A 576,716-nucleotide genomic window follows, 5' to 3' on the forward strand; every position below is an offset into this window, starting at 1 on the left:
AGGGTATATGCCCAGTAGTGGGACTGCTGGGTCATATGGTAGTTCTATTTTAAGTTTTTTAAGCAACCTCCATACTGTTCTCCATAGTGGCTGTATCAATTTACATTCCCACCAACAGTGCAAGAGGGTTCCCTTTTCTCCACACCATCTCCAGCATTTAATGTTTGTAGATTTTTTGATGATGGCCATTTTGACCTGTGTGAGGTGATACCTCACTGTAGTTTTGATTTGCATTTCTCTAATGATAAGTGATATTGAGCAGTTTTTCATGTGTTTGTTGGCAATCTGTATATCTTCTTTGAAGAAATGTCTATTTAGGTCTTCTGCCCATTTTTGGATTGGGTTGTTTGTTTTTTTGATATTGAGCTGCATGAGCTGCTTGTAAATTTTGGAGATTAATCCGTTGTCAGTTGCTTCATTTGCAAATATTTTCTCCCATTCTGAGGGTTGTCTTTTCATCTTGTTTATGGTTTCCTTTGCTGTGCAAAAGCTTCTAAGTTTCATTAGGTCCCATTTGTTTATTTTTGTTTTTATTTCCATTTCTCTAAGAGGTGGGTCAAAACGGATTTTGCTGTGATTTATGTCATAGAGTGTTCTGCCTATGTTTTCCTCTAAGAGTTTTATAGTGTCTGACCTTACATTTAGGTCTTTAATCCATTTTGAGTTTATTTTTGTGTATGGTGTTAGGGAGTGTTCTAATTTCATTCTTTTACATGTAGCTGTCCAGTTTTCCCAGCACCACTTATTGCAGGGGCTGTCTTTTCTCCACTGTATATTCTTGCCTCCTTTATCAAAGATAAGGGGACCATATGTGCATGGGTTTATCTCTGGGCTTTCTATCCTGTTCCATTGATCTATATTTCTGTTTTTGTGCCAGTACCATACTGTCTTGATTACCGTAGCTTTATAGTATAGTCTGAAGTCTGGGAGCCTGATTCCTCCAGCTCTGTTTTTCCTTCTCAACATTGCTTTGGCTATTCGGGGTCTTTTGTGTTGCCATACAAATTGTGAAATTTTTTGTTCTAGTTCTGTGAAAAATGCCATTGGTAGTTTGATAGGGATTGCACTGAATCTGTAGATTGCTTTGGGTAGTATAGTCATTTTCACAATGTTGATTCTTCCAATCCAAGAACATGGTATATCTCTCCATCTGTTGGTATCATCTTTAATTTCTTTCATCAGTGTCTTATAGTTTTCTGCATACAGGTCTTTTGTCTCCTTAGGTAGGTTTATTCCTAGGTATTTTATTCTTTTTGTTGCAGTGGTAAATGGGAGTGTTTCCTTAATTTCTCTTTCAGATTTTTCATCATTAGTGTATAGGAATGCAAGAGATTTCTGTGCATTAATTTTGTATCCTGCTACTTTACCAAATTCAGTGATTAGCTCTAGTAGTCTTCTGGTAACATCTTTAGGATTTTCTATGTATAGTATCATGTCATCTGCAAACACTGATAGCTTTACTTCTTCTTTTCTGATTTGGATTTCTTTTTCTTCTCTGATTGCTGTGGCTAAAACTTCCAAAACTATGTTGAATAATAGTGGTGAGAGTAGACAACCTTGTCTTGTTCCTGATCTTAGAGGAAATGGTTTCAGTTTTTCACCATTGAGAAAGATGTTGGCTGTGGGTTTGTCATATATGGCCTTTATTATATTGAGGTAAGTTCCCTCTATGCCTACTTTCTGGAGGGTTTTTATTATAAATGGGTGTTGAATTTTGTCGAAAGTTTTTCTGCATCTATTGAGATGATCATATGTGTTTTCTCCTGCAATTTGTTAATATGGTATATCACATGGATTGATTTGCATATATTGAAGAATTCTTGCATTCCTGGGTTAAACCCCAGTTGATCATGGTGTATGATCCTTTTAATATGCTGTTGGATTCTGTTTGCTAGTATTTTGTTGAGGATTTTTGCATCTCTATTCATCAGTGATATTGGCCTGTAGTTTTCTTTCTTTGTGACATCTTTGTCTGGTTTTGGTATCAGGGTGATGGTGGCCTCATAGAATGAGTTTGGAAGTGTTCCTCTCTCCACTATATTTTGGAAGAGTTTGAGAAGGATAGATGTTCACTCTTCTCTAAATGTTTGATAGAATTCGCCTGTGAAGCTATCTGGTCCTGGGCTTTTGTTTGTTGGAAGATTTTTAATCACAGTCTCAATTTCAGTGTTTGTGATTGGCCTGTTTATACCTTCTATTTCTTCCTGGTTCAGTCTTGGAATGTTGTGCTTTTCTAAGAATTTTTTCCATTTCTTCCAGGTTGTCCATTTTATTGGCATATAGTGGCTTGTTGTAATCTCCCGTGATCCTTTGTATTTCTGCAGTGTCAGTTGTTACTTCTCATTTTTCATTTCTAATTCTATTGATTTGAGTCTTCTCCCTTTTTTTCTTGATGAGTCTGGCTAATGGTTTATCAGTTTTGTTTATCTTCTCAAAGAACCAGCTTTTAGTTTTACTGATCTTTGCTGCTGTTTCCTTCATTTCTTTCTGATCTGATCTTTATGATTTCTTTCCTTCTGCTAACTTGGGGTTTTTTTGTTCTTCTTTCTCTAATTGCTTTAGGTGTAAGGTTAGGTTGTTTATTTGAGATGTTTCTTGTTTCTTGAGGTAGGACTGTATTGCTATAAACTTCCCTCTTAGAACTGCTTTTGCTGCATCCCATAGGTTTGGGTCGTCGTGTTTTCATTGTCATTTGTTTCAAGGTAGTTTTTGACTTCCTCTTTGATTTCTTCAGTGATCTCTTGGTTATTAAGTAGTGCACTGTTAAGCCTCCATGTGTTTGTATTTTTTACAGATTTTTTCCTGTAATTGATATCTAGTCTCATAGCGTAGTCTCATAGTCTCATAGAAAAGATACCTTATACGATTTCAATTTTCTTAAATTTACCAAGGCTTGATTTGTGACCAAGATGTGATCTATCCTGGAGAATGTTCCATGAGCACATCAGAAGAAAGTGTATGCTGTTGTTTTTGGATGGAATGTCCTATAAATATTAATTAAGTCCATCTTGTTTAATGTATCATTTAAAGCTTGTGTTTCCTTATTTATTTTCATTTTGGGTGATCTGTCCATTGGTGAAAGTGGGGCGTTAAAGTCCACTACTATGATTGTGTTTCTGTCGATTTCCCCTTTTATGGCTGTTAGCATTTGCCTTATGTATTGAGGTGCTCCTATGTTGGGTGCATAAATATTTACAATTGCTATATCTTCTTCTTGGATTGATCCCTTGATCATTATGTAGTGTCCTTCTTTGTCTCTTGTAATAGTCTTTGTTTTAAAGTCTATTTTATCTGATATGAGAATTGCTACTCCAACTTTCTTTTGATTTCCATTTGCATGGAATATCTTTTTCCATCCCCTCACTTTCAGTCTGTATGTGTCCCTAGGTCTGAAGTGGATCTCTTGTAGACTGCATATATACAGGTCTTGTTTTTGTATCCATTCAGCCAGTCTATGTCTTTTTGTTGGAGCACGTAATCCATTTACATTTAAGGTAGTTATCGATATGTATGTTCCTATTACCATTTTCTTAATTGTTTTGGGTTTGTTATTGTAGGTCTTTTCCTTCTCTTGCGTTTCCTGCCTAGAGAAGTTCCCTTAGCATTTGCTGTAAAGCTGGTTTGGTGGTGCTGAATTATCTTAGCTTTTGCTTGTCTGTAAAGGTTTTAATTTCTCTGTCGAATCTGAATGAGATCCTTGCTGGGTAGAGTAACCTTGGTTGTAGGTTTTTCTCCTTCATCACTTTAAATATGTCCTGCCACTCCCTTCTGGCTTGCAGAGTTTCTGCTGAAAGATCAGTTGTTAACATTATGGGGATTCCCTTGTATGTTATTTGTTGTTTTTCCCCTTGCTGCTTTTAATTTTTTTTTTTTTTTGTATTTAATTTTTGATTGCTTGATTAGTATGTGTCTTGACGTGTTTCTCCTTGATTTATCCTGTATGGGACTCTCCGTGCTTCCTGGACTTGATTGACTACTTCCTTACCCATATTAGGGAAGTTTTCAACTATAATCTCTTCAAATATTTTCTCAGTCCCTTTCTTTTTCTCTTCCTCTTCTGGGACCCCTATAATTCGAATATTGGTGCGTTTAATGTTGTCCCAGAGGTCTCTGAGACTGTCCTCAATTCTTTTCATTCTTTTTTCTTTATTTTGCTCTGCAGTTGTCATTTCCACTATTTTATCTTCCAGGTCACTTATCTGTTCTTCTGCCTCAGTTATTCTGCTATTGATTCCTTCTAGAGAATTTTTAATTTCATCTATTGTGTTGTTCATCATTGTTTGTTTGCTCTTTAGTTCTTCTAGGTCCTTGTTAAATGTTTCTTGTATTTTCTCCATTCTATTTCCAAGATTTTGGATCATCTTTACTATCATTATTCTGAATTCTTTTTCAGGTAGACTGTCTATTTCCTTTTCAGTTGTTTGGTCTGGTGGGTTTTTACCTTGCTCCTTCATCTGCTGTGTGTTTCTCTGTCTTCTCATTTTGCTTAACTTACTGTGTTTGGGGTCTCTGTTTCGCAGACTGCATGTTCGTAGTTCCCGTTGTTTGGGTATCTGCCCCCCGTGGCTAAGGTTGATTCAGTGGGTTGTGTAGGCTTCCTGGTGAGGGGCCGAGTGCCTGTCTTCCGGTGGATGAGGCTGGATCTTGTCTTTCTGGTGGGCAGGACCGTGTCTGGTGGTGTGTTTTGGGGTGTCTGTGACCTTATTATGATTTTAGGCAGCCTCTCTGCTAATGGGTGGGGTTGTGTTCCTGTCTTGCTAGTTGTTTGGCATAGGGTGTCTAGCACTGTAGCTTGCTGGTCATTGAGTGGAGCTGTGTCTTAGCATTGAGATGGAGATCTCTGGGAGAGCTTTCGCCGTTAGGTATTATGTGGAGCCGGGAGGTCTCTGGTGGACCAATGTCCTGAACTTGGCCCTCCCACCTCAGAGGCACAGGCCTGACAAGCAGCTAGAGCACCAAGACCCTGTCAGTCACACAGCTTCAGTGTCTTTCTCATTCCCCTTCCTTTCTTGGTCACTTTTTGAAGCTGTACAGCTAGACTTACACATGGTTGTAATGCCAACGTGATCTGCAAAACAATATCTGATGCAAAACAGGCTCTTTTTTTTTTTAATTTTTTTTTAATTTTTTATTTTTTTAATGCTATTCTTGTCTGCTTACATTCTTTTTATTTGTGTATGTATGTATGTATGTATGGCTGTGTTGGGTCTTCGTTTCTGTGCAAGGGCCTTCTCTAGTTGTGGCAAGCGGGGGCCACTCTTCATCACGGTGCGCGGGCCTCTCACTATCGCGGCCTCTCTTGTTGCGGAGCACAGGCTCCAGACGCGCAGGCTCAGTAATTGTGGCTCACGGGCCGAGTTGCTCCGTGGCATGTGGGATCTTCCCAGACCAGGGCTCGAACCCACGTCCCCTGCATTGGCAGGCAGATTCTCAACCACTGTGCCACCAGGGAAGCCCCAGGCTCTTTTTAAGGAATATAGTCTCTATCTACTTCTCGATTTATACCAAATGCCTGTGTCAAGCTATAACATCATAATGCACACTGGGTTTTTTTCCAAAATTTTGTTTTGAAAAATTTCAAACATACAACAGAATTGAAAGAATTTTACAGTTAACACCCATACACTCTCTACCTAAATGCTACATTAACATTTTACTATTCTTGCTTTGTTCTGTAATTAGGCATCCACCTGTCCTATCTATCCATGAATCCATCTTATGTTTTCTCCCCAATACTTCAACATGCACATCATTGAACCAGACCAGAACATAGGCTGTTCAATGGCAGGCAGATCCCTAAAGAGAAGAAAGAGGGAAGAGGTTAGCTAACCATACCCAGTTTCTTCCTTCACACTACCAATTAAACCAGGCACCCCTCTTGCCATGGGGTAAGAAGTGGCAAGAGAGGCCAAGAGTGTGACAGTAGGGATCTCTCTCCACAAGGTAACAGGAGGAGTGGGAAATATATTCCCTTACAAAGAGTACACTGAGTGATTTAGTGGATGAGCATCTTCAGTAGCATCCAAATAGTAAACATAACAGTTTCCTGGCATTCCTAACACTCCTACCTAGCAGCAATTTGGACTTCAGTAACTCTAGTGTCTTCCATTTTTCACAATTCTCCTATAACTATATCCATCTCTGTTTCTCTTCGCTTTTATTTGCCTGTCGCTCTCATTCTCTCACACTCCAAAAGCTCATTCTCCATGCAAAGAGGAATATGGTGGCCCATGGTGATGGACTTACATCCCAAAAGTTCCCTGCTCTGAGAGGAAAAAGAATTATTTATTTCCAACTCCAATTTCAAGGAAGGACTAAAATTGGTCCAGATTGGATCACATGTCTATTTTGGACAAAGCACTGGGGCCAAGAGGTCATGTGTCAACTCCTGTGTTCAAAGGGATAAAGTCTACTATAGAAAGAAGTTAGGGATGCTGGGCCTCACTAGAAACACAAAGGAATTCCAACGTTCTAACTCATTTATTTAACCCTTTTACCTCAATGCCCACTCTACCCATAAACTTTATTAAAAGTTGAAACTCCTGTTGATGTTATAGTGAGAAAATCTCTTTAGCAAACATTTTTTATATTGTAACACTGGGGGGGAGCAGTGATTTTTTTTTTTTTAAGGATCTGTTTCAACTGAGTGATTAGTGAAAGATTAACATGCTTTCATATCAAAGAATACTAATAGTTTTTACTTAGACTGATCTTGAAATTTTTTGTTCTTGAAATTGTTGAGTCAAATAGAAGCTTTAAGGATGAATTCAAACGTCTAAGGAACTTGGTATGAAGGGGAGAATAAACTGTTTAACCTCTGTTTAACCTTCTCTAGAATGTTTATTTAAACGTTCTGCCAATGTTGATATGATTCACCCAGGAATGTAACCCAGGTTATGTACAGTTAGATATAATTTATTTACAAATCTGCAGAACTTTGGTTATGTCTATAACAAACTTTAAGAAAATAAACTGAATGTGCAACTGCTTTAATCAAACAGCATCCACGTATATAAAAGTAAGGACAAAATTGAGAAAATTCCAACCCTTAGCAACAACTTTGTTTTTCCAGCTCAAAGATTTGACCAGTAGCCAAATAAAGGGATATTAGAACAAATAAAACAAGTCCAGTGTCTCATATCAAAATCTCGCCCTTCTCCAACTTTAATATCAATAATCAATCCATTCTATCAAAATCAAACCAACCAAAAACCCATTTTCTTTTGCAAAAGCTACAATCTTCTCTTATGACAGTGTTAGCAGAACTAAAATTCTGGGACTCCTTATCTTTCCCAGCACATGGGTTTTAAAATCTCAGATACCCTCATTTTTTCAAAGTACAAGGGCTCAATCCTACAAGGAATTGGAACGTGGGTTAAAATGTACTTTAAAATGCAATCAAAGAAAGAAATGAACTATCAAATGACTCCCCTGTAAGACAGCTTCAGATATTCAGTTTAGAGTTATTTCAGTGATGCTGAGTAAATTCTGACTTGATTCTAAACCAAATGCCCTTGGGAGTCCCCAGCTGAATGCCAGAGTCTTCCGTAGTGTTGTGATTAGACCCTCTCTTGGACCCTCCTCATGCATGCTCTGTTCCTGCTTTGCAGACAGCCTATCTGCCAGGGGAAATTCCGCCTATCAGTCCAAAAGGCCTGGGTGGGGTTTCACCACAACTGAGCTAGCCTGCTTCTCTGGATCCTTTGGAAGAGAAGACAGATGAATTGGACAGTTGAAACATAACAGGAAAGTGGTTCCTCCAGTTTCCTGCACCAGGAAATAGCTCCTAGTGCCAAGACTCTAACTCCAATGCCAAGACCACAATCATATGGAGGTTGACATTCTGTGTTCAGTTCCATTGCTACTAAAGGAATAATGCTCTGCAAAAAGCCATGATGTCTACAGTGTATCCTGTTCAGCACAGGGCCTTGAGCAAACACAGAAACATTTGTCCCTGCTTCTATCGTATGGTGGACAAAGACTACCAGTCATAATTCTCTTCCCCTTCTCATCTTCTCAATCAATCCTTTTTTTAAAAAATGGAAAATTAAAAGTAAGACATTAGAACATTGGAATGACTGAGCCAGACCAGAGGGCAATCCCATTCAGCCCAATATTTTGTTTTTAAGAGTGGAGACTCATGACTGTTTCAAAGAATACTGTTGTTGCCCTTCATGATCTAAGCCCAAAAGGTATTGCTAGGTCCCAAATACCTCTAATTGCCCTTAATTATAGCCTACAAGTCCTCATAAACCTAACTCAGTCATATAACACTTCCACCTTTGACCCAGCCAAATTACCTTGGGGCACACACAGAGTCATCACTCAGCATTCAAGGAGTTAACTCCTGAAGTTCCTGCTTCTCTTACTTCCTCCTCTTCAATTCTCCTTGAACATCCTTCAACACATTTTTTTTTTTTTTGGCTTAGCCTTTCCAGTTTAATGGACTGATGATTGCCTCTTATGGATTCTAACCTAAGGTTCTAGTTCTTGCTTTGTAAACGCCTACGTCCTTCTGACTGTTGTTTGTCACAAACGTGCTATTGGGAGCCACGTTACCTATTTACATCACCATTTCACCCAGGCAAGTCACACTGAGTATGGCCTAACCTTCCAGACATACTCTTCTATGGGTAATGCAGTCCCCAAGTTAATTGCCCCTCCCCTTTAAATGGTAACACTTTTCCTTATTCACAACAAACCACTTGGTTCAAGCATCTAAGCCCATAGTTTCCAAAATGCATATTAGAATCCAGTGGGACGTTTTAAAAACCTACCTACGCCTGTATCTCACCCCCAGAGTCTGACTTAATGAATATAGGTTGCAACAGGGATTCTTCAAAGGCTGCAACGTTGAGAACTCTTAGACTTGGAGCATACATTTCAGTTCAAGGCAACTTAGCCCTCTCCACATCTGTCTTTACTGACTGAAAAGTTTAAATCTTTTTAGTATGACTTCTTACAGAATTCTTCTAACCTCTTGATTATTTTAACTGCTGCTCTCAACTCAGTAAAGTTTGTAATGTTAATTTGGACAGGTGAAAAGAATAATTGATACCACCTGCAGACCACAGCAGCTAGAAGTCAAGCGGATGGAAACAATCATATTGTAAGCTTCTCAAAGGAAGGGACATGCCTTCCCCTTCTTTGTATTTCCACAGCATCCACCATGGTACTTGGATCGAAGTAGGTGCCTAATACATATTTAGGAGGGAAAGTAGGATAACCTGTATATAGTATCTGCTTCCAATTTTTTAGATATCTGTAATATATATGATGTTCATGTAGTTGGAAAATACATCATTTGGTGGGGAGCAACCAGTATGTTTTCAATTGGCTCACTTTTTTTTAAGCAGCTTTATTGGCATATAAATCACATACCAGACAATCCACACTTTTAAAGTGTACAATTCCACGACTTTTAGTATATTCAGAGGGTTGTGTAACCAACACCATAATCAATTCTAGAACATTCATCACCTTGAAAGGGAACCCCAGACCCATTAGCAGCCACTCCCCATTCCTCCCCAATCCCTTTCCCCTCAGACCTAAGCAACCACTAATATACTTTATGTCTCTATAGATTTGCCTATTCTGGACATTCATGGAAATGGAATCATACAATACCTGGTCTTATGTGTCAAGCGTTTTTCACTTTGTATGTTTCCAAGATTCATTCATGTTGTAGCAGGTACCAGCACACCATTCATCTTTTTTTTTTTTTTTTTAATACTTAGAAATACTTCTTTTTTTTATAATTCTTTATTTTATTTATTTATTTTTGGCTGTGTTGGGTCTTCGTCTCTGTGCGAGGGCTTTCTCCAGTTGCGGCAAGCGGGGGCCACTCTTCATCGCGGTGCACGGGCCTCTCACTATCGCGGCCTCTCTTGTTGCAGAGCACAGGCTCCAGACACGCAGGCTCAGTAGTTGTGGCTCACGGGCCTAGTTGCTCTGCGGCATGTGGGATCGTCCCAGACCAGGGCTCGAATCCGTGTCCCCTGCATTGGCAGGCGGATTCTTAACCACTGCGCCACCAGGGAAGCCCACCATTCATTTTTATTGCCAAATAATATTCCACTGTATGGATATAAAGTATTTTATTTATCCATTCATCAGCTGATGGCATTTGGGTTATTTTCACTGTTGGCTTTTATGACTAATGTTGCTATGAACATTTGTTTTTATATGGACCTATATTTTTATTCCTCTTGGGTGTACATACAGGAGGAGAATTGTTGAGTCACCTGGTAACACTATGTTTGACCTTTTGAGGAACTGCCAAATGGTTTTCTAAATTGGCTGCACCATTTCACATGGCCACAATCTCCCCTTCCCTCCTCCTTCCCTCCATTCAAGCAGTTAGGCCTTTCTTTTCCCATTGCTTCAGCGGAAGGATGTGACTGACTGAAAGAAAAACCAAAGCAGTGTTCCTGACTTTCATTTCCAAAAGTATACACCTTTAGGGGACCAGTAAAGACTGGCAGGACAGACAAAAAAAGACAGTTCCTGGGAGTTAATGGGTCCCAGAAGGGGGTTGTTGGATGGGCAGTGTGATATCCTTAGTAAGAAGACCCCTTAAGAGCTCAGGGAGGAAACTGCTGCCTGAGAAATCTAGGCCCCTGGGTCTTTAGAGAGCCTTGCAGATGTTTCCTCACCCAGTATGGCAAGAAAAGCAGATAGTTTAGCTGCACTCAAAGTTGACACAGTAGAGCCAGGTTGCAGCAATAAAGAACAACTCACTGTCAACATAGAGATGAGGGGCCCGGAGCCTGCTCCCAACCCCCTGGAACTACATACACCTCCTGGAATTTAGGTTTAAACTCAGGGGGAAGAAGTGATGAGAGAACCCCAAACTGAGCAAGATTCATTTTCTACCAGCGTAGCAAAATACAAGTTCAAAATTAAAATTCAATTGTGTTTGGGTAAAGTGAAAAAATTGTATTTCTGAGTTATGCACTGAGAGGAGTACCCACCACATAAGATTGAAAGAAAAACTAAAGAAGTCAATGTCCAATAAATATATGAAAAAACAACTCACCGCTGACAGTACCATGTGCAGCAAGGATGTGGAACAAAAGGAATTCTTCTGAACTGCTGGTAGTGATCAACTGGAACTACAACTTTGGAGAGCAACTCAGCAGGACTTAAATTGAACAGCTGCAGGCTCTGTAACCCAGCAACTGCTTTCCTCCATCTGTAAGGGAGAGATCTCTTGCACAGGTGTGCCAAGAGAGACGCAAAAAAAAAAAAAAAAAAAGCTCACCGTAACATTGTTTGTAATGGCAAAAGAAAAATTTACAGACGAGCTAAAAGTCCATCAGCAGGGGACTAGATGAATAAATTGTGCCATGTGCATTCAAAGGAATACTCTACAGCCTTTTTCCCCAAAATGTGATTCCTCACCAGCCTCATTCACTCCACCTGAGAACTCCAGACCTACCCAAACAGAATCTGTATTTTAACAAGATCCCCTGGTGATTCTTGTGCCTATAAAAGTTTGAGGGCTTCCCTGGTGGCACAGTGGTTAAGAATCTGCCTGCCAATGCAAGGGACACAGGTTCGAGCCCTGGCCTGGGAAGATCCCACATGCCGCAGAGCAACTAAGCTTGTGCTCCACAACTACTGAGCCTGAGCGCTAGAGCCCGCGAGCCACAACTCCTGAGCCCACGTGCCACAGCTACTGAAGCCCGCATGCCTAGAGCCTGTGCTCCGCAACAAGAGAAGCCATGGCAATGAGAAACCCGCACACTGCAACGAAGAGTAGAGCCTGCTCACTGCAACTAGAGAAAGCCCACGCACAGCAACAAGGACCCAATACAGCCAAAAATAATTAAATACATTTATTTATTTTTTAAAAAAAGTTTGAGAAGTGTGGTTCTAGGCAGTTAAATGAACGAACTAAGGCTGCTTGTGTCAACCTGGATAACTCTTAAATACATAATATTCAGAGAAAAAAATATACAAGTTGCCAAAAGTTAGTATAGTATGATGCCATTTAAATAAAATTTGAAAACATGAGCAAATTTTTATGAGTATATTCAAATGTAGTTGACATTAGGACATGCAGAAAAGTTTATAAACACCACATCCTGGATACTGGTTACCTCTGGAGGGAAAGGGAGAGGATCAGAAAGCTACAGAGGAGGAGGCTTCAACTGCAATTACAATGATGACTTGTTCTAAAGCTGCATGGTGAGTACACTTGGGTTTCTTTCATATGTTTTTACAGGCCCAAAATTTTCATTTGAACAAGGAGCTTTTCAAAAACTGTATTTAAATCTGGGTGGATAGTTTTAATTTTTTTCTGAATATGTTTAATATTTTCCAAATATTTACAATGACCATATATTGCTTATATAGTCTAAAAGTCTATATTAAGAGTAATATTGAATTCTTTGTTTTTGATGAACTAGGCATCTTTTTACTTAAAACACCAAACTAATTACCAATCTTATTGCTTTCTAGCCACTCACTCTAATCTCCCACATCACGCCTTACTTTAGCACACAGATTGGGGCTCAGGAGTCGCTGGTGCCCAAAGATGTACCCAGGGTGATGGCTGGCACAGAGGGATGGGAGATGATTCTGAATTGGAGCTCTGGTGGTTGTTCTGCCTTTGTCACCTGAAACAGTGTGGAATCTGGAAGAACACGTCATTTCTCGGAGCCTCTCTTTTCTTTAAAATGGGGATAATAACTCATGCCTGGTTTATCTCACAAAAGAGAGAAGGAACATGAAAATAGCTTTGAACTTTACAATGCTTTGGGAAAGTCAAGTTCTTCCTCAGCTGCTCAGCTGCATGTATTAGTTACCAATCCTGGGCTGCCTAGAGATTACTGTAGCAATTCCATCCAAGAGCGTTTCTAACCTTCATTCCATGTCTGGTTGGTGGGGTAGTCTATGGGGTTGCTCCCCAACTTTTCCTGGTTTCTCCCTTTTCTGGGCACATGGTAGGATTGCACTATCCCATCTTGTTGAAATCAGATATGGCCATGTGAGTTGGTGTCTCCAGTGAATTTTGAGCATTAAGTGATGTGTGTCCCTTCCAAGAAGAAACTTGAAGAGTGGTTTGGGGGGTCACCACCTCACTTTGCAACTGCAGGGTGATGTGGAAACACACGTGGTGATGCAGCCTCAGAACTCCTGTGTCTCTGAGTGACTGAGGTAAGCAGATATATACATACCTACAGTGGAGAGTAGCATGGATGAAAAATAAACTTGTTACAGTTAGGACGTGAGATTTGGAGACTATTTATAACCACAGCAAAACTAAGTCTAGCCTGATAAATGCAGCTGGCTAAAATTAGTGTAGTATGTGTATTAAAGAAAAGGATGGGTGACAACAACACGTCTTCATCAGAAATAAAAGTAACAGGGGTATAACAGGATGTGGATTCATGATTCCCCTTCAGTTACTCCCTCCATGACTCAGCAGAGACTTATACTTTCTCATTTAAGACCAAAAGGACAGCAATTTCCAGGCTCTTTTTGACCCTTGCAAAGAAGTACTCCCATCTCTTTCAGAGAGGGTTTTACACCCAATAATAAATGGCCAAGTCAAGGATTGGCATGATAGCTATTAAAGCTGTTTGCCAAATATTTCTTGTTTTCCTCCTTTCCAGGAATATGTTAAGATTGTACCACCTATTCCTCTTGGGATTGGGTGGGGTCATGTAATTAATTTGGGGCAATGAGTTATAACCAATTAATTGCCAGTGCAAAACCCTCCAGTTTTTCCCTCTGGTCTGATGACCCACAGTGTTAGAGATGATGGCTGCTCCATCAGCAGGAGAGCAGGAGTTCCTAGATATGACGAGCCAATCCCTCCTGCCCAATCCAAAATGGACATGTAATCTTTTTTTTTTTTTTTTTAATTTATTTTTGGCTGCATTGGGTCTTCATTGTTGTGCACAGGCTTTCTCTTGTTGCAGAGCACAGGCTCTAGGTGCATGGGCTTCAGTAGCTGTGGCTCGTGGGCTCTAGAGCACAGGCTCAGTAGTTGTGGCACATGGGCTTAGTTGCTCCGCGGCACGTGGGATCTTCCCAGACCAGGGCTCGAACCCGTGTTCCCTGCATTAGCAGGCGGATTCTCAACCACTGCGCCACCAGGGAAGTCCCGGACATGTAATCTTACATGAAAAATTGTTTTAAGCCATTGAGATTGTGGCTTGTTTGTTACAGCAGCATAACCTAGCTTTTCCTGACTGATATAGAGAGAAATCCTGAAATAAAGTTACTGCTTCCTTTGAAATGATCACAACCATTGCAAGCCTCAAGTGAAGTTATGCATTCCTCTCCATAATCTGGCTAACTGAGCAAAAACAAAATAAAATAGAAACAAAGCAAAAAGAACACTGAGTCCTCAGAGGCTTTATTAATGGAGCCACAGTCCTCTGGAGAGGCACTTACATGTTCCTCCAGTAAGCATTAAGTCTGGTTCTCAGGTACCATCTCATCTGTGGCTTGATCACAGGGGCATCTCTGAAGGTGGGAACACAGAGCTCAAGAAAGGATGTTGTTTTTCCTCCTGCTTCCAGTTCCAAGGTTGAGTTCCCAGAGGTGAGTTAACAAGTGAATTTTTCTTATTCTTTATTATTATTGAGATATAATTGACATATAACATATTAGTTCCAGGTGTACAACCTAATGATTTGATATACGTATATATTGTGAAATGGTCACCACAAGTTCACTTAATATCTGTCACCACACTTAGTTACGATTTTGTGTGTATGATGAGAATTTTTAAGACTTTCTCTCTTAGTGACTTGTAAATATGCAGTGCAGTATTTTTAACTATACTCACCATGCTGTACATTACATCCCCATGACTTATTTATTTCATAACTAGCAGTTTGTACCTTTTGACCACCTTCACCCATTTTGCCCACACCTCTACCCCTGACTCTGGCGACCACCAATCTGCTCTCTATAAGCTGGGTTTTTTGTTTTTGTTTTGTTTTGTTTCTTTAGATTCCACATATAAGTGAGACCATACAGTATTCGTCTTTGTCTATCTGACTATTTAACTTAGCATAATGGCCTCAAGGTCCATCCATGTTGGAATTCCCTTTTTATGGCTGAGTAATATTCCACTGTATAGATGTACCACATCTTCTTTATCCATTCATCTGTTGATGGAAATTTAGATTGTGTTCATGTCTTGGCTATTGTAAATAATCCTTCAGTGAATATGGGGGTGCATATATCTTTTCGAGTTAGTTACTGTTTTTGCTTTCTTCAGGTAAATACCTAGAAGTGGAATTTTTGGATCATACAGTAGTTCTATTTTTAATTTTTTGAGGAACCTCCATACTGCTTTCCATGGTGACTACACCAATTTACATTCCCACCAACAGTGCACAGGGTTCCCTTTTTTCCACATCCTTGTCAACAAGTGAATATTCAAGGTCTGTTAGTGTTCATGAGCTTTTCTAATCGTTTTCACAGTATTTACCACTTACCACTTATTCCATACATGTGTGTTTTCTTTTAAATGTGTTTGTTCTTCTGAGAAATAAAAAGAAAAAAGCTGCCTTATGCAGTCAGGTGATCTCTAGCTGGTGATCAAATGTTATAACTTTGACCTTGGAATCCCCACAGAGCTTTTTTTCAGTTGCCTTGTGCAAAGTACTTTATTTCAAGTGCTTGGAAGAATACCTGAAAAATTACTCATCAACTGAGGTTCTCATCTCCATATGAAGCATTTTTACCTCAGCCTTTATTTGGTTTTGTTTCTGAGACAACATCTCTGAAACTCTCGATTCATTGCCAAGCACACTTAAACTTTACTTATTCAATGGACCAATCCCTGAATTTTTAGAAACATTTATTTATATGTGTTTTCATCTGATTAAGGAGAAGTTCAGAAGGTAAAGAATGTAATCACCAAAGAATATCCATCTATAGCAGGAGAAATGTTCTGTAGTGATGTTCAGATGTTGACACAAGTGGTGGAGGAAATTGTTTACAGATTCTTTGAAACTTAATTGAATAGCTGCTTTGACAGAAAAGAGAGGCACCTTCAGATGAGGCTGTTATGGGCATACTCAGTTGTTAGAAGAGGAAGCTAGGCTACTGTAAACTAATTGAAATCTGGGATGCAAGTAGATTCACGGTTCTTTCTTCTGCCTTCCCTCCTTCCTTCAGCAGGGTTACTCCACTCAACCTCCTGGTCTCCAGCTAAATATTGCTCCCTCAGCAAACCATCCCTGACACTCTAATAGGTCGGGCCCTTCATACACTCTCTTATAGAACTCCATATATTTCCATCCTAGCTTCACGATGATCACTAAATAAGCATTTCTATAATTGTTTGTTGTCCCCTCCAATAAATCATAGGCTCTGAGACAGCAGTGGGCACATTTGTACTGTTTGCCACTATTCCAGTACCAACTTACCAATACAACAAATATTTATCAAGTGTCTTTTATGTGCCAGGCCACTGTACTAGTTCCTTGGGATGCTTGGTGCACAAAACAAAGTTTCCTGACCTGATGAAACTTACATGCAAGAGCAAGAATTCAAACAATAAATGATCAACATAAAGTACATGGTATGTTAAAAGATGAAAAGCGCCATCGAAAAAGGAAAAGGTAGAGCAAGGTCAAGAAGGGAAGCTGCTTGCAGTGTTAAATAAAGTGGTCAGCTTAAGCATCACTGAGAAGGTGGGATTTGAGCAAGACTTGGAGAAGGGAAGGAAATTAGCCAAGCAGATACCTGGTTAATAGTGTTCTCAGCCCAGGATCAGGTAAAGTACATTCTTTAAGGCGGGGGGGGGGGGGGGGGGGGGTGCCTGGTTTGTTCTACTAACAGCAACGGGGCCAGTGTGGCTGGAATGGAGAAACCAAGAGAGCAGAAGGGAAGGTCAGAGATGCTCAGTAAATGTTTGTCAAGGGAATGAATGAAAAAACAAACACTTGTGTTTAAAATGTGCTTTGCAGGATTTTCACATGCTTTGTGTATTTTCCCATAGGTGAGAAAAGTCTCTAGATTCATCCAGTCCACAAACTGTAATCTCATGTATGTTAAGTGGCAACTGTAGAAGGCATTGTGTCCTTCTACTGCCAAAGAGGAAACATCTGGCTGTGTCAAGGGACGGCCATGCATTCAACCCTGAATCTCTGGGCCCTCCTGGACTGGATTCACACAGCAGAGTCTGAAGCTGAGGAGGATAAAGTTGATTCTGTGGCTCCACTCAGAAGCCCGTGGTGCTGGCAGTCCACTCCACCTTCAAGGCTGACGTGATGGGAACCAAAGCGAGACCACAAAGCGTTCAAAGAGGCCAAGAAGCATTATCTCACTCAGTACATTGAGCAGATGGAGGTAGAAAGGAAAATGGGCTCTTTGTGAACAAATGGCTTCCCCTCCCTGACACTCACTCTCTGGAAAGGTTCTGAAATCCCATACATTAATGGTATATGTCAGTGGTTTCCAAGCGCCGCTGTGGGATTCGTTGTGAGATGCTTGGCTAACTCAGAATCTCCTAAGAAGTTTTCTCAAAATATGGATCCTGGGAGCCTACCTTTGGAAGATCTGAATCAGTGGGTCTAGGTGGGCTCAGGAATTCGTACTTTTAACCACTTCCCAAGGGATTATCATGAGCAGCCAAGACTGAGAAACACTGTTGTAATGTTCTGATCATGCACCTGCATTTGGCCAGAAAGCAACATCTCTTGCTAATGGTGTCAGTTTCTCATGGTGGAATCTCAGCCATTGGTGATCAAAAGAAGTTATGTTGAGGTAATAGGGACGAGGAGGCCTGCTGGAATGTCTGTAATCACAGGCCTGAAAGGCCATCTTCACAGTGCAAATGTCCCATGGGACAGCAATGGGAGAATTTGTCCCCCTTCCCAGGTTTCTCTGAGCCTCTACCAGCAAGTTCTTCCAATGAGGTCACCAGTTTGAAAGCAGCTGGAGAATTTTGTGCATATTGAAGAAATTGTAACAGGAGAAATAGGAAGTTTGGGAATCTTAGAATTTCTACAAATGATCTAGTAAGAGGTGGTGAGGAAGATGGGCAAGGGTGCCAGTCCCCAAGGTGGCCCCCCAAGGATCCCTACCTCCTGGCAGTCATGCCCTTGGGTAGTCTCCTTTCACCGTGCTAGGGTTGATCTATGTAGCCAACAGCATACAGCAGCAGTGATGGTATGTCACTTCTACAATGAGGTTATAAAAAAAAACAACACTGTGGCTTTCATCTTGGACTCTCTTTCTCCCTCACCTCTCTCACTCTGGAGGAAGCTAGCTGCCATGATGTTAGGACACTCAGGCAACCTATGGAAAGGGCCACATTATGAGGAACTGAGAACCCAACCAACAGCTGACAAGGAACTGGGCTCTGCCAACGAGGTGAATGAGGGGAGAAGTGGATCCCCCAGGCCCAGTCAAGCTTTCAGATGACTAAAGCCTCAGCCAACAGTTTGAGTGCAACCTCATGAGAGACTCTGAGCCAGAACTACCCCGCTAATCCACTCCCAGACTCTTGACCCTCAGAAACCATGTGAGAGAATGTTTGTTGTTTTAAGCTGCTAAGTTTTGGAATAATTGTTATATAGCAGTACATAATACAATAGTGAGTTCAACAGTTCACCAGAAAATTATTCATGTAATCCCAACTTAGACTTTTCTTTCCAGTTAAGTCATATAGCATTTCAATAAACTTTTATTGAAGTATAACATATATGTTAAAATGTATACAAATCCTGGGGCTTCCCTGGTGGCACAGTGGTTAAGAATCCGCCTGCCAATGCAGGAGACACGGGTTCGATCCCTGGTCTGGGAGGATCCCACATGCCGCGGAGCAACTAAACCCGTGTGCCACAACTACTGAAGCCCGTGCGTCTGGAGCCCGTGCTCCGCAACAAGAGAAGCCACCATAATGAGAAGCCCGCGCACTGCAACAAAGAGTAGCCCCCGCTCACCACAACTAGAGAAAGCCCGTGTGCAGCAATGAAGACCCAACGCAGCCAAAAATAAAAATAAAAAAAATTTTTTTAAAGTATACAAATCCTAAAAGAATACATCCCTTTATACAGCACTCATATCAGAAAATAAAATATTACCAAGATCCCAGAAGCCTCTTCACACCCCCTTCCAGTTACATAGCCACCTTAAAGGTAACCAGCATGGCACACAGAACACTTTTGCCTGCTTTTCAGCTTTAAAAATTAATTCATACAATATATACATTTTTTTGGTCTGTCTTCTTGAGCTCATTATGTTAGTGATATTCATCCATGTTACTTTGTGTTTTGAAAGTATCTGTTGAATTATATTGATTTGTAAGAGTTTGTTATATATTCTGGATACCAATCCTTTGTCAGTTATATATGTGCTGAACTGGGCGATCGGGATTGACATGTATACACTGATGTGTATAAAATTGATGCCTAATAAGAACCTGCAGTATAAAAAAACAAACAAACAAAACAACTAATACTAAACTTTCATTGGGTTATTTGTATGGAAATATGTTAATATAAATATTTCTGACATTACATGAAATTTCTAAAAATCTTATATGTTCTGGTATAATGTTATAAGTCATAATCCTAGTTATTACTTTAAAATGTATATCTCAGAAATAACTAATTTTCTTGTCAACTGCATTATTATGAACTTTCATCAAATCTTTAACTGTGGTCATTTTTAAGTCTTTTGTCATTTACAGACAGTTCTGGATGTACTCTGATGCTTTTGCAAATATGTTCCTATAAAAGGGTTTCATCTTCAAGAAATTCATGGAAAAGACTCTGACAAGTACAGGTTTCTGGTAACTGACTGTACTGCTGAACTGAATGAATAAGCATTTTCAGAACTCTAATGAAAAACTGATGAACTCATAAAAGTACTAACAAAAGATCAAGATAAAAAAAAAATTAATTACATGGGACTGAGTGAACTGATGAGGATGAGTATAATTTTTGTGACTTTCTGTCCGAATTAAAAAAAAAAAAATCCCACAAGGACTCAGAGGCAAAGAATATACAAATCAATTTTCACTGCAAAGTAAAGGAGCTGTTACAGTGGAGGATTACTGGACTGAATGTCAATATTATGACATAGTATGAGTGTGTTTCATGTTTGGTAATTGCAATCATTGTTGCTTTTGTTGTGGTCATCCATGTACAATGCTTGGTGTCAGTCTATATATCTCTTGTAAAAATAAAAAAAAATAAAAAAATAAAAAACAAGATGTCTTCTCTCATGTTATGGTTTTTTTATTCTCTTAATGGGATCTTCTAATGAAAGAAGTTCTTATTTACGTAATCCAATTTATCACATAATTTGTGGTTTGTGCTTTTTGTGCCTTGTTTGAGAAATACTTGCCTACACCAAGGTCATGAAAATATTTTCTTTGTTTTCTCTTAGAAGCTTTATTTTGTTTTCCTACAATTCATATAGCATTGATTGTTGCATATCATGTAGGATAGAGATCATAATTCATTTTCTTCTCTGTGGATATCTAATTTGATTCAGCACAATTTACTGAAGACCATTATTTTCCTTGTACTTTATTGTCCCTTTGGCATAAATCTAGTGACTTTATATGGTCTGTTTCTGAACTGTCTATTCTGTTCCAGTCTCTGTCTACCCTTGTATCATCACTGTCTTAGTTATGGTAAGTCTTGATATCTAGTATGTTCTCCTTCAAGATTGCCTTGGCTATCTTGGTCTTTTGCACTTCCATATAAATTAGAATCATCAATTTCCCATACATAAAATCTGCAGTGATTTGGGGGGATTACATCAAATCTATAGATCATTTTGGGGAAAATTGGTGTTTTTAAAATTTGAAGTCCATTGATTCATGAATATGGTATATTTCTCCATTTATTTCAGCCTCACTTATTTTATTTCAGTAATATTATATAGTTTCCAGTGTACAGTATCTAGCATTATTTTGTGTTTTTTTTACTTTTTATTTTGAAATAGTTTTAGACTTATGAAAGAGTCACAGAGATAGTACAGAGCTCCCACATACCCATCACTCAGCTTTGCCTAATGTTAACATCACAGTACATTGATCAAAACTAAGAAAATTAACATTGGTAAATATTATTAACTTAAACTGCAGACTTTATTCAGGTTCCCACCAATTATCCCACTGTCCTTTCTCTATTCCAGGATCCACTGCAGGTTAGCACATAGCATTTAGGTGGCCAGCGTGTTTAGAGAGCGGATTCCTGTCTGTGGTCAGCATCTGCTTATCTCCCTTCATTCCCAGGCACTCCCATCACCACTGGAGCTTCTGCTCTTCTTCTGCAGGGCTTCCCCACATCCCATCTAGCAGAAGGATGGTGAGCCAGATAAAAGTTATAGCTGATGATACTCCACAGTAGTGGAAAAGTTTCTGCACAGAACACTTCTTTTCCAGAAAACTGCATACCTCACTCTGTCGCTCCATTTGGGTCTCTGTTCAAATGTCCTTCCTCAAAGATGTCTTCCTTGAACATACCATCTAAAATAGCACTCTATCACTCTCTAACACCCTTACCCTGCTTCATTTTTAATCCATAGGACTTATTACTACCTGACATGACATACAATTGTTGGCATGTTATTGTCTGTCCTCCTCACTGAGATGTAAGCTCTCTGAGGACTAGGAAAGTTTTCTCTCTTGTTCTCTTTTGTATTCTCAGCATTTGAAACTATTTTTGGCACCTGGTAGGCCCTCATTAATTTTTTCTTAAGTTACTGAATGAATGAATGTGCAGCTTTATTCCCACGGAGAACTTTCAAAGAGGTTTCAGGGTTGGGGAAAGTGTGTGCAAAAGTACCTGTTGTAGAAAGCCTTGTATTCTCCTGGAAGGGAATAGAAAGAACAAAGTATATGGAGTCAGAACTCACTTTGAATCCTCTCACTTACCAGCTTTTAGCTATTTTTTCTGGACAAGGTACTCTGAACTCAAATATTCTCATCTGTAAGATGGATCCAGGAATACCTACCCTGCAAGGTTGCTGTAAGAATTGAAGGCATTAATATATGTGAATTGATGGTCACTTGTGCAAGCATTCATAAATTACTGGTGAAACAGTCTGTGTGCATGGCTGCACCGTGGTAAGGTTTGGGGCGCACTTTGAGGTTAAATATCTGAAACGAGGCCAGAGACATGAAAACTGGGGTCTCATATTTGCAAAGGGCTTTGTTTGCATGAATGTCTCAAATCTTAGCTCCATCACTTGATTAGAGATTAAAAAGAAATGAGGGGAAAAATTATCCAAAGACTCAACAGAAACAAGGGAGCAAGTAGAACAGCAGCATTGAAGTGCTTGAGAATTGAGTGGCCACGTGACAAGCTGGATGCTGGACCAGCCGTCTCAGGGTGATTCTGTGGCAAGATCAGGATAAGAATCCATGTGTTTTCCTCACCTACCAGCCATTCTTCCTTCATTTCAGCCAACACTGTCTGCTCTTTATTTATAGTCTAGTTAAGAAGCTGCAGCCCTGCTTAAATGTCCATATAAACTCCTCATATCCACAGCACATGTTTGACAAACAGAAAGTAGATGTCTGAGTATAATAAACCAAGTAGTTCATTAAGAAAAAAAATCCCATGTGTTTTAGTTGGAGCTTAAGTCTCTTCTGGTCGAAAATGGCAGGACTGAACTCAAACCAGCTGTAAAAAAAAAAAAAAAATTAGTGGTTCATGTAGCTGTAGAGTCCAGGCGCGGCTAGGAGCTCATGTGATTCAATCAGGACCAGTTTGTCTATTTCTTAGCTCTGCTTCCTCTGTGTTGACTCCCTTCGGCTTTGAGTCTCCCCTCACCAACAAACAATGGCTGCCAGTAGATCCTGGAGTTACATACTTCCTGATTCACAACCACAGGAAAAAAGCAGGGAGTTCCTTCTCTGAGAACTCAAGGAAAAGCCATGAATCGAGTCTAATTGTCTCTGATTGGCCTGACTTGAGCTCTTTATCTGTGAGCCAGTCATTGACTCCAGGTTCTGCCTAGTTCATATCTAGGCTACATGCTCTCCTCTGAATCAGAAATGCAACCCCACCTGAAGACCAGGGAATAAGGAGGGGGGCGGTCCCTGGGGGAGGAATCAGGCTATTTGCCAGAGGGTGGATGGATGCTGAAGGACAAAAATAACAGATGTCTACTGGGCCATGTCTTCAAACTCATAGTCTGCATTCTTTGTCCACGGAACAACCATTACTTTATAAGACTGAGGTCATTTTTTTTAGGTTAAGCCTCACTTGTTGGCTTTACTTCTGTAAAGGCCATATCTTTTGCAGATCTATTCAGGCTCACAGAAAGAATCATTTAAGCATTCTTAAATAAATCTGTCCAGCTATGCCAAAAAAAAAAAAAATCTGTAACTAAGAAGAAGGGAAACTAATTTATATGGGAGAAGACAGAAAGTAGAGAGAGAAGCATAAACTGAAAATAGACAGAGAAAATGCCATAACTAAGAAAACATAGAGGAGCAAAGCCCATCAGAAATTCCAGTGTCTATTTGAATATTTCCTCCTTGCTTCTTACGTTGGGTTTCCTAAAAGCAGATGCAGGGAATGCTCTCAGGAGAAGGGGAGCGAGGGAAGTAGCATAGGGCAGGGGGGCAGCTAAGCAAAGATGCCATCTCACTTGAGACGAGCTTGGGTCTGATCCCACAGGAAAGCTCTGGTACACAAACTGTACCATTGTAACACCCAGAGGCAAGGGGTGGCCTTCTGCACCTTGTGCCATTCAATCGTGGGGTGGAGTAGAAGACAGCTCCTGTTCAGCCAGGAGCAACTTTCCAGAGAAAGAGCCAGCTGTGAGTTGCTATCAGCCAACACAGCAGCTAGGGGATGGGAGATTAGCAGATGAATAGGATGGGGGAGGGAGTACCAACAGCAACCCCTACACCTGTGACCTGTTTTTCACTACACTTTGCCTATAACTCTCATCTGAGCTGTAACACAACGTCCCACGGTATGACTAATTCTTATGTTTTCTAAATATCTGCTCCTCTCCACTCACACAACTGCTAACTTAGTTCAGCCCCTCACTGTCTATTCCCTATTCTCTAAAGATAACCTAGTTGTGTGACCCCCAATAAACCATGCTTCCCTGTAGTCACATCTTTGTGCTGTCTCCTCCCACATGGCTTTGACCAGTCAACTGCAGTAGAAATGACATTGTGTAACCTCTGAGGTAGGCTTTGAGAAGACTTGAAGTTTCAGCTTTTGCCTTCTTGGAATGCTCTCACCACTATGTACGAAAAAATGGCCTAGCTGCTAAATGATGACCAAGCTCTCAGGATGAGAGAGAAAGGCCTTGAGACCATGCGGATAAAGAGGCCTGTCCAGCCCTCTGCTGACCTATCAGCTAATGCTGTCATGTGAGTGAGCCCAGGTGAGACTAGAAGAGCCACCCAACTGACTCACAGGATTATGAGAAATAGATCATCATTGTTCTAATTCACTAAGTTTGGGGTCATTTGTTATAGTGATAATTAAAACGCTTCTTGCTTTTATCCCCTCAAATCCTTTCTCCACACTGCTTCCCAGTTCTTTCCAAGCCTGTATCTGAACGTATCTCTTCCCTGCTTAAGAAAACGCTGATGAACCTCTCTTTGCAGAATCAGATCTCAGCTCCTTATCCTGGCAGGTGGCATATGCCACAACTTAGCCCTCACTTACTGTTCCATCCTAGTCTTCAATCATGAAACCTGCGCTCTAGGCACCATGAGCTTCTCCCCTTACTCTGGTCCCTCCATGTTGTCACATGCCATCCCTGTCCAACCCCCCTCACCCCCCAACCCGGTTCCAAGGATAAATTCTCCTTCCAGCCCTCCTCAGCTCCTTCAGATGGACTCCACCACTCTTGTCTCTTTGAACCTTCTTACCTTCACTACAGTTCTTATCACATTTGACTTGTGCCCATCTCCTCCTACTGACAAACTCCTTCATTGCAGGGGCCATGCTGTATTCATTTGTGAACCCCCAGAACCTAGTTCAATGCCTGCCATGTAGTTCAGCCATCAGTGGCGACTGACTGTGAAGTATTGCTGACTATGTGCTTCTTGCGAGAAGGTGTTACCGAAACACGTTCGTTTTGCCCGCTGCCCAACAAGCCAAAACGCTGAGAAGAGGGGTTTGCAGCAAAGAGCGGGTTTGGTTACAAGGCAGCCAAGCGAGAAGCAGGAAGAACAAATCTCAGATCTGCCTCCCTGACGGCAAGGGGCTTGGGATATTTACGACACAAAGAATAAAGAAACAGGGTGGTCTGAGGTGTGGGGAGCGTGGGGAAAGGTGATTGGAAGAAAGTGTAGTAAATAGTCTTTCTGCTCAGGTGTAACTAAGCTACAAGCTGCTGCCCATGAAAAAATGGAGGCACTTAGCAAGACCTGAGGGTGGAGTTTCCAGCCCTCTGACACCAAAATGTCTCTGAGCAGACACTCACACATGCCTAGTTGGAGGGCCAGTGGTCCTACCCAGTCTTAACCAGGTCAGCTTGAACTAGACACAGCTGACTCCAAGTCCCGGGAAAACAACTTGGGCAAACTTATTGTTTAGTCTACATGCTGCTTGGGGGACATGCAAGTCTTTTATAGCAACAATTAAAATGACCCTGCTTAGTGAAGGTAGGTGAAATGGATTTGACTAATGATTACTCATGGTTTCACAGGCACCAAATCTCATTCATCTCATGGTGCTTGATTCAGAACCGAGAACATGATAGGTATTCACGGAGGATTTGATTGAATTGAGCGATGGGAAATAGAAAAGTTAAGAAGCAAGAAAGCAAAAGGAAGGCTTCCCTGGTGGCGCAGTGGTTGAGAATCTGCCTGCCAATGCAGGGGACATGGGTTCGAGCCCTGGTCTGGGAAGATCCCACATGCCGCAGAGCAACTAGGCCCGTGAGCCACAACTACTGAGCCTGCGCGTCTGGAGCCTGTGCTCTGAAACAAGAGAGGCCGCGATAGTGATAGGCCTGCGCATCGCGATGAAGAGTGGCCCCCGCTCGCTGCAACTAGAGAAGGCCCTCGCACAGAAACAAAGACCCAGCACAGCCAAAAATAGATAAATAAATAAATAAATAAATTTATTAAAAAAAAGAAAGCAAAAGGATAGAAAACAACAAATTAGAAGGCAAGGAGGAGACAGAGTCTTAAGAAAGACAAAGTCAAGTAGAAGCTCTCAGGAAGGAAGAATCCTTACATTCTCTAAACACTGATTTTAGTTGGTTCTCAAATTATCCCTCTATTTCTTTTTTCTTTCTTCAACATCTTTATTGGAGTATGATTGCTTTACAATGGTGTGTTAGCTTCTGCTGTATAACAAAGTGAATCAGCTACACGTATACATATATCCCCATATCTCCTCCCTCTTGCATCTGCCTCCCACCCTCCCTATCCCACCCCTCTAGGTGGTCACAAAGCACTGAGCTGATCTCCCTGTGCTATGCCGCTGCTTCCAACTAGCTATCTATTTTACATTTGGTATTGTATATATGTCCATGCCACTCTCTCACTTCGTCCCAGCTTACCCTTCCCCTTCCCTGTGTTCTCAGGTCCACTCTACACGTCTGCATCTTTATTCCTGTCCTGCCCCTAAGTTCTTCAGAACCTTTTTTTTTTTAGATTCCATATATATGTGTTAGAATACGATATTTGTTTTTCTCTTTCTGACTTACTTCACTCTGTATGACAGACTCTAGGTCCATCCACCTCACTACAAATAACTCAATTTCATTTCTTTTTATGGCTGAGTAATATCCATTGTATATATGTGCCACATCTTCTTTATCCATTCATCTGTCGATGGACACTTAGGTTGCTTCCACGTCCTGGCTATTGTAAACAGAGCTGCAATGAACATTGTGGTACATGACTCTTTTTGAATTATGGTTTTCCCAGGGAAAAAGAAAAAACTAAAAATAGAACTATCCCTCTATTTCTTTTTGAACCAAGTGGTAAGTTTGAATAGAGGATGAAGAGCCCTGCGATGGGGTTTGAGGGCCGATATCACTGACTTTTCTCAGACACCTCCCCTCAGAGGCTCTGGCACAGACCCTGCTCATAGACTGGGTTTTAGTGAGGTGGTGTCAAGATGGAGTCCAGGACGGCAGGAACAACCATTCACACTTATTTCCATATGTTGTCTGATCTGCCATGATAAACTGGAGCCACTTCAGACAGGCCTAGAGCACACACCTTCCTTTCTTGCTGGCCCTGGGGCAAGGAGAAGAGAGATTTTCCCAGGGTTTCTACACTTGGCTTTATTGTTCAGAGAGCTCAGAGTGATTTCCATTTTCAATCATTTAAATCAGGGGTGAGGCACGGGTTTGCATTAACTATAGTTTAGGAGAGTCACAAATTGTGCCATTAGTGAGAAGGAAGACTGGACACTCAGGTATATATAAACAAATCCCTGGACCAGTTGTTCTCAAACGTTAGCTACATCAGAATCATCGGGAGGGCTTGTTAAGACAGACTGCTGGGCTTACCTTCAGAGTCTGATCATTTGCCTTTCTAACAAGTTCCCAGGTAATGCTGAGTCTGCCAGCTCAAAGACCACACTTTGAGCATTACTTCCCTAGACCATGAACTTCTTGTACAGAAGGAACTGGCCTTTTATCTCTGTATGTGCAATGCCTAGCACATAGGAGGTGTTCGTGTATGCTTTTTTAATTTGAATTACATGAAAGATAATTACAATTGTTAGAAAAGTTATTCAAAAAGTCATTCTAGGACTTCCCTGGTGGCGCAGTGGTTAAGAATCCGCCTGCCAATGCAGGGGACACGGGTTCAAGCCCTGGTCCGGGAGAATCCCACATGTCGCGGAGCAGCTAGGCCCGTGAGCCACAACTACTGAGCCTGTGCTCTACAGCCCGCGAGCCACAACTGCTGAGCCCACATGCCACAACTACTGAAGCCTGCGCACCTAGAGCCTGTGCTCCGCAACAAGAGAAGCCACCGTAATGAGAAGCCCGCGCACCGCAACGAAGAGTAGCCCCTGCTTGCCGCAACTAGAGAAAGCCCACGCGGAGCAACGAAGACCCAACACAGCCAAAGATAAATAAATTTTAAAAAAAAGAATGAAGGCTTAAACACATATAAGTGTATTTACAAATACTTAAAAAAAAAAAAAGAAGTCATTCTAGGGACTTCCCTGATGGTCCAGTGGTTAAGACTCCGAGCTCCCAATGCAGGGGGCCCGGGTTCGACCCCTGGTCAGGGAATGAGATCCCTCATGCCGCAACTAAAAGAGCCCGCATGCTGCAATGAAGATCCCGCGTGCCGCAACTAAGACCTGGCTCAGCCAAATAAATATTGTTTTAAAAGCCATTCTATCATGTGTCTGTAATGCCATCTTTTTGTATCTCTTGGCTTAAGGAAAAAACACATCTTCATAGAGCTTAGTTCTCCCCTTTTATCTCCACCAGCAATTTCTACTGAAGAGATCAACTCAGATAACACTGTTTCCAGCAGTCAAATAGAGTCTAGAGATACACATCATTCAAGTAAGTGCCGGAAAAAGAACTTTGCCTGGTGGTGACCATAAACTGTTCTTGATGTTGTATTGGGTTGGCCAAAAATTTCATTTTTTTTTCTTCTGTAAGATGGCTCCAGTAGCGCTTAGTTGTATTTAACGTCATTCAAAACAATTTTCTGAGATTGTCTTGTGTCAGCTGTCATATCAGCGTGCATTTTTAAAAAAAAATATCAAAATTGGTGAATTTTTGTGTAGCCATTTTAATATTGAAGATGGAAGAAAAAAAGCAACATTTTTGGCATATTATGCTTTATTATTTCAAGAAAGGTAAAAACGCAACTGAAACGCAAAAAAAGACTTGTGCAATGTATGGAGAAGGCGCTGTGACTGAGTGAACGTGTCAAAAGTGGTTTGTAAAGTTCCGTGCTGGAGATTTCTCACTGGACAATGCCCCACAGTGGGGTAGACCAGTTGAAGTTGATAGCGATAAAATCAAGCCGTTAATTGAGAACAATCAACGTTATACCACGAGGGAGATAGCCGACATACTCAAAATATCCAAATCAAGCACTGAAAATCATTTGCACCAGCTTGGTTATGTTCATCACTTTGGTGTTTGGGTTCCACATAGGTTAAGTGAAAAAAACCTTCTTGACCATATTTCCACAGGCAATTCTCTACTTAAATGTAATGAAAACGTTCCATTTTTAAAACAAATTGTGACGGGCAATGAAAAGTGTATACTATAAATAATGTGGAATGGATGAGATGGTGGGGCAAGTGAAATGAACCACCGCCAACCACACCAAAGGCCTGTCTTCATCCAAAGGAGGCGATGTTGTGTATATGGTGGGATTGCAAGGGAGTCGTCTATCATGAGCTCCTTCTGGAAAACCAAATGATTCATTCCAACAAGTACTGCTCCCAATTAGACCAACTTGAAAGCAGCACTAGACGAAAAGCATCCGGAATTAGTCAACAGAAAATGCATAATCTTCCGTCAGGATAACGCAAGACTGCATGTTTCTTTGATGACCAGGCAAAAACTGTTACAGCTTGGCTGGGAGGTTCTGATTCATCTGCCGTATTCACTAGATATTGCACCTTTGGATTTCCATTTATTTCGGTCTTTACAAAATTCTCTTAAGGGAAAAAAATTCAATTCCCTGGAAGACTGCAAAGGCACCTGGAACAGTTCTTTGCTCAAAAAGATAAAAACTTTGGGGAAGATGGAATTATGAAGCTGCCTGAAAAAATGGCAGAAGGTAGTGGAAGAAAACAGTGAATGCATGGTTCAACAAAGTTCTTGGTGAAAATGAAAAATGTGTCTTTCATTTTTACTTTAAAAACCGAAGGAAACTTTTGGTCAACCCAATATTTACTTGGTTTCAAGTGATAGAAACACGTCTCTAAGCAAAAGAGAGAGAAAGCAGAACTTATTGCTTTGCAGAACTCAAGAAGAGTTAGAACAACCAAACCCAGCAGGGATGCGGCTGAGCCCAGGACTAGAACCAGGGTCCTAAAATCAGCCGGTGCTCCTTCCTCTCTTGGTCACTCTTCTTAGTCTCTCTATTTTGGCTCTGTTGGCTATCACTGTAGACTGGCTTTCTCCATATTACAATAAATTCAAGGAAGAGACCCAGCACAGCTTAGATTAGGGGGTGGGGTCACAGAAGAAAATGCATCTCCCACAGTGGCCATGTGGGTGAGGAAGGGCACAGGTCTCACAGGCGTAGATATTAGAGATGTCAGTCACTGATGCTTTTGGACAATGAAAACCTATATAAGAGTTGATAAGTCTTTTCGTAAACATTCTTCTAAATCTTCAGTACCAACCAGATGTAATAACAGTCAGACACAAATACCATCAGATCACTAGAGAGCAGCTGAAGCCTGCAACCAAGAGGGAAGATCAGCCTGGAATTGAGATGTACTTGAGAAATATTCGAAACTATCAATGGGGTATTACATCTTGGTGCTTCTTTAAATCTTACCCTCAAATGAGAGGGTTATGAAATGTAAGGTAGAAGTTCTCTAATATATACCAGACCCTACTCACTAGCAAATCATGTTTTAAAGGATATCAGCATGGCTTTCCTAGATCTTTGCAAGAGAAGATTTTTCTCTTTCATCTCCACATGGACCCAAAAACAGGACAAAATATTTCCTCTGCCTTTGGCTAACCCAAACCTGAATTTTTCATATTGAAAAATCCTAGCATGTGAGGAGATTCCCAAATAAAATCGCAGTCAATATGATCCATTGTCCTTTAGACATACATGAAAATCAGCCCGTTCTTTCTACTCTGTTAGTTCTAAATGTTTTACATTTTAAGTACTATAATGTCAGTTTTAGTTTAGATGAAGGCCCAGGAACAGAGAAAAAAATTAAACTGTAGCAAACACTATGATGCTGTTATTATAAAAACTCATAAAACACAAGTTCAAGCTTACTTTGAAAATGAGCGGTTTTTTTTTTTTTTCGAAAACGCTGACTCAAGTTCTATGTTGGGAGGATGCAGCAACACAATGCTTTGTCTCTGCCAAAATAGGTCACCAGTGCTGATTCCAGTGGACACTAACATTTCAGCCGGTGATTGCTGTGTGGTTTTCCTTTGTATGTGGCAATCATTCAGGCGAAAACTTCTGAGGTTTCCTACTGTGTTTTTAGGCTGAAATTTAATGTTTACTTTTCTATATGCTCCACCTTCATGCTCTATTATTGTTGAAGGTAGAAATCCCGCAGGTAGATGAGTTTAGAACGTGTTGCTCTGACGAGAAAGCAAACTATGAATAAATAAAGTTTGACAAATGAAAAATGTGGGGGGAAAATTGACAATCAAAATAAAGTACATTATGAAAGCATGAATATTTTCTTCAAATCGCACAATGGAGAGTGGAACAAAAAAATAAAAGCTTAATTAAGCCATCTGAAGCAGATCTTAATACCTAACAACAGAAGTAGAAGTAGAAAGTGTTTATTTGGCGACAGCGAGGCCACTGGAACGTAATTTGCAGGGTGCAGATACACACACATCAAAGTGCTTGGGTTATTATCTGTGCAACCGTTTATAGTTCTCTTATAAATTTAGACTTACCATCAATTTGTTATTTCCAAAGAGACAGAGTCTATCCCGATCATTAATTTTATCAACAATTACAACTCTCCATTCTGTGCCAAACCCTTGAGGTAATTGCTGGAGATATAACAATAAATAAAGCTCCTGTCTCCAGAAGTTCGCCATCCAGCCAGGAGACATACATGTAAATAAGTAATTTGAAGGAAGATTACTAATCCTTACAATATAATTGTCTCCTTATAGTTAAGCACATTCAATAAGCACTGAACTGTTGAACCCTATCTGACCATGGCCGCCAAGATTCTAGGGACCAGAACAGGAAAAGCTAGATAAGCAGCACTGTTATGGGTTACTGCTTTGGCTGGAATTCTGTCTGTCTGGATCTGGAATGCATTTGATCTGAGGACCATTCAAGGCGTTATGGGACAACAGGCCGTGCCTGTGTCTATTTTCCCCTACACTTTCAACATAAGAAAAGAGTATTTGGGGAATTCCCTGGCCGTCCAGTGGTTAGGTGCTTTCACTGCCATGGCCTGGGTTCAATCCCTTGTCGGGGAACTAAGATCCTGCAAGACAGAGAGAATAAGCTCATATGACTGTGGAAGACTATTTAAAACTCCTAACTTGAACAGGCAGAGTAATAGAGGACTGCCTTGTATAGATACAAAGATTACAAAAATAAATGAATTTTGATTCACTCTAATTTACTATCAGACTCTTGCATTATTCCTGTCAGTCCCAGGTAGAACTATATCCTGGTCAGAATCAACTGTTGAGCTTCCTGGCTGGGAGGAAGGTAGAAGATACCTAACTTCCTAATTAGGGTGGGACCAGGCCGTAGGATGGACACAGCCCACCAGAACCGTCCCCCAAGACTGAGCCTTGGTCACTCTGCCAACTATGCCCTTTGGAGATGTCCAAGCTCACCAGGGAACTCTACTTCCCACCACATGACACCAAGTTGTCACTGGGGATCCCATTTCTTTAGTTTGGATACATCTTAATCCCTCTCTTCCTTCCTCTGTGACTGTTTCTTAGCCCTTTGAGCAGGCAGGTCCAGACCCCTTACCTTTTCAATTTTCAGCTTCTAGATATGGTGCCAGGTATAACTGTACATGCCTGATGAGTCAATATGTAACCATGAAACATGAGGGCAATTCGTTTTCCAAAAGAATAGATACTATATCTAATAAGGGATTAATATCCAAAATATTCAAGGAAATCATACAACTCAATAGCAATAAAACAACCCAATTTAAAAATGGTCAGGGACTTCCCTGGTGGCACAGTGGCTGGGAGTCCACCTGCCAATGCAGGGGACACGGGTTCGAGCCCTGGTCCGGGAGGATCCCTCATGTCGCAGAGCAACTAGGCCTGCAAGCCACAACTGCTGAGCCCACATGCCACAACTACTGAAGCCCGCGCACTTAGAGCCTGTGCTCTGCAACAAGAGAAGCCACCGCAACAAGAAGCCAGTGCACCACAACGAAGAGTAGCCCCAGCTCGCCGTAACTAGAGAACGCCCGTATGCAGCAGTGAAGACCCAAGGCAGTCAAAAGAAAAAAATAAATTAAAAAAAATAAAAATATTAAAAATAAAAATGGTCAAAGAACATTTTTCCAAAGACAACACACAAATAGCTAACAGGTAGATGAAAAGATGCTCAACATCACTAATCATCAGGGAAATGCAAATCAAAACCACAATGAGATATCACCTCACACCTGTTAGGATGTTATTATCAAAAAGATAAGAGATAACAAATGCTGGAGTAGATGTGGAGAGAAACACTTGTGCACTGATTGTGGGAATGTAAACTGGTGCAGCCACTATGGAAAACAGTATAGAGGTTCCTCAAGAACAGAATTACCATATGATCCAGCAATCTCACTCCAGGATATATCTCCAAAGGAAATGAAATAATTATCTCAAAGAGTTATCTGTACTCCCATGTTCATAGCAGGATTATTCACAATAGCCAAGGTATGGAAACAAGTGTCCATTGACAGAAGAATCGATAAAGAAGATGTGGTATATATAAATAAACAATAGAATATACAGTTGTAAGTATACAATAAGGCTTTTTTCAGCCTTAAAAAAGAAGGAAATCCTCTCATTTGTGATAACATGGCTAAAGCTGGACGACATTATGCCACGTGAAGTAAGCCAGACAAAGATAAATACTGCATGATATCACTTACATGAGGGGAAAAAAAGTCGAACTTATACAAACAGAGAGTAGAAAAGTGGTTGTCAGGGGCTCTGAGGTGGGGAAAATAGGGGAAGATTGGTAAAAAGGGTACAAGTTTTTTGTTATAAGATAAACAAGGTCTGAGGATCTAATGTATAAGATAGGAACTATATTTGATAACACTCTATGCATAACTGAAATTTGCTAAGAGAGTAAAACTTAAGTGTTCTCTCCAAAAAAAAAAATAAGTAAATACGTGAGGTAATGGACATATTAATTCACTCGAGGGGAGGGGTCCTTTCACAATGTATACACATACCAAATCACCACACTGTACACTCTGAATATCTTATAATTTTGTCAATTATACCTCAGTAAGACTAGGAGAAGGGAGAAAATAGGGAAGTAGAAAGACAAAAAATGGCTACAATAATAATTCACCCTAGTTATTCCTCAAATTCAGAGGTGGTACCTTAAAAAACAAAAAGCTGTAGATGTTTCGACATTGCCCCAGAATCAGCATCTCTAGGAGAAGAGAATTTGACACTTTTTCAAGCCCTCAGAAGTTTTTGTGGAAGAGCCAACCAATATCAAGGACTGAACTAAATGGTGCTTCTTAAATTTGCCTGGTCCAAAGAATCAGCTGGGTAGCTTGTTAAACCTTCTGAGTCCCATCTTTCTTCTGGAGACCCTTATTTTTTTTTTTTTTTTTTAATTTTTATTTATTTATTTTTGGCTGTGTTGGGTCTTCGTTTCTGTGCGAGGGCTTCCTCTAGTTGCGGCGAGCGGGGGCCACTCTTCATCGTGGTGCGCGGGCCTCTCACTGTCGCGGCCTCTCTTGTTGTGGAGCACAGGCTCCAGACGCGCAGGCTCAGTAGTTGTGGCTCACGGGCCTAGTTGCTCCGCGGCATGCGGGATCCTCCCAGACCAGGGCTCGAACCCATGTCCCCTGTATTGGCAGGCAGATTCCCAACCACTGCGCCACCAGGGAAGCCCATGGAGACCCTTATTTAATAGGTCTGCGGTGGTGGCCCCAGAATCTGAAAGCTTAAGAGAGCCCCCAAGTGTTTTTTAGATTGAGCAAGTTTGGGAAGCACTAAACTAGGCTGGATTTCCCAAACTTCTCTTGTGATAAGAAGCACCTGGGGCTAGAGCAGGAAAGAAAATTTCTTTGCCCCCAACCAGACCAACAGAATCAAAATTTCTGGCTCAGAGGTCTGGCAGCCTATTTATTTAATAAAGATCTCCACTTGATTCTTATTATCTGAGAAACGGTAATACAGGCTCATTGAGTCCCAGGTTTGGCTTGTCATTAATATTACCCGGGAACTCTGTGCGTGTATATGTGTGTGTGTGTGTGTGTGTCTGTCTGTCTGTCTGCACACGTCCAGAGATGAGCACGTGCATGAGTGCACATGTATGTACTAAAATACACAAACATGAAATTTACACATGTGTCACATTCGTGACATTTAATACATTCACAATGTTGTGCAATCATCACTACTATCTAGCTCCAGAACATTTTCATCACTCATCTAGGGATTTTTAAAACATCCAGATGCCTAGGCTGTACCCAAATCAAATAAATGAGAATCCCAAGGGTGGGACCCAGGCATCAGTACTCTTTAAAGCATTGCAGCTGATTACAATGTGCAGTCAAGTTTGGAACCACTCAGGATTCCTATGCTCTGAAAGCATTTGTTAATTTGTCCCACCAGGTCTCTCATCCTGGTCCTCTGCATTCCAAGTACATCCTTACTTTGCTTTATTCATTCTCTTTTTTATTAATTTGATTAATTTGATTCTCATACCCCATCAAGACCCTTACATTCTTATGTCCTTCTCAGAAATGGTGACAAAATTTCCTAAGGCTTTCGTATCCCTCCTGGGGGCCTAGTCATGGGCCTGATCCCAAAGGTTCACGTTCAGTTGAATGAGTTTATTTAGAGTAACCTTACAAGGATATTTTTAGGAAGCAATTGTTTAACTAATTTGGTAAACATAGATGGAGCACCAATTATGTGCCAGGCATTATGCTAGCCCAGGCCCTACTCGCATGATGGGAATCGAGGGAAAAAGCAGATATAGGACAAGATGGCCTATACTGTGACATTCCATCAGAGCAAGATGAAAACGGGAATACATAAAGAGAGGTATCTAAACCAGGATCCAAAGACTTTTTCTGTAAAGAGCCAGGAATAGGTTTCTTTGCCTTTTGGAGCCATATACAACTGTCACACCTAACTAATTCTGCAATTGCCATTTTGTACAAGAGCAGCCATAGAAAATAATACATCTATGACTGGGCATGGCAGTGCTACAAATCAAGTGGTGGGCTTGATTTGATCTGAGGGCTGACATTCTCCATCTCCTGATCTAATACACACTGGAAAGGGAAGAGGGTGTTTCAGAAACATGGAACTATTAAAAAATAAACTGAGACGTTAAAATTTTTAATTATTTATTTGAGCAAAAATCTATTTGAATGGGTCAGCATCAAACCCGAAGTGGTTAGGAGTGCTCCACTCACAGGAGTTAGGGGCCAGACTTTTACAGAGAAGATGCAGAAGAGAAGCAAGGAAATAATTTGATTGCTATTGCTCAAGCAGTTGCCTTATTTAAGGGAAAGCCTAACTGGCTGTTTGTGATTGTCCTTAGATGTTGATTGAGGCTTTTACAGACATAGGCTTTGGTTTGCTTTTGTCGTCTGCTAAGGCATTAGAACACTTAGTCTAATGACCTCCTTCTTTAATTAACTTAAAAATACCAGGACACCACAGTGCGTTAAGTGGAGTTCCCTGTGCTCTACAGTATGTTCCCATCAGTTGTCTATTTTATACATAGTATCAATAATGTATATGTGTCAATCCCAATCTCCCAATTCCTCCCACCCCACCCCTTTCCCCCTTGGTATCCATACATTTGTTCTCTACCTCTGTGTCTCTGTTTCTGCAAGGGAGGGAATATATGTATATGTATGGCTGATTCATTTTGTTGTGCAGTAGAAGCTAACACAACATTGTAAAGCAACTATCCTCTGACAAAATTTTTTTTTTTAATTTAACAATATTGGAAGAAGAGTTGAAGCACTATTTGAAGCTTACTAGCAAAGATGGGGGGAGAAAGATTCCAGGCAGAGAGAAAATGTACTGCCAAATTTTCAGTTCAGTGTAGCTAACCCTGGGAAGTGGGGAGGGCTGGGACTGGAGAAGGCAGGGGCCAGATTATTAGGGCTATGTGTAGATTGTATGTGGAAGCAATAAACAGGGTTTTAAACATTTGCGAACGGTCACCCTGACCAGGGAATGAGGATGGTTTAGGTGGGTCAAGGTAAGGCAAGCCTATTAGTTAAAAGGTTGCTGTGTTGTTGGGAAAATTGGATGTCTGCACACAAAAGAATAACGTTGGACCCTGACCTAAAACCATATATAAAAATTAAGCCAAAGTCGATCAAAAACCTAAAAGTAAGAGGTAAAGCTATATAACTCTTAAGAGAAAACAGGAAAAGCTTCATGGCATTGGATTTGGCGATGATTCCTCGTATGTGACACTAAAAGCACAGACAACAATAGATAATTGGGTGACATCAAAATTTTTAAATTCTGGGACTTCCCTGGTGGTCCAGTGGTTGGGACCCCACGCTTCCACTGCAGGGGGCACGGGTTCGATCCCCGGTCGGGGAACTAAGATTCTGTATGCTGCATGGCGCAGCCAGAAAAAATTTTTTTATTCTATATGTAAAGGACACAATCAACAGAGTAAAAAGGCAACCTACACAAGCCTCAAGGAGATTTCAACTGGGGAAAATAGGTAACTTCCAAGATAAAAGCAGAGAGTGAGAGTGGTACGGGAGAAATGAAAGAGGACGATGTGGTGATGATGGCGATACAGGTTGTCAAGGTGATAATTGAGTTGTGTCTTAAATGATGAGATAGAGTCTGTTTTTCAAAGATATGGAGGAAGAGTATATCAGATGGAAGCAATGTCACGCACAAAGAAGCCAAGGCAGGGATGATCTCAGTTGGTTTTAGGAACAGGAAGAACAAAAACAAAAAAGAAGGCGAATGGGGCTGCAATCTTTTGGACTTGCTATGTTTGAAGATTTTGATTAGCCATCTCTATTAGAATTCGTTCTCAGAATATGTCAGGGAGGCAGTTGGAGACACTGTATTAAAAAATGCATCATGGGAGCAGAGGGATTCATAGGTGGAGCACAGAGAATTTTTAGGGCAGAGAAACTACTCTGTATGATACTATAATGGTAGATACATGTCATTGTGTTTGTCCAAATTCATAGAATGTACAACACTGAGTGAACTCTAATGTAAACTGTGGATTTTAGGTGATTAAGATGTGTCAGTGTAGGACCCTCAGCTGTAACAAACGCACCACTCTGGTGGGGGACGTTGATGACAGGGAAGGCTGTGCATGGGGTGGGGGGCAGGAGAGATGTGGGCATCTCCGTATTTCCTCTCAGTTTTGCTGTGAACCTAAAACTGCTCTAAAATACAGTCTTTTTAAAAGCAGATTGGGGGAAAAAAAAAAAAAACCTGTAGGTAAAAAGGGATTTAAGAGACAGAATTTTTTTAAGACAAAATTATAGCATCTAGGGACGCACACTTCAGTGACAACAAGCAAGAAAGTGATTATCTTTACAGTCAGGATAATGGTTCCTTTGTTGGGGGCAGCAGGGGGTTGCGACTGAGACGGGGCACACAGAGGACTCCTGGGTGGCTGGCAAAGTTCTACTTCTTCACCTGGGTGGTGATTCCAAGTGTGCTTGCCTTATAGTAATTCATCAGTAATCACCCAAGGAGTGATTGGGTAAGCCCCTATCTTTAGGGGCTTAGGACGATTGGGACAATAAAAGATCCTGTTTTATGACAGAGAGCTGAAAGCTGTGCAGGCAAGATGTGGGTACCACTTGGCATTGCATTTAACAGAAAATCAAAGACTCTGATACTTGGTATCCAAAATATCTATTTCAAGGCAAACAAGAAGACTAAAAAATATGGTCTGGTCAAGAGAGAAAAAGCAATCCCAGGTTCAGCAGCTAGACAGCTGGCCTTAGGAAGAAGCATGTAAGATGTTCACATGTAAGATGTTCTAAGGACGCCTGAACTGCCTGCCCAGCCCTGATGCCTGGAGAGTTATGGAACTTGATCACAGACCATCTCACGAGCAGGTAACAATAAGGGAAGGACCACAGAAAGGGAAGTGAAAGCCATCCAAATACTTGCTACATTTCAATTTTACCTTGAACCAGTGCTGAGTAAATAACATGTTAGAAGGGCAGATTTGCTGTGGGAAATAAAAGATTAGGAAACCACTCATTATTTTAAAATTTTTGTCATCAAGTTGGACAATTATTTTATAGGTCTTTCTGTGTTATATACTATAATTTGAAAGGTTTAAACAATAAAATATATTCATTCTAATTTTTTCAGTGCATTAAAAGCATCTCTCCTTTAATCCTCATGACAGCCCTCCTAGGTAGGTATTTTCCTGTTTAGATAATGATCCTGAGACATTAAGCTGCTTGACCACAGAAATGTATATACTTAGTGACAGAACCAAGATTCAAGTCCAAGTCTTCTGAATCTGAAATTCTTACTGACTTACATTGCCTCTCAAGATTCACAAGAGTAACAGAGAACATTTTAAAAGGAGGTCTTGAAGTGTGCTCCTTGAGAACCCCCAGGGACCATGAGTGGATTCTACTTTAGGGATTCTCATGCCTGAGGAGACCACTGCCACATATGGCAGCTCGGCCAATATCTGGTGATAAGACACTGACCTGTCCCTTCCACTCCCCTCCTTCTCTGCAGACATTTCACAAGGCAGTGGTTCCTGGATGGACACCGTCAGACCAGCACCAGACTTCTCAAAGTCCTTCAATGAAGAGTCAGGTAGACGAACATCTGAATACCGGTAAAGTATGACAGGAAACACGTGGGAATTCTAACTTGGTCTTTTCCTCTACTGCCTCTTCCCCAGGAGAGGGTCTCCCAGGAATACCTTCTCCTTTCCCAAACCTGCTTTACACTCTCTGAGCCCCATATCAAATTCCTCAGCCCAGTGGCCCCAGTCAGAAAACTTGGTCCCTCCCCTCAGGGAAAGGAGTTTCAGGTCCTTGGTCTCTCTCTGCATTTTGCAAACATGAGCAATGGTTTGGATTCAACCAGATGTTCATTCAGGCTCTCCTCTGCTCAGTCAGTGAATACATCTATTGAGTACCTACTGTAGATTCAAGGCTGAGGATGCTGAGGGTCTTATTCTGTGTCAGCACTGGGCTGAGATTAGGGCTTGGGGCGGGGGGATGAGGGTGGGAGCTCCCAGTGCCATGAACAAGGGCAGCTGTAAGTACTGTATTCAGTCTTCCCACCAGAGAGAGTTATAGATGATCCCTCCCAGGCACCTAAGGGGACTAAGCACCCCTCACCATGACACGGTCAGCATGCTAACCATGCCTCGTGCAGAGGCAAGGATGATTCTCCTATTAACATGGCTTTGGCCTTTCCACCCCTTTTAAAAGAAATTTGTTTTTAAGTCTTGAATGTCTGTCTACTGAGCTCCAGACATAATCCTTGGTGTTGGGAATACAGTATAAATATAGGACACTACTCCCTGCTCTTTCACAGGGAGTTTAGCAAACAGAAGGCAAAAACTGTTGGCTTTGCCCTTTTGGAGCAACATAGACTCTGCTGTTATTGTATGAAGGAGATTTACCTCTTTCCTGCCCTGCCGAGCCTGGCTTGCATTAGTGGAGAAACCACCCAGCTGTAAACGCTCACAGTAAAGGGCAATGGCGCCAGCGCCCATTAAATGAATTTGATTCCAAGTCGCCCCTGATGGAAAAGGGGAGGGGGCTGCCACCTCTGTGAGGATCACAGAGGTTACATGGAAAACCATTTGGGCTGCTTAAAACTCTGCTTAAACTCCTCTCTGCACAGAGACAGAAGCCAAAGTCCTGAGCACAGGCTCCCAAACCCTCGTATTCCCACTGCCGTCCCACTCCCCTCACCCAGCCCTCAACTGTCAGCAGTTTCTGAATCAGAAAAGCACGCCTTCTCTCTCCCCTGTGCCTGGGACTTCACTCTGCCTGGCCCACAACACACTTTGCCCACTGACCAGGTTTTCCTGACATTCTCCTTCTCCTCAAGGCTTACCTCATGCCCCAGCCGCCTGTGACGCTCCGCTGCCCCCTTAGCTGCCCACCGCCACGGAGTCAGAGACGTCACTCTCCCCTCGCAAAGCGCCCAGTCCGTGCCAGAGACCTGTGAGCAGCTGGGTCACGTCATCACCGTGCTCCTACTTGCCTCTCTTTCCCTCCCTCTGTCTCTGTCTCTGTCTGTGTCTCTCTCTGTCTCTGTCTCTCTCTGTCTCTCTCTGTCTCTCTCTGTCTCTCTCTCTGTCTCTCTCTGTCTCCATCTCTCTCTGTCTCTCTGTCTCTCTCTGTCTCTGTCTGTCTCTGTCTCTGTCTCTCTCTGTCTCTGTCTCTGTCTCTCTCAGGGACTGTGTGCTGCTATTTCTGTGCCTCCAGAACCAGCGCTATGTCCATGCATGATTTTACTGGAGATAAGAAAATCAGAACCGGGAAGTGGGCTTCCTATCACAATCGCAACTACACTACCACTCCTATCTTTTGGGGTGTGTATATTGAGGTGTGTTGGTGTTTTGTAAAAAGGGCAAGGAAAAGAGGCAGATTTGAGAGGGAACGTGGGCAAGGACAGTACTGTAAACTCTCCATTCTCCTGTCATTCAAACCTGGACAAGTATTCACTTTGTACCTCTATTCTGTTTCTCTCTCATTTCCCTATAGTCCATTTTCCACCCAGCAGCCAGGGGGATTGTTTTAAAACAAAAATCATATCATGTCACCCCTTTGCTTAAAATCCTGGAATGGCTTCCCATCAATCGTCTCACACAGAATAAAGCCAAAGTCCTTACAGCAGCCCGCGAGGTCTCCTATGACCTGCCCCCGCTCGTGACCTCTCTGCTCTCAGCGCTTACTTCTCCCGCCTTTCATTCACTCCTACCCCACTGGCCTCTCAGCACCAGCTCTTCCCTCTGTGGGGAATCCTCTTCCCCAGATGCATCAGTTTTGCTCAGAGTCATTTCCTCAATGAGATTGACCTTGACTGCCTCATTCAACACATTCAAGATTGACCTTGACGTTTCCATTCAACCACTTGCCTCTCCCCCACCTCCTTACCTTGCTCTGCTGTTTTATTTTTTCTTTTTTCCATAGCTTTCATCACCTTCTATCATACCAGATACTTTACTTATATGTTTATTGTTTACCCAGAGATTTTTGTCTATTTTGTGGTTATATAGATGTCTTTCCCCTACTTTCCCCTAGTCAGTTATATTGCTTCCTTTTTCACTACTATAATACTGTTAAGAACAACATCTTACTACATAAATCTTCACATAGACCTTTGATTATTTCTAAGAATTCGAGTCACTTGATCAGATGTTACATACTTATAAGACTTTTGATACCCATTACAAAGTTGATTTCCTATCATACTTTTTGAGTAGTATGTACTTGTTGAGAAGGAATGTTACCCTGTGTTGGGGACAGTCTATAAACTTAATTATGTGCCCCAGCAATTCCACTCTAGGAGTCTACCCACAAGAAATGAAAACACATCCACACAAACACATGTATATGACGGTTCAGAGCAGCGTTGTTCGTCATAGCCCCAAACTGGAAATGACACAGATGTCTATCAGCTGATGAATGGATTAAAAAGATGAGGTATTTTCATACCATGGAATACTACTCAGCAATAAAAAGGGCAGAACAATTGGTACATGCTACAATATGAATGAACTTGTGCTAAGTGAAAGATGGAAACAACTACATTTGTATGCTTCTATTTATATGAAATGTCCAGAAAAAGCACATTGGTAGAGACAAAAAGTAGATCAGTCATTACCTGGGGCTGGGGTAGGAGCAGGGATTAACTGTAAACAGAAACAAGAAACTTTTGGGGATGATGGAAATGTTCTAAAACTGGATTTGTGGGGATGATTTTACAACTCTATTTACTAAAATAATAGAATACTTACAATGGGTGGATTTTATGGTATGTAAAACTACACCTTAATAAAGTCATTAAGGGAATTGGGAATAAATGTAATTAGAGGGAAAGATTAGGAAGAAACTTCATATACAATGCATGCTGTGATTTTAAAAGTTTGAGGAATAAAAAGTATAGCATAAGGCAGAAAGAAAGGAAGGGGGGCAGGGAGGAAAGAAAGAGAAGGAGAGAAAGAAAGAAAGAAGGAAGGAAAAAGGAGAGAGAAATGTCACATATGTATTTGAGGGCCCCTTTTGTGATGGCTCAAGACTATCAGAAGAGACCCCCACGGAAAATCCATGAAGTGAGTCGACTTGGCACAAATAATAATGAACTTATGGCCTCTATACTGTCAGCACGTGTCTTTAAAGAAGGGACATGGGCCCATAGCATCCCACAGAAGCAAATAAAGGCACGGAGGTAAAAAAAAGAAAACAAAACTAGTCCTGGTCTCTGAGCCAACTGTTATTCTTCATTTATTTCAAAGAAGATTTTATGGGTCTTAAATGTTTAAATAATCATTATTATAAAGCTCTCAAATGTAGCATCCATGTTTTCAAAAGGAATAAAAAAGGGAGCCTTCCAGAGGGATGTGGCTCTGTTGGTGGCCTTTCCGAGCAGTACTGGGGTGGGGAGGGGACTACAGGAGGAGCTATAGAAAAAGTAGTCCCAGAGAGAGGCAGGCAGCAGCTCATACCTGAAGGCCTGGAATTCTTCGCTACACGCAAAATATGACTTTTCAGTACCATGCCTTTTTTTTTTTTTTTTTTTTTTTGGCCACGAGGCACGGCTTGCAGAATTTCAGTTCCCTGACCAGGGACTGAACCCGGGCCACGGCAGTGAAAGTACCAAATTCTAACCAGTAGACCACCAGGGAACTCCCAAGTACCATGCATCTTAAGGCTATTCTTTTTTTAATTATATTCCTACAGTTTGGATTTATGTGACCTTCTGTAGCAATGAGTCAAATGTGCAGGCCAGATTTCAGTAAGCGATTAAGGTTACGCATCACCTTACCTGTTTACGCGTCACCAAACTGGTGCCTGCTGACGACAAGCACCGGCAGAGCTGGGAGGGTGCTCGTGAGGCAGACTCGGGCCGCGGGCTGGACCAGGGCGCCGAGTGGCCTGACACACCCCAGCGGGAGACGCAGAATAGAAGGGAGGGCTGTCGTCTCCCGGAATGTCAGCAGATTCTTCACACCCTCGTGCTCCGAGACGTGGGGAGGGCAAAGGGACTGAGAAGAACCAATGTGACTTGTTCCCGGGGCAGCCACGGGGGTCAGTGGTGGAGCCCACGAAGGTGTGGTTTAGAGAGGACGGTCAGGGCAGTCCAGTGACTCTCGAACATGTTGCATCGGCTTATTATGTCTGAGTTTCCTTTGGCTCCATAACAAATTACCACAAACTTAGAGGCTTGAATCAATACCCGTTTCTTAGCACACGGTTCTGTAGGCCAGAAGTCCAGCTTGACCTGGCTGGGTTGTCTTACAAGGCTGAAATTAAGGTGTCGGCTGTGTTTCTTTCTGGAGGCTCTGGGGAAGAATCTGCTTCCGCTGTTGGCCAGATTCAGTTCCTTCAGGCTCTAGAACTTAGACCATCATTTCCCTGCTGTCAGCCGGGGGCCACTCTTACCTCCTAGAGGCTGCCCACATTCCTTTGCCAAGAAAAGCCTAGTCCTTTCTGAGGACAGGCCAACTGAGGATAATCTATCTTAATGCCAATTTATTGGGGACCTTAATCACACCTGCAAACTCCCTTTAGTGTTTGATTGAGTGCCCGGGAGAAGGTGTTTACACACCAGGACCTGGGAGGCTTGGGGGCCACTCTGGAATTCTACCTGCGACAAGTTACTTAGGAAAGCTTCTCCAGGGCAGCTCAGTGATCCTCAAGGCGGGTGGTACCAAGCCCTAATGGATGTTTTGGAAATTCATGGGCAAATATTTCGTTGTGGTAACGGAGATATGTTCCACCGACATTTCGTATTCGGGGCCAGGTCGTAAGAAGACAGCCTCACACAGTGAGGAATTGTGCTGTATGTTACACAGTTTTCAAAGGTCCCTCGAGGCATTCGTGTCGATGAAAAATCTGTGTATAATTGTCTGAAACTCTGTTTTGTTTGCATGCTGTTTGCACTGAAGTTTCCATAAATACAATAGTGGATAAGTCAGGGGAAGAATGTAATTACTTTGTTTGGGACTTTACCAAGATTTTCATCATTTGGGGAAAATTGCATGACCAATAACAAGGCTGCTCGTGGAATCTGAACTGTCAACGCACCACCCCCTGCTCCATCTGCAGCTCTCCCTGTCTTCGTGATTCTAAGTACAAGCCTCACCTCAGTTCATGTCTTCTCGTGTGACGATACCTGAGCACTTACCCATTGAAACATATTTTCTTTAAATTGATTTCTTAAGATTATGTGTGTAGGTAGGTTATATTAGCTATGAACTCTTTCAGGATTGTAAAGGGGGCATTTCAACATAGTGCTTATAATAAGGGGCCATGGATCTGAAGAGCTGAGGGCCAAAGGTCTACTGCATGCACCTCCTGAAGCTGGGATTGGCCAAGAGCGAGAATGGTGCAGCTTGTGGTATATAAACTCGTGGAGATGAGGCACTTCAATAAGCTTTGAGTCAATTTAATTATTTTATTTAAAAAAGAGGAAACTGAGGCCAGAAAAGGGAATTGGTTAATGTCACCCAACTACTTATATGTTAATCCTGGACCAGACCCAGTTTTCTTAATGGTAAAGGTCAAATCCATCCATATGAAATTACTTGAAAGGGAATTCCCTGGTGGTCCAGTGGTTAGGACTCGGCGCTTTTACTGTGGTGACCCAGGTTCAATCCCTGGTTGGGGAACTAAGATGCCACAAGCGGCCTGATGCAGTCTAAAAATAAAAAGGAAGAAACTACTTGAAAATAAAGTTAACATCGTGTAACTGAAGTGTTGAGAAAAATATTATCCTAAAGATCTGTTATAACAATTTAATATTATACAATTAAGTCCACTCTTTTCTAATGTTAAGATGTTGAAAGCCAGATTCTACTAACATAGAGTTGATTATAGAATTGATTATATCAAATCAATTGTATTTGGGATAATAGCTAACTCAACATCAGCAGAGGAAGCATTTATTTAATGAACTTGTGATTTGAAATTATTCCTGCTTATTCCTATTTATTTTTCTGATAAAATAAATAGAACCTGGGCAAAATTTTGAATAGCCCAACAAGCAATTCACAAGGCTGATTTTAGCCAATCTACACTAGGACTGGTTAGTCCAGTCAAAAACAGTGGGCCAAAATGAAGGCCCAAACACTATCATACTTCTCCATCTTGCCCAGAAGGGCCAGTCACCAAAAGCTACTGGTTTTTCCTTCACGGCTCAACTTTGTTCAAATCTACTTAGCTTTGAACTTGTCATAAGTTTTCCTTTGCTGCCACCTACTTGATATAGTGAGTATAGTTAAATAAAGCTTTTGTCTTCCTATGTATTGTATTTTAATGTGAAATAGGGAATTCAGGTATTGGCCACTCAATTTGGACTCAAACGTCCAAACACTGGATATTTAAAGTTGTTTCCTCCAATGACTAGAGCAACTTTAATGTCAAGCAAAGCAAATAAACCTATGAATCTCCATTTTCAAAGCCCCTCTTCTGTCCTTATAAAGTTATACTTTAAAGTTCAATCATATGATTCCCTTCTTAAAAATCAGTGGCCTACAAGAGGGTAAATACACTTGTATTACTCATGTCTTGATGTCAAACAGAATGTACCCCACTCACTGCAAAGAATGAGGCACTGACGGACTGGGAGCCATGAATTAGGATAATAACTTTTAGGAAAAGTTGCTTTGGAAATGGGCCCTTATCCCAGGAAATGGGGGACACTTGGTAGCTTGGAATTTCAGTTGGATAAAAAAGAGAGATGGATGCAAAGAAGATAGGTGGTGATGAAAATTAAAACCATAGCACTTGCTATATTCTAGCACACCCCAAAGCACTTCACAAGGATTCTCATGTGCTTTCACAACAACTCTATGAGGCAGATACTGAACCACTTTACAGATGAGGAAATCGGGGCTTAGGAGGGGTTAAGTTGGTCAAGGCACCCATCTGGTAAGGGGCAGAGATGATGGCACAACCCTCAGGTCTCAACCACAAGCTGTGCTGCCTGGAGTGGCCCCAGGAGACCACAAACAGTGGAATTGTCAAGAGCCAGAGCCAAAGCAGCACCTTGGATCAACGTAACTGGTTTTAGTTCAATAAATCACAGCCAAGAGGAGCTAGGGAGACAGGACAACTACATATCATGTGGTATCCTAGATGGGATTCCAGAACAGAAAAAGGACATTAGGTGAAAACTAAAGAAATAAAGTCTGGACTTAATAACGTATCATTGCTAGTTCATTCATTGTGACAAATGTACTACTATACTAAGGTAAGATTAAAAAAATAAAAAGCCTGTTTTTTAGAGAATGATTAACACTGTGGAAAGCATCTGATTCCTAAGAGTGAAGAGATGCATTACTATAAAATTTGATTTTGAATCAGGTTAAGGATATTAACATGACCAGGGAAAGGAAACCGTCAAGTGACTTAAATTGTCCAAATCCAGATATCTTGTACTAGGAGGGAACATTATCCATACTATTTCATCTGCTGAGACTTCTCTACTTCTCTTTCTCTTTTGTTCATAAATATTCACACACACACACACACACACACACACACACTCAACTCCTATAACACTTTATGTTACATTAATAAAAATGCTCAAGGCATGGTCACGATGTGCTGAGCTCTACGTGCCTTATCTTAGGTCCATCCTCCTAACCCTGGGAGAGGTCCTGTAATTTCCATTCTACAGGATTATACCAGACAACCCAACCACACAGGCAATCCACAGCGCCCCACTCCTCGCTGCTACACCAAGCCAGGTCAAGAATGAAAAGGATGAACAACTTAACACTATAATACAGATGAATTAATAAGATCACATCATTCAAGGGACACAGAAAGTAACTCCCAAATGTCAAGTCATTACTGAACATGTCAGGATGTGCAGGAAACTGAACAGGTTCCAAGTAAGTTGGGGTTTAGGAGAACATAAAGATAATCATTTAAAGTTCTAAAGTAGCCTTGTAATGAAGCCCATAGAAGACAGAAGACTAAGTTGCACGGACTTCAGTTATAAACTGAAGAAACTTGGGAGGTAGGCTAAACTAACCAGCAGCAGCTCAGACAGAATTCATTCATTACAGTCCTAGAGAAAAACTTAAGCTTTTTTTATTATAAAAGTAATATAGCAATTTTAGAAAGCTTGGAAAATGAGGATATAAAGTTAAAATCACTCATAATCTCAATATCCAGAGGCAGGAGCAGACCCATGTTTTTTAAGGATTTGTAAATTTCACAAGGACACAAAAGCCAGGATGCTGGAAGGAGCCATTAAAGTGTGAGGCCCTAAAGCTTAAACTTCATTCACCGTAAGGTAGGTCCACATCTGCCCAGCAATGATCATTAACATCGTGGGCTCCTAGAGCCAGTCTACTTGGGTTTGAATGTCAGCAACATCCCTCACTAGCTGAGTAAGATTGGGCAAGTTGCTTAAGCTTCGCTGTGACTAAGTTTAACTTAGAATATAGTAAACATCTAGCTATTATGGTCCTGTCTTTTCTAAACACATATGCATACACATTTTACAAAACTATCTCACTAGTTTCATGCATAAACATTTTTTCATGATCATGGGTCCTTAAGACAGACCATATTATACTGAATAGATGTGTAACCTAAATATTCCTCAATTGGACATTCTGGGTATTAGTTAAAAAGGGGGGATACCTAGCATCAGGTGGCTTTATCTATTGAAAGCACAACAAGTCACCTTCATTACATTCTCTAACACCATATACCAAAATAAACTCAAAATGGATTAAAAACCTCAATGCAGGACTGGATACTATAAAACTCCTGGAGGAAAACATAGGCATAACACTCTTCGACATAAATCGCAGCACATTTTTTTATCCATCTCCTAAAGCAAAGGAAATAAAAGCAAAAATAAACAAATGGAACCTAATTAAACTTAAAAGCTTTAGCACAGCAAAGAAAACCATCCACAAAACAAAAAGACAACCTACTGAATGGGAGAAAATATTTGCAAACGATATGACCAATAAGGGATTACTATCCAACATATATAAACAGCTCATATAACTTGACATCGAAAAACAAAAAACCCGATTAAGAAGCAGGCAGAAGAAATGAATAGACATTTTTCCAAAGAGGAAATGCAGATGGCCAACAGGCACATGAAATGATGCTCAACATCGCTAATCATCAGGGAAATGCAAATCAAAACCACAATGAGATATCACCTCACACCTGTCAAAATGGCTATCATCAAAAAGAACACAAATAACAAATGTTGGCAAGGATGTGGAGAAAAGGGAACCTTCGTACACCGCTGGTGGGAACGTAAATTGGTGTAGCCACTATGGAAAACAATATGGAGGTTTCTCAAAAAACTAAAATTAGAACTACCATATGACCCAACAATTCCACTCCTGGGTATATATACGGGAAAAAAAAAAACAACACTAATTCAAAAAGATATATGCACCCCAATGTTCATAGCAGCATTATTTACAACTGCCTGAGTATGGAAGCAACCTAGGTGTCCAGCAGATGAATGGATAAAGAAGATGTGGTATATATATATATTTATACAATGGAATATCACTCAGCCATTAAAAAAATGAAATTCTGCCATTTGCAACAACATGGATGAACCTAGAGTGTATTATGCTGAGTGAAATAAGTCAGACAGAGAAAGACAAATACTGTATGATATCACTTATATGCAGAATCTAAAAAAGTACAACAAACTAGTGACTATAACAAAAAAGCAGCAGACTCACAGATATAGAGAACAAACTAGTGGTTACCACTGGGGAGAGGGAAGCGGGGGACAATATAGGCGTAGGGGCTTAAGTGGTACAAACTATTAGGTATAAAATAAGCTACAAGGCTATGTTGTAGGGCCTTCCCTGGTGGCACAGTGGTTAAGAATCCCCCTGCCAATGCAGGGGACACGGGTTCAAGCCCTGGTGCGGGAAGATCCCACATGCCGTGGAGCAACTAAGCCCATGCACCACAACTACCGAGCCTGTGCTCTAGAGCCTGCGAGCCACAACTACTGAGCCCACGTGCCACAACTACTGAAGCCCACGCACCTAGAGCCCATGCTCTGTAACAAGAGAAGCCACTGCAGTGAGAAGCCCACGCACTGCAACGAAGAGTAGCCTCCACTCGCCACAACTAGAGAAAGCCCACACACAGCAACAAAGACCCAACACAGCCAAAAATAAATAAATAAAGGATATGTTGTACAACAAGGGGAATGTAGGCAATATTTTATAATAACTATAAATGGAATATAACCTTTAAAAATTATGAATCACTATATTGTACACCTGTACTTACATAATATTGTACAGCAAACTATACTTCAATTAAAAAAACCAAAATTACTTTCATTGCTAAAGATTAGTAACATCCTAAAGAATAAGCCAACTGGACATGATCTTTGATAAATCCAAGATGTCAATTAATAGGGTTTATTGGAGAAACAAGAACCTCTTGAGTTGCACAACTCCAGGGGGTATTGCCCTGACATAGAATACAAAGTTGATGTTACCCCATGCGGTTACACATGGCTGAGGTCTCAGGGAGAGCAGTAGGGAAGATGCTGGTACTAGAGGGAAACTTCTAGAAGCCAGGCCCTTCCCAGACATCTTCACCCTGTGTTGTCCATTTTAACGTGAAACAATGAAGACGTGGGAGAGGGTAATTTCTTTGCCCAAAGTTACCAAGAGGCAGAGTGGAGGTCAAAGACATTTGATAAGCCCTGAAGTCTATTATATTGACTCCCAACCGAGGGACAGCTACCTGTAGGTGGTCAGTCCATGGCAGGTAGAATTTGGGCATGTAAACTAACCTGTTTCCTCAGTAAAACTGACATTTCTCTGCACCTCCAGGGTTGCAATCACCCACATACAACAGCCATTACATGACCCTCCATGGTGTGACATGCTAAGGTGTGTTAGTTTGTGAGCATTTTAATAATGCTTCTCATGCATAAAGTCTTACAGCTACATTTAGTGGTATAATTGTACTCTTGAGACCAAAAGCAGTATTTTCACCAGCTCTTATTAGCAGGAAGGAGGCTTGTTCTGTTTCTTTTCGCCTAAGTCAATCTCCAAGGTGATTACATGAAAGCCACACACCAAATTAGAACTGAAAATGCATCCCTCTGGCTTCAACTCCAAGCAATTAGAATCACCTGAGTCACCATGTATTTAGTTTTCTACATTAGAAGGAATAGTAGTGATCACTTTCCCCCTAGGAACCAAAATATCCTTCACTTAGAAGTTGGAATCAGAAGTATTATCACCATAGAATAATCAGAGTTGAAAACTTTAAGGCAGCTGAAACCCAAGCTTCCTGGGCTCCTGACAACAGACAGGATAAAGCTCTTCTGTGAGGATCACACTAAGTGCAGGAGGTCTGGGGGTTTCTTCCCCCCAGTGCTTAATCCCTGTAACTAGAGAGTAACTGTTATAGTCAAGCATCAATTGTTGAGAACAAATGTCATTTAACATTTAATGCAAGCCTATAGGTTACATACTAGTGTATCCTAATCTATGAAACAGTTAAGGTTTAACAAATGGCAAAGACATTGATTTTTTTTTTTTGAGGTTGATCAGAAACTTTTATTTGGTCCTTATCATTTATTAAGCAACCTACAAAATCATTTTCTATATCTCTACCGCAAGCAGCAGCAGCTGCATCCAGGCCAGAAATGGAAGACACAAGTAGTGGAAGACCTTACAGAGAAAAGTTAACAGGTGAGATCTCTGCTTATCCAGGCTTAGGTGAAGGTAGAACAGGAAAAGTGTGTAAGTTCAGTATTCCAAAGACTCTTTTTCAAAGCTGAGGCCTGCAGAGGGCCTAGCTGAAGGAGGCAGGTACAGGCTCACAAAACTGCCCAGCTCAGCAATCAATCCAAAGTACCTTCCAGAAAAGCAAATAGAAGCTGTGGATACAGCTTCTATTGCATTATCCAAATCTCTCTGAAGGGTTTTCCACTTCCCTTGTTGAGCACAACAGTAGGCATCTTTTGCTATGGTTTCCACAAACAGTTCCACGGCTCGTGCCAGAATGAAGCTGGCTTCCTGTCCCGCGAGCGTCACGCCGGGGTCCGCCTTCACTCGCACCAGAGGCAGCCTCATCGGGGCTTGGGGCTGTGGAGCTGCTGCAACCCCACCGGTGCCCTCCTCCTCCCGGGAAGCCCCGTTTCCAGCCACCATCCGGGCCCCCACTGACATTGATTTTTAAAAAACTGATTTCTGTAAACTATCGCTAAGAAAAAAAAAAAAAAAAGCAAAACCCACATTGATTGGGGTATGTCAAAGGGACACAGGAGCCAACTGAAATAGCTCTCAATGGCCAAAGCTAGAACAATTTGAACAAAATGTAGTACTGGATTATAACCCAGAGTATAAAATAGCCATGAGTTCATACTGATATAAATGAATAAATAGGGAATAAGAGACAAATCTCTCTTGCAGATTTCCAAATAATTTATATAGATACTCCACCTTCAAGAAGGTAGAGCTTAATTCAACCCCCTACTCCTATAGGGTCAGCTGTGCATAGACTTCTTTCCAGTATATAATAGAGGGGTGTAGGGTGGGGAAAGTAGCTTTACTCGGAGAAACCTGACAAATGCCATCCAGCCAGGTGATCAAGGTTGACATTAACCGTAAGGAATGTTGACGCTATGTACCCTGATATGACTTGATGAGACCAGCACTTTACCTGTGGTCCTCCTCCCCCAAAACTCGTAACACTCGTCTAATTATGAGAAAACATTAGGCAAATCCCAAGAGAGGGGCATCCTACAAAATACTTGGCTCAGTACTCCTTGAAACTGTCAAAATCATCAAAAGAAAAGCCTGGGGCTTCTCTGGTGGCGCAGTGGTTGAGAATCTGCCTGCCAGTGCAGGGGACACGGGTTCGAGCCCTGGTCTGGGAAGATCCCACATGCCGCGGAGCAACTAGGCCCGTGAGCCACAACTACTGAGCCTGCGCATCTGGAGCCCGTGTTCCACAACAAGAAAGGCCGTAACAGTGAGAGGCCCACACACCACAATGAAGAGTGGCCCCCGCTTGCCACAACTAGAGAAAGCCCTCACATAGAAACGAAGACCCAACACAGCCAAAAAAAAAAAGTAAATAAATAAAAGTCAGGAGCTCTAAAAAAAAAAAAAAAGCCTGAGAAACTGTCACAGCCAGGAAGAGCCTAGAGAGTATTCTGGATGGGATCCTGCAAAAGAAAAAAGACATTAGGTAATAACCAAGGTAATCTGAATAAGGTATGGACTTTAGTCAATAGAATTGTCAATAATGGTTCATCAACTGTTACAAATGTATCATACTAATGTAAGATGTAATGGGGAAAACGAATGAAAGGTATATGGGAACTCTAATATCTTCTCAATTTTTCTGTAAATCTAAAATCATTCTTATAGCATAAGGAATATGGTCACTAATACTGCGATAACTTTGTAAGGGCACAGATGGTTACTAGCCTTATCGTGGTGATCATTTCATGATGTACTTAAATGTCGAATCACTATGTTGTACATCTGAAACTAATATAATATTTATTATCAACTATATTTCAATAAAAATTGTTCCAAAAAATAAAGTATTTAATTTTTTTTTAAGTCTACAGGTACACACAGTAACATAAATGTATAGAAAAAAGTGTAGAAACACACTAAACCGATACTATTTTTATGGTAATTTTCTTACCTGTACTGTATAAGTTCTTATATGGAAGATATATATGTAAGCACTATGATAATTTGGGATACATTGGGGGGAAGGAAAAATGAAAACCAGTTTAGGCTCATCTCTTATCAGCAGAAAAATTTTATTCCTTTTAAGGACAAACCACATCCAAGGCCTTAGCTTACAGACACAAACCAAAGTAGCCATTAAAGCATTAGATATTGAGGTATAAGACATACAATGAGGGGAACGCTTTGCCATCAGAGGGTGACACCAAACTTGCTCGATGGAGCTCTGCTAGTGCGTGGGTGAAGTTACGGGTAAGTGCGCATCTGCGGAACCGAAGGAGAACAGCTGTGCTCTACAAGTACTGAAGCACTTAGACCATATACGTAGGGATATACTTTCACGACGAAGGGAAGGAGGGAGAAAGCGAAGTGCCCCCGCCACGAGGCATTAGGCTGCCTTGCAGAGGGCCACGGCGGAGAAGCGGACCTCCCCTTGCTCACGCTCGGTGAATTCTCTGCAGACCTTGGCGGCGTCCTGAGAAGGAGGAATGTCACGAATTAAGGTGGAAACAGCACCAGCTCAAAATGAAAGCTTCAAGGGGAAAGTATTAGTAAGGTCTATTAATGCCCAAAGTTCACCCTGACCAACTTTAAACCTCCCAATAAACTTGAAAACCAGGGCTTAAGGCAAGAGGAAAAAAAAATCAGGTGATGGGCAAGACAAGGACCCACATCACAAATCCAGCTCCAGCAGCTTTGATTCCTTTTTTCTTTCTACCAAACGTTCTGTGCTTCTGCCACCTTGTGCCCGGTTTTGACAAGAAAACTATACTCTTGGTGCTATTCCCCTCAAATCCAAAGATAGAAAATTGATTTCTCTTCCATAAGGAAAAAGTTCTAACTCAGAAATTCCCGGAGTAAAGACAGACTTACTTCAAGTAAACATTTTACAAAACAGGCTTAAAGTTTAAATACCTGGTATTCCAAGTATAGATAAGTGATGGATTCCTACATATTTAGGGGATGACATGTGTTACTAATTCTAACACCTAGATTACAAAGATTGGGAAGAGAAAACTGACCCCAATGTTACTTGAGAAATTCTGGGGTTTAAATGCCTTGGGATCAGAATATCAATCACTGTTCAATTTGTTAAAAGTCCAGTGGAAAGAAAGCCCCACCAACAATGTTAAACACGAGACCTTCAAGAGGACAGTGGATGTGCTATGACAGAGAACAGTCATGGAACATCAGCTCCCAAGGCCTAAAAATCACCAACCTGATAACGAGTTCTGGCCCTGAAAAAGCATCAACCCCACCCCGGTTTTGTTTCTGCTTTGGAACCACTTAGAAAAACTGAAGAGGATCTAGAGTAACGTCTACATTTTATTCTATCAGAATTTTTAATATATTGATATCCCAGACCTGCCTTCCCCAAAGCCACTTTCCTTTAGGACCCATGCTGCTGATTAATGTGCCTGTAAAGACAACAGCCATCTCCTACACAGACGATAAGCAGTGACCTAATTCACTCAAGTTTAGGATACTTGGGTGAAGTTTATGGATTTTCTCACCAATTTAACAAGTTAATTCGGGGTATAGTTTAGACAACCTAAAACATCTCTAACCATATAGAACCAGCCTTACTTAGGATAAGAATTTCCACTAATTAAGATGCTATTTTCTAGTCAATTAATTTAAAATGAGATTCTGGGTTTTTTTTTAAACAAAAAAAGTTTTACCTTCCCCGCACCTCATAAATTCTACTCACGTAACAGTTTTATGTATCCTATGCAGAACACATTTTATGGTACAGGCATACCTCATTTTATTGCACTTCACTTTATTGTGCTTTGCAGATACTGCATTTTTTTTTTTTTTTTGGCAAATTGAAGGTTTGTGGCAATCCTGCATGGAGCAAGTCTATCAGCATCACCTTTCCAGCAGCATTGGCTCACTTCATGTCTCTGTGTCACGTTTTGGTAATTCTCATAATATTCCAAACTTTTCATTATTATTATATTTGTTATGGTGATCTGTGATCGGTGATCTCTGATGTTACTACTGCAAAAAGACTGACTCACCAAACAGATGATGGTTAGCATTGTTTTAACAATATTTCAAATTAAGATATGTACATTGGTTTTTTACACATAATGCTATTATTGCACACTTAACAGACTACAGTATAGTGTAAACATAACTTTTATATGCAGTAGGAAGCAAAAAAACTCAAAACTTCTCTTTATTGTGATATTTGCTTTACTGCAGTGGTCTGGAACTGAACTCACAATGTGAGGTGTGCCTGTATTAGGATAGTGTTAGATAGGAGTTGGTATGTACCTAGGAAGCTTTACTAGATGGACCAGAATCTTTCCTCCAAATAGGTCATAACCAGAAATTCTGCACCTGTTCTTATTCTCTCCCATAAGTGAATCCTGACTCTCATGCAAATCCCCATTCTGTTTCTCTAGGTCTAGTTCTCATTCCATATCACTATGCTCATTTACCCCTGGTATATCTGAGAATTAGCTCTGACTGATCTCAGGTGTATATGACAGCAGGCTAGAGAAAGTGACTGTCCCTCCTAGGACTGCATAATTTGGTCCACTAGTACCTTGAGGTCATCAGGTCTATGATGTTCCAAAGACAGGTCTACTATAAAGGTAGTATTGTACAGTGGCTAAGAGCACAGACTCCAGAGACAGACTGTCTAGATTTGAACCATGATTCTGTAGTTTGCCACTGACCTTGGGCATCACTTACCTCTGCACCTCCGTTTCCTCATCTGTAAAATGTGAGTAATACTAACTACCTCAGAGCATCATAAAAGAGGTAACTAACTTAGAACAGCATCTAGCATGCAGTCAGCAAACTGCAGCCTGTGGGCCAAATCCAGCCTGCTGCCTGTTTTTGTTAATAAAGTTTTAGTGAAACACAGCCATACGCATTCATTTAGACACTGCCTGTGCAGCTGCTTTGGAGCTGTCACAGCAGAAATGAATACCTGCAACAGAGCCCATATGCTACACAAAGCCTAAAATATTTCCTGGCTCTTCACAGAAAAAGTTTGCCAACCCCCGGTCTACACACAAGAAGCATGCAAAAAAGTTTAGCTGTTATTAAGACAAATGAAGTAATTATACCTTAACATCATTTTTAATTTTATCACAATTAAGCCATTTTCCTTTCTAACAGCAAATTGACTAAACTCTAGAGATTCATTTTTAGAGGGAAGAGGACTAGTCGACCAACTCGTGTTCAGAATTAAGAGATTTCTGCCGTCACTTTTACCAGGACGGTTACACAGTGACCCTGGATCTTAAAGTTCTGGTCAGGCATGTTTTGAATTTGCTTCCTTTGACCTGTTAACAGTGGACCGACTGTGTGGGAAGAAAACAATCACAGAGGTAACTGCCTAACCAGAATCCATAGTATGCTACCTACAAGACTGACCCAAATCCAGCAGTCAGAGAGGGATTAGGAAAGGCTTGGGTTGCTGTTCCATGAGTCTGAGTCATTGGCTATGATGTAATCTGACAAGAGGACAAGAGTCACCTTAATCCCACAAGGAAATAAACAATGGCTTTCAGGCTAAATCTAACTGTGGGCTAAAGACAGCATGCGATACAGATTAGGCAGGGCTGCTCTAAAGGATCCTGTTTAAAACTATTTGCTATAAAATAAAGCGGACAGAATTACTGAGATGATCTTTAAGCCCTAAAGACTGCTCTTATCCCAGATGATTGATGCTGCCTGTACCGAAAAAGGTTTGCACTTTAGAATAAACAAACTGGCTAAAGAAATATGAGCCCTAGTGGAAATGGATTCCAAAGACTACCTGCAGCAGTGAGTCCTCTGAACTGGTGCCATGGTTCACCGGAAAAGGCATCCGTCCATCTGTAACGAAAAAGCCAGGCATGTCAATTTTCTCTGCACGTTTTCTGTCTACTGTGCTTGTCCAGCTTAAAGGCAAGTTTTAGATTCTTCCAAATACCACTGCCACTCCCACAAAGGTTAGGCTGGTTGTGAAGCAATAGGCTGGAAATGACGTTCAAGTGTTCCTAGATATCCATCCCAGGCAATTCTAATCTAAAGCACCAAGACCACAAGACCACACAAGGCCAAACTAGCTACCCTACTACGAGGGCTTGTGCCCATCTCTTGGGAAGGACCACAAAGCAAAAGTCAGAAGCAGTCTGTGAGGTACAGGGAAGGTGGAGGGAAGAAAAAGGATCCTTGAGATTTCATTTGCCCCCCAAGGACTGCTGATCAGCCCCAAGTTTTCTTTGCCCTTGCTTGCCATAGGCAGTATCTTGGCTTGAGATGACACAGCTGCAAGTCTTTCTCCAATAATACAAAGGAAATGACTCTTCTTAATACAGAGGTGGACATGCCTGAATTCTTTTTACACAAACCAGGTTGTGTTTAGGCATTTACCTCCTTCCAAAAGTATTCCTTGCCTGGAAAGGATGGCGGTGGAGACCTTATACTGGTGATACTATAGTGGAAGGTGGAAAGAGAAAATCTGAACGTGTATACTTTGCACTGGCTGATCAGTTCTCTTTCCTGGTTTGTGACTAAAGCCATTCATCCCGCAGGCCAGGTTCCTGAGGGAGGTGCTCTGGGTATGATAAAGGGTTAAGTGGCCCCATGAGAATACCTCGGTGTTCTGGCTTCATAAACGGATATACTAAGCGCCACCATAAAGTCACACACCGGTACTGTAAGAGGAATTATGTCTGAGAGAATGCATGCATCTATATTAGATTCCAAAACTGGAGTGAAACGTACCAAGTTCATAGAGGTGGCCATCCACGTTGTTAAACAGAATAAAATGAAAGTTCACTTTGTCATCTACCTGCAGAGAGTCAAGATATTTTTTCGAAAATGAGTATTTTTTATTGTATTATAAACTGCATTTAAAAATAAAGCTGAAAGAAAAAAAATTAAGATATAAATGACATAACATGGTGTAAGTTTAGGGTATACAACCTGTTGATTTGATACACATATTTTGCAATATGATTATTTTATAAGCAGAACTTAATTTGTTAAAAATAAATTCTCTAAGTAGAATATGCTTGAACCAACCTGCCTACATATTATTTTAAATGATTATAGCTAATATTTATTTCTTATATACTAGGTACTATTCTAAGACCATTAAAGTAGATATACTGTAACTCTCAGAACTCTTAAGACTTGCTTTTTACTGAGGAGGAAATTAAGGCTTAGGGAGGATAAGTACTTCACCAAAGGTCAAGACTAGAATGTGACAGAGTCAACTGCAGTTATACAGACACTATCACTGACTTAAATCTAATCAACAGTTGACTTGAAGGCTGTGTTCAGATTAATGGTACATTCAAGTCATCTAGAAACTTTTAGTCCTTGTTGGTCCAGCTTGCTCTCCAATAGACTGTGAGAAGAATATGTGAAATGTTCAGTTATTAAGAGGGGTGCTACTCACTCTATTAGACCCATTTGGATCTATATAAAACACTACCAGTCTGAATTTACTCAAGATTGTGTCAACTGCCAATTAGATATTTTGAAGAGCCATTTTTATGAACAGGTCTGGTCAAGGCATTATTCTGGTAGAATTTTCTGGCATTCATCAGCCTTGGGTGGAAACATGTGCTGTGTTCCAGTAAGAGGTTCTTGCACATATTTCTGGGGAAACATGGGTGACACCGGGACAGCCTGGCTCTAACTTGTATTTACCCGACATTGGCCTTCCTGTGCCACGGCATCATGGGCTGCCTGGATGGCCTGCAGAAAACAGAGAAGAGTTAGCACAAAAACCTCCAGAGTTATTGAAAATCGATGCTCTAGAAGTTCTCTTCCTACCTCATTCTTTTCAAAGCATTTTGCTCTGTCTTCAGGGGACAACTTCTCTGTTTCAGAAAGAAACTGTTTCAGAACTGACCCATCCTCTTTCAAAAAAAAAAGAAAGAAAAAAAAGCATATGTTAGTGCCAGTATAATGCAAATGGTTGCACATTTATTGCTGACTTAAGCCACTGCATAGTCTGTCACGTTTGGCAACCTGACTTTTTACCATGGTCTCTGAAGATGTGGATGAGCGGTGCCTCTTCCCCAGCCTCTTTTTCCAACCACTCCCCTCTCACTGCACTCAAGCCAGAGAACTCTCAGTTCCTCCAGCATGCCAAGCTCTTCCTCACACCCTCCCTGTCCCCCGACCCCTCCACCTTCCCCCTCACTTCTCAAATCTCTTACCAACCTCTGTTACAGCACTGATCCACTTGTAACATGTATTTGTGAGACTTTCAGTGCCATAAAGGCAGGAACTGTCTTGTCTATTGCTCTCATCTACAGCACTTAGCAATGCACAATTAATGTTTATTGCATACATGATGTAACAATAACATTCTAATCTATCAACATCAACAGTTCTCAAACCAAGACTTTTATTTCAGGGTAGAAAATGCAGTCTTAGTAATATGGTTATCCAGAGAGACGTCAACCTACAGATCTTAAATAGAAATACAAAGACCCTAACAGTCTGGCCTAGAGACAGCTAACTAGCTGATGGTTGGCATAAGCATTTTGTCATTGCTCAGTGTGGATGAGTCTAGGACTCAAGAGCAACTTGCATTTCAAAAGACCTCAATTTGAACTTTCAGCTCTAAACTTAAATTTGTTAAATGGGGAGGGACCATTTAAAATTTGGAAGTTATAGGAATCCTCTCAACTTTATGAGGAGGGCTGTGACTCAGATTAAGCCGATGGCACCGTCATGACCATGTTTATGGAAGAGTTACAGTATCTGTGACCTCAGGAACACAGTATTCTAAAAGAAGTGATACTTACTGCAGAAGAAATAAAAAGGATCAAACTACAACTTTTTAATGACTCACTCAAGTCAATATTTGAAAAAGCAACTTCTAGAAGATCTGGACCTTTGTGGCCAGACAAGCCTTTTTTTTTTTTTTTTAAATTTCAGAAGTATACCAGGAGTAGAATCTTGGCCACAATTCCCTTGTTTAAATTAAAAAAAAAAAAAAAAAGTATTTGACCTGCTACAAGCAACAGCATGGACTGTTAGTTGAACTTACTCAATTCTCAGCCATCCCCATCCATTGTCTAAATCAGGAGTTGGCAGACTACTGCCACCTAATAAAGTTTTATTGGAACACAGCCACATCCACTGCTCTACATCTTGTCTATGGCTGCTCTTTCACTACAAGGGCAGAGATTATATGGCCCTCAAAGCCTAAAAGATTTACTCTCTGGCCTTTTAAGAAAGTTTGCTGACCCTTGGCCAAAATCATACACAATGCCGTGTATTTTAACATATTTCAATGCTGTTACTTGCGCTTCTGACAACTTAAGGGCTGAGACTCATCTCTTCTCTATCCTCCGTGGCATCCACTGGAGGCGAGCTAAAATTCCTGACCCAGCTTTGTTCACAGATGGATCTCTCAAGGTGCCAGCCTGCGGCTATGCTTCCCTGCAGGACCTCGTGCTGTGTCCTGCTGCTTTAGGCTGTTTTGGTTCTCCTATTGCTTATGAGACACAGCACCATTAAAGAAAGGTCCTAAAGGTTGGCATTTTATGCCTTAACAGCATCTCTAATTCTTTAGAATTGTCAAGACTAGCAGGAGGATCTGCACATGAAGAGCCCAGGCAGAGAGGCAAGTACAAAACTGCACTGTCACCCGCCCCGCCTCTCCAGGCGGAGGAAACCACACCATGCTTCTTGGATGCACTTCCCTGCCTTAAAAGGGAGGAACAATGAGAATTCATCCACTGATTCTACCTGCATAAGTAGGTTTTCAAAAAAATTTAAGGCAATGGCTTTGCCAAACAGAGGTTTGGGGGTGTTGGAAGGAAGCATTACAGTTAATTAAAGGTCAACCAGAGGATGACTGGCCTCAAAATCCACTCACCGAACTCCAGTTTGTCCTGATTATTGGCCACTGCATGAATGAGTCCGATGGTTCCACAGGAGTTGCCAATGGTCTGCTTCATGAAGTACACCTTAGGACTTACTTCTTGTCCCTTCAGCTCTTCAATCTGTTTTTTCCTGAAGTTCTCATGCTGTGAGTGCAAAAAAATATTTTTACATCTCAAAATGAAAATGCAAAGAACAGACGGCAGCATAGTGAGTTCTAGCACCTAAATGGAAACAGAAGTGGGATATGTGACCAGGAGCCTTGGTTCTAGGTGCTGGCTGGCGCCCAGAGAATGGCCCGTCTGCCACCCACGCCAGCCCGTGGGGTTCTGAGAGGTTCTGACACTCCACCCTGATGCTGCAGTGCAGTAGCGGCCTTGGATATTGCCCAAGCCTTTGTCTAGACACCACTGCAACCTTTCACCTTGAAACGGATGGCATGCTGAGGTCAGAAAAACCGACGAGTTCGTTATTTTCTTCCTTTAACACTAACGACTTTCACACAGGCATTCCAATCAAGCGCTGGTCAGTTGAATGCCCAAGAACACCAGCTAGTTTATACCTCACTATTCTTTGAAGTTCTACTTCTATTCTGCCCAAATACATGTCTCTTCAAAAACAAAACAAGACAAAACTTAACTAAAGAAAGGAGCAATTTAAAGAAATTAACTATTCCCTCATCCTTTTTTAGGAAGGAAAGACAACTGGTCTGGGGTGCTGGGTTGTGATTTCACAAAACTTTCTCACCCTACAAGAGGAAGATGTAACTCTTGTTTGTCCTTGACAACTATACAATTTGAGGAGACTGGTTTCCTCAAAGCATTATCTCTTTGTACAGTAATATAGTGGGCTTGTCTGGCCCTTTCACTAACAAGTTCTAAAGACCTTAAAGGTATGACTGCTCAGTTAAAAGCAGGGTGCTGATGCTACAGAAACATTAATTTCTTACTACTGGTATAAACCGTACGGAACCCGAGAAGTACATATATTTCTAATTATAGCAGCCTTGCATTACTGTACACGGAATTGAAGTAAGCCTTGTCTGTGGTACCATCAGAGGAATAAGCTCTCTTGTCCCACAAGATCAACTTGAACTCCAACCAGTAGGAAGTTCTAGCATCATGTATCTACCTACTGGATCCTTGAATTGAGCTACTCATTGACTGTTAAGGATTTTCACTTTTCTAAAAAGGTTTAATTTTTTTGTAATGGGATAGCATCGTCCTTTAGGGTTGTTTGAGCTCTTGCATGCAGACATTTCTGTAAATATTTCATGATCCCTTAAAATGTGTTAAAAGTAGTTCAGGGCTTCCCTGGTGGCGCAGTGGTTGCGAGTCTGCCTGCCAATGCAGGGGACACGGGTTCGAGCCCTGGTCTGGGAAGATCCCACATGCCGCGGAGCAGCTGGGCCCGTGAGTCACAACTACTGAGCCTGCGCGTCTGGAGCCTATGCTCCGCAACAAGAGAGGCCACGATAGTGAGAGGCCCGCGCACCGCGATGAAGAGTGGCCCCCGCTTGCCGCAACTAGAGAAAGCCCTAGCACAGAAACGAAGACCCAACATAGCAATCAATCAATAAATAAATCTTTAAAAAAAAAAAAAAAAAGTAGTTCATTTAGGATTTCATAATATTCTCAGACAAAATTAGATGCTTTCTAAATTAACATTAGCTTGTTTGGAAGTCAACCTATAAACCTCGACTTTTCTTTGAATTTGCTTCAGTATTTAGCCCAATAGGTGTTTTGTGTCACATAACAGGCATTCAGTAAATCTAACAGACAGAACTGGAGCGAAAAGACAAAGTATCGAGCTCTTTCAAACATAAAATGTTCTATCCAGAATGTTCTACTAACCAAGATCTGCTTGATCCAGCAAAATGAGAGCAATGGGCTTTTGCAAGACAAACACGCTGCACCACTGCCTCCCAGAGGCCTTGCCTTTGAGTGCTGCTGCTCAAAAACCTCCGAGTCATCATGGTTCCTCTAATGAGAAACCTCTGGGAGAGGCTCAAATGAGAGAGAGAAGATTGCATTTGATTTGATCAATGGGGAAGCTAATTTGACTTGCAATTATTTGGGAACTCCATTTTCACCTAAGTAAAGGCTTTGGCAATAACAAACGTGTCAGTGGGATTATCCTAACAGCTTTAATAAGTGTTTTTAACCCACAATACTTAGCCCATTTACTAGGAGGAACGCCTGGAACTTCCCATAGGGCTTAGTTTATGCTGAGGATGCTTCTAGAACACCGGGCATTAGGATAGTGCTTCAGTTCAGCTTACTCTGTTTGGAACGATGCCGTATATGCTAATGCCCCAAGTTTCACTAAAGCAAAATTCAACCACTCCTCAATCAGGGGTCGAGGGGCAGCAATAGGAGATAGACGAAACCATGCTAATTAGTGGGATTCCATACATCCAAGACAACAATTACCCCAGCAACCTTTTTATATCTATGTACCTCAAAGACTGAGCATCATACACTTGCACACTTGCAGGCGGAAGACCATCTAAAGGGAAATGAAAAAGCATTTCCAAGACTGGTCTAATGCCCACCTATTCACTTAACTACAAGGGCAGAGAGGAAAGAGGTTGAGAGGTAGAAGGAGGTTCTCACACAGGAACCACACACAAATGATTAAGCTTTAGAAAAACACACTGGAGAAACTAAAAACCAAGTATGTACGTTGTAGGGAGTGGAGGGTTGGGAAGAAACCCCTGAATCCACTGAAGACCCAGGCAGCAGAGGTGGAAAATTAAAGAACCTATTGTTTTCTTGTGGTTTAGGCAAGCCCATCCCCCTCCATTTTACAGCAAGGTGGGAGTGTGAGAACCAAACAATAAAACAACACGTCACAGCCGTTAAAGGAGAACAACCAGCCAGCCATTCCTTGGCTCAAACTGCCAAAAAGCCTAGGCTCAAACTGCACTCATGAGTAGCGTGAACTGTCTTCCTGGATAATTGGGATGATGGAACTGAGATACTGCTTCTCCTCCAAATTCAAGGCAATACTGGATGGATGAACGACCAGGCAATAAACTCTGTTACAACAGAAGCCCAGTGAGTAGGCACCATCAAAGTGCGAGCTCCTCCCTCCATCCGCCACAAGGAAGGGGCAGTGTGCCAGCTCTGGGCGCCCAGGCCAGGATGGGAGGAGAGCCTGCACCGCCCTCAACGCCTCACTCCGGTCTGGCGGCAGCGCGCACAGCGCAGCGCCTGCGCACCCCGGGCCCCACGCCCTACCTGGGCCGTGAGAGGAAAGAGCAGCAGCAGCGCGCAGGCAGGCGCCGGCACCGAGCCCAGAGACTCCTCTTCCAGTCCCAGCACGTCCTCGAAGCGCCACTGGCCGGCGACCCCCAGCCGGGCCAGCACCTGCGGGGAAGAAACAGGGCGGCCAGGCAAGTGGCGGGCACCTACCGCGAGGCGGGGGAGGCGGGGCGGGCTCTGCGTCCTCGCGCCTCTCCCCGGGCCTGGGAGGAGCCCGGCCCCGCCCCGCCCCCCACCCGAGCCGAGTGCAATGACACAGCACAAAGCGCGGCCCACACGTGGCTCCCGCGACGCCCGGGGCTAGCATCTGGGCGCAGCCTCCTCCATCCCACCTCTGACCGGTTTCGCAGTCACCGCCGCACCCGAGGCAGGGGCAGAGTGTGGGCACCCCGGCTGCGCCCCAGCCCCGCCGCCTCTGGAGCGCGCAGGGCGCCGCTCGGTCCCTGCGAAACAGCCGGAGCCGGGGGGCGCCTCCGCCTCGGTGCTCCCGGGGGAGGGGGACAGAGGAAGCCCGAGACGTCACTCACTTTGTTCAGCATCTGGAAGGCAAATGCAAAGATAAAAGCAGTCATTGATACCGCTACCTGGTGAGGGCTGACCCTCGGCCCTGCGCTCCCCGAGTAACAGTGCACCCGATGCTCACCTCCGGGTTAATCTCCATCGGCTTGAGCTGCATCTTCGCGAACAACGGCAGGAAGCACAGCCCAGAGAAGAGGAAAAACGGAGAGCGGAGCCGCCCAGGCTGCAGCTATAAAGCACCGGCCTGACGCACTATGGGTGCTTGCGCAGGGGGAGCAGAGGCAAAACCAAGCGAGGAGAAACGGTCAGTCGCAGCCAAATGGGCACGAACCCCCCCCTTGCGCAGTGCGGAGTGGTACGGCCAAGCCCCCAAACCTTGCAGTCTCACTTGCTGGTGAGATAATCTGGTGGTTGTGGAGATGGGTTTTGTTGGTGGGTGTGCCTTGAGCGTGTGGAGCAGTCCTTTTGATGGAATCTGATATTTTGCGAAGTTTCTGGAAACCCACACTTTCGACCATCCCAGTTACCTGAAAGCTTAGAGTCTCTGAAGCACTGAGAAAAAGCCCAAATTCAACAGGTATATATTTAATATGAATATAAATCTAGCAGCAGTTTGCATTTGATCTTAGATAATTCATCCTCCATGTTAAAGCAAACCAGCACCGAGGTTCGTTTTTAATTGACCGCCTAGAATAAAACATAGTCTGTAATATAGCACATATTGCATTAGTGAGGCTGATGTAATGTGACTCCCAGGGAAGAATTGGTTGGTCTTGGGGAAGCGGTAGAGACCTGGGGGATGTGGCTGTAATACGACACACAGAGAAGGCAGGCTGTCGGAGACTTTAGGAAACATATCCAGGGAAAAAGACAGGTATAATTTCAAGATGAGAGGCTGTAAAAGGAAACGCATTTTTTTCAAGGAATGGGAGGCTTTGAAAAATAAAACGTTAAGTTCACAATAGAACACTCCCAGTGAAGAAAAAAGGTAAGGGCAACTTAAAAAACCGCTGTTCTCTAATGATCTCAGGTGGGGTTTGGGTTTTTTTCTACCAGCATATTCAAAAGATGGAGACAAATAGCATATGCCTAAAAATGAATAAAAAGTGGAACAAAATCTATAAGAATAGTGCAGGAAAACAAAACCTCAGAATGAAGTGGGGCTTGCTGAATCCTAAGAAAAGAAGAAGGTTGGGTATTTTTTCACTTATGCTCAGAACAAGATAATGATGATGGTGAAAGAATAGACCTACTGCTTAGGGGATCCAAGGTTAAAAGATGACAGAGAGAAGGGAAGGGATCTGCTGTTTTTGAGTTATTACCTCTACAGTGGATCAGATTTTTTGCATGTCATCTCACAACCCTTAGAGAAGCCAATGAAGAAACTCTTCGTAGTGCAGTTTTACAGCTCAGAATCCGTGGCTTAGAGAGGTTAATTTGCTTTAAGATCACAACTGAAAAGTAAAACTGAGAAGTAAACCCTGGTAAATTGGGCTCAAGGAGCCCATTCTCTATCCAAAGTCCCACTACATTCCACTTCTATTTTCTTCCCATTGTTACCACCAGAAAAATGACCTTCACACGGAACATGAGAGAGGAAAAGACATTAGTAAGAAGAACTTAATGGATGAATTTGGTGGTATGTAAATTATGCCTCACTAAAGTTGTTTCTTTAAAAATAGAAGACTTGGGTTTCCCTGGTGGCGCAATGGTTGAGAATCTGCCTGCCAATGCAGGGGACACGGGTTCGAGCCCTGGTCTGGGAAGATCCACATGCCGCGGAGCAACTAGGCCCGTGAGCCACAGTTACTGAGCCTGCGTGTCTGGAGCCTGTGCTCCGCAACAAGAGAGGCTGCGATAGTGAGAGGCCCGCGCACTGCATTGAAGAGTGGCCCCCACTTGCCGCAACTAGAGAAAGCCCTTGCACAGAAACGAAGACCCAACACAGCCAAAAAATAAATTAATTAAAAAAAAAATCCAAAGCATCTCTCTCTGAAAAAAAAAAAAAAATAGAAGACTTGAAAGTCTTGACAAGTGAGTAGTAGTACAAGAATACCTGGCTATGTTGAATGAGTTCCTGCCTTTAAGACTGAGACAAATTACGTCCTAATTTACTTCATTTTTTCAACAAGTACCGATTAAGCACATACTGTGTAATGGGGATACAAAGGTGAACAAAGTAACTTCTGTCATCGAGCTCTTATCAGTAATAAGAGTGGTGTGAGAGGGAGTAGAGTTTGGGAACACTTAGCGTAGGGAATCGGGAGGGCTTCCCGAAGGAAGTGACATTTAATATAAGGCCTGATGGACCTGTAGAAGTTAGCAGTTTACAGTTATTGCCAAAATAAATAGTAAAAGAAATAATGATAACTAACATAACATTGTAAATCAACTACACTTCAATAAAATTTTTAAAAAAGAAGTAATGAGGGACTTCCCTGGTGGTACAGTGGTTAGGAATCCACCTGCCAATGTAGGGGACACGGGTTCCAGCCCTGGTCTGGGAAGATCCCACATGCCGCGGAGCAACTAAGCCCGTGCACCACAACTACTGCGCCTACACTCTAGAGCCCGTGAGACACAACTACTGAGCCCACATGCCACAACTACTGAAGCCGGCATGCCTAGAGCCCATGCTCTGCAATAAGAGAAGCCACCACAATGAGAAGCCTGCACACCGCAATGAAGAGTAGCCCCCGCTTGCTGCAACTAGAGAAAGCCCGCGCGCAGCCACAAAGACCCAACGTGGCCAAAGATTAATTAATTAATTAATTAATTAATAAAAAAAGAAGTAATGATAACACTTTCAGAAATCTTCGTTAAAGGTAGTCACTCATTCACTCAACTAATATATATATATTGAGGGCCTACTATGTGCCAGGAAGCATCAGAGCAATGAATAAAACAGCTCCCTGCTTACAAGAAGATGCCAGAGACTAGACATGAACAAACTGTATCCTGATCTTTTTTTAAAAAAAGAGGGGAGAGCCAGGGGAGAATGTATCTCTGAATACATTAGTACAATATCTACTGAAACTGTAGACCAGGAGATTTGATATCAGTCATTAGCCAAATTCTAGGACTCGTAAGTAGTGAATTCTTTGAAAAAATAGAATGCTTGCATTTTGAAGAAGTTATGTCTGCCAACCCTTATCTCCTTTTCTTTTGGGCTTACTAGCTAGATGGACTGATAGAACACTTCTCATTGTATTCTTTCTTCATGCTGCCTGGGTTGACATCAATTGATATTAAAGTTGAGGTGGTTTTATAGCTTATTGAAGTTACTCTACCTTTAAAAAAGAGGTGCTGCTGAATGAAGTAATCTCAACCTGTAGCCACCCGACAATGGTTCTAATCCTGTCTTGTGCAATTTTATTGGAGCAGAGAGAGAGAGGGAGAGAGCACATGCAAGCGAGAATAAGCAAACTAAATGGCAGAATCATGAGATTCAGAAAAATGAGTTAAAAATAAAGTGATGAAATTTAAGAGATTTTGGTGATGGTTGTACACCCCTATGAATACACCAAAAAACTTTAAATGGGTGAATGTTATCTTAGCAAAGGTGTTAAAAATTCAGTAGGGATATGTATGAAGCTCTGCATCAATTATCATAGTACAGTTGGTCTTTATAGTCACTTTTTTCTTGATTCTGTTGTTGTAAAAGTATGTAATAATGTGGAAAATATCAAGTGAAAAACAAGTCCACAACATTTTGTTTATAAACATTAAAAATGAATACACAAAGATCAGAAGGAAAACCATTTTTTAAAAAATCAAATACGCAGGGTAAATATGGAGTAGACCTGTTAGAGGTGGAAAAACAAAATCAATGAGTGGATAAGTTGTCCTTCATAAATAAAGATGCCATTTCTGATTCACCAGGAATAGGATTTTTATCATAAGTGGTTTTTTTTTTTGGCAATAAGATTTGGGATTGACCCTTTAAAAACCAACCTTTTTTTGATTCTGATAATTAATAAGACAGATATATTCAAACGTCCTTGGTAGAACAGTCCTACAGTATATGGGAGTCAATCCTGAAGGCTCAGCCCACAAAGTTTGTTCTCCAGCACTCCCAGTTGTTTTGTAAGCACCTAATTCCCTGTATTAAATTCCATTCTACTTAAAATGCCTAGAGTAGTTTTGGACTCCTGCATTGCTATACTATAGGCATACCAGTAGAAGTACATGAGATGATTTTAGGTGAATCACAAACATGTAATAGTTATTTGTTTTAATGCACATCATAAAAGCTGTGTGTTCTTGTACATGTGTATAATTAGAACAAGTTTGTGATTTCACAGCTGTTAAATCTCTGGGCAAGTCTAACATATACTAAGCAAATAGTATTATTGGTCTATAAGGATATTGCAAAAAATATAGGAGTCGTTCATAAATCTCGAAGATAGGAAAACTCTAATGACAGACTGTTACTAGTTGAAGAGGTAGAGTATACAGTGTCTTTGTGAAGACAGGCGACTCAAGCGCTGAAGCAGTGCTCCCCAAATATTTTGAGAAGTGGGTATTTCTGCCTGAAATCAGAAGTTACCCAAGAAGGGAGATGAGGAAGGGAAGAGCACTAGCCTTTTTTGTTATACAAAGGACATTGTATTTGTCATCCCCATTGAATCCTCAGACCAATCCTCTGATATTCATATTTCTGCCTTGATTTTGCAGGTAAGTAAACTGAGGCCTCAGAGAGACTGTTTAAATTGCTAAAGTCACACAGCTACTAAGTGTCTGAGTCTGGGTTTCAACCCAAGTTTATTTGATTCAAAAACTTGTGCATGTTCAACTGTGCTGCCTACTTCCATCTAAGGGCCAGCCTTACAGCCTTAGTCATAATAAGTCATAATAAGTATGAAGATCAACCGCTGAGAAAAAAGGAACTCAAATGACTTCCCCAGTGTCCAGGGCCAGAGCAGGTCACCCAACTCTGATAAGTGTGGCTCACTTTGAGGTCTGAGAGTCTAGTTTGAATTTATAATTAGCACATAAATTATTGACAGAGTACTTCCTCAACATTTTTAAAACTTACTTGGCAATTCCTCTGTCAATAATGTTTCCCCAGAAGCAAGGTTCTGACATCCAGATATTTTAAAGTTAAAAATAACACAATAAAAGATCACATATAATGCAAAGAAATTACCGCACTTAGTTCCCATGGTAAAGTCAATTTTCGTCCTGTTTCCTAAGAGCAGTTCATTAACTGGGTATCCACAAATATGTCGGAAGGAAGAAAGATAAATGTGAGGGAGGAGAGTGCGTGTCCTCATTGAATTATACCTTACTTCGTATAGTCATGTATTTATTCAACACATATTTTTGAGCACCTACTATGTGTCAGACACTATACTATGCTTACCTGGGTTGGGGGTGAGATTAGCAGATGACAGCTATAAGGCACAGACCATGTTTCCTGGGCTTTTAAATGTCGTCAATTTTAAAATAAATGATCAATTTAAGAGCTTCTTTTGTGGGGGGGAAGGGGGCAGATCCAGTGCATCAAATGTATTTATCAGGTGTAAGGCATCTCTCTTTTCAGAAATGTTTAAACGTGAAAAACAGGTGCATCTTAGACACAAGGAAACACTGGTTCTGTTTTTATCAAGCTTTTCACAGTCAACTCGTGTTCAGGACAGCTAGCAGCATGCACTGTCCACAGTGAAAAATAAATGCCTTATGTTGCTAAGGTATAGAGAAAGGGCTTGAGGACATAGGAGAAATATGACACAGCTGGCAACTGGTAGCAGATAATGAGAGGTGTTCTCAGGACAAGTGAAATAGAGATCCTGCCCTACTGTCCCTCAGTTACTATTTCTTGTGGAGCTGTGAAATTGGAAATCAGAGGGCTTTGGTGGACCCAGATCAGCCATCCAAAATGTGAACACAGGCAGTTTAATTAACTTCTTTACATCCCAGTTTCCTCAACAGTAAAATGAGTGTTACAGGAACACTACAATTTCTCCCAATTCTAGCATCCCAAGGACCTTGAGCAGCAGAAAATAAAAGATATATAGACCAAATCATATAAAAATTTGGGTTAAGTCTACTTTCATCTGTAATTCCTTAATTTTAGCCATTAGCCCTGTTTGATGGGACTAGGATATAATAAACAAGATTTATCAGTTAAAATTGGTTTCTGAAGTGTGCTTCAGAGCTGTTTGTTAGATATATCCTTTTACCAGGAGATTAGTATATGAGGAATATGATAAGCAGAAAAAATTTAAATCTGTAAATATACCAGGAAATGTCTTCTTGAGAATACTGCTGAGTTCTAAGACCTAACCAAGCATTTTTTCAGAATCCTTTGAGTAAATAGATCAATTTATAGATGTCTAGTGTCTTGGTCTTACCTGGACATTTAGCTTCAGTGGCCTAAGAACATGAAGCAATTAAAAAAAAAACTCAACCCATACATAAATTCACTACCCTAAGAAATTTACCTTTTCATTTCTCCACATATTCCTTCTAGTACTTGGCCATCTGTATAGCAAACCCTGTTGCTATTGACATTTATTATCCTCTTCCTTCTAACTTGGCTGCCCACTGTTCCAGTCCCAACTCCATACTGCTTTCTTAGACCCCAGCTCAAGTCTATTTTCTTTTGGGGGATCGTTGAGGGCGAGGAGGAGGAAGGGAGGTTGTCACTGGAGAACTCCTCTGCTCCTTGTGAGACAGACAGTATTTCAAATAGTGTGTCCTATGCACTGTATTAGTAGACCTTCTGTGGAAGAGCCCCTTAGAGCGCTGGGTCAGCCATAATGCCAGAAGCAGATACACTGTTTTTTTCTTTTTTCTTTTATATTGGAGTATAGTTGATATACAACGTTGTGTTAGTTTCCGGTATACAGCAAAGTGATTCAGTTATACATACACATATATCTATTCTTTTTCAGATTCTTTTCCCACTTAGGTTATTACAGAATATTGAGTAGAGTTCCCTGTGCTATAGAGTAGGTCCTTGTTGATTATCTATTTTATATATAGTAGTGTGTATATGTTAATACCAAACTCCAGATTTATACCTCCTCCAACATTTCCCCTTTGGTAACCATAAGTTTGTTTTCTAAGTCTGTGAGTCTGTTTTTGTTTTGTAAATTAGTTCATTTGTATCATTTTTTTAGACTCCACATATAAATGGTATCATATGATATTTGTCTTTCTCTATCTGACTTAATTCACTTAGTATGATAATCTCTAGGTCCATCCATGTTGCTGCAAATGGCATTATTTCATTCTTTTTATGGCTGAGTAATATTCCATTGTATATATATACCACATCTTCTTTATCCATTCATCTGTCAATGGACATTTAGGTTGCTTCCATGTCTTGGCTATTGTAAATAGTGCTGCTATGAACGTTGGGGTGTATGTATCTTTCCAAAGTATGGTTTTGTCCAGATATATGCCCAGGAGTGGGATTGCTAGATCATGTGGTAGCTCTATTTATAGGGTTTTTTAAAATATTCTATTTATTTATTTATTTGGCTGTGTTGGGTCTTAGTTGCTGCATGTGGGATCTTTCATTGCAGCACGCAGGCTCTTCCTTGCAGCATGCAGGCTCTTCCTTGCAGCATGCAGGCTTCTCTAGTTGCGGCGCGTGGGCTCTCCAGTTGCGGCACACAGGCTCCAGAGCACATGGGCTCAGTAGCTGTAGTGCACGGGCTCTCTAGTTGCAGCACGCAGGCTTAGCTGCCCCACCGCATGTGGGATCTTAGTTCCCCGACTAGGGATCGAACCCATGTCCCCTGCATTGGAAGGCAGATTCTTAACCACTGGACCACCAGGGAAGTCCCCAAGCTCTATTTATAGTTTTTTAAGGAACCTCCATACTGTTCTCCATAGTGGCTGCACCAATTTACATTCCCACCAGCAATGTAGGAGGGTTCCCTTTTTTCTACACCCTCTCCAGCATTTATTGTTTGTAGACTTTTTGATGATGGCTATTCTGACTGGTGTGAGGTGATACCTCATTGTAGCTTTGATTTGCATTTCTCTAATAATTAGTAATATTGAGCATCTTTTCATGTGCTTTTTGGCCATCTGTATGTCTTTTTTGGAGAAATGTCTATTTAGATCTTCTGCCCATTTTTTGATTGCGTTGTTTGTTTTCTGATATTGAGCTACATGAGCTGTTTGTATATTTTGGAGATTAATCCCTTGTCGGTCAGATCATTAGCAAATATTTTCTCCCATTCTATGGGTTGTCTTTTCGTTTTGTGGATGGTTTCCTTTGCTGTGCAAAACCTTTTAAGTTTAATTAGGTCCCATTTGTTTGTTTTTGTTTTTATTTTCATTACTCTAGGAGGTGGATCCAAAAAGATAATTGCTGCGATTTATGTCAAAAAGTGTTCTACCCGTATTTTCCTCTAAGAGTTTTATAGTATCTGGTCTTACATTTAGGTCTTCAATCCATTTTGAGTTCATACCCTGTTTGTTTCTTTTTATCAGCTACCAAACTTTCACCAGCAGCCCACTACTCCTTAAAAACTGCCCTTGTGAAAACTGACCAGAACGGAGCCTTATGCCTATCTCAGAAAGAGGACCTCAATCATTTAAGCAGAGTGGGAAGTACATTGTATCTCAGAAAGGACAAATTAAAGAAACACAGTGTATCCCTAAAAGGAAAAATAAAAAGAAATCCATGCTTAGATATAAGTAGTGAAACTGCAGAACACCAAGAACAAAGAAAGATTTTAGAATCAGCCACAAAGAAAACATAAATGAAAATGACATCAGTCTCCTCAATAGCAACCAAGGAAGCCAGGAGACAATGGAATAATACCTCCAATGTGTTGAGAGAAAATAAATGTCATCCTTGAATTTCGTATTCAGCAAAACTATCTTTCAAAAACAAAGGTGAAAAAAATTTACATATAAACATAAGCTGAGTTTACTACTTAGAGAGTTGTACAAAAGTAACTTCTAAAAGATGTAATTAAAGAAGAAAAAATGATCCAGTCGATGGTCTGAGAAAAGGGATTAAAATAATATTCAGTGGAAGCATATATGTAAATCCAAATAAATAGAATAGTGCTAAAATATAATTTTGCATAATAATATATATGATGTGAGGAAGTGCAAGGAGAGTGAATGTATTCACAGGTTCTTTATTGTTCTGGCAGAGGTTAAGAAATTATTTAACTTTAGGCTTTGTTAAGTTGTCTCAAGGGCAATTGATAAAGAAAAGAAAAAAACATATGAATCCAAACAATTAGAGCTAAATAGGAGAAGGGAAGAAACACAATCAAACCCCCCCCCCCAAAGGCAAGATAAGAGGAAAAAAAGCATAGAAAATCCAGGACAAATAGGAATAATAAGGTAAGAGAGAGAAAAGTAGAAAAAAGTCCAAATATAAAAATCATATTAAATGTAAACGGACTAAACTTACATTTTATCAAATTAGATTCGTTAAATCTAGATACGTGCTATTTTTAAGAGACATGCCTAAGGCATAAGGATATGGCAAGATCAAAAGTAAAAGGAAGGGGAAAAGTTTTCCGGCAAAATTATTAACCAAGGAAACCTAGTGTAACTATATTAATATCCGCATAGTGGATTGTTAAGCAAAAGCATTATTAAAGATAAGGGTATCATTATGATTATTTAATTCATCAGGAAGATACAACAATTCTAAAGTTGCATGCTCCTAATAAAGTAGCCTCAAATGTGTAAAACAAAATTTGATAGGACTGCAGGGGAGAATGGATAAATCCACCATTACCATGTACCCACCTTTCTTAATTATTTATAAGTCAAACTGACAATATAGTGAGGAGTATGGTACCTGGTTAAAACCTATGTGTGGTTTTTTTCAGGCCTGATCACAGGCAGTTACAAAGGCTTTACCTGGCAGGCCTCTTGGGGAAGAGGCCTACATTAGATTTGGGGTACAGCCAATGCATTGCAGCCTCTGAGAGGACTTGCACGCAAGGACTCAGACCCCTCTGGCCAATCATGCTCTTTGGCATACTTGCATTCCTACTCCCAGAACCTTTATTTCTAAGCTTCTTTCTAAGCCTTGGGCAGATCTCTTCTTCAGGTGCCTGGGTTGAGGCCTCCTTATGGGGAGCAGAGGGGAACCGTCGAAGGCACCTTTGCCCAGGCTTACTCAGTACTTTTCCACGCCTCATCCTTCCCCCCTGCCCTCAGCCCTGACCCCAGGGGCCATAAAACTATTGGTGTCTTTTGTTCTGGGTCTCCCTCAACAGTGAGATGATCCCCACATCTGCACTGATCCAGCTGGCCTGGACCAGTGTGTACTTCCCTGGGGGAAAGCGGAACAGAAGGAGTCTGCACTTTCTGCAGTTTAGCTACTTGCTTGTTCCAAAGCGGTAAGTGGTTAAGCCCTTTCATTTTTGGCTTGTTTTCATCAGCTACTCTGACACCTGGCAGCTCACTCCTCTCTCTCTCTCTCTCTCTCTCTCTCTCTCTGTCTCCCCCAGCTCAGCTGGCTGAGCTTCTGACATATAGAAGATTAAAAAACAAAACTGAATACCACAATAAAACAGTCTTAATCTAATGGTCGTATATAGAACTCTGTACCCAACAATTTTAAAATGTGCATTCTTCTCAAGCATTCATGGAGCATTTATAAATATTGATTAAGTGCCTAGTCATGAAGCATGACTCAACACATCTTATAGAATCAGTATTATGCAGATGACATTTTCTAATTGCAATGCAGTTAATTCAAATACCAATAATAAAATGACAAGTGAGACTTTTAAAATTAACTTTGGAAATTAAATGCATGCTCTTTAGTAAATCATGGGTCAAAGCCATAATTGAAATTTGAAAATATTTAGAACTAAGCAATAATAAAAGTTTAAATATCAAAACATATGAGATGCAATGAAAGTAATATTTGAGGGAAATTCGTCACATTAAATGCTTCTTTTAGAAAAGAAGAAATGTGGAAAATTAGTGAGCTAAGCATCTAACCTAAAAGGTTAGCAAAAGAATAACAAAATAACCTCAAGGCAAGTAGAAGAAAGTAGATAATAAGGAGCAGAAATAGATGATGTAGTAAAATAACAGTAGAGATGACCAACAAACAAAAGTTAAAAAAATAAAATAAAATAGACAATCATCTGGCAGGATTTATGGGGAGGGTCAAAGAGATAATGCACAAATAGATAATATTAAGGATGTAAAATGAGAATCACATATGCATTATAAATTTAAAAGACAGTAAGATTATAATACTGTGAACAATTTTATGCCAATGAATTTCAAAACTTAGAGAAAATTTTCAAATACCTAGGAAAAAAATAGAAAGCCTGCATTGTGAAACCAAATAAAGCAGTAATTTTAAACCTTTCCATGAAGAAATATCCAGACTTAAATTCTTTTTTGGTGAGTCTTACCAAATATTCAAGGAACAGATCGTAAACATTCTTACATAAACTACTCCTGAGAAGATAAAACAGGGAATGCTAACTGAGACATCAGGGAAAATGACAGTGCAAGAATCTCTAACAATTCACCCCTTTATAAAAGCAATGCTCCATATCCTACCAACACTTATTTTCCTTTTGATTGTAGCCATCCTTACGGATGTGAGGTGGTATCTCCTTGTCATTTTGATGTGTCTTTCCCTGAGAGCTACTAATGTTGAGCATCTTTTCATGTGCTTACTGGCCATTATCTTCCTTGGAGAAATTTCTATTTACGATAACCTTTTGAATCTATTCCAATAGTAGTTTGGCTCACAGCACTCCACCAAAATTGCTATATCAACAGCCACTCTTACTTAAATGACCAGCAGCATTCTCTCATATAAACATTGTGGAGCCACCTCTTCTGGGATTTCCACTCTCCCGACACTCCTTTTCTGTCACCTTTGCTGATTCCTCTTCAGCTCCACGATTGCTGACACTAGATGGCCCCCATGACTGAGCGGTTGAACCTCTTCTGTTTATTTATACTCATGCCCTTGAAGAACTCATCCAGCTCATGGTTTTAAATCCCATCTTCATATTGGAGACTCCCCAATTTTTATCTCCAGCCAGACCTCCTCTCTAATCTCAAGTCCAACTGCCTACTCCACATCTCCATGTTGATGTTTGATACCTAACTTGTCCAAAACTAAATTCCTCATCCTCCCTTCCTAATCTGCCCTTTTCATACTCTTCCTCATCTCAAAAACTGTCCACTTCACTGAACTTCTAATTGCTCAGGCCAGAAACCTCAGCATCATCCCTGAGTCCTCTTTCTCTCATGCCCCAAATTCAATCTGTCAGCAAATCCTGGCAGCTCTATCTTTAAAATATATCCAGAATTCTTACCACTGAAAAAATTACAAGGTAGCCATTATAAACCACATGCAAGACATTTTACTTAAAAACGTGGAGTAGAAAGTGGCATGCAAGTCCTATGTGCAATGTGATTCCAACAGTGAAAATATGCTTCTAATGAAGATTTGAAAGAAAGCGTCACAAATAATGTCCTTAAAAAGCCACAGAGATATTTTCATATTGTCATATTTTTCTTTGAAAATATTTATCAAGCTATAAAACTTCTGGGAAGATTTCAGTGTTTGTAGTACTGATGGATGTTTATGGAGCACAGTACCATTTTAAATAGCCCTTTGACATCAGTGGGGAAAGGAACCCATATTTCTGGAGACTTTTACTTGTACCGCATGCTGTGCTAATTGTTTCGCACATACGATCTCATTTAATTCTCTCACCCTTTTAAAAAAACAGCTTTATTGAGGCATAATTGACAAACAGTAAATGTTTACAACGTTTAATGTATATTTTGATGTTTTGGCATACGTATACACCCATGAAACAATCACCAAATCAAGATCAGGGGCAGATCCACCACCTGAGAGGTCTCTTTGTTCCCCACCCCTCCCTGCTTCCCAGCTCCCCAAGCAACCATTGATCTACTCTCTGTCACTGCAGATCGGTTGGCATTTTCCACAGCTTTATATAAATAGAATCATACATTATGTCCTTTTTTTTTTTTTTTGGTCAGGCTACTTCTGAATGATCTTTTTATGTCTTATTCACATCTTATAGCTGAAGAAATCAACTCATAGAAGTTATATAACTTTCCTAAAATCATACCGTGATAAGAGATGAACCTGGAATTCCACTCCATGTCTGCTTGTCACCTCTACATGTTAAAAGTGAAGCTCCAAATGGTTAAAGGAATTGCCAAAAGTTATAATACCAGTGACTGGCCAAAGTACGACAGAAACCCACTGTGCCACATGCCTCTTGGTTATTTATGTGGCTGTTGGAAAGAGCATTAGGACTCCTTCTAGATTTCACTAAGACCACATTTTTCAGAAGCCCAGCCATTAACCTGACCTTGATGATGGCCTTGGACAGAAGATCCAATGCGGTGTGCTTGGCAAAAGCTTCCTTCAACACAGTGTCTTTCAGTTTGTCAGAACAAAGAAATCTATTTCTCTAGAAACTGCCTTTGATTTCCCTTGAATTGCTGTCCTCTTCAGAAGATACCTGAACTGAGAGTAAAGGGAACCGCTTGTAGTTTGGGTCCCTCCCCCTCCATCCCTCCCCTCCCTCCCTTCTCTGCTCCTTACTCCTCCCTCCCTCTCCTCCTTCCTTTCCTTTTTTTTCCCCTCCATTTCTATTCTTCATAGTATTCATTTGCAGTGAATCTTCATCATTACTTTCGTTACCACTGCTTTATACTCTAGGTGGCCTAGACTGCCAGAGTAATGCATGGGATTGGAGCCAAAATGCTTGGTTTGTGATTCTCTAAAACTACCACATTGTTACAGCCTCATTTCCAATTAATATATTTATATTTATTATTATTTACATATATTTATTAGGCTTATATGATGTCTTTGTATCTACAAGATCACATAAGTTTTAGTATCTGCGAAGTTTAATTAGTGGGTTAGGAGTTGTTTACATATCAAAAAACAAGCTTAAAAAGATGGAAAACAGTTTATATAATAAGCAGTAAGATGATACCCTGAAAAAGGTATTAAAATTATTGAATGCTTATCAGAAAGGCCTTCATAGTGTTTCTTTTAAATTTTTTTTTAAAAATTAATTAATTTATTTATTTATTTTTGGCTGTGTTGGGTCTTCGTTTCTGTGCGAGGGCTTTCTCTAGTTGCGGCGAGCGGGGGCCACTCTTCATCGCGGTGCGCAGGCCTCTCACTATCGCGGCCTCTCTTGTTGCGGAGCACAGGCTCCAGGCGCGCAGGCTCAGTAGTTGTGGCTCATGGGCCCAGTTGCTCCGCGGCATGTGGGATCTTCCCAGACCAGGGCTCGAACCCGTGTCCCCTGTATTGGCAGGCAGATTCTCAACCACTGCGCCACCAGGGAAGCCCCTCTTTTAAATTTTTTATTGAAGTATAATTGATTTACAATATTGTGTCAGTTTCAGGTGTAGAGCACAGCAATTCAGTTATATGTGTATGTATATATATATTTTTCAGATTCTTTTCCCTTATAGTTATTACATAATATTGGGTATAGTTCCCTGTGCTGTACAGTAGGTCCTTGCTGGTTATCTGTTTTATACATAGTAGTGTGTATATGTTAATCCCAGCCTCCTAGTTTATCCCTCCCCCTACCCCCTTTCCCCTTTGGTAACCATAAGTTTGTTTTCTGTGTCTGTGAGTATCTTTCTGTTTTGGAAATAAGTTCATTTGTGTCTTTTTTTTTCTTTTAGATTCTACATATAAGCAATGTCATATGATATTTGTCTTTCTCTCTCTGACTTCACTTAGCATGATAATTTCTAGGTTAATCCATGTTGCTGCAAATGGCATTATTTCATTCTTTTTTATGGCTGAGTATATTCCATTGTGTGTGTGTGTGTGTGTGTATGTACACACACACATCATTTTTTTGGCCATGAGGGCATGTGGGGTCTTAGCGTGGCACGTGGGATCTTGGTTCCCCGACCATGGGTCGAACCGTGCCCTCTGTGTTGGAAGCTCGGCGTCTTAACCACTGGACTGCCAGGGAAGTCCCTACCACATCGTCTTTATACATTCATCTGTCGATGGACATTTAGGTTGCTTCCATGTCTTGGCTATTGTAAATAGTGCTGCAGTGAATATGGGGGTGCATGTATCTTTTCGAATTACGGTTTTCTCTGGATGTTTACCCAGGAGTGGGATTGCAGGATCGTATAGTAGCTCTATTTTTAGTTCTTTAAGGAACCTCCCTACTGTTCTGCATAGTGGCTACACCAATTTACATTCCCACCAACAGTGTAGGAGGGTTCCCTTTCCTCTACACCCTCTCCAGCATTTATTGTTGTAGACTTTTTGATGATGGCCATTCTGACTGGTGTGAGGTGATACCTGGTTGTAGTTTTGATTTGCATTTCTCTAATAATTGGTGCTGTTGAGCATCCTTTCATGTGCCTTTTGGCCATCTGTACTTCACAGTGTTTTAAATCATCTGTTTAAAATTGACATTAAGGACTTCCCCGGTGGTGTAGTGGATAAAAATCTGCCTGCCAATGCAGGGGACACGGGTTCGATCCCTGGTCCAGGAAGATCCCACATGCCGCAGAGCAACTAAGCCTGTGTGCCACAACTACTGAGCCTGCGCTCTAGAGCCCGTGAGCCACAACTACTGAGCCCGCGTGCCACAACTAATGAAGCCCGTGCGCCTAGAGCCCGTGCTCCACAACAAGAGAAGCCACCGCAATGAGAAACCCGCGCACCGCAACGAAGAGTAGCCCCGCTCACCACAACTAGAGAAAAGCCCATGAGCAGCAATGAAGACCCAATGCAGCCAAAAATAAATTAAATTAAATTAAATTAAAATTGATTTTAATTGTGTGTAACTATTGTACTCTGTGCATGTAAACTTAAATGTTAGAAACCATATGTTTTGACAAAATTTCTGAAGCTCTTGTCTAACTTACCTATGAAAAATAATGTTCTATATCCACCAGGGCAAAGTTTTTAAGGAGATACAACAAACTGTGACAGCAGCTCCCATATCACAAATGCAAGCTAGAATAGTCTGGGGAAATATATCAATATGAATGTTAATTGATACATGAGACTGACTTATAAAACTGCAAGCCGGAAAGGGATAGAAATCATCTTTAGAGTCTGGCTATATATGCCTCATATTCCTGGATTTATGCCCAGCAACTCAGCAGAGTAGGAAGAAAGTACTAAAGCATTTTTAAAATGATGATATTGATGAGTGAGGGATAAGTCAACCTCCATCCTTTCTCATGAAAAATTCGAGGTTATAGGTTTGAGGTTGTATTTATGAGACCCTGAAACAGCATTTAAATCTTTTTTTTTACAGGCAGATGAACAATATACATTGAACCTGGCAAATTTTTAATAAAGAAATAAAATGTTACCTTTACAAAGAGATTCTTTATGACTTATAGACTTGTAAAGCCTGCTTGTTTTTATCTCTAATATTTTCATACTTATCTGTTATTTGTTTTCATGTAGCATACCAGGCCTAGGAGGTTATATCCAGGGCAAAATTTATGTAGGTGATAAGAGAGAACTAAATACGGCATGGTAAAAGAAAGAAGTCAAAGTTTTTAATTTAAAATATCCAGCTGAAAAATATGAAATCAAGGGAACAAAAGTATCAAATGAACATTAGGGTAAAAGGTGGGAAATGAAATGTTCTAATTCAGGCAGGATTTCAGCTCTTTTTGACTTCAGTGACATTTAATTCTGGAGATAGCAAGTTCCTGGGTCTCTCTATTTTTATATGTCCCATATTCTCTGAGCACAAAGAGTAGAGAAGACACAGAATGTGGAGGTAGATGTGGATACCCACATATTTTACAGTTCCCTTGGTGGTTATTTCACCTGCCTGAACTTCACTTTTCCCACATGTTAAGATGAGGCCTCTCACAGTACACACCTCCCAGAGTGTTGCTGGGATTAAGTGAGTTCATGCATGTAAAGTGCTTAGCAAATAAGCCCTCAAATATGCCAGACATTACAAAGGGAAAGTATAGAAACACATTATAAATTGGTCTGGTGGAACTCCAGTTTCTTTCCTTTTCTTACCTTGGTCCGAGGGTTGAAGGCTGTTTCCTTCTCTTGTTCAAAGCAACCATCACCAGCTCTGCTCATCAAACTCTCTGACGCACATCAAACTTTCCCACCTCGGCACCTCTTACAGAGAAGGAACTTGAACTCTGGGGACCCTCAGTTGCCTGCCTCAGGAGAGACATGCCTTTTGAGATCGTGTATTTCATCTAAAATTTTTGCCCATCTTGTACCCTACTTCGTAATACATGTGCATAATGTAACATATTTACTGCAAATTTTCGGACACATTTGTCACTCCAGGAGGATGTGGGTTTATCCTATGATTTCCAATAACTCCTAGAATGTGGTTCCATGTTCCCAGAGTATAAAAACCCAGAGACCGACTCCCAGCCCTCAGGATCCATTTAGTTAGGAAGAACTAATGAAGGCAGATCCTTTGTCCAAAGCAGGAATTTGGCTGCTCTGAGGACCTGAGCAAGCATGGTTTCACGTTTCCTGTTGCTGCCTCTCTCAGGGGCATTTTGCAGGGGGAGGCGGATGTCTTAGGTTGGGTTCTAAACAAGCAGAGCCAGAAGAGGAATTCAGTGCACCATGATTTGTTGATGGAAAAGCATTTCTCCGGGAAAAGCCTTTAAAGGAGGGAAGGAAGCAAAATAAAGGGAAAGAGCCAGGCAGGGATGTGGTCTCAGGTAAAGTCTGACTTGGCCTGATCCACAAGGGAAAGCTGCGGAGCATGAACCACCCTGCAGAATTGTTCTTCCTCTGGGACAAGGCAGCAGCCTTTGTGCCTCTCAGTTGTTGGCTGTGCTGTCTTGCTGGGCTGTGTGAATGCTCCATCACGCCAGCAACTTCCAGCTTGTATGGTTGGGGACACAATCAGTGGGTCCTTCAGTCTTGACCTCACTCCCACATTTCCTTTGCTATAAAGTGGGTCTCCTGGCCTGCTGTGTTCCCATGCCAGGAGGAATCAAACAATCTATAAGTCCTCAGGTAGTGGTGTTGGATGAAGCCTTGCTGGCAGGAAAGGCAAAGCCATACCAATAGTACATGCCTGTTTCTATGAAGATGAACTGCTGGCACTCTCACGATGGAAGGAGTTCAGTGTAGTCAACATGCTGCCACCACATGACTGGTTGGTCTCCTTGGGGAATGGCACCATGACAAGGGCTCACCAAAGCATTCAGTGTGCCAGTACCTCGTGGTCATCTGGCTTTATCAACATAATATTGTCACTGTAGTGGGTCAGCATGATGTCCTCTGGGATGTCCAGAAAGTCTAGACCTCTTCACACTGTGTTATGATGGAAGATGAGAAAAGAAGCATAGCCCTGGGGCTAAACCATAAGTGTATATTGTTGCCAATTCTATGTGAATGCAAACTGTTTCTGCCCTTCTTTTTGGTTTGGAATAGAAAAATACACATTTGTCAAATCACTGACTGCACACCATGTAACTGAGGCCATAATTTGTTCTAGCAGAGATACCACATCTGACAGGCAGCTACGGTAAAGCTACTACTTGTGGTCTACAATCATCTTCCAGGATCCATTTGGTTTTTGCAGGGGGTGGACCACTGAATTGGAGATATTATGGGGGACCACCACTTCTGCATTCTTTGGATCCTGAAGGGTGGTGCTAATCTCCAACATCACCCACTCCCAGACTATGATATTGTTTTTGATTTACTATTTTAGCCAAGGAATTATGGTTTCAGAGCTCTTAGCCCACAGGCCAAGGACCCAATGAGGGGATTGCATCAGCAGCCAGTTATGTAAATTCCTATTTTACATTTGAGAATCAGAGAAATGATCACTGGGTGAGTTTGCAAACCTAGTGAACCCACTGTAAGCCAGGCCTTGGTCAGATCTCCTTTTATTACTCTAACAGGGGCTGTGATAAGGTAGCAATTCAATTCAGAGCCTGTGTCCAATAGTCCTTGAAATGTCTGGGTATTACCTTCTCCCCAGTGTACATTTATGTAAGTAAATATCCATGGGTCCCTTTTAAGAGGGACCCAGGTTATCATTACCATGCATACTCACCATGGTGCTGCAGGATTCTTATTCCTGACTCAGTCAGTGAGTCTAGGTCTGAAAACAATCTGATCCTGAAACCAGGCAAGGACTTGTAACTTCTTATTGGGGTACCCTCTCTTAGGCTTGTGGTCTCCTATACTTGATTTCTTCTACTAAAAAGTGCTACTTCCCTGCTTGCCCAGAGGTCTGATCCATGTGAAATCATATTCATACTCCCACTGCAGATTGGTAGAATCCAAACTTCCTTCACTTTCTGCACCTCCCCCACCAAACCCTAAGTTCCAGGAACACTGAACTTTTACCATTGTCAAAATAGGCAATGCTCTTGCAGGTTTCCAGATACCAATTATACTCTCAATATTGGTTGTATCCTCCTAGTAAATTTCTACTCTTCCTTCAAGACAAAGACAAAATGTCTCTTCTGTGAAGCCCGTCCCTCATTCCCTTCCACTGTGCTCCTATAACCCTCTTTTATTCCTTGATTGTACATTTATCACACTGTATGAGAATTATCTGCTTACATGTGAGGGCTTGATGGCAGAGTCTGCCTTACTTCTCTTCCTATTGTAACTGAGCAGGACCCTATAGGGGCTTCCTGGGACAGACCTCTACCCCATATCCTCTGCTTTAGCTCCTTTCTGAAGTACCTAGATAATAATATCTAATGCATATTTCCTGAGTTTTTCAGATGCTAAAACCACCACCAAATGGAAGAAATTAACTGCTTGATGATCTTGAGCTCCTAGCCCCCAGACCTTCTGGCACCTAAGGATTGATCACCATCAACCAATCAGAGAATTGTGCAGGAGGTGATCACCTACCCTGGGATGCCCCTCCCTCACCTTGCCTTTAAAAATGCTTTGCTTTAACTCTTCAGGGTGTCAGGGGTTTTTGAACACCCGTTCTCCTTTCTCGGCCCTGCAATAATCCTTTCTCTGCTCCAAACTCCATTTCAGTTTGTTTGGCCTCGCTGTGTGTGGGACACACAAACTTGCTTTTGGTAACACTACCCCCTCATCTTGGCATGCTTCAGCACATGAGTTGGAGCTCAATAAATGTGTGCTGAATTAATTAAGCTTCCTTCCTAGCCAACTGTCTTCAAAGTGGCTGTGATTAGTACAGGGCAGTGTGAGTGGTCTTAATTAGCCCTATTTTGCAAAATTCATATGCTCAATTTTCTTCTTCTCATGTGTTAATTTTATAATTGCACTTATTACATGTTTTATAGACGATACCTGGGAATGAGAGCCCCATCATCTCTATTCCCACAAAGATTTCAAAATAAAATTTTACCTGATATTTAAACAAGAAAAAATCCACACATAATGGATATAATCCATCTTATGTTAGAAGAAGGCCAGATATTGTCTGTAAATGTGTGAATGAGGAATAGGTTTGCCCAGAACTTCAGTTTAGGTGGTCAGCAGGTCAAATGAAGGAGGGAGGATTGGAATTTGATTATGATTAATATGTTCCTAGTATTCTAATAAAATCAGTCTGAGAAAGCATGGCCTAGCATAAACCAGGAAGCCCCAAAAGCCAGAAGGTGGCAGAATCCCTCCCAGCCCTGCCCATGCCTACAGCCTGACCCCTGAATTGGAGTCCTCCAGTGCCCGTGGCAGGGGTCCCCCTGCTGCCATCTGATACAAGCAGAGGCTGTCGGAACCTCAGTTCATTAAGTTCTCACATAACACCACTCTCATCCCTTCTTCTGATTCCACCAGACATAGCAAATGACCTTCTGGTTGTATATAATTTAGTTTCTATCACATTGTACTGGGCGTGATAGTTGCAGTTCTTACTATAAATTAAGTAATCTGCCAGTGTGGTGAATATGAAGTATTAACTATAAAGTATTCTGACCAAACTAAGTCTCTGTGACTAAAAGCTGAAACTCTGATCCAGGTTTGGCAGCCAGCCTGCCTCTACCCCGGGGAACGTTACCTTCTCTCAAACCACTACATATATGATGGTTTCCTAAGCATTTGTATCTTCTTCTACGTGGGGTCCCTTAGGACTCATATATTTCCTTATTGTATTACTTTCTTTTTGAGTATACATCTTGTCTCTTCCTTTAGATCAGTGTTCTTCAAGTATTTTTGGCTAGCATGGACTACATTTATACACATTTATTACATGTATAAACAAGTACCCCCCTCATACATTTTTAAATTGACATCTAAAAATTTTTTTTCTCAAGTTTAAAGCAATGCAAAGAACATAATTTCTGGTGCATTAGATATATTTGTAAAGTATTATTCTTTTAAATGTATTCAAAAGAATTAAATATCACAGCAATCTGATACTCACTATCATGTATTTTTAATATACTTTAAGCCAGCTGTTCATTAATAGTTGGAAATCTTATATTGTCCCTTTTTGCTCTTTATTTCATATTTCCATTCCATTTCTCCCAGAAAATTTTATCCTAATGTAATGTATTTTTGTCCCTAACAGTATTTCATTTATCATTCTAGCATAATTCTCTGCAATACAGAAATTAAATTTTATTTTTATTTCCTGTGACCTAAGTCTATAAATATTTTAAAGTATCTCCTAGTTTGAGTTACTATTACTACCAGCAGATTATTAATTAAAGTACCATACATATGTTACAAATTGAATGAATAATTATTAAACATAAAAAGTAAAAATGTTTTTGGAAGTGCATCTCAGATGAATAAGGCTGCATTTAAAAAAATTAATTTATGTATTTTGGATGAATAAAGGTACTACTATTGCTAGAAGGTTTAATAGTAATGATAGTAAAACTTTTTCCTCTACTATTGAGACAGGGCTTGACATCAATTCCATTCCTGTTTTTCGGTGTTACAGATATAGCTTGGAGAAACCTTGTTCACATGAAAAGACTAGATGGGAATGGAAGGAATTTCGTTGTACCAATGCCACTACAATTTTTGCACTTCATCTAAGTTATATGCCAAAATCATATAAAAATTATGTTCAGTCATCTATTAGCTGATGATTCATTCCTTCAATTTTAACTGCAAAGAATCAGAATCACAGGACTTGTACACCAACACAGCTTTTATAGTCTTTAACGACCTCAGCACTGCTGGCAGCATGTTGAACTGTACCTTTGCTTAGTTTTACACCTGAGGAAATACACCAGAGTTAGAATCAGGTTGGGACAGAGACGTGCCTTTCTTTTGTAAAGAAGATGAAGAGTGACCGTGAAAGGGAAGATGGGAAGGAGGACCAGCCTGACATAGATACCTTCCCAGGCTGACTTTTGGAAAGATCTTTCTCTCATTGAAGCGGTTGTGAGGATTGGGGAATAGAAGCTACTGTGCTCATCACAGAGTTTTTTAGCTACTTTATGTACAGACCCTGGTTAAAAGAACTTACCCACTTTAATTTTTTTTCTTTTTTTTACCTTTTGGGTTAATCTCTCCTAATTTCTATCTGTGTTTTCTCCAGTCTAGAGAATTGGACATATCTGTGGATAATTAAAACCAGCTAGGGAGACATTTAGTAGCTTGAGGGTATAAAGGCTGTTTCTACATGTTTAACAAATGTAATTATCTGACATTACTTTTAGAGGACATTCAATTGGTTCATGTAGTGGACATGTGTTGTTTTTGCCTACTTAGCACTCATTCCCCTTTTATTAACAACACATCCTTTTTAGGGGGAGGGGAAAGACACCCTCACTAGTTCCCAGCCATTTGCTTTGGTGGGGCTGGACTCCCTCACTCCCTGACGTTTCTGGCTTCAAGATGGGCAGGAGCCTTAAGCCAGGCTCTCAATTCCAGGACTTTGGCCAGAGCTGGTGGGATTACTGGCCAGGAGAGTGCAGTGTGGAGCAGCTGGACACCATAATGGGGAGAGGCCCTACCAGAGGGTGATTCAGCCCAGACAGAAGCAGGGAGGCAGGAATGGAGCTGGAGAAAGACCCAGTTCTGATGATATCCTCGGAATCCACTGGTCCCAGTCATCACCAGCCTACACCCAAACTCTCTAGTTATATGTGCCAATGCATTCTCTCTTTTGCCCTAGTCTGCTCTGGCCCTATAATTCAAAGTACCTTGACTAATGTGGTGGTGGTCCTCTTCAATAAAAGTCTTTCTACTCTGCAACACCAATGAAAAAGTGGGAATTATTTTGTAAATATAGATTATTGTATGAGGTATATATCTACACTCTTGAATACAGTGAAAAAGTATTATTTCTTTATTTTCAGTGTACTTACGTAAAATTTTTTTTTAAATTGTGGTACAATACGCATAACATGAAATTTTTCTTCTTAACCGTTTTTAAGTGTATAGTTCAGTGGCATTAAGTACGTTCACACTGTTGTGCACCCATCACCACTGTCCATCTCTAGAACTCTTTTCATCTTGCAAAAATGAAACTCTGAAAATATAACTCCTTATTTCCCCCTCCCCTAAACCCCTGGCAGCAGCTTTAATTATATAGTACACATAGAAGACTGTGTGAGGCTAATACCTGAGGGAAATTGTACTCTAAAATGTGAGACATTTATTGTGCCTCTCTTGTTACTGCAAATGACATTTGGGTATCCATTTATCAGATTTGCTGTTCGTTCTACATATTGTTGCAAAATCAATACTGAAATAAAATGGAGGTAAAATAACTCTGAACCTAGGGTGGTTTTTTTTTTTTAGTGTGTATCATCAATGTGTCACCTCAGAAAAAGACGGTAATATTTTGCAAGAACGTTTTAGACTTCGTCTTTGATAACTTTGACAGTCTCTAAAGTTTAGAGATATTAGTTTATGTTAATAAAAATTTTTCTGTATGCTGTTTATCTATTTTGAAAGGTCTTTATTTGGAGTGGATGGGTGTATTGGTTTCTTAGGGCTGCCGTAATGAAATACCACAAACTGGATGGCTCAAAACAACAAAAGTGTATTCCTTCACAGTTCTGGAGGGTAGATGTCAGCAGGGCTGGTTCGTTCTGAGGGCTCTGAGGGGGAATCTGTTCTACACTTCTCTCCTGGTGCTCCTGGCTTGATGCCATCTCTCCAATCTCCGTCAGGTTTAGTTGTTTTCTATTTTGTTGTTGTTGATGTTTTCAGGCCACCTTGTTTTACTAGGGTTATAAATTAGTACAAAAATGGATACTTTCAAAAAAAAAAAATGGATACTTTCAGGTAACCAACTGTGTCATCCCAGGATTACATTACAACATGGATATAGAGTTGACAGGTCTTACCCAACTTTGACATTCTTGTACCCTGGGGGTGAGTGGGTGTTTAACAAAGTTTGTCTTTTTTTATTGAAATATAGTTGATTTACAGTGTAGTATTAGTTTCAGGTATATAGCAAAGTGATTCAGATATATCTATATATAGATATATCTATATCTATATATCTATCTATATATCTGTCTATATACCTATATCTATATCTATATATTCTCTTTTAGATTCTTTTCCATTACAGGTTATTACAAGATATTGAGTATAGTTCCCTGTGCTATATTGTTGTTTTTTAAATGATGAAAACAGGAGCCAGTGTGTTTGTTTTCTGATGACTATAATCCAACAGGAACTTCACCACTCTAACATATATAATGTTTAGTGTTGGCTTTCTTTACTGTAAGCTCTGCTGACTTTTGATGGTTTATGTTGCAGGACAAATGACCCAGTGCAGAAGAGCCTTAAAAGCTAAGGAGCTCTCTCCTTCAGGACCGAGGATGGCTTCAGTTCCAGGGATGCTACAGGCCAGTTTATAAGCAACTAAATACTAGCTGTAGGTACTTTTGGTACCTTATACACTAGTAATAGAGTTCAACAAAATGTTTTCTGCACTAAAGTTTCGTAGATACTACAATTCTTAAAAAGGTTTTGAAACAGTGCATAATCATGCCAGAGTAGATGGGTTATCCTGGGGTAACCAACAACCCCTCAAATCCCAGTGGCTTAAAACAGCAGTGGTTTACTACCTGCTCACACTACATGCCCAAAGAAGGTCAGAGGGAGGCTCTGCTCACTATAGTCCCTCAAGGATCCGGGCTGAAGGAGGTATCACCTGGACATGAGCAAAAGGCATATTAGTTCTTAAAGTTTCCACTTGGCACTGACACACATCATTTCCACTCATGTTTCACTGGACAAAGCAAGGCATACGGCGATACTTGATTTAAAAGGAGGGTGGGAAATGTAGTTGCACCATATTCCCAGGAGGAGGACAACTGGAATATTTGTGGACAGGCCCAATGTCTACCACACCCTGAGTGGCAGATGGGTGTCTAAACGCAAAGCAATTCTGGTTATTGGAACCATTCCAACTTAGTAGCATAGAAAAGGGACCCCAATGTCAGTTGGTCAGACTTTGGAGATGGGTGGCAAGTTCTCAAATGTCTTTCCTCTGCTTCATTATATTCTTGCCAGGTTATCTACTATCTGATACTCTATGTTCACTTTTCCTGTAAGAACTATATGGTGATTTGACGGCACTCTAAAATTTCTTCTATTTCAATATTCTTTTACAATAACTTCTGAACAATTACAGTTGCTAATGAGTTCTCTAATCTAGATTCTACCTTCACTTTTGATCTCTTTCCACCCACATCTGGGATTTTTTTTTTTTTTTGACTTTTTAAAAAAAATTTATTTATTTTATTTATTTTTGGCTGTGTTGGGTCTTCGTTTCTGTGCGAGGGCTTTCTCTAGTTGTGGCAAGTGGGGGCCACTCTTCATCGCGGTGCACGGGCCTCTCACTATCGCGGCCTCTCTTGTTGTGCAGCACAGGCTCCAGAAGCGCAGGCTCAGTAGTTGTGGCTCACGGGCCTAGTTGCTCCGCGGCATGTGGGATCTTCCCAGACCAGGGCTCGAACCTGTGTCCCCTGCATTAGCAGGCAGACTCTCAACCACTGCGCCACCAGGGAAGCCCCACATCTGGGACTTTTTATTTATTTTTTTTAAGTAACCTCTGGCCAGAGAATTGCATAGAACTCAGTTCTGCCACTCATTTGTGTACATTTAGGTAAATTACTTAACCTACATCTCCAAGGCTCAACTGCCTTACCTATGAAGTCAAATAATAATTGTTCTTACCTCCTAGGGTATTTTGAGTGTTAAATGAGGTGATATTTGTAAATACTACCTAATATGGATATTAGCTAAATCTGACAAAATGCTTATTAGATGCCCGCACCTTAGTGGCCCACTTAATTTTCATAACAACTTTATGAGGTAAATATTATTATTACCCTCATTTTACAGATGAGGAAATTGAGGCACAGAGAGTTAAATAACTTGCCCAGAGACACATAACCAGTAAGTGGTGGATCAGAAAGGCAACACCAGACAGTCTGTGCCAAAGAGCATCGTCTTAACCTCTGTGTTCAGTGGAGTGGGACATAGTAAATGCTCATTTTTATTTTATGAATATTATTATTATCATTTGTCTAAAATGAAGCCCTATAGTTTTCTCATGGAAAAAAGTTAAAACCTCTTCTTTCTTGAAAAATATGATATTTGATAAAAATGCATGAATTCTTCTTTTTTTTTTTTTTAATAAATTTATTTATTTATTTATTTTTGGCTGTGTTGGGTCTTCGTTGCTGCAAGCGCTCTTCCTCCAGTTGCGGCGAGCGGGGGCCACTCCTCCCTGCGGTGCGCAGGCTTCTCACTGCGGTGGCCTCTCCTGTTGCGGAGCACGGGCTCCAGGCGCGCAGGCTTCAGTAGTTGTGGCTCGCGGGCGCCAGAGCGCAGGCTCAGCAGTCGTGGCCCACGGGCCCAGTTGCTCCGCGGCACGTGGGATCCCCCCGGACCAGGGCTCGAACCCGTGTCCCCCGCACCGGCAGGCAAACTCCCAAGCACTGCGCCGCCAGGGAAGCCCATGAATTCTTCTAATATTATTTAATGAAAAATAAACCCTAAGAGACACAGTGGCATCTGTCTTGGTCTCTCCTGGTCTGTCTTGGCCTCTCTCTCTCTCTCCCTCCCCCCTTTCTCTTGGATCACTTGCTCTAGGGGAATCGAGTGGCCATGTCCCATGTCATGAAGATACTCAGGCTGCTCACATGAGGAGGAACTGAAGTCTCTGGCCAACATCCAGGTAGACACTGAGGACTGCCAAAAATCACGTGAGCAAGTGTGGAAGCAGATTTTCCCCAGTCCAGCTTTCAGATGACTGCAGTCCCAGCTAACAGCTTGACTGCGATCTCATGAGAGAATCCAGCTAAGATGCACCCAGATGCTTTCCCCACAGAAATGGTGAGACAAGAAATGTTTGTGATTTTCAGCTGCAAGGGGTAATTTGTTACACAGCAATTCATAACTAAAACAGATATTGGTACCTGGAAATGGGGTGTTGCTATAATAAAAACTTAAAATGTGGGAGTGGCTTTTTAAAGAAATTGTTTTAAGTCCTTTACTTTTCTATATAAATTTCATATTTGCTTGTTAATTTCTTGTTCTTTTTTAAAAAATTTATTTAGGCTGATCTGGGTCTTAGTTGCGGTATGCGGGATCTTTAGTTGCGGCATGCAAACTCTTAGTTGCGGCATGCATGCGGGATCTAGTTCCCCGACCAGGGATCAATCCCGGGCCCCCTGCATGGAAGTGCAAAGTCTTACCCACTAGACCACTAGGGAAGTCCCTTGTCAATTTCTTTATATAAGTATGCTTGGATTTTGGCTGGGATTGCATTGAATCTATAGAACAACATAGGGACCATTGCCACCTTACCAAATTGATTCCTCCAATCCACAAATATGGCATATCTCTTCATTTAATTATAAGGTTTTCTTTAACTTTTCTTTGCAGTATTTTGTAGTTTTAGGCATATAGCTTTTACACATCTCTCATCATTTTTATTCCTGATTTTTTATGCTATTATAAATGTTTTTAAAACTTTCGATCATCACCGGTAAGTAGAAACACAAGTTTTTTGATGCTACCATAATTCTTTAAAAATTTCAGTTGTTCATTGCTTGTAAATAGAAATTCAGTTTTCGTGTGTGTGAGCATTGGCCTTGTATCCTGTGACTCTTTTACATTTCCTTTTTGGTTCTAGTAGCTTCATTATAGATTCAGTTGGATTAGCTATATAAATCATCATGTCATTTGCAAATAAAGACAGTTTTACTTCTTTCTAATCTGAATTCCTTTAATATGTTTAACACATACAAACACACACACAGGTACAACAACATGTGTATGTGCAGCTGGATGCAATTTGCTAAAATTTTGTTAAGAGATTTTATACCTACATTCTCTGCAGTTCTCTTTTCTTGTCTGTGTTTATCTGGTTTGGTATCAGAATGATTCTGGCTTCATAAAATGTGTTAGGAAGTTTTTCCTCCTTTTCTATTTTATGAAAAAGTTTATTTAGAAGTTTTACTATTTCTTCTTTAAAAGTTTCATAAAATTCACCAGTGGCTTGAAGTTTTCAATTTCTTTAATGTATATAGGGCTTTTCAAGTTTTCTTTTTCTTCTTGGGTCAGTTTTGGCAATTTTTGTCTTTTAAGGAACTTGTCCATTTCACTCAGGACATCAAATTTATTAGCATAAAGTTGTTAATATTCTTTTATTAACTTGATATTGGTAATTTATAAATTTTATTTTTCTTTAATCAGTCTAACTAGAGGCTTACCAATGTTATTGATTTATTTCAAGGAACCAGCATTTATTTTCATTGATATTTTCTACTATTTTTTCAATTTCTATTTTATTAATACTGTTATTTCCTATCTCCTAGTTACCTTGGGCTTAATTTGTTGTTTTTTGTTGTTGTCATTTGTTTTGTTTTGTTTTAGCATGAAAGCTTAGATTATTGGTTTGAGTATTTTCCTTTTAAAAAAAGTATTTAATGCTATAAATATTCCTCTAAAGACTTAGCTGCATCCCACAAATTTTGATATTTTGTATTTGCATTCAAACTATTTTCTAATTTTTCCTGTTGTTTCTCCTTTGACTAATGGATTACTTAGGAGTGCATTGTTTAATTTTCAAATATTTGGGGATTTCCCAGATAGTCTATTAGCGATTTCTAGTTTAATTCTGTTATGATCAGAGAAAAAGCTTAGGATGATTTCAGTTTTTCATGTGTACTTGAAACCTTTGTGTATCTTGCTGTTGTTAGCCAGATTATTCTATAAATTTCAATTAAGCCAAGTTGGTGGCTAGAGTATTCAAATCTTTTTTTAAATAGAAGTATAGTCTATTTACAATGTTGTGTTAATTTCCAGATCTTTTATATCCTTTCTGATTTTTTGTCTACTTGTTTTACTCACTACTGAGAGAGGAGTGTTGAAGACTCCGTGTATAATTGTATATTTGTCTCTTTCTCTTTTCACTTCTATCAGTTTTTGCTTTGTGTATTTTTGGCCTTGGATTTTTAGGTGCATACACATCAAGATTGTTGTGTTACTGACAAATCAATCCATATCTCATTTTATAATGTCTGTCTTTAACCCTGGTAATTTTTCTTGTTCTGAAGTTACTTTATTTTATATAAATGTAACTATTCCTGCTTCTTCTGATGTCATAGACTGAATTGTGCCCCTACTCCCCAAATTTATATATTGAAGCACTAACCCCCAAGTACCTCAAAATGTGACTATATTTTGGAGATAGGGTCTTTAAAGAGGTAATTAAAGTTAAATAGAGTCATATGGTTGGGCTCCAATCTAACATGACTGGTGTTCTTATAAGAAGAGGAAGAGACACTAAGCCGATACTTGCACAGAGGAAAGGTCATGTGAGGACAAAAGAGAGAAGGAAGCGATCTGTAAGCCAAGGAGAGAGGCCTCAGGAGAAACCAACCCTGCTGGCACCTTGATCTTGAACTTCCAGTCTCCAGAACTGTGAGGAAAATAAATTTCTGATGTTTAAGCCACCCAGTCTGTGGTATTTTGTTATGGCAGCTTTAGAAAAATAATAACATTTGATTAGTGTTTTCATCATATATTTTCCCCAATATTTTAATTTACCTATATAATTATATTTAAATTGGCTTTCTTGTAGATAGCATATAATTGGGTCATCTATTTCTATAGCCAATTTGAGAATCATCGTCTTTTAATTAGAGTGTTTAGATCACTTACATTTAATATAATTATTAATATGGCTAGACAGGTCCACAATTTTATTATTATTTTTGCTTGTTTCCTATGTTTTGTTCTTCCCTTCTTCCTTTCCTATATTCTTTTGGATTATTTAAATACTTTCAGTATTCTCTCTTACTTTATGTATTGTATTTTTAGCTATGTCTCTTTTTCTTTTAGTGGTTACTCTAGGGACTATTAAATGTAAGCAGTGTAAAACACTGGTTAAAAGAAAGAAATCTGTTTATTTTTTCTTTGTGACTTCCCTTGCAAATCTTAGGAGATTAATATAAATGAGGCACTGTCATCTTAAACCTCATTGGAATTGAGGTTAATAATCCTAACCACACTGGATTTATATAAACACAAGTCACTTTGACAAAGGCAATGTGCTTGACTGATTTTCTGCATCTCACTGACTTTTTTCAAGATCAAATCCAGGAAAAATAAAGTGAGAACAATAGACTTCCGTGCAGGAGTTTTGTCTCAGCCAAAGTAGCATCAGATTTAAGACAATATAAAAAGTCAAGTCATCTTACTAATATCATTCTCAAACTTGAAAAATTGCATGAGTTTTCCTGGGCTTAGAGTTTAGTAGATGTAGAGACTGTTTGTTAAAATAAGGAAGCTTAAATAAATGGAAAAATGTTATACATTTATGTATGAGATTATTCAACAGAGCAAAAATGTCAGTTCTCCTCAGATTAATCTATATGAAATATAATACTAACCAAAATTCTAAACATATTTCATCAAAATGATATATTTACTATAAATTTTATAAGGAAGATATATTGTGAATGATGGGTTATGGCAGATTTGATAAAGCAGAAGAAAGAAGAGAGGCTTACCCTAGCAGATATCAAGATATATAACAAAGGTACATTTCTAATTTAGTTCTTTTCTTACAATAAATAACATGTACATGATGATATTGTCTCCATCTCCTCAAAACTATTATATGACTCAATAATACAAAATTTGGGGACTTCCCTGGTGGCACAGTGGTTGAGAATCCGCCTGCCAATGCAGGGGGCACGGGTTCAAGCCCTGTTCCAGGAAGATCCCAAATGCCATGGAGCAACTAAGCCCGTGCACCACAACTACTGAGCCTGCACTATAGAGCCCGCGAGCCACAACTACTGAGCCCATGCACCACAACTACTGAAGCCCGCGCACCTAGAGCCCGTGCTCTGCAACAAGAGAAGCCACCACAATGAGATGCCCGCACACAGCAACGAAGAGTAGCCCCCGCTCGCCACAACTAGAGAAAGCCCGCATGCAGCAATGAAGACCCAATGCAGCCAAAAATAAATAAATAATAATACAAAATTTGATGTAATTTCAATGAAACTAAATGTTTTTCTCTCAGTGATAACCTTCTAGACAGGATATGAAGCTAGAACAAAAAAGTAAAAAATGGTAGAATATCTGCCTGCTCCACCTTTCCAGTTTTTGGACTCTATCCTATTCCTCCACTTCTTGGGAACTTTTTTTGTTGTTGTTGAACTATAGTTGATTTACAATGTTTCAGGTGTACAGCACAGTATATAGTAGTGTGTATCTGTTAACCCCAAATTTCTAATCTATCCCTCCCCCACATCTTGGGCATTTTATTTCAAGATTATTGCTAGTGCGCAGTGGAAGAAAATATATTGTATTTTATCATGTTTACTAATGTTGTGACTGATTTTTTTTCCCTTTTTAATTGAAGTATAGCTGACATACAATATTTTGTTAGTTTCAGGTGTCTGTAACTTTGATTTTTAACTTCTATAATCTAAAGAACAATTATTACTTGCAAAGTCATTGTCTTGAAAACTATTTTCACGAGAAATCATAACTCATTTCATTAAAATAAAGACAGAAAATTCATCCTCAAAGAAAACTCATTTGTCGTCTAAGAACAGCATTTCAGAGATTCAAAGAAATTAGAGGTGGAAAAATCAATTAGAGCTAATCTACCAGCTTGTCAGAAAGGATTGCTTTCTACAAAATATATTCTAATTCTTTGTCCAGGTTAATTTTTAAATGTCTCAAGGGATGGAGCACTTGTTATATCCCTCTGAAGTCTTTCCTTTTATATAATTGACCTTCCCAAGAATCTTGTTTTTTTCTAATATCTAACCTCCATGTTAGTTATTAATTCTGTGCTATTGCTTTTAATTATACTTCTTTTTCCTGTAGTAATTCCTCTTCTCCCAAATTCTGTTTTTATACTCTCAGATATTTGTAAGAAGCTAGGCTTCATTTAAATTAATTACATATGTTTACTTATAATAAAAAATCTTTTACATCAAAGAGATCATTAGGTCTTTTTCTCCATTTTCCCTTTTTGTCCTGTCTGTCTCTCTCTGACACTCTCCCCTCCTCGCTCCTTCCCTCCTTCCCTCCCTCCCTCCTTTCCTTCCTTTCTTCCTTCACTTACATTCTTTTTGTAGACAAGGCAATGGGGTGCTTAAAAGTGGAAGGTACTGGCAGGAACAAGTAGAGAAAGGAGAAGACAAATTTTTTGCTTGATCCAGAAGACTATCAATTCCTTTGCAAAGTAGCAATATAGTTCTTGTCTATCTCTGTTATGACTGAAGCATTTTTCTCTTGTTAATGATTTCTGGTTCTTTTATAACCTCTTTTGTCTTTCAACTTTATTTCAGATTTCCCCCTTTCTATTTAATTATGTTTATATAAATTTAAAATTCAGTATTTTTCCAGATTGGATGGTATTATTTGTTTTACCCTTTGAACATGAAGGTGATGGGTTTCCTCCATTTACAAGATTTAAATTCTTGCCCTTATCTGTGCAGGTGATTAATAGTGAGATATCAGTACATTGGTACTCTGGACTAAAATTTCTACTGTCTGAAGATAAGCAAAACAAGGATTTTAGAAGGGGTGAGAGAATATCATATGGCCAGTGACGGAGATTGCCCTGAGCATAAGAACATAAATTCTTTGTAGCCAGGGTCAGTTCAATAAATGCCACAGTCTGCAGTAACAACTCTTGGTAACCTGGGGGAAAGGCAGACACAAAGAATGTGATGAATTTTATTGTGTGCTCGTGTGCTAACAAATTGAGTTTCTATCAATTCCTGTATAAAGTCCATGCATTATCATTGTTCAAGAACCATGGAATAAGTGTTTATAAAATTTACTAAATATATTTTTAATAGTGAAAATTTACAGAGAAATTTAATTAGCTTTCTCCTCTTACCAGGAAGCTGTCAGGGCTTTAAAACAAAACTTGTGGTGGAATTCCCTAGAAAAAGGACCATATACTACCTTTCACAGAGTCATAACATCTCATTAGGTAAGAGCCTAAGCTCTGGGACAAGACCGCCTTGCTCAAATTCTGCCTCTGTCTTTTAATAGCTGTGTGACCTTGGAAAAGTAACTTAACACCTCCGTGCCTGTTTCCCCTTATAAAATGGTGATACAGCCTGAGGAAGAATTGAGTTATAAATTGAGAATAAACAGAGTTAAAATTGTAAAGTGCTTAGTACAGTACCTTAATCAAAGCTAATTTTCATTTTCTCTTTTCTTCATTCATTGAACAGATATTTATCAAGTGTCTTCTGTGTGATAAGGCCAGAAATAGGAGTTCACAGTATAGCAACAAAGAATCATACAACATCTAACTGTATGCAGGGGGTGCTACAAAAACAGATGTCAGGCTCTGGAATCAAGAAATGAGCAACTAACTGTTACTGAACCGAACTTGGGTCCACTCACCCACTGCACAGCAAAGCCAACTTACTGACACCCAGTTGTGTTAAAGGAAAGTACACCATTTATTTGTAGGGTGCCCAGCAAGAAGTGTGAGTGGCTCATGCTCAAAGGCCCCGAAATCCCCAGTGGCTTTCAGTGAGGGGTTCTTAAAGGCAAGAACTGGGGTGAGGGCTGCAGGGTGTGTGAGTTTTTTTCTATCTGGTTGGTGAAATAACAGGGTGAAGTTTCAGGAATCTTAATCATCAACCTTCTGGGTTCCAACCAGTCTGGGGTCTACATGCTTATAGTCACCAGTCTCCACCTGGGTGGGTTGGGGGCGGGGGCCTTAGTTCCTGTAGAACAACGTAAAGAGTGTCAGAGTGTTATGTATATCCCTTAAGGAGGAAGTAGGACTCTGTTTTCTTGCTGAATTATTGTCATTATATTTCTTGTTTAACTACTTTTACTTTGTTTCTGCACTCTCTCAATTCTCTAATTAGTAACTGCTTATGCCTATTCTTTGGAACTCAGGGAAGGCCTAGGAGACTAAAGCTTTTTTCTATAAACAAGAAACAGGTGACTAAGAGGGGCTTTTGTACCTGGGAGGGCCCTGCAGTGTCCTGCTTAGTTTCATAACATGTGTAGTACATTCAAGGAGGAATCTTGGTCTTTAAAGAAGAAGTATGATTTTGAAAAGTGCACAAGGTGAATGGATAAAGCACGGAGTCTAAAGTAAATAGCATAAGCAAAGGCACAAAAGCATGGAAGTACATGATGTTTGCCAGTGAGTGATCAAGCATGGGTAACACATCAGGGGGTGGGAGAGTTGGGGTGGGGATAAGGCCCTCTTTCCATTTTTGGTGAATCCCCTATTGTATGAATTTGGGTTGTGGGAGGTCCTACCTCCCAATAGGGAATCTGAAGGGAGGCAAACGTTCCCTCTCTCTGCCTTCTGGCTGCTGAGGCATGGGCGTGTGACCTTAGATATTTCCACCTGTGAACTTGAATAGGGAGACTGTGATGCCACAGTGGCATGGTGGTGTAGCTAGGATTTAAACCTGGGTAGCCAGAACACAGCGTCTGTCACGGATGAGCTGGTCATCACTTTTTCGTAGGAGAGTTGACTAAGATTTTGTACTAGAGATAATAAGAAAGAATAAGTAGGATTTTGCCAGGTACAGAATACATAAAAGGGTCAGTTCAGCTTGAGAAGGGTGTGTGCAAGGGCAGAGACAAGAAAGGCCATTACCTATTCCAGGAATGCCTCATGGAGCATTGGTTGTCAGTGCAGGGGGTGTACTGGGGGCGTGGAGGTGGGGAACGGGTGGCCGAAAGGGAAGTTGGTAATAGAGGAGTCCAAATATAGGTTGGAAATGGAATGGGGGCGGGACGGTCATGTGAGTCCTTAGGTTTAGTAGTTTTTATCCTTAAGCAACTGGAAGTCATCAGTAGTCTTAAGGAAAGGGAGTGACATCATCAGCGTCGTTTTTTAGAAGGATCACTCTGGCAGCAGCACAGAGGAAGTGCTTGGACTGGGAGTGATGAGTGTCCTAAGGTCAGTCAGCAGGATACTGAAACAGTGCATGAAAAGCCAATGAGGACAGTGGGAGTGGGACAGAGAAGAAGGCCCAGATTTGAGAAACATCCCTGAGGCAGCAGCAACAGGGCTTGGTGACTAATTTGATGCGGGTGGTTAAGGAGGAAAGAAGAATTGAAGATGACTGAGATTTCTAGTTTGGAAACCTGAGTAATTGGTGATATCATTAACTGAAATAGGAATGGAAGGAAGGAAATCTCTGTGAGGCCTACCAGAAGATTTATATGTGTTATTTCATTTAACCCTAAACAAACCGATGATGAAAAGATTAAGATGCCCATTTTGTAGATAAGAAAATCAAGGTTCAATGAGGTTGAGTAACTTGCCAGGATCACACAGATGATAAATAAAAGAGCTGGAATGTGAAATAAAGTTTTACTCCAAAGCCGGTATCTTTCCATGATGGTATTCTACACTCTGACAACAATTTTAGTTTGGAAAAATAGGACTAAAGCTCAGAGGAAAGCTAGATAGAGCTAAAAACATGGTTCCTTTCAGAGGAGTAAATGATTAAGAATGAGGAGAGATTAAAGTCTTACACTATTGGGATAAAGGACTAGAGCAGCACTGTCCAATAAAATTTTCTGCAGTGATGGAAGTATTTTATACTTGCGCTGTCCAATATTGTAGCCATTAGCCCACACGACTATTGAACACTTGAAATGGGGCTAATATGACTGAGGAACTGAAATTTTAATTCTAATTATAATGAATATAAGTTAAAAAACCATATGTGGCTAGTGACTATCACATTGGACCGTTTAGAACTAGAGAAACCAGCCAGACATGGAGACAGTCCATCAGAGGAGAGGCCTTGTTGGTAACCCCAAAAATCACTAGGTATCTGATCATCCGCCTTATATCTGTGGGTAAGATTGGTCCTAAGTTTTGGGGACTGTAAATCATTAATTAGGAAGGGGTTCTTTCCTACTGCAGACAACAAATTAATTTTACCAAGTCTTATTTTTGGAAGGAGAGTAAGTACAATACTCCACTCCTTTCTTTTCTTTTCCCTTCCCTTCCCCTTCCTTTCCTTCTTAGTGCCGCACCGTGCAGCTTGTGGGATCTAAGTTCCCCAACCAGGGATTGAACCCACACCCTTGGCAGTTAAAGCGCGGAGTCCTAACCACTGGACTGCCAGGGAATTCCCCCCACTACCTTTCTTATATGAGACAAAAATCACAGTCATTTTCTCAGTATTTGCATTTTTCTGTACAGAGTGTTACTTAAGAGCTCAAGCTCCAGGCAAACACCTGGGTTCAAATCCAAGTTCTGCCACTGAACCGGTTTGTTGTGCCTTGAGTTAAATTACTTCACATTCTCAAACTTCACTTTTACTACCTGTAACATAGGGATAACAATAGTACCTAACTCACAGAGTAATTGTGAAGATTAAGTTAAATAACCTACGTAAAACGCTTAGCCAGTATCTGGTACTGGCTTAGCACCCACTAAAGGCTGGCTATTCTGTAAATAGTACCTTATTGTGATGTTTGCACTTTGCACCTCTGTGTTTTGACATTTACTTGACTCTGTTTTTGCATAAGTGAAGGTATTCTCCCAGATCTCTAAATGTCAGAACATTCCAAAAAAGAAATACACATTCATCAAGATAAAAAGGTGGGTAGGGTTCTGAAAATTCTTGTTTGCAGTTATTTTTGTATTTCACTTTGATTTCTGTTTTGATAAAGTACTTTAAATCGGTACAGTGGAAAATCTTAACCTTGATATTTTGTTGTGATCATTAAAATTCCCTTAGTTTAACCTCAGTTCATACACCACATGATCATGCAAAAATACTAGAAGCTCTAAATGTTGACTCAAAAGATTTCTTGATGTCTGGAAGTTCTGAAGAATGTCGTACCGCTGTAATTAAGATATTTAATGCCTAGTCTCTGATTATCTTAGAAGCAGTTGTATAGGTTGTATAGTGGTTGGATAAATCAAGTACTCTTTAAAGACTAATGACTTAAGAAGTAGGAACAAGTAATAGGATCTCTTTTGTTGCCATCGATTTTGTACTTCGTAACCTTTGGACTGAAAGCCTTGTGATGTAGTCTTGCACTTTGTATAGTGTTTATGCAAATAACAAATGTATCTTTTCATTAGATTGGGATGTCAAGAAATCTGTGTTCAAGTGCCACTTCTGCTGAGTTGTCTGTTAAGGAAAAGCCATTCACCTCTTTGGGCCACAGGTCCTCTGCAGCATCTAAGAGTTGATCCAGACTTGATTCTAGAATGATCTCCTAAGTATCCTTCCAACTAAAATCCCTTGAATCTGCCTTTTCTTTCCCCCTTTGGTCTCAAAGGACGTACACAGGTAATTTTTACTTCCATGCTTTTATAAACATGCTCTTGGAATATTTCATTTCCTTGGAAAACAATTCATGGGTGAGTCGGCATGACGGGAAAAAAAAAAAACACGATATCAAAATTGCATGAGGTGGTGAAACGAAAAATGATTTTCTTTGTAAACCGAAATGATGAGGTACAGAGAAACCAATGACTTATTTGTAAAATGCGTGGTGGGAGGCTCTAGGCAGCACAGCTAACGTGCTGTTACTTATGTAGCAGCGCGGGGGGAGGGGGAGGGGGCCCAGGAGTCCTCTCCATACTGCCTGAAAACGGCTACGACGGTAAACGTTCCTTTCCGTGAGGGAGAAAGAAAATGTGTGTCGGGAGGCGGAAGAAGGAAGCAAGCAAGCAAGGAAGGTTAAAAGCTCCCCCCAACCCCATCCTCTCTGGAAATAATACATCATTAAGGGAATTTCCTCCTGCAGCCACGGAACGTCCGTTTCCACGTCACTATTAGGGGCAGACAGGGATTTTGCTTTTTCTGGCGGTGACTTCCAAACTCGTCCTGCGGGTCCCCTGGGGGTCGCCGAACGTCGCCCTCCGCCCGGGGCGAAGTCGAGCGGCGAGGAGGCTCGTTAGGCAGGCGGGTGGCGCAGCGGCCGGGAGAGGGCGCAGGAGCGTTTCCTGCGTGAGCGCGGCCGCCGGGCCCGTTTCCGGAAGGCTGATTGCATCAGGTGTGGAGCTCGGCGCCTCCTCTGCCCAACCTGGCGGCCACTGCGCCTGCGCGCGTCGCCCCGCCCCGCCCCGCCCCGCCGCCGAGGACTCCACTGCGGGTTTTCCTCCCGGTCCCGAGGAGATCAAGCCTGGAGGGGCGGGCGTCGTTTACCGCCCCGGACCCCCGAGAGTGGGGATGGCGGGGCCGGACTTCTGGGGAGCTGTGGAGTCCGAGGGAATAGAGTACCTGCGGAAAGAGGAGCTGCCTGGAAGGCTGGTGGCGGGTCCCGTCTCTGCTGCTGACGGGAGGGCTGGTCTTGGGCTAATTTCCTCGCCTCTCTAGGCCTGAAGGACATAGGCTAGAACTAAAAGGCGTTACAGTTAAGAGTCTGCATTTTCCCAAAGTAGGTTAAACTGCGGCCCCCAACTATCCGTGGTGCACGAACTCCATAGGCGGATCTTGGGGTGCAGAGACTCAGCCCCAAGGATGGGCACTTTCATTGATTTATAGGGATTTCTCAGTGGCAATATTGTTTTTGCGTTGCGGAAGAAGTGACGTGATTGTTGGCCTCCAGATTGGTCTGAGGGAAATTGTTCGTGGCAGAGGTTTGGGGGTGCAAATGCCAGAAACCCCTCTTCCACAAGGCAGCTTTCCCCTACCACTCATTCCTTCCAACCCCACTCGAGTGTGCGTCAGGGTTCCATTATACACCTATACACACCTAGTAGATTTCCCTCCTAACACTCTTCATGTTTGAAATGACATTTTTGAGTGATTATTTAATGGATTTCTGACCACCTCGCTGGATTAAGCTCTATGAAAGCAGGGGTCTCGGCTTTTTTTTATTCACTGCTATCCGCAGGCTAACCATAAGATCTTGTGCGTCCTCAATAAATTCATGATGTCGAAGGAAAAACGTCATGCCGGCCCTAACTGCATCGAGTCCTCTCATGAAGAATAAGGACCGGTGGGGTGTGAGTTTGCTGTTTGAGGAAGGAGTGCATTCTGGAGGTTTGGCAAGAGGATGAGTGAGGAGGAGCCATAAATTTGTAGTTACTATTAAATTACTTTTAGCACAATCCTGAAGGAGATAGTAGGTAAGGCTGTGTGTAGAGCAGTGGTTCTCCAAGTGTGGTCCTCAGACCAGCAGCACCAGCATCACCCGGAAAGTTGTTAGATGTGCAGATGCTTGGGCCGCATCACAGACCTACCCATTCAGAGACTCTGTCTAGCAATCTGTTTCCAAAAACCCTCCAGGCGATTCTGACGCAGGCTCAACTTTGACCACCGCATCGGTGAAGAGCAACCCCAATGATGCTTTGGGGACGTTATTCACAGTGTCTGGGGCAGAGCACTGATTACTACCTTTTGAGTGTCCATTCTTATCAGGACCTTGCTTGTCTGTTTAAATTTGTTAAAATTTAGTTAATATTCCTAGAGGTGAAAAGGAAATTATGTTTCCCCCCTCCTGCAGGTGTGTTTCTTCCTTGAGGCGATCTTGCTGTGATTTTCACATCAAGAAATGGTGTGTGTGTGTGTGTGTGTGTGTGTGTGTGTGTGTGTGTCATATGCCTGGGGTTCTAGATAAGGAGACAAAAGGAAGGAGAAGATCTCGCCTACAAGTTGCAGCTGGATGGGCGTGGGCAGCTCTCATCTGAGGACATTTTCCTGTTATAAGGGAATGCAGACATGTGGGAGAAAAGACTAGCCAGGGATAAGGTTACCTTTTGGTGCAGACAGACGCCGAGCCTCATGGAGGGGTTATCATACCGGGATGCATCGCTTTGGGTCTCGACACTCTGGCCCGCATTGCCTCCCTGCTATCTTCTCAGATGATAAGGGGAGCGCGAGTTCGAGAGGCCCCAAAGCCTCTGCCTGCAGGGGTCGCTCTAGGAGCGCGGCCCGCCCCCTCCTTCCAGGCCCCCGCCCCCGGCCCCGCCTTTCTCGGGATCCGCCCCCGCCCGGTCGGGCCCCTCCAGCCTCTCCGCGCAGCCGCCGCCAAAGCCCGGAGAAGTGGAATCTCGCCGGCGCCGCTCTCTGCGCGGGACTCATGGAACGGAACTGGGCATGCTCAGTGGCCAAAGCCAGTCCTGGTCTCAAGTAGGAAGCTCGTGCGCTGTACCCGCAGCTGATTCTGGCGCTCCCGGCAGGGCGAGACTGGAGCAGAGCTGCCGGGCGCCGGAGCCGAGGCGAGCGCCGCGCGCACCGCCGGTGAGCCTCGCTTTCTTCCTTGCTTTTGCTCTCGACCCCGGGGGCGGCCCGGGAGTACTGGTGAGAGACCTGGGCAGCGGCAGCAGCTTGCGGCGAGTGGCTGCGCGTAGCCGGGGCGGCTGCTCCTCTCCTCCCGGCCCCGAGGGCTACGCGGCCACTGCCGCTCGCCCAGCCGCAGCCACAGCTGCAGCAGCTGCCACCGCATCTGCAGCGGGCGTCTGCTGCGGAGTCCCGTGCGCCCTGCGCCCGCGCCGCAGGGCTGGGTGGCACGGCGCCCGCGGGCTCACTCCTTGACTCCATCCCTCTGGCTTCTCGGCGCCCTCTTTCCATCGGCAGCCGGGGCTTTGCAGGGCCTGGGGCGGGGGAGACAGGGTTGGAGGGGGTGCGCCAGGCGGGGGCTGCGGAGGGGAAAAGTGAGGGTGGGCGCCGGCGGGGAAGAGCGCACACCCCCTTGCCCTGGCACCGGCCTCCTCTGTGTGCGGCTGGGCTCTCCCCGTGCGGCAGCGCGCTCCTGCCGGGGAGTTGAAGACCGAGCTGGCTTATAGGGGATTCAAAGGGGGAAAAGTTCATTTCCCCCTCGGAGGCAGGGAGCGTTTTAACTAGAAAATGGCTGTGCGAAGGGGACCGAATCAGGGAAGCTGGTCCTGAAATCCCCTCTGCTGCCCGCCGGGCGGAATGGAGGGTTGAACGCTAGAAATGACATTTGTGCGATGAAAAAGATTGCTGGACGGAGGGAGGGGTGCGGAGTCCCATAGAAACAATGAAAGGTGGTCTTGATGTCGGCGGAGAGGTCTAGAACTGAGGGGTCAGGGGCCAAGGGCCGAAGGACCGTGGGACCTGGATTTAAAAAATCATACATTAAAGAAACCAGATTTAGAGTTGTGGCCGTTTTGTAGTCAAGTTCAGCGCTGTTTAGAGCCATGACTGTCCCAGACGGTTTTGGATGGATGGAGTGGTTGGGGAGGACCAACACTGAGAGGAGAATAAGGTCAGTGTCGGAAGCTCAGACAAGATTGGGCGCAGGTTTTTTAGAAGTCCCTCAGTCACTGGCTTTACATTGCGCCTGATGACTTAGGTAAAATACCTAAAGGATTATCATAAAATGTTGCCAGCAGTGGTGTTTGAATTCCAAGAAATGAAGAAACTTTGTGAGGTTGGCATTGGTTTGTCATTTGTTTTAATATTTCACTGATTTAAAAAGCAAGCAGTGGCATCCTGATCCGTTATTCTGGATTTGGTTCTCTTAAGTCTTTGGTTTATTTTTCTTGTCATGGATTTATACTTCAAATCTTGTCCTTAAATGGCCATGATAATTAAGAATATCTGAATTCGGGTAGATGGCCTTTCAGGAAGGGGGATTTCTTTATGAAGCCGCTTTGTTGTGTTTTCAGTTTGTAACTTGAAAGCAGTTACTTGTTCAACAGTTGTTTATCGTAACTTGCACAGTCCTAGAAATGGAACTGTTTTGAAAGGATGACATTTGTCAGGAGAATGAGGAACGTCCACGCTGGGGGAAATGCTGAGAGAACACAGGTGGCAGTAGAGTACAATGGTCCGGTAGTCAGAACACCTGGGGAAAACAGATGCAAGGTTTCTATAGCTGTCCTTTGGTCATCGGCTTACTATATAACCTCGAAAAATCACTCAGGGTCTTCCTAGGCTGGGCTTGGTCTAGATATTTGCTCAGGGCCTTTGAGAAAGAACTCTAAAGTTGAGATCCTTTTCTAGGGAAGGTGTTTACTTTTTTCATTCTGTCTTCAAAAGGATACTTTTAACTAAGTAATTCATCTGCAGGGAGCCAGCATGGTCCCCTTTTCTGAAACTTTTATAAAGTGGTAGTGGAAAAACTCAAGCTAAAGTGTGAAAGACTGGCTTTTTACAGTTAACTGGAGTAATAAGAATACTGACTACAGAATCATTTAGGAAAAGTCTACTAAATAGTGCAAGAATCCACGTGTATAAAGATAAAATATTTTAGAACTTAACTCTTTTTATGTCATGTTTCAACTTTTTGATGACCTTTTTTTTTTCTGCCACCAGAGAAACAACAACAAACATCAGATTCTTTCTTTTTTTTTCCTCTCTTTTCTGTTACAGCAGGAATTAATACTGAAAGGCTTGCCATTGTACTAGAACAGTGTTATGTTAATTACCCTCATTTCAGGATATCTAAATTTGTCTTTTGAGAGAAATGGAATGTTGTCTCTCTATACCTTCTTCAGTTATGCTTTTAAAATATTCAGTACCCTGATGATATAACCCCTTAAATTTTCCAGGGGCACAGGATAGACTTTTAGTAAAGTATTGTAAGAAGATATTACTACTTATGTGGGTGATGCTTATTTTCCTATCCCAAGTTAAGGAAAATAGCATTTGTTCATTATTTACTATGTGTCAAGTCTGATATTGAGCTTCGTACATATCTTACGTGTCAGCATCTTTGACATAAATGTCAGCTTCCCAAGAAAGTCCCTCTGAGGATGTGGACAGTCCTTTGCTTGTACAGCAATAGAACTTCAAAGGTTTATTTTATATGAGACTATCTTCAACTGTTTTCATTATTATTCAATAAGCATTCTCTTGTAAAACATATTTGTTATTTAGAATTAGACTTGATTGGAACAGCATGTCTTCAAAATGATTTGAATGTTTTTAAGAAGCCTCCATCCAGGTTTAAAAACTGTTTTATGTTCATTTATTTTCAACAATGTTGTACTACCAACAAATAAATGTAAGGAAGATAAGCCCAGATTACCCATTTTAATTTTATTTGTTATTAGTGCATATTCTGCATGTTGATATGTGTTGATGGCGCTTCTTTCAGTTGAAATGGTTAGTTTGTCAAAGGCAGAGTGACGGATTCTCCATAATAAAGGGTCTGGTGGGATTTGACGAAAAGACCAGCAACCAGGGACTCCCAAGACTTGCCTTCTGGGCCAGGGTCATCCACTACTTAAATTTACTGTGTGACCTTGGGAAAGTCAGTTCACTTCTTTGGATCTCAGTTTTCCCATCTGTAAAATGAGAGTGTAACAGTAGAAAGCACCCTCTGGGTGTCTGTTGAGCCTTCATGTCCCAGCCCAGGGGCCTGTGATGCATCCATTTGGAAAGGGGGACTATAGATAAAACCTTAGATGAAGCCGATTTTGTTTCGCTAAGTCTGGCCTGTCCTGCTTTGTGGAATGCCCTTCCTTTTTTTGGCCAATTCCTACATCCGTTCTGGTTTTTATTTGTCAAAGGATGGTTGTCATAACATTAACTCTTTGCAGCGCTGCCAGGTTTAGGTAGGAGATAAGGTAATGATTAGATTTGGGTAGAGCACCATAGATATTTGAAACTGTTATATAACATCTTCTGAGGAGACACTCTGCTCTTGGGCATGCAGGTAATCCAAGGAATAAGTCTCCTCTGGGGCTGTAGAGGAGGCTGCCCTGTACCTTGGTTGCCGGGGCCCACCCATGTGAAATTTGGACAAACTTTTCCCATGTCCCTGTCCTGTCAATTCAGCTGTTGATCAGAATTGCAGCCCTTGGTCTCTGGAATAAAATTATCATTATCAGTTCATGTTAGCACCATCGCTGTCTTGAGCAGGTGCTGTATTGGTCTGCTGCCGTAGTAGCAGGAGTGATGGCTGTCGGAATGCAGCTAGGTGAACTTTTCTTTTGGCAAGCTATGATGATGGGGCAGAGAGCAAAGGAAACCTGGTGTTTGTAGTGTACTTTGCTTTTAAGATGGTCACAAAACTCAGCCTCATTAACGTTCAAGTGAGGCAGGTGAAGAGAAGCCAGAGTTGTCAGCGTTTAAATAAGTGATAATAAATAGACAGTAAGTCTAGAGCTTCTGGTCATAACTAGGCTCCAGTGTTGCTGAGCCCGTGGTAGGAGCGGGGCAGTAACTGCGAACACCAGGTGAGAGCTGGAAGAGAGGAGGGACATGGAGGCTAGAAAGTCAAGTCATCGCAACTCGGCAAGAAGTAAGAAGCCTTGATCGGTTTAAAGGTATCAGAGGCCATTGGGTGTAGAGTTACAGGAGACATTCCCTCTGTACATAACCGTATTTCCATAATATTTGAATCCTACCTAGTCTTCCAAGCATTGAACAAATGCTGGGGCAGGCATTACTTTAACAAGCAGGAAAAAAGCCACAATGTATCATTTATTGGTGTATAAAATGTGCAGATTCGTATGGACAGCTATGGAAAGAGAACATGGGAAAAATGAACGGTATGGGATTATGGATTAAGGTTTTTCTTTATTGTTTGTGAATGATTTGGTCATTGTAAATAAAGCGAACCATTCTATCCTTTGCCTCTTGTGAAAATCTTGCAAAATTTTGTCTGCTAGGCGATAACAGGTTTTTGCAGTGTAACTCTCCTGGAAAGTATGCTTCAGGAATGCTTGGAGTAGGAGGCAGAATGGTTTGTTTTGATTTTTACCTTACAAGTTGACTAAAACGAATGCACTTTTGGAACTGAGCTAGGAGAAGTGTGTGCTTTGGAGGACAAGGTTGGGGAGAACTTGCAGAGCTCCAGAGAGTGAAGGGAAACGCTGTTGTTGAAGAAGGAAGACTTGGCATTACCGGTGGTATGGAATGCAGCGTTTCCCAAATCGCTGCCCTATGAATCAGAGCTTAGTTTCTACACAATATAAAAGTAACTGAGTGTCTACTATGTGCACGTCACAGTGCTAGGGCTGTTGTCTGTTGGTGAGGTTTCCACTCTCCTTATCCAAGTGATGATGATGACGGTGTAGTGAATATTTCATAATGTGTTCAAATTAGATGTGTCCTTTTCTCTGAGATTATATCATTTGGATATGGGGGTAAGATTTCTTTTACAAATTGATGGGAATATTTTTATTTGGCAGCTTAATGGTCCATGAAATTGATAAGTCTGGGAATCTGGGCCTGAGATGTAGGGAGCTCTGCCCTCAGGATCAAGTTGAATAGTGGAGGCCAGGCCAAACTGGAGCTTCTGGGTGGGCTGATGGCGCCTCCAGGCCTTCCAGGAATGTGGAGTCACTGGTACGGACCCAAGGTCCTAGGAGCTGAGAAGAAGCTAATTTTGAAAGTGCTCTGGGAACCAGCGAGTATTTTTGAATTATAGCCCAAGAATGACAAGGAAAACGCCAAGATGAAAGACAAGGTTCTGAGAGAGCAGGAAGGACAAGGGACTGAAATGTGAATTTTAGCAGGCTGGGCTACAAAATGACAGATCTTGGTTTTTGTTTCTTTGCATGCAGGCCTCTTTTTGCCCAAACAGCATGCTTTAGCAATTCAGGATTGGTGATTCTAGGAAATGCTGATGGAGTTACAGCCATAGAACCGGGAGTTGTGTTATAGCCGGCTTGGTTTGGATCTCTGCAGTGCCATGCCCTCCAGGGTGAGCCTTGATAAGTCACTAGAGGAAGTTTAAGAATAATTTGCTCATGGAATTGGTATTATTCACCTTTAGTTTGAGTTGCTGTTAGTGGGTGGGAGGAGAGGAAAAAAAAAAAAAACCCAAATTATTTTTGAGTTTTAAATAGTAGCTTAAGAAAATAGGTAATGTATTTTCAGATAATACTTTAAAAATCTGTGCTTAGTAATATCTGGATCTCACTGGTCGTAATAATAATATATTATTAATAGTGGATCTCTTTGTGCAAAGAGCTTTACAGCTGTTACCCTATTTAATTCTTACAAAATACTGTAGTGCTTTTCCTATTTTAGAGATAAGGAAACTGAGGTCCTTTTCACTAAAGGCTGCACAGTGAACAGTGATGCTTGCCTTGGAACTGTAATCAACACAGAGGAGTCTATGGGTTGCTGAGGAACTGACAAGGTGAAGAAATAACATTTATTAATTAAGGGCCACCTCTGCCTGGTGCTATACAGGAAACATTTCACTTTGTCTTTTGGGGTACCCTCTTTTTTTCCCCCTTTTTATAGGTGAGGAAACTCTGGTTCAGAAACATTAAAGGACTCACCCAGTCCCTAAACAGAGCCTGTATTGTTATTTCTACCACAACATGAAACTTTCCTAGATTCAACCTTTGGGAGAAGGTGAAAATTTCTCTTTTTGTCCATTTTCAAAATCCCGTTAACCTAAATCTGCATGCTTAGTGGTGGAGCTGTTGCCTCCAGATTATGGCCCCCACGTGCATTTCTTTCGTCTGAACACAAATTGAATAGTTGGAAAATCCAAATATAATTTCTAAATATGTCTGAAACTAAGGGTTGCTGTGGTGAATCTCTCTGGGCAGATTCCAGTCTAGGATATTTCTATTGTAAATGAAATACACCAGAATCTGATTAGTTGTCACATGCCAATCATTAGGCAGTGTTGGGGTGACAGAGGCCTTTGATGACTTCAGAAAGTTGACGTGAGGATTTCAGGGCCTCTTCAGCAGCCCTGAGGCTCACTTGAGACTTCTGGCTGCTAGAGAGAGGATGGTGGGTACCCCTTTCCGGGAGCATCAAGCTCCTGCTTGATGGCTTTGTTCTTACCTTCTGATCTTCATTTGGTTTCCCAAGTAGACCTTTGTCCTGGGCAGTAGAGTCAGCCGGCAGACCTGCCACATTGAGTGTCTTGATTTGCTGGGCAGTACTCTGTATCAGTGGAAGTTATGAATAAATAGAATTTCCTTACGAGTTAGGTTTCTTGAGTTGATTCATTCTTGAGTGAACAAATACAACTGAATTTTTGGGTAGAACTGAGGCATGGTCTGGACTCACAGTGATCTCAGAGGGGTGTAGATACTTCGGGAAACACTGATTCAACCTTGCATTCTGAGCAGAGCCTCTTATCCTCCCCGATAACCAAGCTTTATTTTTTTATACCTTTTCCAGATCACTAGTGCAGACAGACATGCATTCATTTGGGTACACTCAGAATCTTCGGCTTCGTTTGTCCATGCCTTTGTTCAGCAAATGTTTATTGAACACATACTTGGTGCCAGGTACAGTGGGAAGTTCAGGAAGACAGAAAGGAATGTACCAGAGTGTCAATATAAGGTGCTTCAGTAGAGGCATGTGTGTGAGGCTCTGAGGGAGGGGAGAGTAGGGAGGCCTTACAGGCCTTATAGGAGCCGTGGCAAAGGACTATGGCAGAACCCGCTACAGAAAACCCTTCAGCTGTCTCCTTTTCCATTTTTCTTTGGCTTAGTGGAAGTGTTGTAGCCTGCTTCTTCTATCCAACACCTAGGGTTTGCCACTGCTTCTATAAAGGACCTAGAGATTTGGCCTTTCAAATCTCTGTAGCTGTGGTTCTCAGGGGGGGCAGTTTTGCTCTCCGGGGAACATTTGGCAGTACTCCCTGGAAACATTTTTGATTGTCATGATTGTGGAAGAAGTACTGCTGGCATCAAGTGGGTGGAGGCCCAGGATGGTGCTAAATATCTTGCAGTGTGTGCACAGGACAGCCCTATGGGGAGGCAGTTGGAATTTGGTGGTTACCAGCCAGACTTTTAGGATTCCAGTACTGCTCTGCAATTTCATAGCCATGTGATGTCGGACACCACAGTTACACTTGGACAACAGAATTACACAGTGCCTCAGTTTCCTCATAATGTGGTAGTTACGAGGATTTCGTGAGGTAAGGTATGATAAGGGCTTACGACAGTACTTGGGGGAGTTCCCTGGTGGTCTAGTGGTTAGGATTTCGGTGCTTTCACTGCTGTGGCCCGGATTCAATCCCTGGTCGGGGTAAGCCGTGCGCCGTGGCCAAAAAAAACAACAAAAAAACCCAAAACAAACAAACAAAAAAACAATACTTGGCATAAAGTAAGACCTTAACAGCTATTATTATATTTAGTTTTAAGCAAAAACTTTAACTTTGTCTCTGAAGAGCTTGAGTTTGGAGAATCCAGGACAGCTGAGCTTATGGCACCGCCTCTCAGTATGCTTTGGGGTAAGAATTGACCATTGTTTTTGTTTCTCTGGTTCCTTTTTGTCCATGGGTTTTATTTTCCACTGTTACCACCTCTTGATTCTAGGACTTTCCTTTGCCTTTCATCCATTTTTTTTCCCCAGGGACCCAAATTTATGCCTTTAATGAACCTTCCCCCTAGAGGGCTGAGAAATATATTTATGATGTTCCTTAGCTCTGTCTATTTTGGGAATGGTGAGAAAACGGGAAGCAGGTCAAGGGAGATGTTGCATTACTTCCTGATTGTCAGAGCTCCCTTCTTTATAAAATTCCATGCAGGATTGAGAGGCAGGTGGTACCGCCTGCTTAGTAACTCTTCCCTCTACACCCACCAGCTCCACCCCCAAGTTAGGTGCCTGCTATTTCCAAAATACCCTGTAATTGGGTCACAGCATTATCTGCCTGCTGGAAATCATTTCTAAAAATCAAAGTAAAGACTCAGTCTGTCTCAGAGGGATTTGAAATGTCTCTGTCCTCTACCTCTGGGCTTTGCAGAGTTGTTCTGAAAACAAAAGAAAGCAGGCTTATTATCTCGATTAGGTGGCAGTCTCTCTGTGGCCTAGAGCTGTTGTCATATTTTCACTTGCAAATGAGCTCAAACCATGGTCCTTTCTGGCTTTCAGCAGGAAGGTGAGCTTGTGGACTCCACACAACAGATCAAATTTACTGTTGAATTTTTATAACGTGATTGACTCGTAAAGGTTTTCATTCAGTGTTTTGAATGGTCTCAACCGACTAGAGAAAAATTAAATTCAGTTGATATAGGTTTCTGATTTCCTTCCCCATGACACTGCCCTCTCTCCCCTGAATGACAGCAGTGGCCTCTCAGTGGCCTCTCGGCTTGTCCAGCTCCATTCGACCAGTTTGGCTTTCCAAGAGCTGGGCGCGGTTCCAAACGATGCACATAGAAACTGACCGGGATGGCCACTGCCTCTGAGAGCTAAAGAACTAGCTACGGTAAAATGCGATGTGTGCTTCCCAGATCAGCGTCTGCTCTGCATGGGTGTGGGGTGTGTGTCAGGCAAGCTTCCCAGGAGAAGGGATGCTCCACCTATCCCACCGCACACCTGGCCCCTCTGTCTCTGCAGCTGCGTCAGGCGCCCCTGACTCCCAGCTCCGAAGTGTGCCTCCACTTCCTTCCCACCGCTACTGCCTCTCACCTAGGAGGCTGCATGCAGCTCCTTCTCCAGGGCCTCTCCTTGTTCGCAACACGGTCTCCGAGGTCATCTCTTGAAATCTGCAGGCCTGGGCACGCCCACCCCACCCGCAGGGGCTCCTCGCTGCCCTCAGGAGGAAGCCCAGCTCCTTGGCACCGCACCTGACCCCCTCGTGGCCTGCTTGCTCTGCATCTCGTGCTCTGAGGTCAGGCCTCACCGTTATTTACAACGTGACAGTTTTCTCTGGCCTTTTATCCTATTCCCATCGCCTGCAACCATCCCTACCGCCTGTGGGCTCTTTACCTGCTTGACTTTCTCGTTCCTCCTTTCAGGAAGTAGCTTAATCATCACCCACCTCAGTGTACGGCAGGATGACCTGAGGGCTTGTTAAAACACACACCGTGGCTCCACCCCAGGGCTTCTGATCCCATAGGCCTGTGGTGTTTGTAGGCTGATGAAAGCTTGCACTTTAATGATTTCCCAGGAGATGCTGACTGTGCTTGTCTGGGGACTGCACTTGGAACGTGGTCACCTAGGACAGGGTGACTGGTTCTTCTCGCTCCCATGGTGAGCTCCTCACACCCACTTACATCCCACCTTTGTTAGCACACAGAATTGTAACCATTTACTTCCCTGGCTCCTTTTCTAGTCTGTAAACCCTTGAGGGAAAGCACTGTGGCTTCTTCATCTTTGTGTTCCCAGTGTTTTGGAAGTCCTGGGTGCTTGATTAACATGTGTCAAAGAATGAGTATGTGAATGAACAAGAATGTTATCGTTGGAGGCTTTGATAAATATGCCCCAGGACATTTTCAGCAGCTAGTTTTCCTGAGAGTTTATCCCCAGATATGATGGTATAGGCTTATAGTATGATGTTAATGGGGTCGGTATGAGTGAACATAAGAGCCGATTAACTTTGTGGTTTTTGTGTCCAGATTCTAGAGAAGTCTAAGGGAGGGGCTACCTTTAAACCTATTATTGTTTCTGGAATGAATCAAAAGTACATTTCTTATACGTTTTCTTATAGTGGCTCAGGATGAAAATATGTGTTCACAGGAAATGCAGATGTCATTTAATTATTAGCCACAGAATAAGCATGGCCCCTTTATTTGAAATAATAAATCATATTGAACTGAAATTAAGTATAACCAGATGTTTAATCATTTCTCCAAGCCAGAAGGAGGGATAGCCAGAATGCATTTCCTTATTCATTCTGCAAATGTTTATTAAGCACTTACTATGTGCCAGTGGGCTCGAGGGGCATGGCAATGATTAAAACACTCTCTGCTGTCTCTGTGGGAGGGTCTATGAAGAAATAGAGACAGGTGATGTGATGCAAAGTGCCTAGTGGACTCCTTTAGATCAAGCGGTCCTAGTACGTGACTATTAAGCTGTGTCACTAGTGGCAGTAAGTGATGGCCATGTCAGGATCATGGAGAGGAGCAATTTTAGGCCAGGAGAACGGTACAGAGGGCCTCACTTTAAAACATCTCTTGGTGGCAGGGAGGATAAATTAGGAGTTTTGGATTAACAGATACACACTACTATATATAAAACAGATAAACAACAGGAACCTACTGTATAGCAGAGGGAACTATATTCAGTATCTTGTAATAACCTATAATGGAGAAGAATCTGCAAAAGAATATATATATATATATATATACACACACACACACACACACACACACACACACATATATAACTGAATCACTTTGCTGTATACCTGAAACTAGCACAGCATTGTGAATCAACTATACTTTAATAAAAAAAAAGATACTCAAGGAATACGCACCCCCCTCCCCCCCCACAAACAAAAAAAGCCCCTTAAGGAGCCCTAATGATCCTATAGTCCTGAAAACTGGATTGATATCACATTATTATTGTGCCTGGTCATCTGTCATCCAGGCTTCAGCTCTAGGCTTGCTTCCAGGGCCTCTAAAGCAGTGTTTCTCAAAGTGATTGGAGACCTGAGTGATTGGAAATATATTGTGAATAAAGGTTTCTGCCATTAAGTTCAGAAAATTGTATATACCTACTCTCCATCAGCATATTTAAGAAGTCCTGCTGAAAAGAAGTTTGTTAACTTCCTTTAACCCAGCATTTGCCTGTGGGTGCATCTTGCACAGTCTCTTCTGAACTGGTGTTTCTTGGCGCACACCTGGGACAGCCAGCTCTAAAAGTTCTGCTTTGCATGCCCCTGAAAGAACGTTTCACCTGAGGCAGACTTCTCTGCTCCCTCTTCTGTTCACCCTTCAGTGTTTTCTCATCATTGCAGAGGACTGCAGGATCATCAGTGGGGACAGGATTTCTTTTATTGGTTTTCCTCATGCCTGATAAGTTGATCAGTCCCACTGGCTTGGGTCCAAAGATAAATGGCATTTCAAGCCTGAGAGATCTGGCTGGCTAATGGAGAGTGGTTTTTTTGACTTGAATTGTTCAAATTATGACTTCATTCCATCTTCTTTCGGGTATCTAGACATTGTCTTGGAGGCCAGCTGACTCTAAGTGGAAGGAGGGAGAGAGGAGTGACCAGCTGGAGTTGCTAAGGCTGAGCATTAGGTATGAGAAAAATAAACTTGGGGCCAGACTTGGTTAAGCCTGTCCTGGGTTTTTGCTGACATTTTGGAGTCTTGAACCCAACTTAAAAAATATTGGCTTTTAGATTTTTTTTTCTGTTGAGGTGTGTTTAGTTTTGGTCCTACCTGAGGTCAGAGCTGATGGACTAGGTCTGTCTTTGTGAAGAGTTTTATTCTCTGATCATCTTTATGGTTGTAGTTTGGCACAGAGGCCAGGAAGCGGACTAGGTCGGGCGAGCTCACTGAAAATTTTCATTTGAGGGAGAGCCCTGGATGAGTCTTTTTGAAAGAATATTTGTATACATAGAATAATCCAGAGTAAAAGAGCATTGGTTCAGTTGCCAGGGATGGGAGGAGGCCCCCTATCCTGTCCTGCTGATTTTTTATGCTTGGGGCAACTCCCAGAAAGATGCAGTAGGACTTAACTGAGAAGAGGGTTAAAAGAAGCTGCAGATATTGATGGAATAGCCCCCAAAACCCTCCACCCAGGGAAGGAGCCAGTGTGGAGCACTAGGAGAATTAGGGCTGGGGGTCCGTGGGGGTTCCTTCTAGTTCTGGGAATTTAGACTTTGAATTTGCAATGGTTGGTGCTTTTGGGTCCCCCTTGTCAGGGTACTCTTTTCTTGGCATTGATGCTTTCCCTAAATGGGACAGTACATTTAGTGTGAACAGTAGATTTGTATGCATACCATTACTGTGGTCAGTATCTCCATGTCTTCAACCATCTATTATCCCAAATTTCAGGGGAAAAAACCCCCGTGTTTGAATTAATCGTATTGCAATGATTTGAGCAGAAAATGTATGAGCAGTGGCGCAACAGAAGTAACACTCACCACCCTTATTCATGAGACTTAGCAATTGGGTCAGTGTCGTTTTCTAAAAATGTCTTTTTTTCCAGGACTTGAGGTTATTTGTACTAACATAGAGGAAGTCTTGCATTCCATCTACTTAACGTATAATGGTCTCCCGATCAAAGCCATCTCCTGCTGACTTGAGTTTTATTTTAGCTTAAATCATTTTCCTTTACTGGTACCAGATCGTGCTGTTATGTGTATATCTTACAAGCTGCAAGTAGAAATAAAAAGCAAAAATAAGATGTGGCATTGTATTGAATTTTGTCTTTTCCCCCCTTTTGTTCTGAGAACATGTGGCTTACAAGAAAAACCAATAAAGACAGACGACTGGGGAGAGTGTTGATTTGTGGCATTATTATCTTTATTTCTTGTAAAGAAAACAGGATTTTCATTAGATGCTATTGTGCTGTTTTCCATTGAGAGAGATAATAGTGGGATGGATGGCCCCATTCAGAGTCTATATACATTTTTGCTTAACATTTAAATGATTTTTGTATGAACACTTGTAAAGGTGTTTCTTTCTTTCTGCAGCACCAACTATTAAACAGTGTGGTGCTATCTTGCCCAAAACAATTTCCTTGCATAGGAGAGCTCGGTGGATACACGTTTTTATGAAATCACATTTGCTTTTCCTTAGTGTTGACCTTGAAAGCTAACTTTTGAAATGCTTGCAGATATATCTTTTTGATAGATGGGTAAGTCAAAGAAGGAGGATACCCAATGTGATGTGATTTTTTTTTTTTAACATCTTTATTGGGGTATAATTGCTTTACAATGGTGTGTTAGTTTCTGCTGTATAACAAAGTGAATCAGCTATACATATAACATATATCCCCATATCTCCTCCCTCTTGCGTCTCCCTCCCACCCTCCCTATCCCACCCCTCTAGGTGGTCACAAAGCACCGAGCTGATCTCCCTGTGCTATGTGGCTGCTTCCCACTAGCTATCTGTTTTACATGTGGTAGTGTATATATGTCAGTGCTACTCTCTCACTTCGTCCCAGCTTACCCTTCCCCCTCCCCGTGTCCTCAGGTCCATTCTCTACATCTGCATGTGATGTGATTTTAAACATTTTGTTTGCATAAAGCAAAAGTTCGTGGGAGAATGAGTAGAAACAAGTAGAGATTTCACGGTGATGTTGGGGATGACTGCTGGCTTTCCCTCTCTTCTTCCCCAGCCACCCTTAGTGTTTCTATATCCTTTTAGCAATGAGTAAAAGGGAAAAACATAATTCTCATGTATTCATTCTTAATTCATCTAAAGGATGTGCATTTCAGGGGTGTTTCTTCAAGGAGACTAACGGGGAACAAAAGAGAACTGGCATCACGCTTAGTGAAATAAGCCAGTCACGAAAGGACAAATATTGTATGAATGTCCTTATATGTGGTGCCTGGAGAAGTCAGATTTATAGAGACAAAGTGCAAGGTGGTCGCCAGGGCCTGGAAGGAAGAGGTTATAATGGGGAGTTATTGTTGAGTGGGTTCCGAGTATCAGGTGGGGAAGATGAAAAAGTTCTGGAGATGGATGGTGGTGATGGTTGTACAACACTGTGAATGTACTTAATTCCACAGAACTGTACACCTAAAAATGGCTAAAATGATGAATTTGGTTATGTACACTTTACCACAATTAAAAAAAAAAGTTTAACCACCCCCCCCCCCCAAAAAAAAAGAGAGAGAACTGGTCCTGTGTCCTCACCAGCACAGGTACCGTGACCCAAGGACTTCTGACTTATTGTCAATGTGGAACCTGAAGGAGGAGTTAATTTGCACTGGACTGAAGCTTCTGGGGCCTGTTCTGATGTCTGTGCAATCTTCCCCCCGGGGCTGAGGCTCTGAGATTGTGAGGGTTCCCAGGACCCCAGGAGCTGGGGAGGGTACAGGTGCCACTCACCTGAACCTGGTCCTCAACTCCTGTGTTTTCAAAAGCTTTCTTTAGTGTAGGACTAACACTGATCCAGACAAGTTTGAAATCGTGAATTGGGTATGCTCTATGTGGGTCATGTTTTTGGCCATGTGTATTACTGACTTCTACTTTGAAGATGAAGTGACTTGGTAAAAATTAATCTTCATTGGGATGTCCTCAAAAACTGTGACACCTTTCCCATCTTTTCTGTTGAGTGTGCCCTCATAGCCAAGTGACCAGCTGGCCTCACCCTTCTTTTGCCTTGTCCATTTGTGGTTCTAAAGAGAGCATGGACTTCAGATCTAGACAGAGTCGAGTTTCAGTTTGGGCCCTGCCTTGGGGTAGGTGGGTATAGGTGGGTGCCCTGCCTGAGCCCCAGTTTCTCTCTATAAAATATCTAGAATGATACCTACCTGGGTGGGAGGGTTTACTGTGATAATGTGAAAATGTGTGCTATAAAGTGATCAAGATATTTACTGCCTTGATTTCCTGTTGTTGAAGTCATTGGTAGGTGGACCAGGCATTTTAGATTAACTCCACATTGGTTACTGTGCTATGGAAGATGGTCCTTGAACAAAAACTTACATATGTTTAGTATTAAAATATTTAAACAGATAATTCCTCTAAAGAAGGCTGATGGGGAGATATTTGTAATTGGTAGTAGGTTTTTAATGCTTCATATTCAACTACATAGTCTTGGTGTTGACTGTTACCTCCTGCCTCCCCTTTAAGTATCTTCAGAGAATGTGGATGACAGTTCCTCAGTGTCTTTGATGCCTCATATTATAGTTTAATAGGTTTGGAAGACCTACGGGTTGGGATTTGATCCTGGATCGGTCTCTATCAGCAGAAGTTACCTATTTTTTCTCACCTGAAGAGGATCCTGTAGATAAGGGTTAATGTTTATTGGGCACCTCCTGTGAGACAGCAGCCACTGTGATGCACGTGTTAACGTGGAGATCATTTGGCCCCATGCGCCTGTGAAGTAGCTGCTGTAGTTATCTGCAGATACAGGTGGGGAAGCTGAGGCTCACCCAGTTTGTCCCAGGGCACACAGCTAGAGCAGGTGATAGGATTGGGCTGAGCGTAGATTATGAGGACAGAACTCGGCATGGGGAAGGCACTCGGTAAATGTGAATGCAGGTGCTTGAGTACACACACATACCCTTTTTAAATTGATATTTCCCTGAGATGCAAGAGCTACTAGATTGCAAAATCAGGAAATATCCTGGGAAAGTAGAGAGAGTCTAAGGACCAACCAGCATGAGAAAGCTCGTGTCAGAAACACAAGCTGTGTTTGGTTGTAATTGTGGCTGCTTTGCATTTCTTTCTAATTGCTGTTTTAAACAAAAAAAATGTCTATACTCTCTGTAGGGTAATATATACTTTCAAAGGATTGTAACTGGGGTTGTGATGTTTTTCTTGAGGAAAAAAATCAGTTATTTCTTTAATCATTGAGCATTCTGTCCTGAGAATGCGCTCAGTATAATTAGAGAGGATAAGCTCCGGCCGCCAGGGGTGAGCAACTGGTGGTCTCGAAATGTTCTGTAAATATATTAGTCTGAAAATTGCATTTTAATGCAGTGTACTAGCAAAATTGAATTTTACTTACTAATTTATTCCATGTTAATAGTGGCCTTTTTCTACAGGAAGCCTGTTACTTTATTAAAAAAAATATATAGGTCATTTGTTTCTTCCAAAATAATTGAACGATCCTTTGGAGTAACCTATTTGTACTTCCACTTCTATTTGAGTCAGGATAGTGATGGAATACAAGAAAGCAGATAGGTCAAGAATTTGATTTTAGGAAATATCATTTTCCCTATGATGTTTGCTTTGACTAGCTTTGGTGTACTGTGCATCCTGATTTAAATGCTATATTTTGATATTTAAAATGAGTTAAGGCAACTTTGTGGTCCTTTTTGCCATCTAGGTGATGCTAGTATAATAAAATGTATTCATTGAATTAGTTATCAATAATGTCATCTAAGAAAACCATCTCAAAGAATAATTCCTGTGTAGTGAGTTGGTTAACAATTATTTATGCCAGAGAATTTCCCCAAGTCTGTTTTTTAAAAAAAAAAAAAAAAAAAATTATTTATTTATTTGGCTGTGCTGGGTCTTAGTTGCGGCTCACGGGATCTTTAGTTGCGGCATGCAGGATCTTTAATTGTGGCATGCGGGCTCTTTTAGTTGTGGCATGTGAGCTCTTAGTTGCGGCATGTAGGATCTAGTTTCCTGACCAGGGATCAAACCTGGGCCCCCTGCATTGGGAGCATGGAGTCTTAACCGCTGCACCACCAAGGAAGTCCCTAAAGGGCCAGATTCTGAATTAGCCTGTTTCGGAAATTTCTGGTTGTTTCCTTAGCATACAGAGAAAATCAGGCTTCCAGTGTGTGGTAAAGGTATTTCACATGATTAACAGATAAAGAAAGCACAGTTGATGTAGGGTGAATGTGCAAGTTTGACATTAGACTCTGGAAGTATAGGGAAGCTATCAATGGGAGAAATTTGAAACACACCTGTTTACTTGCATAGTTGTGTACTTCATTTACATGTTTCCTTGAGGGCTAATTTTTGTTAATAAAAATTTGAAGGCCGCATGTAATCTTTTACTGTTAGCTGTAGGCCCCAAAGAATCAAAAGAGATGGATACTTCTCTTAAGAGTTTTAAAAGAAAATATCAAATGATTATAGGTCACTATTATAGAATATTGTTTGATGATTGTTCATTGGTCAAAATTCAAAAGTATTGCCTTGATGGAAGAAATGGAGAGAGAAATTAAGAGAGTGGGAAGGTAAGCAGATCATAAGTATTTTACTTTGAATTTTTTTGGTATATTAACTGGCTTCCATTCTAGGGAAATACTTGCTTTTTTATGATAAAAAAGTTTCTAATTTACTTAAAATATGTTTACATTTCGATTGTGTTCTGTTTACCTTGTATGTAAAGAAACGCTTGAATCTCAAACATTTAACCCTTGAATCTCAAACATTTAACCCTTGAATCTCAAACATTTAACCACTCCCCTCTGTATTCAAAAGAGTGATTTGAGAACTAACAAATTTTGCACCAATCAAGAGAATTAACTGGCTAGAAAAACGGAGTCATTTCCCTGCATCTCTGGAGTCAGTTCTGTTTAAGGTATTTGTTACCTTTAGAACTGTGTCTCTCCCCTTGTGTACCTCCCCCCACCCCTGCCCCCCAAATACCTTGAAGTCTTAACCTCTGGTACTTGTGAATGTGACCTTATTTACAAAATGGTCTTTGAAGATGCCAAGTTAAGATGAGGTGAAACTGGAGTAGGGTGGACCCTTAATCCATTGTAACTGGTGTCCTTATCAGAAGCGAAACTTGGACATAGACTGGGAGAATGCTATGTGAAGACAGAGATACACAGACACAGAAGAAAGATGACTGTGTGACGACAAAGGCAGAAATTAGAGTTAAACTGGGGCTACCAGAAGCTGGAAGAGGCTAGGAAGGATCCTCTTCTAGATGCTTTGGAGGGCGCGTGGTCCTGCCAACACCTTGGTGTCAGAATTCAAGCCTCTAGAACTCTAAGAGAATACATTTCTGTTGGTTAAGCCACACAGTTTGTGTTTGTTCCAGCAGGCCCAGGAAACGACAAGACTTTAGAGTCAGACTGCTTGAGTTTGAATCCTGGCTTCACATTCTAATGTTGTGATCTTGAACCTCAAGTTATAAGGCAAGTTATTGAAACTCGTGGTGCCTCAGTTTCCTCATCTGTGAAGTGGACTAAAAAGAATACCTTCCTCATATAGTCACTTTGAAGATAAAGTAATCTATGTTTAATACCTTGGCCAGTGCCTGGTGCTATTACATGTGAAAAATTCAGTCATTTAAAAACTATATAGAAATGATTTTTGATCCTTCAACAAATATCTGTTGAGCTTCTTTTTTAATGACAAGCCTCATGCTAGACAGTGAGTGTTCATGGTGAACCCTATAGATCCTTTAGAAAGAAGATTCCATGTGGCATCTTTATGGGCAAGAACTGGGTTTGACCTTTCCTTGGACCTTGGGAAGTCCAGTACAGGACCTATGAACTGTGCAGTCAGTGAGCGTGGAGCCAAACTGCCTGGGGTCAAATTCTGGTTCTTGCTAGCTTTGACCTTGGGCAATAACAGAATCCTTAACGTTCTCTACCTCCACATCTGCAAAATGGTGACAATAATTGTACTTTTGTCCATAGGGTTATGGTAAGGATTAAGTGAGTTAAAATACATGAAGTGCCTAGAATAGTAAGCACTTAATAAATGTTGTTATATTATTAAATAAACCCAGAAAGGTTTCAAACTTGTAAATTAATTCATTTTTTTAATATTTATTAAGTGTGGAGAAATCAGATGTGAATCAGATACAGCTCCTTTTCACATAGAATGAATAGTTAAGTCAGGGAAGATTAATTCACTTACATTTTGATAAAATAGTATATGAACAAAGAAAATGGTGGTAGAAAGTAGGAAGAGCATGATTAATTCTCAGGGTTTCAGAGTATCAGGGAAGGTTTCCCACATACGGGTTTTGGAGGTTGAATAGGAGTTTTCTAGGCAGCAAAGGAAAGAAAGAACATTAGGGGAAATGGGAGTAGTATATCCAAAGGCATGGAGTATTACCACCATGGCATGCACAGGAGATACACCCAGTGGTTACTCATAGTGGTACAAGAGTATAGGTCCTAGAGCCAGGATTCAAATTCTGCCACTTACTGCTGTGTCTCCTTAAGCTAATTTCTTGACCTCTCTGTGCCTCTGTATTTTCATCTTTTTATTTATTTATTTATGGCTGTGTTGGGTCTTTGTTTCTGTGCGAGGGCTTTCTCTAGTTGCGGCAAGTGGGGGCCACTCTTCATCGTGGTGCGCGGGCCTCTCACTATCATGGCCTCTCTTGTTGCGGAGCACAGACTCCAGACGCGCAGGCTCAGCAGTTGTGGCTCACGGGCCTAGTTGCTCCGCGGCATGTGGGATCTTCCCAGACCAGGGCTCGAACCCGTGTCCCCTGTATTGGCAGGCAGATTCTCAACCACTGCGCCACCAGGGAAGCGCCTGTATTTTCATCTTTTAAATAGGGATAACGGACTTTGGGAGGATTAAATGGGCATATTAATTTGAAGTCCTTAGATCAGTGCTTGCCCAAAATAAGTGTTTTAAAAAACGTATTGGCTCTAATTAATGTTATTACTCTTCAATTTGCTAAAAGAAGACAAGGGCTAAGAGGGTTCTCTTAAGATTCTTAATCGAGTTCAGCGATTCCTGTGGGCTTGGATAAATGCTGCACCCTTGGGTCCGTATACTCTCTTGAAACAGCTTTCACCATTTGAACATTTGGGTTAGGAGGTGAAAAAAATACATTGTTTAAGTAGAGGAAAAAGTGATTAAAGTAGGCCAGACATTGGCACAAAGCTTTGTGCAGATTGCTGATTAGGCAAAATAAAAAAAATAAACCAGCATATTGAGCCAACATGGTTTTGTTTTTAGATCTGGTGAACCACCTGTATCTTTAAGCGATCAATTTAAAGATGGTTTGGTTTATTGTTAATTGTCTCCAAATTACCCGGTGACATCAGTCTATGTTCTAAACCAGGGTAAGTTTAGAAAAACCATCACTGGAACGCAGCCCATTGGTGGTGCTGCTAAGTTGGCAGGTGTTCAGAGGTGAAAGGAGGCGTGTGGCCTCGGGATTTCTTTGGCTACACTTCTCAGAGCTGTGATGGCAAATGCATGAATGATTTCAGCTGTGGTCCAATCTACTTTTATTTTTAGTTTTTAAAGGGGGGTGTCATTTCCAGTTGTGGTTTTCTTTGATCATGAGAGTCAAATGTACTCATTATGACAAGACTTAGGCAGAAAGAAAATAAAAAGTAAACCATCACCAGAAATGTCAACATTTGGAGATAATAATTGTTAACACTTGGGGTAGAGCCTGCTAAGCCTCTTCCCACTTGCAAACAAATTAGGCCTTTCTCGACTGCAGGGGCAGTAAGGCCAGCATTGGACATAGGGCAGGCTGGTGAGTGAGATTTTTGGGGAGATGTTTAATTAGAAAATTCAGGACAGAAACAACATAATGATGATCATGGAATTGTTTTACACTAAACTTGTTAAAAATGTTGGTGAAATAAGTGGCTGAAAAAAGGTTCTGTTTACTCACTAAGCATATTTTTTTTTATAAGTTTATTTATTTAGTTTTATTTATTTTTGGCTGCATTGGGTCTTCGTTGCTGCACGTGGGCTTTTCTCTAGTTGTGGCGAGTGGGGGCTACTCTTCGTTGCGGTGCGCGGGCTTCTCATTGCTGTGGCTTCTCTTGTTGCAGAGCATGGGCTCTAGGTGCATGGGCTTCAGTAGTTGTGGCGCACAGGCTTAGTTGCTCCACGGCATGTGGGATCTTCCCGGACCAGGGCTCGAACCCGTGTCTCCTGCATCGGCAGGCAGATTCTTAACCACTGCGCCACCAGAGAAGCCCATCATTAAGCGTATTTATTGAGTGCCAGTGAGATACTAATGAACACAGCACAGCAGATAAAAATCTGAGCCTTTGTGGAAGTTGCATCCATTGTCAGGATTATAGACAGTAACTAAATCAAATAAATAATCGATATCATAAGGAGGAAGTACTGTGGAGAAAAATGAACCAGACCCGAGGGGTGGGGCGGTAAGGGGAAGGTGAGAAGGAGGGGATGTGATTTTACTTTATTTTATTTTTTAAATTGAAGTAGAGTTGATTTACAATGCTGTGCCAATCTCTGCTGTACAGCAAAGTGACTCAGTTATACACATATATGTATATATATACACACCTTCTGTTTTTTATATTCTGTGTGATTTTAAATGGGGGGCAGTCAGGGAAGGCTTTACAGAGAAGGTGTTTGAATCAACACTTGAAAGAGGTGAGGGAGGGTGGCCTGAGCTGTGCATACTTGGGGAAGGAGTGTTCCAGGCAGTGGTGTTCGAGGAGCGGGAGGGTATCAGCGTGGCTGCAATGAGGGGAGAAGGAGTGGATGGGATCAGAGAGATGAAAAGTTGGGGTGAAGGTGCTGAAACATCCCTCTAGGGCTGGTTGGGCCATTGGAACAGCCTTGACTTTAATGCCAATTAAGATGTGAAGCCATTGGAGGGTTCCCAGCTAGGGGTAACTGTCTGACTTACATTTCACAAGGGTCATCCGGTGGCTGTATGAGAATAGATTTTAGGAGTGCTGGGTGGACTCAGGGAAATCAGTCCAAAGATGGTTGTGGTAATCTGGTTTGAGAGACGATGGAGAGTTGGACAAGGCCAGTAGCAGTGGAAGTGACTGGATTCTTAGTATATTTTCTAATTGGAGCCAGTAGAATTTATTGATGGGTTGAATGTGGGGTGTGAGAGAAAGGGAGGAGTCAAGGATGATTCCAAGGATTTTAGTCTGAGCAGCTGGAAGTATGAGGCTGCTCTGAACTGAGATGGAGAAGACTATGATTCCGTGGAGTAGGCTTTGGTGAGGGAGTGCCATGGTCTGAATGTGTCCCCCCACCAAATTCCTATGTTAGAAACCTTACCCACTAATGTGATGATACTAGGAGGTGTGGCCTTTAGATAAGGTCATGAGGGTGTACCCCTCATGAATGGGATTAGTGCCTTTATAAGAGTTATGAGAGAGCTTGCTAACCCTCTCTGCTCTCCGCCACGTGAAGATATGAGAAATTGGCAGTCTGTATCCTTCCTGGAAGAGGGTTCTCATTAGACACCGGATCTGCTGGTGCCTTGATCTTGGACATCTAGCCTCCAGAACTGTGAGAAATAAATTTCTGTTGTTTTTAAGCCATCACTCTATGGTATTTTGTTATAGCAGCCTGAATGGATAAAGACAGGGTGGATCAGGAGTTCAGCTTTGAATATGGCAACTTGAGGTGTTTAATAGACGTTGATTGGAGATACGGACCCAGCAGTTGGATCTAGGAGTCTGGAGCTTAGGGGAGAGGTCTGAGCTGGAGTTACAGGTTTGGGAGTATAAAGATCATCCAGGGAGGGAGTGAAGTTGGAGAAGACTTGCACTGACAAGTTAGGGTTGGGGAGATGAGAGGAAGCAGAAGCAAAGGAGACTGAGAAGGACTGGGCATTGATGGAGGAGTGTGATGTCTTAGAAGCCAAGTGAAGATGTATTTCAAGGGAGAGGTGTGATCAGCTGGGTCTAATCTAAAAATAAATCACATCTCTGTGTAAAACTGTAGTAATTATTGAAAACTTATGTTTGTTCTTCAGGTTTTATCTTATTTACTTCTCAAGATATACAGAATGAAGTATAAATGCCCCATTCTTTCTTCCTGCTCCCTGTAGGTAGCATTGTTAATAGTTAATAGTCTGGGTAACCTTCCAGATGTGTGTATTTATATATCATATTGATATGTGTGTATCTATATCTATTTGTAAACTTTTGTCTTAACAAGATATTTCAAATATACAAATATCCCAATAAGTAAAGACTAATGTATTAGATCCTGATGTGACCATATTAAAGAAATGTGGCCACTCTTCTGGACGACTTAAAATTTATCTTTACTTCCTTATTATTAGAGTTCATACGCATACGTCCACCTTCTTGCTTGTGTGCACACATGTGTGTGTTCTCTCTCTCTCTCTCCCCCGCCCTCCTCAGGCTCTTCCAACCTGCCCAAGGCTGTGCTATATTTTTCAGACAGCTGCAGTAACAGCAGAAACGGTGGTCCTGTTCCCAGCTGGGTCTTGGGAGAGCTGCAGAATTAATGATGCAGAAAACAGCAGCCTCCACAAGAACGCGTGAAGCTTGCTGATGAAAGTAGCCTTTGGGAGTCCCAGGTTTCCATTTGGAGAGCTCAGGAATGCCAGTGGGAGGACCATCGTCTAGGAGAAAGTCTGAGGCTTTGGTGTTCTTCAGTCTTTACCTCAAATCCTAGCTCTGGCACGTAACTGTGATGATGGACCAGTCGCATCCCAGTTTTCTTCATCTACGGACTGGAGAGATCAATTCCCACCTTAAAAGGTTATGAGGTTTGTAGGTGATAATGTGTGTAAGTAAAGTGCCTAAGAGAGGGCCTATCACATAGTAGGTTCCAATTACATTCATTCTTTCCCCCAGGTCTTTCTCGTCTTTTTCTTGTTTTACTGTTAAGGTAATCAGTGGATGAAAAAGGTTTGCAGGTATATTATTTAAGTAAATATATTCTGGTTATCTAGAAAGGAATATTGAGATTAAGGAATTTTAGTACATGAAGTAGTTGAACTGAGACTAGAATTCTACCAGTTTTTTGTTTTTGTTTTTTAAATCCAATTTCTTAGCCAGTAAGCTTTTATTTATTTATTTTTGGCTGTGTCGGGTCTTCGTTGCTGCGCGCGGGCTTTCTCTAGTTGTGGCGAGCGGAGGCTACTATTCCTTGCGGTGCGCGGGCTTCTCATCGCGGTGGCTTCTCTTGTTGCGGAGCACAGGCTCTAGGCGTGCAGGCTTCAGTAGTTGTGGCATGTGGGCTCAGTATTTGTGGCTCATAAGCTCTAGAGCGCAGGCTCAGTAGTTGTGGTGCATGGGCTTAGTTGCTCTGTGACATGTGGGATCTTCCTGGAGCAGGGCTCAAACCCGTGTCCCCTGCATTGGCAGGCGGATTCTTAACCACTGCGCCACCAGGGAAGTCCCTAGCCCTGAAGTTTTAAAAGAATTTTACTGAAGGTGTGTTGAATTGTTCAAAATCCAGTACACATTTATTGCACTGTGCTAGGGCAGTGTACAAGGTGCTTAGGGGACAAAAGTGAGTGCGCCAACCCCAGCCTGTCTCCCTGGGGCTCACAGATAAACAGTGTTAGCATATGGAGACCTGTTCCTTTAACACAGAAGAGGGATCAGTAAATTACATCTGGGGGGTTTTAGAGAAAGTAGGAGAGAGGAGATGACATACTATGTCAGGGCCACAGTTCTACACCTGAAGAATCTGGAGCCAGATTCTTCACGTCCAGAGCATTTAGGTAATGACTTCCTCGGGCAAGCTCAATGTTACGTTCATTACATACACATGTTCATAAATGTGCATTTACTTGTACTGAGGACTTCGGTCTGTTAAGATGCTTTTGTCGCTTGATTTTTGAAGTGGGCCTGTTTTGTTATCAGGTAGCTGTGGTGAGTGAGTTGTTTCGAGGAGGGGATTTGTTATCACTGTAAAGCTGCAGGGCTAGGAGAATTTAATTTACTCGTGAAATTTAAAAATTAAGGTATAGCTTCTACATAGGGAGGTACACAAATCTTAGGTGTACAGCTGGATGAGTTTTCCCATATGTATGCACCTGTGTAGCCATTAGCCAGATTATGATAGAGAACATTTCCATCCTTCCTGCAGCTTTCCTCTTGTCCCCGTCCATAGGGTATCCCTCCTGTTACCCCTCTGTCACTGTAGCTGAGTTTTCCCTGTTTTGGACTTCACATATTTGGAGTCATACAGTATGTGCTCTTTCATGTTGGTGCTGTAATGCTCAACCTCCCATGTTGTTGTGAGTTGCAGTAGTTCCTTCTTTTCCACTCTGTGTAGTCTTCCATTGTGTGAATGTACTTCCACTTATTCACATTACTGTCGACAGACAGTTGGTTTCCCGATTTTTGGCTATTGAGAATAATGGTGCTATGAATATTCTTGTATATTGCCTTTTGGTGGACACGTACCATGCATTTCTTCTAGGTGTATTCTTAAGCATGGGATTGCTGGTTGTCCAGCCTTAATGGAGTCAAAGTGGTTGTTCAGGTTTACATCCCTGCCAGCTATGTGTGATGCCACCACCTTTTAACCCTTTTAGGACTTGCTGTGTTCCCCACCATCGTTAACAGCACTGCCGTCCCCACAGGCACCAAAGCTGGAAATCTTCCTGCCTGTTTAAGATGCTTTTCTTTTGCCTTGTCCAGGTAGGTCATCAACAGGAATGACCAGTCTTCTGAAATGTCCCAGGAATCTGTTTTCTCTTTTCAGCCCCCAAATGTCTTCCAAATGGAGTGGAGAGCTGAACTTCAGCAGTGATAATAATGAGGGTCTCATTAGGATTCATTTTTGCATGGTTCGATTGTTGGCATAGCGGTAAGGGATGGCACATTGTATTTTGGAACTTCCTGGATTCTCCTTAATGGCAAACAGGTAGCAGAGAACTGAAGCTTGTGGTTGCAAAGTGAGCATGCACAGGCACCCTGCAAAGTTAGCTGCATACCAGACAAATGAATAATAACTTGCTAATTATTATCCTGCCTTGGAGAAGGTCTGGTAGAGTTACAGCTTCAGGCACTGAGTAAGACCTAGCTTTTTAAGCTGGCAAAACATTGATTACTATTTTTAGTTCAATTTCTACCCTTAAAAAAAAGGTAGCCTACTCCTTGCTACCCCTGGATGGTTTTATGTATTTTAATTAATGTTATCTTATTGCCTTTGTGCTCCGAGGCTGCTTTAGTGAAAGATGTAATTTCAGAAGGCTGATGAAATTAGATGGGTCTCACTGGGAAGACTCTGTTATTCATATTTATGGTTATAAAATATTTCAGGTACGTCTATGTATGACATTCCTAGGCTATAGGCACACAGTGTTCTGAATCCATTTGTCTTAGAGTAGTTCAGACCAGTGGAACAGTAGTAGCTGTAGTTTAGGGGTTGTTGGTTTTGGTGTTAAACATGTCTTTACATTTTTCCCTTAGAATCTCATCATGCATTGATATGTAAAGAAGTGAAAGTAATTCTATAAACCAAGCACACACAACCCTCCCAGCTTTATTACTTTATAGTCAGACCTCACATATTCTTGACTGAATTGGCATGAGATATGGAACCAGGTAGAAATCAGCTTTATTTGGGTCTGAATGAGTAGCCAACTGTGGAGCATGGAAAATATATTTTAAATCATTTGCCAGAGCTGAATGCAGTTAGTCTTGCAATAAAGTGAAAGGCAATTCTCTGAGAAAGAAAAAATAATGTCTTGAGTGAGGCTTGAAATAAGACGCAGTCAATAAAGAGAAAGGCTATAATAAGCTATTTATTGTGATCAAATGCTGAGCAGGGTTTCTCATTAGTGGGAATTAAGAATTAACATATAAGGTGTTACAAAGCTATTGAACAGTGATTATACAGTATCTTTCCTACCTTAAAGGTTAGGGTCCTGAAAACCCTCTTGATGGTACAACTTGAAGTTGCAAAATTTAAAATCCTAGGAGGAAGGGAAGAGTCAGGAGTAGCAAGATAATAAGCGAATCTCAGGAGCTTTGTACACAGCTTTTTTCGAAGTGTCTCTGAAATCAAATAGCCATGTGTACTTTAGAAACCTCATGCCTAGTTTCATTGTGATAGCGTGTATTCCTTTTGCTTTGTGACTATATTAAGAGGCTTTTGTATTATCCAGGGGCTAGTCTCCTATCCAAACAGTCAATGCCTTCCCTCCCCACCCCGCCCCTTTCCTTCCTTCCAATATTCCCATTTAGTCATTTCCTGTTTTGTACCAGGTAGTATTTTAGGCTTTGGGACGCATTGAACCAAAGTCCCTTCCCTCAATAAGATTACGTTCAGGTTGTGGAAGGTAGACAAGTGTCTCAGGGTTGGGTTTTCCTGAAGCAGACGCTGAGATGGAGTTTGGGGAACAAGATGTTTATTTGGGATCAACACGGTGAACAGAAGGGGGTGGAAGCAGCATTGGGCCGAGGAAGAAGTTGAACTGTGGTGCAGATTTGACATGACAGAGCCCCCAGCAGCCTGTGGAGACCTCTGGAGTGAGGTGGATTCCCTGACAGAGGTTCCGGCACTGAGCGATGACCTCACTCCTTTCAGGTGTGTTACCAGGTGCGGCTGCCCCAGGAGGGGTGTGGCCTCCGGCAGGAAGCTCTCTGCCCTAAGGCTGACCAGCTGACCCCGAGGAGCTGGGACCTGGAGCCCATCTACCTGCAGCTGCTCTGCGGGTCTTAGCAGTGGATCTTCCAGTCTATTACAGTAAGTGTTTAAAGTATCTGGAGGTGACAGCACAGTGATGGAGAAAGATAAAGCTTGGGAGGGGAGTGGAGAGTGTTGGAGGGAGAAGGCCTTATGGAGGTATTTAAACAGAGATCTAAAGGAACTGAGGGCGCTGGGGCAGAGCAGGCCGGGCTATGGGAAGAGCCAGAGCAAGGGCCCTGAGGAGGAGTTTGTCTGGCCTGTTGGGGGAACGTCAAGGGGCCCAGTGTGTGAGTCGGGGTACAGTCATGTGGGGCCTTTGGGCCGTGGCACGGAGTTCACCTTTTATTCTGTGTGAGGTGGTGTATTAATTTGCTAGGGCTGCTGTAATAGAGTACTACAGACTGCGGGGCAAAACAACAGAAATGTATTGTTTCACAGTTCTGGATGTTCTAAGTCCACGGTCAAGGTATTGTAGGGTTGGTTCCTTCTGATAGCTGTGAGAGAGACTCTGTTCCATCTCTCTCTCCTAGCTTTTGATCATTTGCTGACAGTAGTTGGTGTTCATCGGCTTGCAGGTCTCGGCCTTCATCTTCACATGGTGTTCTCCCTATGTGTGTGTCTTTTTGTCCAAATTTCCCCTTCTTATGAGGACACCAGTCATATTGGACTAGGGCCCACCCTAAGGACCTCGACTGATTAATCTGTGATGACCCTCTTTCCAAATAAGGTCACATTCCGAGGTATCGGGGGTTAAGACTTCAACATATGAATTTGTGGGGGAAACACTTCAACCCACAGCAGGTAGGAAGCCATTAGAGGGTTTTGAACAGGTTAATAATACAGTAATCGGATTTATGTTTCACAGAGGATCACTCTGCTTTGCGGAGATTAGAATGAAGGGAGGAAGCAGAGGCATTGCTATAACTGAGGCAGGAGATGATGTTCGCTGTGCCAGGTGCTAGAGGTGGTAGTGAGTGACCAGGTTCTAGATATAAGGTAGAGTTTTTATCCCGTTAGATTAGATTAGATGTGGAGAGAAGAGGGGAGAGAAAGAGAGGAAACAAATGCAGAGGCAAGGATGGCTCCTGAACAACTGGAAGAATGGAGTTGCCATGTCCTGAGATGGGCAAGGTTTTGGGAGGAGCCAGTTAGGTGGTAATAGTAGGAATTTGATTTAGGACTTAAGTTTGTGATGCCTGTTAGACACTCATGTAGAGAAGCTGAGCAGGCAACTGGATACATGAGAGATTCTGGAATCCAGAGTTCAAAGATGAGAAGGGACCAGCAAAGAAGACCCTAGAAAGAGGAGTCAGTGAGGTAGAAAGTGAACCCAAAGAAAGAGCGGGGGCAGGGTTTCAGAAGGCATGTAATGAATATGTTTCAAGACAGAGTCATCATCCAGTAGAATAAGGATTCAGATTGACCACTGGCTTCGGCAACATGGAGGCCATTGGTGACTTGGACAAGAGCAGTTTTGATAGAACGACAGGGATGAAAACCTGATTGGGGTGAACTCAGTGGGAAGAGAGAAAGTAGAGGCTGTAAATATAGGCAGCTCTTAATTTTACGACTAGCTTGCTGAGGCTGGGGGCCCACGTTCACCCCAGAGGTACAGAGTAACCAGGATGCTAGAAAGGGGAAAACCTTTGGGAAACCTTTATGTAACTGTCTTAGAATGGAGGTCAGGTACTTCTTAGGCTCCCTCCCCTTTTCTTTTACAGGGTTATTTAACCTTAACTCTGCTCGGTAATAACAACTTCATGCCAAAGTATGTTACGTTAGCCCCTCTCAGACAAGTTTTAGCTCCTTTCCTCCTAACAGGATAATACAGTAATACTGAGTTCTTGAGGGGTGAGTAAGGCAGTGTTAGGGTTATATAGGATTAGTCATGAATTTATAAGGGAAGAAAAATTTGACCTGAAAGGAAATTTATCTGGGATTCACTTGCTTGAATAAGGAAAATGAAGAAATTGTACATAATTAGCCCTCAGGATAATTTACATCCAAAAACAATTTTAGTAGCGTCTCAATTTCATCCTTCGCATATCTTAAAATCAAGAATTATGAGTAAGGTGTAATTGACAGACTTGAATATCATCTCCTCTCATCTTCCCAGTCTACCAAGGTAAGGAAGCAGAAGACCCCAAAGGGCAACTGCAGTAGTTAAACAGAAGGGCCTTGGGTTGTATCCGCACCTCCTCAGTGACTCAGTGAAGCCATTAGGAAAAGCTCTGTGCACCTGCTGGGAACTGAATGTAGGTGAAGGTGTGAACTTAAACTTTCAGGGAGACCTGTACAATTTCAGAATCAAAGGAGATATTAAATGCTTTGTTTCTACAAGGCCATATTAGGTCTGAATCTTTTAAACATAAATGATAGAATTAAATTTGATCATTAATGTTCTCCCTTCTTTGAAGGGCACACCTATTCTATTAACTCACAGGATTCGCAAATGTGATTATTTTGTGAGATGAAAGGGATTTTTTTCTTTCAGGGGTTTATTCCCTTCTACTGGGTTCACAGAAGAAAATAAAAGGTGGTGGGGGGGAGTGGAATTAAACTGCACAACGAGAAGAGCTTTAGATTTAATAAAAGGGAAGCTTTTCCTAATGAGGCTCCTTGAGGCTGGTCGTGGCTTCTCTGTGGGATGTATAAATCACTGCCTCGTAGATGGTCAAGGTGTGGAAAGGCAGAGCAATCGGGAGACTTAAATGGGGGTGGGGAGGCCCCTCGGTCCATTGGAAGATATAAGAAAACACCTGGGCAAGTTTCACTCTACTTTTAAAGACCCTCATGCAAGCAAACCAGCACAACCCCACCATTCTGCAGGTTTACTTAGGCTTGTTCAAGACCCGTGGGACCACGGTGTTTGAAAGCAGTTGTGTCCGTGTAGGAGATCGTGAGGTAGAGACAGACATACAGCTTTATACGGATTCACAGACCCAAGCCTTTGCCCTCGAGACAAACGATTTCTCAGGTTTTTGTCCACTCCTTTTGTTATTGTGTTCTTGCAACTTTCCTTTTTGTCTTATCTGAGATTGGCCTCTTAAATTCAGCAATGAAATTTAGGTGGGAAAGAAAGAGGAGGATTGAAATTAGTTGGGTAGTGTTTCTATTAAATCCTGTAATGAGTTAACATTATGGAATACTGTTTTGTCTTCTTTCCCCCCGAGGCTGTAAAATATTGTCATTTCCAAGATAAAGGAAGATTCCTAGGCTGCTGTCTTCCTTTCTTCTGAATTCATATATAATCTCGCATTATTAACCCTTTGCGGCTCTTTTTTATGCCAGTGTATGTGTTATGGGAAATTTTAAATAAAGCCAGCTCTGTTAAATAGTCATAGAATTGATTTTCACTTGTTTAAATAAAGTCTTTGGTAATTTATCTTCAGGGAGTGTTAATACGGCAGTAATTCTGCATTACATTTCTTGCACCAACATTTAATTGATACTATATTTCACGAGGATTATTGCAGGTTTATTGCTGTAGTATTTAGAGTTGTGGTTGTGTGCTAGTAATTCAGAGGAATCGGATTCCTGAATCTGTTGTTTCCATTTTAATTGTGTGTGCTTTTGAGCTGACAAGTTTGAGAAGGGCCGATAACTGTTTAAAAGACCTGATGTACAAAAACCATTTTGGTGGAGTAGACCTGGAGATACTTTGCTTGTGGCTGTCGTTGTGTGAGTCTTTTTTTTTTTTTTTAATGATGGTACGTAAATTTAATCTGTATTCCTTTTTAAAATGATATGAAAATTGATAAAATCTATATTATTTTGGTGGATATTGGTGGCTGCTTTACTTCTTAATTAAGGTACCTGGGATATCTCAGACTGTGTGAATGGCAGCAATTGTACTGCTTTTTAAAGCAGACTGATTTACATTGTTATTCTCTTTTAGAAACTGCAGTAGTTTTTCAAACCACTAGGACACCAGTATTCTAACTGTGCAGTTCTCATTGGAACCTCACACAGTAGGACAGTTAGTAGGTGCTCACTATTATATTGAAAGAACAAATAAATGTCTGTACAATGAAAGACATTTTGTTGAGTAAATACAGATGTCCATGCACTGGAAATGGCACATATATGACACAGTAGTGGGCCCTGAAGGAAGGAGGAAGGTTTGCCCATCAATCACAGTCCTTAATAAATACTGCTTTAATGATTGAAAAGCAGGAAAAGAGGTCGGAGGCAGTTCTAGGTGAGTAGAAGGAAAGAGTAAAAACCACAGAGGCTGGAAAGTGCGAGGCCAGGCCGAGGCCTTAGTATGTTTTATTGGATTTAACTTGGGCAGAAGAATATTCTGGAAGGAACTCCAGACTAGGCGTTGGCACTTTGGTTCTTTGCCACTGAATGTGACCTTGGGTGGCTCTGAATTTTGGGCCTCTGCCTTCCCTAAAGGCTTACTGTGAGGCTCAGATGAGAAAATTTATATGAGTGTTTTACAAGCCATGAAGGGTCATACCTATGAGGTGTTGCTGTGAGCCTTGATGGATGCTGAGGGTCATTCATTCATCCATCAAATACTTACCGCCACCTGCAGCAGGCCATGCCTTATGATAGACAGTGGTGGGTAAAATGCAAGCCTTACGTCCTGGGTTTTCATTCTAGTGGTGAGAAAGGTATTAACCAAACAGTCACTCAAGTATGTAATTACAAACTGTGGTAAATACTGTGAAGTACAGTGTGCTAGTGGCTCATTTAGTCTGGTTCTGGGGTCTGAGGGTTACCCTGTACTGTGTGGAGTCGTTAAGGTTCTTGCAGGGAGTGACTTAAACCCAGCATTGCTTTAGGAAGTTTCCTCTGATGGATAGGATGGATTGACGAAGGGTTGGAGCCTGGGAAAACACTTCAATGAAGCTACTCTTATAGATATCATACATCTGTCATAGGACATATATATGTCATATTTTGGAATTATTTTAAATGTTTTAAATGTTTAATGTTGATATTTTCATGTGCAGTTTTCTAGGGTCTTGATGTTGTTTGGTTTTCATTTGGTATATTAGTGAACATCTATGTTTAGTTAAACATGAAGTTACCATGAAATATTAGTGAACACATATAGGTTCTTGTGTGTGCCAGAGACACTGTGCTTAGTGCCTTATATATATTGACTCCTATTAACTCTCAACAGCCACATGAGGTGCTGAGACCATGTTATCCTCATTTTGCAGATGAGGAAACTGAACCTTGCTCGAGGATATACAGCTGGTGAGTGGGACTTGGACCCAGGCCATCTAGTTCTGATTATACATTCTTAATTACTTCGTTATCACCTTTTCACTTAAAAAGAAAGAATTAATTTAACGTTCTGTAAGAGAAGGTAAAGATGCCAGTAAAGCAATCTTTACATAAACACTGTGAATCCCTTGTCTCAATATATTTCCTTTGTGTTTTTTAAAAATAATTTTTTGCTAATCACAAAATAAGGAAGAAAACCTATTTTAATGCAAAAAAATTTTTTAAAGTTATATTGTGGTTTTCTCATTTTGCCAGGAGGAATTATAAAACTTTGGTAGTCCTTGACATTGCTTTGTAGGCTGCATGTCTCCCCATTTTTTCCTTTTGTTTCATAACCAGAATAACTATCAGCCAAGTGGGTGAGTGTCCAGATCTGTCACTGTAGTAGATTTTATGTTTGCTTCTTGCCTTACATTGCCCATAAGAGCTTCAGTCCATTTCAGTTGTATGTTTAGTTCCAGGGCAGTAGAATCTTAGAGTGGGTAGCACCTGTGGTGTGTGTACATCAGCTGACTCCCAGAGATCACAGATGGGGACCCGAGAATTAAAGCAAACAGGGTCATGGTGCTAATTATCGGTAGAGCCACAGTTGGAGGGCAGGACCCGGGACATCGGCCCAGTGTCCCTCCACAGCATGGTTTAGGCTTTGCGTGTGGAGGGTAGCGGCATACGCCACCCCAAAATACGACTGTAGGAGTTTAGGACGTGCCACCTCCGAATATGCCACTTTGATGTATTGATTATTCTGAACTGTAGGCACTTGAAAAAAACAATAAAGGCAAGGGAGAGGCTTTGACCCAACTCCCCTTATCTGCCTGAAAACAGATCCTCCAAAAGGAACTTAGTTGTCGTAGATCCTCACTCCAGGAGCTTCCTCAACCAGAGAGGACTGACTCTTATCGCGGGAGAGGAGCCTAGGTGTCGACACCACCCCCAGACAGACTTTGTCACAAACCATCATACGTCCCGCCTGATCTTCTAAGGGCCCATTCATCTTTCCAGAAAATCATTTACTTTCCGCTAAGAGGCCAGCTTCCCCCTCCCCTTTCCCTATTATGATGGTGTTTAAGTCTGAATTCTAAGGCACCTCCTTGAGTTATTCATTTTCCTCTGGGTATCTTCCATGTATACAAAGTATACATGTTAATAAGTTTCTGTTTGTTTTTCTCTTGTTAATCTGTCTTTTATTACAAGGGTTTCAGCTAAGAACTCAGAAGCATGGAGGGAAAATTATCTTTCCTCCCCTACAGGGTTCTATGGCCCCCCCTTTTTTTTTTTGCATATTGTTTCCGTTCTATTTCATTTGCGTAGTATAATTGACAGTGAAATTTTGTATTAATTCAGCCAAGTCCCAGTGCTTTGAAGTGGGGGTAGGACTATTAGTTCAAAATGAGTTTTTGTTCAAATTGTTTCAATTTGAGTATTAATACAATCTTAAAATTTTTTCCCTATAATTTTAGTTTTTTCAACCCAATAATGCTAAATGAGACTTACCATGTTAATTTTCCTCATCACACTATTGTACTTTTCATTTGTTTAGCTTATTTTTCCTAACGCTAAATTAAAACTTTAATCCTGTGGGCCAATGTGGATAAGCTGTAAAAAAGTCTGAGTTCAGAATTAAACTAAACCTATGGCTTTGGCTTAGTTTGGTTTATGGTTCAAAACAGCTTTCTATATTGATAGTAAGAGAAAATGTTTTGCAGTATCTCATAAAGGACTTTTTATATATTACTTTTTGATTCTGTGCTTGTTTCTTGACCTTTGAAAGAAAGTCCCCTGAGGGCTCTGCTTTTATTTGGTTAATGCTGTTAACTGCTAAAAAGCATATTCTCTGTAGGAATTGGGTGTGGGTATAATGTTACTAAAAAGAGACATAGCCTGTGCAATTTCACAAATTGTTTCATTTTCTTTATGTGGTTAGAACCTCTTTTTGGGGTCCTTATACTTTTTGTGATTGGTGTATCTTTCTGTACATTGTATTTTGTCCCCGTTTTATCATCTACCAGTTATGTCTCAGTGATAGAGCCAGGAGGCCAGAATCTCTTGAATATTCTGTGCAGAATTTTATGTTTACAGGATAAGCTCTCTTATCTGGGATTATCATGACCAGCAGCTGCTCAGTTGAAGTGGAGAAGTGTAAAAAAAAAAATGCTACATTTATATCTTAAGCATTTTATTTTAAATTCAAACATATAAATGTACATCTGTTTGCTAATTTCTGAGGTAGGACCTGGTAAGTGGTTTCCATGTTGTTTTTTGCACATAAACCATAACCTGTGACATCTGGTCCACCTGGTTTTCGGTTTGGCTTGCTTTAAAGTGTTATAGGAACTTCAGGATACTTGTGCAGTATGAATGTAGAATCCTTCCAGATTTTTCTGATTTGCCTCCCCATCCTTTGCCACTTCTTCATGCCTAATATAACAGCAGTTATTTTAGTTACTCTTTTATTGTGTTATTCCACAGTATTCAGATGTTCAACTTCGTTTTCATAGAAACATTTTTTCTGAACTCATATTTTGTGTATTTATATACAATTATGTGTTTGGGTACAAATAAATTAAATTATAAGAACAACTGGCATAAATAGAAGTAAACACAGCTGACCCTAGAGGAGGATACACCTTTGCTGGTTGGGAGCACGTCACTGCTTCTTAAGCTATATATGGTGAAGGTCTAGTCTTTTTATTTTCAAGCTGTCATGGACCTATACTTTTATTAACAAAAAAGGAAAGAAATAAAAAAGACATGGTATGCAAGCCTTAATTCTTTTTAACATTTTAGAAACAACATAAATAAAATTACATCTCAGTAAGTACAAACACAACAAATATTGTGGGAAAAAATTACAAAATCTGTGCATGTTCTTCAGAAGCATGCGTGTAGGCAGTTCACGTAAAGAATCACTGTTACTCTAGTTAATTTGTTAATCCAGTTATAACTAAACAAAATTTGTGAGTAAAATGGTGATGCTCTACATTAAATACTCTATGTATACTTTTAACAAACTCTGTGTATATCAGTGTTTAAGATTTTTAGTGTCAGAAATGAACTTCTTGCTTGTTTATCTACTCTAGGCTGGGTTAGTGATAGCTTATCTTGGGGTTAATGAATAATGTATATCTAAACTGGTTGTGGGTTTGTTTTAATAACACTCATGGTAGAGGAACTGGCCTTGTAGAGGGATGTCGATGAAGATGAAAAAAGGCAAAGCAGTTTCAGCAAGCTCAAGATCTTCATTTTTCACTTTTCTTCAAAATGAAGCAAGCGATGCTCTAGCGTCGAAATTCACCTTCAGTTCTTCCTCCGTAGCCAGTTCCAACTTGTCCTTTAAACTTATGGTCAGATTTAAATGATCTTGTGATGAAAAAAAGGATGTGGATTTTTAATACATTTATATTAAAATGTATTAACAAAGTAACCTTAAACCATCCCTCGTGGTCACACGGTTCTACAGCACTTGACTAGTAGGCAGCTCGTGCCTCATGCAGCTCACCTCACAAGGTCAACACCGCCAGAACTGGTCACTGAGATGAGTTCACTATTCATGCACTTGGATGTGGTAACTGTGTGTAATGACTACCCACGTTTGTAAATGCTCACTCTCCATTTCCTGGGCAGCTGGTAACAAATAGTTTGCAGACTGGCATCCATCTCTGGACCACACCTTGAGAAGCCCTGGGCTCAGGTAGCACCTCTTACTAGCTGTGAGCCGCTGGTGTGCTGAAACATCAGTTGTTACGCTCTACAGAGGCAGTGGGATGTGCTGATTAATCAGGCAAGTAGGTTAAAGGGGAGAGCAGTTAAGAGAGCTGCTTTTGTATAAACACCCCTGCCCCCTCACCAAGGTTCTTAGCTTTCATGAGAGTCACAGTATCAGATGTGTGTGTGTGCATATTTGTATGTATCATGTGTCTGTTTATCCAGTGACTGTGAGGATAGGGATCATGCCGTCATCTGAAGGAGTTCACGACATGCCTCCCAAAATGTGCCGCTTTGGTATATTGATTGTTTTAAACTAAAGGCTCTTGAAAAACAGCAAATGCAGTGAGAGACTTTCTCTGAACTCCCCTTATCTACCTAAAGACAGACCCTCCAAAAGGAACTCAGTTGTCACAAATCCTCTCCCCAGGAGTTTCATCAACCCGGGAAGATTACCTCTTCACATACACCACACCCAGACAGACTTTATAACGAACTGTCATGTCTCCCATCTATTCTTCTAAGGGCCCATTCATCTTACCTAAAAGTCATTTACTCTCCCCTGAGAGGCCAACAAACATCCCTCCCTTTCTTTCCCGTATTACGATGGTATATAAACTCTCAAATCGCACTGCTTTTTTTTTGGGTAGTCACTTTATTTTTCCTGTGATGTCCCCATGTGTGTACTATTAAAAATGAATAAATTTGTAGACCTTTTCTCCTGTTAATCTGCCTGTTCTCAGTTTATTTTGAAGATCTGGCTATCGAACCTAGGAGGGTAGAAGGAAAGTCTCCCCCACCCCCTCATCTTTGTCCATCTTTGAAGTACCCACTGGGCTTTGCATGCAGCTGCTAGATATGGCTGCATATTTTATATATATATATATATATATCTGTAAGTTCAGTGGAGACATTTTCTAGAGCCAAGTTCTTTAAAGTGTAGTTTTCTTCTAAGGAAACAGCACAGTTGAATTCTCATTTCTCCTCTGGTTTCCTTTGCCTGAGTATATTGCCAGGGCCCAGGAGAATTTAGCTGCTGTTACAGTGAAACATATCTTGAAAAAATGATCAGTTTGGGTGTTTCAATGCCCCACTTTTATCTTTTCACTAACTTAACAATTGTGAATGATTTTAAATCCTCCTATGAACAAGGACTGCTCAGGATAGCTGTGATTTATCCTACTTTCATGAGTTCATAGTTGAGGTAGAAGCAAGTTTTTCAAGCAAATGAAATTTTGGCCATAGTTAAAACTCATTTTCATGAAAGTTATTAGTGGAGTCTCTGTTGTTTGAAAAAGGAGCAAATGCCCTTGTTGTAATAACCAGGTGTTTGAAAGAGAAGGCAACCAATAAAGGCTACAGAGGGAAGTGAAAATGTACTGATGATGAGTATAGATTTATCTCAGAGTAAAAAAAGTGTAGTGTGTTAATTTTAGAAGCATTTTCTTTCTTGATGTTTACCTTGCAGTTTGAAGTTTCTCAATATCCTAAAAATGAGCTGACTTGACAGTCAAAAGTGTCATTGAAAAAATGACAACTTGGCATCTTTTGCTAGGCTTTTTTCTCCTCCATCAGGTGAAAGAAAAAGCAGTTGTAGATTTCAAGCATATTTAGAGCAAAGGCATTGTGACGTAATTCTTTTTTTTTATAAATTTATTTATTTACTTATTTTTGGCTGTTCTGGGTCTTTGTTGCTGCGCGCGGGCTTTCTCTAGTTGTGGCAAGCAGGGGCTACTCTTCGTTGCGGTGCGCGAGCTTCTCATTGCGGTGGCCTCTCTTGTTGCGGAGCACAGGCTCTAGGCTCGTGGGCTTCAGTAGTTGCAGCACGCGGGCTCAGTAGTTGTGGCTCGTGGGCTCTAGAACACAGGCTCAGTAGTTGTGGCATGCGGGCTTAGTTGCTCCGTGGCATGTGGGATCTTCCTGGACCAGGGCTCGAACTCATGGCCCCTGCATTGGCAGGTGGATTCTTAACCACTGCACCACCAGGGAAGTCCCAGTAATTCTAATAGCTATCACATAATGAGTGCTTACCGTATCCATATGCTTGACATACTATGCTTCATTTAAACCCTGAAAGAAGCCGAGGACTTGGGCAGGATCATCCACCCCTGTGTCTGAAGTGCAAAATACTGTGCTAGACATTGGGATGTGGTGGTTTGCAAACCAGACTTAGTCCCTGCCCTCTGGTTGCTCCTAATCTAAACAGGAGACCAAGAGCCTTTATGTAATTAGAAGTGGTGGTAGGTTCTATGAAGAGAAATCATAGGGTGCTATGAGAACACCACCAAACAGAGGGCGCTCATTAGTTCTCAAGGTTGGTCAGTGAAAGCTTTGCTGATTAAGTGATATTTACGCTGAAACCTGAATGATATTGATGAGTGGAAGTTAGCTAGGCTAAAGTGTGTGTGTGTGTGTGTGTGTGTGTATGTATGTCGGGGTAGAGGGGTGGGAAGACATTCTAGACAAAGAGCACAGTTTGCACTGAGTCTTTGGAGTGAAGATCAAGGCTGACTCAGGGACTGGAGAGTGCAAGGGGGAGGGACCCTGATGAAGTGTGGGGTAGCGGGCAGGGCCCAGGACACCAGGCTACCACCCGGATTTTGGTTTCTATTTTAAATGCAACGGGAAAACTATCTAAGAGTTTTAGGTTGGGGAAAGACATGGATAGGATTACCTTTTATAAGGATTGTTCTAGGCCACTGTGGACATAGGTCCTAGGGGAGCCATATAAAAAGGTTATTCAGTTGAAACCAACAGGCTGCTAAACCTTTGCTGAGTTTTGTATGAGCTTGGCTCTTGGCCCTTGGCTGTTTTGTCCTCCATAATCCTTTATTCAGCGAGATTCAAAGCTGGCTGCTGACATCTCCTGCTTTACAAGATGACTGTACCTTGAGTACATTCTTTTTGTTGGGAGCTGCCTGTTAATCTTTGGAAGAAAGTGTGGGCAGTAACAATCTTTGGGTGTTACAGGCTTGCAGAATGGTTGTTGGGCAGGGCCCATGGCAAGTAGGTCTTTATCACCATAGTTTGGGGTCTGGCTGTCAGCTTTAATAACCTGGAGAATCAGTTCTTTCCTCAGCACACCTGTAAGGTGATTGGACTCTGGAGATTGGGCTTTTGTTAACTCAAATCGTAAGAGATTCATGTAAACTAAAATATCAGATGGTTAATGTTAAAGACTAGAGCCAGAAAGGGGTCTGGACATGAGTTCTGGAGGGAAACCTACCCGGGAAGCCAAATGAGAGTGACGTCACGCATTGGTTAGATCTCGATAAGGGCCATCTCTGCAGAGGAGACGAGACCCCTTAGTCAACTGGACATTCATAGACATTGTACAGGTTTTTGCTGCTTTTGGTTTCTTTTTCGTTGGTTCATACACTTCCTTACCTATTTAAAATTTTTTAGTGTTTTAAACTTTTTATTCTGAAATAATTTTAAGCTTTCCAAAAAATAGCAAAAAGTACAAAGAATTCCTTTACGTTCTTCATTTAGATTTTCTAAATGTAAGGGTCTTACATAATCACCGTACAGTGATCAAAAATCAGGGACTAAACATTGATTTAATATTATTATCCAGGGACCTTATTCAAATTTTGCCAGTTAATGTCCCATTAATGTTCTTTTTGGTCTAGGATCCAATCCAGGATTACATGTTACATTCAGTTGTCATAGTGCCTTAGTCCTCTTAATATGGAGCAATGCCTCACCTTTCTTTGTCTTTCATAACCTTGACACTCTGGAGAGTAGTGGCCAGTTATTTTGTAGCATGCCCCTCATTTTGGGTTTGTTGGCTGTTCCTTCATGACTGAATGAAGGGTATGCATTTTTGTTAAGAATGTTATGGAAGTGATCTTGTGTGCTTCTCAGGGCCTCATATCATTCCTCGGTTTTTAACTATAAAGTAATTTATTTGTTCTTCCTTCCAAACGGATATGATAGTATTAAGTAGGCTCAAGCTTCTCAAACTTCAGATAACGTGGACCTCTGAGACTATGTCTGGGGGCACACATTGCAGCCTGAGAAGCACTAATAAGAGTTAAATGCTGCTGTCATTTTGAGCGATCTTGGTACCAGCATGCTTATAAATGCAGTTGTAGGAATTGAGATTACTCGACTGTAAGAAGGTTGGTATGTGAATGGCCTGAAGAAGGATGCTTATATTATTATGTATTAATTTTTAAAAACATCAAAAAAAAAAAAAAAAAAACACAAATAGAAAGTTTCTAGATCTCAGACTCCTGGGGAAAATGTCCCTGGACCCTCCATTGAGGGAAGCTTTGGAGGAGGCTATGACTCCTTGCTGACTGCCTCATTTACCAGATCTTGTTAAGGGTTTTAGGAGTTCCCTGGGCTTGAACTGATTATTCAGGGTGGGTACCTCCCCCCCTCCCCCCATAACCTACTCACCTCACCTATTATACATGGGCTTCTGACTTAGAGTAACCTCATTCTGTTTTAGGGCTGTTTTAGATTCATAAACGAAATAAAACTAGTCAACATTTTTCTTAACAAAGTTCATTCTTTCCTAATTCCTTCCATTTCTAGTTTTATCTTTAAAACCTACAGTAATATTTTGTTTTCCTTTTTTTTCTCTGTTCATTTTTGGCTTTTCACCCTGGTAAAATACTATTAAAATAAATCAGCTAAATTTTAGCATAAATGTAGTGAAAGCCAGCAGTTGAAATGATTGCAGCTTGAAAAATGTTAGATGGAGGCACTTTAGAAGAAAGATTTCACTGTATCACAGGCTGCTGCTTTGAAATAACTCATGTTTCTTTCCCACCTCTAAACTGTCATTTTTCCAATTCTCCTTTTTTGGAAGCTTCAGTATTCAAAGGTTTGACAACGATTTAGGAAAATGAAATCACTCCTCACTGTGTGTGACATTTGCTTGAAGATAATTCATTTGGCTCAAAACTGACAGTTGCTGAAATGAGTGAAACAATGAAATGTTTGCATGGGTTCATTGTTTGAAGGAAGGAAATCCATCAAGGTGGCCATTTAATTGCAGGGCTCTGAAAGCCTTTATCTGAATATATATCTTTGCTTGGATATTTTCTTCTTCAGTTTCATGAAGAGTTTTATGTAATGATTGGAATTCTTGGTACCTTTGCCTGTGCTGTAGCCTACCTCCATCTTTGTCCATTCTTCCACCTTACTTTGGGTTGGTAATCAGTTTCCAGTATCAGGTAGAATAGATTCTATTGTAAATGGCAGAAAATTCAACTCAAATAGGCTTAAGCAGTAAAGAGTATCTGTTGGCTCAGTGAACTAAAAAGTAGAGATGACATACCAGGTTTAGGTATGGTTTGAACAAGGCTGTGGTTTCATTGCTCAGCTCTTTAGGCCAGTGCTTCTCAAGCTATCTGAGGAAAGGAATTTTTTAAGAAAAAATTCTAAACCAGTGCAGATCAGTACTTTTATAAAATACAGTACAAACACAAGTGAATTACTAGAAAAATGAAATTTAAAAAGACAAATATATCCCATATTTTTAAAGTTAAATTCAACAGATGTAAAACTTTTCTGCCAAGTTGCTGTAAATGTTTCTAAACATGCTTATTTCTGTCCTGACCTTGTAATAGACTGTTACAGGCTATTGAGAAGCCCTGCTTTGGGACTGGTGTTTCCTGCCAGCTTTTTCATTGTGTTTTTTTCAGGGTGGTAAAATGGCTGCTAGTAGCTTCCAGAATGATGTGTATCCTTGTTCACATCTAGGGAAAGAGTTTTCCCAACTATTGTTCAAAAGTGTTGAGGTTCATACTGATAAGATCAATTCAGAGCCCTTCCCTGTGGTCAGGGGAATGCCATTGGCTCCTTGTTCCTGTTATTTGTCCATTCTTGAACCACTGACTGTTAGAAGGAAGATAGGAACGTAGGGATGGGGGTGGGCAGTCTCCCTTAAACCATATGTTTGCCATTCAATGCTGGGGAGGCACCTGCAAGACTGACTACTATTTGGTATTAATAAAAACACCAATAGCCACCATTTGTATTTATGTACAGCATATGGTGTAACAAAAAGTTAATATTTCGTCTTTGTCCCAGGTTGCTGGCATAGAGCTCCTAGAACCGTTGGAATCCCTGAGTGATCAGAATGTCTTTTGTATACTAATGAGATGACTTCTGGCTAAGGGATGGAAGGACACTGCTAGGTAGCTTCAGGATGAGGGCTGGGCACCAGAAGCACCAAGCCATGATTAGATGGTTGAGCTTCAGCCCCTCCCTGAACTCGGGGGTTGGGGGAGAAGAGAGGGACTAGAGATTAAGTTCAGTCACCAAGTGGCAATGATTTAATCAGTCATGTTTAGGCAATGAAACCTACATAAAACCCCCAAACGACTGGGTTGGTGAACACATTGTGGTGCCGGGAGGGTGGTGCACCCAGAGAGGGCATGGAAACTGTGTACCCCCTCCCCTCAGACCTTGCCCTGTGCGGCTCTTCCATTTGGCTGTTCCTGAGTTGTGTCCTATGTGATAAACCACTAAATGCAAGTAAAGTGTTCTCCTGAGTTCTGTGATCTGTTCTCGTGAACCTGAGGGGGTAGGTGTTGTGGGCTAAGTCAGATAGAAATACAGGCGACCTGGGAACTGGGTGTTCGTCACTGGCATCTGAAATGAGGACAGTCTTGTACGAGTGAGCCCTTAAACTTGTGGGTCTGATGCTCCTTCTGGGTAGTTGGTGTCGAAATTGAATTGTAGGACGCCCAGTTGGCATTGGAGGATCAGAGAATCAGAGATAGTTCTTCAGCATTCCCAAGAGACAGGTGCTAATGTGACCCTAGCATACAGTGAGAAAGTAGGCAAGCGATTTACCCAGTGCTACACAGCTAAAACCCGCACACCTGAGGTTCTTTGGATTCCAAATCTCAAACTGTCTTCCTTTATGTGCATGTGTTGCAGACATCTCAAATGGTCAATTAAAATACAAAATACTTGATTTTTTTGTGAGGGAAGTATTCAAGATTTAATGGTTTAGGGAAGTGGTTTATTACCCTGATGGTGAAACTTTCTGAAAATGGGGCTGAAGGGAAAATATACCCACTTAAAATCCTTTGTAAAATAAAACTTAAAAAGAAAAATGAAAATCCAGAATTATGCCCAGAAGGTGGAAATTATGTTAAACTTGATATATACTTAAACACCTGGATTTAATATAGTCCTCTAAAAAATAGGTATGCTTTAAGGGATCATTTAGGAATATTCCTAAGTGAAAGGAATCAACCTCTAAGTTATAACTTTCTGTTGGTTCTAAAAATATTTGGAGTTTACTCTTTGTGCTTACATTAAAGCTAGTGTGATACAGGATTTGAAATTCAGGGGATAAAATAGCTATTTTAGTTATTTAAAAGTTACCATGAGAAGTGATATTATTATTTCACTTTTTCAGGCAGTCTGTATAAAAAATAAGTTTTTTTGGTTTGCTTTTTAAAAGGGATTTATCATCACAGAAAGTATCTTTTAAGCACTTAATTGTGTTTGTGCTGTCTGGTACTAGAAGAATTTATTGTGTTCACATCTAGGGAAAGAGTTTTCCCAACTAGAAAACTAGATAAAGGGAAATTAGGTGTCTTGAGATCATCTCTAAATCAAAGGAGCCTTCTCTTGTGCCCTGTGTCAGTGTCTTAGAAATTTGTAGCCCTAAACTACTGATTATAATTTGTGTGTACATTCAAAATCAGTTGAGAATTCAGAGATTGAGGTTGTGATTTAAACTCTTGCTTACATTTTATTCCTAGATAAAATAAATATAGAGCCCATTAGGATTTATCTTTACAGTTCATTTTCTTCCTTCTATGATCCCTGTCTTTGAAACATTAGAGAATGTTCATATTCATGTGAGTTTTAATTCGAAGCTATGAAAGTGTGTTACTTGAAGTATTATGGAAATAATAATTTTTTTTCCTTAAGAAAATTGTTTGTTTTCTCAAATCAGCTTTTCATCTTCTACTTTTCCTGCCTTCTGGTCCCACGTGTTCAGTTGACAAATCATGTCACTTCCTTTTCTTTTTGGTCATTCCCAGTGGCCCAGTTCAGAGCCCTGTTAACTGGATTATTGGAACCCAAACTGGATGCCTGGCCTCTAATACATTTTCAGTGCTGCTGCTAACTCTCTCTAATACAGAGCTAGTGCTGCTCCCCTCACCAAACATGCTCGATGATTCTCAAATCCCCAGCAGATATTCAGGAGCTTTCCTTACCAAACTCTCTTCCCATAAAATCTTTTATCCACCAGCGCTGCTGTCAGTTTAAAACATGCCAGAAACATTCCCACCTTACTAACATTGCCCAGGTTATCCTCTATGTCATACTGTCCTTTGCTCCAAATGGGCCCAAACCATCTTGTTTCAAAGTCTAGCTTAGGTCCCACCACGTCCTTGAAGTTCTTCTAGAGCCTTCTCAGATAGTTCTCATCTGTCCCCTTTGAATTAACATTATGGCCTTTATCACCCTCATTAGATTGTGTCTTCTCAGAGATAATATCTTGTCTTATTCACCTTGGTATTCCATCAGCCTTGCCGTGTTGGCACTCAGTAGATAGGTGTTGAACTGAATCAACAATTAAATGGAATTTACTCTTTTAAAACAGAGAGGAGAAGGGAAGAAGGGAGGGAGAGAGTGAAAATATGAAAATGAATATGAATGCCTGTGGGTGAGCCCAGGCATACTTCCTTTGTGTAAGGTACAATGCAGAGCACTGAGAGAGATAAAAAGAAAGCTCAGCAAAATCCAGACTCTGGGAAACGCTACAGGACAGTTGACCTGGTTTCCTCAATGCAGCGCTATTTACAATAGCCAGGACATGGAAACAACCTAAATGTCCAATGATAGATGAATGGATAAAGAAGATGTGGTACATATATACAATGGACTGTTACTCAGCCATAAAAAGGAACAAAATTGTGTCATTTGCAGAGATGTGGATGGACCTAGAGTTTGTCATACAGAGTGAAGTAAGTCAGAAAGAGAAAAACAAATATCGTATATTAACACATATATGTGGAATCTAGAAAAATGGTACAGAAGAACCTATTTGTAGGGCAGGAATAGAGACGGAGACGTAGAGAATGAACATGTGGACACAGGGGGAAGGGGAGGGTGGGACAAACTGGGAGATTAGGTTTGACATAAATACACTACCATGTGTAAAATAGATAGCTAGTGGGAACCTGCTGTATAGCACAGGGAGATCAGCTCAGTGCTCTGTGACAACCTAGATGGGTGGGATGGGAGCGGGGGAGGGAGGTCCAAGAGGCAGGGGATATAGGTATACATATAGCTGATTCACTTCGTTGTACAGCAGAGACTAACACAACATTGTAAAGCGGTTTTACTCCAATTAAAAAAAAAATAGAGAGAGACAGAGATGAATAGGGGACCTAGAGGTTAAAAGAGACTTACGAAATATATCAACCAGTTGCAATGTATACACTGTTTGCATTCTGATTCAAACAAACTGTAAAAAACATAAGACAATTGGGGAAATTTGAGCGCTGATCAGATAACTGGTGTTAAGAAATTATGATTAATTTTCATAGGCATGATAACGTTAGTGTGTTTATGCTTTAGAGTATCCTTATACGTAAGAGATACACACTGAAATACTTGTGGATGAAAGGACGTGGTGCCTGGGATTTATTTACCTTCAGACAAGCTGGAGTTGGTGGGAGTGGTGGAGGGGTAGGGAATTTGTGGTTTTGGAGAGCAGACTAGATTGGGTGTGAGTTGATAATTGTTGAAGCTGGATCATGGGTGTATGGGGATTCATTCATTCTTTATACTTTTTTGTGTGTTTGAAAGTTTCCATAATAAAAGGTATGAGATAAAATAAGGGATAAGACATGAATCTTGTTTTTAAAGAATTGAAAGGACATGAAATTGGCATTTGGGAGGCTCAGGTTCCAGCCCTCGCTCGCTCTCCAAGTACCTGTGTGACTTGGAGTCACCCATTCAACACTTCTGGGCGTCACAGACTCTCCTGAGTAAATGAGCTCACTGGGTGGTCCTCATTGCCACCGGTCGATTGGAATGCTGCTCTTCTGAGGGAGACTTTGGGCCTGCACTCCAGGAGAAAGAGTCTGGATTCAAGGAGCCCTGTCTGTGAAGGGCATGATTTTATTCAAGCTGTGTATTTGCCAGATCCTACTTCCAAACTCGTTGCCTCCTCTTCCCCAGGGAAACTGGCAGCATTCTGTAATACACGTTGTCAGTCAGTTGATAGAATTTCAGGCAAAGAGCAAAGCAGCGTCCTGTCGTGAGCTGGGAAGTCTTATCCACAGAGTTGATGCTGCGTGTGTAGTGATTAAGAAGAGCTCAGGCTCGGGAGGCCAGGTTCCAGTCCCCGCTTAACCACAGGCTGTGTCCCCCGGACAGGTGACTTAACCTACCTTCCTTAGAGGGTTGTTGTGAGGATTAAATAAGCCAGTACATGCCGAGTGCTTTGAACGGTGCCTGGCACATAATAATGGCTCAGTAAATGGCAGATATTCTCATTGGCTCCAGTAGTGCTGCTTGTATTTTGGATTTCTAATTCTTATAGGCTTGTTGAGGCTTAAGTACATTTATTATCCTCAGTTGCTTCCTTCTCTCCTTCTCTCTCTCGGGGTTAGAAGCACATTGGAGAGCTCACCATAGTCTATGGGACATGAGAGCGAGAACAGGGTAACCTGGGAAGGGAGCTAGTGACCGGAATTGCCTCTTAGACGTTATCCTGTCTGCGCTGCCTGTCACTTGGCTGTTGATGGGCTGAGTTGCTGAAGGATTTGGCTGAGAGGGCATAGTTAGTGGAGCCACCTCTGGAATCCGGTCCCCTGGCTGCTGGTGATTTCTGTGGCTGTGTTCAGCTTCCTGAAGTCTCGTTTGGCATCCTCACTGATGACTAGGGTGCAGTCTTTCTGATCTATCTAGTATTTAAAAAAAATCATCCCCTGTGTTGAGAAGGAAAGTCTGGAATACCCTAGCATTTGTAGGGCAGGGAGATGGGAGGAAGCGTGGTGTTCTTGGGCACTCTGACTAATTGCTTAAGCAGCAGGGATTCTGTTCACTTCCTTTCTAAGGCCTGGTGATCTCAGACCCTTGTCCTCCCCATCCAGGCCGGCAGCACCTGGGAGGCCCCGCCCGTTCCTTACAGCCCACTTGCTCCAGGCCCTGGATCAGTGCCTCACAGTTGTCTGAATTACCTCTCCATCCTTGTTTTCATCCTTTATGTTTCCCAATAAATAGCATTGTTTCTCCGGCACCCACAAAGTAGCATCCTGTGATTTTTTTTTTTTTTTTGCCCTTAAGCCTATTGCTTTCCTCCTTAATGTTATTTCTTCATTGCCTTCATTTTCTTTGGATGCGTCTATTTATTTTCTGTTCATTAAGCTGAAAATAGGTTTATAAGCTTCTCTTATTTATTCCAGGGATGAGATTCCAGTTTATAGATTATCCACATCCCTTTGCTTTTTCTGCAGCTTTGAGGCACTTTACAGCTCATGGAAATTTCCTAATAACAAGGAAAGTAATATCTCTATAAGATTTGACAGATTACATAAAGATTTCATAGAGAAAATAACATACTAGACTTAAGAGTTGAGAAGGCTAATAAAAAGAAATGAAATTGAGTTATTTGTAGCTAGGTGGATGGACCTAGAGTCTGTCATACAGAGTGAAGTAAGTCAGAAAGAGAAAAACAAATACCGTATGCTAACACATATGTATGGAATCTAAAAAAAAAAAAATGGTTCTGAAGAACCTAGGGGTAGGACAGGAATAAAGACGCAGACATAGAGAGTGGACTTGAGGACATGGGGAGGGGGAAGGGTAAGCTGGGACGAAGTGAGAGAGTGGCATGGACATATATACACTACCAAATGTAAAACAGATAGCTAGTGGGAAGCAGCCGCATAGCACAGGGAGATCAGCTCGGTGATTTGTGACCACCTAGAGGGGTGGGATAAGGAGGGTGAGAGGGAGACGCAAGAGGGAGGAGATATGGGGACGTATGTATATGGATAGCTGATTTACTTTGTTAGAAAGCAGAAACTAACACACCATTGTAAAGCAATTATACTCCAATAAAGATGTTAAAGAAAAAAAAAAAAGAGTTGATGCCGAAGCACACGCGCCTAGAGCCCGTGCTCAGCAACGAGAGAAGCCACCGCGATGAGAAGCACAGGCACCACGATGCCCCCGCTCGCCACAAGTAGAGAAAGCCCACGCGCAGCAGCGAAGACCCAACCAGCCAAAAATAAATAAATAAATTTATTAAAAAAAAAAAAAAAGAGTTGAGAAGGCTAGATTTTAACCTGGTTTGAATTTCCGTTCACAAACTGTGGGTCTTTGGACAAGTTATTTTTACCTTTTCCTGCCTCAGTTTTCTCATCTGAAAAATGGAAATCTCTAGGGGTTGTCGGGAGATGATGTGTTCTTGGTACTGATTAAATTTAATAAACATTAGCTAATACTACTGTGGATATTGTGATCTTATTGAGCTTCACAGTATAGTGTTTTGTTTTGTTTTTTTGAGGTAGATCAGGTCATCATCTCCATTTTTATCTATTTCTGTTAATTCATCTATTCCTTTCCTTTTGCCTAGGAAAAAGAGAGAGAGAGAAGGAGGGGAGAGATTGAAGGCTAATAAATTCTGTTTATAGCTGTAGCATCAAGGCTTGGTGAGTTTGAGATTTGCCCTAAAATCCTCTCCTGGAGGAGGAGGCGAGGGGTGAGTGGAGGACTCCTTTCTGTATCTTTATGCTCCAGCTTATTCTTGGTTCAGCACCACCTGAGAGGACCTGGGCGTGGGGTGGGGTGTGTGTCTGGAGCTTCTCCTTCAGTCCACTTTCATTGTCCTTGATTTAGAGCCACGTCCAGGGCTCCTGAGTGCAGGTGATAGGCCAGGAGGCAGTGTGGTGCAGTGGGCAGATATGCCCACTCTACTATAGAACCTTCTCGGCTCTGCTGCTGAACCTCTCTGCTCTTTGGTTTCCTCCTTTGTACAGGAGCTGTGCCATGGGATGATCTTGAGGAGCGGGACATAGGTATAAAGGGCATGACACACTTACCCAATGTTGGCTCCTTTTCGGGTTTAAAATATGTTTCTGAGTCGTGCAATGGAGGGCTCCTGCTAAAGGGATTTCGGGCCGCAGCACACAGGTTGCAGAGGCATTTGGTGGACCGTGGTAGCCTCGAAACACCCCACCCTGCCAAGAAAGGCTGGTCTGGTAGAGTTGGGACTTGCTTTCAGCCAGTGTCTGACCTTCGGGTGGGCATGAGAGTGACATTGCTTTGTCAAAATACACCTTCTGGGCTCTAAACCTGACCTACTGCCCAGACATGTACCTTTTGGAAAAGGTTCCTAGGTGCTCCTGATGCCGGCCTGGCTTAGAGCCACTGCTTTAGACAAATCAGAGTGACTGTTAATCCATTCGGTTCTCACACCAGCCCTACGAGTTCCGTGCTGTCATTATGCCCCTTCTGCATGACACGTCCGAGGTCACACAGCCAGGATGGGGTGGAGCCAGGTTTTGAGCCCCAGCTACCTGGCCTTGGAGTCCGTGCCCTTGTCCCTCGTGTTGTCCCCCTCTCTTAATCAGAGATAGAATTGCCTTGGAAATGGGCTTTGGAGAGTGTAGCTGTTACTTAAGGGCTGGGGGAAATTTGGTAAGAACCAGCAGCTTCTTTTTTTACTGACCCTGCGTTATTTCTTGGCGTATCCTGGCCTGGTTCAGATTTCAAGAAGATTCATACGTTGGAGCAGTTGTGTGTCCTGGCGGGTGGGGATGAAGGCAGTAGAGCAAATTGACAGGCCCGCCTTGCATGTTTACTCCTTCCGCTCTCCCACTTATTGTTCAGTAGGGGTTAACTTGCTCCAGGGGTGAGAACTTGGGGGTCATTTCTTTGGCTTTTTTCACTATAGCCAAAATGCTGGACTGAGTGCCCTTCGATGGTGGCTGGTCCTTTGAGACAGCCTGAGGAGAGTGGCTTTCATTTCGTCTGTACTCGGAAGAGAGCGGAGCACAGTTCCCGAAGGCCTGCCGGCTCATGGCTTTAACAAGCCTGGCGTTAGATGGTCTTGGAGGACAGCTTTCACGCGGGAGCCGTTGCAGCCTGGGACAGAGTGTTTGATAGTCTGGGGCATACGTGCTTTAGACCGACCTGTCCAAGAAAGTTGTGGAGCCCTCAGACAAATGCAGCAGGTGTGAAAGAACGATAAAAACAGCCACTTGCTGTGTGCCGGCCACAGTGCTAAGGTCCTTTAGGACACTAGCCCTCATCCTCATGCCATCTGGAAGGTAGATGTTATGGCCCCCTTTTTATAGAGGAGGAAATGGACTCAGCAAGTTAAATGGTGAGCCAGTCTCAAGGTCACACAGGTAATAAGTGATGCAATCAGGATTTGAACCCATTTCTCTCAAGACTCCAAAGCCTGTGAACTTTCCTAACACTTTCCTAAAACTGTGCACTCAGCTTCACAGCAGACATTAATTTGCAGATAAAAGTTTTCTCTTCTCTCTTCCTAATAATAACATCAGGATTTACTTTTGGATAAAGCGAATAAAATAAACACTGCTAAATGTTATCCTGAAATGAAAAAAGGAAAAAGGAATGAATGAGTGAATGAATGAATGAATGGATGGACGAATGAAGCTGGATTGGTGATGGATTTAGAGAGCACAGGGAGATTCAGTGTCCTCAGGAGCTCTGGTAATTTCCTTCAGAACAATGTCTTTTGGGGATTTCTATCCCTTTTTTGTTAAAATGATACAGGATCTGGACCATGAAGGAGCAGTTTGTATTTTTAGCTACATTTAATTCCTGACTTCTTTACTCTTGAATTTTCCCCCTCAATTAACTGTATTCCTATTCCTCCCCTTTTCTTTTCTCCCGCTTGTCCTTTCTAGTAGGTTTTGCTTGCCAGTATTACTTGGTTTCAGGTGGATAAAGTATGTAATTTTAATAGTTGAGATTTCTTTGAAAAAGCCTGAGAAGAATTAATAAAGCCATATCTATCAGTGTATGAGCTATGAAAATATAGGATGAGCTTTCCAACAAATGTTATTATAATAATAATACTTACGGTTCCATTTCCACATCAGCCATTACAGATGCCCTGAGGAAACAAACATGGGGAAAATTAGATGTGATCATATTAATTATGATTTCACTTCTGTGGTTAAATAGATTTCCAGCTAGAGCTGGAGTTGCTTCTTAATTAAACAAATATTTCTTGAGGGCCTGAAATCTGCCGCACCGTGTACTAGTTTGTGATTTCACCTGTAAAAAAAACAGCACCATTTATGCTTTGAGTTGGTTTTTTAAATTCTTAGCAGCCGCTCTCAACATAATTTATTAGGCCAGAGTTTAGGAATGCTGTTCCATGAAAGCCCCTTTCCCACATGCTTGAAGGGTAATACGAATTACGAATTGCAAATACGAATCCTGGACTTAGGGTTTAGAATTTAGAAACTTTCATTAGATTTTTATTGAAACATGAGCTGTTTCATACACTGTGGATATCCTTAAATTATTATTAGCAAAATATCAAGTTACTTGACTTTAAAAGAAAATTTAATGATGACCAGAGGCATCAATTTGAAGTCCTAGTTCAAACTACTTATGATTTAAAATGAATCAGGTGACTTGCAGACTTGGATTGGGTGGCGAGACTGGGTAGAGCCGGGTTCTGGTCTCTGCCCATCAGCTGTGTGACCCTGGGTAAGCCTTTCAACATTCTGGGCTCTGGTGTGCTCCTCTGTTGAGTAAGGGATTGGATGGATATGCTGTGACATTCCTGCTGGTTCCTACTGGGTCAGACTCTGTGGGAAGAGAAATACAAGATGTTGACACATGGGCCAGTGTGTTGGAGAGAGAGTTTTTTTCTTGCTAGGGGGACTTTTTTTTTTTAATTATTATTTTTTTTAAAAATATAAATTTATTTATTTATTGCTGCGCTGGGTCCTCGTTGCTGTGCGTGGGCTTTCTCTAGTTGCAGCAAGCGGGGGCTACTGCTTCGTTGCGGTGTGTGGGCTTCTCATAGCGATGGCTTCTCTTGTTGTGGAGCACGGGCTCTAGGCACGCGGCCTTCAGTAGTTGTGGCACATGGGCTCTAGAGTGCAGGCTCAGTAGTTGTGGCTCACGGGCTTAGTTGCTCCGCGGGATGTGGGATCTTCCCGGACCAGGGCTCGAGCCCTTGTCCCCTGCACTGGCAGGTGGATTCTTAACCACTGCGCCACCAGGGAAACCCCGTAGGGGGACTTTTAAAATGAACTATCTAGAGGGGGTTGAAGGAACTACAGTCCATCAATCCATAAAGAATAAGAATACAGAAGTTAAAAAGAAATGATTGGGAGTTTCTTGTACTCATTCTGAACAACAATGCTGTACTCACCCCAATTCCCCGGTTATTGAAACCCAACCAGGAAAGGGACGTCCTTAAGGCAAGGACTAGCCTTTGTTTGACACATTGCATGTGCTCTACTGTTGCTAGGTAGGTTTGTGCCATTTTATACATTCTAGTAGGAATGGGTGATGGTTGGAGCTGGGCTGAGCAGTGCGTCTACATATTAGAAGCATATTTCTTATCTATTAGAAACTGCCACTGTTGGAGGAAAGAAACAAAGTGTGCTGCCTTAAAAGATTCATCAGTATTGAGCTGATTCAAACAGTTGGAGACTTGGGGGAGAAATTGGAGCTTAGTAAATGATTTCTTGCTGGTGCTGTTGTATTCCATTTCTCTCTGTTCATTTATGGAGAGAATGATGAATGTATCAAAGGGGTGGCGAAGTATATAAAGACCAGTGTTCCTTAAATCTTAGTAATTTATGGACCTCTTTATTTAAAGGAAAAATTTCTCACAAATTCCCAGTGCTAACATAAATATTTTTATTATGAAGTAGCTTAAATATGCCTGAACATAAAACTAGGTATAAACTCCTTATGCTTCCAGCTCTTATATAACTATAAAACAATGACAAATTTATAGCGTAAATTCAAGCAAAACCAATAACATTCAAATTAACATCAATTTATCACGACAGATAATCTTTTGGACTAAAATTAAACCTCTCCTTGGAAATGTGATCATGGTTCTGACAGCCAAAGCCCCAGTTCATTTCTCCTTCTATTTCCCTGTATTCAAACCTTCCTTCCTATAAAGCACCTTCATTTGGCCAGAATATATGATTTTGGTTTTAATTCAGCTTCATTTATTTTTCTTCCTTGTCCTTGATGATTAAATTTCTACTACTAGGTGCCATGACGATTAGAAACATAAAAGCAAACCCACTTTTGATCAAGCCAGAAGTTGGGACTTGGTGCCTCGTTGCATTGGGGTGGGTAGTGGAGGAAAGAGTAGGGTCATTGATACTTGCTTTACTGGGTTTCAGATTTGGGTGAGAGTGAATGGTGTCATTCAGCAAAATGTGGAAACAAAGGAGAAAAAGTAGGTTTTGAGAGAAGATGATTAGTTGGAGACGCAGGTTTCTAGCTGTGTGGTGGACTGGATACTCAAACACACTTCCTCACTAAAGCATTGTAATCTGGATAAAACATTTTTTAATGCACTTTTGGGATCACAGGAACTAAGACATCTCCAAAGTGTCAACCATGAATTAGTAAGGTAAAACCCAAGCTGGGAGCTTTCTGTGTAAACAAACACAGAAGACGGGTTGCCTTCACCAGTGTGGTTGGAGACTAAGCCTTGGGTGAGTGGCAATGTTAGAAGAGCCTGCATTCCATTAGGACCTGTAAAAGAAGCTAAAGTAGCCCAGATAGTGCCCATGGGCTTTTGGTAGAAGCTAATGCAAATCCTTTCTGGAGGAAGGCATGCCTACTTTAGACCTTAGGATTCTCCTAAGATCAACCAAATAAGAGTTCAGGATCAAAGATTTCCAACCCTACTGGAAAACGAGCCACCAGGAGTGAGGGTCATCAGAAACAAACAAAGAACAATAGGCTTAACCCTGAGGACTTCAGATATTAAAATTATCTGATACAGAATATAAAACAACCATTTTGAAATGCTTTAAGAAATAAAATATATAATCACAAATAAGTGCGGAGAGCATGAGATAAAAATTGACCAGGCTTGGGGAAGGGCAGTGGGGGAAGGATAAATTGGGAGTATGGGATGCACATTACCATTTATAAAATGGATAAACAACAAGGATTTACTGTATAGCACAGGGAAATATATTCAGTGTCTCGTAGTAAACAATAATGGAAAAGAAGTGAAAAAAAAGAATATATATATATATATATATATATATGTATAACTGAATCACTTTGCTGTATACCTGAAACTAACACAACATTGTAAATCAACTATACTTCAGTCAAAAAAAAAAAAAAAATGGGGACTTCCCTGGTGGTCCAGTGGCTAAGACTCCACATTCCCAATGCAGGGAGCCTGGGTTCCATCCCTGGTCAGGGAACTAGATCCCACATGCCGTAACTAAAGATCCCGCATGCTGCAGTGAAGATCCTGTGTGCCGCAACTAAGACCCAGTGCAGCCAAATAAATAAATAAATATTTTTAAAAAAATGACCAGGTATATTATTCAGCCATAAAAAAGAAGGAAATTCTGCCATTTGTGACAACATGGATGGACCTTGAAGGCATTGTGCTAAGTGAAGTAAGTCAAAGACAAACACTGTATGATCTCACTGATATGTGGAATCTAAAAAAAACCCCAGACTCATAGAAACAGAACAGATTAATTGTTGCCGGAGGTGGGGGATGGAGGAAATGGATGAAGGTAGTCAAGATACAAACTTCCAGTTACAAGAAAAGTAAGTTCTGGGTAGATAATGTACAGCATGGTGACTATAATTAATAAAACTGTATTGTATATTTGAAAGTTGCTAAGAGAGTAAATAGTCAAAGTTCTCATCGTAAGGAAAGAACTGTAACTATGTGAGGTAATTGATGTTAAACTTATTGTGGTAATCATTTTGCAATATATACATAGATCAAATTATGTTGTACACTTTAATACAATGTTGTATGTCAGTTATATCTCAATAAAGGGGGTGTGTGTACAAGGGCAACATAAATCTAGGTGTTTTGTTGTTATTGGAAAAAAATCAACCAGGCAGATTTGGGGAAAAAAAGCAAGAACAAAACCTAAGGGAAAAAATTACAACTGTTGACATAAAAACTCAATAAATTAGATTAGGAAGAGCTAAAGAAGCAATTCATGAACTAGAAGAAAAGATTTGAAGAAAATAACCAGAATGTAACATAGAAATAAAAAGAAAAACATGAAGGTGTATTTGAAGACTATAAAGCCTATGATGAAATCTGTTCAGAGTCCCAAAAAGATGATAGAGAAGATAGAGGGAAGTAATATTTGAGAATCTAGTGTACAAATAATTTCCAGAGAGAATTCATAAAGAACATAAATGACCGGTGTTCCTTAAATCTGAGTAATTTATGGACAAGATAAGGGCAGAAGCACAGCATATACCAATAGGATAAACAAACAGAAATCCACACCTAGACATAGGAAACCTTAAGTTCACCAAAATAAGAAAGATGATTTTAAGAATACCCAGAAAAGAAAGATAGATTGTTAATCAAGGGAATAATAGACTGACAGCTGACTTCTCAGCAATAATGGAAGCTGGAAAAATATTTTCAAAATGCTGAAAGAACATACTATTGGTTGTATATCAGCAAAACTGTCATTCAAGAAAAAGGCAAAATATGCTTTCCAAAAAAATTAAACCTTACCACAGCCGACCTGTACTAAGAAACTTCTTAAAGGATGTGCTTCATGAAGAAGAAAGTGATTCCAGAAGGAAAGTCTGAAATGCAAAAAGGAATGATAAAGAAATCGGTAAACTTGTAGATAAATCTCATTAAAATTAAATTTAGGTCCTCAGTCATATTAGCCAAATTTCAAGGCACATGTGGATAGTGACTACTACATTGAACAACACAAATATGGCACATTTCCATCATCGAAGAAAGTGCTGTTGGACAGCTCTGTTGTGGAATCATGTAAGGGAAATACACTAAGATAATATCTGCAGTTCATTGATTTCAGTTGCCACTGTTCATAAGAGCCACCATTATACTATGTGTATAAGATTTTAAGAAAAACATTGGCAAAAATTTTTAAGATGCCGTTTTTGTAAGGCACATCTCCATATTACCTGTGTGAAAATGGAACAAATGTGCCTCTTAGAATGGATGCAATATGGAGTTAGAGCATGAATGAACCGGGAGTTGAGATCCAAGTAGGTTGGACATAGAATAGTCAAGAGAGAGAAAGCATGGTGTGTACTTGGCATAGAGCGGGTCTCAATAAATGTTTGATGAATGAATGGGTGATGTATCGGATGGGCGTCTTCAGACTATCCTGGTAGCTGGACTTGGCATCCTGGTCGAAGTCACCCAGAAAGTTTGTATGAAGTGTGAGGAGAGTCAGGATGAAGCCTTGGTGAACACCATTGATATTCTAGTGGTCATATAGAAAGGAGCCTAAGAAGGAGCCCGAGAAAGAACTTTCAGAGAGGTGGGGAAGAACCAGAGAGAACTCAGGCCACCTGAGAACAAAGGGTGAGGAGGTGAGATGCTGCAAGGACTCTGTTAAGATAAGGCATATGTGTTCCTGAATAAGCATCAGCCTGCCCTATGTGATAGGAGAAGCACTGAGAATCACAAAGGCATCAGTGATTATTTCCGCCAGAGCATCTGAGGAGGCTTCATGAAGGAGGTGATATTTGGGCTGGGCCTCAAAGGACGAGTAATTGGCACATCAGAGTAATAGGGTGGGACAGTCTAGGCAGGTGGAGTAACACAACAGCGTGAAATTGTGAGAAGGTGTGAAGCCCTTGGCAGTAACTCCTCATGAGGCCGACTTCACCGTGTCCAGCTTTTTTCTAGGTAAAGGGCTAATGTTGGTGAAGGAGCATGCGTTCCCTAAGATCAGAAGCATACTTCTACTCATCTTAAGTTGGAATGGAAGGCAGTTAAAATAACTGCATACCTGACCAGACACCTCCCTAATGCTCCGAGTAGACCACACTTTATATATGATTTCTCCAACATTATCTCAGGTTATACAGTTTATTACTGAATTTTGGGATTTAAGTTCTGTATGAATGCCTATGGTATATTATTAGGATGATTAATCATATGCCATCCGTAGACTAGAGAGTGGGAAACAGATTTAGCTTGCTAAAGTTCACCAGATCAGAGTGCTAAGAAAATATGCGGCAGATAAGACTTGGGCAAAAATCCCAGATTCTTGATTTAAAAGCTGTGTAACATCAGTCAAGTTATTTGACCGCTTCATGCTTCAAGTTTCCCCATTTAAAAATAGACATAATAATAGTTCCTACTTCGGGATGGATGTGAAGATTAATAGAAAGCACTTAGCAAAAGAGTTATTCATTATTATAATAAAAAAATTCCAGTACTTTTTTCCATAAGGAAATACACTGTATCAGTGGTTCCCAGCTGTGGGAATGATGTGCATCAGCGTCATTTGGGGCCAGTTAGAAAAATAAAGATTCGTGAACACTACCTCAGACCTAGTACATCAGAGCACCTGGGCTTTGGACTTTGTATTTTTTGATAGGAACTCCAGGTTTAGGAACCCTTGCTCTTGGGCTGAGTAGCATTTTGGTCATTTTTTTTTACCTGCATATTTACTTTCTTCTTTGCTCTACAGTATTTTGAACATTGGCTCTTGGTATTTGTTGAGTATGTGATCTTTCAGGTTTTTAATCCAGGAGATCGTTGTGTGACTCTTCACTCCGGTACCTTCCTTTCTCTTTCTCCTCCTTTCCTCATCTACCTCCCCATCATCCCATATTGAATTTTTAGACAGTTGGGTTGACTTATCTCCTGGACGGCCTAATTCTCAGCACCTCCCCCCCCAATCTCTTTTAAATAGATTTTTTAAAGAAACTTTGTAAAGGCAGACATTTGGCATGTTAAAATTGAACTTCGGGTTACACTAAAATTAATAATTCAACTTTTTTTATCCTTTGAAAAAAATGACTACAGGAAATGCTTCTAAAATAACTTATATTCCCCCCGTTAAAACTGAGGTTGTGTTTGGATGGATTCCAGCATTTGTTCTTTTTCCTTGGGAGGGGGGTAAGATGTGGGAGTGTTCTCCATGCCAAAATACACAAATTTAATCCCTCAGACCTAAGAGTGCCTTTCATATGACGGCAGTTATTTGGTATATTGTAAAATGTAGCCTGGGAGATTTAAGAAATAAAATATTTACTGTATTTAGATCAATTAGAATATTCCTTTTAACTTTTGTGTGTGGATATTTTGGTGAAAAAAAAATCATTGTACTGCAGCAGAAGTAGCCTTGCTAGTTAACTCTGTTTAGTTCATGTATTTTGCATTTCATTTGGATGAGGAAATGTCGGCTTCATTAGGGCAGAAATTTTTTTCAATGCTAAACCCCCAGCGCCTAGAATAGTGCTTGGCACATAGTGAGTGTTTAATAAAACTGTACGAAGTGAATGAGGTAATAATTAACCAACCCAAACTAAAAACCACATCTACCACTTCTCACTGAGAAATTTCCTCAAGGGCTTGTGAAGGTAACAATACCTGAAATTTGTCTGGTATTCGGATTAGAGGCTGCCTGCATGTTCCCGTGGCCCCCTGTGCCTCTCACAAATCACACTGAGTCCCTTCACTTAGGTCCTTGCAGGAAGGGACTGGGTCTCTTGTTCATGGTTTTATCCACAGTGCTGTATCTGGCAGGTTTGTAGTTTCCTAAGTAAATATTTGTTGAATGAGTACATAAAGCTTAAAAATATTCTGTAATGCCTTTATATTTGGTTTCATTGGTTGGCAATCCCATGAAGCTGGCTGTTTTACAAATGATGGAACTAAGGTTAAAGAGTGTAAATTAGTTATTCCAGAAAGCCTTGGGTCATAAGTAGCAGAGCTGGGACCACAACCTCTATGTCTGCTGATTTCTTTGTCCCTTGTTCTTTCCGGAACAGCCTTTAGAACATTAGAAAGCATAAATTCCCTCCCCACCTCCCCCAACTGTTGAAACCCCCTTTACTTAAGAGCATGACATGGGACATTACTGGTGAAACCTTTTCCAAATTGTCATAATGTCTCCACAGACTTTGTTGGGTGGCAGTTTTGCTTACTTATAATAGATTCTTTTCAGTTTCTGCTGATGGGTAATTTAAAACAAACCCAGCCCTCTCCCAAACATTTTAAGATGTGAAATTATCAGTACTTTCAATCTAAGATTTTAAAATCAAATTTCCAGTGCCATGAGAGGAATGGTCTCTGACATAGTCTTGCCTGATCATTTTGAGAGAGAAATTTCAGAAGTATTGAATTGGCTTGGCTGATATTTCTGGAATCAGGCTCAAGAAGGAGAAACTTTCCCTTTGATGTTAAAATAGGAAAAAAAAAATGCTGGCCATCCATTTAAGATTCTCGGATGGTGGCAGTGTCTTGGGGTACGTTTTGCCAAAGGCATTCACTGAAGCTAAGGAACCAAACAACACACAGCCAAGGTTCCAAGTAAGAAAGGATTTCAAAATCAGTGCATCCGATCTAATTCTAATTTGTTTAGTCTCTATTGAGAAAGATAATTTGGTGACTTCAGCAAGATTATGGCCAAATTGATTGGCAGGTCAGAGTTTATTCTACCAGACTGCTAAATTTAAACTTACTGTCATTACCTTACAAATGACTTCTAAGAGTTCCTTGAACAATACTTACCACCAAGCTTTGATTTCATTGTGAAATAGCAACAAGAATCTGATTCCTTTTGCCATCTGTGGACCTTAACCTTTAGCATCCGATCTGAGGCACAGAAAAGAATGAATAAACTGTCGATATTATTGTCTTTCCTTCAGGATCCAGCCGTGGAAATAGATGGTGGGGACTTCAGGAGCAGTTTGGGGCGGAAAAAATTCGTGTTTTCTTTTTCGAGGGTGCCTGACTCCTGAGATGAGGCGGGAGGGAGCCATTGTATTGGTCCCGGCACTCACAAAGGGAGCTCACATCATCCCTGGATGTGGCTTTTTTATTAGTGGCTTCACAGTTCCTGCCTTTGTGGCCCTGCTGCACAGTAGGCAAGGGGTGACGGAGGGAACTCAGTGAAGGCTTTTCGGGGAGTGTTTCTGAGTCTGTCACTGCCATCTGTCCTCTTGCCTCCCTTGCTCGTCAGGCTGTTCACATGTTGTGGGACTCGTAGGTTTCTGACTGATGTGACATGGGCGCTGTAGGTAAACGCTGAGAAAGAAGTGGAGGTGAGCAGTGTTCCTGTACATCACTTAGAGGAAGAGAGAAAAGTCCTGCTCATCCCCAAGCTTGTAGCAGGCGTAAGATAAGAAGCATTAGGATTATTTTATTTTAGTTTTTAGTGACTCTCTTCTTTTCTTTTCCTTTCTTTCCTTTTTTCTTTTCTTTTTCCTCCCTCCCTCCCTCCCTTTCTTTTTTTTTTAAACAATGTTTTATTGAAGTATAACTGACCTATAAAACTGTTAGTTCCAGGTACACAACATAGTGATTCACTGTTTCTGTACTTGACAAAATGATCCCCACTCTGTTTCTTAATTTTTGAAATCAGTAATCTCTCTCCCCTAAAACTTGAGTTGTTCTGGAAGGAAGAGGCTCAGACTTGATGCCTGATCATTTAGTAGATGATTTACTTCCAACACTGGGGCGAGCATGCATCCCTCCTCTCTCTTACAGGTGGCTCACAGGTGCCAGTGTCGTTTTCTCTTGTTGAAAACCTCTTGTCCTGCTTTGAGCAGTGGGACTGTGCTGTCATCATCAGGGCAAGTACTAGGACCAAAAAGCTTTCAGCATGACAGGCGGTTTCTGTTCAAGACACCTGCTGCCCAAGCACACTGCAACCATTGTTTCTCTGACGGAACGGGTTCTGGGCAGAGCCTCGTCTATTTCAGGCAGCCTTTGAGTCTCTGGTTTTTTTCCTGCATGCATTTCATTTTTGATGGAATAAATTTCTCTCTCGTTCTACTGGTTTTGCTGATGTGAATTTAACATGTGCTGGTGGTTCATACGAACTTGTATTTCGAGGAGTGCACGCTGAGATGTTGTAGTGGCGGAAAGAGCACTTGGTCCCAGTGGAACCAGGCGATCTGGGCTCTCATCCCTGCCCCACCAGCTGTGTGGCCTTGGGAGAGACATTTGACCTCCCTGGGTGACAGTGTCCTCATTTGTAAACTGAGGAGGTTGGCTTCTTAGAATGATGGACTGCCAAGTACCGTAGTGTTAAGATTCTACCATTGTGTTTTGTGTTTTCTGAGATGCTAGGAGTATCAGAGATGGAGTGTGGCAGTGTTCACTAAGGGTTCTGCCCCTGTGAAATCATAAGTAACGCCAGGAGGCACTCTTTTTAATTAAGTGACAATTGTATGGCATGTAGTGATAGAGAAGTTTGGATGCATTAGTTAAGGGAGAGGAATAACTCTGGTCTTCTTGTTTCTTTGTGACAAGTTTGCAAAATAACAAGATTTCTCGTTTCTGGAAAAGTAGTCGTTCAGCCCTGGGAGTGTTATTGGACACTCGGGTTTTGAACTTCTAAATGAAGAATTACAGAGTTCAGATAAATGAAGACTTTTAAATTTTAGCTCTTATTGTTCAGAAAAGAGGAAACCCACATATCAGGCTAATATAGTGTATCGATATACCATTTCTGATTTGCATTCCCATACTGTTTAATAAGAAAAACCTTATTTAAAAATATTCTAATTCTACAAACAATATGTTTTAATTGTAGAAAACTTGGAAAATACTGAGATGTAAGCACAAATATTTCTAATTCCATGACCCAGAAATAGCTATTATTGTTCATAATTTGGAGTCTTTAGATTGTATACACTCAGTCTGTAGAACAAAACTGGGATTATACCACAGGTACATAACTTGATATCTTGCTTTTTTCCTGCCGTGTTCCTTTCAAAATGATTTTTGTGACAGAGGTTCAAATGAAGGTGGAGATTAATGTAATATTATGCTTGCCACACTTGTGACGGGGTCTGCTTTGACTTACAGAAATAGAATTGTGGACCTAGTATCTGAAAATAACGTATGTCTCATTCCCTCTTGAACAGGCTTTCAATACTTGGCATATATTGATGTTGTCATAACTATTGCTATAATTAACAAAGACTTCTTAAGCTATTCTTAATTGTTCACTAATTGCTTTTATAGGATTCCCTCATTTGAGTTTTCTGTTTCTAAATTGCTAGCTGCGATATCAGTGGGCCTAAGTTATTTTAACAGTTTTTCTGAATGCCTTGATTCTTCAAGCTGAAGCCTAGTAGCTAGTGTGGGCCAGGCCACAGGTTTGGCATGAAGTAGGATAGTTAAATGATTCCTTTTGCCTGAATATATTATACATTTGATAATATTTATGATTCACTTGAATATTGGTTTTCATATATCATTTTCCTCTATTAGGAAATGAAAGATGATTAGTTTCCCCTTTGGATTATTTAGCCTATAAAATTTTCTGTTACACCATTCACTTTGCCTTGAAAATACATTCTAAATCCTGAACCACGTTGGAATTTTTTATGACCTTTCCCTTATGTGTCTTTTGGTAGTGCCCTTTGAAGTCCTGAAATGTTTTTGTATTTGATTGAGATTAAATCTGGGTTTCATTTTACTTTTTAAAACATATTGAGCAAGTTAATTTTCTGTTCGGGTTCCTAAGGGGAATGATTCCAGCCCTCTGTGTCCCAAGAATCCAGACTGAGCCTTGCCAGAACATTCCTGTGGTTTTCCACAGGGCAGATGCATGTGTTCGTGAAATTTTAGTTGTAGCTCGTGTTTTCTGTGGTTAATTAAAACATCTGGCTTTTAAATTTTCCGCAAACAGAGCATAAGTGTTTGGCCAGACCTTTTCAGTAATGATTAAATACTTCAGTCCTCCCCTCGGAATAGCCCGAACTTGTCTTTAGGACACCTTATAAACTGTCGTCTCTGTTCATTAATGATTTTAAACGTTTGGAAGATGCTGGGGATTATCCTGCCAAACATACACTCCTGAGAGAGAGTTTGTGACTGTGAATCCCTCTAACGGCTTCCGGCCTTCGCCCCTCCAGGTCGGAGCTGCCGTGGGGTGAGCAGCTGCTCTCCGTAGCCAGGCATGCTGTGGTCGGCTCTGCCCAGCCGTGGAACAGAAACATTTGCTGGATGGAAAATCCATAAAAGAAAGCTCCTGTGAAAGCCTGAGACAGACGATAACTTAAGCAAAATCAGGTTGGTATAAGATAAGAGAGGCTGGGTAAAATGGACTGGGTCAGATGGGGAAGGTGATTTTGTTCATTCCATGGAGTGTTTCTGAGACAGTCCCAAATAATCATTCCCAGTTATTTGAGAGATTCCTAGCATTGTACAGATGGCAGGTCTAGCCTGACAGACTTCTGTGTACAGTGTATTGTGGTCTTCCTTTCTTTCTCTTCCTTGTTCCTCTCCTCTGTCCCATCCTCTCTCTTAGAAAAGAGAGGAGGATCTTAAGCTTAAGCAAACGTGTAAGAAGCCACAAGCAGAGGTCACCCATAATCACTCCATGATCTGGGCTTTATTTTGGAGAGCAAGCCATGTCCTCGAGAAAGCCTGGACTCGTACTTTCAGAGACTTGCCCTCATTTGTGTTTCCACACTAAGAAGGGTAGGTTGTGAAGACTTGCCAGATCTTTGAGGGGGAGGGGTTCTTCTGTGTGTGCTCCTTCGGTTTGCGTGGCAAGTTTTTACTTACTTTTATCTCCCCCCAAACAAAAGCTAGCAACACATTCATTTTCAGCAGTGTGTGCACTTGGCATTAAGATACATAGGATGGAGGAGAAGAAATGTCCTGAAAATAATTGGAATGTGACTAAATGCCACATAGCCTCACTGTGGACCAGGAGAAGGAAACTGTGTAAACAACCTCACATGTGGCAGTAAGGTGGGAAAGAATTCATTCTGAGAAAGAATATCATACAGGGACAGGCACTGCAAACACTTTCTGTTGAATATTCGGTGGTTAACTCAGCATTACACGTAATAAGCAGTGGATAAATACTCAGCAAAAGGGAGGGAGTCGGCGGTCCTGAGAGCCTGTGAAGTAGTGAACGTCTCTTGGCTTTGCCCACCCAGCATCCCTTTCCTCCCCCTTTCAATAAATCACCCAGATTTCCCCTGGGCTGTCAGTCACCCTTGCTTTGTTCTCAGCCCATGTAGTTAGAGGAGGTGACTCCACTGCCTCTTTCATGGGCATGTGACATCAGCTTGGCTAGTCAGGGTCACAGGGGTCCGTTATGGAGGTTTGGAGTTATGAAACTGTTGCAAAGAGGTTTTTCCTTTCTGTGGGTTTGTTAAGCCAGAGCTGCTAGTGACCCTCTTTTCTACCGCGTAGGGAGAACCTTTCTGAGAATGAAGTCAACACAGAGGAAATCAGAGCAGGGAGATGGAGGAAAAGGAATGGGGATGAGGGGGACACATGCACATATACACCCACCCTACACCCACAACTTACGGCCGTGGATTCAGCAGCCCCTAAAGCCAGCAACTCTAGTTTCACTCTCCAGGCAGGTTAGCTAGTTAGTTTGAATTAGGTGTCCATCGCTTACATCTAAAAACATCCTTCCGGGTGGGAGGTCTTAGCATGATATGACTGTGGCATAGTCCCCGTCCTCACGGGCTTCGCAGTGATAAGCCAGATCAGTATTAGGTTAGCTGACCCACAGTGTGAAAAATGTATCACTAGAGGTAAGAACTAAGTTCTGTGGGAGTGGAAGAGATGGGGAATTATGAATTCTGCTGGCTTGGGGAGAGACCAGCACAGAGAGCTGTTATTTAACAAAGGAGAAACAGGAACATTTTTAGAACTGTATGTAATTCAATTACTTGCTTTTTGAGTCTGAAAGAAAGGGAGGCTTTCCAGAGCGTATAGTTAATTGCAGATAAGGAAGATAATTTCAGAGCTTCGCCAGCAGTAGTCTTGGTATTTACTGTACACACGATTGTGTCGGGAGCAGCCAAATGAGAGGTTATCAGAAAGTTGCCCAGAGTTTATTTGAACACCACAGGGGAGCAGCTGCTCTTCTCACCAAAACGTCAGTTGGCTTTCTGGTGTCAGCAGAATTCCGGGTGCGTCATGAACTTTGTTTCTTCTTCTCCGTGTTAGGCTTTATGATTATTATTTTATTTTTTATGATTGACCTTGTTTGACTTTTAAACAATTAATAGTCTTTATTTTGGGGAAGCAGTTTTAGGTTACAGAAAAATTGAGCAGAAAGTAGAGTTTCCATACCCATAGCCCTGAGTTTTCTCATTATATTATTAACGTCTTGCATTAGTGTGATGTATTTGTTAGTTGATTAGCCAATATTGATTTATTATTATTAACTAAAGTCCGTAGTCTACATTAGAGTTCACTGTTTGTGTTGTACACTGTGGGCTTTGACAACCTGCCTTTTGAACCAGCCTTTCGATAGGGATCGTGTTGAATCTCCAGATCAATTTGAGAAATATTGCTGTCTTACCAATGTTAAGAATTTTGATCCGTGAACATGGGATGTGTTTCCATTGACTTAGGTCTTTTTAAATTTCTTTCAACGTGTTTTCGTTTGTTTTTTAAACATCTTTATTGGAGTATAATTGCTTTACAATGGTGTGTTAGTTTCTGCTTTATAACAAAGTGAATCAGCTATACATATACATATATCCCCATATCTCCTCCGTCTTGCGTCTCCTGTCTCCCTCCCACCCTCCCTATCCCACCCCTCTAGGTGGTCACAAAGCACCGAGCCGATCTCTCTGTGCTATGCGGCTGCTTCCCACTAGCTACCTATTTTACGTTTGGTAGTGTATATATGTCCATGCTACTCTCTCACTTTGTCCCAGTTCTCAGGGAACACAGCTTACACTTCCTTGTTAAATTTATTACAATGTATTTTTTTTTTCTTTTTGATGCCTGTATAAATGGAATCATTTTTAAAATTTCACTTTCAGAGTGTATATACATTGTTAGTGTATAGAAATACAGTTGTTTTCTGTATATTACTCTTGTTTTCTTCTACCTTGTTGAACTTGTTTATCAGTACTAGTAGTTTGTTAATTGTGTATATGACTTCTTTAGGATTGTCTATATACCAGATTATGCCATCTGTGAATAGAGATAGTTTTATTTCTTGTCCAATATGGATGTTAGTATCATTTTACAGTGATTTGAAAACTTTACCGTGACATGAGAACTACAAAGTAACATGTTATGGAGATTCTAATGAAATCATCCTATTCTGTAGCTTTATGAAAAGGACAAAGGATGGTATTTATGAAATTTATCCCCTCGTAATTGAGCTAGTAACTCAGTCAGTGAGCTTCTTAGCCATTCCTGTATCTTCTTTGGGGAAATATCTGTTTGAATCCTTTGCATATTTTTATATTGGGTTATTTGTCTATAAGTCCCTTTTTGGATTTATGATTTGCACATATTTTCTCCAGTCTCTGGCTTGTCTTTTTGCTCTCTTAATGGTATCTTTTGAAGCTCAAACATTTAAAATTGTGATGAAGTTCAATTTATCATTTTTTTCTTCCAAAGCTTATGATTTTGATGTTTCTAAATACTCTTTGCCTAACCAAAAGTTGCTAAGATTTTCTCATATGTTTCTTTCAAAACTTTTGTTGTTTTAGCCCTTACATTTAGGTCTATGATCCATTTTGAGTTAAGTTTTGTGTATGGTGTAAGGTTCAGGTATATGTTCAATTTCTTTTTTCTCTTCTCCTCTTCTCTTCTCTTTTCTCTTCTCTTCTTTCTCTCTCTCTCTTTTTTCCATATGGATATCCAGTTGTTCCAGCACCATTTGCTGAAAAGATTATCCTTTACCTATTGATTTATTTCAGCACCTTTGTAGAAATTTATTTATTTTAAAAAATTAATTAATTAATTTAATTTGTGTTTGGCTACGCACTGGCTTTCTCTAGTTGCGGTGAGTGGGGTCTACTCTTCATGGTGATGCGCGGGCTTCTGATTGCGGTGGCTTCTCTTGTTGCAGAGCGCGGGCTCTAGGTGCGCGGGCTTCAGTAGTTGTGGCACGTGGGCTCAGCAGTTGTGGCTCGCGGGCTCTATAGCACAGGTTCAGTAGCTGTGGCACATGGACTTAGTTGCTCTGCGGCATGTGGGATCTTCCCAGACCAGGCCTCGAACCTGTGTTCCCTGCATTGGCAGGCAGATTCTTAACCACTGCACCACCAGGGAAGTCCCTGTAGAAGTTTAATTGACCATAAATGTAAGAGGTTTTCTTTTTTTTTTTTTTGGACTCTCTTCCTTATGCCAGTACCACACTTCACTTAAGTTTTTGCAATACAATTTTTCTATGAAAAAGGTTTGTTCAAGAAATGGACCTAAGCTGCAGTATAGCTCCCTTTTTTTAAAAAAGAAACCATTGTATCTTTGCTACTTTTCATCTCAGTTCCTGTTTGAGTCACTCTGTTAAAAGTATTAGTCTCTGGTTATTTCTCTTTGGGATAACAGTGGAAATCTGAAGTCGTAGGAGAGAATGCAAATCAGTCTAGATGCATTTTCTAGATTATTTTATTTCCAAAAAATACTTTGTTTTTCATAAAAGTGGTAAGCATTTTTATGCCCATTATCCATTTGTATAAAACAGACTAAATTAAATTTTGTCATTACCTCTGTCTTAATCATTACCAATAATTACTGGCTGAAAGATTTATACATTTGGTATATTATTTCAAGCATATCAAGTATTTTCATTAATGGTTATATGAATTGGGTCTTTTATACAGAAAAAGGTAAATTTCACAAAACAATTATTTTACCAGATGGAAACTCTATGAATTGAAATGTCTTGGGTTTTGGGATTATAGTATGGTTTTATGTTTTCTGAAAATTGAACATTTTTTGTAATATAATTAAAATGCTAGCTACATTTTTATATCTAACTGTGCTATTTTTGCCTTTGTGTTGGTATGGTTCTCAATAGACTGCTGTGGAGACATTAAAATAATTATATTAGAAACACGAAGACTGCAAATTTATTTCTCTTTAGTTATAACTGTAAAAATTGTGAACGCATTAGAGGTTAAAAAGGAAAAAAAGTCAGTGCTTTATTGTGATGTTTGGATTCCAGTTGGCCTTTTTTTTGTTTTCTAGTAAAGTTACAATTTTGTTTGGGGAATGACTTTTATTTTTAATGTGAAAAAAATATAAATTTAGTCTTGGTGAAATTCAGAGACATTTCTCTTCTCTGGCATATAGCTAAAAGCTGACTTCTGCTATTGGACTTTAATCAGATATTAAAATCACATGATTAGATTTAGAACATGTTTTCTGCCGTTGCATTAGTGGGTCAAGACATGCCTGCCTGTTCCCGGAGGGTTCAGTTCTCCAGGATGGCTTATCTGCTTCCTGCTCTTTCTTGTAATCTTCTCATTTCCACCTGGGTAGAGCTGACGTGTTTCGTTACCTGGCCCCTTTGCTTTCCTTGCAGTCCTCTGGCTGATAATGTCACTTCATAAAAATGCACCCATGGGCAACATGGAATTACTCTTTTTATTTTCATTTAAAAGAAAAAACAGTAGGTAAGCTTTCATTTATTTCTCTAGGACGTGGGTATCATGAATTTTTTAACCCAGTCACTCCTTTCTGTCCTTTCTTTCTCTTTGGTGCCCTTTTAAAAATCTTTGTGACCTATTTGCAGAATGATGAATGACCTTATGAGGAGTGTAGTATAATGTTCTAGGAGGATACGGTCCTATTGGTCTCGTTTTTCTTAGGGAGCTGAAACATACTAGGGCTGGGTGAGGGTAACTTCTTAACTGCCCTTTATTCTGAATAGAGCCTTGTGTTGACTGAAGTTAGGGGTTCGGAATGACTGAGCCGTTGCAATTTGAGTTGTGGTACAATTACATTTTGTGAAGGCTCCTGCCTATTTATAATCATTTGGTTGCAGAATCAGATCAACTTGGTCATATTCGGTGAGCCTGATGCAAGAACAAAGAGCGTGTCTGGAACTTGCTTTCGTTAGGAGAAACCACATTCTTGTGTAAACCTCTAATAAGGATGTTGATGATAAATATATGTACTGTATTAATAGAATTTGGAATATTACATCTTTTGACTTTTTGCTTGTCTTTATATTTTTTATGTTAAATAAACTGTGAGGTATTAAATTTCCTTTAAAAGTCTTCAAAGGTACCATAATCCAGTGACATGTAGTCAGTTTATTTTAGTGTAATTACTGATATAAGCACAAGCAGTAGTTTCTCAGTCCCATAGTGACCTGTAATGAATAAAACATTTAATTTGATTAGACTGTCCGAATAAGACCTATACTATTCATGACACGATAACTGTTCAGAACTTCTGAAGTTTACAAATTGATTACTGTCTGCTCAGATAAGAATTGATCTTCATTTATAAACAAAAATAAGTCTATTGGATGTTTTTACATAGACAGTATCCAAGCCAGTCATTTATTTAGAAAATGAATATCAACATCAGTCTAGCTTACATTAGGAAGTTGCTCTGTGCAATTTGCTAGTGTGCCCTTTTTTTTTTTTTTTCCACACACACACACTGTATTTTATTTTTACAAGAGATAAATAGACTGACACCAAGCATTGTACATGGATGACCACAACAAAAGCAACAATGATTGCAATTACCAAACATGAAACACACTCATACTATGTCATAATATTGACATTTAGTCCAGTAATCCTCCACTGTAACAGCTCCTTTACTTTGCAGTGAAAATTGATTTGTATATTCTTTGCCTCTGAGACCTTGTGGGATTTTTTTTTTTTTTAATTCAGACAGAAAGTCACAAAAATTATAATCATCCTCATCAGTTCACTCAGTCCCATGTAATTAATTTTTTTTTTTCATCTTGATCTTTTTTTTAGCACTTTCATGAGTTCATCAGTTTTTCATTAGAGTTCTGAAAATGCTTATTCATTCAGTTCAGCAGTACAGTCAGTTACCAGAAACCTGTACTTGTCAGAGTCTTTTCCATGAATTTCTTGAAGATGAAACCCTTTTATAGGAACATATTTGCAAAAGCATCAGAGTACACCCAGAACTGTCTGTAAATGACAAAAGACTTAAAAATGACCACAGTTAAAGATTTGATGAAAGTTCATAATAATGCAGTTGACAAGAAAATTAGTTATTTCTGAGATATACATTTTTAAAGTAATAACTAGGATTATTACTTATAACATTATACCAGAACATATAAGATTTTTAGAAATTTCATGTAATGTCTGAAACATTTATATTAACATATTTCCATACATATTTCCATACAAATACAAATATAAGATTTTTAGAAATTTCATGTAATGTCTGAAACATTTATATTAACATATTTCCATACAAATAACCCAATGAAAGTTTAGTATTAGTTGTTTTGTTTGTTTGTTTTTTTATACTGCAGGTTCTTATTAGGCATCAATTTTATACACATCAGTGTATACATGTCAATCCCAATCGCCCAATTCAGCACACCACCATCCCCACCCCACCGCAGTTTTCCCCCCTTGGTGTCCATATGTCCATTCTCTACATCTGTGTCTCAACTTCTGCCCTGCAAACCAGCTCATCTGTACCATTTTTCTAGGTTCCACATACATGCGTTAATATATGATATTTGTTTTTCTCTTTCTGACTTACTTCACTCTGTATGACAGTCTCTAGATCCATCCACTTCTCAACAAATGACTCAATTTCGTTCCTTTTTATGGCTGAGTAATATTCCATTGTATATATGTACCACATCTTCTTTATCCATTCGTCTGTTGATGGGCATTTAGGTTGCTTCCATGACCTGGCTATTGTAAATAGTGCTGCAATGAACATTCGGGTGCATGTGTCTTTTTGAATTACGGTTTTCTCTGGGTATATGCCCAGTAGTGGGATTGCTGGGTCATATGGTAATTCTATTTTTAGTTTTTTAAGGAACCTCCATATTGTTCTCCATAGTGGCTGTATCAATTTACATTCCCACCAACAGTGCAAGAGGGTTCCCTTTTCTCCACACCCTCTCCAGCATTTGTTGTTTGTAGATTTTCTGATGATGCCCATTCTAACAGGAGTGAGGTGATACCTCATTGTAGTTTTGATTTGCATTTCTCTAATAATTAGTGATGTTGAGCATCTTTTCATGTGCTTCGTGGCCGTCTGTATGTCTTCTTTGGAGAAATGTCTATTTAGGTCTTCTGCCCATTTTTGGATTGGGGTGTTTGTTTCTTTAATATTGAGCTGAATGAGCTGTTTATATATTTTGGAGATTAATCCTTTGTCCGTTGATTCGTTTGCAAATATTTTCTCCCATTCTGAGGGTTGTCTTTTCGTCTTGTTTATGGTTTCCTTTGCTGTGCAAAAGCTTTGAAGTGTGCCCTTTTTAAGAATGAAAAAATTTTAGTTTTTCCTGCATTCTTCATGCTGCTGAGGCCCTTTGAAGACAGAATTTAGAATCTTAGTAACTCCTCCGTGCTTGGTTTCATAGGGGTGGTTTTCTTGACGACTTTAGGTTGTAAATAGTTTGTGAGTGCTGTGGCTCCTTTCTGGTGTCTGGTTAAAGCTTGACAGTGGCCGTGCCTGGGAAAGTAGGAGGGTAATTTAGTGGCTTTACCAAAGACTTATCTCAGAAATAAAAAGTCTGGAGTTCCAACCAAGACTTTAGGTCCTCGATGATTCTAAAATTGGATTAAAAATAACCACTGACCTTGAGGAGGCATTCATTTATGAGTGTTAAGAGATGCTGAATTAATTTTACTTGGTTCAGTGCAGTTCAGTTAAATTCCAAATGAACTTGTTAACGGTATTAACAAAGTCTACTTTGGTAGTTGCTGGAGGGAACAGAATGAAGTATCCTGGGGGAGAGATAGCCAGAATACAAGCCCTTCTGGGAGAGGTAACATTCTATTGAGCTTGTCCAGTGTGCTAAGGACTTAACACTTTCTCGGCTTCTGCTGGGTTGGGACAGGGGTGGGGAGAATCCTCACAACAATCCTATGAGAGAGACAGTATTACCTGTTTTGTGGATAAAGAAGCTCCGGAGCTGAGATATCAAATGGTTTTATCCAAGTTTCACATCTACTGATTTAAATTTGAATCTAAACTTTTTTTCCCTCAAACCTCATGATATACCTGTGTAAATAAAAGCACAGTCTCTCAAGTGGTCGGCCTGTAGAAAACTCTGTGTGTATCTCTTTATATATCTTTCATCATTATTATAACTAATGAGATAATAAAGGCCCAAAGTACTGTATGAATAGGATACTTCAGAATTTCCAAGTAGAGAGAGGTTAATATGGATGTAGATTAATCTGGAGAAGTGGCATTTTGTTATTTTTGATAAATAAACAAGAGGTAGGAGGTTGTAAGTGGATGGGGGTTTTCAAGGCTTTTTACCTGAGGAAAATACCTAATCAGACCCTCAGAGGCAGAAATAAAAATGCATGGCATGTTTGGGAGTCTGTCCACGATTTTACGGCCAAGGTATGTGGCCCAGCCAGGCACTCTGTCAACTTGCTGTGAGTTACCTGGAGGTATCTGGTTACTGAGGGAATCAGACCCTCCCAAGCAGCTACTTAGAGAAGGAAGGAAGAACGTCAGCCTTGGACTTCCCTGACTGTCCCCCAGCCTGATTCTGTACTTGTTGTTTGGGGGGCTTTGAGCTTCTTTGCACTGCCTGCCTTGGGGGCCCCCATGGTATTTGACAGTGGGGAGGGACCAAGGTGTTCAACTCTATGACGGTTTCAGTGTTTTCCCCTGGTAGTATTCGTAGTTGAGCACTGCTGTGCCGTAAATGAATGTGTCCCCTCCTCAAATTCACATGGTGAAATCCTAACCCCCCAAAGATGATGGTATGAGGAGGTGGTGACTTTGGGAGGTGCTTAAGTCATGACGGTGGAGCCCTCGTGAATGGGATTACTGCCTTATAAAAGAGGCTCCAGAGAGATCCTAGCTCCTTCTGCCATGTGAGGAAACAGCGAGAACGCCAGCTATGAATCAGGAAAAGGGCCCTCACCAGAAGGTGACTGTGCTAGCACCACGATCTTGGATGGCCAGCCTCTAGAACTGTGAGAAATAAATTTCTGTTGTTTATAAGCCACTCGGTCTCTGGTATTTTGTCATAGCATCCCGAATGGACTAGGATAAATACCTCGCAGATGATAATCTCCCCTTTCCCCCACCCTGTTCCTGCAGTTTTGTCTTAGACAAAGAATATAGAAAGAGTGAAAGGTCAGCTACGCAGAACCCTCTATGAAGCTGTGATTGCCAGCCTCCAGCTTTGATATGTCTTGCTTCTGGTTTGGTTCATAGAGTCTTTGTTGTCTAGAAGAGCTTGACTTGGTCTGTGATGGGTTGGTTGTCTGGCAGTTTTGTGATGCATTTTGAGACAAAGCAGGTCTGTTTTGATACTTATATTACATGCAGAAAAGGGACTGCTGTTTGAGATTGAATTATAAAGTAGATGCCACTGGAGAGCAATTTCTCAATGTAGTTTAAAATTTAAAATCACCAGCAATTTCATAAATAGGTTCACTTACAACTATGCCAAGATATTTATACAAGGTATATTATATTACAGCATATTTGTAAAGAATGAAAGCTCTATATGTGTGCTGATTTGGAATTACATTATTTTTATATATACATACACATATACAACTTATATATATGTATGTATGTGCATGTGTCTGTATAAAATGAAAAAATGTTTTGCAGAATCATGTGACTACCATTCCCTTTTGTATAAATGTTTTAGAGAAGATATTGTATATATGCTGGTACATACCTTTTTTCCCCCTAGGGAGATATTACACTGAAAACCTTTTTCTTTTCCATATTGTTTGAGTTTTCTAGCCATGTTCATTTATTCATTTTCTTTCCTTTTAAACAGGAATCAAGAGCTAGCTGGGCAGTGTATGATCATGACCATAACCATTCGTTGTTTTTTTTTTAAAATAAATTTATTTATTTATTTATTTATTTATTTATGGCTGTGTTGGGTCTTTGTTGCTGCGCTTGGGCTTTCTCTAGTTGCGGTGAGCGGGGGCTACTCTTCGTTGCGGTACGTGGTCTTCTCATTGTGGTGGCTTCTCTTGTTGCGGAGCACGGGCTCTAGGCACGTGGGCTTCAGTAGTTGTGGCACGTGGGCTCAGTAGTTGTGGCTCGCAGGCTCTAGAGCGCAGGCTCAGTAGTTGTGGCGCACGGGCTTAGTTGCCCCGTGGCATGTGGGATATTCCTGGACTAGGGATCGAACCCGTGTCCCCTGCATTGGAAGGTGGATTCTTATCCACTGCACCACCAGGGAAGTCCCATTCATTGTGTTTTAATGCAGTTTATAAAACCTTACTAAATGTTTGTAAAAACACTGTAAATTTTTTTCTAATGTTCATTTGTCAGTCTTTCTTGCCTCTTTGCATGCAGAGGAAGAAGGTAATTTTTATGGGAAGAGTCGTAAAGTATGCGCTAAAGCCAGCGAACGTTCCCTTGAAAGCTTATTAGTTAAAACACTGAGTTGAGAAAGAGAAAGGAGAAAGACAGATATTTACCAAATGTGATTTGAAGGACAAAGAATCCCTTCGTGCTGAAGTATGTCTGAAAGTGTACCCTTATGCTCAGTTTCTTTGCTTTAAATATGAGCTTTGGACTGAATTGTATTTGCTTTTCGGACCACAAGGCTGGAGGTGGCAGTGGAAGTCTCCATAATCTGATTGCTCATCAGGAAAGCTGTTTGCTGAGAAAGGCCTGCCTGTTTGGAGTAGAAGTTATGACTGAGACACAGATAAAGTCAGGGTGCCTTTTAAATATCTTCTGAGTTCTGTGTCCAGATTTCGCTTTTCTCTTAATTAAAACCCCAGGCATGAGTCATAGGTCAAAGGAGATGATTCCCCTAAACTCTTCCAGTAACAGTAACTGCTTAACTCTTCCACTCTTGGTAGGCTTCTCTGGGAACCATTGTATCTGTTTCTTTATGGTGTGATTTAGCTTCTTTGGTCTTAGTTTGGATGCTGAAATTTAAATCATAGGAAGAAGACAATTTTTCTTTAGAATGTAGGCAGTTGTCTGGAGAATAAACCCATTGTAACATCCCTTATGTATACATAGTTTGGTCTCTAATCCGTGAGGTTTTGTTTTTAAATCAACAAGGCCATGGAATTTTTCTAGTTTCAAAAGAATTTTAGTGACTTTTTTCCCCTAAAATGGTTTGATAAATAGCTCATCAGTAACATTTGTTTTTGCTTTATCTTCCTTTCTTTCTGTATAGCTTCTGTACTGATATCTGACCCTCTTATACTTAGTCATGGCAAGAATTATACGCCCCATGTTTCAAGGTGTTTGAACCATAGTGTAGGAATTGTAATCTATTAGGAAGGTTAATACAAAATACATATATGTGTGTATATTTGTGTATGTATGTAATTATTTATGTTTATAATATAGAAATGTCTGAAACAAGTCTGTCACAGTATATCATGAGTGAGAAAAACTGATATTACCTTCAATAAATACTCAGTTCCCGAAAGAACTTGATAATTAAAAAATTCAAGGTAACCAGTGTCTAGTATGGGGATCACAAATTCACATGCCTACCAGGACCTGACAGAAAAGTAAACAAGTGACCTGGGGCATAGAGGGGGGAAAAAGGGCACAATTAGGGACTTCCCTGGTGGTCCAGTGGTTAAGACTCCATGCTTCCATTGCAGGGGGCACAGGTTCAATCCCTGGTTAGGGAACTAAGATCCTGTATGCCACGCGGTGCGGCCGAAAAGGAAAAAAAGGTGGGGGGGGGGCACAATGACCACTCAGCTGTTCTGGAGTGAGGGCCAGTGTTGCCTGATCTTCTAGTATTTCAAGAGAAGACATAAATTTGGATTTTTATGTGACTGCTCCCAGTCTTCAAGAGCTGACAGTACATTTAAAATAATTCAGGGCTTCCCTGGTGGCCCAGTGGTTAAGAATCCGTCTGCCAACGCAGGGGACACGGGTTCCAGCCCTGGTCCGGGAAGATCCCACATGCCGCAGAGCAGCTAAGCCCGTGCGCCACAAATACTGAGCCTGCGCTCTAGAGCCCGCGAGCCACAACTACTGAGCCCGTGTGCCACAACTACTGAAGCCCGTGCGCCTAGAGCCCATGCTCTGCAACAAGAGAAGCCACCACATTGAGAAGCCCACGTACCGCAACGAACAGTAGCCCCCGCTCGCCGCAACTAGAGAAAGCCCGTGCACAGCAACGAAGACCCAACACAGCCATAAATAAATAAATAAAAATAAAATAATTCAAACATTGTACTCTTGGATTTTTCCCTATGATGTTCTTTGTCAGCAAGTGTTATGATTGCTGCCCATAGAGTAGGTGGAATGGGACCTGAAAAATGTACGGGATGGCTCTTGCTTTCTAGGGGCACACAGTCTAGATGGGCCAGTGTGATGTGGGATGTTTAGTATGGGCAGTAAAGGCCACAGGAACCCTGAGGAGGTAGAAACAGGCATGAGCCAGACCATCCTGGGAAGATGTCCTAGAGGAGGTGGAACCTTAAAGGTGAACTTTAAAGGGCAGCAAGGGCCTTAAGATCCAGGGCACTGGAGAGGAGCAGGGAGGGTGATGGAGAGCAGAGGTGGGGTGATGGGAAGGTGTTTGAGGTGTTGGGACAGGGCTGGGCGCGTGAGGAGAGGGTGGAGGGCTTCGGAGCAGGTCTGTGCCCCAAAGGGAGCTCCACTGTGAGCCCGTGATGCTGTGACGGGGGGCAGCATTCCAAGCACCAGTCCCGCTGCGGCTTGTGGGATGAAGAGAGGGGAGAATTGTAGATGGGAAGGAAAATCCTAGACTTTCACAGCCATCTAGGAATAAGGAGCAGGGTCTTGGCTGGGACTTCGTTATTATCAGTGAAAAGGAAGAAATGTAGACATGTTTCCAAGGTCCAGTCCATCAGAAAACTTTATTGACTCGGCCTTCAGAACATACCCATGTTGCCACCTTGACCCAAGCCACCATTCTGTCTTGCCTGAGTTATTCCAAGGACCTGCTAGCTGCTTTCCTTGATTCTGTCCTTGTCTCTCTTTAGTCTGTTGTCAGTAGAGTGATCCTGTTCAAACTCGTCACTCTATGACACCCCCCTGCTCAGAACTTGAAATGACTTCTCTGTCTTCATGGTAGAAGATGAAGTCCTTCCAGTTACCTGACAGGCACCATACTAAGCCCCCTCCTTTCCTCTCTGACCTCATTGCCTCCTATTCTCCCCCTGGCTAAGTCCACTCCAGCCACACTGGCCTTTGAACACACTGGGCACATTTCTGCCTCAGGGCCTTTACGTTTGCTATTTCTTCTTCCTGTATCCTCTTCCCCAGATATCCACCTGGTGAACTTCCTCTCTTATTTACATCTTTGCTCAGTTGTTACCTTCCCAGTGAAACCTACCTACCTAACCTGATGGTATTGAAAATTGCGAACCTTCCTGCCCCTTTCCCCAAATCCCAAATCCCTCTTCTTCTTTATTTTGTTTCCTATAGAACTTATCCCTTTATAACACATTGCATACTTATGTTTTAAGTTATTGTCTTTCTACCCTCACTCTAAAATAAATTTGTACAATAGGAATTTGTGTAAATAGAAGTTCTAAAAGGCAGGGGTTTGGGGGGGTTTGTGTTCACTGGTATATCCCCATCATCTAGCATAGTACCTGGTGGCGAGTGGGTGCTTGATAAATACTTGTTGCATGAATGAATAAGTGGCTTTCAAGAGGCACGTAATATCTACTGCATGTCTGTCACTGAGAATTAAAAAAAAAAAGATATAAGCCCTGCCCTCAGAGCGCATGGTCTCGTGGGGAGGTGGCCAGGAATACAGAGTATATTGACTTAATATAGTGCGTCCAGAGTTCTATGCAAACACAAGTAATGGTGCAGATACAAAGGTGAGTAGATCACTGTTTCTGCTTTATAGGTTTCATCTTCTAGAGAGGATGTGTAAGTTGAGACGAAAAATGACCAGGATTGTGGCGATGGGAGTGGAGAGGTTGGAAGAGACTGGGGAGGGACCCCAGTGGTGGGATTAACGGGATGTGGTGAATGACAAGGAGTACAGGGCTGATGGGCTGACGGCTGGGGCTTGTAGGTGGTAATGTTATCTGTATTAGGAAAGGCAGGTGGAGGAGGCAGGGTGGGAAACAGCCACTAGAGACCCAGGAGGGATGTGGTAGAGAATGAAAAATATAACATAGCTCCTAAGTTTTGTCTTTGGGAAATTAGGAGGCTGGAAATACCCATGCCCCAGTCAGGGAATTTGGGAAGGTAAATGAGTTTGTAGGACAGTAGGGGAAATGATGTGTGTATCTTACCAGACTATCAGTTCCACGAGGGCAGGGATTTTGTCTGTTTAGTGATGTATCTCTAGCACCTAGAATGCTGCCTGCCACATAGTACAATCTCAGTAAATGTTTATTGAATTGTTGAATAACATAGTCGAATTTGGAGGACGTAAATGGTTATAAGGTCATAAATTGTTAAGGCTTCAATTGAGATTAAACACATTTAAATGATACTGGTTTTGGTATTTCTTTTAAAAAGAGCTTTGGTAATCATTTAGATGTAGGGCTTTAAAACGTTACATTTCGCTGATGATATTCCTGGTCACACACCTGGTTTGAATAGAAGTCTTGATTTCAGTGTGGGTGTGTGTGTTTTATGGAAGTATAGTTGTTTTACAGTATTACATTAGTTTCAGGTGTACAACACTCAGTGTTATTTTTTTTTAAAATTAATTTATTTATTTTATTATTTATTTTTGGCTGTGTTGGGTTTTCGTTTCTGTGCGAGGGCTTTCTCTAGTTGCGGCAAGCGGAGGCCACTCTTCATCGCGGTGCGCAGGCCTCTTACTGTCGCGGCCTCTCTTGTTGCGGAGCACAGGCTCCAGGTGCGCAGGCTCAGTAGTTGTGGCTCACGGGCCCAGTTGCTCCGCGGCATGTGGGATCTTCCCAGACCAGGGCTCGAACCCGTGTCCCCTGCATTGGCAGGCAGATTCTCAACCACTGCGCCACCAGGGAAGCCCCCTCAGTGTTATTTTTGAAACCCATTTCGGTATCAGGAGCGGGCAGTACAGATTAACACAGCAGTACGTAATCCTGCATGCAAAGATGTGAGTGTCTGCATGAAAAGGTACACACGAAATAAGTGAGAATGTGTTTTTTTACACTTGCCTTCCATGATGATGAATGTCAACTGAATGTCCTGATTTTTTCCTTGTGTTGGATCTTTGTTGCAGTGCAAATTGCTAATAAAAAAATGTGGCCTGGCAGCAGCTGGTGCTTGGGGTGTGCGCCCACCCCCAAAGACTTTTCTTTATGATTGGATTTGGTATGTAACAAAGTATTTTATAAAGGCAGTGAAAATTATATGTTGGTTTTTTTTGTTGTTATCAAAATGAGATTAGGGTCGGGACATTGTTGAATGTAATATCCTTTCATTATAAAAGAAAGGTAGTTAATGTTCAAAATAGTGAGAATTGGGTTATCAGCTTATTGCATAGCCTTTGGCACTGGTAGGGCTAAACAGAAGCAGAGTGTTGCCATGGCAGTGGTTCCAGCAGGGCAAAGGGCTGAATTATGTCCCCTCAAGATTCCTATGTTGAAGTCCCGACCCTCAGTACTTTGGAATGTGACTGTATATTTGGAGATAGGGTCTTTAAAGAGGTGATTAAATTAGAATGAGGTCATGGAGGTGGGCTTTAAACCATTATGACTGGTGTGCTTATAAGACAAAGAAATTTGGACACAGACACGTATAGTGGGAAGACCACGCCAGGACATCTACCAGCAGAGGAGAGAGGCCTCAGAACAAAACAGCTTTGCCAGCGCCTTGATGCTGACACCTTCATCCTGGACTTAGAGACCTCTGTTGTGTAAGCCATACAGTCTGTGGTAGTTTGTTAGGGCAGTCCTAGCACACTAATACAAGCCGAAGCCAGAGTTGTTCAGGGAAACTTCCTCCTTGTGACTTTCTCCATCACCTGGTTTCAGCATCACCGTCCCCCCGGGTGTCTGGAAGAGGGGGTGCCCTGGGTATTCCCCAAAAGAATGTGTCGATCTGAATGCTCACGGGATTACCCGGCAACTATGGTAGCGATTCTTTGGTATATTCATTCACTTCTGATCATTTTTGTTTGAAGCTGCCTGCCTTGTCAGCATTTCCATTTCCCTCAGAAACTCAATTAAGAGTGTGAGATGAAGCAGAGGTGCTTATCTTACAGCTTTCCATGACTTGATGTCTCAACTTTCATTGATGTGTGTAGTCCGAGCTCTGCAGAACGGAGGAGATGCCTGCGGAGACAGGGCGGCTTTGTGGACGGCTGTCTTTGCTGGGAATTGGGCCATGTGTGTGAGACACCAGGGTTTCAAGCCAAGTCTGCTTTCTCAGGAGACCATCTCTGGCATCTTGAAATTTAAGTGAAGCTTAATTTAATCCCTGGTTTTCACAGTAAATCTGTGTTACTTACAGTAGGAGTTGGAAAACCATTGACTTCCTTTAGCCTGTTTATTTGAATTTGATTTACTGGGAAAATCAAGCAACAGAGCACCAGAGGTGTTTCAAAAAACTTTAAAAATTTTCACTCCACATTCCAATAGATCTACTTTCACAGTGGGTTGGGCAAGTAGAGTCTATAATTAATTAGGTTAAAATAAATTTTGGTTTTGTTCCATGTCTCCTATGCTTAGAGAACATGAGGGGTGAGAACTTTCCTCTTGAATTCTTTCTTGATTGGGTTTCTGGGACACTCACCATCAGGATATTGAGAGCATCTGAAGGCCTATAGTGAAGTGTTCCCATTCTCTACTGTGTGTCCAGTGTCAAATAGACATGTTTGATGTTTTTTTGGGTTTTTTTGGCTGCGCCTTGCGGCATGTGGGATCTTAGTTCCCTGACCAGGGATCGAACCCGTGCCCCCTGCACTGGAAGCATGAAGTCTTAACTACTGGACTACCAGGGAAGTCCAAGTTTGATGTTAATACACCTGTTTTGGTTGACTTTTCTGAGTGATATCATGAAGAGTGCTTCTTCAAAGTCCTTATTTTCATATATTGCTATTATGTAAGAAAGATGAGCTATCATTATAATTGAGAGCAATTTAAACTCTTCTGCTTTAAGTTATGAAATAACTTGTTTTGGCTGTGCCATCTCCCAGCCTGGCCTTTTCAGCAAATTTTTGTTGCTCATGGGGACAGATGACCCTGAGTGCTAGCAGCACCTGCAATCAGAATAGTTCTCATTCCAGGGCCCACACAACAGGGTGTGTTTGAAAGTACTTGGAAGCAAAGTATAAGCAACACACTGTACACTTCACCATAAAACACTGTACTGGAATCTGCCTTGCCTCAAACTTGGGAAGCGACTCTCCCCTCTATCCTAAGATTTTGTTGCAGTTCCCCTCTCTATAAAGGAAGAAAGAGTAAATGGAAATTTCTTCACTAGGATGGAAAATGAAAATACTTAGATGAGGAAAAAGGTGATAACAGAGCTTGTGTTTGAAGATGACCAAAATCTGGGTGGAAAGACGGTCCTGGAAGAGTGAATTAGTAATGTTTATTCACCTAAATAAATTGTTTATCCAGCTTATTATTCTTTAACAAAAGCAATTATTCCATGCTTAATTAATTGTAGACTATGTATCCAACAGATTGTATGGACCAGAATGTATTTCATCTATAGGAAAAGAAAAAAAAAAAAAACACGCTTAGACAGGATTTAAATCAGGGGTCAGAGACTTACAGCTAAGAGGCCAGATCTGGCCTACGGCCTGTTTTTATATGGCTCACGAGCCTAGAATGGTTTTCACGTTTTTAAATGACTGAAAGAAATTAAAAGAAGGATAATATTTTGTGACACGTGAAAGTTATACATATTTCAGTGTTCATCAGTAAAGTTATATTGGAATACAGCTGTGCTTATTCACTGATGTATTGTGTCTGACTGTTATCATGCAGCAGCAGAATTCAGTAGTTGTGACTGAGGTTCTGTGGCCTGCAAAGTGTAAGTTAGGTACTCTCTGGCACTTTACAGAAAATCTTTGCCACTCTGGTTTGAATAATTGTTTAAATTTGTTCATTTTTTAAAATTATTATTATTTACTGTGTACTCTGCTGGTTTTGATGTGCAGTGTGGAAAATCCTCATGTAGGATGGCAGGTTATTCCATAAACTCCTCTTTTAGTTTACAGAATCCCTTCTATAGCATCTCTAAAGATGGCTACTGAATATCTTCTTGGTCACTGGAAATTTAGCTGCAGTCATTAGGAAAGCAGACCAGCAGTCCTTTTTATTTTTCCCTAACCAAATCATTTATTCGACAAAGATTTAGTGAGTGCTGACTGTACACCACCCACTGTTCTGGGCAGTGGGGATGAGTGATGATCCTAACAGACAAGGTCCCTGCTCTCTGGGACCATGCGTTCTCCTGGGAGGAGATGGGCCATAGACAAATAAATATATATAATGTATTGGGGTAATAAGCACAATGAAGAAAAATCAAGGGGAGAGAGAGAGCTAGAGCAAGAGAGGGCTGCTTAAGAGGTGGTGATGGGCAAAGGCCTCCTAGAGTAGTTGCAGTTGAGCAGGACTCAGTGATATGGAGACCCAGGAGGTGGCATTCTAGGTGCAGGAAACTGCAAGAGCGAAGGCCCTCAGGTGGGAGTGAACTTGGCATGTTTGAGAAACAGCAAAGGTGCCCTTGAGGCTAGGGCAGAGGGAACAAAGGGAAGAGTATTGCGGAGTAAAGCCGAAAAATATGGGGGTGGAGTGAGGGACAGGTTGCGAAGGGTACTGCAGGGCAGAATAAGGACCTAAAATATTCATTTTTCAGAGATGCCAGGGTTTTGAGCACAGCTGACTTGATCTGACTTACATTTTAAAAAGGATCACTTAAACAAGTGGGACTACATCAAACTGAAAAGCTTCTGCACAGCAAAGGAAACCATCAACAAAATGAAAAGGCAACCTACTCAATGGGAGAAAATATTCACAAATCATATATTGGATAAGGGGTTAATATCCAAAATACGTATAAAGAACTCATACAGTTCTACAGCAAGAAAACCAAATAATCCAACTGAAACATGAGCAGAGAAACTGAATAGACATTTTTCCAAAGAAGACATACAAATGGCCAACAGATACTGAAAAGGTTCTCCCCATCACTAATCATCAGGGGAATGCAAATCAAAATCACAATGAGATAATCACCTCACATCTGTAAGAATGGCTTTTATCAAAAAGACAAGCACAACAAGTGTTAGTGAGGATGTGGAGAAAAGGAAACCCTTGTGCATTGTTGGTGGGAATGTAAAGTGGTGCAGCCACTGTGGAAAACAGTATGGGGGTTCTTCAAAAAATTGAAAATAGAACTGCCATATGATCCAGCAATCCCACTTCTAGGTAAAAATCCCAAGGAGATGGAAACAGGATCTTGAAGAGATATTTACATTCCCATGTTCATTGCAGTATTATTCACAGTAGCCAAGCTATGGAAGCAACCTAAATGTCTGTCAACCGATGAATGGATAAAGAAGATGAGAAGCTGTTATATATATACATGTATACATACACGCAATGGAATATTATTCCACCTTGAGAAAGAAGGAAATCCTGCTATTTGTGACAACATGGATGGACCTTGAGGGCATTATGCTAAGTAAAATAAGTCAGGCAAAGAAAGACAAATACTCTATGGTATCACATAAGTGTGGAATCAAAAAGAAAGCATTGGACTCATAGAAACAGTAGAAGAGAGGAGAGGCTTGTAAAAGGGTATAAACTTTCAGCTATAAGGTGAATAAGGTCTAAGGATTTAATGTAAAGCATGATGACTAGAGTTGATAACACTATATTGTGTAATTGTAAGAGAATGGAACTTAAATGTTCTCACCAAAAAAAAAAAAAAAAAGATAAATACGTGAGGTGATGGATGTGTTAATTAGCTAGGTGAGAGGAAACCTTTCACAATGTCTATGTGTATCATATCACCACAATGTATACTTTAGATATCTTACCATTTAGTATGTCAATTATACCTCAATAAGGCTGAAAAAAAAATCATTTAAGCTATAAGTATATTTCCTCTGCTGTGTATTTTATTGCAGATGATGGCATTTTGTGGATTAAACAACAACGACAAAAAAGCAAAAACCATGTCAGTACACTAGTCAAAACAGTTAGCTTTTTTTTTTAACATCTTTATTAGAGTATAATTGCTTTACAATGGTGTGTCAGTTTCTGCTTTATAACAAAGTGAAAAACAGCTAGCTTTAAAAGGTGCCGAAGGGAAATTCCCTGGCGGTCCAGTGGTTAGGACTCCGTGCATCCACTGCAGGGGTCATGGGTTCAATCCCTGGTTGGGGAACTAAGATCCCACATGCCGTGTGGCACAGCCAAATAAATAAATGAATGAATGAATGAATGAATGAATGTCCTGAAATATTGTCGAGTGACTTTTCTTTGACATAATTGATGTAAGGCTGCCATAAAGGTGGGATCAAAACAGTAGTAATTAGGGCAGTATCTTGTTAGGTGAGTATTCAAAGGTTTTAGGTATATGATCAGCCCAGGTCTCATCAGGAAACAGGTGGCACATTCATACTGAGAACTTGGACAGGGTGTAGGGGAACTACCTGAGATCTGCATCGCCCTGGGGCTTGTGGCAGCCAAGCTCCTCCCACTTGGGGGCCTGAGGGGTGAGGGGGGAGACAGAGAGCTGTGTGTAGTGGGCCACTGGACAGGACTTGTGACCTGAGAGCCTGCAGGGAGGGAGCTGTTTTCCTCCTTCCTTGTGCTCTCCTGTGGTTGTCCTCATGTGGAACCTCCGCATTGGTCAAACCCAACCAGGAGCCAGAGGGTAAGGGAGCATGTTTTTTGTTTGTTTGTTTTTATTTTTATGGAAGTATAGTTGATTTACAATATTGTGTTAGTTTCAGGTATACAGCAGAGGGATTCAGATAGATATATATATATTTTTTCAGATTATTTTCCATTATAGGTTATTACAAGATATTGAATATTGTTCCCTGTGTTATACAGAAAATCCTTGTTGCTTATCTATCTCATATATAGTTGTATGTGTCTGCTAATCCCATACTCCTCATTCCCCATCCCACCCCACTCCTGCCCGTGTTCCCCTTTGGTAACCATAAGTTTCTTTTCTATGTCTGTGAGTCTGTATTATTTTATTTTTCTCTGTCTGATTACTTCACTTAGTATGACACCCTCTAGGTCCATCCATGGTGCATGTATCTTTTCAAATTAGATTTTTCATCTTTTCCGGAAATATGCCCAGGAGTGGGATTGCTGAATCATACGGTAACTCTTTTGAGTTTTTTAAGGAACCTCCATACTGTTTTCCATAGTGGTTGCACCAATTTACATTCCCACCAACAGTGCAAGAGGGTTCCCTTTTCTCCACACCCTTTCCAGCATTTATTGTTTGTAGACTTTTTGATGATGGCTACTCTGACCAGTGTGAGGTGATACCTCATTGTAGTTTGGATTTTCATTTCTGTAATAATTAGAGATGTTGAGCATCTTTTCATGTGCCTGTTAGCCATCTGTCTGTCTTTTTTGGAGAAATGTCTAGTTAGGTCTTCTGCTCATTTTTTGATTGGGTTGTGTGTTTTTTTTTTTTTTTTGATATTGAATTTTATGAGCTGTTTGAATATTTTGGAAATTAACCCCTTGTTGGTTGGATCATTTGCACATATTGTCTCCCATTCTGTCGGTTGTGTTTTTGTTTTGTTGATGGTTTCCTTTGCTGTGCAAAAGTTTCTGTGTTTGATTAGGTCCCATTTATTTATTTTTGCTTTTATTTCTTTTGCCTTGGGAGACTCACCTAAGAAAATATTGCTGCGATTTATGTCTGAGAATGTTTTGCCTATGTTCCCTTCTAGGAGTTTTGTGGTGTCATGTCTTATATTTAGTTCCTTAAACCATTTTGAGTTTATTTTTGTATATGGTGTGAAGGAGTGTTCTATTTTCATTGATTTACTTGAGGCTGTCCAGATTTCCCAATATTACTTGCTGAAGACACTGTCTTTCCTCCATTGTATATTCTGGCTTCCTTTGTCGAAGATTAACTGACTGTAAGTTTATGGGTTTATTTCTGGGCTCTCTATTCTGTTTCATTGATCTATATGTCTGTTTTTGTGCCAGTACCATGCTGTTTTGATTACTGTAGCTTTGTAGTATTGTCTGAAGTCTGGGAAGTTATTCCTCCAGCTTTGTTCTTTTTCCTCAGGATTGCTTTGAGGGAGTGTGTTGTCAAGTGGGTCAGCTTCCTGGAGCAAAGAACAGAGAGGAAAAGTGGAGGGACGAGTGGAATCTTAGATCTTAGGCGACACCTATGACGCTTTTTAGGAGTTCCAACACTCTGTTGCTTGCCCTCCCCCACCCTAACCCCACCCATAGATACACCACAGCTGAGTGTGCGCGTGCGTGCGCACACACACACACACACACACGCACACACACCCTCCGTAAGTTCCCTCTGGTGTCCTGTGATCACTTTCCTCATGAGTGCAGGGGAGCAGTCTTATAATATATGCCATTGGACACACAAGGAACGGTTTGGAGAGCCCCACAATCCCATCTTTCATTCCTGAAAAATTCAAAGCACATGTGTGTTATTGATGGTAGAATAGAGCATTTTATTATTTTTTTTAAAAAGTCTCTTGTAGTTGGATACAGAAGGAAAAATACAGTGAGACAGAATTTAATATCTTGGTGAACTATATTCAGTTTTGGTTATTATTCTGGTTAAAAACAAAGCAAGCATTGATTTTTAGCCTCTTTGATCCAAATGGTTTTAGTTTTCTACTGTTGGGCATGTTAAAACTTTGAAGACACAGAAGTACGATTCAGTAAACTGCTTCTTTCAGCAACTTCTGTGATGTCCTGGGGCACTGGAAGCCTTTGGTTTCCTTTCAAGGCAGGAGCAGTTAACTCTGAACCAGTCACTCTCTGTGCGAAGTCAGGACCTTTATATTTGGTACCAGAGGGCAGAGAAGAATTTTTTTTAATGATTTGATATTTTAAAAATATTTGACTTTTCATTTGACTTAAAGAATCCAAGGTTGTAATAACAGAACGGTCAACTTGGCCATTAGAAAGAGGTCTATAGATAGAGGAATATGCACAAGCTGATTTTAGGCGTTATTCTGTAGAGGGTGGTCCCTGTAGGACGAACTCAAACTGTATCGCTGGTAAAACTCATTTGCCTCTGCCGTTTTTCTGGAATCTGGATGAAAACCAAGATCTGTGGCACATTCCCTAATGTTCTTGGCCCCTGAGTTGGAAGCCTCACTGAGGACTCATGGGGAAAACAAAACTCTCTCTTTTCTATTTATGGTTATCAGCCATGTTGTAAAACTTAAATATAATTTGTTTTGCTTTAAGGTCAATGAAAAAAAGTCGTCTTGAACTTCCCATAAGTTGTCAAGCACCAGAACAGGGTATGTTTTTGTTTCATGGCTTTTGCCCGTGGGTAAGCTTTGCAGCTCAGGATCGTTCATGCGGTTGTGGACCATTGGGCTTGGGGAGCACCCACTGTGTGAGGCCGTGTGTTGACCTGCGGCGGCTGAAGCATGAGTGAAGCGGGGCCCTAGTCCTGAGTTAGTTTACATGATTCTTCTCAGGAGATTGGATGCATGAGCGGATACATGGCCTGTAGAGAAAGAGCACCTCCAGGGATGAGGCGAGTACTGTGGACAGTTTCTGGGAGAGGGCCTGGCTTTCTGACTGGAGAGAGCAAAAGCACTGTTGGCTTTGAGCCAGGACTTGGAGGATCCCCGGCGGAACAAAGTCACGCAGTGGTGTATTTGAGTGAGTTCTGACTTCAATTGTAAGCCTCAGTTTTCCTCATCTATAAAATGGTGATGATATCTTTACCACCCATATCCCAGTACTTTTATGAGACTAACTTCCAAAATGCACCACAACCAGTGAAATACTCTCAATGCTGTTACTTATTACTATGGTTACTGTTGTCAAATGGCGTCTGTTAAATAGTTACATAGCTGTGAGGAGCTGTAGTTTTCCAGGAGTTAGATCTAAAAAAAGAGTTACTGTTATTCATGGTGGTTTATTAGGCTAGCTCCACGTAGGAAGGTTTTTATATGTGGAAATGTAGCTGATCTCACAAATGTGGTGGAGAGAGCCATTTGCTAAAGTGGAGAGGAATCCCTGAACAGTATCTGAAAGGCTGAGTTCCCTTTTTTTAGGGAAGAATCAGGCATAGGATGGTTCAGTATATTAATGTGTAGGTACCTAAAGTTCTGGATTTGAGATGGCTATGGAGTGTGGGACTTGAAACTCTGTGATTCTTTAAGGAAAAAAACAAAAACAAAAAAATCAAAACCAAAAAATAACCAATGCTTAAAAAAGAAATTGAACTTCCTAGAGTCTTTCTGAGACTTAACTTAAGAACTTGAGTTGATTTAGGGAAGTAGGAGATGTGGTAAATTCCTTCCTGGGTATGTTCATTAAAACATCGTGAATTAAGCTGGAGAAACTGGAGCCTGAAGCATGTTAGTGTTGTATGAGGGGAAGGACATACATGTATGAGATTAGGTTTAAAAAACACGTGCCACACATTCAGCTGGAGATCCTCATTTGAATTCATTCCCCAAATAGGCCCTAGTCAGACGTTTCATTGTCGCCCCTTTTGCTAGAATGACTGAACCACTCTACTTTAGGATTGATTTTATAGGGAGTTTATGAGCCAATCAAGAAAACTGACCTCATTGTCACATTCTTTTTTCCTTTTTTAAAATAGACTTTATTTTTTTTGAACCGTTTTAGATTTACAGGAAGATTGAGAAGATAGTACAGAGTTCTCATTAACCCTCTCACCCTGTTTGCCCTATTATTGACATCTTACATTCATATGGTACATTTGTTACAATTAATGTACCAGTACATACATTTTTATTAAGTAAAGTCCATAGTTTGTTCAAATTTCCTTAGTTTTTGCCTAGGTCAAAAACGGTCCTTTTCACTCATATCTTTACCCCATCACATAGGGCAGTGGTTTCCTGATAATAGTGGCTTTTCAACAACTATTGGTTGAGTGAATAAAGAAAGAAGATGCAATACCTGCCCTTAAATTGTTACAGTGTAGTAGGAAAGGATCAGGCTGCCATGCAAATGACATACACACTAGTGCTTAAGAGTTTAGAAGCAGATGGGCTATATTTGAATGAAGCCTGGCACTGCCACTTACTGACCCTGTAACTGGGTAGGTCACCCAGCCTCTCAAAGCCTGTTTCCTCACCTGTGAAAAGAGGTAATGACAGCTCCTACCTCAGTGGGGTAGGAAAGAAATGAGTGCAATAAAGAATGCATGTGACAGCATGTGAACAGGGCCTCACACGTGGGAAGCTCTCAGTAAATGTCAGCTTCAGTGTTTACCTTGCAGGGTAGAATGTGATAGGTGTGCTGAGAGGTACAAGGTGTAATGGGGAGTCTGAAAAGGGGAGATGCATAAAGTGGGGTGGAGGTTAGGAAAGTTTTCCGAGAGGAGGTAGCCTTTGAGATTGACCTGAAAGAATAAATCAGCTTTCACCAGAGGCCCAGTGACTGGAGGGAGAAAAATGCCAGGTTGAGACAATATAACACACAGAGTTACAGAGGTGGAAGGCGTGAGAGAATGTGTTCTGGAGGAAAGAAAATAATCTACTATAGATGGACTGTGGTCTAATATGGCAAGAGAATAGGACAAGGGAGATAAAACTATGGGGTCATAAATGTTTTTTATATAAATTTAAACTTTTCATTCTAAAATTTTTCAAATATAGAAGAAAGTAGAAGGAATATACTACAATGAAAACCCATAGAACCCCTATCTGATTTCAGTAACTATTAGCATTTTTCTTGTTTACTTCATCTGTGTAAATTTACATATATTATTTTTTGCTGAGCCATTTCAAAATAAATTTTAGATATCATGGCATTTTACCCCTCAATACTTTAACATTCATCTCCAAGAAATAAAGAAGCTGCCTTATGTAAATGCAGTACTATTATGATGGCCAACAAAATTAATTGTAGTCCTCAAATATCACTTATTATCAGTCCATAGTCAAATTTCCCAAAGACTTAGTCCCCTAAGTCTTTAGCATTGAAAAAAAAGTTAAACCAGAATCCAAGCTAAAGACCGTGTACTGCATTCTATTTGATTGTCGTGCCTCTTACGTCTCCTCAAATCTAAAATTCCTACTAAGATATTAAGACTCTGAGGCTTTGGAGCACCAAGAAGATTATGGTGCTTTCCCCTCCCCCACCCCATCTACCATCCATATAATTCAAAATAAAAACAATATTGAATTTCAATAAAAGAAATGTAAGCAAGTCCAAGTAGATTCAGATTTTTTCTCCCATCAAGATACTGACTTTGATGCTATCGAAATCTCAAGTGATCGCATTTTTTTTTTAATTAATTTAATTTATTTATTTATTTATTTTTGGCTGTGTTGGGTCTTCATCTCTGTGCGAGGGCTTTCTCTAGTTGCGGCAAGCGGGGGGCCGCTCTTCATCGCGGTGCGCGGGCCTCTCTCTATCGCGGCCTCTTCTTGTTGCGGAGCACAGGCTCCAGACGCGCAGGCTCAGTAATTGTGGCTCACGGGCCTAGTCACTCCGCAGCACGTGGGATCCTCCCAGACCAGGGCTCGAACCCGCATCCCCTGCACTGGCAGGCAGACCCTCAACCACTGCGCCACCAGGGAAGCCCAAGTGATCGCATTTTTAAATACCTCAGCATATGCTTATTTGCCTTGAATGGTCCAGCTCTAGACTCACGGAACTCAGTAGAGATAAAGTGACTCACTGTTTTCAGTTGAGCTGAATGTCTAGCGTGTCTAAACTTCACAGATAGGAAACCACATCCTTAATAGACACACAGAAGTGATTTTTAGTCCCATTGTATATATATAAGCCTTCCAGACACTAAGTTCCAATCCTTTCAGGTAATTTCACAGTGACTTTCACAATATTTCTTTAAGGCAAAAAGTCACTTAGGCCTGTGGGTTGGAAAACAGAGGATGCAGAACCTTGTTGGTCCTACTTTAACCAGGAATACTCTGGTTACAAAGTGCCTCCTTTGTTTTTGGCCCTTCCTGAGTCACAGGTACCTATGGCCGGGCAAGAGTCCGGAATAGCTGCGGGTATGGGAGTGGGCATGAGATGCCCACCTGCCTGGGCTGCAACTTCTGCAACTCATAGGATAAACCTGGCATCCTTAGGAACAACACGAAAGAGAAGGAGGTATTTGGGGAGTGCTTTCCTGCAAACGCACACCCTCTAATTGCCTTTTCCTAATGATCTTTCCTTGTTATGTTTGGAAGGGGGGCTCCTCTAAGGACCATTTCTTTGCACCTCGCTTGCAGGTGCACGGTGAGTGCTGCTTTAATTTATTGCACTTTGCCTTGTCGGGGAACCCAGCCCACCCCACCTCTGCTGGGAGAAACGCATTTCCACCGCCTTTTCAACTTCATGAGGTTCTGTTGACCCACTTGGAAGAGGTTCATTGTAGCACCTGCTTGTTCTTTCTTCTGTCCTTAATTTGGTTTGCCTTTTATTGTCTTCCAACTGAATGGATTCTTTCTCTTTCTTTTAAGGGAAAGGAACCTGAGAAAAGCAATGCTTGTGGTGGTGACTGCTTGCTAAGGGTAATTACTGTTTTATGTTAATCTACATGTTAAAATGAGCAGACAGGGAATTGCTAAATTCACCATCCTGTTATTTCCCAAGTCTGGTCCTGTTAAGTATATTTGTTGCTTAAATAAAGATGTAGCCATGCAAAGTCGAAATGTCCAAATGTACAGTTTTTTATGCATGTGTATATATAGCATTTAAACTTTTTATTTCCATCAGCAAGAGTCATTATAGAATACTTGGAAATTATAGGAAAGCAGAAAGAAGAAACCCAGAGATAACTAGCATTAACACTCTGAATGTATGTCTGGTCATTTAGTTGACATGTTATTTCTCTTTAAATGGGCACAGTTTCACTATTACAGTCTAGGACTTCTTGCTCCTGGGAAGTGTGGTCCATAGATCAGCAGCATCAACGTCTCTTGGGAGCTTGTTAGAAATGCAGAATCTTGGTTAGCCTCTTGTTTGCATTCCCCCATGCCCCAGAAAAAGAAATGCAGAATCTTGGGCTCTATCACAGACATACTGAATCGTAATTTGTATTGAATGATAACTACATATCCATTAAAATTTGGAAGCACTTCTCCAGAACACAGTATACCCAGGACAGCAGGTGAAGTGGGTAGGACCCAAAGGCCAAGACTGTTTTTCTCCATTTTCCCTGTGTCACTCTTTCCTAAAATAATTTCCTCAGTATGTGATAAAGATAAAAATGAGGTCAATTTTTTAGCAAGACATAGTAGCCTTGATAAGGGACCCAGCTGTCTCATGCATAAACATGTCATTCAGCAAACATACATTAGGTGCCTGCTGTGTTCCAGGGCACACATGCGGCAGTTACGAAGCCTGCCATTAAGGCTTGCATGTACTGCAGTAGAAACATATAGAGGGCAAGGGGAGGGGGTGGGTGGTTGTACAGGGATTGGTCTTGGAAGTCAGAAAGAAAAATGGTTTCTGGGCTGAGTCTTGAAATATAATTCAGTGAACATGAGTTATGAGTATTGCTAGGCTCTGGAGAGAGCACAAAGCTGGATAAAATGGATCCCTTCCTTCAAGGAGTCTGTGCTTGATTTAAGGACAGGGGACAGTGTTTAAAATGATAAATAAAATCTGAAGCACCTTGGTGTTAGGGTAGAACCAGAAGATCAGGGTCTGAATATCAACTTTACAATTCTGTGACCTCGGACAAGTTATTTCACCTGAGTATCCATTTCTTCTGTAGATAGAAGCAAAATAACGTTAAACTACTTCACAGAATTTGAGTGATTTTTTTTTTTTTTTGGCTGTGTTGGGTCTTCGTTGCTGCGCGCGGGCTTTCTCTAGTTGCGGCGAGTGGGGGGGCTACTCTTCATTGTGGTGCGTGGACTTCTCATTGTGGTGGCTTCTCGTTGCAGAGCACGGGCTCTAGGCGCGCGGGCTTTAGTAGTTGTGACACGCGGGCTCAGTAGTTGTGGCTCGCAGGCTCTAGAGCACAGGCTCAGTAGTTGTGGCGCACGGGCTTAGTTGCTCCGCGGCATGTGGGATCTTCCCAGACCAGGGCTCTAACCCGTGTCCCCTGCATCGGCAGGCAGATTCTTAACCACTGCGCCTCCAGGGAAGTCCCTCAGTGATTTTTAAATGAGGTAACATAGTAAAGTTCTTGCCTACGGTGAGTACAGAATCAGTACCGTGTGGCAAAGATATTTAAAAAGTGTCAAGTGAGTGCCATAGATAGAAGTATTGAGGAGAAACAGAGAAAAGAGAGGCTGTTTCTACCTGGACTGTGAGAGACCTTGTGGCCAATATGGGCCTGAGGATGTGAACGAGGAAGAGAGGGCCAGTGGGAACCAAAGTGAAAGATGAAGCTGCACTTTTGAGAGTGGATAGACTGAGGAGAGAGGTAATAGAAACAAGGGGTCAAGTTTGGTGGAGGAGAATTCTGTTTGCAACACATTCAGTTTGAGGCAGCTGCTGAAAGCTGGGCTTCTGGGATGCAAGTTTGCCCACATGGAACGTTCGTTATTCAGACACGTGCCTCTCTGTTCTAGGCTTGGCCAGGGCTGGGCATGAAATGAAGTGCTCAGCTTCACTGGTCCTGGTGTTTGGTCAGAATACCTCTTGCAGAGGGACTCTTTCTTGCTCACTGGAAAGGTCCACATCTATCCAGGGTTTCTCACCAGGATGGAAAACAATGCACAATTTTTTTAAACCTTGAGACTTACCTCTTCTTCCAAAGAAGAGGTATGGAAGAGAACTGGAATTATCTGTGCCTAATTTTTATCCATTGTTGTCCTCTTCCTTGGGTTTCTTTTTCTCTGTAAATCTTCTTCCTCCCAACTAATGACCATTAATTGCTACAGAAGAAAAATGAATTGGAAAAAGTGTTTTGAAAAATGGACTAAATGCTGTAACGCCAGTGGTCTCTGTTTCTATTTGTGTTGGTTTCAACCATAAGCTCCTTTATGATCTCTCTTCATATGGAATAGACACAGCCTACAAGTAACCGTAGTTACTGGCTTTTAGAGGTTACAACCAGCCTGCCATATAAAATGCAAACATTTTGCCAAATTTGTTTTATCTCTGTCTCTCTCTGTTGCTGTCTCTCTGTCTCTGTATACACACACTTGAAAACATTTTTGCTGAACCGGTTGAGTTAGTTATAGAGGTCATGACCCTTTACCCAAAATATTAATACTTTAACATGTATCTCCCAAACACAAGAATATTCTCCCACATAGCCCATAATACCGATTCAAATTTCACCAGTTATTACAGTAATGTCTTTTATAACCCCTCTCCTCATCCAAGATTCATCAACAGTCATTCACTGCATTTTGTTTCTTTTCCTTTAATCCAGAACAGTCACCCTGTTTTTGTTTATTTTTGTCATTCATGGCACTGATATCTTGGAGAATGCCAAGATAATTGTCTTGTAGAAAGTACCACAAGTACTGGATTTGTTTGATTGTTACTTTATGATGAGATACAGATTAAGCCTTTTGACAAACATACTACATAGTCCCTGTGGAGACATGTGATGTTCGGTTATCCTATAATTGATTGTGCCAGCCATCACTTGGGTAAGGTGGTCTGCCAGAGCTCTCCATTATAAGGATACCTTTTCCCCTCGGTAAGTGATAAGTAATCTGTGGGGTGATATTCTGAGACTGTGTGAGTATCCTGTTCCATAGCAACCCTTTCCCTAATGGTTTTAGCGTCCATTAACGACCCTTGACTGAATCAATCATTGCCTTGGTGGCTGCAAAGTGGGATTTTCTATTTCTGCTATTCCTTTGGTGTTTATTAGCTGGCTTTCTTTGTAAAGAAGAGCTTTCCACTATCCCCCTTTCCATGAATATCTGTGGATTGATGGTTCCTTTTTTAAAAATTGAGTGTGTTATAATTTATCCGTATCATTCTTTTTGTTGTTCAGATTGTACCACATTTGGCCAGTGGGAGCCCCTTCAAGGCAGCTCCTGTGTCCTTCTGTCATGTCTGCATTAATATTTGAGCACTTCTTGCTTCCTGGCATAGTAAGGTGTTCTAGGCTTATATTGTACTTTCCTTATCCCCAGGCCTGGACCCAACTATTTCTCCAGTGAGCTATGGTGCTTAGAAAAACAAGATCTGGGTACTCAAACTTTTCTTTAAAAATGCATATAATCCAGAGAAAGTTAAAATTCCTTAATCATTTGTTGAAGCTCCCCCATTCCCCAGCTTCTGCTAAAATATTGCCATGGAGTCATTGGAAGTTTAGAAGTTGGAAGGAAAGGACCAATGAGAGTAGGAGGCTGTCGAGAGAGAAGGTCATTGGGCTTTGGACCAGAGGTGGTGCAGTGATGCAAAAAGGGGAGTGAGATAGTGCCAAGACCAATTTAGATTATGTTGGAATTCTGCCCACGGAGTGACTAGAGAGCCTGAGAAAATAATTTCTGCTTATTTTCCAGGTAGACTCTGAAAATTGGTTGCCCTTCTTTATATCCAGTAATGCTAAGAGAGTGTATTCCCCTGAGCTATACATATGCTAATTCTTAGAGCAATTTAAGAAATACAGTTTCCATACTGAGAGTTCCTAAGTGTTCTGTATTTTCAGAGTCACTGTGAGGTGTGTATAGGTGGATGTATATTTCTGCATGTCTTCTTTTAAAAATTAAAATTCATAGTTTTTATTTTGAACCCTCCTAATTGAAAATAGTATCTGAATTTATTTGCTGATTATAATATTTGGTTGCAAATTATTAAAGGTGCATATGTGCAGCATTTTAGGCAGCAACTTGTGAGACACAGAAGCCAAGAATTTCAGTTATTTTCCAAAGTAATCAACATACATTTGATAAAATGATAGTCTCTGATCTTGAACTTGAACTGACTGATTTTTCTAGAACTCAGTATCACCTCTGTGATCTCTTTTTGTATATGATAGCGTAATTAAAATATTCATTTGCCTTTTCTATTCTATGAAACAAAACAGAACAAAACATGAAATCAGTAGCTTTGTTTCCATTTGATAGGGAAGTTATGAAAATGCTTAAAAATACAAAAGTAAATTTGAAACAGAAGGGTTTTTTGTTTGTTTTCCATTGAAGTCAGCATTTTTGGAAGTAAAAAACAAAACAAAACAGAGACTAGTACATCTATACTTTGTACAGCAGGAATATGGTTATTATTCAGATGTATACACTGCATGTTACAGATGCTTTATAATTTTATAAAACAAAACCACACACACACGTGCACACACACGCGCACACACACACACACACACACACACACAATCACTGATTTTTAATCCTCAGTGCATTCTTGAGAATGGAGAGTGGTACTAAAGCAATTGCTCTACACCAAATAGTTACTGGGTATTTGATGTGAGTAAGGCTACACTGAAGATGGAAAGGGGCACATCCTTTAAATGTGCTGCTGGCCAGTATAGGCAAGTAAACTCAGGTTGTATGGTGGCCAAATTGTTCCACATTGGCCCTTGACTTCAGAGTATTGTAGTTTCACCATTTAGTTCTTACACAGTTTCAGTGCATGGAATTAAACTAAGCAGACTGATGACTAAGGAGTCACCATTTTTGGCAAATGGATTATTTTCAAAGTCCAGTTTTATGTTTATTGGGAAAATTTTAATACAACTGAGTTCTTTTGGAGGTCGTAAAGATCAATATCTCTTTCTTACTTTCCATCGAAAACTCCCCAAGTGAGGCACTCATCCCCACAACTGAATCCATTGCTTCTTGTATTTCTTTAATCTTGATCTTGTTTGAAAGGAGCTTTATCCAGAGCACAATTTCTTCATTCATAACTAAATTTCTTTCAGACATTAAGACAGCTAATATGCAATTATATAATTAAAAGTCTTCTTTCATCTGGATTTTACTAAATCCATAACTGTTTTAGCCAGTAAAAGCAAATTATATTTTGGCCTCTAAAACGGATTTATATACTTTGAACATCTCTGTTGGGACTGTATTTGCCCTTGAATTATGAGATAGAAAATACTTTCTGTGACTGGATCTGTTAATACCTGTGGAGGAAGCATCTGGTACCCTTGTTCTTGGGCTGGTGTTCATTCTACTGGCTGGAGTCACATTCAGAATTAAAGTGGGGATAAAAAGAGGTTTTTTCCCCACCAAATGCCTTAGTCCTATTTTTATATAGCGTATGGTTATTTCTAACTGTAAAAGTAGATGTGATTATTGTGGAAAATTTGGGAACCACAGGAAAATGCAAAGAAAATAAAAATTATTCTATTCTTATTCTGTTATCTCTAATTAGTAACTATACAAATGTTGACTTTTTTTCATTCTAGTCTTTTTTTCTAGGTATAGATACTTTTAAACAAAATTGAGATGATGTGGAACATATCTTATAGTCTGCATTCCCAATGAACACTGCTTAAAAACATTTTCTCATTTTATTAAATATCTTACAGATTTTAAAAAACTTTATCCGTTGCTGAATATTTATATTTTAAAATTGCTTAAAATTGTTATTACTTTAATGGAAAACTTCTTTGTACATATCTTTATGTATATCTTGGACTTTTTTTTACGGATAACTTTAATCTTTTAAAAGTTTATTGGTTTCAAGGAATGACAAATAATTCAGTTTCTCCTCTCTAGCAACTCTGGCTAAGTCCTCTTGTCTGCAAGAATCGTATCTTTATAACACCATCATGTTGGTCTGTCCGGAATGATGCAGTAACGCTTCATTTATCTAACAACACCATTAGGGAACTTCTCATAAATAAATTTTTCATGTAACTGAAACACCCTTAAAAGTGTCCATACTAGGTTATTGTAAACCTAGTATGTGAGTGTGATTCTTTCTAAAATTAAATTACATATGTTGCTATCCTCTTTAACATAATGAACATATTTGAAAATCATAATTTAACCCCTCTGGTCTAAATCACAAGCGTCCTGGGACTTTCTTTGGTGGTCCAGTGGTTAAGACTCAGCGCTTTCACTGCATGGGGCCGGGTTCGATCCCTGGTCGGGGAACTAAGATCCCATGAGCCATGTGGTGTGGCCAAAAAAACCCAAAAAAACAAAACAAAACACACAACACACAAGCATCCTTGTAAACACTAGTTACTAAACAGTCAGGTCTGCTAAAATGCAATATATGTGTTTCTAAAAACCACCATGCTATGCAGAATCATGCAGTAAACCCCCCAATGCTTAAGGGAAAAGTAGGATCAGGGACATAACACTCAAAAACCTTTATCAGTGGGGCAGCCCAGCACTGGAGCCTACCTGGGCTCTTTGGTGGGGCTGATGGTGGACTCTGGGAGGGCTCACGCCAAGGAGTACTTCCCAGAACTTCTGCTGCCAGTGTCCTTGTCCCCACAGTGAGACACAGCCACTGCCTGCCTCTGCAGGAGACCCTCCAACACTAGCAGGTTACCTGCACCACTCATAGAGCCATTTGTGAGGAAAGCCTGTCACATGGCCCTGCCGACCTGGCCACAGCTGACTGAATCACAGGGGACACGGGTTTGAGCCCTGGTCCGGGAAGATCCCACATGCCGCAGAACAACTAAGCCCATGCGCCACAACTACTGAGCCTGTACTCTAGAGCCCTTCGGCCACAACTGCTGAGCCTGCATGCCACAGTTACTGAAGCCCGTGCACCTAGAGCCCGTGCTCCGCAACAGGAGAAGCCACCGCAGTGAGAAGCCCGCGCACCGCAACAAAGAGTAGCCCCCGCTCGCTGCAACTCTAGAGAAAGCCCGCGCACAGCAACAGAGACCCAATGCAGCCAAAATAAACAAATAAATAAATTTATTTTTTAAAAAAAGTCAACAGGCTTCTCTCTTCTCATTCCCACCTGCAAAAGTGAAGTGTGCTTCAATGGATACATCTGAAGGGCATTTACAAGTTGTTAATGAATTTCTTTAAGTTGTTATTGTTCACTTCTATTTACAACCGCTTTTGTGTTTGTGAGATGAGCTCATCTTTGGAAGGTGAGGCAGGCAAGTGTGATTTCGGAAGACCTTCCCTCCCAAGTCACAGTATAATTAGAAGTCCACATCCTCCCTAAGTTGCTTTTTATGACTCCCTGAGAAGGACATTTTTATCGTGAAGGTTGCCAAGAAGCCTTGCTGATTCCGGCTCTAGTAACTTTAATAAGATGACAGATCAAAACACCATCTAGGTTTAGCAAGTCTTGTTAGTATTGTTCTGAAAGAAAAGTAGCTAGTATAGCTCATCATTTAGATATTCCAGTGCAATCTGTATTTTAATTATGCAGAGACTCTGGATAGCAATGGGGTGTTTTGATTTTTAATTTCTAATCTGACTTTGAATGTTAACTTTTTGTCTGTACACAATTTCTAGATATATTCGGGCTGCCTGACCTCATTGAGTGATTGCTATTAATTAACAAGACTTGGTGGGAAAAGGGAAATTGCCTTCTGAGCTTTGTACCAAAGACCTGGGAAAAGTAAGTAATTTTCTAACTTGCTTTTTAAAAATTTTGTTATATTTCTCTCAGAAAGTTAACAGTTTGTCTGTGGCTTTTCTACTTCCTTTCTTTCCTGGCTTGTAAGTTTTATTTGCTCTTACAGACTTGAAACATGGAAAGGGACTCAGGAGACCTTTAAAAAAAAAAAAAAAAAAAAAAAACCTTTCAAGAGATTAGGATGAATTTTTGCAATGTGCCATTTCTTTGGGATTTCATAAACTGAGTCCTCAAGGTTGTGATAAAACCTTTTATCAGGTGTTCAGGAGATGAATTAAACTCTAAAGGTAAGACAGTGTAATATGGTGTGACAGAAAAGTGAGTCTAGTTTTCTGAGCTTCAGGAGTTTTAGACTTTTAGATAAGCTCTTTGGTTCTGAATTTTTTAGAATAAGAATGTAATCCATTTGGTTCTTTTCTTGTCTGGAAAGGAAAATAAAATATGGAATCACTTGTTCAGTAAGTCCCTCATGTAGCTTGGTCTTAGACGAATTGATGCGTCTATCAGTTTTATTGTTTTATAACTTTTTCGAGAAACTCCAAGATAGTTTAATTGAGAAACCTGTGTGAATGGCTTGACTATCTCGTAGAAAAAATTGTTTGGCGCCATAAAGTTCAGTTTATTTCCCTGATCTTTTTGAAGAGAAAGGTAAAATGGGCCCTAAAAATAATACAGTCTACTTTTTTGTAGATACTACTTGGAAATGTGAGTGGCCCCTAAGAATGTAAGCGAAGCTACACATGTACACACACACACGCACTGACGCACGCGCGCTCACACACACCTCCTTTCTGGTGTATTCCAGAAGCAATATCATTGACAGTAGGAACTGTTTGCTCATTAAATCACTAGATAGTTTTCTAAACTTTGTATACTTTGTGTATTACAGCTCCTCTACATTTCTGACAATACAAATGAGATAGTTGAAACATTCCTAAAACAAAACAAGACAGAAAAGAACTATACTCTAGAAGTTCCATAGAAGCGTTAAACAGTAAGATCAGATTTTATTGTTATATTGTTTGTAGTGTAAGTTTATTTATAACTGAGTTGTGTGTTATTTGGAAATAATTTTAATAAGGTAAGGGTCTTTAATTATGAAGCTGTTTTGAAGTTAAATAAGATGTACTGAAAAAATATTATATACACACACCACGAAAACAGTTTCTGAGAGCCATCAAGTCTATGCTAAAATATAAATCCAATGAAAGCAAAGACTTCGAAAATTTTCTCCAAAAACATTTTTTTTTTGTTACAGTGAAATATTTGCAGTAGTGAGATTAAAATGGAATTTAAAAAAATGATAGCAATATATTCAGTTGCAGTTTTTAGCCTTGTATTCACATATTAACCTTAAAATAAAGGATATTTATTCCATCCTGGAAGGATATTTGAAAGAGGATTATGTTGGAAGTCACCAATCTGTCCACAGAAGTGGAACGAAAAGAGCAAAAGATTAATTCTCTGGCCTTTAGGATCTCAATATTTGCAGTGGTGTTTAGATTGGAAATACAACTTAGCCCCAGAAAGTGAGCTACTTAAACTGCCTTTCAAATAATTTAGCATTTCTTTAAAATTTAATATAGCCCCTGGTGAAATATTTTCCTTCCATTACACCGAAATATTCCCTTTGTGATATTGCTGTAAAAGTCACTTTTCCATTTTGTAGAAGCAAGGCATGAGTAGGACTTTTGATCACCACAGTAAGCTAAAGACAGTCCCTGTGTTACCAAAGGGACTATGGCAGAAGGATCTCTGCTTACTGAAACTGATGTCATAGGTGAAAATTTACATGCACAGAAGGATGTTCACAGTTGACTTTTAAGTTAAAAAGAAGGTGGTTATAATGCATAAGTATGCTCTGTATATATCTAGTCCTGAAGAACTAGTTATATGGAAGTAAACATTAAGGGAGAGGGCAGGGTTGGGGGAGATGGAGAGAAGTCCCTTCTGAAATTTACAAAAGTCACAGGTGAATGTTTCTGACAGTACTTTGAAAACTGTAAGGGGTACTTAAATGAATTGGTGCCTTATTTTGGGGGAGGTTAGTGCAATTTTAGGGAAAATTCAAAACCCTAAACAACCACCACACTTCCTTTTAACTCCCATTTGTCCTCTACTTTTATTTTTCTTTTAATCACAAGTATGTTTTCAAAGACTTACTTGTTTCAAGTATTTTATTTAATTATTTGAAACAAGTTTCTGGAAGCTTGAGTCTATAATATTGACAAAATGTAGATGCACTTTTGAAAAATTAGCCATGGATTATTTTTTTTTTTTTAATCAGTCATCAATTTTATACACATCAGTGTAAACATGTCAATCCCATCGCCCAATTCAGCACACCACCATCCCCACCCCACCGTGGTTCTCCCCCCTAACCATGGATTATTTTAAAAGAAGTAGAAAATAGCTTCTATTTTATTATCCTGTTTAATACATATATTTATTTATTTATTTATTTATTTATTTATTAAAATTTATTTATTTATTTATGGCTGTGTTGGGTCTTCGTTTCTGTGCTAGGGCTTTCTCTAGTTGCGGCAAGCGGGGGCCACTCTTCATCGCGGTGCGCGGGCCTCTCACTATCGCGGCCTCTCTTGTTGCGGAGCACAGGCTCCAGACGCGCAGGCCCAGTAGTTGTGGCTCACGGGCCCAGTTGCTCCGCGGCATGTGGGATCTTCCCAGACCAGGGCTCGAACCCGTGTCCCCTGCGTTAGCAGGCAGATTCTCAACCACTGTGCCATCAGGGAAGCCCCTATATATTTATTTTTATGTTAATACTACCAGAGTAGTATATGCTACAAATTATTTGGTATCCTTTCTTTTCCACTTAATAAATAATGAATTCCCATGCTAATAAATATTTGCCTACAATATCATTTTTAGTGAAAGAGAAACAGTTGAATCTTAGCTTTTTGTTTAATTTGAGGTGATCCTGGCTTTCAGTTAGAAGGGAGTATAAATATGTGAAATATATGGTGTGGGTTTTTCATCTGTGAACAGAGAATAGACTAGGATTCGCCTTCTACAATCTCTACTGTGTTTACTGTAACCAGACATGTTCTGAACAGGAGGCTTGTGGGACTAAATATGTGTTCAAAATGGTAAATGTCACTGTTTGATGGGTACTGTGTATAAAGCTTGTGTCTTCTTTGGTCCCTTTGTTATATTACAAGAGTGCAGGTGACATCTTCCTCCCACTTAGCTGTCTTCATCAATATTTCTGTGCCTAAGGAAGGATTCTACCTATGTATTTCTCCCTCCCAAGAAGCTCTTCATATCTCAGATGAGGTGATGGGTACAGAAGGAACATTTCATAGACTTTGGAATATAATTTATTGGAGCAAATTGAAATCCAGATTAATTGGAGATGCAAAACGTATTATAGACCTTTGCATGCCTTCTCAATTTTAGGTTCATTTATTAAGCCGACATTTTTTGCACAACTACCATGTGCCAGGCACTGTGTTAGGAGCTCATTAGTCAAAGATGAATGAGATATGCTCTTGCTTTCAGGGAACTTAATTTGAGTTTCAAATTCAGATTGAAATAACATATATTCAGTGTGTACTATGTGACAAGCAGTGGGCTGGATATTCTCAAATGAGGCGTTGGACCACTAACATTCAGTAATGATATTCATTGACCCATCCCTTCCAGAATAAATCATGAATAGAATTTTCTAATCCTTAAGGTTTTTTTCCATTATATTTTCCTGAACTTTTGGTACCTGCTACTACTTGTTAAGTTAAATTAGCAAATAGAAAAAAAAAAGTTAATGAATAACAAGCATTTAATCAATAAACTTAGAACAATGATTTAAAAAACGTGTGTATGTATTTATGCACACATATGTGTGCACACACACACACACATAATATTTGGGAAGTGGTATGTATATAATGTAGTTGTAATTTCTCCTAGTAGATTAATTCTTGGTTCATGTGGTACAGTTAAATATACCAAGATTTCTGATATTTTGTCTTTAGACTGGCTCCGCTGTCTGAACAAGTGTGGAAGTCATAGTAGTGAGTCACTAGATTGTCACAGTAATTCTTAGGGTAGGGATTATTGAAACTTGGGGGAAAGTAACTCGCCAGCATTCACACAGCTAGAAAAGGTTTGAGTTAGGATTCTAACTCTGATCCATCTAACTTTAAAGCCCATGAGGTATCCATCTGACTCTGGTGAGCTTGTAGGGAAGATGGATTCACAAATGCTGTGGGCCTGCTGAGGAAGGGGCGGTCATTTCCCGAGGAATCAGGAGTCTCTATGGCATTGGGCACATTCCCCATTTTCTCAAAGTCCATCTCTTCATCTTTAAAGAAGAGTTGGTAGTAGGATCTAGCAGGGCATTGGACCAGAGCAATTAAGGAGCATTGGTAAGAGAAGTAGCTAAGCATGTGAGATGGAGAAATAATAGGTCTGGGACTGGAAGCCACTGCTAGCAATTAACCCTGGGAGTGTGCTGGGAACTGTATTAAGAGTTTTATATATTTTATCTTATTTAATCCTATATATCCGTTCTGAGAGGTAGGTGTTATTGCCCCATTATAAAGGTTTTGAAACTGAGGCTCAGTGGGGTTAAATAACTTGTCTCATGTCACATAGCTAGGGAGTGGAGTGGTCAAGACTTGAACTCAGGTCTGTATGACGCTCATGTTTATGGCTCTTAACCACTGTGCTGTGATCAGAAGTGATCCTTTCTGTGTGTCAAACTCCCTTAATATCCTACTTCAGTCTCTCATAGTATATTCTGATTTTATCTTTTATTGTTTTTAACTTGAATTGGGTTATAGTTATTTACATAATGTTTAATAGACTAAGGTCTTGAGGCCTGGGATCCAGTCTCATTCACTTTTTTTTTGTCTTTCATGACTCTTTGCTCAATAAAATTTGCATTGATAAGATGAATAATCTCTAAGATATTTTGTCCCTTGAAATTCAGTGTTTTAAAATTATATATATAAAGCTTCTGTTGAAGTTATATCAAGTGTTACTTAAAAGGGGGTAATTGGATTTTAGTTTGATATTTTATTTATTTATCTATTTAATTGTTTGACATCTAGATTGATCTCTAAAGTTTCAGGAAATTCCTAATTGCCATTTTATCTTGTGACTTGCTGTCCAAAACTGAAGCTGAGACGACAATGCACTTCTTGTAAGCCCTTTTGGAGGCTGTAAAGCTGTGCTTGCTGCTTCATTGCTATGGCAGGTATAAAACTGTCTTAAATGATATTTTTGAGTTCATAAAAAATACTACACCATCATCCATGCAGGTAAGGACCTCAGTTTGTAAAAATATGTGGAGCCCTTGTGTTGATGGTCACTCCTGTTGGTCCTGGCTGGTTTCAGATTTAGACAACAAACAGAAGTACTTTTCTGGTTCAGGGCATATTATGGGAGACCGTTGGGGTCAGGCTGCCTAGGTTTGCACCCTAGTTTCTTGGTTTATAAACTCTGTGACTCATGACAAGAAAGCATCTGTAAAATGAAGATGGATAAGAAAACAGGTTGTTATAATAGGTTCGTGTACTTGGTTCACTGGGAATTTAGGGAAAAAATATCCGTATTCAGATGGGAGCCACTTTTGCTCAGATACTCTTTAAAGGAGGCCAAAACTGTGAGCTCGCAGGACAGAATTTGACGGTTCAGTATTAGAGCCCGTGTTTATCCCTAACCCTTTGCTGTTTTTAAACCAGAGTTCACATTCTCTTGTAACTACTGCATTTATTTTCCTGTACTCTAAGGAGGTAGTTAGGCTTTGCTTCATGTTCTGTATGCTGGAGGACAGTAGGAAATGACGTCTTTTAAGAAAATAGAAAATGTTACTCAAGATCAACATTGCCTCCGGGCTTTGAAAAACTCTGGGGTTTCCTTCATCTTCCAAGAGAGCTGCGAGGAAGGAAAGCAAACCCTGGGGAAGTTTCATAGCTTGTCTCTGCCGCTGTTACTGGAAAAGGGGAAAGTAAGGGCTCGTAAATAGCTGTCATGGCCGCAGTTGATGGCAGCTTCAGGTGTGCTAGAAATAAAGCACAGGGAGCTGCTTCTTCCCACGGCTGCTGCTCGGCCTGACAGCAGGAGAATGGGTCTCAGAACGTGCCTCTACAGTGAAAACAAAGTGTCCCGTCCATCACAGGCATGCATTTCATAAATTTCAAGTCGCACAAAGATTCATGATGTTATTCCCTTTTGAGGTTTAATATCTTAGATTGCTAACAAGTTGGGTAAAAATACCCTTCAGCCTCAGTCTTATTCTTGTAGTTTTTGATTGCTTAGTTTTGCACTTTGAAGGAAGGGCAGACTTGGCCTGTACCTTCTTGATGGTGAAAAGCAGGAGCTATCAATAAATGCTGAATTTAAAAACCATTTCCAGGGTTACCTCCCGCCACTACGTGACCCTTGCAAAAAAGCTTTAGTCTGCTGTAAACTGGTAATCCCTTAATACACGGATACCCTGGTGGGGAAAATAAAATCGGATTGTATACCTTTCCCCTTTTACTTGTGGACTAATTGTTGTTCTCCTGCATTTAAAAGCAGATGTTAAACTCTCCCTTTGATGTTCCACAGCAGACAGACTTCAGTTGTGTGTTACCGCTTCTGATGCATATCTGTTGTTAAATGAAGATCAGCTTTGGCAAATTACAGTTTGTTGGTTACATTTTGACCTGGAGCCACAGAACAGAATGGCAATTTATTCTTTCATCTGACACACATTTAGAGGGTTCCTGCCTGGCCCTTTACATAATTTGTTTTCAAATCTCACAAATACCACAAAAACCTAGCAAACTTGATAGTGCTATCTCTATTTTATAGATAAGAAAAATAAGGCATAGAGAATGATTAGAAAACTTGCTCAGGGTTACATTGCTATTAAGTGGCTGGGATTTGATCTGGGGTTTTTGGCTGACTCCAAAGCTGTTACTGTGGTGGGGAGGGGCAGAGGGAGTGAGGAGACTGCCTTTTGAGAGGAGTTGATCAATGGAGCAAAGATCTTGAGGAGTTGACATAAAAAAAAAAAGTCATTAACCATGAGCCCGTCATTCATTCATTTATTCAACAGATATTTATTGAGTGTCTATTTTGTGCTAGACACTCTGCTAGGTGCTGGAAATTCAGTGGTGGGCAAGACATAATCCTTCACCAGCTTCAAGGAGGAAAAAGGTATGCAAGAAAGAGTGTTCCCCTCCAAAAGCTGCGGTGTCTTGGTTGGGAGAGCAGAAGAGCTTTTATAAAGTTTTTTTAAGATGTGGAAATTTTGACGCCTTAACGAAAGTTGTTTAGTTTATTCTTCTTTTATATCAATGTATATACTGTACTAAATTATCTACAAATAAATAGAGAGGTGGCTTCACTAGGAAACTTGGCAACTGTACTCCTTGGTTGGGCTGCTCAGGACATGCAGAAATGGAGGCTGGAGTGACATGGTATTGAGTTTGTTTGTTTTTTTTTTAAATTAATTCACTTGGTTGCGCTGGGACTTAGTTGCGGCTCACGGGCTCCTTAGTTGCAGCTCGCTGGCTCCTTAGGTTGTGGCATGCGAACTCTTAGTTGCGGCAGGCACGTGGGATCTAGTCCCCTGACCAGACATTGAACACGGGCCCCCCGCATTGAGGGCGTGGAGTCTTAACCACTGCACCACCAGGGAAGTCCCCTGTATTGAGTTTTAAACAGAGTGTGGCAAACAAAAATTTGAACAATGAGCTGGCAAGGACTGAATCTAATTCAGTTTTGGGATCCCCATTTTATGTAGGAGGACTTAGCACAGTGCCTGGTATGTAGCAAGTTCCTAGTAATTCTGGTTTATTGGTTCATAAAATAAGGAAGAGAAGGGAAAGGAAGCTTGTGGGTTGTGGGGTGTGGGTGGGAGATAAGGTAATATCGAGGAGGAGTGTGAGGGTAGCCGTAAAATAAACCGATAAATAAATAAGGAGAGCACATGACCCACGACAGACTTGATTCCTACGTACAAACCCTTTTAATATCCAAGGCGGGGAGGAGGTGTGTTTATGTAATCTGGAAATGCCATTGCGTTTGGGTGCCTGAGAGAGCATGCAGCTTTCTCTTGACCTTCTGATTGGACTCTTCTGACTTTCTGTTCACACATGAACTCACTCTGCCCCCTTTCCCACCGTGAACTTTATTTCACTTTTTTGAGACTTTCGGCTTTTAAGCGTGGGGTTTGGTTCTTTAATAAGTAGGGTAGCAATATGTGTCAGTTTGCTGGGACAGTCCTGACTGTGCCTGTTGCCTGTTGTTATTTTTGATAATGCCCCCTTTCAGAACCAAGTGTTCTGGTTTGGATGATAAATTAAATGGCCACCCTACTAATAAGGGAATTTGGTGACATTCTGTATCATTAAAAAAATAATCTTTACAGCATTCAGACTACTTTGATGAATTATCTTAATGTGGATGTAGTACCTGTAAAATTTTGAAGCAGACTAGTGTCTGATCTCATATAGTAAGTAGGAAGAAGAGAAAACGAGCGGTACCTGAAAAGATTCAGATGTAGAGAGATATAAGCCAGTTTCAACAAGAACTTTAATTACAACTAATGATTGGCATAGCCTATGAGAAAGGACATTTAAAGACTGTCCTGATGATGGGCAGTGTTGAGGGAATCCTAGCATCTTTTGAGATAATCTTGTCTTGATCGCTAGTTTTTATTTAGAGTTTCAGTGTTTCCACAGCAGTGGCAATTTAATTCAGATGTACTTTCATTTGTTCACTAAGTAGAAAGTAGAAGAAATAATTTCTTAGAACAGAGGCTTTGTCAGAGGTTTAGATAAATGACCGGAGGGGAAGTTGTTGAATTCAAGTTTTTTCCTTAAATCTGTTAAATTGTGTCTTTTGTAATAATAATAATAATATTTTAATAGTAATAATATTTTAATCAAATGAGACATTAACATAGGGACTCAGTGCACATTAATAGAATATATGCTGGGCCTTTTCTCTTAATAAATAGTGTTAAATTGGTTTTATAGTTCACATGCATGGATTTGAAGACATGAACTAGTATTTTGTCATACAGATATATGTAAAAGCTTTGTAGGTATTCAGGTAATGCTTGACAATAATTGCAGCATGAGAGTTGGGTAGGATTAGAATCATGCTTATTAGACCAGTCTTTTCCATATTAATATTGATATTTTATGAGATAATGATGCATTTATCTTCACGTCCCATAGTTTCTTGTTCCCTGCAATGTTATCTTTCATAGGAGGGTAGATTTCCAGAGTAGGGGGACTGTTTCTATACAGTCCTAAAATTCTGTTTGTTTTGGAATAAAATTCTGGCTCTGCCGCAGGCTATCTGTGGGTGAGTTCTTTCTCTGAGCCTCGGTTTTCTAGCCTATAAAGTGGGAATAATGGTATCTATTGCTTAGGGTTTATTAATAGAGTGTTTATTCATTCCTGCATCTGTGATGAGCACTAACAAAAAGGTTAATGTTCTCCAAGGCTTAGGAATCAATAGCAGAAACTGAGATGGAGAGACATGTATTATTGTTGGAAGGATGAGACTGAAAATAGTTGGCAACCAGATTCTGGCCAATCAGAATGGATGCTGACTATAAACATTGGACAGTCATCATAGTGCTCACCTGTTAATATCATCCTGTGTTATCGGTATCAAGAAATCTGTTTAACCTGTGATGATTTGCAAGATACCCATTGTGTCTCCTAGTTATAAGTTAATGCTTCCTCTTCTGAGGTGATCGGGAAGGGACACCATCTTCATATGATGAGGTGAACCTAGCTCTCATGCCTGGATTCCTGTCCCAAGGTTCCCCTTTTCTTTGGGGACCTTGCTAATCATTGCTGCCAGCACTGTGGTAGCTCTGCTATCCCACTCTGCTTTCCTATTTCCCACTCCATCCCTAGCTTGGAAACATGTCCATAACTCCCTATAGTAGATAAAAGTTGAGTTTATGACCTTTAACAAAACCCTGAGAGTCCCGTAAAATTGCTACTAGATACGGCATACTGAGACCCATCCTCACTGGGTCCTTACAAGGCTAACTCTCTGGCCTAGGCCACCAGCCCCCTCCCCCAGAAGTGACTGTCAGCATATTTAGTTGTAGAGGCCAGGCATGAAATAGATTAAGGCCCTGGAAGAGGGAAGATTTCTGCCAGGTCTTTCCTTCCTAGTTTTCATTTCTTATCTCAGGCTCTGCCTCTTCCCAGAGTAATTGACATTGGGAAGTCCACCTCTCACAGGGCAGATCCTAACCGCTTACCCCAGGGATGGGACGACAATAGCCACAGGTATCAACAAATGCAGAATCAGTGCAAAGGCTTCCATATAATCCTAGAAGGTTCCTTTCCTAAGGCAGGGGTGAGTTGGTTTAATCATATTGGGCATATACTGATGTGGTCAAGAATCTTTAAGAAATTGTTTTGTGATCACCTCACACCTGTTAGAATGGCTGTCATCAAAATTACAAGAGATAAAAAGTGTTGGTGAGGATGTGGAGAAAAGGAGCTCTTACGCACTGTTGGTGGGAATGTAAAATCGTGCAGCCACTATGGAAAACAGTATGGGGGTTCTTCAAAAAATTAAAAGTTAAAAAATAGAACTACCATAAGATCCAGCAATTCCACTTGTGGGTATATGTCTGAAGGAAATGAAATCACTATCTAGAAGAGATATACTTGTTCCCCCATGTTCACTGCAGCATTGTTTACAATAGCCAAGGCATGCACGTATCCATCACCAGCTGAATGGATAAAGAAACTGTGGCATATATATCCAGTGGACTATTACGCAGACATCAAAAAGAAGAAAATCCTGCCATTTGCAACAACATGGATGGACCTTGGAGGCATTATGTTAAGTGAAATAAGTCACACAGAGAAAGACAAATACTGTATGATCTCACCTATATGTACAATCTAAAAAAATCCTGAATTTATAGAAACAGAGAACAAATTGGTGGTCGTCTGAGGTGAGGGGTTTGTGGGTGGGAGAGGTAGTCAAAAGGAACAAACTTCCAGTTATAAGATAAATAAGTCATGGGGATGTAATGTTCAGCATGGTGACTGTAGTTAACAATACTGTACTGTATATTTGAAAGTTGCTAAGAGAGTAGATCCTAAAAGTTCTCATCACAAGAGAAAAAAATTTTTAACTATACATGGTGATGAATGTTAACTAACTTATTGTGGTGATCATTTAGTAATATATACATATGTCAAGTCATTATATTGTACACCTTAAACTAATACAATGTTATATGTCAATTATAGCTCAATAAAACTGGAAAGAAAAAGAAATCATTTTGTGGGGAGACTTTTCCTGCCAACAGACTAAGGTGGTACTCCCAACCTTAAGCTCAGGAGTTTTATTAGGGAAGACGGAGGAACACTGGGAACCTAGGTTCTAGTCCTGGTTTTGCTAACTGCTAGTTGTGTGACCTTGAGTTACATAGGTACCCCTTCCTGGGGTCCTCATTTTCTTATCCATAAAATGATTTTCACATGTAGTATGATTTTAAAGGTCTTTGTCCATCAGAAATTCTATGCATCTATAATAACTCCTAAAAATGCACAGTACAATTTTTGAACAAATTGAACCTCTCTGTATCTGATGATGGTGATTACCTTCCTCGACACTGCCCTGGTTTGTGACTGCAGCTGTTTTGTGGAGACCCAGGTATCTGTTGCTGGAAAAGGCCTTTCCACCCATTATCTGATATTATACTATTCTGTCAGTATGCTTTTCAAGTGCAATGGCAGACAGGCTTACCAAGTCTCCCCTGTGATTGTCTCGTGCAAAAAGTTGTGAATTTGGTCCATTGTCAGCCTGAATGTTAGTGATGATGCCACCCTATTTTAAATGTTGAATCCTCTGTATGTCTGAACGGTAGCTTCCAATTCGCAATGTTCAATATATTAGTTTATAGGTTGATTAATTATTATTAATGTCTGTTGGTAACTTGGAGCAATTCACCCTTAAGATTTATTGAAAGAGAGAATATGTGCGGACTTCACAATTGCAGAAATGTCTTTGGGGTTTTGATAAGGATTCCATTGAATATGTGTATCACTTTGGGTAGTATTGACATCCTAACAATATTAAGTCTTCCAGTCTATGAATGCGGGATATCTTTCCATTTATTTGACTTTTCTTGAATTTCTTTCAGCCACATTTTGCAGTTTTCAGTGTATAAGCCTTTTGCCTCCTTGGTTAAGCTTATTCCTAAGTGTTTTATTCTTTTTTGATTCTATTATAAATAGAATTGTCTTTAGTTATCATTTTGGATTGTTCATGGTTAATGTATGGAAATGCAACTGATTTTTGTGTGTTAATTTTATATCCTATAACTTTGCTGAATTTGTTTATTAGTTCTACCATTTTTTTTTCTTTTTTCTGGAATCTTTAGTGTTTTCTACATCTGTGATGGGTTTTCATGTCATCCGTGAACAGAAATAATTTTACTTCTTCCTTTCCAATTTGGATGCTTTTTATTTCTTTTTCTTACCTAATTGCTCTGGGTAGGACTTCCAGTACTATATTGAACAGAAGTGGCAAGAGTGAGCATTCTTGCCTAGCTCTTGATCTTAATGGAAAAGCTTTCAGCCTTTTCCATTATTGAGTATATTGTTAGCTGTGGGTTTTTCATATAAGGCCTTTATTTTGTTGAAGTAGTTTCCTTCTATTCCTAATTTGTTGAGTGGTTTTTATCATGAAAGAGTATTGAATTTTTCAGGTTTATTTTCTGCATCAATTGAGATGATCAGGTGATATTTTTTTCCTTCATTCTTTTAATGTGGTGTATCACATTGGTTGATTTTCATATGTTGAACCATCTTTGCATTCCAGCTATAAATGCCACTTTTAATATGCCGTTGCATTCTGTTTGCTAGTATTTTGCTGAGGATTTTTCCATCAGTATTCAGAAGGGATAATGGTCTGTAGGGGTTTGTTTGTTTTATGTAGAAAACTGTCGTTGGTATTAGTGTAATGCTAGCTTCATAGAATGAGTTTGGAAGTGTTTCCCCCTCTTTAATTTTTTTAGGAGGACTTGAGAAGGATTCTTCTTCTTTAAATGTTTGATAGAATTTACTGGTAAAGCCATCTGGTCCTAGGCTTTTCTTTCTGAGATTACTGATCAATTTTGTTATTAGTTATAGGTCTGATTTTCTTTCTTCATAATTCCATCTTGGTAGGTGTTTTTAGAAATGTACCCATTTCATCGAGGATGTCAAATTTGTTACCATACAGTTGTTCATAGTACTCTTTTATAATCCTTTTTATATCTTTACAATTGGTAGTAATGTTCTCTTTTTTATCTCTGATGTTAGTTATTTGAGTCTTCTTTCCTTTTTTTTAGTCTAATTAAAGGTTTGTCAATTTTGTTGGACTTTTTAAAGAACCAAACTCTTGGCTTTGTTGATTTTTCTCAGAGGTTGGCTTTTATGACTTTTATTCATTCTCATATAAGTAAGCAAACTGATGTTTGTATTAGTTTAGTATTAGACTTCTGTATTTTGTTTTTGTTATTTGGCTATGAGTAAGACCCCTTTGCCTTACATATGTAGATGTATGAAGCGTTTAAATAATCAGTGCTTTTAAAATAATGCACTTGACATTTTTTTCTTCTTGGGTGATATTTTTGTCTCACTGCTTATTGTAGTTTGTTCTTACAGTTGGTTACATTGTTGTGGTTACTCTCTCAGGGATAGTTAAGGTGGTGTTCCATGATTTGGTTTCCAACTGGAAAGTTCCTTACATTTTCTTCATGTTAAACTGCTAAAAGTTCAGGTGAGATTAATTAATTTCCATTATTATTTTAAGTAAAAAGCCAATTATTTATAGAAAAGCGTGAACTTAGGGAGGAAAGCTTAGAGGACTAGGTAGAAAATTACAAATTTTAATTCTATTTTTGTGAACCATGATGCTTCATTCACTGATGTGGGCTTGCTGCCTCTTCCCATCTTACTCCTCCATGCAAAAATTTTGAGGTTACCAAAATTCAGTCAGTGGCCCTCTCTGTGATTATAAACCAACAGGAAGCTTCAGCATTACTTTCAAGGGAATGCCACTCAAAGCAATTCATTTCATAGCCCCCACCCTACCCCGAGCTTAAAAATCTTGTCTAGGCCTGTTGGCTTACCTTAATTACTTCTTCTTCTTTTTTTTTTTTTTTTAATTAATTAATTATTTATTTTTGGCTGCATTGGGTCTTTGTTGCTGCACGCGGGCTTCCTCTAGTTACAGCGAGCTGGGGCTACTCTTCGTTGCGGTGCGCAGGCTTCTCGTTGTGGTGGCTCCTCTTGTTGCGGAGCACAGGCTCTAGGTGTGCGGGCTTCAGTAGTTGTGGCACGCGGGCTTCAGTAATTGTGGCTTGCAGGCTCTAGAGCGCAGGCTCAGTAGTTATGGCGCACGGGCCTAGTTGCTCCGCGGCATGTGGGATCTTCCCAGACCAGGGCTTGAACCTGTGTCGCCTGCATTGGCAGGTGGATTCCCAACCACTGTGGCACCAGGGAAGCCCTTAATTACTTCTTGGTAGTCCATTTGTTCAATCCATTTGGACCAGATATATTTGATCTCAGGGGTATGATGAAGACTTGACTTCTGTTGTGTGATGTCCTTGTTTCTTTCATTATCCCAATCTTTATATAGACTTATTTGTGAGTCAAATAATTTATTTTGATAAGAGATTTCTATCACTTTCCCCATAGATTTGTTAGTTTCTTGTTATCTAGAAATCACTTTTATTTCACCAATAAAATAGTTTCTTGTACAGTTGCTTTATTCTGTTTATTCTTTTTTCTGTCTCACTGATTCTGAGACATACATCTTTCACACTTTAACATTCTTGAAATTTGATGTATCTTGCAATTGCTGACATCTTATAACTATTCTTGGCAGCGCTTTTGTTTTTATTCTTAGCACATAAAATAGTGGTGTAGCTTCCAATAGCACTTAGATTTGATGAAATAAGTTACTATTAATAATCACTGTAACAATTATTGTTAGACACGTAATGTTAAAATGCTACTTCTACAAGAATCTGTAATGGCAATATAACAGTTTTACAATAGGAGCTATAAATGACGATATAAATATCAAGTATTACAAAAAGTTTAGAGTGGAAATATCACCTATAAGCTCCAAATCTATTTACTTAAACAAGTATTTTTGTGTGTATTTCATTCCAGTCTTTTTTTACATACGTATATATTTTTATTTGGTTGTGGTTGTAGTATACATCTTACTTTGACCCCTTATTTTTTATTATTGTTACATCTTAATTTCTTCTGTTGCAGGCCTTCGTGTTTGTCATTTTTAATGGTTCCATAATCTATCCAGTGTTTGACCATTAATAAAACAACACATTGCCCAGTTGTTGAAAATTCAGAATATTGCCATTTTTCCTATGATGAATAATGCTTCAGTGAACACCTCTTTTGCGTATTTTTTGATTCTTGATTTTGACCATTTTCTTAGTGAAATATAACTTTGTAGAAGCCTCCTGAACTTTGTTTTATTGTCAAGAATCAACCTTTGTATTCAGATAAATCACCAAATAAATAGCTACTATTTTAGTGCCGTTCATTCATTCATCATCAATATACTGGATTATTCTGTGTTCAGTAGTGCCAAGAGCTAAGTATTAAAAGTTCAATAGGGCACACATCTGACCTGTAATATCTCATAGTCCAGTGGGAGACTCAGACTGGTCAAAAATAAATACAGCAATATGAGTGATGTTGGAAAGATATGGTAAAGTTTCTTAGTTGCATGAAATTGACTTTGACAGTATTGTTGATTGGTATCCTTTATGATATAAGAGGTGTGGACGTATTCATGTCACATAAAATCTTTTAAGTGTGTGTAATAGGCTTAATAATATGACAGAAATTGGTCTCATTTGACCTATCCAACCTCTTGTCCTTCACATTTAAATCTTTCTGGGGGGCTTGTGATCCAGAGTTCATCAGTGTTCCACGTGTCATGTTTCTGCAATATGCTAAGTTCTCTGTTGGCAGTAGGTGTGTCACATGCCGCATTACTGTTCCACACCTACTACAAACTGCTGTGCTTGTAGTAAATATTGAAGGATTGGTGTTCATTTGACTTGCTTTCAGTTACTACTTTTTCAAGTGAGTGATAATATTTCACCATTTTATAGTTTCCTTAGAACTTCACTGACCGTCAGTTTACATTGTGTGATATTGGTGAAACCAATGCCATTTTAGTTACATCTTGTCATTTGTTTAAAAAATCTAGATTAAGAAGGTGTTTGAGGGCTTCCCTCGTGGCGCACTGGTTGAGAGTCTGCCTGCCAACGCAGGGGACACGGGTTCGAGCCCTGGTCTGGGAAGGTCCCACATGCCGCGGAGCGACTAGGCCCGTGAGCCACAACTACTGAGCCTGCGCGTCTGGAGCCTGTGCTCCGCAACAAGAGAGGCTGCGATAGTGACAGGCCTGCGCACCGCGATGAAGAGTGGTCCCCGCTTGCCGCAACTAGAGAACGCCCTCGCACAGAAACGAAGACCCAACACAGCCATAAATAAATAAATTAAAAAAAAAAAAAAAACCAATTATCTCAAAAAAAAAAAAAAAAGAAGGTGTTTGAGAGATTATATACTCATATAGAGATTCTTATAGTAAAAGTTTAAAAAAAATCTGCTACTTATGATGGTTGGAAGCAGGACCTATGCAGAATGAAACAAAACCCCTCAGTGTGAATTTCTGAATGATCTCTTAAGCCATTGGAGAGGGCGGAAAAACAAAGAAATATTTCTATATATCTAAATATTAATTCAGGCTTTGGATACAGTGAGTCTGTTTTGGAAATAGCTGTTAGGGTTTCACCATTTTGAAATTCAGTAACTAGCTGTGAATTTGCCTCCTTTATACTTGTGTATCAGAAACTGAGCCTTATTTTAAAATTTCTCACAAAAATAGTCTTGGAAAAAGCTTTTGAGACTGATTTCTTGGGATCCCCCCACCTTTTCATTTCTGAAACCTAAGTAGCAAAATCAAAACCTGTGCTTTGTTCTGTACAGAGCTAAAATCAAACCTGTGCTTTGTTCTGTACAGAGCTGTGGTGATTCGATTGCATATTCACTCTGACACACACGCATGTTGCTGTGTGGAATCACTGCCCATTGTAATCTCCAAATGAAACAGGGAGCTGGGGGCGGGGTGGTGATCTGGGATTAACTGAGATGAATTTATCTCAGCTTTTCAAAACACTGTGTGAGCACAATATAATTCACCTGGACAACTGTGGAATAAAACTCTTATTTTAGTGGCCATTAGATATTTCATGGGAACTGACGGCACAGGAGAAGAATGTATGGTAAAGATGCTTTGGCAGTTGATAGAATTTGAAGTAGCATTTACATCACCAGCTGAAATACAATTAATTTTTTTTCCAAGGTGATTTATAGCCTGACTTCTGTGACTGAGGGATGGATCTCTTGGCAAGTCTTTATGAAATAACACCACAGGAGGGGAAATTATGTGTGTACATCAGGCTTTGCATTTACTTTGTTAGCCTTCTTTACAGAGTGCGTATAATCTTGTTCAGTATGACTAACAAAAACTGTAGCTGTACTTTGTCATGAAAGACTTCCTCAGTTTCCAGAAACAATGGGCACCACAGAGAGAGGCTTTCTTTCTTTCCATCCACATTTCTATTAATGTCCTGATTGCACTTTACTCTTTTATGAAACCTTTTTGGTCACATCAACAGTTTGCTCTAATCTATCTATCTTAACTTCTAGCTTCGTCTGCAAAATTTGTGTGGTTAGCCCAACGCACATGCAGATAAATTGCCTAGGGTTCAGCTTTCTCAGTCTTGGAACTAAATATGCTGCAGTAGGCTGAGCTGATGGATGTAGCTTTTCAGCAATATTGATGTTTCTACAGCTGAGTGTAAATCTTTGGATGCCTTGGTTTGCATTTTCATATTCATGTGCAGTTCTTGACCACTGGTTTTCAAATAGCTTCAGCTCTCAGAAAGCTCTGTGTTAAGTAGAAAGACAAAGAAAATTGTTCTTCCTCACCCACTGCTCTTCTGCCCACTCACAACAGTAGGAATCGTGAGCACAAGTCTTTTGCCAAATGTGAGTAGTGACAACTCCCAATTCACAAACTGATTACTACATTCTCATGGCTTGTTGTAAAGTCAGTTAGTGGTTTTGAACTTGGAATGTGTTTTCTAATGGGAGAAAAGAATTCAAAGAATAGATAAGCCCACTAAAACTTTTAACCCATAACATTCCAGCAGTATAGTTTTATTTGTACTTTAAAACCTAACCTTCCCCCATGTTTCCCTATGGAAAAATGTCCTTGATTCTGCTTTGGTATCATAAGGAACATAAACGTTTCATTCTTTTTTTTTTTTTTTTTTAATTTATTTATTTATTATTTATGGGTGTGTTGGGTCTTCGTTTCTGTGCGAGGGCTTTCTCCAGTTGCGGAAAGTGGGGGCCACTCTTCATCGCGGTGTGCGTGCCTCTCATTATCGCGGCCTCTCTTGTTGCGGAGCACAGGCTCCAGACGCGCAGGCTCAGTAATTGTGGCTCACGGGCCCAGCTGCTCCGAGGCATATGGGATCTTCCCGGACCGGGGCTCGAACCCGTGTCCCCTGCATTGGCAGGCAGACTCTCAACCACTGCGCCACCAGGGAAGCCCAAACGTTTCATTCTTAACTTCAGGAGATGGCCACCTATCTCCACCTGTGTATCCTGGGGCAATGTATCAGGCAGGGTGCTGAGACAGAAGCAATGGAGACTGGCTGAATGCTTTACGCAGAGAAGTCATTTATGGAGAAGATGCTGTTGGGTAGTTTCTAGAACTGCTAAAAGTTAGGGAAAGGTCAGGAGCAATTAGGGACCACACAGCCAGATTCATAGCCAAGGTCATGTGCTATGATTAGTTCTATGCAGGGTGGACCCTGTCACTGAACACAGGATCATGCTGGTTCACACTGACCACACCATTGGGACCAGACACTTGCTACCAACTCTGTCACCTCAGCCTTTGCTGCCTCTGGGCACTAGATGTTGTTGCCATTTCCCTCACCCATGATAAGTTCCTCCTGCCCCTGTCTCCAGCTTTAGATGCAGGTCGGGCCAAGACTAGGTCCCATGCCTTAGCTGCAAGGGAGTCTGGCAAGGTGAGTGTCCAGCCATTTTTGTCTCTATGTTGAAAGGTGTGTCTCTCATCAATACTCATATGATGAGAAATTTCCCAAATATAGGAAGGGGGTTCAGATGCTGAATAGTCTCCATCCTTCTTCCCTCTATAAGGACAAATCTTCACTATAAGAAACCACAGTCTGGGCTCTGGTAGATGGGGAGTGGCCAACATGTTTATCTATTTGAAGCTGTAGTTGACCACTCTGTGATAACAGAGATGGCAGATTCCCTCTTGTGCATTGGTATCCAGGGACCCTTTCATCACGTGTTAACTAAGGCTAGAGGTGTCACTTGACAATTTAGGTATAATTGACCTCTCACGGTGTGCTCCTTACTACTTTAAGATAAAATGCATTAAATGGAATTTTAACAATTCAGTTAACTAGGAGGAGCAGATTAAGATTTCTCTGTTTTTTAAAAAAATTTATAGTATAAAATGAAACTTCACATTATCAGTTTGTCTTAGATGATTTATAGATGGTTTATATATTTCATTCATAAATTTCTACCCTCTTAAGCTTACAAGTAGCTGCCTGCTTATTTGCATCGTCATTTCCCATTTCTCAGAGGCAACTACTTTCAATTCAGTTAACTCTTCTTCTGATATTTACTTCCATGTAGCTAATTATCTTTATAATGATGTTTCCTGAAATTTTTTTTTCTTTTTTAGACATTAAACATTGAATTTCTATTAAGGAATATAAGGGGTTAGCTCTCTTTTATAGTCCCTCCCTTAAATACCTGCCTCTCACTCTCTGAGACAGTTATATCTCGATTTATTTTCACCATAAATATTTTTCACAGCTGAGTTATGCAGTGTACTGTGATTTTATTTTCTTTCTTGTTCAGCATATTAATAAAATCTTTTTTTTTTTTTTTTTTTGGCTTCCTATTCTCTTTATGTGCTACTTATTCATCCCCAAATTCTCAAATAAGGTCAAACACAATGGCTTGGCTCTCAGTTCTTTTGTGTGTGTCTGTGGTGTGTGTGACGTTTTTCCGGAAGCCTTCTGCTTGCCTGCTCCCTTCTGGACTGTTTGCTCTTGAGGCCTTATGCACAGCTGTTGACCTGGAATTTTCTTTTACTACCATGTTAGGAGTTCTTGATTGACCTGTTTACTGAATAGCATCTCTCCTGGTTTCCTCTTTCTTTTGGGGGAGGCACACTGCCCAGTTGCTTCTTGAGAAAGAAGAATGTGTATGATGTAATTTTTTGGAGATCTGGCATGTGTGCACATATCACTTAGTCTCTCCTCACATATGATTGATACAGAATTTAAAGTTGGAAATTATTTTCCCTGAGAGTTTTGGAGTCCTTGCTTCATTTTCTTCCGCTTCCAATTTTGCTATTGTTGGATGCTTTTCTGATTCTGGTTACTTTATATTTGACATTTTTTGGGAGGGGTGTAGCGGGGGAGCTTTTAGAGTCTTTTATTTTTAATCCCCTAATGTTCTGAGGTTTCAGCATAATGTGCCTTGGTGTGTAACTTTTTCCATCCATTGTGATGATTTTTGCGGCAGGTGGTGGAGGATAATTTTCTTCCCACTGTTTTCTGTATTCTCTTTTCTGAAACTCTTATTTGTCAGATGCTGGAACTTTTGTATTTTTCCTCCAACTTACTTATTGTTAAAAAAAAAAAAAGTCCCTGATCTCTATCCTTCTATTTTTTTGTTCTACTCTTGGGGAACATTTAAATCTCTATTATCTTCTAACCCTTCTATGGATTTTTTTTTTAAAATAAATTTATTCATTTATTTTATTATTTATTTTTGGCTGCATTGGGTCTTTGTTGCTGTGCGCGGCTTTCTCTAGTTGCGGTGAGCGGGGGGCTACACTTCATTGCAGTGCGCGGGCTTCTCATTGGATGGCTTCTCTGATTGCGGAGCTCGGGCTCTAGGCGCGCGGGCTTCAGTAGTTGTGGCGTGCAGGCATCAGTAGTTGTGGCTCGCGGGCTCTAGAGCGCAGGCTCAGTAGTTGTGGCGCACGGGCTTAGTTGCTCCGTGGCATGTGGGATCTTCCCGGACCAGGGCTCGAACCTGTGTCCCCTGCATCAGCAGGTGGATTCTTAACCACTGCGCCACCAGGGAAGCCCCCTTCTATGGATTTTTAATTTCTGTGATCATAATATTAATTTCTAGTAGCTCTTGTTCTCATAATATTTCTGTTTTATAGCATCCTATTCTTGTTTTGCTTTATGGATGCAAGTATCTTTTTAATAATGTGTATGAAGTTTTTTCCCCGCTCCCAGCATTGACTCTCTTTTCTCCTAAAGTTCCTGTCTGTCACGTTAGGCTCTTCATCACATGTCTGGTGATCATTTGCTGTCCATTTTTATTTATGTGGAGGCTCTTTGTGCATAAACCAGTTCAGGGCTCTCTCATGTCACCTGGTGACCTTACTTGCCATAGGATGATTTTCTGTTTTCAGGAGCCCCCTTTCTCCCTAGTTTTGGCAACTGTAGATCTCTTTTCTTGGGCTGGTTAGAAACCCAGCCAGGGAGGGGCTGTGGGTCTCTCCACTCAGTGTACACTCTGACTCAGTCCTCTGCTTCAGGATGGTACCTCCACCCAGTCACTCTTCCTAGTGTCCCTGAGTCCAGACCTTCTCAGGCGGAAGGAGGGAGTTGACAAGCTTCATGGCTAAGGAAAGATCTGGAGGTTTACTCCTTAAAATGTCTTGCGAGCAGTTCTCCGGTTTTCAATGCCATCTCTGCACTGCCTTCTCCATTCGTCCCCCACTTTAGATGTAACTGGACTTTGTACTTTCTGAAGCGTCTGTGCCCCATATTGTCTGGCTTCTTCCTGTCAGTTCTGCTAGTAGGCATTTCAGTTTTGTCTGTCCCTGCTTTGAAAACTCACTCGTCATTTGCCCATCTGCTTTCCATTTTCCAAAAATTTTTTCCATTATTTTTCTCTTTTTCCATTCTCTTTCTTCTTGTGAGTTTATCTCTTCCTCTTATTTGGTGTCATTTAGTGGAGGGGATGCAGTTAAGCACATGATTGTAATCCACCCCTTGATCCTGAAAATCCTGAATCGTGAACTTTTGAGATTTGGTCTTTCCATTTGGATACATGGTTGTCTGGTCCATTAAAGAAGAGTTAATTTGGTTACTCTAGGATGGATTCCATTTACTATACTTTTCAGTTTCATTCAGAGATTGTTACTCTCACTGTCAAAATTGAACTAGGTGTCATCCTTTCTTGATTTGAGTACATAATAGGGAAAAGGGTCAGTTATTTCTTAGGTATAAATTCCAAGTCTGACCTCAAGCCCAGTCACAAGAATAACACACACGGGCTTCCCTGGTGGCGCAGTGGTTGAGAATCTGCCTGCCAATGCAGGGGACACGGGTTCGAGCCCTGGTCTGGGAAGATCCCACATGCCGCGGAGCAGCAAGGCCCGTGAGCCACAACTACTGAGCCTGCGCATCTGGAGCCTGTGCTCCGCAACTAGAGAGGCCGCGATAGTGAGAGGCCCGTGCACCGTGATGAAGAGTGGCCCCTGCTCGCCGCAACTGGAGAAAGCCCTCGCACAGAAACGAAGACCCAACACAGCCAAAAATAAATAAAATAAAATAAATTAAAAAAAAAAAAAAAAAAGAATAACACAATTTACAACACTTCAAAGAAATGACTTCCGTCCCTTCAGGTTTTCCACGACCATAATCCCAGTTGGGTCAGTCTTTCTTAGATTCCCTACTAGTTTGACTTGAGTTGTGTCCAAGCTGGAAAAACATTCTTTTCTAAGTACCATTTTATGTGGTGGTCCCAGGTGTATTCTGTAGGATACTGAGTTTCCATGAAGCATCTCTATAGATTCTATAGAAGAGTGTCAGACCATGATATCTTTCTCCATTCCTAGGATAAAATCTCAGAATATCTCTTGTAAAATGCAGAAGATTTCATAATGTGCCAAAGGCTTACATTATTGAACATGTAAACACCACAGCAGAATCAGGACCAAATATGACCTCTCTTTCAACTTTTTCCTTAAATTTTATTAGTTCTCCAATTTTAACATTAACAACTGATTTTTTAAATAATTAATTTATTAAGGTATGTCAAGAATTACTGTAAAATTACTATGGGCCTTATTAAACCATTGTAAAGCAAAGGGAAAGCCAATTCAAACTTTAAAGCTTTTTGTGTCCTGTAGGGTTTGAATGAATATAGGGGAATCTGATCTGATTCCCACCCTAGAGCTTACAGAATCCTTTTTTTTTTTTTTTTTTAATTATTTATTTATTTATGGCTGTGTTGGGTCTTCATTTCTGTGCGAGGGCTTTCTCCAGTTGCGGCAAGCGGGGACCACTCTTCATCACGGTGCGCGGGCCTGTCACTATCGCAGCCTCTCTTGTTGCGGAGCACAGGCTCCAGACGCGCAGGCTCAGTAGTTGTGGCTCACGGGCCTTGCTGCTCCGCGGCATGTGGGATCTTCCCAGACCAGGGCTCGAACCCGTGTCCCCTGCATTAGCAGGCAGTCTCCCAACCACTGCGCCACCAGGGAAGCCCTGGAATCCTTTTTTTTTTTAAAAAAAAATAATGTTTACCTTCATATAGTAGAATTAATATTTTCCTGTTTCAGACACCTCATGTTCCTTGTTGGTCAAGGTTGAGAGTATGTAGAGCTTCTGAGAGGAAACATTTCTATTTGAAGGTCCCTGTTTTCATCATGATAGGTGAAGGGTGCCAGGCATCTGTTCTGTGCTATAGCTTACTAGAAGTGTCGCTGCCTCTGAGCAAGAAGCAGGAAGTACTTCTGTCCTTAAAACCAGAAATAGATGCTCTTTCTCATGATCATAACTCAAAAGATCATCTTTTTTTAATGAGATGGGCTCATCCCTTGTGGTTTTCACAGATTTAATGATCAGATTATTTAATGCAGAGCTTGGAGAAAAATAGGTCTGGTGAGATAGATAATGGAGATTTTCCTGGAAGCCAAAACAACATCAACTTTGTGCTATTTCTTTTTCTCTTTGTAAATCTTTTTACCTCTTCTTTCTCTTTTATTTTTCATTTACTATTTTTGATGATTCTTAAAGAGATTTTCCTGTCTTATTTTAACATGGTGGTACATTTACATAATTTTCACTGTATTTTAACTTCAAAAGATCATCACCAGGGGAGAAAAAAATAATCTGCAAGAAGAATTGGATGTGTCAGGATTTAGGTATACTGTATATAGTCTAACTTGCTTTAGACAACTCTGCCAAGTATTGTGTAATGTGTTGGCAGTCGGAAGGAGAAAAATTGCTTCTTCGCTGATTTTAGGAAGTCCTATTTGTGTTTTGGAAAGTGGAACAAGGTAAAAATAAAGGGAAGAAAGTAAAAGTAATTTAAGAGAAATAAGGTATTGTATATGAAAGTGTCTTGTAAACTGCTAAATAACATAAAGCTGGTAGTTACTATTATTGCAAGGGCATAACTTACAGTGAGAAAGCAAGGATTCAATAAAGAAAAATGGGAAAAAGGGAAAAGAAATCATTTGAATAAGAAAAGGTTGAGGAAGAAACAAAGTGGGAATATCATAATGGGGGGAAGTTTTACATTCTAGTTTTTTTACCTGAAAATGCAGTAATACTTGTACTTCCTATTTAAACAGTTAAGTTGGAAACATTTTATTTATTAACCAAAAGGAAAGCTGTCGAAAATAATTTGGGAAGAGGATCTTATCATATGAGGTGGTGAGAGCTGGATAGGAACCACTAGGCAGATGACTCTCTCGGCTCTAAATAAAGATCTGTGTGTCATAGGGGGTTATGTGGTGTGTTTCCACTTAATTAAGGTCTAATTTACATTTGTTGGTATCGTCTGAGCCTTTCATTTGTTCTTCATACCTTTGCAAGGTAGGTATCATTAACCCATTTTACAGATGGGAGTAGAAGGCTAATTGACTTGTCCACAGCCACTTACTTATCCAGTGACAAAGCCCTCCCTTCTCCAGCTTTTGAGTTTATTCCCACATTTCCCCAGGTACTTCACATCAGAGCAATTGGTTCGGTTGTGTTCCTGGATATTCAACTTACTGGGTTTCTCTAAAAGAAGTCCTTGAAATATAACCGCAGTCACTTACAAATAACACCCCAGGGCATGTTTTAGGTTTGGCTGTGTCTGTACTAAATGACTTCGTGCGAGTCCTACTTAAGGAATATTATTTGAATTCTATAAGAACCAAGGAATAAACAAAAAAGACGTCTCAACTGCCCCAGTATGGGTTCAGAGTCTGTGTACTGTGTCCTTCAGAACTTATCTGGAACTTGGTATTTTAAGTTTTAATTCTGTTATGCTTTTTAGTTTTATTTGGTTTCCAAAATCATAGCTGACTTGAAGAAGGGAAAGGTTGATACTCTAAAAGCAATGAGACTCAACTCTTGACAGCAAGGGAGAGGAGATGACCAAACTATGAAAGGTAGGCAAAAATATCTCCCAAAATGTAGCAGTCAGCAACCTTTGATTAGAGGAACAGACATCCCTCTGTGCCTGGAAAGGTTGTCTTGCCACTGGCCACTCTAGGCAAGGTCAGTCCGGTTACCAGCAGCACACACATAAAGCCAGTCCTATGCCCTGTCCCTCTATCCCATCCATTCATCTTCCACTCACATCCTGACTCCACTTGGCTCTAGACCTGGATCTGTGACTTAGATTTCACCTTTGGCTCTCCTTTTCCTTGGTGTTTGAATTTCATCAGCCTCTTCCCTTTGATTCTCAGAGTGTCCTGTTGCTTTGGTGGGAACTCCCCATCTAGCTCTCATCATGGTGGTAGAAACTCAACATCTGCCTAGTATCCACTGGGCCAGCTTCTTTTCCTCAGAGATAGTGTTCTCATGTTCTAACAGAACATGATAATTGATAGTCATATTGATGATCCTGTGTCACCAAAGCCTAATCACATTCTGGATCCTCTGAGAAGGCATTACCTTTTAGGAAAAAAAAAATAATCCAGTATGGTTGAAATTAAACCCATTTTATTACTTAGATGGGTCATCCTTCAGCCATTATGAAACTATTCATCATCCTCAATGCCTTACTCCTTGAGGTTTCTAAAAAGCAGAAATTATACAGTACTGTAAGTGCAGAGTGATACAGAGACTTATGATTTGATGAGTTACAGAATATGTTATGTAGACCATAATCAACTTTTTTAGTAGCTTGAACCAGCTTTCATATCAAAAAAGATGTTACATTAAACAAAGCCCTTTAAAAAATATTTCGCTTACAAATTTGTCTTTTAGGTTAATAGCAAATACTTAAGTAGAGTTGTTATGTTATAAAACAGAAAAGGAGATAGTAGAACAAGTGATTGTTGACATGAAATGTTTATTTCGGAGAGAATTCTTGGCATTTTTGCCCCATATCAGCATAATAAGTATTTGGAGGAGAGGAGGGAAGCATTGATGTATTTGTTGAGGATTAATGTCCCTGTAGAGCATTTGTGTTAGTGAATATATTATGGATAATACCATAAATACAGTAATTAAAAAGTTGCACACTAAACACTTTGTGCACTGGCATAAATATTCCTTTCCTCCCCTTGGTGGCTTGCATTCAAGTGAATGGTGTATTGTTCATCTTGGTCTCCTAGATTCTTAATCAAGAATAGGAAAAAGGATGGCAGTCTCAAAGATCTGTTTCCTTCTCCATATATTGCTGTTCAGATGGGCAGAAACAGATTGGATGTTTCAGGACCGAGTTATTTTTTAACAGTTCAGAAAAATGTCACATAGTACATACTAAAAAACAAAACAACAACCCCACTATTCCTCACTTTTGGGAACTTTATCCTTAAAGTTGTTTCCAGACAATACCACAGTGCGCTTCTTGTCATGGGTAAAACGTGTTCAGTGTGATCAGTGATGCCTTAGAGCTTATGCGTCATAAAAGAAATGAGACGATGCATAATATAAATATATGTTAGGATCAGCATTTTTAAGGAAGCGAGACTTGATTATCTCATTAGGATCTGTTGCCCAGTGGGTTGAAGCTGAGCGGGTTGCTGTGTGAACGCGCGGCTGGGAGGAGAGGCATCCTGCTGTTAAAGTAATAATGGGTCTGTCCTTCACACCGAAGGATAACAAAGAAGGCAGATAGATGTAAAGTGGGCAATTTCTATTTCTTTGTATGCTCAAAATGTTCGCACCTACTTATTTTCCCACTTAAGAGGCATCCTGTTTTTCATAATTTCGTGATTTCTGATTTCTCTTAACACACAATATTTATTTATGAGTTCATAGAGACGTTCTTCTGTGAAGAGGAAAGTAAATGCAGTTGAATGCGATTTGCGGCTTGGCTCTGAGTCAGTTAGGGTGGGAAGGGAAGGAATAGAAAGACTAATTCTGTTCTCACCATTTAATTGGCCTCCTTACCTCCTCGTTGTGAGGACTCTTCGCTTGTGTATTGGTTTATCGATTGATTCCATATTTATGGACTGCTTGCTCTATCTCCTGTGCCCCAGGGATACAAAGATGAATGGCCCAGTCAGCAGTCATCTGATGGCTCTGGAAGCATCTCGATCCTGACTGACTTCAAGGATGATAATGATGTGTTTATCTAGAATTCTAAAATTCTGTCATCTTCCAAAGATGGCCTGGAGACGTGTTCATGTGACCAGAATAGACAAACAACCCTGGAGCAGCCTCAAGAGTTTGTGAGATCACAAAGGCTGCCTAGAGAACGGAAAATCTGCTTCTCAAGGTGTTTTCCGTTGCATTAGATTTTCTAATGAGCCTTGCTACTTTGGGCATCGTTGGAGTGCTTTCCAAGAGCTAAGTCACTCCACCCACTTCCGGATTCACCAAAACCTGAGGCGAAAGAGTGGGCAGGAGATGGCGCATGATGACTGCGCCGCTGTCTTAAGGGACGTTTCGCTAGGAAATCGCGGGCAGGTGCCGCTGCCAGCTCCACTCTCCTCTTCCTTTTGCCTTCTCTTTAAGATGTCTGACTCTTCGTTCTCATTAGGTTAGTCGTGCTAGAAAGAATCTTTGAATTGAAGCATCTTAAGAGGCCTTGTACGATAGTGGGTAGTGGTTTCATTTAATGAAACTATGTGTAAACCTTTGGAAAGGTTGGCACCGGGGACCAAAGATCATTTTAAGAAGAGTGTTCTTCTGAATCTTTTGCTTGTATGCTACTTTTTCGGTACTACTAATAAGTTCTACTGTGGGTGTGCCTATCTCGCAAATGCCCCTTCCCACTTTGATATGTACTGGCGTATATGTTTATTTACCTTAAAACAGGGTCACACTACTTATAACAGGGTAGCATGCCAGAAACCAAGATTTTCAAGATCTGTGTCGTCAAACCATTTGTGTGTCAACTTATTCCTAGCAAAGAACCATGGCAGCCATTTATCTACAATACTGATGTCACTTAGTCTATTGCCTCTAATATCCTAGTGCTGTTACCTACAAACTTACTATAACCAGATTTGTTTTCACTCCTCTAAGTCTAATATACTTCTAATAGAAGAGGGTTGTGAATTCCCCCTTCCTCTTCAAGTTCAGGCCCTTCGTTTGTACTCCTGACCCTTTTCCCCTACCTCCTTTGGGATTTTATTCCATCCTTACCTCCTCCCTCTTGAACTCTCAACCTTTCTGTCTCTACTGCTGTCAATAGGGACTTCCATTAATTAGCACCAGTGCCTTTCAACAACTGTTCGTTCTCCTTTCTCTTCTTTCACTTGCTCTGTTATCGCTGCCTCTACCACTTCAGTGAAACCACCTTCAGTCAAGGTGGCCAGTGGCTGCTTAAGTGTCAAAGCCAAAGCTGTAGTTTTCATTTCTTATCTTTATTCATCTCATTGTATTCCATGGTACCTCTCTGCCTTTCTTCCTTGGTCCTTTTCAGAAAGATCTTTTTCCTCTGCCAGTTCTGTCATTGTCTCTACGGTTCTGCTTTTGGCACTAATCCTCCAGTCTTCTCCCTCTACCCATGTTCCTTCAGTGATGTCACCCACTAATCTAATTTCTGCGACTTTCTGTGTAGTGACCACTTCTGTGCCTTTACGTTTTGCTCAGGTTTCTTCCCCAAGCCTCACTCTCAAGAATATCTGGGTGTCCTCACTCGAATCTTCTACATCTCAATTTCTAGGGCACCAAACTAAACCCGTTGTCCTCCTTATTAAACGTGTTAATTCACTAGTATTCTCTACCTCATTTGTCACTGCCGTCCACCCACATGTAGTCAGGTATCATGTTGTTCTGCTTTTAGTGTCTGGATGTTTCTCAAGTACTAATTCTTCTCTCCTTTTCCCTTCCTCACCTACCTCCACTGCCCTAATCTTCACCCTTCCTCTCCAACCTAACTGGTCTCCCTGCCGCTACTCTGCCCTCTTTGAATCCACCCAGAGAGAGAGTAATGCATCTGAAACCCAGATCTGATCCATCAGTGGCCGTCTGCAACTAGTTTAAAGTTCCCGAATATGTGTACAAGGTTACAGTCGGGCTCCAGCTTCTTTCCTGGCCTCACTCTACAGAGTCCAGCAACACTGAATACACCAGGCAGTTTCCTTACTCCTGCCTTTTCCGCTGTCCTAGTCCCCGCTTGGCTAAGTCCTGCCCAGCCTGAGGACGTGCCAGGCACCCCTGGTACTTGGAAGCCTTCCCCGACTTCTCCATTTCTGGGCTGCTTGCCGTGAATCTGTCATTGTGCTCATCCCACTGCCCTTTGGGGTCAGCTGTGTGTGTTTCTTGGTCCCACTAGACTTTGCTTTCCTTAAAGACAGAGACAGTGCCTTATTCTTCTTTGTAGCGCCCGTGTCTAGCACGGTGCTTCACATATAGGAGACGTTCAACGTATGTTTTTTAAGTGAAGACTTGATAGGGACAATAAATCAATTTGATGTCTACAAAAAAGGGCAAAAGTAATCTATGCGTAGTAGTACCTTTAGGAGGGGGCACGAAGGGGGTTTCTGGGGTACTGATAATGTTCTGGGTTTTGATCTGGTGTGTTCAGTATAGGAAGGTTCACTGAGCTGTCTGTGTGTGCTATGTGTCCTTTTCTATATTTATGTTCCACTTCAATGAAAAGTTAAAAGAAAAATTAATTTGATGTCTTTGCTACCCAATGTAGAAAATTTAGTTTTTCCTTTCAAGCTTTTAGAGTCCTTTTTTTTTTAACAGAATATCAGTTTAGATGTCACAACAAAGAACCAGGCTAGTGCTATTCCTTGACGTTAAGGAAGAGTGAGATGAAAAAGCGTCAGCGTGGGTGGGGTTGTCTGGTCCTCTGAAGAGGGCCAGTGACGGTCCAGTGGTTAAGACTCTGCGCTTCTAATGCAGGGAGTGCAGTTTGATCCCTGGTCAGGGAACTAAGATCCCACATGCCACGTGGCGTGGCCAAATAAATAAGTAAATAAATAAAGAGAGCCAGTGAGGGCCAGCCCTGATGGATAGACTTGCAGCGACGTGCGCTTCTGTCACACTTAGTATAGGGGCCACATGCTAATAATCATCAACGTGCTCTGGGCCTGCCAGCAGTGACAGGGAGACTTCATCTCGGATGTGACTATGAATAATTCATAAACCTGGTTATCTGGAAATTTGTGGTCATCATTAGCATTTGAATGAAACTATGCAATCATTATCCTAAATCTGTTTTTTTATTTCTACTTTCTTTTTGTCTCCCCCTCCCCGTACCACAGCTTAAACATCTCAGTCTTTCCTGAGTACTTGGAAACTGCCGGGGCCCCTGATGATGTGCTGACTGGTCGCTATGGGCAGACGGTCCCCAGAGGCTCACTGTTATCCAGGCAGCTCATGTATGTATGGAATTTGTCTCTCTTTTTTATTTTTTTTTTCCTTTAATTTTCAGCGTAGAATATTGCAGGCTACTGAACTGGTGAAGGTTTATAAGATATACATGACAGTGTTTAGAAATGCAGGAGAATGGATCCGCTCTAGGGTAAGTTTTTAATATTGAATGATGAGAAATGTTACCTAAATTAGGATTTTTATAATTCAGGGGCCCTCTTATAAGACAGACCAGAAGTGTATATCAGCAATCTCCCTTTTCTGTTTCAGCGCATGCACTCACATACAGGTTTTTTTGTTTGTTTGTTTAAGTTTTCCTTTTTCATCACAATATATAACATTTGAAACAATAGCAATGCCATAAATTAGGAACATTTCCCAGTGATTTAAAAAATTCTTTTGAAATAAAAAAATTCACGGACCCAGAGGAGGTCCTCAGGGTATGTCATTGTTGAATACATGTTGGCGAGAGAGTCCCCGACTCTAATTTCTTAACATTCTCCATAGGAGGAAACTGTTGATTCCCTCAGTGATGACTTTCTATGTCTCACAACAGTTAAGTTTTCCCAATAGTAGTCTTTTGGGAGTGGCTACAAATGCAGCCTTAGTCCTATTTGGCTCTACCCTGATAACTTAGGAGAAAAATGATTATTGCCCATTTAATGATCTCTCTTATTTCTATAAAGCATAGTTTGTCTCAAACTTATTTTTTGCTCCCTTTAGTCTTTCAGCTTTGGGCCAGCTGTTTAGGTATTTACCTGTTTTTGTTGCTGCCCTTTGGACCTCTGGAATTTTGAATTCAAATCAGGGGTGTGTTTGGGGTAATTCCTCAGAGTGCCTTTGCTCCCTTATCCTTTCTGTAGTTAATGGTTATTCACAGTTACCGTTAAGCCCCATTTCCTTGTACATTTCTTTTTCTTTTTTCTTCGTAGAAAAGTTAGAACCACCCTCAGACCCTCCCGCAGACAACTGCTTCTAAAATAAGCCAGATCGGTAGAAGCAGCAGCGGAAGGGAGCGCTGACAGCAGACTGGGGGCTCAGACCAACCACCAGCGTTAGAGCCGGCTGGGATGGGAGCAGTGGCTTTTACTGATAGACTTTCGTATCCTCCAAGGGCATCACTGTATTACTCTAAAGTCAGCCATTTTTATAGTGAACATTATCAGAAAAAGTTTACCCTTGTCATACTGTAAGACAGAGATTGGCAAAGGGTGGCCCATGGGCCAGATCTAGCCCATGCCTGTTTTTGTAGGGCCTAACAATGGTTTTCATGTTTTTGAATGGTTACCTACATAATCTGTTTTGCCTCTTGGCCCTCAGAGCCTAAAATATCTACAGCCTGATCTGTTAAGAAAAAATTTGCCTGTCTCTGCTGTAGAAAAAGTTGGAAGGTATGTACTACGATTCAATCACATGAAATTGTTAATATTCGACTGTTTTTGACCTACAAAAATGCTGATTGCTTATGGTTCAATCTAATATATTTTGAGGAAATTCTTCCTTTAAAATGCTTAAGATTTTAAAGTTTGGTTTCTTGGAGTAGAAGAAGTACATTTCCTTGGAAAATTCACAAGTGTGGTCCTGTTCGTTTTTCACCACCATCATCTCTCTCCTCTCCAGAGCTTTCTAAAGGGCTGTCAAGTAGTTGAGAGGAAGCACTTCTTTTTCACTTGGCTTAATTCTTACTAATACTCTCTAGGAGAAAACTGTCCTCTTCTCTCACCCTTCCTGGGTGCTAGGAATGAGCTAGTCACCCCCAGAATAGAGGTGGCTGCTATGAATATGCCGAGGACTCTGCTGGACACGTCACCTGGGCCTTTTTCTGGCGGGAAGGAGGGTGCGTGTCTGCCTTGTCCCGGGGGCATGCATGATGGTCCCTTGGCCTGCAGCGTGTCTGCGTGATGCCTTCCTTGAAACATCCTTCCCTGGACCTAGAACGTGGTTCCCACCCTTCTGTGCTTTCCATCTCTCTTTCCAGTGTTACTGACCCCCTAGTCCAAAGCATTAAAACCATCATTTATTTTATGCGGTTTGTCTTCCATTCTTTCCCCCTCCCCTTTGTACTTCCCCTTTCCTCATTGTTAAGTAAGATTTGCTTGTTGAAATCTCCAGCTGACATTCTTTAGTGGCTACTCTTGGTGGTAGGAAACGTTCACCTCAGCTGCTCTGTCTCCTATCACCTAAGGCAAGAAATCTAAGATGACTTGGGGCCTCCGGGCCAGGCCTAGGTCTGATCAGGAACTTTAGACATGAATAGTTCCCTGGAGATGGGAAACTATTTCAGGGGAAAGACATTCTCTGGAGTTTATAATTTTGTCATTAAGTGTGGTCACAACCCTGCGTCAAGGGTTGGAAGTACATACTGCTCTGAATTGTTTCCGAGGCTTGCATGGCAAATGGGAGTTCTGGATTTTCTTTTTCTGTGCTTTGGGACCACTGTTCTGCCTTTCAAGGCTTTTTTCAGGACAGGATGCTGTTCTTTGGTGGAATGTGGAGTGGCATCCATTGAGCACCAAAGTAAGAAGTCAGTAGCTAGAGCTGACCTTTCCCCACTTTTCATATAGATATTTGTGCTTGTGTTAAGACTAGAGTTAAATTATCCTGGAAATTACTAGTCAGATTGCATCCTTATTTATTTTTGTTTGCATCTTGTAGTTTCCTTGCGTGACTGCAGTCTCCGCTCTAACCCTGACCATCAGGGTCTGGACCGTTGCAATAGTCTCCCGACCTCTGGCCGGAAGTCTCTCTCCCTGCAAATTTGACTCCTGCATAGTGGCCACATTAATCTCACAGAAGCACAGCTCTGATCACATCACTTCCCTGTGCTCAGCGCATCCCCGCTAGTCCAGAAGGTCACCCTGACACTGGAGTCCTCCACGTTTTCTTTCACTGCTCCTTATAACACCCATGATTACTGGTTGGTTACTGATGTGATTGTCGTTGGTGGTATTCTCTTACTTCTCAGTAGGTGTCCTGTGTTGGCCCAAGTGGGCTGCTTCTGCCGAGACACACCCTTTGCCTTTGGGTCACTCATTGTTCGTGCTGTGCCCTCTCTGGAATGAGGATCGCTCTGTGGAGAACCTGCTAAAACCCCATTCTGACTTTCGGGTGCAGCAGAGCTGCCCTCTCTCCCAGGAAGCTTCCCTCGTTTCCCAGCAGGAGGCACGCGTTCCTGTAGCTCTCACATCTCCCTTGTGAAGCTTGTGTCCCAGATTACTCATTCTATCTTGGCGTGTGTGTATACTTCGTCAGACCTTTGAAACTAAACTCTGTTTCATCTCCCTCCTCTCCTCTCTCTGTGTGTGGGGACAGTGCCCCATCAGTGGTAGAAGCTCAAATATTTGTGGAATCACTTTGGGCTTAGGGGTGAGACTGGGTAATAACTGTCCTCAGGAAGCCCCTATAAAGCATTTTCCAGAGAACTTGGTGGAACCTGTGCAGACCAAGGCCAAGGCCAAGGCCAAGAGGGTGTAATTAAGGCCTCCAGGGCTGTCCGTGTGCTGGGCCCTGTGCTGCTTGCCCGCCCCTGGCTCTCCTGCCTTTCCTTCCCTCCCACTCACAGGGTGGGCATTTCCTCCCTTTCTTAAGAAGTTGCCGTTTAAAAAGTTTAAACAGTAACAGGCAAATATGATTATTTCTTTTGGCCTTCCCTCCTTGACTTCCCCTGTTCTCAGTGATGAAAGACATTGGTTTTGTTTGTAGTCCTACTCCATGCCGCTCACTGTGTACTGAATTTACTAGAAATTCTCCACTTCAAATGGGATATACTTTGAAAGGTTCATCATATCATCCCCATTTCACAGATGAGAATACTGAGGCTTGAAACAGCAAAGTAACTTGTCACAGCGGAGTTGCAGTTTGAGCCTAGGTTTATCTGCCTTCTGTCTGTGTTCTTTCCTCCCACCAGGCTTTCTAGTGACCTGGTCATCGCTTGGGTGATCACTTATTTAGATGTTGTCCACTCTCCTGTTTTCCACACCATGGCTTTTAGTAACATGGTCTTAGAGGCCTAAAAGATTCTGCATCAAACGATGCTGACATCTGTCTCATACCTCCTCTTTCATCCATTATTTGAACCCACTAATTACAGGTAATGTGAAGGCCCTAGGAGAGCACTTAATATAGAAAGAGTAATAATAATACAGAAATAGTAACAATGCTTTAAAAATCATGCAAGTAATATATGTTTAATATAGAAATTTTTTAATTTTAATTTTTATTTTATATTGAAGGATAGTTGATCTACAGTGTTGTGTTAGATTCAGGTGTACAGCAAAGTGAATCAGTTATACATATACATATATCCATTCTTTTTCAGAATCTTTTCCGTAAGAGTTCCCTGTGCTATATAGTAGGTCCTTGTTGATTATCTATTTTATATATAGTAGCGTGTATATGCTAATCCCAAACTCCTAATTTATCCCACCCCTCCACTTTTCTCTTTTGGTAACCATAAGTTTGTTTTCTAGGTCTGAGTCTGTTTCTGTTTTGTAAATAAGTTCATTTGTCCCATTTTTTTTAGATTCCGCATATAAGTGATATATGATATTTGTCTTTCTTTGTCTGACTTACTTCACTTAGTGTGATAATCTCTAGGTCCATCCATGTTGCTGCAAATGGCATTTCATTCTTTTTTATGGCTGAGTAGTATTCCATTGTATATATGTACCACATCTTCTTTATCCATTCCTCTGTAGATGGACATTTAGGTTGCTTCCATGTCTTGGCTATTGTAAACAGTGCTGCAGTGAACATTGGGATGCATGAATCTTTCAGAATTATGATTTTTTCTGGGTCTGTGCCCAGGAGTGGGATTGCTGGATCATACGGTAACTCTATTTGTAGTTTTTTAAGGAACCTCTATACTGTTCTCCTTAATGGCTGTGCTGATTTACATTCCCACCAACAGGGTAAGAGGGTTCCCTTTTCTCCATACCCTCTCCAGCATTTATTGTTTGCAGACTTTTTGATGATGGCCATTCTGACTGGTGTGAGGTTTTTTTAAATAAATTTATTTATTTACTTATGGCTGTGTTGGGTCTTTGTTGCTGCGTATGGGCTTTCTCTAGTTGCGGCAAGTGGGCTTCTTGTTGTGGTGGCTTCTCTTGTTACGGAGCACAGGCTCTAGGAACTTGGGCTTCAGTAGTTGTGGCACGCGGGCTCAGTAGTTGTGGCTCACGGGCTCTAGAGCACAGGCTCAGTAGTTGTGGTGCACGGGCTTAGTTGGTCGGCGGCATGTGGGATCTTCCTGGACCAGGGCTCGAACCCGTGTCCCCTGCATTGACAGGCGGATTCTTAACCACTGCGCCACCAGGGAAGTCCCTCATTGTAGTTTTGATTTGCATTTCTCTAATTCTTAGCGATGTTGAGCATTGGAAAATTTTAAAAATGACGAAAGGAGAAAATAAGTTCTCACAACCCTATATACCAAGAGATAACTGTGTTAAACATTTTGTTGAACGCTTTCCTGTACTTCCAGTATTCTCTCTTAATATATTTATTCTGTTTATTTATAGAAATAGGATAATGTCAGACATTGTGTTTACTCAACAAAGTGTCGTAAATACCTTTCTAGACCAGTAGCAACTCAGAAGTAGCTGTAGCCTGTAGTGGACTTACGTACGTGATGTCCCAGAGGAAGGCAGTAAAAGCAGGTGAGTGCAGGGAGCCTGATTCCCCTCCACAGGAGGAGGGACTTTTATCGTGGTTAAAAAGATGTTGGCCAGGACCCACTGAATTGATTTTCTCCGTCCATTAACACATCTCAACTCTCAGTTTGAAAAGCACTGCCCTAGAGATTACAGAGTACTGGAGGGCAAGCTTGGGCAGACTTGGAGTTTTCAGGGGGTTGAAATTACAATGCATGGATGTATCATAATTAACAGTCACCCATTGTTGAACATTTAAGTTATTTCCAGTCTGTTGCTGTCCTTCTAGATTACTCATAAGTCTTTTTTTTTTTTGTGCTTAAGAAATGTTTAGAAGTGAAATTGCTAAGTTGAAGGGTTGCTTGCACATTTTAAAGACATTGCTACACACATCCAAACTGCTCTCTAGAGAAGTTTTATTTACTTTCATCATTCTTGTGTGAAGACTGCCCATTTCTTCCTACTCTGGAAACAGAGAGAGAGAGAGAAAAAAAACCACTTTTCTATATGATAGGTGAAATATGCTACCTTCATTGTTGTAGTTTGCATTTCCTTTTTATTAATATTGAGGCTTAGATTTAAAATTTTTAGATTCAGTTTAAAGTTTAAGTTTAAATAACTTAAAAAAAAGTTTATCTGTTCAGTAGCCCCAAATCAGCTACTTTAAATATGTGTGATGCAAATGTAAAAAAAGTCAATTTGACTTGTGTTGGTAATATGGCTTGTCTTCATTACACGTAGTTTGTATTGGTTATAAGCTGAAAGTCTGATTCTTTAAAGAGATAAGGTTGCTAGCTTTTTCATATGATAATAGTTTGGGGACTTAATTAAAATATGAAACCAAGCCCTCAGACTTAGAACTCTGGACTTAAAAGTGGACAACCTGGGCTCCCCTGGTGGCGCAGTGGTTGAGAATCTGCCTGCTAATGCAGGGCACGCGGGTTCGAGCCCTGGTCTGGGAAGATCCCACATGCTGCAGAGCAACTAGGCCCGTGAGCCACAACTACTGAGCCTGAGCGTCTGGAGCCTGTGCTCCGCAACAAGAGAGGCCGCGATAGTGAGAGAGGCCCACGCACCGCGATGAAGAGTGTCCCCCGCTTGCTGCAACTAGAGGAAGCCCTCGCACAGAAACGAAGACCCAACAAGCCAAAAATAAATAAATAAAAATTAATTTATTTAAAAAAAAAAAAAAAAAAGTGGACAACCTGTGAGAGAGTCCTCGGACTGGGAGATGGGAGGCCTGGGTTCTAGCCCTGGCCCTGCCGTTCCCGGGCTGAGGGCATAGAAGAGTCATTAGAACCAACTGGATCTCACTTCTGACATCTGTAAATTGAGGAGTTGGACTGGATGATGTTTAGGTAACCTCTAGTTCAAAAATTCTATAGTATATTTGCTTTCCAGAGAAAGAACTGCAACTGAACCTTGGCTCTAGAGAGAACCAAGCCAAAGGCAGAGCAATTATATTCAAGACATAGAACACAAAACATTAATGGATAGTGAAGTAGTGTTTGACCTTGGATTTTAACTGCTTAAAATACCTGCAAACAGGCCAAGACAAAGAGCATTGAAATGAGAGGTCAGAGCCCAGTAAATAAAGGTAATCCACTTTACTACACAACTGCAGTGACAAAAACACAAGTGCTTTTACATGATAGTGTTTAGATAGCTCGACAGTTTAGACAGGTGTGTTAGCAGCTGTTTCCTGGTGTCATTGTATAAATTCTTCTGATAGGAAAAGTCCTGAGAACCATTATGAATGTCATTAAGTACAGGACCTGACATATAGTAAATGCTCAATACATACATATATTTTATATATAATGAATGAACAAAGGGGATTCCTTGCACATTACAAGTTTTTCCAAATCCTACTTTCTAACACACATGGTTCTACTGCTTTAGTTGTGTTCAGGGTAGCCTCTTTCTGAACATGACAACCCGTTTTGTTTGCACCCACCTGACTTCATCAACCCTCTCATCCAAATCTCCTTAGTGTTCTCCTCTGCAAACTGGGAGGCAGTTCTCACGTCAAACTGGGAAGTAATTCTAATGCTCTTGTATGTTTTGGTGTCAGTTTCCTTTGTTTCTCTCAAGGCGGAATTATTCCTCTTCTACTTACCTTTTGTATTGGTTTTCTGTTGCTGCTGTCATAAATTACTGCAAACTTGGTGACTTAACACAAAATTTACTCTCTTAACTATTTTGGAAGCCAGATGTCTGCAAGGAGTCTTACTGGGCTATCAAGTTGGCAGGGCTGATTCCTCTTAAAAGCTCTAGGGGAGAATCTGCATTCCTGACTTTTTCAGCTTTTAGTGACTGCCTGTATTCCTTGGTTTGTGGCCCCTTTCTCCGTCTTCAAGGTGAATCACTCTCATCTCTGCTCACATTACCCTCTCCTCTTCTGCAGTCAAATCTCTCTCTGCTTCCTCTTACAAAGACAAATTGTGATTACATTTAGGGTCCACCCAGAACATCAGCATCTCTCCCCATCTCAAGACTTTAACCTAATCATAGTTGCTGTTTTAGTGCCCATATAAGTTTCTAGGGATTAGGATGGAGATATCTTTTGAGGGGAGGGGATGGCATTATTCAGCCTACCTTTTTTCTTTTTCCACCCTGAACTTTTTCCTTTTCTACTTACTGCCAACTATTTGCTGTTATAGGAACGTACACACACACACCCACACACACACACACACACACACACCTATTGCATTTACCTAGAGAAATATTAGTTTCCTCCCCAAACAAACAAACAAACATTCATTCCATGTCTGAATTGCTGTGCCAGGTACTCTAACCAAAAAGGGTAAGATTGCTCCTTACCTGACAGGACTAGGAGGCAAGGTATAGTACAGAGGAGAATATAAAGAAGCCCCAAATTTAAGATACTGTTTTGTTGGCAAATCTCCAACCCCTATTAAAACAAACCCTCCTTATTAGCTGAGCCATCTTCCAATTCATGAATTCCCTGTTTGGCTGTTTCTTGTCTATTCCTGAACTTGTGCATTGAGGGTTTTTGCATCCACCCCCCCACCCCCCCCCCCCCGCCCCAAAATGAGATATAATTAACATACTATAAATTCACCCCTTTAAAGTGTAAAATCCAGTTGCATTTAGTATATTCATAAAGTTGTACAACCATCACCACTATCTAATTAAAGCACAAAAGTTTTATACTTTGATGAAGTCCAATTTATCTGATTTTTTTTTTTTTTTTTTGGTCACTTGTACTATTGATGTCATATCTAAGAAACCATTGCCTAATCCAAGGTGTTGAAGATTTACTCCCTTTTTTTTCTAATAATTTTATAGTTTTAGGGCTTACCTTTAGGTGTTTGATTCATTTGAGTTAATATTTGTATATGGGCCAACTTCCTTCTCTTGCATGTTCATATCCAGTTGTACCGGCACTGTTTGTTGAAAGACTATTCTTTCCCTTTTTAGGATAAGCTTTTTATATTCTACAGAGAAACCAGATGGGTTTTGATAGGGATTGTGTTTAATCTTTAGATTGTGTTGAGAAGTAGTGCCATGTTAATAATTTAATTCTTCCAAATCTTTGTCCATGGATAGCTTTCCATTTATTTAAGTCCTTTAATTTCTTTTAATAATGTTTTATAGTTTTCAGTGTACAAGTCTTGCACTTCTTTGTTAAATTTATTCCTATTTTATTCTTTTTGATGCTATTATAAATGGACTTTTTTATAAATTTCATTTTCGGATTGTTGCTAGTGCATGGAAGTAGAATTGATTTGTGTGTATGTGTATCTCTCTTTCTGTAGATCAGTTGATCTATCTGTAGAGAAAGAGAGGGAGAGATCTTGTTTTTTTTAATTTTCCCTTCCTTCACTTTTGGAGTTTCTAGCAGATTTTTTCAGTTTCACCTGCTATCCTTCCATATTATCCCATTTTTACTTTTTTCAATTGTTTAAATAAGTCTCTTTCACACTGTTCTACTATTTTTAGCTCTTGGGGCACAGATTTTTTCCATTTGCATTGGCTGTTTCTTAGAGTGGGTTTTTTTTCTTGTTTGGTCTTAAACTGTGACAGTGATCGCCTCTTCCGTGAGGGTTAACATGGGAGTTTCATGGGACTGGGACTGTGGGAACCCAGAGGAGTTTTCTTATTTGTCTCAGTCAGTGCCCGTGGGTATCATTGCTTCTGGACCATTTTTTGTATTATCTTCTTGGCTTGGGGCCCTGCTACTACATGGAGATTATGTACGTGGATACCATACCTCCATGTGGGAACAGTCTTGGAATGTTGATTTCATATTGGTGAGGTTTTGAAAAGTTCACTTTTATTTATTTATTTTTACCCCATCCCCAAATAAAAGCTTCCTTGCAAAGCTTAGGGAGTGGGGGGCATGAATGTTTTCTACTGAGGGGCAACCCTGTATGACTGCCCCGTTAAGCTAATAGCTCAGCTCTAGCCAGCCAATTTCATGGGCCCTATTGTCTGTATGCCCCTTTCCTTCCTATAGATCATCAGAGTCTTAGGCCCTAGACATTAAGGCTATATCATGTTCTAATAGCCTTTACGTCTTCAAAGCTTCAACTTTCTCCACTGACTCTGAGTTCCATCTTCAGTTCTGACCCAGGGATTTATTTTTCATGATTTTGACTTTTTTTCTTTGTATTTAAAAAGTCGTTAGTTCTATCTTACTCAGTTTTTCCATGTATTTGAAACAGGCAGTCATTCTTTGTCATCTTTGCTCACCATATTGATTAGAAACTTTATCACTGCAGTCTGATTAAAGGATCTGTAAGACTTTTGAATCACCAGATTGCAATCCCTGATTTCCTCAGAACTTTAAGCATAAATAAGTGGTAAGTAAATATTAATTCAGTGGATGGGTGTTCTGCAGGTCCTTTTGCTGAGTTGCCTTGTACCTGAGTAACCACAGTTGTGTCGTGTAGTGAAGTGCAGTCTCATCAGTAGCCACCTCATTCCTTGTGGAGTACCACTTTCTGTGCACGTCTCAGAACCAGTAGGTTAGATTCTAGGTTTTAACATGGCATGTGAACCCAAGCTGTGAAAATGGTTACCTGAGGGCTGTCTACTGGCAGTATTTTTAGGTATTTACAAATATGGAGCTTATTTCATGTCTTAGTAAATAAGGTTCTATCTTGATATTAAGAGAAATAAAGAAAGTTTACTTCTATATATTTATCTTTCTCTGGAGACAGAAATCAACGTTCAATCGTCCAAATTAAAATCTCTTTTTTGTAAATTTTTGCTTTTTTTTAAAAAACACTTTCTCTATTATCTGCTTCTTCTGAGCTAGAGATTGGAAATCTTGTTCTGTTGTGATAAAAAAAATGTCTCCTCTTCACAAGGATGCTCTGGACCTAGTGCTTTCCCCTGTAGGAACAGAAAGAGAGAACAGAACTAAGAAACCCTATGTCAGGTCTTTAGCAGTAGGAATCAACATCCTGGAAGGAAACCTGCCTGTGTTGGGACTCTGGAAAACATGGCAAAATAGTCCTTGGAGAGAGCTAAGTGTGCCTCCCTTTTATCTTTCTAAAGACTAGCTTTCTTGCTTCAAGAGAACCTGTTAGTCGAGTGTGGTGAGTACCTGCAGACTGCATGCCCAGCACTTCTGGGATAACTGTAGGGGGTTCTGAGCAGCCTTTTTCCCCACACTCCATGTGAAGAGGATTGGGATGTTGGGGATGGATTAGCCTTCTGGATACGCAGACAGGCTTTGACTCAGAGAGGTGAGAAGGATGTATTGTCCTCAGGGAGGTGGCCACAGCACTTCCTGCTAATGGAGTAACTGGGAGAAAATGCCCCAGCCAGACTGTGGGAGCTTAAGACCCATCTTCTGGGAGCAGAAGATGGGAAAGGAAAGAAGAGAAATATGGGACAACTTTATGGGACAATTTTGAAACCAAAGCAAATAGAATTATTTTTCCAGGTTTCCTGGACACTTGCTCATTTATGCAAACTTGAAATTGTTCTTGGGGGAAGTGAACTTGGATGACCTGAATGAAGGCCACAAAAACCATTACAAAATGAAACCTATAGAATTCTGAAAGGAATGATTTGGTATATTGCAGAGGCACAAGATAGGTCAGTTTGTTTTTAGCATCTGTACCTTCTAGACCTTCCTTTTATGAGTGTGTGTGTGTGTATGTGTATTTATGTCTATGTGTGTATGTATGGATGGATGCATAGATAGATAGGTAGGTAGGTAGATAGTATAGAAATAGAGGGCTTCCCTGGTGGCACAGTGGTTGAGAATCTGCCTGCCAGTGCAGGGGACACGGGTTCGAGCCCTGGACCGGGAAGATCCCATGTGCCGCAGAGCAACTGGGCCCGTGAGCCACAATTACTGAGCCTGCGTGTCTGGAGCCTGTGCTCCGCAACAAGAGAGGCCGCGATAGTGAGAGGCCCGCGCACCGCGATGAAGAGTGGCCCCCACTCGCCGCAACTCGAGAAAGCCCTCGCACAGAAACGAAGACCCAACACAGCCATAAATAAATAAATAAATAAATAAATAAAATTAAAAAAAAAAAAAAGAAATAGAAAATAGCAAGCATGTACTACTGAATATTCTGTTGAGAATGTTTTATTAAAGCTACATCTAGACGTTTTAGTCATTCTTCATCTTTTAGTTTTATGGAAAATACTTAAATCCATGGGATTACACTTGATTTCTCCTTTGAATTCTTTCTTGGGAGTGTCCAGTTATGGGAAAAGTTGATCCCCATCTCCTAGGGTACAAGAACATTCCTCAAAGAGCTTAAGTTACATACTGCTTATTTGGAACTCGATACCAATAAATCCACCATGACTTGGCTAAATCACGCATACCTGCTACCGTCTTATCCTTGTGACTGGGGCTTGGTTAGGGGTAAGGAGGATTTCCTGAACGTCAGGAGATAGAAGCTTTTTGTTTTTGAAACCACTGTTCCTCACACTGAAGGGTCCAATTTAAACAAAGCTTAAAAGAGGCTTCCTTTTTTTTCTGGTTGAGAGAGAGAGTAGAGTTAAGGCTGCAGGGGGGTGATCAGAGCCAAACAATAGATGGATTGATGCTGCATCTGCTGTACTCGAATGCTGTGCTGGCTTCTCTGGAGTACTGAGAAGAGTTACATATTGTCCTCAAAGAGCTTATGTTTTCATATGTAGACATGACCAGAAGTAGTAACTGCATCAGTTAGACTCAAATTATGTGATGTAGCAGTTTAGAGGAGAGGAAGGCCAGTAAAGATATGTGTAATCAGTGAAGTTCAAGAGCTAAAAAACAGACTTAGAGAACGTCTTCCTCCAGTAGGACATAAAGGTCTGGTATTAGGTATGATTCTGATCATGTAGTGGCAGAGCAGCTATGGGATTGCAGGTGCCATGGGTGGTATTTGAAGAGCATGTGAAATGGGATATCATGGAGGGACCTCGTGAAGTAGGGTCACACAGGAAGGGTTCAAGGGACTGGATAGCCTGGTGAGAACAAAGCATGTTCATAATAATGCCTATTATTATTATTTTAAATATTTATTTATTTATTTAATTTTTGGCTGCATTGGGTCTTAGTTGCGGCACTTGGGATCTTTGTTGTGGCATGCAGGATCCTCCGCTGTGGCGCGTAGGCTCCTCATTGTGGTGCGCGGGCTCAGTAGTTGTGGCGCGTGGGCTCTCTAGTTGTGGTGCGTGGGCTACGTAGTTGCGGAACTCGGGCTCTAGTTGTGGCCCACGTGCTCAGTAGTTGTGGTGCATGGGCTTAGTTGCCCCATGGCATGTGGGATCTTAGTTCCCTGACCAGGGATTGAACCCGCATCCCCTGCGTTGGAAGGCGGATTCTTAACCACCGGACCACCAGGGAAGTCCCTATTTATATTATTATTAATGACTAACACGTACATAGCCAGACACTGTTCTAAGCACTTCAGGTGTATCCTTATAATCCTCCCAACAACTCCCTGTGACACAGATACTACTATTATCACTCAATTACAGTTGAGGACATCAAGGCACAGAAGAGGTAAGTAACTTATTTAAGGCTATATAGTAAGTGGTGTAGTTGAGATTTGAATCCAGGCTGTCAGGCTTCAGGGTGTGTGTTCTTAACCACTGTGCTGACTGCTTCAGTCAGTGTGAGAGGAGTCGGAAGGGGTTACAAGCAAGGGAAATTGTTGGGGAGAGAGGGAATTCCAAGGTCAAGATTGCAGGGGCTGGGTCCTGGGGATGCAGTGTCTGTTTGGTGGCCACGCTGAGGTGTTAGTGATGTAGATGGGAGTTAGAGGTCAGCGGCATCGAGCCCATCCAGGAAGCACAGGGGCAGAACTAATGGTCTGGAGCCCTTTCTGTGTGCTGGGCTCTGGGGATAAAGCATTGAATAAGGTAGGTAAGGTCGCCGCTCCCTTGGAACTTCCATTCATTCTGGTGATGGAGACAGGCGATGGGAAAGCTACTCGACAGGGAAGATGGTTATGGATTGTGGTCCGTGCTGTGGAGGAGTCAGTGGTGTGATGAGAATTACTGAGCAGGGCCCACGTGATATAGGGCGGTGGAGGGAAGATGTCCCTGGAGAAGTGACATTTGATCTGTGATCTGAAGGATGAGACAAGCCCAGCCGCGTGAAGGATGAGGAAAGCTCATTGCAGGCTGTGGGGATAGGGACAGTTCAAGGGATGGAAAGGAGGCCTGGGTGGCCCCGGCAGAACGGGCGTGTGTTGAGGCTTGGTGGGAGATGAGGTTGGGCAAGGAGGTGGGGCTCAGTTAGACTTGAGGGCCTTGGCAAGGAGTTTAGATTGTTTCCTAAGAGCAGTGGGAAGCCACTGAGTGTTAAGTAGATGGGTGGCATGGTCCCATGGGAGAGCCAGGGTGTTAACTAGATGCACCTGTTGGAGCAGGCTGGGGCAGGGAGGAGGCTGAGAGAAGCGGGGAAACAAGGTGGGGAAAGAACAGTTAGGATGTTTCTCCCCCATCTGGTACCTTAAAAGTTTGAATCACAGCTGATGTGGCCTTTCTGCCTGGGGAAAGATGAACCTCACGTCAGATAAAGCTTCTTAGTGTTCGGGTTGTGATCAGGATTCACAGCAACAAGGCTTGATGCCTACCTTTTAGCCATTTGACTACCAATTTGTACCTATTTATATATGGAGAGAAAAACCAGAGCATATGAACCTAGAGATGAAACAACTATTTTTGCTTTTATAGGTCTTGAATTTATAAAATATGACTTTATATGTTGTAGATGCTTTTGGTGTGGGGAGCTGAAGACACTTTGGAAATACTATAATTAATTACCTTCTCTAATGGATGACTTTCTTATTTCTAAGGTGGAGACTCAAAATGGAGACACAGTTGCTCACTCACCCAGTACCCATATCCTGCTCCATTTTTGCTGTTAGAACCTGGATTTAATTCAGGGTGGTGTGGTGATCAGCCTCAGACAGTAGGTTGTGCTGGTCTAGGCCAACACGCCAGTCCTGACCCCTGACTTCCAAGCATTCCTTGTAGCCAGCATGGCCATGTGACCTAGTCCTGGTCACTGGGACCTGAGAATAAGTCCACTGGGATGGGGGTGGGATTTCTGGGACAGAGTTATTGTCCTGATAAAACCTGACAAATGAGCCTGTCAGTACCCTTTGCTGCTTTCCTCTGCTTTCTGCCTCGAATGCTGATAAGATGTGTGAGTGCACAGCAGCCCTTATGTCACCACGAGGTAACAAGCAGAAAGGAAAAGCCAAGGGCATCACGGAGATACCTGCCCTGACATTGTTCCTGTTGAACCAACACTAGCAGCCCTGAGCCTGTCCACTACTTCCAGTTTGTTGAATCCACCGTTTGTTAGGTTTCTGATACTTAAAGGTGAGCACAATGCTAACTGAAGCAAATATGAAGATGCGGTATTATAAGTTTCGTCCTGTGTGTTGTGATTACCTCATAAATGTCCCTTGATATTCAGTATGACCTTTAGCCTGTGTGAAAACAGTTTCTGAAAAGGAAGTTCTAACTTGTATTAAAAGTTGTTCACAGTTGAAGATGTTGAGTTGTGGCCTTAGAAATATAATTTTTGAAATAGCTGAATTCGTCTGTGTGAACCTGGTGTAGCGGGTACCACGGAGCCATACTTCATGGCCACTATCTTCCTTATGGCCTTTTGTGTGAGGGTCTTAGTCAGTGTTCTGGTGAACTACATTGTGTGTATTTATGGCTTTATAGGAAACTATAATAGTACTAGGGGTAATAGCATAAATAGTCTGATTTCTTAAAAATGTGAAGCTCCAACAGGCTTTATTGGATTTCAGGGTAATGGTATTATTAAATTTTCTGCTTCTTTTCAAACTTTTTTATGGCTGAGTTCCACCCTGGTGGTTTCAAGAAATTTGGGGGCTGGATCTGTATTTTTATGGAAAAAAACTTGTCCTGGAATTCTCACTTGCTGAATTGAGGGGTAGGGGAAATAATTTGGATTTGTTTTTGTTTTTGTTTTGTTTTTTACTGTCTTGGTCTTTGGGTATAGCACTCAATGAATTGTTTTCCATGGGGAAAGTAGAAATAACCCTGTGGTATGCATCATGGAGATAATATAAAGTATAAAATGAAATTGTATTCTAAGCTGTTAGGGAAAAAAGGGACTATAAGTCGTAGGGTCATCAAATTATAAAGAGAAAGGAATTATAAACATCATCTAATAAAATCTCACTTTTTTCATAACCTTAGAACTTGAGACTTAAAACAATTAGTCATTCATTTAAAAAAAAAAACAACATGTGGTTACCCTATGCACCCTCTTCCTTAATGAAAGATTTTCCCAAAGGAACAACGAGACATTGTTTGTATAACCCAAGGGCCTTCAGAAGAAAGCTTTATAAGCTGTCTGTTCTGACTGCCTCGTTTTACAGATAGGAAACTGAAGCCCGTAGAGGATGAAGGTTATTTCTTTAAGGTGGACCAGAAAGTAGCTCTTGGACAGGTAGGGGCAGGACCATGAAACCTTCTAGATTTATTAACATCTTCAGGGCCGTGTGCTGGAATTCAGATGGCAGATGGATGACCTTGGGTAGATCAGCGTTTGAGCTCATCCTTGAGTGCTGCTGAGGGTTTGACAGGCACTGGTGGTGGGAGGCAGGGCGTCCCAGGCAGAGCCACCGGTAGGAGCGTGTGAGTGGGACAATTTCAGGCAGTTCAGGAAAGGGTGCAGAGCACAGTCTGGTGCCCCTTTGGGGTCAGGCGGTAGAGGAAAGGCCTGTGTCCATAGAGATTAGGGACAAGTTCAGGCCAGTTCAGGCCAGTGCATGGAGCACCTTGAGAGCCCATCAATGGAGTGGGGATTTTATTTGGTAGCCAGTGAGGTGCTCTTAAAATAATAACGATGATGATGATAGCTAACACTTACACAGCCCAGACTGTATGCCACCACTGTTCTGAATGCTTCACGTGCTCTCGCCTGTTTAATTCCCACAAGCCTTTGATGTAGGTACTCTCATCTCCATTTTACAGTTGAGGAAACTGAGGCACAGAGAGGTTAGATGACTTAACCCGAAGAGATACTCATAGGACATGATAGAGAAAGACTTCACACCCAGGACTGGCCCTGGAGTCCCACTTTTAATGGTCTGGAACATGGTCTGGTGGTGATAAAGGTGGTGGATTCTCTTAGGAAGATGGATCTGTAGGAGAGTGCAGGAGGACTGAAGTGAGGGCAGAAGGGTGGTCAGGAGGTGATGGAAGGCCTCCAGGAGAGAAGTCAAAGCTTGGCATGGAAATGAAGGGAGGAGAATACAGCTGGCAGGAGCTTCTGAGAGGGATCAGTGGTGCCAGGTCCCCAATTGCATATGGAGGCCGGGGAGGGACAGAGTCAGAGATAATTGAGACATCGCTTGGAGGTCTGCCTCACTGGATTTGGGAAGTTGAGAAGGAGATTTGATGGGAAGGTGGTGATTTATTTTTACAGAGCCCTCTTTTCTCACTGGTTTTTAACCTGGGAAAACTATCTGGGGAAAAGAGCCACGTTAAGTGTGTCCTAACAAATTTCTGAGTTTATGGACCCTCCCCAGCTCATCTACCTTATTAGCCTGGTGTTGGGCCCACAGTAGGTCTAAACAGTTATTTTTTAGACACTTTGTGATCTTCACAATTCTGAGGCTGCTTGTCCTCTTCCCAGCTTAAGAACATTGGGTGGGGCTTCCCTGGTGGCGCAGTGGTTGAGAATCTGCCTGCCAATGCAGGGGACACTGGTTCGAGCCCTGGTCCAGGAAGATCCCACATGCCACGGAGCAACTAAGCCCGTGCGCCACAACTACTGAGCCTGCGCTCTAGAGCCCGTGCTCTGCAACAAGAGAAGCCACTGCAATGAGAAGCCCGCGCACCACAACGAAGAGTAGTCCCCGCTCACCACAACTAGAGAAAGCCCGTGCACAGCAATGAAGACCCAATGCAGCCAAAAATAAATAAATAAATAAAATAAATAAATAAAAAAAAAAAATAAATAAATAAATAAATATATATATATATATATATATATATATATATATATATATATATATATATATATATATATATATATATATATATATAAAAAATGTTGGGTGTGAGAGCAGGAGAGGTGATGGGTGTGGTTCTGCATCTGGAGGTCACCTTTTGTTTCAGCTTCCCCAGCAGTGACCCTTTACTTCCGCTTTCCTGTCCGCCCTTTAGGTGTTGATGGGAGGGAGATGGAGGAGATGGTGGTGTTCCTTTGTGAGTGGGCATCCGGTGCTGGGAGGAACGCCCTGTTCCGGTGGCGGCTCTGCCCGCGGGTCAGGGCTGGGAGCTGTGTTCTTCCCTCCTGTCGCCTTTCTGAGAAGGCTGATCCTGGCCTGGCAGGTCTTCTCTGAGGCCTCTAACTGCAGGTCCCAGCTGAAGGACCCTGAAGGGACAGCAGTAGCAAGATCGGTAGCTAATACCCTTCTGGGAAAAAAAAAAATCCTGAAGTGGATGAGAGAACATGGCAATTACCGTTTGGGTTTATGTTTCATCACAATATCTGCAGTCTTGGGCATTTTCTTCTCCTCCTTTTCTTCCTCTCCTCCCTCCATCATTCCTTCTCCTTCCATCCTTCTTTTTTTCCCCTCTAATCGGAGGAGTTGCTAATTGGGCAGGGTCAGTAAATGTGATGCATCTATTGTTGTATTTGATTTTGGTTTTACATCTTGATTTCCCAGGGAAAGGTAACCTTGGCAAGTCACATAAGCATCGGTTGCGTGTGGAATTTATACAGCATGCGCTATTCTGGGTCTGGCTACAAGGGGAAGATGAAGCGACTAGAAGACTGGGCTATCCCTGTCCTCAAGCCCCTTAAAAACCTTGGAAAGACAGGATGCATATGTGGGTTCAAGGCCTGGTCCAGTCACTAGCAAAAGGTCCATGCGTGGGTTCTCTTGTCTCTCATCTGTAAAATGGGGCAGGTAATATTTGCGTCAAAGGGGTGTTGTGATGCACAGATGGGACAGCATGTCTGAATACTGAGCACTTCTCTTATCTCCCTGTTCTCATCCAATTAAAAATTTCTGGGTAGTACCTTAGGATGATCCGAGAAATGCTAGAGGGAGATGGGGGAATCTAAGTATTGTGTTAAACTGCTTTATGCATGTCTATTTCATTTCTGCCTAGTAACCATGTTATTGTTATTCTTATTTTCAAGATGAGAGAACTGAAGTTCAGAGATGTTGAAAACAAAATAGCATCATCACCTGCTGCAGATATGACCTGGAGCAATTATTCAGTATTTTGTTGCCTGTTACCTCATCTATAAAATGGGGATAATAATAGTTCCCTCCTCATAGGGTGATTATAAGGATTGAAATGGTTAATATACATAAGTCTTGAAACAGTGCCTGGTAAATAGTCAATGTGATAAAAGTATTAGAAATTATTGTTATTCAGACAATTTCCAAATCTCTTCTAAGCCACTCTATGGTGAAATCAGGATTGATTCATATGCATATTGTGTTGAAATGGGATTAAACTATAGTTTTTGAAATGTAGAGTGGATTTGGTTTTCACGGAGAGGGATTGGGGAAGTGATGTTAGAAGCATCAGGAAAAGTCCAAAGGAGAGGGGAAAGGATTTCTCTGGCAGAAAAAGAGAGCTCCAGAGATAATTAGGAGGCAGGTCAGAAGGAAAGCTCTGTGTTGCTTTTGTTAGGCGACGGGAGAGAAGCCATTTCCTGATTGCTTGGTTATGACACTCACCTTCTCCTGGAACCCGTAGGTGAGGGATCAACAACCTCTGTAAATGGGATCTTTGGAGTCCCTGCTTCACCAGCTCCCTCTTTCTTTCCACTTCGTGGAAGAGGCAGTAGAGTAGAATATTAAGCTAAGCATCCTGCAATCAGTAGACCAGGTTTGGAGCCTGAGCCCTGCTGCTTATTAGCTGTCTGATGTTTTGCAAGTTTCTTAATCTCCATATAGCTCCGTGTCCTGCTTGTGAAAGGAGGAGAATAATGGTGCCCACCTCCTAGGGCTTGTAAGATCTGAGAAAGATTGTGCACACTGTGTATGTTTAGCTCAGAGGAAGCCTTCAACAATTGTTAGTTACCCAGGGCTTAATATTATCCCCGGAGCTTTGGTTAGAAATTCGGGCTCAGTGGGCAAGCCATATGTGGTGACATTTGGGGGCATAGCCTGTTCTGGATGAATCCCAGCCCAAACCATAAAAGACCCTTGGCTCTTATCACTGTCTCAGTCAAGGATCTGGCATGGAATCTTGAGTCGCTTTTGAGGTATACGTTTATCTGCCTCTCCTTTCCCTCAGAAAAGTGTCTTAGAGCTTAGAGGAGAAGAGAAGTGGACATAGTTTCTTCTTCTGCTGGGTTCAGAATACCTGGACCCTCATTTCCCTTCCTCTGATTCTTAATTCACAACATTACTGCACAGTGGGACTTTTATATTTAGCAACTGAAACACAATTTCATTATAAACTAATAATTTTGCACTTGTAGTCCTCGTCATGCAGAGATTTTTCTCATTACCTCCTTTGTTCTCACTACCGAGATAGGATAGGGGAATGAATAATAGGTTTCTCTAAGAAATATTAACAGGTGACAAAGTGAACTAGATTCCTCAGAGTCACAAGTCAAGAAGTCAGATCCCATGTGTCCTGACTCCCCATTCCTGTGCTCTTTCCACAAGGCCATGGTTCCCCCAGCCTTCCGTCTTGCCTCTGTTAATAGGGCCTGCCGAGTGTTCCATGCTGTCTACGCTTGGAATGGCTTCGCTTTCTGATGTAGGCATTACCAAATGACCTGTGTCAGCTCTGTGGGGAAACTTGAAATCCTTTCTTCAAAAACTCACGCATTCTACTTCAGATGAAATCATTTTCCTTGGCCAATTTAACAAGATCCTCGCTCTTTCCTTTCCTTTAATTATCTTGTTTAAAAAAAAAAAGAACTGGAGAAGACCATTGCTTTATGAGGCAGTTCATCTCTTATGCTTTCTCTGAGAGGTATATTAAAGCCCAGTTAAGCAAATTAAGGCTTCATCTCATTCTTGTTTGCGATTGTTCTGTTTGGTGCTTTGGTATCACTGCCGTCGGCATTTCTCAGGTGTATATTTGGAATGTCTTGGAATATAGATTTATGAAAAGATGTTACCCTTGTTCCATGAATTGCAGGCACTGTGAGCCATTTCCATATAGTGCCAAACTGTCACAACAGGGTTCTTTGCTTTTTTAATCTCTTCCTCTCACCATGAGAAGTCCTATTAACATGTTTTCTGAGCTGCAGAGTAAAATCTGTCAAATACAGCATGGAAAGCAGTTGGGTGGTAGCTGTCTTCCTTTTCACAAACTCTGAACTAGTCTTCCTTAGTAAAACTTAGCCTTATCACCGTTTACCCCAGAGCCTTCATTTATGAATAGGAGACATATGCAGTGCAGGTAGGGGAATGGGATGGGTTGCTTGCTACTTCTTTACCTATTTATTTTAAAAGATATATGGCATGTGTGTATATATATCTTCAAGTACACACTTTATTTCTTTCAATTTGAAAATAACTCTTTTGCTCTGAATATGAAAACACTTCATATTCATTATTAAAAAATTTACACAAATCAACATATGAAACATTAGAAGACACTTTTCTAAATCCTACCGCACAGAGATTACTGCTGTTAACATTTTGATGAACTTGTCTATTCATTCCTTTATGAACTATTTATTAACTTTGCCAGTGTTCTGCACCTACATGAAACTTTATAACAAGTACAGAAAACTAATAAGATTAGACCCCATACAGACTTAGTATTAAGAAGAAAAAAAGGGAACACAGTTATATCCTTATAGACAATGAAAACATGCTAAAAAGATATGCTTAAAAAAAAACCTAACATATTATTTCAAAAGAAAAAGAGATAATTAAAAATTATCCAAGACATGAAAGAACAGCATAATCTGAATTAGAAAAATCTCAGACAAGATGACAGAGCTCAAAGAATTAGAAATTAAAAAAAAATCACTTTAGAAATAAATTCTTCGATGGAACACAAAATCAGATAAATACCACAAATACTGCCCTAAGAGAAATTGAGGGTGAAAAGGAGGAAAAAGTTAAAAATTGAAAGGAAATGAAGAAAGAAATAAAATTTGGAAAAAGGTGACAGACATTAAAAATAGGAAAAGAAGATCGAACATACCATAATAGGAAAAGCCAACCAAAGCAAGGGAACAGTACAAATACTATATTTCAAAAAATTTTCCTGAGAAAAAGATTTTAAATGACATTTTTAAAGGGCAAATCATGTATTTTAGGATATCAGCCTAGAACAATCAATGCCAAGATGTTTTAGTAAAATTAGTGGATTAAAAAGAAGAAAAAGCAGAGTCCTTTGGGCATCTAGAAAAAAAGAGAAAAAGAGCAGCAAAAGAATTAGATTGTTCTCAGACTTTTTGAAGAAAACTTTTATAGCAGAAGAAAATGGGATAACATATTTAAGGTCCTCTAAGAGAAGAAAATATGAGCCTGTACTTTTTATGTCTAGCAATATTGACTTGCATCTGTGAAGAACACCAATATTGCATTAACATGCAAGAAGTGAGAGGAGGAAATACTGTTCCCATGAACTCTTCTTAAGGAATCTCCTAAAGAGTGAGCTTTAAACAATGAAAATAACTGGAGAGATACAAGATGAGCCCGGACATCTCAAGATAATAGCTAGCAAGGTTGTTATCAAAGATTATTAGGACCATGTCAAAAGGACTCAGGAGCCAACTTGAAGAGGCTTCTACTGGCATGGGGCAATTAGAGCTTCAAAAATAAGAATTCCAAGTATGTTTAAATCTGTGAGGGTTGATGATAAGAAAAACAAATTATTGCTTACCTGAGGTTAATGGATCACCAGTTCATTGTCTTAAAAGTGGTCAAGAAAGAACCAAGTGTTTACCCTGCCTTTCTTATATGAACAGATCACTGGATAACCATGTAGTAGATGAGGGGAGGCCCTTCCTAAATTTTTTTCCACCCAGTAAATGAAAATGAAATGAGAGAATTAGACTATCATTATTTTGCAACCCCCGTGATTTAATGGATCCGGGCATTGAGTGATAATGGCATCTGACATTAGAAACCTAAGAAAACCAGATATTGTGTGCTTCCTGATGAAAGATCATACAACCAAATGGATTGAATCTCAGTGTTTTTCAAGCCTCTGAATACAGCTGCCAATTTGCAGGAAGGGTGGAGGAACATGTTAACCTGCACCATGAATATGTAGTCAGCAGAATTCATACTGTGGAAACTCCATAGTTCAAGTGGTCCAGATTCTCTAAGGAATAAATTGTATGATAAAGAGAAGGATAATGGGGGAGGTAAACATAACTTAAAATACATGTCATATTTTTAAAAAAATGGATAAGAATTAACTGTGTTGACCAGAGTTGTAACCTTGGGTAATGATATCATAAAGAAACACAAGGAAGTGAATATGATAAGTTCAAGATAGTTTGTTTACTTTTAGAGGAAAGGAAGAAATTCATGGAGGGCGTTTTGAGTTGGCTAGAAAAGTCTGTTTCTTGATCTGGGTGGTAGTTACAAGAGTGGTTTGTTTATAATAATTAATAAACTTTTGTGTGATTTTCTAAATCTGTGTTTTATTTTACCGTAAAAATAGTTTTAAAAATTTATGAAAGAATGACACTATACATGCTGCCTTTGTTCCAACTTTTTATTCTAATTTTCAAACATACAGAAAAGTTGCCAGCACTGGGTATGAAATGCCAGTATACTCATCATACTGTTTTATCGTTAGTTTTTCATTCAATATTTAGTAGAAATCTTTCTATATAACTAAATATAGAAATATCCTCACTTTTAAATAAATGATGCATAGTATTCCATCGTATAAATTAAATCAGTCTTCTATTGATGGACATTTAACTTGTTCCTGGTAGAAATAATGGTGCTTATATGTCCTTATGACAAATTCCTAAAATTTGCTGTCATGGAATATTCTTATGTGCAACATGTAAATGGTTGTGTATTGTGAATGAACAACTGTAGAAACCAAAGATGCAGCCTATATTGATCAAGACAGTGCTATGTAACTGAGGGAGGGCATAAATCTCCAAGAAAAAACTTGATTCCCTGAAGCAGGGTCCTCACGCAGCATCACATCTCCCCTGGATCAATTCAGGTTTAATCCCAGTGGCTCTTCTATTGTCTCATTTTGGTTGTTGTGGGTATAGTTAGTGTTATCATTTGTCTGTTGCCACAGTAGTGCTACGCAATGAACCACCCCAAAGTTTAGTGGCTTAAACGGTAGCCATTATTTTCTACAGAATGGATGAGTCATTTTTACAGCCTTTGCTAGGTTCAGTCATGTGTTTTCAGTCAGCTGCCGGTATAGTTGCAGATCTCTGCAGGGCTCTCCCACATGTCTGATGGTCAGCTGGCTTAGGCTGATCTCAGTGGCCTTGGCCAAGAGGACTCAGCTATGCTACCCAAGTCTCCAACATCCTTTCAACAGGCCAGCCCGGGTGTGTCCTCGTGGCGGTGGTACAGATCATATCTTTCTCAGGGGGCTGGAAATGGGCTATGCTTTGCCAGCTTCTGTGCCATCCCACTTGCTAACCTTCAACTGACCAAAGCAAGTGACATAGCAAAGCCAGTCAGTGAGAAGGGACTGCAAAGCGACAGAGCAGACAGCGAGGATACAGAGAAGCTGTTGATTGAGGCCATTAACGCATTTCATCCTCCACAGCTATCCAGCAGCAAATTTTAAGTTGGCACTTCCTTTTTAAAATTTATTTATTTATTTATTTATTTATTTATTTATTTATTTATTTATTTTTGGCTGCGTTGGGTCTTTGTTGCTGCACGTGGGCTTTCTCTAGTTGCAGTGCGTGGGGGCTACTCTTCGTTGCGGTGCACGGGCTTCTCATTGCGGTGGCCTCTCTTGGTGCGGAGCACGGGCTGTAGGCACGTGGGTTCAGTAGTTGTGGCTCGTGGGCTCTAGAGCACAGGCTCAGTAGTTGTGGCGCATGGGCTTAGTTGCTCCGCAGCATGTGGGGTCTTCCCAGACGAGGGCTCAAACCTATGTCCCCTGCATTGGCAGGAGGATTCTTAACCCCTGCGCCACCAGGGAAGTCCTAAGTTGGCACTTCTTAGAAGCATTAAACATTGCTGTTATTTCTAAACTGCAGCTGTTATACTTTTGAAATATGAAAAATGGGGATCAAGTATGTTTGTGGAGGGAGCATAAAAATTTTCTTGTTAAGAGTTATAAAGGTAATTTGTAAATGGAAAAACCTACATTTATTGGTTTGTCTTGAAAATATTTATTTTCTGGTTGTTGATGTTTTACCCTGGGATATAGTTCTGGAAACATGGTTTTTCCTGTGTTTATTTTTCTTTGTTCTTGGAGTTGGTTTTGAAATCTGGCTTTGAGAACATTGACTCAAGTAAGATAAAAAGCTAAAATCACAAATCAACCTCTTTAAGTGTTTTTGCTTCAGATATAGACATTAGCGGTAGGGATTAGTCCCTGTACCTTTATTGCTGCAATTTTTTCCCTCTTATTTAAGTTGTATAAGTGGTAAATTTAGGCTCTTCCAGAACAGTGATTCTTGACAGCAGATATGCAGCACCCAGGTATGCAGATGGCAAGAAATTGTACTAGTAATTATGTCAAATTTAAAAAAAATCAAGTTTATTCCCATAGTGTGCAACATTATATGTCACACCTCTCTTCTCCATGGAAAAACAAAATGCTGAAATAAAAATTTGCATATACATATACTTATGAAATACTCTTTATTGTGTATGCATCATAAAATTGCACACACTTTAATTGTTTAATGGAAACTGTGTGTTGTGCTAAGGCAATTTAAAGGATTTTTCAAAGTAAGTTTGTTGTCAAGTTTTGCCTCATTTTCTGACTTTAGAACCCACCTGCAGAGTGAGATACAATTTTACACACTTGTTCTTTTTTTTTTTTTAAATGATGGTCTGAACACAGGCTTATGTATTTATTTAGTTTTTGGTTGCGCTGGGTCTTCGTTGCTGTGCGCAGGCTTTCTCTAGTTGTGGCGAACGGGAGCTACTCTTTGTTGTGGTGCGCGGGCTTCTCTTGTTGCAGAGCACGGGCTCTAGAGCACAGGCTTCAGTAGTTGTGGCTCGTGGGCTCTAGAGCACAGGCTCAGTAGTTGTGGCTCGTGGGCTCTAGAGCGCAGGCTCAATAGTTGTGGCTCGCGGGCTCTAGAGCGCAGGCTCAGTAGTTATGGCTCGAGGGCTCTAGAGCGCAGGCTCAGTAGTTGTGGCGCACGGGCTTAGTTGCTCCGCGGCATGTGGGATCTTCCCGGACCAGGGCTCGAACCCGTGTCCCCTGCATTGGCAGGCAGATTCTTAGCCACTGCACCACCAGGGAAGCCCCACCCAATATTCTTAAGCTGGGAAGAGGACAAGCAGCCTCAGAATTGTGAAGATCACAAAGTGTCTAAAAAATAACTGTTTAGACCTACTGTGGGCCCAACACCAGGCTAATAAGGTAGATGAGCTGGGGAGGGTCCATAAACTCAGAAATTTGTTAGGACACACTTAACGTGGCTCTTTTCCCCAGATAGTTTTCCCAGGTTAAAAACCAGTGAGAAAAGAGGGCTCTCTAAAAATAAGTTCTAGAATCAACTGAGTATTAGGTTCTCAGTGGCTGAAAGAACTTTATTCTGGAGGCCTTTGGATTGGGAGTGATTGTGAACAGAGCAGTGTTTGTCTGGCGTTGTGGAGCTGGGATGGATCTGAGGGGAGGTGTCGGGGGATTAGACTGAGGCCATGATAGGAATTACGGAACCAGGTGAAGTACTAAGGGTCTAAAGAGGCAGTGCACAGGACAGAGAGCGAAGTAAATTGAGAGGAATTTGTCAGATTTTTTTTTTTAACTGTATTTGGGGAAGAGAGGTAAAGTGAAATTCTTTGTCTTATTTTTATTTTTTATCTTTTGTTTCTCTGGCATCCTTTAAAAGTACATAGGAAGTTCTCATCACAAGATAAAAAAAAGTTTTGTAACTGTGTATGGTGATGGATGTTAACTGGACTTAGTGTAGTGATCATTTTGCAATATATAAAAATATCAAATCATTATGTTCTACACCTGAAAATATAATTTTATGTCAATTATACCTCAATTAAAAAAAAATAAAAATAAGTAAGGCAGTCCTCCTTTCAAGGTATTTACCCTCTGTTGGGAAAGAAGATAAAAATAAAAATTTAATGTTGTGCCTTAAGCGTAATAATAGAAGTGTGTAGAAAGTTTAGTGGTGGGATAATAGTGATTAAACAAGTAGGTAATTCAGAGAACATTTTATCAAGGATGCAGTACTTGAGCTGGATCTGAATGGATGAACACTTGTGAGTTTTCATTTATTTTTGGAAAAAAGGAGTTACACACAACTTTAGCTTATTAAGGAGTAATTTCTCATCCTTATAGTCAAAGGATCAGGCAGTGACAGCAGGAGAAGACACCAGTTTTGCACACGGTTGCTGAAAGCTGGCTGTGAACCTCCGTGGTGGTGGTGGGCAGTGCTCACCCTGCACGCTGCTCTCTCGTCCTTCAGACCGGGAGTGGTAACTTGCTTTTACTGGTCCTGGGGTCTGCATTATCTCTTGTCGTTTTCCTACTCTGCCCACTTTTTTTTTTTTAAATAGTCCTTTAATTAGACCCTCCTCAAAATATTCCATTTGAATGTGTCATCTATTTCCTGTTTGAAGCCTGTTGGGTACAGTGTATAATTACATAGTGAAAAAAGGTAAAATACACAATAAAAATAAGGGAAAAATTCTTTTTATTCTAAATTACAAACACAATATCGCAAATAAAAAGACCAGTCAGTTACTAAGGCAAATGGAGCACATAAGGGCCTGATTATAGTGAGATAGTTTACTGAAGCATTCTTGGTCTGGGCGTATCATATTGACAAAAATAAAGGCATTGAGGATTGGAGTGTTATCATATAAAACATTGAACTAATATATATGTATATAATTTTGAATTTTTATATTTATGTCCAATGGGGAGGAAAAGTACATAGCATCTTATACTGAACCAAAATACAAGTGGGCATTCAATTTACTTGTTCACTTCTTTATTTGTTTACTAGTGCTTTTGTGATTTCTGCTTAGGCTGCTCCTCTGTGGTCATGTTGGACATTTATTGAGCTCCAGTGGCATTGTCACAAGGCACATAAGCATTATGGATTTTCCTAAATGTGACACATAAAAACACTGCTGGAAGGGAAACCTGTTGCTAGATTGATTCATTTAATTTCATCGTTTGTTTTGAAATCACAATTATATCTCTTTTTTTTTGGCCACACCCCCAGGCTTGTGGGATCTTAGTTTCCCACCCAGGGATGAACCCAGGCCCCGGGAGTGAAAGCGCAGAGTCCTAGCCACTTGGACCACCAGGGAATTCCCACGATTATATTCTTAACGTGGAGCTTGTGGTGGCCTACCCTGGGTCTTGGGTGTCTTGGCAACTCACTATGTGATTTTTATGGAAACAAAGGCACTTGCTCTGAAAGCTGGTATACCTCCTCTAGCTTACAGCTGAGGGAGCATTTGCTTTGCTTTTTCTGGGAAAAGAAGATAGTATTTTTAGTAGGGTGAAGTTTCCGAATCCACCTACATTCCCTAGGTCAGTACTTCTCCAATAGAAATATAATTCAAGCCACATATATATGTAAGTTGAAATTTTCTAGTACCCACATTTTAAAAAATGGGTGAAATTAATTTTAACAATGCATTTTATTTAACTCATTATACTCAAAATGTTATCATTTCAACACGTAATCAATGTTTTAAAATTGTTGAGATATTTTACATTTATTTTCATGCAAAGTCTCCAAAATCAGCATGTTTTAACACTCAACTCAGATGTAGAATTTTCACTGGAAATACTTGATCATAAAGTTTAGAGTTGGAAGTAGATTTACCTACCCAAGAAGTTCCAAACTTACTTAAAATGTTTCCCCCAAAGAGTCAAGCATCTGTTTATAAATTTATATTTAAATTAATGACAGTGGGCCCTTGAGCAATACTGGATTAAGCATTCCCTCCACATCCCAGGATTCAACCAACCACAGATCACGTAGGACTACAGTATTCACTATTGAAAAATAAATGGGTGTAAGTGGATCAGCTCAGTTCAAACCTGCATTGTTTAAGGGTCAACTGCATACTTAAATAAAATTAAAAATTCACCTTCCAAGTGTTAGTAGCTCCATGTTGCTCTTAGTGGCTACCTGCTATAGAATATTCTTAAAACCATACTTGAGTGCTTTTATACTTTCTCAGGTTATTATTTATGTAGAATTAACCCATGCTACAAAGTCCTCGGAAACTGTTTTACTACATTACATTAAGCACCTAGGGAAAAATAGTTCTGCATTTTGTGCTTCATCTCCAGGGCTAGGGAGTGCCTTGCATAGCGTTTAGGTGTTTAATAACTTTATCCTGCTAAATCCTGTTTAGTCTGCAAATTGCAACATAAATTTAACTTTCTCAGGGGAATGTTTCCTGACTCCCCAGGCTATCTATATCACCTGTTCCTTCATTAAATTTTCTCATAGAACTGAATTCTTTTCCTCTAGAACATATATACTTACACACTGATTTGATTAATTTTCTGATTAATATCCATCTCCCCAACTAGTCTATAAGCTCCAAAAGAGGGAAGAATGTGTTTTTTTTCACTAAAGTGCTTCGTGCTCCCAGCATAATTCATGGCACATATGGATTAAGTATTGGTCAGATGATAATACTAGCACAGGGCCTTTTTAAAAATGAAGTGATTAGCAGAATGTCCAATTCTTAACTTTATAGAAATCAGAGTTTGTTTTGTGTTGGGGAAAAAGGAATATTTTATTTAAGTATAATACAAACTAAGATATGCAAATTTTTAATTTTTGTTCAAGCCTTTTCAAAATACTCCTGTAAAGCCTTTTCTTAGCTTTCTTTCTACTTGATTGGTATTCATTTTCTTGATAGCTATCATATCTGCTATGCTTATAACTGAAGGTATACTGAAGACAAAAACTGAAAGAAAGGAAAAGTGAATTGTGAAATACCTTTAAGGAGTTGAGAAAGATATAGGGCAGAAGCAAAGGTGCATAGAGGAAACATCTCTTGCTGTTTCAGGACGGTTTAAATTAAGCCCACCCTTTTAATTATACGAAAGTAATGAGCCTTACCCACAATATGTGCAAATATAATTTAAAAATGTATGGTGGACCAGTAGACAAGGTTGTCAGGTCATTATCTAAATCATAAGTTGGAAGTAATGCCCGTTAAAGGTTACTAGTTTGGAAAGGTTAGATTAGAATTTAGTCTTTGCAAATATAAAGTTTCTCAACTTGAATAATGCTTTAGAAAATCACTAACATTTAACTTTTTTTTAACATTTCATGGAAGTATAGTAAGCATACAGAAATGTACACATAAGGGTACATCTTGGTGAATTTTCACATCCAGATCAAGAAGTATATTACCATCATAACATCCCAGAGGCCACTTTCTTGCTTCTTCCCCTTTCCTGCCCTCCAGGGCAAACTATCTTGACATAATAGATAGGTTTTTCCTGTTTTTGTACTTTATATAAATGGAATCATGCAGTATCCACATTTGAATTAATATAATGGTTTGTTATTCTAAGTGACACATCTGATAGCAACTCATTGAAAACAAAGTCTGTTTTCAGTTTTCCTTGTTATGTATCTAATGTGGTAAACTGGCAGTTTACCAGTGTATCTAGTTCTTTATTATTCCTTTAAGACATTTTCTATGTAAATGCAAGTATGTGTGTGTGTATATGCATACACACATATATATATGTATATGCTTTTTAAAATTTTACTCAAATTTGATCATGCATATTATTTACCTTTGTGATGTGTCTTAAGGCCCCTTTTGTGTCAGGTCATGTAGATTCGATTCATTTTTTTGTAATGGCAGCACAGTACTCTGTTGTATGGCTGCATCATAGTTTAATGAAGCTCTTATCCACTGATGAACAGCTAGGTTGTTACTGATCTTTTGCTTTTAGACAGAGTTTATGTAAGTTTATTTGTAAATAAATTCTTAGGAAAGGAATTGCTGAGCAGTAGGGTCCATGCATTTTATTTTATTTTATTTTTTTAAAATTTTATTTGTTTATTTGTTTATTTATGGCTGTGTTGGGTCTTTGTTTCTGTGTGAGGGCTTTCTCTAGTTGCGGCAAGTGGGGGCCACTCTTCATCGCGGTGCGCAGGCCTCTCACTATCGCAGCCTCTCTTGCTGCGGAGCACAGGCTCCAGACGCGCAGGCTCAGCAATTGTGGCTCACGGGCCTAGTTGCTCCGCAGCATGTGGGTTCTTCCCAGACCAGGGCTCGAACCCGTGTCCCCTGCATTGGCAGGCAGATTCTCAACCACTGCGCCACCAGGGAAGCCCGGGCCCATGCATTTTAAATTTGCTCATATATTTCTAAATGGCTCTGCAAAGAGTTTTACCAGTTTTTACTCCCACCAGCAAGATTTAGAAATTCCTGTTTCCAGTGTCCTTGCCTTAGATTATGTGTTATCAAGCTTACTAATCTTTGCAGTTGGCTACAGGAAAACTAGTAAGTCATTGTTACTTAAATTTGCATTTTCTTCGGTTTTGAGTGAGGTTTGTTGTTAGGACTTGTTTCTGTCCTTTGCTCATTTTCCTACAGGCTTGTTTATATTTTTCTTAATTTCAAAGAGCTCTTTCTATATAAAAGGAATTTACCTTTTTATGTCATCTATGGTGTGAACTTTTTTTTTTTAATTTGAAGTATAGTTGATTTACAACGTTGAGTTTCAGATGTACAGAAAATTGATTCAGTTATATATATATATATTCTCTTTCAGATTCTATTCCGTAATAGGTTATTTCAAGATATTGAATATAGTTCCCTGTGCTATATAGTAGGTCCTGTTAGTTATCTGTTTTATATATAGTATATATATATCTGTTAATCCCAAACTCCTAATTTATCCTTCCTCCCACCTTCCCCCTTTGGTAAACATAAGTTTGTTATCCATGTCAGTGAGTCTGATTCTGTTTTGTAAATAAGTTCATTTGTAATGAATTCTTTTTTCAGTTTGTTTTTTGTCTTTGTTGTGTTTATAGCCTTTTTTTTTTCCTTAACAGAAGGTTTAAATTTTTGTGGTGAAATTTACCAGTGTTTTTCTTTACTGGCTTCTGAATTGTGTGTTCTTAATGAGAAAAAGCATTGGAAACTTGAGATCGATAGATAGATAACTTAAACTTGGCATGGAAAAAAATCTCAAGAAATGTTTGTGGGAAATGTGGTTAAGCAGGAATTCAAATTTCAGTCAAAAGTGGTTTGGCCAACTATAAGTAAACCAAATTTGGACACTATCTGCCAAGATTTGCTTAATATTTTTAACAGCTTTTAGAAGAATTTTCAATGCTATGCTTTTTTCCTTTCATGCTTTGTTATTTGGAGTTTTAATTTCTCAAATGATCCCTCTTTTCAGATTTCAGATTATAACCTATTTCCTGCACCATTGCTGACGTCCAGTGACCCATGTCAGAAGTACTTCCAGGTCAGATATACTTTCACATGTTTCAGTGCAGCATACTAGTTGACTTAAAACTTTAACAAATATATATACTAGATAATTGTTTTGATGTTAAACTTATGATTTACTATAATAACATGTTTTGGCTTTTTTATTGTTTCTCACTAATGTACTAGAAAGGTGGATCTTTAAAATAAGATAGAAGAATTAATTGAACTTAACTGCATGCATGTATTAATTGCATGACTCTACTAATCATAATGTGAAAACATTTTAGTTGACTGTAACAGAAAACTAAAACTCTGTCACATTTTGCCATGTAGGATTGCATGTTATAGCCTGTGAACTGTTAAATTTGAACAAAGGAGGCATTGGTGGTGAGTCTGCATAAACAGCATCTTAGACATTGCGGGGTTTGTCTAGAATAGAGCTCCCAATTCAGAATTCTCCCCGGATCTAATGTTGATTCATTTCAGGCCTTAATAAGAAAACCAACTTAATTTCATTGTATGCCCCTTTCTCTGTGTCGTGATGGATGCTAGTCTGCATACAATGTGGTGTGGGATTTAATTCTTAGCCTCATAGTAATATAATAAGAAAAAAACAATTGCAATGACATTTTGAATTAAACATAATATAGGACTGTAAGTGGCAAATAGATCTAGGTAGATTCTATATTTGTTAGGGCACATACCACTCTGCAAATTCTGAGTTTCTAAATAAGTAAATTTAAACCATGGACAAATAGATGTTAATGTCCCTAAATTCTAAAATTAAACTCAATAAGTATGTCCAAGTCTTTTTCTCCTTTATATAACACTGCATGTTACATTTCAACAGAGAACTAAAATTAAAACATAATAAAATAAACACTAAGCTAAGTAGAGGCAGTTGAGTGACCGGAAATATCCTTTTATTAAAGACAGCTGAAAACAATGTGACCAACCTAAATTCACACAGGAAAATTAGGAACTTAGAGGCAATTCTTAGAAACCGGTTTAGGGGCAGGGAGTAGATTTTCTTTGTAAATCCATATTTGAGTAAGTATATTAATTTTGCAAAATCAAAGCAAATACATGTGTCCTTTGACGAATACATTTTAAGTGTTGAGAAGAATTCCTTCTAGGAATTCTTTAGCATTTAAAGTCTTTTATTACATTGCAAAATAGACTCAGCATGGAAACATAAGAATAAAGCTGACAAACATGTAAACGATGTGTTTCCCTCTAAATAGAGGTGAACTAATCAAATAACTTATAGAAATTTCTTATTGTCACTATATTTTGTTATACCAATTATTCACTTTTCCTGTTGTTACTCAAATTGCTTTATTCATTGGTAGTTATATAAGAGATAATGAAACTGTTATCCAGCGTGGTTTTTAATAACAGCTACTGCTATCATGCATTGGTATAAGATGTAACACATTTTACAAGGAAAACGGTATTTTTATTTCAGTAGAGTATCATTCCAGCCACTTTTTACCTGAAAATCCAATGGCAGCTAGTGAAGTAGAGTATGGACCAATAATTGGGATAAGGTTTGCTTTAAAGCCCATTTTCAACTCTTAGGAGCTGTGACTGCAGGAAGCCTTTAAAAAAACAAACATGCCAGAATGTATACCCTTATATGTCTTGGAAAATTCCTGTTGAACCTTCGAGATTCAACACAGGAGTCCCTTCCAAGTAGGTCTCAGCCTGTGACATAGTAGAGTAACTACCCTATTTCAAGGATTCTGCCCTTGTTTAATGTTTTTTTTTTCTCTTTTGGAATTGCCTTGAGGCCAGCTTATCAGATTTTCCAGAAAATCTATGTTGTTACTTTAGTTTACCTACTTTTCCTCACCTAAACCAGCTTGATCACTGACTATGTTAGTCAAACTTGGCCATAAAACTCTAGAGCTATATTTAAAAAATACAGTTGTCTTCAGAAGACATCATTTAGAAGAAGATGAAATGATGAAAACAGCTTAGAAATTGAGCAAAGAAAATATCCTTGGGATAAGCATATAATATGCCAAGGTGACTACGTAGATCTGCTGGGTGTGATGTTGATATACCAGGTTATTTTCCCACCTGGAGTGCCTTTCTCTTCCTTGTCCACTGGTGGACCCTAACCCTAACCCTATCCTTCAAGACCCAGCTCAGCTGTTCCTTTTGTGGGAGTCTTCCTTGAACCTCTGTCCTCATCCTTAATACCTTCTTCTCGTACCCTGTGCGTACTTTAGCCATTGGGAGTTTTGTTAATAACGTATCCTTGTCTCTGCCCTGTCTGAGTTTCTTGAAGAAAAGTGTTTGGTACATCTTTCTTGACTTTCCTCAGATCCACTTGGGATGTTGAGTGGAGTGAGCCCTCAGGCAGTTTAGCTGAATGGGGCATGGGAAACCCTTAGGTGGGGCAGACCTAGTGGGTGAAATCACCTCTTTATCTTAGAGCCTGGGGCAGTTGTCCTGTGAACCAGCTGTGTGCCGTTGTCCTCCTGGTTTAAAAACTTCTAAGGTTCTAATCCTGTGATCTCTCTGACCCAGGGACCCAAGCTGCCTCCTAATAACCTTTGCCTCCTTTGTTCATAGAGAAGTTCTTATCATTTTTGTCACATTGAGAGTTTACTTTCATGAGTAATTTCAGGAAACCAGCTTTATCTTGCCTCTCCTTCCTAAAAGAAAAAAAATCTGAGTTTACTTCATTTCCTTCATACTTTGAGGTCTAGTTCAAAAGGCAACATTCCTCAGGGTAGAAGTTTTGCTGTTAACTCCTCAGTGGAAATAAAGTTGTATAGCAGGAAAATTAAAAAATGAAGAAAATGTGAAGTCTCATTTAAGAATTGGTCAGGCATTGAGCTTCCCCGGCCCGTTTGTCAATCTCCAATTTTGTTAAGCATGCCAAGGGAGCAGAGGGAGAGCAGCAGGTTATTGAAGAGAGGAGTTTCCTGTCATTACTGACAAACGTTCTTTGACAGGAGGCTAGAGGTCTCAGAAAAGAGAAGGCGGGAGGGCAGGTTTAACTCCGGGCTCCAGCATGGATTTGTATTAGGATGTCACCTGAGTTACGGGGTTACATCTCAGGGCTGGGATCTTTGCGACTCAGAGTTTGAGGAAGGCTTTGTTAGCCATGAAATTAAAGTGATCCTGGCTTACCTAATTTTAGTTGGGCTTCATAAAAAATACTCTGTGCATTATATTAACTACAGCTCTTTTACTTGCTGAAAATCTATTGGCTTCAATACCCTGGAAGTCCCGGCACCTCATGTTTCAGGCATGACTCGTTTCAGGGATTCCAGCAATGTCATTAGGGCATGTTCACTTTCTCTCTGTTTCCTGGCTCTGTCTGCCCATTTGTTAGGTCTTACGTACACAGGTGTCTCTTCATGGTGACCTCTTAAAGCTCTAGGCTTATATCTTCTAGTTCAAGAAAAAGAGAAAAGAGAGCACTTCTCTTCTGATCATTCTGGCAGAAGGCTTAGGATTTGTCATATGCTTTTCCTTGAACCAGTCACCACAGCCATGGAGATTTGCTCCTCTGATTGGCTGGGCCCAGGCCATGGACCTCATGAATAAGGGGTTGAGTCATTTCTGCCTGCAACACAGGGGCTGAATTCCTCTGTGAGAGCAGATATTTTAATTTTGTCAGTTTTGTTCACTGCTGTCTCCTGAGCAGTTAGAACTGTATCTGTCGCATAGTAATGCACGAAAAAATATTTGTTGAATGAATGAATGAGCATGGAGGGAGGCTGATTCTCAAGAAAAATTGTGACGCTTTTACCAGAAAAGGAGGAAATACATGCCAGGTCATAACAGATGTTTGTGCTTCGTGCATGCAGGAGAGTGACAGCAGTAGTAATATGAGCTCTTGTCACACTCTTAGCTCTGGACGTATACCGAGCTCTGGAATAGGAATTGAGCCTCTTGAATTGGTGTTGGATCTTTGTGAGTTATGCTCAAGACAGCATGATGAATAGATGTGGAGGTGATGGCAAAGTCATGGGTCCCATTCACCTTCGAGATATCCAGGGGCAGAGCCACCTTTGTACTGAAGACTGGCCCTCAGGGTTATTGGCATTTGCTTGCTCATTCCTCATTCATTTTGCTTATTTTGTACACTGTTGTGTTCTTGACCTTGAGAAGAGCAACTGGCATGTAATAGATGCTCAGAAAGTGTTTAGTTAATGAATGAGTGAAAAATATTTAGTTAATAAATGAGTGAACGATGAATGAACCAAACATTTATTGAGTGCTCTTATGTGCCAGGCTTTGTAAAAGGAACTGGAAACTCTGGAATATAAAAAGGAAAGGGGAATGCAAATCAAAATTAAATCACACTTGTTTGGGTAGCTATAATCAAAAAGAGACAATAACAAGTGTTGACAAGAATGTAGAGAAATCAAAACCTTTATGCATTGCCAGTGGGAATGTAAACTGGTACAACTGCTTTGCAGAACAGTCTGGCAGTTCCTCACAAGGTTTTATATACACACACACGCACACACACACACACACACACACACACACGTATACCTATGGTATGTATGTCTATATATACGTGTGCACATCACAGGATAATTATAATCAGCAGTTCCGCTCTTGGGTATATATCCAAGAGAATTGAAAACATATGTCCACACAAAAACTTGTACACAAATGTTCATAGCAGCATTATTCATAATAGCTAAAAAGTGTAAACAATCCAAATACCTGTTAACTGATGAACAGATAAACAAAATGTGGTAGATCCATACAGTAGAATATGATTTGATCATAAAAAGGAATGAAGTAGTGATACATACTAAAACATGGATGAACCTTAAGGATACACATAAGTGAAGGAAGCTAATCACAGAGACCACATATTGTATGAGTCTGTTTATATGAAATGTCCATAACAGGCAAACCCATGAAGACGGAAAGTAGATTAGTGGTTTTCAGGGGCTTAGGGGAGGGAGGAATAGAGAGTGACTGCTAATGGGTACAGGATTTCCTTTTGGGGTGATAAAAATGTTCTGCAATTAGGTTGTAGCGATGAATGCACAACTCTGTGCATATGCTAAAGACCCCTGAACTATACTTTAAAAAGGTGAACTTTATGGTATGTGAATTATATCTCAATAAAACTCATAAAAAGTGAACAAAACAGTCACTGCCCTCAAGGCACTTGCGGTTTGAAGGGGAGCGAAATCTCTCAATTGATATTATAATATAGTATAGAAGTGCTGATGTGAACTGCGTGTCACACACCTAGCACAGAGGATTATGTTCAAGAGTCAGAGAAGGCCTAAAGGAGGACATGTGAGCTGGGTTTTGAAGGATTTATAGGAGTTTTCAGGCAGGAAATAGGGCAGGGGTAAAGCAGATGAGGGCAAAGGACCTTCCCAGGCAGAGGAAACAAATTCTATGTGCAGAGGCAAAGGGTTGTGAAGAGGCTTAGCATCCTCAGAAAAGTTCACTGTTGCTGTCCTGTAGGGACCACGGCGGGAGGGCGAGGTGCAGTGACAGGAGATGCGATGGGAAGGGTAGATTTAGGCTAGCAGAGGAGAATTTGAAGTGCCTTGTATACTGGGCTGAATTTGGACAACAGGGAGCCAGTAGAAATTTTTAAACTGAGAATTGCGTGGTCCGTTTGTTTTTAGAATTACAGAGGACGAACTGTGTCAGGGTAGACTGGAGTTTGAGAGACTGTTGTGCTTGGGAGATATAGAAGGAAACTTAAAGTGGTGAGAACCTGAAAGCAGCCATAAAGATGGTGAGAAGAGGGAGCTCAATTTATTGAAGAAACGTTTTCCAGTAAAATTGACAGAATTTGGTAGGATAAGAAACTCATGAAGGGCTATTCCCAGGTTTCCAGGCAGGGAACTCGGGAGAATGGCAATGCCGTGAATTCTCAGTTAGCATCCAGCCCGTGCGTTAGTGGACTTAACTTCCCCTCTTTCCCCAGTTTATAGGGAGTATTATACCAAGTTTTCTTTGATCTATAACTATAGTAAACTCATGTGAGGCAGAGAAAAATGGAACCAGCTTAAATACACCAACTTTTGAGCGTCTCAGTATAGCATCTTTCATTCTATATCCTTTCATTTCCATGTCCATAGAGCATCTGTTTTTCAACATAATTTGTTATATTATTGTTATGTTGCTATTTCCCATTCTACTTAATCCTCTTCTGTTCAGTGTTATTAATGATGCAGATGGTAAACAGGAGGAGGTAAGGAACAGAGGAAGGCCCGGAATTGGGTGGTGGGGATCACAGGGTGACAGGAACACGTGTGCTGTGTGCACCAGAGCCTCTGCTGGGCCTCCAGTTTTCTTCACACCAGAGCTTGGAGAACTTTAAGCTGTTGGGATCACAGCTGGTGAGAAATCATGTTTGGCAAAGAAGTACACCAGTCTGCTCTGGGTCAAAAAAAAAAAAAAAAAAGGCTATTTGACTCTAAATAGTCTTTTCTTCTTTGGGGAGTTATGACAGAATTGACCAGGAATTTTCTTGAGCTGAGACTGAGGAGCAAAATAAATTGGTCTAGACAGTGTTGAAGGATTTTATTTTAAATCTTGCCCAGATGCTGCTTGCACGGGGGGAAAGCTGAGATAACTGACCACTGATCACCTTTTCCCTTTCTGAGAGCATTAGTCTTTTTCAAGGAAAGGAAAAATGAATTTACCGTTGACTATTTAGGCAGTAATGGTGGTTTCCTTTCAATCTTTAAGAAGAAACTCAAAAATTTAACCTAGGCTTTTTAAGTAAACATTTCTTGAGATGTTAATGAAACACTTGTCTTTTTCATTTTATTCAACAGTTTATTCTACGAACATTTACTGAGTGCCTACTGCATGCTAGGCCGCTGTGCTTGTTGCTGGAAGTCACAGCTTAGTGGTAAACTCAAGTAGGTTAAAAATAAAACAGTGTGAGAAATGCTGTTATGCTGTGGAGAAGTGGAGATAGGTTTATGAAGGGTGTAGAAGAAGCAGCCCTGGAGCCTGTCTAGAGGGGCAAGAGAAGGCTTCCCAAAGAGGTGACGTCTACCCTGAATCTTAAAGGTGGAGTAGAAATTTGCCAGGAAGGAGGGAGGGATGCTGAGAATGTGTGCATGTACAAGGAACATGGCATGTGTGACCAGAGTGTTTCAAGAGCCTCTGAAATCATTAACATGCATATGTATCATCTTTTTCTTCCAAATCTCTCACTTACTGCAGTGGTTCTCAGCCTTGGCCACACACTGGAATCCCCCAAAGAACATTCCATTTTAATACCCTGACTGGGCCCAATCCCAAACTAATTGAATCAGAATTTGGGAGTGTCTTACGGGGTGGGACCTGGGCTTCTGGGCTTTTTAAAAGCTCCCCAGGGCATGCATGCAGCTAGGGTTGGAGCAATCCCTTGTTCCTGTCACACCTGTTCCCTTACCTTTCGGAGACCTCTGACCCCTTGGCCTTTTCCTTTTCCCCTAGCTCTTCACCCTCCTCCCGGCTCCGTCTCCTGCCCTCCCCAGGCCAGATCCTGGAGTGCATTCCTCACTGTTCACATCTGACACCTTAATCATGTCTCCCCCTCTGTGCCTATTTCTTTCCTTTTTAAAAATCCCATTCCATAGGTTGCCTTTTCATTTTCTGTCTGACTTACTTCGCTCAGTATGACAATCTCTGGGTCCATCCATGTCACTGCAAATGGCATTATTTTTTACTTTTTTATGGCTGAGTAATATTCCATTGTATATTTGTACCACATCTTCTTTATCCATTCCTCCGTTGATGGACATTTAGGTTGCTTCCATGTCCTGGCTATTTTAAACAGTGCTGCAGTGAACATTGGGGTACCTATATATTTTCGAATTACAGTTTTCTCCAGAAATATATCCCCAGGAGTGGGATTCCTGGATCAAATGGTAGCTCTATTTTTAGTTTTTTAAGGAATCTTCATACTGTTCTCTATAGTGGCTATACCAATTTACATTCCCACCAACAGTGTAGGAAGTTTCCCTTTTCTCCACACCCTCTCCAGCATTTATTGTTGTAGATTTTTTTGATTCTGACCAGTGTGAGGTGATGTACCTCACTGTAGTTTTGACTTGCATTTCTCTAATAATTAGTGATGTTGAGCATCTTTTCATGTGCTTTTTGGCCATCTCTGTGTCTTCTTTGGAGAAATGTCTATTTAGGTCTTCTGCCCATTTTTTGTTTGGGTTGTTTATTTTTTTGATATTGAGCTGCATGAGCTGTTTGTATATTTTGGAGATTAATCCTTTGTCCATTGCTTCGTTTGCAAATATTTTCTCCCATTCTGAGGGTTGTCTTTTCATCTTGTTTATGGTTTCCTTTGCTGTGCAAAAGCTTTTAAGTTTAATTAGGTCCCATTTGTTTATTTTTGTTTTTATTTTCATTACTCTAGGAGGTGGATCAAAAAAGATCTTGCTGCGATTTATGTGAGAGAGTGTTCTGCCTACGTTTTCCTCTAAGAGTTTTATAGTATCCAGTCTTACACTTAGGTATTTCATCCATTTGAGTTTATTTTTGTGTATGGTGTTAGAAAATGTTCTAATTTTATTCTTTTACCTGTAGCTGTCCAGTTTTTCCCAGCACCACTTACCTAAGAGACTGTCTTTTCTCCACTGTATATTCTTGCCTTCTTTTTCATAGATTAGGTGACCATAGGTGCATGTGTTTATCTCTGGACTTTCTATCCTGTTCCATTGATCTATATTTCTGTTTCTGTGCCAGTACCATACTGTTTTGATTACTGTAGCTTTGTAATATAGTCTGAAGTCAGGGAGCCTGATTCCTCCAGCTCTGTTGGCTGAAAGTTTTTATCTGTCACATCCAGGGTATAAAAGCCACTTAAATATTAACTCACCAAGAAATTTTGATGGTATTCTTTCTGAAAATGTTTATAATTATAAGCAGAGTAAATAAAAAATTCTCCCTAATACCATTGCTAGGATATAGTACCTAACATCGTAAAATAGCCTCATAGCAATTTTTTTGCCATACCTTCTAAAAAGCCAGCAGATTGCCAGATTTTTTATAATAATGTCACTCTAAATACCCAGAAGTCTAAATGTAATTTTCTCTTGTGTGCCTATGTTATGGTTGTGTGTCTCAGGGAAAACTTCATGTGGGTTCAAAGTGGGCCCTTTTCATATCAAATGCTGCTATGGAGTGAGGTTGAATTATAAATTGAAATATGTTTTCTGTAAAATGGTAGTAGTAGCCAAAACAGTATACATTTTTGTTTAAAATTTAGTCATCAGAGTAGTGTTTAAAAGGGAAAAACAAACCAGATTCTCAATGAAGCCCAAGTGCAGTAGGTGCGGGGTAAGCAGGAATCCTTATAAATAATAATTCTAAAGAATGGGGCCCAGAGCCTAACCACTTTGGGTTACAGCCTTAGCTATCTCTGTGGGCCATATGGTCATTCTGTTGTAAATATGGACACTGCCTGGAGTGTACAGTTGTTCCCTAGCTTCCAAGAAGCACACAGACTCTAGAATCAGTGGGTGACTCTTTTCTAAAATAGCTTATCCTGAGTATCAGATGATGGAAAGGGATACCTCTGAGCTCCCGAACAGTAGAACATTCTTACCTTCCTTCCCTGCGGAGGTCTCTGTTTTGCCTGGTGGAGGAAGGGGGAGTTGTCACAGTACAATTTCAGGAATATTGGGAGCTGTGCTTTGGTTCATCTACTGCTGGTGTAGAGCCCACGGAGGTCTCTGGAGGGCAAGGGATCAGATAAGAAAGAAGTCATTCCTCATAGACTGAGATATCTGAAACCTTAGAAATTCTTGCTGATGAATTTTTATTCCCTTCTAGTCTGAGAAACCTTTCTCTCTTCCTAGCAAGAGACACATGGAACAAATCACTGATGGTGTGAACAATATTTGAGATAAATGCAACTGTCAGATAATTTCCCAGGAGTTCTGCAAGGGCTTGTGGTGACTGCAAACCGCTGAGTCTGTGTGTGGTTTTTTTTTTTAAATTAATTAATTTATTTATTTATTTTTGGCTGTGTTGGGTCTTCATTTCTGTGTGAGGGCTTTCTCTAGTTGTGGCAAGCGGGGGCCACTCTTCATCGCGGTGCGTGGGCCTCTCACTATCGCGGCCTCTCTTGTTGCGGAGCACAGGATCCAGACGCGCAGGCTCAGTAGTTGTGGCTCACGGGCCCAGTTGCTCCGCGGCATGTGGGATCTTCCCAGACCAGGGCTCGAACCCATGTCCCCTGCGTTGGCAGGCGGATTCTCAACCACTGCCCCACCAGGGAAGCCCTGAGTCTGTGTTTTAATTCAGTGGAATATGTTGAGACTCCTTTGGGGACTCTTAACACATCTGTAGCCAAGGGCTCAATGCTACATTATTAGTAATAGTTTTATGTGGGTATGTATGTTCTTGAGCAATTAAGCCATTTCTCCAAAATTTCTGTTTAGTACAAACAGTAAGCCCAGGTCAGAAATGTTCACAAGACATTTTCAAACTCTAATGGAGGTTTGATTTTTCCTGGTGTTCAGAACACTATTTTTAAACATGGTGAAGAAAAATTACCTTGGATGTATGGTGCTTCATTGAACAGTGACCTTTCAGGTTAATTAAGAAAGCTGGAGCCCCAGAGGATTTTTGAGCAACTTTTTTGTTGCCTGAGGGAACGACAGAATAGAAATGTGGTGTAAATGTTTAGAAAGGGGATGATTTGCAAGGTTGTGAAAAAACGAAGACCAGCTGCTGGAAGAAAATGCTTTTATATGATTTCAAAAGAGAGATATTTTTTTACTTTAAAATTTGGACCCTCAGACCTCCTAGCTTTTCTATAAATTGGCTTTTGTGTATCCACATTAAGCCTTTTATTTGCTCCTGTTTAATGTATGAGCAAACGGTGAAAAGAGAGGAAAATGGGTCCGTTCTACAAAACTGCAACGGAAGCATTGGTTCTTGCAATTTTCTGTACAGAAATGTTTGCTCACTCTCTATGCTAAGTAGTTTTAATCATGCCAGGCGTCTAATGACCAGTTTTCTTTTTTTTCCAGCTGACTCAGGTGTAGACACTTTGGCAGTGTTTATGGCCAGCAGCGGAACGACAGACGTCACGAATCGGAATAGCCCGGCCACACCACCAAACACCCTTAATCTCCGTTCCTCCCACAATGAACTGTTGAACGCTGAAATAAAACACACAGAAACCAAGAACAGCACACCCCCGAAATGCAGGAAAAAATATGCACTAACTAACATCCAGGCGGCAATGGGCCTCTCGGATCTGGCCGCACAGCCCCTGCTGGGAAATGGCTCTGCCAACATCAAGCTGGTGAAAAATGGAGAGAACCAGCTCCGGAAGGCTGCAGAACAAGGGCAGCAGGACCCCAACAGAAATGTCAGCCCCACTGCAGTCATCAACATAACTTCTGAGAAGTTAGAGGGTAAAGAGCCCCACCCACGGGATTCCTCGGGCTGCGAGATTTTACCCTCCCAGCCCCGAAGAACCAAGAGCTTCCTGAATTACTATGCAGACCTGGAAACCTCAACCAGAGAACTCGAGCAGAACTTGGGCAACCAGCATGGGGCTGTGGAAGAGAAGGCCCAGCCAGGCCAGAGCCAGGCCTCCACCGTCGTCGGGAATGGCGACTTACTGCTGCAGAAACCAAACAAACCCCAGTTCAGCCCTGAAGATGGCCAGATAGCCACCGTATCATCCAGCCCGGAGACCAAGAAGGATCATCCTAAAACGGGGGCCAAAACCGATTGTGCACTCCACCGGATCCAGAACCTGGCACCGAGTGACGAGGAGTCCAGCTGGACGACCCTGTCCCAAGACAGTGCCTCCCCCAGCTCCGCAGATGAGACAGGTACCTGGGAAAGGTGTAGCCTACGGTGGCACTTTCTTTTGCAATCTCTACACTGACCCCCTCCCCCCAAATTTTCATCTGCTGGTAGAGAAGAACATGAGCCTCTTGGGGTAAAATTGGGCAGTTTGTGTGAAAATATCATTAGATTCCTCAGCGGTTTCATTTTGATTCATACATAAATTGTTTGTCCCAGGAAGCATTTTTGTAAAAGAAATAGCTCCCCGGTGTTAAGTACAGTAAAACATCACCTATTTAGCAACTATACTGCCAGTGGTTAAGTGAACTATTTCTATATACTGTCTAGAAATACTGGGTTTTGTTAAGGAAAATAATAAAAGGGAGAGACTTGCCGGGGGCAGGATATAACCTGAAAAAGAGAACCAACTATTTTAAAATTCTCAGAAAAAACTTATTTATGCTCAAGCTAATGAAAAGTTTAAGGTTTAAAAAGTTGAAAGTCTATTCATTAAAGACATTTCCCTTTTGACCTTTACTGGGGAACATTTTATTAGCCTTGTTCAAGTGATATTTGAAAGTGAGAAAGTAGTGTTTCTTTTAACATATATTTAGAAGTTTTGGATTTTAACTAGTCTAGTTGAGACCAGTCTTTCCTGACTTTTGTCTATATTTTGTAACATCTTTGGATTTTTCAGAGGAGTGAAAATTGTCAGAGAAATGAACAGGGTCCTAAAAATCAGCTACTTTTAATCTTATCTTCTCATAGCCCCTGTTTTACTGATCCTGAGATTAAAAGACTGGAGAACTGTATTGCGTCTGAATTCACTGTAAGCAAGCACTCACAAAGGCTTATTTCTTTAACCTAACCCTGCCTGTGGTGGATCCCAGGGCTCTGTTAATGTGATACAGATGTAACAGATAGAACCACCAGGGAAGGAACTGACATTTTCCCCACCTATAAGGCAGAGAAATTACAAGGACTACAGGTGGGAAAAGAGGAGAAAGTAAGACATTAACTTGTTTAAAAAAAAAAAAATGTTTTTGAAGCGCCCTTTAAAACCACAGTGCTTTAAATGATAGATTTCATCAGCCTCCTGTAGCTGGATATGGCAGTAGGGAGGTTGAGATGAGCCCATTTCATCTCAGAAATGCCTGGATCTGCACATTATTGGAATCGTAATTATGTATAGTAATGTCACTGAGTTCACAACTCTCTATTACTTTTCACATTTAGAGACTTCATATCCTGTAGCCGATGGACACTGTCACCTGCTAGTGTTTGAATCTATATAAATGGCTCCTTGAGTGTCTCATATTCAAACTCAACCTCGTGTGTTCAGCGCCCTCCACTGAGGCCACACTGTCTTCCTCACGTCATGGCAGCCTTTCTGCTGCTCTTCCAGGCCCTGTGCTCCCTTTTGTAGCTACATTTTAAATTTTACTGAAAGGTATTAAGTAACAGTGAAGTCTCCTTGGTTCTTCACTCTGGCCCCCGTTTTTCCAGGGGCAACCACTACTTTTGTTTTAGTTTTTTTTTTTTCCAGAAACCATTTTAGGCATATACCCACATTTATAATAAATATTAAAATTTACCCAAATTTTATAATGATATTTTTAAAGAGTCCTTACCATTTAGAGATACATACTAAAATATTATAGTATAATATAATATACTATACTATTGCATATGGGATTTTGCCCATAAGCTGATCCTTGTTAAAGGTGGGTACATAAGGGTTTATTATTCTGTTCTCTCTCATTTTGTATGTTTAAAAATTTCCACAGTAAAAATTAAAACAAGAAAAAAAATGACACATTACATTGTTTTATAAATGCTTTGCTTTTTCCACCAAAGTATATATTTTGCAGATCACTTCATATCAGGATATAGCATTTTTCTACCTCAGGCTGAATTTAAGTATTAAGCATGCTGTTCCACCCTCTTCAAGCTCCATGATTTATTTAATGATTCCCTCACTGCTGAGTGTTTAGGGTATTTCTATCCCTGGCCCCTTCGCTTATTGAGTGCTGGTGTCAATAAGGGCTGGTGGTGAGCACCAAGTTTATTTTTTATTTTTAGTGATTTATTTATTTGGCTGCATCAGGTCTTAGTTGCAGCATGTGGGATCTTTTGTTGTGGTGCTCAGGCTTCTCTCTAGTTGTGGCACGAGGGCTTCAGGGCGTGCAGGCTCAGTTACCCCACTGCATGTGGGATCTTAGTTCCCAGACCAGGGATCGAACCCGCGTTCCCTGCATGGGAAGGCAGATTCTTAACCACTGGACCACCAGGGAAGTCCCAAGAGCACCAAGTTTAAACTGCACCTGTGCACTGGCTTGGTCCACTGCCACTCTCTCCAGGGGACCTTTCCAGGGTCCCCTCAGCTCACCACTCATTTGCTCGGTGTCCTGGTGTTACTTGCTGCTGGGGTTTCTCTACAGAACCCATTACAGGGCTTGGCATGTGATGTGAACTGGATTAGAGTTTTCTGACATGTTGAGAGGATACATTCATTTTTCATTCTTAAAGTCGCTTTTGAAGACCTTGAGTTTTAGAGTAAGGATGGCAGTATGGTGATGGCCTGTAATGGCTAGCTAAGGATAGACATTTTGAATCAGATGTGCTTGAAAAAGTGTGTTAGCTATGACCCAACTCTCTAAAGCTGTGAGATTGAGTTTTTTACAAATGTTAGAAGCCATCCCTTCAAAATCATCACTTCGGGATCTTTATTTCAGCCTAATGCAATGCCTCAGAATATTAATAATATTTGGGAATTCTTTTGGAATTTCCTTAGAGCCAGTTGTGAACTCCAACTGAAAAGACACCTCTTTACTTCATGATCACACAGATCACATAAATTAGCGAGTAAAATAAAATAATTGATTATTCAGCATTGGTATTTTTTTTTGAGTTCATCTTTCCAGTGAAACATACTGTTAGTGTTCACAATGATCACAGTCTTTTTTTTTTTTTTTGGCCACACCGTGTGGCACATGGGATCTTAGTTCCCCGATCAGGGATCGAACCCATGCCCCCTGCATTGGGAGTGCAGAGTCTTAACCACTGGACTGCCAGGGAAGTCCCACAGTCAATTTGAATTAAACACTTCTAATGGTGAAATCATTATTATATATGTTTTATATAGTATATATGAGTTTTATATATATATATATATATAAAATAAACACAAAATACTAATTGTTGAAAGAAAAGAAATAAGAGCAAGTATTTTGTAAGATACTAGTATGCAGCACCATGGTACATATATACAAAGTGTACATACTTGCTTATACACTGTGTGCTAAGCAAATATTCATCACAGTGGTGTATGTTGTATGACTAAATCTTGACCCAGTTATCTTTGGATTGTAGACTGTGCTCTGGGGAGCCTGGAAAAATAAATAGACTCATTTCTACCTTAGGGACACGCTTTCCAAGTTAGAATGCTATTTATAAAATAAAATGCACTGCCCAACCCAGAGATTGACCATTTTCTGTTTCCCTTTCTTTCTGAATCGCCCAGGCCAGCATGTTAGTAACTTTCTTTGCACAGTCAATCATGTATATATGTTTCTCCTCTTTTCCTCCTATGTCGTCTGTCCTTTGAGAAGCAAGAGGTTATTAGAAGCGGGGGGTGGCGGGGAAGCATCAGCGGAATTACTGAGTTTCATAGGAATTTAGAAAAGTTCAAAAGAATGCCCTGACCTGGATTCTAAAGGAAAGTGTTGCATCATTTTGGTACTTGAAAGTGGGAACTTTAAGTCTGTTCAGGTTTTGCCAGAGATGCAGTCCCCTCAGTGGCCCCAGGTAAGCATGATGGCTCAGATGAATATAGGTTGGTCAGATTGTGTGTAGTCTTTCCATTTAATCACCTGGTGTTTTATGTTTGCTTCATGAAAACTTTGGAAAGACACAACATTCTCATACTACCTGGGTACCGAGTTTGTACCAACAGGTAACTTAGGTTTAATTTGGGGCTTAATAAAATTGAAGATACAAAGTATGAAACTGGGTGGATCTTGTGGAATAGCCATTTCAAAATTAGGTTCATTACTAAAGTGTACAAAGGCAGAATATACACTGAGAAAATCAAATCTAGATGGTGCGACAGTGGGCCCAATGCTGCATTAATTTATCATTGAGAGGATGGGCTCTAGAGTCAACTTCCTGAGTTCAAACGTCAACTGGGTTCCATGTAGGCAATTTGCATAGCCTCTCAACTGTGAAATGGGGGTGCTGGTAGGGTTTTAGCATAGATCTGTTGTGAAGATTAAGTGAGAGCATCTTTGAAGAGCTCTTAGACAGTGTCTGGCATACAGCAAGAGCTTAATAAATATTAGTGCTTGTCATTATTAGTGATAATCATTATCAGTACAGCAGTGGGATAAAAGTTTACTTCTCTCTTAATTATAGATTACCTATATTTTGGGCTCTGATTTTATTACATATTAAAAAGATTTTTTTAAACTGGAGTGTAGTTGCTTTACAGTGTTGTGTTAGTTTCTGCTGTACAGTGGAGTGAATCAGCTTTATGAATACACACATCCCCTTTTTTGGATTTCCTTCCCATTTAGGTCACCACAGAGCACTGAGTAGAGTTCCCTGTGCTATGCAGCAGGTTCTCATTAGTTATCTATTTTATACATAGTGGTGTATGTATGTCAATCCCAGTCTCCAAATTCATCCCACCCCATCCCCCCTTTCCACCCCTGGTCTGCATACGTTGGGCTCTGATTTGAGTTAGGACTTTCTGCATCTTCTAAGGGCAGCGATCGGTTTGTCTTCATCTTTGTGCTGTCAGTGCCTGAAATATAGCAGGTAAACTTAGTAAATGAATAATGACTAATTGAATAAAAATGGAAGCTATCTACATATATCCCCAAATGGCCCTGATGTATTGAGTAAATCATTTAATATTATATTTTAATCGATGTCTGATTTTGATATTGGGTACATATTTTGAACTTAATTGATCATATTGCCTCACAGTGCGGGGGCGGGGGATACTGATTAACAAATTACTGGGGAAGGCACTGAAATTCTGGGTGCCAGGTCTCGTTTGTGATACTCTCTCACACTCAGGTGGCCATGCTGGGACTTGAACCAAGATCTTTGGACCTAGCATCCAGCGCTTTTCCACTGTATCATAGTTCTGAGACCTAGACTCGTGGCACCAGTGGCTGAATACATCCGACTTTATCCACTTCAACTGGATTATCCTGATAATCTGAAAGATAGAAAATTATATTTTAGAGGACCTTTCCATTCCTGTAAACAATTGAGTTTTAGCTCAAATTTCAGCTCCTCTGTGAAACCTTTCTAGACCCTCTGAGCTGTTGAAAGTCCTTTTTCTGTACCTCAAGGAAATATTTCCAATTCTCTGTTATCACATTCCTCTCAGCAGTTTGTAACCTTACTGGAAAGTTTTTGTTTAGACTTGGAGCTCCATGAAAGTGGGAGCTAAGTCTTCATTACGTGTGGATGTGAACGTCTTCACACAGTACATAACACATAGTGACAGGCTCCATAAATGTTATCTGTTTGCTGGTTGGGTAGATGGAGCTGGACCACAAACATGCATACTCTGAGGTTTGCTACATCAGTACAGCTATAGAAATAGAAAAGGTAAGCCCAACTTGTATAAAATAATTGTTCAGAGCACCTGGATATGGTGATTCTTATTTGTATTCTAGGCTCCAGGGAGGGACGAAGGGTTGGGGCCAGTAGTTCAGTGTGTCACAAACGTTCTTTGTATTTGAGTTTTTAAGTCTGCAAGCCAGAATAGCCAGGGTTAAGGAAAAGGACCATTTTGTTTTCACTTACCTTCACACTTTGCCTTGCATTGTAAGTTGAACCATGTTGCTGGAGAGTTTGAATCCTTTGCTGTCTTAAGTTGGTTGGTTTCCAGTCTGGAGGCCAGCAAAGTGGAACTCTTTTGCAAGTTGGATAGCTGGTGAGGGCAAAAGCCAAGGCACAAACCTAATTATGTCAACACAATTGGCAGCACTAATTATTTCTGGCCTTAGCTAGCTTAAGAGTGTTAGAGCTTTGGATAAGTTTATATTATTAACTTTCCGAAACGTCTTCTAAGTGTTCATTTTATGTCAAATGGATTTTGGTAATTTCAACCATAAATTATTTTTAAATTGCTTTTTGAAAGCTCCCATCCCTTTAAAAAAAAAATTCCAGGATATAGAAAAGACCCAGTGTTCAGCTGGTTTGTCCTGCTGAATTAATTTTAATCTTTTAAACACCCTTTAGTGATTCACTAGCCTTCTTGTCTTGTCTTCTCAGTTGAGCGTTCCCTGATGTGACAGGAGGAATTCAAGAAGACAGATGTGAGATGTTTCCAAAATAGCTCGGACACATAGTTCTGGGATGGATGGTGTGATTTCCAAATTAGATTTTAGTACCTCGGGAGTAAGATTTATAAAAAGATTTTTTATCTCACCTCATGAACTTAAGGAAGAAAATGATTTTGCTCAATTAATTATTTTTGGAAAGTTCTAGAAACAATTTATATTCAGTTGAATGATAGGATAGGTTTTGGTTGCCTTCCATTATAAAGTATTATACTAGGTACTTCAGGGTACACAAAAAAAATGAATACAGTGCAATGAGTGGCAACAAAAGTCTACCAGTCTAGTAGTGAACACAAGACCGTTGATATATTCAAGATGCAACCAGGAAGGAGCCATGAGATGGTGGAATGTTGTGGGGTAGGGAGAGCTTAGAGGAGGAAGAAACTTTGACTGGGATATGGAAGCTCAGGCATCGAAGTTATCTGTGCTGGAGATTAAATAGGTTTTCACCAGATGAAGATGTGGGGAGATCATTGCCCTTCAGAGCTGTTAAAAAAGTAAGGAGTCCTTTTCTTTTTTTAAATTAATCACTGAAGAAGTGTAATTCATGATTTTTTTCCCCCACTCTTATGTCTGCTTTACTGGGATCTTGAAAATAAAAATTTTAGAACCTGGTTTGGCAGGTTGCTTGGCTTCTGGGGAGAGGGAGGGGACAGAGACAGAGTGGCTGCTTAGGAAATGACGGGATGGAGGCCTCCAGTAGTCCTGCGTGAAGTGCTCCCAGAAGTGCCAGTGATGCCTCCTTGGAGGAGGGCATGTCGCCTCTAAGATTGTGACTCAGTGGGATCGTAGAGACAAAAATACTACTGGCCACTTGCAGAAATTTTCTGGTCAAATTTCATCATGAACATTCTGCCCTGACCCACTGTCCTCACAAAAGAACCTTAAGTTAATAAACACATAGAGAGATTTATGGTTTTAAAAGCCAAGAGGCTATAGCAACATCCAGATAGTCGGCAAGCTTGAATGTGTCTACATTTATGGGGAGCTGAAATGGATCTGCAACTTTACCATGATTTTCACTGAGGGGTAGTATCCATGGAAGTTAACAACCATTCAAGAGTTTGTGGGTTTGTTCACCATTGCTTTGTTTTAATTCATCCATTCATTTTTTCATTTGTTAATTCATATATATGTACACATGCCAATTTTTTTTTTTTTTTTTTCATTTAAAATTTATTTATTTATTTAATTTATGGCTGTGTTGGGTCTTCGTTTCTGTGCGAGGGCTTTCTCTGGTTGCGGCGAGCGGGGGCCACTCTTCATCGCGGTGCGTGGGCCTCTCACTATCGCGGCCTCTCTTGTTGCGGAGCACAGGCTCCAGACGCGCAGGCTCAGTGGTTGTGGCTCACGGGCCCAGTTGCTCTGCGGCATGTGGGATCTTCCCAGACCAGGGCTCGAACCCGTGTCCCCTGCATTGGCAGGCGGATTCTTAACCACTGCGCCACCAGGGAAGCCCCAGCCAATTATTTTTTTAATGTCTACTCTGGGGACTGTGCTAGGTGCCCCAGACATAGAATTAAATTAGAACCAGTCTGTGACCTCAGATAGCTCACCTACAGTTTCCTGTCTCCATGGAAGACGTCCCCACTTTCTGAAATGCATCCCTGGGTTCTTTGTCCCATTTCACACGGCATGCCTCAGGAAATACGGAAAGATAAAGCCCCTCCCCAGATCCTGGGCAGTGTAAGTTTCCAAGCAAAGAAGAGAAGAAGATGTTTAGATGTTATATTAGTTTCTCAGGGCTGCTGCAACAAATTACCATACACTTTGTTTTAAGCCTCCCGTGGTGGCGCAGTGGTTGAGAGCCCGCCTGCCAATGCAGGGCAAGTGGGTTCGAGCTCTGGTTTGGGAAGATCCCACATGCCGCAGAGCAACGAAGCTCGTGTGCCACAACAACTGAGCCCGCATGCTACAATAACTGAAGCCCGCGTGCCTAGAGCCCGTGCTCCGCAACAAGAGAAGCCACCGCAATGAGAGGCCTGCCCACCACAGTGGGCAGTGAAGAGTAGCGCCCGCTCGCCGTAACTAGGGAAAGCCCACGAGCAGCAGCGAAGACCCAATGCAACCAAAAATAAATAAATAAAATAAATAAATTCATTTAAAAAAAAAAAACCATACCATACAGGCGTAAAACAAAGAAATTTATTCTCTCGCAGTTCTGGAGGCTAGAAGTTTGAAATCAAGGTATCAGCGGGCTTATTCCCCCTCTAAAGGCTCTTTCCTTGCCTCTTCCAGGCTTCTGGTGGGTCCTGGCAAAGCTTGGCATTCCTTGGCTTATAGCTGCATCACTGCAGTCTCTACCTGTGTCTTCCCATGGCCTTCTTATAAGGACAACAGTCATTGGATTTAGGGCCCACCCTAATCCAGTATGGCCTCACCTTAACTGATTATATCTGCAAAGACCATGTTTCCAAATAAGATCACATCCTGAGGTTCTGAGTGGATATGAATTTTAGAGGAATACTGTTCAACCCAGTACAGATATCTTCGTAGATAATTCCTTAATATCTGCAGCACAGAGGAGGTGTGAAAGGATATTTGCAGAAATTTTGTGTTTAAATTTTTCAGGAAGGAAAGTTAATACTTGCAGATATTGTCAGAATTGATAAATGAATAGAGTATGCTGCAAAGGACCTCAAGATAGTTTTGGTTGCCTTCATCCAAATTCTTCTATGAGGGAACTTAGTGTGGACCTGATACTGGTGAATCTGAAACTATAAACCCAACTGAGATTGGGAATAAGTATGGGAAGGGCAGGAAAATGTGATAAAGACACTGTAAAGCTTCACATTTAGCAGTTTGGCTTGGTTCTGAACAGGATAGCTCAGGGAACTTGGCAATACGGGGATGGTGTTATTCCTTTGGATCAAAGCTTAAAAACGACAGACGGGGATATCAGCAACAGCCATGCTTTTCTTACCTCTGTTTAAGAGACATTGCTTACCAAACATAGAGTATGTTCTTAGGAGCTATGCAGAATATAAAAGAAAAAATATGACCCTAAATTTAGGGCAATGCAAAGGCAATATGATGCCATGAAAATTTCAGAGATCACAAATGCACAGGGGAGTGCTGGGAATGCTGGGGAGTGCGCAGGAAGCCTGCAGACAGGTTTTGTCTAGCAGGTGATGTTTTGAATTAGATGCCAATGCTTAGAAATGGGGAGCTTTTACATAGAAATATGGGTTTCCCCTTTCTTTTCTAAATCCAGAAATCTCATAACACTGGGCTCAAATGCCATGGAGGCCCCAGTCAGCGGCAGCCCTTTAGATGGGTCCTGCCTTCTGGGGCTCAAGGCATTAGGCCTGTGGATTCCTGCTCTAAGTGTCAGCCATCACACACATGAAACTATTAGAGTAGAAAGAACTAGGCTAAAGTTGGGCTTGCCTGTTACAGCTGCGTGCAATGTAATGCTATCGTAGCAGCACGCTTGCACCTACAGACTTCTTTTAATCATAGGCATCCTAGTCTCAGTCTCATGCCTTCTGGTAGAATTATAAAGTGTGACATGAACTGTGAAGCAAAACATGCTTGAAAATTCCAAAGCCATCTTTAGATGACTTCTCAGAGTTCTCCATCTGTTAATCTGGTTAGAGGAGGGAAAACATTAGCTTTTCAAAAGCTAGGTTGTAGGTGGTTCATAAATTTTGTGCTTCAAGTCTGGCTCAGTTGATACACCCAGTTTGCTTTCATACATGTGAGGGTAGTTACCAATTACCCTTATAATTTTTATATTGTGTTTCCCTTTCAGATCCCTTGGGTTCAAAACTGAAATAAAATCTTCCTATTCGAACAGATTTGACTGGAAAATTGAATCATTTAACTATTAGAAAATCATACGTGGTCAGCATTCCATGTGTAAGGGTCAGAATGTGAGAGGACGGGATAACTCCAGCTCTAGAACATTGTTGTCAGTATCTAAGAGAGGAGGTGATATTTATTACTACGTGAGCTTTCCTTTTTTTCCCTTTTTGTTTTGCCTTCTATAGATTTACTCTTGAATATGATTGAGTTTAATCTTTGCAAGGATTCTTCTTTAATATCATTAAGGACATTGTTAGGTGATCATTCTTCTTCCTCAGCATAATTTGAAGAAGTCTTCATATAGAACTGTACTGAATTGGTACACCTAGGATATTATAAAGGTAGATCTCCATCCTGTAAGTGGCTTGTTTAGGAAGCTGATTTTGGTCTGTTATTTTTTTGTTACCAGGACACTTTTTTTCTCATACACATGGTAGTGTACGTGATGGTTAGGTATACAAGATGGCTGGCCCATAAAAGCCTACTTAGACATGTGGAATAGTATCAGTAGAACTGTAGGACCTTTTCTCAGCATGTTCTAGAAGAAAAGGTGGTCATAGTTCTGTGTGATTTTGTCAGAAAGTGAGAGAATGGAGATGACCCCCAACTCCAAACCATTGGGAAAGGGTTTTGGGAGGTGTAGCGAAGGAAGTTCAAGGGCTGAGGGTGGTGAGTTAGATACCTGGTAATTGAAAGCCTCCAGGGACACTTCTTTGTAATGGGCTAACTCCTCAGTTCCTACTTTTCTGTTTCTACTCCAGGGATGTGTCCTTTGGGGGACCTTTGACCAACATTTCCTTTCATCCTTTGCTTACTATGGACAAGGAAGACATTCTATGACCTCCTGCCTTTCCTTTTCTTTCCCCGGAATAAGCATCAGCTTCTTTTCAGTGTTCCCTAGTGTCTTTCACCTTTTAGTCGATGTCTTGTCCCTCTGTCTCTTGTTTATTTTTCCTCCACATGCTATGCAATAAGAGCCCTGAGTCAGTGAATGGACTCTCTGTATAATGTATCAGAGAGAAGCATTTTCACCTCAGGTCCGTTGTTATCTTCAATGTAGTTAAGCATTATTGGGTTGGTAAAGTCTGGACAGTTTATTTTTAGTAAGGATGATAGGTTAACCTTAATCTACTCACATACTTTCAGCTGATGAATGTCTACTGAGTTCCTAGTATGTGCAAGGAACTGAGCTAGTTCTCTGGGTGATTCCAAGATTGAGGCATAAGCTTTCCTTCAAGGAACTCAGAGGCTCCTTCCTCAAGATTATTTTAAATCTCTGTCTTACCACTTTCTGGGCTTTAGAGTCAAACATTCTGACTCATCCCAGTTCCATCACTTTCTTAACCTCTGAGTCCCAAGTTTCTTATCTCTAAAGTGGGAATAATAATAGTACCGACCTTATAAAATTGTTGCTTAAAGCCCTTGGTGCAATAACTGGCTCACAGAAAGCATTTTTTGAAATGTTAACTATCATTATAATTATTGTCGTATCTTTGCTATGAGATTGAAACCTTCTTCAGGATATAAGCTGTTTTGCCTTTGTTGTTGTTGTCTTTAATCCCCAGAAATGACTCCATTTGATGGGTACTCACGTTTAAGTGAATGATTAGCATAATAGGTAAACTGTATTATTTATACTAGGAGTGCAACAAATTAAAGGTAATAGTTTACGTTCAAGAAGTTCACAGTAATTAAGAGGATGCATAAATCCTCTGCTTCTCAAAGTTAATGTACAGGAAAATCTCCTGGGGATCGTGTTGAAATGTAGATTGTGATTCAGTAGGTTTGGGCTAGGGCCTGAGATTCTGCATTTTTAGCAAGCTCTGTCATAACTCTGGTGTTTGACCGCATGCTGAGTGGTAACACCGGACTGTAAACCACAGGACGAAGGGTCCAGTTTGTTTTATTCACTGCTTTATCTGGAGCACACAGGATAAACAATGCCTGGTTTACACTTGTGTTAAAAGAATAACATAAGCATACCTCAAAACATAAGTAGTTGGTACCAGCTAGATTTTTGCCAAGTATGCAGAACAGGTCAGGGTCATAAAGTTCCAGATAAGGTATTTCTTGACCTGGAGGGCTCATGATGCAAGAAGAGGACAAAATTGAAAGACAAATGGGGTTTGGAGAAATAAAGAAGTGGTGGGCACACGGAAAAAAGAAACTGGAAGAAATCAAAAGAAGAGTTTGCTCTAAGGTGCTGTTCTCAAACTTTTTGGTCTTGGGGACCTCTTTACACTTTCAAAAATTATTGAGAACCCCAAAGGTCTTTGCTTATGTGGATTATATCTATCAGTGTTTATTGTTTATTTATTTAGAAATTAAAACAGATATTTTAAAAAGTTACTTATTTAAAAAAGAATAAGAAACCCATTAATATTAACAAAACAGGATGTTTTGTGAAGCACAACCTTTTTCCCAAAGCCAGCAACAATTTATGAGAGAAGTGATAATGGTTTTATTTATTTGAAACTCTCTTTAATGTATGGCTTAACTGAAGGCATCTGGATTCTCTTATCTGCTTCTACCTTTAGTGCGTCTTAGTAAATTGTTTTGATTAAAGTAGATGAAGGAAATCCTTCCTACCTCTTACAGATATATAGGCAGAAATAGCCTTTTCAGGCAATTATGGATATTCTTTTTTTGATGTTACACCAAAACTTGGTAATTGGTAGTTTCTTAAAGGTTAGTTACAATGTAGAATCTGAAACCACAATAGTAAACTTTTTTGTACTGTGTTATATTAAAATCCATTGGTCTATCATACATAATTTTGTAACATCATTGGCAATTTGGAAAATGTTGGTTCAATGAGTTATGAAGATCTTCCAAATGTTGACACATTTCATTATACAATGTAAAAACATTACATTTGTTAATCTTACCAGTCATCTCATCAGAAAAGTCATTAATTATTGGGAAGCTGTCAAGCTCTCAGTGGTGGATACGAGTTTTTCCAAAATTCTAGTTTTTGCTTGAAAGCTCACATTTTATCATTGGCAACACATACTGTCAGTTGTTTTCCTTGAAGTGACAGGCTCACCTCATTTGTTTTGAGAAAATGCCTGCCTGGTACCCAAGTTCGAATAACCATAGTTTGTCTGTCAGTGGTTCTTTCAAGTAAAAAGAGTGCTGGTTCCACATGCTTTTCCTTGAAACAACAATCATACTTTTTTATGCAGCAGAAGTGCTCTATGCATAATTACCTGAAAGAAGCGTATACGAGGGTTGAGATTTAATAAAATTAATAATTTTTACTCCTTCAACAAGGACATTCTTAGGTGAAACTGGCGTTGGTTTTAGTAGGAGTATGTAGTGTTAGGGAATACAGTAATTACTAGTATAATTTGTGCCATTTTCTTGCTTTGTGCTGAGATGCCAGCAATTTTATCTGTATTTTTTGCATCCTATCAGTTAAATGTCAGCTCAGTGAAAAAGACTATAAATAACATCTTAGTATTATGAAAATAATGTTGACCTCAGAGATCCCCTGAAATCCCCTTGGGGAACTTTTGCTCTCCATGAGAGGGTTAGTGCTTCCAGCAGTTTTGTTGGAGAGGAGAGTCTGTGAAGGATAATTGTGAGAGAGGTCAGATAGGTAGGTGGAGGCCAGACTGGAGAATGCTAACGCTTAATTGTGAACTTGCTTTTGTTAGCGAAACATGACTGACGGTTATGAGAAAAGAAGTGCCATTTGCAAGGTGGAGTTTGAAGACGGTATATCTGACATTGGCGCCTAGAATATGTCAGAGGGTCAAATGAGGCAAGCAGTTATGAGAGTTTCACAGCAATCCATTTGAGGCCATGAGGACTGGAGACTAGTAGCTTTAAAAACAGAGCAGAGGTGGAAGAAAGGAAATCTCTAGGATTTAGTGATAGATTAGATATGGGTGATGAGGGAGACAAGAGAATCAAAGATGTCAGATGTTCGGTTTGAAGACTAAGAAAATGCTGGTTTTGAGAAATAGTGAGGTTGGGAGGAGGAATTAGTTTTTGGAGAAGGATGCTGTTTTTGATTTTAGATGTATGAGTTTGTGACAATGTGGGAATAGCCAGGGGGTAATGTCCTGAAGTAAGAGTTGTGGCTCTACTTGGACATAATTCTTCCACTATGTGTAGGACTTTTATATGTTCTTTTGGTGTGTCTAAGTATGTTTTAACCATACTTAGATTTAGAAGAGTGATAGGATAAGGATGGAGTGGGAACATGGGTATTCTAACTAGGTTGGGTGGTATTAGAGGGTTGCAACAAAAAACAAAAAAAGAGAGAGAGAGAAAGAAAGAAAGCAAGAAAAGAAAGCAAGCAAGCAAGCAAGAAAGAAAGAAAGAAAGAAACCACTGAAATAGTTAATGATGGTTTGAACCAGTCTGCTCTTTTTTCCCATTTTAAATATTAAACATGGTTTAGCCATACTTCTAGAATAATGGCTAGCTATCTCATTCACTGGTGATTGAGCTGTTAAACACAGGGATGACCCATACCATTTCTCTTATTTTTACTTCTCTGCAGTAAAGTGAAGGGGCCACAAGCATTCTTTTCCACTCACAAGTTGACATTGAGGGTCTCTGCCAGGTAAGGCACCCAGCAGTCCTTACCTGAAGTGGTATTCGTGATCTTTCTAGCTGACAGGCTCTAAAAAGCAGATCTGTTTCTTAGGGATGGACTCATTAATCAAATTCATGAGACTGAAATACTACAACAAAAATACCAGTTTAATTTCTGATGAGAATGATCATTCTTCCAGGCACTGGATTTCTTGACATTAGACAATCAGCGCATACTCTCAGTGCCAGTGTATTATTTCCTAATTAGAAATAATTATCACACGACCTGATTTGCCCTAAACTACATGACTAGGCATTCTTTCCCTCTAGACAACCACACAGGAAACCCAGACATAAGCAGAAGTTTGCTTGGGGAACATGGTCTTAGCCAAAGGAGAGTCAGATGAAGCTCATGTGTAAATGATATCAAGCTGGAATGGCCTGATGTGTCCTGTATTCCCTCCCTGTGGGATGATGCCAAAATGGACCCAGAATCCTTGAATTGGCTAAGATGCTCTCTTGTTTGGAATTTGAGTCTATGGTCTGCTTTTTCTAAGCTACCTAGGTTTCTGACATAGGGTCTGCTTTAGTCCGGGCTTGCACTTGTGTTAAAGTGCCATGTTCCTTTTAGAGTCAGTACTGATCTGGCCAAAATTTAACAAGAATTCTAATTCTAATGAAAAACGTGTAAAAATACATCTCCTTTTAAAAAACAATGCTTTGTTTTGTTTTTGGTAGAAGCAGGAGGTGTTCTTAATTGCTGTAGGCGCCAGAAATTAAACCACTGGAAGTCTTTTCTCTGGCTCTTGACCCTGAAATGGGATCTGTGACATCAGCTTTGATGCCACATAAAGATTGAATATTCAAAATCCCAGCTCTGTCATTACTTAATGGGTGATTGTGGTTGAGTCACTTAACATCATGCGTTTCCCCCTCCGTAAAATGGGGTTAATAGTAGTACCTGCCTCGTGGGTGGTTGCAAGGATTAAGTGAAGTAAGGCACGTGGAACACTTAGCACAGTGCTGGATGTGCGGTCAAAGAGGGACTAGGGGGCTTCCCTGGTGGCGCAGTGGTTGAGAATCCGCCTGCCAATGCAGGGGACACGGGTTCGAGCCCTGGTCTGGGAAGATCCCACATGCCGCGGAGCAGCTGGGCCCGTAAGCCACAACTACTGAGCCTGCGCGACTGGAGCCTGTGCTCCGCAACAAGAGAGGCCGCGATAGTGAGAGGCCCGCGCACCGCGATGAAGAGTGGCCCCCACTTGCCGCAACTAGAGAAAGCCCTCGCACAGAAACGAAGACCCAACACAGCTAAAAATAATAAAATAAATAAATAAATGAAATTTAAAAAAAAAAAAAGATGGCTCATGGCTGGCAAGCTTGCCTTCCACCAGCTTTGAAATCTCAGCTGAGAGAGAATGCCTCTTTAAAAAAAAAAAAAAAGAGGGACTAGGATCATGTACACGAACAAACACAAAATGCTCTCAGATAAGCACCGGAAGAGACGAAAATAGGCAGACAAGGATACAGTTCTTAATAAAGGCCTTGCAAGCAGAAGGCTGGTCTGCTTTGCATCAGGCCCTACAGAGTTTGGTTTGTGAGTCACTGCCCATGAGAATCAGCCTTAATTGAAAGGGTAGGGCGGAGGGGTGGGTCCTGAGGGTGGTGCGGTCCCCTGGGTCTGGGCATCAGGAGGTCTGGGTTCTGCCCTTGACACTCCCAGCCACAAGCCAGGGTTACTTGCACAAGAGTCCTGGTGTTTTTCCCCAGCCATCCCGTGCTGCTCATTGAACAATTTTCCAAGTTTGGTTTACTCTTTTCCTCACTACTTATTCATGAGGCATCCCAGAATACTGTCCAGGAGGTATCGAACATGTTGTTTAATTATTTCAGAAGAGGAATCTATAGCTGCTAAAATGAACTAAAAAGCTATGTTGATAACCAGTCAGGTGAAGTATCACACTTTTCATTCACAAAAAGGTGTTCTGAGTATTAGCTGCAGAAAGTGTTAGCAAAGATGCTTTATTTTTCATATCTTTTTACTTTGCCACCTTTCACTCTGTAACTCTCAGTATGAGTTTGTGGTATGTGCATGTGTGGGAGAGAGACAGAGGCAGACAAGAGACAGGATAAAACAAACGTTCTCTTGGTTGTAGAGTGCTGTCGCTGGTAGCGTTTATAACTTTCTAGTTCAGACCATCCTAAACATTCTCATAGAAGATTCTTAAGAGAAGCCTCAGCCCCCCCTTGTGAAAGGGTAAGATGAGTAGAATCCTCAGCTAAAAAGTACCTTCTGTTGTTCTGCAGATTCTAAAAGAAACCTAGAAAACTGAGGGATAAGCTAAATTAAGGAAGGAGAATTTTCAAAGCTGTAAATTTAAAAGCCCATCTGTTTTGGGAAGAGGGGTTAAAAAGTCTAGAGCTTATCTCTACATTTTGCTTCTTTCTCTGCTCATTTGCCAAAAACGAACAAACAAAATCATCTCACTTCAAACTCAGTGTCAAGAAGCAGGAGAAAATTGCTGTTGTTAGAACTCTGTGTATATTTTTTTCTGTGTTCTTTGCGTATGTTTTAAAAAAAACATACTATATTATCCCTTCTATATTATCAACTCAAACACATGCCATACTTCATGTTTCCAAATATAGGGTTTTGGGTTTTTTTTGTAAAAAAAATAAATAAACAGAATCATTTAGTATAAGTTCCTCTGGACCACCATAATTTCATCTAAAGTGTTTTGAAGGTTATATTCTTACACTTAAGGAAAGAATAGGTTAATATCAACAAGGGTATGAATGTTTCAAAATGCATGACATTCTCCAGGGGACTTTTTATCAGTACCAGAAAGCAAAATAAGAAATCTAAAAATCAGAACCTAATTTAAAATGACCATAAATCTGTGCAATCAGCAGACTAAATCCGCCACCCTCCTCTTACTATTCAGAATTCTCCCTGCTTCTTTCTCTTTTTCCCCCACTTACCTCTGTAGAGCATATAAACCCTATTTAAATCTTTATGAGCTGAATCTCAGAGTCTTTGCTTTCCTTGGCACAAGTGGAAGAGAAGATGCCATATATAGTTTGGAGTAACATGGTGAAACATAGTTTTAAAATGATGAATGTAGTTTGGGATGAAATAAATCACTATTTAACCTGCATTACTTTGCCCACGTGGATGCACTTGGACCCACCACGCATTTCCTGCATGATGGCATATTTGGACTGGATTCCATCAAGGCGAAGCATTTCCCCCAAGAGCTTGCCATAGTTCTGTCAAGAGCCTTCTGGAAGTCTGAAAGGTTTGGAATGGTAGGCTAATAAAATGCTGAGCTATTTGCTGAGTTCCTTTTTCTTTTCTTTTCTTTTTTTTTTTTGGTATAAAATGTGGTTATGGCACAAGTGCTTTCATGAGAAATGATTAACTTTGGATGAATTTCACCACTTGTTTTTGGCACTTTTGTAAAATGAACACTTGTCTCAGGTTAGACACCTGATACAGCTGGAATGTTCGCGTGACGCTGGACAACAAACTAGGCAAAGTCTGTCAGTTTTAGGTTAAGTATTATTTTATAAAACAGTTTTTAGAGCTGGGTAAATAACATGTGTATTTACTGGATTATGAAGAGAAAATGCATTTCTTACTTTCACCGCATTCTGGGGGCGCAGTGGAAAAAGAGTGGTATTTAGAGTCAGGTATATCTAGGTTTCAAATCCCAGATCCGCTTCATTGTTCTGTGTCCTTGGGCAAGTTATTAGGCGTCTCTAAGCCTCAGTTTCTTCATTTATAAAGTGGGCTGATATCACCTTCCTCATAAAGTTCCTGTGGTGATCGAATGAGCTAACAACATGTGGAAAGTGTATGTGCTAAAATATGTGCAAATTGTGTGTATGTGTAAAGTATATTCCTGGCACATGGCAGGAATCAATAAATATCTAGTTTCCTAAAAAATTAGTAATGCTCATTGGTGATTCCTTTGATTTGGTGTTAACATTGGTCTAAGCTATTATTGTAGAGCCAGCAGAATAGAACTTGCACTAGAATAGATTTTATGGGTCTGAACCCTACTGCTTGCTCTGCCGAATGACTGTCTTACGTTGCTCAGGCTGCCTGTGTGCTGTAAGCTCCTCCTTCCCTGCCTGCCCTCCCCTGCCCCAATCTGTAAGCCTGGCTCTGTTTAATGACGACATATTTCAGGCCTGCCTTCTAAGATGGCATTAGGATCCGCATTTCTTTCTAGGAAATCTAGAAACAACTTGCAAATTTTTTTCATTGTCCTTTCTGATATTTGAATATACATCATGATCATATGTATATGTGTTTATAAACCCCACACATTTGCAAGATACTATGCACATAGATTCAACATACAATAATAGAAATAAGTGGATACAATAACAATTAAGTATAAATAGAAGATGTACTTTCTTCATAATCCCAGTGGACTATCTTGCACATCTCCCATTTTTTTAAAAATTGTGATAAAACACACGTAACACAAAATTTGCCATCTTAACCATTTTTAAGTGTACAGTTCAGTTATATTAAGTACGTTCATATTTTTATGTGACTGTCACTGCCACCCATCCTTAGAACTCTTGTAAAACTGAAACTCTATATCCATTAAATAATAACCCCCTCATCTCCCCTCCCCTCAGCCCCTGACAACCACCGTTCTACTTTCTGTCTCTATGATTTTGACTACTCTGGGTACCTCATGTAACTGGAAACATACAGTGTTTGTCTTTTGTGACTAGCTTACTTCACTTAGCATAATGTCCTCAAGGTTGAATCATGTCTAGCAAGTGTCAGAATGTCCTTCCTTTTTAAGGCTGGGTAATATTCCATCATATGTGTATGCCATATATTGTTTATCCATTCATCTGTTGATGGACACTTGGGTTACTTCCACATTGTACCACTCCCACTTTTGAGACTATTGGTGTAGCAGGTGGGCTAAAGACCTATGGTAGGTAAGCATAGGATGGGTAATAAGAAAAGATGCAGGGTTGTCCTTGGCTAAGGATTCAACCCTGTAGTTCTCAGTCTGGCTTACATTATAATCTCTTAGCTTTAAGAAATTATCTATGCTGGGCTATTCCCACCATGAACTCTGATTTCACTGGTCTGTGATGGGAACAGTATTTATTTAAAGCTCTGGTATCAGTATTTTTTAAAGCTCTCCAGATGATTCCACTGTGCAGGCAAGGTTGAGAATTGTTGATTAACCTTGCAGAAAGTTTCACTCTTGTAAAACGCCTTGACAGTACTCACTTTATGGGAGTGATAATTGCCACCATTTCTTGAATGCCTACAGTGTGTTAGTCTCTATCCAAGCCTGAGGGAATTTAATCTTCACCACAATCCTACCGGGAAGATCCCTCCCTCCCTCCCTCCCTCCCTCCCTCCTTCCCTCCCTCCCTCCCTCCCTCGTTCCCTCCCTCCTTCCCTCCCTCCCTCCCTCCTTCCCTCCCTCCCTCCCTCCCTTCTTTCCTTCCTTCCTTCCTCTGAGGCTCAGAAAGCTGTAAGAATCATGACTTAAATTACATAGCTAAGCAACCAGAATGATCACAATTCACACCAAGGTCTGTCTCTTCGGATGGCATGTTCCCTTTCTTTTCTTTCCTTTTCCTTTTCCTGAAAATATGATTGAAAGTCAGATGTTTGAACAGGGAACACTAAGGGGAAAGGAGTCTGTTTCTGGAGCACAATAAGGGTCTCAAGTCCATCTTTGGGACCTCTTCTTTGATGATTAACATAGTTTTAGCATTTTGTACGTGTTCTTTCATTTTCTTCTTTTTTTTCCCACTTGGACAGACAATCCACTGAAGATCTCTTTGAGGCCAGGATTTGCTCTTCCTGAATACCCAATGATTATTATCTTTGTTGCTGTTGGATTAGAAAGTCTGGTTGCATGCTATTTAATCTATGACTCTGGCATCTGTGATAGCATCCCCTAGAGCAAACACATTCCCCTTCAGATGAAGCCCTCGTGACACAGTGATCACTCTAAAGCTCAGCGTGACAGAGACCAGGATTCAGTGGGAGGTTTGATAATCTCTGTGATGCATGCACTTCCGTAAGTCACGCTAAATTGTTTATTAGAGTAATTACAGGATAAATAAACAAGAATATTATCAAACAAAGTAAATATGTGGCTAGTTTGAACATCTGACACATTTGGGATGGCTTTGGGAAAAAAAGTACTTTCTAGTCGACTCGGGAAATTAAAAACTCTTGCGTTTTATTGATTTCCACTAAGCTTATCTGCACATTGTTTTTATAAAAGCTAAGTGATGAAAGAAAAGCCATAACTTTTGGAAGCATAGATTTTAGATGCAGAGATTTTGGTTTTGCTTCCTGGAAATGAGCCCTTTCTGCAGAGAAACGTCCACCTCTGGAAGGCATATTTCATGTACATCCTGGTGTGCTTCAGTGAATAGGCGAGGGGAGAAAGCATCTTGTGTGAGCTGAGCATGGCTTTGCTTCTGCCTCAGACCCCTGAAAAGTACAGCAAGAGGCAAGGCATAATGGATAGCTGCCTTCTTTGAGAGTCCAAGCAGGTAATAATGGTAACCTGACTGTTAATCCCATGCAGCAGTAAATGAGGTAGAAAAGGAGGCTACGTTAACCAACCTCCTCTTTCTTCTCTGTATCACTGAAAAATCCATTTGTTTCTCACCCACTATATAAACATTGAAAAATCCAGGAGAAGACTTTGGACAGCAGAAGAAAACTTCATTTATTTAGCATTAATTACAGTAACATTAATTGTATGTGTACCATGTCCTGGCCCCTGGCATTTATAAACAAAAGGGTGGATTTGGCGTGGGGGGGGGCGGATTAAGCTTTAGTCATTTGCATTCGAGTATAGTGGGTATTGAAATGAGGGCTTTCAGCACAAGTACGATGGGAATAACACATCTGGATCAGATCTGGTTCTGCAGCTGTTGGGATTGTGTGTGTAGCTATAATATGGCTCTGAAATTCTTGTCAGAATTGGCTTTGAATCATCCTTGGGGCACAGTCACTTAGTCATGGTGACCATTTGTTTCTCGCCCACTGTATGAACAGTCTGTTCACATCCATTATCTCATTCAATTCATAAAATATTCCTGGATGTAATTATTTCCATTTTTTTAGACATGGAAACTGAGGTTTGGAGAGATTGACTTTTGTCTGATGAATGCTAATGTTTGAGTGTAAAATCTCATTTTAATGTAGTGAAAGACCACAGAATCTTGGAATTTGAAGGGACTTTAGATTTTATCCACTCTAATTGTCTTCTAATTCCCTTCTGTTCCATCCTAAAGAGATGGTCATTAAGCACATGCTTAGGACGAATCCACTAGGTTTTTGGGGGCTTTTTAAAATAAATTTATTTATTTATTTTTGGCTGCGTTGGGTCTTTGTTGCTGCGCGCGGGCTTTCTCTAGTTGCGGCGAGCCGGGGCTACTCTTCATTGCGGTGCGCAGGCTTCTCATTGTGGTGGCTTCTCTTGTTGCGGAGCACGGGCTCTAGGTGCACGGGCTTCAGTAGTTGTGGCTCTTGGGCTCTAGAGCGCAGGCTCAGTAGTTGTGGCTCACGGGCTTAGTTGCTCCGCAGCATGTGGGATCTTCCTGGACCAGGGATCGAACCTGTGTCCCCTGCATTGGCAGGCAGATACTTAACCACTGCTCTACCAGGGAAGCCATCCACTAGGTTCTTGGAGAGATGCTCTGTAGCTCACAGAATCATTCTTTTTTCTTTTTTTTTTTTGAAGTATAGTTGATTTACAATGGTGTGTTAGTTTCTGGTGTACAGCAAAGTGATTCAGATACATATATATATGTGTGTGTGTGTGTGTGTGTGTATAGATATCTCCTTTTTCAGATTCTTTTCCATTATAGGTTATTATAAGATACTGAATATAGTTCCCTATGCTATACAGTAGGTCCTTGTTGTTTATCTGTTTTATATAACGTAATGTATATCTGTTAATCCCAAATTGCTAATTTATCCCCCGCTTCGCCTATGATAACCATAAGTTTGTTTTCTATGTCTGTGAGTCTGTTGGTTTTGGAAATAAACTCATTGTTATCATTTTTTTAGATTCCACATGTACGTGATATCGTATATTTGTCTTTCTCTGTCTGACTTACTTAATATGATAATCTCTAGGTCCATCCATGTTGCTGCAAATGACATGGTTTCATTCTTTTTTATGGCTGAGTAATATTCCATTGCACGCACACACGCACGCACACACACACACACACACACACACCCCACATCTTCTTTATCCATTCCACTGTCGATGGACATTTAGGTTGCTTCCATGCGTTGGCTATTGTGAATAGTGCTGCTGTGAACTTTGGGGTGCATGTCATCTTTTCAAATTAGAGTTTTTGTCTTTTCCAGATATATACCCAAGAGTAGGAATGCTGGATCATAGGGTAACTATTTTCAGTTTTTTAAGGAACCTCCATAAGGTTTTTCATAGTGGCTGCACAAATTTACCTTCCCACCAACAGTGTAGGAGGGTTCCCTTTTCTCCACACCCTCTCCAGCATTTATTATTTGTAGACTTTTGGATTGATGGCCATTCTGACTGGTGTGAGATGATACCTCACTGTAATTTTGATTTGCATTTCTCTAATAATTAGGTTATCTTTTTGTTTTGTTTATGGTTTCCTTTGTTGTGTAAAAACTTATGAGTTTGATTAGGTCCCATTTGTTGAACTTTGCTTTTATTTCTTTTGCCTTGGGAGACTCACAGAATCATTCTCCATAACGAGTTCTAGAACCAGGGGCAGTCATTAACATGGTGATACATATCTACTTGCCAAAGTTCTTCAACTTTTTCCGTTTTGTGCTCACCAGCCAGAAACACCATGAGAATTCTCATGCCCTAGTCACAAGTTGTACACACCGACACTATGTTCAATCCTTCATTTTGAGAAATGATGACTATATAATTTTAAATATATTTCAAAGAATTAGTCATTGGATTTGAATGTAAGATGTAAAAACAAAGTCCTGTGAAATATATCCCTTAAGATACAAATCATTAGCTAAAGTGAACAGGAACAGTAAAATAAAGAACTGGTTCAGTGTAATTTGTAATCAAACCATCAAAGCTTCCTGCTGATTATTTTATAACTTTAGATTAAGAAATTCGCTGAACTGAGGAAGAAAACAACTTTTTACAATTACACTGCCAAGTTCTGAAGTATGTTTTGTGCCTGACAAATTCAAAATTGACCTTTTAAACTTTGACAGCAAATCAAATGTCCACGTAATGAAAAGGATAAATTTATTACTCTTTTGATATATATATACTCGGTATCTTATTATTTAACATTGAGCTTTTCTTTTCAAGTCAGCATATTGGCAAGCTGTGGAAAAGAGTTAAAATTTTTACCTAATAATTCTCTTAAGAGTAGTAATTTCTTAACAGACACTAATTTAATTTTACTCCTATATTGCACACAAAAAAGTTTTCTTGGTCATTTTGGCTGATGTGATTTTTGGCTTTGCTTTAAATTATTGATTATGGTTAAAAAGGGGAGGGACTTTCTGATGAGAACAGCACTCTCTTTAATAGCCTTTCCCCAAAATCAATTTCTACCATTCCTGTTTTGCTCCTGTGAAGTATTGAAGTTTAATAAGAACCTTGGGAAGAACTGTGTCTCCTAAATTTGTCTTTATTATTTTTCATTATTTCCTCCTTTCTCCCCTCCATGTTTATCCAGACAATTTGCAGTGAAGATCTTCTTTTTGAGTGGTTTCTTTTGTGCTCGTAAGAGGAATGTGTATATTAGGAGTTTTTGCTGTTTAGGTGACTACCTAGTATGCATCATGGGTGATGGATCAGTGTAGTAGATTCATGGTCCAAATGCCCTGTTTCTTGATCTCATCTCTTGAAGGGAATAAGTCAGATCACTCATCAGTGTCTTTCAAACTGGAAGCAGCTCAGTGGTGAATGCACTTTTCTTAGTTGCTGTGTTCCCAGCCCATCCAGACAAGGAGGCATTGATGCCATTTGCATGTGGAGCTTCAGCAATGTGATGTCCGGGCAAAGGTGAATGGGAGAGGTGATTTCATTCTTCCCTAAAAGTCGATTCTGCTTGGGCTAATTAACTAAATTCTTATTTACCCACAAAACTGTTTGCCTTGCTTGGAATGAGGAGCTGACTTGGAGGTATGTGAAGGAGGATAGGAAACTGCTGAGAAATGTAATTCAAAAACCTAAAGCATGCTGGTAGCAGATCAGCCGAGAGTGGATTGTGCTGTCCCAGTGAGAGGTTGTAAGTAATCTCTTACTACGCATGGTATGTCATTGGTTAAAGCTTGCTTCCGGATTGCTTTGGAACTTTATTTTATTTTATTTTATTTATTTATTTATTTATTTATTTATTTATTTATTTATGTATTTATTTATTTATTATTATTATTATTTTGGCTGTGTTGGGTCTTCGTTTATGTGCAAGGACTTTCTCCAGTTGTGGCAAGCGGAGGCCACTCTTCATCGCGGTGCGCGGGCCTCTCACTGTCGCGGCCTCTCTTGTTGCGGGGCACAGGCTCCAGACGCGCAGGCTCAGCAGTTGTGGCTCACGGGCCTAGTTGCTCCGCGGCATGTGGGATCTTCCCAGACCAGGGCTCGAACCCGTGTCCCCTGCATTGGCAGGCAGATTCTCAACCACTGCACCACCAGGGAAGCCCCTGGAACTTTATTTTTTACCTTATCATTTTGTTGGGCTGGCAGGGGGATCATAAAGAGAGGAAATGAGCAATTTTGAATTGATGGAGTAGCTTGAAAAGAGTGGTCTCAAAATTAAGTTCTTAGCTTTCCTGCGGCCTGAGTGGTGAGGTTTGGAAATTGTGATCCGTGGAGCTTGAAGATTTTCAAACAACTAGAATCCGTTACAAAACTTGTTTTTTCTCCTTCATGTGTCACTAATTCTTCTCTGCGACAACCTATTAAGTTATCCAAGCAGAAAAAGTCTGTACTCAAGATAATATGAATCAGCAAGTTCATTCCAAGCCAAACGCTTTAGTGCAGGGCAAAGTAACTTCTTACTATAATGAAATATAAACCAGATCTGAAGATGTGTAATTATTACCCATGATGTTTCTCTCAGTTTGACATATGTCTATAAATGCTACTTTGCTCAACTTTCCAGAAATTATTAACGTTCATCTTTTTACTCAGCTTCACTCTGTCGCAAATTAACTAATCTTATCTTTTTATTATTTTAATACTTAGAGATTTAATGTGGTTAAATTGTAGCAGGATGAAAAAATATTACTTTAATTTCAGTATATCCAGTAAGAAATTTGCCTTTAATAGTAGAAATTACCATGATTTTCATCTTCTCCTTTATTACGGTTTGTAGATTAGTCATTATATTGAACGTGAAATTTAATATAACTAAAGTGGATTTTACAAGATAATGAAATCAATACTAACTTGAAAAGACCTCTCCTGGTCATAGTTATCTCACCATGGACACTGTGCTGATTGTCAGGTGTATCCTTAGGTTCTGCAGTCCTTTATGTAGCCTCCTGAAAAGTTCTGCTTATCTACCAAGATTAACCTTGCTGAAATGGACCTTAGTTAACTCAGCTAAACATAGCTTACCACCTATGGGTTGTTTAATTATTTTTAAAAATAATTAACTTAAGCAGAGAGTTTGAAATTTTAGTAATTTATTACCTGCATAAATCAACGCATGTTCATTGAAGACAAGGTTAGATAACATAGATAGACGTAAATTAACAATTTAAAATCTTCTCTAACTCTGCTACCCAGAGGTAAGGACTGTTATGTATTTTGTGACTATCCTTTCAGACTTAGTTCTGTGGCACTCTGTCTTTTCATATGTTTATATGTCTGTTTTTTTCCTTCTTAATAAAGATGAAATTGCTGAACATTTGCTTGGTAACTTGCCCTTTTCACTTATTATTACATTAAATATTAGATATATTGATAAATTTTCATGTCAGCAAATATACTTTTATTACATGATTTTTTTAAAGTACTGACCATTTTATTTATTTATTTAAAAAATTTTTTGGCCTTGCCACATGGCACGTGGGATCTTAGTTCCCGACTAGGCATCAAACCTGTGCAGCCTGCATTGGAAGCGTGGAGTCTCCACCACTGGGCCACCAGCGAAATCCCTACTACATGATTTTTAATGGCTGCCCAGTAACTTGGGTGTGTAATGCCATAGTTTATTTAATTACTTTCATCATTGGATATTTAGGTTGGTCTTTTTCTACCACTCATTCATTTGACAAATGTTAATTGATTTTCTAGCACAGGTCAGCAGTAGAATAGATGCAAAGCACTCATGGTTCCTGTCTCATGGAACTGATAGCTTTGCAGAGGAAAGTTGGTTATACTGATCATGAGACGTGCTATGGGGAGAAAGTTCTGGTAGCCCTGAGAGTGTAGAGACAAGGGAAAGGATGGCCTTGGGGTCCCAGGAGGGTTTTCCTGAGGAGGTGATGTTTACAGGAAGGTCTGAAAATTGGAAAAGGGTTAGCTGTGTCAACAGATGGAGGTAGGGATGAGTAGGTAGAGAAGAGGATGAGCAAAGTCCCTGGAGGTGGGTGGAGGATGGCAAGCTTGAGTCGCTGAAAGGCAGCTGGTGTGGCTACAACCCAGGCAACAAGAGATCACTGATGCCAGCTGAGGCCAGAGAGGCGAGCCGGGGCCAGATATTGAGTACTTTGGTTTTTATTAGCAAGACAGTGGGAAGCCAGGTGACCGTGACATCAGCACCATGTGAAGGTGACATCAGATTTGTGTTTTGAGAAAATAACTGTGACCGTGGTGTGAAAAATTAGCTAGCAGGAGTTCTTGCCCTTTATTGTGCTGTTGATGGCTTTGACTGTCTGATGAAGCTCGGAGACACCTTCTAAGAATAATGTTTTAAAATCTATAACATAAAACACATAGGATTACAAAGGAGACCAATTGTATTGAAATACAGTTGTCAAAATATTAAACACACATGTGTTGTAGTGGTATATGTGCTTCTTAACACATTAAATAGTAAGATTTAGTGGGGAGTCTAATAGCTACTGTAATTTCAAAGTAGTGATGACAGTAAAGAATATATCTAACAACTGTCATGTTACATGAAAATACCTGATTTCTGTTGGTGGCAAAATCACAACAGCATTTGGAGTATTGGTATTCTCCCAATAATATCAGCATTCTCCTAATACTAATACTAGTATGGTTTGTTGTTAACGTTCACGATTGATTGAAATGCTAAATTTCATTCTGAGATTAACGAAAAAAAGATGTAATATTTCCGGAGTCCACGGACCCTGGTTAAGAACCTCTGGGAGGAAGACAAGAGTAAGGCTGGAAACCAGTTAGGAGGCAATCGCAGTGTCCCAGGTGAGAGATTGTTTTAGCCTGAAGAAGGTAGCAGTCGAGATGGAGGGAGGGAAGGAGATGGATGGAAGAGGGATACAGTAACCAACTATTCTAGGATTAGATTTAGGGGCACGAGGAAGAGGGATTTGTCAGGAAGAGCCCTAAGTGGCTTCCGTAACTGGAGGGATGAGATAGGAATCCGGAGGACCAGGCCTCGACATGGTAAGTTTAAAGTACCCCAGTGGCGATGCCAAGTGGGCAGTCGGTGTTGTCGGGACCTCAGGAAAGATCTGGAGTGGGGTGTAAGTGTGAGAGGAATGTTCCTGGAGATCGTAACCGGAGCCCCGGGCACGGAGGAGGTTGCCTAGAAGTTGAATCAAGTGTACAGAGAAGGGGCCCAGGCATCAGCCTTCAGCACTGAAGGCCTGCGTGGAGGCCATGAGGGAGTCAAGCAGACTGAGGGGTGTGGGAGCGGAGCAGAACGGCCAGCTGCGACAGACAGGAGGGGGCAGTTTCCTGGAAGCCATTTTTAAAAGAGGGTTGAAGGACATAAAGAAGTGGAATAAAATGAGAATTGAAAAATACATTTTGATTTTTACCAGCAAGGCGTTATTAACGACTAGAGGGGAGTAATTTTGAAGATGTGATATGAGTGGAATGCAGTTTGATGTAGCGTTAGGAGTGAGTAGGAGGTAAGAACTTGGAGGAAACCAGTGTAGATGATTCCGGTTCCAAAAGATGCAGACAGTTCTGAAGTCTAGGCTTATAAGTCAGAATTCCCTCTCGTACCCATTCCCCATCCCACCTTCTCTCTTCCCCAGAGGGAAGCTCTGTGTGTGTGTGTGTATATGTGTGTTAGTGGTGTGTGTGTGTGTGTGTGTGTGTGTATTAGTGAAAGAAGGAGGGTAGGGGAGAAGAGGAGAGCTATGGTTGTGGCTTACTGGTTTTATTTTATATAAATGGGATAATCTATAAGTATTTTTCTCCCCTGCGTCCCCCCTCCAACACATGACATGTATTGGAGATGCTCCTACTAATAGTTAACACTTTTACGGCCCTTACTCTCTGTCAGGCAGTGTTCTAAGCACTTTGCTTATAAACCTCCCATGAGCCCTATAAGAAGACCATTATTATTATTTGTATTTTACAGTATCAGGAAGTTGAGTCCCAGAGAGGTTACAGAATTTTTCTAAGATCATGTAGCCGGACCCTTAAACAGGGAAACAGCGATCGATGGACCACTGCTTGTTACAGCCTTGTTCATGGTAATAAACCTTGTAAGAGGTATCTGTCAAGCGTGTGGTGGAGCTGGCATTAGAATATGGGAAGTCTAGTTCAAGATTCCACGTTCAATACAAAGACCTACTCATTCTGCTACATAACAATCTCGAATTTAGGTATATTACATTTATTTATATTGTTCCTTATTGCCGGGCCTTTAGGTTTGTTCTTGTTTTCCTCATAACAAACTAGTCTTCTATGAATCTTCTTATGCATCTCATGAATATGTCCAGATATTTTTCTAGAGGAGTTATTTGGATACAGAATTTTTGACAGATACCACTGCCAAGAAAGTTTGCTGTTATAAACAAAGCTGTGACAAACAGTGGGTTCCTGGATCTCTGTTTCCTTGTGCGTGGGCCTCAGCAACAATATTAAATATAGTATTCATCAAGAGGGTAGAGTCTTTTAAAAAATCTATTAAAATGTATTTTATTATTAATTTCATAATATGAAATACTGCAATATGTCAACATCTTTACTGGAAACTATTCTTTCTACCCACCCCCCCCCACCCCCCCAAAAAAAGAGGCAACACACTAAATTCCCAGCTTCCTCTGGGCAGATTTTCTCTGCCTCTTTGCTACTAGTGCTGTCATTTCACCTCTTCAGGCTCCAAGAGACTGGATGGTACAGAACACATCACTATGGTGAACTACATGACCGTCAGGCCAGGACTGTTTTCACAGAGCAAGATGCCCTTGAGTGGGGATGTCACGGAATGCTACCTCCTTGACCCCCAACTGTTGCTCAGCCCTTGGCTTCCTTGGTGGAACAGTTCCTTTGGCCAGTGACCACGTATCCTCTTTCGAAACCCTAAATTCCATGCTTAATTTTACCTAATCTACCTTTGCCCTCCATCCTCTCAGAAATTAGGTCGTTTAAGATCCCTGAAAGGAAGAAAGACAGCTCTGAACTCACTCAAAGATACCTGATTCTAGGCTCAGTGACCGAACTTTTATTGTTCTTACTTTTTTTGGCTGCACTGCACAGCATGCCGGATCTTAGTTCCCTGACCAGGGGAACCCAGGGTCGAACCCAGGCCCACGGCAGTGAAAGCACCAAGTCCTAACCACTGGACTGCCAGGGGATTCCCTGAACTTTTATAAGACAGCGCAAATGCTGACAATCTTGGGATGGGCCAGCTTCCCAGGTTGGCCCCCTGAGGGTTTCATGCTTGACCACTGTCCTAGTACAACTGGGAAAGGTGTCCCACGTCTGTGATTTCCGTAGTCTGACACACCGTCAATTTTTCAACCTCACCCAGCGATCCCTTGCCCTGGTCGTTGTGCACTGCTGCCTTCTTTTGCCTCCAAAGATCAAGATCAAGTTATGAATCTGTGGAATAGTCCACTCCCATCATTTTAACCAGATGTTTGCTGAGTCAGGGTTTTCTTTGGATCATTTCATTAACCAGTGAATTCACCAGCAGTGTTGCAAATAAGTATGCCTTTTTTTTCTTCTCTCACGAGAGACTTCATGATTCAGGGATCAGTATATCATAGTACACAGGACTCTGGATTTAGGGATTTAGACTTGCAGTGACATCGTATTGGGTTGGCTAAAAAGTACCTTCAGTTTTTAAGTAAAAATAAAAGACACATTTTTCACTGTCACCAGGAACTTAATTGAACAACGTATTCACCCTTTTGTTCCACTACCTTCTGCCATTTTTCAGGCAACTTCATAATTCCATCTTCCCAAAACTTTTTATCTTTTTGAGCAAAGAACTGTTCCAGGTACCTTTTACAGTCTTCCAGGGAATTGAAATTTTTTCCATTAAGAGTATTTTGTAAAGACCAAAATAAATGGAAATCCGAAGGTGCAATGTCTGGTGAATATGACGGATGAATCAGAACTTCCCAGCCAAACTGTAACAGTTTTTGCCTGGTCATCAGAGAAACAGGCGGCCTTTGCATTATCCTGATGGAAGATTATGCATTTTCTGTTGACTAATTCCGGACACTTTTCATCGAGTGCTGCTTTCCTTTGGTCTAATTGGGAGCAGTACTTGTTGGAATTAATCGTTTGATTTTCTGGAAGGAGCTCCTAATAGAGGACTCCCTTCCAATCCCACCATATACACAACATCACCTTCTTTGGATGAAGACCGGCCTTTGGAGTGGTTGGTGGTGGTTCATCTTGCTTGCCCCACGATCTCTTCCGTTCCACATTATTGTGCAGTATCCACTTTTCATTGCCTGTCACAATTTGTTTTAAAAACTGAACGTTTTCGTAACGTTAAGTAGAGAATCACATGCGAAAATATGGTCAAGAAGGTTTTTTCCACTTCTTATGTGGAACCCAAACACCAAAGTGATGAACATAACCAAGCTGGTGCAAATGATTTTCAACACTCCATTTGGATATTTTGAGTATGTCGGCTGTCTCCCGCGTGGTATAACGTTGATTGTTCTCAATGAACGTCTCGATTTGATCCCTATCGACTTCAACTGGTCTACCTGACCATGGGGCATTGTCCAGCGAGTAATCTCCAGCACGAGACCTTGCAAGCCACTTTTTACACCTTCGATCAGTCACAGCACCTTCTCTATACACTTCACAAGTCTTTTTGTGCGTTTCAGTTGCATCTTATCTTTTCTTGAAATAAGGAAGCATAATATGCCAAAAATGTTGCTTTTTTTCCTTTCATCTTCGGTATTAAAATGGCTACACAAAAATTCACCAATTTTGATAAGTTTTTTTTTTTTTAATGCACACTGATATGACAGCTGTCACAATACAGTCTAGCAAAATTGTTTCCAATGAAGTTAAAGACAACTAAGAGCTACCAGTGCCGTCTTACGGAAAAAACGAAGGAACCTTTTGGCCAACCGAGTACTAAGTCATCTCTAGCTGTTTTGTTTATTACTGAGACAGATAATATTTACATACCTCCTAGAATGGTAGGGAGGAGAATATCTGTGAAATGTTTGCTTGTTCCTAATATTTTACACTTAAATTATAGAAATGTGTGTTTCATTCTTATTTTCCAGAAACAGTCCTCTTCACAGCATAGATGGGTTGGTAGATTACCGAACGAATGCCTTTTAAATCATCTTTGCTTTAGTATCGGTTCGTAGTGGATTTGAATCCCAGCACCACCATTCAGTAGCTGTATGACCTTAGGCAAGCTACTTACTCTCACTGGTCCTCATTTTCCTGGTCTGTGAAATGGGAAGCTTTGAGAATTAAATGTACAAAAAGTGCTTAGAACAGTGTCTGGTTCATGGTAAGTGCTCAATAAATGTCAGCTACTATTGTTATTTTTGCATCCTTGAATATAGCTAATGTGTCTCCCGTGTCTGCTTCCATTCTTAGCCTCCCCCAGCCATTGAGTGGGTCAGGCTGGGAAGGCATGACACAGGGCAGTTCCAGCTCCCTTCAGAGCACAAAGTGTGTGAAGCCAGGTACATGTCAGGGGTCTGTCACCTGTTGGTTCCAAAGAGGGGACAGTTTGCCCCTTCTATACTTGCTGCATTTGAACAAGTGGAAGGACTTTTGGAACTCTGATATTGCATTTCTGAGGAAGAAGAGGAGGAGGACATCCCTGATGGTCTGCGTCCTGTTAGGAGTCCAGGTGGGAAGGAACCCTGCCCATGTGCTTTTGCTCCATCTTTGTGTTTGTTTACATTGGTTACTAAAGTTCGTCCTGGGGGAGGGGGAGAGTGGTTTTGGCTTTTTTCTCCATTGAATTTACCTCCTGTGTATATTTAGGTTTAATTGTTAAAAAACTAAGATTGATTGATTTTTTTTTTTTTTATAGCATGGTTGTTAACCACACTCAGCCATAACTTTATTTATTTATTTATTTATTTATTTATTTATTTATTTATTTTTGGCTGTGTTGGGTCTTCGTTTCTGTGCGAGGGCTTTCTCTAGTTGCGGCAAGCGGGGGCCACTCTTCATCGCGGTGCGCGGGCCTCTCACTATCGCGGCCTCTCTTGTTGCGGAGCACAGGCGCCAGACGCGCAGGCTCAGCTGTTGTGGCTCACGGGCCCAGTTGCTCCGTGGCATGTGGGATCTTCCCAGACCAGGGCCCGAACCCGTGTCCCCTGCTTTGGCAGGCAGATTCTCAACCACTGCGCCACCAGGGAAGCCCACTAAGATTGATTTTTAAGTGATGAACAAGAAGTCACCAATATGCGTTATTTTTGTGACTTTCCATTACTTCACGACCAAAGAAATACATTTGAACACTTACAAGGGAAAATATGGGGTGTTTTTAATTCATTGAATAAATGCATGTTTTCTAATCTTGGGGAAAAAAAGGGTTTACTGTAATCAGAAAACCAATCAGCCTCATCTGAAGGAGAAGGATGGCTAAAATGCAGTCTCAAACATGTTATTTATTATCTCTGGTTATCATGTAAGGGATTTTTTATTTAGTGAGAATTGTTACTATAGAGAGGTGGATTAGTTTGCTAGGGCTGCCATAACAAAGTAGCACAGACTGGATGGCTTAAACAGCAGAAATTAATTTTCTCATAGTTCTGGGGGCTTGGGAGTCCAAGATCAAGATGGCAGTATGGTTGGTCTCCTCTGAGGCCTTTCTCCTTGGCTGCAAATAGCCGCCGTCTTGCTTCCTTCTCACACAGTCTTTCCCCTGTATACACGTCCCTGGTGTCCTTCCTCTTCTTATAAAGACACCAGTCCTGTTGGATTAGGGCCCACTCTTTAACACCCTTATGTAACCTTAGTTACCTCTTTAAAGGCCCCATCTGTATGTACAGTCACATTCTAAGGAACTGGGGGTTAGGATTTCAACCTAATGTTGAAATGATACCCTAATGAAGGGATACATACTAGTCCACAACAATAGGCTGTGATTTGTTGGTGACTGAGTGAGCTTGGGGGGTTATTTTAAGGCAGATTCTACTTTTCTGCATGCTTAGCATGTAGGAAGCATAGTCCCAAACACGAATGTGACTGCTGCAGTGGAAGAATTACAAGGGCTGCACCTGGAGAGAGTAGGGACAGCCTGCACACGTCATCATGGTAGCCTAGTTGTCTACAGGGAGCAGGGACCACGCCTGCAACCAGAATGGACACTCGTTGTTTGGAGCTGATGGGTGGTTGGGAGGCGATATTCAATGAAGAACCTTCCTCGCAAGGCATACCAATGATATCTCAGTGTACTGTCAAATTTTGCACCAGTCATAAAATGCTAACTAATCACAGATCTTGGTGAAATGGAATTTTTTCCCCCTAATGTGTTTACATATTTCTGTCACTACAAAGTCATTTTATCTTCAATGCTTAATTATCTCTACTAATGGGGGAGAATATTAGTGTGGAAAATGCAGAGACACTGATTTACTCCCAGCCTCCTGGTCTGTGTTTGTAAATTTTACATTCTTGATTCTAATTATAGCTCTCTTCCTTGCTAACCATATCTCTATAAACAAGTTGCTTAGCCTCGTGTTCCTTACCTATAAATGGATGGGATTAGCCAAGTTAGATCACTGGTTTGCAAACTTAGTGTGCAAAAGACTCAACATGTTAAAGTGCGAGTTCTCTGGGCCCCTCCCCATAGAGATTCCAATTCAGTCGGGTCTTAGATGGGGTCCAGGAATCTCCATTGTTGGCAGGTATCCCTAAGTGAATCTGACACTGGTGGTCCTCCCATCCCCCTTCAGTAACCTGAGATTTCTCCTGAAAAGAGACTGGAAGCTGAAATAGACTTGAGAAAAAAACCCGAGTTGGAGAAGTAGTAGGTTTTGGATACTTCTTACTGCCTTTTTTGGTCCTTATCCCTAAAGCTACACGATTTAAATTTTGTTTTGTACCCATATGCATCTATCAGGCTATGAGACCGTAAGCACTGTCTACTAGATTGCACAAAATGGAGAAGGGATCTAACTTTAGGACTATAATTTCTAGTGTTTTTGATATTGTACCAAACCTTCCCCTCTACGGTATTATATATCTTCGAGCTGAATGGTCATACCTTTATTGGACACTTACTGGCTCTGCTGTATCCCTTCGTGGACCATATGTGGACGTCCTTTCTTTTATCTCATGCCCACAGTGGAATGGCTACTGTTCTCTCAGGCCAGGGTTAGAGAAGTGTAAATGGATCCAAAATGGATGCAAAAGAAAAAAATCATGAGGAAGGCAGAGAGTGTTCCCCAGGAAATTATGGACTGGAGAAGACTGAAAAAGGTCCAGCTGGTGGTAAAATGGAGAAACAATCCTTGATTTTGTTCCCAAAAGTCTAGGTGTCCTATATTAGTTTTCTCTTGCTGAGTCACAAACGCTCACAAACATCTGTATTTCCTGTGGGTCTGGATTATGAGTGGGTTATCTGGGTCTTCTGATTAGAGCCTCGCAGGCTGAAGTCAAGTTGTCAGCCAGTGCTGCAGTCTCACCTGAGGCTTGGGGTCCTCTTCCAAGCTCACTCGTTGTTGGCAGAGTTCATTTCCTTGTAGCTGTATGACTGACGTCCTTGTTTTCTTGCTAGCTCTCAGCCAAGACCACCCTCAGCTCTAGAGGCTGTCCTTGGGTCCTTGCCATGTGGTTCCTTCCTATTACGCATGGCAGCTTGCTTTCTTCAAGGCCAGTCTGCTGCTGCTTGTCACCTTTAAGGGCTCACCTGATTAGGTAAGGCCCATCCAGGATAAATCTCCCTTTCAGTTAGCTCAAAGTGAACTGATTAGGGATCCTTTTTTTTGTGGGCGGCACCGTGCGGTATGTAAGATCTTAGTTCCCCGACCAGGGATCAAACCCGTACTCCCTGCATTGGAAGCACGGAGTCTTAACCACTGAACCACCAGGGAAGTCCCTGATTAGGGATCTTAATTAAATCTAAAGAATCCTTCACTTTACAATGTAACATAATCACAGGAGTGATAACCCATCATATTCCTAGGTCTTGCCCAATTCTCAGGGGAGGGAACTGTTCAGAGCATGTTATCAGGAGGCAGGAATCTTGGAACCATCTTAGAAATCTGCCTACCAAATATACAAAGATTGTTAATTATATGTTGGGCACCAAATCTTGACTGTTAATTGGCTAGAAACTCTATAAAAGTATTAATTTCTAGGAGTCTAGAATTAGGTGTACAGATTCTAATCTGCAACTTTTTGGAGAAACGTTGTTAAACAGAATAAAATATCTACCCTCTCCTTTTAGAATTTAAAATCAAAGTGTTAGAAAACCCCAGAGCTCACTCATCCAGTTACCTGCACTCTTTATACAGATTAGAAACCGGTCTCAGTGGAAGCAACTTCCCAAGGTCATGGAGTAGAGGAAGGCTGGAGGTCTGCTGGCCCTTTCTATCATTTCTTTTCCTGTGTGTCTCTGAATTTTTCTCAAAGATAAGCTTATTAATCAGGAGCTCATTGACTTTAATGAACAGTTTTCCTTGTTTGCCATTATTGTCTTGAATTGGAACATTTTTCTTCTAATGGGTTTATGAATTAGTTACTAAATGAAATAGAATCTTGGATAAAATGAGCGTTTGGCTGTTTGTTTGTATTTGTGTAATTTTCATAATTTTCATGATGACTGATACAGTCAAGGAGTTAGAGAGCTGAGGGTGGGGAGAGGAACCAGAGAAAGCTTTTATGATTCCACTGCCTCACCAAAAAAACCCTTTTATTGTGATGGACAGCTGGATTGATATTCATTAAGTAATTTTCCATGCTTTTCTCCCCCCATATTCGGTGATACTTGCTAGTTCTAAAAAAAATACTTATTTAAGTATAAAGCTGATTGAATATTTTCTCCATGTCTTCTTCCGTAGTAGAATCTTACCACTGACAAGGCAGTGTTTCTCTATAGCGGTTTGTATTCAGGCTCCCTCTCCAGACTGCCCACTGCTAAATGACCTCGCAGGTGCATAAACTCATCCTTGGCTTGAAGAGTGACTGTTACCAAATCAGAAGCTAGTTTTTGTCCCAGCATGGAGACTGTGGATGTGTCAAGCAGGAGCAGAATGCCCTTCGCTCATCTGCATGGCTTAGCCCAGCCTCAGAGCTGCCTGATTTGGGGGTGAAGCAGTGGACTAATTGCCAGTTTCGGTCTGAGCACACATCTTTGGCAGTTGTCAAGGCATACTGGTGGGCAAAATACCCCAAATCGAGAAAACAATGCAACCATAGGCTATTTCTGAGTCCCATCCCTCGCATCTTCATATGTATCAGCTCTTGGTTATGGGCACAAACAGGGACATCTCTTACCTTCATGTGAGAATGGCTGAACCGTTTTGTCACTGCTTCTGCCATGAAGCCTCTTATCATCGGCCACATCACTGTAACACACCCTCCTGCGCCCTGGAGCACGACGTGGTTTGTGTTTTACACTCTGACATGAAACTCATTTGTACATTAGTTTTGAGATTTGTTAAATCTCCATTGGAAAGAAGGTTCCTTGAGGTCAGGGACAACGTCTCCAGTGTCTTCCTGGAGGTCATCTTTCTATCTGTCACAGACTGTAGTAATTCCTAGTCTGTGGGCCTCAGACCTCTGGGAACAAGGAGATATTTCAGGGTCTGCGTTTCTGTTTGTACCCAGTGTATATTTATATGTGTGTGACTCTTTTTCAAACGTATTTAGATGCTCTTGAGATGAATAAAGCATAAGTTTCTTTAAAAGTACACTGACTTCATTGTAATTTAGGTCTTTACCTAATCAGTACTTACTAAGAATATAATAAAAGACGCCCTCATGCTTGCATGTTGAGAGCCACTGCCCTTTCAGCATCTAGCAAGGTGCTTTGCATTTTGAGATATTTGGGATATTTCCCTATTGCAGGTCTTCCGGCATGTTTCTTCTGTGAGGTATGTAAAGAAAACTGGCAAGACCAGGGCTTCTTGTTTGTAGCACTAATAAATTTTTCAGTTCTTTAGTTCTTTGAATAAAGAATATCTGATTAATATTCACCTCCACCCCTAGACTGGAAGTTCATGATCCCCAGGCTGAGTCTATCCATGACCCCACTGCCTAACCAGAATGACCCTCACATGGTAGCTTCAATACGTATGTTAGTGGTCAAAGGCTTTGTGACCACAACTGGTAAGTGGTTTTAGGACCACTCTTTAATATGTAGACACTTTTCTGCTTTTTAGAAGTTGGGAATTCCTATAGTAAGTAATGTGATCCCCAAAGGTCTGCAGTCTCTGAATCAAAGGATTTAGAGGAATACCTTAGGTAATTTTAATGTTAAAATGTCTGCCACCTGGTGTCAGATTAAGAATTAGCATCTTGGTTAATTCTCATACCTAGTGAGTCCCATTAATGTTACCGTTTAGTTGTTACAGTAAATTATACAGTTCACATAAAATTAAAACAAGCACCATTCTGAAATTGCTTTTAACTTGCTACTGTGAAGCTGGAATTTTTGGATTTGTTGGATTTTTCCAGATCTAAAAAATAATTTGGAATTAAAATCTAACTTTAGTAAATTTTCTATATACTGTTGACTCTAGCACTGAATTTTATAGAGAGAAATAATAACGTTTATATGAAGCAAAAATAGCCTTAAACATTATTAATATTTCATGAGTTTGCATAAACCTTATTATTGCTGATAGTTTTCCTAATAATTTTGTTCAGAAGAAGGCATAAAGATTCATTAAAAAACAAAAACCTTTGAGTGACTTAAATTTACTGGTTTGAACTAAATGAGAAAGCAGGTGTTTATTAGATTCCCTAGAATAAGTAAGGAATATGTCTGTTTTGTAAAGAATGAGGTTTATATAGCGGAAAGTAGGGTTTCTTTCTTTTCTTTCTGCATTCAAATCCCTTACTTACCTGAAAGTTGTTTCTATGCACTGTATAAGCGACCTTACAGTATAATGTCCTCCCTTCTAGGCCAACCATAAGATTATATGACATAAAGTGAATGGTGCCTGGAGTAGTCAGGAGTCATAAATGTTACAAGATGAATACATTTATTACCAACGTGTAGCATATACCAAATATTGTACAAGATGCTAAAGATCCACCGTTATATCCTTCTCCATTTATAGCCGCAAGGAGCTGAAATTCTATTGCAGGAGTCAGACAGTAATTAAACCATGTAATTAGACAAAATTAGTTGTGATTACTGCTCATTGTAGAAAACCACCCTGGTGGAGAGGCGTAGGGGCAGAACTAGATCAATGATGAGAAGCTGAAACAAGGGCAAAAACCTATTAAGAAGCCAAAAATAGAGGCCCCATTGTCCCTATACTGAACCACTTTCATTTCACTTATTAAGAGCCTCCAGGCCCTGGCCTCCCTCGTGGCGCAGTGGTTAAGAATCCGCCTGCCAAAGCAGGGCACACGGGTTCGAGCCCTGGTCCGGGAAGATCCCACATGCCACGGAGCAGCTAAGCCCGTGCGCCACAACTACTGAGCCTGTGCTCTAGAGCCCGCGAGCTAGAACTACTGAGCCCGCGTGCTACAACTACTGAAGCCCGCGCACCTAGAGCCTGTGCTCCTCAACAAGAGAAGCCACCGCAATGAGACCGCTCGCCACAACTAGAGAAAGCCCGCACGCAGCAAGGAAGACCCAACACAGCCAAAAATAAATAAAATAAATAAACAAATAAATTTTAAAAAAAGAGCCTCCAGGCCCTTGCTCCAAGCCTATTTACTCTGATTTAGACGTGTTTCTAATATGGCTTTATAGAAGACAGGGGATTAGATTTAATGGGTTAGAAGGGAGCTGGGTGGTGGAAGGAAGGATCAGGAGAAAAAAGAAGCTGATAGAGCCAAGCCTTCCAATATTAGCAAGGTGAGAGCTCAGCATTGGGGCAGGAACCCAGAACAAATCTTAAGTGCTCAGAGAGCATGTTGGATAGCAGGGGTAGAGGTAAAGAGTTTAGTGTCTCTCATTGTAGCAGGTGACAATCGGCGTAATGGCCTTGAGTCACCAAAATAAGGTACATGTATGCTTGAGCATTTGAAGAAAGCAGAGAAGTGTGCAATGAGCACGACGCCCTCAGCATTTGTGTTTGGGGTTGTTTTGCCTTCACTGGAACGTGAGTTCCTTGAAGGCAGTGACCGTAGCTCATTCACATCTGTCTCTTCAGAATTTATCTCAGAGTCCAGCCCAAAGCAGTGAGTTAGTTGTTCAGTAGATGTTCCCTGAATGTGTTAAAGAGGGGTAACTTCTCTAGACAGATCTTCATGGAAATGTTAGAATTAGATATGCCTAAAACTAGATGTACAGGCAAATGTAAGCTCAGCATTCCTCCTTACAATTCTGTAATGGAGAGGAAGTAGTTAGGCAGCTTTTAGATTCTACTAGCATGCTGTTTTTAACTATAATAAAACCACGAATTTTTTTTTAAAATAGCTGTATTTGCCATTCATTTATCAATTTACTGTTTTGTTGGGTCTGTTAAAGCACACTTTTATTGCACCTTCTGTGGGCATGGCCCTGGGCTAGATCCTGTGGGCCAGATTGGTGAGGATTTCTTCGTGCCCTCAAACAATTCTGGGCGTAGAAGGTATTGCTAATACATTAGCTATTGTTATGGGTTGAATCGTGTCCTCCAAAGAGACACGCTGAAGTCCTAACACTGTACATTTGAGTGTGCTTTTATTTGGGAATAGGGTCATTGCAGATGTCATCAAATCTGCCCTTATAGGAAGACGGAAATTTGGACACAGACACACGGGGAGAATACCATGCAGAGACAGAGACACACAGACACAGAAAGAAGGCGGCCATGTGAAGATGGAGGCAGAGATTGGAGTGATGCTCCCACAAACCAAGGGACGTCTGGGGCTGGTAGAAGCTGGATGAGGCAGAGGAAGATTCTCCCATAGAGGCTTGGGAACATGGCTCCCTCAACACATTGATTCTGAACTTCAAGGCTCCAGGACTGTGAAGTCTCTGTTGCCATAAGCCACCTGGTTTGTAGTACTTTGTTACGGCAGCCCTAGGAAAGGAATACAACCATTATACATTTCTGTATGAATCAGGGTTCTAGGGGGAAACAGGTGATCACTCCAGTGAGGCAGCCGAGGAGAGTTTAAAGGAGGCACTGTTTACAGATGCTTGGGCAAGATTAAGAAGAATGTCCAAGGGTTGGGGAAGCCTTCTGGGGTTGGTAGCCAGGTTCTCATCAACAAGTCCAGGTCTAAAAGGCCAAGTGGAGGGAAGGTTCTTGGAATCCAGGCAGAACCAGATTTGCAGCTGCCAGTGCAGGAGAGCGGTGGCCTTGACACTGCACAACTCAGATGGGACTTGAACCCACAGGCCAGGACTCGAACCCAACCAAAACCCAGATTGGGACTTGAACGCACCGTCTTTTAATTGAGATTACACACCTATTCTCAGGACTTAATGAAGCTCAGGTTCGTTATGTCTCGCTGCAGAAAGAATTTAGTGAAAGACAGTGTGATAGGTAAGAAGTGGATTTATTTAAAGAGGTACACATTCCATAGACAGAATGTGGTCTGTCTCAAAAGGCAAGAGTGGCCCCAGGGCATGGGGTCCTCTCGGAAAGTGAGAGTGGCCATGGGAGAAAAACACTCCACAGACAAGAGTGTGGGCCATCTCAGAAGGCGAGAGGCCCTGCAATGTGGGGTCGTTAGTTTTTATGGGCTGGGTAATTTTTTTTTTTTCTGTTTTTTGGTCGTGCCGTGCAGCATGTGAGCTCTTAGTTCCCCGACCAGGGATCAAACCCGTGCATTGGGAGTGCGGAGTCTTAACCACTGGGCCACCAGGGAAATCCCATGGGCTGGGTAATTTCACTGGCTAACTGAGTGGGAGGATTATTCCAACTATCTTGGGGAAGGGGCGGAGATTTCCAGAAACTGGGCCACCACCAGCTTTTTGACCTTTATGGTCGGCCTCGGAACTGTCATGGTGCCTGTGGGTGTGTCATTTAGCATGCTAATGTATTACAATGAGTGTATACTGAGGCTCAAGGTCTACTGAAGTCGAATCTTCCGCCATCTTGGACCTAGTTGGTTCTAACCAGTTTTTGTCATATCCTCAACAGCTATGTCATTCTTTTAAAGGTTGTGCCCTACCTCTTTCTCCTCCAGCACTCCTATCGCTGCTGAGCCTCTCATTGGCCAAATCTGCCAAGGATTTAGCTCTTAGCATCCAGGGCAGGGTGGAAAGGGTGGTTAGTAGTTCTAGCGGGGAACTGGAGAATATCTCACACATTTGGGGTAAGGGGTATATGTCATTCAAAGGTATCTGTTCTCTATGAGAAGGAAAGAATCTAATATCTAAGATCGTACTATGCATACCACTGGTTCTCAACAAATACTGTGATTGCCGATATAGGCTACCCAGAAATGTTTATTTTAGAGCACCAGATTTAAGGCAGTGGAATTGTTTCAACAAATTCTTATTAAGTGCCTACTGTGGTGCTGGATACTAGATAGCCCTGGGGATAAGCACTGAGTGAACTAGACTCTGTCCTTAGCCTTGAAGAACTTAGTCTAGTAGGCACCAACTATAGTAACAGGGGTTAAAACTCCCATAACACTCTACTTTTCTCATAATACTCAGTGTAATTTGAAATTAAAAACTAGATGCCACTCTTTCCTTGTGGACTGCAAGCTTCATGAGGCCAATGGTGGATGTTTACTGCTAGGTCCCAACACCTAGCCCACAGCCTCGCTCCTGGCAGGTGTTCGCTGAATGAATTGATGAATGAATGAATGAGTGAGTGAATGACAGAGCTCCTTGTATTTGCCAGAGAGGAAAAACCTTTTCTCTATCTTCTTAGATTGAGTGTTTGGGGCCTGCAAATTAAACTGACATAAGACAGATTAGCAGGAGAAAAAAAGATTTAATTACATGCTTACTTATGAGAGTTCACAAAGAAATGTGACTCAAAGAGGCTGTTAGACTTTGAGGCTTAATATACAGTCTTAATAGAGGATGGGGAGGGACAGAGGGTACTTCTGGGAGAACAAATGACTTTAGAAGAGGGGAGAAAGGAAACTCTGGAAAAACAAATGATTTTTGAAAGATTGGGCTCTTAGGAGAATAGGAGATATAACAGTTTGATGACAGTCTGTTTGGGCATAGAATTCGCATCTCCCAGAGGGATTAGAGTTGCTCCCAGGGAAGGAACTTACGACTACTGAGTTCTCTTGGGAGGCTCTGCTTTTAGGCAGATAAGGGATTTCAAGAACTCAAATGCCTTCAGCTCAAAATTATTTCTGTGCCACTGTGGCTTATTCTAGACCCCTTCTCTTCACTATTGAGGAGTTTTTGAAAATTACTGGATGGCTTAAAATATACAAAATTGGACAAAATAACTGCATTAGGGAATATTTGAAAGAATTATTTGAATGGATCCTTTACAAAGCAAGCATGCTAAAACAAAACAGTCTACAATTTATTTTATAACTCTAGATTTAGTTTTTGGAAGTTTTATTTTTTGTTGAGAGAACTTTTGTTCATTTTTAGATATTGAAACCAGATATTATCTTTTTGTTTTCCTTGGTCACTGTTCTCATAAACTGATTTACCCATAAAAATATTAACTGAAGTTAAATGAAAACTTGAATGTGAATATGAAAAGATTTGTTATGCAGTATATAGCCTTTTCACATCTACATCAATGGTTAAATCTAGACCAAGAATTTGGGGGAATGTTACCTACAAAACTGGGTTTGCCTCTTGATGGGTGTTGAGCTAAAAGACACAACCAAGCCAAAAATCAGGAGAAGGAAGGATTTATGACTTGCAGCAAGTAAGGGGAACACCAGGGACCTTTCCCAAAGCAGTGTCTCCTGGAACAGCAAAACTGGGGACGTTTTTAGCTAAGGGTACATGCACATTCATGAAGGGGCTTGAGCAGAGGAGAATTCAGCATAGACTTGGGGCAAAGGTTGACAGAGTCCAGGCTTTAGTTGATTGAATTCACGAGGGTCAGAAAAGGTCAATACCATCATTCCATCCTCCACCTGGGTAGAGCCCTTACTTCCTGCAGAGCTCAAAGATATGTATCAGATGTTACTTATTTCTCTTGAGGAGGAACTGGGACTGTGGTTTATGCTGAACTATTGTTTCTCGACTGCTTTTCCTTTGTTCCTGCATTTCCTCACTTCCCTTAAGATCGTTAATTACTGAAACCTGTTCAAGGGCAAGCATTGTGGCCAGGCTTAGATCACACAATGGCTTAGGCCAAAAATGGCTTCTCTTATGTCAAGAAAGCCATGCCTGGTTCTCTTTCTCTGGGGACCCCCTACCCTATCTGCTTACACAAATACATTTGCTAATTTTAATGCAAAATATCTGCCACCTGGTGTCAGATTAAAGAACCGAAAGGTGTCAAAGGGAGCAGTTATGTGATAGACTTTCTTCCCCTGCTATTGAAACATTTTCTGGTATTAAATTAAGCGTATTAACTCCTTTGGGCCTCCAAAGCACCATTACTAAACAGAAACCAGCACTCCTTTGATGACCATATAAGGAAAACATTTCTAGGAAAAATAGTGTAGAATCCTTGAGCAGCTATGTTATCTAATAGCCTCAGGATGAGGAAATTTAAAGAGAATAAAAAGTGGCCGACTTAACCATTTTCCCACAGAGAATGTCTGGTATTTCTGCATAAAGATGTATAATGTTATCCCTAGGGATTCTCACCCCCATTATTGTGTCCTTTATTTGAATGAGTAAGTACAGAATCTAGTTCTTATAGTTCTCAGTAGTATAAAATGCCTTTTCAGCTTAAGAGTAACAGAGGAAATTACTTGTAAAAAAAATTAATGGGGCTTCCTTGGTGGTGCACTGTTTAAGAATCCGCCTGCCAACGCACGGGACACGGGTTCGAGCCCTGCTCCGGGAAGATCCCACACGCTGCGGAGGAGCTAAGCCCGTGCGCCACAACTACTGAGCCTGTGCTCTAGAGCCCGCAAGCCACAGCTACTGAGCCCACATGCCACAGCTACTGAGCCCACGTCCCTGGAGCCCATGCTCTGCAGCAAGAGAAGCCATCTCAACGAGAAGCCTGCGCACCGCAACGAAGAGTAGCCCCCGCTCACCACAACTAGAGAAAGCCCATGCGCAGCAACGAAGACCCAACGCAGCCAAAAATAAAATAAAATAAAAATTTTTTTTTTAAATTAATGAAGGAAACCAAAGATAAGAGAAAGCAGGTTCAGAAAGCCACTGGTCTGTTTCTCAAAATGTTGTTTGAATTTTAGGATTAAAATGTTTCCTTCCTCCTGAGTTTTAGTCTCCTAAGGAAGAATTGTGCTCCCCTTTGTTAGGTTTCACTGGAGTTTCTCAGTCAATAGAAACATGCCGAGCCATGAGAAGACACTTCATAGCCTTGATGTAGGAATTATTAACAGAAACGCTGGTTTGAAAGTTCACCCTTGTGAGGAACTAGTGAGGTATGGAACCATAGAGAACTCTTGGAGGACAGAGGGGCAAATGTATACTTACTGTCTTTGAGAGAGGAAGCTCTCCAATGTTTGACAGTGACAGACCTCTATTTGTGCTGGACTTAAGGTGATGGTTTGCTAGGGACTGGGAGGTTTCCTAGGATTCAGGACTTTCAGTGCTAAAATCAAGAGAGTCCCACGTTTACAAAACAGACTCAGAGAACGAACTTAATGGTTACGAGGGGGGAAGGGTGGGAGGAAGGGATAGTTAGGAAGTTTGGGATCGACATGTACACACTGCTATATTTAAGATGGATAACCAACAAGGACCTACTGTATAGCACAGGGAACTCTGCTCAGTGTTATGTGGCAGCCTGGATGGGAGGGGAGTTTGGGGGGAGAATGGATACATGTATATGTATGGCTGAGTTGCTTTGCTGTGTACCTGCAACCATCACAGCATTGTTAATCAGCTATACCCCAATATAAAATGAAAAGTTTAAAAAAATAAAAATAAAATAAAATGAGAAGAGTTCCAGGAAAACCAGGGCAGTTGGTTACCCTTGCTAGACTGCCCTGCTCATTGTAGGACATTTAGCATCTCTGGCTCCCACCCACCAGTGGTGCCTCCACCCATTGTGAGAATCCCAAACACTCCCATACATTTTCAAATGTCCCCTAGGGGTAGGGACCACTCTGAGTCTAGCCCGAGGCTAGGGAATCTCTAGGGATAACATTATATGTCACTCTGGTCCTCTGGGCAAGACCATTACTGAAGTAAGGTGGATGCAGGAGGCCACCTTCAGTCTTCAAACAAACAAAAATCCAAATGCAGTTGGTTTAAATGCCTTTGGCACAAAAAGGGAGGTAGGGAGAGGTGAAAATGGGTTTTTTTGTTTTTAATTTTAAGATTAGATTTACTGATCTCAACAGATTTTCTAATAGACGATGTTAATCGAAAATCCAGTGCATGTTAAAAAATAAGAAAATTGATTCTATTTATAAACTTTTAGTCAGCTTTTTAGTGTTTGTGGTTCTTATTCACAAATAATTACTAGTTCTCACAGAATTTCAAATTAATTTGTATAGTCATGCAAGATGTCCAACATTTAGATAATTTGGAAGCACCCTGCACCCCCATCCCGTCTCCTTGGAATCAAAGAATCAGTTCCTAATGAGAGTACATCCTTCAGAAGGGATGAGACAGAAGAAAGACAGGTGACCTCTGAAAGGAAGATTTAGGATAATATCAGTAAGTGTAAGAGCAAGATATGTTTTGAAAAATTCCTCACTAATTACAGGACTAGTGTGTAGAACTTAGGTGCACGTTATTATTATATGTAAAGAATATAGATGCTAAAGCATGATTTTATTGATTAAAAACACCCAGCCTGGTTCTATTATTTAAGGGGATTTAAAGAGATTATATCGGGTAACCTTGGTTGAGACACATCTCCTTACATTTCAAAATTGGTCAATGTATTCTTTATTTAAACTGATTGATCTTCATCCTCTCCTTTTAAACATAAGCTTGTTCACAGAGATACAGCCGGAAGTCATGTTGTCATGACAACAGTTACATGCTGGGAAGAAAGACTCTTTCAAATGGCCAGTGATTGCGTTTTTAATCACTGATTTATATCGATAGCAAAACTAAATAGGGATGGAGAATTGGTAATTATGTGTTATTTGGGCTCTATTTTCACGTCTATTACTGATATGTAATTTTTGAACATGTGTTATAATACATAAATTTTGCATTAATACATACAGTGCTATCTCATCTATTTTCTGTCTTGTCAATAATAGTATTCTCAAAACATACGGAGTCTCCTGCTCAAAACTTTCGATAGCGTTTTGTTGCCTGTATAATAAATTCTGAGCTTAAAAATGTGGTTGTATAGGGGCTCTGTGAAAAGTAGCTTCCACCTCACATTCAACTTTCTCTCTCAACGGCATCCTTTGTGGATCCCACACATATATGATCCTTGACTCTGGTTTTCAGGAGCTGAGGGAGATGGGCGTCTCACACTGGAAACTATAATACTAATGTCGACTGAAAGAAAATCCACAGCGTAAAAGCTGTGAGTTGAATTTTATTCCCGGTCTTAGTGAATAATAGGCCAGGAGACAGCCTCTCAGCTAGCTCTGAGTGTACGTATGCTTTTGGCAGGGGAATACGCGCAGTCAAGCATACATCTCAGTAAAAGGTTACTGCAAGTCACGAGGATCAGATATTTCAGTTAATGCTTTTAGTGCTTATGTATGGGAAGATGCAAGAATCGGGGTTCATTAAAAAAATTGTTTTTGGGGACTTCCCTGGTGGTCCAGTGGTTAGGACTCGGCACTTTCACCGCTGTGGCCCTGGGTTCAGTCCCCGGTCAGGGAACTGAATCCCGAAAGCCTCGAGACACAGCCCCAAAAAAAAAAAAAATTTGTTTTTTTTCCCCTGAGATATCTCTAAGCATCTAAGCGGCCTGTTTTTTCCAAAGCACAGAGTGCCTTATCCTGCTTTCGTCTTGAATTCCTTTCAGGGTGTACTGTTTCAGGCAGCAACTGCAGTGGCTAATGACTTAATCCTTGTAGAACTGGATGGTGGGCAACATTCTTTGTTTTACCCTAAGTAGAAGATTGTCCTAAATGATCTCTAAAGGGAGGTGGTAGTGCAGGGAGGAAATGGTTAATTAAAAAAAATGGGTGATTAGGAAAAGTCTCTTGGAGGAATCCACCCTTGAAGGATGACCAGGTTTTAGCGTGGAGGCAATGGAGAAGGGGATTCCAGCCCAGGGGAACAGCACAAGCAAAGGCACAGGGCTGCAGAAATGTATGGCTTGTTGCGAGGCACTGAGTATGCGCCTGGCCTGGGCTGGAAGGGGCATAAGGGAGTGAGAGGGCAGAGGGCGCGGACGGCATTGAAGGGGGCACTGGATGCACTGCCATGCTAAAGGAGGTCGATTTCTTTTGTGCAGGAACAGGAACAGGGAGTGGTTGAAATGGGTGTTCTCTGGGAAGTTACCAGCTGCGGTATGATTAGCAGGAACAGTGTAGTCACCGTAATTGATTATGAACCATTTTCGAATCCAGGTGAGGCTCTTGAGAGCTTGGACTGATGCAGTCTGTTGGGGTTGGCGGCCGTGAGTATGAGAGCGCTGTACCGCTCCAGATTCATTTCCTGAAATGGATAGTTTTGTGTATTGATTAACAGGTACTGGGAGCGTGGGTCCTGGTGTGCGGCCGCCTGCCTTGAATCCCAACTCTGCTGTTACTAGCTCTGGGAACCCAGAGTCAGTGACTTACCCTCTCTAAGCATCATCTATAAAATGGTGATAAGATAACACCAACCTTAAAGGGTTCTCATAAGGAGTAAGTGAGTGGATAAACGTAAAGTGCTTAGAACAGTGCCTGGCACGTGGCAAGCACTTCAAGTAAACATTAATGTGGATGCTGGTGTTGATGAAATGGAAACATGGCTGAGTATTTGGTACTTTTTCATAATTTTTTTAAGCAATCTCAAGAAAATAAGTTATCTGACTCTATTCCTCCCCAAACATCTCAGTCTGCCCCTCTAGAAACACTCACTTCTGGTTAATTTGATGGGTAGTTATTGACCATCCATTATGTGCTGAGCATTGTGCTCAGTGCCAGGGATACAAGGGTGAAAATGCTATGGTCTTGTCATAAAGGAGCCTAGAGGCCTTTAATAGGTGGCCATTGGTCCACACAAAAGAGTGCAGGAAAAAAGAGTCCACATGTGACAAAGGACCGCACATGTCAGAGAGAGAAAACGAGCAAGGGAGAGAGGGGGGATTACTGAACACATAATCTCTAAATTGTCACTGCCAAGGTCATTTTGACTTTAAAAAAGCACCTCCCAGGAGTGGATGCTTAAATCATATATTTGTGCAACTGTATTGATAAATTATATCGGGCTTTTCCAACTGTATCTTATTATTTTAAACCATAGCTTTGGAGTAAGTTGTAGTAGAAATTTCTTTTCCTTTAGTCTAGTTTAGAGGACTGGGCTTAAATTTCTGAAGAGCAGCATTAATCCTAGAGACGTTTTAAAATGAGAGCAGTGGAAGGTTGTGAGTGGTTCAAAATTGTTGGCAATTCCTGACCTAGAATTTTAATATTTAATCCTGAACCGCTTTTATATCCTTCCAGTCAGGGGGCCATATTATGTTTTTCAGGACCTTCCAATTTGAGGCTCCAAAGAAAATTTTTATAGAAAGGATCCCTCTTGTACCCCTGGCTTACTGGAGGCCTCCAGACCGGTGCCATCCACTAGAAATACAATGTGAACCACATATGTAATAGTAAATATTCTAATAACCACATTAAAATAAGGTAAAAGAAACAGGTGAAATTAATTTTAATCGTGTATCTTACTATTTAACCCAGTATATCTGAAATATTGGGACTTCCCTGGTGGCACAGTGGTTAAGACTCTGTGCTCCCAGTGCAAGGGGCCTGGGTTCGATCCCTGGTCAGGGAACTAGATCCCACATGCACGCCACAACTAAGAGTTCACATGCCACAACTAAGGAGCTGGTGAGCTGCAACTAAGGAGCCTTCCTGCCACAACTAAGACCCGGTGCAACCAAATAAACAAATGAATAAAGTAAATAAATAAGCAATCTCATCTTAAAAAAAAATAAAATATTATCATTTTGACATATAATCTGTATAAGAATTATTAATAAGATATTTATATTCTTTTTATTGTGCTGAGTTTTCTGGGTTCGGTGTGTGTTACACTGGCAGCACATCGTCACTCGGACTAACCACATTTCCTGTGCTCAGTAGCCCCACGTGGCTAGTGGCTACCATATTGGACATCACAGCCCTGGAACTTTGGCCTTTTCAGAGCCCTGGGCCACTTCAGTAGCTACCTAAACAGTGGCTGTTATATTCGATGATTTTTCAAAATTAATGTTTTTATTGTTAAGGAAAATATGTAAATGTGGAAAAGTGAGTTTGATTTGGACCTCAGTTGCAGACAGTTAAGTTAATCATAGGCCACAACTCATGATGTATTTTCATCACTGGTCCATATAAAACATCTTGTTTTATGTTCTTACTTAATTACCTCCTGTTTTATTCCCTTACCTCGCTCCTATTCTCTCCACCCATGGGCAACCATACTAATGTGTTTAACGTGTAACTTTCCGTTCAGAAATGTACCTGCAGTGTACATTATTGTTTTTTGTGTGTGTTTTCTTAATTTATTTAAAGGGTGATTTTTCCCCATGTGCTGTGTTTTAGAGATCTATCCATAAGGCTGGGTGGACATTTAATGCATTGTTTCTAACTGCCGCATGGCACTCTGGTGTTTCCCTTTACCCTTGTAGAATGGTGGGCTCGCAGGGTGTGCCCCTTTCCCCAGCACCGTACATAATCTCACAGGGGACACCCTGGCTTGGATCTTCTAGTGGAACCATGTGAGGAGGTGTGAGCTCTACACTTAGTATTGCTGGGTTATAGGGTGTATATTATTTACTTGTTTTGAAAAAAAATGATATCTTTATCTTATTTTTATTGATGGATATACTTTTTTTGAAATGTATTTAATTTATTTATTTATTTTTGGCTGTGTTGGGTCTTTGTTGCTGCGCGAGGGCTTTCTCTAGTTGTGGTGAGCAGGGGCTACTCTTTGTTGCGGTGCATGGGCTTCTCATTGCCCTGTCTTCTCTTGTTGCAGAGCACCAGCTCTAGGCGCGCAGGCTTCAGTAGTTTTGGCACATGGGCTCAGTAGTTGTGGCTCGCGGGCTCTAGAACGCAGGCTCAGTAGTTGTGGCACACAGGCTTAGTTGCTCTGCAGCATGTGGGATCTTCCCGGACCAGGGCTCAAACCCGTGTCCCCTGCATTGGCCGGCGGATTCTTAACCACTGCGCCACCAGGGAAGCCCTGGATATATACTTTTATATAATTTTGTTCAGTGAAAAATACGGCATTGCAAGTGTTTGTTGAATCAGATCCTTTTGACTGGTAAGGTGAATCAAATTGTGGCTTTTTTTTTTTAGGACTCGCTAACCGATTCAATTCTTATAAATGTGTTTATCAAACCGACCCAATGGCCATGAAAGAGGTCAACTTTCCCAGGGTGGCCAGTTGGAATTTGGGCCAAGTGCAAGTAGCCTTTATTCACAATAAGAAAATTTGCAATTCTTGCTCTATCAGCAGAGTAGAATATATGTATTTTTAATGAATTAGTCATCAAAGCAGAAAGTGGAAGAAAAAAAGTTGTTACCCTTAAAGAAAAAATCCCATGAAAAATATACACCGAAAATGCACTCTTTTAAAAGTAATTTATGCTGTTTGTTTCTCCAAAGAGAATTAAACAAAACAAAACAAAAATACAGTGTTTTATTTCACTCAACTCCTCTCCACTCCTGGCTCCATGGTTAGGTACTTTCCACTGTAATATTTTCTAAAGGGAGGGATACATGCTCTCAGTTCATTTATCAAAGTGCACCTGTGACACAGGAAGACACACAAAGTTTGTTTCTACAAGGAAGGAAACACAAACAACTGTCTTGGGTGAAGTTTCCACGTCGTCATACACTTGTCCCCACTGATCTCTGCCTATTTGCCTGCAACAAGGAAGAGTTTGACACAGCATCTGATTCATTTGCTTCCAAAGAGTACTCCTCTGTACCCACTTCTGAGATCTAAGGATCATTTGTGTGTGCTGAGCAGAGTCTTCTCTCAAAAGGCCTTTAGGTTATAGTAATTTCTTTCAGAGAGGAAGTAATGGGGAGAGTCGAGGAGGAAGACGCTTAGAACATATCAGAATTCAAGAACAGACTGACCGTCATTTACAGACGGACACTAGCTACCAGTAGATCTAGAAAGAAGGAGATGGAACTAACCCAGAACACAAACTTTGTACGAATCAGAGTTTTCACAAGTAAGAGGCTTAGATTTTGAGACGAGGAAAAAGAAACCTATTTCTGTAGCATAATAAGTTTGGAATCCTTCCCAGACACCCTGCAGATAAGAAACCCCTAATGCTTCAGGAGCATTTTTCTAGTAGGAAAATAATTTTAGCATACTGCCTGGGATTCATGGCCTAGTGGGTAACCAGTACATTTGTGGGTAAATAAAGACTAGCAAACTGTGATTCTACTTTCTTTTTGGATGTCAGTGCAAAGTAGAACTCAGCTGGGACTCAGGAGGCAGGCAGCTTAGTGGTACAGGCCACAGCCTCATTTTCCCTCCCTCCCTCCCTTCTTCCCTAGCTCCCTTTCTTTCTTCCTCCTTTCCTTCTTTGTCCTCCGCTTTCCTAGAGCTCTCATTCATATTGGTGTTATCTCGGTAGCCTCTGCAGTTTCAGAGGATGAGATATGAGAAAAGGGAGCCACTCCCAGCTATATCCACTTACCTTCAGAAAACTTACATTGCACACCTACTGTGCGTGAGACGTGTTTGCGGTACATCGCAAATGCGGTACATTTAATCGGTTGATTAAAATAAAAAGAGGAACAAGCTTGATCTTGACTTTAAGGAATTTCGATCTGTTTAATTTGTGATTAGTAGCATCTCTATGACACTTTTTCTGATCTTTTTGCTCCTGAGGACCCACAACTTAAACACCAGATAGTTCCTGATCACTAAAGAAATCCTTCTAAACTTTGAGCACTAATTTATTGTTTGAGATTTCTGAGAATAATTATTCTGTTTACTTGTCCTTTCCTGGAATTTTGGCCCAATTACCTAATACTGTCTTATGCTCACTTCTATTACGAGAAGCATAAAAAAATGAGACTTTCTACACGTGCATCCTTGGCAGATGGGATCCACAAATACCCCTGCCTCTTTTCTGCCAGTAGCCTCAGCATCTTTGAAAAACTCAGAGCTCTGTGTACCACTCTTTCATTGCTGGAAAAGAATAACCAAGCTATTGCACAGGTGTGCATCAGCTAATAGGTTTTGCCATTTTGTTTTCCCCTGGAGAATCTTTGCTTTTGTCTCCTGACCTAGAATTGGAAAGAGTAAGGGAGGAGGATGGTATAAATCAAAGAATCAAAAGCCTTGAGTCAAATGAATGGCTGAATGTTGCTTGTGGTTGGTTGCATCCTGATAGATACTTTTTTTGAGGTTTGTGAAAAATTAGGCCCAACACAGTGTCTGCATTTGGTATTTTTTACAAGAGTTGGAGGTGAGGTTAAAATGCTTGGATTGGTGGGGGTGAAAATGAATGAATGAGAACCAAAGAGGTTATATTCCAACAATATGCTGTTTTGGAAAGTGTCGGAGGAGTTGGGAGTCAGGAACCTGGGTTTCTTAACTCAACTCTATAATTTAGATGCCTGTAAGTTTGGTACTGAATATGGGGGTTGCAAAGACAGTCCATTAGAAGCTGTTTCTTTCCTAGGTACTAGGTCTGGAATTCAGTTTCCTGCCATTAGGTGAATGAGTTAGGATCAACTTCAACTGCTAGTAATACAAGACTCTAAAATAACAATGACTTATTACAGTAGAAATGTATTGCCCTTTCACGTAGAAACCTGGCAGTTAACAGTCCACTGATATAGTGGCTCTGTTCCACAAAGACCTCAGGAACCCAAATTCCTTGACCTTACTACTCCAGCATGCCTAGGGTATAGCCAGTGTACTCACGGTCCAAGGCAGCTTGTCTGTTCCAGACAGCAAGAAAAAAATGTGCCTGCCAGCTATTTTATAAGGAAGGCCCTTAGAAGCTGCCATACAATCCTTCTACTTACATCCCAGTAGTTAGAATGTTACCTGCATGCAAGGGAAACTGAGAAATGTATTCTAGATGGCCATGTGTCCAATAAAAAGGAAGAAGACACTGGATATTGATGAACACCTTGTAGTGTCGGCTGCCTTATTTATGAAACCCAAACACCAGGCTTCTCATAGACAAAAGGAAAAGCACAGAATGGTTTGCCCAGTTAACTTTATTATTAAAAAAAAAGTTTACACGTAATTACCTAGTGTACAACATGATTATAATTTGGAACAAGATTACAAAATAAAACCACCTAGATGCAATGTGAAACGATCATCAGTTACTGCCTTTCTACTTCGAGTGCTGTTTACCACATGCTAAGTTCCTCTTAGATTTGGTGCTTAGGAAAAAGTTTCTTTTTTGGTAAACTTCTTTTATTAGATAACTAAAACTTTGTAAATTTTAGGGGCAAGAAATTAAGTTTCTTCTCAACTCCATGGCTCTATTTTCTCATGTTATTTTATTGGTTTCAAATACATTTATATCTTTTATATAAGCTGCTTCAAATTCTCTTTTAATTTAGGTGGAGAATAAATATTTCAGAAGAGTAATAAAAAACAGCTTTTACCCTGATCCTTTTAAATGTGTTTTTAAAAGTTAATCTCAGAAATCTCTCTGAACTCCTCCACCCCATCCATAGCCTAAAAACCCTATTTTACATTTTACATCAAATGTTAAAGCTTGTCCACTAACCACTTAGGCATACTGAACAAATTACTTCAGTTATGCTGATTTTTTTAAGGGCACTTAACCTTTAAAAATACATTTAACAAATAGAATGGTTCCCGAACAAAAATACACTGAGATTTCTCCACAGTCAATGACAACCAGTTTCCCAACCTTGATCAAGTTATATAACGTTGCTGAAATCTGTATCTTAACCTGTAAAATGGGAATAGTATCTCCTCTACCTGTCTTGTAAGATTTTGTGGGATCAAATGAGATTGAATTAGTTACAGGACTTTGAAAATTCCATAGTGCTCTAGAAGTGCATGCTCTTGTTCTTGTATCAGAAACAAAATATACACATTTTAATCTATGGGAGTATAGTTCTATATGCTCCCACACACCGATTTTGACTTTAGAAAAGATGGCATCCACTTCCACTTGCGCTTTTAACATGCTGATAAAAGGCCAAATTGTAGTTGGTTGTTGAATACTTTGTTGATTTCCTAGATTCTCCATAATCATCTTTTGTCCTAATACTTAATGTAGATGAGAAGGCAAGTCCTCTCATGTCACTGTGTAGAATAATAATGACCTTGAAGTTGGTCTAGGCAGCCCCTAGAATAGCTTCCACCTTGTTATCAGTGCTATTGTGTACCAGCCTGAGGAGGACCACAGCTCTTAAGAGAAAAGTGTATTGAAGACCCTGCCAAAATAGTGGAAAAGAAAACAGGCTTTATTTAATATACTCTCAAACCTGTCTACCTTGAAAGAGTATGGTGCCAGTAGTAATTGTATCTGTGTAATTGCATGGAAGCTAAAGAAAGATTGCTGCCCGAGGTGGCATTTTGTCTTTTCTCCAACTGCTCACTGTGAAAGAATAATCAAATGAGGAAGATGTGTGGTTGGTTGACTGCAGACATGGCAGCTGGACACGTTCTCTGAATGATGTTGTACAGTTGCTTAATCTCCATATGATTATAGGTCTTCCTGTTACACGGTGTTTAGGCACTAAATACCTAAACTTGAAAGCAAAGAATATTAGGGCTGACTTGTTGATCATCCTGCCAAACCTGAATAATCCCGTCTGGTATTGAACAGGATGCATTGCTGCCATTCAGTTAGTTGAGTGGTACAGTCAGACAACTGGAGGAAAAAGTAATAAACCTGCCTAGCAATTTTATATAAATATGTTGCAACCTTTACTTTTTAAAATCACCAACAAGTTGCTGATTCAAGAGCATGGCCACCTGCACCCATTCTCCATTTTTTATTGTGAATAGACTTTTGAATTTTGGAGATTGGTTGGCTTCAACACAGGTGTTTCCCAGCACGTCTTAGAAAAACAAGATTGAGGTTATTGAAATGGTCTGTAGCTTTCTTAAAGTACTATTCTCCATTCAAGTTCTAAGGTTTTATTTTTACTTTTTTTGGAGGGGAGGGAAGACTTTAAGCCTGCGGCTTCTCAATAGTGATTGTAAATTATGCTACTTTGTACTTTGTGCACGCTCTAAAAGGAAATAGTGTTTTAGGTTATATTTCATATCTTAAATTTTAGTATCTCCTTTTATAACTTGTAAGAAAATGCATGTTTTACTGTGTGTTTCGAATGAGACCTTATTATGATATTTAAAATATTCTGCAGCCAGGTCATATGATTAACTTCAGTTATATGTATGTATAGGTATGGATGTATGATTGGAAATTTACAAATACCAATTTTTCCCCCTGGATAATTTTTAGTGGCTTACATTTCATGCTCTTTAGTTTTTAAATTTGTCTTTGCAGAGTCCCCCTGACTCTGTTTTGATTTTGGTTAACAGTCTGTGAACAGAGAGGCATAATTTCCCTTTTATTTTCCACCATCATTGGATCAGTTCCTATTTACATACTTTCTTCTTCTTTTTTTTTTTTTTTTAATATTTATTTATTTATTTTGGCTGCACCAGGTCTTAGTTGAGGCATGCTGGATCTTTAGATATGCCATGTGGGTTCCTTAGTTGTGGCATGCATGTGGCATCTAGTTCTCTGACCAGGGATTGAACCCGGACCCTCTGCATTGGGAGTGCAGAGTCTTATCCACTGGATCACCAGGGAAGTCCCCACATACTTCCTTGAGGACATAAGGTAGAGCAGAAGCAGTCTCAAAAGAAGGATGTCTTAAATTATAAAGCAGACTTCATAAACTATTTTGTTCTGATTTCATTTCTGCTTCTTTAATGGCTCAACTGCATGACATAAAGCAGCCACATGCTGATTTTTTTTTGGGGGGGGGGCTGTGTTGGGTCTTCATTCCTACGCGCGGGCTTTCTCTAGTTGTGGTGAGCAGGGGCTACTCTTCATTGCAGTGCATGGGCTTCTCATTGTGGTGGCTTCTCTTGTTGCAGAGCACAGGCACTAGGCGCGTGGGCTCAGTAGTTGTGGCTCGAGGGCTCAGTAGTTGTGGCTCATGGGCTCTGGAGTGCGGGCTCAGTAGTTGTGGCTCACGGGCTCTGGAGTGCAGGCTTAGTAGTTGTGGTGCACGGGCTTAGTTGCTCCGCGGCATGTGGGATCTTCCCAGACCAGGGCTCGAACCCGTGTCCCCTGCATTGGCAGATGGATTCTTAATCACTGCGCCACCAGGGAAGCCCACACATGCTTATTAAAGAGGTGCCACAAACTCAGACCAGTGGGTCCTCATGTGATATGTTGTTTCTGAATTGATATGTAAGTGACCACTGTTCTCATCTACTTTTCTTGATCTAAATAAAAACTACCTTTTTAGTAAAAACACATTTGGTGATTGCAAACTCTCAGAAATCTTAGTTTTTCAATGAAATGCACTATGGTTGAAGCCATTTCAAAAATGTTTGTATTACATAGTATTTTCCCCCAAAGCCATATTTGAATGAAGTAATGAATAGCGAATAGTAACAGACATTTACTGAGTGATTGTTACATGCCTGGCTTTGTGCTGGGCACTCTGTTCCACATCAACTGTATGGCACAGAAGCTGTCATCAGTTCTGTCATAGTAAGCAGACAGGCCATTAGAAATTAAGCTGTTTGTCTGAGGTCACACAGCTAGCCAGCATTGGAGCTGAGATTCAAGGCTGTCCGCTGTCTCCACAGCTCCTGCCTGCGATAGTAATGTGGCCCTGAAACAAATTTAATAGAGTAAGTCCAGCAAAAGCTATGTCCCCAGTGAGTTTAAATTAAGAAATATTGTGTTGATCTTATGCCAAAACACTTGATAAAAATACACAAAGTATACAGTATTGCCAGGCCCAAATTTAAGAACCATTTAAATAGTGAGTTCTTGGAACATTTACTCAAGAATCTTTAACAGAGCTTGGTTCAAGATGGCGGAGTAGAAGGATGTACGCTCACTTCCTCTTGGGAGAGCACCGGAATCACAGCTAACTGCTGAACAGTCATCGACAGGAAGACACTGGAACTCACCCCACATCCAAAGACAAAGGAGAAGCCGCACTGAGACGGTAGGAGGGGCGCAATCACAGTAAAATCAAATCCCATAACTGCTGGGTGGGTGACGCACAAACTGGAGAGCACTTATACCACAGAAGTCCACCCACTGGAGTGAAGGTTCTGAGCACCACGTCAGGCTTCCCAACCTGGGGGTCCGGCAACAGGAGGAGGAATTCCTAGAAAATCAGACTTTGAAGGTTAGAGGGATTTTACTGCAGGACTTCAACAGGAACGGGGGGAACAGAGACTCCACTCTTGGAGGGCACACGCAAAGTAGTGTGCGTATCAGGACCCAGGGGAAGGAGCAGTGACCCTATCGGAGCCTGAACCAGACCTACCTGCTAGTGTTGGAGGGTCTCCTGCAGAGGCGGGGCGTGGCTGTGGCTCACCGTGGGGACAAGGACACTGGCAGCAGAAGTTCTGGGAAGTAATCCTTGGCATGAGCCCTCCCAGAGTCTGCCATTAGCCCCACCAAAGAGCTGGGTAGACTCCAGTGCTGGGTCGCCTCAGGCCAAACAACCAACACAAGGGAACCCAGCCCCACCCATCAGCAGACAAGCGGATTAAAGTTTTACTGAGCTCTGCCTACCAGAGCAACAGTCAGCTCTACCCACCACCAGTCCCTCCCATCAGGAAGCTTGCACAAGCCTCTTAGATAGCCTCATCCACCAGAGGGCAGACAGCAGAAGCAAGAACTACAATCCTGCAGCCTGTGGAACAAAAATCACATTCACAGAAAGACAGACAGAATGAAAAGGCAGAGGACTTTGTACCAGATGAAAGAACAAGATAAAACCCCAGAAAAACAACTGAATGAAGTGGAGATAGGCAACCTTCCAGAAAAAGAATTCAGAATAATGATAGAGAAGATGATCTAGAACCTCGGAAAAAGAATGGAGGCAAAGATCGAGAAGATGCAAGAAATGTTTAACGAAGACCTAGAAGAATTAAAGAACAAACACCAGAAGAATTAAAGAAGAAACAAACAGAGATGAACAGTACAATAACTGAAATGAAAAATACACTAGAAGGAATCCGTAGCAGAATAACTGAGGCAGAAGAAAAGATAAGTGACCTGGAAGACAGAATGGTGGAATTCACTGCGGCGGAAAAGAATAAAGAAAAAAGAATGAAAAGAAATGAAGACAACCTAGGAGACCTCTGGGACAACATTAAATGCAACAACATTTGCATTATAGAGGTCCCAGAAGGAAAAGAGAGAGAGAAAGGACCCGAGAAAATATTTGAAGAGATTATAGTCGAAAACTTCCCTAACATAGGAAAGGAAATAGCCACCCAAGTCCAGGAAGCGAAAAGTCCCAGGCAGGGTAAACCCAAGGAGAAACACGCCGAGACACATAGTAATCAAATTGGCAAAAATTAAAGGCAAAGAAAAATTATTGAAAGCAACAAGGGAAAAACAACAAATAACATACAAGGGAACTCCCATAAGGTTAACAGCTGATTTCTCAGCAGAAACTCTACAAGCCAGAAGGGAGTGGCACAATATATGTAAAGTGATGAAAGGGAAGAACCTACAACCAAGATTACTCTACCCGGCAAGGATCTCATTCAGATTGGATGGAGAAATCAAAAGCTTTACAGACAAGCAAAAGCTAAGAGAATTCAGCACCACCAAACCAGCTCTGTAACAAATGCTAAGGGAACTTCTCTAAGTGGGAAACACAAGAGAAGAAAAGGACCTACAAAAACAAACCAATGACAATTAAGAAAATGGTAATAGAAACATTCATATCGATAATTACCTTAAACGTGAATGGATTAAATGCTCCAACCAAAAGACACAGGCTTACTGAATGGATACAAAAACAAGACCCATATATATGCTGTCTACAAGAGACCCACTTCAGACCTAGGGACACATACAGACTGAAAGTGAGGGGATGGGAAAAGATATTCCATGCAAATGGAAATCAAAAGAAAGCTGGAGTAGCTATACTCATCTCAGATAAAATAGACTTTAAAATAAAGACTGTTACAAGAGACAAGGAAGGACACTACATAATGATCAAGGGATCAATCCAAGAAGAAGATATAACAATTATAAATATATATGCACCCAACATAGGAGCACCTCAATACATAAGGCAACTGCTAACAGCTATAAAAGAGGAAATCGACAATAACACAATAATAGTGGGGGACTTTAACACCTCACTTCCACCAATGGACAGATCATCCAGACAGAAAATGAATAAGGAAACACAAGCTTTAAATGACACAACAGACCAGATAGATTTAATTGATATCTATAGGACATTCCATCCAAAAACAGCAGATTACACGTTCTTCTCAAGTGCACCCAGAACATTCTCCAGGATTGATCAAATCTTGGGTCACAAATCAAGCCTCGGTAAATTTAAGAAAATTGAAATCATATCAAGGATCTTTTCCAACCACAATGCTATGAGATTAGAAATCAGTTACAGGGAAAAAAAACATAAAAAACACAAACACATGGAGGCTAAACAATACATTACTGAATAACCAAGAGATGACTGAAGAAATCAAAGAGGAAATCAAAAAATATCTAGAGACAAATTAGAATGAAAACACGACGATCCCAAACCTGTGGGATGCAGCAAAAGCAGTTCTAAGAGGGAGGTTTATAGCAATACAAGCCTACCTCAAGAAACTAGAAAAATCTCAAACTATCTAACCTTACACCTAAAGGAACTAGAGAAAGAAGAACAAACAAAACCCAAAGTTAGTAGAAGGAAAGAAATCATAAAAATCAGAGCAGAAATAAATGAAATAGAAACAAAGAAAACGATAGCAAAGATCAATAAAACTAAAAGCTGGTTCTTTGAGAAGATAAACAAAATTGGTAAACCTTTAGCCAGACTCATCAAGAAAAAGAGGGAGAGGATTCAAATCAATAAAATTAGAAATGAAAAAGGAGAAGTTACAATGGACACCACAGAAATACAAAGCATCCTAAGAGACTACTACAAGCAACTCTGTGCAAATAAAGTGGACAACCTGGAAGAAATGGACAAATTCTTAGAAAGGTATAACCTTCCAAGACTGAACCAGGAAGAAATAGAAATATGAACAGACCAATCACAAGTAATGAAATTGAAACTGTGATTAAAAATCTTCCAATGAACAAAAGTCTGGGACCAGGTGGCTTCACAGGTGAATTCTATCAAACATTTAGAGAAGAGCTAACACCCATCCTTCTCAAACTCTTCCAAAAAATTGCAGAGGAAGGAACACTCCCAAACTCATTCTATGAGGCCACCATCACCCTGATACCAAAACCAGACAAAGATACTACAAAAAAAGAAAATTACAGACCAATATCACTGATGAATATAGATACAAAAATCCTCAGCAAAATACTAGCAAACAGAATCCAACAACCCATTAAAAGGATCATACACCATGATCAAGTGGGATTTATCCCAGGGATGCAAGGATTCTTCAATATATGCAAATCAATCAATGGTGTGATACACCATATTAACAAATTGAAGAATAAAAACCATATGATCGTCTCAATAGATGCAGAAAAAGCTTTTGACAAAATTCAACACCCATTTATGATAAACTCTCCAGAAAGTGGGTATAGAGGGGACCTACCTCAACACAATAAAGGCCATATATGACAAACCCACAGCAAACATCATTCTCAATGTTGAAAAACTGAAAGCATTTCCTCTAAGATCAGGAACAAGACAAGGATGTCCACTCTCACCACTATTATTCAACATAGTTTTGGAAGTCCTAGCCATGGCAATCAGAGAAGAAAAAGAAATAAAAGGAATACAAATTGGAAAAGAAGAAGTAAAACTGTCACTGTTTGCAGATGACATGATACTATACATAGAGGATCCTAAAGATGCCACCAGAAAACTACTAGAGGTAATCAATGAATTTAGTAAAGTTGCAGGATACAAAATTAATGCACAGAAATCTCTTGGATTCCAATACACTAACAACAAAAGATCAGAAAGAGAAATTAAGCAAACAATCCCATTCACCATTGCAACAAAAAGAATAAAATACCTAGGAATAAACCTACGTAAGGAGGTAAAAGACCTGTACTCAGAAAACTATAAGACACTGATGCAAGAAATCAAAGATGACACAAACAGATGGAGAGATATACCATGTTCTTGGATTAGAAGTATCAATATTGTGAAAATGACTATACTACCCAAAGCAATCTACAGATTCAATGCAATCCCTATCAAAATACCAATAGCATTTTTTACAGAACTAGAACAAAAAGTCGTAAAATTTGTATGGAGACACAAAAGACCCGAAAAGCCAAAGCAGTCTTGAGGGAAAAAAATGGAGCTGGAAGAATCAGACTCCCTGACTTCAGACTATACTACAAACTACAGTAATCAAGACAATATGGTACTGACACAAAAACAGAAATATAGTTCAATGGAACAGGATAGAAAGCTCAGAGATACACCCATGCACCTATGGTCAACTAATCTATGACAAAGGAGGCAAGGATATACAGTGGAGAAAAAGACAGTCTCTTCAATAAGTGGTGCTTGGAAAACTGGACAGCTACATGTAAAAGAATGAAATTAGGACACTCCCTAACACCATACACAAAAATAAACTCAAAATGCATTAGAGACCTAAATGTAAGACCAGACACTATAAAACTCTTAGAGGACAACATAGGAAGAACACTGTTTGACATAAATCACAACAAGATCTTTTTTGATCCACCTCCTAGAGTAATGGAAATAAAAACAAAAATAAACAAATGGGACCTAATGAAACGTAAAAGCTTTTGCCAAGCAAAGGAAACTACAAACAAGACAAAAAGACAACCCTCAGAATGGGAGAAAATATTTGCAAACAAATCAACGGACAAAGGATTAATCTCCAAAATATATAAACAGCTCATGCAGCTCAATATTAAAAAACAACCCAATCCAAAAATGGGCAGAAGACCTAAATAGACATTTCTCCAAAGAAGACATACAGATGGCCAAGAAGCACATGAAAAGCTGCTCAACATCACTAATTATTAGAGAAATGCAAATCAAAACTACAGTGAGGTATCACCTTGCACCAGTTAGAATGGGCATCATCAGAAAATCTACAAACAGCAAATGCTGGAGAGGGTGTGGAGAAAAGGGAACCCTCTTGCGCTGTTGGTGGGAATGTAAATTGATACAGCCACTGTGGAGAACAGTATGGAGGTTCCTTACAAAACTAAAAATAGAATTACCATATGACCCAGCAATCCCACTACTGGGCATATGCCCAGAGAAAACCATAATTCAAAAAGACACGTGCACCCCAATGTTCATTGCAGCACTATTTACAATAGCCAGGTCATGGAAGCAACCGAAATGCCCATATACAGACGAATGGATAAAGAAGATGTGGTACATATATACAGTGGAATATTACTCAGCCATAAAAAGGAATGAAATTGGGTCATTTGTAGAGACGTGGATGGACCTAGAGACTGTTATACAGAGTGAAGTAAGTCAGAAAGAGAAAAACAAATACCGTATATTAACGCATATATGTGGAACCTAGAAAAATGTTACAGATGAACTGGTTTGCAGGGCAGAAATAGAGACACAGATGTAGAGAACAAACGTATGGACACCAAGGGGGGAAAGTGCCGGGGTGGGGGGTGGTGGTGGTGGTGTGATGAATTGGGAGATTGGGTTTGACATGTATACACTAATATGTATAAAATAGATAACTAATAAGAACCTGCTATATAAAAAAATAAATTAAAAAAAATTCAAAGAAAAAAAAAGAATCTTTAACAGAAAAATCCTCAGTTACAAATAACTATGTATTTCAGGGACACTAAATATCTTAATGTTAATTTTTTTAAAGGAAAATAGGGAAAAAGAGTTGGAAAATCAACACTCCCAAAACTGTTAAGAGGTTTATTACAGCTGTAAAAAGAATGCAACCACAGGAAAGCTCAAGTGAGTACAGTGTGTAATTTTTCTGAGGCTGTGATAGACACTTCAGGGTCCCAAATATGCCCTGCAAATAAATATCAAGAAATAACAGGGGCCCTGAAACTGTTTTAGGTCAGCTTTCCTCCCCTCTGTCTGGCAGGCCAGCGGGTCAGATTTCTGAGAGCTCACAGATTTTGGACATTTGGGGCTCATTCCCTTGTTTCCACAGTCATTGTTTTTGCCAGTTCCTTTGACTGCGGACAGTTTCACCCTGGGTTCTGAACAGCCTCTGTATGCTGCCTGGAACCCTCAGCAAACCTATAATAAATGATCCAGACCTGGAGTCCTGGCTCCACGCTCTTGTCTTCAGAAGTCGGTGGTGAAGCTGGAGGGAATGAAGAGCCTTCTTGCTGTTTTCTGACAAGGAAGTTCTAGGTCCAGAAAAAATAAAGGGACTAAGTAGTGAGTTAGGAAAGAAGAGAGAGAGGCAAAGGAAGCAGACCACCAGTGACCGGAGAAAGTGTTTTAAAGCTAAATTCAGGTAGTTTGGATTAGTCTGGCTCCCTCTGGAATAACAGTGCTCAAAAGAGAAGCCAGCAGTAGCTGCAGCTAAGACTTCCGAAGAGAGAGGTTTTTCTTCTCTAAGAATGGGAGCATTGTGCAGATTACTCTTCTGATTTTGAAAACACAGACCACACAAGAGCTTCAAGAGCTTGCCTTTGCATAGAGGGTGAATCCTTAGCCCTTATGGCCTTAAATCTTATCCTAGACCACTCACATCTCATTCAGTGACTTTCTGTTGTAATGACACAACAGGCTCTTCCCTGCCACATGGCCTTTGCACTTGCTGTTCCGTCTTCCAGGAGTGCTGTTCTCTTGTCTCTTCCCAAGGCTGGTGCCCCTTCTAGTTTAGGGTGACATTGTTCCTTCCTCAGACCATCCTATCCAAATAGCCCACCGTATCCCCAGACACAATTGATCCCATTATACCTGAATTGCCTCTTTTATTCATTACTGTATTCTCAGCTTCTAGAATAGTGCTTGGAATGTATTGGAGGCCCTCAATGCAAGAGAATGAATGAATAAATGGGTGAATAAATGAAAGAATGATTGAATATAATTCACATTTTTTATTCTCTGGAGCCAGCAGTTAGATGGAGTTTGGTGGAAAAGATTAATTACCTTTTCTGTTTTCCTAGGCCAATGGTTCTTAAAAGTGTGGTCCCAAAACCAGCAGCAAGAAATCAGCACCACCTGGGAACTGTTATAAATGCAGATTCTCAGGCCCCGCCCCAGAGCAACTGAGTCAGAACCTTGGCGGGGGGGTGGGGGTAGTACCCAGCGATGTGTGTTCTAGCAGATCTCCAGGTGACTGTGAACCTTGAGAACGACTGCCCCAGTTCACGGATGCTGGGCCCGGGTCTATCTGATGAACTCTGCACCCCCCAGCCCTAGAACAATGCCTGGCACAGAGCAGACAGGAAATATTTGTTGAATGAGTTAATGTCTCCTCTTTCCTCACAAGGTGCTCACCCGCTGCCGTGCACACGGAAGGCACTGGGTATACAACTCTCAAGGAAGGGAGTGAGTGCCATTAAGAGGACCAGGGGGAGGCCTCTTGTGCTCTACACTGCAGACGTTGCCAAATTTAGAATCCCAGCTCACCCATCCCTCCTTCCTGTGGCCTCCGGAGCAAGAGGGGAGATTTCCAGCTGCTGCTAGACGCTAATTCATTTTCATTTGACCCTGCCGTTCCTGCAAGTGAGCCCAGGGGAGAGGGTGATGAGAGGCAGGCTTGCTTCACACACAGACCCCACCAGGGAGGAGAGCAGGAGAGAAGTGGTAGAGGTGGAGCCAGGCCGGCAGCGGCACCGGCGCCCAAGGCGGCTGGAAAGGGCGGGTCCTTGCTGCTCATAGACGGGCTCCTTGTTTCTATGCCAAGTATTGCTCTTGGCCCAAGAGGCTCCCAGCACAAGAGAGACTTTCTGGGGCTCTCAGCCTTGCTATTTTTACACTCCGACTTCCAGGCCCTGCTTCTGGAACAAAACTGCAAACGACAACGTGGGCCACAGAGCCACTTAGAAAGGATATCTATAGCTTTCTGCTCTTACCACTGAACCGTGTTCCCTTTCCCTCTTCTCCTTGAAGGCGCCTTCAGCAAGATGCAGTGATGCAGTGATGCAGTGATGACATGACAGGAGACCATAAAGCTTCTTAGCTGTGAGATCCTGTAGGGAAGGGAGGAGGGAGAAATAGGTGGGATCTCAGTCTCTGCTGTGTGCCTGGGTGTGGAATATGATCCTCGAGTTTCCAGTGGGAGAGGCTGCAGATCCATGGACCAGCTGAAGTGGCTGCCTGGGTTTACTGGATGCAGAATTAGGGAGGGAGACACAGAAGGGAGGACCCTATGCAAAGCATGTATTGGAAGTGTCCTTGCATGGATGTACCTAGTCTCCAGGGCACATCTTGGTGCCCTCACTCACCAACTCTGTAACCTTGGTCAGGTCAGCTGGTCGGTTTCATAGCCTCAGACTTGAAGCCATTGTGTCCTTTCTTATGTGCCCCCCCCCACCCTGGCCCCTGCCCCGTTTATACACCTTCTAAATTCCCCCAAGCTGACCACAACTGATTTTTCTCAGATCTCTGAAAAAGTAACATCCATTTCTACGTAGGGGCATAGTTTACCCCCTTGGCTTTAAACCAAACTGCCGTCCTCTCTGAGCCTTAGAAATGCGATAACCACAGTGTGTCCTTCATAGGGCAGCAATGGACACTCCACGAGTTCCTGCAATAAAGAAGCAATAAAGCAGCTGGGTATTTCAGCCCACAGCCCACATCAACTTCCCTGTTACTTTTACTGTAAATAACAGCACAGTTGTTAACAGCTCCTGAGATCCTCATGGCAGCATTAAGAGAACTTGGGTTTAAGCCTTGAAAGGCCCGGCTTCTTGTCTTGGCTGGCTATTATTCCCACTCTTACCTTCTGGTGGGATTGATGTGAGCATTCAACTAATCCCTGTTTTCAAGGAAAATCATGCATACAAGACCAATATTTAAAACAGATAAAAATGTTGCTGCAACAGTCAAAAGACTCTGGACAGGCCTGGAATTCCACCTACCTGCACCACTGTCCTTCTCCCCAATTTGATAACATTTGAAAACCACTGACCTGTTGAATAAGGTCCAGGGTACTTATTTAAATGTGTACATAGTTTTATGTAGGAAAACAAAGCATATTGGGGCTTTGAAGATTGAACAAAATGAAGTGTAATGGCACTGAGGTGCCTCAGAAGGCATATTTCTTGCTGTTCCTGTGGAACCTATCAATAAAAAAAAGAAACAAAATCTCACCTCTAGCCCAGGACTCTTTCCAGTTTATCGTATTGTATTTCTTTTTGTCCATAACAACATTCACATATGCCTTCAAGGGAAGTAGACATGCTCTTAACTAGAAGCTAGTATCCCCGAGCCTTGTGAAGTTGCTCTGTTTTATGAAATTACACAGAACTGATTTCTTCAGAATTCTTCTTTTGCTAAGCGCCAAGTTCAATTCCCATCATTCAGGACTTCATTCACTTATTTCTCCCTCCTTCTTTGTGCATTCTTCCTTCTTATCTTCCTTTCTTCCGTCTACCCATCTGTCTATCCATCCATCCACCATCTATCCTCCATTCATCCAGCTCATTGTAATTGAACACCTGCCATGCTAGGTGTTGGAAATATGATGGTGAACATGACAGAGATAATGTCTGCTTGCCCTCACGGGGCTTACATTCCTTACAACCAGGGTAGGGTGATGTGGAAGGGATTCTATAAATGATTCTGAACTGCTGATAATATTGTAGATGTGCCCACCTCACTTCCTCCATCGTCATCATCTCATCATCACCAATTTTTAGCAACAGAATAACCCCCCTTGTAATTTTTATTCCAACAAAATCTCACCAGAAATTCAAAATATAAACCAAATATAAGTGAATGGGTCTGGTTGAAACAGAACAGACCACTTTCTGCCATGCAGCCCAAGGCCCCTCTCAACCACTTTGGAAAGCCACACCTGAAGACTGCTGACCTTGGTCTCTGCCCTTGGTCTGATGTGATTTCATATTCTCATAGTGGTATGTAGCTATTCTTCATGTATGCTAATGTCCCAGCTGTAGAGACAACGGGGATACGTGTGTAAATTCAGGCCCTCAGACCTTAAAAACAACAGAAACGGTAACTAGCATCCTCTTTATGTCCTTTTAGTTTCCATCTCGAGCTTGTTGTCTGTGAGCTGCTAGAATTGGACAAGGGAACACCCTTGGTAGGGTTTTCTCCAACTTAATACCAAGACCTGTGTGTTTTACCTTTCCCATCCCAGTTGAAATATTTAAAACAAAATAACAGCAGAAACAACCGTCTCACCCCCTAAAACGGAGACAGGACAGAGGAGTGTATGCACGTGTTTGTTTCGAGTTGTTTCTGAAAGATTTGGGTAACTTGAAATTATTTAATCATGCTTAATTTCCTGTAGGGGGAGGGGAAATTTCCATCATAATTTGAGACAAGTGGCAGTTTTGCCTCTGGCAGATTTAAATGAGAAAAGTGAATGCTGGGATGCTAAACAACCGCATGAATGCACATCTGTGCCCATAGCCTTAATCAACTACTTTGTTTGGTTTCTTTTTTTCTTCTTGCTGCTGTAGCAGCCTCAGTGACGCCAGCCCACATGATGCAGTGACATTTGCTGAGAGCAAGGCCCACGTACTTTCTCATTTAAATTGCTGTAACGGCTCCAGCCTCTTGTGAATGACCACATAGAAAAGGACCTCATCCTTAGAATGAAGTGATCCCCAGATTTAGAGCACAAGTTTATTAAGTTTTTCTACCTATGTATGTTGATAATAGCCGCCTGCGATTCCTCCATTATGCCTCCCTCTCTATGGATTTCTTACTCTGCTTCCTCATGTCTCTCCTCTGTTCTCTAGCACCTTAATCCATTTCATACTCAACTCAAAGAAGGCCAAAAATGAGATTTTTAAAAACAAATAGTTATCCAGTAAATTAATAAAATATTGATATAAGCCAGGGGTGACTGAAATTGCCCAGTAGATGTATTTTATTTCCCACACACACACACATACAGTTCTTAAAAAATTATTTTTTGCATTTAAATGCCTTTGGACTTTGCACATGCTTACCAGTTTGCCACAGTCCTCACCATTCTCTATTGTATCCCACACCTGTCCTCCTTCATGCATTTATATTACTGGCCAGTTTTTAGAGTCAGTCTGGTTCCTTTTCGAATTCCAAGGCGTTTTCAGTCTGCCCTCCTTGGGAATCTTCTGTGTGCAGTTTAGAATTCTAGAGTATTACAAACGACATGGCTACTTTGTAGATGTTTACAATCAAATGGGAGGAGTTGTTAAAGCAAATGAAAGGTATAAATCCAGTACTCATAAATCCAGTAACGCATCCAGAAAGCAGTTAAAAAACATTAGAGTTGTACTCATTGCTGGGAATGATATATGATCCCAGACAGTAAATCTTACAAATGTACAAAGGGATACAGTAGGTTTTGTGTGTAACCTTGCAAATTTTGCTTGGGTAGTTGATTCTGACTAATGGAGCTTTAGCCTGTTCGTTCATAGGGTCCTTGGAGCTGTAAGATGACTTGATAATGGGTCCTTTATATCCATGTTCTCAAGTGTCAACCTTCCAGTTCTTTCCATGTTTCTTTCCGTATTCCCGCTCTTTCCATACTTCGTGTCCATAGGATGGCTTTAGTTCTCATTTGGGCTATGGACACATCTGCCTGTGGAATTCTCCTGACTGTTGGTAGTAAAATTGGAAGACTGTAATTGTTTCCTCTTTTAATAAAACCCTCTCTTTTTTTCCATTTTCCAGCAGATATATGGACTGATCACTCCTTTCAGACTGATCCGGATTTGCCACCTGGTTGGAAAAGAATCAGTGACATCGCTGGGACCTATTATTGGCACATACCAACAGGGACGACTCAGTGGGAACGCCCTGTCTCCATCCCAGCAGATCTTCAGGGTTCTAGGAAAGGGTCCCTTAGTTCTGTAACGCCATCTCCCACCCCAGAGAACGAGGTAAAATGGAGTGTCTTTTTGATGGCTTAGTAGAGTGGATGTAACTTGTGATTTCTCTTTAGACTCATTGCTTCTGCCCCAACAGGTCATCAAGGTAAGCTTTTGATTTTCATGCATGTTGCATTTGAAACCGAAATGCTTCCTCTTAGTGTATAGTGTTAATACCATCTTTCAGGGATGTTTTCATTTTTTTAATGGCTTTTGGTCTCTTGAAACACCATTTCAGGTACAGAAAGTAAGAGAGGCTGATTAATGAGAAGTGGTTAAGATTCCCTGGGGCTCACTGAGGCAGTAATTTACTCTGTAGGTGCTGTGCATGGTGCTGGTTCCATAAAATATTTACACACAGAAGAATGTCTCTTGGCCAGATGTGTTATAATTACTGCATATCTTATTAATATCCGTGGGCTCATTTGACTGCATGGAGAGAATGTCTGCAGGAATAACCCTTGAGAGCCCTTAAATGCTTAATTTCTAATAAAAAAAAAAAAAAAGAGGATCTGCTTATTTAGCAGAAGTGACATTGTTTTAGAAATAATTAGCAGTATAAATTTGTTCTGTCCCTGAGGATGAAATCTGATGTTTAAACAAAGAATGAGGCATTAAAAAATTCCATCATGGTATTTATTAATACAAAGATCCCTGCAGTGAACCTTTGTGAATCCTGATAACTAAATATTGAAGAGAATTACAGTGGAAAAAGGTCAGAGTTAAGTAATGGCTTTCCTGGAGAAAAGAAGTTTCTTTCCTAACACACGGGCACTTCTGCCTTTTTTTGATCACAGTCTTCTTCTCTTTAAACGACTCATTTTCTTTTACTTTGAGGACATGGAAGGAATTTGAACTGCATCTCTTACCCCAAGGTTTCTCTACATATCTGCCGCTATTATCACCCTTCCCTTCCTGTCTTTAAAAGTAAACAACATCTTCCATTATTTACTTGCTCTTCTCTGGGAGGCAGGAAGACCTACATTCCAGCCACATTCCTGCCGTTACTGGGCTTCAGCATCTCACCCCACCTGGGCCTCAAATTCTCCATCTTTCAAGGGACGGGTTGAGGCGAGCTATAGGCCCCGTTGATAGACCAGGGCCTTGGTTTGTTGGTACTTGGCCCTGATGATCAGATATGTGCTTCAGTTCCACTGAATCACTTAGGATTTTGTTGCTTATCACTGGGTGATTTTGATAACTTTTTATCAGCATAATATTCCTACTCTAAGGGCACATCCCATTCAGTCGATTTATTCGCCTTATGTGAGGTGTGCTGGGGGGTAAAGATGACCCAACACAGCCTGCTTCTCGTGGAGCTCAGCATGAAGTGGAGCCCTCTTCCATTCCTGCCCAGTTACCTCTTGGCATTTCTCCCTGGACCGCAGAGTGGCCTCCCAGGGGCTGAGCGGGCCAGGACGTCCCTGGGCTCTCACTGAGGCACAGAGTTCCTCTTCCTTCTTCACCTGTACTGCTTGGCTCTTGGCATCTCTGTTAGAATCTTTCTCCATTCCAGGGCTCCATCCCCCTTATTGTAACCCTTTACCATCTTCACCCCCAGGGAGTGCCCTGCAACCAGAGAATGCCCGGTTGGGAAGGGGGCATTGGCACCAGTGTCTGTCCGTTACAGACAGGGAAACCGAGGCACAGAGAGGCCAGTGACCAGCAGCCACACTGGCTCTAGAACGCAGGGTTCCCGAATCCTCCTTGAATTCCAGGTCAGAGTTCTTCTCACTTGGCTTCCCTGGCTCCGAGATCTCAGCCTACCTGCTTTCTCTTGGTCCAGAGGTGAGGAACTCAGACTAACTTTGAGATACCATTTCTGTTCAGTGAATCTCTTGTCCTCTGTATGTGGAAGAAATGAAGTTCGTCTCGAAGCCCACCTCCTGAGGCCGAGGCATGGGTGGGGTGAAGCCCAAGGAGGGCATCCCGAGGTTTATGTGGCTCGGATTTTTACTTCTTTGATTAATATGGTAGACTTCCACTTTCATGTTTTCTGCAAAAAGTCTCAGGAAGAACGCGGCACAGGTGGGCTGCTGGCCCTGGGGATAATTACTGGGAAGCAGAGTCCTCTTCTCATCCCGGAGCCGCCTTCCGATGCCCACTGTTGCCTGCTCTGCCCCACCCATGCCTGCTTCCACCCCCTCCCGCTCGCTGCCTAGCCCCCCTTCCCAGGCTCAGACTGTGTGTCCTATGGCCACCTGCCTCACTTGCTCTCCTGGAGTTCAGTGTTTCCATCACATCCCCACGGGTCAGCCTCCCGACTGCTCTTCATGACTTTTTGTGGCTTTCAGGGTATTTTCATAAACGTCACTTCACTTGTCCCCTTCAAGACTCTTCACGCGGCAGAGATGACAGCTATTATGTTTCCCACTTAAGAGAAGAGGTAACCGAGGCTCCGCGAGTTGAGTAACCGGTAGGCAAGTGGCGTCAGGGTGGCAGGATGGTTCCGTTCCTCTCTTCTGTTGCCGTCGTGTTGGACAAAGCCTTATCCCTCCAAGAAACGTGTTGACAGATGTGTAGTTTTTTGAAGTTTCAGAGAGAGGCTCATCCCCAGCTCTTTATTTTTTTTTATTAATTCTATTTATTTATTTTTGGCTGCGTTGGGTCTTCATTGCTGCACGGGCTTTTCTCTAGTTGCAGCGAGCGGGGGCTACTCTTCATGGCGTTGCCCAGGCGTCCCATTGTGGTGGCTTCTCTTGTTGAGGAACAAGGGCTCTGGGCGCACAGGCTTCAGTAGTTGTGGCACGCGGGCTTCAGTAGTTGTGACTCGCGGGCTCTTGAGCGCAGGCCCAGTAGTTGTGGCGCACAGGCTTAGTTGCTCTGTGGCATGTGGGATCTTCCCGGACCAGGGATCGAACCCGTGTCCCCTGCACTGGCAGGCGGATTCTTAACCGCTGCACCACCAGGGAAGTCCCCCAGCACTTTAAATAGACCAATGGGATAGATGTTCTTTGGATCAACATTTTGGTTGTTTGCTTCATGTACATTTTTCCCCCTGGACATCAGGCCATCCACTAAGTCAAAGAACCAAGCAGATTTAAAAGGCAATACATTAAAATCCTAGGGGCAAAGGGATGAGCAGATAGGTAGAGAGGAGAGGAAGGGGAGAGGTGGGGGAAGACACAGACTGCTACGTTCCCAGGTCCGGCAGGTGCTGACACAGATATTAAAGTAGAAGCACTAAGGGTAATCGAGTGTTTAGGGCGCCAGCTTCATGCCTTGTCTCCTTACTCCTCATAAAACCCTATGCATCTGTACGACAGTTGTCATTACCTTTTTACATTTGACAACGCACACAGAGAGGTGAGGGAGCTTGCCCAGGATCACACACCTAATACCTAGTGGAGTCAAGCCTGAATGGAGGTCTGCTGGCCCCTGCCCCTACCCCAGGTTTCACTATGTGTGTATCAGGGCTTGGAGAGCCTTGAATGGCTTCATCTCACTCCAGGGGAGGGCGGTGACATATGCAGCACCTTCTAGAAAATGACTTCTCTTGATAACATTGTCTCAGGTGCTAATAACAGTTGAAGAGAAATGATTATATCTTTGATGCCATTTCTTTGGTCCCTAAATAGAATCTATTTTGACTAATTTGGAAACATGAGAGAAAGCAAAATGTTAAGGGCGAGAAGAAGCTTGTAATATGTCGCGTTAGAAACGCATATTTTATACAGATTTTTCCTGAGCTGGCTTAAAAAAAAAGTAAGTGCCAAATCTGTTGACTCAGCTTCACAAAAGTTTAGGACGGAAGGCTTCCTTACAGTTTGAAAATTTTACATTTCACATTCCAAAGTTCACCAGGGAAGTGTTAGGCGCAGCGCATAATGTTCCCTCTGCATACGCCAGCAGTATTTTTGAAAGTTTATAAACTGGCCGGGAAGCATTTGCTGCTGAAATTTGGCCCAAAGATGATCTCCCCCCAGCCCATCAGTTTGTTCCAAGTTACTTAGATGTTGAATTTTAGAGAGAAGAGGGAGCTACGCAAAATATTGTAATGAATAACTGTTGGCCCATAAGCAAGTCTTACTTAGAATCTTTCCAGCAGGTGTTTCCAAGTTCTTTAAGGATGAGAGTATGGAGGAGCAAGTGGGTCTGAAGCAAGGGAAGGTCGAATTGTTTCTCAGGACCGTGATCTCTTCTTGATCACAATTCACTCTGTTCTTGCTGCATTGCCTCTGGAGTCTGGGAGGGGCCTGAGCAGCTAACTCCCCAGGAGGGGCAAAACCCACGTATTGCATTAGAACCTACGGATTTTCACATACATTTTGAAATAAGACAGCAACATAAAGGGGCCAGTCTGTCATCATTTTACTGAACTTCTTGACCTGATCAAGTAATCATGACATTTTAGAGCTGGCAAGAACCTTTGAGAAGGGCCTAGTGAATGCTACGGCAGTATTTCTCAGCCTGTGAGCCAAGGACGACGGCCAGCATGTCCTCTGGGGCTTGTAGAACATGCTAAGTTTCCTTATTTTTACCCCAGGCCACTGAGCTAGACTCTCTAAGGGTAGGGCCTGAGAATCTGCCTTTATCATAAGCATTCCAGGAAATTCTGAGTGAGTACAAGAGCTGGTCTTCTAGCGAATCTAGTCTCCCTGTTTTTATTTATATGTCACTTCCCCTTCAATTCTTTGGCTTCCCGCTAGCATCTCCTGGGAAGGATTGTTCTCACCCGTCTGCTTTGAAAGCCCTTTAACCTTTATTACATTGTGTCTCTTTGTAGTATTCTTACTTGAGGCATGTCCGCCTCCCTTTTGCGGGGTTGGGGGGGGGGTTGGGACCTGCCCCCCTCATCTTGTGTCCTCGGCACCTGGCACAGTGCCTGGTACGTGGCAATGTTCATTAAATGTTTGCTGAATGAAAAAAAAAAATGTTTGCTGAATGAAGGAATAAACCGACCTTGTAGTGGAGGGAGCTCTTAGTTGACTTGCTGTAGCGGCAGAGCCAGCACTAGAGACCCAGGTCTCCTGATTCTCCTCTAGTTTCTAAATAGTGCTGCTGTTCACAGAGACTAATTTAATTGCACAAGCATTTGTCAGTTTGTCTTCTAGTTAGATTCTTTTTTTTAACTTCTCTGGATTTTATTTGCATGATAAACCATAACTGTTCTTTTGATAGTGTTGCATCCAGCAAAACACGGAAAGCAGTTTTAAAAGAAGGAAAAAATATACACACATATATGGATTCAGTGCTCATTAACATTGACTGGCCTATTCCTTGGAATTCCAGAATTCCAGGTACTCTGCCATTTATCATCAAGGCTGCACATACCAAGGCTCAAGGCTTGACGAAAGAGGATTACGAAGCGTAATTCATAACCCTTTGTAGTCCCTAGGCTCTCAAACATTTTATTCTTACAAATGCCTTAGTAGAGATAAGGACACTGCTGTTCCTGGGCACTTTCAGGCAGCCAGCCCGTGGGCTAAGGGCTCATGTTCTTGACCTCACTCTGTCCACACTCTGGTGGGAAGTCTTCTAAGATCCCAGAAGAAAAATATGGAAGAAGAAAACTCTCAGTAGTCAAGGTTATACAGTCAGATTGATTCCCTTAGTAGGTCATGAGGGTGCCATGCTGAAAGGTCATGAAGGGTCATGGCAGGTGCCGTGCTCCAGGCACTGGGTCAGTCCCCACTGTCTCTGAGGAGCTAGGGCTCCAGGGCTCTCGAGAACCTGAGTGTCATCACCGTAATCAGGATAAGGGGTGCTGCAGGCTGGCCAAGGTCAAGACAAGCACCAGGAGGGTATGTCCCCAGCCATAACTCTGACACTACCATCTCTCAGCTGTGCAAGGCTTTAGCTGCATTGCCTGAGAGATGACCGATTGGAGGTTGTTAGCCATGGAAGATGGTCCCAGTTCTTCCTCTGCTATCCTTTACCTCTCTTTGTGTCTGTCTTCCCTGGGGCACGTTGCTCGCCTGCCTTTTCCTCTTTGATTGTCTTTCTCTTTGTCTCTTCTTTCATCTCTCACTCCCATCACCCAAACTGCAGACTTTCTGTACAACCCAAGCATCTGTGTTGGTGTCTTTTTTCTTTAAATTATTAGCTAAAATGTTGTATTCTCTCTTCTTAATTAAAAAAAAAAATAGATGAATAGAATATATCGTTCTTAACATTTAGGACAAATTGTTTTTGTCCTTCATTGCCCTTGACTTAAAAAATAAAAAGTCACTTAAATGGAGGAGAAAGTTTCTCATCTTCGATGACAATGAAAATTTTAAACATGGGAAGGAAAAAAAGGTCTTTGGCCTGTTCATAGCATATAATGTTAGTTTCCATTTTTATTTGCTTGAGTTTTGTGCTAAAGGGTTTCTTTAGGAATACTTATGTTATTTTAAGGTTTTGCAAAATCACTGTATAGGGCCTTTGTTTATTTAAATCTGTAAAAGGTGATTGTTGGAAGTTTGCCAGCTGACTCATGTCTCCGTAGCATGAGGGCTAGATTCATGCAGTCTTAGAACTATAATCAACTTTTACTTTACAGGGACTCCTACATCCAAAGAGTAAATACATAAAAAAATTTAAACACACACGTATAGAGAAGTGTTTGATAAAATGCCAAAGCCTTTTCTGAATACTTGTTTTAAAAAATGCTCTTCTTTCACTCTTTGTAGTCCTAACACAGTGTCTTTTGGGTACGATTTCTGATATCAGATTCCCTTTGTCAGACACACATGCCTTTTTAAAAATGTCTTCACAAGAGCACAATTATCTTGAATCTTCCTAATTCACCATCTGATTACATTTTCAAAGTTCAACCTAAATGAAAACCAAATAATGCTCACGTGTAAATGATGATGACAATTTGGGACCAAATAGGCTTGTTTTCTTTTTAAAAAAGAAATTTTAGCTTAAAATTTTATTTTGTACTTGATATTTCAAGTCCTTATCGTGAGTGTTTATTAATCCCCCTATGATGGTAACTCTAAACATTTTTCGGTCACTGGCCCTTCTGAAAACAGAAAAGTTGGGGATAAAATGCACTTGCACAAAACCCCACATCCATTTCAGGGGGTTCATAGGTCGCCACAGCTGACAGGTTAAGATTTTCCTGTAATATTTTCTCCTCAGTAAAAACTGAACACTGCTTTTGGGGACGGAGTGAGGAAAGAGGTGAGGGGCTGGACAGCATTCCTGCTCTGTGCTCAGTAAAAGAGATTATTTTAAAAAAATAAATAAACACAGTGGTCCAAGTTCTGTTTTAGTTTGAAAAACTGCAGGTTGGGTGCCTGGTCCAGCAAAGAAAGCAACAATGACACCAACTGTGTAGAAGTGATAATGGATCCAAATTTGCAATGGCCATGCCTTCAGAGAGGCCTTCAGAGCCAAATAAATGCATTTTTCAACACCTGGGACATTTGATCTTCACTGCTTCTTGCTTCAAGTGGCTTTAAAAATTGTGTTGTGTGCAGAAGTTATGGGTCAGTACTACCGTCTCATTTTCAAAGAACTTTAGTTGTAAAGTTACTTAGTGGAAGAGTTTCTCTTATTGATTTATTATTCAAGAAAAGAGATTTTCCTGACAAGTGGAACAAGTTCATAAGGATGTGCCTGGGTGTCTTATTAGTATCATTTATTTCCCCAAATGTCACGTGAAAAATATTTGAATATTCAGTCAATATAGTAGAAAGAAAAAAAATGTTTCCATTGTTGTCCGAGGTGAATAAAGGAAGGAGTTGTTTAGATTTGAAGGTTTATTGTCAGAGGTTGCCCAGCGAGGCAAGGCTTTGCACTTTGTTCTGTAACTATGTTTAGAAAAGCATTTCGTGATCGAATATTAATTTGTGAAGAGGCTTGGGTGGCAAGGAAGTAGAGTTTTTTATGAACAAGAGGAATTTACATTAGATTGTCTAGAGCTATTTTTTATTAGATTAAATCTCAGCAAGATGAGGTCAGGCTGGGTTCTTTGCCCTCCATCATTGCCATTTTTTTCTTTTAAGTGAAAATAATTTGGCCCCCAGCTTTTTTATGCCCTTCGCCATGGACACTCCCATTTCCATCTAGCACATTGACAAACATCATCCCTAATTCCACCTCCACTTCAAGAAAACAGTTCTGTTTGGTTAATAGGAGAGAAAAAGCTGCCTGTGAAATTAGGTACGCTGGGCATTTAATACTTTGAGGCATAGTGTGTGCTTTTAAGACCACATTTAGAAAGTATCGATAACTTCACTGTCTGGTAACAACATTCAGCCATTTGTTTTGGTAAGTAATTAAAGCGCCCTCTCTTTCCTCCTGCCCTAGGCCTCAGGTGTTGATCTAGATCAAGGGAGAGCGAGCTCACATTGCTGCGGTTAGAGTGAATTTGTTCCCTAACCCATCCTGTGAATATCAATGCTAACAACAGTGTCTTGTGTGTGTGTGTGTGTGTGTGTGTTTTCTTTTTTTTTTTCCCTTTCCTTTTCTATCCTTTATTATTTTCTTTCTTTCTTTCTTTCTTTTTTTTAAAATCAATGTGCTTTTTCCCTGTGAATAATTATATGTCTAGAAACAACCATGGAGTGATTTTGCTGTTCTGAATGGGGGAAAGATTAATAGTGACATTTGGAAGGCAAGTATATTGTCAGATTTTAGCTCATTTAATATTTTGTCCTTTTTGCATGGCTGTGGCTGCATCTTCTTTGTGAATATCATGCATTCTGCAGGGACGGAGTGATGGGGCTTCTGGCTAGGGCTGTGGGACTCACACGTGTCGCCTTTTTTGATGTCTCCCATTGTGAATGACTTCAGGCTGATTGCCCCAGGTTCCTGTTGTCTTGTAAGAAGCGGCACTTGGCACCAAACCGGCATCAGCAGCCCATGCATGCCTTTTTCCGCCTAAGCTCACGTACACTCTCTGCCTCGTGCCGGGAGGACTTCTCTCCCCTTTGATATTTGAGGCCATGTAATGGGTCATTCCCCTTTCTACATTAACAGGGATCTCTTTTCCTCCAGGATTTGCACGCAGCCACAGTCAACCCGGACCCCAGTTTAAAAGAGTTTGAAGGAGCAACACTGCGCTATGCGTCCTTGAAGCTCAGGTAGGGCGTTCAGGGCACCTGCCGTAACGTGTGGCTCTGTGCGGCTAGAGATTGCAGTAGAATTCTCAGCCCAATTCTCTGTTTTTCTTTCTAGAAATGCCCCACATGCTGATGACGATGATTCTTGTAGTATCAACAGTGACCCAGAAGCTAAGGTTTGTAAGAAAGTGCTTTCAGCGACCAGGTTAATATCCTTGCATCAAAATAATGACTTTGGATAATGGCCCAGTTTTTTTTTGTTTTTATTTTTTATTTTTTGGCTGTGTCGGGTCTTCGTTTCTGTGCGAGGGCTTTCTCTAGTTGCGGCGAGCGGGGGCCACTCTTCATCGCGGTGCGCGGGCCTCTCGCTGTCGCGGCCTCTCTTGTTGCAGAGCACAGGCTCCAGACGCGCAGGCTCAGTAGTTGTGGCTCATGGGCCCAGTTGCTCCGCGGCATGTGGGATCTTCCCAGACCAGGGCCCGAACCCGTGTCCCCCGCACTGGCAGGCAGATTCTCAACCACTGCGCCACCAGGGAAGCCCAATGGCCCAGTTTTTTACAAACCATCAACCCAGAGCCACTTAGTGAGGAATTATTCCTCAGTCCTCTCTCTTTCCTAATCTCCCCAACAATTAAAGTAAATCCCTCGGCCAAGTTAGGTTTGGGGAGGATTTCTGTAATCATCACGACTCTGCTTGTATCTCACTACATCAGTTCTTCGTGCATCACAATAAGTTAAAATTATCATTCGAACAGGTGGGCTTCAGAAGCCTTTGAAGATAAGCCAGGCTGTGCCTTGCAGTGCCACGGGAGGGGCGGTTGAACAGGTGCCACAGACCCCTCACGCCCACCTCCTCCAGGGCAGCCTCGCACCTGTGCAGAGCGAAAGCTCCTCCTCGTCCCCGTCCTAAACACAGGCCTGTTTCATGGTGGAAAGTGAGAGTGAACTTTCGCTCTGGACTTCTGGTGGGGAACCGGCAGGGCCGGCTGATGGGTATGTGACCAGTACAGTTGCACAGGGCCCTGCGCTGAGAATCAGGGCCCCGTGTTTTTCTGTGCAGTTGCTCTCTTGATGTTCTTCATACTTTTATCTTTGACCCTGTGCTCTGTAGATGAAGTGCAGTGGGGCAACGGAGTGTGCTCCGGGGGGTTGAAGCCTTGGCTTATGCACAGTCCTGCCACCTCCCTACCTCCCCAGTGTTTCTCAGCTGCCCGTTCCCCTGCTCCTTGGCACCTCAGGCCCTGCCACCCTCCCCATCCCTGCCCCCACCCAGCAATTACTGTTGCCTTCCACCCCTGTAGGGGGCTAGGTGTGAGCCTGGGGAGAGTTGATGCCAGGTACACAAACTCCATGGTGTCCCAGGAGGGGACAAAGTAGTGTCCTGCCCAGCTCAGGCGGACAGCACAGCAGTGTGTTCGGCAGGTGATTCAGCGAGGCCCCGCCCACTCCCAGTCCAGGTACCTAGCGTGTCCCGGCACAGGTGTTGCAAACAGAGGGTCACCCATTTGCTGTGGGCTGGGGTGGTGAGTCCACGGGAAAGGGGGATTCTTGGCTCAGGTTCCCCACCCCTGGCCAGGACGTGGTGCATCGGCCAAGCAGCTGATGGTCTGTAGGGGTGGGCAGCCTGTGATGGTCTGCACTCACCCTGTAAGTATCCCCATGCCCGAGAGAGCGTGACATTAAATAACAAGCAAAAAACCCCGTTAGGAGTTGAGAGAGAGAATGCAGAAGAAAGGATAAAGCTTCATGTCTTAATACTTTTTACAGCTTTCTCCCCCCTGCTTTTTGAACATGGGGGCCATGTGTTTTCATTTTACATATTTCATTTTCATTTGCAAATTATGTAGCTGGACCTAGATGTTTTTCTGAATCCCAAAGTAGATCTGTGTCTGTGAATAAAACAGCAGATAGGTTCCTGTAGCAGTAGTTAAGTGGGGAACACCGTGCAGGTTCAAAACCTTGGCTCCCTGGCCAGAAGCTGCCACATTGCCGTTGGTCCTGTAAGAATCCCAGGGCTTCTCCGTTGCTCCTAGTTTGCTCAGCTTCATTCTAAGCACAGCCTGATCAGGTTAAGGCTGCTCCAGAGCCAGCCGTGTTCTGAACAAGTTCTTGGTTGGCCGCTGACACCCTGGCCTTTAAAGATAAATCTTACGGCAAGGAAGGGAAGGGACGCAGTAAAACAGGAAGGCAGGCTGTGAATAATTTGCTTTGCTACCAAGTGTTTTATAAGGGCTATCAGCAAAGACTGGAGGAGGAAGGGCGAGCAGCAGCAATATTTTTCTCCACCCGGAAGGGCTGGGCCAGTGATGTCTGTAAAGCTGAGTGTGAAATTGACAAGAGTGGGCCGGAAGGGTGATGCATGGAACGGAGATTGAATGGGTGGCAGGAATAGGAGGTAACTGAGCTGTTACCTAAGAGGGTGCTTTCTCTTTTTCCCTCTCAGTTGTATTGCTGACTGAATTCTTGATCTACCACTGTTCTGTTCCCAACGTGTCTATTCTAGCACCTATTAGGAACTTGTTTATGTTAATAAGGAGGCTCAGCTTTCTTAGAAGTAACTAAAGTTGTACTTAGTTCTAAACAAAAAAGCATGTGTATTGTATTATTTATTTTATATCCTTCTTTGTTCTATAAAAGATCTGAGGAGACTTATGAAAGCACTTACAAGCCACAGAAAACATAAGGGAAGAATCAGTGCATCTGTCTGTACTGGGACAGTAGATGGAGTTAGGACAGATCAGACTGGGGAGAAGGAAAAAGCATAGGACTTTTTTTTCAGAGCATAGGACTTGGCATAGTTAAGAAAATGGACCTTTGGGTCCATTTTTGTACCTCCAGGTGATTATTTATACTGAGGACTCTTACGGTAAACGGCATGAATTCCTGTAAGGGCATCTCAGAATCTTGAAAAAACTTCTGCAAACTACACGTGCTTCTAACTGCCCCCATCCCACCCTAGATTCTGAAGGTGTCCCGTGCTATAGAAAGTCACTGTCACTCTTGAGGACCCTATGTCTGTCGGGAGGGGAAAAGGGTGTCAGAACCCTGCTTTCTATGAATCCCACTGTGCATGAGGTAAAAGCATCTCAGTTCCTTATGGAATATAATGGTTTTTCTAGTGCTCTGTTATAAAATAATTGTAATAATGAATATTTATTGAGTGCTAACATTTTGCCCGGCTTAGTCCTAAAGACTTCATTGCTGTTGACTCTTTTATTCTCACGGAAATTCAAGGGGCTGACTGTCATTATTGCAGATGAGGAAAATGAGGCATAGAAAGTTGAACAGCTAGTTCAATAGTAGAGTCAGGATTTGCATCCAGGCCATTTGGCTCCAGAGCCCATGCTCACTAGACTGTCCAAAAAAAAGTCTCACCTGGAGCTTCATTTAGGGGCCACCATCAATTAATGTGATCCGTGCCCTCAACAATACTCCAGGTTTATGTAAAGACACATAGAAATTTGGATTTTGCTCATTGGAAGCAAAGGACAAACCCATTTCAAGTAAATTGGTGGAGGATTTTGACAGCGTGGACCAGCTTTCCGGTCTGACTTGAGGCAGAGATGAACCCTAGACTCTAGAAGTGGAATGGATGGGCCGCAGGTTTTTTCAGACCATCCCTTAGTGGTGTAAGTTCAACCAGGCTTATGATAAACGCTGGGCCAGAACAGGAGGAAGCGGGGGCTGGAGTGGAGCTCATCTGTGTGTCTGGCGATTGGCCAAGCTGCCCACTTTAGATACCCCACACAGATGGCGTCCCTTTGGGGAAATTGAGTCTTGCTGTGCTTCTCTGGAGGCAAGTCTCTCCACCTCCTGATGGAAGCGGGCCAAGGGAAACCCTGCAGGGAAGGCTAAGGTGATCCTTCAGTGCTGTTTCTAACAGCACTAAACGAAATTATTTTTTACAAATTTGGAACAAGTCCATTGGTTTAGAGCTGACTTTGATGAGGCCACCTTGGAGGTATTCCCCATCGCCACCACCCTCTGGCTTCTCCCATCTGCCCCCTTAGTCACTCCTCGCCTGTTTAATGCTGCCTGGGGCACCTAAGCAGGCAGAAGTGGCAAGATCTAGGTTCCCAGATGTTCAAGCTTTCGATAGATCTAAAGATATCTAAAGGGTATCTTTAGTTAACCCTTTCCATTCTTTCAGTTTTCCAAGGACTCAGGAACTGAGTGCCCCGCAAAGAAGCAGAGGGTATCCTTTCTTTAGGAAACAAAAATATTTAATTTCATGTATGATGGAATTCTAAATATAGTCCCCGAGGAATGATTACTAAAAAGATTATTATAGAAAATGTCTTCCTTACTCCCTCAGTGAAACTTAGATGCTGGAAAAATAAAAGTCATTTTTAGACTATCAGGATATGAATCCTTCAGAATTCTCCCCAGCCACTCTGAGTCAGAGCATCTTGATAATCAGTTGTTCAGTGAAACATCTAAGTAGCAACATAAATGAACTCTTCCCCCCATGCCACCCCACCCCTGCAAAAGCAAAGTATTTTTATAACTCTGACAGTGTTTTATGAGCCTACCTAACTTTATATACAGTAAATATTTTTTTAGTTGATTGCAGTATGTGCATGAGTTTGTATATAATTCTGAGCTCTTTAACTTTTATTTTAAAATAATTATAGATTTATAGAAAAGTCACAAAGATATTGAGTTCCCATATACCCTTCACCTATGTTCCCCTAATAGTAACATCTTCATAATCACGGACAATTATCCAAACTAAGAAATTAATATTGATACCGTATTATTAACTAAAATAGGCTTTATTCATTCACATTTTCTCATTTTTTCCACTAATATCCTTTTTAGGACCTAATCTAGGATACTACATTGCATGTACTGAGCTCTTTAAAGATTACTTCACGTATTCCTTTCCATAATTCTCAGATTTATCATTCTTAATTCCATTATAATATTCCATTTAATTAATAGCACCATAATCTGTCTAGGTACCCAGTGGCCATAGGAACAATTTCCAGTGCTACAGGGCAGAGTCACAACTTCATAAAAATAGGTGGCTTTTTTTCTTTTAAATCATTGCTTTGGTACAGGTTGCTAAAACCGGTATTACCGGGTCAAAGGCTATCAACTTATGGCTTCTGTCACTTACTGCAAAACTGCTTTTCAGAAAAGGCTACGGCAGCGTATAATTCCATCTGTAATACCCTAGAAGACACCTTTGTCCACTGCCCATTATTCTTTAGGCTTTGTCATTTTTACTTATTTACCTTATTTTGTTGCATGTGAGCTACTACCTCCTACTTTAAAATTCCCCCCTCTTAAATTATCATCAACATAGGACATTTGTTTTGGTAGTTACAAAACCCTATGTTTATTATGAAACTCCGTGTTTCTGTCCTTTCTTGGCTGTCTTTTGCCCTTATTTTTCTTTTTTTTCTAATAAATTTATTTTATTATTTTTGGCTGCATTGGGTCTTTGTTGCTGCGTGTGGGCTTTCTCTAGTTGTGGCGAGCAGGGGCTACTCTTCGTTGCGGTGCGCAGGCTTCTCATTGCAGTGGCGTCTCTTGTTGCGGAGCACGGGCTCTAGGCACACGGGCTTCAGTAGTTGTAGCACGTGGGCTCAGTAATTGTGGCTCGCGGGCTCTAGAGCACAGGCTCAGTAGTTGTGGTGCACGGGCTTAGTTGCTCCATGGCACCTGGGATCTTCCCGGACCAGGGCACGAACCTATGTCCCCTGCATTGGCGGGCGGATTCTTAACCACTGTGCCACCAGGGAAGCCCTGCCCTTATTTTTCTATGCATTTTTTAAATAAAAATTTTATTTTGGAATAATTTTGGATTTACAGAAAAGTGACAAAGATAGTACAGAGAGTTCCTGTATACCCATCACCCAACTTCCCCCAAGGTCCTATCTTACATAACCATAGTACACTTGTGAAAACTAAAAAAATGAAGAGGGATACAAAACTATTGCCTACACACTTCATTCTGATTTTACCAGTCGTTCTTCTAGGTCCTTTTTCAGTTCCAGGATCTAGCTCAGGACAGTACGTGGTGTTTAGTCCCTCTGCATGTTTAAATTCAAAACTTTGTTATTGTAATCTTGAAGATTTTTTCTAATTATTTTTTTTCTCTCTCTGTCTATTTTGCGTCACTGCTCCATGTGAAATGTTTTTAAATGTCTGCGTGTACAAGCTTTTTGTAGATAGTTGCCTCTTGTGCCTCATTTGTCAAGAAGGCAATTTCTAGTCATGTCTGGGCGGCCAGGTAGCTTGCACTTCTGAATCCCCACGATTCTGCACTCTGCCCCCTGGGCTCATCCTACTACCTTAGAACCCTAATTTAGCCCTTTAAAACGTTCCTTTTCTCATGGCATGTGGCTTATTGCTGGCCAAATGCTTGACTAGAATGATTAACCCTAAAATAAAAGCCAGTTATAATTAAATTGTAGAAAACTGAATGCTTTGAAAAATATGTACGAATTCCTTAGAGTGCTTTCCTCTCCTTTGTGTTCGCTATGCTCAGACTTCTGTAAAGGAAGTGTTCTGCCATCTTGTGGACAGTATTAAAATTACGTCCCTAAAGAAATCAGCATTTCATGTGAAATCATTGAATTGCTTAAAGCTAGAAGTGACATTAAAGATGATCGAATGGTCCTCCTTTACAGGTGAAAAAGTGAATCCCAGAAAATTTGTGTGCATAACTTTCCTAGGGTCCCACAGTTAGTGGTGGAGATGGCATTCAAAGGTGGGTCTCCTGGGCCTCTGACCAGGCGTCAGAGTGTATAACAAATCATTTTCAGGATATTTGTGAGGAGAAGTAATTAGAACTGCTTTCAGAACACTGTTCTTCGGAATCCACAACAAGGGAACTGGGTAAGGAAGATTATTCTTTCCCAAGCATTAAATTCTCTGGGTTTCAGCTTCCTTGGCTGTAAGATGATGTGTTATCATCTCAGAAGTCACTTCTGGTTCTGAGAAATTTTCAGATCTGAAATGAAGTGAGCAGTCTTGATCTATGGTGTCTGGAGATGAAATAGTTCAGTCTGGTCTATCTCCAGATCTGGAGAAGGAAAGAAAGAGTAGTTTGAGCCCAGGGCTGGAGAGAGGGAGCTGGCTCCCTTTTCTGAACACACGCTCTGCCTGCGCCCTGCACTATGCTAGGCACCTACATGCAATTTTCCTGCAAACGCAAGGCACCGTGGTTGTTGCCCCCATATTACAGATAAGAAACTGGTGCTTTGAACAGGTTAAATAATTCATTTTATCACACAGCCAGTAACTGGTGGAGCTGGGACTCAAACCTAGTTGCATTTGACTCCAAGGTCTAAGGGAGCGTCGTGCCCACCCACTCCCAGGGATCGTTTCCCTAAGCTTTATGGTCACTGGCTGCCTGGGTGTCTGAGGTGGAAGTAGCAGGGATGTCAGAGGTAGGCAGGGTGGGGGGAACTGGAGAGTCATTGCTTGAGGAAAGACTCCCCCTTCCTTTCCAGCGTCTCCCAGATGGTCCAGTCCTTGGCAGTGCCTTCAAACTTGCCTGCCCATATTGACAGATTCAGGTTCAGTTGTTCTGGGGCCGGACAAGGTACTGCAATTCTGCCAAGCTCTCGGGTGCTGCTTATGCTGCCGGTCTATACACAACACGTCAAGCAGCAACAGTAAAAAGTTTGAAATCAGATAAATAAGGTGTCATTTCTGTGCATCCTCTACAGTCTTCCTACACAGTACCTCCCAGTTCTGTCATGGCCACTTGCAGCCAGTTCCCAGCTGCTCGGGGATGTCTTTCCCAGGCACTGGTTTTCGTGAAAGCTTTGCTTGTCTCTGTCCTCTTTTGTTACAACCTGCCCCAGATGGAGAGAAAAGAGAAAGAGGTGATACACATCAGTTGGTCAGTAGGTTTGATAGTGGAACGTCCTGAAGTGAACGGCGAATGAACATGAGATTCTAATATTCATCTGTAAGCTTTATTTATCTGTGCCCTCCCTTGGTTCCTATTCGCATAGATTTTCCTGAAGTAATCATATTAGTGGCTACTGACTAGATTAGCACTAATAGATAAACAGGAAGGGGTAGGGAGTATCTTTTCTCATTCAGATTTATTTCTGGTCTATGTAGCAAATTCGTTACCATTACTTAGCATTTGTATGGGATTTTTATGTTTGCATGTAGTTCTTAGAATTGATTTTTGTTCATGTGGCACGGGTTTTTTTCTTTCAGAAATCCTGATCTGTATGAGAAGTTTGGGTTTGATTTCTGTTGTTGATTCATTAATTGAGTCAAAAACATTTATTGAATGCTTAATGTTAAAGAAAAGCTGTGTGTTACAGTGGCTAAGAGCATGGACTCTGGGCCCCGACTGCCTTGGTTCAAAGCCAGCCTCTGCTACTTACTTAGCTGGGTGACCTTGGGCAAGTTACTTAGCCTCTCTGTACCTCAGTTTCCTCATCTAGAGAGTGGGCATAATAATAGTACCTACCCCACAAGGCTATTAGTAAACATTAAGTGAATTGATATAAACATAAGATCTATGTCAAGTGCTTAGAACCACCTCTATCATAGTTTATGCATTAGACGTTATGACTCTTCTCTTACAGGGAGGAATGGATATGTCCCCTGCCTTCACGGGGCAGACAACAAACAGGGAAATTCAGTGCACTGTGCTAAGTGCTGAGCTATCATGTCCTGGATGCTGAGCCGGGGACACCTATCCTGGCTGGGAGTAAGGGGTGGCATATGGTTTTCCAGAAGGAGATGATGCCTAAACTAATGCGTGTACTTGCATTGCAACGGGATTTAGTGATTCTCTCCCGAAATGTAAATGTAAGTGCTCAAGATTAAAAAATAATGTTACATGTAATTTTGTGTTCATTTTCAGCAAATGCTTTTAGGAACAGATCTATTAAGATGAGGCCCACCCATATTTGTCCAATACTGCAGATAATATTGTTTCTGTCATCTGTTATTGTGTACACATGTTACAGACTATGCCCAAACTTGGTAGCTTAAAACAACCATTTATTTTGCTCCTGAAATAAATTTTGTGGGTTCAGGAATTTGGGAAGGGCTCAGTGGCGCAGTTCCTTTCTGATCCACATGGGGGCATCTGGGGGTAGGTGGGGCTGGAGAATCCACTTCCAGGACGGCTTCTTCACTCACGTGCCTGGTGGCTCAGTGTTCCTTGGCCACTGCCTCTCTTCATGTGGCATCTCATCCTCCAGGGCCTCTCCATGTGGCTTGGAGTTCTCACAGTGGTGGTCTCTGGGTAGGCAGGTGTACTTCTCACATGGTGTCTGGCTTCCAAGAAGCAGGAAGCTTCCTGAAGCCACCAGGTGAGACAAGGCTGTTTCAGGAGATGGCACCCCATCACTTCCACCCTGTTCTGTTGATCAGAGCAGTCACAGCCCAGACCCAAGGGTGGAGACACGGACTCTGCCTCTTGAGGGATAGTGTCAAGGTCATACTGCAGAGAGCATGTAGGATAAGGGGGAGAGGGTGCTTTATTCCTGCCATCTTTGGGACATACAGTCTGTGACAGATGTTATTCTCGCATTTTAGTTATTCAGCGAAAACGCCCTTAGTGAGGGGCATAACTGTCAACACAGTTGAATCAAGAAACCGAGGCACAGAGCCAATGACGAACATACCAAGTCCTGGCAGAATGAGATTTCATCCTCCCATGAACGGCTTTCAGGTTGACATTCACAAAGAGAAAATAAGGACCATCTCATTCAAGCCTTAGGAGAGGTGGAAGGAGCACAGAGCAGCAGAGTTACCTGCCCGAGAGTGTATAGCTGGCCTGGGAAGAGCAGGACTCAAGCCAGGCTCCTGAGCCTGGTCCAGTGTGCTTTTCCATTGAGCAGGGCGACACTCACTGCCTCTTGGACACTGAGCCATTGGCCTTCGATACTCATTTTGTCTCCGGGCCCAGAGGCCAGCTTTTGTGTTTCTAAAACTGTTTTCCTCTGTTTATTTGCCAACATGACCACGCATAATGCCGTGTTTCTGGCAGAGCCACGGCTCCCTTTCCCTTATTAACTTCTGGTCACTACGCTTGCCTGAATGAGCAGTTGAGGAATTGGCAGCCATGCGAGCCCCCGGGTTTTGAAAGGCACTGTTGAAACGAGCTGCATTGTTATCCAACTGCTGGCAGCTGCTCCCTGTGGTGGGCAGATGCCTGGATGGCTAATTAAGGAGAGGCACACTTCCTTCTTCCCTTGAAGGAAGGAAGCAGGAAACAGGTGAGGTGATGGGCGGCCCCCAGCAGCAGTGGTGGTGGAGGTGGGCATCCTGAGAGCGCAGGGGCAGCAGATGTGTCAACCTGACCCCGTGAGATCCTGGCAGAGAATCCTGGGCCGTGGGTGTTCTCAGAGCTGAGCGGCCTCAGGTAGAAGCAGCAGCAGTGGTACCTTCATCGAGCAGGGCTGGGTCCTCTAGGAAGAGCCAGTTGGTCGAGCCCTGGGGGTCCCGAGGCTGGCATTCCGAGGCTGCCCAGAAACTTGACAACACGTACCAGGCGTCCTCTTCTCGGGGCTGTTGCCTGAGAACTTAATGCCGGTGCCAGTACTGAGGTTGTACTGTGAACATTTCTTATTTATTTGCAGTTAATGACATTGATAGAGAAATGATGGCTCCTCCTACAGGACTATTAGAATAATTGAGACACTGAGCCATTTTCGTGAAGCCACGCTGTCCCCTCACCCCTGTGCCTCCTACTTAAAATCTCATTGAAGTGTGAAGCCACAACGATCAGAGCCTGAGTTCCTCGTCTGCTCCAGGCTCTGGTGCTTCTAAGGAAATGGTTTTAATAGTCAGGTTTGCATATTTTCAGTCTCTAAATTGACATGAAGTGTGACAGCTCTCAACAGTTGTCTGTAACCAAGCCATCCATCCACTCATTCTACATATATTTATTCAACAACAATGGCATGCAAGGTGAGATAATCAACCAGACCGAGGAGAGGAGCAGAAGAAAGTAATACAGCAGAGAAAATGGCAATCCCATTTAAGAATGGCAGTTACAGTGTTACTAGACTTGAGAAAGAGACAGTTTGCATCTGTATGTGGAATTTCAGTTGCTTCCTGTTGAAGGAGACATTTGAGATCAGTTCACTGAGCATAATCCATAAATAATTTAAATTGACAACCTAAGTGTTCGTTAGCAGATGGATGGATAAAGGAGATGTAGTGTGTATATGCAGTGGAATATTATTCAGCCACAAGAAAGAAAGCTTGCCATTTGTGACAAGCTTTGGACACGAATAGACCTTGAGGGTGTTATACTAAGTGAGATAAGTCAGACAGAGAAAGACAAATACTGTATGATGTCTCTTATATGTGGAATCTAAAGAAGCCGAACTCTTAGAAACGGAGTAGAGGGTTACCAGGGGCCGGGAACAGGGGAACTGTGGAGATGTTGTTTAAGGGTACACACGTAAAACTAGTAGATAGATAAGTCCTGGGGATTCAATGCACAGTGTAGTGATTATAGTCAACAATACTGTATTGAAAACTTCAAAGTTGCTAAGAGACTAGATCTTGATTGTTCCCACCACAGAAAAGAAATGATAAAAATGAGACATGATAGAGGTGTTAACGAATGCCATGGTGGTGGTCTTACTGAAATATATAAATGTATCAAACCAGCACGTTGTACACCTTAAACTTACACAAATGTTATATATCAATTATTTCTCAGTTTTAAAAAATTAATTGAGAAATAACTCAATTGACCTTAAAAGATCCTCAGACTAAACATCACTACATTAAGACTGTGCTTAGCTGATGAACCAGCACATTCTTAACCCACATCTCCAGCCGGACAACACTGCAATTCACCTCCTGTGGGCACAGAGCAGAAATGTGGCCCTTTGGATTCCCTTACAGTCTCTCATTCTCTCAGCAGACCTGCTGCTCAGGAAGGGGACACAGGTCCCCACCCAGGGCCCACTTTTCTGCTCCAGCCACATTCCCAGTGGTAGGTTTGACCAGCAAGTGACCCCTGTCTCTACTGAAGCTGGAACGTTGGCCCATGTAAATGACACATGGACCCTAGAAGCAAGAATATATGATTTCTCAAAAAGCCCTTCTCCTGAGAGCCGAGATGTTTTTCAGAGCTGTGAGTTCAGATGAGATCTATAGCAACCTATTTTATAGAAAATGTCAGTTTTCCCTCTTCACCTAATGCTATAGGCCAGTGTCACTTAGCAAATAAAATACTGTATGAAGCTCATCTCTCCTTCTTCAGATATTCTAATACATGTCTGCCCTGTTTTGGTTGAGATCTAGAAACAATAAAATGAATGGATATCCAACGTAGACCTTCATCATTTGGCAACAGTAGAGGGTTGGGCGGAGAAGGAAACTAACGTTGCTCTGATTCCAACCATGTGCTGGGCACCCTACTGGGTGCTTTACTTGCAGCGGGCCATCTGATTCTCGGAACAGCCCTGCAAGGGGGCGGGGTGATGTTGTTATTCCCACTTTACGATGAGGAAATTGAAATTCAGAGAACCCAGGTCACTTTCTTAAAAATCACAAATCAATAGTATGGACAAACTGAAATTTGAGCCTGAGTGAAGCAGACTCTAAAGCCCGTGTTCTGATAATAAAATACGGTGATGATTGCTGATGTTCATTGAGCATTTAGTATGTTTTGGGGCACATATATACCAAGGTGGTTTGGGGCCATTATCGGTAAGCTCAGTTTCTGTCTTTCAGGCTCATCTAGCACCTCTGTAAAAGGCAATAGCAAACACTCCCATGTGACTTCTACGGTCCTGCTTTCCCACAAAACCCCAGGAGCTATGTTCTTTTATTTCTCCTATTTTTAGTTGAAGCTGAGGCACAGAATCTTACGTGACCTGCCCACGGTTTCAGAGCTGATAAATGGCAGAGCTGAGATGTGAACCCAGGCAGTCTGGCTTCAGAGACCAAGCTTTTAATCTCTGGGCTGTCCTTCCTCTTGTGTAGGTGGGCCTTCCCATGGTCTTGCAAGCATGCCTTTGGTTTGGTTCTCTGATTCCCTGTGTGATTGTTGTGTGGGAGTTCTATACCATGAGCTCAAGCTCACCTGAAGATGTGCAACTGTGTTAAAGATTGAGAGGAAAAATAAAATATGTTTTTATGTGTGTGTTTTGGTTTTGTGTGTATGTGTGTGTCTTTTAGTGGATTACCCAAGCACTTGACTCCCGGTGAAGGACAAAAGAGGAAAAAACAGCTAGAGTCTTTGTCCCTAATGCAGGGCCATGTTCCAAGGGGAAAGGGTATGAAGTAGGAGCTGGAATCCTTGGGTTCTGGGCCCAATGCTGTCAGAGATGAGCTGTGTGACTTTGTTAACCTCTCTGAACATCATTTTTCTAATCTGTAAAATGGGATGGTACTAATGCATAGTCTGGGAAACTCATAGTATTACTGTGAAGACCAAGTAAGATGTTATACAGTAGCAGTGTTTTGCTGTACAGCACTAGCTAAACATGATGTATGGTTTTGGTCTTCCAAAAGTTTCTTTTAAAATTCGGATGTAATGGTTCCCAGCAGCCCCGTCAGTCTTGGTGATTTACCCGTTTTTGCTGCTGTGTAGGTCCCGTCAGCTGGAGGCTGTGTGGGACTGAGCCCCGTCCCAAGTATGCCATCTTTAAGGCCACCCTCCCTCTCTCTCTAATCCATTTAGTTTGGGAATCATTTTGGCGATCACAGTATTACAATGTGTCATAGCTTAAGTGAAGCAGCATTACTTTCTTTTTTCCAGACCTTAGAAAAAAATTAAAATAGGAAATGTCTCGTAACACACTGGTTATTAATGAAAATGCAGATAGTACCAGCTTATATAAGTTATACGAGGAGTTTTAATCTAATTTTTGGAACGGAGGCAGTGATGATAGATAGGAATAAAGAATTTCCTTTGTGTCAGTGGGATTGAGTGTTTGGTGCCTCATCTTATAGACAAAACAAACCTTGAGACAGGTTTTTGACTCGTTGCAGTTTGTGCGTGCGTGTGTGTGTGTGTGTGTGTGTGTGTGTATGATTTCTCACTTTACGTAGAGCATATTGCTCTCCCCTTTTTCTGTATGTTAGGGTGCATTTATGTAAAGCCTTCGTCAATTCAGAATTGCTCGGTGGTTCAGCTGGAATAGCAGTGAAACACTTGAGTTCAGTAACGCAAGCCTTCCCTTCCTAGTGCCCTAGTGCCCGGGTAGAAGCCCAGGCTGGTCTCAGCCTCTAGAGTTCTGGTTGAAAAGCTTTGGGCTTCAGCCACCAGGAGCTTTATACTAGCTTTTAAAAAAAAGAAAAGTTACTCCAAAGTTCTATGTACATATTATTGACATCGAAGTTGCCCCCCTTTTACAGGAAACTCTAGATTGTTCCTTCCTTAGTTGCTACTTCTCCCCAGCATTTACAGGGACTTCAGAGATTACAAAGACTGCCAAAAAGTGGGGCACTGCAGCAGAATCTGGCCTGCTGCCATTAACAACATTAAAGTACTCATAGTGTCCACGAGATGGGTGTTGATAAATAATGTAGCATTTGTAAAACATTTTCCCAAAAATCTTTTTTTTTTAACTTATTAAAAGTTAACATGGGGGGGAAAAATTGACCGAGGAAGCTGAGAAAGTCACCAGTGGCCCACAGCGTATTTTGGCATCACGTTACATACGGAACCTCCCCATTCCTCTAAAGTTCTTTGCCGACCTGTCTCTATGAAAGATTCAAGGCCGCAGAGGCGAGCACGTGCCGGAGCTAACTGTGTACTGGCGGGGTTGTGATGTGTGTACGGGTGGGGTTGTGATATGTGTACTAGGTGAGGCTGGTCCCTGTTCCCACAGAGCAAGCTGTGGAGTTAAAGTAATGCAGTGTCGCCAGCCCTGGGGCACTCCACATTGTTAATAAGTGAAGATATTCTCAAGACAGAAAAATACATTTTATTTTGTGTCCTCTTTTATGTGCTTAAGTGGAACTACCATCTTCTCCTTCAAGTTGTAAAGACTTTTTCCAAAGCACTTTGAAAAATGGGGTGGTTGAGGTTCTCATGTATTGTCATGAAATAAGTTTCATGGAGGTTGTCTTTTACATGCAGAATCGTAACCTATGTGCAGAATAAATCTAGTGTCTCTGGTCTGGTCACCTCTGTTGAAACAGGAACATCAGTGGGGACAGTTAACATCCTACTTTTAAAGGTTTGCCCCAGGAGTGAAGAGTCCACAGCCCCCTTGGTAGAGGGTTTCTTGTTTTAGTATCTCTTTTCCTTAAGAAGTTCATCATTACTGCTTTCCAGGTTCTCCTTGTCTTTCCAGAGCCCCTACCCCTTGCTCGACGCCCTAGGTAGAAGGATGACTCTGGGTTGCATTTTCCCCACACTTTTTCAACTACTTCACGATAACGCTTCTCATTCTTCTCTGAGAAAATTAATCCAGACTCCCTCCACCTTTCTTTATAATTCACAGGACTCATAGCACTTTGATTAGTTTTGGTGATTTTTCTCAGGATACCCTGCATCTTCCCCTTGGAAGAAAAAAATGAATCAACAGTTATTAAGTGCTGCTGATGTGTGTGGCACTTACCTGGGCATTGTGGGAGAAGAAAAACACACACAAGGGCTCCCTGACCTCAAGTGGCTCCTGGGAGAGGGGTACGGTGTTGAGAATCAGGACACCCCACTGCTCACCTGTACCGGCCGCTCACAGGCCAGGAGACCCTGGATGAGTCACTTCCCCTGATGGGCCTCATCAGTCAAGCAAAGGGGACAAGCAAAGCTTTGAGTTCAGCTCTGAAAACAAGGCTCAGAGGCTAATGGGGGAGGTGGCATTAATTCAAAGAATAGTAGAGCATTAAGAGGTGAGCTACTGAGTATCTGCAGTAAGAGTCCAAGAAAAGGGGAGATGAATTTGGGAATGAGGCTTCTCCTTGAATTTGGACCAGCAGCCTCTGGCCCAAATCACTGGACCTCCACCCCAGGTCCATTCAGGGGGCAGGGCTGCAGTTGTCCCACAGGCAGCAGTAATGAGCCTCAGGCAACAGCAGGAGCTGCCGTGACCCGAGGTGCCCTGGCCCCGAGGCTGTGTACCCTGAATAATGCAAAGTTCTCTCTCCCTCCCTCTGCCCTCTGCCCTCTGCCCCTTCCTTCCAGGAACTCCTCTCTGCCCCCGTCTTTAAGTCTCCAGCAAGGCTCGCTTCCGCTAACTGCTTACTTCCATCTCGAGGCTTTGTGACAGCATCCAATCTGCAGTCACTTCCCTTGGAATTTTGGGAATCCATTGCCTTGCAGCATTCTCTGGGTCCTTCCTTCTCTATGGTTATTTTGTGTGATCACCAGGGAATTCTTAGAAGTTTCCGCTTTCTGGAGCTACAGGGTTCCTTAAGGCTCCTTCTTTCCTTGTGTCCACACACACACAGGATAAAACCTGACTGTACTTGAGACACAGGTGTGTTACCTGCTTGTGAGGAGGGGCCACAAGGAGCTTCTTTGGTCAATCTGTCTTCAGATGGAGTCCTGGATATGTCTATTCTTCAGATACCTTGTCATCTCTGGGAGTAGGTTTTTAGCCTTTAGTCTGTTGCTGGAAATGTCCTCCTTTTTAATATCTCAGCTCTGTGAACATGCATTCCTACCCTACAAACTCAATGTAGCTAATTTAAAGCAAAGTCTTTAAAACAACTACTTAAAACACTTCTTTCTTCTTGAATTGCCGTAAATGTCTTGGAATAGCGAGTGTTCATACTCACTTCATCTTTGCATTGCACAGTGATTCCAGTTGGTCAGGTACCATCTCAGTAAGTGGCGGTGACTAAGGGAACCCTTTGGGGACAGACTTCCCTGCCCACTCCACTCCGCACAAGACAGACACTCATTTGTTAGCGGCAACTCTGTGCAGTGCTCTCGGGACTCGGGTCTACTCATTTGTGAAATGAGGTGGTCGGGTTCCGGGGTCCCCAGATCCCTTGTGCTCTGGGTCTCTGTGCAGTGGGCAAAGGCTCTTCCCGTGTGTGTACCGTGTAGACTTCTAGGAGTCAGCTTCAAGAGCGAGGACCTGGTGAGTGCTCCCTTAAGGGGTGCTCAGTCAACAGCTGTGCTTTTAATTCAGGTCTTTGCAGGTCTTCCCACTTTATGAGTTCACTGCATTCATCTCAGACACTGTAAAAAGTTGCAGGTTTTTCCTTTCTTGGTGAGCAGTGCAGTTTTAAAAAAAAACTTTCCTAAAAGCCAGCAGTAAAAACTACAATCAGTCCTAATAATGATGATGAGTATAGCTTTTACCAGGCACCAAATACTGCTCAAAGCCTGCTTGATGTGTATGAACTCATTTAACCCTCACAGCGATCAGATTCTGTGCTTAGGGGCAGAGGAGACTGCAGACCAAGCCCCTGCCTTCATGTAATTTGTGTCCCAGTGTGGGGAGAGAAACAGCAAAACAGAAGTGGAATATACATACATTAGGTGAAAATACATTAGGTGAAAATATGGAGAAAACTAAAGTAGGGAAAAGAGCTAGACAGTGCTGGAAGGGGTTGCAGTTTTAAGTAGTCCGGGAAGGCCTCCTGAGAAGGTGACATGAGTAAGATGTGAGGGAGGGAACCAGGGAGATAAGGGGCAGCCTGGGGGAGGAGGGATCCGTCTGGAGGCCAGCGACGAGAACCCAGGGCTCCGTGGTTCCTAGTCCCACCTACACCGACTATACCCAAATCCAGAAAGCTAGAGTGATGAAGTCCCCCTCCACCACCCCACGACCCCCCGGCCTTGCTCTAGGAAGAAGGGCAGGTATGGTTGATTCTCACTATTGTAGTGGGTCTATAAAGCTCTGTAAAGGCACTGCCAACACTGAATTAGCAAACACTGAAATACAGTATTCCTGGGGAAGGTGCAGAGTTAGGTTCCTGCGAGCCTCTGGTCACATTTTCGTCAAACTGTCAATACATAACCTTATTTTATGTGTGTTTCTGTTGAAAGACACCTTATTTAATATATATTGTTGATTCATTAGCCTTGAGCCCACGGTCAGCAGCACTGACTCACGCCTGAATGAAGCTTATCGAACACATGGATTTTCTCCAGAAAGCACATCACAGCCTTCTCCCGCCAGAACACTAGACAGCACTTCAGTGCTACACTTGGAGGCCGTTTTAAACAGCGAAATCACCAAGAAAAAGCACATACACAAAAAGGTGCTAAATAGACCACAGAAAGGGCACTCGTTTGCAGTATGAGGGCTGAAACAAGAAGACTTGTTCAACCTCAGCTGGGAACATGCACATCATGCAACCCAGATTTTTTGCCAGTGTTTGCACGTCCATGAGTGACCACAAACGTGCCACGAATATTGACGTGGAGGTTGCAGATAAATTTCGGAGAGCAGGTGAATGTGCAAATACGGAATCCGCAAATAATGAGCATCAACTGTATTTGCAGTTGAGCTATTTAGAGGAAGGATGTATTCAAGACCCATGCGACATCGTTCTTAGTGGGGTCATCTATTGGGCCCATTTTAGAAGAGGATCAAATTAGTCCTGAATCGCCTCAGAAACAGCAGCGTTTGGCTAAGTGTTATTAAGAATGGTACTCTGTTTATTTGAGTTTTGCATGTTCCGTGTTGCAAGCAGACTTGTTACTAGCTGAGATTGGATCTGTAACCTCCCAGTCTCCCCGCTGTCCCGGCCCCGACTATGCCCAGGTCTCCAGGTCCCCAGCCCCCAACGCAGAGGGTACAGTCTGTCTCCGGACCTCAGGCTCTCTCTGCCCCTTCCTTTGGATCAACATCCCCTCTAGAGCTCACATGGCCATCTTGCTTGCCCCAGCGAGATAAAATGGCCAACTTTATGTGCAGAACTGGAGTATTCATTATGGTTTTACTCTGCTTTCTCTGCAAATAACATTTCTCAACAGAAATAATATAAATCTGTAGTGTAAGTCAGCCATGTAGACCACACAACGTGCCTCTCGATCTTTTCCAAGACTCCTGTACGGGAAAACGAAAATCCTCACACTTCCAGGGCGGAACAGCGGTTTCCCAGGAGTGAAGACGTCTGCTGCTTCTCTGCAGGAACAGAGGCAGCTCCAGCTAGCCTCGCTGCTGGGCCTGGACGGCCATGGGCTCTTACTAAAACTGTGAGAGAGTGGGCCGTGAGCGGATGTTTACTGCCACAGACTCAGCTTCTGTTGGCATTCAGGTGTCTCCAGCTGAAGAAGTTCCCTTTTGTGTAACGCGTTCGCTGTCCCACCAGGGGAAGTTTCTGTGGTTACTGTCGGATTCTGATTCTCAGCGATGCTGCGTGGTGACTCTGAGTTCTCCCAGGCCTTGGGCTGCAGCAGGTCGGGCTGTCCGAGAGGGGCTGTGATGGGGCGTTTGGCCGGTGGGATTTGATAGGTGCCTTAGTTGGACATGTGAGGCATCAGGTTTAAGAAGTGCCCCTCCTGCCCCTACCCTCCCTCCCTTCGTAAGAGAGCCACCGTTTCCTATCATGTAAGAAATCTTCTGTGGAAGCTTTTGAATTTTTGAACAGTTGAACAAAGTATTGAGTTCTACACTTGTCAGTGTTGCTTGGATGAGTATAGGAATGGTCCAGATTGTACTCTCCAGAGGCTTGGCAGGCTCGCTCCATGTCCGGAGGGACCCATCTAATGAGCCGGTCCTTGTAGCATCTCAGTGGTCTTTAGCTCAGAGTCAGGGTTGGGACAGAGGGACAGCATGACAGTGAGGTGTCTAGATCCCACTGGCACCTAAAGGGGGCATTAGCACAAAGCACTGCCAGGGGACTCAGCTCCAGGACAGGACTCTTGGTCCAGCCAGGTGCCCAGAGTGTGGATCAGGAACGAACTGGAAGTGCAGAGAGAAGGGCTGCAAACACAGCAAGGGCTCAGGTTGTTCCTCAGTGCTTGTGTCCCAGGACCCTTAAATGTGGGCTCCGGTCTGCAGGGCCGTGTCAAGGCCCCACCAGCTAGTGAAGATGGGGCTCCTGATAAGCCGATAAGGATGGATTGGGCCCCAGGCAGGGATTAGCCTCCAGAAGGACTGGCCCTCTGGTTTCACAGTGGAGGCACTTGGAGGCACGTGATACCTGACTCTAGCTCGCATTACTGGCTACGTGGATATTTTTATATGACTTTTATATCACTAGGCATACCCTAGATGAGATTTGTTGATAATTTAGAGCTAATCGTAATAATAGCTAACACACTGAACACTTACCGTGTACCGTTCTAAGCACGTTAGATGCACCGTACTATTTATTTCTCCCAGTGTTCCTTAGGACATAAGTACTATCATTGTCTCCATCTTACAGATTAGAAAGCTGCATCACTCAGGAATTAAGTGGGCATCTGGGATTCAAACCTGGGTGCTCTGGCTTCAGAATCCAGGCTGTATGCATTTGCTATGGTAAAAGTGGCTATGCCAGGCTCTCTACCAGTGCTTGGTACACCCCCTTGAGTTCTCACCAGCGTCTGTGGCGTTATCCCTCCAAGGATGCAGAAACTTAGGTCAATTAACTAGCCTAGGGCCCAGCCAGGTTGAGGACTCCCAGTCAGATGTGGTCCACTCTTGCCACCGTACCTCAGTCTGCCTCCAGCTCAAGTGTCTTCATTTGACAAATATATTTTTTTTAATTAATTGTTTCATTTATTTATTTATTTTTGGTTGCGTTGGGTCTTTGTTGCTGCACGCAGGCTTTTCTCTAGTTGCGGCGGGCGACCGGGGGCTGCTCTTCGTTGCGGTGCGCGGGCTTCTCATTGCGGTGGCTTCTCTTGTTGTGGAGCACGGGCTCTAGGCGCGCAGGCTTCAGTAGTTGTGGCACGTGGGCTCAGTAGTTGTGGCTCGCAGGCTCTAGAACGCAGGCTCAGTAGCTGTGGCGCACGGGCTTAGTTGCTCCGTGGCACGTGGCATCTTCCCGGACCAGGGCTCGAACCCGTGTCCCCTGCATTGGCAGGCGGATTCTTCACCACCGCGCCACCAGGGAAGTCCGACAAATATTTATGGAGCATGTAGCGTGTGCCAGACCCTCTTTTGGGTGGCAGGCATTCAGAGGTCCACAGAACAGGCCTGTTCTCAAGGAGCCTCCTTTGGACTGAGTGCTCCTGTTTATAGAACAGCTAATGTAGAGCAAAGAATGGTGAGAGCAAGATGAGGCCTTGGATCAAGCCGGTCCACAGTTGTGTCACTTTGCTGAACTTCACTGAGCTGGTTTCCTCTTCTGTAAAATCAAGACAGTAATCCACCTTGAGTACTAAACCTCGGATCAAATTCCAGCTGCTGCTGCTTTATTGTGTGACCTTGGGCGGTTCAGCTCAGCTCTCCAGACTCAGCTTCTCACATGTATAATAAGGAGCTTCTGCTTTGTAGGGTTGTGAGAACATGTTGTGCTACGTGCTGTAAGGCATGAGGCGTTGAGAAGGTGATCCGTAAATGTCAGTGCCGCCTTGCTTTCCCCGCCAAGTCCAAACTCTTAATTGTGTATACAAAATACTCAGCACAGAGTAAGCACTGGCTAAATGGCACGGCTAGAAAGACGATGACGCTTGTATGTGAAGATGTCGGATGCAATATATCTGCAGGTTTATGTTTAAATATGCACATAGGTTTCATTTGTTCTGTGACATTATGGAAATACTGGGCTAAGTCTCTTGGTTGAACCCACCTCCACTCAACTTTTCCATTGATAAAAATAGGCCTCATAATGCCGGCCTGGTTCCCGGGCAGGAAATGACTAATACAATCAACTGTTTGTGTATTAAATCACAAGCCGGAGGCCTGTGTCTTGCACTAGCGATGATTCTCCGAGCATCCTGGCCATCAAGACGCGGAAGCAGGCTCCCTCTGCTTGCCTCTCCGCTCATCAGCCTGCGGCGGGCTGGTGGTTAAAACTGGAGTGGATTTCCTCCAGAGGATGAATCCTCTTGTTGGCCAGCCTGAGCATCCAGTGAGACTCCCATTTCCCTCTGTAAATTAATAAATTGACATTCTGGTGTTTGTTTTTAAACGTCTATGAATTCCTTATAATGTGCTGACAGTTCACCCTGCTCGGTGACCGATTAGCGACCGTCACTGTGGACATTGCCACGGGACGCTGGCCTTTCTTTCATTGAAGAAAGCCTTTCATGGGAGAGAAAGAGCAGGACCTTGGCTGAGGCGCCCCAGAGGCCTCAGCGCCACCCTGGCTGCCCCTTAGCCCCACCCACAGGTTGTCCCAGAGTCTAACCACCCTAGGCCTTCCCAGAGCACAGTGTGAGCAGCTGTGCAATGGCCTAGAGGGATGAGAGCACAGGCGTCAGGCAGTTGATTACGTTTGATTGCCTTTGCCCCCATGGAGACTCCTTACCTCCAGGGATCTGTTGCCAGGAGTAAGGGGTTGGGAGGGAGAAGGGTGATGGTGCCCCCGGGGGGAAGTGTGCACAAGAGCACCCAGACCACCACTTCAGGGCTAGTTAGTGCCTTGTGGTAGGGGCTCTCTTAGACCTCTGAGAAGTCTCAGGGCCAGCCTGGAGCAACAAAGCTAGACCTGGGAGGGGTACGAGGGTTGAAGTACTCATTCCCTGCTCAGTGGGGAATTTCCTTCTCCTCAGCCTCTTCCCGCCCTTGAATTCTCCGGGGCCTCTTTAGAGTGGGACCAGGACTCCTGACCTCTGGTCTCAGCCTGGTCCAGCTGTTGAGAACTTAAGATTCTGGGGGAGGGCATGTGCACATGTGCACGGTGTGTCAGGTTGAGGGAGGGGTTATAGGTCCTCTCTGAGGTCCCTGGGTGTAGAGTGAGGTATGCCTGCCCCCCAGCCCCGCTTTAGGAAAACCAGCCGTGTTACGGCTCCTAGGAGGCAGCATGGCGTGTTGACAGGGATTTGTCAGTACATGAACTTGGGTCTGAATGCCAGCTCCACCATATGCTAGCTGGTTACCTTAGATTTGTATACACCACTGTATTAATCTACTCGGGCTCCCATAACAAAATACCACACAGATTGGGTGGCTTACAACAACAGAAATTGATTTCCTCACAGTTCTGGAGGCTAGAAGTCCAACGTCAAGGTGCTGGCAGGTTTGGTTTCTCCCAAAGCCTCTCTCCTTGGCTTGCAGATGGTCACCTTCTCACTGTGTCCCCATGTAGTCTTTACCCTGTGTGCTCACATTCCTGGTGTCTCTTCCTCTTTTTATAAGGACACTAGTCCTACTGGATTAAGCCCATCTTATGACCTCATTTAATCTTAATTACCTTTTTAAAGGCCCTATGTCCAAATATAGCCACATTGGGGGTTAGAGCCTTCAATATATGAATTCTGAGAGGACACAGTTCAGTCCATGACAACCACTCTGTGCCTCAGTTTCCTCATCTGTAAAATAGGGATAGTAATAACATCTATCTCATATGTTGCCATGAGTTGATTAAATATGTAAAAGAAAGTGGCACACACACACACACACACACACACACACATATGTATCTGCCCCTGGTTCCTGACCCAGAGCTCCTAAATCCTTTGGAATTTCCTGGATGATAGCAGTGTCTTTTGTTCTAATGAGGTGACTCTAGGTGGGCTCCTGGGTCGGGGCTGGTCACCAGAAAGACCAAGCCATGATTAGAAGCTTGGAATTTTCAGTCCTACCCCCATTCTCCAGAGAGGGGATGGAAATGGAGTTAATGGTCAATCATGCCTTCATCATGTGAAGCCTCTGTGAAAACCCCCTAAAGTACAGGCCTCAGAGAGCTTCTGAGTTGGGGAACACGTGAAGGTGCTGGGAGAGTGGCATGATCAGAGAAAGCTTGGAGGCTGCACGCCCTTCTCACACACCTTGTCCTCTTCCATCTGGATGTTCCTGAGTTATACCCTTTTATAATAAACTGGTGGTCTAGTAAGTAAACTTCCCCTGAGTTCTGTGAGCCACTCCAGCAAATGAATCAAACCCGAGGAGGGGGTCATAGGAGCCTCCACTTTGTAGCCGATTGGTCGGTCAGAAGCACAGGTGACAACCTGGACTTGCAGTTGGTGTCTGAGGGGGTGTGTGGGGCAAGCGGCCTTGTGGGTCTGAGCCCTTAACCTACGGGATCTGACTCTCTATCCAGGTAGGTGGTGTCAGGATTGAGTTAAATTGTAGCACACCCAGCTGGTGTTGCAGAGACTTGCTTGCAGTGGGGAAAACCCCCCTCACATTTGGTGACTAGAAGGGTCAGAAGTGAAGCGTTCTGGGTGAGTAGTAAAGGAGAAGTGGATTTTTCCCACTCGTTGTGTAATGTGTGCACAGACACTCGTAATAAATGCTGCGTGTGACACTGTTGTCCGCCACCTCGTTCTCGCCCACCTCGACCCCCTCCTCACCACCACATTCACAAGCGTGATGACCGCAGTGCCGCAAAGTCAGATTTCCCAAAAAGTTTTATGAAGACTTAAACTTGCCAGGGTTCCTTTAGGAGTCAGTTTCCCCTTCTCAAAAATGGGTAGAATACCTGATTCACTTCATTGTGAGAATTAAACTAAATTGAATTAGGTAATTAATAAAGAGCCTCTATCATAGGAACACAATAAATGCAAATTCCCTCCCTCCTCCTTCTCGTTCTGAAATCCCCTCACCTAAGCACTACTGAGAATTTTTTTTTTAACATCTTTATTGGAGTATAATTGCTTTACAATGGTGTGTTAGTTTCTGCTGTATAACAAAGTGAATCAGCTATACATATACATATATCCCTGTATCTCCTCTCTCTTGCGTCTCCCTCCCACCCTCCCTATCCCACCCCTCTAGGTGGTCACAGAGCACCAAGCTGATCTCCCTGTGCTATGCAGCTGCTTCCCACTAGCTATCTATTTTACATGTGGTAGTGTGTATATGTCCATGCCACTCTCTCACTTCGTCCCAGCTTACCCTCCCCCACCCCAGTGTCCTCAAGTCCATTCTCTATGTCTGCGTCTTTATTCCTGTCCTGCCCCTAGGTTCATGAGAACCTTTTTTTTTTTAGATTCCATATATATGCGTTAGCATACGGTATTTGTTTTTCTCTTTCTGACTTACTTCACTCTGTATGACAGTCTCCGGGTCCATCCACCTCACTACAAATAACTCAGTTTCGTTTCTCTTTATGGCCGAGTAATATTCCATTGTATAAATGTGCCACATCTTCTTTATCCATTCATCTGTCGATGGACACTTAGGTTGCTTCCGTGTCCTGGCTATTGTAAATAGTGCTGCAGTGAGAATATTGTTTTTAAGATAATAATAAACACTTAGAAATATGCTTAAGCCATATGGATGTCATGATTTCGCTGCTGTGCAAAAATGCATGTCTTATGTCTTAAATTAAAAGCAAGACCTGTTGGCCTCATGATTTCAGTGCTGCTCAAACGTGTGTTTTAAGTTAAAAGTCAAAATCCAGTGCATTGGCACCGTCCCACTCCCCAGCGTGAATCCAGCCCCCCCAACCTGAGGGGAGAGGAGGAGCCCAGGCTACAGCTCTGCCCAGTTGGACTAGCTCATCTACCAAAGAGATCATGCGGTGAGGAGGCGTGAGGAAGCAAAGACACCCCAGAGACTGTTAAATATTTAAAGTCATGCAGAATCAGATCTCGGTCCTCCCAGTGTGACTGCCCTTGTGCACGCCCTTCAGCACATTAGTGGTTCAAACCTCGGTTCCGGTAAATCTCAGAATGATTGCTTTTCTCGATGTGGTAGAGTGGTGAGTCAGCAAGCGTTTTTGTAAAGCGGAAGGAGCAGTGGCGGAATAGTCATCGCAGGCAGGAGCTGACTTGGGGAATGGCACAGAGAGGGAGAAGTCAAGGCACAGGGCTTTGAAAGAATCCTTCCATTTTCATCTAAGGATTTAAAGTCACCGAAGCCTTAAATCGCAGCAACCTGCATGGCTCCACGTTGTGCATGAGAGATGACTACGGGCACTGCTTCTGAACTGTGGTGCGTCTTCCCCTTCTTCCATTAGATAATTTAGCTTTGAGTCCCTGTCATGGCACGTGCTCTGAGCATTTCCTGAATATAGGGAATCTGGTTGGTATTCCTGCCCTCTGACCTTGTAGGTTTCCAGAGTGTTTACTAGGAACAGAGCCTGTTATTTACTAGAGGCAGCGGTGACCCCCGCTGGGAACCCCCCTCCATGAACTGACCACCAGGAGCCGGGGGAGTAGGCAGGCAGGGAGGTGGGCATTGTAGACGATATTTCAGTTATGGATCAGTCCTTCGTGCCTGGCACGCTGTAAGTACCACATGCATGTTAGTTATTACGATGACTGTCCTCTTTGTAGCAGAAGCTGTCAGCATAGAATGTTCGCATAGGATGTATTTTTCCAGTAGGTGATCTTATTCTGAAAAATAGGAAAGAGGGAGAGTTAAGTAAATGGCACTTGTGGGCCCAGTGCCCCAAAGGGCCAGGTGTCTTGTTTTCTGCCCGAATGCTCACCATGTTGCAGACAGTCTGGGGAGAAACAGAAGGAACAGCTGAAGTACTCATTGGGATCAGTGTAGAAATGCTCTCTGGGTCCTCCCTGGCTGCCGAGGTCATTGCCGTGCTGAATAATTAATCAGGCTGATTCTTTGCTTCAGCCAGATGGAGAACTGGGTCATGCTCCACTCCAGAGTCCCCAGGCACCTCTCCGGCCGAGCCCATTGAGATGCTGGATTTAGAAAGCATTTCTGTGTTTCAAAGAAAAGCAGTAGCAGATGAAGCCTAATTTTATTTCAAAGTGTGTCCGTAATGACAATGGTCTACATTCCTATGTATCATGACCACAAACTCTGATTTGCTAAAGACCTCCCTATTATGGAAGTCATGTCCAGGGAAGATATTTTGAACCTTGAAAAGCCTATGCATTTTTAGAACAGACTCTAAAAGTCATTTGAGGTCACAGTCCTTTGTTTACTGGCTGCCTTATTTCTTGGCAAAATCTGGATGGTCCAGCGATCGGCCGGTGGGCAGAAGTCAGGTTCGTGCTGTCTCTGATGCAGTAACTGGGAAGGAAAAGGGCAGAGGGCTGTTCTGAATTCTTAGGGAGGCATCCCAGGACGTAGGCTATCAAATATGATGAATGTACCCTAAATGGGTATGTTGTTGTGGCCACCAGTATGAAATAAAAAAGGATTCTCTCACAGTTTCTACGTGGGCTGTATGATTATTCAAAAGATCCTTCCTCATAGTCACATACGGTGAGAATGTGTTTATTTTTTTTCCACCTGACCCCAAGAGCACAGATGTAAAGAGTCTCCGCAGAGCAGCTCTGCGTAGCTCAGGCAGCAGCAGGATCGATACGCTCTTAGAATCCAGGTGAAATGGGCTTGAATCCCAGTCTCGTGTCCTGCGAAGTCCATGGGTTCCTGCGCACAGTTCTGCCCGTTCCCTGGGCTTATATTTCTCTTGTGTTGACTCCCTGGTCTCCACTCTGAGGCCTCCGCCACTAATTTTCCTCCGCCAAGCATCTCCCCAGGGGAGGAGTACACCCTTCTCTTAATTCCTGACGTCAGCCATCTCTGTAGCAGACTCTTGCTGGAGCATCAAGGGTAATATCCAGGGGGCTTACACTGCATCAAAAACAGTCACTGGTTTTCAAGACTGGCTGTTGGACTTCCCTCATCTTTCTCTTTAATGGCAGTGCCTGCCATTTACGAGGCTGTGCTTCCCCAGAGGCTGTGCAGCCCTTTCTCGTCCCCCCTACCCCCCTTTTCCCTTTCATTTAATCTGTCTCCCCTAAATTCCTGATCCTCTCTTATGTAGAGCCATTTAACCATTTTCCCCATCCACTTCTCAAAAAAGAACTCTGATGCCAGCTAGTCAGCTTTTTTCTACCCTCAATACACGTTACCTTAATTCATGTCTTGATAAGTGAGTACTCTGGTATCCAAACTCCTTGGGATTCTTTTGAAGTATTTTATATTCCCAGAGCCTTTGGAAAGCTTTGGACCCTCTTTCCACAATATGCAAACACACACATACTTTTGGATATATTTGCAGGAGGTTTAGAACTTGCTGAAGCCCCATCCGTGGCTCTCCGAGGTCCGAGGACTCTTAGGTGGGCCTGAGGGTTCCACCCTCTGCTCCTCCCCAGGCCCCGGGCCTCTCCCCACCCCCAGGCACCCAAGGTATAGCCGTAGTGAGGTTGGATCATTACTTGGAAAAACGAAACAGGATTGACTGGCTGACTGTTGGTGGTGTTCCTCAATCCTGACACTTTTGACAGGGATCAAAGACCTTGGGAAAGCAGTAGTCACCGTTCCTTGAGCATTCCCTATGGGCTAGGCCCTGTTCTTAGCATAAGCCTTCCCGTTAGTCATGCCAGTACCCCCAGGAGGTCCATACCACTGTGCTCACTGCAACAGATGAGGAAACTGAGGCTTACCAAGATTAAGTAACTTGGCTCAGATCTCACTGCTAACTAATAGTGGCCAGCCTGGGATTGGATCCCAAGTCAGTGACCTGAAACCTGGGCCCTAAACCACGGCACTCACAGCCCCTCCCCCCACACCACTGCACCTTACTCTTCGTGGTTCATGTCCACAGAGCTGTGTGACCTCTGGTGTCACAGCCAAACAAATACGCCCTTCCAGTTTTCTGCAGCACTGCTCAGAGCAGAGTGTTTGGCCTCTTTGGTTCATGGATGTGCCTCCAGTACCTGGCATATGGCAGGTGTCAGTAAATCGCTGTGAAACGAATGAACCCATCCATCCTACAAGGCTCAGCTCAATACCACCTCCTTCCAGAAGCTGTCCATAACTCCCTCTCTGTGAGTTAAAAGACTCCTCCCTCCATGAGCAACCAGCGCACATGTGGGCCTCTGCGTCCCCTTACTTCTCGTTGCCGTGTCGTGGATTCCCGCTCTGTGTCTACTCCACGTCGCGCTCATTAGTCTATGTCTCCAGGAGCTAATAGGCACTCAATAAACGTTTGTTGACTTGAAGGCACAGTTGTTATTGTGCTGCAGGGTAATTAGGCTTAAATGGTAAGCAGTTCCTATAAATGAGTGTTCTTCAGGATTACATTTGTAGTGCTAGACCAAATTGTAGCTTTTCTCTTAAATTTTCTTAGTTTTTCCATACCCATAATTTAGCGTCGCTGTCAATTCTGGTATCGTTTATTTTTCGTCATCATCCCCCCGTAGTTATGTAGAGCGCTGACGGTGTTCTGGGCTTCAAATGCGCTGCTTCACAGACTACGCTCATTGAGCAGCATCTTCTTTGGTGCCGTGCACAGAGGCCGGCTCGCCTGGGAGGAGGCAAGGTTTGTGTCCGACTGTAGCTCCAGTAGCTCCAGTTCCCTCGTCTCTCCCCTCCTCCATCCCCTGCCCCACCTCGTGGTCCAGGAACGAGGCCGCCAGTTTTCTGCCAGCAGGCTCTCATCTTGCTTGTCCTCGTTGAAGCTCGGACAAGGAGAAGTGGAAGGCCTGTGGGAGAACACAGGCGGCCATGAGAGGGTCTCCTGCAGCCAGAGAGAGAAGAGAGGGGACATTCGCTGAGGGCCTGCAGTGCCCCAGCCCTGACCTTCCTCGTTTGCTTTTTGGCTCTCCCGGAAGTGCTCTGAGCTTACGGTCATTGTCATTTTGCAACTGAGTAAACTTAGGTTCGTGGAGGCTGAGCGCCCACTGATGGGAACAGAGGAATGCGGACCCGGGACCGTCTGGCCCTGGAAACCAAGGCTTGGCACTGAGTTCTACCCCTCGACGCATGTCTTAGGAAGAGGTTCTCCCCAGGCATCAGTCTCTATTAATAGAGGACTCAAAGAAACAGAAGTTGAAACAGGATGTGTGTTTCCAACCAGGATATGACAGTTGGTTCCAGTGCGGGGGAGAGAAAACTGGTGGGAGAGAAGGAAGCCCCAAGCCAAGAGCTGGGTCCCTCCCAGTTCAGCCATGACCCTGGTTCCCTAAATGCTCGTAATAACTAACAGCAGCCACAGGCACAGCGGCAAACCCTGCCCTGTTCATCCTCACAGCATAGATAGGTTGTTGTGAGACAGGGATTTTTAGTATCCACGTTTTACAGACGAGGAAACTGAGGCACAGAGAGGTTAACTAACTTGCCAGATTCGCCTTTCAGGACCAGTCGTAGGAACAGCATGACTTTGAGTAAGGAAGGGGCCGTCTGTGGACGGCAGTGGTTCTCAAAGTGTGGTCCTCAGACCTGCAACTTCAGTGTCACCTGGGAGGCTGTTAGAAATGCACGTTTGGGGACCGCTGAATCAGAAACGATGGGGATGGTGTCCAGTTTTCTGTGTTTTAACAAAGCCCTCTGGGTGTTTTAGCTTTGGCTGAGATCTGTTAAACTAGAGAAATCTTTAAAATCCACACATAGAGAAAAAGTTAAAATTTATCAATCGCATAATAAATGTTTGTTGAGTTCTTATTATATGCCAGGCACTATGCTAAATATTTTACCTGCGTTATCTCACTTAGTCCAACAACAATACTATAAAGTATAGGTACTATTATTATTCCCATTTTACAGATGAAAAAACGAAGCCTTAGAGACCTAAGTGACTTCCCCAAAGTCACCAGCTGGTAGGTAGCAAAGTCATGACTTGAATCTAGATCCATCTGATGACACAGTCCATACCCTGAACCATCCATTACTCATTTTCGCCCTTTTGGTAAAGAGCTATTGAAGAATGAGCATTAATATAAGTACAAATGTTGATATTTTTTGCAAAATTTGGAAAAAGTGGGATAGGGAGGGTGGGAGGGAGATGCAAGAGGGAGGAGATATGGGGATATATGTATACATATAGCTGATTCACTTTGTTATACAGCAGAAACTAACACAACATTGTAAAGCAATTATACTCCAATAAAGATGTTAAAAAAATAAAATGACCAACAGGTAACTTAAAAAAAAAAAAGAAAAAAGTATTTGAAAAGTCAGATTGATTAAACATTTGATTACATATTTTGATTGAATATTTTGAGCTCCTCCTGTTCTCTGAAATGAGTGTTTATTCACAGAGCTGATTCTAATTTCCCGAGTTTAAGGAAAAGAGGTGGTGGTTATAAACCTTCCTAGCCACACGAGGGCAGCACCAAATAGCGCAGGTTGCTCTTTGCCGCTTGGTTCTTTGAAAGGAAACGGAGCTCGTTGCTTAGTGGAGTTTCCCCTCCATAAACCCGTTTCCCCTTCCTTTGTCCGTAGGGACCAGTGGTGAAGCTTCTCAGATCAGATACTAAATTACATACGGAAAATTAATCATATTGTGAGGGCTCTTGTTTTTTGAAATCCATGTATTCTTGGACTCAAGGACAAAAAAGCAGCCATTATTCTTTTTTTTTTCACATTCTATTTTTTATTTTCTAATTTTTTAAAAACATCTTTATTGGAGTATAATTGCTTTACAGTGGTGTGTTAGTTTCTGCTGTATAAAAAAGTGAATCAGCTACACATATACATATATCCCCATAACCCCTCCCTCTAGCGTCTCCCTCCCACCCTCCCTCTCCCACCCTCCCTCTCCCACCCCTCTAGGTGGTCACAAAGCACCGAGCTGATCTCCCTGTGCTATGCGGCTGCTTCCCACTAGCTATCTATTTTACACTTGGTAGTGTAATATGTCCATGCCACTCTCTCACTTCGTCCCAGCTTACCCTTCCCCCTCCCTGTGTCCTCAAGTCCATTCTCTACGTCTGCGTCTTTATTCCTGTCCTGCCCCTAGGTTCTTCATAACCTTTTTTTTTTTTTTTTTTTTTTTAGATTCCATATATATGTGTCAGCATACGGTATTTGTCTTTCTCTTTCTGACTTACTTCACTCTGTATGACAGTCTCTAGGTCCATCCACCTCACTACAAATAACTCAGTTTCGTTTCTTTTTATGCAGCTGGTATTCTTTTTCACCTTCCTTATTGTTAATAAATTCTTTGAGTCTTCACAGGCTGTAGGACTCTCGAGTAGGCTATTAGAAAAAGTGGGGAAATGTGCTCCTGGCTTCTAGTTTTAGGGCATAGGACCATCCCACAGTAATGCTGGTGTATTAGGGTTCACCCCCACCAGGATCACCAGGATGCTGTACTGACAGCAGCTGCTGTTGATCTTGAACCCCATTTCCACCTGGGCATATCTCAGTATCCCATCCAAGCCTCGGTTTCTATGCCAGAGGCTGAATTCACTGGAATTTTTTTTTTGAATTTTATTTTATTTATTTTTTTTTATAGAGCAGGTTCCTATTAGTTATCCATTTTATACACATCAGTGTATACATGTCAATCCCAGTCTCCCAATTCATCACACACACACACACACACACACACACACACACACACACACACACACCGCTTTCCCCACTGGGTGTCCATATGTTTGTTCTCTACATCTGTGTCTCAATTTCTGTCCTGCAGACCGGTTCATCTGTACCATTTTTCTAGGTTCCACATATATGCGTTAATATACGATATTTGTTTTTCTCTTTCTGACTTATTTCACTCTGTATGACAGTCTCTAGATCCATCCACGTCTCTACAAAGGACCCAATTTCATTCCTTTTTATGGCTGAGTAATATTCCATTGTATATATGTACCACATCTTCTTTATCCATTCGTCTGTTGATGGGCATTTAGGTTGCTTCCATGACCTGGCTATTGTAAATAGCGCTGCAATGAACATTGGGGTGCATGTGTCTTTTTGAATTATGGTTTTCTCTGGATATATGCCCAGTAGTGGGATTGCTGGGTCATATGGTAATTCTATTTTTAGTTTTTTAAGGAACCTCCATACTGTTCTCCATAGTGGCTGTATCAATTTACATTCCCACCAACAGTGCAAGAGGGTTCCCTTTTCTCCACACCCTCTCCAGCATTTATTGTTTGTAGATTTTCTGATGATGCCCATTCTAACTGGTGTGAGGTGATACCTCATTGTAGTTTTGATTTGCATTTCTCTAATAATTGGTGATGTTGAGCAGCTTTTCATTTGCTTCTTGGCCATCTGTACATCTTCTTTGGAGAAATGTCTATTTAGGTCTTCTGCCCATTTTTGGATTGGGTTGTTTGTTTTTTTGATATTGAGCTGCTTGAGCTGTTTATATATTTTGGAGGTTAATCCTTTGTCTGTTGATTCATTTGCAAATTTTTTCTCCCATTCTAAGGGTTGTCTTTTCATCTGGTTTGTAGTTTCCTTTGCTTTGCAAAAGTGTTTAAGTTTCTTTAGGTTCCATTTGTTTTTGTTTTTATTTCCATTACTCTAGGAGGTGGGTCAAAAAAGATCTTGTTGTGATTTATATCAAAGAGTGTTCTTCCTATGTTTTCCTCTAAGAGTTTTATAGTGTCCAGTCTTACATTTAGGTCTCTAATCCATTTTGAGTTTATTTTTGTGTATGGTGTTAGGGAGTGTTCTAGTTTCACTCTTTTACTTGTAGCTGTCCAGTTTTCCCAGCACCACTTATTGAAGAGACTGTCTTCTCCATTGTATATCCTTGCCTCCTTTGTCATAGATTAGTTGACCATAGGTGCGTGGGTTTATCTTTGGGCTTTCTATCCTGTTCCATTGATCTATATTTCTGTTTTTGTGCCAGTACCATAGTCTTGATTACTGTAGCTTTGTAGTAGAGTCTGAAGTCAGGGAGCCTGATTCCTCCAGCTCCGTTTTTTTCCCTCAAGACTGCTTTGGCTATTTGGGGTCTTTTGTGTCTCTGTACAAATTTTAAGACTTTTTGTTCTAGTTCTGTAAAAAATGCCATTGGTAATTTTTTTTTTAAGGAATTCCTTTATTTTTATTTTTTATTTATTTATGTATTTATTTTTGGCTGTGTTGGGTCTTCGTTTCTGTGCGAGGGCTTTCTCTAGTTGCGGCGAGCGGGGGCCGCTCTTCATCGCAGTGCGCGGGCCTCTCACTATCGTGGCCTCTCTTGTTGCGGAGAACAAGCTCCAGACGCGCAGGCTCAGTAGTTGTGGCTCACGGGCCTAGTTGCTCCGCGGCATGTGGGATCTTCCCAGACCAGGGCTTGAACCCGTGTCCCCTGCATTGGCAGGCAGATTCTCAACCACTGCGCCACCAGGGAAGCCCCGCCATTGGTAATTTAATAGGGATTGCATTGAATCTGTAGATTGCTTTGGGTAGTATAGTCATTTTCACAATATTGATTCTTCCAATCCAAGAACATGGTTTATCTCTCCATCTGTTTGTATCATCTTTAATTTCTTTCATCAGTATCTTACAGTTTTCTGCATACAGGTCTTTTACCTCCTTATGTAGGTTTATTCCTAGGTATTTTATTCTTTTTGTTGCAATGGTAAATGAGAGTGTTTCCTTAATTTCTCTTTCAGATTTTTCATCATTAGTGTATAGGAACGCAGGAGATTTCTGTGCATTAATTTTGTATCCTGCAACTTTACCAAATTCATCACTGGAATTTTGACTAGAGTAATTATAATAATTTATTATGCAAATTAGGACACTTTTAAGAGTAAAAGGAGCTGCTCTTAATAATTTTTCCAGAAAAACAAACATAAATCAGAACCATCCTGGGGACAATTGGAGCATAGGGTCACGCTAATTACACATCTCCTTTCATTTTCCCCCTTTGATGACTCCTTTTAAGATGTATGTGACACTATATTCATTTGCTCTTTCACTCAGCAATGCTCATGGAGTGTTTTCTATGTGCTAGGTTTTCTGCCTGTATTATGTTGTTTTCTCCTTGTGAGAACCCTCTGAGTTAACGTTATTCCCATTTTTGCAAATAAGAAAAAAATTGGGACTTTGTAAGTTACATGGCCAAGATCACAGTACCTGTAAGTCGGAGCTAAGATTGTAATTTAGGCTGTCCCTGCTCTTGGGCCAGGTACACTCCAACTGTATTGACATCACTGACTGTGCTCTTGTGCCTCTTTGTGGACCCAGCCCCATCGGATACTGTCCCTCCAACAAGCTCTCAGGCATATGGCAGAGTGGTTAAGAGTGAGGGCCTAGAAGTCACACTGCCTAACTTGAATCCTAGGTCCACCACTTATCAGCCTTGTGCTTCACTCACTTACCTTTCTATAAAATGGGTACAGTAACTTAGTATTGACCTCACAGGGTTGAGGAGAGGATTAAATGAATAAATACCTATGAGGTGACTTCTAGAACTCACCTAAGGATGGGGGCTAGTTGCCAGTGGAGCCCACCATTTTATTAGAGGGTTGGAACTTCCAGTTCCATGCCCACCTCCAGGGAAGGGAGAGGGCCTGGAGATTGAGTTCAGCCACCAGTGGCCAGTGACTTATCAGTCGCATGTATATAATGAAGCCTTCACAAAACCCAGAGGGCAGGGTTCAGAGAGTTTCCAGGCCAGTGAGCACGTGGAACTTGGGGAGAGTGGCACCTGGGGAGGGCATGGGAGCTCTGGGCCCTTCCCCCATGCCTTGCCCTGTGCATCTCTTTCCTCTGGCTGTTCCTGAGTTATATTCTTTTATAATAAACTAGTGATCTAGTATACAAAATGTTTCTCTGAGTTCTGTGAGCCACTCTAGCAAATTAACTGAACTCAAGAAGGGGGTCGTCCAAACCTCGATCTATAGCTGGTCGGCCAGAAGTACCGGTGACACCCTGGACTTGGGATTGGCATCTGAAGTTGGCGGAGGCAGGAGGTGGGGCGGGCAGTTGTTGGGGGGACAGTCTTGTAGAACTGAGCCCTTAACCTGCAGGATCTGACGCTCTATCCAGGTAGATGGTGTCAGAATTGAGTAGAATTCTCGGACACCCTACTGGTGTCTGAGAATCGCTTGTTGGTGTGCAGGAAAACCTCCACACATTTGGTAAAGGTGGAAAAGCTCAGTTTTTCCATTACAAGGTGGTACGTAACAAGATGAAAATGGCGGGGGAGGGCTGGGTTGTGGCATTGTGAGTTTACTCACCAGGGACTATGTTGGGAACCAACAAGGGAGGGAAGTTCCTGGGCATAGCCCTGTGAAGTTCTGGGTAAGGGGCTGCCCTTGCACCTGTGGCATCCTCTTCCCCTTGGGCGGTTTCTCTCCAGCAGAAACACATGAGCACATGAAATGTGAGGACATCTCCCAGAACCTTTCCCCAGGACACAGGGTCCTGAGTAGCTTTTGCCGTTGTTGTAGGGATGACCTTCTCTTTTTGGTGTATTTGTAAAAGGCATCCTGTGCACCGTCAGCGAGCAGGAGCTGTTCCGCTCCAGCTGGTGACCCAGGTACCTCAGTCCTTCCCCTTTAGGACGTGAGGATCCACCTTCTGTTAGCGTAACTGGGTTGTCTTTGGTCTTTTCGTGTTTTTTTTTCCCCCTGAGAAAGTGTGATTAGCAATTCAGGAAGGAGGCACCAAGTCTGGGTGTGGGGTCTGAAACAGAGACGGTTGAACTAGAGTGAATGTGGTCACTTTGGGACAGTTTGCTGCATTTCTTCATTTTATTATGAAGTTCACTTTGGGGAACTTCGGAAGACACTCTTTGAGAAACAGCCTGTTGGCTCCACAGAAGTGTGGCACCTTATCTGCCCTCCTGTCCATCAAAGGTGGTCCCTTCAATTGATGTGCAGCTCAGGAGGAGACCCAGGTCACAGGTCACGGTGAGAAACCGCAGTTCCAGCCACCTGGTAAACCTGGTGATTAACAGCTAGGCAGATGCTCTAGCCAGATCGCCCTCGTATGTCCCAGGAACTTCTTTCTTTATAAATTTTTGGATTTTTTGCTTGTTACAATATGGATAAGATACTTTCTGTATTTCTTAAAATTGAATACCTGAACTTTTAAAAGGAAGACAAGGAGTGTGGTCTCAAATCAAATATCTCTAAATGATAAAAGAATAAATGGAATTTGTGCTCTAAGGTATCTCACAAGTCTGTCCATTCTGCAGGCTTTCAGGATTTGGTGCTAGTAACAAACGCTGAGACCTATTATCATGAAAGCACATTTTCCCTCCTCCTCTTTTTTTTTCATTTCTGGTTATTAGAGAATACATTTTGCCTCATTGTTATTAGAAACAAGTGACAAACATGTAGCTAATTCTTTCTCCCAGGTGCTTAACAAGTAACAAATTTCACAGGGGTTACATTTCTTACTCTAAAAACAAAACAAAACAAAACAAAAACCTGCCTTATACTAGATAAAGGTGCTTAGAAATGTTATACCCATTAGCCCTGTAATTGTACTTCTAGTAAGCTGTTCTAAGAAAAAAACCCTGAACACACACACTCACAAGCACACACACACAAGCACACACACACACACACACAGAAAGTTAGGCAAGAAGATAGTTATTACTACATTTTTTAAAAATTAAATTTATTTATTTATTTATTTTTGGCTGCATTGGGTCTTTGTTGCTGTGCACAGGCTTTCTCTAGTTGCGGCGAGCAGGGGCTACTCTTCGTTGCGGTGCACAGGCTTCTCATTGCGGTGGCTTCTCTTGTTGCGGAGCACGGGCTCTAGGTGCACGGGCTTCAGTAGTTGTGGCACACGGGCTTAGTTGCTCCACAGCGTGTGGGATCTTCCCGGACCAGGGCTCGAACCCGTGTCCCCTGCATTGGCAGGTGGATTCTTAACCGCTGCACCACCAGGGAAGTCCTACTACGTTTTTTTAATAGCAAAAAACAGCCACAATTTAATTTTCCAACAATCTAGGATTCGTTGCTAAATTAGATGATTGAACATTTTGTAGTAATTAAAGACGCATTGAGTACACCTTGTAGAGGATTTTAAGATACGTTGACCTGTGGCCAGTGAGTAATCTCCCGTCCTCTGACTTTTCCTCCTAGTGTTTTGCTGTGCGCTCTCTGGGATGGGTGGAAATGGCGGAGGAGGACCTCGCCCCTGGCAAGAGTAGTGTTGCCGTCAACAACTGCATCAGGCAGCTTTCTTACTGCAAAAATGACATCCGCGATACAGTCGGCATCTGGGGAGAGGTAAGTAACAGGTGAAAATAATTAATGGCAGATTTGCTTGCATTCCACTGCTCCTCACGAAACCCCAGAGCTCTGAGAGCCGAGAGATTTGGTACTGAGGGCTGATGAAGGTATTTATCGGGGGCACTTTCCCGTGAAGGCAGCTGGTGTAGACATGATGCACCTGTGATTTACCTATTAGCCCTGCCAGAGCCCGTTGGGGACTGGGGCCCTGGGAGAGGGCATTTCTTGGTGTCTAAATGACAGGATCTACTTTGGTATCCTGAGTCCCCAAGGATCCATGGATGGACTTAAGGGCCCAGAAACCCCCTAACCTCCATGCACAGTTGGATGTGCCAGTCTACAAGAGCAGTCTTCTGGGAAGAAGACCCATACCTCTCTCAAAGTACATTCTCAAAGGGGAACGCGACCCCCACATATACACCCAAAACTGTTGTTGCCCCTTCTCTAAAAGTTGACACGTCATATCCTTTTATAATATAGTCTTCTTTATTTGCGATCTGAAAATCCACCTCGTACATGAGTTTTGGAATTGATGCCTGTGTATTCTTTCTTACTCTGAAGAACAATGCAATTCCAGTTTGAAATGTTAGTTGAGATCGTTTCAGAAAGGAAAGTAATGAGTAAAAATACCAAATTTGTATAAAAATCACGTGAAATTGGAAAAGCCATATTCCTCCCAAGCTCTGAGACCTGTACGACAAGCACATGAGGAGCATCACGAGATAGTGGTCTGCGTGAATCCACTCTACTTGATCGGTCCCCACTTAAGAGCATTGGCAGCGAAAGTTTGCTTTTTGATTGGGCTGTTAGGAGCCCCTGTCACCTTTTGTCCTAGCAGCACTGTCACAGCAGGAGGTAGGTTCCCAAGGCTCCGCGTGGTAGAGTCCGTCTGCTTTAGAATGGGGCTGACCTGCATCGCCAACCAGACTTTTAGATGCCAGGCATGGGGGGAGAGGAGGAAGAATTTTCTCCTGCCAAGAAAGGGACACTTTTTTGGTATTTGCCTCTATTATCCTTTCACTGTGTTACCTTTCCAATACCCAGGCCTATTTCTCCCACCAAGTTATTCATCTGTCTTCTCTCTCCTTCATTCAAAATGCTGTTCTACCAAAGGCATAGATCTCAGCTAGGATTTAGAAGGACGACTGGCGTAATCTATACTGCTGTGTGAGAGACTAATGAATACCACCAGGTATTTAGAAGAGCTAAGTAAGATTCTCAAGGAATCTCCAATTGGCACGATTCCAGCAGGAAAGAAAGCTTTGGATGGGCCAGCAATGCCTGAAAATCTGCTATGCCTTCCCACCTAGTTAGCCCCCGCTAGGTCATTCCTATTTTTCTCAGTTCTTTCCTCTTCTTCTGAAACGATAAATTCTTCAAGCAGTGTTTCTAGTTCATAGTATATAAAGTACAGCTCAGTGTTTAGGGTTATGAGCTGTGACTTTTTGCCATGCCTCACCACGCACAGCACAACTCCTTAAAGTTTTGTTGAACGGCTGACTGAAAATAAAGTCATGACTTTCAGATGAGTGTCCCATCTTTAGATGACACCTGCATAAGCATTGGTCGTTTGGGTTACAAAAACCAATTAGCAACACTTTACAGTGGTCAACCAGGAGTTGCTGAGTGTTCATGAGAAAAGGGAAAGGGCACGTACGGGAAGACACGAGTGTGCCTGATGAACTCAACAGAAGCCACGATGCATTTTCATTCAGGGATAGTCCACACTCAGCCAACCATTCTCACTTCAGATGACCAGCTGGCAGCTGTCACTGGTTCTGTCCAGTAATACGATGACTGTCAACAGAGGTAATTGACGAAGATGGCCTATTGTGTGGACCAGTTGTGGTTTCTAAGCTGAATCAACCCAAAAGAAATGCACCACCCAGCTCAGTGCGGGGTGGGGGGATGATTTCAGCTCATCCTGGATCTCATCTGTAGACGCTTGGCTTAGACATTGACTAGCAGAGGCACTGAAACACCCATGTCTGCCACCTCGGCAGCAGAGCCTGTGTTCACTCTGAGAACCTTTGATGGGGACCTGAAATATCGTTCTCAAAAACCAGACCAAGGAGCATCTGTCCTGCTTCGGATTTGAAGAGCTGCCAGGAAGCCTCACTGTGCTGCCTTGCTAGACCTCCCTAGCGTCCACGCCACAGCATCTGGGCTGCCCATGACCTTCAGTGGACAGTTTAATAATTTCTTAAAATTATGCCTGAGGTTTTGCAAGGGGAGTGAAGTTGGATGGCCTAGCATTCCTACCCTCAAAGAGCCAAGATGTGGGGAGACAGGAGACCAAAACCTGAAAACCTGAAGCATGATGCAAGAAACCTTAGCCTCCCCCGTGTTGGTATCACAACAGCACATGCGCAGCTAAAGGCCTCGTGGCTTCCGTGTTAGACCGTGAGCAGTTTACTTAACCTATGAGCCTCAGTTTTCCCATCCGCTAATCACAGATAATAAAACCAAGCTCTGAGGCAAGTTAGAGCACTCATGAGCCAAGGAACCTGAAGCCTGTGGCATAATATCTGAGATGTGATAAAGTCACTTCAGCGTTAGCTATTGTAGCACCGAGAAGTGTCACAAAGCTGTGCCTGCTATTTACCAGCCAGCTCACACAGATAAGAAGTGGTGTAAAAGTTGAGAAGAGACAGACATCGCTGTGGACCTGGGAAGGGCGTCAAGGGGATGCCTGGTAGGGTCTGGCCAGAGGGGAAGGAATGGGGACAGAGGGGTTATGAGAGGATGACAGACTTGGAGTTAGTAAGAGACCAGATTCTCCAGGGAACCCGCCATTAGCCTTTTTTCTTAGAGTAAAGATTCAAAGTGTAAATAATTAAAAATGAGAGCCAGCTAGAAAGCAGGCTAGGGACCCATGTCAGAGGATTTGGAGAAGGAGAGAGAAATTGGGCATGTGAGGGGAAGATGAAAGATTTACGAATATTTTAATCAGGAGGGGATGTTTCTCTCTTAGGAGAACAAATTACAGGGGTGAATTTTTTTTTTAATTTTTTATTAATTAATTAATTTATTTTTTGGCTGTGTTGGGTCTTCGTTTCTGTGCGAGGGCTTTCTCCAGTTGTGGCAAGCGGGGGCCACTCTTCATCACGGTGCACGGGCCTCTCACTATCGCGGCCTCTCTTGTTGGCGGAGCACAGGCTCCAGACGCACAGGCTCAGTAGTTGTGGCTCACGGGCCTATTTGCTCCGCGGCATGTGGGATCCTCCCAGACCAGGGCTCGAACCCGTGTCCCCTGCACTGGCAGGCAGACTCTCAACCACTGCGCCACCAGGGAAGCCCAGGGGTGAATTTTTGATTGTTGAACCGACACCCCCAGGTAGCCACAGACATCCCGAGGACGTGTGGTTTTGCGAGGAAGGTAACCTGTCTTCTCGTTGACTCCCAGGGGAAGGACATGTACCTGGTCCTGGAGAACGACACGCTGAGCCTGGTGGACCCCATGGACCACAGCGCGCTCCACACGCAGCCCATCGCCAGCATCCGCGTGTGGGGCGTGGGCCGCGACAACGGCCGGTGAGTGCCCCGGGCCGGCGCTGTCCTTTGTCACCTCACCCGGTGCCCCAGTTTTAGCTTAACCCTGAAGCGGGGCCTCACTGTTATTGCATGTTGCTGAATATGAAACTTGACAGTAGACTCTCTATAGAAATGTGTAAAAACTTAGAGCACATCTCTATCCCTGCCTCGTCAACCCTCCGAGTTCCTTCCATTCCTGGTTTCTGTACCTCAAACCTTTTGTCAACTCTGGATCCTGCCTCTGATTCCATGTATTTCTCCCCCGCCCCCCTTCACACATCCTCATTCATCTAAGTTCCCTACTCATCCAGGCTTTCTGAACTCCCACCTTTTTTTTTTCTGTCTTCTCTGCAGTCTGTTTTAAAGTTGAGTCTCAGCTATTTCAGATGCTCTGCTATTGGTATTTTCTTTGTAGAGGGCTTGTTGGAAGGGAGAGGTTGTACAGCCTTTAATCACATGCTTTATTATTTTTTTAAATTTGTTTTATTAATGTATAGTTGATTTATAATGTGTTAATTTCTGCTGTACAGCAAAATTCACACTGTACAGTATAACTGTACAGGGATTCAGTTATGCATAGATATATATATTCTTTTCCATGATGGTTTATCATAGGATACTGAATATAGTTCCCCATGTTATACAGTAGAACTTTGTTGTTTATCCAAATCGCAAGCTTTAGATCATTAACTCATGCTGATAAGGAGCTTCTGGGGTTTGAAGTTGGCTGAACTCTTTTAACATTTGAAATGTCTGGTCATACCAAAGTTCCACTCAATGTGTATATTTCTGAAATTCTACTGAATATTTGTCATTGCCAGCAAGTACTTCTTAATAGATGTGTTGTGAATTTTTTGCTCTCCAGAGTGACTGGAAACAAGGAAGTTCTGATTTTCAAGTACATATTCTAACTAATAAAGTAACAGTAATCACAGGCATCATACTTTGATACTTTATTAAGTAATTGGGCTACATGAAATGCATCTAACTCTTGAATTAAATTAATCTTTGTCAACTCTCGAGGTATACCCGAGGATCTCCTAGCATTTAGCGACAAGCTATAGGATGATTATTTATTGCTCTGTTGAAAAGGGGCAAGAGCATTGCAGAAGCTGCTGAAAATCCCAGACGACAGAGAGACTGCTTCCCTGGGGTGGCTCCATTCCTGGGCATCCTGGTTTATTGGGTCATGGGGTCCTCTAGGTGGCTCTGCCTTGGCTTCGCCATCCTTTGTCTCCCAAAGATGGGCAGTAGTGGATTTGATAGTTTTTTGATTCAGTTCCAAGTCCTAAGCCTGAAAGGAAAATGGTTAAGCATTCATCAAAGAACAAGCAAAAATTTCTGCTGGAATCACAGGTGAGAAACGGTCTGCAAAAGAGAGAGCTGCAATGTCCTCTTACGGCTGATTGGATAAACCTTCATGGGAGCACAGTTGTGTCTTTGAGCTTGTGTAACAGTGATGAATGAACGGTGACAGCTGGACCAGGTGCTTTGGGGGGAAATGAGTGGATAGATTATGCATCCACACCTGTCATTCAGTTGCTTAGCAGAGCTGGAGCACTGGAGTTGATGCATTGGCATGAATTGATTAATTTTACAGAGGAAAATACCTGACGATGTTCATGCATCATTAAAAACATTTAGCCTCGATGGAAGAGTGTCAGATACTTGATCCTTCCCTACTTCCTGTCCTCCAAGTTTGTTTTTAAGACAGGAGCCAAGGTGAAGATCATTATATACATGTACAACTGGATGGGGTTGTGTTTTTTTGTTTTGTTTTGTTTTGTTTTAATTAATTTCTTATTTATTTTTGTCTGTGTTGGGTCTTCGTTTCTGTGCGAGGGCTTTCTCTAGTTGCGGCAAGCGGGGGCCACTCTTCATCGCAGTGCGCGGGCCTCTCACTATCGTGGCCTCTCTTGTTGCGGAGCACAGGCTCCAGACGCGCAGGCTCAGTAGTTGTGGCTCACGGGCCTAGTTGCTCCGCGGCATGTGGGATCTTCCCAGACCAGGGCTCGAACCTGTGTCCCCTGCATTGGCAGGCAGATTCTCAACCACTGGGCCACCAGGGAAGCCCCCGAGGGGTTGTGTTTTTTTAAGGTTAGCTTGTGAGTGGATTTCATCGATGAGGTTTTCAGTTCACCCCAACTCTTTAAAGTAAGGCCAAATGCTCTTTGTTCAGGGAGAAAATATGATTCAAATTCCAGTTGACAAAATTATTCAAGCCCTGAGCTTAGTTTCTCTCATCTGTGAAATGAGGGTGATAATAAGGACCACAAAGCACGTGTATATATGTGCCTCTGTGTGTATAGTAATTGGCCCACTGATGGGGGATGTGGAAAATGCTTAATGAATGTTAGCTCTTGATTCGTTAAAGCAACATCCACTAGCAGAGACAGCTAATTACATGGCTTCCTTTCAAAGACAGGGACGATGAGGGAGGGGTCAGACCTCAGGGAGGGTTCGAGGACAGTTTATCATTGATAACAGAGGGCAAGAGGCTGTTTTAGACACTGAGTTCAGTTGTCCTACAAAGCAGGAAGAACCACTCCCCTTGCCACCCAGTGATATCAGTGTAAATTAGGTTACCTTGCCTTGATTATGTTTTTGAAATGTGGGCTGAGTTACTCATGTTTTTTAAACCATTTCTTATTCTTGCTCAATGTTAACAGATAAGTGTAATTTAGAAATAGACTGAGGGTTCTGCATCAGCTGTCAGGACCTCAGAAAAGCTCATGTAGTGGTTGGGGGCCCTTGAGCTAGATTGCTTTTGAAACAGTAAATAAAAAAGTGTGTTTGTCAGTGAAAGGTTGTATTTCTCCCATTGGACCCCTGAGTTTTCATTCTCTAAAAGAAGGCCTTTGTATTCCTGCTTTTTTTTTTTTAATACTTTCTTTTGCTCTTGATTCCTTTTTTTTTTTTTTCCTTACAGCAATTCACAAGAGCAAATTCAATTTGTAATGCTGCAAAGGAAAGGAGTTTACACTTTGCATGAATAAAACATAAAAGTGTTTCATTTTGCTTGAGAAAATGAGTCCATTTCACATTCTCTTTTGTAACCTCCCTTGCCGAGAAAATGGAATCTCTTAGGGAATTTCTTGATGTGGTTAAAATGAATATGAAAAGTATGTATACCAGAGGCTTGAAGGGCACAGTCTGTTGAAATTCAGAGTGCTTCACTGAGCCATGTAATTTCAGGATTTATAAAGTTGTTTTGGGTTTAGCATTTTCTTAAGGCTTTCAAGTGGATTTGATGTGCTCTGAAGAAATTCCTTAGGGAGTAAGTTTACTTTGGGTGAGGGGGTGATCCAGCTGTCACACACCCCACCGATCCCTCAGGTTGATTTGGAGAAGCCTCTTATTATGAATGGCTGAGAAGTCGCCATTGCATCAGACGTTGGTTCTCTGTTGGGTGCTGGTGGTTGCAGGACTGGACTGAAGTTTTTGTCGTGTTCTTGAGAGTCACGCCTGCCTTTATTATGGCATTTCTTGGAGCCCATGTGCATTACTGCCAGGCAAAGGGAGGGCTCCCTCCTCCTACTTGGGTTCCTTTTGATCACAGTGAGATAAATGTCAAGGCTCCCAGAGATGGGACTGGTGAAAGGGGTTTCATGAGCCTTGTATTTCCAATCAAAGGCAGCACCAGGGAGCACCCAGATTGACCTGCTCTGCTTCCACCCCTGTGGGAAGGAGGCCCTGGGTTGTAGAACTGGCATTTTTGCCCCCAGTGACTGGGGCAGGTGACCACAGTGCCACCTCTCATCTTGTCTCTACGGACCTGCAGGCTGCCCTTCCAAGGATGGGGTGGGAGGGATTTCACAACAATTTCAGGGGCCGTGCTAATGCGGCCACAGCTCTTCTACTTATTCATTCGGCCCTGGGAAGCAGCACTCTCCTTATTCTTTTAAAGAGATATCAATAGCAAGCAGACATAACTTCTGAACATAGGAGACCTTAAACTGGGACTTTCCTTGCCTCTTGTGACAGGTAAGGGAAGGGGCACACAGATCCTTCTGTACATTGCCAATAGGCAGTAGAATCTGCTAATCCTGTCTGTTTCCCATGAGAAGGGAAAGTGGGTGGATGGTATAGTCCAGGGTTTCAGACCCCATAAGTGGGATTTCCCAGGTCGGTGTACCATGGAGCACTAATCAGGTCAAATCGTCACAGACTTCCCTTGAAAGGAAAAAAAAAGGGATCTAGGGTCAGTTGGGAAAGTGGGTTAAACCAAGTGCATCAGGCCCCTTTGCTTTGGACCCTCTGGGAGGTTCTCCTGCCCTGATGTGGAATGGAACCCTTTTCTTCATGGAAATGCAGTCTCATGGAACACACTTTGGGAAACGCTGCTCTGGTCAGTAAACTCATTAATTTAAATTAGTGGCAACACTAGATTGCTGTTTTTGTTTTTAGGAAAAATTGGAATTCCTTGTAATAAATAACCATTATAAGTGGAGACCCCACTGGGCCTGCTCTAATGAAGGTAAAATTCCTTTATAATTAAAAGCAGCCATCACAGCCATTGTGCACGAGCGCTTTTTAAAAAGCACTTTCTTATGCAGGTTAAATGTTGACCCTGTGATACTGTTTGTGCTTATAGTTTGTATAGCAGAATTTCTCTTCTGAGAAGGTGTTTTATGTGTCTCTTTTCTGCTTTTGATGAACAATTTTTAATAAAGTCTTACTGTGTGATAGATTATTCATAAATTTCCAATTGTTTATCTTTTTTTTTATAAATTTATTTATTTATTTATTTATTTATTTATTTATTTATGGCTGTGTTGGGTCCTCGTTTCTGTGCGAGGGCTTTCTCTAGTTGCGGCGAGTGGGGGCCACTCTTCATCGCGGTGCGCGGGCTTCTCATTGTCGTGGCCTCTCCTGTTGTGGAGCACAGGCTCTACACGCGCAGGCTCAGTAGTTGTGGCTCACGGGCCTAGTCGCTCCACCGCATGTGGTATCTTCCCAGACCAGGGCTCGAACCCGCGTCAACTGCACTGGCAGGCAGATTCCCAACCACTGCGCCACCAGGGAAGCCCCCGAATTGTTTATCTTTGACTTAACTGTTTTATATGGTTAAGATCTCAGGAATTTTTATCTAAATAACATAGTAAGTCTCAAGTGCACTGAATATTTTTTTCGTTTTCTCTTCTCTTGGGATATTCCCAACTGGTTTTATCCACCAAGCCCCTGGTTTTAAGTTGCTTTAGAAGTCTACTGCCACACATAGTTCATGCTTTTGTTTTCCTGCCAGTGTTGTTCTGTGTTGATTCTTTTGAAAAAACTGCTTAATTTTGGGATGGGGTTGGGTAGTGCATGGGCATCCTGGCTGTAATACTGAGGTTAGTCAGAATATGCAAAACTGTAACTTGTAGGCTTTCAAATGTAAAAAGTGGTTTCGTAACCACTGTCTTTCAGCCTCTTTATTTTAGAGATTAACTGAGGACAGAAGGGGATGATTTGCCTTAGGTGACCCATCTAGTTGTGACAGGGCAAAGACAGACTCCTGGAATTGTCCTCTGTCCAAATAGGAGCTCCTCTGTTAATCTGACAAGAGATAATGGATGGTCTCAAATAACCTGGGGTCAGCAGGGAGACGGAGAACGCTGCACTCGAGGCCTGGTCTCTTTCCTTGGGGAGATGAAACCACAGGTGTGAATTAAAAGCAGAGGTTGACAAAATATGGCCCCGAGCTGAAAATGGTTTTTCCATCTTTAATGGGTTGTTTTAAAAAGGAAAAAATGGGCTTCCCTGGTGGCACAGTGGTTAAGAATCCGCCTGCCAATGCAGGCGACACGGGTTCGAGCCCTGATCTGGGAAGATCCCACGTGCCGCAGAGCAACTAAGCCCATGAGCCGCAACTACTGAAGCCTGCATGCCTAGAGCCTGTGCTCCGCAACAAGAGAAGCCACTGCAATGAGAAACCCACGCACCACAACGAAGAGTAGCCCCTGCTCGCCGCAACTACAGAAAGCCTGTGTGCAGCAACGAAGACCCAACACAGCCAAAAATAAATAAAAATAAAATAAATCTATTAAAAAAAAATTTTTAAAGGAAGGAAAAAAAGAATAGGGGACCCAAATGTGGAGGACCCAGTATGGCCTGGTTCTTTCCAGAAAGAGCATTTACAGTAACATGCATTCAGAATAGAATGAGGCAGTCATTGTGGCTTCTGTAGGAAGTCTGTGGAAAAGGCAAGTCCTGTTCTGCCATCCTTCCAGTGTCTTCCTAGTCTGACCAGCCAGGGGACTTGTCTGTAAGTTGAAGGGGACCTGGAACGTGCACACGTAACATTATGCCCACATTCTGTTCATATCTCTTTGGCCACATGCAGCTGCAAGGGATTCTGGGAAATGGAGTCTCTAGCTGGGCCAACAATTGCCAAGTTAATACCGCTATTAAAAAAGATGAGGTGAAACAACTAGCCTGTGACACAGTCTGAAAAGGAATCACCTCAGTGTTCCCAGCCTGTGACCTATTGTTTCCTGTGCCAGCTATTAAGCTGCTGTCCCTCAGCTCCAAACCCACCCTTCTCTGCTTGCTTTGTGAGACTGGAGCTGGGACTCTGCAAAAACGTTTCTGCTTCTCCAGTTTGCTGCTCGTTGGACTCTGACTAGAGGGGCCTGCAAGGCTGGAGGAAGCAGGAACTTGCTTCCTGTGTCTGAGCATCATCCTAGAACAACTTCTTCATCCCGCTGCGTCAGTTCTGACGCACTTTTCCCAGCACCCACAGAAATGCAGAACCGTTCATCATTCCCCTTCTTCAGAGCCACCTGTGCCACTGGCTGGGGTGCCCTCTTTAAAGGTCTGAGTCCGGACCCTGCTTCAAGTCTAGAGACACCAGCAGCGGCACCACCTCCTCGGTGTCAGAGGTTTTGCACCATGGGGCTTCTCCAAGCTTCCAGGTTTTGATAATTCCAACCTCTGCCCTTTGTTCTCTCCACCCTCCAGGTCACAGCCCCCTCTTGCAATTGCTGCCTCCATGATAACTTCTTCCTATTCCCTTTTTAGTTTTGTAGTTACAGGTCTTTAAATGATCTTCTTTCTGTCCTGGTAACTGGTGTGGCTCCTGTCTCCTGCCTGCACGCTCCCGAGTTGACCCTTAAATGGAATTAGCACTGACTAAAGGAGGCAGCATGGGGGCATGCCTGCCCTGAGGAGGGCATTCGGGAGAGCAAGTGAGTGGAGCTGTTCTTTATGTTCAGCTTTGCACACTGTGGTGACACAACAGCATGTGTGCCAAGGAGACGTCCTTTCTAAATTGGTGGAAGTTGCAGTGATAAAGGGCAGTTCTGTTTTAGGTGACAGGGTTTTAGAAATAGTGGGCCTCTTGGTTTGTTTTTTTTTAATGTTTTCAATATCCACATTTTTAAAAATAAATTTATTTATTTATTTTTGGCTGCATTGGGTCTTCGTTGCTGTATGCGGGCTTTTCTCTAGTTGCGGCAAGCGGGGGCTACTCTTCATTGCAGTGCACGGGCTTCTCATTGCGGTGGCTTCTCTTGTTGCAGAGCACGGGCTCTAGGCACGTGGGCTTCAGTAGTTGTGGCACATGGGCTCAGTAGTTGTGGCTCGCGGGCTGTAGAGCGCAGGCTCAGTAGTTGTGGCGCATGGGCTTAATAGCTCCGCGGCATGTGGGATCTTCCTGGACCAGGGCTCGAACCCGTGTCCCCTGCATTGGCAGGCAGATTCTTAACCACTGCACCACCAGGGAAGTCCCGGGCCTCTTGGGTTTTGACCTAATTGAAAGTTATCTCGATTTTCCCTTTGCCACTGTTTCTTTTCCTAGGAGTGGTGGAGGGAGGCGGGTCTTCACAGGGAGGATGGAGAGCTTCCTAATGACATGTAGTCAGAGGGTTCTCTGAGCCAGCCAGTAATGAAAGATTGATGGAATCCCAAGATCTGATAAAAGTTTAATCTAAGGTATATGCTGCTTTGCTTCAGGGAGAAACGTCTTCAGGGAGAGAGCAGTAATTCTCTCCCTATGCTCCAGTATTATCTTGACCTGTAGAGCTAATTTCTTTTTAATATAGACACATGATAAGCAGAGGCACCAGGATTTACTTGACCATTCTGCTGACTTACACCGTACTTATATTTTATCTCTATAGAAGTGGCCTTCTTGCCTTCTATTAATCATGCTGGGATGCTTGCTAATACTTTCAATCTAGAATAACCTTTAAGGAAAGACATTGTAAGTGATTGTCGAAGAAAAGTTTCCCTCAGAGGAATGCCTTGAGAGTGTCTTCAAGCCGATCCTTCCTTAGTGGACATATGAAGACAACAGTTTCTTCTGAGGAACGCATCCTGTGTTTTGATAACCGGTTCAGTGCATAATCCATTGTTTCTCATAAGCATGTTTCAGCACCAGGCGGTGTAGCGTGGGAGCCTGAGATTGTCGTGTCAACAGCAAAAAATTCTGGTGATGATCCCTGAGCAACTTCCATCTCACGCTTCCCCTGAGTCCCAAGCCAGGTGAGGGATGGCCCATTCTAGATGTGGCATGAGGGTGGTCCATCACACTAGGCTCCAGTGATTCTCTGTCAGTCTTGAAAGTACTGCGATCTTCTTGGAACACTTAGAGCCTTCCGAAACCAGAAGTAAGAGTAGTGTCAGCGGAGAAGAAGCCTAATGACCCACGCAGACATGGATTCGTGTCTTAGAGAGCAGCAAAAGTTGTAACTGTTGTAACCCAAAGCGTCACTTGGTCACTGGCCTGTCGTATATACTCAACAAATGATTAGGTGTTTGATAAATCGCTAAAAGCCTTATGTTATCGCAGATGAATGGACAGTCACTGTTTTTCATACACAGATTATCACCTTGAACTCTTCTACTTAAATGTAATCGTCTGAGATTTTGGGCTTCCTGGTGAATCCAACGATTGAGAGCATAATGCAGCTCCTCTGATTCGTTTCACTCACAGAACACTTCTGACACCAAATGTGTGGGTTTTCCACACCAAGCAACTCTCCAGGTCTCCGCCGACAGCAACTGGGTGTCCCACAATTTAATTCCATTCTGACACTGACTACCAGAAGTTAGCCCAGACCCCTCCCCACCCAGGTTAAGGGCTCAGTCCCTACAAGACTGCCCTCACTTCAGATGCCAGTCACAAGTCCAGGCCACCCCTGCATCTGCCTGAGAGCAGCTATAAATCAGAGGTTCCCATGGAGGTTTCTCCTTAGGTTCAATGATTTGTTATAACGGTTCACAGAACTCAGGAAAACACTTTACTTACTATTACCAGTTTCTTATAAAGGATACAAATGAACAGCCAGATGAGGAAGCACAAAGGGTGAGGTCCAGAAGGGTTATCAGCTTCTGTCCCCGTGGAGTTTGGGGTATGTCACCCTCCTGGCACCTGGATGTGTTCACCGACCCCCGACCCCCGAAGCTCTCTTGACCCCGTTGTTCAGGGTTTTTACGGAGGTTGCATTACATAGGCTGACTGATTAAATCATTGGCTGTTGGTGACTAGCGCAATCTCCAGCCCTTCTCCCTTCCCTGGAGGTTAGGGTGAGACTGTAAGTTCCAACCCTTTAATCACAACCTGGTCTTTCTGGGAGCAGCCCTCACGCTGAAGCTATGTAAGGGTCCCCAGACATCTCATTAATGTGCAAAAAGGTACTCTTGTCGTTCTGGAGAGTCCAAGGGTTTTAAAAGCTCTTGTGTCCGGAACCAGGGTCTAAGACCAAATATTGTAACAGAAGATGCTCGTACCACTCAGGAAATTACAAGGGTCTTGGAAGCTTTGTGTCAGGAATCATGGACGAAAACCAAATATATATTTCTTATTATATTACAATATCATGGTGCACAGTTGGTTACTGGAGAAGACGAATTTGAGAACATCGGTTGGAACTCAGGGAGTCTCACCACATATAATTATGTCAAGTTTTTGAGAGCCAGGTCGGTCAAGAGAAGGAATACTGGTATAGGGATCCCACCATGTGCAATTTAATCATGGTTCTTCCCTGGCACTGGTGTTGGGGACTTAGTGTCCCAGCCTCTCCATCTGCAGTGGGGATTTTTGCTGGGATGGCAGAGATGTGAAGGTGCTTTCATAGAACTGTCAGGCATTGTCCCCAGGGGCAATACTTTTATTAAGAATGTAATATTTCCTTGAAACATTACCCTGGGTCAACTGTAAGAGATTATAAAAATCAGGAGAAATTTTAAAACATGGGAGGTTCGCATTATTTTGTCTTTGACTTTAAATATCTAAAACTCTTCCGTTATTGGTTCCCTGTGAGCCTTGACTGATGACATGATGCCCCTTCAAAGGCCAACACTGATGTTTAGAACCTCCCCTCTCCCTGCCCCAACCAAGTGGCTTAGTGTGTTTCTAACCGTCTTATTAAACCAGACTTGGTGCTTATGTATCACAGCTGTGAATTAAAGCCTGGCAATGAGTTGTGTATGCAGGAGTTATTTTTTTAATAGAGAAAAGCGAGAATTTATGAAAATTATCCTGTAATGAGTTTTCAGTCCGGTCACTTGGGATCCAAGACTTCCTGCTGCTGTCATACCTGTCTGTGTCAGCATGGGCTGTACCAGCTCCCACTGAGGCCCACGTTTCTCTTCTCCTCCAGCTCGCTGGCCTCTCTCCTTCAGCAAGAGGACAACCGGGTTCTGTTCCCTGTTTTCCCTCTTAGCGGCACACAACCTTTGGGCTCCAGCACCAGGTGCCCTGTTTCTTTATTATAACTTCAACTGGGAATTCTTCTTTTCTAGACAGCTCCCAAAGAGTGCCCTGGGGAACTGCTCTTTAGAAAAGTAAAGAAGAGAAAGGAAATCAAAAACAAGAATTAAGAAATTAAAGTCAGAGTCCTCAGGCAAGGACTCAATTTCTGAGGGTAAAAAAGTCCTGGGAGCAGAATCAGGCAGGCATTGTCGCAGTGGCCAGAGACTAGAAATACCAAATCAGGCTTGGGGCCAAATGAAAAATATGTGAGCCAAGGAGTTCATTTTCAGTGGAAAGGGTAAATCTCTCTAAACCCAGGAAGAATCATTTAGATTATAAATAAAGGAACACAGAGTGGGTGACAGACTGGATCTGGTGCCATTTGCATATCCAGAGAAGTTGTATGGTAGGGGGAGTAAGAAGTAAAACGTAGAAAATTTTGTCATTCTACCTGATATTTTACACCAGAAACATGCCCAAGGGCAAGGAGTGTTTGAAAGTACTGGGGTGGGATGGGCTGGGGTTAGGGGTGCCCAGTTACAGGCTCTGAAGGAGCCCGGGGTTGGGGGAGGCTGAGTACAGGGCTTGCTGACGTGGCACACAGAACGGTCAAGTAATGCGGCAGGGGGCTGGCCATGAGTAGAAAGGGCCAACCAGATGAGGACTGCCTTTCTCTACGCAGGCAGTGCCTTGTGCTTCTAATTGTTTCTCTAGGCCGAGTCATCTCCCCTGTCTTGCCAAGTCTGCCTCTTTGGGTGAGTGGCTCCAGCTCTGTTTTCAAAGGCTCCTTTTTACCTGCACAGAGCACCCTGGCCCATTGGAGATCCGCATTCAGGTAGGGCTCACACGCCCGGGCCCCGTACCCTGAGTCGCCCAGCCCAGAATCGGGCAGGTCATGATAGAAAGGAGGGTCCCTTTGTAACTGGAAAATTGTTTGTGGCTCCTGCCTCTTCATCTCTAAATCCTTTCTTGCCACCCGCTAAAGGAGAATTCCCAAGTATCAATTTATTGGAAACAAAGCCAGAAAAATCTAAGTCTCAGTCTGTAGCCCAGTAGAACCAAATGTGTCTAGGAGGACACCGAAACCAGGTCGGTCCCAGGAGACAAACTAAATAGAGAACGACAGCCTATGGGATAAGTTTCGCAGGAATTTTACATACAGCACCAGTAGAGGCACCAGTATCATTTCTTTGATTACCAAATCTGTGAAATAGATATTTCGTTCAGATCAAAAGTGTCTGATTCTCCCTGGCCCTGACCCCTCAGCAGCCCTCCCACCCCATCTGCCTTTGGACATAATTGGAATGGGGATTGGGATAAGGATATAAGAGGGCACAAATCACTCCTAAATCTGTAAACATCTGTCTGAACTCTAACGAGTTCAACTGCCTCATGAAAGAAGCTTCTCTCCTTACTGCGAACCACAAGGCCGTAGATAGTCGTGTGTGCGTGGCGCCTGCTTGGCTAACCTATGGCCAGGCCACCTTTGCCCTTAGTCCAGTGTGGTTCATGGTTCTGCCATCTAGGCAGCTACACAGTCAACAACTTGGGGGTCCTCTTACCCCCACCACATGTAGGGAGTGGTCAGACCCTAATGCTTTGGCCTCTTAATACTTAAGTCAGCTGCCCCTGCCCAGGCTCCTCCACCTCCCGTCCAGTATGGTGGCCAAGTGCACATGCCCAGCTGCACTGGCTTGTGCCCTTGCCCCGCACTGCCCTCTCCTGCCTGCTCATTTTCTAAACTCTCCTGGTGAGACCTTTATGTTTCCTTGGATGGAACTGACTATTATTCCCTCCTCTGCGGCACAGCCAGAGCCTATGGGAACTTACACCCCAGCACCTCTGAAGGAAGAAGCTTTATTTAACTTGATTATTATATGTGTGTATCTACCCATGTGAAAATAAATTTTGCCCGGACAGTTAATAGATTTTTAAAAATTTGTGTGTGAACGCCCACGTTCTTTAGAGTCATCTATTTTTCTGTGTCATTGGCTTTCAAGCTATTTTGTCCTAACCTGTAAGAAATACAGTTTATGGCATGACCTAGTTTTTCCCCCTCCCACCTCTCTCTCTTTCCTTGACTCACACAAAAGTTTTACACGACAGTACTTATATCTGCAATGTGTTCTGTTCCTTGATTTGTTTCTTTGCTACACTCTGTTCTGTTTAACTTTCAGAACGCTGTTTGTGACCACTAATTGATTATAGTTTGAATAACACTGATCTTTGGTTGACTTTTCCAAAAAGTTTTTGAACTGAACACTCTACCAGCTTAATACCTGGTGTTTAAATTTAAAAAGATTACACAGACAAATAAAGTTAGGAAACGTCCTGCTCTCAGAAAGCCCCAAGTACACAGTTTAGCTGTTGAAGGCTCTAAGCTGTCCTGCACTTAAAACTTGGTGAGCATAAAGCACATTAATTGCTTCCTACCAATGAACTTCAGGGACTCAGTGGCGTTTCTGGAGCCCGCCAGATTAGAAAACACTGAACTACACTGATCTAGGGGTTCTGAATGATGACTCTATATCACAGTCTGTTATCACAGATCTCTATTTTTAGATGTTCCTTTGCCTAGCACCCCACCCCCCATGCCTGCACGGAAAAGTGTGGTATTCTCACAAGCATAGCTTTCAGTACAGTCAGTGAATTCTCAGAGAATTTGGCCTACGGTGAAAATTGTGTACTTTGTCACCTTTCCCTTTTTGCCAGGAAGTTTCGTGTTAAATCAAACCCTCAATTGCCGTAATAATAATAGACTGAACTATATGACTGCCTTTTTTGTGGATCAGAAATGGTTGAATGTGGTTCAAATTAATATTTAGCCTAACTGATTTATAGACTCACTTCTTCCTTCCATCTGGTTTCAATTTTACTTTTCTAATTTAAGAGCGTGATAGAATGTGTGCCTTTCATTGTAAACTATTTAATTCTTTTGGGAAGCAAATGGGATATAAATTTTAATAAGTAAACAGAGTCCAGCTGTAACGCCCCATTAACCAATAGAGTGTTTAAAATACAGATTTTTTTCTGATTTCCCTATTATTCAATAATTGGTAAATGCTATGCATTTCACAATGAGGAATATTTTGAGTGTTTTTTTTCCCCCTGTACAATCCCTGGGTGGCTTTAAGAACAGCAAATTTTAAAATATATCTTTGCAGACAATTAATATTTATTGACTAATCCAAATGACATTTGTGGCTTTCTCCATGAATTAGAGAATAATAGTGTCGCAGAAATCACCTCAGCCCTCAAGGTACTTGCTTTACCAGACTAGTTTTCTCCACCACCAGGGATCTCATTACAAAGATAAACAGCAATTACTAAAAGCATTACGTCTAATGGATGGTGTGGAATTCTTAATATATTTCCCCCCCAAATTTGGTGGCCTAGAGTAATTGTCTGTGCCCCTTTATTGCCTAGAGGAAATATTTTGATTTATCTCTATATAGCTTCTAGCTTGAGTTGCTTTGGGTTTTGTTGTTGTTGTTCGACTTAGGAGAAACTGTAGAAGATATTTATTAAAAAGATAAAACCTAATCCTATTCATTAAATTCACTAAGTCAAGGGTTGAAATAAAAGGGAGAGAAATGTTTTTAAAATAAAAGATAAGGTTTTAATATGTCTATACTGTACAAATTAGAGTGCTGCTTTAAAAAAAAAAAGAGAAGATGGTGTATATCTTAAGTCTTTAAATCTTGGGTCACTTTTAATCATAATGTTGTTAATCATTGTCTTATGCCTTGAAATCATGCTGTTAGAACAGATTATAGCAAAGAGGTATGTTAATCAGGGCAGGAGGAGAACAGAAATGGCTGTCATCATCCGGAAGGGGCACCATCTTTTTTTTTTTTAAGCTTTACAATTTAACCATAATTGTACCTGTGTATTTTTAAATGATCTATCAAGGTGGCTTTCATCATGCCCAAGGCCATATCGTCCTTATTCCTCCCTTGAAGTGTCAAGCTGTGGAATTTCTTTTCTCCCTCCTTCTTCCTCTCTTGTATGGTCCCATCTGTCTCTCTGGAAACTTAGTAGACACCCATGTATTAAGTCCCCAATATGTGTCAGCCACTATGCTTGGCACCAAGGATATAGCTCTGAACAAGCACTTCATGGTTCCTGCCTTCATGGGCAGTACTAAGTGGAATAGTAATAGGAAGTAATTAAATGAGTTCTTAAGTCCCATGAAGCACTTTGTAATATAACTACCAAGCCCTATACAAGTTTTAGATGACATTGTTGTCCTTATGACTTAGGGTCCCACCTTTTCTGTTAGCCTTTCTGTCACCATTTGCATCAGTCAGCACTGGCTAGGTTATGCTTCAGTAACAACCAAAAGACTCAGTAACAGTCCTCATTCTACTAAATGTCCATGGCATGTTGGCTGGAGGTACTGCTCCTTGTAGTATTGTCCTCATTCTGTGTCCAAGGCAGACGATACAGTCACTATTTAGACTAGAGTATTGCCAGCCATGGTATCAGGAGGAGAAGATGCATTGACTTTTTTTTTTTTTTAATATAAATTTATTTATTTTATTTATTTATTTTTGGCTGCGTTGGGTCTTCATTGCTGCACGTGGGCTTTCTCTGGTTGCGGCGAGCGAGGGCTACTCTTCGATGCGGTGTGTGGGCTTCTCATTGCAGTGGCTTCTCTCGTTGCGGAGCACAGGCTCTAGGCGCACGGGCTTCAGTAGTTATGGCATGTGGGCTCGGTAGTTGTGGCTCACGGGCTCTAGAGCACAGGCTCAGTAGTTGTGGCGCACGTGCTTAGTTGCTCCGTGGCATGTGGGATCTTCCTGGACCAGGGCTCGGACCCATGTCCCCTACATTGGCAGGCGGATTCTTAACCACTGTGCCACTAGGGAAGTCCTACATTGACTCTTAAAATTTCTGCCTGGGAACAACACTTAACACTTTTGTTTACATTTCACTGGCCAAAGCAAAGTTACGTGACCAAACCTGACTTCAGGGGATGGGGAGATATACTTCCCTAGGAAGGGGACTGGATATTCACATCACTGCAGTACCCTATGATCTCTTTTATGTCCGGAGTCATGTAGATCTTAGTGGCACTTAATGTTTCAACCTTGTGTTGTTACTTAATGTTGTAAATGTGTATGTGTCCCCAGTTAGATTGTAAATTCCCTGATAGCCAGCACCATGTTTTTATACTTCCTTGTATGTAACTCAGCATGATGCTGTCCTTATATTAGGTGCTTAAAAATGCTTTTAATTGTATGAAGGAGAGAAGGGAGAATAATCAGAACTCTTTCCATGTTTTAATATAATGCTTTATAGTTTAAGGCTCTGTGTACACTATCTATCTCCTTTAATCTTTTCAGGGACCAAAGGACATAGTATTATGCCTTTAACAGATCAGGAAAGTGAGTCCCAGAACTTGCACATGACTTGCTTAGTGTTGCACCAGAAAAAAAGTGATTGAGCTATATCTGAAACCATGAATTCTAAATCCTGGGCCAGTGGTTTTTCCTACTCCTTAGTTGTTAATATGATCACCCCAATTTTTTTTTGCTTGTGCTGAGGATCACACAGGGGAAGGGAGAAGGAAGCTTCAGAAAAAGAGTTGAAAGCTCCTAACCAGGATAGGGGTATATCTCCTGGCGTTTGGGTCATAGCAAAGCTGAAGAGGCCACACAGCAAAACTCCCAGCTTGAATTCAGCAGGTCAGTGTCTTAGTTTATCTAAGGCTGCTGTAACAAATTATCACAAATTTGCTGGCTTAAAACTACAGAAATTTGTTCTCTCACAGTCTGGAGGCCAGTAGTTCAACATCCATTAAGCCAAAATCAAGATGTGGGCAGGGTCCCACTCCCTCCAGAAGCCTGGGGAAGAATCAATTCCTTGCCTCTACTTCCAGCTTTTGGTTGCTACTGGCATTCTCTGGCTGTGCCATTCTTTGGCTCCTCCCATTTATTTTTCTTAGTGAATCTAAAAATACACAATGTTTATTAAATAATTAATCATCCTTTCCTAGAAGGGTTATTTCATTTCACGGATGAGCAGTTTATTGCCAGAGCACTACGTCTTCCTCCAAAATGATGTATAACGTGGTTTGGTACCTACATTTTTAGACACTTGAATGTTTTTTCTCTCTGCCAGTTAAGCTTGAAGGTAATGTAGTGCGTATTCATTTGCATTTTGTTCCTTTCAAGAAATACAGATGCGCATAGTGGGGTTACCTCATATTTTTCCATTTCTAAAGTAGTATATAGAACCTGATGTGTTAGTGTACATGAATTCCAATAAATTTTAGTATTTACTAAATATTAGTATTTAGTGATAAGTACCATAGGTAATAAGCCTTCACAACATTAAGGCTATGAAGAAAAGTAAACAGTTATGTAATTGGCAAGGAAACTAACGCAAAAGTTTAAAGAAAGAAATACCAAAGCCAATTTTTTTCTCAAACGCTTTTGTGGTTTTACATACTTCATTGTCTGCCTTCAGAATCTAAAATTCTAGCCTAGTTTGTTTATAAAGCAGTCCATTTAGACATTTGCCTTATTTTTAGGAAATGTTTATGCTAATGGTAGGTTAGTAAGTAGGGGTTACTCACCATCTTGGCTCTCATGACATGAAGGACCTGAAATACTGGGTAGAGAAGAGCCAGGAAACCAGATCCAGGCTTGGGCGAGGGGTTCTGTGATCTGTTCATCATGTCTGCCATGGCCATGGAGTAGGACATAGGCATGACACAGCATGAGTATTGAACAAGTAATTATTGGAATTATTGGAATTATTACTTCATCTAGGCCCTTACACAGTTGGCTTGCCCCAGAGTCATTGGTTAACAATAACTTTGATACAGGAAAGGTAAAAACTGAAAAAAAAAGGGGGGGGGTCAAATATTGAATACTCTCAGTACTTACCCATCATGTCTGAAATTTGGTGATTTCTTGATATCTATTGAAGGAAGAAAGGAAGGAGAGAATTGTTCTAGAGTGCTGTGACCATGCATGCAATGGGAAAACTTGTTTTCAGTACCTGATTGTGAATCAGGCGGGCTCTGAGTTGGTAGCAGCTCCTGGCACGGAGCAGTTTGCAGTGCTCAAAAGGACCAAGAACACCCCGTACATTCATTGGTGGGTAAAACAGCATAAACAGCATTGTCTAACAACAGACACACAGTGCTGGCAACAATGTGGTCTTTTGTTTTTGTTTGCCACACCACCGGAAGGAATAAAACGGATTTTTACGATTTGAATCCCAGCCCTGCCACCAAGTATTTTTGTGTCCCTGGGCAAGTTATGTAACCCCCTCAGTACCTCTGTTTCCTCATCAGAGAATTACATTGCCTACCACCTAGGAGTAACTGGGTTACTCTTGGAAAGAGCCGAGAACAGCGTCCGGCACATACGTAGTGAGAGCCCTGGTCCTTTTGCCCTCAGTTCCATTCCCGTCCTCCCCTGCTGGCCTCTGCCCCTGCAGGCTGTGTTTCCGGCCTCTGCCTGGGTTCGGCCCCCGGAAGCGGCGAAAGCAGGAGGAAGGGAAGCCATGGTCCCTCGCCCCGCTCCTTGCCTCCAGGCTGTGTCTGCTCAGGGCTCCAGCCTCCTCTGCGCAGGCCGCCACGGCTGTGGCTCTGCTGGGTAGCCCCCACCTCCTTGGGCCCTTCGGCTTCCTGCTGTGGCTGATCTCTGAGTGCCTCCCTGTCTCCTGTTTGCTTTTCAGCTCTTCCATCACCCATGTCACCAGTTCCATTAAATTCCCTCTGCTTCAGATATTTAGAGCCATTGTTGTGTTCATCGTCGTGCCCCCGACCGATAGACTATGTCAACATTTACTGTCATTATTCTTGTTCCTGTTGCTCTTGTCATCATTGTTTCGTACACCTCAGAGGAAACTCTGGAGGAAACTGAGACTTTAGGAGGTGAAGTGAGTTAACCGGGATGCCACGGCTGGTGGGTGACAGGCTCCAGCATGAAACCCTTTTCACTCAATCTCTCCTTCTACGTATGGAGCCTTTGAATGGGCTGGTATCTTCGACTCTCATTAGTCTGAATTTACACTGTATGTCTTGCCTAAGGGCCCCCTTCCTTTTTGACTCCCACATACTGGAAGATGTGGCTACATGACGCGTGCTGAGGAACAGCCATCCTCACGGCCAGTGACTGCTTTTGGGGTCATACATCACCAAGTTGGAACTGACCTCAGTCCTCATGGGGTTCCACCACAGTGTGGGGTGGGGTGAAAGATCATTGATCACAGGCAACAGAAAATGATTTGAGTGATCTTAAGCAAAAGACGATTTGGGTGTCTTCTGGAACCCTGAGGCAGGGGGATGGCCAAGAGGACAGAACAGGGTCTGAAATAGTATCAGGATCGCTTCTATCTTTCACCTCTATTCTTGGCTCTGTTCTCGTCTCTGCTTCTTAGTTCTTATGGTAGAAAATGACCCCGTACATTTCTTTTCCAGCCCGTCTTGGAGTGTAGTCTCTCAATTTTAAATTCCTAAGGGAAGAGACTTATACCCAGCATAGACCAGGTGCCCATCCTGGTCAGACTGACCGGCCAGGTCACTTCATACGGGATGTCACCTGGGGGCCTGCTGCTGCCACATAGGTTGGGGTGGTGTGGTGTTTTACGGAAAAGGGGATCACAGGTGTGCACTAGAGAGCCCATTTCAAGATTTCTAACAGCCTAATTCATAACCATGGGAAGTACAACTGCCATATCTGGGTGCCCACCATCCACCAGAGGCGGTGCTAATCACATTATATCTGGTTTTGTTTGTTTTGTTTTTTTAATTTTAATTCTTAATAACAGCATTAGGAGGCAGGTTTTATTATTTGCATTTTGTAGGTGAGGAGAGGGCAAAGGGAAAACTATGCATTTGTGCAGAATAAGCAGGCCAACTAAAATGGTAAGGGTCTTTGCTTCTGGTGGGAATGAAAATACATCAACTCAGAGTGGCAACATTGGTTAGCTCATGCTGATCAGAAGTTATGAGTAGTGGCTAAGTATACCTTTGATTAACAGAGAAAAGTGGCATGGGGACAAATCAAACTAGCTTGTTATTTGTATAAGAAATATATATTAAAATAAGAGGTCCTTTGGTGGTTAAAATAATAAAATGGCTCATTGGTGGTTAAAAGGACCAACTTGGTCCAACTCCTACTCTTTGAAAATAAGGAATTTTGCTTGAGGTAAGTAATTTAGCTCTTTTGTGGGAAGTTCCTTCAACTTCTAAGATGATTCAGAGTTTGGAGTTACTGATTCAGTCTTCTGACTGTATCAGGAGTGTTTAAATATACATTTTCCACTCAGTTAATAAGTCATGAATTCATTTAAATTTATCATCAGTGCACTCTGAAGTCATCAAAGTAGACTTTGAGCTGTGAGCGTTTGCTTCTCTCCTTCTGGTTAATCCTGACACATCTCACATGTCATAGTTTTCCAAAATTCTAAAAATGGGAACACTTACTGTTAAAATTGATGATTAGATTGTTTTGTTCTTAAAGAAAGATTATGAACTTGCTTAAATGATATAGTCTCCTCTCTTTGCATCAAAAATTTTTCTACATGAGTGGAGAAAGTGGAATGTACAGCCTAATAGCCAGTGGTGCTCAAGCTTCAGTACTCATCAGAATGAGCTGTAGGTCTCTGTAAACACAAGGACGGCTGAGTCCCATCCTCAAAAGTTTCTGATTCAGTAGCAACAAGTTCCCAAGTGAGGCTAATTTCATCCACGGACCACACTTAGAAAACCACTGCTCTAGGCTGAAGAGAGAATTTGCTGAGAATAGGCATAGTGCTTTCAGTTTTGTGGCTTTAAGAGAAAGTGATGGGGGTGGCAGATTTAAATGATTAGTCTGCTCAGTCAGAAGGCTCCGCTCTTTGCTAGGAACTCAACTTGGATTATATGAGTTTCCTTTCTTTAGGGGGAAAGATAATACACAGAGGAGGATTTACTATTATGATAATGAAGCTTAAAATTTAGGGCCCCTTTCAAGGCCCTGGGGAGGGGGCCTATTGATAAGTGCACATGGTTTTTGTAAAATTTGCAAAAGGAAGATATTTTTGTATTCATTTTCTTAAAGAAGTCCCCAGAAATTGTCTAAGCTTTCGTTCCCATAAAACCTGAGTCAACTCTGATAATTAATGAGTATAATTAACTGATATGTATACAAGGAATAGAGTTTGTAACAAAGAGCAGTTTTTTGTAGGTTAAGCAATCTCTGAAAGTGTCAGTAATAAGGGTAAGTGGGGACACCATCTCAGAGGACATGTGAACTTTGTGTGGAACTTACTTTAATTGAAAGAGTTCAATGGAGCATTAAGCAGATGAAAATCCAAGGTGATCTTAGCTTGTCTACTAACTGATCAGCTTGCTGTGTATGCTGTATTTTATTTATTACATTTTATTTATTTGTGATGAGAGCAGAAGATTTGGAGAAACAAGATAGGTTCCAGTTCTGGCTTCACCTCTTATAAATAAGTTCACTCATTCTTTCTGAGGCTATTTTGTCTGTAAAGGGAGATGGTGATAATAATAATAGCTGACTTAATAGGGCTAATGAGATTCTGTAATGAAATGATTGATATGAGCAGACATTTGTTCATACCTGAAGATATAAAATGCTACACAAATGTTAGTAATTTGTAGCTCTACAATGCTATACAAATAGTACACTAATAATTCATATTAATTGAATGATTAAATGGGCCATTCTGTTGGGTCAAGAGTCAGCAAACTTCTTCTATAAAAGGCCAGACTATAAATACATTAGGTTGTATGGGTCGTTCTGTCTCTGTCTCAACTACTGAACTTTGCCACTGTTAGGCAAAAGTAACCGTAGACGAGATATAAATGAATGGGTGTGGCTGTGTTCCAATAAAGCGTTGTTTATTAAAAACAAGTACACCTATGCTCGATGATGTACGAGAATTGACCCAAAAAGCCACAGTCCTTCCTGATTAGGAGCTTCCAGTTGAGCATGAAGATAAAACAAATATTAGCAATTGTAAATGATGTTTTTATGTAAACTCAACATTGAAGGGTCAAAATGCTGGCACATTTTATCTGCTTTACTTTCCATAGGCCCCTGATGTAGCTGGTATCTCTTTGGGGGATGAGCAAAGTGGGGTGAAGGAGGGAGTCAAGTTTAAGAACAGTTAGGGGTCAGAATGCCACCTTGTTTCTTTTTATGCTTCCTGGCTCTGGAAGTGGCAATAACAAGGTGAGCTCCTGTTTAAACCCTTCTCTAGGATTAAGACTCAACAGCAAGCTCCTAAGAATAGAGGTTCGTGACCACCAAGGAAGTAGGTGGTTCTATTTTGTAATCTCTTAATTATTTTTAAAAGATCACTGAGATTCCCAGGTCTGTGAACTTGGGAAAAATAAAATAAACCAAAGGAGTTTTAGGAAACCCATTAAAAGACAATTGCCTATACATCTTAAAAGGGAAGTTAATCATGAACCATAAATAAAGTTGCTATAAACATTCACATACAAGTTTTTGTGAGAACATAAGTTTTCACTTCTTTTGGGTAAATACCTAGGAGTGAGATTGCTGGGTTGCATGGTAATGGCATGCTTAATTTTATAAGAAACTGCCAAACTGCTTTTTAAATTTATTTATTTATTTATTTATGGCTGTGTTGGGTCTTAGTTTCTGTGCAAGGGCTTTCTCCAGTTGTGGCAAGCGGGGGCCACTCTTCATCGCGGTGCGCAGGCCTCTCACTGTCGCGGCCTCTCCCGTTGCGAAGCACAGGCTACAGACGCGCAGGCTCAGTAGTTGTGGCTCATGTGTCTAGCCGCTCCGCGGCATGTGGGATCTTCCCGGACCGGGGCACGAACCCGTGTCCCCTGCATTGGCAGGCGGATTCCTAACCACTGCGCCACCAGGGAAGCCCCAAACTGCTTTTTGAAGTAACTGTACCATTTTGTATCCCATCAGTGTCAGGGAGTTCTAGATGCTCAGCATCCCCACCAGTGCTTGGTATTGCCAAGTTTTTGTTTGTTTGTGGGCTTTTATTATTTTAGCATTCTAAAATGTGTGAAGTGGTAACTCATAGTTTTAATGTGCATTTTTCTAACAAATAATTATATGGATTATCTTTTATGTGCTTATGAAAACCTTCTGGTTTTCTCTGGTTTTGTCTTCTCTGATGAAGTGTATGTCTAAATTTTTTGCCCATTTAAAAAAATTGGGTTGTTTGTTTTCTTATTATCAGTTTTATTCATAATTGCCCCAAACTGGAAACAACACAAATACCCATCAACTGGTAGATCAATAAACAAACAATGGTATATCCATACATGAAATTCTCAACAATAAAAAGGAGTGAACCACTGATACACTCAACAATTGTGCTAAGTCCAGCCTCACTCTAATATCAAAATCAAACAAAGATATCACAAAAGAAGAAAATTGCATAAACATAGATGCAAAAATCCTCCTGATAAACATAGATGCAAAAATCCTCAACAAATTGTTAGCAAACCAAATTCAACAATACATTAAAAGGATCATACACCATGATCAAGTGGGATTTGTCCAAGGGATGCAAGGATGGTTCAGTATCTGCAAATCAATGTGATATACCACATTAACAAACTGAGGAATAAAAATCATATGATCATCTCAATAGATGCAGAAAAAGCTTTTGACAAAATTCAACATCAGTTTATGATAAAAACTCTTCAGAAAGTGGGCATAGAGGGAACATACCTCAACATAACAAAGGCTATAGATGGCAAGCCCACAGCTAACATCATACTCAACAGTGAAAAGCTGAAAGCATGTCCTCTAAGGTCAGGAACAAGAGAAGGATGCCCACTCATGCCAATTTTATTCAACATAGTATTGGAAGTCCTAGCCACAGCAATTGGACAAGAAAAAGAAATAAAAGGAATCCAAATTAGAAAGAAAGAAGTAAAACTCACAGTTTGCAGATGACATGATACTATACATAGAAAATCCTAAAGACGCCACCAGATACCTGCTAGAGTTTATCAATGAATTCGGTAAAGTTGCAGGATACAAAATTAATATACAGAAATCTGTTGCATTTCTATACACTAACAACAAACTATCAGAAAGAGGAATAAAGAAAACAACCCCTCTTACAGTCACATCAAAAAATATAAAATATCTAGGAATAAATCTGACTAAGGAGGCAGAAGACCTGTATTTGGAAAACAGTAAGACACTGATGAAAGAAATTGAAGACAACACAAACAAATAGAAAGGTATACTGTGTTCATGGATTGGAAGACTAATATTGTTAAAATGACTATTCTACCCAAGGCAAATACAGATTCAGTGCAATACCTATGAAAATACCAGTGGCATTTTTCACAGAACTAGGACAAATAATTCTAAAATTTATATGGAAACACAAAAGACGCTTAATAGCCAAAACAATCTTGAGAGAGAAGAACAAAGCTGGAAATATCATGCTCCCTAGTTTCAAACTGTACTACAAAGCTACAGTAATCAAAACAGTACTGGCACAAAAAACAGAAACATAGATCAGTGGAACAGCATAGAGTGCCCAGAAATGAACCCATACTTATATGGGCAATTAATCAATGACAAAGGAGGCAAGAATATACAGTGGGGCAAAGAAAGCCTCTTCAATAAATGGTGTTGGGAAAACTGGAGAGCTACATGCAAAAAAATCAAAATAGACTACTCTCTCACACCATGCACAAAAATAAATCCAAACTATATTAAAGCTTAAATGTAAGACATGAAACCATAAAACTTCTAGAAGAAAACATAGGCAGTAAGCTCACTGACATTGGTCTTAGTCATTTTTTTTTTGGATATGTCTCCTCAGGCCAGGGGAACAAAGGCAAAAATAAACAAGTGGGACTAAGTCAAACTAAAAAGTTTTCGTGCAGTAAAGGAAACTATCAACAATAAAGGCCACCTACTGAATGGGAATATTTGCAAACAATATATCTGATAAGGGGTTAATATCCAAAATATACAAATAATTTCTATAACTCAATAGCAAAAAAACACAGTCCAATTTAAAAATGGGCAGAGGACTTAAATAGACTCTTCTCCAAAGAAGACATACAAATGCCCAACAAGTGCATGGAAAGGTGCTCAACATCACTAATCATCAGGGAAATGCAAATCAAAACCACACTGAGATACCACCTCATAGCTGTCAGAATGGCTATTATCAAAAAGACAACAAATAACAAGTGCTGGCAAGGATTTCGAGAAAAGGGAACCATTGTGCACTGTTGGTGGGAATGTAAATTGGTGCAGCAGCTATGGAAAACAGTATGGAGATTCCTAAAGAAATTAAAAATAGAACTAACCTATGATCTAGCAGTTCCACTCCTGGGTATTTATCTGAAGAAAACAAAAACACGAATCAGAAAAGATATATGCACTCCTATGTTTGTTGCAGCATTATTTACAATAGTCAAGATATGAAAGCAACCTACGTGTCTATCAGTTGATGAATGGATTAAGAAGATATGGTGCAGACTTCCCTGGTGGTGCAGTGGTTAAGAATCCGCCTGCCAATGCAGGGGACACGGGTTCGAGCCCTGGTCCAGGAAGATCCCACGTGCCGCGGACCAACTAAGCCCGCGCGCCACAACTACTGAGCCTGCGCTCTAGAGCCTGTGAGCCACAACTACTGAGCCCATGTGCCACAACTACTGAAGCCTGCGCACCTAGAGCCTGTGCTCTGCAACAAGAGAAGCCACCGCAATGAGGAGCCTGCGCACCACAACAAAGGGTAGCCCCTGCTCGCCACAACTAGAGAAAGCCCACGTGCAGCAACAAAGACCCAACACAGCCAAAAAAAAATAAATAAAAATTTAAAAAGATATGGTGCATATATAAGCATACAAAGGAGTATTTCATGAAAAAGAATGAAATCTTGCCATTTGTGACAACATGGATGTACCTAGAGAGTACTATGCTAAATGAAATAAGTAGACAGAGAAAGACAAATACTGTATGATTTTACTTATATGTGGAATCTAAAAAACAAAACAAATGAACAAACGTAACGAAACGGAAACAGAATTATAGATACAGAGAACAAACAGGCGGTTGCCTCAGGGGAGAGGGGTGTGGAGGGTGGGGAAGAAGTAGGTGTGGGAGATTAAGAGGTACAAACTTCCAGTTGCAAAATAAATGAGTCAGGGGTATGAAATGTACAGTGTGGGGAGTATAGTCAATAACTATGTAATATCTTTGTGTGGTGACATTGTAACTAGACTTATCCTGGTGATCATTTTGAAATATATAGAAATATCTAATCACTATGTTGTATAACAGGAACTAACATAGTGTGATAGGTCAATTATACTTCAAAAACCAACAAACAAACTCATAGGAAAAAGAGATCAGAGGTGGGGGAGTAGGGAGGGGGGAATTGGATGAAGGCAGTCAAAACGTACAAACTTCCAGTTAAAGATAAATAAGTGCTAGGGATGTAATGTACAACATGATAAATAAAATTGACACTGCTCTATGTCGTATATGAAAGCTGTTCAGAGAGTAGATCCTAAGAGTTCTCATCACAGGAAAAAATTTTTTCTATCTCTTTAATTTTGTATCTGTATGAGGCTTACTGTGGTACTCATTTCATGATGTATATAAGTCAAATCATTATGCTATACTCCTTAAACTTACACAGTGCTGTATGTCAGTTATATCTCAATAAAACTGGAAGTTAAAAAAAGAAAGTTAGAAAAAAGACGTTGGGCCTTATAATAAAATTTATCCTTTCCTCCCCCAAAATTTTGCTAAGTGATAAAAGCAAGATTCAAAAGCTTTACGTGATATGATTCCATGTATGTGATATTTAGGAAAGGACAAAATTATAGGGACATAAACCAGAGCAGTGGTGGGCTCGAGATGAAGGAAAACATAATTTATTTCAAGAACTTCTCTTGGCTTCACTCTACCAGCCCCTACCCTCTTACCCCTGCCCCACCTTCCCAGCCACGGATTTAGTATCAATTTAAGGTAGAGTTTCTAATGCAAAACACAAACATGATTTTTCTCTCATTTTAATCATGGAAATTGCCGGAGAACAGGCATTCATTTCCCTTGGCCCTCCAGTGTCCCTGCTGAGTGCGCATGAGGACAGCCTGGAGGTGTCTTCATCCTCCTGCTCTCGGTGCGCCTGCACCACCTTGCAGTTCTGTGTCCCAGAGAGAGCAAGCCCTGGGGCTGAGAAGGGAGATGGTTGAGCAGGCGCATTTTAAGAATTGAGTGTTGTGTTGGTCCTGTTAGGATCCTGGATCCTCGAGGGTAAGGGTTTATGCTCACCTCCCACCACGTAGCAGTTGGCAACGTGAGAACTGTCAGGCGGGGAGAGGGGGCTGGGGGGCGGGGAGGAGGGATAAGTCAAGTCTCTTTAAAGTACACTGAGTGCCCGGGGAGCTGCCCACTGTCTTTGGTCTAGTGGGAGGTTCTGTCTGCTGAATATTGCATAAAGAAAATGGGCTATGCTCCCTACCTAGGGCTTGGAAATGTCTTCCTCTTACAAAGATTTTTGTTGTACACACTTATTATCAATAGCCTGTACATGTTATAGAGCAGAACAGGAAGACTCCGGGCCATTGAGCAAGAGAATTTTTTTTTTCTCAAAATTTTCTCTAGAGCTGAGTTAAAAGAGATACTGTAGTAAAACCTGGAGGTCTTTTAGAATAAAGGTCACACCCTTGTGTGAGTGCAAGCAAATCTGCTGCTGCGTCTGATGGTTTGTGGGGCAGTGGGGCTTTTCCTTTACAAATGCACGTTATGGATCCTTCCAAGAGCAACCATCAAGTACACAGTCCTTTAAAATAAGTTGGGAAATATTACTCTTGGTCCACCACTCCTTGGCTTTCGTTGCCAGGTTCACTGTAGATCTGAGGGTTGCATTCTTTTTTGCTGTTTCTTTGTCACTGTGGCCGTGTTTGGCTAAGTTACATCTGGATTCTTGCCTCTGAAAGTGGAGTCTTTGGACTAGAGCGTCGGCATCACCTGGGAGCTTTTTAGAAATGCAGGCCCCGCCCCAAACCTACTGAACTGGAATTGGCATTCTAACAAATCCTCAGAGGATGCATTTGCACATCGACGTCTGAAAGGCGCTGATCTAGGTCCTGCCCAAACACCCCCCTGCTCTGTTGATAACCTGGTTAGGATTATGTATGACCCTCAGAAATGCACCCTGGTTAATTCACTTGATGTCCCTGTAGGTGAGAGCATGAGTGCGTGCCACTTTGCTACAAATGAACTTAATTTAGTAAGTGTTCGGTGCTGACCTGGGCCCGAAGACACAAAACCAAAAAAGGCATGGTTGAGGTCCCAGGATCTCAGAGTCCAGTGGGGGACACAGAAAGTGCTACAGCATCGCATTGTCCATTGTCTTTGTCTTTGTGTCATTTTTGAATTCCTTCACCCACACAGAATTCCTGTCCCCTTCTTTGGAAACAGTTTCTCAGTGTACAGTTCACAGGCCACCTGCCTCCCAATCCTCTGGGTGCTTTTGTGAGAAGAGCAAGGGGTCATTCCAGACCTTCTGAATCACTCTCTTGGAGTGAGCCCGGGCATCTTTATTTTAACAATTATTATGCACATTATAATTTAAGAACCACCAATGTGGCTGCTGCTTTGATATCCTCTGTGATTCTGCATTGTGATACAAAGGAATGTTTTAAAAAAAAAAACCGAAACTCAAATGTTCAAGGAGTCGTTCGGAGCTTTCCTTATCCTAAATTCAGGGGGAGTTTCAAGTGGCCTCCAAATTCAAAGCTGCTTTTATCTTTGGGTGAGGCAATGTAAGGATCTTTGTGTATGGGATTTAAGGATTGTTCAAATCCGTATTTATATATTTTCTAGCAGCACGTGTTTCTCGGAGCAAATTAAAATGCTTTGCCTATAATGAGTTAACAGCGTGAACGTTGTTATGACAGTCCCATTAGTTTCTTATTTAATGTTTATACTCATCTAGTCAAATAAATTGAAATTGGATTATGGCTGTTGCACATCATAGCAGTTATTATCCAGTTTAAATACAGGTCTGAAGGAAATAAAATTGATTTTTCTGTGCTACTTGCGGACACCATAGGTTATTGGTGTGCTGTTTGAATTTTCAATTAGGTTTGTACAGAGGACAATAAGATTAGGGCTTAGATTTTTTTTTTCTTAATGTATTATGTAAATAAACTGTAATATTTCATTCTAATTAGGGAGTCAGATGCGTAAAAGTTTGGTGATCTGCTTTCATATTTTTATTTAAAGCATGTCAGGTTTTTAATGTGGTTAATAATTTTGAGGAACATCTTTATTTTTAGAAAGAACAAAAGAAAATAATAGAGTAGAACACCATTATAATACTCAGTTACTACAGTAACAGCTACCTTATTTTTCAGGGAATGAGCTGTAATATGTACCAGGATTTCACAGATAACTGAACCTATCTTTCAATAAACCAAATCCTTTTTTTAAAAATTGCCTTTATTCTGCAAACACCTTTTGTATACCTGCTCTGTGTAAGCACCATGCCCAGTGCTAGGGACTCAGAGTTGATGTAACATAGTTCTTTCACAAGAAGAGACATTTCAATACCACTGACTGCTCTGAAAGCAGAGCAATGGGCCAGAAAACACAGGCAAGAATGGCAAGCCCTAGGGAGTGGGGAAAGGCTTCAGGGAAAAGGTGACATTTGATCTGGACCTTGACTCAGAAGTAGGAGTTGGCAAAATGGACATCTATTCCTTAAATTGTAAAGGCATTACATGCTGATTACGTGCTCATTTCAAAAGTACCTGTAAAAAAATTGTAATTTATTAAATTTGATTATTAAATGTATTAAGCACTTACTGTGTGTCAGGAAATGTGCTTGCTGCTGAAAATATGATGAGGAACAGCCCACAAAACCACTCTTGGATGCGATAATCTGCTAGAAGGATTCACAGAACTCACTCACAGCTAAAGGGTACGGATTAAACTCAGCCGAGAGAAGAGGTACGTAGGGCCAGTCCAGGAGAGAGCCACATAAGGGGCTTCCGTTGTCCTCTCCCCGTGGGCTCATGGACAGCAGAGCCTTCCCAGCACTGATGTGTGACAGTGTGCACAGAGTATTGCCAACCAGGGAAGTTCATCTGAGCCTTGGTGTCCAGACTTGTTATGGGGGCTCCATCACATGGACGTGGTTGACCATCCATGTGGCTGAGCTACGTCTCTACCCCCCCCACCCAAGAGGTGGAACTAAGGCCAAATGACCCAAAGCCCCTACCCTAAATCACATTGTTAGACTATCTGGTGTGACCCGAGACCCCCAGGTAAACAAAAACACTCATATCAGGTATGACATTCCATGTCTTAAAGATTACCTCCCAGAAGCCGATGGCAAAGGCCAGACCTCTTTTTGGCCAAGGCTGAATTCTTTACTATTCAGGAACAAAACCAAACCCCACTATAAGTTTATAAAACTCACCAGAAAGTGAGGAAGACGGGGACTGTTTAGGAAGAGTCTGGATGCTTGGGGTTGTGGGATGATGGGTGGTACTGTTAGGAAGATTTTTCGCAAGGAGGTAAGTAAACTAAGATCTGAAGGATGAGACGGATTAGCCAGGTGAGTAGTGCAGTGAAGAGCGTCTCAGGGGTAGGGGACAGTGGGTGCAAAGGCTCTGAGGTGGGAAGTAGCTGGGCATGTTCCAGAAACTGGAAGGAGAGGAGGCTGGAGCAGACAGAAAGAGGAGGGAATGTGGTTGCAGCGATGACTAGAGTGAAAATGGGGACCAGATCCCAGGAGGCCTCAGAGACCCCGAAAATGATTATGGACTTTATTTCCAACCAACAGGAAGCCATTGTAGAGTTTGCAAGCAGGAGCGTGGATGCTCAGGTTTGTGATTTCTTTTTCTCTAAAGGGTCATGTGTGTGGCTGCAGTGAGAATAGCCAGTCAGCGACAAGAGTGAAAACAGGGAGACTCTGAGAAGACTATTACGACCATCACGATGGGAGGAGATGGGGGCTTGGCACTAGGTGGTGACACTGGAGTCGGAGAGAGGGGGTGAGTTTGAGACAGCAGGAGGAGGTAGAGTTGGCAGGTCTTGTCATCCCTGCCAGCAGACCCTTGGCTGTCATACTGTGCTGTCACCAGTGGGCATCTGGCAGCCCCATCTGATTGTGGCTTCCCCTTGGCTGTAGGCAGAGAAGCAGATAACCAGACTGACTAGAATTATGTGTAAGGAAGGAAAGGTGCCCTCTGACAGGGGGACAGGTGCAGTCCGGTGAAGTCAGTTCATGTCTCCAGACTAGGTGACACCTGTTCTGACTGCTGAACCCCAAGACTCAAGCCCACCCCCATGCCCACTTCTAGTATGGGCTGTGTTCCAAACAGCTGCGGTTGCCAGAGCAGTTCATTGTAAACAGTTGTTCTAAATCACTCAGGTATTACTGGTCATATATTCAATACACCATGAATTAAATCATGCCCCCCTTGAAAAACAGTCGCTAACCACAAAAGCCTAATGTAAAATTGTCAGCACAGAGCCTGGCACTTAGGAAGAGCTTAATAAATGTTGAATGAGTGAGATGTTTAATCCTCTTTTAAAACAGGAACATTAAAAAAAGAGTTTCCAGTATATCTGTGGTGTGTTTTACTAAACCCAGCCAAGGCCTTTTAGTTACATACTCCCTTGATTTTCCATGTATATTTTGTATTTTCTGTTCCTTTCCTTATAAAAGGAGTGTATGGAACTTTGAATTTGGCAGAAAACATGGCTGATGTTCCCTGCCTGTTTCATTTTGTAATCGCTCAAATAACTTATTCTTGCCCAGAAATAATTAGGAAAAGGAAATACTTTCAGTACACATAGAATATGGTCAGTAAGAGACCTTGGGTTTTCCTTTCAGAACTGTTTTGGCCAGTGGCTGGCCAGCACTCTTACTAAAATGCTGTTGTTTAGCCAACGGGACACTTTTCTGCTTCCATGTATGTGCGGGGGGAAGGAAGCTCCCAGCTAGATGACAGTGTTGGGGTGCCATCCTGGCTTTAAGTCAACAGTGAACAAAAGGTGCCTTACCAGAGGCGGAGGGGTGAACCACTGTTACGGGCTTCGTGTAAATTGGCAGGGAATCTGTAAAAACTGCTTTCAGCTCAGTTCAAAACTTGCTGCCTGATTAAGCTACAGTTTGCTTCTGCTTAGTTGTAGTATTGCAGAGGCTTTCTGGCTGTGGGTTGCAGGACGGCCCCTCTCCCTGGCATTCATCAGGCAGGTCTGCCTGGTCGTAAGAGAAACCGGAAACTCAGGCCGGGGATGTCAGCTTTTTAAAGAGGTGGGATTAGGATGAAGTTTCCAAGTCCTGGGAGTCCCACAAGGGAAACATTCGTCACAGAATGGGGGTAGGTAGGGATGGGGGTACTCCGCCCCTCTCTTTTGCGCGCCTTGGCCCTGGCCCCAGCGGCTGGGAGCACCTGGACGGGGGCACCTGGCAGGGGAGTGAGCGCTGGGCGGGGCGGGGGCGGCCCACGTGCCTCTTCAGCAGCCAATGGGCTGCGGCGGCGGGCGGGCCGCGCGTGGGGAGGCGCGGACGGTACTTGCTTCAACTTGGGACGGAAGAAACGCACAGCAGCTGGTGTGAGCGACCGCTGCGGGGTGGGTGGTTCCTGCAACCTGGTCTCGTCCCCTGCACGGGGGCGGCATCCTCGCCCAGCCCCAGGGCCGCCCGGGAGGCCAAGGTGAGGGCCTTGGGGAGGGAGCGGCGCGCCTTTGTCTGCAGGTGAGCGCAGAGGTAACTGGCGGGGTGGGCGCCCGAGCTTGCGCCCGGGAGACCCGACCCGCGGGACAAAGGCTGCATCCTCTCTTCCCCGGAGTCAGTGCTTTGCGAGGTTGGGGGCGGCCGGGAGGGCTGAGGAGGGGTCTTTTCTGCCTTGCTGGAGGGAAGGATGAGTGTTGTATGAAATGGAGGGAAGGTGGAGGAGTCTTTTGATGCAGTTTACCAGGGTGGCAGGAAGCTGTTCAGGGGTGGGCTGTTCACATGGTCCACCCTGGGCATTTCTGTTGTGTCCAGTGTTATGACTGAGCAAATGAGTGCATTCATCTCACATGCCCTCTGATGAATCCACGTTTATGTCCTCTTGTCTGCATTAGGAGTGAAAAATATTGCAGGATCTTGGTAATTCGATTTTTGAATTAAAAGCAATATCCTTTGGTGTAGAAAGACTGTGCAGTTTCAAATAATTTTAGTTGGATGACTTACAATATTGGTGGACTTCCATGCAAATGTCTCAAATTCCTAAAAGGTAGGAAAAGCTGCCAACTTATCACGTGCTTGTTCTTGGCACTGGAAAAAAAGTAGATTTTTGGTTTGGGTTTTTTTGGTTTTGTTTTTTTTTTTTTAAAGAAAAACGTGACATAAATATTGAACACAACACTTGATTGGATACTCGGGGAATCTGTGTCTTTTCTATGTATTATCTATTTCCCTGTACCAGTATTGTATCCAGGCATGTCTATCGATTCCCCAGTTAATGTGGTAGCTGTGAATCTTCATTACTGCCTTGGGTGGGAAGAGGCGGGGGAGGAGCAATCTCATTAGTCTTTTCTTTCTCTTTATAACTGCAGCTGCAGCCTAGCTTTGACTAGTATCATGAATGGTGGATTCCGCCTGCTTTCCTGGTGTTGTTCTCTTTCTGGTTTCCTTAGACCAGGAGCAGTCAGTTTCTCCTCCAGCCTTACTCTGACACAAAAGCAGTTTTTAAGCTTTCTCCCCAAAGTTCAGATCTTTGCCACTGCCCTTGAGTTGTTATCTGCTTTGTGAAGCCTTTCAGGACAGAGGTGTCCTGAGGCCTTTCCCAAGAAGTTAGACACATAATGCTTTGTGAGGAGAACAGCCCTAAATCTGTATTTGTAAATTTCACCTATAATTTTATAAGTTATCAGCGGTTTTGTTGTCCAAAGTGAGATGTATATAACAAGCTTAGTAGGGGAAAGACTTTCTACAAGGCATCAGCCACTGTCGTTGTAGAAAGTGCTGTCGGACTTGGCTCAGAGTGAAGGCATGGGCTGTGTGTGCCGGTTTGGTCCAGGAACCCCACCTTTCTGACAGCTGCTGGTTCGCTGATGAGTTTTTCTGTCATTCTAACAAGTCCTGGCTTTTGAGCAATGGGGATAATTTATTTAACAAACATGTATTGAACACTTGCTATGTGCTTGGCAGTGGCACTGATGATCAAATGGTAAATGCAACAAGTACCTTCTTGCTTTCTTGGATTTCACACTGTTCTAGCACAGGACCCATTTTGGGTCCTCTGAACTTGGAGCATCCCCGGGGAGCAGTATGGATGACCCCGAGGGGAGCCAGGAGGATGTTGCTGCCCGGGAGGTCCGCTGAGCCCAGGCTGTAGGTACAAACAGGTGGGGCCGAAGTCACCTCCGCTCCAAGGATGGAGGTATTAATCAGACCAGTGGGTCGTTGTGCGCTGGACTCTGTCTTCTTGAACCTGCTTGCCTTGATTGTGGATACCTCTCAGAGGAGCCTGGGACTGCAAGGAGGGCCAGGAGAAGCTGAATTCTCAAAGAGTTTGAACAGTGGCATTGTTTTTTCAGAGGTGGTAATTCCAGTCTGTTTCACAAACTATCCTTCATGCAGTCTCCTAGTCTCACCTCAGTAGCTTTCATCTTGAACAGCCCCTCAGGGAAATGAATTTCATTCTGGACCACTGACTGAGCTAAGCTTTATATCTGTCCCCAGTTTCCCAGGTGTTGAGGTGACTCCTAGGTTTAGAGACCTGAAACGTGGTTGGAAAACCCCTATCATGCACTCTCTACTTTTCATGGATTTGGGGGAGTGTACTGATGATACTTAATTTCTTACTTGTCTGGGCTTTCAGACTTTTCCACGTATCCCTAGGGTCACGTGAAAACATACTAAATAGTAGTGTAACTTGTCCTTTTCAACTGCCTGTTTCAAATAAAGAATATGACATTTTTGAGAAAGTCCTAGCTCTTTGAATTCCTTTGTTCTTAACATAGTACCTGGCATAGGACGCTCTCCATAAATAATTGAATTGTTGAATGAATGTAGATGAAATAGTTCATTTTCTGTTTTTAGGGTTTAACTCTGATTATCACACGTACTTGATATTTCTAATCTATAGATTAATTTGCCCTTCAGCAGAGTGGAACATCCGTGTGTCGGGCATCTCATGAGGTACATGAGGAAGTGAGAGAGATAGGGTTCAAAGAGGCAGGAGATGAGCTGGAAGAACAATTCAGGAAGCAAGATGATATGGATCATGATAAGTGCTGTGAGGTCAACAGCACAATGCAACAGAGAGAGAGTACCTCGGTGGGGAAAAGGGCCACCAAGGGGCAGCCCATCCTAGGAGGTGGCATTTGAGCTGACCTTGAAGGCTGGGAAGAAGCCAGGTGTGTGAGGGGAGCAGGAGGAAGGAGGAAGGACGAGGGGTGCTCAGCATGTCCAAGGATGTGAGAGAAGGCCAGGGTGGCTGGAGCCCGGAGCGGGAAGTCCAGTGATATGTGGCTGGGTTGGAAGAGGTGGTTGGGGCCTGGGGGACAGGATCATACAGGGCTTTTTGGTTATGGTTGAAGGTTTGAATTTTCTTTTTAATGCCATGAGAAACCTCTGAAAGGTGGTAACCAGGGGAGTGCCATGATCTAATTTGTTTCATGAAGAAAGATCTCAGTGAATGCTGTTAAGGGGTGTGGATGTCGGGAGCTGAGCTGGAAGCTGAGGGTTCAGCTATCGAGTCCTGGTCCAGGAAAGATCAAAGTGGTGGCAGAGGGGATGAAGAGAAGCAGGTTGTGGAGATTGAACTGGCAGGGTTGACTATGGAAGATGCAGGACACGAGTCACCTAGGACCGTAGCTGAATTTTTAGATTCATTGTTTATTTCTGTTGGATATATGTATTAATAGAAATAATGACTGTATAAGGACAATTAAGCAATGAGCAACTCACTTTCAATTTATATTATACCAAGACCTTGACTTAATTCTGTCTTATTCTCCAGTGCGGATGAGCGGCCCTACCCAGTGGAGTGCTGTGCATTTGGCCATTTTTTCCAGGACATTTTCACCCTTCAGTGCCCTGACTATCATTCTCAACTGGTTATCAGACCTTTGAGCATTTTCTCTGTTCTGTCATAAAAATGAAGGATCAAAGTAAGAAAGAAGACAGGTTTAAACTTTAATCCATACGGAATTACTCTACCTTTGCTTCCAGATTTATAAGATACCATTGATAATTGCATCTGAAGTTGTTTATTTCATATACAGTATCCTCCATTGTTCCAACAACAGATATTCTGTTGTAAATAAGACTTGTTCTATATCTGTTTAAAATCAGAAAGAGTAATATTCCTTAGTAACTTTGCAGGAAATTCACTGTGCATTTTGGGAGCTAGAAAAGCCATTTCCTTGTATCTAAAAAGTAGAGAAATGAAATACTTGGTCTCTGATGGGATTTTTTTTGGGGGGCCCCTCCTTCTAGCTTCCGATTTGTGAACATGAAAGCTTAACAATGTCTTTGTCAGTTAACTTTGGTTTTGAAACCATCTTTGGTTTGGGTTTGCAGAAAAATATTGATGCAGGAAATACTCCTTCTGCAGTCAGAATTTTAGGCAGATGAGAAGGGGCAGAAGTGACTTGGGCTGCCATCCCTTCTGATCTGGAAGCCTGGACTTGTTACCCTAGAACATGTAAGTGTGTCTGGGGATGAATAAATTATGACAGCTGAAATAATTATGATAGAGGAAAAGCAGCTGCGGAGAACACAGTTGACAGTCGGGGCTGATTTGACCTGATTCTGTCATGTCAAAGCACGCATCTGTTTGCCAGGTTACATGAAAATGCTGTTTTCAAGGAGTCCAGTGTATTTTGTTTTTTATCCACCCCCCACAACCCCCCAAAAAAGAAAAAAGAATGTTTTTCAGGTTCAGTAGTGTGGCGCAGGGGCTTAGTTGCTCTGCGGCATGTGGATCTTCCCGGACCAGGGATCGAACCTGTGTCCCCTGCATTGGCAGGCTAAGAGGAGTCATAGCCTGCTAGTGACTCTTCCAAAATAAAGCGGCTGGAGCAGAGACCCGTATTGATTCTGGTTCTCATTTTGGGCACCCATGTAGCATTTTAGTTGAGCAAAAGATATTTTGATTCTAAAGCTGAAAATTGGAAGAGTTCTTACTCCTGTTTCTGGGTGGAATAGTTTCCAGCTGGCCCTGGAGTTTGTCACCTGTAGCAAGGATTATTCCACCATCTCAGCCAGTCGCAACGGGTTTAATACACGCTTGGTTCACTGCTCTGCTTGTTACCATCTTGAAATTCGTAATGATTTTTTCACGCGGGGCCTTGCGTTTTCATTTTGCACTGGGCTCCGCAAGTTATTGAGCTGGTCCTAGTCTCCCTGTTTGCCCATGTTGTGTGTTGCACCTCTGAATCAGGCCGACATCCAGGGCAGGGTTCCACACTTGTTCTGTGGAAGTCCAGATATGAAATATTTGGGGCTCTGTGGCCTCTGTTGCAACTCCTCAGCTCTGTCATGCTGGCACAGAAGCAGCCTTAGACAGTAGGAGATGAAGGAGTACGGCTGTGTCCAGCGACACTCTGTTTATAAAAGCAGACGGAGTGGATGGACTGTGGTCCTGGGGCCGTCGTTTGCGACCCCTGATGTAAAGGACCTGGGTGGAAACCACAGTGACAACTGAAATAGTGATCTTGTCCTTTGGAAGCAAGAAGGCTCGGTCACCTTTGGGCAGCTTTATGGTGCTCTGAAAACCAGTCTCCAGAGAGCACTCCTGAAGAAGGTCAGGCTGGTAGGGGTACTTCTGCGGCAGACCGTCATTTGAACATCCCTGAACCCACGCTTGAGCTTCTTCGAGATGGCATGTTAATTCTGTTTGTCAGGTGTGAAGACATATGGACAGTAAAAGGAAGGTGAACTCGGACAGTAAAAACAGGATGCTACCGTGATGGGATTGTGGTTTTATTTTTTTAAAGATTTATTATATTTGAGGGAAAAGAAAAAGGATGCTGGAGTAAGGAGGCTAGCTGTGTGTAAGAAGTAACCTCATCCAATAGGAACAGTGTGTCTTCTTTCAAACTGTATCCAGAAGTTAACCCCTGCTCAGACAGTGTAGCACCTGCTGGCTGGGGGGCAGGAGGCACTGGGGGGGGTGCTGTGTGCTGCCTTATATATAGTCCAGCTCTCCATACTTCCTCTGCATCCGCGTGTATGGAAATGTGTTGTCTGGGGTCTTTTCTCTAAATGATAAACAAAAGTTTATTTCGCTTAGAGTACAAAGATAAAGAAGAGTATCTGGGGAGTCAGTAAATCTTGATAGAAATCAGTATACAAGGGAAATTTATATATTGATTTCTTTAGGAGCAGAGGAGCCGTTTTTCATTTAGACAAATGTTCTAAAGAAGGAATCTAGTTAGGGCCTCTGGAAACGTTGTTCCTGCTGGAGATGACCAGAGTATAGATTTGCTTTGCTTTCAAATTGAGTCACAAGAGATTAATAATCTTCTAAGAACTCGCTTCCTGCCCATTCAGATAAAATATGTTTTATTAACATTATTTCTCATTGACATGAGAATGGAATGTGAACTAAAGCCATTATTAAAGTACCGGCTATAATAAACAATAGCAGGAGAAAAAGAAATTCAGCCAAGTCCCTATTATTCACAGCATTATTCTCTTACCAACATGATCAGGAATAAGGGAGGAAGACCTTTGTTTATGCTACTTAGTTATTTATTTAAAAATATTTATTGATTACCTATTACGTGCCCGGCAGTGATGAGTGAACACTTACCCACGGTGGTGAGTGAACAAGGCAGAAACGTTGCTGTTCGCCTGGATTTTACTTTTTTGTGGGGCAGGAGGAAGGACAGACAGTAAACAAATAAGCAGGGTAGTTTTAGATGCCTTGAGAGTTGGTGGTGACTGGGTAGTCCGGAGGGGTCTTCTGGAGGTGATGACGATGAGAGGGAGTCCTTCATGGGAGATCTGGGGGACTAAGTGTCCAGGCAGCAGGAACAGTGAGCACATAGGCTCCAAGGCAGAAGCGGTGGGCGTGTTTGTGAACAGAGTATGGCTGGAGCCCAGCAAGTGTGGGTGAGGCGGGAAGTGAGGTCAGAATAATAGATGCGGAGTTTGGGGTTAGGTGGGGGAAGAGTCATAAGCAGGGGAGCAACAGGATAAATGTCTGCTGTGTAAAGAATGAAATCCTCAGCCTTTGCCCTGGAAAGTTATTTAGACCAAACACAGCACTTTTTTTTTTTTAAACAATTTCTTAATACCAGGAGATCTTCCTTCCTCCCTTCCTTCCTTCCTCCCTCCCTCCCTCCCTTCTTGCATTGGGTCTTCGTTGCTACACGCAGGCTTTCTCTAGTTGCAGCGAGCGGGGGCTACTCTTCGTTGCGGTGCGCGGGCTTCTCACTGCGGTGGCTGCTCTTGTTGCGGAGCACGGGCTGTAGGCACACGGGCTTCCGTAGTTGTGGCGCAGGAGCTTAGTTGCTCCGCGGCATGTGGGATCTTCCCAGACCAGGGATCGAACCCGTGTCCCCTGCATTGGCAGGCGGATTCTTAACCACTGCACCACCAGGGAAGTCCCACAACACAATTTTTGTCACCAGGTCCAGCTGTGGTGGAACCAAAAATCCAATAGGGATGGAGACAGGAGCAGAAAGCTGAGGCCACCTTTCTTCATCAAGGGGTGAGGTTCTGAGGAGAGCCCATTCATTGGGAAGGAGGCAGGCTCAGGTGCCCCCAAAACACAGAGCAAAGGCGAGACCAGCCAGGCCAACCTGTCTCCCATTTGTGGATCCACCACTTTCTAGCTCCGGGGTTTTGAACCTTAGATTCTCTCATAAAATGAGAGTCGCGAGGCTCCCCTTCAAGGTTATTGTGTGGCTTGGCGTTAATGTGCACCAAGAACAGAGGCTGGCTGGGTGGCAGATTGAATAAAATGGGAACCGCTAGTGTTATTTTGCTTTTAGCAATCAGTCATTCTAGTGTTGATGTCTATTTTTGTGTAGGTATTATTGAGTTTACAGAGTATTAGGGATTCTTGTATCTACATGTTAAGTTTCCATAATTTAAGTGAAGGCCAAATGTCTTTTGGCTTTTTGTGTTATCTGTACTAGTATTCCTTCTGTCTGCACAAAGGAGTGGGGATTGGCTATATAGGTATAACCCTAAAGCCTCTTGAAAGTTTAGAAACAGATTTAAGAATGTGTCTTCCCCACAAGAGGCCCTCCGTGAGACTGGGTGCATGGAGTTGAAGGGAATTCACCCACAGGCTTGCCGTGGTTTTAACTCAGAGCCTGGTCTGTACCCTGCCAGTGGTTGGTGCTCTCGTGGCACTTCTTGCGTGGAAACCACTTTCCCAGTACGGGGAGCTGTCATCTTCCCCCCTCTGTACCAAAACCTTTAAATATTCCCTTGTTCTCAAACCTTGTCAGATAGGGGCCTTATGGGTATCAAGTATTTTGTTTTTTGTTTTACCATCTCTACTTTCAGGAAGGAAGCCAGCGCATGGTTTCACAATTCAGGTATATTTTACATTAATCTTATCCTTTGATTGTGCCCTAAACTTTATACCGTGAAACCATAATGTGGCATGAATTATCTCTCACTTGAGAACTAAATATAAGTTGTGCGTGTGTATTCTCTTTTTGCTCAGATATTCAGAGAAGCAAGGTTTTTTGGTTTTTGTTTTTAACTGTAATACAGCACAGACGAAAGCAGACGCTCGTTAATTCTTGCTGTCTTCAAAGATGCACTTAAAAAAAATTCTCATTTCCTGGTTGCTCTCAAATATCCTTTTTTGCCTCATTAGTAAGCTGACTGGTAACTATTGTGTCTTCTCTCTAGTGGCATGAGAAAGTCCTTTGTTTAGAAGAATGTGCCTTGAATTTCAATAACCTTAAACCACTTTAGATCCTCAACTTCACACTTATTCTAGTTGGAACGAGAAGGCCTGTGTCTGCCAGTCAGCAGTTAACAGGCTCCCTGGTGCTGGGGTGGGGGGTAGGGGGAGACAGGAGCAGGGAGGCGGGAAGGATACTCGTTTTGCAAAGGAAGGTACACTTGTCAGAGAGAAGTGTTCCTGCTGCCGTTTGGTTCTGGGAAGGACAGAACCCTTTCCCTGAGCTGCATTTTCTGAAACTCACTAGACACCAGACGGTAAATGTGCATAAACTCAGAATTCAGTTCGGAGCTCTTTCACCTGCAGGGTGTGGATTCTAAAGGGGTCTGTGAATGAGTTTCAGGGATTATTGAACTTTCTCCCCCACCCCCTTGCGGTGGTGTGTGAAAGTGTGGGTCTGTATGTATTTCTATCTGGAGTGTTTTCATCAGAGTCCAAAAGGTTCCATGATCCAAAACAGGTTAGAAACCTTCCTCTTGGCAGACCTCCTCCCCCTCCTCCCCCTCCTCCCCCTCCTCCCCCTCTCCTCTCCCTCCTCCCCCTCCTCCCCCTCCTCCCCCTCTCCTCTCCCTCCTCCCTCTCCTCTCCCTCCTCCCCCTCCTCCCCCTCCTCCTCCCCCTCCTCCCCCTCCTCCCCCTCTCCTCCCCCTCAGTTGGTAACGGCACTACTCAGCGTACCCATCAGGTCCACACTGCACGCCGTCCTGCTGTGAGAGTCTGACACGGGTTCATGGGTGCGATCCTCACAGCACTCTTAGGAAATGAGTAGTACCACTTATTGCTCCCGTTTCACAGACGAGGAGACTGAAGAACAAAGAGGCTAAGGGCCTTGACCAAATGCAGACAGTGAATAAACGTCAGGGACAAAAAACTTGAAGCTGGGGAAAGAGAGAAACTGTCAGGTTCATGAGTTGGTTTGAGAGCTTTCATGACATGAAGTTTTACGTCTTTACTTCATTGCCATGTGGATAATGCTGGTCTGTGCTGGCGCTCAGAAGGCCTAAAAGACTCTCAGCGATGACAGACGAGCATCAAAAAGTAGTACGAAGCAGAGAGTTCTGCAAACATGGAGCGAGAAGTACCGTGGCAAGTCTTTGCTTTACGTGCTCAGTTTGTGAAAAGTAGACGGTGTGCATTGCATACGAAGTAGGTGGCTGTGCTGGGGAGATGCGTCCTCTTCCAAAGAGCTGGAGTAGACATTGTTATTCTGGTATGCTATTTTTTTTTTTTTTTTGAGGAATTTCCTATTCATTTGGGTGCCTGGTTACACATGCCAAGTAGTTCTGTCATTTCAGGCTTATTTTAATGAAAACATTGCCAATTACTCCTCCGTTCATTTTCCCAAGAAACAGCCGCCGAGAGCATGGAGATCAGGCAGCCTTCAGGTGTGAGGCAGGTGTGGAATTCATCATGGGGTTGAATTCTTCCCACTGGCATCTTGTGTGGTGAGACGGGAGTAAGCTTGCACCGGACTCTAAATTGAGCCTTCCCTGCTCTCAGAATGGCGCTTCACACAGAAGCCCAACTTCTGATGTTGGGCTGATGTTTCTTCCCCAGCACATTACAAGGTGTCGAATTGGTGAAGCAGCTGCCACTAGGACTCTGCTGCATTTTTCGAATGACATTTCATAGATCTCTCTGAAGTCCCTATTTATGGCTGGTTTTCTCTTCAACACTTAAATCAAGCAGTGTCTATTAACCCCAAACAAATTAACATTGTTAAAAGTTCAGTGTCATTTTTGTGAGTACTGCCCTCAGGGAAAAGCATAGTGGCTACATATTGATGTCATTTCCTTAAGTGAATCACTAGTAATGGGTCTGATTTCAAATATCCAAGGCGCCAATAATAATTATACACAAAAGAAACAGACTGCGTCCTTGGGGGTCTAGACTTAAGGTTACTTAAGTATACTACATATACTAGGCACAGGCTTTTTATTAAGAATAAAAAATTAAAAGCACCTGGCATAAATCAAAAGTTAGTCAAAGAAATGCTGCCCATTCATTTTTGTAGTAAGAGTCAAAGCACTTGAATTCTTTTCTGATAAAAATCTGAGCATTAGGAGATTGCAAGAGCATGTGATCTTAGATAAGAAACCCAAGATTGAGGTTAAGTGACTTACAGAGTGTTTACTCAAACTGAGACTGGTGTCCAGGTCTTTGGATCCTTTGCTGATGATCTAAATTGCCTCCAAAGACTGGTTTTGATAGTGGGGCAGTGCAGAGGGGCAGGCTCGAGGTGGAGGGAGGTGCCCTCAATGCTATGGTAAGTGGTGCCCAGTAAATCTGAGGAGAAGCCACAAATACTCCCCCAAGGGACCTCCCTTCTGTGGGAGACATTTCGTCTCAAACGCTGCCCAGCATGACCCAGCTGAGACGTGACACTGTCAGATGACCTGGGGCTGATAACTATAGTCTGACGCACTTGTAACAGAACATGCATTCTTTGCACACACCGTCTCATTTAATTGAGTTCGCATGATTACCCTGAGCCAGGGGCCCTTGTCCCTTTTTCACTGACGAGGAAACAGGTTCCAAGGGGCACAGAGAGGGACCCCAGGAAAAAGAGAAGGTAAGTAACCAGCAGGATTTGAACACAGCTCTGACTGCTTACTGAGCTAAAGGGCCTCTCTTGGGAATTTTCAGCTGCCTTCTTCCCGTGCAAAAGCTCACAGGCCTCGGGGGGGGGTCCCCCGTTTACCTAAAACCCCAGTTGCAAACCCTTTGCCCCATCTTGAACACCTGTGCATAGCAGCGTGCTGGCTCATTTGGGAGACAAACTGTGAGGTGATTCTTCAGGACTGTGAAGAAGCGTGGGGTTCCCGTCCTAGGCGCATTCCCAGAAGACCAGAATGAGAGTCCTGAAGGCCTACAGTCAGACGCTGACTTCCCGTGTACCTTGGTCAAGTCGCTCAACTCCTCTGAGCTTGTTTCCTTTTCTGTCAGTGAGAACAGTCGTATATCCCTTGTCAGGTTGCTGTTAGGGCATCACAGAGCCGGAGCTCAGTGAATGGTAGTCTGGTAGTCGCTGGGAGTGTGATTGCGGTCGTCACATCTACTGCAGGGTGGTTACCTGCGCCTCGGGGCATGCGTGTCACAGGTGGTTTTCCTCAAGTGTTGAGGTAGATGTTTACATATTTGTACTACAAAAGTCACGTCTTCTTACTGTATAATATTTAAACGACTATATTAAATACAGTCCTCTGTAATCCCCCCTCCAGGTAAGAGTTGACAGTTGGATGTTAAGTTGTTCCAGATTTGTTGCCACGCGTATATTAAAATACACACTCAAACATTTGTTGTTTTTCCTGTAAGACCTTATATCTGCGACCTGGGTTGTTTGCTTGCTTGCCTTCCCCCCATTTGATAAGATGTCATTGTCGCTGTTCGGTATCCGGGTGGACAGCTTCACCTTTCTGCCCAGTGGCGGGGCGTGCTTGCTCTTTCACACCGTGATTTCAGCCCTCATCTCCGCAGGGTCCTGTTGGCCGCTCCGTGACCCTGGCCGCAGGGCCCCTGCAAGGGCAGCTTTCTGCCTTTCCTCCTCATTATCCGCCTCTTCAGTCTGTTCGAGTGGGATGCATGCCTGTGACTGACTTGGGGCTCTGTCCTCGGGCCCCTTCAAACTGGCTGTGCTGAGACCAGCAGGGGGTGGTGAGCACTCTGGGTCGGGAGGTTAAGTGGCGAAATTAGCGTTGCTCTGGCAGCTCAGAGCAGCTCTGGGGATGGAACTCAAAAGCGTTCAGCCCCAGACTCCAAATTGCTGTCCGCTCCTCTCCACCTTCCACCCCTCTCTTCCCCGGCACAAATCTGTTTTCTCACCTTTAAGCTCATTTACCGGCCCGGCCTCGTCCCACCTCCGCCGTTGGCCGGCTGCCCTGCTTCCGCCCCCTCCTGCTCTGTTGCCCTCTGTGGATGCAGTTCCGTGAAAGTACCTGGAGTGTAATGTTGTAGCTCTATTAATAGGATGTCAGAAGTGTTGGTAAAGCAGGTAAGGCTGTTGCCATGTCATTGTTTCCATACGTTTTTTTATTGGCAGCAGGTGGAGCTGGAAAATGAGGATAAGTGCTCTGCCTCTGTTCACTGCAAATGGTTTCCTGTATTTCACTGTGATATTTGAGGCTTGATTACCTCCCCAGGTTGATACGTTGCCTCTGTAAACTCAGCTGGCATCTCTCGGCTTCATCGTAATGCGGCTCAAAATACACACTTCTGTGTGAGAGAGTTCAGCTAAAATAAGCACCGAAAGGCTATTAATTGCAGCCAAGTTGGGAACTAAGATGGGATGTCAGAGCTCAGAGTCGCTGTTAACAGGACTGTGTTATTCACCGGTTGCCATGTGAATGCTAACGTGTTGTTTTCTGCTCTGTCCCCTCATGCCTTCCCGGATTCAGAGAGAGGTAACCAACCAATTTTCACTTCTTCCCCCTTTGTGCTGTCTTAAGTGTCTGGCAAAGCTCACTTGCTTTCTTCATGCCCTGCCGCCACCATCATAGCCATCGCTGTCTTTGAAAGGCAGAACTTTGTTTTGTTTAACCTTTTCTCATCATCGTTACGTGTCCTGCATTTAAAATAGTGTGGAATTGCCTCTGGGTCCCTGATCCTCTGTTGCTTGACCCTGTTTGGGGAAGGTGTTGGGCAGAACAATGACTTGGTCCCGGTCACTACTGGCCGAGCAGAGTCTAATCAGCATGCTGGGGAGAAGGCGTGGTAGAAATAGTCAGGTTATGTACCATGTTGTGTAGGAGGCTTTTTGTGCTTCTTGAAGAACTAATTCTAGGACCTGCTTGTTAGGACTTCTCTGTAGGGTTTCGTTGGTGAGATTTGGTTCTATGCCAATAGCTGGAAGGACTGACTCAGTTTCAGTCTGGATTATTAGCAAAAATCTATGGAATTCTTCTCCCTTCCCGCCTGATGAAAAGGCTGTAACTCCAAAATGAAAGGCATTTATACCTCAGACGTGTGCGTTTCCCGCGCTCTGACCATCAGCCTGACCATTTGGCTGATTGGGGGCTTTTAAGCTCCATGATTCCTCAGCTCTGTCATTTAATAAAAGCTCCATTTTTGATGGAAGGAGAAAGTTTTGGAATTTTTCTCCCTGAAAAAATGACTGTGAGTACTGCTTGGCAAAGTGAAGCGACACCAGCGCTGGCCTCTTTGCTTTTGGTGCTGGAGTCCGTCCCAGGGGGCTCCCTCCTGGCTGGGGCTGAGCTCCAGCTGGCGGCCACTGTTCTCCCTTAGGATAAGCTGCTGTCATAGCTCAACGGCTGGCGGGAAGGGAGACGGCGTAGGCTGGGTGAGTAGCACTTCCACAGTCAGTCTTCCAGAGGGTCTGCTTAGGAGAATTTGGGAGCTTGATTGACTTTCTCACTACTTTTGAGGAGGCTCTGGGCCCCTGGAGGTGATGGAGGTTTCTGGAGGATGAGGGCTGTGGGTTTGGATACGAGCTCCCTTGTACGAAGTCACCACACATCAGAGTGCATGGTAAGGATGTTTTCGGATCTTTGCTAGTTCCTACCCTCCGTGTCCTCGCTGGGAACCAGTTGCTCTGAATATTAACAGCAAGACTGTTCTAGAGAGGGCTACAAATTCTCGTTCACCCAAGCCACCTGGATTATTTGCAGGTGGTAGAATTTCAGATCTGCTGTGTACACAGTCTGTGTGTCTCCTGAAAGCACCTGGTGAAGGTTTCCCTGCAGAGAATTTGTGTTTACCCAGGTGATGAGTTGCTAGAATGCCCCTTTCAGAGTTTACAAACTTAGCATCTTCTTAAGCTTACAAAGAAGGAGAATTTGAGTTTGTCAAACCAGAGCCTGAGCTTTGTGAAATTAATGATGCCCACATGTGGTGCATGTGCCAGTGGGTACAGTTTGAAAAACAAAGTCGTGTATGTGTGTGTGTGTAACCTTCTGGATTAGCTGTTTAGGAAGATGACATTTCTCATCCCCTTTCCCCCCTCTTTCCTCCTCCAACCCCCCCGAAACAAGATTTTCAAAATGCAATCAGAAAACAAGAGCAGTTAGGCAAAGGAGAGCAGGCAGTCCTGAAAACAGGATTCCTCCCTACAGGCCCTATGCAGGTGAGATGAAGAAGAGAGAAAACCCTTCATCATAAAGGGCTGGGAATGGAGTGTTTAGATCCAATCTGGTCGCTGCTCTTTTGTCCTTATTTGCAGGTGGGACCAGTCCTCTGCAGTGGTAACAAAGCTGTTCGCTTATTGCTTCCACAGAAAGATAAGCTGGGAGGATAAGGGTCTTTAGGTACATTTCAACAAGTGTTATTATATTCATATCAGTACAAAGATTTATTAAAACAACCCTCGTGGATAAGGAGACAGTATTTCAAAGTGGGCTTTTTCTTTGACTTCGTTTTCCTCACTTATAATAACAACTAACATTAATCAATTGCCTTCGTGTGCCAGCCTTCACAGATTTGACCTGAGCAAAATACGGGTTATATGAAAGACGTTACCAAATCGTGGAGACTTGGTCAGGAGCGCTAACAGAAAAGATTTAGCGAGAGAGTGAATGGCAGAGAATCTAACAGAAAAGAGAGGAGAGAGCTACTGCCAGACACATCTGGGCTGTCATGTGCCTGAGGAGGGCAGCTCCAGAAAGCAGAGCCCAATCCCACAGGCAAAAGTTGCAGGGAGGCAAGTTTCCATTCATCATTAAGAAAAAATATATTTTGGTTTGCAGCGAGCATTCAGCAGTGGAGCTCCTGATCCATTAAGTAAATGAGGTTTTATACCACTGATATATTCTAGGCACCACCTGTCTGGGTTGCTGTAGGAGGGACTTTGAAACGTTAGCCTGGGTAACTGCTACGAGGTCTGTAGGTGCCTATAAATACCTTTTGAGGAGGGATACACACATAAGCAGATTTCATTTATGTAAGGGTTGCGGTGGGAGAGACTTAGGGAAAGGGTGAGCAGTTCTGTCTTGGCTACTTTTTAGTAGAACCCATTTGAATAAAGAATCGTTTATTCATTCATTCCGTAAAGATGGATTAAGCCCCTACAGGGCGATTAAAATGCTGTTCAGCTGAGAACAATAAAAGCAATCTTTTGCCCTTTTTCTTTGCCATTAAGAAATTTGAGGCTGTCATGTAAGATGTCTTAGCACTGACATTTTTCCCTGTCAGAACTCACTGCTGGTCCTCTGGGGGAATAATTACTGGGGAGAGGAGCAAAAGGAGAAGAACAAAAAGCTGGAGACACAAGGGCTTAGCCAACAAATGGTGAAAGGTAGTTGATTCACTTCTGTTACAGTTTAAGGAAGAGACTTAGCTATAAACCTTCCACTTCCTGGTTTATAAAGGAAATGCAGTGATCCCCTGACTGCAGGAAATAAATGGGGCAAAACTCCAGAGGGGACCGGCACCTCTTTTAGCAAATGGCTCCTGCAGGAGTGAGCTGGAGCAAAGGACAAAAGTGGTCCTTGCTGCTCAGCGTCAGACACAGTGACTCAGACGGACGGGCATCTGGCAGAATTTGTTAGAAAAGACGGGCGCCTGTTCTGACTGGACCTCGGGGGTCATTTGGGCCAGCTCTGTGGTTTTATAGACCACACCGAGGCCCTGGAGGAGGCGTGACCACGGGGGGGGGGGGCGGCGCGGAAGCCCATTTGAGCGCATCTTGGCTCTGAGCTGTGACGCTCTCGGCGCTGTGGGCACCGGGTAGCTGCAGCCCGAGTGCCACTGGCGGCTCTGAGGAGCGAGGTGGGGCAGGAGAGCCACCGAGGGCTCTGCAGGGGAAGGCTCCTGAAATGCCCCGCGGCTGGCTGGGTGACACCCGCCGACGCCCGCTGCTCTGTCCTCCCAAATTCCCACGCGTGGTGCTGGGCTGATCTGTCAGGGATACTCAAGCCGTGGAGGCTGGTAATTAAAGCAATTTCTTGTCCCCCTCAGAATATAGGAAAAGCTCTAGAAAATGTTAAATTGCTCTTACATATGGGCATGAGGGCTTTTAGGATTATAATACCAATTGGAAAAAAGTCTGAAAGGCTGAGTTAGGCCACACCTTGGTCATTGTGAAAGTGAATGATGGGACATGGGTTCATTGACCGTCCTCTCTACTGTGTGTTTGAGAAGTTCCAGAATGAGAAGTTTAAGAAAGGAGGAGAAAAAGAAGAGGTACTGTGTTCTTTTGACTCCTGTACCCTGAAGCTGGGACCCAAACTCCATTCTCCAGGGGAAGGGCCCGGCAGGCCGAGGTCACCGCAGACCTCCATGTCGCTGAGACCGAGTGGCTTGTCTCCTGCTGCCCAGCCTCTGCAGCCCTGGGGACTTCTCCCGAAACTTCTCCTGGCTCTTTGGAGCCAGTCTGTCCTGGGCTTTCCTACTCCCAGCACTCTTTTTTCACCCTTTCGTTGGGCCTTTGGCCTCAATTAGGCCTTCAAATGCCTTTCCTCCTTGGGGTCCAGACCTTGTTTTGTCTCTCTCATTCTCCACTCTCCCATCTGCTCCCCTGACCTCAGCTGCCCCCTAGGCCCGGACCACAGGCCTGAGCTCGGGGACCGAGTGTCCACCTGCTTGGTGGGCCCCCCCCACCCCAAGCACCTCACACTATTGTCCAACCTGGAGCTCGTCAGCTTCCTTCACCAGATCCTTCCCCCTGCCGTCCCCAGTGCGAGGGCACTTAGCTGTCCCAGGAGGGACCTCGGAGTTATTCTGGATTCTCCTTCTCATCTCCCACATCCCTCAGTCCCGCAGCCACCCTTCCAGTACCTCTTACCCATCTGTCTTCTCCACCCTGCTCTCACGGAGGCTAACTCAGCCTTGCCTTTTCCAGCTGTTCGAGGCTGCTGCCTTCCTTGGCTCATGGCCCTTGCGCCGGTTCTTTTACTTATAAGGAAAGTGCCTCCTCCTCTCCCTTGTAATTGTGTTGGGCCCACCCCAGATGATCCAGGATAACAGCCCCTTCTCAGGATCCTTCACTTAATCCCATCTGCAGAGTCCCTTTTGCCATGTAAGGTAACCTATTCACAGATTCTGGGAGTTAGGACAGGAACATCTTGGGAGGGTCATTATTCTGTCTACCGCTGCAGCCTTTTTCAGAAATCAGGTGCTGAAAAGCCAAGGTTTTAAAACAACCAGTTAAGAGGTGTTTGGATTTCGTTCTGAACAATAATGAGATTCACTCAGCCATATATTTCATTGCACACAAAGGAAGTCGTTTGAACTGTCTGTGCTCCAGGTCAGAGAGAGGTCTTGCAAATCCCCGTGTTCGAGGCTTTCTGCTCTTTTAGGGTGACTTGGGATATGTTTCATGGGAGTAAAACAGGAGAGACATGCAAATCTCCTGACCCCCGCAGTGAGGAGAAGAAGGCCCTTGTTTTCTCCTGGGAGGTTAGTTACCGGCAGATTTCTGCTTCTCTGATCTGTTAGCCTGGTACCTGGGAGGGAACAGGAAAAGACAAAGCTGTTTAAAAACAAAAGGGTCAGAATCCCCCAAACAGAGCCTGCGGCTGCTGAGCTGCCCTCTTGAGGAGATGTGGATTCCAGATGGTTGCCTTAGGCATTAATCACTTTCTCCTGAGCCAGAAGAAAATGAAGGTTAATAATAATAATTTTTAAAAATTACTCCTAAGGGGTTGCATCTGAAAGAGCAGAGGGCACAGAGCTGAAGTTTGATGGGAGCTGATTATTGATCAGGGCCTGTTTGGTCCTCCGTGATGGTGACCTTGCACTTGTTACACTTGTAAGGCCGACCAGCTGTCATGGAGAGCAGGATGGATCTTGGAAGCTTACATCGTAGGATATCAGAGCCAGAAAGGGACCTTGGAAATCATGTTCCATCACTTAGAGATGAGGTTTGACTCCATGCCCAATGTTGTACAGCTCAATGGAATCAGGAATGGGACTAGCAATTGGGTTGCCTGGATCCTGACCCGTTGCCCTCTAACTGTCCCTTTCTCTCTCAGAGAGGACAGATGGAGGTAAGATCTCTACAGTAACTACTAAGGGTAGGGCGTAACGAGCTGTAATCCTTTGTGGTGCAGAATACAGATCCTGTGGGAATTCAGACACAAGCAAGGTGCTGGGGGCCGGAGGGCCAGGCAGGCTTTTGAGCTGGGCCGTACAGAGTAGGTAGAGTAGTGAGCTCCAGACGATGCAGGGAGGCCAGTGGTCACCACGCCAGGCAAGGGGAGGTACCGTGAGCGGGCGTGGAGCCCCAGCTTTCTGGAGCAGAGGGGAGAGCTCCTTAATTGGAGTAAGGATGCTGGAAGAGTTGGTGGGACAAATTTTGGGACTCCAGAAATCCAGACAAAGGTCTTTGGACTTTCTGTGGGTGACCACAGAACTTCAAAGAGATTTGGCCTCAGAAAATGGCGACTGAGAATGCAATTCTGAAGAGGAAGAGTCGTGCGTGGCGAGACACTGCATATGTTACTTTAGGAACCATCCAGGAAAGAGAAGTAGCCAGAAGGAGGGGGGCCAAAAACAAGACTCCCCTTGAGCATGTCTCCAAAAGTGATGCCTTCTCGTCGTTTCCTTTTGAAGCAATATGCTGTCTCGATGGGGGCTGAGACTAGGATGGAAAGGCCTCAGGAGCACAGTGTGGAATAGGGCTCTGCTCGCCCCCAGAGTCTGGGCCCAGCTTCTCACCCAGCCCCCCAGCCCCTCAGCCCACTGTCACGGCACCCGTTCACACCTCTGACCACTAGCCAGCTTTCCCGCCGGGAGACGGTGGCGGGGGGGGGGGGGACGCGCTGCAGATCCCTATGCTTGAGAGAGGGGGGCACTCCGTACCAATTATGGCCGGGCCCAGACTGGGTGCTGGGAATGGGTAAGGCTCAGATCGTCTTCACGGAGCTTCGAGGGGTTGTGGGGAAGACAAAACTCACGAGCAGACGCCCATGGTACCCAGTGGCGAGTGCTGTGCTTCCGGGGGACACAGCAGCACCCGGCAGGTACTCACCCAGCTTCAGCTGCGTCTTCACCCGAGGCCAGGGCATGGAGACGGTGTGAGCAAAGGCAGGGAGGCGAGACCCGCCTAGGGTGCCTGAGTGGTGGCAGGGCTGGCGAGGAAGGGGTTGGATTCAAGACACTGCCAGGAGGTAAAATCGGCTGAACACGGGGGTTGGGCGTGGAGTGCGGGGGCCGGGGGTGGGAGCATCAGGAAGTCCCCCCGGTGCTAGCGTGGAGGACACCAAGTGACGTGGGACGTGAGGGCGCAGGGGAAGGTGGAGCAGAGCAGGCCCGAGGGCAGGTGTGCACAGGCGGAGGTTCCAGTGCCTGTGGGTAAAGGTGCCCCTGTCCTGGAGCCGCTGCAGGACGGCCTGGGGCACAGCAAGGCCACCGGGTAGGCTTTCTGGCCGGGCCCTCACAGTGACCAGTTGCCTCCATCGGATAGACTTCTGTTCCTTCCCAAAGAAGCCAAGTCTGTGTTGGGGAAAAATCTATCCCAGTCTGTGAGAACACCACCAGCTGTTACCTTAAGAGAAGTAATTAATAAATTCATCCATGGTTATATCTACAGACAGGGATCCTGGCAGAGCAACACGTGCAAAGAAGTCACTGTGATCCCTTACCAGATGGGTAAATCGGAGCATTTATTTTCCATAAACACTCTGATCTTTTAAACCACTGTCCTCAATAATAACAGTGAGAAATTTAGTTGTGTGGTGTCATTCTTCTGAAGCCAGGTCGTGTCGCGGGCACAGTATCCTTCTCATCAGTAAAGCAGGCGCTGAAATCCAGCACTAGCGGCACGCTCACCTCGGCGTCTGAGCTGGCGGTATACAGGGTGATGCCGCCGCCATCGCCCCAAGCCCTGGAGTAAGAGGCGTGTTTAGCGGAATCAAGTGCCTGTGACAGGACTTCAGTCTGTGGCGTCTCTTTGTGTCCCCGTGACTGTCTGTCAACTTACTCCGCAGCTGCGGGTCAGATCCGGTCTCTGGGCACACATTTACACATCAGAGCCTGTTGTTTTGCTTCTGCTACACATGACTGTAGCATCGCTCATGCAAATTCATGCTCCTCTCAAGCCTGTCTTCTGTTTGTGATCATCATGTTTATAACCCTGATATCTGCTGTTACTCTAGGTAGAAGTTTCCTGTAAAGTTCGGTTTTCATTAAGCGTTGTTCATTAAGGTTCCAGGAGCTCAATAAGGCAGAGCCTGGGACACACTGTAGTTATTTTACTCAGAAATGAATTCCTAGGATCCATACGGCTGTTCCTGTGTTTGAGGTGGCTGTTGACATTTGTTTATTTTTTTAACCACTGCGTACTGTGCTTACCTCTGACATGCTGGCTCCTCACTCAGTTAACGTTCATCGCTAGAATGTGTGTTGTGAAGGTTCCTCATTCTAATGTACCGATCAACTTTGTTTGCACAGAGATTTTGCTTATGTAGCAAGAGACAAAGACACAAGAATTTTGAAATGTCATGTATTTCGATGTGACACACCAGCAAAAGCCATTGCCACAAGTCTCCACGAAATCTGTTCCAAGGTAAGATGGGTCAGGGCACAGGGGTCCGCCCCACTCCTTTTCCCCGCCCGCCGCTGAGCAGGGAAGGGCGCGTGGAAGGACGGGGGAGTCGGCACGCTGACCTGCAGGTCGAGCTGTGGGAGCAGCAGGGCAGCCGCCAGCCCAGCCAGCGTGGTTAATGCTCGTTCTGCGTGTCAGGCGTCGTGCTAAATGGCGCTCCGCCTGCAGAAGGAGTACGGCCTTGGTGCCTCCCACAGTCCAGGGGGTCTGATAGGTGGACAGCGGCGTGGCGGAGGAGCTGTGTATCCCAAGCCCAGCGGGAAAGCGGGGGCAGGGAGTCAGGGCTGGGCCACCTGATCTGAGCATGGACCCGGGAAGAAGGGAGGGGGGTACGAAACCAGCTGGGGTGTCTGTGGAAGTGCAGGCGGCCGGGGGTTGCTGTGAACACGTGCTGACGTCACAAGACACACAGTGGCGAGGCAGGGCCGCGGTCACAGTCTCACACTGGTGCGTGTCCCGCTTACTCCTCCAGAGTCACAGCCTCACTGCCTCTCTCCCCCGCCCCCGCTCCCCCGCAGAGCCATATGCCCACACACTCGTGCCCCCCTCTGCCCGGCTCTCGTACTTGCCAGGACGCGGCTGTGTGATGTAGCGGCTCCGGCTGCTGCAGAGCCCTTCCTTGTGTGGACCTCCGTGTGTTTACTTGAGATGTGTGGCCTGTAGCAGAGGAGAGAGGTTCCTTGTTTGTCTCTTTGCTGGGCAGCTTTTGCGATTTGGAGTCGGCTGGAGCTGCGCGCTGTGCCTGGCACGTGTAGAGGGCTGGACACATGTGTCTGTCGTCCAGCCTTCCTGTTCCTGGCTTCCTCCTTTGTCCAGAATGCCCCCGCTGCCGTCGCTTCAGCCACTTTCGGGTCTCGCGGTGACCAGGCTCCTAACCATTCTCTTCTGGGCACGCTCTGCTTGGTTCCCCGGAATGAACCAGTGTTCCACAAGGGAGTCGACAGAGAACAGGCCGTGGCCACGGTGCTCTTTGACCTCCAAGGATGCATAGTTAACGTTCTCAGCAGTCCCATTACCCGCTGACCTGTGTTCCAGTAGTGGGAGCCAGGTCTCCAGGACGCTGTCCCCAACTTCCTTCAGCCAGGCCTTTCCACTCCCCAGACTTACTGCTTGAATCTAAACACAGGACTTTGCCGCCCCCTGTGTTAATGTCACCTTTCTGGTTCCAGGCTGGCATCATTACCCAGCCTCACTCCCACAGGTCCTCCCGAGCTAGCCAGGCCCAGGTCACGGCCACCTCCACAGCCCAGCCTGGTCTCTGCAGCAGGAGCGAAGCCTGCTGTGTAAGCCACAGTTCCCAAGGGAAGGGTAGGGGCTGGGAGCTGTCCCCAGCCCCAGAATAGCCCAGCAGTCTGCTGCTCTGACCGAATGACCGGGACCTGCAGGGTAGGTGCTGGTCCGGAGACCCCGCCTTCACCCCAGCCCGTGTGCACGTTCCTGCACGGGTGGCATTGGAGCGGCTGCTCCTTGTGCAGCCCTGAAGCATGCTGCGCTGCCCGGGTTTCATTTTCTCATTCATTCACACAGCAAGTGTAACCGAATGCTGCTTATGTGCCAGGCATTGTTCTGAGGAGACAGCAGAGACCAAAACAGAAAAAAAAATCCTTGCCCTTGTGGAGCTTATATTCTAGCGTAAAGCCCTCAGAACACAGCCTGGCACAGAGTCAGTGCTCAGTAAATCTTGGATTTTACTGTCAGCAGCCCTCCTGCCCACTGACCCAGGCGCAGATCTGGAGACGGGCAGAGTGGAGCTCCGGGGGAAATGACTTGTTCCACTTGGGATGGAAAGCTCGGGCAGGGGATGAAGGTGTGAATTGCTCTTGCGGTCATTGAAGGTGGCTTCTTTGAGTCCCTAAACCCACAGCACTGTGAACAGGGGTGAGAAGTGATGACTGTCAAGTGAAGGAGATGTTAGTGCCCCCAACAGAGGAGAGGCACTTAGAAAGACGGCTGACAGATTTAAACAGTGTGACCATAACACCAACAGCAATAGCAGCTAATATTTCTGAGTGCTTGTATTTACTGTCAGAACTGAAATTATTTTGTTATTAGGGACATAAATATTATCATCCACATGTGCAGTTGAGGAAACGAGACAAGAGGGCAGGTGACTGGCTAAAGGCCGCTTACCGCTAGTAAGTGGCAGGCGTGGGATTTGAACCCAGGTACTCTGTCCCCAGAGCCCTGAAAAGAGTCCCTGAAAGTGGCCATGTGGAAGCAGCGGGGGAAATCCGTTGCCCTGTGTTCCACCGACCGCTGTGGGCCGGGAGGTGTACGCATGACCGGGGGGATCGTGCGGTTTGTTGCAGCAGAGGTGGGAGCCTGGTAAATGGAAGAATGAATTCCGAACAATCAGGAGACTGTTAGTTACTCTGAGGAACAGTCATTCACTATTCTCCCCAGAGAAAATGGGCACAGTTCTCAAAATGTGCGGCTCCGAGATGGGGGTGAGGAGTCAGGCAGCAGACTGAAGCCAGTTTAACTTGGAAGTGAAGTCAGCGCAGACACTCCACTGGCTGGAACAGCTGAGGACACGGGGTCTGTAACCCTGAGCCAAAGCTGTGTTTTCTCTCCTTCAGATCATGGCCGAACGGAAGAACGCCAAAGCCCTGGCCTGCAGCTCCCTGCAGGAAAGGGCCCACGTGAACCTCGACGTGCCCCTGCAAGGTAGGTCGGCACCCCTGCTACTTTCCCTGGCGCTCTCTGCCCAGGTCACCAAGCGCAGGGTCTCGGACGGCTCCCTGGTGTATCTAGTCTCCCTCAGAACCGAGCTCGACTCAGCAGACCCGGGCCGAGCCTGCACTCGGGACCTCGGGCGCGGCTTAGAGCTGATTTTGTGTCAACAGGGTTAGGCAAAAAGGGCCAGGATGAGTTTTATTGTTGTTGGACAAGATTAAAGAGAAGTATCTTTAGTGCTTTTGTAATTCATGTACAGCCTGGGGTAAGGGTCAGCTAGTTTAAAAATACGTGGGTTGCTATTTTGGGGAGCTCAGTTTAGTCATTTTTCCTGTCTCTGATTTCGCCCTCTGTGATTAAATTTCCTCAGGGCATCAACCTCCCCTAATAAATAGAGCACCCAAAGCTGCTACTTAGCACACATCCAAGAGAGAGTCACAGCTTAACACATAGATTCCAGTTCCTGCTTTCAAATGCTTTCCTACCTAGAAATGAAAGGTGAATGGGATTTTGATTGACAGCCCCAGTGTCTGGTGGAAGAAATGGCTGTTCTTATAGCATGATTTGGCACACTGACCTCTAGAAACACAGGACGTTATGTGTCTGTTAGAACCATTGAGAAAAATGTGTTGCTTTATTCCCTGTAGTAGATTTTCCAACACCAAAGACTGAGCTGGTCCAGAAGTTCCACGTGCAGTACCTGGGCATGCTACCTGTGGACAAACCAGTCGGTATGTGAAACATGTATTGTCTTTCCACTTTGCAAGCGTTTGGGAGCTCATGAGAGACGTTCACCCTCCCATGGGGGTGGGGTCTGCTGTTTCACTCCTCGCCTTGTCTTGAATCGGACCCTCACACTGTCACCAGCCAGAGCGCACGGACAGTCCTGATCAAAAGGTCAGTACAGGACAGGCTGAGCTCCTCGGATGCATGGTCCCAGAATACAGGGACTTGAACAAAGCGGACCCGATTTCTCATTCACTCACAGTCCAGAGCTGCGTGAGCCAGGGCTGTGGAAGGGCCCCGCCCCCAGAGCACCTGCTTCAGTCCTTGTCATGTGCTGGGCGGGGATAGGGGGCTGAAGGAACCCTCCTGCTCTCCTGTTAAGGTGTGACCCAAAAGTGCACACAGCGATCAGCAGTCAGCTCACATCTCAGGGGCAGAATTTAGTTGCTTAGCCATACCAGGCTGGGAGGAGGCTGAGAGAGGTAGCCTTTTCCTGGGTTAAAAAACGGCTGTGGAGGAATCAGAACCCTCACGTACTGCTGGGGCGAATGTAAAATGGTGCAGCTGCCCTGGAAAACAGTCTGGCAGTTCCTCGAAAGTTAAATAGAGAGTTACCATTTGGTGCAGCAGTTCTGCTCCTGGGCTTTGTATCCAAGTGAAACGAACACATGTGTCCACACAAAACCTCGTACACGAGTGTTCACGGCAGCATCATTCATAATAGTCAAAAAGCAGAGACAACCCAAATGTCCATCAGCTGACGAATGGATAAATAAAATACACTTCCATACAGTGGTACTTCATTTGGCAATAAAAAGGAATGAAGTATTAGACATGCTGCAACATGGCTGAACCTTGAAAACATGATGCTGAGTGAAAGAAGCCAGTCACAAAGGACCGTATCCTGTACGATTCCAATTATATGAGTGGAGTAGGCAGATCTCTAGAGATAGGGCTGGGAGGAAATGGAGGGTGACTTCTGAAAGGTACGGGGTTTCTTTTTGGGGTGATGAAAATGTTCTAAACCTGATGGTGGTGATGGTCGCACACCGCTGAATATACTAAAAACCGTTGAGTTTTGCGCTGAGAGTAAATTGTACAGTATGTGAATTATATCTCAGTAACGTTGTTCTCCCACCCACCCCCACCAAAAGCAGCTGTGGGAACACCCAGCCAAAGAGCCCCATCGAATAGGCACGTGTTATTCGTGTCCAGGGGCCGCCCAAACTTGGCCTTGTTTAAGTGACAAAGTACAATGAAAGGTGATCAGGGTAATCTGGCAGATGCTGGCTTCTGTTGGGTCCCCTTTTTCAAGGTTCCTTGCTTAGGAAAAGGTAGCATTTGAATACTGTTTATACACTCGGAGCTGGCGAATCTTTGTAGAGAGGTGGGGGAGGGAGAGAGATGTCCTGGTTAGACAGGACATCACACACTGCTTCTCTGGAGGTTCTCATGACCCTTCTTTCTGTTGAAAAAGCTGGCATCTCTTTTCTTTTGAGCAATGAAATGCTCAAATGAAACGTCTTGTCTGGGGCTACAAAAAAAAAAAAAAAAGACCAGTCTGGGCATAGGTGTTACTGGGTGATTTGGGCCCACGTTTGAGATTCAGAAATAGCTTTAGGACCTTTTTCAGTTATCCCTTCCATCCACAGGAATGGATACCCTGAACAATGCCATAGAAAGTCTTACGACCTCGTCCAGCAAGGAGGACTGGCCTTCAGTGAACATGAACGTGGCCGACGCTACTGTGACTGTCATCAGTGACAAGGTGAGAAGGGTGGCAGATGGAGTGGGCCTGTCGAATCCAGTGAGGTTTCGGATACAGTAAGCTCCCATGAAACTCAGGCACGTGCCAAGGCTTGGCCTCTGGGGAGTTGTGCTTGCTTGTGATTAAAATAGCCTACATTAAAAAAAAAGAGAGAGACATTTTGCCCTTTGTGCCTGGACCTCTGTACGCCTCAGAGGCTTCTATTCCGGCGCTCCTCATTCTTCCTTCCTATGAAGCCTGGGAGATTGGAATCATTTGCTAGAGGTGACTGTGTGATACTAGCAGTAACTCACTAATGGGGCTTGGTTTTCTGGCCACTCTCCAGGCTCCGGTATTGACTGGGCTGTTATCTGGGCTTGGGGCGCAGGAGAGCCTTCTGTGGTGGAGGGTCCTGTGGTAGCAGGGACCACTGGTCATCTGGAGAGAGGCCAGCATTAGCCTCAACACCAATTATCTCAACTTTGTGGTTGAGGAAACTGAGGCACAGAGAGGTTAAGTAATTGCCCCCAGGCACACAGCGAGAAGTATAGCAGGATCAGTTTTCCATTCTGCCTCTGTGAGGCATCTGTCACGGAAAGACCATAAGTCCTTGGTCTGCTCTTGCTTCTGTCCACTAGCAGCTCACCTTCAAGCCCAATTCAATTTCTAAAGAGGAGTAAGATGCTCACTGACCTTGCCTGCCGCTCCAGCCTGTGCCACTGGATTTTCTTCAGGTCTGCAAACGTGTGGTGCCTTTCCCTACCTCAGCACCTTTGCAAGTGCTGCTCCTTCTGTGCTCTACCCCTTTGCCTTCCCAGCCCCTACGCAGATCTCAATGTAAATGTCATTTCTCCCAACAAAACTTCCCAGCCTCTAAGACCAGCTTAGTTTGCCTGTTAATCAATCCCACAGCACCTGAGTGAATATTTAATAAGCCAAGATGTTAGCCAAAAGTCAGCGTTATTCTGGATGTATTTACTGATTTTCAGAAATTGCATATGGCTGCTGCAAAGGATGTGGTGTTCATAAGAATGAATTCCAAACACTTCTTAACTCGGCACCATACGGATACCAGTTTGTGAAAAAGGAAGAACAAAAAAGTATTTGGCAACTTTTTGTCTTACACAGTTTCAGATAGAAATATGATTCAGTGTGCTGTTTAGTTGGGGAAGAAGACCTGGATGCAAAGAGAGCCCACGGCTCCTTTCCTCTTGGTGCTCTGGGGTTTCCGGTGGGTTTGCCTGGGCAAATGGGTTCTGAGCCACTGTATGGGCAATACGGAAAAAGTATACATGACACTGTTCCTGCCCACAGTGAAGCCACGGGCTTGGAGTCGAGCAGACGGAGTCCGGAACACACATACCCAGTTGCAGGGTGGTTCAGAGCAGATTAAATGCCGGAACGAGGCACCCGCAGCCTTGAGCCTGCTCCAGACACGTGTAGAAACTTGCCTTTCTAGAAAAATACAGTCCTGTCTAAAGTCAGTCTGGCTGTATATTTTGAGACACCATTTCCTCTATGCAGCCACTCTAAGCGGATTCTATGACTTAAGGTCCCAACGTGTCTGTGACTTTGGCCGGAGCTGCTGAACAGCGTCTCTTGCAGAATGAAGAGGAGATCCTGGTGGAGTGTCGGGTGCGATTCCTATCCTTCATGGGCGTCGGGAAGGATGTGCATACGTTTGCCTTCATCATGGACACTGGGAACCAGCACTTTGAGTGCCACGTTTTCTGGTGCGAGCCTAATGCCGGTAACGTGTCCGAGGCGGTGCAGGCCGCCTGCATGGTGAGTGAGCCCGCTGCGGGGGTTCGACCCTCGGGCCCCTGCTTTTGTTTAATATGCCGTAAATTAGAGCAGAGTTACTGACTTAAAAGAAGCCAAGTCTGATCTCTAAAGTAATGCCTTGCTGTGTGACACCCTCACTCCTGCGGACAGAATCAATTGTGACAAGCACTTTGCCGTCTTAAGAGGCCGGGACACCTGAAAGAAGCAGGACTGGATGGAGCCAGGTTCTTCTGTAGAGACGCCAGGAACACTGAGAACGATGACCTCCAAAACCACGGATTTGAGGACTCTTAATTCTTGATCCCTAATTTCAGCATGTGATCAGGAGATGCTGGTCATGCGTGAGTTGGTGCTGTTTGGAACCATCTCAGTAATTCTTTAAAAATTCAGTGTATTGAATGGTTTTTATTTTAGATAGTTGGTCTAAGTGCATTGTTCTTACATACTTTGTTTATATCTATGAACCCTATTCTTACCACAGCCCTGTTAAGTAGTTCTCTTTTATTTATAACAAAATAGAGGCTCAGAGGAAAGGACCAGGCCCCAGGGCAGAGCTGCTAAGTGACAGAGCCTGTGTTCACCCCCGAGCCTCTGGGTAATAAAGCCAGTGCTCTTTGTACCACATATATGATTTCAAACACACAGAAACACCTTGTCATTCATTCTGCAAATATCCTTTGAGCTCCTGTCATTCCCAGCACTGGGAAAGTTCTAGTAAGAAGGAGGGAACCGTTTGAATGTAGACATCCAAGCCTGGGCTGCATGGTGTATTCTAGCAACAGTAGGTAGGGTGGCTGGAGCCAAGCGGAAGGAGGCGAGGTCCATGTCCACGAAGGGCCTGTGATCTCATGCCAAGGTGTGACCTTCAACAGAGATTGTTAAGCAGGAGAGTGAGTAGACCATGTTAGGTTTTAAAGCATACTCCAAAGAAGAGAGAAGAAAGCAAAGTGGACAAGGGTTGAAAGGACAGGGCAGAGGTGGGGAGATGACCAGGAGGCCAGTTTACTGGTCCATGGGAAAGTTGCATCTAAACCAGGAGTGGCAGTGGGGAAAAGACAGGAGCAGGTGATGGAAAAACACCTGGCTGGCAGTGAGGAATGCTGAATTTGAAGCACCTGCACTTCATTTAACTCAATCCACCATTTGTAGGCTGGACTCTGGGGACGTTCACGTAGGAATAAGACACGATCCTTGCATTACGGAGTTTAGGCCTATGGGGGAGACGGGTAAACCAGAATTCTGTTATGGTGTAGAAAGCGCTCTAAGTGGAAGTGTAAGACTGCACTGGACGGAGGAATGACCGGGAGGAAGAAGGTGGCCCTGAAAGCAGGTCGCTCACCAGGTCTGAGGTGAAGGAGTAGCTGGAAGCATGCTGTTGAGATACTTGCTCATTTGTTGGGGGGTTGGGGAGATCCTCACAGTTTTGAGGCTGAGGGAGATGAGCCAGTAAAGCCAGATTGAAATAGGGCTCATATTTGTAGTTGGGCCAAGGTCTTGGTGGTAGATGAAGGGCCTGGGGTTGGGTCAGAGTGCTGCTTGGGTTAGAGTAACTTTGAGACCAGCCAGAAGATGCCCGGAGTCCAGGAACAGGTGGAGCTGAGGGCGGTGGAGGGTGTCCTCTGTTTCTTTACAGACAGTACACTGCTAGTTAACAAAGAGGGGAAAGGACGAGGTGGACGGATGGCAGAGGCAAAGGTGGGGGACGAGAAGAGAGCCAATTGGCTTTTATTTTAAAAGACACCTTTGAAACGGAGAGGGGAGGAGGGGGAGGGGAAGGGAAGACCTGTGTTGTGCACTTATAATCTGGCTTCGTTCTCGCCACAGTCCTGTGTTAGAGTACAGTTTCCCCTCAGATGCTGTGGGGCCAGGATTCTAACTCAAGTCCACCTGCATATAAAGGACCGGGGCTGGGTGGAGAGCAGCAGCGTGGTGAAGCAGTCGAGATGAACCTCCTGACCAGGCATAGGGATTTGAGATGGGATGAAGGGACTGTGTGAAGAAAATAGAAAATGGGAGAGTCCAGCCAAGCAAAGATGGATGGTGACTGTTTAGGTATTTTGTGAAATTGTGAAGGATCATAACAGATGGTTTTAGTCATAAAATGAATGGCTTTCAGCCTTAATTATACATTTTGAATGCTGATGGCAATTAAATAATTAGCTTTATCACTGGTTACAGTTTGTTCTGATTCCCAGACTCATTTTCTCTCCTCTAGAAACAATTTCTACTCATTTGTTTACTATTTTAATTGTAGTATTAGGGCCACCAGCTGAAGTGACTCAGCCAACCCAGCATAAGACATACGGGTAAAATCAAACCTTTCTTTACACTCTGTATCCAGCATTTCTAACTGGGTGGCTTTCCTCTTGATTCAGATCTCCATGATTCTCCATCTGAAATATTTATGCATCAGTTTATACAATCTGAAATATCTCTGGCATTAACACATTCTGAATCTACTGAATTTTTAGGCATATTTTGCAGCTGAGTGGTACAGGCCCAGCTGCAACTATTTTGATGAAATTTAGAGGGAGATGGAGAGGGGTCCGCTTAATGAAATTCATCAGGCACAATTTTGATTTGCACTGGATATAACGTAACTAACATTAGAAACTCCCACCCAGTCCAGTATACCATGTTGCGGTACCTGCCCATTATAAAACTGTGTTTGGAAGTGCGTAGGTTTTTTTTTTCCCCCTTTTTTTTTGTTTTAAAGAGAAGTGTATTTTTTTAAATTTATTTATTTATTTATTTATTTTTTGGCTGTGTTGGGTCTTCGTTTCTGTGCGAGGGCTTTCTCCAGTTATGGCGAGTGGGGGCCACTCTTCATCGCGGTGCGTGGATCTCTCACTGTCGCGGCCTCTCCCGTTGCGGAGCACAGGCTCCAGACGCGCAGGCTCAGGAGTTGTGGCTCACGGGCTTAGTTGCTCCGCGGCATGTGGGATCTTCCCAGACCAGGGCTTGAACCCGAGTCCCCTGCATTGGCAGGCAGATTCTCAACCATTGCGCCACCAGGGAAGCCCTGGAAGTGCGTAGTTTTGATTGTGATGCAGACCTGGAAACATACTTTACATACAGGAGACGTGATAAATCGTTTTTCATATGATTGGGTTGAAAGGGGCTAATTTTTTGGCCTGTGGGCTACGACAGCACATTGTGACAAGAGTCTTGCTGTAGGATAGTTCATGCTTTTCAGAGGGAAACATCAGCCTGTTTCACAATTGTTCTAAGGAACCTATTAATATTTAAGTAGGTTTTTGAAAATCAGTTTAAAGTGCTTGGATTTTTTAAGTGCTTGGATTAGAAAAAAAGCATTTGATACATTTTAACCTTTTAATCTAATTTTGAAGAATTACTTATCTTTGCATTAATACAAAAGCAGGTGGATTGTGACTTTGTTTCTGAAGGATGGAAACTGTCCCTGGTGCCAGTGCTAATGGATTTTTAAAAATTAAATCTATTAAGATTTAGACTTGTATATAAAATATATTTAAAATATATTTAAATGTTAAATATTTAAAATATTTAATATATTAATATTTTAATATTTAAAATATTAATATATTAAATATTTAAAATATATCCTGAAATATATACCTACTTACTCAGGTATTGAAATATACCTACTTACTCAGGTATTGAAGTAACACAGCATGATGGTCTTCAACAAAATACTCTGACAGCTACTATGACACTTATCTCCTTTCACAAAGAAAATCAAAAGCAATGACATACAAACAAAATAAGCAATTTAAATTTTCAGAAAAGTGGTACATTTTATAGTAAATAAATCGCCAGAAATGAAGTTGCCAATAACATAAATTTGTCACCTTGTTATACTCTATATAAAAAAGACACTGAGACACAAAATTATTGGACTGCAGACTTAAAATAGTTAATGAGGTCTTTAACTCATTAAAGATGGGAATGTTTGTTCCCATCCTGCTTTAATTTAAAAAAATGAATTCTGCTTTAAATATATATCCTGAAATCTTAATAATTTTTTTAAAATTAAAGCAGGATGAATGAATGCCTTCTGTGTTGCTAGGCCTATTTTAGGCATTCTGCAGGTATTCCTTAATCATAACACTGTCTTTTAAGGTCGCCATTCTTTTTTTTTTTTTTTTTTTAATTTATTTATTTATTTTCGGCTGTGTTGGGTCTTCGTTTCTGTGCGAGGGCCCTCTCTAGTTTCGGCAAGCGGGGGCCACTCTTCATCGCGGTGCGCGGGCCTCTCACTGTCGCGGCCTCTCCCGTTGCAGAGCACAGGCTCCAGACGCACAGGCTCAGTAGTTGTGGCTCACGGGCTTAGTTGCTCCGCGGCATGTGGGATCCTCCCAGACCAGGGCTCGAACCCGTGTCCCCTGCATTTGCAGGCAGATTCTTAACCACTGCACCACCAGGGAAGCCCAAGGTCGCCATTCTTCAGCCATTTTACAAATGAAGAAACTGAGGCTCAGAGAGATTTAATAACTTGCCTGGGGCCATACAGTTCACAAGTGGTAGAGCCAGATTCAAACCCTGCCCTTTCTACCATGCTGACCCTCACTCGGTTAGCCATAAACACCTACTTCATTACCTGTCTGAGGAAAAAGTTAATAATCTCCCTGCCAATCCTTTTTCTTTTCATTAGCTCTTTGACTATGAGGTATATTCATCGCAGCCTAACAATATAGAGAACTTCAAGAGCATTTAAAACACTCCACATTAAGGAAAAAAATAATAAACTCTTGGATTCATGTTTAGGAGCTAGGTCGTTAACCTTTGGGAGTTAAATATATTGATGAATTAAAATCACGTTAAACAAGAAGGGATGATACATTATTAACGACCATAAAACTTTTTTATTTCAGTTACGATACCAGAAGTGCTTGGTAGCCAGGCCGCCTTCACAGAAAGTTCGACCACCTCCTCCACCAGCAGACTCTGTGACCAGGAGAGTCACAACCAATGTAAAACGAGGGGTCTTATCCCTCATTGACACTTTGAAACAGAAACGCCCTGTCACAGAAACGCCGTAGCTGCATATGTGAAAGGATCCTGTAATATTTACTGAAGATTGAATAGCTACACTAAAGAAGAGGAGCTGATCTCTGGCCTTCCATTCAGTTGCTGATGCTTTGTCTTCAGAGATTAATAACCTAACCAGTGTTAGACAAGCATGTTCTCTCGTCTTGCCACCGTCGTGTGATATGAAAAGAAGCATGACTAATTTTTTTTGCTGTAAGTTACATCATGAGCAGTGGAAGCTCCCTTTCTTATTGTAAATATCGTGAACATTATGTAACTTCACACACACAGGGAAGAATGTGGCCACACCCCTCCCAGTGAAGCAGCTGAGTCCTTGGAGTGAATGACACCTGGGTTAGTTTCATTGTCTTCTTGACTGGATCTGTCACAAGCAACTTTTAAGTCCTACAGCACTTTGCCCTGTTTTCAACATTGGAGTAGACACTGCATACCGGATACCACTGAATTGCTGTAAAAACAGGATGATGAGCTTTTGTTTTAGTTTTTCATAAAATCGAACCTTTGGTTGACAAAATTGGCTGTTGGCATCAGTATAGAAACCAACTGGCAACTTTCCTTGACGAGCTCTTTGACACATGGACACCATTTCATGTCTACAGCTGTTTGGGGGATGTTGGGAAAAAAAGTGAAGCTTCAATATTGAAAAACTAAATTTCAGAAATTAAAACAACAAAAAGAGCCTTTCTGTTCAGATGGTTTTCAAACTGATAGATTATTAAGAAAAAGAAAGAGATTAACAAAATCATAATGCATTTTGGGTGGGACATATTTCAAACTTCTGCCTTATACTGTACAATGCAGCTAGAGAATTATAGTTCACTATGGCCATTCTCTACATAAACATTAAAATGAAATATTCCTCGTAAGCCTTTCATCCTTAGTTTGATAATTAGCCAATATGCAACTTGGAGTTGAGGAAATGTCATTTATATTTTAGATCTCCACCACCACGTTGTTTTCCACCTCCTAGGTAAATGTTCTGCTAGGATTCTGCATCTAGCTCAATCTTACCTTAATGCTTTTTGCCCAGAAAGCTGTCTGTCCATCATGTAATGTCCATGGCAACAAACTTCATTAAATTGAACCTTTCTGAATTTATGTATTTAATATTAAAATTTGTTGGACTCCTCTAGATATATTTTTTAATTTATATTTTTTCCATTTATTTTCAAGATTTAAAAATTTCATATCAGAGCAAAATATACATAGGAACAAAGGACTATTTAACAGCCTTCCCAAAAACAGCACTTTTCTGCTTCTCTATCTATAGATGACTTAGCTGTAAAGATAAACAGATTTAGACACCTGTTGATAATGTTTTAAAGAAGAAGTTGCTAAGAAGCTCAATCTAACTAAACATTAGTTTTGTTTACTTTTCAGTGATAAAATTATCATTTTACAACATTGTTGTAAAAGTAATGCTTTATGTTTATCTACTGCTATGTACGTGTCAAAATGGTTTCCACATTCTTATTGTCACATTTGAGCCTTATAAGGTAGAGAAGGTACTAAACACATTTGAGAAATAAAAAATATGAATTAAAGAGGCTCAGTCACCTAGCCTAAGATCTCAAGAAAGTTAGAAAGCCAGAACTAGGACCCATGCTTCTCAACTCCCAGTTATTAAGTTATGCTGCTTCCACACCAGTCAGGAGGAGTCTTTCCAAAATTACTCTGGGCATATCCAGTTATTGTCAGGCAATCTTAGGATTCCCTGTATAAGTAGGGAAGTATGTCCAAATTACTCATGCCGTGATTTAAAACCATTGCCTGCTCTCAGTTTTCCTGCAGTGTGCCTCAAGTGTGTTGTAGAGGACAGGATTCTACATGCAGCACGTCCTGTTCAACCCACAAGACTATCCAGAGATGATGTTACATGTGGTAGAAATATTCCTAACTCATGATACTTAGCCACCAGAGAACGTGATGGAATGAGTAGGTGGCCTCCTGCCTCTGTTCCCTCTCAGAATTCTGGAATTGTTTGCTAGCACCCTAGTGTTATGACAAAAGAGAGGCCACTCTAGAAATGGATTATACTTCTCACCAGCCTATATACTATTCTACTAAAGTTACCAGTGACATCCTAATAAATTACTGCATTAAGAAAATCCTTACTGTGCCCTTTGAAAAGCTGTTCAAAATTCAATCTTGATGATCTTTCATCTTGACCTCCACAGTGAAACAAACATTTTAGTGTGATAAACTTCAAAATTCTTAAAAAAGTGATCCACTTTTATATTGGACATCTCTACCAGAACCCATTCATTTTTTTTTAAGGCATACATATGTTTTCAGGATCAAGAATACTGAGCTAGCTTTAAGTAGCAAACTGATTTATATATGCAATTATAGGATGCATTAAGATGAATGATAGCCTTTACATACTGAAAACTTTACTGCAGATACTTTGTTTTAAAAATAGCTTTGCATACGAAATGCAATTAATTTTATAAAATTAATTATGTTAAGCCGTATGTTCAGACACTTTCTGCCATGGCCAAAAAGTATGTATGAAAGTATGTGTGTATTTTCTGTGAAAGGATGCTAGTGTTTTACCTGATATTGTAGTGACACTTCAGTTATCTATGCATTCTTTGTATCTGTGATTTGGTAAACAGGCAGCCATGTTCACTATGCCTTGTATGTCTTATCATTTTTTTAATTAACCTGTTAAATACAGCTTAAAATATTTTTATTTTATTTATTCTATTTTTACTGAAATATACTGCATTATTGTGTTAATGTATTATCTTTACTGGATATTATCTCTCAATGTATCCAGGTCTAAGTAATCTCAGTGAACTATACATTGCCTAAAAGGTGGTTTTGTAATGATTTGTAGTCACATTTTTATTGGAATATGTATAAGAAAAGGCAAAATACTTAAAAGTTCCTTTTATTTTTTAAAAGCAGCTAGATAGACGCATACTTGCCAACTCACATATGTGCTCCTTGGCCGCATCAAGGGGAATAGCCAACATGCCTATGGCTAAAAACTTTACTTTGCAAACTTAAAGCACTGCTTGGTGCTTCGTTTTTATATCCTTCACAACACGTGTGAGCTCATCTAAGAGACACATGTCCTCCTGCCCTTTGTTTACACCTGGATATATGATCACCCATAGCTAATTAGGACCATTGTTTTTGTTTGTGTCTGTCTTACTGCATGAAGCAACATTAGACCCATTTCCATTAAAATAAGCTCTTGGTGATAAACTGTTGGCACTGCTACTTTTTAAAAAATTCCACTTTATGATTTTATGACGAACATTTGTACAATTCTACACAAGGTCATTTACTAGAAGCCCTAAATCTTTCCTCTTCTTATATGACACACACTCATTTCATAAGCATTGCAACACAAACTCAAGATATCATAAACAATGTGAGAAACATCTCCCTAACTGATATTAGCACAGCTTAACTAGTAAAAGCATTAGCTCTCTAGTTTGCCAGGCTTACTTAACCCAATACACAGCTAACGTGTGTTATACAGCCAGTAAAATGAAGTTTATTTCAGCTTCAGGGAAAAGATACTGCTCACGCTTTATCAGTGAGAGCGCTCCCTGCCGTCCAAAGCAGCTTGTTTATCCCAAAAGAACATTTGGTCTTGCTTTCTGCCCCTTTTGCTGTTGACCATTTTTACACATTTAAATGTAAGATGTTGTGAGAATAAACTTAGCTGCGTAAAATGTTTGGCTCATTTATCTGACATCAGTCATACATATCCAGATAGAAATAAAAGTTTAGTGTCTCCACGCCAGTCATTTTATTTTCAAATTATTCTTACCTCAAATTAAAAGTCATTTTAGTAATGTAAGATTCTGCTTTGATTAGTTATTGTATATTTCCACCTGGTAAGAACTAGAAAGTAACTTTAAATTTTGAATAATTCATCGCATGGTCCTTACTTGGTACTCAGGAAGGACAGCTGGCATTTTGGACATAGAGGCCTGTTCAGTCACCAACTTGATGCTTGTGTAAGCACTCTTTCTAGTGTTAAGAAAGTCCATCTTTCCTTTAAGAGCCTGATATCAAAGAATGAAAGATAGTTGTACAGGCACTAAATCCAAAATGAAAGGTGACTAGAAAAACAGCAGTTGAATCTGGTTTAGTTTAACTGTTAGACATACGGAAGAAGATACATAGAATTTAAAGTGTGTACCCATTTTTTGTTCATCTTGCATTTCCCCCAGTAGTTTACCTTTTTCCTCAATCAAAAGCAGTTAGTTACTCTCAAAGAGCAAAATTTCATTTGGTTTCAGGTATTATATAGTGGTAAATAATTACACATTAAAAATCTGAATTTGCTATTGGAGTATCTAAAAACCAGTAATTTCATTACTTTAGATTTTTACAGCACTTTTCTCTAAGAAGCTGAAAAAAGAAAAATGTCAATGTAATCAATATTCTCCTTTACTAGAATTCTCCCATATTGTTTTTAATCCAAAGTATTTCCCTTTTTAGTCTACCAAAATATTTAAATAATTGATCACATCCTTCTTTCTTAGAAGATTCCAAAGAAGAAAACTGCAGGCTTAATGAATGAATGGTTTAACTGAGAATCTCCATATACTTACTTAGAAAAATAATTTATGACAGGATTCATGTTATGAGATACTGAAGATAAGTGGCTAAAGTTGTGATGTGACATGAACCACATGCTGCTATAGAGATCAGAAAAATATCCTGAACTATTTCATAACAGTGTAAGTTTTCTTCTTATAATAACTATTAGCAGAAAATAAAAATCTCAGACCTGCTACTTTTGGACAATGGAATACTCTTCAGCCTGGGGCAGAGGAGAGATGTAAGGAAAGGGATAAAAGATCCCTGGGATAAAATATCAGCTCTTTACTGAACAAAGTTCAGTTCAGCTGCACTGGCCTCGGAAGGCTCTAAGGCACGGAAGGCTCTAAGCCAGAGAGTAGGAATAGGAGGAAACCATACTATAACTTTCAGAGCAAAGATTATATAGTTTTTGATTTTTGAAAGTAGTAAAATAAGCTGAGCATTTAAAACATTTCTGTATTTTTTAAGAGTCATAACAGAATTCTTTTGGGATTTAAAAATATTAAGTCTGGTTCAAGTATAAAAAGTCATGTTTCCTTTCTTCACTAACACATTTTACTGGTAAGTGTAAATCTTCAGTTAAAAACATTTATTACTGCTAAAATGAAATTCACCCTTTTTTATCCTCACTTCAAGTGAGAAAATTCTACAATATTAGAGCTGAAATAGATCTAAATATTCATCTTGAAGAGGATAATAGTCTACTAAAATCATGCCACCTGAATTGAAATTTAGGAATTTATCTAACACTATTCAACACAACTGGATTCTGAAAACACAACTTTAAATTCAAACTCTTTGAATGTGTCTATGAACATGTTTTTAAACAGTAGGATTTATAGTTGTAACATATTTGATTTAATGTCACTTTCTGTTGCCATGATGAAAAAAAAATCAGTAGACCCAGAAATGATAATCATAACCAATTCTTGGAAGGCAATTGATAATACAGTCAAGATGAACTGACTTTTAATATAATTAAAATAGTGCTACAATGTATTTTAATTGAGCATCAGAAATGACTTACCAAAGTTTGATTACTGTGTGCCACTTGAAATGACCATCATCTCACCTGATCTTTGAATCATAAATTTGTATAGATTTCTTCAACAATAGGGGTGTCACTTGTATTCAACAGTTTGGCCTCTTCCTCAGAATTACTATTTAGATGGAAATTTGCTTACAGTCACTTTTTTTACAACAGTATTTGGCATAAACAGTTAAAAGGGAGAGCTTATGTTCAGTCTGCTCAGGATCCTAGAGGTTCTTCCAGTGAGAAACAGTTTTCACTCTGTGAATGGACAGCTGAACTACTCCTCACACCTAGAACTTTGGACTTTCCTGTTCTTCCTACTCATACTCAACCTCAATCACATTACAAAAGCTCATAACATCTGCTATTTTGATGTTTAAGAAAAAAAAATCAACCTCGATAGTGATTGAAAATGTTAAACTACAGCTGACTCGATACTGAAGAGCAATCTATAGTCCGTGCAAGAGCATCTTTTCCAAACCTACGCTTTCTAATAAACTGCCTCACAAGTTAACTTTGAAAAGAAGTCTGTTCTAAGGCACACAGTGTTTCCCTTCAGGAAAAATTGTTGCAGCTTTAAAACCAGTGTCCTAAGTCCAGACAGAAAGTTAGCAAGAGTGAGACAAGTTCTAACAGCCGATACCGAGTCTACAACTGGACATTCTAAAACAGATCAGCACCCAGCTACTGAACTCTCTGAATTCTGCTTTGCTTAACTCACCTATATTATTCTCATTTGTCTTAATTCACTTGAAGGTAATAATCACATTTAGAAGATACTAAGTGACCAAAAGGATGAGTATTTTGTGTAGGGATGTCTAACCTTCAGAGAAATATCAGACTTTGAAAAAAAAAATCTACTACTCTTGACCCCTGTAAAAGACACAAGACAGTCAAAGCCATGGTCGAGGATGTCTGGGTAGAGAGGAAGGTAAGTTTTCTTTAGGTTTTTCCCCTCTTCTTGGTATTGATGGTGTGGGAAGATAGCCAGGCATGACAGTCTTGGGCCCAACCCAACGACAGTAAAAATGCTGAGTTGGTATCTGAGATCTGATCCCTTGGGGACTAGAAAATGGCAACATTACTGGAGGCAAAACAATCTCTATGGGTTTCAGTGCAATCATTCTGTCTTCTGGGCGAGGTCTTAAAAAGTTTGTCGGCCGTTTGTATGGTCTGGAGGGAGATGTGTTCTTCATAAATGTAGGCACTAACGGATTGGTGGTGGGCTTGTTGGATTTTCTGACCTGTGAGGAAGAACCCACTTGATTTGTATTCTTCTGTGGAAGAGATGTTTTTGTTGTTAATGTCTCTGACTGATGAGCACTTGCGTTAGTTTCTTGACTCAGGAACTCAGCAATTTTCATCCGGATGCTGCTACTATCAGAAGTGGAAGATTTTGGCAATGACATTTTTGATTTTTTCTTCTTCTTCTCCCGTTTTGAAGGTTTGCCCAACTCGATCCCATCCAGTAGACCCTTTGCTGCAGCACGGGCCAAAACATCTTTCACAGACACTGTCTCAGATGGGTCCCGCTATAATTAAATGTGGGAGTTAACTGTTACTGTGCATATTACAAATATTTATCAGTGTTTCAGTAAAGATAAAAGAGTATCTTTGTTATACTAAAAGAAATAGTTTTTAGACCTTAGTCTCTTAATATATCCTATAAGCCTCAGGAAATTACTTTCTTTGTACTTAAATCTCCCCATTTGTGAACCTGATAGAAAAAAAAAAAAAGAAGAATTACAGAGCTTCTTTCTTTCTTTTTTTTTTTGAATTTTTGAATTTTTATTTATTTTTTTATACAGCAGGTTCTTATTAGTTATCTGTTTTATACATATTAGTGTATATATGTCCAGAGCTTATTTCTTACCTATGAGCTAAAATGAACTGGATATTGACAAAGTGCTTGGAGAAGTGGGGGTGGAGAACAGGCAAGGGAAAAACACTCAGGAGGACAATAAAGATAAAAATAGGGATTTCCCCCATACAATAGTAATTCCTTTTCCTGCCCTTTAGCTATTTATGAAATAAGCATACCATTATGAAATGTTCAGAAAGTTCCTATGTTCCTCTTATGAGACTTTGTTGTTTCTTAATTCCTAAGTATGAAATGGATTGGGATTTTTTTTATCCTTACCTCCCTTGTGAGAACAGAAAGAAAACAACCATTGGTAATTTCAGATGGTTCCATTCTGAAAAATTTGTCAGTGGACAAATGTATTTCCTTTAAGGAGCACAGTGGAAGGACAGGGGGACTAAGCCTGCAATAGATAACAGCAAACAATTAATAGTTAGAATGTCTTATTTGCCAATGGAGGGAGACAGTAAATTGCAACCAATTTTCTTTTATTATGTTTTACCCATTATTTAAACAAAAATTCCAAATAAGAATAAAATGTCAAGGGGAGGGATCAAGATGGTGGAGTAGTAGGATGTGGAGCTAACCTCATCCCACAAATACATCAAAAATACATCTACATGTGGAACAATTCTCAGAACACCTACTGAACCCTGGCAGAAGACCTCAGACTTCTGAGAGGGCAATAAAATCTCCACATAACCCAGTAGGACAAAAGAAAAAAGAAAAAAAAGAGGGAGAAAGGAATCAGGACAGGACCCTGCGCCCCTGGGAAGGAACTGTGAAACAGGAAAGGTTCCGGCACCCTGTGAAGTCCCCTCACCAGTGGGGAGATCAGCTGGGGTGGAGGGGGAGCTTCAGAGCCTCAGAAGAGAGCACAGAACTGGTGTGCAGCAGGCAGCATGGAAAGAGACCTGCACAGACGGTCAGTCTCACAGCACTGCACTCCCCAGCCTGAGACGTGCGTCCACCAGTGTGGGCGGGGGCTGGGAGCTGAAGCTTGGGCTTTGGAGGTCAGACCTGGGGAGAAGACTGGGGTTGGCTGTGTGGAGACAGCCTTAAGGGGCTGGATTTTGGTATGACTGAAACCAAGGGTGTACGCAGAAGAAGCCCAGCCCACCATAGAGGCAAGGTGCCATTGTTGAGGGCACGCGAGGGGAGGGGCGGGACCTGACATAGCAGCCTCCTTCCCTGCACATGCACTCTAAGGCGACAGGACACTGCCTGCACGAGCTCCAGGAGCAGGCACCAACCGCTGCTGTGGGCTCAGGGGTGGGCATGAGCCACCGATGCCATCGCAGGCTCCAGGGGCACGAGTGAGCCACCACCACACCAAGAGCTCTGGGAGCGGGTGCCAGCTGCCACCTTTGCGGGCTCTGGGAGAGAACGCCAGCCACTGCTTCTGCACACCCCCTATCAATGGGATAACAGCCAGCACACACTGAGGAAAGAGACAGCAGGCATCCATACTAAAACAACCCTTACACCAAAAATATTAAAACCACACAAGCTACACAGGGCTGCTCCCACATATAAACAGCCCTCCAAGACCACAGTAGATAAGTGTTTCTCCTAAACTCACAGAGTAAGGGAAATATAAGTAAAACAAAGAAGCAGAGGGACCAGTCCCAGTTAAAAGACCAAGAGAATTTCCCTGAAAGAACAAACAATGAAATAGACCTCTTCAGTCTAATAGACGCTGAGTTCAAAAAGGAGATAATGAAAATACTGAAGGAATTAAGAAAGTTTATTGACAGAAATGCAGAATACTGTAAAAAGGAGCTAGAAACTATAAAGAGGAACCAAGAAAAATTAAAAACTCATTTGCTGAGATGAAAGCTGAGCTAAAGGCAATGAACAGCAGAATGAATAATGCAGAACAAATAAGTGATCTGGAAGATAGAATAATGAAAATCACCCAATCAGAACAGCAGATAGAAAGGCAAATTACAAAAAAAAAATGAAAGCAATATAAGACATGTATGGGATAATATAAAGCTTGCCAATCTACCCATAATAGGGATTCCAGAGGAGAAGACAGAGAAAAGGGGATTGAAAATGAATTTGAAGAAATTATGGCTGAAAACTTCTCAAACCTAAAGAAGGAAACAGAAATCCAGGTACAGGAAGCAGAGTCCCAAACAAGATGAACCCAAACAGACCTACATCAAGACATATTGTAATTAAAATGGCGAAAGTTAAAGAGAGGATTCTGAAGGCAGCAAGAGAAAAAGTGTTAGTTACAAGGGAACCCCCATAAGGCTATCAGCTGATTTCTCTACAGAAACGTTACAGTACAGAAGGGAGTGGCAAGATGTATACAAATTCCTAAAAGGGAAAAATGTGCACCTAGCATACTATACCCAGCAAGATTATCATTTAGAATAGAAGGAGAGACACAGAATTTCTCAGATAAGCAAAAACTAAAAGAATACAGCAATACTAAACCTATCCTAAAAGAAGTATTGAAAGATCTTCTCTAAATAGAAGAGAAGTAAGAATGTATAGAAAAGAGAAAATCACAATTGGAAAGTAAATCACTTAAATAAGTCAGTACACAGATTTTTAAAAAATCAAAACATTTTTGTGAAAATGATGACAATGAACAGCAAAAGGATAAACATGAAGATGTAAAAGAGGACATCAAAATCATAAAATGTGGGGAAGGAAAGTAAGAAAATGTAGATTCTTTTTTTTTTAGAATGTGTTTGAGCCTATATGACTATCAGTCTAAAGCAAGTAGATATAGGAAGGGGTTAACATACTTGAAAAACAGAATAACCACAAATCAAAAACACACAATAGATTCACAAAAACCAAAAAGAACACAAGCATAAAATAAAAGGAAATCATCAAACCACAAAAAGAAAAACAAAAGGAAAAAAGAAAGGAACAAAGAAGAAACACAGAATCAACTGGAAAACAAGGTTTAAAATGGCAATAAATACGTGTCTATCAATAATTACCTTAAATGTCAATGGACTAAATGCTCCAATCAAAAGACATAGAGCGGCGGATTGGATTAAAAAACAAAAGCCTACAATATGCTGCCTACAAGAGACCCACTTTAGGGCAGGAGACACACATAGATTGAAAGTGAGGGGATGGAAAAAGATATTTCATGCAAACAGAAATGACAAGTGGGGGTCACAATACTCATATCAGACAAAACAGACTTGAAAACAAAGGCCATAAAGAAAGATAAAGATATATCACTATATAATGATAAAAGGATCAATACAAGAAGAGAATTTTACACTCATTAACATATATGCACCTAATACAGAAGCACCCAAATATATAAAACAAATACTAACAGACATAAAGGGAGAAATTGACGGGAATACAATAATAGTAGGAGACTTTAACACCCCACTCATATCAATGGAAATATCTTCTAGACAGAAAATCAATACGGCAACATAGATCCTAAATGATAAAATTGAGCAGTTAGACTTAACTGATATTTTCAGGATATGACAACTAAAAAAAACCAGAATACACATTCTTTTCAAGTGCACATGGAACATTCTCTAGGGCTGACCATATACTAGGGCACAAAACAAGCCTCAACAAATTGAAGAGTACAGAAATTATCTCAAACATCTTTTCTGACCACAATGGCATGAAACTAGAAATCAACCACAGAAAAAGAAATGAGAAAAAAAAGACTACATGGAGACTAAAAAACATGCTATTAAAAAAACAGTGGGTCAATGATGAAATCAAAGAGGAAATTAAAAAATACCTTGAGACAAATGACAATCAAACACAACCAAACAAAATCTATAGGATGCAGCAAAAACAGTTCTTAGAAGTTCATTGTGCTACAGGCCTTCCTCAAGAAACAAAAGAAACAAAACCTCAAATAAACAACCTAACCTACCACCTAAAAGAATTACAAAGAGAACAAACAAAACATAAAGTCAGCAGAAGGAAGGAAATAATTAAAGATCAGAGGGGAAATAAATAAAATAGAGATTAAAAAACTACAGAAAAAAAATAATAAAACCAAGAGCTGGTTCGCTGAAAGGGTAAACAAAATTGACAAACCTCTGAACAGGCTCACCAAGAAGAAAAGAGAGAGAACCCAAATAAACAAAATAAGAAATGAAAAAGGAGGGACTTTCCTGGTGGTGTAGTGGTTAAGAATCCACCTGCCACTGCAGGGGGCATGAGTTCGATCCCTGGTCTGGGAAGATCCCACTTGCCACGGAGCAACTAAGCCCATGCACCACAACTACTGAGCCTGCGCTCTACAGCCTGCGAGCCACAACTACTGAAGCCCGCGTGCCTAGAGCCCATGCTCCGCAACAAGAGAAGCCACCACAATGAGAAGCCCATGCACCGCAACAAAGAGTGGCCCCTGCTCGCCGCAACTAGAGAAGGTCCTCACGCAGCAACAAAGACCCAACACAGCCAAAAATAAATAACAAAATAAAAATAAATAAATTTATTTTAAAAAAAAGAAAAAGAAGAAATCTCAACTGATACCACAGAAATACAAAAAAGAAAAAAGAAAAAAAAAACGGTCAGAGAATACTATGAAAATTATATGCCAACAAATTCAACAACCTAGAAGAAATGGACAAGATTTTAGAAACACAGAGCCCACTAAAATTGAATCAAGAAGAAACAGATAATTTGAACAGACTGATCACTAGACGTGAAATAGAACCTGTAATTTTAAAACCCTCTACAAACAAAAGTCCAGGACCAGATGGCTTCAAAGGCAAATTCTACCAAACATACAAAGAAGAACTTTTACTGATCCTTCTCAAACTCTTCCAAATGATTGAAGAGGAGGGAACACTCCCAAAGACATTCTATGAAGCCACCATCACCCTGATACCAAAACCAGACAAAGATACCACCAAATAAGAAAATTAGAGGCCAAAATCTTTGATGAATATAGATGCAAAAATTCTCAACAAAATACTAGCAACCCGAGTCCAATACACATAAAAAAGATCATACACCACGACCAAGTGGGATTCATCCCAAGTTCATAAGGATGGTTCAACAAATGCAATTCAATCAATATAATACACCACACAAACAAAATAAAAGACAGAAACCACATGATCATCTCAATAGACGCAGAAAAAGCATTTGACAAAATTGAACATCCATTCATGATAAAAACTCTTACCAAAGAGGGTATAGAGGGAACGTATCTCAACATAATAGCAAAATTATGACAAACCCACAGCCAACAGAATACTCAATGGTGAAAAACTGAAAGACTTCCCACTAAAATCTGGAACAAGACAAGGATGCCCACTCTCACCACTTCTACTCAACATAGTATTGGAAGTTCTAGCCCCAGCAATCAGACAAGAAAAAGAAATGAAAGGTATCCAAATTGGAAGGGAAGAAGTAAAACTGTTATATGCAGATAACATGATACTATATATAGAAAACCCTAAAGACTCCACACAAAAACTACTAGAACTGATAAATGAATTCAGCAAGGTAGCAGGATACAAGATTAATATACAGAAATCGGTTGCATTTCTTTACACTAACAATGAAATATCAGAAAGGGAATGTAAAACAACAATACCTTTCACAATCACACCAAAAAAATAAAATAGGAATAAACTTGACCAAGGAGATGAAAGACTTATATGCTGAGAACTATAAAACATTAATAAAGAAAATTAAAGATGATTCAAAGAAACAGAAAGATATCCCATGCTCTTGGATTGGAAGAATATTGTTAAAATGGCCATACTACCCAAAGCAGTCTACAGAATTAATGCGATCCCTATCAAATTACCCATGACATTTTACACAGAACTAAAACAAATAATTCTAAAATTTATATGGAACCATAAAAGACCCAGAATTGCCAAAGCAATCCTGAGGAAAAAGAACAAAGCAGGAGGGGACTTCCTTGGTGGCACAGTGGTTAAGAATCTGCCTGCCAATGCAGGGGACACGAGTTTGATCCCTGGTCTGGGAAGATCCCACATGCCGTGGAGCAACTAAGCCCGTGTGCCACAACTACTGAGCCTGCACTCTAGAGCCCACAAGCCACAACTACTGAGCCCAAGTGCCACAACTACTGAAGCCCGTGTGCCTAGAGCCTGTGCTCTACAACAAGAGAAGCCACTGCAATGAGAAGCCCGTGCACCACAACGAAGAGTAGCTCCCACTCACCACAACTAGAGAAAGCCTGCGCACAGCAACAAAAACCCAACACAGCCATAAATAAATAAATAAATAAATAAATAAATAAATAAATAAAATTTTAAAAGAAGAACAAAGCAGGAGGCATAACTGTCCCAGACTTCAGACAATACTACAAAGCTACAGTAATCAAAACAGTCTGGTACTGTCACAAAAACAGATATATGGTCATTGGAACAGAATACAGAGCCCAGAAATAAACCCACACACCTACAGGTAAATAATCTTTGACAAAGGAGGCAAGAATATACAATGGGAAAAGGACAGTCTCTTCAGCAAGTGGTGCTGGGAAAGTTGGACAGCCACATGTAAATCAATAAAGTTAGAACACACCCTCACACCATGCACAAAAATAAACTCAAAATGGCCTAAAGACTTAAACATAAGACATGACACCATAAAACTCCTAGAAGAGAACATAGGCAAAACATTCTCTGACATAAATCGTACCAATGTTTTCTTAGGTCAGACTCCCAAGGCAATAGAAATAAAAACAAAAATAAACAAATGGGACCTAATCAAACTTACAAGCTTTTGCACAGCAAGGGAAGCCATTAAGAAAATGAAAAGACAACCTACTGAATGGGAGAAAATATTTGCAAACAATGCAGCCAACAAGGACTTAATTTCCAAAATATACAAACAGCTCATACAACTCAAAAACAAAACAACAAACAACCCAATCGAAAAATTGGCAGAAGATCTTAATAGACATTTCTCCAAAGAAGACATACAGATGGCCAGTAGGCACAGGAAAAGATGCTCAACATCTCTAATTATTAGAGAAATGCAAATCAAAACTACTTGAGGTACCACCTCACACCGGTCAGAACGGTCATCATTAAAAAAATCTACAAATAACAAATGCTGGAGAGAGTGTGGAGAAAAGAGAACCCTCCTACACTGTTAGTGGGAATGTAAGTTGGTGCAGCCACTGTGGAAAACAGTATGGAGGTTCCTTAAAAAAGTAAAAATAGAAGGGAATTCCCTGGCGGTCCAGTGGTTAGGACTCCACGCTTTCACTGCTGAGGGCCCGGGTTCGATCCCTTGTCAGGGAACTAAGATCCCACAAGCCGTGTGGTGCAGTCAAAAAAAAAAACCCAAAAAACCTAAAAACAGAATTACCATATGATCCAGCAATCCCAATCCTGGGCATATATCCAGACAAAACTATAATTCAAAAAGATACATGCACCCTATGTTCAGAGCAGCACTATTCACAATAGCCAAGACATGGAAACAACGTAAATGTCCACTGACAGATGAATGGATAAAGAAGATGTGGTACATATATATGCAATGGAATACTACTCAGCCATAAAAAAGAACGAAATAGGACTTCCCTGGTGGCGCAGTGGTTAAGAATCCGCCTGCCAATGCAGGGGGTACAGGTCCAAGCCCTGATCCGGGAAGATCCCACATGCCACGGAGCAACTAAGCCCATGTGCCACAACTACTGAGCCTGCACTCTAGAGCCCGCGAGCCACAACTACTGAGCCCGTGTGCCACAACTACTGAAGCCCACGCACCTAGAGCCCGTGCTCCACAACAAGAGAAGCCACCACAATGAGAAGCCCGCGCACCGCAACGAACAGTAGCCCCCACTCACTGCAACTAGAGAAAGCCTGTGCGCAGCAACGAAGACCCAATGCAGCCAAAAAATAAAAAATAAAAGAACAAAATAGTGCCATTTGCAGCTAGAGATTATCATGCTAAGTGAAGTCAGAAAGAGAAAGACAAATACCATATGATACCACTTATATGTGGAATCTAAAATATGACACAATTGAACCTATTTATGAAACAGAAACAAACTCATAGACATAGAGAACAGACTTGTGGTTGCCAAGAGGGAAGGGGGGTGGGGGAGGGATGGAGTGGGAAGCTGGGGTTAGCAGATGTAAGCTATTATATATAGAATGGATAAACAACAAGGTCCTACTGTATAGCACAGGGAACTATATTCAATATCCTGTGATAAACCATAATAGAAAAGAATATTTTTTAAAAAGAATGTATATATATGTATAACTGAATCAGTTTTCTGTACAGCAGAAATTAACACATTGTAAAGTCAACCATACGTCAATAAAAAAAAGAATAGAATAATAGAATGTCAAAGCAGTACAATACTATTATAAAATAAAAGCTCTAGTATTTCACATTAGCTCATAGTTTATTATACTTCCCAAGTTTCCCATCTTTAAACAACTATGCCAAGAACAACCTTTCAACATATTAAAAACTCTTCGCCAAGTCACTAATATGTTAATAAGAAGGCTTCCATTATCAAAACAAGTAAATATGTATAGTAATCACAAACGTATAATCCAAAAAAATCCTTTACCTCCACATGTCAGAATACAAAAAGTACGACTTCCTTCTTTTGGTTACTTTTTGCACAATTACAATATAAAAATATGGCCTATCACTACATTATTCTTCTCAATCACTTTTGAGATTAACAGATTACTTATGTGGTGTTCAAGAAAGTACATACCAAAGACTTTGTGTCAGAAATACAAAAATCTCTAATCACTAATATGTTTAAACTAAAATTTTAGTTTTTATATTTAATATTTAATTTTTCATTCAATAGTAAATGGTTCATTCATAAACAGTAATTGTTATAGTCTCATGCTTTTATAAATAAAACATTTAATCAAAGGAATAAATAATTTTCCACAAAAGTTAAAGTATCAGGAACTCTTATTAATAATTTTGTATGTTATATTCTGAAGTTTAAAACCATTTCAAATTTATATTTATTCACTCATTTGCCTACTTTGTGAAAAGCACATAAATAAAATATTAGCTCTCTTAAATAGTTTACAATTTAGTTGGAGAAACTAATTGGTATATAATAATATAAAGAAGACCACGTAAGAATGCTGAGCCAAGTAGAGACAAAATTATGTAGGAGTACAGAACAAGGTACAATTAATTGTGGCCATGGGAGATAGCAAATATGAAGACTTCACAGAGGAAGGAGCATTGGTGCTATGTCTTGAAGAATAAGTAGGTATCCAATAAGGCAAAGACGGGATTCTAGACAGAGAGAAGAACATGAACAAAAGCACAAGTGTCATGAAGATGTATGTTCAGGGAACAGCAAGTATTTCCATGTGGCTGAGGCAGAGAGTGAGTAAGAGGATGTAGAGGTCACTTAGGATGTGGGCAGACACACATGACCTCAAATGACATGCCAAAGAGTCTGGCCAATAGTGGTGCGTAATAAAATGTTTGTGCTGAACTAAGCTGAAATATAATAGCTGTGTAGGTTCTACACAGCTAGTCACTCCTCTTACCAACCTTGTAACCAACAGACTGAATTTCTGAGGCCTATTCGTCAGTGTTCTCTACACAAATAGAAAGCATCAAAATAAATAATTCACTTATATATTAAATAAAGAATACTCACTGAAAATAATTATTTCTTACCAATGTAAGGTTGGGATTTTTGTCAGTTAGATATATCTAGCACCTAGAAGAGTGCCTGGTATATAGTAGATATTCAACAAATATTTATTTAATAGACCATGATATATTTTAGCTCACATGTTATCTTTTCTAATAGTAATAATAATCCATAATCAATACTGGTAAAGTTACCATACAGAAATTGGCCCTGCATAACAAAATGATCTTCAAACCCCAACTTACAGTCCATTTCTTTGAATAATAAAATAAGGTAATACCAGAGTCCAACCCATACCTGACTTAGATGATGACATTTGGGAATTTTTGAGTTGGTGATACTTAAATGAGATTTTGGATTTAGAATTGATCCTGGAATGGGTGAAGACTTGAGAATGCTGGAGTGAGATAAATGTATTTTGTGTATGAAACAGACATCAATTTTAGGGGGCCAGAGAGTGGACTATTGTGGGTTCAATAGTGTCCCCCCCACCAAATTCATGTCCACCCAAAACTCCAGAATGTGACCTTATTTGGAAATAGGGTCTTAGCAAAGGAGCTAATACTGGAGTAGGATAAACCCTAGGTCCAATATTGGTGTCCCTACAAGAAGAGAGGATATACAGAGACACACAGGGGAAGAAGACCACATGACGATGGAGGCAGAGATTGAAGTGATGAAGCTACAAGCCAAGGAACACCAAGGATTGTTAACAAACACCAGAAGATGGAAGAGAGTCACAGAATAGATTCCCTCTCAGAGGCCCTAGAGGGAATCACCCCTGCCAACTACTTGATTTTGGACTTCTGGTCTCCAGAACTGTGAGAGAATAAATTTCTGTTGTTACAAGTCAACAAGTTTAGGATAATTTATTGTGGCAGCTCAGGCAAATAATACACATGGAAAAAGGAATTTTGCAGCTGTAATTAAGGTCTCAAATTAGTTAACCTTAAACTATGGGTATTATCTCAGTGGACCTGACCTAATCACAGGAGCCATCCAGGTCTACAGCTTAGAGACAGAAGAAATCAGAGATTCAAAGCACGAGCAGAGTAAGATGCATTATTGTTGGCTTGAAGATGGAGGAATGGCAAGTGGCAAGGAATGAATGTGGTCTCTAGAAGCAGAGAGCAACCTTGGATTGATAGCCAGCAAAGAAACAAGGACCTCAGTCCCACAACCACAAGAGTGAGGTTGGAAGCAAATTTTCCCCCAGAGTCTCCAGCAAAGAATTCATCAGGCTGACATCCTGAGCAGAGAATCCATCCATGCCAGCCAGACAACTGACCTACAGAACTCTGAGTTAATTAACAGGTACTGTCTTCAACTGCTACATCTGTGGTAATTTCTTAAGCATAAATAGAAAACTAATACACAATGGCTCACATTTAGTGAGGAGAAATGCCAGACTGTCATGGCAGACAGTGGAAGATAGGATTAGAAGCCTCAGAGGAGTGAGCTTGCTTCAGTGGATGTACTATTAGGGCTCAAGAACTCTCCAGGGGACTATGTTGAGAGGAGGGCCCAGAAGATACACATTTTATCAGAGCAACAAGGAGTGTGCTGCTGGGAGGGCACTAGCAGCACTCATAAGTTCACTGGTGGCTTCCCTCCCTAGGCCAGGGCTGACAGTAGGAGAGGCCATTATAGAACTGGGCTCACTGAGAGCAATGAGAATAAAGATCCTGAAACAACAGAGACTAAGTGGGCAAAGTACCCATCAGAAGCCAGGTGTATGTGATTACTGATTATCTTAATGAGCACCAAGGCTAGAAGAGCAATCCAATCCCACTCATGCACTGCTTATCTTCCCTCTACTCCACCTTTACTAGTAACAGAAAATCAAAACACAGAATACAACCTATCAGTACCTAGCCCTCAAGCTCAAAGACTGTTCACTATTAGAAAATATTTAGCATTAATTCACCACCATGTTAAAATGTCAGATGAGAAAAAACATTTGATTGTATCATTAAATGCTGCAAAGGCTTTTGATAAAACTAGGCATCCATTAGTGATTTTAAAAATCTCTTATTACGATCCTGGCATAAGTATAGACATACAGATCAATGAAACAGAATTGAGAGGCCAGAAATAAGCCCATTCATCTATGATCAACTGATTTTCAACAGGGGTGCCAAGACCATTCACTGTAGAAAGAATAGTCTCTTCAACAAACGGTGCTGGGACAACTGGATATCCACATGCAAAGGAATGAAGTTGGACCCCTACCTCATCACATATACAAAAATTAATCAAAATGGATAACAGACATAAACGTAAGAGCTAAGATTACAAAATGGTTGGAAGAAAACATAGGCATAATTCTTCATGACCTTGCATTAAATAACAGTTTCTTAGATATGATACCTAAAGCACAAGCAATAAAATAAAAAACAAATAAATCGGACTTCTTCAAAATTATAAACTTTTATGCATCAAAGGACATTATCAAGAAAGTAAAAAGACAGCCCACGAATGGGAGATAATAATTGCAAGTTATATATGTGATAAGGGTATGATATACAGAACATATAAGGGAGTCTTACAACTCAACAATAAAAAAGACAAATACAGTCATCCCTTGGTATGAGGGGGATTGGTTCCAGGGCACCCCTTGGATACCAAGATCCACAGATGCTCAAATACCTTATATAAAATGGTGTAGTATTTGCATATAACCTAAGCACATGCTCCTGTATACTTTAAATTATCTCTAGATTACTCATAATACCTAATACAATGTAAATGCTATGTAAATAGTTGCAGCAAATTCAAGTTTTGCTTTTTGGAAATTGCTGGAATTTTTTCCCAAATATTTTCAATCTGCAGTTGGTTGAATCCTCAGATGTGGACCCCTCAGACATGGAAGGCCAACTGTAACACAATTTTTTTTTAATAAATTTATTTATTTTATTTATTTATTTTTGGCTGCGTTGGGTCTTCGTTGCTGCGCGCGGGCTTTCTCTAGTTGCAGCAAGCAGGGGCTACTCTTCGTTGCAGTGTGCAGGCTTCTTGTTGCGGTGGCTTCTCTTGTTGCGGAGCATGGGCTCTAGGCACGCGGGCTTCAGCAGCTGTGGCATGTGGGCTCAGTAGTTGTGGCTCGCGGGCTCTAGAGCACAGGCTCAGTAGTTGTGGCACACGGGCTTAGTTGCTCCGCGGCATGTGGGATCTTCCCAGACCAGGGCTCAAACTCGTGTCCCTGGCCTTGGCAGGCGGATTCTTAACCAGTGCGTCACCAGGGAAGTCCCGTAATACAGTTCTTAAATGGGCAAAGAACCTGAATACATTGTCCAAAGAAGATATATAAATGGTTACTAAGCACATGAAAAGAAGCTCAACATCACTAGTTCCCAGGAAAATTCAAATCAAAACCACAGTGACCAAGATTGGCCCAGATGGCAGAGTAGGAAGACTCTGAGCTCACTTCCTCTCAAGAGCACACCAAAATCACAACTATTTGCAGAACAACCATTGATGAAAAAGTCTGGTACCTACCAGAAAAGATCTTCTACAACTAAAGACATAAAGAAAGAGCCACAAGACAGGTAGGAGGGGCAGACTTGAAATACAGCTAAGTCCCATAACCCCAGGTGGGTGACCCACAAATTGGAGAATAATTATATTGCAGAGGTTCTCCCACAAGAGTGACAGTTATGAGCGCTATATCAGGCTCCCCAGCCTGGGGGTCCGGCACCAGGAAGACAAGGCCCCAGGGCATTTGGCCTTGAAGGCCAGTGGGACTTAATTTCAGGAGTCCCACAGGACTGGGAGAAATAGAGACTTCACTCTTAAATGGCACACACAAAAGCTCACATGTTCTGGAACCCAGGGAAAAAGCAGTAATTTGATAGGAGCCGGGGCCAGACCTACTTGCTGGTCTTGGAGAGTCTCTCAGAGAGGTGAGGGGCGGCTGCGCTCACCCTGGGTGCACAGACACTGGTGGCAGCCATTCTTGTGAGTTCCTTCTACCACATGGATGCTGATACTGGCAAACACCATTGTGGAATCCTCCCTCTAGCTCATTAGCACCAAGACCTGGCCCCACCCAACCCAACAGCCTTTAGGTGCCAGTGCTGGGACAAATCAGGCCAAGCAACTAATTGGGTGGGATACAGCACCACCCATCAGCAGACTGCCTAAAGACCTCCATATCCGCCTCTGGACAAGGCCCTGCCCAATAGAGGGCCCAGGGCCCATTTCCAACCACCAGTGAGCAAGCACCAGCCCCAGAATCCTCTGGGCCTTGCCTGCTCTAGCCTCTGGACCAGGCTGACCCAACGTGGGCAGACACCAGATGCAAGAAAACCACAATCCCACAGCCTGAAAACCTATCCTGTCCAGACCAGGCCAGACCCTGCCCTGGGACCAGCTGGGCCCTGGCCCTACCCACTAACAGGCCAACAGAAGCTTCAGGACACCCCAGACTCTGTACCCAACTGTGTCAGGATCTGCTCCCCTTCCCTGCCTCACCCCCAGCCATGTTATATCAGCTCTGGGATGTCTGGGCCCTGCAACCAGACTCCAGGACCTGGCTCTTGATGTCAGTAGTCCAGCACTAACCCCAGGACCCAGCTTCAACCTCCAGTGGGTGGGCATCCCATAGATTTTGTAAGGTTGTGTTTTCATTTTCATTTGTCTCGAGGCATTTCCTGATTTCTTCTTTGATTTCATTGTTGACCCATTGGTTTCTTAGTAGCATGTTGTTTAGTCTCCATGTGTTCATTCTTTTCCTGTTTTTCTTTCTGTGGTTGATTTCTGGTTTCATACTGTTGTGGTCAGATAAGATGTTTCAAATAATTTCTATCCTTTTAAATTTGTTGAGGTTTTTTTTTATGACCTAGTATGTGGTCTATCCTAGAGAATATTCCATGTGCCCTTGAAAAGAATCTGTATTCTGGCTTTTTTGGAAGTAGTGTTCTGTAGATATCAATTAAGTCCTACTGATCTATTGTGTCATTTAGAACCTCTGTTGCCTTACTGATTTTTTGTCTGGATGATCTGTCCAGTGATGTCAATGGGGTGTTAAGGTCTACTATTATTGTATTATTGTCAGTTTCTCCCTTTGTATCTGTTAGTATGTTCAAAGAACTTATACCTACCCTTCTCAAACTATTCCAAAAAATTGAAGAGGGAACACTCCCAAATTCATTCTGAAGCCACCATCACCCTGATACCAAAACCAGACAAAAACACTACAAAAAATGAAAACCACAGGCCAATATCTCTGATGAATATAGATGCAAAAATCTTCAAAACAAGATATTAGCAAACAAAATCCAACAATACATAAAAAGGATAATACACCATGATCAAGCTGTAATCATTCCAGGGTAGCAAGGACAGCTCAATATACGCAATCAATCAATGTGATACACCACATTAACAAAAGGAAAGACAAAAACCACATGATCATCTCAATAGACAGAAAAAGCATTTGACAAAATTCAACACCCATTCTTGATAAAAACTGTCACAGAAGTGGGTATGGGGGAACATATTTCAACATAATAAAGCCATTTATGACAAACCCACAGCCAACATAATACTCAACAGTGAAAAGCTGAACGCCTTCCCACTAAATTCTGGAACAAGACAAGGATGCCCAGTTTCACCACTTCTACTCAACATAGTATTGGAAGTCCTAGCCCCAACAATCAGATAAGAAGAAGAAATGAAAGGTATCCAAATTGGAAGGGAAGAGGTAAAATTGTCACTATTTGGAGATGACATGATACTCTACATAGAGAACCCTAAAGTCTCCACACAAAAACTATGAGAATAAATGAATTCAGCAAGGTAGTAGGATACAAGATTAATATACAGAAATTTGTTGCATTTCTTTACACTAACAATGAAATTTCAGAAAGAGAAAGTAAAAAAAAAAATCCTGTTTAAAACTGCATCAAAAAAAATACCTAGGAATAAACTCAATCAAGGCAGTAAACACCTATATGCTGAAGACTATAAAACTTTGAAAAAGAAACTGAAGATGATTCAAAGAAATGGAAAGATATCCCATGCACTTGGATTGGAAGAATTAATATTTTTAAAATGGCCATACTACTCAAAGCAATCTACAGATTTAATGCAATCCTTATCAAAATACCCATGACATTTTTCACAGAACTAGAACAAATAACCCTAAAATGTATATGGAACCACAAAAGGCCCGGAATTATCAAAGCAATCCTGAGGGAAAAGAACAAAGCAGGAGGCATAACCCTCCAGACTTCAGACTATACTACAGAGTTACAGTAATCAAAACAGTGTGCTGTTGGCACAAAAACAGACATATAGTTCAGTGGAACAGAACAGACAGCCCAGAAATAAACCCACAAACCTATGATCAATTAATCTTTGACAACACAGGCAAGAATATACAATGGATAAAAGACAGTCTCTCTTGAAGACTTGTTGATGTGGTATTGGGAAAGCTGGACAGCTACATGTAAATCAATGAAATTACAACACTCTCTCACACCATACACAAAAATAAACTCAAAATGGTTTAAAGACCTAAATATAAGATTTGACACCATAAAACTCCTAGAAGAGAACACAGGCAAAACATTCTCTGACATAAATTGTAGCAGTATTTTCTTAGATCAGTCTCCCAAGGCAATAGAAATAAAAACAAAAATAAACAAATGGGACCTAATCAAACTTACAAGCTTTTGCACAGCAAGGGAAACCATTAAAAAAATGAAAGGACAACCTAAGGAATGGGAGAAAATATTTGCAAACAATGCAACCAACAAGGACTTAATTTCCAAAATATACAAACAGCTCATACAACTTAACAACAAAAAAACAAACAACCCAATCAAAAAACTGGCAGAAGACCTTAATAGACATTTCTCCAAAGAAGACATACAGATGGCCAGTAGGCACATGAAAAGATGATCAATGTCGCTAATTATTACAGAAGTGCAAATCAAAACCACAATGAAGCATCACCTCACACTGGTCAGAATGGCTGTCATCAAAAAGTCTACACATAATAAATGCTAGAGAGCGTGTGGAGATGTTCCTCTATTTTTGCCATATTACATTCTTAGAACCTTATCCCTGACAGACAAATCAAGAGTCATCCACACTAATGATTTTGGTCATATACCTGCAATAATTCTCTTTACCAATAGATGGAGATTTAGTTAATGCTGTGTTGAGAAGCTGGCAGAAAAAAGGTTGGCTGTTAGCCACCAACAAGAATTACTAAATAAGGAAGTAAAGTAAGAAGGGAAATACAGATGTGGTTAACAAACATGTCCACCTGTGAACTGGCAAAGGAAAAACATCAAATTAAAAGGAGAGAGCAAACCATATACATATTAAGATGCTACTATAAGAACTACAGGAAAAGTTCAGAACAGGAGAAATAAGTAAAAAATAGGAGACATTTTTAAATACCTTATTAATTGTCACAGTCTTGAAGAACTAATTGGTATCATATAGTAATCTTAAATATACTCCTTATCTTGATGTCCAGAGTTTGGATGGAGTATTACTGTTTTTCTTCTCTGCCTCTAGTTTATTATAGCATTTTACCCAGAAGCTTCTATGGTTATTCAAACTATTCTTATCTTAGTCCTTGTGGGTGCCAAAGGCTAAATGGGTCTAAGAAACACATGTTTTCAGATAATAAACATCCAATTTTCTCTCTATTTTCTAAGGTTATTTTATACTCTTACTTTTCTTCTACTGAAGCACAGATGTATCTAAAACTCAGGGTATAAAGTTTATACTCAATTTATCCAGAAATCAATCAAGTCAACACCCAAATGCCTTTAGCCTTATTTAACAATAACAACAAAAACAAGAATCTTTTAGTGTACAAGAGAATGCACATGCCAAGCCATTGTAAAGGCTTTACAGAACCTACTTTAAAGTTGTAAGACGTTAGGCTATTTGGTCATATTAAAGTCTAATAAAAAGGAACTGAAACGTCTTCTACTTCTAACTCAGAAAATCAAAATTTTTCACTTTCAAAAACATTTGGTTGAGGTGTTTAGAAGAATCCTTCCTTTCTTACCTATAAGATTGTACTTTAGTCCCGTGGTCTTGAAATTCCAGTGCTTTCTTAACAACAGCTTCATTTTCTTCTGGATAAACTGAACATGTGCAGTAAACAACTGCTTGAGCTCTAGTAACTACATTTAAAGAAGATGGAATTAATATAATGACCCCATCAACAATCCTAAACAAATCTGTTATGTTTTCAAACGTCTGTCTGTACTAATACCACATGGTTTTGATGGGAATTATTTCTATAGATGCTTGCATGGCTCCCCTTTAAAGCATGTATTAGTAATGTAGTCTGTGGCCAATAAATAAAGTAAATCTAACTGGATTGTATGGAAATCTAATCAATGTGACCAACCTAATTACAAACACAAACAAATAAATACTGCAGATTACCATAAGCTTGACACTTCCAGCTATTCTTCCACAAGCCATATCACGTAACTAGTTAAAAGGACTCTAGAAACAGACTTAGACGTGAATCCCAATTCTGTAACTTACTGCTGTATGAACCTGGGAAAATTACTTAACTCTCCAATTCTTCAACTGTAAAATGAGGTAATATTACTACCTGCAACTCGCTCACTTATTCACACTTACTGAGCACCTACTACGTGCTAGGCAGTGTTCTCACCATTCAATATACACATACAAAAATCCCTGCCCCAGGGAGCTTATTTTCTATGTTTCATTGACATAAGACATAAATAAATATTTTTGTGACTTTCTGTCTGAATTTAAAAAAAAAATAAAATCCCACAAGGACTGAGAGGCAAAGAATATACAAATCAATTTTCACTGCAAAGTAAAGGAGCTGTTACAGTGGAGGATTACTGGACTGAATGTCAATATTATGACATAGTATGAGTGTGTTTCATGTTTGGTAATTGCAATCATTGTTGCTTTTGTTGTGGTCATCCATGTACAATACTTGGTGTCAGTCTATTTATCTCTTGTAAAAATAAAATACAGTGTGTGTGTGTGTGTGAAAAAAAAAAAAACAAACAAAAAAAAAGAAAATTAGGGAATTCCCTGGTGGTCCAGTGGTTAGGACTCAGTGCTCTCACTGCCAGAGGCCCAGGCTCGATCCCTGGCTGGGGAACTAAGATCCTGCAAGCCACGCAGTGGCACAGCCCAAGTAAAAAAAAAATATACACACACACACACACACACACATATATACAGCATTAGGAAGTGACAAATGCTATAGAGCAAATCAAAGCAGATACGGAGGACAGTTAGTTTCAAAAGATTATCCTGCAATTTTAAATAGAGTAATCAGAGAAAGAAGTTTAAAAATGCATTATTTACCAACTTCCTCATCTTCCAATCAACTCATTTCATAGATCATATACATACTATCATATTCAAATTAATATTTTTTAATAACATCAATTAAAGGGGCAGAACTCCTCTGTGTTTTCTATTTTGCCTTATTTCTACTTCACATATGCTATATCTTCATATATTAAATCATCTATACCCTATACTTACCTTTGAGCCTTTGGAGGTCAGGATTTATCCACACTCATATCCCTAACAACCAGCTTAATATCTGACCCAGAGCAGGCATTTGATAAACATGCACTGAATTAATAAAAGTTTATATAATTTCTCAGAGACTTCTAGATTTCCATATCTAAGTGTGGAAGGGCATTGGTACTCAAAATCTAAATGGTACTCAAAATCTAAATGCAGTGATTGAAGCAATAATATAAATACTTAAAGAGCCTTGTTACTCAGACTTAAAGAGATCTAGGCTTTACCTGTAATTGCATCTTTGTTCTCTTTTTAGTACTAAGAGAAGTAAGAGTTTGATTAAAGTTGGGATTATAGAAGAGTTAGGGGCAGGCACAATGACAACGGAAAAATTACATCGAGTAAGAAGACAAAGAAAAGAAATAAAGAAGATGAAACTACAACAATGGATGTATGTAATTATTTTACTTAAGCATTAAAGAAAACTGTAAATTATTCTTGCTAACCTATGCTTAAAATGATAGTAAAGCATATATTTTTGAGAATTAAATTGGTAAAAATAAATATTTTGTTATTTGAAGGAACTGAGTGTTCCGAAAAATTCACTTATGGTTCACACATCATTGCCTGAATATAATAGATAAATGAAGTATTAATGTTTCTAAGATTTACAACATAGTTTCAGATTACACTGATAACAAACTCACATTTCATTGCATGTGTTAGCTGTTCATATTGCTGTTGAGCAAGAATATGAAGTTTATCTTCTGACGGGCCTCCTTGAGAGAAATCTTTAAGTAAACCTGTATCTAAAAGGAAATAAATGCTTTTAAATATATCACTATTAGATGTTTTTCATATATTGCTATTAACACATTATTTAATATTTTAATCATTTTCCCTATTAATGACAGTTTTCATGGAAAATATTTATTAAAAATAAATAGGCAGGGGACTTCCCTGGTGGCACAGTGGTTAAGAATCCACCTGCCAATGCAGGGGACACGGGTTCAAGCCCTGGTCCGGGAAGATCCCACATGCCTTGGAGCAACTAAGCCCATGCACCACAACTACTGAGCCTGTGCTCTGGAGCCCACGAGCCACAACTACTGAAGCCTGCATGCCACAACTACTGAAGCCTACGTGCCTAGAGCCCATGCTCCACAACAAGAGAAGCCACTGCAATGAGAAGCCCGTGCACCGCAATGAAGAATAGCCCCCGCTCATTGCAACTAGAGAAAGCCCGCACACAGCAATGAAGACCCAACCAAAAATAAATGAAAAAAAATAAATAAATTTTTTTAAATAAATAAATAAATAGGCAGTATTGTAGAAATACTTAAAAACTGAATTGATAAAGGTAATTTTGCTTAGTTTTAATATTATTTTTCCTTTTTTCTCCAAGTTCTTATGATATAGTCATCCAACCAGCCAAAATAAGTCACTTAGGTATAAAAAACAGAATACAGTCAGTCTGGGTACTAATAGAGGGAAAAAAGATTTATTTGCCAAGGCAGAAACTGATGGGCTATAGTCAGATCTGAGTAAGAAAGAACACAAAAGGATACAGTTAAAAACATTAACTTACTGAAAGAAATTTTGGAAGAAAAAACTAGAGGGTCCGTGTGCAGCAACGAAGACCCAATGCAGCCAAAAATAAATAAATAAAATTAATAAAAAGAAAGAAAGAAATTCTTATAGTAATTCTTTAAATTTCTGAAACTATTTTTAAAATATTTCTCGATAATATTAACTAAGATATACTGAATACTACTCTATATAGATTATTTTATTCAACAACCCCTTGAAGCATTATTATCCCTTTTAACATTGAAAAAACTGTTCAAGCATACATTAAACAACTTGTCTAAGGTCACATAGCTACTAGTTGAGAGCCAGGTTCTAGCTTGGCAATCTGACCAACCTTCTAACCCCTGTTTTATTCTGCCTCTCAGTAACTCCCTGCAGTATGAAAGCCAATTATTTATACCATATATTTGGCTATTCCCCACTCCAGTAATATCACTAAAGGTTAATTAAACTCCATTTCTTCCCAATTTAGTTTTACACTTCACATTCTTCTCTTTCATCACTTTTTAAAGGACTATTTACCCATTATTATACTCTAAAACCATATCAGCTTACCTTTTCACCCCATTTTAAAATAATTCCAAGTTGTTAGCAGAGATTGACTTCATACATTCCTCAAATATGATAATTTTTATGATAAACATTCTAAAATTGGTTGCAATGTTTTTCAATGTTAAATTGTTTTTCAAACTAATTCATGATTTCTCACGAATCTAAGTCTTTTGGATTCATCCCCACTAAATTTATGACTAATATTTCTACCATAATCACTAGGTCAGCAGTTCCTTATTTGCTCTGGCTATTACCTCATCAAAGTACAGTTTCCTTCAAAACCCTCCTTTTTTCCAGGTTTGCCAAAGACAAACTTATCTGGTCACCTCTTCAAGGATTTCAAAATATTACCAATATCTAGGAAACTTTTTTTTGTTTTTTAAATAAATTTATTTATTTATTTATTTTATTTTTGGCTGCGTTGGGTCTTCGTTGCTGCACGCGGGCTTCCTCTAGTTGTGGTGAGTGGAAGCTACTCTCTTTTGCGGTGTGCGGGCTTCTCATTGCGGTGGCTTCTCTTGTTGTAGAGCACAGGCTCTAGGCACGCGGGCTTCAGGAGTTGTGGCTCCCAGGCTCTAGAGTGCAGGCTCAGTAGTTGTGGCGCACGGACTTAGTTGCTCCGTGGCATGTGGGATCTTCCCGGACGAGGGTTCGAACCCGTGTCCCCTGCATTGGCAGGCGGATTCTTAACCACTGAGCCACCAGGGAAGCCCTAGGAAACTTTTTACTTTCCCTCTTTTCGTCATTTGTAGTTCCCTTTGTGCTTCACCCACACCCCAGCCTCTAAATGATTTTTACCTATGGTTTATTTTGTTCTGCATTCCTACTTCAAGATGACCCAGGATAAGGCCAGAGTCTCACAGTAGTTCTAAGCTTTAGTTCTCTTAACTGGAATGCTTATTGTAGGTGTAGCTATTTCTTCCCCTCTTCTTTCAAAATCTAATTATTCTTTGATCATTTCCCAAAGTTAGTGTGGGAATTTTCTCAGTCTACCATACTCCCATCTGAGTTGGTTAGTCTTGGAAAGAAATTATCTGTAGCAAGACAGAATTCCACATAGTTCAGTATAAGCCCAGTTAAAAATTGTGTGGTATAGTGCAGGGGTCCCCAACCCCCAGCCACGGACCAGTAGTGGTCCATGGCCTGTTAGGAACTGGGCCACACAGCAGGAGGTGAGCAGTGGGCGAGTGAGTGAAGCTTCATTGGTATTTACAGCCACACCCTATCACTCATATTACTGCCTGAGCTCCTCCTCCTGTCAGATCAGGGGCAGCATTAGAGTCTCATAGGAGTGTGAACCCTACTGTGAACTGCGCAAGCGAGGGATCTAGGCTGCGCGCTCCTTATGAGAATCTAATGCCTGATGCTCTGAGGTGGAGCTGAGGCGGTGATGCTAGCACTGGGGAGCAGCTGCAAATACAGATTATCGTTAGCAGAGAGCTTTGACTGCACAGAGACCATAATAAATCAATTGCTTGCAGACTCGTATCAAATCCCTATCAGTTATACAGATTGCCAACAAACACATGAAAGAATGCTCAACATCATTAACCATTAGAGAAATGCAAATCAAAATTACGAGATATCATCTCACACTGGTCAGAATGGCCATCATCAAAAAATCTACAAACAATAAATGCTGGAGAGGGTGTGGAGAAAAGGGAACCCTCTTGCACTGTTGGTGGGAATGTAAGTTGATATAGCCACTATGGAGAACTGTATGGAGGTTCCTTAAAAAACTAAAAATAGAGGGGCTTCCCTGGTGGCGCCGTGGTTGAGACTCTGCCTGCCAATGCAGGGGACACGGGTTCGAGCCCTGGTCTGGGAAGATCCCACATGCCGTGGAGCAACTAGGCCCATGGGCCACAAATACTGAGCCTGCGCGTCTGGAGCCTGTGCTCCGCAACAAGACAGGCCGCGATAATGAGAGGCCCGCGCACCGTGATGAAGAGTGGCCCCCGCTTGCCACAACTAGAGAAAGCCCTCACACAGAAACGAAGACCCAACACAGCCATAAATAAAAAAAATTAAAAAAAATGCTAAATACGTAAAAAAAAAAAAAAAACAAAAAACTAAAAATAGAACTACCATATGACCCAGCAATCCCACTACTGGGCATAAACCCTGAGAAGACCATAATTCAAAAAGAGTCATGTACCAAAATGTTCATTGCAGCTCTATTTACAATAGCCAGGACATGGAAGCAACCTAAGTGTCCATCAACAGATGAATGGATAAAGAAGATGTGGCACATACATACAATGGAATATTACTCAGCCATAAAAAGAAACGAAATTGAGTTATTTGTAGTGAGGTGGATGGACCTAGAGTCTGTCATACAGAGTGAAGTTAAGTCAGAAAGAGAAAAATAAATACCATATGCTAACATATATATATGGAATCTAAGGAAAAAAAAAAAAAAGGTCACGAAGAACCTAGAGGCAAGACGGAATAGAGACACAGACCTACTAGAGAATGGACTTGAGGATAAGGGGAGGCGGAAGGGTAAGCTGTGACAAAGTGAGAGAGTGGCATGGACATATATACACTACCAAACGTAAAACAGATAGCTAGTGGGAAGCAGCCGCATAGCACAGGGAGATCAGCTCGGTGCTTTGTGACCACCTAGAGGGGTGGGATAGGGAGAGTGGGAGGGAGGGAGACGTAAGAGGGAAGAGATATGGGAACATATGTATATGTATAACTGACTCACTTTGTTATAAAGCAGAAACTAACACACCATTATAAAGCAATTATACTCCAATAAAGATGTTATAAAAAAAAAATCCCTATCAGTGAGTGGCAAGTGACAATTAAGCTGTATCTTATGGAGTAGACTGGACATAAGCAACACACTTCGGGTGTCACTGTCTCCCATCACACCCAGATGGGACCATCTAGTTGCCGGAAAACAAGCTCAGGGCTCCCACTGATTCTGCATTATGGTGAGTTGTATAATTATTTCATTATATATTACAATGTAACAATAATAGAAATAAAATGTACAATAAGGACTTCCTTAGTGGCACAGTGGTTAAGAATCCGCCTGCTGGACTTCCCTGGTGGCAGAGTGGTTAAGAATCAGCCTGGCAATGCAGGGGACACGGGTTCGAGCCCTGGTCCGGGAAGATCTAAGCAACTAAGAGCAACTAAGCAACTAAGCGGAGCAACTAAGCCCGTGCGTCACAACTACTGAACCTGCACTCTAGAGCCCATGAGTCAAAACTACTGAGTCCGTGTGCCACAACTACTGAAGCCTGCATGCCTTGAACCCATGCTCCGCAACAAGAGAAGCCACTGCAATGAGAAGCCCGCGCACCACAAGGCCACAACTAGAGAAAGCCCCTGCACAGCAACGAAGACCCAACACAGCCAAAAATAAATAAATAAATTTTTAAAATTTAAAAAAAAAAAAAAAAAGCGCACAAAAATGTAGTGTGCTTGAATCATCCCGAAACCATCCCCCCACCCCAACCCCGGTCCGTGGAAAAACTGTCTTCCATGAAACCAGTCCCTGGTGCCAAAAAGGTTGGGGACCACCGGTATAGTGGAATTCTTTCTATAGTGTAGTATAGTGGAATGCTTTCTATAGTGTAGTATAGTGGAATTCTTTCTATAGTGTAGTATAGTGGAATGCTTTCTATAGTGTAGTATAGTGGAATGTGCTAACTAATCTGAATTTGAATCCCAGCTTTGAATCTAGCTACATGACCTCAGGCAACTTGCTAACTTTGTCTGAATCTTGGGGGGTTTTTTCCCCTTTATAAAACAGAGATAATTAAATAACACTATCCTCACAAAGTTATTGTGAATATTAAGTTATAATGCATGAACACTTCCTAGATATTGACTGGGGCATAGTTGCGCTCCATAAATATTAGTTTCTTTCCCTCAATTACTTTTTCTTCATTTTAGATTCTGTCCTTGCTAGAAATAGAAAACAGTTACTCAACATATTCTGAATGTTGGTGGAATGTCTTCTTTGTCTAATATTCTAGTTAACCGTATCTATGCCTTTCACTATAAACAAGGGATTAGAGTAAGAAGCAATTTCAGTTAACACACTGTGATTAAGAGCATGATTCAAAGGGCTAGAGTCAGAGCAGTGGTGTTTGAATCCAGGCTCTGACACTTACTAGTCAAAAGACTCTGAGAGGCTTCAACCTCTCTTGAGCCTCAGATTCCGTATTTATAAAAGAGAAATAATGAGTAACCAATTCATTGAGTTCTTGTGAGGATTTGATGAAATAATCCAAGCAAAGTATTTAGTTCAGCGCCTTATACATAAGTGCTCAATAAATGTTAATGTTAAATAATATTTCTTAATTTATTAAAGAAGCAAATAAAATATTCTCAGAATATTTAATCTGAGATATTCATATCATAAAACATACATACTGGGGGTTAAAGAAGTCTTGAGTTTGAAATAGTCTAATCATGATTTAATTGGGATCATCTTGGAGCACAGACTCTAGAGTCAGGCAGATCTAAATCTGAATCCTAGCTCTCTTACCAACTAGTTACGTGACTTTATAAAAATGAATGAATCTTTCTGAGTCTCAGTTTTTTTATCTATAAAATGCTGATAAATGTTAATGCCTATATTTTGAGCTCTGGTATATGCCAGAATAGCATACTGGCATCTGTTCTGATTGCCTACATCACTCTAATTATTGAACATTTTGAATATTCCCCTTGCCCATATCTCACAGAACTGGTATAATAAAGATTAAATGAGGTAATGGATGTAAAATACTTTATCCATATTAAGTGCTTTACATATGGTAGTTATTCATTAATCAGACGTATCTGATATGTCATCTTAATGAGTTTAAATAATTTCATTTAAAAAATATTAAAATTTCAATAATTTAGAAATTAAAAGTTAAAGCAAGTACCTTCATGCTCATTTAAAATAAATTCTACTGGATTGCTAACACCCAGTCCTGAACAACGAGGTAGCAGCAGAATCACTTTAACTTTCTGTAACCTATGATCCTTTGATTCAAGGTTAATAAATGTCTCATGAAGTATTTCAATATCTGGGAGAAGAAACACAGAAAATATATGTAAAAATATTAATTAAAAATCTTAATGCAGTATGTAATTATATCTATTTATCATTGTTCATTTTTAAATCCTCAACCCCACAAAAAGTCATTTTAATGCAGTCAGAAAAGAGGATTATTTTCTGATAACATCCTAAAGTTAATACGTGAATTCTCTTAATAGAGTTCTTTCTCCTTTACTTGAGAGAATGATTTTGAAGTTTAAATATCTTCTACATAAAATATAATTTAAATTTTCCATTCTGAACTTCAGATTCCATTTAAAGCAGTATGGTATAGTGGAGGGAAATGGCTTTTAGAGGCAGAAATACCCAAGTTTGACTCCCAACTTCACTATTTACTATCTGTGTGACTTAATCTAAGCCTCAATTTCCTTATTTGTAAAATGGGATAATAATGCCCACACCTCATCTAATTGTAGTGAAGATTGAGATAAAGTAGTTAGGCTTAGCATGGTGCCTAGTATATAGCAAATGCTCAGTATTGGCTTCTCCCCTTCCCATTTTTTAACCCCTTTTATATTCTATTTTTCCCAGAAAAAAAATTTTTATTCGCATTTATATTTTCATTTAGCATTTTATAATTTTTATTTAGGCACAGTCTAAATGTCCTCAGGAACCTTATAATTTAAGAGTGTCTGCCTTCCCTCAGGTTATAACTATCTGTGACCCTATCTTAGGGCCACCCCTTCACTTCTGCAATGGCTCCCATTCCCCTCATCTGCTGAGGAGTCGCTCTTGAAATTGCCCTACCCAACCCTTCTCTTGTCTGATCAATTCTTCCCTCTTTCTAGTCTGTCCTTTTGAAAAAAAATTTTTAATCAAGTGGGCCTTTTTCTTTTTTCCCCTATTTTTAACTTTTTATCGTAAAAGTTTAAACATATTATGTCAAAAATAGACATAATATGTAATAAATTCTCAAGTACCCGTTATGGTGCTTCAACAATGAACCATTCATGCCCACTCTTGTTTCATCTATATCCACACCCACTTCCACTCCCCCATATTATTTTGAATCTATAAAATATTTCACCATATATCTCTAAAAGATAAGAACCCCTTTAAAAATACAACCCCATACATTTAAAAAAGTAATTCCTTATTATCATCAAATAATAATGGCATACAATCGTGGCTCAAATTTTCCAATAGTCTCAAACTTGTCAAATTTTTTTTTACAGTTTGTTCAAATCAGGATTTAGATAACGTACATACATTGCAATTAGTTGATGTCTTATTTTAAATTTCTTTTTGTTTATAGGTACCCTCTCCATTTTTTCTTACCATTTATTTCTTAATGAAACATGTTTTTTTTGTACTACTAGAGTTTCCCACAGTCTGGATTTTGCTAATTACTTTCCTAAAGTGTAGTTTATTAGTAGCTGGATCTTTAGAGCTTAATTAGATTCAAGTTCTTTTTTTTTCTTGGTGGGTGGGGAGCACAAAACTACTTCACAAGTGGCATCACATTCATCCATTAAATTGCCTTTATGGTACCAGCAAAGAGGTTGCAAAATAATCATATTCTACTTCCGTCTTCCCTTTTTCATTTATCACCTGGAATGCTTCTAAAAGAAACTTCCCTTCCTCTACTGCTTGGTTACCCAGTGGTTCCTATTCTCTCTGGTTAACTAGGTAAAAATTCAAAGGGGTAATAAACCTGGAAGCGCTGGATCATAGGGCATGTATTTTTTTCAATTTCAGTGATTAATGCTAGTTTTCCAAAGTCACTGTACAAATTTACAGTCCAACCAACGGTGTTTGAGCATTCCTAATGCTCCTTACCTTGCCAGCACATGGTACTGCCATCTTTTTAATTTTAATCATTCTGTGGATACGTGGTGGTAAGTTGTGATTTGAACTGCATTTCCCTGATTACTAATGGGGTTAAGGTACTTTTACATAAGTTTTTTGGTATTTGTATATCCCCTTTTGTGAAATGCCTGGTCATGTCTCTTGCACATTTTCCAACTGGGCTGTCTTTTTTATTGTTAATTTGTAAGAATTCTTTGTACACTGGGCAAAAAAAACTCTTCATCAGTTTATATATTCCCTCTCTACAGTTTGCCTTTGTACTCTCTTAACACATAGAAGTTCTTAAATTTTAAAAAATTTTACTGTAGTCCAATTTATCAATCTTTTCTTTTATGATGAGTGCTTTATGTGCCCTGTTTAAGAAATCTTTACCAACCCCAGTCAAGAAGTTTTCTCCTATAATACATTCTAGATTCTAGATTTGTGTAGATGGTGTGAAGCAGGGGTCATTTTTTTCCCCAGCACCGTTTACTAAAAAGACCTTCTCTTCCTTAATATCCTGTAGCATCAAGAGGATTGAATTGAATCTATACAGATCAACTTGGAGAGGAAACTCATCTTTATGACATTTAGTATTTCAATTCATGAACAAGGTCTGTTGTTTCCATTTATTTAGGTCTTCTTTCTTTCTTTCAATAATGTCCCATAAGTTTTATGAGGAGGTCTTACACATCTTTTACTAGATGTATTGCTAAATGTTTTACGTTTTTTTGTTCATTGTAAAAGGTATCTGCTTCATTTTCAAATTTTTGTTATTGGTGTATGGAAACTGAATTTGTATGCTGACCTTGTATCTAGCAACACTGCAAAAGTCATACATGTAACTGATTCACTTTGCTGTACAGCAGGAACTAACACAACATTGTAAATCAACTATAACCCAATAAAAATTAATTTAAAAAAGGCATACGTGAAATCTATAGTTTAGTTATAGATTACCTTGTATTTTCCACATATATAATCATGTCACCTATAAATTAAAGACAATTTTATTTCTTCCTTTCCAATCTTTATATCTTCTATTTCTTCTTTTCCTTCCTTACTGTACTGCCTATGATTCCCAGTACAATGTTGATTAGAAGTGGTGATGGCAGGCATGCTTATCTAATCCCTGATACCAGAAAGCTTTAAACATGCCATCAAGTATGATATTTCCTGTGTATATACATAATGAATGAATGTTAAATTTTATCAAATTTCTTTTCTGCATCTATTGAGATGACCATAAAATTATTCTATTAACATGATTATATAAATTGATTTTTAAGAGTTAAACCAACTTTGTATTCCTAGAATCCAGCTTATTTATAATGTATTATTATTCTTATATATTTCTAAATACAGTTTGCTAATACTTATTTCAGTTAGCTAACACTTATTTTTACAAATGCGCTAATGAGTGGCACTAGCCTATAATTTTCCTTCTTTAATATCCATTTCAAGTTTTTGATATCAAGGTTATAAATTAACTGGGAAGTAATCCTTCTTTTTCTATTCTCTGAAAGAGTATTATTTATTTCTTCCTTAAAGGACTAAAGGTTTTTAAATTTTTTGCTTTGTGAGTGGGGAGATTTTCAATTATGAATTTAATAGACATTTATATCCCCTAATTTTAAGATCTTAATAGATACAAGAGTATTCAGATTTTCTATTTCTTCTTCTGTCAGTTTTGGTAAGTTGTGTTGTTCCAGGAATATGCCAATGTCATCTAAATGTTCAAGTTTGCTCATAGTATCTTTTTATTATGTTTTAAATGTCTCTAGGATCTGTAGTAATATCTCCTTGTCCATTACTGATAACTGAATTGTTTTATAAACTTTTTTCTTGAAGAGCTGAATTAATATACTTTACCCATTTTTAAATTGTGATGTATGTCTTATTATTGTTTACATATTCTAGATACAAGTCCCTTATTACATATATGATTTGCAAATATTTTCTCCCATTCTGTGGGTTGTCTTTTCACTTTCTTGATAGTGTCCTTTGAAGAACAAAAGTTTTTCATTTAGATGAACTTTAATTTATCTTTTCTTTTGTTGTGCTTTTGGTGTTTAAACAACCACTGCCAAATTCAAAGTCACAAAGTTTTACCCCTGTGTTTTCTTCTAGAAGTTTTATAGTTTTACCTCTTATAATTAGGTCTTTGATCCAGTTTGAGTTAATTTTTGTATATGATTTGAAGTAAGGGTCCAACTTCATTCTTTTGCACGTGGATATCCAGTTACCCCAGCACCATTTATTGAAAAGACTATTCTTTCCTTGTTGAATGGTCTTGGCGCACTTGTCAAAAATCAATTGACCATAAATGTAAGATTTTACTTCTGGATTCTCAATTCTATCCACTGATCTACATGTTTATCTTTATGCCAGTCCCACATTGTCTTGATTACTAAAGCTGTGTAGTGAATTTTGAAATCACGAAGTGTGAGTCCTATAACTTTGTTCTTTTCAAGACTGCTTTGGCTACTCCAGGTCCCTCGGATTTCCATGTGAATTTTAGGACAGAATGTCAATTTCTGCAAAAAAGCCAGCTAGGGTTTTTATAGGGATTGCATTAAATCTGTATTTTTTTCATGGATTCTTTAGAATTTTCTATATACAGAGCATTTTATCTGCTGATTCTAGATAATGTGGCTTTATATATTTTGAGACTATGTTATCATGTACATACTTCTTAGTACTGGTATATTTTCCTGATGAATTAAACATGCTATATTTCTAGTAAGTTTTCTTGACATAACACTACATTGTCTGTAGCTCTTTTTGTCAGTATGTTCACTGAATATCTTTTTCTGTCCTTCTAAGTTTTTTTTTTTTTGAATATCCTTTTATGTAAGGGGTATCTCTTATAAATAGCATTTTAAAGTTGATCTTTAAAAATCCAGTATTGATGTTCTTTGTCTTGTAATTCAAGTTTTAGTCATGCATATTTAATATGTTTACTTATTGATTTATAAATACATATTTTTTTAAAAGTTTAATCTACCGACTTCCTTTCTATTTGTCTTGCCTTTTATATGTTACTATGGTGATTCCAATTCCATATTCCACCCCTCCCCCTTAGCTATTAGTTTTACATTCTTTTATTATTTGTTTATTGTTTGCCCCTGATATTATAACACATACTACTGACTTAATAATTTACTACTTTTATCATTTCTTAGACAAAGCAAGGATGATAGAACACATTAATTCCATTTCCTTCTCTAAATTATGTGCCATTGTTGTAATGTATTTTAATTACATATAACACAAATATTGTTAGCTCCACAAGACATTAGTTTACAGTCCCACAAGACACTAGACTACAATTATTTAGATTTACCTATGTACTAACCTTTTCCATTGCTCTTCATTTCTTCCAGCATCTACAACCTTCTGTATGAGATAATATACCTTCTACTCAAACAATAATCTTTAGTAAACCCTTTATTGTATCTGCTGGTAACAAACTCAGACTCTCTTTTTCTGAGAGTATCTTTATTTCAAAGGAAATTTTTGCTGAGTATAGAAATCTAGCCTGACATTTTCTTTCTGCACTATGAAGATACTGTTTGTCTCTGGCCTCAGTTGTTTCTGTTGAAAAGTTAATTTTTACTTTTATTGCTATCTCATCGAAGGTAATATGTATCATCTCCCTGGCTGCTTTGAACATTGTTCTTTGTCTTTGGTTTTCAGCAATTATGCTATGATGTGCCTACTATGTTTTTTACACATTTATTTTTATTGGAGTTCATAGGGCTTCTTGAATCTGTGACTTTAATCAATTTTTTAGAACTCCCAGTCCGAATTTCACATATTGTTTCTTCCAGTTCCTTTTCTCCTCTCTTTCTGGGTTCCCAATCACAACATACCTGAGATCACTGGATCACTGAATCTCATGTGTATTTTATGGTCTCTTCCATATTAGTCATCCTTTTGTCTCCTGATGCTTCCGTCTGGATAGTTTCTTCTGACTGATCAGTTCACTTATTCCTTCTATTAGTTTTAACCTACTGTTAAATCTATCTGTTTATTTCTTAATTTCACATATTGTATTTTCCAATTCTAGAATTTTCTTCTGAGTTTTTAAAATATTATAGTTTCCAGTTCTCTGCTGAAATTCTGCAGAGAATTTAGTCTCTCTTTTGTCATTTAGTGTCTTCAGCATATTAATCACAGTTAAAGTCCACATCTGATATCTCCAGTACCTGGACCTTTTGTGGGTTTGCTTCTATTGCAGTATTTTTCTCTTTATTTCACTCACATCCTTCTTCTATTTTGTCTGATTTTTTTTTTTTTTTGAGTGTCAGACACAGCATTTGAAAAAAATTAGGAGATAATATGAGATCCAAGATGATGTTACTTTCTTCCAGAGAGAATTTACTTTTGCCTCTGGCAATCCCAGATCACCTTAATCCAACTGGGAATTGAGATGACTGGAATTTGGGCTTCAATTCATCAGAGGACTGATCACTACCCAGGGTATACTTCTGTGCTCCAGTGAAATCCTGGGTTTTTACCAGTCTACCTCTCCGTGTCAAGCCCTGAATTCTACTTATCATCTCGCTGACCGTGTGAATCTGTCAAAAGATTCGTTTAGTTTTTCAGCTTCACTGAACCTATAATGAAATGTTATCTTTTGTCACAGCATGATCCAATGGAAAAATTCTTTAAAAATAAGAAGCCTAAGGACTTAGCATCTGGTCCTAGATATTATCTTTGTCCCTTAAGAACTCCTGTGATTGTGTTCTTATTTATTAAAAGATGACAATTTCTACCACTTACTTTAATTATTGTTTGAAACTCAAATTATGCAGTAGTTAAATGTCAAGCAATATACCAAAGTGCCAATATATTCATTAATTTAAACTGCAGTTGTTTAACTAATATTAAGCAACAAGAACAGCTTGATATAATATAGATTAGTGGGGATTTTAGGAGTATAGTTCATATCTAGAGTTTTATATTACGAGAGATAACAAATTCAAATATTTTTAACATTTTTAAATCTTACAGAACATTACCACCAAACAAATAAATATTTGTACATACTTTTACATCCCATTTTTGTGAAAAGGTTCTTCAGGTCAGGATCCTTAGCTTGTGATTGTACTCCACACACAAATATTTTTGAGGTATTATTATTTGTTAAGATTGACATATGGGCAACTGTGTACCACGAACCTGAATTGACCATTAAGATATCATCATCCATATTTAATAAAGCCTTTACAGAATGGACAGCGAGACTTCGAGATTTGTCCTGCAAGATAATGGTACAATTAGAATTTCGAAGGGTTTGACTAGAAGCATATACTGATTTCTTTTTGCCTTAGGTAAAACAAAGTATAGGCAGAAATTCCGAAGAGATACCTAATGCATTCGAGTTTAAAACATCTTAACATATGTTAAAATATAAACTTAACAAAGATAACTGATATAAACTGATTTAAAACAATACCCTAACTTTGTTTAGCCTAAATTATGACTGTTTATCATTTAACTTTTATACAGTGATAAGGCAATGCCAAAATCCCCAAAATGTGATTAACAGATTACTGATGTCCTCCCTTAGCTCCCATTCTTAAGCCTTCATGAAAATGCACCCATTTGCTACTGCCATTCTTTCTTCCCCATTACACTGTCATCTAAATGGCTGCTACCTCACAGAGATTAAAAGTAAGATGGTTGACAAGCTTATAAAAGGGGGCTGGACAGATGAGTTTCTGCAACTGATCTCAGTGCTCAATAAGGTGTCACAACAAAATAAGGCCAAGAGACTCTGCCCAAGAATGCAGGTACTTTGAAGGGATAAACCTTACAAAACCAAGGTGAATTTGAGGCAAGAACTGGAATCTAAGGACATAAAAATTAATTTAACCTGATTTCTTTTAATTTTTCATTCTATTGAAACCACATTATACCTCACATTCTCTTCCTGCATTGATAGCCGTTTATATATATACATCTTACAAATCAAAGCTGTAGGAATATAGTAAAGAGATAATGGGAAAGTATTACACATTGCATTTTCAAATGCAGGATGGCACTAGCATCTTCCCCAGAAATGGAAAGAAGAAAAGGAATCATTGTGCCTTTTCTTGAATCCTCCCTTGGGGGAGAAAAATATAGCCTTTTAGCTGTAGGCAATAAGAGTTCCCCCATCTATGGTGTCTAGGAAGGAGAATATGTTCTTTACAATATGCCCACTTCACATGGGGCAAAGATGCCAAAGTATAAAATGAAAACGGATTGTAGGGGTATTAATTTTATTCAAGGTGAAAATTAGGCCTTATAAACCTCCTTGATAACCTATACAAAATATAGCCAATTTGTTAGGTTTTATTTTTAAGTGGAGGAATTCTCTGGGTGAGCAGGATTATTGAGAATCACAATGAAAGTAAGTGTTAGTTTACCTGAAATACAAGTTTATAATCTTTGAAAAGATCTATATTTAGAAGATCACTTTTAAGATGAGATGGAAAAATTAAGACATCATAGCAATGTTGATCCACAGCAAAGACTTTATTATCAATATGCAACACAGATTTGACTTTATTATAGCCTTTTTTCTTCAAACTATGATAAACTTCTTCAGGGCTGTAAATATATAACATTAGGGTTTAATTACAAATATAATACATCAAAAGTGTATTTAACACTAGAATCTTTTTCCTACAATAAATAAAAATATCACTGCATATATTGCATCTAATGGAACTTATAATTTTAGCCAACAATAAGATGAAAAACAGAGACAAAAAAGTTAACACATTTATGTAATTACTTTCGGTAATCTGGTGATAAAATCCTGAACTAAACTATGATTCCCCAATCACTCCCCCAGATGAGCCCCCCATCCATTAAAAAGGTAATATTTCTTATGACATTATTTTGAAAGGCAAGTGACTTAAATAAAGAATTTGATTAGAAATCTTACCTGATTTTACAAGTATTTATCCAAGCATAAAGTGGCAAAGTTGAGGCCCTTATTTCCTGGTTCCTAACTGTTTCTGGAAGAATGTGGTAAATTGAAAGGGCATCATGTTTGATTCGACATCTTGCCAATGCCGCAGCCAATTTTGTCTTAAAACTAGAAATAGAAAATCCATTCTTGGTTAAGTACTGCATTGAAGACAAGACTATCAGTTTTCCACTAGAAACATTAACAATTAGATTTAGAATTTTAACAAATACTTCTATAATTCTATTTCAAATTTTTGAAGTCTAAAACTAAAATTTGCCATATTTAAAAATGGAAATCCAATAATCCTGCTTCTTTTTTTCAGTTTTTGATGTCTCTGTATAGTTGTGTATCTCCTCAAATATTTAAAACAATTGCTGGCTGAGAGACAAATTTTATGTAGTGAAAAAGGTGTAGGATTTAGAGTCAGACAAACTTGAAGTTAAATTCAGGCTCTGTCACTTACTAGCTGTGTGACCTCAGGTGTGATACTGAATCGCTCATCAGCCTCAGTTTTCTCATCTGTAAAATGTGATCAGCTCACCTTGCAATTAATGTGGTGATTAATATCATGTGTGTAAAATACTTAGCACAGTGCCTAGCACATGGCAGGCACTCATTATAGGTCAGTTATTATTATCAGAGATGGCAACAGTGTACTCTTGATAAGATTAAGGAACTTTCATGAATCTGTATCAAGTCCTTCCCAGTTCTGACTATCCCATACCTCAAAGTTCCAAATAACAGAAAAGAAAAACAAGAACTGGTTAGCATAACCATGAAGACCCAATGATTTTTTTTTAATGTCATAGCCCAAATTTTTAATAAATGAGAATACAGGACTTACTCTTGACCTAGCTATATTCATAGCATTTTCACAATAGGAATCTAATTGAATAATTAACCACAAGGATAACCTTGAATGAGAAATGAGGAAGAGATGCCACAAAAAGTCAAGTTCCTTGAGAGTGGTGTATGTGGCTGCAGAAAGCTTAATAAGATAGAGATAGAGACAGAGAGCAAGAGCAGGGGGTGGAGGGGAAGGGAGAGAGGGAGGGAGGGAGGGAGGATGAGAACACGGGGCACTTGTGGCGGCGGGGAGAGGGAAGAGTTATCAAACATTAAGCCTTCTGGGGCTATCATAGAATTAGATTTGTGGGAACTTCCCTGGTGGCACAGTGGGTAAGACTCCGCGCTGCCAATGCAGGGGGCCCAGGTTCAACCTCTGGTCAGGGAACTAGATCCTACATGCATGCCACAACTAAGTGTTCACATGCCACAACTAAGGAGTCTGTGTGCTGCAACTAAGACCCAGTGCAACCAAATAAATAAATTTAATTTAATTTAAAAAAAGAATTAGATTTGTGTAGTGCTATGTCCTAATGTCATAGAGCTACAGCAAGGGACATTAAAAATAATTATATATTAATGCACATCGAAGAATAAATTAATATAAAGGGGATGAGTTACTGTTCTATATTATAAACTGAGATGTTTCTGAGAACAGACTATTTTTGACTAAACAGTCCTTCCAAATACCTACGTAGTTCAAATTTACCATAATAAATGCTACTGACAATTATTCAATCATTAAATATAAAGATCAGAGATATGAAGCCTAGAAAAATGTATGTGTTGTGTATATACAGGGAGTATAGGGAGAAAAGATTTTCCAAAACCCAGATAGCAAACATTTTGGACTGTGAATTTTAATATAATTTAATCATATAAAAAATAACTTGAAGTATATGTACAGTTATAAAGATTCTTACATAAACATACAGTATCAGATTGAGGACAAAGACCAAATCCAAATGCTATTAGGATAACCAGATATATCACTTCCAAAAATAAAATATCCTGTGATTACTAAAAAAACTTCCATAGCTTTAAGGTAGACTGCAGTGATGAAAATGGAAGCAAAAACAGCCTTTCCCAACATTCTTGATCCAGAACTCCAACTCCTGCTACAATTTGTGTTATGGCAGAGAGTTGCTTAATTATCTTTTTATCAGCATCCCTGTTATACATGTAGCCAGAGCTTTCTTTCTGTATGTTAAATTGTAGTTATATAATTCTTAAGCTTAAATCTTAAATGAACCCATTAGCTACAGGCCAGAATCCAAACTCTCTATCAGGACACACAAGGATATTAATAATTTAACCTGAACCAACTCTTCCTTTCTCAATTCTCACCACTCCCATCCATAAATCTACCTCTAGTCACACACTGAGCTATTTGCCACTCTTGCTTACATGCCACATCCATTCCCCTCTTTCTCTACTTTGCTGTTCCTCTGTCTCTCCAGCCAGTATGGTTTGGACTCTGCAATCAGATTACCTGGGTTCAGATTCTGGTTCCACTAATTACTAGCTATGTGACTTTAGACAAGTTACTTAGCTTCTCTAAGCTCTAGGAATTAAGAAGTAGTATCTAACTTATAGAATGGTTGCAAAGATACTTCTGAATGTATTTAAAGTTAAGTTATTCAAGAAATGATAATGATTAATATGCTTATTCTTTTTTTTTTTTTGGCTGTGTCAGGTCTTAGTTGAGGCACACGGGATCTGCATTAAGGCATGCGGGATCTTTTGTTGCGGCGTGTGGGCTTCTCTCTAGTTGTGGCATGCGGGTTTTCTCTTCTCTAGTTGTGGCGTGTGGGCTCCAGAGTGTGTGGGCTCTTTAGTTGTGGCGCGCGGGCTTAGTTGCCCCGCGGCATGTGGGATCTTAGTTCCCCGACCAGGGATTGAACCCATGTCCCCTGCAGTGGAAGGCGGATTCTTTACCACTGGACCACCAGGGAAGTCCAATATGCTTATTCTTTTATTACTAGTATTAATCAAGTACTGTTATCAGACCTGAGCTATAAAGATTAAAAGATAGTTCCTACCCTTAAGTAATTTACAATTAGGTGGTAAAACAGACATATAAACAAATAATTACAGCTCAACATGGTTAATGTTATAAGATACATAGATAAAGAAGAGAGTAAATGTATTGGAAGAAGAACAAAATCAGCCTAAGGGGACTTCCAAGAGAAGAAACCTGAACTATTAAAGGAGGAGCAAGAATTTTCCAGACCACAAGAAGAGAAAAGACATACAGACAGAGGGCAGAGTACCGTAAAAAATGGAGATGTTAAACAGCAAAGCATATTTACAGCGCAATGTTTTCATTTACAGCAGAAACCTACAGGTTTCTATTCTAAGCACCACTTCCCTTCTGGGAATAGAAACTTCCCCCCTTCCGAAAAATGTTCCTCTCCTCCCTCCATTCATATAATTTTCTTGGGAGGTGTTCCTAACTGACTCTGTCTCCCTGACTACAGTTGATTGGGAGCGGGTGACCACTTGACCCAAACCAGAGTCAAGCGAATTTTTGTGTGTAGCAACTGAGTCAAGCCAGTCTTTCTAGTTTTTGTGCTGTGTACAATGTAAAGCTCCTGAGTAGTCAGCAGCCAAGTTTCCTATTCTATGAACAGAAAAAAAGATCCAAGAATGAAGGTAAAGCACACAAAGAGGCAGAGACTAGAGTCGAAGAGAGTCCTGATGATACTTGAGCCACAGGATTTAGTTAGTAGAAGCATAGCCACATCAATGTCTTTCCTGCAAGTCTCATTGTTCAATTCTTCCGTGTGATACCTTATAATAAAATTTCTCTTTTGTCTCATCTAGTTTGAGTTGGAGTCCCGTGTGTTGTCAAAAAAGAATCCTACCTAATACAAAAGAGGTTTTACTCCTTTTTGGCTTCAAATTTTCAGAAATTTTATCTAACAATGAACAAAATATTTCAAGTTTTTTTTGTTGTTGTTGGTTTGTTTTGCTTTTTGTTTTTGTTTTGTTTTGTTTTGGCCACACCACATGGCTTGTGGAATCTTAGTTCCCTGACCAGGGATTGAATCCAGGCCCTCCGCAGTGAAAGTGCCGAGTCCTAACCACTGGACTGCCAGGGAATTCCCAAAATATCTCAAGTTTTGGAGTGCCATTAGTAATGCCTAACACAAAAGAAATATAGTTCTGTTTAAATATAAATTGAATATTTTCTTAATGCCAAAGGATAATCTTCAGTGAACTGCTTGAATTTCCCATACAAAGATAAAATCAGACATCATACTGACAACTGTTTCAGAATATTCACTAAGTAAGTGAAATGGGCTAAGAGTTTCCAAAGAAGGGGTGGTGAGAATATGAGAGACAAAAACCCATGAACAAGTGTTTAGGGAGCATTTCAGCAAATGAGAAACCCTGGAGCATTATGTGAATGAGAAAACTGAGGAATAGAAGAAAAGGGATATATCCAAGCAAATGTGATTTATCCCAAAAATCCATGGTTGGTTTTAACATTCATAAATCATTCAATGTGAATTACCTTACCACATTAGTAGAATAAAGGAGAAAAAAATGATCATTTCAGATGCTCATCCCAAAACTCTGATCTCTGTTTTTTTAATTTAGTAAGACTACAGTTTTCCTCTTGAGATGCTCCTTCCTGCACTGCAGTTGGAAAGTACCTGTAGGCATATAGCCAGGACTATTCTAGGGCTCACCTCATTTGTTTTCATTCTCTCAAGGATCAAAATTCTGTGCTGCTTTTTGTCTAATGTCCAAAATCTTTGCCTCATATAATTTGTCCATCTAGTTGTTTACAGGAGGAATATAGTTTGATCCTAGATACTCTGTCATGACTACATAATCACTTTTTTAAAATATCACTTTACCTGCCATGTGGAACAGACTGTGAAAAAGTAAGAGTTACAGGCAGGGAAGGAGGACTACTATTGCAGTAGTCCAAGTGACACATTATAGTGGCTTGGATTTGGACAGTAGGAGTGGAAATGGAAACAAGTAGACACATTCAGCATATGTTTCCCAATTGGAATTACAGAACTTGAGGTATTAGGTGTGGTATGGGCACTGGGGAGGGGAGGAAGGAGGAATCAAGGATGATATCTAAGAAGCTGGTGGTGCCTTAATTGTAATGGGGAAGGTTTCAGGACAGTTTTGGGTGGTTTGGGAGGATGGACTACTAAGTTTTTCCTCTCTTCTGCCTCTCTACTCTTTCACTGCCCATTCTCCAATTCTGCCTCACCAAAGCCCAACAAATTATTTGGCAGAATCAGATTCTTGGGCTAGTGTAAGGCAGGGGGGAGTAAGAAAGGAAGAAGCTGTGGTCTCCTTTTATTTAACCCAGTCACATAGTATTTAAAATATAGTTGCATTTTGTACAAGGAATGAGTTCTTAAAGACCTTGCATATGTCAAAAATGATAATAGGTGTCATCTTGGATTATATCTCTAAAGCTATGAACAAATGAATAAAAAGAACAAGTTGGACTAATAAGAACCTGCTGTATAAAAAAATAAATAAAAGAAAATTCAAAAAAAGATACAAGTTGGTATATAGAGCGATAAAACACAAGGATCTCTGGAAGAGACAATAACAACAAAGATCAAACACAATTTTCATAAGGAGGAAATAATTCTCATTCAATTTCTTGCTAAATAATTACTTCTATCACCTCTTAAAATTAGTCTTCGTCTTCTTGGTAGAAACATAACTAAAGTATACTTCAAGCTTACAATGATTCTATTTCCCTGGGGACAACAGTGCCCAGCCCCAAGCCACAGATGATCTACAGAGGTTGGCTGCTACCATTCTGTCTCAGTTCAGAATTCTGCTCCATTGGCTATGGGGGATTGGCCCAGGGGAATGCACCTGACCTACATGGAGCCAATCAAATTCCCAGGGGAGGGATTATAATTTAGAATTGGGGTTAGAGACAATAAGTTAGTCTAAGTGAAGAAACTAACATACAACTGTAACAAGTAAGCTCAAGACCTGGAGTGCAATAGTAGGGCTTTCTCCATGTAGACTAGAGAAGCAGAGAAGGCAGATCTGCAGAGAAAAAAAGAATGAAGCAGATATTAAGAAAGAAGCAGAGTTAAAAAGATAAAGAGACAAAGCAGCAGAGGTAAAGAAGGTCCTGACATCTTTCCAGTTCCTGCTTTCACCCTATTCCTGAGTCTCTGAGTTGCATGAGACATTCCAATATCTTTTTTTTTTTTAATTTATTTATTTATTGATTGATTGATTGATTGATTTATGGCTGTGTTGGGTCTTCGTTTCTGTGCGAGGGCTTTCTGTAGTTGCGGCAAGTGGGGGCCACTCTTCATCGCGGTGCGCGGGCCTCTCACTATCGCGGCCTCTCTTGTTGCGGAGCACGGGCTCCAGACGCGCAGGCTCAGTAGCTGTGGCTCACGGGCCCAGTTACTCCGCGTCATGTGGGATCTTCCCAGACCAGGGCTCGAACCCGTGTCCCCTGCATTGGCAGGCAGATTCTCAACCACTGCGCCACCAGGGAAGCCCTCCAATATCTTTATAAGAACATTTTCCATTTTGCTCAGGCTAACTGAAGATGGCTTCTATTACTTGAAAGCTGAGACTCCTGATTAAAACCCTTTAGTGTTATCTTTATACATGTATTTTCTCAGCATTATCTTTATCATTATACATGTATTTTTTCAGTGTTATCTTTATATAAGTATACTGCACTACTGTTCTCTGCAATTCAATCACTAAATACACGCATTTCTCCTATAGCATATTATGAATTGAGTATAGCATGAATTGGGTATGAAATAACTTATTAATGTGGGAATAAGACCTGCATTACATGAAGCTCTATTGGTTTGGGTAGGGGGAAAAACTGCACTGACAGTTTCTTGCACTGACAAGAATGGAACCAGATGGGTGTCAAGGCAAGAGGTAGCATGGTATGTATTATGGGGAAAGGGAAATATCTGGAGAATCAGGAACCTTAGACAGTAGTATCTTCTGGTTCCTCTGGCCTCCTAAGCCATGGCCTTTGCTTGTCCTATTTCCTGCCTGGCTTGCTAACATTCTCAGCTAAAAATCTGCTGCTCATGAAACCATAGTCTGGTCTTTCTTACTTGGTTGGAGCCCTGTGGCTTTCCTAACCTCAGCTCCCATTATGCTCACTGAGACTAAGTTGAGACTTCCATGAACATCTCCTGAGTCCTGACTAAGTCAAACAGAAACTGAGAGCAGCTCAGGAAAGCTGAAACTCAGAGCCTGTCCCACAGCATACTGCCCCACCAACCTTTCTCTGATGTATCTGCACCCATCGTGGGTGCCCGTCCTCAGAGGCAGGTTGCCCGGTACTGGTATGGGGGGTGAAGTAGTTGCCCAGAAACCTCTGCAGTAATCAGGGGCAAGATCCTTACTTATCTAACGCAGAGGGTACATACATCTGATTGCTTTTGCTTTCCTCCATCTCTAAATTTCTCATGGCTACAAGTGACATGAGATATGACTATGTCATATCTTTCATCTTCTAGAGTACTTTAGCCACCACTCACTATCTTAAGTGGAAGGAGTAGTAGCATATAAATGGTTAAATCCTGGGCTCTAGAGTCAGCATTCCTGAATGTGTATTCTGGCTACTCCCGTTTCTAGCTCTATGGCATTAGGCAGGGTCCTTTAACATGTCTGTGCCTCAGTTTTCCCATGTGTAAAAATACAGGTTGGTAACAATATCTACCTCAAAGAGTTGTTATGTAAAGAGTTTCTTATAACAGTGATTGATACATATTAAGTGTTCAATAAAGGTAAGTTATTACTATAACTCCATTATGTGAGTCCTCTGGTCTCAACCTTCAATACTGTAAGTGAAACTGCTTGAGTTTCCCATAATAATATAAAATGAGATATGACAACTGTTTCAGATTATTCACCTGGTAAAAATCTTCCTACAAGATTGCTGTTGTTGCTATATTGTGCTTTCTATTAAGGTTCAACGATATAATAACAAAAGCCCTAACAACATTAGCATTTAACACTGATTGACCATCTACTAAGTGTCTGACTCTAAGCTCAGCATTTTACATGCATTAGTTTAATTACTTCTCCCAACGACCTTTTTAGGTAGATGCTATTATTATCCCCATACTAGGATTCTGCTGATATTTAGGATAAAAGGAAAACAAATTTAAAACATGTTAGTTTTGTTCTTAACTACTAACATGAAGTTGCAGATTTTTTTTTCAACTTGGAAGAGTGATAGGTTCTTATCTACTGTTGGAATTTTCTTGTTTGATACATGTTAGATTTTTTTAAAGAGCTATAAACAAAGCCAGGTAAACAAATAATAGCTGTTTCAAATGAAGTGTAACTTAAGTACGTGCTAAAAATTGTCAGGAATTTTTCACCATTTTCCAAATACTTACAAGTTGGATCTTACAATTCAAGCTTTGAAAAACAACTTGAATTTAAGCAGAATATTTACCCTGTTCAAGATTTGTTTGTAAAGGAACTCAAGAAACTTAAGAACTTTTATATTTTTTCTCTATAAAATTTTAATACTTATCTACACATCATATTGTATACAACTTCACCAGTGAAAATACCAATAATGATTTCATATAAAACATTGTTTTCACCTTTACAATTACCTGTTAAGAAGGTTCTCTACTTCTAGAACTTCCGCTATAGACTCTTCATTATCAGAAAGGAGACGAGCTTGAAATTTTCTATCTTGGAAATCATACAGCATCACAATGATAAGACTGTTCAAATGATCTGGCTACCAAGGGGAAACACACACAAAGAAAAGCATACAAACAATATCTAATAGCAATATTTTCCATTCCATTGTTTTTCATAAGAGAGCAGTCATAAAAATATGACTACTTTTACATAGTCTGGTTGAATTGGGAGATAGAAGAGGACTGCAAAGGAACCTCCCTGGTAGCACAGTGGTTAAGAATCCGCCTGCCAATGCAGGGGACACAGGTTGAGCCTTGGTCCGGGGAGATCCCACATGCCGCGGAGCAACTAAGCCCGTGCGCCACAACTGCTAAAGCACGCACTCCTAGAGCCCGTGCTCTGCAACAAGAGAAGCCACCGTAATGAGAAGCCCACGCACCGCAACGAAGAGTAGTCCCCGCTCACCACAACTAGAGAAAGCTCGTGCACAGCAACGAAGACCCAACACAGCCAAAAATAAATAAATAAATACATACATACATAAATACAAGAGGGACTGCAAACTAGAAAAAAAATCCAATGAAAAATAAACCTTTCAAAAAGGACAATTTTTGGCAGATTCATCAAAATGAAAGGAGTAGGATCTATATTAGAAGCCTTAGAAGTATGAGAGTTAAGGATGTGTTTTGAAGAAGTCTCAGCATTAAACAAACTAGTTATTTAAATCTGAAGGCTTTTTAGTACTTTCTAAATAACAACCACGAGACAGGTAATTATATAAAAGTTATACACTTACTATTGTGGTGCTTGGGAAGATATAGCTGTCTATTAATATAGTTTCCAAAATATCTTGAACTACAAGACAAGGAAAATGTCTGTTACTGAAAATTCCAAAGCTGAAAATGAAAACCTTGGAATCAAAATACACTTTGGACAATGCTATAAAATACTTTTACTTTCGTATCTAAAACACACCTAATTCTTGATAAAGACTCAAATTACAATGACATGATGAAATATTTGTAATCTTTATGAATCCTGGACCCCTGTGACTCAGGCTCCACATGGAATCAGTCAAAGGAGCATTATCTGAATAGCTAAAGTAGTAATAAAGGAATTCCAACCTTTAATTTATATCGCTTGAAAAACATTACAGAGGATCTAATTTATAATGTCTTATCCTCTTTATGTTGGATATTGTTGGATTCAATTTGCTAATATTTTATTATACAGGGCACATGAGTGCTCTTTTTGTTATAACTACTTAACTATATATATATATATATCTCACATAACAAATGCTTTAATAAACATAGATTTTTGTTCTATGTTTATGTTCATGAAGGATATTGGTCTATAATTTTCTTTTCATAATATCTTTGTCAATGTTGGTATCAGGGTTTAAACTCTGGAAGAGTTTGTGTTAAATTGGTGTTATTTCTTACTTAAATATTTGGTAGAACTCACTAGTGATGACATTGATAAGATGACATTTAATCTAAGTCCCAAATGACAAGGAGTTAGCCATGTAAAGATCCGGAAGAAGAGAGCATTCCAGGAAGAGGGGTAATTGCAGAGGTACTAAATGAAAACACATGAACACATTTTAAAACCTCCACAGGGCACAGGAATGTTCTTTTGTTATAACTACTTAACTTTATATATCATATAACAAATGCTTTAATCAGTTAACAGGAAGCTAAGACAGCATCAATTCATTCAACATTTATGGAACACCTCCTATATACACAATACACACTGAATTTCAGTTTTTATCTGGGGGATGGGAAAACTAAAAAGAATTGACAAACTTGGGAGCACAGACTCCAATTTTCATAGGAAATATTTCAGGTATCATTACCCATATTTTAGCCACCAATTGTGGCTGTACTGTACAAGGCAATATCCCCATTTCACTTACAAGGAAAATGAAGTTTACAGTTTCACACCCTTAGTACTCGCAAACCAATTCCTATCTACTTCACAGTTTCTCAGCATGAGTCCCAATTTTTGTCACAGAAAATATACTCGTCATAAGAATGAAGGACTTCTAAGATAGCACACCTGCATAGGCTGTAGAACTTTGAGCAATGGAGTTGCTGGACTCCTAAAAATAGGAGCAGTAGAACGAAGGAAAAGAAGACAGAACATGATTTTGCCAACACTGCATTTTTTTCCTAGGGCTCTTGTCAAAACTGACAATCTCTGGGCTGTCTCTAATACTGTGCAGAATGCATTGCCTTTATATATCTATAGTTTACAGAACATTCTCACATAGCAATATCAACATTAATTATGTATACTCTAGATAGTGCTTTCTATGTGCTAGACACTGTTCTAAACGCTTTCCATATATTAATTCATTTAACCCTCACAACAACCCTATGAATTAGGTACCATCATTATCCCATTTTATAGAGTAGGAAATGAGGCACTGACTGGTTAAGTAGTATTTTCATAGTCACACAGCAAGAGTCAGATCAGGGACTCAAACTCGGGCAGTCCGGCCCCCAAGTGCACGCTCCTCACCGCATTATGCTGCCTATCATCTACTCACTCTTACAACAAACCATACTGGCTAAATAAAACACACTGCTAATGACTGACGTGGGTTATCAGGACTTATTTGAAGATGGCAAACCTTACCTATCCTAGTTCAGCACAATAGCTCCAATTATCCCTAGTGCCCCACTAATTAAAGCCTCTTCTCTTTAGTCTGTTGAAGGGAACTCTCAATCCTCATTCCTCATGTTTCCAATGCAGAAGGCCTTCCCTAGAGAAACACCCTTGGACTCTCTCCCTACCCCTTACTCATCACTCCATGTGAAAAGAAAATTGAGCTTATTTAATTAGTGAATTTGGAAGAATGAACAGGGGCATATATCACTCCCTCCCCCTTCCAGTCTTTGTCTGCCAGTGTTTCTGCAGGAGGTGGGCATGCATTGCAGACTGCTCTTTGCCATGCGCCTTGCATGAGTTGGGTGGAGGGATCTGCAATTCTTCAGCTGTGTCTGGATTAGATGGGAAGTTCTAATTCAGGAATAAAGTATTTGCAAGCCTGCTTGACTGAAGATCTAAAGCCATGTCCCCGGACATCTTTTTTTTTTTTCTCTCCATGGGTTCCAAACTCAAGTGTAAAAGGAGGAGTGCTATTTATTGGACCCCTAAAACTCACACAGTCTGTCTGATCATCCCTCCTGTTCTGGAAGAAAGATGGAAGGTATTTCTTCTTTTGACTCTCCCCTAGGTTCTCCTTCTCTATTTTTATTGTGTTCATAGAGTTTCCTTCAAATGATCCACTTTATATAATTCACTTCCAGAACTTTCATTTCAAGGATGCCAAGGCTGAGGGGGATCAAGAAGGTGGAGTAGGAAGATGTGGAGCTCACCTCTCCCAATAAACAGTTCAAAATTACTTCTACATGTGGAACAATTTTCAGGGAAAACTAACTGGAAACTGGCAGAAGAACCAAGGCAGCAAGAAACAGCTCCACGTAACCAGGCAGGGACAGAAAAAAAAAAAAAGCATCAGGTTGGGAACTGAGCCCCCAGGAGGGACCTCTGTAAGGAAGAGAAGGTCCACACAGGTGGACTCTCGCCCTGGGGAGTAAGCAGGTCGAACCACAATCTGGGCATACTAGTCCTGGGGTCCTGAGCAGAGGAGACAGGCCCCCTTGTCTGCTGAGAAATCCACTGGGACAGACAGAGGGCTGGAGAAGCCTAGGCTCTACTCGTGAGGAGTGACCACATGCTGGCTTGCTGACAACCAGGGCACAGAGAGCCTTGCACTGGCAACTGCCGCCTTGCCCCACTTCCCAATCCAAAGGGGCGAACACCCTGGCCCCATTCAGTCCACACCACAGCCTGGCATGAAATCTGGGCAGAGACTCAGTGTAGCTGCATAGAGACAGACCAGGACACCTGGGTTGTGATCCGGGTGGAGCTGCAGAGGCCACTGTCAGCATGCATGTGAGGCAGCACCACAGGAGCCTGCAGTGGCCAAGTGCTGAATCTTGGGCATATAGGCCCTAGGAGAGAACTCAATCTAGCTACCGCAGAGATGGCTGGGAGGTCCTGGGGCGTGGTCTGGGTGGAATGGTGACAACCACTGTCAGCAAGCTCAGGAGTAGCAGTGGTTAGTCTCCTAGCAAGAATACCCCAGTCTGCCCACACCACACCGCAGCTCAGCGCTAGATATAGGGCAGACAGGTCCTGGGAGTCTGCCACAGAGGCAGCCCAGACCTCAGGCAGCAGCACAGCCACCTCAATTCCTGCAGCCACAACACCCCGACCCTCAGCCCCAGCCTACTCCACACCATAGCCTTTACCTAGATCTGAGACAAACACAACAGAGAAAAGGACACAACCCTGGGCTGCTTCTGAGTGGAACTATGGATGCCTACACAGGCAGCACATAGGTGCTCTGTGACCGTGTGGGCGTCACTTGCTTCAGAAATCACCTCCTTTGGGGCACAGCATGTACTCAAGGGCAATGGAGTCCGACTGAACCCAACCCTCAAGCCTTCTACCCCAACAACTGGGGAGCAGACCCTGCCCCTGACAGGGCAGTGACAGCCACGGAGCAGAGAGAAAGCCCTGCCTCACATCCAGTACAGGATCTGGACACCAGAATACCAGCCACACTCCCATCAAGGGGATAATGGCCAGCACACCCTGAAGTCTATACCAAAACCAGCCACTGCGCCAAAAACACTGGACACACACAATCTACGCAGGGACACTCCCACATAAAAACACCCTTCAAGGCCACCGTAGATAACTGTTCCTCCTAAATTCATAGAGACAGAGAAAGTTAAGTAAAACAAAAAAGCAGAGGAACTACTCCCAATTAAAAGAACAAGAGAAATCCCCTGGAAGAACAAATAATAAAACAGAGCTCACTAGTCTACTAGACCCTGAGTTCAAAAAGGAGACAATAAAAATTCTAACTGAATTAAGAAAGAGTATCGATAGAAATGCACATCACTGTAATGAGGAACTAGAAGCTATAAAGATGAACCAATCAAAAATAGACAATTCAATTGCTGAGATTAAAAACCAATCTAGAAGCAATGAAGAGCAGACTAAATGCCACAGAAGAATGAATAAGTGACCTGGAAGAGAGCATAATGGAAATCACTAAATCAGAAGAGCAGACAGAAAGACAATGAAAAAAAAATGATAGCGACATACGAGATTTATGAGATAATACAAAACGTGCCAACCGATGCATAATAGGTGTTCCAGAAGGGAAAGAGAAAGAGAATCGAAAGTGTAGTTGAAGAAATTATGGCTGAAAACTTCCCAAACCTAAACAAGGAAACAGATATCAGGTACAGGAAGCACAGAAGGTCCCAAACAAGATGAACCCAAAGAGACCCACACCAAGACATATCATAATTAAAACGACAAATTTATTTTATTTTATTTTATTTGGTCACACCACACAGCTTGCAGGATCTCAGTTCCCTGACCAGGGATCAAACCCGGGCCACAGCAGTGAAAGTGCCAAGTCCTAACCACTGGACCACCAGGGAATTCCCTAAAATGACAAATTTAAAAATAAAGAAAGGATTCTAAAGGCAGCAAGAGAAAAACAGAGTCAGTTACAAGGGAACCCCCATATGGCTATCAGCAGATTTCTCTGCAGAAAACTTCACAGTCCAGAAAGGAGTGGCATTATATATTCAAAGTCCTGAAAAGGAAAACCTGCAACCTAGGATACTCTACCCAGCAAGATTATCATTTAGAACAGAAGAAGAGAAAAAATGTCTTAGACAAGCAAAAACTAAAAGAACTCAGCAATATTAAACCTACCCTAAAAGAAATATTGAAGGATATTCTCTAAATAGAAAAGAAGCAAGAAACTATAGGAAAGGTAAAATCACAATAGGAAAGGCAAATATATAAAAGGATTGAAGATCACTTAAGTCAGTACACAGATTAAAAAACAATCAAAAAATTATAAAAGCAATTATAACTACAACTAACATAAAAAAGATATGCATGAAGATGTAAAATAGGACAGCAAAATCACAAAATGTGGGTGAGGGGAGTATAAAAATATAGATCATTTAGAATGTGTTTGAAGTTGAATGACTATCAGTTTAAAGCCAGTAGACACAGCTGTGAGTTAACATACTTGAACTCCATGGTAACCACAAATTTAAAATATACAGTAGTTTCACAAGAACCAAAAAGAAAGTAACTCAAGCATACTACAAAAGCAAATTATCAAACCACAAAAGGAAAAACAAAAAGAAGAAATAAAGAACTATAAAAACAACTGATAAACAAGGATTAAATGGCAATAAGTACATACCTATCAATAATTACCTTAAATGTCAATGGACTAAATGCTCCAATCAAAAGACACAGCGTGGCAGACTGGATGAAGAAACAAAAACAAAAACAAGAACCCGTAGTGTGCTGCCTATAAGAGACCTTCCTTCAGGGTGAAAGACACACAGACTGAAAGTGAGGGGATGAAAATAGATAGTTCATGAGAATGGAAACACAAAGAGAGTGGGGGTAGCAATATTCACATCAGACAAAATAGACTTTAAAACAAAGTCCATAAAGAAAGACAAAGAAGGGCATTATATAATGATAAAGAGATCAATACAAGAAGATAATATGCTCATTAACATATAATCCTCCAATACAGCAGCACCTAAACATATAAAAGAAACACTAACAGACATAAAGGGAGAAACTGACAGTAGTAGCCAACCTTAACACCCCTTTGACATCAATGGACAGATCATCCAGACAAAAAATCAGTAAGGCAACAGAGGTTCTAAATGATACAATCAGTTGAATTTAATTGATATCTACAGAACACTACATCCAAAAAAAAACAGAAAATAGATTCTTTTCAAGGGCACGTGGAATGTTCTCTAGGACAGACCACATACTAGGTCATAAAACAAGCCTCAACAAATTTAAAAGGATAGAAATTATTTGAAGCATCTTATCTGACCACAACAGTATGAAACCAGAAATCAACCACAGAAAGAAAAACAGGAAAAGAATGAACACATGGAGACTAAACAACATGCTACTACGAAACGAATGGGTCAACAATGAAATCAAAGAAGAAATCAGGAAATGCCTCAAGACAAGTGAAAATGAAAACACAACCTCACAAAATCTATGGGATGCTGCCAAAGCAGATCTAAGAGGGACATTCACAGTGATCCAGGCCTTTCTCAAGATACAAGAAAAATCTCAAATAAACAACCTAACCAACCACATAAAAGAATTAGAAAAAGAAGAACAAACAAAACCTAAAGTCATCAGAAGGAAGGAAATAATAAAGATCAGAAAAGAAATAAATAGAGATCAAGAAAACAACAGAGGGACTTCCCTGGTGGCACAGTGGTTAAGAATCTGCCTGCCAGTGCAGGGGCATGGGTTTGATCCCTGGTCCGGGAAGATTCCACATGCCGCAGAGCAACTAAGCCCGTGTACCACAACTACTGAAGCCTGCGTGACCTACAGCCTGCATGCCACAACTACTGAGCCCACATGCTGCAACTACTGAAACCCATGTGCTCTAGGGCCCACATGCCACAAGTACTGAGCCCGTGTGTGTAACTACTGAAGCCCGTGCTCCTAGAGCCCTTGCTCTGCAACAAGAGATGCCACCGCAATGAGAAGCCTGTGCACCACAACAAAGAGTAGCCCCTGCTCGCTGCAACTAGAGAAAGCCCATGCGCAACAACAAAGACCCAACACAGCCAAAACGAAATTTTAAAAAATAATAAAATAAAAAAATAAAATAAAGTAAAATAGAAAACAACAGAAAAGTTCAATAAAACCAAGAGCTGTTTTTTGGAGAAAGATAAACAAATTCAACAAACCTCTAGCCAGGTTCAACATGAAGAAAAGAGAGAAAACCCAAATAAACAAAATAAGAAATGAAAGAGGAGAAGTAACAGCTGATACAGAAATACAAAAAAATCATAAGAGAATACTATGAACAGTTATATGCCAACAAACTGGACAACCTAGAAGAAATGGACATTTTCTAAAAACATAAGACTTGCGAGAACTGAGTCCAGAAGAAACAGATAATTTGAACAGAACAATCACCAGACGTGAAATAGAATCTGTAATTAAAAAAAAAACTCCCTGCAAACAAAGTCCAGGATCAGACGGCTTCACTGGGGAATTCTACCAAACATACAATGAAGAAATTATACTGATCCTTCTCAAAATATTCCAAAAAATTGAAGAGAAGGGAACACTGTGAAATTCATTCTATGAAGCCACCATCACTCTGATATCAAAACCAGACAAAGACACTACAAAGAAAAGGAAATTATAGGCCAATATCTTTAATGAATATAGATGCAGAGATCTTCAAAAAAATATTAGCAAACTGAATACAACAATACATAAAAAGGATCATACATCATGACCAAGTGGGATTCATGCCAGGGTCGTAAGGATGGTTCAACATATGCAAATCAATCAATGTGATACACCACATTAACAAAAGGAATGACAAAACCACAAGATCATCTCAAAAGACGCAGGAAAGCATCTCATAAAATTTGGCATTATTCCTAATAAAAACTCTCACCAAAGTGGGTATAGAGGGAACATATCTCAACATAATAAAAGCCATTTATGACAAACCCACAGCCAACATAATACTCAAGAGTGAATGCCTTCCCACTAAATTCTGGAACAAGACAAGGATGCCCACCCTCACCACTTCTACTCAAATAGTACTGGAAGTCCTAAGCCCCAACAATCAGATAAGAAAAAGAAATAAAAGGTATCCAAATTGGAAGGGAAGAGGTAAAACTTACACTATTTGGAGATGACATGATACTCTATATAGAGAATCCTAAAGTCTTCACACAAGAACTATTAGAACTAATAAATGAATTCAGCAAGGCAGCAGGATACAAGATTAATATACAGAAATCTGTTGCATTTCTTTACACTAACAATGAAAGAGAAAATTTTAAAAGTTATATTGTTTATTGCATCCAAAAAGAAAACAAAAAAAACCCTAGGAATAAACTTAACCAAGGAGGTGAAAGACCTATACACTGAAAATTATAAAACACTGATAAAGGAAATTGAAGATGATTCAAAAAAATGGAAAGGTAGTCCACGCTCTTTGACTGGAAGAATTAATATTGCTAAAGTGAAGCACTCTACAGATTTAATGCAATCACTATCAAAATACCCATGACATTTTTCAAGAATTAGAACAAATAATCCTAAAATGGATATGGAACCACAAAAGGCCCAGAACTGCCAAAGCAATCCTAAGGCAAAAGAACAAAGCTGGAGGTATAACCCTTCCAGACTCTAGACTATACTACAAAGCTACAGTAATCAAAACAGTGTGGTACTGGCACAAAAACAGACATATAGATCAATGGAACAGTATAGAGAACCCAGAAATAAATCCACATACCTATGGTCAACTAATCTATGACAAAGGAGGCAAGAATATACAATGGAGAAAAGACAGCCTCTTCAGCAAGTGGTGTTGGGAAAACTGGACAGCTACTTGTATCAATGAAATTACAACACTCCCTCACACCATCCATAAAAATAAGTTTGAAATGGCTTATATTACTAAATATAAGACATGACACCATAAAACTCCTAGAAGAGAACACAGGCAAAACATTCTTGGACATAAATCATAGCAATATTTTCTTAGGTCAGTCTCCCAAGGCAATAGAAAAAAAAGCAAAAATAAATAAATGGGACCTAATCAAACTTAAAAGCTTTGAAACAGCAAAGGAAACCATCCGCAAAACAAAAAGACAACCTATGGAATGGGAGAAAATATTTGTAAACAATGCTACCAACAAGGGCTTCATATTCAAAATATACAAACAGCTCATACAACTCAGTACCAGAAAAACAAACAATCCAATCAAAAAGTGGGCAGAAGACCTAAATAGACATTTCTCCAAAGAAGACATACAGATAGCCAACAGGCACATGAAAAGACGCTCAACATCACTGATTATTACAGAAATACAAATCAAAGCCACAACGAGGTATCACCTCACACCAGTCAGAATGACTATCATCAAAAAGTCTACAAACAATAAATGCTGGAGAGGGTGTGGAGAAAAGGGAACCCTTGTACACTATTGGTGGGAATGTATATTGTTGTAGCCACTATGGAAAACAATATGCAGGTTCCTTAATAAAACAAAAAATAGATCCATATCATCCAGCAATCCCACTCCTGGGTATATACCCAGAAAAGATGAAAACTCTAATTCAAAAAGATACACGCACTCTAATGTTCACAGCAGCACTATTTATAATAGCCAAGACATGGAAACAACCCAAGTGCCCATCAACAGATGATTGGCTTAAGATGCGGTATATATATACAATGGGATGCTACTCAGCCATTAAAAAAGGAATGAAATATTGCCATTTGCAGCAACATGGATGGACCTATAGAACACTGTACTTAAGTGACGTTAAGTCAGACAGAAAAAGACAAATACTATCTGATATCACTTATACGTGGAATCTAAAAACAATACAAATGAATCTATATATAAAACAGAAACAGACTCACAGACATAGAAAACAAACTTATGATTACTAAAGGGAAAACGGGGAAAAGGAGGGACAAATTAGGAGTATGGGATTAACAGGTACAAACTACTATGCATAAAATAGATAAGCAACAAAGATTTACTGTATAGCACAGGAAACTATATTCAATATCTTGTAATAACCTGTAATGGTATATAATCTGAAAAAAAAAATAACTGAATCACTTAGCTGTAACCTGAAACTAACAGAATATTGTAAATCAACTATACTTCAGTAAAAAAAAAAAGAATGCCAAGGCCCTCTTGTAATTATAAATATAGGTACATGGGGTTTTTGTATCTGTGGAAGGAGGGAAACTTTGACAACCTTCATAGATGTTGTCATACATTGTTGCTGGGAGAATTAAGCACCGTCTGTAAGACTCCTTTGAGAAGGGACAATAGAAAGCTGTACCTGGTCTCTTCTGGACTTTGTCCTGTGTATATTTTTCCAGTGCTGATCTTAATCTTTATCCTTTCATTGTAATAAACTGTAACCATGAGTGTAACAGCTTTACTGAGTTCTGTGAGTCCTTCTAGTGAATCATGGAACCTGAGGGTGGTCTTGGGGATCCCTGACTACACATACTTATTCCCAAAGCCATAACCAGACCATATATTAAGTATTTGCTAGGTTTTTCACTGACAGGTTACATGATTTTGAAATGACCGAGTTAATGCCACAGCCAGTTCCTCGGACTGAGAGGTCATCAAATACTATTTACAACTAGAGAGGCTGGAGAAAGAATTAAGCCAGGAATAAGATCAACAATTTCAGGAACATCTCTTTCTTCAATTTTTTTCTTAATGGGTTGTTCATTAATTTACTTTTTAAGAAATCGTTTTGCCAGTTTTTCTTCTGTTTTAATATTTAATAGTCCTTGAAACATCCAGAGATACTTTTAAAAAATAAATTAGCTGCTAGTACTCTACTTCTTTGACATAAGTCAAACTTAATAGGAATAGGTTACTCTTCATTACCTTCTTTAGCAGAAAATTGACCTTGCGGTTATTTAGCAGAGTGAGACTAGTGGTGGTCATTTCAACAAACATGATTCTGTGCCCTTTAAACCTTTAAAAGATTAATCAGAAAAATACACTCTCTGCTTTGAAAGACCTTATACACAAAGGACATCAACAAAAGGGCAAATAATAAAACTGGAAAACATAAAACACAACCAAAAAAATACACTTAACATTTGTATAGATTTTTTTCTTTATACTTCCTTAAAAATATATGGTAATATGATCCAATTATCTGTTCACAAATTCACAAACAAAAGAGACCATTACCCAAGCTCTCTTTAGTCTGTACATTAACCTTTTCAGCTTTACTGCTCCTATAAAACCTTAGAAAAGAAATCCTCAGTTTTCTCTCCTGAACCATGATTCCCTGAACCTATACTGTATAAGCCAGATGTGAGTTTACAAAATATTACATGTGAAAGTATTAATAGAACACTGATAATACAAAAGACAAAAGTGAAATGCATAAGAGTCTCCAATATTTTAAAGCAAAATATCAGGTTCTTAATTATCTTGGAAACCCACTGAACTTAGGAATTCTAGTTTTATTCCATTTGAACATTGAGAAATTATTCAGATGATAATTTAAAGATATTATTATCATTAAGAAGAAAATAATAGTTGTACCAAGTAAACAACCAAAGCCATCTCATCTTAGAATTTGAACTTATAAAAATGAACATTTCAAGGAAAAGTAGGTTTATAAAGGCCTATGACAGTAATTTATCTAAATGGGAATTTCTGGGTTATTAAAAAATGTCAGTCACAAGACCCTTTCATAAAACAGAAATATAGATCGAGAGAAAGAAAAAGGTAATCTACCATACACATCACTATAGCATGACCATCTAGTCAATGCATTAATTTTACAAAGAATAATTTCAGGCTTTTATAATTGATTTCTAAAGGTAAGATTCAATATTCTATCGGGAAAAAAAATGTCTATAATAGAATTTTGGCATTACCATTAAATATCAACTAATCAACATAAGTGCCTAGTCTGCATTTCATTGTTGCAAGGAGAAAATGTTCAAATGTTCACCTGACTCATGATTTAAAGTACAACACTCTGGTTGGTCTTTAAATCTGCATTTTAAAAAGGAAGAGGAGGGAAGGGATGAAATAGAATCTGAAAGATTAAACTGGAGGAGGGAAAAATGGCTAAGATAGATTTGAAAAGAAAAAAAAAAACGATCACAAGAAGAAAATAAAGAAACGAAAGCCAAAGAGTAGTTGCCTCTTAACATCATATAAATTTTTCTCTGTGATGGCAAATTCCTGGCTTCAGAGTTGAGCTACCTCATGTCTGCAGACAACCAAAAATATACATTCGTATCTGAGTAATTAATGGGACATTTTAATTCACTGAACAATTGTTAACTGCCTCTGTGCAAGGATGTACAAGGCCCAGTAAGTACTAACACTACGCAACTACATGCAAATGAGTGATGCCCTTTCTGGGTATCTCTTTAGGAAGCTCATCATTTCAGCCAGGCTGCCAATACTCCAAACATTTCTGTAACTTCTTTTGGAATACTCAGTACACAAACCAATATAAACTTTATAGTTTCTATTGTATTATAGTTTATAGCTAGTACAGAAACATGTCTCCAGGCCCTTTGACTGCTCTCACAGTAAAAATATTTGATTCTGTACTGGAGTCAACTCCATACTCAGAAGTTGATCATTACCCACCATTGAGGGAATCTGCAACATTACACCTCAAATCCTGGCGGCAAGTTAGAAAGGGGACTTTTACAAAAATTTGAAAAAATAAATTTACAAGCTTCCAAAATTAAAGCGAATGGCAGTGAATCGGATCATCTTAACTTGATTTAATTTTGATCCATCTAAGGACAAGGCGCGGTTCTAGGCACAAGGAAATCTGCAGAGAAAAAAACGTTTCTGGCCTGAAAGAGCTTGTTGTACAGGGAAACTCTCCTAATGCTTGCACATTTGCAACTGACCAAAGATATTCATAAGCCTAAAAACAAAACCTGGTGTGTGCATGAGGGGGCAGGAAGGGGGACTGCACTCCACAAATTCTCTCATTATTTTCCGTTAGTGCTGACTGCCAAAACTGGTGCTACTCACACTTCAGGGCACTGAAAGCCAGCTCATAGGACAAACGCTGAAAGGATTCATCCTCAGACACGGTGGAGGACGGCAGGGGCTCATTCCCATACTTTATTAAGACTTTCTCTGGTGACTTTTCGAATCGAATGCCCTGAAAAATGTTCGCTGCCATAATGTAAACGGAGTCCGGATAGCCAGTTTTTTCGGGCAAACCAGTTGAGGTTTTTTCGCTGTACGCTGTGTCCCCTGACAGTGCCAGAGAAGAGAGTTGGGAGATCTCCTCGGTAGTTTTTTCTTCCGAAAACTCCACTTCACTGGCGGAGTTAAGCATGTTTGCCCCTTCACTGTCGTCAGTAACTCAAGCTTGAATTACAATTCAGATGTCCCAGGAAATGGTTTTCCTTGTACCTGAAGCATCGTCTCTGAAAAGAAAAGATTATCTCGGTAAATCACTATTTCTGCAGGACCACACTTGGTGGCCCACCTTGTGTGGCCCTAAAGACCAAGAGGTGGCATTTACTGGCCGACCCGAGTATCCCATACTTCGAGCCGGGCAAGTCCCAACGAAACCTCCACACACTCACAAAGGGAGAGGGGTGGAGACGGCTCCGAATCGCCTCCGAAGCGACGAGACTTTTACCGAGGCCCGTTTGGGAGCGTCTGCGGCCCCTCGGGCGCTCCTTTCACTGGCTCCCGCGAGTCCTCCCTCACCCCAGAGGGCGGAGGTTCCCCGGGGCTTTGGGGACAGAGACGCTGCAGCCGCAGCACTTCGGGCACCTGTGGCTGGGGCCTGAAACAGCGCCCTCGGGAGCCCCGGGACTGCGGGGCTGAGGCGGCGACCCGCGCCGGCAGTTTGGTTCAAATGAGCCTCTCCCACCCGCCAGGGTCGGGGCAGGGGGGTCGCGACCCCGGCACTCGCTTCGCTCCGGTTCCCGGAGGGAGGACTCGCCTCAGGGCTTCGCCCGCCCGTGCGCTGTCGCCGGTGACGGACGCGGCGCCGGAGCACGGTGGAGCGCGAGGCTGGTGAACCAGTCGACTCAGGCCGCGGAAAGGTAGGCCTCCCCTGCCTGTAGCAGTCCGCCGGCCCAGAACTCGGGTCTCCTTGGCAACCAAGGTGGGGGAGGGAACGCCGCCGGAGGGCAGGGCACGCCGCCGGAGGGCAGGGCAGTTCCCGCGGGATTTGGCCAGAGCCTACTTTTTCTCAGCAAGTTGCTCTTCCTCCCTCGTTCCGGGACGCTTGTGTCAGCCCTTCGTGGGGTTGAAGGCCCCTGCACAGTTGGACCGCGCCATCCTGAGCGTCCTCGACTTCCCCAGATTCACAGGTGGCCCCTTTTCCCCAACACGTCCCCTGCGGTCTCCTAGAAAGCAAGAATTTTGTATCGCTGACAACACCCAGTTTAGCGGATTTAGCGGGGGCGCAGGAAATGTTAAAACAGATGAGTGTAGAACTACGGAAGAAAAGGAAAAAAAGGGACTAGTCGACTTTATTTCCACGCTTTTTAGAACAATAGATACCACATTAGACGGACCCTTCCAGAGCAAGTTGTGTAGAGACCTTTGCCAATTTAAGACCGCATCTCTCCTTTCCAGGAGTTGCCTGCAAAGAAAGATGCTGCTGAAATGGGCCTACAAAAAATCAAATTCACCCCACCCTTCAAATTATAGAATGGAACTGGGATTATATATAAACCACCCCAAAGGGTTTTAATATGGCTACTTTAATTTTTGAGAGCCCTGGAGCGAAGTCTGCATCCTAATGCATCAAAGAAAGTGAACTGTGCTCATTTTTAAAGGTAATGGAAAAATACTCTCTTAATTTCTAGAATAAAAACAAAATGAATGCGATTTAAATCTTCTATTGAGTTTATGTGCATTTTAAACACCTCATTTGTAGTCTTTTAGCCTGTTATCTCCAAAGTGCATGTTCTAAAACTGGAAGGGAAAAGATCGCTTTTTTTCCTCTAATGTACACCATTTGTATTGCTACTTTGAAACTTCTCCAGCAGATTTCAGTAGGTCTGGTAGTCTACTGATTTTACTGCCAGTCAGAATATCTAGAGCTTTTTTGTATGCACTCGAATTTTTCTTACAGTAAAATTCAATGAACTAATGCAAATGTGAATATATAAAGGTCATGCAATGAAATGTAACATATATGTACTTCACATTTCTTGCTTGGTTTAGGAAAGTCTTCAGTAAAATAGAAATGGGCATTGGATTGTGGAACTTCACAAATTATGTTTCAAGTTTTAAGTGAAAAAAGTCGAAATCATTTTAAAAATCAATAAAAGAGATGATAATATCTACTTGAAAGAAAAAAAGAAACCTGCTAGATACTTGGTCTCCATTTTCTCCATAAGGCAAAAACCAAAGCCTGCAAGTTGAGTGAAGTTCTTCATTTTGGACTGAGATCAAACAAAGTCACATGAAAATCTTGCAAGTCCAAGCCCCAAACTCAGCAAAAAGCATGCTAAATATACTTGAGTTAAATAACTCTATTGGCTACTGGTTAGGAATCTCAGATTTTGTTCATCTACTTTGTAAAAGTGGTCCAATCTGGAAAAGAAACATAATTTACATAACTAAGATCGGTTATGGTCACTCAGGAATTCTAAATTGTGTTCACTAGTCCTTCCTCTGTGGGTTAAACAGGAAGGGATAGACTTTGGCATTTGATGAACTGATATCTGTGTAACCTTAGGCAAGTCCTTAACATCCCTTGGCCTCAGTTTCTGCATCTGTAAGGTGGAGTTAGTAATGCCTACCTTCGAGGATGTTTGTGAGGATTTAGTGGAATGATGGGTGTCGAGAAGGCTGTCTGGAAAATATCAATAGTAGCTCAATAGTTAGTCCCTCCTTTCCCCCTCTATAAGTTTTATTTATGAAGCAGCTTTTTTAATCTTTAGATCCTAGAAGGTATGAGATTACAGAGAAAGCTAGTCTGCTGAACTAGCATCTGAAAGACTTTTACTGGAATAGTAAAATAGAGATATGTTTGAGGTAGACTGGTATAGACATTGGTTTTCAACTTTCACGCACCTAAAACCCTTGTTAAAAGTGCAAATTCCTGGAATTTTCCCCAGAGATTCTAAGTAGATCTAGAGTGGAACCCAGGAGTTAGCAATTTTAGCAGGTAACCCAGGTGATTTTGATGTAGTTAGCCCAAAGACCACACAGTTGGAAAAGCTCTGGTATAGTTAAAAGACTACTGGTTCTAATTCCACCTCTGTCCCTGACTTGGAAAAATCCTTTAGATTTTGTTCCCTCTCCTACGAAACAGATTAATTATCCCACCTTATTTTGCATGTGAGTTGTGAGACTTTAATCTTTTCACTCTCCAGCACACCTCCCATACAGTATCTTCTTGTCTACCAGGACAAAACCCAGCTTTTCAGCAAGGCAGACAGGGTCTTCTGTTATCTGGCCTTTGTTTGCCTTTTTTTTTTTTTTTTTTTTTAATATTTATGTATTTATTTATTTGGCTGCGCTGGGTCTTAGTTGTGGCACTTGGGATCTTTGTTGCCGTGTGCAGGATCTTCGTTGCAGCAGGTGGGATCTAGTTTCCTGACCAGGCATTGAACCTGGGCCCCCTGCATTGGGAGTGCAGAGTCTTAACCACTGGATCACCAGGGAAGTCCCAATCTGCCTTTAAAGCATCATTGCTTGGCATCCTAAAGTCACTCCTTAAACTTCCATATCTTTACACATGCTGTTCCCTCAGTCTTGAATGCTCTTCCCTTTTTGTCCACCTGGTGAACTCCTATTCAATCTTTGAAATTCAGTGCAAGCATCACCTTTTTTTTTTTTTTTTTTTTTTTAAGCATCACCTTTTGTAAAAGCCTTCCTGACACTTGTATTAGGATGTAAATTTAGCCTTTGCAACAGAGACTCAAAATAACCACTGGTTTCAGTAAAATAGAAGTTTATTTCTCACATAAAGTCTTGTTGGCATAGTGGCTCTCCTCCACAAAGTTGTCAGGGCCCAGACTCCTATTTTAGCATGCATCTGAAGGGTTTGCCCTTGTCAGCTTAGCCCAAGATGGCTTACCACGATGTCCATTTCCAGCCAGTGGTTAGAGGAATAAAGAGGAAAGGAAGGACATGCCTATTACTTTCAAAGACATGACCTGACAGGTGCACACGTAACTTTTGCTTACCTTCAGTTGGCCAGTCACATGACATCCCTAGCAGCAAAGAGCGTTGGCAAATGTGTCCAGCTAGAAATGAAGGGTACTATTGCTGGAGAAGAAGGGGAGAATGGATACTGGGGAACTATTGTTTTTTAATATATATATATATTTTTAAAATTTATTTATTTATTCATTTATTTTTGGCTGTTTGGGTCTTCGTTTCTGTGCGAGGGCTTTCTCTAGTTGCGGCGAGTGGGGGCCACTCTTCATCGCGGTGCGTGGGCCTTTCACTGTCGTGGCCTCTCTTGTTGCGGAGCACAGGCTCCAGACGCACAGGCTCAGCAGTTGTGGCTCATGGGCCTAGTCGCTCCGTGGCATGTGGGATCTTCCCAGACCAGGGCTCGAACCCGTGTCCCCTGCATTGGCAGGCAGATTCTCAACCACTGCGCCACCAGGGAAGCCCTTGGGGAACTATTAGTAGCAATCTGCTACAAACCTCTACCCCCTGACCCCATCACCCACCAGTTCACTCACTTCCATTATTCTCAATGTCAAGCATTCCCTACTCTATGTTCCCATAACATTTTGTGCATGCATATGCACATTCATTCATTCATTCATTTAACAGGTATATATTAAATTCTACCATATACCTCACACTTTGCTCAGCGCTGGAGGTAAACTAAATGAGTGTATAGAATGATCCGGGACCTTACCCTCAAGAAATTGATGGATATACTTGTATTTGGACACCCTTCAATTTTTATTATATATATTTATGTACAGCTCTGTAACCCCCCTTCTGCCATCCTTCTACTCTCACAACTTGAACAATACACACACTCTAAAATAGTTTTATCATATCTTTTAAATTTTATTATATATTATATCTTTTTATTCCCAGATGCTTTTTATTTTCAGAAAGAGCAAAATATCACTCTTTCATACACACATACCTGCACAGAAGATTATAAATATGAAGATGTTTTAGGGGTCATGATATATTTTATTATGCACCACGCAGTACACAGTACTATCTGTGGAAAATGTGAGGTAAAAGCTAGCTATAAACTTTAAAATACTACTGTCTTTCAAACTATAATTTGAGGAGCTCTTGTTTTTTTTCATTTCATTTTGTTTTGTTTTTAATGATAGATCAATGTAGGTGACAGCTCACTGTATTGAAAACGAGATTTAATGAGAGTCTCTATCCCCAAAGTAAAGCTTAGGCCAACAGTTGTGGGTCGGTGAATTCATGGTTACTATTTACTCTAAGCATGTGTATAATTCTGCCTCCTTACCTTTTACTACTGGTTTATGGACTCATTGTGGACTTAAAGTATTGTAGGGGAGGGCTAGAAGGAAGCATATCGAATCTCAGTGAGCACTATACAGAAGTAACCATAGAGATAGGTACGTGGATTCAACTGTTGTGAAAGCAGATAGGAAAAAAATATAGTCTTTGTTTAAGTCGCACTCTGTAATGTGATCGGAACATTAAATCAGAGATGGTGTAGAAAATTAAAAGTTAGTTACCTGGAGTTTTCTGCAAAAGGAACTTAAAGAAGTGATTTTCTTTCCCCAGGGGGTAGAGTATTTGAAATATTTGTAAATTAACATTCCTTGCATTTGACTCAGAGTAGCTCCTGTATGTTAGCCAAGTAGGTATTCAAAAAACATTTGCTCACTTGCTTCAGTTTGATCTGGGCATAAAAAACTGTGCTCAGTTCCACTGAAGCTTGTTATAGAAATGCAAAAAGCATGTGAAACAAAGAATTATAACTTGTGTTCTTAAACATCATGATGCAATTTATCATTATGGTTACTTAGAAATGGTACCATCGATTTTCCTTACAATAATTCTTTTCCTTATTCTTTTTTATTTGGCAAAGCTATCTAGTGTTCCATTGTGGACCTAAGCTTGGGCAGGCATCAGGGACCCTTTTTGTCTGAGGATCCTCAGGGTCTCATGGGTAGGGTACATTTGGGGACTGACAGATACTGAAATAGCCCACTCCAGAGGAGGGAGGAGGGAATACCCAAGAAGGCAGGAAACTCACCCTGAGGTAAAGGAACATCATCCTCTGATGCTGGGTGAGAGTTGGTGTGAAGGAATACTTTGCATATCACAGAGGGTAGCATTACTCAAAGAGTTTTCTTGCCTAGTCCTTGTGGAAACTCGTCCCAAACAACTTGAAAAAGAAATGTGAAGATCCCTTTAGGAAAATCAAAATATGATTGTGGGTTCTTTAACACAAGACCATCAAGATTAACCAAAAGAGACATAACCACTTGCAGAGGGGGAAAAATATCGTCCTTAATTTGGAAGCAACAGAAGACTGGGATGGAGCAAAGAGTCTTGAAGGGTGGGCAAGTGAAAAGGAACAAAAGTCCAGAGCATGGCAGTTCAGAGAAAGCACCATTAGGAATAATTCTGAGATTTAGAAGCCAAAAATGACAAAACAACTAAGGAAGAGTTTGAGTTAAATGCAAGGGGAAAAGAGGATTCTGGAGACTTATCATCCCAGCCCTTGACTGTTCTTTGTGGCCCAAGAGAAACAAGGGTTACAACGGACAACCATTGTAATAGATTGCAGCAACAGAGTAGTTTCCCAGAGTTGGTCATTCAAACACCACGTTCATGAGTTATTTTTCCATATCCATATACTGCCATTTATATTACTTACTCAGTATTTTATTTTAACTCAGAATCATGGTTTTACTTAAATAGAAAACTTGTAAATGGAAAATCATTATCATTTGCCATAAATGAAATAACAATAAAAGCAAAATAACACTATTGAATTCTAGCTAGAATGGTTGTACCAATGATCCAGGCTTGAGGTTGATTGTTCTTGCTTAAAAAGGGAGATGGGCAATGTTAGAGAGGCATTAAACACCAGTACAAAAATGACACTTTTCTCCTTGACAGAGGGAATAAAAGAGGATTGGATAAAGCAGCTTTCTCATTGTGTGTTGTTATTCAACACTGGTTTGGCGAACCACTTCAAATCATTTCTCATACCTTTAATGATGCTGGCCTCACACTTGGGGAAGCACAATATTAAGAGTTCTGAGTTCAAGAATTAGTTAGAGAAACAATGCTTCCTCTGAAACAAGAGGAAGAAAATATAAGAAATTCAGAACTGACGAAAAAAAAAAAAATGGAAGGATCTCATGTCACAGATTAATTCCATCCACTTATATGGCACAGTGGTAGTGGGAACTTTGAAACTAGAGTCAGAAGACCTGGGTTTTTTTTGTTTTTTTTTTTTTAATTTATATTTTATTTATTTTTGGCTATGTTGGGTCTTCGTCACTGCATGCAGGCTTTCTCTAGTTGCGGCAAGCGGAGGCTACTCTTCATTGCAGTGCATGGGCTTCTCATTGCAGTGGCTTCTCTTGTTGTGGAGTACGGGCTCTAGGCATGTGGGCTTCAGTAGTTGTGGCACATGGGCTCAGTAGTTGTGGCTTTTGGGCTCTAGAGCGCAGGCTCAGTAGTTGTGGCGCACAGGCTTAGTTGCTCCGCAGCATGTGGGATCTTCCCGGACCATGGCTCGAACCCGTGTCCCCTGCATTGGCAGGCAGATTCTTAACCACTGCGCCACCAGGGAAGTCCAGAAGACCTGGTTTGTTTGTTTTTTTGTTGGTTTTTTAAAAAAATGTATTTATTTATGGCTGTGTTGGGTCTTCGTTTCTGTGTGAGGGCTTTCTCTAGTTGTGGCAAGCAGGGGCCACTCTTCATCGCAGTGTGCGGGCCCCTCACTATCACGGCCTGTCTTGTTGAGGAGCACAGGCTCCAGACGCGCAGGCTCAGTAATCATGGCTCACGGGCCCAGTTGCTCCGCGGCATGTGGGATCTTCCCAGACCAGGGCTCGAACCCGTGTCCCCTGCATTGGCAGGCAGACTCTCAACCACTGCGCCACCAGGGAAGCCCAGAAGACCTGGTTTTTAATCCTAGTGTTGCCATGAATTTGTTGCATAACCCCAGGCAACTCTCTTCACTCTTTCTATTTGTTTCTTGATATGTTCAAGTCTGTGATTTATTTACTAAGAAAAAAGCACGTGGGGAAGGATTTGATGAGACTGAGAAAGATTGCCAGTTTATAGGAGAAAGATATTTAAATATCTATTTTAATATTTGCCTAACAATATCTATTTAAAATATCCATTTAAAAGTTTACTTTAGCAAAAGAAGGCAGAAATGGAGGAATAAAAGAACAGAGACATATGACATATAGAAAACAAATAGAAAAATGGTTGATATAAATCCTAATTTGTAATTACATTAAATGTAAGTGGGTTAAATATGCCAATTAAAATGCAGAGGTTAGTAGAATGGATTTAAAAATCCAACTATAAGTTGGCTGCAAGAGACATGTTTAGATTCAAAGACACAAATGGACTGAAAGTGAAAGTATGGAAAACTATAGCCTTGCAAAACAGAACCAAAAGAGAGCTTGACTGGCTATACTATTATCAAACAAAATAGACTTTAAGACAACAGTTGTTTCTATAATACTTTTTTCTTAGAAAATACACTTGAATATATCAAAGACATTCTGGCATTGGCAAAAGGTTAGTAAAGTTGTGGCATGTCAAAAAATTCTGTTGAATCACTGATTTCATTGGGAGCACTGGGTGTGTGTTTTGGGTCAAAACACAGCTCGTTTAAGAGGTACAAACTAAAAAAAAAAAAAAAAAAAGAAATAAAAAAGAGGTACAAACTATCATGTATAAAATAAGCTACAAGAATATATTGTACAACATGGGGAATATAGCCAACGTTTTATAATAATTATAAATAGAATATAACCTTTCAAAATTGTGAATCACTATACTGTACACCTGTAGCTTATATAATATTATACGTCAACTATACTTCAATTTTTTTAAAAAGGTATAAATAAATAAAAACAGAGCTCATGCTTCAATGCTAGAATATCCTAGCAAATCAGACTGCATGAAAGAGGTAAAGGTATGGTTTTTATGGAGAGCTTTGCCCTAAAGCTCAGGATACATAATTTAATTGGTATGAAATTCCTTTGTGAAATGTCAGAGCCACTTTACACTGAAATTATACATGTTGCCTTAGCATTTAAATGCTTGAGCAAATATAAGAAAAAATTAAAAATTAACTTGTTTTTCATTTTAATTCTAAAGGATTATGAAGAATCATATGAAATGGCTGGAAGGGATGTTTTATGTTTTCGTATAATTAAATTAAAATTTCCATGCCCCACAAAAACTAACCCACCCACAACAAACCAATCAAACAAATAAACACTCAAAACAACAAAAACCCTGAAACAATAATGACTCCTCACTAGGTCTGAGTGTACTATCTTATTCTAAACTAGATTTGGGGAGCCATCTGCTGGTAAAATGCTGAGTTGTCTATGATTTTTTTAAATGGATGTTTAGCTAGGGTTGCCAGATAATTTACAGAATGCTCAGTGAAACTTGAATTTCAGATAAACTACAAATAATTTTTTGAGCATAAGTATGTCAGTACAGTACTTGTTCCATATGCCAGTGCTACTTTGTTTTATATTTATAATTATACTCTTTCAAGTGACTCAGAAAAGATTTTCTTGAAGTCCAGATAGTATGATTATTTAGGAATATATTCATTGCTATATTCACATACTCCAGCATGAAGTGTTTGTCTTCCTCTATTTTATTTATATCTGGCTCCTTGTCATTTTTTACTTGAGTTCTTCCTAGTCTGTGTATTTCCTTCCTGCTGCTAGTCTCATATTTAAGGAATATGGGTCAATTACAACTGATGAATGAAAAACCAAAAGAGAATTCATCTTATTCTCTGTAGTACCTTAGTTGCAGATTCCATTTATCTTTAAAAAAGTAAAAGGGGTATAGATGTATATTTTATTTTTGACCTTAAAAAATGTTTACTTTGTGTTTTGAATTGGTAATTTATTCACATGGTTTTAAATTTTTTAAAAAAATATAAGAGAGTATTCAGTGAAAAGTCTCTCACTCCTATCTTTGACCCAGAGACAACCAATATGCTATATGTGATTTTAGTCATCTTAAGGAAGAGCATTATTTTAAAGTGAAAGGAGGCAATAGGGTTATCTTTCAAGGGGAAAAAAAGTACTGTAGATGACAATAAAAGACATTTCTTTCCTCATAAACTATAGTTTTTAATTGAATGGCTCAATTTTATTTTGCCTATGGGGCAAATAACAAGAAAATATTCTCTTAAATCTTGGTGACATACGAATGATCGCCTATAGTTGCAAGATCCAAATTATTCAAAACCTGCGTTACAAAATATCACAAGATGGAGATATTGCTCTGTGAAAGCGACAGTTAAAGAGAGTGAGGAAAAAAATCTTTTGTCTATTTTTGGACTTTCTTTTTTCTATCTTGCTCCCTGTCTTCTGTCACCTGAGACAGTGAGAAGCATCCTAAGGGCCTATATTCAAATCCCAGATTTGTCTCTTTCTGCCTGTAATTTTGAATTAAATTAACCTGTAGCAGCCGTAAGATCATCTGTAAATTCAAGCTTATGCTCTTGGTATGAAGATGACAGTAAATAATGTATTTGAAATGGCGATGCCCTCCAGCCAAAGCTAAGAACACACCTGCAGTTGAATAAGTTGGGTTTATCACTCATTGCAGCGAGGGAGAACGCACACCGTGGGAAGAGGGAGGCCTCTCAGTAGGAGGGTGTTAGAAAGGGCCTATTACAGGATTTGGGCTGTGATTGGGTGATTTGTGGGAGGATCAAAAAAGCAGGTTCACTCCGGATTGAGTGCTGTCAGAATGCAGGGACAGTTAATGATGGGATAACTCAATATTTATTTTTAGGACGAGTAGAGTGAGGTTAAATTCTAAAGGTAAGGAAGCAGTACTGAGCCTATTAGCTGGGAAATGGAGCTATTTGGTATTTTGTGGGTTGTACGGCGACTTTGTTTTTGTCCATGCTTGGACAATATTATGAAGTGGTCTTGTTTTATCTCACTTTCTCGTGGTCCCAGAGTGACCTTGACTGATTTTGGTGTTTTGTGAGATTGTTTATGTCCAAAGGAGAATAACTTGACCTAGCAATGAGCTCTAGGCCAGCTTCTGAGCACATGCAAGCATAGCTGTAAGTTTAAGGTTAATCAGTAGATGTCAGGGGTTGCTTTTTTCTTTCTTAGAAAGCATCTGGCACTTAGTTGATGCTTAATAAAACTTCGTTAGATCTGGATTGTATTAGACTTATTTGATGATATAGTGTTCCCCCCTGTCACTGGACAATGAGCTTCTACAGGCCAGAGTTCATGTTTCATTCAACCTTCTTCTCTCTCTCACATGAGACAGGTGCTAACACTACTGACACAATAAATGTCTTTGCAGCCTTGCTCTTGATGCCTCTGCTCCTCTCTCCCTCCTTTCTGTGTCCTCCCTCCCTTTTCACTCTCTTAATCAGCTGTAGTAAACAAGTACATATAAGGTTGATAAAGCAGAGATTTCTATAGCACAACCATAGAATGATATCGTTTTAAAGAAGTTAGCCAAAATAGAAACTTTTCTCTTTGTTCTCCCAAACATTTTAAGGGGGTCCAAGTACAAGTACATAATAGCTCTTATTTTAAATTGTCACTATTTTTTAAAAAATATAGATAAATAAATAAATAATCTTCACTATTTAAAATTCTCTTGCACCCAGAGGCTTCTAGGAGCCTCTCATCTTCCTTCACCACAACTTCATATACACCCTTTGTGGTCCCCTCACTTTTCTCCTCTCTGCTCTGCACAGTGCCACACAACATACTCTGAAGGACCTGCTGCTTTTCATAGGCTCTGGTTGGTTTTCTCTGGTTCTGTTTTCTTCTCAAAGAGTTGGGGTGGGTAGGGGTGAATTTTCATTTCCTGTAATGGTGGGCAAGGCTTTTCAGGTCAGTGTTCCCATAGAAAAATTAATTCTGGAAAAATATGAAAACAATAACTGGATGCTTCAAAATAGTAAGGAATTAAAAGGCTAATACTGAAGCTAACCCAGGAACCCAGAAAGGTGCTCAGGATACAGAATCTGCTTTTGCTCTGAGGGTATTTGTTGATCCCAGTAAATCTGAACCTTCGTTGAGGTGGCCTTGACTGGTGACGAGGTCAGAAATGAAAGCACAGGTCTGCAGAAGATGCAAAGTCTAATAAGAGACCTTCCCCACAGTATGCTGGAAGCCCAAAGGGATACACCCTTAGGGTCAGGCTGAACCAGAAGTAAATGAGACTTCAGACAGACTTTCTGTATGAGTTGGGAATCTCACGACTTGGACCTATTGGTCTCATGTTGGTTGTGCCCCCCAGGGACCTGGCAAAAATAAATGCAAATCTTCTTTTGAGGAAGGAACCCTTCATCTAGACCTCAAATTATTCCTACAAATAATATTTCAAGTACAGTGGGCAGCACACCAAAGAAATGAAAGACACAAAGAAACAATGTACTATAACAACAATGAAAAACCTTAACCATTAAAGTTGTAAAGAAATAAATATAAAAAATAAAAAAGTAAGACCTTGTTCTTTTGACATAAAAAAATAAAGTAAGCAGAGTTGAATGGCAGCACATATGAAAAAGCTTTAGGGCTAAACCTTGTCTGCAATGTTATTAACAGTGAAGTGTAGCTATGAAAAAGGTGCTTTAATGGAAGTAGTGTTCAGAGCAAAGTAGCTATAGACAGAGGGGGTAAAATCTCCCCTCCATAAGCAGCCAGTCAGACACAGACATCACAGTTAAAAGGATAATAATATCAATAAACTGGAACACTTCCAAAGGGTAATTGCCAACAAGGGTGAGAAGTCTGAAAACTGACAGCTGAGAAATGGCTAAAAGATCTGAGTATTATTAATCTCCTAGAGCAGTCATTTTCAAATTCTTCAAGAAAAGCATCTGACTTGTTCTGGATCATTCCGTTTGGCAAATAAAAATAAATAATGATGACAGCTAGGATTTATTGACCACTTACTATGTATAAGACAGCTTTACAGAAATATTTGTCATCAATCCTGATAATAAACCTGTGAGTTAGGTACTGTTATTCCTAGACATAAAGTTTGGTAACTAGTCTGAGGTCATATTGATAGTAAGTTGTAGAGTGGGGATTCAAGCCCAAGGAATCTAATTCTGGAGTTCACACTGGGCAGTGTTGTTAACACTGACTGTTCACTGTACCCTTTTAATCCCCACACCAACCTTATGAGATAGGTACCCCCAATTACTCCTATTTTAGACATAAAGAAAATGATGTTTAGAAAAGTGCTTTCCCAGGGTCACAAAGCCATTGTTTTTATTTCTTTAAACAGCTTTGTTGACGTAGACCTGATATCAAATAAACCACACATATTTAAAGTGTATCATTTGATAAGTTTTGACATATGTATATCTCTGAGAAATCATGTAGCATAATCAGTATAATAAACATACCCCCAGAAGTTTCCTTGTGACCCTAAGTAATCCCTCCCTTTTCCCTCTCCTTGCCTCTCCGAGCCCCAGGCAACTACTGATTTGCTTTCTGTGCTTATAGATTAGTTTGCATTTTCTAGAATTTTATATAAATGAAATCTAACAATGACTGAGCTATATTAGAGCTGAGGCAAAAGGAAAAATCAGTCATGCCAACCCTTCCTTTAGTTAAAATTTTGATATTTTTTTTTAAACTTTTTTTTTAACTTATTTATTTATTTATGGCTGTGTTTGGTCTTCATTTCTGTGTGAGGGCTTCCTCTAGTTGCGGCAAGTTGGGGGGCCACTCTTCATCGCGGTGCGCGGGCCTCTCATTATCGCGGCCTCTCTTGTTGCAGAGCACAGGCTCCAGACGCGCAGGCTCAGTAATTGTGGCTCACGGGCCTAGCTGCTCCGCGGCATGTGGGATCCTCCCAGACCAGGGCTCGAACCCGCGTCCCCTGCACTGGCAGGCAGATTCCCAACCACTGCGCCACCAGGGAAGCCCAAAAATTTTGATATTTTGTTCAAGAATTTTTTGCATTAATTTTATTTTTTTAAAATATTACACTAAAATATCATTTATCTTGATTACTGAGTTTTTTGGTGCCCCCTTAAATTTTGTGCCTGAGGTAAGTGCCTCACTTGCATCACTTAATTCACCTTAGTCCTGGCCCTGGATTTATATCTTTTTTTTTTTTTTGCTTTCTTTTAGCCTGCTAATATGGTAAATTACATTGACTTGATATTCAGATTTTAGACCAATCTTATATTCCTCAAATAAATGCTTTTTTTTTTGGATTCAATGTGCCAAAATTTTGTTGACAATTTTTGTGTCTATGTTCATGAGAGATATTGGTTTGTAATTTTCTTTTTCACAGTGTTTTTCTCTGGCTTTTGGTATCATAGTAATGCTGTTCTTATAGAATTGGTTAAGAAGTGTTCAATCCTCTTCGATTTTCTACAAGAATTTGTGTAGTATTGGTATAATTTCTTATTTAAATGTTTAACGGTATTCAACAGTGAAAACATCTGGACGTGGAGCTCTTTGTGAAAAAGTTTTTTCATGGCAGATTCAATCTTTTAATAGATATAGGGCTACTCAGGTCATCAGCATCTTCCTGAGGGAACTTTGTTGGTTTGTGTCTTTCAAGAAAGTTATCCATTTCATCTACATTATTAAATTTATTGGAACAAAGTTATTAATAATATTATTATTCTTTAATGGCTATAATACTTGTAGTGATGTCACCTCTCTCATTTCCGATGCTGGTAATTTGTATCCTCTCTTTTTTTCCTGTTTAGTCTGGCTAGATGTTTATCAATTTTATTTATCTTCTTAAAGAACTATCTTCTGGTTTCATGGATTTATTTCTATTGTTTATTTTCTTCTATCTTCTATTTCATTGATTTCCACTCTGATCTTAATTATTTCCTTTCTGCTGCTTACTTTGGAATGAGACTTTTGGAGGCCTTGAAAGAAAGTAAATATATTTTGCCTTTGGGAAGGAGGTGAATCATTTGGGCCCAGAAGGCAGACTATGGTACCCAATCTTCAAGATGGCCTCTAGAGATCCTTGCCTCTTGGTTTTTATGTCCCTGTATAGTTCTGTCTCACACCGTATCAGGATTTTTCTGTGTGAACCACAGAATATGGCAGAAGTGATGGTATTTCATTTTAAAGCTAAGTTATGAAAGACATTGTGGCTTCTGCCTCACTCTTTTCCCTTTTTCACTCTCTTTGGGGAAAACCAGCTGCCATGTTGTAAGGGCACTTACCAGTGCAGAAACCCATGTGGTGAGGAACTGAGACCTCTGGCCAATAGCCGGTGAAAAACTGAAGCCTCTTACCAATAGAACTTGAATGATGTTTGAAAGGGACCCTTCAACCCCAGAGAAGGTTTCAGTGATTGTAGCCCTTTGTGATAGATTATGACCTCAATAGAGACCCTGAGTCAAAACCACTGAACTAAGCTGCTCTGGCATTCCTGCTCCAAATAAATGGTGAGGTAATAAATCCTTGTTATTTTAAACCATTAGGCTTAGGGGTAATTATTGTGGAGCAATAAATTACTAATAAACTTATCTTTGTTCCTCTGTACATAATTATTTTTTCTCTGATAGCTTTCAACATTTTATCTTTATCCTTGGTTATTTATCCCTGGTGTAGTTTTCTTCATGTTTCTTGTGCTTGGGTTCATTGAACCTCTTATATCTGTGGGTTTATAGTTTTCATCAAGTTTGGGAAATTTGGAAAAATTTCAGCCATTATTTCTTCAGTATTTTTTCCACTCTCTGATCTCTCCTCTTTTTCAGTGACTCCAACTATACATATTTTTAGCCACGTGAAGTTGTTCCACAATTCACTGATGCTCTTTTTTCCCCCTAGTCTTTTCCTCTCTCTGTTTAATTTTGAATTTTTTTCTATTACTATGCTTTTACATTTCCTCATAATGTCTAATTTGCCATTGATTCCAAGTGTAATTTTTTTTAATCTCAGGCATTTTAATTTCATCTCTAGAAGTTCAACGTAGGTGTAAAAATATACCTTCCATCTTGTGAGAGCACTGGAATCACAACTAACTGCTGAACAATCATCAACAGGAAGACACTGGAACTCAGCAAAAAAAGATACCCTACATCCAAAGACAAAGGAGAAGCCACAATGAGATGGTAGGAGGGGTGCAATCACAATAAAATCAAATCCCATAACCACTGGCTAAGTGACTCACAAACTGGAGAACAATTACACCACAGAAGTCTGCCCACTGGAGTGAAGGTTCTGAGCCCCACATCAGGCTTCCCAAGCTGGGGGTCCAGCGAGGGGGAATTCCCAGAGAATCAGACTTTGAAGGCTAGCAGGATTTGACTGCAGGACTTCGACAGGACTGGGGGAAACAGAGACTCCACTCTTGGAGGGCACACGCAAAGTAGTGTGCGCATCGGGACCCAGGGGAAGGAGCAGTGACCCTGGGGGAGACTGAACCAGACCTACCTGCTAGTGTTGGAGGGTCTCCTGCAGAGGCAGGGGTTGGTTGTGGCTCACCATGGGGACAAGGACACTGACAGCAGAAGTTCTATGAAGTACTCCTTGGCATGAGCCCTCCGGGAGTCTGCCATTAGCCCCACCAAAGAACCTGTAGCCTCCAGTGCTGGGTCGCCTCATGCCAAACAACCAACAGGGAGGAAACCCAGCCCCACCCATCAGCAGACAAGTGATTAAAGTTTTATTGAGCTCTGCCCACCAGAGCAACACCCAGCTCTACCCACCACCAGTCCCTCCCATTGGGAAGCTTGCACAAGCCTCTTAGATAGCCTCATCCACCAGAAGGCAGAGAGCAGAAGCAAGAGGAACTATAATTCTGCAGCCTGTGGAAGGAAAACCACATTCACAGAAAGACAAACAAAACGAAAAGGCAGAGGACTTTGTACCAGATGAAGGAACAAGATAAAACCCCAGAAAAACAACTAAATGAAGTGGAGATAGGCAACCTTCCAGAAAAAGAATTCAGAATAATGATAGTGAAGATGATCCAGGACCTTGGAAAAAGAATGGAGACAAAGACTGAGAAGATGCAAGAAATGTTTAACAAAGACCTAGAAGAATTAAAGAACAAACAGACAGAGATGAACAATACAATAACTGAAATGAAAACTACACTAGAAGGAATCAATAGCAGAATAACTGAAGCAGAAGAACAGATAAGTGACCTGGAAGACAGAATGGTAGAATTCACTGCCATGGAACAGAATAAAGATAAAAGAATGAAAAGAAATGAAGACAGCCTAAGAGACCTCTGGGACAGCATTAAACACACCAACATTCTCATTATAGGGGTCCCAGAAGGAGAAGAGAGAGAGAAAGGACCTGAGAAAATATTTGAAGAGATTATAGTTGAAAATTTCCCTAATATGGGAAAGGAAATAGCCACCTAAGTCCAGGAAGCACAGAGAGTCCCAGGCAGGATAAATCCAAGGAGAAACATGCCGAGACACATAGTAATCAAATTGACAAAAATTAAAGGCAAAGAAAAATTATTAAAACAAGGGAAAAATGACAAATAACATACAAGGGAACTCCCATAAGGTTAACAGCAGATTTCTCAGCAGAAACTCTACAAGCCAGAAGGGAGTGGCATGATATACTTAAAGTGATGAAAGGGAAGAACCTACACCCAAGATGACTCTACCCGGCAAGGATCTCATTCATATTCGATGGAGAAATCAAAAGCTTTACAGACAAGCAAAAGCTAAGAGAATTCAGCACCACCAAACCAGCTCTACAGCAAATGTTAAAGGAACTTCTCTAAGTAGGAAACACAAGAGAAGAAAAGGACCTACAAAAACAAATGCAAAACAATTAAGAAAATGGTCATAGGAACATACATATTGATAATTACCTTAAATGCGAATGGATTAAATGCTCCAACCAAAAGACGCAGGCTCGCTGAATGGATACAAAAACAAGACCCATATATATGCTGTCTACAAGAGACCCACTTCAGACCTAGGGATACATACAGACTGAAAGTGAGGGGATGGCAAAAGATATTCCATGCAGATGGGCATCAAAAGAAAGCTGGAGTAGCAATACTCATATCAGTTAAAATAGACTTTAAAATAAAGAATGTTACAAGAGACAAGGAAGGACACTACATCATGATCAAGGGATCAATCCAAGAAGAAGATATTACAATTATAAATATATATGCACCCAACATAGGAGCACCTCAATACATTAGGCAAATACTAACAGCTATAAAAGAGGAAATCAGCAGTAACACAAGAATAGTGGGGGACTTTAACACCTCACTTACACCAATGGACAGATCATCCAGACAGAAAATTAATAAGGAAACACAAGCTTTAAATGACACAATAGACCAGATAGATTTAATTGATATTTATAGGACATTCCATCCAAAAACAGCAGATTACACTTTCTTCTCAAGTGCACACGGAACATTCTCCAGGATTGATCACACCTTGGGTCACAAATCAAGCCGCGGTAAATTTAAGAAAATTGAAAGCATATCAAGCATCTTTTCTGACCACAACGCTATGAGATTAGAAATAAATTACAGGGAAAAAAACGTAAAAAACACAAACACGTGGAGACTAAACAATACATTACTAAATAACCAGGAGATTACTGACGAAATCAAAGAGGAAATCATAAAATTCCTAGAGACAAATGACAACGAAAACACGATGATCCAAAACCTATGGGATGCAGCAAAAGCAGCTCTAAGAGGGAAGTTTATAGAAATACAATCCTACCTCAAGAAACAAGAAAAATCTCAAATAAACAAACTAACCTTACACCTAAAGGAACTAGAGAAAGAAGAACAAACAAAACCCAAAGTTAGCAGAAGGAAAGAAATCATAACGATCAGAGCAGAAATAAATGAAATAGAAACATAGAAAACGATAGCAAAGATCAATAAAACTAAAAGCTGGTTCTTTGAGATGATAAACAAAATTGATAAAACTTTAGCCAGACTCATCAAGAAAAAGAGGGAGAGGACTCAAATCAATAAAATTCGAAATGAAAAAGGAGAAGTTACAATGGACACCACAGAAATACAAAGCATCCTAAGAGACTACTACAAGCAACTCTATGACAATAAAATGGACAACCTGGAAGAAGTGGACAAATTCTTAAAAAGGTATAATCTTCCAAGACTGAACCAGGAAGAAACAGAAAATATGAACAGACCAATCACAAGTAATGAAATTGAAACTGTGATTACAAATCTCCCAACAAACAAAAGTCCAGGACCAGATGGCTTCACAGGTGAATTCTATCAAACATTTAGAGAAGAGCTAACACCCATCCTTCTCAAACTCTTCCAAAAAATTGCAGAGGAGAGAACACTCCCAAACTCATTCTACGAGGCCACAATCACCCTGATACCAAAACCAGACAAAGACACTACAAAAAAAGAAAATTACAGACCAGTAGCACTGATGAATATAGTTGCAAAAATCCTCCACAAAATACTAGCAAACAGAATCCAACAACACATTAAAAGGATCATACACCACGATCAAGTGGGATTTATCCCAGGGGTGCAAGGATTCTTCAATATATGCAAATCAATCAATGTGATACACCATATTAACAAATTGAACAATAAAAACCATATGGTCATGTCAATAGATGCAGAAAAAGCTTTTGACAAAATTCAACACCAATTTATGATAAAAACTCTCCAGAAAGTGGGCATAGAGGGAACCTACCTCAACATAATAAAGGCCATATATGGCAAGCCCACAGCAAGCATCATTCTCAATGGTGAAAAACTGAAAGCATTTCCTCTAAGATCAGGAACAAGAAAAGGATGTCCACTCTCGTCACTATTATTCAACATAGTTTTGGAAGTCCTAGCCACGGAAATCAGAGAAGAAAAAGAAATAAAAGGAATCCAAATTGGAAAAGAAGAAGTAAAACTGTCACTGTTTGCAGATGACATGATACTACACATAGAGAATCCTGAAGATGCTACCAGAAAACTACTAGAGCTAATCAATTAATTTGGTAAAGTAGCAGGATAAAAAAAATGCACAAAAATCCCTTGCATTCCTATACACTAACAACGAAAGATCAGAAAGAGAAATTAAGGAAACAATCCCATTCACCATTGCAACAGAGAGAATAAAATACCTAGGAATAAACCTACCTAAGGAGGTAAAACACCTGTACTCAGAAAACTATAAGACACTGTTGAAAGAAATCAAAGGTGACACAAACAGATGGAGAGATATGCCATGTTCTTGGTTTGGAAGAATCAACATTGTGAAAATGACTATACTACCCAAAGCAACCTACAGATTCAATGCAGTTGCTATCAAGTTACCAATGGCATTTTTTACAGAACTAGAACAAAAAATCTTAAAATCTGTATGGTGACACAAAAGACCCCAAATAGCCAAAGCAATCTATTTTTTTTTAATTAATTAATTTATTTATTGGCTGCGTTGGGTCTTTGTTGCTGTGCGCGGGCTTTCTCTAGTTGAGGCGAGTGGGGGCTACTCTTCGTTGCGGTGCACAGGCTCTAGGCCCACGGGCTTCAGTAGTTGTGGCATGCAGGCTCAGTAGTTGTGGCTCACGGGCTCTAGAGCGCAGGCTCAGTAGTTGTGGTGCACGGGCTTAGTTGCTCCACGGCATGTGGGATCTTCCTGGACCAGGGCTCGAACCCGTGTCCTCTGCATTGGCAGGCGGATTCTTAACCATTGCACCACCAGGGAAGTCCTAGCCAAAGCAATCTTGAGGGAAAAAACGGAGCTGGAGGAATCAGACTCCCTGACTTCAGACTATACTGCAAAGCTACAGTAATCAAGCCAATGTGGTACTGGCACAAAAACAGAAACATAGATCAATGGAACAAGATAGAAAGCCCAGAGGTAGGGGCTTCCCTGGTGGTGCAGTGGTTGAGAGTCTGCCTGCTGATGCAGGGGATGCGGGTTCGAGCCCTGGTCCAGGAGGATCCCACATGCCGCGGAGCAATTGGGCCCGTGAGCCACAACTGCTGAGCCTGCGCATCTGGAGCCTGTGCTCCACAACGGTAGAGGCCATGACAGTGAGAGGCCTGCGCACAGCGATGAAGAGTGGCCCCCGCTCGCCGCAGCTGGAGAGGGCCCTCACACAGAGACTGAGACCCAACACAGCCAAAAATAAATAAATAAATAATTAATTAATTAATTAAAAAAGAAAGCCCAGAGGTAAACCCACGCACCTATGGTCAACTAATCTATGACAAAGGAGGCAAGGATATACAATGGAGAAAAGACAGTCTCTTCAATAAGTGGTGCTTGGAAAGCTGGACAGCTACATGTAAAAGAATGAAATTAGAACACTCCCTAACACCATACACAAAAATAAACTCAAAATGGATTAAAGACCTATATGTAAGACCGGACACTATAAAACTCTTAGAGGAAAACAAAGGAAGAACACACTTTGACATAATCACAGCAAGATCTTTTTTGACCCTCCTCCTAGAGTAATGGAAATAAAAACAAAAATAAACAAATGGAACCTAATGAAACTTAAAAGTTTTTGCACAGCAAAGGAAACTATAAACAAGATGAGAAGACAACCCTCAGAATGGGAGAAAATATTTGCAAATGAATCAGTGGACAAAGGATTAATCTCCAAAATATATAAACAGCTCGTGCAGCTCAATATTAAAAAAACAAAAAACCCATTCAAAAAATGGGCAGAAGACCTAAATAGACATTTCTCCAAAGAAGACATACGGATGGCCAAGAGACACATGAAAAGCTGCTCAACATCACTAATTATTAGAGAAATGCAAATCAAAACTACAATGAGGTATCAGCTCACACTGGTCAGAATGACCATTATCAGAAAATCTACAAGCAACAAATGCTGGAGAGGGTGTGGAGAAAAGGGAACCCTCTTGCACTGTTGGTGGGAATGTAAAGTGAGAGAGCCACTATGGAGAACAGTATGGAGGTTCCTTAAAAAACTAAAAATAGAATTACCATATGACCCAGCAATCCCACTACTGGGCATATACCCAGAGAAAACCATAATTCAAAAAGACACTTGCACCCCAATGTTCACTGCAGCACTATTTACAATAGCCAGGTCATGGAAGCAAACTAAATGCCCATCGACAGACAAATGGATAAAGAAGATGTGGTACATATATACAATGGAATATTACTCAGCCATAAAAAGGAACGAAATTGGGTCATTTGTAGAGACGTGGATGTATCTAGAGACTGTCATACGGAGTGAAGTAAGTCAGAAAGAGAAAAACAAATATCGTATATTAACGCATATGTGTGGAACCTAGAAAGATGGTACAGATGAACCGGTTTGCAGGGCAGAAATTGAGACACAGATGTAGAGAACAAACGTATGGACACCAAAGAGGGAAAGCAGCAGGGGGTGGGGTGTGTGTGTGTGTTTGTGTGTGTGTGTGATGAATTGGGGGATTGGGATTGACAAATGTATACTAATATGTATAAAATAGATAACTAATAAGAACCTGCTGTATAAAAAAAATTATTTCAAAATAAAATAGTGGAAAAAGAAAAGAACCTGCTGTATTAAAAAAAAATATATATATATATATATACATACCTTCCATTCCCTACTTAAACGTTCAGTATTTTCTCTAGTTTCTTGAACATATGTTCTAATATCCTTGTCTACTAATTCTGTCACCTGTGTCATCCCTAGGTTAGTTTTAATTGATTTTTCTCCTCATTATGGATTGTATTTTTCTGCTTCTTTGCATGCTCAGCAATTTTTGATTGGATACAAGACATTGTAAGATTTACCTTGTGAAGAGCTGAATATTTTCATAATTTTATAAGTAGTATAAAGATCTTAACTGAGTTCCAGAGCTTTGTTCTAGAACTCAGTTAAGCTTATTGGAAACAGATCCTTTCAGATCTAACTCTTAAGTTTATTTATCCAGGACCAGAGCAGCATTTAGTCTAGGAATAATTTTCCCCCACCCCTGAGACAAGACTCTTCTTAGAATTATAACCACTATCTGCAAATTATGAGATTTTCCACTCTGTCTGTTAGGAACAGGGACTATTTCTGGCCTTTCGTAAGCTCCAAGAACTGGTCACTCTTCCCTCTAATCCTTTCAGGTGGTTCTTTTCCTGACCCTGGGTAATTTCCTCACACACATTCACAGATCGGCACCCAACCAAAAACTGAAGGGGACCCTCTGCACGTCTCCAGAGGTGTCTCTCTGTGCTGCTCTCTCTGATCCTGGAATCTGCTCTGTGAATTCAGTTGACCTTGGCTCCCTTGGACCAGCAACTCCAAGGGAGAGTTGGGGAAATACTGCTGGGTTCCACTTGGGTTCCCAACTCTCTGAGGCCTGGAAATTTTCTCTGGGCAGTAAGCTGCAGGCAATTGTGGCCTTACCTCATTTGTTTCCCATCTCTCAGGGATCATTGTCCTTGGTTGCCTAGTGTCAATATCTTGAATTCTGTCATTCCCTATATTTTGTTCAGTTTTGATTGCTTCAGGTGGGAGAGTAAATCAAGTCATTGTTACTCCATCTTGAGTAGAAGCAGAAGCTGTCTAAAAAAACAAAACAGCCTGTTCTAAATCATTGAATTACAGCACCTTAAACAACAACAACAAAAATAAACAAATAAACATTAAGATAGTACCTGTCTTAGTTCAGGTGCTATAACAAAGTAGCATAGCCTGGGTGGCTTATAAACAGAAATTTCTTTCTCACAGTCTGGAGGCTGCAAGTCTGAGATCAGGGTGCCAGCCAGCATGGTCAGGTTCTAGTGACAGCCCTCATCTGGGTTGCAGACTGCTGACTTCTTGTTATACCCTCACACGGTGGAGGAAAACACCCAAGTGACCTAGTTCTTTGGCCTCTTCTTATACAGGCACTTAATTACATTCATGAGGGCTCCACTCTGATGACCTAGGTATCTCCTTAAAGGTCCCTTCTACAAATACTATTACTTTGGGGATTAGATTTCAACATACAAATTTTGGGAGGACACAAACTTTCAGTCCATAACAACACCAAAGTGTATTTTGACTCAATATAAAAATGTCTTTCTATAATGACAGTTATACAAAAATGGAATAGTTTTCCTTGAAAAGTAGTGTGTTCCCTGTTACTGCAGATGTTAACAGTGGTTATAAGCATTGTCTGGATATTGTGGGAAATATGCAAGTAGGGTCCGCAAACCACAGCCCGCAGGCCAAATATGTCCCACCACCTGTTTCTGTCAGTAAAGGTTTATTGGCAAACAGCCATACACATTTTCTTACATATTGTGTGTGGTGCTTTTATGCTACAGTGGCATAATGGAGCAGTTGTGCTAGAGACTTTGCCCTTCACAGCCTAAAATATTTACTATCTGGCCCTTTGCAGAAAAAGTTTGCCAACCCCTGTTTTAAAGCTTCTGATATGGCTGATGTGACAAAGCGACTTCTCTGATTTCTTCCCAATTTGAGATTCTATGAGTCTGTGGAGGCAGGGAATAAGTTTCTTATCTAATACAAGTTTTGCATCTTCCTCTATCACATATTTATGTTTATTTTAATATAATATTCTGCTCCCCACTTCAGTTTTCTGGGTAAAGTTGATCCTCCCCAAATAGTCCTATACTTGTCCTTTAATTTTGCATATCTCCTCCCCGCCACCATATAATCCTAGAGATGCAGTATCAATGTATACCCTTTCCCCCTACTACTTCTTCTACTCTGCTCCTTTTTTTCTTTCCCCTCTACCTTCCCGCTTTCTCTTCTCCCTTTCTCTTTCTTCCCCCCTTCTCCCTCCCCCTTTCTCTTTCTCTTCCTTCTCTTCCTTCTTCCTCTTCTCTTTTATTCAATAATGATTTATAAACACCTCACCAGACTATTTTAGCCATTGGGGCTATAGAAGTTATAAGACAGTCTCTGCCATCACAAAGCTTACATTGGTACCCCAATTTGAAAAGCAGCCATTGTATGTTCCCAGGTCACAAACAAGTGAGTGTCACCAAAAAGAATTTCAGAGAATCCAAGGAAAGACACACTCACCAACTTTCACAATGTAAGAAAACCCAGAGTGATCATTCCCTGGCAAGGCAGGCTTGCTTTCATAGCCATGTCAACTGGCTGTTAATCTTAAGTGGACAAACCTCCTGATGACAAAACATTTTCTAATATTCAACTAAAATGAGAGTGAGAAAGGATTGGGCACCACTGTCCCCAAAGAACAACCGCGATGCCACGTGATTTTGTATATGTGCCATGTCAAAATGCTCTCACCTCTAGTTGCTGAAAGAGATTTTCTTTTGTGGATGAAAGGTACAATCTGAAAGGGCATTTGACAACATGAAGTAAATTATATTTCAGGAACCACCAATGCCCCACAGCCAATCTTCCTAATTTTACTGAAAATTAAAATTAGCTTCTGCTTCAATATCCATGCAAAACCTCTTCATTCTAATTTCTGTTAATTGATTTTTTAAAGCAAAGTCTTCTTTAGGAGAATACTTTTTTATTATCACTTTCAATTTTTTTCTCAGAAACTTGAATTTAATAGAGGATTAGAATAAATTATGATACTGGAAAGTAAGCATAATGCTAGTTATGGAGGATTCTGTAACTGCGATCCATGTTACCCAATAATTTAACAGTGTCTTCATCTCCAAATTGAGCTTTGTGCTTTGGATGTTAAACTCTAGTTTACAGAAAACTTCTAAAATGGAATTGCTACAAAGTTCTCCAGTTGTTTCAAACACAGGGACCTACTATTTGGCAAACCTGCTTGATCTTTGTTTCTTTGTTCTCTTCTTGAATTCTGCTGCTATCTGTTCTATTTCTCTGGGTATGCAGTTTATATGGTTGTTAAAATGCTTTCAAATTGAAATATCTGCTCAAGAAAGGTACTAAGTAGGTCTGATAAGTAACTACCTTGACATTATGTTGCCTCGAATAAAATTTCCAACATCAACTACTGAATAAGGAAATAGCTCTAATCTTGCCTATTACTTCTTTCTACTTTATTTGAACAGGACAACTTAAAATTGACTATGTTTCTGAAAATAAAAGAAAGATACGTAATGGGTTTATCAAATTTCCTCTTACCTGCTAAAAATATTACAGAAGGACTATCTACAGCTAAAGATTAAGCAAATGCTATGAAAAAGTCACTGAGTTTAATGCAACATACAAAGGAAATGTATGTTATTATATTTTTACTTACTATCCTCAAGACAGGAATATTTCTGATTAATTTTTGTTAAGATTAACTATTTACTGTGAGTTCTTATTTAATATGCTTGATTACTTGGAAATTGTCATTTTCCACTACTTAAATCTATAATCTTTTGTATTGCTTCTGTATAAATGATGGTAGATAATGTACATGATTACACATGAAAAAATTTTAGTTTAGTATATGTACCATATACAAAAAAATGGATAAATTGGACTTCATCAAATGTTTAAATATATATTATCAAGAGTAAAAACTTTAATGATGTAAAGGACACTATCAAAAAAATGAAAAAACCCACAGAATGGGAGAAAATATTTTCAAATATATTTGATAAGAGACTTGTATCCAGAAATTATAAAGAACTCTTACAACTGACAATAAAAAAGACAAATATCCCTATCAAAAAACAGGCAAAGGATCTGAATAGCCATGTTTCCAAAGAAAATACACAAATAGCCAATAAGCATGTGAAAAGATACTCAACATCATTAGTCGTTAGGGAAATGCAAATCAAAACCACAATGAGATACCACGTCACACCCACTAGGATGATTATAAAAATAATAATAATAAAGGAAAATAACGAGTGTTGGTGAGGACAGAGAAATTAGAATGCTTTTTATACATTACTGGTGGGAATGAAAATGGTGTGATTGCTTTGGAAAACAGATTGGTAGTTCTCTCAAAAACAAAAACGTAAAATCATCATTTTACTCGGCAATGCCATTCCTAGATATACACGCAAGAGAAATGAGAAAAAGGTGTCCAAACAAAAACTTGTATATGAATGTTCATAGCAGCACTAATCACAATAGCCAAAAGGTGGAAACAATCCAAACAGATGAACAAATAAACAAAATGTCTTTATCTAGATAATGGAATATTATTCAACCCATAGAGAAGAATCAAGGAATGATACATAATGCAACGTGGACTGAGCTTTGAAAACATCATGCTAAGGGAGAAATATCAGATAGAAAAGGCCACCTATTGTATGATTCCATTTATATGAAATGTCCAGAATGGGAAAATCCGTAGAAACAAAAAATAGATTGCTGGTTGCCAGGAGTTGGGGGGGAAGGAAGAATGAAGAGTGACTGCTACTGGCTATGAGGTTTCTTTTTGGGGTGATCAAAATGTTCTGGAATTAGTGGCGATGGTTGCACAACTTGTATACTTTGAAAGGTTGAATTTGAAGCATTTGAATTATATCTTAATCAAAAAGTTGTATGAGAAAAAAAATGCTAGTGTATGGCTGAGATCAAACCCACATAGACCATGCAAACAAATTAATTTTATCTGACTCATAAACATAAAGGTGACATCAGAGTAATTCTTTATAATGCTATTACATTTTATATATTTACCTGGCTTAAAATTTTAAGTTGTAAATGATAATTTATTTACTACACTAGTGTTAACCTGGGGGAAAATTAAAGTTCAATTTGTGAAAATTAGAAGGAAAGAGACTGTTGGTAGTTCCAACGAAATTTATCAACTTGATAATAATTTTCAAAACCATATTAACAAATATTTATTAAACCTATACCATTAAGAGAATATGATGAGCATTTTGATAGATTATCTACTATAAGACCAGCACTGTACTAGGTTCCATGGGGTTTATATAAATGACAGTCCTTGTTTGAAATCTGGTTCAGGAAACAAGACTAAAGTAAATGAAGCACTTAGGGAGCAAGTGTGGTATATATTTTAGGACTGAATGGTATGTACAGACTCCTAGAATTTCAATCCTTAGTACTCTTTTATCTCAAACTTCTCTTTTTGCAGGTCCCGACTTTAGGAGTTAAGTGTGACAGAGTTCCGAAAAGGGGCAAACCCATTAATCTATTCAATAGATATTTAGTGAGCCTGCTATGTGCCAGAGGCTCATAGCCTCATATGTGCCATTAATCTCTCATCTAAATGCCACTAATTGAAATTATTACAAAAATGAAAATGACTCAGTTTAGCTGTGTGCATCTAGCATTATGGGAAGGAAATGAGAGGGATTTCAGTCATCTTAATAGCAGACATTTTTCACTGTTGAACTTCCGCAGTTCAGTCCTATCCTGTGATAGCATATTAACAATCAGAGTGAAGAAGCAATGAAATTTGTGGTTAGGAAACACAAGTGTTTCTCAAGGTGCCCATGTATTCACACACGTAAATATTTATATCTTTCTATTGTCAAATAGATATTCAAATTGGATGCCATAAATATTTAAATCAGAATTTAATTCTATTTTTCAGGGTAGACAGCTTGAGATTAAGCTACCATTTAACTTTACCATTAATTTTTTTTTCCTCCAGAAAGAACATAATGGATTCTGGATTCTGTAGTCAGAAACTGACCAAGGTTCCACCTTTAGTTACTAGCTGTGTAAACTTGGGCAAGTCATTTAATCTCTCAGCTTCAGTTTCCTCATCTGTAAAAGGTAGGTAGCAATATTTCCTACCTTGCTGGGTTGCCCTGAGTTCAAGACTAATGTAAATAACGGTTTTAGCATTTTACCTGGTACTTCATAGTCTTCAATTAACGTTACCTATGATATTGGAGGAAAAGGTTAATTAATCCGCCTTTTTCTCCAATTACAATTCACAAAGCAGTCATGGAGTTCTTGGAAATGGTGAATGTATTTGGCCCTTACAATAATGTCTATTGTATTTTCACTGCTTTTTTCATTACATATTTCTGAAAACAAAAACTGAAAGTCTAAAAAAAGTCTTAATTATAAGATAGGCTTTGGATGGGAACAATAAAATATTTTATGTAAGACAAGTTTTTAAATGGTAAACTTGCAGGGATCTAAGTTCCTTGAGATCAGAGTGGAAGAAATTCATGTCTAGAGAACAGAGAGGATCCTAGGGAGAAGGCAGGGACCTGAGGAGCCAGCCATAGCAAAACAGGAGGTTTTTAAAACGTAATGAGAGGTTTTGCTTCGGGCAACACTTGTGAAATCAACACTCGTGAAATTGGAAATTCTATAAACTGACCAAGAAAATAGATGAGAAACTGAGCGATGAATGCCTTATTAAAAACTACAGGTCCTCTTATGGCCTGCATACTTGAATGAGTAGGCATCCTTTCAAAGTTAAGGAAGATAAGACACAGGAGGGTTTAATCATTTGCCGTAAGTCACTAACAATATTCTTATTCTAAAAGTTTGTAGTTAGGTCCAGGCTCAGTATTTCTCACTGTGAACTTGCTGAGGGAGATGAATTTCATACAGACAGAAAGTAGATTAGTGTTTGCCAGGGGCTGGGCCTGGGGAGTGGATGGGGACTGACTGCTACTGGATATGGGGTTTCATAATTAAAATCAATGGGGTGGTGAAGAGAAGAGACAGGGTTCCTGCCCTCATGGAGATTAGTATCTATGAGGGAGACAGACAAGTAAAACAATCATTGTAGTACATTTTGTTAAATGCAATAGTGGGAAAAGTGAAGGAAGCCAGGTTAGTGGCATTTATGCAGGAAGTAAGTTCAAAGAATGAGTAAGAGTTAGTTAGAGGAAGAGGGTTGGGAGGCAGCAGGAAGTAAATTATGGTGTTCCTGGCAAAATAAGCAGTATATTCAAAGGATCAGAGATGAAACAGCACATGGCATGGTTAGGAATCTGAAAAAAAAAAAAAAATTAGATCAATGGGAACAGGGTGGGAAGCAGAGAGAGACCCCAGATGGGGGTCAGACCACACAGGGGCTCATAGGTCACATCAGGGAGTTTGAACTCTATCCCCAAAACAATGGAGAACCATCAAAAGGTTTTAAGGAGGCAAGTGACATGACCTGATTTGAGTTTTTGAGAGATAACTGCAGAATGGAGAATGGACTCGGGTGAGCAAGCCTGGAAGCAGGGAGACTAGTTAGGGGGGATAATCTTGGTGAGAGATAGTGTGACTGAACCAGGGTGGTGGCAGGGAGGATGATGAGAGGTAGAAGGAAGAGAGATTTTGAAACTTGAATCAGCAGGACTTTGTGATTCATTGGAATGCGATATTAGAGAGAAGGAGGCAAGGATTATTCTGTTTCTGGCATAGGCAACTCAGGGCCATTCACTGAGCTGAGAGCACAGAAGGGGAGGAGATTTGGGGAGATTTCAATTTTAGAAAGATTAGGCTTGAGGTGCCTCTAAAGATATCCACATGAATATGCATAGTGGGCAGTGGGTGGTACGTGTCTAAAGCTCAGAAGACTGGCCTGGAGCCATGGACCAGTGAGTCTAGAGATGGTAATTGAAGCCATGGAAAGAGATGAGTTCCAGGGAAAGTATAATAAGAAGAAAAGGCATCTCAGGATAGAATCATGAGGAACACCAACAAGTAAGAAACGAACCAAAGGGAGGAGCCTACTAAGGAGCCAGAAGCCAAGAGGAAGGAGGAGAATCAGAGGCTCACTGTGTCACAGAAGCCAAAGAAAAGAAGAAGTGGTCAAATGTGTCAAATGCTAAAAAGAAGTCAGTAAGAGCAGGACCAAGAATTCTCTATCGAACTTAGTAACAAGGAAGTTGTTGGTAATTTTGGGATTTCAGTGGAAAACCAGATTTTAGTAGGTAAATGAGTGATCTGAAGATAAGGTGGTGGAAACAATCCTTTGAAGAAATGGGTCTGTGACATAGCTGAAGAGAAATGTGAGATCAAATGAAGTTTTCTTCAAACAAACCAAACAAAAAGAGTGGGAGGGAGTTAGCTAAATTTAAAAGATAAAAGGAATTAGCCAAATAAAGAGGGGAAAGTTGAGGATGCAAGAGGGACTTCCCCGGTGGTCCGGTGGTTCAATCCCTTGTCAGGGAACTAAGATCTCGCATGCCTCGTGGCGCAGCCAAAAAAAAAAAAAAGAATTTCAAGATGCAAGAGAAGGGTTTTTTGTTTTTTTTTTTAAACACTATTTTATTTATTTTATTTATTTATGGCTGTGTTGGGTCTTCGTTTCTGTGCGAGGGCTTTCTCTAGTTGCGGCAAGTGGGGGCCGCTCTTCATCACGGTGTGCGGGCCTCTCACTATCGCGGCCTCTCTTGTTGAGGAGCACAGGCTCCAGACGCGCAGGCTCAGTAATTGTGGCTCACGGGCCTAGTTGCTCCGCAGCATGTGGGATCTTCCCAGACCAGGGCTCGAACCTGTGTCCCCTGCATTGGCAGGCAGATTCTCAACCACTGCGCCATCAGGGAAGCCCCAAGAGAAGGGTTTTAACTGATAGAACAAAATATTGTGGAAGGCAGGAGGCATTCACTTTAGATAGATGAGGAAAAGAGGAGAGACGTCTCTTTCATTGTAACTGAGAGGGAAGGAGAAGATGTTTTGGATGCATTTGTTTCTGGGTTTCACGCAGCGTGTGCTGGTGCCAGCTCCTACTAGCTCCCCGGAGCCAATTGTTAAACTTTCAGGAATTTTGAGATCTGGTTAACTTATGTTAATAGCTTGAATTCAGCCATAATGGGAATATTTACACCATGGAAATTGGCAGACACAGCAGATCAGAACTCCCCCACATCCCACTCCGAAGACTGTCAGTTATCAGTAATTTACCACCACACCCCTCGAGGTAGGAAAGTGAAAGAGCTCCTATCTGAATAGCGCCATTTTCTCTGTTGGGTAAGAAGGCAGATTTTGTGCTGATGTCAGAGGTTTGAGGAAAGTGAAGAGAAGCTGAATCCTGTGAAGCATGGCAGACAGAGAGAGCCACCTAGGAAAATACGAAATGACTACCAGGCTGAATTGAGGGACCAACTGAGGTTGAAGACCATTAGTCTCTGGTAGAATCAATCCATGCAGTTGTATGATTTCTCCTGCAAGCTGAGCAGCCTGGGGAGCTCAGCAGAGAAGGGAAGAGGTGATTTGATCCAGAGTCAGTCTTTTGCCTGGCAGTTGCGATGGAAGAACTAAACGGAGATAGGATGACAAAGCTATTTATAAGAAAGTAGCTGCAGTAATGGGCCATGGAACCCAAACTGTAAAGGGAGAGAGGTGAAAACAGAAGGTGATTAGTAAGGAGAAGGTGGAGGAGTCATGTTTTCCTGGGATCACATGCTTTGAGTCCTCTTGCTGTTTCCTGGTCTCACCTTTGCAATTTGGTCCTCCCATTTGACAGTGCCACTTTTAGAATGTGACAGATCCAGGTCCCTCAATCTTATATGGTACTTCAGCTTCATCTGACCATTAAATACTATATTGTTGTCCTTGTTTTAGACATCATATCTTAAAGATTGCAATGCCCGGTGTCATTGGAAGAGCTTAACAGCATTATTAACCACACAGGATAAATGAGTTGAAGCAGGGATAGGCAGATTTTTAACATTTTAGGGGGAATGATCTGATATTTGATCATTTTGATCCATATCAGCAATGAATAATCAATGATATCCTGTAGTATGTACAATCACTCCAGATCAGCAATAGTGAATATAATTGCCATGAGGATATCATTTTGCAAATTATTAGAAGAACTATTAAAAGTATTAAGTAACATGGGAGAACTTCGGAAAGTTAACGTACAATCTCTAAATGGCCTTCAAATAAGCTTATTTTCTTAGAGTAATTTAACCGCCAGGAGGAAAACCCTTTCTGGATTATACAGAATTTGTTTATGGGGTAAGACCAGAAGCTGCCTTAGAGATGGGACTGTTGACTGGCAGAACCTCAAGAAAGAACAAATCTGCTATTATTAGACAAGACTCAGGGGCATAGGAACTAGTACTTTAATTTTAAGTGACAATGAGTTTTTATAGCTGATACCTGCTTATATCTTCCAAAACATTCTAAAGAGTATAACTGTCAGAAATCTGTGCACTTGGTGGACTACATTCCCCATTTCGCCTTTCCCTAAGATTAAATAAATTGAGTGTAGTGCCAGTATTTAATTTCTCAATATGTGTATGTTACAGGAATTTTCTTTCTGAATTAAGAATGTCATTTCACTGAGATAACTGAATTGATGGTACTCTTGTATTTGCAATTCCTCATGATTAGTGCCAGATTCAATAAATATAATTCATTTTCACCCACTACCCTGAGATTAGCTGGATGTCACGGCTTTGAAATAGCTAGAATCCCTGGTGCTATGGATATAAATCTTGCCCATGTAACTTATGTTCTTTCTTATGAGGTAAGTGAGGGTGAATGGCATGTAGTTTTCATACCGAGGAAGACACTTCCTTCTCCATCAAAGTGATTACATCATTGCATTTCCCACTTGAATAACTGACCCCTCAAAAACATAGCAAACAAAGCTGTTGATTTTAGTCCCCTCATACTAGATTTTTTTCTTACCATTTTTTTTTTTCTAACCATTTTGTCTTTTCTAACCTTGAGGTATTTGGATACATGGTAAGAGGAAGAAATATCCGGGAGAACAGGAAGTGTACAATTTTCTTTCTTGTGTCACTCTTCACATTGGCCAGCAAGGGGAGTTATAGGAACAATTTTAGGTGTTTGAGCTGAGACAGTTACTTCCCACAGTTGATTATTAGTCACCATGTCTCTTGCACGGGACTTTCTGCATAACTCAGCTAGTATTTTTACTGTTGTGTGCCAGTGTAGTTTTCCTTTCATCTAATAGTTTGCTGAACGAAAATTAATTGTGAACTTCAAAGTGAAAAATTTACCAGAATGGTGGGACACTGGAAATGAAGTGAGCTTCTATGCCCAGGTGGCATGAAAATCTAATTGTAGCTGGGAGAAGCCCAAGCCCCCTTAATGAGGATAAGACAGCATTCAACTGGCTTCAATAAAAAGGGACTTAAATGGAAAGGAGGTGGCCTTGAGGAGAGCAGCGGGACTGCCAGGACTGAGAAGGCCATTGTTCTAAGTTCTCCTGGGGCTTATGGAGATTGACAAGGCACCTGCTGCTTTCCAGAGCTGAACATTCAGGGCAGCCCTGAAAACACCCAGGGCTGGGACACTCCCCCGGCCTCTGGCCCACAGAGGCTGGCCCACAGCCATCCAGGAATCACCCAGCCCATGCTGGAGATTCAAAGACGTGGGCAGAAGGTGTGGGAAGAGCCCTCAGGAGGGATCTGGAGAGACAGTTTCCACTCTGTGAGCAACCCAGGACAGCTCTCTCCCCTTTAAATCACATTTCATGCTTCTTAGCTCCAACCAAGGCTTTCTGTGGTCTTCTGTGGAGTCCCTCTACTAGTAACATTTAATCTCTGACCACTGTCACAGATAATGGTTCACTTCATTCGCTTAGTTTGGGACCAGGATCAATGATTATGTACCCTACTGACTGCCTTGATTCTGCTTCCCCACATCCCCATCCTGGCTGCCCAAAACAATACTTTGCTGTTTGTGGCAAAATAGACTAAAAATCAGTAATCACTAGTTTTCTCTATGTGAAGGTCAAATTCTAATTTAAATTATTTTAAATATATGTTTTGAATAAATTATTATCCCATGCTTTGCTTATGAACAAACTGCGTTGTATGGAGAAAAGAATCTGGTCCTGAGAGTAGGAGATGTAGATTTTAGTTCTGACTCTGCCACTTAATAGCTGTATAATCTTGGACAAATCACATGATTTGGGGGGACTTAAGTATTCTCACTACAAAAATGGGGAGGGTGGACAGACTGAGTGGACAAGATTCTAGACTTGAGAGTCAGGCAGAGCAGGGTTTTCATCCTGGCTATTTCATGTATTAGCTAGATGACTTTAAGTAAGTGACTATTAGCATTATTTTAAGGCTTTAATGAGATAATGTACATGAAACCCTTAGCATCATTCTTAGAATGTAATAAGCACTCAACAAAGAATAGTTATGATAATAACCATGATAATGATCATAAGAGTTAAGGTTCTATTAGGACGTTTTTTAAAACTCTAAAAGGCAGTGACTTGACTCAAGTGTTGTGACCAATTGCTCTGAATGCACCTGTTCATTTGATCCTGTGCTTCTTCAAAGAATTTGTTAAGAAATAGACTGAAAGTTTAGAAAACTTTGCAAAGTGTTAGATTTTGTTGTATAGTACTGCAGTCACATATTCAGCAAACAATGTGATTATAGGCATTGTGATAAATACAGCCATGGGCTGATTTCCTTTTTTTTGTGTCATAGTGTAATGCCTACTAGAAAATCTGTAAAGGTTAAAATTTGTTTTCAGTAGTAGCGCAGTGAGTGAAGCAAGAGAGGGATTGGCTCTTTTCAGTTTTAAAACTGACTTAGCATTTTCTTTTAATTTACAAGTTTTGAAAATGTTCTCTCTATAAAGTTTAGGCTTAATTTAAAATTATTCTCAGATAGTAATAATTACTGGAAATGAGCTGTGTTCACCAGCTCTACAACGAGGATGGCAAGTAGATATAACTTATTGAATAAGCGTCTATTGAATGCCCATTACGTTCCAGGCAGTGCTCTAGGTGTTAGGATACAGCAGTGAATAAAACAGACCAAAGTCCCACCCTCATGAAACTGACCTTCTGCTGAAGTTTGCCTTCTGTTGAGGTGCCAACTCTAATAGAGGGCCTGACTGTCAGGCTCTGGTGACAAGAATCAGGAAACCACCCCAGGGCTCATTAAGGAAGGATGCTGTGGCTGATGGGTGGCTTCCACCAGGGGTGAGGTGTGGGAGAGTCCAGGACTGTGCGGTATTTACCATCCTCACGGCAGGGCAGTGCTGTCCAGTCAGGCAGCCACGTGCCACATGTGGCTATTGAACTCTTGAACTGTGGCTAGTCCAAATTAAGATATACTGTAAGTATAAAATACACACTAGATTTCAAAGACCTAGTAAGAAAACAAGAAAGGAAAAGATCTCATTAATAATTTCATGTTAATGGCATATTGAAATAACAATATTGTAGATATATTAGGTTAAATAAAATATATTATTAAAATTAATTTCATATTTTTACTTTTTAAAAATGTGGCTACTAGAACATTTTAATATTATACATGTGGCTCTCATTATATTTCTGCATGACAGCGCTGGTACAGTGTTATGTCCTGGCTTGAGTCCATGTAACACCACAAACTTCTTAACCAGCACAGGCAGGAGGCAACACTATGAAAAAGTGAAAATGTGCTGGCTTCTTTTTTAACTTTCTCTTCTTTTAGGTACCGCCTGATCCCTCAGTCTTCTGCCTGGAACTCTGAGAGGACTCAGACACATTTCATAGAGCTATTTCCAGGCAGTTTTCCGTACTTCAAAAGTGTCCTATCCTATCAGAACTTTACTGCAGAGTCCCATTTCTGTGAGATATTTAGCTTTCTACGTTGTTAATAGATTCTGACGTTTAGGATATCATCTTTTAAAATGTGTCCATTAAATGCATGTACCCTGTAATAAAACACCTTGGCTGAGAGAAATCAATCTCAAGTAGTGGTGATTTTGTACTGAGTAATAGAGCTGGAGCACTTTTTCTTCCTGGAACAGAAGCACAGAGACTATAATCTCACCTTGTCCACAAGTATCCACTGTGATCAAGACCAGCCAAGTCTTCCCTACACATCCTCCCTCCCTAGTATTTGGACATTATTTCACAGTTCACGAAGTGCTTTCACAGAAAGTTTCTCATTTTAGCTTCCAACCACTCCATGAAATAGGTAAGGATGGACTTACTAATTGATTTAAATAGAAGATTTTAAAAAATGAGGCCAGGAAGCAATAGGTCTTCTGGCTATCGGGGTCTGCGGAGGAGGGGTGGAGGAGGAGTCCCAGATGATCCATGGGGACGTGGAGAATAGTGGAAAAGGAAAGTGAGTAGAACTGTCCTAAAGGTCTTAGCTGTGGGATGGAGGGGAATTGGGGATGGGGTGGTGGGCAGCAGGGCTGGATTAGAACATTATAGTGGGAGTTATACTGCAACTCAGGGTTAACTTATTTTCAAATAATACTAGAGACATATATTCTGATATAGAGGGCAGGGAAAGGGATAGAATGGGAAAAAATACAGGAGATATGCCAAATTGGATAATGGAAAGTATATTAACTTGTTGAAATGAGCAAATATAGAGAAAAAGGAAAAGAGCAAACAAAAATCTAAATTAAATTGATCAATATCGTGTAAGATAAGAACATTAGATATGATAAGCTCAATGTACCCATTAAAAAGCAGAAACTGCCAGATTTGGTGAAAAAGCAAAATTCAGCCATGTGGTAGCTATAAGGAACATGCTTAACAAGGTATCAAAAAAACATATGCATGCAGACAAAACTATAATTCAAAAAGATACATGCACCCCTATGTTCATAGCAGCACTATTCACAATAGCCAAGACATGGAAACAACCTAAATGAATGGATAAAGAAGATGTATTATATATATATATATATATATATATATATATATATATATATATATATACAATGAAATATTACTCAGCCATAAAAAAGAATGAAATAATGCCATTTGCAGCAACATGGATGCAACTAGAGAATATCATACTAAGTGAAGTAAGTCAGAAGGAGAAAGACAAATACCATATGATATCACTTATATGTGGAATCTAAAATATGACACAGATGAACCTATCTGTGAAACAGAAACAGAATCACGGACATAGAGAACAGACTAGTGGTTGCCAAGGGGGAGGGGTCTGGGGGAAGGGATGGAGTGGGAGGTTGGGTTAGCCGATGTAAGCTTGTATATACAGAACGGATAAACAACAAGATCTTACTATATAGCACAGAGAACTATATTCAATATCCTATGATAAACCATAATGGAAAAGAAAATTTTAAAAAAAGTATATATATGTATACCTGTATACTTTGCTGTACAGCAGTAATTAACACAACATTTAAAATCAACTAGACTTCAATAAAAAAAAAAAAGACAGCAAATGCAAAGAAAAAGAAAGCAGCCTGGTAACATTAATATTAGACAGATGAAATTAAAATTGAAAGCATCAAGCAAGATGAAGAACACTATGTAAGCACATAAAATTAGGTAAATAAATTTACAAGCTTTGGACTTCCCTGGTGGCACAGTGGTTAAGAATCCACATGCCAATGCAGGCGACATGAGTTAGATCCCTGTTGGGGAAGATCCCGTATGCCACAGAGCAACTAAGCCTGTGCACCACAACTACTGAGCCTGCGCTCTAGAGCCCACGAGCCACAGCTACTGAAGTCTGCATGCCTAGAGCCTGTGCTCTGCAACAAGAGAAGCCACCGCAATGAAAAGCCTGCACATCGCAACGAAGAGTAGCCCCCGCTCGCTGCAACTAGAGAAAGACTGCGCACAGCAACAAAGACCCAATGCAGCTGAAAATAAATTTTTAAAAAAAATTTACAAGCTTTAAAATTTATTTATAAAAAGAAAGATAACAAAAGTTTATCACAGGGACTTCCCTGGTGGTCCAGTGGTTAAGACTCCGCACTTCCACTGTAGGGGTCGCGGGTTCAATTCCTGGTCGGGGAACTAAGATGCCATGTGCCATGCAGTGCAGCCAAAAAAAAAAAAAAAGTAGGGACTTCCCTGGTGGCGCAGTAGTTGAGAATCCGCCTGCCAATGCAGGGGACACGGGTTTGAGCCCTGGTCTGGGAAGATCCCACATGCTACAGAGCAACTACTGAGCCCGCGTGCCACAACTACTGAAGCCCGCGTGCCTGGAGCCGGTGCTCCGCAACAACAGAAGCCACCACAGTAAGAAGCCTGCACGCCACAATGAAGAGTTGCCCCGCTCGCTGCAACTAGAGAAGGCCTGCGCGCAGCAACGAAGATCCAATGCAGCCAAAAATTTAAAAAAATAAAAATAAAAATATTCTGTCTGGAAAAAACTAAAATAAAATAAAGAAAAATTTTTAAAAAGTAGAAAATAGAAAGCTTTGGGAAATTATTTTTTAAAATGTTTATTTATCCATTTGGCTGTGCCAGGTCTTAGTTGCAGCACAAGGGATCTTTTAGTTGCAGCATGAGAACTCTTAGTTGCAGCATGTGGGATCTAGTTCCCTGACCAAGGATCGAACCCAGGCCCCCTGCATTGGGAGCGTGGAGCTGTAACCACTGGACCACCAAGGAAGTCCTGGAAAATTATCTTTAAAAAAAAAGTTTATCATGGATTTAATCATCATTAGAAAACAAAAATAAACATTAAAGGAACTAAGAATCTATTTTAAGAAATTAGCAATGAGAAAAAGGAAAAATAACCAGAGAAATAAGGGAGAGTTATTAAGGCTAAAAGCCAAAACCAATGAAATAAAAAAAAAAATGATAGAGAGGACAAATAAAGCTAAAATCTGGTGCTTTGAAAAGATTAATGAAATAGACACTTTCTCCTCCCCTTTTCCCTCCTCACACACTGCAAAGAGCAGAAAGAGGCAAAATGAGGAATGAGAAAGAAGTCCTATCCCCAGATACAGGAGAGATTAAAGGAATAGTTACAGAGATTACTTCATGAAATTCCATGGCAGCGGTTTGAAATTTTAGAGAAAATTAATGATTTCCTGGTGAAAAACAAGTCAGTAAAATTAACCCCAAAAGAAGTAGAAAATATGAACAGACAAATTATTATAGAAGAGATTGAAAAGATGATTTAAAGTCTTCTATCAAAAAAGGCCACCAAAACCATATGGCTTTCCTGCCAAGTTTATTTGACTTTAAAAGAAGATATAATTACCAAGTTATTTATCATTCCAGATGAAACTCTTCTAATTCACTGCATAAAACGGCAAACTTTAATACCCAAACCTAAAAAATATAGTATAATAACGTAAAGTACAGACCAATCTCACTTATGAATGTAGATGCAAAAATTCAAAATAAAATATTAGCAAACAAATCTAATTGTGTAGCAAAAGAATAATTTACTATGACCAAATAGGATTTATTCCAGAATATAAAAATGGTTCATTACCAAATAATCTGTTACATCAATAAAGTAAAGGAGAAAAAATAAACATGTCAATAAATGCTAAAAACATATTCAGTAGAATTCAGCAGCCATTCATTCCTGATAAAATCTCTTAGAAAAATAACAGTAGAAGGAAACCACTTAAATATGTTTAAGATTAACAAAACTCAGCGAGCAAATATGCAGTGGCAAACCACAAAACCCCTTTCAATCAAAAATAGGATAGCTGGGACTTCCCTGGTGGTGCAGTGGTTAAGAATCTGCCTGCCGGTGCAGGGGACATGGGTTCGAGCCCTGGTCCAGGAAGATCCCACATGCCACAGAGCAACAAAGCCCGTGCGCCGCAACTACTGAGCCTGCGCTCTAGAGCCCGCGAGCCACAACTACTGAGCCCGAGTGCCACAACTACTGAAGCCCGCGCGCCTAGAGCCCGTGCTCCACAACAAGAGAAGCCACCGCAATGAGAAGCCCACGCACCACAACGAAGGGTAGCCCCGGCTTGGCGCAACTAGAGAAAGCCCGCGCGCAGCAACGAAGACCCAACGCAGCCAAAAATAAATAAATAAAAGACCTTTAAAAAAAAAAAAAATAGGATAGCTACCATCCCCAATATTATTTACATTGCCTTATAGGTTTTGACAAGCAAAGAAATTAAAATAATTGCCATCTATCTAGGAGAAAATGAAAATGGACCTCCACTATACACTATTATAAAATACATTCTTAGAAGTTTAAAAACTTAAATGTAAAAATATAACTCAATAACGATATCACACAAAGAAATGTGGGTTATTATATATGTTCAACCTAAAGGGTGAGGGAACATTTCTTTCTGACCATGGCTGAAAAATTCCGAAGCTCTAAAAGAAAAGATAGATATACTTGACTATATAAAAATGGCTGTCTTCATATGACAGAAGATATAAACAAAGCAATAAACAAACAGGGGCTTGGAAACATACTTTTATCCTTTGCATTTTTTCCCTAGATACATTATTCACACATTCAGATAAAAAAGAAAAGGCTATTTTCTCTGTGGAAAACAAATCTGATAAGAGCTAGAGAGTCTCTGAGGAAAGAGAAAGCACAAACACATACAGTATCAGGGTCTGCTTAAACCCCACTCATTCACACTAGGTGTGGTCCATGTATCCTAAATTAAGAATTCCTCAATAATAACAAAAGCAAATAACTGCATTAAAAGTGGGCTAAAAACTTGAATAGATATTTCTCGAAAGGAGATATGAAAATGGCCAACAGCATATGAAAAAAAATAATCAGCATCACTAATTATCAGGGAAATGCAAATTAAAACCACATGAAATATCACCTCACACCCATTAGGATGCTTACATAAAAACAAAAACAGAAAATAACACGTTTTGGTAAAGATGTGGAGAATCTGGAACTCTTGTGCACTGTTGGTAGGAATCTGAAATGGTATAGCTGCTGTGGAAAGCGGTATGCCGTTTTCTCAAAAATTTAAAAATAGCATTATCATATGACCCAGCAATTCCATTTCTGGGTATATACCAAAAGAATTGAAAGTAGGATCTCAAAGAGATATTAGTACATCCATTTTCACAGCAGGATCATTGGAAGTAGCCAGGAAGTTAGGGATTCAGCAATGCAAGAATCCCTCAACAAATGAATGGCTAAACAAAATGTGTTGTAAATATATGTAAAATAGAATATTAGTCTTAAAAAGGAAGAAAATTCTGGCACATACTACACCATGGATGAGCCTTGAAGACATTATGCTAAGTTAAATAAGCCAGTCACAAAAAGACAAATATTTATATGAGGTATCTACAGTAGTCAAATTCATAGAAACAGAAAGTAGAATGGTGATTTCCAGGAACTGGGGAGAAGGGGAAATGGGGAGTATTTGTTTAATGAGAATAAAGATGCAATGTCGCAATATGAAAAAGTTCTTGAGATTGGTTGCACAACAATGTGAATATACTGGACATTACTAACCTATATATTTTTTAATGGTTAAGATGGTAAATTTTACATTATGTGTATTTTACCACAACTACCGCAAAAATCCCTGCCTTACACATTTTCTACATACATAATTTTAACTACTATAAGCAAATACCATTGACCTCAGATTTGTAACTCTAGTACAAAGTTCTCCCCTGATGTGATGATTTATATCTCTGATTGCATACTGGGCTTCTCTTACTTGGTTATATTCCACTGGCTTTTTAAACTCAGCGTGTCCAAAACTATTTTACCCACAAACCTGGTCCTCCTCCTATTTCCTATTCTATGCCCATGAATGAATGAATGAACAAATGAATGCACCTTGGATTTTTTTCATAGGAACCTAATAAGCTGTCTGATATCAAGATAATAGGTCATTTGAGTCCTGTTATATTTTTTTTGTAATGGTTTTATTGACATATAATTCACCTACCATACAATTTGCCCATTTAATGTATACAATTCATGGCTTTTAGTATATTCACAGTTGTGCAATGTTAACCATCATCAATTTTAGAATATTTTCATCACCTCCCTCCAAAAAACCCTGCACTTTTTAACTATCACCCCACAGCCTCCCCATCTCTTCCAGCTGTAAGCAACCACTAATCTACTTTCTGTCTTTGTAGATTTGCCTATTTTGGACATTTTAAGTAAGTGGAATCACATAATAGGTGCTCTTTTGTGACTGAGCATAATGTTTTCAAGATTCACCCACGCTGTAGCAAATATCAGTACTTCGTTACTTTTTATGGACAAATATATTGCATTGTTTGGATAAATCACATTTTGTTTATCCATTCATTAGTCAATGAACATTTGGGTTGCTTCTACTTTGGCTGTTATGAATAATGCTGCTATGAACATTCATGTCTAAGTTTTTGTGTGGACATATGTTTTCATTTCTCTGGGGCATATATCTAAAAGTAAGCGAATTAATGGGTCAAATGGTAACTATGTTTAACTTTTTGAGGAACTGCCAGACTGTTTTTCACAGTGGCTGCACCATCTTACATTCTCACCAGTAATGTATGTGGGTTCTGATTTCTTTACATCCTCATCAACACTTGTTATTTTCCATTTTTCTCTTTGTTTTTTGGCCGCAGTGCGTGACATGCGGCATCTTAGTTCCCGGAACAGGGATTGAACCTGCGCCCCTGCAGTGGGAGCGCCGTGTCTTAACCAGTGGATCACGAGGGAAGTCCCTGAGTTTTGTTTTGTTTTGTTTTGTTTTTATTCTAGCCATTCTAGTGGGTATGAGGTGGTATCTCATTGTGGTTTTGATTTGCATTTCCCTGGTGACTAATAGTGTTGAGCATATTTTCATGTGCTTATTGGCCATTTGTATATCTCCTTTGGAGAAATGTCCATTTGGAGAGTGTCCAGATCCTTTGCTCATTTTTAAGTTGTGTTTTTTTATTACTGAGTTCTTTATGAATTCTAGATACAAGTCCCTTATCAGATATATAATTTGAAAATATTTTCTTCCATTCTGTGGGTTGTCTTTTCACTCTCTTGATAGTGTCCTTTGCATCACTAAAGTTTTCACTTTTGATGATGTATATTTAAACTTTTGATGAAGTCCAATTTATCTATTTTTTTCTTTTGTTGCTTGTGCTTTTGGTGTCATATTTAAGCAATTTACCTAATCTAATGTCACACATTTACTCCTGCATTTTCTTCTAAGAGTATTATACCTTTGGCTCTTATACTTAGGTCTTTGATCCATTTTGCATTTTATATATGGTTTGATGTAGGGTTCGATTTCTTCTTTTTTTTCCATTGGATACCTAGTTGTCCCAGAGCTATTTGTTAAAAAAAAGACCGTCCTTTCCTGTTGAATGGTCTTTTTCTTTTTTTTTAATAAATTTATTTATTTATTTATTTATTTTTGGCTGTGTTGGGTCTTCATTGCTGTGCGTGGGCTTTCTCTAGTTGCGGTGAGCGGGGGCTACTCTTCATTGCAGTGCACGTGGCCTCTCGTTGCAGAGCATGGGCGCGCAGGCCTCAGTAGCTGTGGCACGTGGGCTCAGTAGTTGTGGCTTGCAGGCTCTAGAGCTCAGCCTCAGTAGTTGTGGCGCACGGGCTTACTTGCTCCACAGCCTGTGGGATCTTCCCGGGCCAGGGCTCGAACCCACGTCCCTTGCATTGGCAGGCAGATTCTTAACCACTGCACCACCAGGGAAGCCCTGTGTTGAATGGTCTTGATACCTTTGTCAAAAACCAACTGACCATAGATATATGAGTTTATTTCTGGACTCTGAATCCTATTCCATTGATCTACATATATAACTTATCCCAGTACCACATTATCTTAAACACTGTTGCTTTGTAATAAGTTTTGAAATCAAGAAAGGTGAGTCCTCCAATTATGTTCATCTTTTTTCAAGATTATTTTAGCTATCCTAGGTCTCCTGAGTTTACATATGAATTTTAGGATAATCTTATCAATTTCCACAAAGAGGCAACATAGGATTTTAGTTTTTTAAATTTATTTATTTATTTATTTATTTTTGGCTGTGTTGGGTCTTCGTTTCTGTGCGAGGGCTTTCTCTAGTTGCGGCAAGCGGGGGCCACTCTTCATGGCGGTGCGCAGGCCTCTCATTATCGTGGCCTCTCTTGTTGCGGAGCACAGGCTCCAGACGTGCAGGCTCAGTAGTTGTGGCTCATGGGCCTAGTTGCTCCGCGGCATGTGGGATCTTCCCAGACCAGGGCTCGAACCCGTG

The 576,716-nt window shown here is 41.2% G+C and overlaps 3 protein-coding genes and 1 pseudogene across 20 annotated transcripts; 1 reads left to right on the plus strand and 3 right to left on the minus strand.

Annotated features, from left to right (window-relative positions):
• Nucleotides 1-51,816: 51,816 nt before the first annotated feature.
• LOC137763494 (DNA polymerase epsilon subunit 4-like) lies at nucleotides 51,817-52,177 on the minus strand (annotated as a pseudogene).
• A 1,612-nt stretch (nucleotides 52,178-53,789) lies between these two features.
• UCHL1 (ubiquitin C-terminal hydrolase L1) lies at nucleotides 53,790-65,579 on the minus strand. The gene is made up of 9 exons (XM_068543043.1): nucleotides 65,504-65,579; nucleotides 65,388-65,399; nucleotides 64,837-64,965; nucleotides 61,590-61,740; nucleotides 59,528-59,613; nucleotides 59,402-59,449; nucleotides 58,469-58,535; nucleotides 57,516-57,574; nucleotides 53,790-54,209 (listed from the first exon to the last, which is right to left on the minus strand). The coding sequence occupies exons 1-9, from the start codon at nucleotides 65,534-65,536 to the stop codon at nucleotides 54,123-54,125; spliced, it is 672 nt and encodes a 223-aa protein (XP_068399144.1). The 5' UTR covers nucleotides 65,537-65,579; the 3' UTR covers nucleotides 53,790-54,122.
• A 40,210-nt stretch (nucleotides 65,580-105,789) lies between these two features.
• APBB2 (amyloid beta precursor protein binding family B member 2) lies at nucleotides 105,790-470,820 on the plus strand. Of its 18 annotated transcripts, none has more exons than XM_068543046.1 (20): nucleotides 105,792-105,981; nucleotides 133,188-133,346; nucleotides 169,311-169,467; nucleotides 205,736-205,841; nucleotides 236,667-236,783; nucleotides 238,096-238,166; nucleotides 269,406-269,474; nucleotides 280,447-281,262; nucleotides 351,597-351,805; nucleotides 360,282-360,344; nucleotides 360,728-360,813; nucleotides 360,908-360,968; nucleotides 398,405-398,551; nucleotides 401,961-402,088; nucleotides 455,010-455,124; nucleotides 457,743-457,830; nucleotides 458,487-458,570; nucleotides 460,218-460,333; nucleotides 461,918-462,097; nucleotides 466,951-470,820. In XM_068543046.1, the coding sequence occupies exons 7-20, from the start codon at nucleotides 269,456-269,458 to the stop codon at nucleotides 467,116-467,118; spliced, it is 2,280 nt and encodes a 759-aa protein (XP_068399147.1). In that variant the 5' UTR covers nucleotides 105,792-105,981; nucleotides 133,188-133,346; nucleotides 169,311-169,467; nucleotides 205,736-205,841; nucleotides 236,667-236,783; nucleotides 238,096-238,166; nucleotides 269,406-269,455; the 3' UTR covers nucleotides 467,119-470,820. The 18 variants fall into 18 exon arrangements, with proteins under 18 accessions (XP_068399163.1, XP_068399158.1, XP_068399157.1 ...); XM_068543047.1 differs by lacking the exon at nucleotides 133,188-133,346 and adding an exon at nucleotides 193,659-193,714; XM_068543045.1 differs by lacking the exon at nucleotides 133,188-133,346 and adding an exon at nucleotides 197,876-197,926.
• A 1,895-nt stretch (nucleotides 470,821-472,715) lies between these two features.
• Nucleotides 472,716-532,960, minus strand: NSUN7 (NOP2/Sun RNA methyltransferase family member 7). The gene is made up of 12 exons (XM_068543064.1): nucleotides 532,837-532,960; nucleotides 531,906-532,309; nucleotides 518,984-519,042; nucleotides 518,154-518,284; nucleotides 509,659-509,811; nucleotides 509,135-509,318; nucleotides 507,771-507,981; nucleotides 500,752-500,895; nucleotides 494,419-494,520; nucleotides 492,243-492,360; nucleotides 474,874-474,997; nucleotides 472,716-474,265 (listed from the first exon to the last, which is right to left on the minus strand). The coding sequence occupies exons 2-12, from the start codon at nucleotides 532,216-532,218 to the stop codon at nucleotides 473,627-473,629; spliced, it is 2,178 nt and encodes a 725-aa protein (XP_068399165.1). The 5' UTR covers nucleotides 532,219-532,309; nucleotides 532,837-532,960; the 3' UTR covers nucleotides 472,716-473,626.
• Nucleotides 532,961-576,716: the final 43,756 nt, after the last annotated feature.

The sequence above is a fragment of the Eschrichtius robustus genome, chromosome 4 (genome assembly GCF_028021215.1).
Source record: "Eschrichtius robustus isolate mEscRob2 chromosome 4, mEscRob2.pri, whole genome shotgun sequence".
In the NCBI taxonomy this organism is placed as follows: domain Eukaryota; kingdom Metazoa; phylum Chordata; class Mammalia; order Artiodactyla; family Eschrichtiidae; genus Eschrichtius; species Eschrichtius robustus.

Coding starts and splice junctions, on each gene's coding strand:
- NSUN7 (XM_068543064.1), bottom strand. CDS start 532,218: ATGCTTAACTCCGCCAGTGAAGTGGAGTTTTCGGAAGAAAAAACTACC. Junction 509,319..509,658: donor ATAAATACTTGTAAAATCAG/GTAAGATTTCTA, acceptor ATATATTTACAG/CCCTGAAGAAGTTTATCATA. Junction 507,982..509,134: donor ATTATAAACTTGTATTTCAG/GTAAACTAACAC, acceptor ATTATCTTGCAG/GACAAATCTCGAAGTCTCGC.
- UCHL1 (XM_068543043.1), bottom strand. CDS start 65,536: ATGCAGCTCAAGCCGATGGAGATTAACCCGGAG. Junction 59,450..59,527: donor AATGCTTTGAAAAGAATGAG/GTAGGAAGAGAA, acceptor TGTTTTCTGCAG/GCCATCCAGGCAGCCCATGA. Junction 57,575..58,468: donor TGGCCACCTCTATGAACTTG/GTACGTTTCACT, acceptor TTTTCGTTACAG/ATGGACGGATGCCTTTTCCG.
- APBB2 (XM_068543046.1), top strand. Junction 281,263..351,596: donor CAGCTCCGCAGATGAGACAG/GTACCTGGGAAA, acceptor TCCATTTTCCAG/CAGATATATGGACTGATCAC. Junction 360,345..360,727: donor TTAATAGTGACATTTGGAAG/GCAAGTATATTG, acceptor CTTTTCCTCCAG/GATTTGCACGCAGCCACAGT.